A 576,716-nucleotide genomic window follows, 5' to 3' on the forward strand; every position below is an offset into this window, starting at 1 on the left:
CTGTTTTGAACCCGCTTGGTCGGAGTTGGGAACTAGTGAGAAACAAACTGAAAGAGGACCAGCTTATGCTCATATTATGAAATTAGGGCATTGCACCTGTCAAACTCACTGCTATACAATGTAACATATAGCTACAACAAGGTTGGATTTAATAATGTAAGGCCTGCTGGGCATGCAAAGGAGTCATCTGTTAGAATGCAAGCAGCGTTGAAACGTTGTGCATATCTAGAGCTACATTTAGGCAATTACATTGCTTCTCTAATCAAATAAAACAAAGTGTTATGTATGTAAAGGATAACCTCGTATACATATGTTACAAAATATAAAATGTTGAAGTCTGTTTTTTGAAAACAAAGAATGTACCAATTCACTTTTAGTATGAAATATGATATGATATGCCTTAAACTATTGTTTTGTGTTCAAATTCAGGATACCTGCACTTTTTCGTTTATGTGCTCAGATATTTTCACCTGAAAAACACGTTTCTTGTTTGACCTGATAGCATAAGGTTTTCAAATGTTAGTTTTCACGATATGTATCTCATGTGATTTTTGTGACCTAAATTGTTCAGTCTTATTAAGTGAATAACAGAATTCGCATTTTTTTATTTATTTTTTCGTAATACTTTACATTGCATTCGGCCACATAAAATGTTCCTACATACATTAAAAATAACTTTCTTGAAAAATTTATATGAAAATTGAACAGAAAATTGAATGATTCCTAAAGCTACCCATGTTTTGTTATATTTCACCCCCAAAACACATTAATTTTGATACAATACGATTTTTCTATACTATAGGTATGTTATACTGTTATATAATATCTATTAAATGAAGTAATTATGTTTGTTATATTTCCAAATGTGAAAACAATTATTGACTTCAAGAAATTCCCCCATTTTTAGCATTTAACCCCAAGAATCACATTTTACATAATACGGTATGTTTAAACTTCAGTTATATCATACTGTAATATAATATCTTTTAGATACAGTAATTCTGGTTGAATTTAATTCAATTCAATTGAACGTATTGACTGGCTCATTTGCGAAGACATTACTAGAACATAGTCATCACAATGGAATATACGGGAACAAGCCTTTTTGCCTTTATTTAACCAATATTCTGATTAAAGGCACAAGACTTAAGGTTAAACAAAGGCATTCTCTTACATTTCTGAAAACAAAACACCACCATATCAATAACGTGTATTTCTTAATAATGGCCGTTTGTTTAAGAATGTATATGTCGTTGATAAATTGCTTCAAGGATTTATAAGCGATATACATAGGCTTGTTAGTGTTTATTACTCGACAAAATTGATCTGATCCTGGTGTCCTCTTCTAACATATTTTCACAACTGAACTAAATTTACCTTCGGGACTTTTCGTGCCTTTATTAATATTAAAAAACACGTGGTAAAGAAAAACAAGGCCATCAATAAAAGTTTTATTTGTGGAATAACTACCGTCTGGAAGAATAGCTCGAATGTTAACGAGCTTATTAAAGCAAAGGCACTTTGAGTTCGATCCTGGACCACGCTTGTGTCTTCTTTAAGTTATAAGTTTTGTTTTTTACATTTTATAAGGTCCCAAATACTTACTTACATTTACAGTAATTTGTACCGCATGAAGTTTCATGTAATGGCTCGGTGGAATATATAACCTCATGTCTTAACACAACTAAACACAAACACTTTTGTTGCTTTGAGCAAGACTTGCGATCAATTTATTTTTCAGACTTTAAACCAAAAATTGTTACCATACAACATCTATATACAGTGTTCGAATTATACAACAATGTACAAATTATGATTTTCAGTGTGTGTATACCACGTGATAAATTGCGTCATAAATGCTACGTCGGAAGGCAATATTTTGATTTGAAAAAAATACTTTAAACAAAGATAACTTTACTATTTCTTCACCATTTTAAATGAAACAAAGCGCAGTACGCCGCTTACAGTGCCACACCTTCGGTCTTTTACCAGAGTTAAATTGCGAGTTTAGTTTCTTAAAACACTTCAACAAACCTGTTTAGAATACGGCCGTCTGACGGAGCACTGTCAAAACATTATTTTGGAAACAGGTTTGTCGAAGTGTTTGATGAAACTAAGGACCTCATCAAATTTCGGAAATAAAACAAATGCGGGACTCTTTAAGCGGCATAGACTGCCCTTTGTTTCATTTAAAATGGTGTTGTAAGTGAAAAGTTATCTTTGATTTATGTCTTCATTTTAAGCAAATTTTTGCCGTCCGACGTAGCATATATGACGTAAATTATCACATGTGGTATACACACACTGATATTCCAAGCCAGGGTAAAAACAGAGATCAAAACTTCAACTGTTTGTAAAATTACTCTGGAAAACTGAACATGAATACCATAATGCTTCAAAATTCATTCATATTTTCAATGACACCAAATGTATCCGTATTTCATTCATTATTCGTCAATACTAATTTCGTGACTTTCGTTTTTTCTAACGAACAATTGACATGTTTAATTAAACGTTCCCAATAACTTAACATTTTTTCGATTGTTATAATAACATAAAATTCATAAAACATCTTTGTGCCAACATTAAACGACTCGAATTTGAATTAAATCAAGTTATCCCCTCGAAGTCTAGCGTAGAACTGACCAATACAATTAAACCCGTGCATATTCCCGCCTTTCCCCTCGACTGACCATACATCACGTGACATAAAACGCTTCAATAACACGCACAAACTTTACTTTTGTGATGAACGTTATGTTTATATATCTACCCTACGTACCGCGCAGAACGTACACATATGGAAAACATAACTGTTACAGTGTTTTAATTCGTTAAAGGTGTCGTGTATTAATACTTTTTTCTGGATAGTTAAAATAGTAGTTTTTGGCATGGTATACAGTTATATTAATAAAAAAACAACAACAAAATAACGGCTGCTGTGAACGGGATTTGAACGGGATACATGTTGACAAAATACTAGAACTCCACGCTTACCACATATGATTACAGAACAATTCATGCTTTGTATTGAAATCACATAACTAAATAAAACCCACCATCGCGGAACTCGTCATGAAGGTGACCTGAAATGCACGGATAGCCCATGGAAACTGATTTCTTCTCCGTAATCTCCATATAATGCATTCTTGCGTCAGGATCAGGCAAATATTGTCAGACAATAACATCTGTGAATAGATTATAGGCCGTTGTGTATGTTCTTGTAGTTGATATTTCAAGTTGGAAATAAGAGCTGGCCTATTTGTGATGACCTCGCTCCACCGAGAGGTTTATATTGCTTCCAAAATGTAGTCTAGTTGTAACTTGAGACATCATATTTAAAGGTCGTTTGGTATCTTGATAACCAAACGTTCTAGTATTATACCGACAATTCCGTACACAAGGCCTAAGGGATATACCAGTACAGTTCATTGAGGAAGAATGAATACAATGTATGTACGCCTGAAACACGAGATGGATAAATGACACCTACTAGGTTGCTTGCTATTCATACTGGACACCGGAAATCTTGTGCCTCGTGGGGATTGTGGGTTTTGAGTTGGTCGCTTTCCGTGACAAATATAGGTGAACATGTACTTGTAGCTGCTATTGTCAGCATCCGATGTGTATTTTTTGTTTTGTTTTGATGACATATCGGTATAAGACTTTAAGGCATATTTATGATGGATCCTAAAACATCATTTTGAATAGGTCGTGTTTTCAGAAAAGATGAATTAGTGCCATACATGTACATTGACTTGTGTCTACCTTGCTCCAATGAGAGGCCTGTAAGTCTTGCACAATATTATCTATACTGTAAGTTAACTTTATAAGTAGCCGAAATTTTCGTTAATGTTGTTTAGCTCTCCAACATTAGGGATTATAGAGTGTATAATAAGGTAATATTTCCAAGGGAGTCAAGGACAAGTCACTTGATGTTTACAATATTTCATGGTTAGTAAGTATTCCTTTAAGGGTTTTATTGGAATGAAAAACCTTGAATGTTCTTTAGTTTTCATTATATATGTTACACAGGATTGAAAAATGATAAATTCAAATGTTGCCTTGCATAACAAACGGATTATAGAATTTTCAAACAATCTTCGATTAACCAGCAGAAGTTGAAACCTTGTACAATAGAATAGCAAACCCATTAGATGTGCGTGAAGTTAGCACCGTAGCACCGTATCACCATATCACCGCGGTGATGCGGTGCTAGCACTGTATCACCATCAAAATGAATACAATAACAGCATTAATCTCGAGGAAACATGTAAGACTCGTTCTCGCAGAAACGAGCAAGGGGACCATAGGGACCCATGTCACTGTGTAGCCGAGACCTGGCCATAGGTGATGGCACATGTAAATACCCTAGGATTTTAGGCAGGCTATGCGGGATAGGGACATGAACTCGATTCCCAATGCCAATTTGGCCCATATTCAGACACTGTTATGGTGCAGATGCCTTAAAAACGAGCAAGGGGATCAATGGCACTGTATCCAAGGGTAACCTGGCGGTGTGATACATTCGGGGAAACAGTTAATACTACGAGGATTTTAGTCTGGCCCCGTCCTTAGCCCAACTTTATGCGTATATGGGCAATATTAGCCCTGTTGACCCCTACCATACATGTAAGACTCGTTCTCACAGAAACGAGCAAGGGGACCATAGGGACCCATGTCACTGTGTAGCCGAGACCTGGCCATAGGTGATGCCACATGTGAATACCCTAGGATTTTAGGCAGGCTATGCGGGATAGGGACATGAACTCGATTCCCAATGCCAATTTGGCCCATATTCAGACACTGTTATGGTGCAGATGCCTTAAAAACGAGCAAGGGGATCAATGGCACTGTATCCAAGGGTAACCTGGCGGTGTGATACATTCGGGGAAACAGTTTATACTACGAGGATTTTAGTCTGGTCCCGTCCTTAGCCCAACATTATGCGTATATGGGCAATATTAGCCCTGTTGACCCCTACCATGCATGTAAGACTCGTTCTCGCAGAAACGAGCAAGGGGACCATAGGGACCCATGTTACTGTGTAGCCGAGGCCTGGCCCTAAGTGATGGCACATGTGAATACCCTAGGATGTTAGGCAGGCTATGAGGAATAGGGACGAACTGACCCGAACATTTGACCTAGGGAACATAACGATAGGTGTAGGGATGAACTAGGCCACGAGGCTTACTGTATGATCTATTTATATCGCTGGTGCTGTTGTAATGAGTAGCCGAAAATAGAGCTCGAAAATCGAACTTTGCTGCTGTAAAAGCCATTTGGGGACGGACTGACCCGATTATTCGACTAAGGGGACCATAACGAAAAGAGTAGGGATAAACTAAGTACAAGGCCTATAATATGAACTGTAGAAATCTCTGTAGCTTTTGTCCTGAGAAGTCGAAAATAAAACATGAAAAATTCGACTAAGGGGACAATAACGAAAAGTGTAATAATGAACATGACTCGCTTAATACGCTCTCATGGCTCATGTTCTAGGTATTGACACGTTCGCTTAAAAAAATCAGGGTTATTGCCACTATGCTAGAGTGGTCGATATTTGGAATCACTTCAACCTCACATAGGCCATTGTATTCGGAAAAGTCTGGTTTGAGCACATTTAGCACGTGAACATTGCCTTATGCCTCAATACGCTGTGATGGCTTATGTTCGAGGCATTCACTAGTGTATGTTCAATTACCATGGGTATTGCCACTATACCAGAGTGGTAGGCATTTGGAATCACTTCAAGCTCACATAGGCCATTGATCGGGGAAAACTCTGGTCTGGGCACATTAAACGAGCACATGAACATTCCTTTATACATCACTGAGGTGTTTGAGCACACAACATGCAAATCCCGTAGCCATACAAAACAACGTTATTTTGGTAAATAAAATGTAAATTGTGTATTTTATTGTACGCGTATTTTAACGAAAAGTTTGAAAAGTTTGGTCAAAACTACCTAAACGAGAGGGAAGAAAACGCACTTAGAAAGTGTATAAAACTGCATTCCATGCATATGCAGTGATCTATTCTTCTTGTTAATGGAGAAAACTGCGTTGGAGATTGATTAACACCGGCTTGCAGACATCAGGTTTAAAGCATAGCTTCAGATTTGAAATTGAGGGTGTGTCTAGCACAGTTTCGAATTAAAATTGGCCCTAAATAAGAAACAGTCGGAACATAGTACCTGTTCAACAAAAACAATAGCTTTATATTTTTTAGAGACAGATATTGCCGAAATTTACCTTCAATGCCATATAGATAGAAATTTGAGATCCCCGATTCGCATCTTACGATGAACAATCGAATGATGACCAAACTATTGACTGCTACCGAACATCCGTATTAACGGAGGCTACACAGGGGTAACTTTGGGATGGTATAAGAGGTACAGGTGAGTAAACAGTGGTTATTTACAGGGGAAAATTGGGTTTTTCGTTTAGCAGTGTTGTTGAGTATCCAATAGGTTTACTTTTAGTTAAAGTTAGGTAGCATTACCTTTATGTTTAGGTCTATAAACGTATGTTACATATATGTACATTCTTGAATAAATTATATTTTAAAAAAATATGATCACATTTTGTAAACTTATGAATGTGTTAGTATCCTTTCCTGAATGTAGCCATTTGAAGCGGTAATTTATCAAAGCCTGTCATTAATAAGCATACATCAAGTATATAAATATGCATTTATCACAAATCAGATCATGTAACGGTAAACATCTTCACCGTATTCCGGGATAGTTCAAAGCCACAGTCATGTGTATGCATTACAAAATACACAGTTTTAGAATACTTTTAGCCGCGAATTTGTTTAGGGGAGAACATATTTTAGGATAACATGGAAGACGTCACATGCCCAATGTGACGCCATAAAATTAACGTTTCATGTCCACAAGACTGAATTTAGACAAAATATTATAGTGTAAGAACCCTCAATTCCCCTTATTCATTTATGCAGCATATTCTGGGCTTCAAAGGGAAGACGGGTCAAGACTAAGTTGTGACCCGTAGGAGATATCAAATCGTGGGCCCCCTGACTTCAATGGCAAATCTTATTGGGGTACCCTCAACCCCCTTAATAATTTTAACAACATACTTTGGGATTCCATGGAAGACGGTGCACCCAAAGTTGTTATGTCAATGTTATGAGTGATATGGTTTATTTATGCTAATTATACAGCAAAGTCCACAGTTTAGGGCTAAAATTATCCAAAAGGTTTTTCTTTCAGGTACACGTCGCATACCCAAAGACACGCCCTTAAGTTAATGTTTCTTGTTTATATTGATATGCAAATACTAAAGTGCGCAGTTGTTTACGGCAATAACAAAATTATGTTACATTACTCCATATTATCCTAAATACATGGTTATTAAAATGATGTATGTCGTTGTTCGGGCGGGTCGGCAGGAGGGCGGCGTCAAATTAATCTATGGTTTCGAATAATTTCAGTAAGGTTTGACATAATGTATAAACTTAGTGTATAGGAAGAGTTTATAGATACTTTTCATGAGATTAAATTTGGGTCCCCTATGGTAAAGGTCAAGGTCACCGTTATTAAAAGAAGAAAAATGGTTAGTACTGAATAACTTTAGTTAGGGGTGACACAATGTAATCAGACATGGTATGTTTTATAGAAACCTTTCATGGGATTGTTTTTTGGGCTCCTAGGGTCAAGTTCACTGTAACCAAAAATCGGAAAACGGTTGGTACTAAATAACGTTTGTTAGGGTTGACATATTGCGACCAAACTTACATGGCATTGCGTTTTTGGACCCTATTGTCAAGTTCAATGTCACTGTTTCTTAAAAGAAATTGGTACTAAATGACGCGGAAACAAAACAAACGCATTTACCCGGCACTGTCGGCCATATTGAAGGTAAAAGCACGGCCCATTTCCCTAGCTATCCCCGGTATACCCTCGGACCTGACGGAGGGGCGTGGTTACAATTGACTGGTGCATTAAAGCATTATCTATTGAACTGGATGCTCTTCGGGGGTATTCATCAAATAAAGATATAGCTTGGATTGTAAACATTTATCACACACACACACGCACGCACGCACGCACGCACGCACGCACACACACACACACACACAAAGCAAAATTGGAGGCACTGCCATTTTGATACTATAAATGTTGGTATGATCCCGCTGCACATTTTTATTTGATTATAAATTGGCCTAAAGGTTTTGATTGATGGGCCGCCTAGGAAAAAGGCTGTCGTAATCCGAATTTCACAGTAAGGGATAAAATCACGAACTGAAATTTTTTCTAATACTGATATATTTCTATAAAAAAATGGCAAGCATGCAATAATAAACTATAGTTGTATAAAGTAAAAATATACATATATTTATACTTAAATAATCTAGCTGCTAGCTGCTCTTGCTGTTGTTGCTGCTGACAGCTAGCTGCTATAAAGCCGTGCTGCTAACTCCACGCAATATAACAGAGCGAATAGCATGTGAGGTGGATTTCATGTCTTTACCCCGCAAAGCCTGCCTTAATTTCTAGGGTATTCACATATGCCATTACTTATTGCAAGGTATCACCAACACAGTGGTTTAAATCGTTAAAATCACCTTACTTGTTTTCAGGGTTCTTTCACCATAACAGTAAATGGATATGGGCAAATTCGGAATTGGGTACCTATTTCATGTTCCTTTCCCGCATAACCCACCTAAAGTTCTAGTTTAATCACATTTGCAACACCTATCGCTATGTCTCTGCTACCCATTTCTATAGGTTTCTATGGTTCTGTTTTTTTTGAAGGTTTTCACACCGTAACAAATCAGGAACAATTTCAAATACCTGTCCGGCATGGACTGCCTAAAATCCTAGTTTATGCATATACATGTATTCAATAACTTGGGCCAGGCATACGTTACACAGTAATGCAGGTCGATATGTTTTTCTTGCTCGTGTTAAGGTTTCCTCACTATAACAATGCCAGAAAAGGGTAAATATGCATTGGAAGCCCATTTCATGTCCCTAGGGTATTCTCATGTTCTATCACCTATGACCATGTTTCAGCTACATTGTGACATGGATCGCTATGGTCCGCTTGCACGTTTGAAGATTTCTATAACATAGAGTTAATGTATATGTTCCAACTAGACATTTGAACCATTTTCGTGTCCCTATCCCGCATAGCTTTTCTAAATTCCAAAGTTATTCACAAATGGCATCACCTAGGGCCAGGTATCACCTAAACTGTGATATTGGCCGATATAAGTCTCCCTTGTTCGTTTTAAGGTTTTCGCACCATAACAGGTCATTAATGTGGGGCAGGTAAGGTTTTGACCCTATTTCATGTCCCTATCCCGCATAGCCTGCCTAAAATTCTAGAATATTCACATGTTTTATCACCTATGGCAAGGTTTCGGCTACACGGTGACATAGGTCGGTGTGGTCCCCTTGCTCGTTTTAAGATTTCCGCACCAAAAAAGGGTATTTATTTGAGCCAGGTAGGCATTCGGAGCTTATTCCCTGTCCCTATGGCTACACAGTAGCATAGGTCGCTATTGTCCCCTTGCTCGTTTTAAGGTTTCCGCATCATAACAATGCCAGATTATGGGAGCCTATCAGTTTTTTTCACACAAAAAACCCCATCTGTTTCCACATTATCTGCCCCTATTGTAAAGCATGATTATTTAGTTAGTTAGACTCCACTAGCTAGATGATGATTTTATTTTCAGCATGAAAGGAATTTTAAAAGATGGCTGTCAAATTCCAAATGTCAATTCCAGAGACGAATTGCTCCTTCACTCTCATTAAAACAGAACATAGAGTTTGGATAGCCCTTAGATCAGTCATGCCTTAATAAGTTAATAGACACAAGGCCTTGTTGGGGAATCTTTGTCAAATCTCTATCCCGCATAGCCTGCCTAAAATCCTCGGATATTCACATGCCCCTTCACCTATCCCCAGGTCCCGACTACACGGTGATGTAGGTCGGTACGGTCTCATTGCTCCTTTTATGCTTTCCGCACAATGCCAGTATATGGAAAATACACATAACGAACCAAAAGTATGTCCCTATCTCGAATTGCCTTTCGAAAATCCGAAGTTATTCACATGTGCCATCACTTAGGGCCAGGTCTCAGTTACACAGGTCTCAGTTACACTGTGATATAGGTCGCTATGGTACCCTTGTTCGTTTTAAGGATTCCGCAACATAAACGGTAAGTATGTGGGTCAGGTAGGTGTCGGGAGCTTATTTCATGCCCCTATCCCGCATTATCACCCTTAGTGATTCACATATCCCATCAAATTAAACCAGTCTCAGCTATACAGTGGCAAGGGTCTCTATGGTTGGCTTGCTTGTTTTAAGGTTACCCCACCATAACAGTTGTATATTGGATATTAGGTATTGGGAGTCTTATCATGTCCTATCCCGCATAACTTGCCTAAAATCCTAGGTTATTCGAATATGCCATCATCTGGGGCAAGGTCTCGGCCTAACGGTGACATATGTCCCTATTGTCCCAATGCACGTTTTAAGGTTCCGCACAATAACACTGCCAGAATATCAGGTAAATTTCTAATATGCATATTGGGCATATTTCACGTCCCTTTCCCGCATAGTATGCCTAAAATCCTAGGATATTCTCATGTTTCAACACCGAGTATGGCGTGTTCTAGGCTAAACTGTGACATAGGTCGCTATGGTCTCCTTTCTAAAGGTTCCCGCACCCTAACATGTTAGTAATGCCAGGTAGGCATTGGGGGTCTTTTTCATGTCCCTATCTAGCAAAACCTGCCTTAAATCCTAGGTTCCTATGGAACGCTTGCTCATTTTAAGGTTATCGCACCAAAAAAGTATATTGGCTAAATAGTAAATGGGATTCATTTGAAAATCCCTATCCAGCATAATCTGTCTTAAATCCTAGCTTATTCACATATGAAATCATCTGGGGTAAGCTACAGAGTGACAAAGGTCGCTATGGTCCCTTTGCGTGTTAAAAGGTTTCCGCACCATAACAATGCCAGAATATAAATAACTAAATATCCATTAGGAGCATATTTCATGTCCCTATCCCGCATAGCGTGCATAAATTCCTAGGATATCACCGAGTATGGCCAGGTCTCAGCTACACTGTGAACTGGGTGGCTACGGTCTACTTGCTCGTGTTAAGGTTTTCGCACCGTAACTTGATATAAATGCAATGAATGCATTTGGTGCCTATTTCATGTTCCTATCTCGCAAAACCTGCCTAAAATTCTTGGTTATTCACATATGCTATCACTTAAAGCCAGGTCTGGGCTACAAAGTGTCATAGGTCCCTTCGTGCGCTTGCTCGTGTTAAGGGTTTCGCACCATTTTAGATGTAGATTGGGTAAATAGGAATTAGGAGTCAATTTCATTTCCCTATCCCGCATAACCTGCCATTATCTTATGTTATTCACATAAACCATCATCTGTGGAAAGGTCTCGTCTACTCAGTAACGTAAGTAACTATGGTCCCCTTGCTCGTTTTAAGGTTTCCGCACAATAACAATGCCAGAATATGAGGCACATTGGGAGCCTTTTCCATGTCCCTGTCCTGCATGGCCTGCCCTAAACCCTAGTTTATTTAAATGTACTATCACCAAAGACTAGGTCTCGGCTACACGGTGACATTGATCGAGATGGTCCCCTTGCTCGATGTAAGGCTTCCGCACCATAACATGTAATAAATATGAGACAATTATTCATTGTGAGCATTTTCCATGTCCCTAGCTCGCATAGCATACCTAAAATCCTATGTCATTCATACGTACTATCAACGATACGCTATGGTTCTGTTTCTCATTTTTAGGTGTCTGTACCATAACATGCAATAAATATGAGGCAAATAGAGATTGGGAGCCTTTTCCATGTCCCATCCCACATAGCTTACAAAAAACATTCATATGTACCTAGGACTAGGTCTCGGCTACATGACGGCTACATGACGACAAAGGTCGATATGGTCCCCTTGCTCGTTTTAAGGTTTCTGCATCATAGCATCCAATGAATATGAGGCAAATTGGCATTGGAAGCCTTTTCCATGTCCCTATTTCGCATAGCCTGCCTTAAACCCTAGGTAATTCATATGTACTATCACCTAGGACATGATCTAAGGAACAAGCTGACATAGGTCGCTATGGTCCCCTTGCTCGTTTTAAGGTTTCTGCACCATAACATGTAATAAATATGAGTCAAATAAGCATTTAGGTTCTTTTTCATGTCCCTATCTCGCATAACCTGCCTAAAATCCTAAATTATTCATATTTACTATCACCTAGGACATGGTCTAAGGAAAAAGCTGACATAGGTCGCTATGGTGCCCTTGCTCGTTTTAATGTTTCTGCACTATAACATGTAATGAATATGAGGCAAATTGGCATTGGGAGCATTTTCTATGTCCCTATCTCGCAAAGCCTGCCTAAAATCCTAGGTTATTCATATGTACTATCACCTAGAACTAGGTCTCGGCTACACGGTGACATAGTTCGCTATGGTCCCCTTGCTCGTTTTATGGTTTCTGCACCATAACATGTAATGAATTTGAGGCAAATTTGCATTGGGAGCATTTTCTATGTCCATATCTCGCATAGCCTGCCTAAAATCCTAGGTTATTCATATGTATTATCTCCTAGGACTAGGTCTTAGCTCCATGTTGACATAGTTCGCTATGGTCCCCTTGCTCGTTTAAAGGTTTCTGCACCATATGCACCACATGTAATGAATATGAGGCAAATTGGCAATGAGAGCCTTTACATGTCCCTATTTCGCATAGCCTGCCTTAAACCCTAGGTTATTCATATGTACTATCACCTAGGATTAGGTCTCTGCTGCATGGTGACATAGGTCGCGTTGGTCCCGTTTCTCGTTTTAAGGTTTCTGCACCATAACATGTAATGAATATGAGGCAAATAGGCATTGTGAGCCTTTTCCATGTCCCTATCTGGCATAGCATACCTAAATTCCTAGGTTATTCATATGTACTATCACCTAGGACTAGTTCTCGGCTACATGGTGACATTGGTCGATTTTGTCCCTTTGCTCGTTTTAAGGTTTCCACGCCATAACATGTAATGAATATACGGCATAGCCGGCCTAATATCCTAGGTTATTCACATGTAACTTTTACCTATGTCTAGGTCTTGCCCCCACCGTGTAATAGGTGTCACATCCAAGAATAAGATATTCTTAATACTACTATTATACTGATATGACAATATATGGAGATATGGTGCTAGCACCGCATCACCGCGGTGACATGATGATACGGTGCTAACTTCACGCACATACCCATTAGCGCCAATGACAATGAGAGACAAAATGATACTGGCTGTAATGGAGATGATTTATTAATGAAAAGTATTTTATTTCTACATTTAGTTCGTTTAGACACTGCTTCATAACATTTTGATTACAATATTGCAAGAGAAAACACTACAATGGCAAAATATAATTGAAAGTAGTAATTTAAACATTATTTTTCCCATTGTTTTTTTACATGATTTATTTCCAAACCACATGAGTATATTACCAAATCAACCTATTTCCATAATATAAAATGGCCGCCATACTGGCAATGTTGTACAGTAACATTTTCTTAAATAGCATATATATACATAGACATACCATTTACTTTTTCCTGGGGCTTTAAGGAGTAACACCCTATAATGTATATTACCTATCTAGTACTAAATACATATATCTATAGTGAAATTGATAGCTATGAAAACACAAAACATTGAAGTTACAGCACTGTGCACGGTGATGTTTGATTTAGATAGCTATTATCCTATATATCATAACATTTTATTATTTCAATCTTAAATCTCAATAAACCATCGGAAGGCATCAATCAACACATACATAAGCTTGTTAAATATTGAAACTGGAAAACACATCGAAATCGCAAAAAACATTTCATTCATTCTTTGGGTTTTAAAACACAACAACAAATTTTTACATTGTGAGAAATAAAATATAGTTCAATGACTGAGCAAACGCTTAAACTAAATAATGTTCTTATGGATTAAATCTCATTGATATCATCATTATTTTAACAACAGGTTTGTAAGTCCATTTTCATTCCTAATCAAAAGAAACGATACTCGATTTCCCCTGATAAAAAATGAGCCACGAAACTTGCATCGCCGGGCAGTAAATAAATCACGAGACTTGAACCGTCGTCTAGGAACGGACGGTATACAATCCACAAGACTTGCATCGTCGTCTTGGAACGGACAGTAAACAAACCACGATACTTACGTCGTCGTCTAGGAACGGAGAGTAATAATTCTATCGGGCAGGAAATAGACATCGAGGCTTGCTTCGTCGTCTAGGAACGTGTAGTAAACAATCCACGAGACTTGCATCGTCGTCTATGAACGGGAAGTAAACAATCCACGGGACTTGCGTCGTCGTCTAGGAACGGGCAGTAAACAATTCACGGGACTTGCATCGTCGTCTGGGAGCGGGCAGTAAACATTCCACGGGACTTGCATCGTCGTCTATGAATGGACAGTAAAAACAATACACGGGACTTGCATCGTCGTCTATGAACGGGCAATTAAAACAATACACGGGACTTGCATCGTCGTCTTGGAACGGACTGTAAACAATCCACGAGACTTGCATCGTCGTCTATGAACGGACAATTAAAACAATCCACGGGACTTGCATCGTCGTCTAGGAACGGGCAGTAAACATTTCACGGGACTTGCATCGTCGTCTGGAAGCGGGCTGTAAACATTCCGCGGGACTTGCATCGTCGTCTATGAATGGACAGTAAAAACAATACACGGGACTTGCATCGTCGTCTATGAACGGACAATTAAAACAATACACGGGACTCGCATCGTCGTCTATGAACGGACAATTAAAACAATACACTGGACTTACATCGTTGTCTAGGAACGGACAGTAAACACTCCATGAGACTTGCATCGTCGTCTAGGAACGGACAGTAAACAATCCACGAGACTTGCATCGTCGTCTTTGAACGGACAGTAAACAATCCACGAGACTTGAATCGTCGTCTAGGAACGGACAGTTAACAATCCACGAGACTTGCATCGTCGTCTATGAACGGACAATTTAAACAATCCACGGGACTTGCATCGTTGTCTAGGTACGGGAAATAAACAATCCACGGGACTTGCATCGTCGTCTTGGAACGGACAGTAAACAATCCACGAGACTTGCATCGTCGTCTATGAACGGACAATTAAAACAATCCACGGGACTTGCATCGTCGTCTAGGAACGGGCAGTAAACATTTCACGGGACTTGCATCGTCGTCTGGAAGCGGGCTGTAAACATTCCGCGGGACTTGCATTTTCGTCTATGAATGGACAGTAAAAACAATACACGGGACTTGCATCGTCGTCTATGAACGGACAATTAAAACAATACACGGGACTTGCATCGTCGTCTATGAACGGACAATTAAAACAATACACTGGACTTACATCGTTGTCTAGGAACGGACAGTAAACACTCCATGAGACTTGCATCGTCGTCTAGGAACGGACAGTAAACAATATACGAGACTTGCATCGTCGTCTGGGAATGGACAGTAACTAATCCACGACACTTGCATCTTTGTCTAAGAACGGACAGTAAACAAACCACGAGACTTGCGTCGTCGTCTAGGAACGGACGGCAAACAAACCAAGAGGCTTGCGTCGTCGTCTAGGAACGGACGGTAAACAAACCACGAGACTTGCATCGTCGTCTAGGAACGGACAATCAAACCACGAGTTTTGCGTCGTCGTCTAGGAACGGACAGGTAACAAACCACGAGACTTGCATCGTCGTTTAGGAACGGACAGTAAACAAACCACGAGACTTGCGTCGTCGTCTAGGAACGGACAGTTAACAATCCACGAGACTTGCATCGTCGTCTAGGAACGGACAGTAAACAATCCACGAGAATTGCGTCGTCGTCTAGGAACGGACAGTTAACAATCCACGAGACTTTCATCGTCGTCTAGGAACGGACAGTAAACAATGCACGAGACTTGCATGGTCGTCTAGGAACGGACAGTAAACAATCCACAAGACTTGCGTCGTCGTCTAGGAACAGACGGTAAACAATCCTAACGGGCAGGAAATAGACAACGAGACTTGCTTCGTCGTCTAGGAACGCGCAGTAAATAAATCACGAGACTTGCATAATCGGCTATGAACGGTCAGCTAAAACAATCCTCGTGACTAACATCGTCGTCTATGAACGGACAGATAAAACAATCCACGAGACTTGCATCGTCGTCTATGAACGGAAAACTAAAACAATACACGGGACTTGCATCGTCGTCTAGGAACGGACAGTTAACAATCCACGGGACTTGCATCGTCGTCTATGAACGAACAATTAAAACAATACACGGGACTTGCATCGTCGTCTAGGAACGGACAGTTAACAATCCACGAGACTTGCATCGTCGTCTATGAACGGACAATTAAAACAATACACGGGACTTGCATCGTCGTCTAGGAACGGACAGTAAATAATCCACGACACTTGCATCGTCGTCTAGGAACGGACAGTAAACAATCCACGAGACTTGCATCGTCCACTGGGAATGGACAATTAAAACAATACACGGGACTTGCATCGTCGTCTATGAACGGACAATTAAAACAATACACGGGACTTGCATCGTCGTCTAGGAACGGACAGTAAACAATCCACGACACTTTCATCGTCGTCTAGGAACGGACAGTAAACAATCCACAAGACTTTCATCGTCCTCTGTGAATGGACAATTAAAACAATACACGGGACTTGCATCGTCGTCTATGAACGGACAATTAAAACAATACACGGGACTTGCATCGTCGTCTATGAACGGACAGTAAACACTCCACAGGACTTGCATCGTCGTCTAGGAACGGACAATTAAAACAATACACGGGACTTGTATCGTCGTCTAGGAACGGAAAATTAAAACAATACACGGGACTTGTATCGTCGTCTAGGAACGGACAGTAAACAATCCACGCGACCTACATCGTCGTTTGGGAATGGACAGTTAACAATCCACGAGACTTGCATCGACGGTTATGAACGGACAGTTAAAACAATCCACGAGACTTGCATCGTCGTCTATGAACAGACAATTAAAACAATACACGGGACTTGCATCGTCGTCTAGGAACGGACAGTAAACAATCCACGGGACTTGCATCGTCGTCTATGAACGGACAATTAAAACAATTCACGAGACTTAAATCGTCGTCTAGAAACGGACAGTTAATAATCCACAATACTTGTATCGTCGTCTTGGTACGGGAAGTAAACAATCCACAAGACTTGCATCTAACAATACACGGGACTTGTATCGTCGTCTAGGAACGGACAGTAAACAATCCACGCGACCTACATCGTCGTCTGGGAATGGACAGTTAACAATCCACGAGACTTGCATCGACGTTTAGTAACGGACAGTAAACAATCCTAGAGACTTGCATCGTCGTCTATGAACGGACAATTTAAACAATCCACGGGACTTGCATCGTTGTCTAGGTACGGGAAATAAACAATCCACGAGACTTGCATCGTCGTCTTGGAACGGACAGTAAACAATCCACGAGACTTGAATCGTCGTCTAGGAACGGACAGTTAACAATCCACGAGACATGTATCGTCGTCTAGGTACGGGAAGTAAACAATCCACGCGACCTACATCGTCGTTTGGGAATGGACAGTTAACAATCCACGAGACTTGCATCGACGTCTATGAACGGACAGTTAAAACAATCCACGAGACTTGCATCGTCGTCTATGAACGGACAATTTAAACAATCCACGGGACTTGCATCGTTGTCTAGGTACGGGAAATAAACAATCCACGAGACTTGCATCGTCGTCTAGGAACGGACAGTAAACAATCCACGAGACTTGCATCGTCGTCTAGGAACGGACAGTTAACAATCCACGAGACTTGCATCGTCGTCTGGGTACGGGAAGTAAACAGTCCACGAGACTTGCATCGTCGTCTAGGTACGGGAAGTAAACAATCCACGAGACTTGCATCGTCGTCTGGGTACGGGAAGTAAACAGTCCACGAGACTTGCATCGTCGTCTAGGTACGGGAAGTAAACAATCCACGAGACTTGAATCGTCGTCTATGAACGAACAGTTAACAATCCAAGACTCTTGCATCGTCGTCTAGGTACGGGAAGTAAACAATCCACGAGACTTGCATGGTCGTCTTGGAACGGACAGTAAATAATCCACGAGACTTGCGTCGTCGTCTAGGAACGGACGATAAACAATCCTAACGGGCAGGAAATAGACAACGAGACTTGCTTCGTCATCTAGGAACGCGCAGTAAATAAATCACGAGACTTGCATAGTCGGCTATGAACGGTCAGTTAAAACAATTCACGTGACTAACATCGTCGTCTATGAACGGTCAGTTAAAACAATCCACGAGACTTGCATCGTGGTCTATGAACGGACAATTAAAACAATACACGGGACTTGCATCGTCGTCTAGGAACGGACAGTAAACAATCCACGGGACTTGCATCGTCGTCTATGAACGGACAATTAAAACAATACACGGGACTTGCATCGTCGTCTAGGAACGGACATTTAACAATCCACGAGACTTGCATCGTCGTCTATGAACGGACAATTAAAACAATACACGGGACTTGCATCATCGTCTAGGAACGGACAGTAAATAATCCACGACACTTGCATCGTTGTCTAGGAACGGACAGTAAACAATCCACGAGACTTGCATCGTCCTCTGGGAATGGACAATTAAAACAATACACGGGACTTGCATCGTCGTCTATGAACGGACAATTAAAACAATACACGGGACTTGCATCGTCGTCTAGGAACGGACAGTAAACAATCCACGACACTTGCATCGTCGTCTAGGAACGGACAGTAAACAATCCACGAGACTTGCATCGTCCTCTGTGAATGGACAATTAAAACAATACACGGGATTTGCATCGTCGTCTATGAACGGACAATTAAAACAATACACGGGACTTGCATCGTCGTCTATGAACGGACAGTAAACACTCCACAGGACTTGCATCGTCGTCTAGGAACGGACAATTAAAACAATACACGGGACTTGTATCGTCGTCTAGGAACGGACAATTAAAACAATACACGGGACTTGTATCGTCGTCTAGGAACGGACAGTAAACAATCCACGCGACCTACATCGTCGTCTGTGAATGGACAGTTAACAATCCACGAGACTTGCATCGACGTTTAGGAACGGACAGTAAACAATCCTAGAGACTTGCATCGTCGTCTATGAACGGACAATTTAAACAATACACGGGACTTGCATCGTTGTCTAGGTACGAGAAGTAAACAATCCACGAGACTTGAATCGTCGTCTAGGAACGGACAGTTAACAATCCAAGAGTCTTGCATCATCGTCTAAGTACGGGAAGTAAACAATCCACGAGACTTGCATGGTCGTCTTGGAACGGACACTAAACAATCCACGAGACTTGAATCGTCTTCTAGGAACGGACAGTAAACAATCTACGAGACTTGCATCGTCGTCTAGGAACGGGAAGTAAACAAACCACGAGACTTGCATCGTCGTCTAGGTACGGGAAGTAAACAATCCACGAGACTTGCATCGTCGTCTAGGTACGGGAAGTAAACAATCCACGAGACTTGCATCGTCGTCTAGGTACAGGAAGTAAACAATCCACGATACTTGCATCGTCTTCTTGGAACGGACAGTAAACAATCCACGAGACTTGAATCGTCGTCTTGGAACGGACAGTAAACAATCCACGAGACTTGCATCGTCGTCTTTGAACGGACAGTAAACAATCAACGAGACTTGAATCGTCGTCTAGGAACGGACAGTTAACAATCCACGAGACTTGCATCGTCGTCTAGGAACGGGAAGTAAACAATCCACGAGACTTGCATCGTCGTCTAGGAACGGACAGTTAACAATATCAACGGGCAGTAAATAAAACACGGTACTTGCATCGTCGTCTATCAATGGGAAGTAAACAATCCACGAGACTTGCATCGTCGTCTAGGAACGGACTGTTAACAATATCAACGGGCAGTAAATAAAACACGGTACTTGCATCGTCGTCTATCAATGGGAAGTAAACAATCCACGAGACTTGCATCCTCGTCTTGAAACGGAGAGTAACAATCCACGAGACTTACATCGTCGTCTAGGAACGGAGAGTAAATAAACCACGAGTTTTGCATCTGTCTTTATCAATGATTCGATAAAAAACAATCACTCTGAATGTGTTTGTCCAATGTAGACTATATTTAAAGACAGACAAAATCATTGCATGCGATCCTAATGCTGTCTTTATGAATAATACAAGATGATAAATGTGTTTATTTGTTTTACGAACTGCGTTGTTTTGTCACAACCATTTGATATAGCCATTATTCTACTTTAATAAGTTGGTGATAGGAAATTATGAATGGTTATAAGGATCCATTTCCTTACTTGTTTTCAACAGAGTGAGCGGGGTGGGTTCTTTTGCCAATGTCACTCACACATATTACTAAGCCGTCCATTTAACAGGAATACTAAGCAAATCCAGTGGAAGACTATCGCTGTTATTTAGATTTTCTTGATGATGCAGTGCCTAACAGTTTTGTTGGACAAATCTCGACCGTTGCGTTTGTTCATTAAGGCCACATCTGAATTGCGAGGGTTTGTAAAGACAATAACGAAATAGTTATCTTAAAGCAAGACAGGTCCTTTTCTTAATAAAACAGCCAAACATGTCCATCAGTTGTTTTTTTATTTTGATTACAGGCAGTCGTAAAATGTCCCATACATAAAGTAAGAATCATAAATAAAGTTGATGTTAAGCTGGCATAATACAAACACAATTTACTGTTTAGGCGATGAGCAAAAATTACGAAATATGATTTTATCAGAGTTTCGCTCAAAAAGCATTCACATTTTTCGAAAATATCTTCATATAAAATTAATATTTTTTGTGTCAAAATATTCAACAATACCAAATCAACAATGGATTGTTGCATTGTGGTAAATCCAAGAAATGAAGATAATTCACTATTTAATTTATCATTTAATGAATATCTTTCTTATTTAAAAAATAATCATCAAGAAACCACAAAACATTGTTAATTGGTTGATTTTGGGCATTTTGACACGGAACCATATTAATAGTGTCTACATACTTTTCCGAAAATGAGCAAATGCTTTTTGATCCAAAATCTGATAAAATTTTCTTTCGTAAAATTTGGTCAACTCATTATAAACCCAAAACATGTTTCACTCCTGAAAAAGATTGTTCCTCATAACTAAATGAAACATGATCATTTGAAACATTGGCCTTCCCCGCTTACTTTGCACTGTGGACGGCCCTTAAGTTTAATGGTATAAAATTTACGCTGATTTTCTTCCTTTCATCATTCTAGCGATTCCTTTACTTGCCTTTCATGTTCTCCAATAGCGAGAATTACTTGGTCAGATCAAATGTGGCTTATCCGTAAGACCATTTTGTTAGATACACCCTTCAAAGTGGTCAAAATACATCATCACAGCAATTTCACTGCCCATCTTTGCCTGCACATGCTTTAGAACCCTTGGCTTATCAACCCTCTTTTCTGGCCACCAACTTATAAGACCTTTTATCCACTTCATCGATAGCGGTTTGCAATGGTTTGTTTCCTCAACTGTATAGCGTACTCAGTGGCTACACCAACACACTCCTGCTGGGTGTATCCAAACCACAGGTAAGCCATTTTCCTAAGCTTCAAGCTGATCAAATGAAGGAATGTTTCCTATCACACATGTTTCAGGGTCAAATATTGCTAAAACTATGTATCTTTGTGTTATTTATGGACACTGAACATTCCAGATACTCTAAGGACAGGTATGCCTCCCGCTTTGACCATTTTGTAAGCATCTCTATGAGTCGTTGGTGAATACAGTATGTATTTCTTTCTCACTGGCTGTATATGTTATGTATGGCACGATCAGTGTTGTTCTAATTTTGGCCAATATTCAATGTCTTAAAACCACAAAACGCTTATTCCAATTGCGAACAAAGGAAACACAAGATACTTGATATGCTGTCGCATATTCGTCCAGCTGAACTGGGAAAACCCTATTCATATTAACAAGTGTTGCCCGATTGACTTTGAGGTCACTAAGCTTTTAGCGAACCACACAACATTTCTTGCACCTGAAAAGTATTTATATTCGTTATGTTTGTGCTGTAAAATATAGACAGTAATAAATGTTCACTCAGTTTGCCTTTATGTTGACGTCTCCGTTAGCCTATTTGTCTTTAAAAACCCGACGTCTGCGTTCGCCTATTTGTCGGTTATTATCTGACGTCTGCGGTAGCATATTCGTCGGTAATTAACCGACGTCGGCGTTAGCCTATTTGTTGGTAATTAACCGACGTCTGCAATAGCCAATTTGTCGGTAATTAACTGACGACTGCGTTAGCCTATTTGTCGGTAATTAACTGACGACTGCTTTAGCCTATTTGTCGGTTATTAACAAAAAGTTGGCGTTAACTTTTTTGTGATAACCTTTCTATAATAGACAACAGAAGATGTGTATAGTACGAATCGCACGATCTGTGCAATATGATTTACATGATGTGTACAGTAGGCAGCACACGATGTGTACAGTAGGCAGCACACGATGTGTACAGTAGGCATATCACGATGTGTACAGTAGGCAGCACACGATGTGTACAGTAGGCAGCACACGATGTGTACAGTAGGCATATCATGATGTGTACAGTAGGCAGCACACGATGTGTACAGTAGGCAGCACACGATGTGTACAGTAGGCATCACACGATGTGTACAGTAGGCATCACACGATTTGTACAGTAGGCATATCACGATTTGTACAGTAGGCATCACACAATGTATACAGTAGGCATCACACAATGTATACAGTAGGCATCACACAATGTATACAGTAGGCATCACACAATTTATACAGTAGGCATCACACAATGTGTACAGTAGGCATCACACGATGTGTACAGTAGGCATCACACGATTTGTACAGTAGGCATCACACGATTTGTACAGTAGGCAGCACACGATGTGTACAGTAGGCATCACACAATGTATACAGTAGGCATCACACAATGTATACAGTAGGCATCACACAGTATGGACAGTTGGCATTACACGACGTCTAAAGAAGGCATCACACGATGTGTACAGTAGGCATCACACGATGTGTACAGTAGGCATCACACAATGTATACAGTAGGCATCACACAGTATGGACAGTTGGCATTACACGACGTCTAAAGAAGGCATCACACGATGTGTACAGTAGGCAGCACACGATGTGTACAGTAGGCATCACACAATGTATACAGTAGGCATCACACAGTATGGACAGTTGGCATTACACGACGTCTAAAGAAGGCATCACACGATGTGTACAGTAGGCATCACACGATGTGTACAGTACGCATAACACGATGTGTACAGTAGGCATAACACGATGTATATGGTAGGCATTTCCCGATGTGTACAGTAGGCATCACACGATATGTACGGAAGGGTTCACACAATGTATATAGAAGGCATTGCACGATGTGTACAGTAGGTATCACACGATGTGAACTGTAGGCATAACGCGATGTGTACAGTAAGGATAACACGATGTGTAGAGTAGGCATCATACGGTGTGTACAGTAGGCATAACACGATTTGTACAGAAGGCATCACACAATGTGTACATAAGGCATCACAAGATGTGTACAGCACGAATAACACAATGTTTATAGTAGGCATCACATTGTGTGAACAGTAGGTATAACACAATATGTACACTAGGCATCATACAATGTATATAGAAGGCAGTAGGTATCACACGATGCGTACAGTAGGCATAACGCGATGTATACAGTAAGGATCACACGATGTGTACAGTAGGCATCATACTGTGTGTGCAGTAGGCATAACACGATTTGTACAGAAGGCATCACACGATGTGTACAGTAGTAATCACACCATGTGTACAGTAGGCATAACGCGATGTGTACAGTAAGGATCACATCGTGTGATGCCTTCTGTACAAATCGTGTTATGCCTACTGCACACACATGGTGTGTAGAGTATGCATTACACGATGTGTACAGTAGGCATCACACGATATATAGAGTAGGCATCACATGGTGTGTAGAGTAGGCATTACACGATGTGTACAGTAGGCATCACACGGTGTGAACAGTAGGCATCACACGGTGTGTAGAGTAGGCATCACACGGTGTGTACAGTAGGCATCACATGGTGTGTAGAGTAGGCAATACACGATGTGTACAGTAGGCACCACAAAATGTTTATAGTAGGCATTACACGTTGTGTACAGTAGGTACCACAAAATGTTTATAGTAGGCATCACACGATGTGTACAGTAGGCACCACAAAATGTTTACAGTAGGCAAAACACGATGTATACAGTAGGCATAACACAGTATATACAGAAGGCATCACACAATGTTTATAGTAGGCATTACACGTTGTGTATAGTAGGCATTACACGATGTGTACAGTAGGCATAACACAGTATATACAATAGGAATCACACAATGTTTATAGTAGGCATTACACGATGTGTATAGTAGGCATTACACGATGTTTATAGTAGGCATTACACGATGTGTATAGTAGGCATTACACGATGTGTATAGTAGGCATTACACGATGTGTATAGTAGGCATTACACGATGTGTATAGTAGACATTACACGATGTGAATAGTAGGCATTACACGATGTTTATAGTAGGCATTACACGATGTGAACAGTAGGCATTAGACGATGTGTATAATAGGCATTACACGATGTGTATAGTAGGCATTACACGATTTGTATAGTAGGCATTACACGATGTGTATAGTAGGCATTACACGATGTTTATAGTAGGCATTACACGATGTGTATAGTAGGCATTACACGATGTATACAGTAGGCATAACACAGTATATACAGTAGGCATCACACGTTATGTATAGTAGGCATTACACGATGTGTATAGTAGGCATTACACGTTATGTACAGTAGGCATCACACGATGTGTACAGAAGGCATCACACGATGTATATGGTAGGCATTACACGTTGTTTACAGTAGGCATCACACGATGTGTACAGTAGGCATAAAACAGTATATACAGTAGGCATCACACAATGTTTATAGTAGGCATTACACGATGTGTATAGTAGGCATTACACGATGTTTACAGTAGGCATCACACGTTATGTACAGTAGGCATCACCCGTTATGTACAGTAGGCATCACACGATGTGTACAGAAGGCATCACACGATGTATATGGTAGGCATTACCCGATGTGTACAGTAGGCATCACACGATGTGTACAGTAGGCATTACACCTTATGTACAGTAGGCATCACACGATGTGTACAAAAGGCATCACACGATGTATATGGTAGGCATTACACGTTGTTTACAGTAGGCATCACACGATGTGTACAGTAGGCATCACACGATGTGTACAGAAGGCATCACACGATGTATATGGTAGGCATTACACGTTGTTTACAGTAGGCATCACACGATGTATACAGTAGGCATCACACGATGTGTACAGAAGGCATCACACGATGTATATGGTAGGCATTACACGTTGTTTACAGTAGGCATTACGCGTTGTGTACAGTAGGCATCACACGATGTGTACAGAAGGCATCACACGATGTATATGGTAGGCATTACACGTTATGTACAGTAGGCATCACATGTTATGTACAGTAGGCATCACACGTTATGTACAGAAGGCATCACCCGTTATGTACAGTAGGCATCACACGATGTGTACAGAAGGCATCACACGATGTATATGGTAGGCATTACCCGATGTGTACAGTAGGCATCACACGATGTGTACAGTAGGCATTACACCTTATGTACAGTAGGCATCACACGATGTGTACAGAAGGCATCACACGATGTATATGGTAGGCATTACACGTTGTTTACAGTAGGCATCACACGATGTGTACAGTAGGCATCACACGATGTGTACAGAAGGCATCACACGATGTATATGGTAGGCATTACACGTTGTTTACAGTAGGCATCACACGATGTATACAGTAGGCATCACACGATGTGTACAGAAGGCATCACACGATGTATATGGTAGGCATTACACGTTGTTTACAGTAGGCATTACACGTTGTGTACAGTAGGCATCACACGATGTGTACAGAAGGCATCACACGATGTATATGGTAGGCATTACACGTAATGTACAGTAGGCATCACACGTTATGTACAGTAGGCATCACACGTTATGTACAGAAGGCATTACACGATGTGTATAGTAGGCATTACACGTTGTTTACTGTAGGCATTACACGTTATGTACAGTAGGCATCACACGCTTTTTACAGTAGGCATCACACGATGTGTACAGTAGGCATCACACGATGTGTACAAAAGGCATCACACGATGTATATGGTAGGCATTACCCGATGTGTACAGTAGGCATCACACGATGTGTACAGTAGGCATTACACGTTGTGTACAGTAGGCACCACAAAATGTTTACAGTAGGCATTACACGATGTGTACAGTAGGCATAACACAGTATATACAGTAGGCATCACACAATGTTTATAGTAGGCATTACACGATGTGTATAGTAGGCATTACACGTTGTTTACAGTAGGCATCACACGTTATGTACAGTAGACATCACACGAAGTGTACAGAAGGCATCACACGATGTGTACAGAAGGCATCACACGATGTATATGGTAGGCATTACCCGATGTGTACAGTAGGCATCACACGGTGTGTACAGAAGGCATCACACGTTATGTACAGTAGGCATCACACGATGTTTATAGTAGGCATTACACGATGTGTATAGTAGGCATTACACGTTGTTTACAGTAGGCATCACATGTTATGTACAGTAAACATCACACGAAGTGTACAGAAGGCATCACACGATGAGTACAGAAGGCATCACACGATGTATATGGTAGGCATTACCCGATGTGTACAGTAGGCATCACACGGTGTGTACAGAAGGCATCACACGTTATGTACAGTAGGCATCACACGATGTGTACAGAAGGCATCACACGATGTGTATAGTAGGCATTACCCGATGTGTACAGTAGGCATCACACGATGTGTACAGTAGACATTACACGTTGTGTACAGTAGGCACCACAAAATGTTTACAGTAGGCATTACACGATGTGTACAGTAGGCATAACACAGTATATACAGTAGGCATCACACAATGTGTATAGTAGGCATTACACGATGTGTACAGTAGGCATAACACAGTATATACAGTAGGCATCACACGATGTGTACAGTAGGCATTACACGTTGTGTACAGTAGGCACCACAAAATGTTTATAGTAGGCATTACACGATGTGTACAGTAGGCATCACACGTTATGTATAGTAGGCATCACACAATGTGTATAGTAGGCATTACACGTTTATTACAGTAGGCATCACACGTTATGTACAGTAGGCATCACACGATGTGTACAGTAGGCATCACACGATGTGTACAGAAGGCATCACACGATGTATATGGTAGTCATTACCCGATGTGTACAGTAGGCATCACACGATGTGTACAGTAGGCATCACACAAAGTGTACAGAAGGCATCACACTATGCATATGGTAGGCATTACCCGATGTGTACACTAGACATCACACGATATGTACGGAAGGCTTCACACAATCCATGCATAAGGCAACACATGATGTGAACAGAAGGATATACACAATGTGGACAGGTGACCTCAAACGGTATAGACAGTAGGCAACGCAAAATGTGTAAATTAGGCATCACCCTATGTATCCACTAGGTAACACACCATGTATTCACTAGGTAACACACGATGTACACAATAGGCATTACCTGATTTGTAAATAAGACAGTATTTATTTCAATGCAAAATAGAAAATAATTATACTAATTTAATTGGATATTTTTTGACCGAATTTAAAAACAAACAATAAAAATATTTTCATTCGCCATTAAAAAGATAAATCTTAAACTACGTGATTCATGTGCGTTAAGCTAAAGCCGATAACACAGAATACGTGCTTCATGTGCGTTAGGTTTAAGGCCGGTATTACAGAATAGGTGCTTCATTTGCGTAAGGGTTAAAGCCGGTATCACAGAATACGTGCTTCATGTGCGTTAGAGTTAAAGCCGGTATAACAGAATACGTGCTTTATGTCCGTTAAGGTTATGACCGGTATTACAGAATACGTGCTTCATTTGCGTAAGGGTTAAAGCCGGTAACACAGAATACGTGCTTCATGTGCGTTAGGGTTATTACCGGAAACACAGAAAACGTGCTTCATGTGCGTTAGGGTTAAGGCCGGTATCACAGAATACGTGCCTCATGTGCGTTAGGGTTAAGGCTGGTATCACAGAATACGTGCTTCATGTCCGTTAGGATTAAGGCCGGTATCACAGAATACGTGCTTCCTGCGCGTTAGGGTTAAGGCTGGTATCACAGAATACGTGCTTCATGGGCGTTAGGGTTAAGGCCGGTATCACAGAATACGTGCTTCCTGTTCGTTAGGGTTAAGGCTGGTATCACAGAATACGTGATTCATGGGCGTTAGGATTAAGGCCGGTATCACAGAATACGTGCTTCATGGGCGTTAGGATTAAGGCCGGTATCACAGAATACGTGCTTCATGTGCGTTAGGGTTAAGGCTGGTATCACAGAATACGTGATTCATGGGCGTTAGGGTTAAGGCCGGTATCACAGAATACGTGCTTCCTGTGCGTTAGGGTTAAGGCCGGTATCACAGAATACGTGCTTCCTGTGCGTTAGGGTTAAGGCCGGTATCACAGAATACGTGCTTTATGTCCGTTAGGGTTAAGGCTGGTATCACAGAATACGTGCTTTATGTCCGTAAGGGTTGAGGCCGGTATCACAGAATACGTGCTTCATGGGCGTTAGGGTTAAGGCCGGTATCACAGAATACGTGCTTCCTGTGCGTTAGGGTTAAGGCCGGTATTACAGAATACGTGCTTCATGTGCGTTAGGGTTAAGGCTGGTATCACAGAATACGTGATTCTTGGGCATCACAGAATACGTGCTTTATGTCCGTAAGGGTTGAGGCCGGTATCACAGAATACGTGCTTCATGGGCGTTAGGGTTAAGGCCGGTATCACAGAATACGTGCTTCCTGTGCGTTAGGGTTAAGGCCGGTATTACAGAATACGTGCTTCATGTGCGTTAGGGTTAAGGCTGGTATCACAGAATACGTGATTCTTGGGCGTTAGGGTTAAGGCCGGTATCACAGAATACGTGCTTCATGGGCGTTAGGGTTAAGGCCGGTATCACAGAATACGTGCTTTATGTCCGTTAGGGTTAAGGCTGGTATCACAGAATACGTGCTTTATGTCCGTAAGGGTTTAGGCCGGTATCACAGAATACGTGCTTCATGTGCGTTAGGGTTAAGGCTGGTATCACAGAATACGTGCTTCATGCGTGTAAGGGATAAGGCCAGTGTCACTGAATACGTGCTTCATGTTTGTAAGGGTTATGGCTGGTATCACAGAATACGTGCTTCATGCGTGTAAGGGTTATGGCTGGTATCACAGAATATGTGCTTCATGCGTGTAAGGGTTATGGCTGGTATCACAGAATACGTGCTTCATGCGTGTAAGGGTTTAGGCCGGTGTCACAGAATACGTGCTCCATGCGTGTATGGGTTATGGCTGGTATCACAGAATACGTGCTTCATATGTGTAAGGGTTATGGCTGGTATCACAGAATACGTGCTTCATATGTGTAAGGGTTATGGCTGGTATCACAGAATACGTGCTTCATGCGTGTAAGGTTTAAGGCCGGTTTCACTGAGTAGGTGCTTCATGTTTGTAAGGGTTATGGCCGGTGTCACAGAATACCTGCTTCATGTGTGTAAGGGTTATGGCTGGTATCACAGAATACGTGCTTCATGCGTGTAAGGGTTATGGCTGGTATCACATAATTCGTGCTTCATGCGTGTAAGGGTTATGGCTGGTATCACAGAATACGTGCTTTATGCGTGTAATGGTTATGGCTGGTATCACAGAATACGTGCTTCATGCGTTTATGGGATATGGCCGGTATCACAGAATTCGTGCTTCATGCGTGTATGGGTTATGGCCGGTATCACAGAATTCGTGCTTCATGCGTGTAAGGGTTATGGCTGGTATCACAGAATACGTGCTTCATGCGTGTATGGGTTATGGCCGGTATCACAGAATTCGTGCTTCATGCGTGTAAGGGTTATGGCTGGTATCACAGAATACGTGCTTCATGCGTGTATGGGTTATGGCCGGTATCACAGAATACGTGCTTCATGCGTGTAAGGGTTTAGGCCGGTGTCACTAAATACGTGCTTCATGCGTGTAAGGGTTATGGCCGGTATCACAGAATTCGTGCTTCATGCGTGTAAGGGTTATGGCTGGTATCACAGAATTCGTGCTTCATGTGTGTAAGGGTTATGGCTGGTATCACAGAATACGTGCTTCATGCGTGTAAGGGTTATGGCTGGTATCACAGAATTCGTGCTTCATGCGTGTAAGGGTAATGGCCGGTATCACAGAATACGTGCTTCATGCTTGTAAGGGTTTAGGCCGGTATCACAGAATACGTGCTTCATGCGTGTAAGGGTTTAGTCCATTTTCACAGAATAAGTGATTCATGTGCCTTAGGGTTTAGGCAGGTTTAACAGACTAAGTGATTTATGAGCGCTAGGGTTTAGGCAAGTATTACAGAATAAGTGAATCAAGTGCGATAGGTTTGAGTCCGGTATTACAGAATAAGTGATTCATGTGCGCTATGGTTTAGACAAGTTTTACAAAATAAGTGATTCATGTGCGCTAGAGTTTAGGCAAGTATTACAGAATAATTGATTCATGTGCGCTAGGGTTTAGGCAAGTATTACAGAATAAGTGATTTTTGTGCGATAGGGTTTAGGCAAGTATTACAAAATAAGTGTTTTATGTGCGCTAGGGTAAATGCCAGTTTCACAGAATAAGAGATTAATGTGCGCTAGGGTTTAGGCAAGTTTCACAGAATAAGTAATTCATGTGCGCTAGGGTTTAGCCCGGTATCACAAAATTACTGCTTCATGTGCGCTAGCGATTAGGCCGATATCACAGAATAAGTGCTTCATGAGCACTAGGGTTTAGCCCGGTATCATAGAATAAGTGCTTCATGAACGCTAGGTTTCAGGCCGGTATCACATAAAAAGTGCTTCATAAGCGCTAAGGTTGAGGCCGGTTTCACAGAATAAGTGATTCATGAGCGCTAGGGATTAAGCCGGTATCACAGAATTAGTGATTCATGAGCGCTAGGGATTAAGCCGGTATCACAGAATAAGTGATTCATGTGCGCTTGGGTTTAGCCCGGTATCATAGAATACGTGTTTCATTGTCGTTCGGGATTAGGCCGGTGTCAAAGAAAACGTGTTTCATGTGCGTTAAGGTTTAGGCCGGTATCACAGAATATGATTCATGTGCGTTAGGGCTGAGGCCGGTGTCACAAAATACGTGCGTTATGTGCCTAAGGCTTATGGCCGGTATCACTGAATACGTGATTCATGTGCGTGTGGGTTAAGGCCGGTGTCACAGAATACGTGCTATATGTGCGTTAGGGTTATGGCCTATATCGCAGAATACGTGCTTCATGTGCGCTAGGGCTAAGACCGGTATAACTGAATAAGTGCTTCATGTGCGTTAGGGTTGAGGTCGGTGTCACACAATACTTGCTTCATGGGCGTTAGGGTTTAGGTCGGTATCACAGAATACGTGCTTCATGCGCGGTATGGTTTAGCCCGGTATCACAGAATACGTGCTCCATGTGCGTTACGGTTTAGGGCGGTATTACAGAATAAGTCCGTCATGGGCGTTAGGGATTAGGCCGGTGTCACAGAAAACGTGCTTCATGTGCGCTAGGGTTGAGGCTGGTATCAGAGAATACGTGATTCATGTGCGCTAGGGTTGAAGCGGGTGTCACCGAATACGTGCTTCATGTGCGTTAAGGTTTAGGCCGATATCACATAATAACTGCCTCATGTGCGCTAGCGTTTAGGCCGATATCACAGAATAAGTGCTTCATGAGCACTAGGGTTTAGCCCGGTATCATAGAATAAGTGCTTCATGAACGCTAGGTTTCAGGCCGGTATCACATAAAAAGTGCTTCATAAGCGCTAAGGTTGAGGCCGGAATCATAGAATACGTGCTTCATAAGCGCTACTGATTAGGCCGGTATCACATAATAAGTTCTTCATGAGGGCTAGGGTTGAGGCCGGTATCAGAGAATACCTGTTTCATGTACGCTAGAGTTTAGGCCGGTATCATAGAATACGTACTTTATGAGCGCTAGGGTTTAAGCCGGTATCCCATAATCAGTGCTTCCTGTAGGCTAGCGTTTAGGCCGGTATCACAGAATAAGTGATTCATGAGCGCTAGGGTTAAGGCCGATATTACAGAATAAGTGATTCATGTGCGGTAGGGTTTAGGCCGGTATCACAGAATAAGTGATTCATGAGCGCTAGGGTGAAGTCCGGTATCACAGAATAAGTGATTCATGAACGCTAGGGTGAAGGCCGGTATCACAGAATAAGCGATTCATGTGCGCTAGGGTTAAGGCCGGTATAACAGAATAAGTGATTCATGTGCGCTAGGGTGAAGGCCGGTATCACAGAATAAGTGATTCATGTGCGTTAGGGTTAAGGCCGGTATCACAGAATAAGTGATTCATGTGCGCTATGGTGAAGGCCGGTATCACAGAATAAGTGATTCATGTGCGCTAGGGTTAAGGCCGATATTACAGAATAAGTGATTCATGTGCGCTAGGGTTGAGGCCGGTATCAGAGAATAAGTGATTCATGAGCGCTAGGGTGAAGGCCGGTATCACGGAATAAGTGATTCATGAGCGCTAGGGTTAAGGCCGGTATCACAGAATAAGTGATTCATGTGCGCTAGGGTAAAGGCCGGTATTACAGAATAAATGATTCATGAGCGCTAGGGTAAAGGCCGTTATCACATAATAAGTGATTCATCTGCGTTAGGGTAAAGGCAGTTATCACATAATAAGTGATTCATTAGCGCTAGGGTTGAGGCCGGTATTACAGAATAAGTGATTCATGAGCGCTAGGGTGAAGGCCGGTATCACAGAATAAGTGATTCATGTGCGCTAGGGTTGAGGCCGGTATCACAGAATAAGTGATTCATAAGCGCTAGGGTGAAGGCCGGTATTACAGAATAAGTGATTCATGTGCGCTAGGGTTTAGGCCGGTATTACAGAATAAGTGATTCATGTGCGCTAGGGTTTAGGCCGGTATTACAGAATAAGTGATTCATGTGCGCTAGGGTTGAGGCCGGTATCACAGAAAAAGTGATTCATGGGCGCTAAGTTTAAGGCCGGTATCACAGAATAAGTGATTTATGAGCGCTAGGGTAAAGGCCGGTATCACAGAATTAGTGATTCATGTGCGTTAGGGTTGAGGCCGGTATCACAGAATAAGTGATTCATGAGCGCTAAGGTAAAGGCCGGTATCACAGAATAAGTGATTCATAAACGCTAGGGTTAAGGCCGGTATAACAGAATAAGTGATTCATAAACGCTAGGTTTAAGGCCGGTATCACAGAATAAGTGATTTATGTGCGCTAGGGTTGAGGCCGGTATTACAGAATAAGTGATTCATAAACGCTAGGGTTGAGGCCGGTATAACAGAATAAGTGATTCATAAACGCAAGGGGTTGAGGCCGGTATCACAGAATAAGTGATTCATGTGCGCTAGGGTTGAGGCCGGTATAACAGAATAAGTGATTCAAAAACGCTAGGGTTGAGGCCGGTATCACAGAATAAGTGATTCATAAACGCTAGGGTTGAGGCCTGTATCTCAGAATAAGTGATTCATTAGCGCTAGGTTTAAGGCCGGTATCACAGAATAAGTGATTCATGTGCGCTAGGGTTGAGGACGGTATTACAGAATAAGTAATTCATAAACGCTATGGTTGAGGCCGGTATAACAAAATAAGTGATTCATAAACGCTAGGGTTGAGGCCGGTATAACAGAATAAGTGATTCATAAACGCTAGGGTTGAGGCCGGTATAACAGAATAAGTGATTCATAAACGCTAGGGTTGAGGCCGGTATCACAGAATAAGTGATTCATGTGCGCTAGGGTTGAGGCCGGTATCACAGAAAAAGTGATTCATCGGCGCTAAGTTTAAGGCCGGTATCACAGAATAAGTGATTTATGAGCGATAGGGTAAAGGCCGGTATCACAGAATTAGTGATTCATGTGCGTTAGGGTTGAGGCCGGTATCACAGAATAAGTGATTCATGAGCTCTAAGGTAAAGGCCGGTATCACAGAATAAGTGATTCATAAACGCTAGGGTTGAGGCCGGTATAACAGAATAAGTGATTCATAAACGCTAGGGTTGAGGCCGGTATCACAGAATAAGTGATTCATGTGCGCTAGGGTTGAGGCCGGTATCACAGAAAAAGTGATTCATCGGCGCTAAGTTTAAGGCCGGTATCACAGAATAAGTGATTTATGAGCGATAGGGTAAAGGCCGGTATCACAGAATTAGTGATTCATGTGCGTTAGGGTTGAGGCCGGTATCACAGAATAAGTGATTCATGAGCACTAAGGTAAAGGCCGGTATCACAGAATAAGTGATTTATAAACGCTAGGGTTAAGGCCGGTATAACAGAATAAGTGATTCATAAGCGCTAGGGTTAAGGCCGGTATCACAGAATAAATGATTCATTAGCGCTAGGTTTAAGGCCGGTATCACAGAATAAGTGATTCATGTGCGCTAGGGTTGAGGCCGGTATTACAGAATAAGTGATTCATAAACGCTAGGGTTAAGGCCGGTATAACAGAATAAGTGATTTATAAACGCAAGGGGTTGAGGCCGGTATCACAGAATAAGTGATTCATGTGCGCTAGGGTTGAGGTCGGTATAACAGAATAAGTGATTCAAAAACGCTAGGGTTGAGGCCGGTATCACAGAATAAGTGATTCATAAACGCTAGGGTTGAGGCCTGTATCACAGAATAAGTGATTCATTAGCGCTAGGTTTAAGGCCGGTATCACAGAATAAGAGATTCATGTGCGCTAGGGTTGAGGACGGTATTACAGAATAAGTAATTCATGTCCGCTAGGGTTGAGGCCGGTATAACAGAATATTTGATTCATAAACGCTAGGGTTGAGGCCGGTATAACAGAATAAGTGATTCATAAACGCTAGGGTTGAGGCCGGTATCACAGAATAAGTGATTAATGTGCGCTAGGGTTGAGGCCGGTATAACAGAATAAGTGATTCATAAACTCTAGGGATGAGGCCGGTATAACAGAATAAGTGATTCATTAGCGCTAGGTTTAAGGCCGGTATCACAGAATAAGTGATTCATTAGCGCTAGGGTTGAGGCCGGTATAACAGAATAAGTGATTCATAAACGCTAGGGTTGAGGCCGGTATCACAGAATAAGTGATTCATTAGCGCTAGGGTTAAGGCCGGTATCACAGAATAAGTGATTCATTAGCGCTAGGGTTGAGGCCGGTATAACAGAATAAGTGATTCATAAACGCTAGGGTTGAGGCCGGTATCACAGAATAAGTGATTCATGTGCGCTAGGGTTGAGGCCGGTATCACAGAATAAGTGATTCATAAGCGCTAGGGTGAAGGCCGGTATTACAGAATAAGTGATTCATGTGCGCTAGGGTTAAGGCCGGTATAACAGAATAAGTGATTCATGTGCGCTAGGGTTGAGGCCGGTATCACAGAAAAAGTGATTCATGGGCGCTAAGTTTAAGGCCGGTATCACAGAATAAGTGATTTATGAGCGCTAGGGTAAAGGCCGGTATCACAGAATTAGTGATTCATGTGCGTTAGGGTTGAGGCCGGTATCACAGAATAAGTGATTCATGAGCCCTAAGGTAAAGGCCGGTATCACAGAATAAGTGATTCATAAACGCTAGGGTTAAGGCCGGTATAACAGAATAAGTGATTCGTAAACGCTAGGTTTAAGGCCGGTATCACAGAATAAGTGATTTATGTGCGCTAGGGTTGAGGCCGGTATTACAGAATAAGTGATTCATAAACGCTAGGGTTGAGGCCGGTATAACAGAATAAGTGATTCATAAACGCAAGGGGTTGAGGCCGGTATCACAGAATAAGTGATTCATGTGCGCTAGGGTTGAGGCCGGTATAACAGAATAAGTGATTCAGAAACGCTAGGGTTGAGGCCGGTATCACAGAATAAGTGATTCATAAACGCTAGGGTTGAGGCCTGTATCACAGAATAAGTGATTCATTAGCGCTATGTTTAAGGCCGGTATCACAGAATAAGAGATTCATGTGTGCTAGGGTTGAGGACGGTATTACAGAATAAGTAATTCATAAACGCTATGGTTGAGGCCGGTATAACAAAATAAGTGATTCATAAACGCTAGGGTTGAGGCCGGTATAACAGAATAAGTGATTCATAAACGCTAGGGTTGAGGCCGGTATAACAGAATAAGTGATTCATAAACGCTAGGGTTGAGGCCGGTATCACAGAATAAGTGATTCATGTGCGCTAGGGTTGAGGCCGGTATCACAGAAAAAGTGATTCATCGGCGCCAAGTTTAAGGCCGGTATCACAGAATAAGTGATTTATGAGCGCTAGGGTAAAGGCCGGTATCACAGAATTAGTGATTCATGTGCGTTAGGGTTGAGGCCGGTATCACAGAATAAGTGATTCATGAGCACTAAGGTAAAGGCCGGTATCACAGAATAAGTGATTCATAAACGCTAGGGTTAAGGCCGGTATAACAGAATAAGTGATTCATAAGCGCTAGGGTTAAGGCCGGTATCACAGAATAAGTGATTCATTAGCGCTAGGTTTAAGGCCGGTATCACAGAGTAAGTGATTCATGTGCGCTAGGGTTGAGGCCGGTATTACAGAATAAGTGATTCATAAACGCTAGGGTTGAGGCCGGTATAACAGAATAAGTGATTTATAAACGCAAGGGGTTGAGGCCGGTATCACAGAATAAGTGATTCATGTGCGCTAGGGTTGAGGTCGGTATAACAGAATAAGTGATTCAAAAACGCTAGGGTTGAGGCCGGTATCACAGAATAAGTGATTCATAAACGCTAGGGTTGAGGCCTGTATCACAGAATAAGTGATTCATTAGCGCTAGGTTTAAGGCCGGTATCACAGAATAAGAGATTCATGTGCGTCAGGGTTGAGGACGGTATTACAGAATAAGTAATTCATGTCCGCTAGTGTTGAGGCCGGTATAACAGAATAAGTGATTCATAAACGCTAGGGTTGAGGCCGGTATAACAGAATAAGTGATTCATAAACGCTAGGGTTGAGGCCGGTATCACAGAATAAGTGATTAATGTGCGCTAGGGTTAAGGCCGGTATAACAGAATAAGTGATTCATAAACTCTAGGGTTGAGGCCGGTATAACAGAATAAGTGATTCATTAGCGCTAGGTTTAAGGCCGGTATCACAGAATAAGTGATTCATTAGCGCTAGGGTTGAGGCCGGTATAACAGAATAAGTGATTCATAAACGCTAGGGTTGAGGCCGGTATCACAGAATAAGTGATTCATTAGCGCTAGGGTTAAGGCCGGTATCACAGAATAAGTGATTCATAAACGCTAGGATTGAGGCCGGTATCACAGAATAAGTGATTAATGTGCGCTAGGGTTGAGGCCGGTATATCAGAATAAGTGATTCATAAACTCTAGGGTTGAGGCCGGTATAACAGAATAAGTGATTCATTAGCGCTAGGGTTGAGGCCGGTATCACAGAATAAGTGATTCATTAGCGCTAGGTTTAAGGCCGGTATCACAGAATAAGTGATTCATTAGCGCTAGGGCTGAGGCCGGTATAACAGAATAAGTGATTCATAAACGCTAGGGTTGAGGCCGGTATAACAGAATAAGTGATTCATGTGCGCTAGGGTGAAGGCCGGTATCACAGAATAAGTGATTCATGAACGCTAGGGTGAAGGCCGGTATCACAGAATAAGTGATTCATGTGCGCTAGGGTTAAGGCCGGTATAACAGAATAAGTGATTCATGTGCGCTAAGGTGAAGGCCGGTATCACAGAATAAGTGATTCATGTGCGCTAGGGTTAAGGCCGGTATCACAGAATAAGTGATTCATGTGCGCTAGGGTTAAGGCCGATATTACAGAATAAGTGATTCATGTGCGCTAGGGTTGAGGCCGGTATCACAGAATAAGTGATTCATGAGCGCTAGGGTGAAGGCCGGTATCACAGAATTAGTGAATCATGAACGCTAGGGTAAAGGCCGGTATCACGGAATAAGTGATTCATGAGCGCTAGGGTTAAGGCCGGTATAACAGAATAAGTGATTTATGAACGCTAGGGTTAAGGCCGGTATTACAGAATAAGTGATTCATCTGCGCTAGGGTAAAGGCCGGTATTACAGAATAAATGATTCATGAGCGCTAGGGTAAAGGCCGTTATCACATAATAAGTGATTCATGTGCGTTAGGGTAAAGGCCGTTATCACATAATAAGTGATTCATTAGGGCTAGGGTTGAGGCCGGTATTACAGAATAAGTGATTCATTAGCGCTAGGTTTAAGGCCGGTATCATAGAATAAGTGATTCATTAGCGCTAGGGTTGAGGCCGGTATAACAGAATAAGTGATTCATAAACGCTAGGGTTGAGGCCGGTATCACAGAATAAGTGATTCATTAGCGCTAGGTTTAAGGCCGGTATCACAGAATAAGTGATTCATTAGCGCTAGGGTTGAGGCCGGTATAACAGAATAAGTGTTTCATAAACGCTAGGGTTGAGGCCGGTATAACAGAATAAGTGATTCATGTGCGCTAGGGTGAAGGCCGGTATCACATGATGAGTGATTCATGAGCGCTAGGGTTAAGGCCGGTATTTCAGAATAACTGATTCATGTGCGCTAGGGTTGAGGCCGGTATCACAGAATAAGTGATTCATGAGCGCTAAGGTGAAGGCCGGTATCACAGAATAAGTGATTCATGAGCGCTAGGGTTAAGGCCGATATTACAGAATAAGTGATTCATGTGCGGTAGGGTTTAGGCCGGTATCACAGAATAAGTGATTCATGAGCGCTAGGGTGAAGTCCGGTATCACAGAATAAGTGATTCATGAACGCTAGAGTGAAGGCCGGTATCACAGAATAAGTGATTCATGTGCGTTAGGGTAAAGGCCGTTATCACAGAATAAGTGATTCATTAGCGCTAGGGTTGAGGCCGGTATTACAGAATAAGTGATTCATGAGCGCTAGGGTGAAGGCCGGTATCACAGAATAAGTGATTCATGTGCGCTGGGGTTGAGGCCGGTATCACAGAATAAGTGATTCATAAGCGCTAGGGTGAAGGCCGGTATTACAGAATAAGTGATTCATGTGCGCTAGTGTTGAGGCCGGTATCACAGAAAAAGTGATTCATGGGCGCTAAGTTGAAGGCCGGTATCACAGAATAAGTGATTTATGAGCGCTAGGGTAAAGGCCGGTATCACAGAATTAGTGATTCATGTGCGTTAGGGTTGAGGCCGGTATCACAGAATAAGTGATTCATGAGCGCTAAGGTAAAGGCCGGTATCACAGAATAAGTGATTCATAAACGCTAGGGTTAAGGCCGGTATAACAGAATAAGTGATTCATAAACGCTAGGGTTAAGGCCGGTGTCACAGAATAAGTGATTCATTAGCTCTAGGTTTAAGGCCGGTATCACAGAATAAGTGATTCATGTGCGCTAGGGTTGAGGCCGGTATTACAGAATAAGTGATTCATAAACGCTAGGGTTGAGGCCGGTAAAACAGAATAAGTGATTCATAAACGCTAGGGTTGAGGCCGGTATCACAGAATAAGTGATTCATGTGCGCTAGGGTTGAGGCCGGTATAACAGAATAAGTGATTCAAAAACGCTAGGGTTGAGGCCGGTATCACAGAATAAGTGATTCATAAACGCTAGGGTTGAGGCCGGTATCACAGAATAAGTGATTCATTAGCGCTAGGTTTAAGGCCGGTATCACAGAATAAGAGATTCATGTGCGTCAGGGTTGAGGACGGTATTACAGAATAAGTAATTCATGTCCGCTAGTGTTGAGGCCGGTATAACAGAATAAGTGATTCATAAACGCTAGGGTTGAGGCCGGTATAACAGAATAAGTGATTCATAAACGCTAGGGTTGAGGCCGGTATCACAGAATAAGTGATTAATGTGCGCTAGGGTTAAGGCCGGTATAACAGAATAAGTGATTCATAAACTCTAGGGTTGAGGCCGGTATAACAGAATAAGTGATTCATTAGCGCTAGGTTTAAGGCCGGTATCACAGAATAAGTGATTCATTAGCGCTAGGGTTGAGGCCGGTATAACAGAATAAGTGATTCATAAACGCTAGGGTTGAGGCCGGTATCACAGAATAAGTGATTCATTAGCGCTAGGGTTAAGGCCGGTATCACAGAATAAGTGATTAATTAGCGCTAGGGTTGAGGCCGGTATAACAGAATAAGTGATTCATAAACGCTAGGATTGAGGCCGGTATCACAGAATAAGTGATTAATGTGCGCTAGGGTTGAGGCCGGTATCACAGAATAAGTGATTCATTAGCGCTAGGGTTGAGGCCGGTATAACAGAATAAGTGATTCATAAACGCTAGGGTTGAGGCCGGTATCACAGAATAAGTGATTCATTAGCGCTAGGGTTAAGGCCGGTATCACAGAATAAGTGATTCATTAGCGCTAGGGTTGAGGCCGGTATAACAGAATAAGTGATTCATAAACGCTAGGATTGAGGCCGGTATCACAGAATAAGTGATTAATGTGCGCTAGGGTTGAGGCCGGTATAACAGAATAAGTGATTCATAAACTCTAGGGTTGAGGCCGGTATAACAGAATAAGTGATTCATTAGCGCTAGGGTTGAGGCCGGTATCACAGAATAAGTGATTCATTAGCGCTAGGTTTAAGGCCGGTATCACAGAATAAGTGATTCATTAGCGCTAGGGCTGAGGCCGGTATAACAGAATAAGTGATTCATAAACGCTAGGGTTGAGGCCGGTATAACAGAATAAGTGATTCATGTGCGCTAGGGTGAAGGCCGGTATCACAGAATAAGTGATTCATGAACGCTAGGGTGAAGGCCGGTATCACAGAATAAGTGATTCATGTGCGCTAGGGTTAAGGCCGGTATAACAGAATAAGTGATTCATGTGCGCTAAGGTGAAGGCCGGTATCACAGAATAAGTGATTCATGTGCGCTAGGGTTAAGGCCGGTATCACAGAATAAGTGATTCATGTGCGCTAGGGTTAAGGCCGATATTACAGAATAAGTGATTCATGTGCGCTAGGGTTGAGGCCGGTATCACAGAATAAGTGATTCATGAGCGCTAGGGTGAAGGCCGGTATCACAGAATTAGTGAATCATGAACGCTAGGGTAAAGGCCGGTATCACGGAATAAGTGATTCATGAGCGCTAGGGTTAAGGCCGGTATTACAGAATAAGTGATTCATCTGCGCTAGGGTAAAGGCCGGTATTACAGAATAAATGATTCATGAGCGCTAGGGTAAAGGCCGTTATCACATAATAAGTGATTCATGTGCGTTAGGGTAAAGGCCGTTATCACATAATAAGTGATTCATTAGGGCTAGGGTTGAGGCCGGTATTACAGAATAAGTGATTCATTAGCGCTAGGTTTAAGGCCGGTATCATAGAATAAGTGATTCATTAGCGCTAGGGTTGAGGCCGGTATAACAGAATAAGTGATTCATAAACGCTAGGGTTGAGGCCGGTATCACAGAATAAGTGATTCATTAGCGCTAGGTTTAAGGCCGGTATCACAGAATAAGTGATTCATTAGCGCTAGGGTTGAGGCCGGTATAACAGAATAAGTGTTTCATAAACGCTAGGGTTGAGGCCGGTATAACAGAATAAGTGATTCATGTGCGCTAGGGTGAAGGCCGGTATCACATGATGAGTGATTCATGAGCGCTAGGGTTAAGGCCGGTATTTCAGAATAACTGATTCATGTGCGCTAGGGTTGAGGCCGGTATCACAGAATAAGTGATTCATGAGCGCTAAGGTGAAGGCCGGTATCACAGAATAAGTGATTCATGAGCGCTAGGGTTAAGGCCGATATTACAGAATAAGTGATTCATGTGCGGTAGGGTTTAGGCCGGTATCACAGAATAAGTGATTCATGAGCGCTAGGGTGAAGTCCGGTATCACAGAATAAGGGATTCATGAACGCTAGAGTGAAGGCCGGTATCACAGAATAAGTGATTCATGTGCGTTAGGGTAAAGGCCGTTATCACATAATAAGTGATTCATTAGCGCTAGGGTTGAGGCCGGTATTACAGAATAAGTGATTCATGAGCGCTAGGGTGAAGGCCGGTATCACAGAATAAGTGATTCATGTGCGCTAGGGTTGAGGCCGGTATCACAGAATAAGTGATTCATAAGCGCTAGGGTGAAGGCCGGTATTACAGAATAAGTGATTCATGTGCGCTAGTGTTGAGGCCGGTATCACAGAAAAAGTGATTCATGGGCGCTAAGTTGAAGGCCGGTATCACAGAATAAGTGATTTATGAGCGCTAGGGTAAAGGCCGGTATCACAGAATTAGTGATTCATGTGCGTTAGGGTTGAGGCCGGTATCACAGAATAAGTGATTCATGAGCGCTAAGGTAAAGGCCGGTATCACAGAATAAGTGATTCATAAACGATAGGGTTAAGGCCGGTATAACAGAATAAGTGATTCATAAACGCTAGGGTTAAGGCCGGTGTCACAGAATAAGTGATTCATTAGCTCTAGGTTTAAGGCCGGTATCACAGAATAAGTGATTCATGTGCGCTAGGGTTGAGGCCGGTATTACAGAATAAGTGATTCATAAACGCTAGGGTTGAGGCCGGTAAAACAGAATAAGTGATTCATAAACGCTAGGGTTGAGGCCGGTATCACAGAATAAGTGATTCATGTGCGCTAGGGTTGAGGCCGGTATAACAGAATAAGTGATTCAAAAACGCTAGGGTTGAGGCCGGTATCACAGAATAAGTGATTCATAAACGCTAGGGTTGAGGCCGGTATCACAGAATAAGTGATTCATTAGCGCTAGGTTTAAGGCCGGTATCACAGAATAAGTGATTCATGTGCGCTAGGGTTGAGGCCGGTATTACAGAATAAGTGATTCATAAACGCTAGGGTTGAGGCCGGTATAACAGAATAAGTGATTCATAAACGCTAGGGTTGAGGCCGGTATAACAGAATAAGTGATTCATAAACGCTAGGGTTGAGGCCGGTATCACAGAATAAGTGATTCATTAGCGCTAGGGTTGAGGCCGGTATAACAGAATAAGTGATTCATAAACTCTAGGGTTGAGGCCGGTATAACAGAATAAGTGATTCATTAGCGCTAGGTTTAAGGCCGGTATCACAGAATAAGTGATTCATTAGCGCTAGGGTTGAGGCCGGTATAACAGAATAAGTGATTCATAAACGCTAGGGTTGAGGCCGGTATCACAGAATAAGTGATTCATTAGCGCTAGGTTTAAGGCCGGTATCACAGAATAAGTGATTCATTAGCGCTAGGGTTGAGGCCGGTATAACAGAATAAGTGATTCATAAACGCTAGGGTTGAGGCCGGTATAACAGAATAAGTGATTCATGTGCGCTATGGTTGAGGCCGGTATCACAGAATAAGTGATTCATGAGCGCTAGGGTTGAGGCCGGTATCACAGAATAAGTGATACATGTGCGCTAGGGTTGAGGCCGGTATAACAGAATAAGTGATTCATTAGCGCTAGGTTTAAGGCCGGTATCACAGAATAAGTGATTCATTAGCGCTAGGGTAAAGGCCGTTATCACATAATAAGTGATTCATAAACGCTAGGGTTGAGGCCGGTATCACAGAATAAGTGATACATGTGCGCTAGGGTTGAGGCCGGTATTACAGAGTAAGTGATTCAAGTGCGCTAGAGTTAAGGCCGGTATCACAGAATAAGTGATTCATGTGCGCTAGGGTTGAGGCCGGTATTACAGAGTAAGTGATTCAAGTGCACTCGAGTTAAGGCCGGTATCACAGAACAAGTGATTTATGCGCGGTAGGGTTGAGGCCGGTATCACATAATTAGTGATTCATGTAGGCTACGGTTTAGGCCGGTATTACAGAAAAAGTTCTTCATGTGCGCCAGAGTTTTGGCCGGTTTTCATAAATTTTTTATATCAGCGAATTAACCATACTGCGTTGATCTTTCATGTTTTTATATTATTTATAGGTGACACGAAGTAAAAAATCAATGATGAAGAATTGGCGGAGTGAACGTAGCCCTTCCTAATCATTAAGATTTTACTTCATGTCATCTTACTGACTTAGAATACGACTTCATTGGCTAATATCAGTGCATACCTTAACACAGCCGTGACATTTGAAATTCTTAATGATTAAGCCTAGTACTTACTGATACTCTATCAACATGTTCATTGGCTGAAAATGAAGGTTGTATTCTAAACATCCATTTTTTATGGGTGCATCTTTATTATCTCGAGTAATCTATAAATCAATGCAACTCTTATACAGGAGGTTACTAGCTGTCATATCACGTGACGTTTTCATCTGTTAAGTTATCTAAGATCCAATTAGTTTTTAATGAGTTTTACTCCATAAGTACAGCATGCGCAAATATATCTGAGTCTTCTATGCAAAAATGTTGTTCAAGTTGTCAATCTTAATTTGGATCCGAAGGAGATAGATTAAAGAAAGGCCACACAAGAGGTCGCTAACGCTTGTCCTCTTTTTTCAGTCGACCAAAAGGCACCACTCGACATATACACTCTCTTTAGTAATTGATACCCGGTTAGTAGCATGTCTACTGCTGAATCGATCATGACAATAACTAATATACTATCTGAATAGTTTAGACTCATGCACTCGTCCGCGTCCTGAGCAAAACCTCTACCGATGTCCAGTATGAGAAATCCCTTTCACTTAGGTTTTAGTGTGACGCCGACGACGTGAACGGTGTCCGCTGACTGCATCATGGCTATAACGATACCTCGACTCATTTCTTTAAAATTGTAGATAATAATGGCTAAATCATGCCATAATGAAACTTATTTATATAAAAAATAAACATTTTAAGCATTTACAACTGATCACCATTTGTGAATAAAGACAAGTCGTTAGGTATTAAGAATATATTTTTGAAAAGATGGTACATTCATATTGCACTATAATGATATCATTTTCTCGCATCATTTAACACCAATTCATGCAACACTAGAACTGCACAAGGAAACGCATCATCATATGAAAAACACGGAGATACATTGTAGTGGCAATATCAAACTATATATCAAACGTCATGTTTTACGATTTTTTAAACAAATTTAGTTCTTACCCACTTAATCTGTATTTACCGTAAATGATTTTATGGAAAGCTTTACGAAATGATGGATTGAAAATGGTATACAAAATCGGATTAAGCGCAGAATTAAAGTATCCAAGCCATAAGCAGAAGCTGAACAAGTCGTTGGGAATATTGCAATGTTGCCCGCAGAAAGGGGCCAGTACTGCTAGTATGAAGAACGGCAGCCAGCACGCAATGAACGCCCCCGTTATGATACCTAACACTTTAGCAGCTTTACGTTCACGTTTCATTTCTAACTTGTCTTTACGTTTCCTGTCCGCTTCTCGCCGTTTCTTTTTCATTGTGAATAGATTGTGTTTGTGATTATTGTTTTCTGTTTTGTTTAACGGAAGCTGAACAGGACCAGTGTTGACCACTGATTGAAATGTCGCCATTTCGGTATCATTCAAATCAGTCACGTTGGTTACACAGCTGATATCGTTTGGTTCAACGTGTCCGTTCGATCGCCGACTGTGAGATTGATTGACAACGGGAACCGTCAAATAACTAGAGTTGTTAGGCGGTGCAAGGCCGCCTCCATTTGCGGCGTCTGAATACCGCATTTCCTCGTTAAGAGCCGTCGTTACCGCCATTGAATCGTTACATATTGTATAGTCGTCGTCACTGCACGATGACGTTCGTCCACACGTTTTCATGTCAGCGTTTGTGAACGTACTTGCTACAGGCTTACTTTTGCCTATAAAGTTTTTCTTCCGTATCCGCGACCTTGCGACAATATATATTTTGAAATTGAGAAAGACCATTAGCACAAGAGGGAAATAAAAGGCTCCTACGGTAGAAAATATCGTATATACAAGGTTTTGACTTATGATACAGAAGCCAAATTTTTCAGGATTATTACTCTCCTCCTTCCATCCAAACAAAGGCGGGATTGAGATTGAGAACGCCACCAACCAGACGACAGCTACCATTTTCAGGATTTGTTTCTTTGTTCGTCGTCTTATGTAATCGATATTTGAAACGCCCCAAAAGCGGTCAAGGGCGATGGCAACTAAGTGGAGTATGGACGCCGTACAGCATAAAATATCCATCGAGGTCCAGAAATCGCACAGATAACTACCAAGGTACCAATACACGCTGATTTCATTGACGAGACTCAGCGGCATTACACACACAGCTACCAACAGGTCCGTCACGGCTAAGGATAATATCAAGTAGTTCGACACGCCCTGCAAACTCCGCTCTAAAAGTATTGCCGCTATAACAAAGACGTTACCAACAATTGTAGCTAGAATTAACACTGACAATATGATGCATATCACAACCATGACTGGTATGTCATATTTTGGCACATGCGTATATCCGTCATGAATTCCTTCCGTCTGATTTGCCGCAACCGTAATGGTTAAATTGTCCATATGTTCCGTGAAATTCAGAACGGTGCTTAACGTGAACCCTAGCGGCGTACTGTTGACCCATTCTGTAGAAAACGCATCTTTTGAGATTCGGTCCACACGTGTGTACGTCATGGGGCCATGAACCTCGTTCAGGGCCCAGGAATTTGACGTCGACGTTGAAAGGGGCGCTACCTTCTCGATTTCCATGGTAACACTGGTGTTGACCTCAGACTGTGACGCTGGTAAACGGTATGTACAAACGGGAACTCAGATCATCTGAAACGATAATGAGTATAAAGTTTTATTAAACCGTTACAAAGTGGTTTAGCATAACATCATTAACACTGTGTCTCTAACTAGAATAAAACGATTAGTTTTAACGCAGCTTTAGCGTTAATAATACGTTATAAACGAAAAAAAATGGTATCAATTTAGAGATACCTAAAGAAAAGTCATATCACCTAATTTCAGTGTTAGAAACCTTTTAAGTGTATATTATAAACCAACTGTTATGTCGTAAATATTAACTTCAATTATAGAGATTACATACACAAGCAGGTTTAATATCTGTGCTAAACAACTTCGCTAAGGAATTTCCAGTCCGTAAATTCCCATATATCACCGAATAATTGAATCTCTCCCAAATAGGTGTAAGGTTAAACGCTCTAATGGTTAATTAGTATACTCTCAAACGAGTATAACATTAAAAGTTAAGTCTATTCATACAATTCATTTATTCTTGTTTTTAAATCGAAGTCCATCGATAGAATAAATGTTTGTTATTGTACAGCACTGGTGGACTCGCGTTGTTGTTATAAAATCCCGATGACGCCAGTGAGCCAATCAACTGTCATACTTTCCTGACATTTAACTGACGGTCTGTCGAAGAAACATGTGAAATTCCTGCTGTTTTACTTAACAGACCGCTTTCCGGCTGACAACACGTCATTCCCAGGGTGCATTTTTATATAATTATTAATGAAATGTCAATACCTCATTTAAAGGCTATCACGAATTCTTCTTTTTGCTTCTGCCAATGAGGAAACCTGAGCTTGGGTAAATATTTAAAAGAGCAAGTGTGGAAGCTACTTTATATTATTTCAAAGTATTTCAATTAGAGATATCGATAATATAAAAAAATTAACGCATTTTTTTGCACGGTCGCTGTGGATTATAATAATCAGTTATCAATTTATTTCGCTTCGAAATTGCAGTAAAACTGAATTATTTATTGTTTTTATGTTGGTTATTGACTTTTGAAGTTGTGGTAAAGTTCACTCCTGAATATAAATACAATTAGATAAAAGACATATGGGAATTGTGAATGGTTAACGTACATTAAATTTTACTAGTCATATATTTCAATGGATTTCCATATTAGAGTTCTATCTATCCAATAAAGTAACCACACTACTCCAAAATCTTGCTAAAGAAATCTCTATTGCTTGCTAACTTATATTTCAAATATATCACAATCTTTTCACAGTTAGCACCTTTGTTGTGTAATCTTTCTTAGCTTGTTTTCCGTTGGATTTTGAATGAACCAATGTAAATTGACTTTTTATCCAAATTCTCAATTCCGTACTTGCAATTGTTACTACATGTTTCTTAAATGGACATTTAAAAGTTAAACCTAACTACCCCTGTAAATATAATTAAAGAACCAAAACGCCAATCGTACTAACAAGTTTTTTTCAACAACAAGTACCAGTTGTGAAACGAGACATTCTGGACATTTGTAAGTAAAAGATTCGGAACCATAAAGCTACCATAACGGACACAATAAGGCTGTACATGGTGTCATAAAGCTACCATAACGGCCACAATAAGGCTGTACATGGTGTCATAACATTCAATAAGGCTGTACATGGTGTCATAACATTCAATAAGGCTGTACATGGTGTCATAACATTCAACTCAGATCACTCTTGCAAATGGGCAAACTAATTGAATTCCGTTCATGATTTATACAACAAGCCTTTGAAGCAAATACATCAAAGAGCATATCCTAACCAGATCCGGCCGTTAGCCATAATATCAAATTATGTTACCCGTATGTAGCGTGAAACATGAACAACAACAATCACGTGATGAGAGTGCCTTTATTTCTGTTTGCTAGATTGGTTTCCCTTTGCGATATCCATGAAATTGACTGGCGTCACCTTCGGTGATTTCTAATAACATTTGCTGATGCGTTACGTGATGCAAACAATTATTTTAACAATACAAACAATTTAGAAGAGGTAAGCATTGTTCTTTTCTCCACTTTCATGTTATGACACTTCGAACGCTCGAGAGACCATGCAAAAGTCCTTCAAGCTCCGTGGAGATAAACGATCACTCTTACCAGGGTCCCTAATGCATGGATGCTGATGGGAAATCAGTTCAATAACCAGAAGCCCGCAGATTTATTATTTCTTGTTCTTTAAATACATAAATTTTCACTTAACATGGAGAGGTCGATCCATTTCTCATTTCCCATCGCGATTAAACAAATTAACAAAGCTTAAAGCGTGTCGAGCGTGGAAATTTTATAACCAAGCAAAATAATTCCATTTATTTCTGATTTCTTACGGAATAAAAAGACGGAAATTCGATTTAGACTTGTCATGTAATTGCTACGCATTGGGTAAATGTGGGATGTTGTCAGCAGTTATAGCGGACTTTAATCACTTCTTTCTACCATAACGTAATTCTAAATAATATTCCTGAAAACGTTTAATTTTGTCATTCTTCTTTTTACAGTAAATTCATCCACGTCTTTGCATCACATTTTTCTGGCTCTAATAAATTTACTTTTTACGGAAATGGAATATTCGTGAACGATTTCGTTCACTGTCCACCTGACAATTAGGGCATGCCCGATTAGTAATTTGTTTTTTATCTTTACTTCTCTGCCAATGGAATGAAAAGAAATGTCACAGCATTAATTTCAATTACGATTAATGACTACTTAAAGGCATTAAAGGGGTACTAGTATTCCTAATTTGAAAGTATTATATTGTTTTTATTCGATTTTCCGAATGCAGTATTCGATTGTCAGTATTCGATTGTCAGTATTCGATTGTCATTATTTTAATGTCAGTATTCTTTTGATACTATTATATTGTTAGTATTCGATTTACAGTATTATTTTGTCAGTATTCAAATGTAAGTATTCAAATGTCAGTATTTTGTTTTAGCACTATAATACAGCCTTAAAGTACACGATCATCGAAAAGAAATATAACAATTTTCTTTCCGAGGGTCGTCAGACTTCTGTAACATTTAATCAATCAGAAGAGAAAGGAGCAAGTTTACTAGTTGTTTTCGACCGTTACAGTCCTGAGGTACATTTCAATAAAGGATTTGAGTCGTATCTTCAATTATTTCAAATCTGTATAAGCTTCACAAATGACAATACATAGATCTTGTTTATTTCCTGAACCTCGTTTTCATTTTTAATGTTGGCTAAAGTTCAATCCACACAAATATGTAGCAAAATTATGAAACTACGGAACTATGATAATTTCAAATTACGACTTAAATCGACTAAGATCTCTATTGTAACGCCCCCCCCCCCCCCCGCCCCTGGATCATATTGAATATCATAGTGTACATGTGGTTTATCGTTGCCCAATGAAGTATGTTTAAACCAATCGAACGAATATCCGAACGGATAGGTTTTGGACCTGGTTTTCGGAAACAAACAACACACAGTGTTTTGAATTTTAAAAGAAATATGACATTGACGTTCACTACGTTTCCCAAGGCGGTAACCCGATCGTTTATTGATAACGATATAGTATTGATTTTTGTAATCTGTGTTGTTGTCTTTTGGCGTTGAGACCTGTCAGGCATTGATTTATAATGTCATTATGGCGACTGGAATGCCTGAATATCTTGAAGGAGTTGAGGCTATGGTCAACGTCAAAGTTTGTTCACGCAAGAGACACCACCGACACCACCAACAACATCGATAACAACAACGCAAATGCTATCACAACACCTGTTCTTGTCTTCGTAGAACAGACGTGCATTAGGAAGTTTGTATGGCCTTACGATTACCGGTCCATTGTTCATGGCGTGAGAAGGACAATGATATCATTCTCGAACATAATCACCGGATGTTTGCTGACGTGTCAATAATATTTCCTCAGCAGTGAATACAGGATGAAAACTGATTGGATATTAAACATGTTTTGTCTGGAAAACACGACTTAACAATACATTAAATAGATAGATGAATTGATATGTTGAATTAAATTCATGTAATTATGTACAGTAAAACTCATTGTTAAAAAAAGTTTATGGAAAAATATAAAAGTACTATCACTTAAAATAATACACAAATTATTATGCACCAGTCAGTTGTAAACACGCCCCCCCCCCCCACACACACACCCAGGTCCGGGAAATAGCGGGGACTTTGACTTTCGGTCCAGCCAACCCCGGGTAAAATCTCCGCACTGCGGGAACAAAACCACCGCATTCACCCGGCACTGCGGGGACACCTGAAAGGTAAAAACACGGCCCATTTCCCCCGCTATCCCGGGTATACCCCCGGGGGCCGTGGTTACAACTGACCGGTGCATTACAAATAATAAAATAAGTTTCTTAATCTTATTACAAGATCATCTTGGTGAAGACCTATGCTTTGTATTGAATAAATTAAATGCTAACCTTGTATCACAATCATACTCAGCGTTTATGCTTCAAAACGCTATTTACGAAACTTTGTCTGGTTTCAATCATATATAAAAATATATAATTTTAAATCCTGACGAGCGACTTCCAGTGCCTAATTTTAACGAAAATGCTCAAAATATATCAAAATCAAATGGAAGTATCGATACAATCCATATTTGCTGAATATACACCCATTATTTTTACGTAAACGTCTTTTCGACTTGAATTGAATTAAATTTAATTGCAATAGACTGACCACCATCATTCCATTTACTTGTAGTACATCAGTTATCTCCCTTAGTTTGGAAACAAATCAGTATATTTTTGTAGAAACAAGCACGTGGTCATGGAAAGAAATTAACACTTAGTACAGAATGTTCACTTTTAAACCTCTGCAATACAAACATATAATCATAAAATCGCATTTAAATTTGCAAAATAAAGAAACGTCTTACATATTATTGAAAAAAAAGATTATATATGATATCATATATATCAGTCTCCTACACGTTCCAACCTCCTACACTTTCCAACTTACGTTACACAAATCCATGTGGTCTGCGGTATGTTTTGCGAGTACACAAAAATCATCACTTGTAGATATTTAACACTTGATACACATACATGTAAGCAGTATGTATATCAATCGATGATTAATGACCATAAACACACGAACACCAGTCATTTAACATATGAAGGTCTTGTATTATAATGCCCGACCGCGGAACAATATGTACTTGTACTTGTTTAATAGACGTTGGAAAAAACAAGAAATTATAATGTACCGGTAGTGAAGTGAACATCTACTCGCGAAAACGAATTACGTATTACAGATGGAAGAATATAACCGCGACACCACTACTGCCTTTGGCAATAGTGTGTGTGTGTATCGTGATATATAACACATCTACTACAATTCCTTGTTTTAATGTATGATCATGTTGATGGATGATGAATCGTATGTTGAAATCCATAAAAACTATTCCATTCTATTTCGTACAAAATGAATTGTTATTTAAATACTGTACAACACATTACCGTTCTAGGTAAAACATACTTATATTCACACAAGATTCAATGTTGTAGAATTTAAACAGTTGTTGTCGAGTATTTAAAAGAATGGCGCGAAACGTGTCAGGAATTTATTTTTCCCTTAAGTGAAACACTACCCGTGAGCAAGGTGTTATAATAGGAGTAGTTGTTTAGATTATGACCGCCAAATCGAAATGTACGCGGAAAGCGATAATTAAAACATATTATACAAACTTATGATGCAAAAAACAATATTGTTTCTCAAAACAAGATGGCACTATATAGCTCAACTGAGTAAAACTTTAATGGTGCTCTAGACATTTATATAATTAAAGATCAATAACTATGCGGTGTCTACAGTGATTTCACTAGTTATCGAACTCGTCCGAGGTATTATGCCCATACTCATTCTGACCAAATTTGGTTATGATTGGACAAAGGGTTTTACGGTTATTAATCGGACAACATACTGGACGCCACACATACACCCAAACCCAAACGCGCAGATCACCTTTTAAACGGGCGTATACCATTATGAACGAATGTACGCAACATAGATAAGGATTACAACACTTGTCATAGTTTAAGGACGATCACCGAATACTTTAAGAGTTCCATGTAGCCGCTTTATGATAGAGGTCTTGGTTAGAGTGAAAAACACGGAAGAGTTTGATAATTGAGTTTTTTTTAATTGATTTAATGCTTTTGATTGGATTTTACCCGGAGTTGGCTGGACCTGGGGTGCCGTGGTTACAATTGACTGGTGCATTAATTTCAATAAGCGCTTGAACTGTGTTAAGGTAAATATTTTCAGTCTTTAAAAGGATCTTTAATTATGCTTTTGAAACTGTATGGTTGTCTTTCACCCTTTGTTCAGCCTATGAAAAAGCTGACACAAGTAAGGTATAAGAAGATTTAAAAAATAAAAAAAATCGAAGAAAAATCCATTTTATTTTTATTTATTTCTCCTTCGGGACATTTTATGCATTTTATTTTTATTTTTATTTCCTCCTCCTTACCCAACTTTTTTAAAAATCTCCCGTAAATCTAATGATAAAAAAACTCTGGCCTAAGGACTTGAGTGCAGGTTTTGATACATGTTATGATACATGTTTTTATACATGTTATTCATTGAAATTTGAATAATGTATGATGTAATGAATAAATATCAGAACTTTTTATGTATTTTGTCTGCTTGAGAATAATATTCACTCGGCCACAAATGCAGACTTAAACTATAGCTCGAAATTTGTGATAATAGTGGCACATGTTACCTGGTACTTAATGAATCCCAAACTAACATATGAACTGCGCAATACCAATACATAGTAAGAATCTACTGTATCCATCACTTGACCATGCACAACCCCGGAATCACTACAAACTCAGTAAAGAGACCAACCTGCTATTATGACCATTTTCTCAAAGTCCCATAGGTGGTCGGAAAAGAGAGGTTTTAATGTATTTGTTAAAAAACAATACTAAGGGTCATTACAGTAAGAGTAATGGCCCTTAGTATTGTATGTCACAAAAGAGCACACTGTCACTGTGAATAAGTTCATAAAGTTTGAAAATGTCAAATCTTCAAAGAATGTGAAACAATAAAATAATAAAAATAATAATACATAATAGATACTAAATATTGATAATAGTAATACTAATAATAGTTTTGAGGAAAGATTTTCTCTTTTTTTTCAAAGTAGACCCGCCCCAAAACGGCCATGTTTTTTACGAATGAACATAAGTTGAAGGATTTTAATTAAGGGTCACCTTAGGAACATTTCTGTGATGTTTTTTTATTTAATCGGGCCAACGGTTTCTGAGAAGAAGGATTCCCTTTCGGATGTCATGGCAACCAGAGTTCTGCGTGGATCCACTTTTATTGACGGACTGTGAAGAGGACCGCCCAAGGAACCTGTAAAGTTTGGTTGATATTGTGCGAGTTATTTAGATGGAGAAGTTGTTTGAAGGAAAATGTTGATAACGGACGACGGACAGTCACCCTATCACAATAGCACACGCTGAGCACTTTTTGCTCAGGTGAGCTTAAACGATAGTCGATCGAAAATTACGTAATTACCTAATTGGATATTCTTGAATGACGCAGAACTAATATCAGGCATCTGACATGTTACAACACCTGTACGTGACAGTAAAACATGCATCGGGTTATATTCGAGTGTGCTTATTGATTTTGAATACAGAAGCAGCTGGACTAAGGTATGTAACATTTATGAAATGTACTTTACCCACATGTTTACTTCTTTATCTTTGGAAAGTTAACATAAACTGCATGTGTTACATGCACTTTTCTAAAGATGATGTTATTTGTCTAACGGTAACTTTAATACATCTTAGTATTATCATAGCACTGTCAATCTGAGATTATTGCTGGAGACACGTTGTCATATGTAAATAACATGAACATACTGTTATTGGACAATACAATGACCTTTCTCCAGTGACATAACAAAATAATGAAATACTTTAATTATAATTTATAAACCAAAACGAGGTCTAAGGATAAGCAAAGTCCAGTCCTTGGTGAAAGTAAAACTTTTTACACTAAAAATCAAATACAAGGTTTGCACTTACACAGGTTATTGTTATGGCGCATTGCAATCTTAAACATCGAGAGCAAATGTTATATGGAGTTCACACTTACAAAGGTTGCTGTGATTACGCAGAGCGTACATCGAGTACCAGCGGCATACAGCGTAAACACTTACACGGGTTGTTGTGATGACGCAGAGCGTACATCGAGTACCAGCGGTATACAGCGTAAACACTTACACAGGTTGTTGTGATGACGCAGAGCGGAGCGTACAACGAGTACCAGCGGTATACAGTGTAAACACTTACACAGGTTGCTGTGATGACGCAAAGCGTACAACGAGTACCAGCGGTATACAACGAACACACACAGGTTGCTGTGATGACGGAGAGCGTACATCGAGTACCAGCGGTATACAACGAACACACTTACACAGGTTGCTGTGATGATGCAGAGCGTACATCCAGTACCAGCGGTATACAACGTACACACTTACACAGGTTGCTGTGATGACGCAGAGCGTACATCCAATACCAACGGTATACAACGTACATTCGGATTGAATTGCATAAACCATTTCAATACGCCAGTTATTATTTTATCAGTTGACACATTATTGCCAAATACTTCCCACGGCGTCGTTTTATCGGACTTAGTTAAAGAAAATATTTGGTCGTGCTTTTTCTTGTCAATCCTTTATTTTCTTTTACTTTTTTTATGCTGTTTTAATGCAAACCGGATTAACACTACTTCATTACAGGCGACGAAGCTGAATCTGAAATCAGACAAACTTTGCCTACAATAGAGGAAAGTAGGAAATTCAGAAATGTCTAGAAAAAATGTTCATTTTATTTTTCCTTTCAAATAATTTAGATCGCGTGATATGTCGGGAATACAATTGCATATACATAATGAAAATTGCAATATCAATTTAACAGCAACTGTTCTATAACAGGGAGGGTAGGTGCACCGCTGCCAATGTTCACAGAGTCGATTTTAGCACAGTGATCGCCCCTGATGATAAGGCATGTGTTTGCTTCAATCTCAGCTGAATTTTGATTTTACTGTGTTCAAATGTTCATGTTAACGTAAAACCTGGCTGCTATCTCTCAACACAGACTTGTATTTTAAATAAGAGTCTAAACTAGATGTACAATGTATTTGCAAAAGGTTTAAGCTAAAATACATTTATCTTTGGCTTTTGCTTTGATATTTGAAAATACTTTTTTTAATAAATATATAAATATGCATATACATATTATATAAATACAAAATAAATTTAAGTAACGTTTGAACGATTTTAAATGCGCAAATATAAAAAATTAAGCCTAAATTCACAAAAAAACATACCTAAGCCTGAACAATAAGGTTTATTTCTCACTGAAGCTCCTCTCCTGACACAGCCTGTGAATTATGACCATGTATACAAGACTATCTGATAGCATGGCACGACTTATAGGGAAAGGTTCGAGAACAGTACACATATAATAGTACATACTGTGAAATGTCTATAAATAGTTTGAGGACTGGCAATTAAAGCTTCGACGGTGATGGAATGAGGTCACTTTTAGTATTGAGCAGCTTATAACTGTCCATAATGAGGTCCGGCACGATTCCTGTAGCTATACTGACCCTATATTTTACTGTTTATTAATCAAATATTACGTATTTGGCAAGATACAGAGACAATTGCGTTACCAATACCAGACAATTGAAGACAATATATGCCAGAACTCGCTTAGTATCGACCAAACTCGGCCAATATCAACAAAACTCGTCTAATATGAGTTTCCTTCGTTTTGATTGGATAAAAAACTCGCCTAATATAGGATTAGAGACATGGGCCATTTTCATTAGCTGTCGAAACTCGCCTTATATGAGAAATATGCCGAAAATTATTTTTAGAGGTAGCCATTTTGTTTTTCGTTTTCCGACTGTTTTGAAAAGTTTGTGCTTCGTATAAACCTATTTGGAATACTTGAACCTATTGAATGATTGAACCACCTTGTACGGTTTGATATTAGTTTTACAGTTGTATTTAACCCGTTTGTGGATTTTACGACTATTACGATTTTGTACACCGACACAAATAGGAATGACGTCACCATTACGTCATATGTACTTCCGTTGTGTGGAAAATTCTCAATAAAAAAAAAATGTTCTTATGATTGATAGACATGTTTTCACATGCTCAATACACTGTAAATCAAATATATCATTATTCCTGAAACTTTTATAGCTTAAGTATCTATTCTTGCTTGATTTATCATTTAAAGTAGAGATTAAAGCATAAACCGCTGCCCTATAGTTGAAAGGTCATTTTGGAAGAACTGTCATGGCGGACGGTGCAAATTTTAGAGTTTGTTTTTCAAGTGAAGTGATTTTTCTTAGGAATAACTTGACCCCCCTTTTTTATTGGCTTAAAAGTTAATTTAAAGCTTGTACTTTAAGAATATATGTGGTTATCATAGCCTGCATTCGCTCGAAATGCCTTTAAATGTTGTCTAAAAATTATAATTTTACATTGAATTATATAGGGAATAACAATGGTGGTGTGTAACCTAAAAGGGACCAAACTGCTTTGTTTAAAAAGTGTTATTTTTCGTAAGAAATGTATTGCATTTCACTATTTCTGGCAAATTTTCACAATTGCATGCATTTATCTTGTCCGGTTGATCAAAATATGCTATTTCCTGGTTTTCACAACTTCCGCCTTTTTTTTAAAAAATGAGTCGTCTGCAATCTTACGAGCACTGAAAATGTCCAAATTTGGTGAAGATTTGACTGCGAGAACTTGAAATGTGTGCAAAGATGTGTAGAACTGCCCCATTTGATGCTAAGAATGCCATTTGAGTCAAGGTTCAGTTGAAAAACCTCAAAGAAAGGCATTTTGGGCCGAAACGCCTTAGAAAATACAGACGCACAGGCACTTGGGTGACAGGCAGTGAAACTGGAAAACCTGACACAGACTATCAGATTGAGCTAGCTTTGGGTGTATTTATGTATGAAGGACTAATCGAAAGTGTCTTTCATAAAAAAATGCAGGGACGGGTTTAGTTATGGGAATGACGTCACCATTACGTCATATGTACTTCCGTTGTGTGGAAAATTCTCAATAAAAAAAAAATGTTCTTATGATTGATAGACATGTTTTCACATGCTCAATACACTGTAAATCAAAAATATCATTATTCCTGAAACTTTTATACCTTAAGTATCTATTCTTGCTTGATTTATCATTTAAAGTAGAGATTAAAGCATAAACCGCTGCCCTATAGTTGAAAGGTCATTTTGGAAGAACTGTCATGGCGGACGGTGCAAATTTTAGAGTTTGTTTTTCAAGTGAAGTGATTTTTCTTAGGAATAACTTGACCCCCCTTTTTTATTGGCTTAAAAGTTAATTTAAAGCTTGTATTTTAAGAATTTATGTGGTTATCATAGCCTGCATTCGCTCGAAATGCCTTTAAATGTTGTCTAAAAATTATAATTTTACATTGAATTATATAGGGAATAACAATGGTGGTGTGTAACCTAATGGACGACGAAGGTGAAACATTTGGCGTTTTGGCAAACAATTTACGAAATTAAGACGAAAAGACATGCTTCCTTACAACGTACAGTGGTTTATTCATAAGTATGTGCAATGTCACTTTAAGGATGCATGTCAAAATCCGCAAAGTCAAGTCTAGCAAAGCAGATACCATGAATGAATATTAAAGGGATAAATACAGCTTCACTGTGAACTAAAGGTAAGTTAAAAGAATGTTTTTAACCATTCGGGCTCAGGCAAATACAGCTAACCTCGGACAAATAACTAGGTCAATATGAAATCACCTAATTAATAACATTATAATATTTATTATCTATGACCATGAAAGAAAGCTGATCAAAATAAATGTCTAAATATTTTAGGACAGAAATTTTATTATACTTTTTTTCCATTTAAGAACACAAAAAATAAAGTGGCAATATCCCCTGCCTGTTAGCATTTCATCCAATCAAATCATTTCGTGGTTTCCGAGTTTTTACAAGTACATGTAAGAGGATTTGGTGTGAAATAAAACCACAGCATGAACATTTGTTTCCTACCGAATTAACACTATGTAACGTCGTGTGCACACCATATTACTAACTATTTTGCAAGAAACTTAGCATGCAAATATCGAGAACCTTTAGACATTGTATTAAGAGCGGTATGGCGGCAACGTCGGCTATGTAAACATCCTTTAACCCTTGCTGTGAAGAACAAAACTCAAATATATCCACACGATGCATGTATTCGAAGATCAAATAAGAATATATCAACAATGCAACAGTTGCAAGAGCAGTTTAGGAAACTGTTTCCTTAACTGTGAGAAAGCGATCAATTCATATCATTCAGTTGAATTGAAAGAAAAATAACAATGTTTTACACCAAACGTTTGAAAAAAACTGAATCCAATTAATAAAGGCATATGAATGAGTTTGGTGAAAAACAGAGGGTTTTGAAATATATGTTGTCAAATTCCGAAAATAATTACAAAGTTAAACATTTTCACTACGAAATGAATAAAAATTGGCACGACGCGATATTATTGGAAGAATACTAAAATTTTGACTTATATATATATATATTTAAGTTATGGATGCGAAAAATATTACCAGTGCATCTCCACCGTTAGTATGAGATTTGTCAGTAAAATCACTTGAGTAATTAAAGAGAATATCAAACAGTTCACTGGTCAAGATATATAACTGAAAAGTGCATCTCCACTGTTAATATGAAATTTGTCAATAATATGTTCGGAGTAATTAAAGAGAGAGTTTCAAGCAATACACTGGTCAAGGGAAATAACTGACCAGTGTATCTCCACTGTAAATATGAGATTGTAGGTAATTAAAGAGAGAGTTTCAAGCAATACACTGGTCAAGGGAAATAACTGACCAGTGTATTTGAACTGTTAATATGAGATAGTAGGTAAATTAAGAGAGTTTCAAGCAATACACTGGTCAAAGGCAATAACTGACCAGTGTATCTCAACTGTTAATATGAGATTGTAGGTAATTAAAGAGAGTTTCAAGCAATACACTGGTCAAAGGCAATAACTGACCAGTGTATCTCCACTGTAAATATGAGATTGTAGGTAATTAAAGAGAGTTTCAAGCAATACACTGGTCAAGGGAATTACTGACCAGTGTATTTGAACTGTTAATATGAGATAGTAGGTAAATTAAGAGAGTTTCAAGCAATACACTGGTCAAAGGCAATAACTGACCAGTGTATCTCAACTGTTAATATGAGATTGTAGGTAATTAAAGAGAGTTTCAAGCAATACACTGGTCAAGGGAAATAACTGACCAGTGTATCTCCACTGTAAATATGAGATTGTAGGTAATTAAAGAGAGTTTCAAGCAATACACTGGTCAAGGGAAATAACTGACCAGTGTTTCTCCACTGTAAATATGAGATAGTAGGTAATAAAAGAGAGAGTTTCAAGCAATACACTGGTCAAGGGAAATAACTGACCAGTGTATCTCAACTGTTAATATGAGATAGTAGGTAATTAAAGAGAGAGTTTCAAGCAGTACACTGGTCAAGGGAATTACTGACCAGTATAGGTAATAAAAGAGAGAATTTCCAGCAATACACTGGTCAAGGGAATTACTGACCAGTCTATCTCCACTGTAAATATGAGATAGTAGGTAATTTAAGAGAGAGTTTCAAGCAATACATTGGTCAAGGGAATTACTGACCAGCGCATATCCACCGTAAATATGAGATAGTAGGTAAATTAAGAGAAACATTCCAGCAAAACACTGGTCAGGGGAAATAACTGACAAACGCATCTCCACTGTAAATATCTGATAGTAGTTAATGAAAGAGAGAGTTTCAAGCAATACACTGATCAAGGGAATTACTGACCAGCGCATATCTACTGTTAATATGAAATAGTATGTAATAAAAGAGAGAGTTTCGAGCAATACACTGGTCAAGGCAATTACTGACCAGTGCATCTCCACTGTAAATATGAGGTAGTAGTTAACTAAAGAGAGAGTTTCAAGCAATACACTGGTCAAGGGAATTACTGACCAGCGCATCTCCACTGTAAATATGATATACATGTAGTAGTAATAAAAGAGAGAGTTTCCAGCAATACACTGGTCAAGGGAAATAAATGGGTTTCAGTCCCCGTTATTCTTAGCGCTTCTATGTTCACAAGCAGATTTTTTTGTACCTACATGTGTTATGGGCAACATTTATCGTTGTAGTATACAATTTGGTATATAAATCGATTAAAATTAGGTATTTTTTTACTTTAAATGATAATTAAGTCCGCTCATATGCAGTCCTCTATATTGGTTCACTTATTCTGGAAATAGTTTATTCCACCATGTTATATGATAAAGATCAAAATAAACGAAATCAATACGCTAGAGAAATAAATCCAAGAATAAATCAGCGGCTTAATTTCATTAGTGCTTTCCAGTTTCTTTTAGCGTTATTTTCTTCATATATCAAGGACCTTGAAAAACTACCTGCACAAACACATGTCCGCAGTGAAACTGAAAAACAAAGTCATAAATTGAATACAATATCTAAATCATATGTTTTTCTTATTCTAACGGGATCCACGTTATTGTTTACATAGGAACTGTTAGATGTCGAAGCAAAATAGGTAATTTGGTTGTCCGGTTAACGCAGTGGTTAGCGCACTCGCTTCTCAACAAGGCGACCCGGATTCGATTCCAGGCTCGGGCGCATGTGAGTTTGGTTAGTGGTCACCAACCCGGACAAATAGGATTCCTCCGGGTTCTCCGGTTTCCCCCACAACACAAGACCACACTCTTGCGCAACATCGTGCCAACGAGAGTAATTAATATAAGTTGAAATAGCTTGTTTCACAATCGTTGTAAATTAAATTAGTTTAAACTAAAATAGGTAAAAGGTTGCGTATTACTTAAAGCTAAAACACAGTGAATAACGCCAATTTCGCGTAAGTCTTCATTTGATTCTCCTAAAACTCAAATACTTATATTGCCATGTGAACTTTGAAAACAGCGATAGGCATTCATAACTTGCTATATTGTCGTCTTCCAGGATTGCTTATTGAAAGCATTTTTGAGCGTTCTCTCTCTACCTTTACCAACTGTCCTGAAGCGGACGTTTGAAAGTTATTCAATAAGGTGTCAATTATAACGCCATTACCAGTCTTAGGGCAATGCGAGTCAAATTCAAAACCCTAAAAATACATTTAACAACTCAATTATTGAAACAGTAATCTATCAAAGAAATACTCCTCCCACTCTATCAACTATTGAAGAAAACTACCCTTTGTTAAATAAATCTGCTGCAAATAAAACAACTAGAAAACAATATCAACATACATGAGGCAGCTGTATGTATTCTTTTGATCCATTTATCATTTCGAAATCACTGTATAACTCTTGATAAACATATGTATACACATTAAATGTAGAATATCAATAATCATGGCTCAAATACCACGAGTGACTACATAAGCTACGTTTACATGCTCAATATTTCCCCCTGGTGTAGATACAATTAAACCAACGTTCGCCATAAATATTTATTGAGTTTGTGTATAAGGACATATTTTAAACTAGTATTAAAGACAAACACTCGTCGGATACGCGTAGCACATGAAACGATAAGCTTTAAATGTTGTTATATTAATATATAAAACTCAATATTTGAAATATTTTATCGTTTTTACTTTTTTTTCAATTTTTGAGTAGTTTAATCATGTAGTCTAGATTCTATATCTTGAAGTTAATTAGTAAGAAACAGTTAAAATAAGTGAAAAATTGTCTATGATTTTATCTCATCCGCAGAAATGTAATTTGATATTAATCTCAGGAATCATTAAAATTAAGTATATTAAATTAAAATTTACATAATTTATGTACAAATTTCGTAAGAACTTCAGAGACGTTAATTAACCGATTATACAAAATAGCACAGTATAACAATAGTACGAACCTTTGTATGTCCAACAACAGCGCTGTTATGACCATCCATCAACAGTATTGAACTATCTGATCACTGCGTACGTAGTTAGGGTTGTCAACTGTGTGTTTGACTTCCTGACCAGCTATAAAATACCTCTCTTCTTCTCTTTTGGGTGTAGCGTTTTAATATTCGTTCACGCTCCCTGCTTGTCGGCTCTTCTCAGCCGATATCTTAGTGTTATACGTTTTCTTACACCAAAAAGCTATAAATTACGTAAATTGTTTGTTATTCTCCAGTCAAATATAGCAATTTCACCGCTGACATAGTTGGTTTGAATACAAGTTCCGTGATTGGAGTCTATTACTTAACGCCATTCACTTTGAAATAATTTGCAACAAGACACTTCCTTGGTCCAGCGGTAGATCATTTGTTCCCCTTGGTATCTCCTGCTGCATTGTTTGTTCTCCGAAAATGTTCCAATCACGTAATTAGTTATATTGAGACGACGGCGACTTCCTTTAAACACTGACTGACATGCAATTATCTATATGAATGCGCACGTAGCATGAACATGTTCAAAATTGCGTAACTTTCAAATCAGCCTTATCGTGTTGACATTCTCGAAGGAAACAAATGTTTTCAAAGACTGCCCTTTGGTCTCCGTTGCTCGGAGATGCTCTATAGTTAATTAATAACCGATATGAACCAAGGGCCGATATATGTCCGAGATATTACGCGATTTCATGCCTTTATATCGTCACCACATGCATATTTAATTCATTATTGTTTATTTATGAGCGGGACAGTGATGCCTGCAATAGAATCCAACACGCTCACGGAGAAACTGAAATGATATGAAATAGAACGTCATAACAATAGTTTTTATAAGAGCTATCAACCTCAAGGCAATGACCTTGTAGAGGATATACTTATAAGCTAGCCAGACGAGTAAGCTGCTGAATGAAATAGTATATACCATGTAAAACTATTTTTCACTAACTTATGTCAATAAGTAACTGTCCTCAACTACTCAGGCTGGTTCATATCCTGTTTCTCGGATTTTACAAAGTCCATATATTTACGTACGTCGTCTCAGAAAACTTAAACTATTTTATTATTCACTTCTTTCCAATATACCGATCTTCAATTCGATTTGCAAAAAGTGTGGTTATTTTTTCACAGCATTTGTTCGAGAATTCCTTTGAAGTCAAAGCTATATTAAATTTGTATTGATATTCACTTTCTTTGATGGGGTATTATTTTGGTTTTCGAGTCGATATTCAGTGTCTTCATATATGATCTAAGCGACCTTAAATTTATTTTAGAATTTTGACAAAATTATTTATATGCTTTCAACTCTGGTGCAGACATAATTCTGGTATAAGTTTAAAAATGTTAGAGGATATTTCAGCGTCCAAATATCATGTACGTTATTGTGAAACTTCGTAAATACATATACTTGTAGACGGCGGTGCGTTTCCGCTAGTCCCTTTTCACACCGCGTGCATAATCATCATAGTTTATTTAACTGCTTTTTACGTCTGCTTTCAATGTAATTTTACATATGTCGAAATATTCTCACTTGAAGCGTTCAAACGACAATCGTATAAAACACTTTTCCCATCTGCATAAATGAATTACTTTTACGGCTGCTTTGAACAGTAATCCAACGTCTGCCAAAGTATCGTCACTGGAAAGGTTCAACCGGCAGTATAATGCAAACACGTTTTTCACGTCTGAAACTGTATTCTCATACGGAGCGTTCAAACGACAGTCGAATCAAAACACATTTCACATCTGCACATTAACGGATAAAAAATTCACGTCTGCGTGTCGGAGTTATTTAACGTCTGCCCGAGTATTCGCACTGGAAGCGTTCAAACGGCAAACGTTTTATCCTGAACTCTAAATTTGGTGTTCGTCACTGCATTCAAGAAGCGCCGGGAGACACAGTCCAGCCTGCCAGATCTGTTTCTCTCCGATTACATCCTCTCAATGGACGTGACTGAAATTAGACACATACATTATTAACTATAGAAGTCATTGGCTGATTGCAATTTAGTGGTACCGTGTGATTAAATGTAGCTACAGGCCTCCGTTCTAATCAAGCATTCTTTGAAGTTTGACATTTGCAATATTTTCTCGCAAGGTTCACGGTTTTAAATAGCAGGCGCTGGTTTAAGTTATAGTAGCTCCACCCACAACAATGCTATAGAAATTGCACAATTGTTTTGAATGACAACGCACAGCTTAATATCGGTGTGCTAGTTACTGAACGGTGAAGCTCCGCCTACTAGTCGTTCCGTTTTGAGATATAATGAATAGACGAAAACATAAGAAAAACCTCAAACCCTGTATAAATTACATATAATTATAGTTATCGAGTGCAAGCAAATAGTATACGAGGTGCATCTTTTAAACTAGTATTCATCCGACATATGATAAATAATAAGGAAATACACCCATATGTAATAAGAAAACGACAACGAACGAGCAGATACAAAGTCAGGGTAAATTTCTGTGTAAATTGCACATGAACTTAAAGTAACTTAAAGTATACGTTAGAGTTCAATTTTGGCAATCTACAGAAAGTAGGGCGGACGTACGTAGCTCGCTCTATTTCCTGAAGGTCGTTAGATTTGGACTTAACTGTTGTTGGTGCATTCGTCAGACTCGATCCACGTATAATTAATAAGCAGAAAATTTGAAAAATCCTCGATTGTCATTGGCCCGCTCAAACGTATAAACATCAATGAATGTTGAAATAATTGCACACGATCCAAATACAGATTAAGGCGTCGAATTAACGGCCTCTCACGCTGATTTATTGTTAAGTCTTGAGCAATAATTCAGGTATTAAATCAAATGCATTATCTAGCGACCCGCTTATAAAGTAAGTGTAGGACCACTGCTAATCATGTTTTAAAGACTTCATTCTGAAACAAAACCTAGTCACGTGCTTTGTTTCAACAAATATAAGCAATTTTTAACCAAAGGAAATGTGACATAAAACGGCAGGAAAACGATAATACCGTGATTATGTTCAAATTGTGAAAAGGTGAAGTTTATGTTACACTTTTAAAAAATAGATAACAATAAAGCAAACATTTTGTCTTTCAACATGCTGTCAAACATAACTACAGAATAGGTCTTAAAGGAATTTGGTTGCACATACATTCAAGGATGTATGCAGTAACGAGTGGATCTTCTTTAATACAGACCCTGTGTATGCAGTAACGAGTGGATCTTCCTAAATACAGACACTGTGTTTGCAGTAACGAGTGGATCTTCCTAAATACAGACCCTGTGTATGCAGTAACGAGTGGATCTTCCTAAATACAGACACTGTGTATGCAGTAACGAGTGGATCTTCCTAAATACAGACCCTGTGTTTGCAGTAACGAGTGGATCTTCCTTAATACAGACACTGTGTATGCAGTAACGAGTGGATCTTCCTAAATACAGACACTGTGTATGCAGTAACGAGTGGATCTCCCTAAATACAGACCCTGTGTTTGCAGTAACGAGTGGATCTTCCTTAATACAGACCCTGTGTATGCAGTAACGAGTGGATCTTCCTTAATACAGACCCTGTGTATGCAGTAACGAGTGGATCTTCCTTAATACAGACCCTGTGTATGCAGTAACGAGCAGATCTTCCTTAATACAGACACTGTGTATGCAGTAACGAGCAGATCTTCCTTAATACAGACTCTGTGTTTGCAGTAACGTGCAGTAACGGTGTGAATCTAATAACAATACCGATAATATAATATCAATGATGAGGTCAAACCTCATTTAACGCTTGTCAATAAACTTTGATGTCACTGTAAATATTATAATTAAATACTCATTCTGTATTGACAATGTTGTTATCAAGTGTTTGTACTACTGTTATTGTTCTGGCTACCATCACCTGATATAATTAAATGGCAATACCCATTCAATGTCCAAGGGGCCACATACATATGAGCCATCATTGGTTCCCTGGCTTCAGGTCGTGATTTCCAATTTGTCTTGTAATTACATTTGTATTGGCGGAGGTGCATCGTAATATTGCCCTCCTGTTTCATAATAATTTCTGCTACACAATATAGTTTCATTCTTTAAAGTACTCATAAAAAACATAAAAGCTGTGCAATGCATTGTCCTAGCGTTGTTTTTTTGTAATGAATGAGGTTTTAACGCCATGTAACATGTTTGTCTTATTTTCTATTTTTGAGGGTCGGGTGCTGACTTAGATCTGGCGTTTTCAATAATTATTATACGACTGTATTGAATAATTACAACATGCTCTTATGTTTGATCAAATTAATTGTTCTGATAGGAGTTTTCTACAAGCCCTATCAACACATCAACATATCACCAAAGCCAACCTTAGGAAACCTTTGAAGTTACAACTGCAACACTTTGAAAGAGTTTGATGGATGAAACAACAACATTAATCAATATTAAGCAGACCTATTGCACGCGCATATTTCCCTGGAGACAACACCTAACAAGGTCAGAACACTCCACTCCAATGTTTTGATTCCAATAGCGATATATGATTTCAGGCAGAACATGGCCACGGTTTTGTTACTCGTCTTCATATACTGTGCTCGAAATGAAATATGATGAAGTATTACATTGTTGGTCAAATACATCAAAAAGTGGTCCTTTAAAACACTTATTTTTGAATATGTTTAGTTCCTTGTGGAAATCGCTTTACAAAACCAATTTTTACGAGACATTCTGGACTTAATGACCATTTAACACCCATCATTTATTCGGTAGTATACGTTGTATGTGCCGTAGTATTATGGCGTTGTTTATCTCGTCAAGTGTGTGACGGGCTTTGATCAATGTCATAGTTGTCTTGTCATAAACAAGATCATAGTTGGGGTATATAGTCCCTGCAGTTTCGGTTGTGCTCATATCAATACGGTAATTCAACGGTTTCGTCCATTAATTCGAACTTAAGTTCGAGGTGTATTACTCGCAAACCATATTAAGCCCGTTGTGAACGCAAGTGCAGGGTGTATTCATCGCAAACCATATTAAGCCCGCTGTGAACGCAAGTGCAGGGTGTATTACTCGCAAACCATATTAAGCCCCCTGTGAACGCAAGTGCAAGGTGAATTACTCGCAAACCATATTAAGCCGCATGTGAACGCAAGTGCAAGGTGTATTACTCGCAAACCATATTAAGCCCCCTGTGAACGCAAGTGCAAGATGTATTACTCGCAAACCATATTAAGCCCCCTGTGAACGCAAGTGCAAGGTGTATTACTCGCAAACCATATTAAGCCCCCTGTGAACGCAAGTGCAAGGTGTATTACTCGCAAACCATATTAAGCCCCCTGTGAACGCAAGTGCAAGATGTATTACTCGCAAACCATATTAAGCCCCATGTGAACGCAAGTGCAAGGTGTATTACTCGCAAACCATATTAAGCCCCATGTGAACGCAAGTGCAAGGTGTATAACTCGCAAACCATATTAAGCCTCATGTGAACGCAAGTGCAAGGTGTATTACTCGCAAACCATATTAAGCCCCATGTGAACGCAAGAGCAAGGTGTATTAGTCGCAAACCATATTAAGCCCCCTGTGAACGCAAGTGCAAGGTGTATTACTCGCAAACCATATTAAGCCCCATGTGAACGCAAGTGCAGGGTGTATTACTCGCAAACCATATTAAGCCCCATGTGAACGCAAGTGCAGGGTGTATTACTCGCAAACCATATTAAGCCCCATGTGAACGCAAGTGCAGGGTGTATTACTCGCAAACCATATTAAGCCCCATGTGAACGCAAGTGCAAGGTGTATTACTCGCAAACCATATTAAGCCCCATGTGAACGCAAGTGCAAGGTGTTTTACTCGCAAACCATATTAAGCCCCCTGTGAACGCAAGTGCAAGGTGTATTACTCGCAAACCATATTAAGCCCCATGTGAACGCAAGTGCAGGGTGTATTACTCGCAAACCATATTAAGCCCCATGTGAACGCAAGTGCAAGGTGAATTACTCGCAAACCATATTAAGCCCCATGTGAACGCAAGTGCAAGGTGTATTACTCGCAAACCATATTAAGCCCCCTGTGAACGCAAGTGCAAGGTGTATTACTCGCAAACGATATTAAGCCGCATGTGAACGCAAGTACAAGGTGTATAACTCGCAAACCACATTAAGTCGCATGTGAACGCAAGTGCAAGATCAATTACTCGCAAACCATATTAAGTCGGATGTGAACGCAAGTGCAAGGTGTATTACTCGCAAACCATATTAAGTCGCATGTGAACGCAAGGGCAAGGTGTATTACTCGCAAACCATCTTAAGCCCCCCAGTGAACGCAAGTGCAAGGTGTTTTACTCGCAAACCATATTAAACCGCATGTGAACGCAAGGGCAAGGTGAATTACTCGCAAACCATATTAAGCCCCCTGTGAACGCAAGTGCAAGGTGTATTACTCGCAAACCATATTAAGCCGCATGTGAACGCAAGTGCAAGGTGTATTACTCGCAAACCATATTAAGCCCCCTGTTAACGCAAGTGCAAGGTGTATTACTTGCAAACCATATAATGTCCCATGTGAACGCAAGTGCAAGATGTATTACTCGCAAACCATATTAAGCCGCATGTGAACTCAAGTGCAGGATGTATTACTCGCAAACCATATGATGTCCCATGTGAACGCAAGTGCAAGGTGTATTACTCGCAAACCATATAATGTCCCATGTGAACGCAAGTGCAAGATGTATTACTCGCAAACCATATTAAGCCGCATGTGAACTCAAGTGCAGGATGTATTACTCGCAAACCATATGATGTCCCATGTGAACTCAAGTGCAGGATGTATTACTCGCAAACCATATGATGTCCCATGTGAACGCAAGTGCAAGGTGTATTACTCGCAAACCATATTAAGCCGCATGTGAACTCAAGTGCAGGATGTATTACTCGCAAACCGTATGATGTCCCATGTGAACGCAAGTGCAAGGTGTATTACTCGCAAACCATATTAAGCCGCATTTGAACGCAAGTGCAATGTGTATTACTCGCAAACCATATAATGTCCCATGTGAACACAAGTGCAAGATGTATTACTCGCAAACCATATTAAGCCGCATGTGAACTCAAGTGCAGGATGTATTACTCGCAAACCATATGATGTCCCATGTGAACGCAAGTGCAAGATGTATCACTCGCAAACCATATTAAGCCGCATGTGAACTCAAGTGCAGGATGTATTACTCGCAAACCATATTAAGCCCCATGTGAACTCAAGTGCAAGGTGTATTACTCGCAAACCATATAATGTCCCATGTGAACGCAAGTGCAAGATGTATTACTCGCAAACCATATTAAGCCCCATGTGAACTCAAGTGCAAGGTGTATTACTCGCAAACCATATAATGTCCCATGTGAACGCAAGTGCAAGATGTATTACTCGCAAACCATATTAAGCCCCATGTGAACTCAAGTGCAGGATGTATTACTCGCAAACCATATGATGTCCCATGTGAACGCAAGTGCAAGATGTATTACTCGCAAACCATATTAAGCCGCATGTGAACTCAAGTGCAGGATGTATTACTCGCAAACCATATGATGTCCCATGTGAACGCAAGTGCAAGGTGTATTACTCGCAAACCATATTAAGCCGCATTTGAACGCAAGTGCAATGTGTATTACTCGCAAACCATATAATGTCCCATGTGAACGCAAGTGCAAGATGTATTACTCGCAAACCATATTAAGCCCCATGTGAACGCAAGTGCGAGATGTATTACTCGCAAACCATATTAAGCCGCATGTGAACGCAAGGGCAAGGTGTATTACTCGCAAACCATATTAAGCCCCCTGTGAACGCAAGTGCAAGGTGTTTTACTCGCAAACCATATTAAGCCCTCTGTGAACGCAAGTGCAAGGTGTATTACTCGCAAATCATATTAAGCCCCCTGTGAACGCAACTGCAAGGTGTATTACTCGCAAATCATATTAAGCACCCTGTGAACGCAAGTGCAAGGTGTATTACTCGCAAACCATATAATGTCCCATGTGAACGCAAGTGCAAGGTGTATTACTCGCAATCCATGTTAAGCCGCATGTGAACGCAAGTGCAAGATTTATTACTCGCAAACCATATTAAGCCGCATGTGAACGTAAGAGCAAGGTGTATTACTCGCAAACCATATTAAGCCCCCTGTGAACGCAAGTGCAAGGTGTATTACACGCAAACCATATATTGCCCATGTGAACGCAAGTGCAAGGTGTATTACTCGCAAACCATATTAAGCCCCCTGTGAACGCAAGGGGAAGGTGTATTACTCGCAAACCATATTAAGCCCCCTGTGAACGCAAGTGCAAGATGTATTACTCGCAAACCATATTAAGCCCCCTGTGAACGCAAGGGCAAGGTGTATTACTCGCAAACTATATTAAGCCCCCTGTGAACGCAAGTGCAGGGTGTATTACTCGCAAACCATATTAAGCCCCCTGTGAACGCAAGTGCAGGATGTATTACTCGCAAACCATATAATGTCCCATGTGAACGCAAGTGCAAGGTGTATTACTCGCAAACCATATTAAACCGCATGTGAACGCAAGTGCAGGATGTATTACTCGCAAACCATATTAAGCCCCCTGTGAACGCAAGTGCAAGGTGTATTACTCGCAAACCATATAATGTCCCATGTGAACGCAAGTGCAAGATGTATTACTCGCAAACCATATTATGCCGCATGTGAACTCAAGTGCAAGATGTATTACTCGCAAACCATATAATGTCCCATGTGAACGCAAGTGCAAAATGTATTACTCGCAAACCATATTAAGCCCCCTGTGAACGCAAGTGCAAGGTGTATTACTCGCAAACCATATAATGTCCCATGTGAACGCAAGTGCAAGATGTATTACTCGCAAACCATATAATGTCCCATGTGAACGCAAGTGCAAGATGTATTACTCGCAAACCATATAATGTCCCATGTGAACGCAAGTGCAAGGTGTATTACTCGCAAACCATATTAAGCCGCATGTGAACGCAAGTGCAAGATGTATTACTCGCAAACCATATAATGTCCCATTTGAACGCAAGTGCAAGATGTATTACTCGCAAACCATATTAATTCCCTAGTGAACTCGAGTGTGATGTTTTGTTGCAGCAAACCAATTTATTTTGAACTCAAGTGAGCGGTTTATAAGTGCTTGGAAACCAAAGTTATTACCCCAAAGAGCTCAAGCGGGATGAGTGCTTTACCATATGAACCCCTCAGTGAATATCAGCCTGACCGTTCAAAGTCTGCCTAACCGTTGAAAGTCAGTTTATATCCCAAAATGTAATGAATATACTTGTACATATGTAAGTTTCTTGTCGTTTGTTCCCGTTTAAGACTTTGGTATGTAATCCTTATAAACCAAATCATTCTAGTCTCTTGATTAATGGATAATATTGGCACATGGCTGTGAATCAAAGGTTGTCCGGTTAGCGCACTCGCTTCTCACCTAGGCGACCCGGGTTCGATTCCCGGCTTGGGCGCATGTGAGTTTGGTTTGTGGTCACCAAGCCGGACAAGTGGGTTTTCTCCGGGTTCTCCGGTTTCCCCCACAACACAAGACCACACTCTCGCGTAAAATCGTGCCAACGAGAGTGATTAATATAATGTTGTAATAACTTGTTTCACAATCGTTGTAAAATAAATATGTTTAAACTAATCAAAGGTTGGTTATACCATCTACTTTTTCATATTGATAGGTTTTGATGGTGAATGGTTTGTGACTTCAAAAACATGCTGAACATGCTGGATCTACTAGATCTCATTATTTTTGAATATTTGTTCACCTCATTGTTTGTACATCTACAATATATTTGGTCACTTAATCGAATACACATTGGTCACGTTCAACTAATTTTATTTTCTTATAAGAAACGTAACTTTTTAATAACGTTGTTTAAACTTTAGTACACAACTGGAACTTTCTCCCCATATACGTTGTTTGGATCGTGAAGCACTAGAAATCATTGTTATTTCGCGTGCAAAATGATCAAATGTCGTTATAATATATAGGGAATTTATTTAGTAGTCTGTGACCTTTATCACAATCTCCTAACGAATAAAAAACCGTGAAACCTATTGTTGCATTGATACAGGAAAGGGAAACGAGTCTACTGTCGTAAGGATAAATGCAACATTTACATAAGGCAGCTTTTATAACTCATCAAGTCATTTTTATATATATAATAAAGAAATAAAGTCTCATCAGACAAGAACGATACATTATCCACGACGTTTTATCAAGAAAGAAGCAATAACAGAAAGAAGACATGACAATACTTCTGCGACATGATTCAAATATACCTGATTAATATATTATTAATATATACATTATAACATAAACCCATATATATATATATTATTAATGTATATATATATTTAATATAACATGATTATACATGCATGATTAATATTTACACGGTTGATATATACATGATTAATTCTGTTAAATGCTATACCAATATGTAGAATTATGGCGGCCGTGACTGTGGGACATAGACATGGGTAATGCCACTCATCTAATACGTTTTATATCATACCTAACCAGAACAAGATGTAAAAAATACAAAGTAACTACAATGGCATACTAATGCAAAAACTTATATAACCATATATATAAATAAAAAAGTGGGTTGCAGTCTAGTGGGTACGGCAATTTCATTACTAGGGACATTCACTGTGGGCTTTAACATCATATTTCCACTGAATTGCATTTTTCTCATATGACTTGAACGATTGAAGCGCTCCGAATATTATTAGCGGGGGAGAAATCACAATTGAGAAAGTATAACTTCTGAAGAAGGATTAAATATATGTGCTTTATGCTTGTACAATTTGCGTAGAGTACACGATGACTTGTACAATCGTACCAGTTGTTACGGAGAAATGATGACCTTATGGCTATCTGCATAACACACATTAATTGGAAGTTGATTTTAAATAAACAAACAGGATCAATCGTCCTGGGCAGGTCTTTCCTGCATTTACAAAACGGACCTAGATAGTGGTCTGAGAATCACAGTATCTGAGACCTTGCCTCTAGGTGTGACATGAACATGACCCTGTCCAGCTATGAAATACAGCTATGAATTACGTTTTCATGGCGCAACGTTGAAAGATGGTGAACCTAGGTGCCAAGTTGTTTTGAAAGCCAGGCGGCATTTTTGGATCCGGCTATATTTGATGTTTGACTTTTGAACATTTATATACTTAATATACAGAAAATGGCCGAAGAGGCTTAACCGTGAATTGTATAACAATATTGTGAATGCTTATTCCTGACTAGTGATTTAAAAATTAATCCTTCCAAATGTTGAAACGAAATTAAACAGACGAACACAATAGTTTGCTAACATATTTCAAAGTACGACTTAATTCGGTGCTAGAAGAGAAGACAGTGGGTTACATGTAGCATTATTTGAAATAACAATGCTACGAACACATTACAAACAAGTGCAAATTTGTCCCGAAATAAAAGTACATTTCAAGAAAGATTGGAACTGCAATAATAGTATGAAAGATTTGATGTTTATTTAATCCCACTCTCGTAAATCATCTTCTCTTTTATAAGTCAGTATTCCCTAATGTAAACACCTAACGGCAGACACATAAATCAATCTATAGCTAGACGTTCGTTTTCCTTAACTGGACCTCCATAGACTTTAAAATAGGTTACAATTTACTTTACAAGGCATTATCATAAACATGTACACTTTAATGTATTTGAAGTCCTCGCTCACCTATATCTAGTAAACAATGGAATGTGAGTACTAAGCAAACCTCTCTGCATTTGACAAGAAAAATTTTCTGTTGTTGAGTGAAACGAATTAACAGAAAATCACTTTCCCTTGTGAATTTAAAAAAGACTATATAGTTGACCATGACTATGGTTGATAGTTGCCCCAGTTCGAAGAAAAAATATCCGAGAGCGTAAGCCTTAGGGTAACGCATAACTGGTGTTTAGAAGTAAATATTGGTAAAACAAAAACTGTAATGTTTTGCAAAACAATGGTGCAAAACGAAATTATGCCTTTGTTTCATATTTTACTACATACGGGTGTGAAATATGGCGATTCACAAAATCTACACAGTTGGAGAGGATACGTCTAAGATTTTTGCAAAGCTATACTTGGGGCTAAACAATCAACTTCAAACGCTGTTGTATATCGTGAATAGTTTGATACCTGTTATTACATAAAAATGGATGTGTACGCAGTTTTAGATACTGCTTTAAACTTAAGAAAAGTGATAATATAGTTATTCAATCGGTCATTGAAGATACTATGCTTGATATTGATAATGATTAATCAAACTATTTTAGTCATGTTAACAACCTTCTTACACAATATGTTTTTTTTTATTATATATGTTGTGATGATTCACAGATAGACGAAAAACATGTTTATGTATTTTTAAACAACGTTTCATAGACGACAATAGGAAAGAAATGTGTATTTAACTGTAAATAGGGAACGAAAAACCTCATTTGAATTTGAATCTTAATCAGACAAAATCGCGACAAGAAATCTAAAAATTGCTATTACAAAATTACCTATTTGCTCTTATTATTTAAAAATACATACTGGTAGATCTGATAGACTAGACAGGAACTTGCGTCATTGTCATGTATGTGATATAATGCATTAGAAGCCGAGTATCACTTTATGTTAAGGTGTTCACCATATGTCCTTTCAAGATAAAATTATATTACAATTTAATTTAGAGTTAGAACTAGTATGTTTAAACTTGTATATCTGTTTAATACACATAATAAATCTGATGCATTTATGGTATCGGAAGAATTTAAGATTCGATATACTTTATTAATGAATATATACTAGATTATTTATTGGTGCATCGTAATAAGTAGCTTTTGACATAAACATTAAGAATGTTTCAATCATGTTTTATCCTTTTGTTAAGATATTTCACTTTATTTGCCATGCTAGTAAGTCACATTGATTCGACCCGCATCTAGACATAAGAAATATAAATGAAAGTCAATAAACTTACCTCGCAAATGTTTACGATATCGGCATCCTTTTCGTGCGTTTGGGTACTTTTGCACACTTGCATACATTTGGCTATATTAAATTAATATTTTACGTATATATTTCTAAATAAGTTCATTTATAATGACATAAGATATTAATATGACAGGGATGCCGCGAATTTGTATTGCATGTAAACGTTAATGTCATTTACTTCTTGTACTCACGGTTTACGATACATTAATGAAGATGATAATGAAAATCCCTTTAAGATCTATATAATTGCCAAATAACTACACTTGACTTCGTGTATAACACTTGAGTTAGCGTAATTTTGAGTACGAATCGTTGTAAAGTTCTAGTTTTGCAAAGGAAAGTTGACATGCTCCATCTTAGTTACTTGATTGAACACTGCTATGTTGCGTTAATCGATTACCTGTAATGTGTACATATTAAAGGCCTTGGTGAAAGTTGTTGATTTTATATTTTAAATTGTTGGTAGAAAGTTTTGAATGTCCACTTTACATTTCTTTTATATAAAACCAATATGGCTTCCGCCGTTTCTTGGCCGCCCGCAAAGTGTCAGGTCAAAAGTGGAGTTAAACCTGGTCGTTTCAAGGCCGAAAACGAACCGCTCTGTTTTTACACCGGCCAAATAATGGCCAGGCCCAATTTCGGCGAACTTGCTGGGAGAAGACATTCATGTTTAGGTCTTCAGTGAGACAAGCCGCAGTTTTAGTTTTCTCTCTTTTTTTATAAACTTTGGATTTTTTGGGAAATGTTTGATAATTTTACAAAGATTTGAATCGAATTAAAAAAACTATGTAGCTGTCATTTTATTTATCTTCAAAATTGGAACATTTTTTCAATTATTCTTGTTTAGAATTCTGAAATACTAAATCAAACTTGTATTTGACCTGAGTAATTTGAGACTTTCTGAAAGTATGAACACTTACGTTTATTTGTGACACATTCAAAAATCAAAGAAGTTGTAATTTTAGTACACTTTTAAACCATGTTCGAGTCGCATTCTTTTCTGCAACCCGAGGACGACCCTAACAGCTGTGGGGTATCAATATATTGACAATTTTTAAATTCATCATTTATACGTCAATAATATAAGTCGCTCACTGCATAATATAATTCAAGTGTTTATATATCTTTATGCAAATATAACATAAACAACTGCACAGTTTTTGTGTAATAAAAATATATATATAAAATAAAGATATAAAGAATAAACAAAACAACCATTTATTTTCCTGTACAATACATATGTGTTGTCATCTGTCACTGATTTCGACCGGTTTCAGAAATAATATTGTGGAATATTATAGGATTTGATTTGCATGAAAGCAGGAACGTAAAAATGAGATAAAACAAATAAGTTTTGAATGGCATTAGCTTTTAAAAATAACGAGTAATTGAAAATTAACATAGCAAACATGTTCTAACGTGTTTTCGGAATTAAACGGCAATATTTCTATTCTTCAAATATTTCCTGTTTTTACATCGGCTGATTTTGACGTTTCTTGAATATGTGAACACAGCTAGTTTTTCAAGGCTAGGATGTGTTTTATTAGAAGTGGAATGATCCTAGCAATTTCTTTGGAAGGTTCCACAATCTAACTGTTTTTTCCCAAACCGGTTCAAATCATTAAAAAGTTACAAAACATATGTTTTATACAGAACAAAAACATGGATGACCTTGTCTTCCGGCTGATAATTGCCCCGGTGAAAAATGGTAACCCAGTGGCTGAAGCCGTAAGATATGTACCTTCCCACCTGGACAATTATCATCCATAAGCCATGGTAACCCAGTGGCTGAAGCCGTAAGATATGTACCTTCCCACCTGGACAATTATCATCCATAAGCCGTGGTGACCCAGTGGCTGAAGCCGTAAGATATGTACCTTCCCACCTGGACAATTATCATCCATAAGCCATGGTAACCCAGTGGCTGAAGCCGTAAGATATGTACCTTCCCACCTGGACAATTATCATCCATAAGCCGTGGTAACCCAGTGGCTGAAGCCGTAAGATATGTACCTTCCCACCTGGACAATTATCATCCATAAGCCATGGTAACCCAGTGGCTGAAGCCGTAAGATATGTACCTTCCCACCTGGACAATTATCATCCATAAACCGTGGTAACCCAGTGGCTGAAGCCGTAAGATATGTACCTTCCCACCTGGACAATTATCATCCATAAGCCGTGGTGACCCATGTATTATCCTTTAAATTATTAACAAATGGCGTTTATAAGCACGATTTATTCGTGCTCATAAGATTTGGGAAACCGATACGTTCACATCAATTCTATTGATTGTTAAATTTTAGAAGAAAATATTAATCATGTAGTAAAAATGTGCAATAACACGCAACTTTATCTAATGCATTATTTACACGTTTTCACGTTTCAAAGAACTGAACGATAGAAAACACGGGCGTACAACTACGTGAATCATATAAAATGATTTGTATTCTATACAAGGAGCTTACGGGAGATCAGGCCCGACATCTAGTGGAAAGCCAGATACTATAGCATTGATGATATCTGAGTTTTTCCCGTACAAGGGGTTTATCTCAGTTTTATCTCCACCAGTTGACGACCTCTGTAAGCTCCGTTTCCTACCAAGCATGTTATTGCCTAGAATTATCTTGATTGTGATGCAACGTTATGTTGTTAATGTTAACCAGTTTCCCACCGTGCTTCTCTATGAGATTTCAAATAAATATACCTTGGAATGTTACTGATTTGTTGTTTTCTTAAAGAGTTTCTAGAATGTAATTCAGGAATCGACACTTGTTTCCCATCATTCTACACTATTTACAGCTTTAGTAAGGATTGCTGTAGTTGATTGATAACAAATAAATGAAATCAGGGTGCTAATGAATTGTGAAATGTGACGTGAACAACCAGGGAACGCATTACCTTCACACCCATGCAATTATGTAATTACTTGTGTTAACGTGCACTTAAATAAGTTCATTACTGCGTTAAATTCAAACAATCTCAATGGAAGTAATCAATTATACACTGAATAATTTATGTGCTGATGAAGCAATTGCCTTAATGATTATGTTTCAACTTTTAGTCGAATGCATGTTTTTTTGGATACTCCTGGTACACTGGTTATTCTTTTATGCATTGAAGTTTGTGCGACATTTTGCTGTGAAATTCTCGTTATCATAAATATTGAATGAGGCAGTTTCATTGGTGCCAAATGGGGGTCTCTAGGGAATCTAAGCCAATCAAATTAGGTCGTGTGTAATTTTCTATTTCAAGTTACAATCCACTGTATAACGTTGTTGATAATCATATAAGATGAATATTATTAAGCTGAAACACGCAAGTTAATTGGAAGCATGGTTTACTCCCATACCTCATTAATATTCATTTTCAGTCAATTTTAAATGGAATCAAGTACCGAGGTCGCCGACGATGAGTTTTTAAATGAATATCGATTGAAGCGAAGAAGAATAGCTGATACACATGTGTCTATAGGCGGAACAATACAATACCATCTAGTATCTTGACCGAACAAATTCATTTAAACAAACTGAGCGTGGGGAGTACAACCGAAACAAACCGACACTTAATAATTTATGTGTGGATTACAACTGAAACAAACCAAATCTATGTGCGTGGGGATTGTAACCGAAACAAACCGACCCTATGTGCGTGGGGATTGTAACCGAAACAAACCGACCCTATGTGCGTGGGGATTGTAACCGAAACAAACCGACCCTATGTGCGTGGGGATTGTAACCGAAACAAACCGACCCTATGAGAGCGGGGATTGCAACTGAAACAAACAGCAGCAAACCGTCCCTATGAGAGTGGGGATTGCAACTGAAACAAACCGTCTCCATGGATGTGGGGATTGCAACTGAAACAAACCGTTCCTAAATGCGTGGGGAGTGCAACTGAAACAAACAGCCCCTATGTGCGTGGGAATTGCAACTGCGTGGGGAGTGCCTACACATGGATGTGGGGATTGAAACTGAAACAAACCGTTCATATGTGCGTGGGGAGTGCAACTGAAACAAACAGCCCCTATGTGCGTGGGAATTGCAACTGCGTGGGGAGTGCCTACACATGGATGTGGGGAGTGCAACTGAAACAAACCGTCCCTATGTGCGTGGGGAGTGCAACTGCAACAAACCGACCCTATGTGCGTGGGGAGTGCAACTGCAGCAAACCGACCCTATGTGCGTGGGTAGTGCAACTGTAACAAACCGTCCCTATGTGCGTGGGGATTGCAACCGAAACAAACCAAACCTATGTGCGTGGGGATTGCAACTGAAACAAACCGACCCTCTGTGAGTGGGGATTGCAACTGAAACAAACCGACTATATGTGCGTGGGGATTGCAACTGAATCAAACCGACCATATGAATGTGGGGAGTGCAACTGAAACCGTCCCTATGGGAGTGGGGATTGCAACTGAAACAATACGTCCCTCTGGAAGTGGAGATTGCAATTGAAACAAACCGTCCCTACGAAAGTGGGCATTGCAACTGAAACAAACCGGCAGTATGTGCATGGGGAGTGCAACTGAAACAAACCGACCACATGAGAGTGGGGATTGCAACCGAAACAAACCGTCCCTTTGTGCGTGGGGATTGCAACTGAAATTAACCGACGCTATGAGTGGGGATTGCAACTGAAATAAACAGTCCCTTTGTGCGTGGGGATTGCAACTGAAACAAACCGTCCCTATGAGAGTGAGTATTGCAACCGAAACAAACCGACCCTATGAGAGAGGGGATTGCAACTTAAAAAAACGACCCTACCTGCGTGGGGATTGCAACTGAAACAAACCGTTCCTATGAGAGTGGGGATTGTAACTGAAACAAACCTTCTTCATGGATGTGGGGCTTGTAACTGAAACAAACCGTTCCTTTGCGCGTGGGGATTGCAACTGCAACAAACCGACCCTATGTGCGTGGAATGTGCAACTGAAACAAACCGACCCTATGTGTGTGGTGAGTGAAACTGAAACAAACCGTTCCTATGTGCGAGGGGAGTGCAACTGAAACAAACCGACCCTATGAGAGTGGGAAGTGCAACTGAAACAAACCGACCCTTTGTGCGTGGGAAGTGCAACTGAAACAAACCTCCCCTGTGGCGTGGGGATATCAACTGCAACATACCGACCCTATGTTCTTGGGGAGTGCAACTGAAACAAACCGGCCATATGTGCGCAGGGAGTGCATCTGAATTAAACCGCTCCTATGTGCGTTGGGAGTGCAACTGAAACAAACCGTTCCTTTGTGAGACGGGAGTGCAACCGAAACAAACCGATCTTATGTGGGTGGGGATTGCAACCTAAACAGCCGACCCTATGGGAGTGGGGATTGCAACTGAAACAAACCGTTCCTTTGTGAGTGGGGACTGCAACTGAAACAAACTGTTCCGATGTGCGTGGGTATTGCAACTGAAACAAACCGACCTATGTGCGGGGGGATTGCACTTGAAACAAACCGACCCTATGTGCGGGGAGATTGCAACTGAAACAAACCGACCAATGTGCGGGGGAATTTCACTTGAAACAAACTGACCCTATGTGCGTGGGGATTGCAACTGAAACCAACCGTTCCACTGTGCGTGGGGAATGCACTTGAAACAAACTGACCCTATGTGCGTGGGGATTGCAACTGAAACAAACCGACCAATGTGCGGGGGGATTGCACTTAAAACAAACCGACCCTATGTGCGGGAAGATTGCAACTGAAACAAACCATTCCTTTATGAGTGGGGATTGCAACTGAAACAAACCGTTCCTATGTGCGTGGGGAGTGCAACTGCAACAAACCGACCCTATGAGAGTGGGGAGTGCAACTGAAACCAAACGACCCTATGTGCGTGGGGAGTGCAACTGCAATAAACCGTCCATATATGCCGGGGGATTGCAACTGAACTGAAACAAACCCACCTGTGCGGGGGTATTTCAACTGAAACAAACCGACCTATGTGCGGGGAGAGTGCAACTGAAACAAATCGACCTATGTGCGGGGAGAGTGCAACTGAAACAAATCGACCTATGTGCGGGGAGGATTGCAACTGAAACAAATCGACCTATGTGCGGAGGATTGCAACTGAAACAAATCGACCTATGTGCGGGGGGAGTGCAACTTTAACAAACCGACACTGTGGGCGGGGGGAGTGCAACTGAAACAAACCGTCCAATGTGCGTGTGGAGAGCAACTTAAACAAACATACTTAAAAATGTCGTGTAAGTGCGATGGTATCAGATACATTCATGAGTTGCTTGTACCGAATCCTGCACAAAATGATAACTATGTTATTTATGCAAAATCTCCAAAAAGATAAACATACAAAATTAATGAAGTTTAGCACAACCAATCATTTTCAACAATTTCGGGTTTACGTATGACCAAACAGTGTATTAAAAAATGTATCCTAGAAGCTCAATAAAACACAACGTATAAAAATAGTAAACTCGGTGTATTAAGAAATTAATGTTTAATGAAACAACGGGTTTTGCCCTACGCAGCTAAATGAAGTAATAACATGAAGTAGAAAGTAGAAACCAAACGTATTTAATTCACAAAAAGACATAGAATTATGTCACGGGCATGACTCGGTGCCGTGTAATTGTGGAACTGCGTAAACAAGAGTCTGTAATAACACGGGCATGTCTGGTACCGTGTAATTGTGGAACTGCGTAAAAGTAGCGTCTGTAATAACACGGGAATGACTGGGTACCGTGTAATTGTGGAACTGCGTAATAATAGTGTCTGTAATAACACGGGAATGTCTGGTACCGTGTAATTGTGGAACTGCGTAAACCTAGATTCTGTAGTAACATGGGCGTGTCTGGGTACCTTGTAATTGTGGACCTGCGTAAACCTAGAGTCTGTGGTAACACGGGCAAGTCTGGGTACCGTGTTATTTTGGAACTGCGTAAACGTAGCGTCTGTTATAACACGGGCGTGTCTGGGTACCGTGTAATTTTAGAACTGCGTAAACGTAGAGTTTGTAATAGCACGGGCATGTCTGGTACCGTGTAATTGTGGAACTGCGTAAACCTAGAGTCTGTAGTAACACGGGCGTGTCTGGGTACCGTGTAATTGTGGACCTGCGTAAATCTAGAGTCTGTGTTAAAACGGGGAAGTCTGGGTACCGTGTTATTTTAAACCTGCGTAAACGTAGCGTCTGTAATAACACGGGCATATCTGGGTACCGTGTAATTTTGGAACTGCGTAAACGTGTAATCTTTAATAACACGGGCATGTCTGGGTACCGTGTAATTGTGGAACTGCGTAAACGTAGCGTCTGTAATAACACGGGCGTGTCTGGGTACCGTGTAATTGTGGACCTGCGTAAACGTAGCGTCTGTTATAACACGGGCATGTCTGGTACCGTGTAATTGTGGTCCGCCCGGTTAGCTCAATCGGTAGAGCGTTGGACTCTGAATCGGACAACCCGGGTTCGATTCCCGGGCGGACCAGGTAACTTCTGTTGTGATTGGTTATGAAATCCTTTCTACGACCATTCGCACTGTACCACTGCCCCTGGCATGTACAGAAGTTTGTCAGTTCCTTGCAGAGGTGAAGGCACCTAGCAGTGGTTCTGCCCAGGATAGGTGTGCGGTGGTAGAACTGTCACTCTGGGACCCTTCAATGTGCTCACGCCGGGACCCGGAGTATAAACTACTAACACCACCACCACCGTGTAATTGTGGACCTGCGTACACATAGCGTCTGTTACAACAGGGGCGTGTCTGGTACCGTGTAATTGTGGAACTGCGTACATGTAGAGTCTGTAATAACACGGCCGTGTCTGGTACTGTGTAATTGTGGCACTGCGTACACGTAGCGTCTGTAATAACATGGGCATGTCTGGGAACCGTGTAATTGTGGAACTGCGTAAACGTAGTGTCTGTAATAACATGGGCATGTCTGGGTACCGTGTAATTGTGGAACTGCGTAAACCTAGAGTCTGTAATAACATGGGCATGTCTAGGTACCGTGTAATTGTGGAACTGCGTCAACGTAGTGTCTGTAATAACACGGGCATGTCTGGGTACCGTGTAATTGTGGAACTGCGTAAACGTAGCGTCTGTAATAACACGGGCATGTCTGGGTACCGTGTAATTGTAGAACTGAATACACGTAGCGTCTGTAATAACACGGGCATGTCTGGGTACCGTGTAATTGTGGAACTGAATACAAGTAGCGTCTGTAATAACACGGGCATGTCTGGGTACCGTGTAATTTTGGAACTGCGTAAACATAGCGTCTGTGATAACACGGGCCAGTCTGGGTACCGTGTAATTGTGGAACTGCGTAAACGTAGCGTCTGTAATAATACGGGCATGTCTGGGTACCGTGTAATTGTCGAACTGCGTAAACGTAGCGTCTGTAATAACACGGGCATGTCTGGGTACCGTGTAATTGTGGAACTGCGTAATTATAGCGTTTGTAATAACACGGGCATGTCTTGGTACCGTGTAATTTTGAAACTGCGTAAACATAGCGTCTGTAATAACACGGGCAAGTCTGGGTACCGTGTAATTTTGAAACTGCGTAAACATAGCGTCTGTAATAACACAGGCATGTCTGGGTACCGTGTAATTGTGGAACTGCGTAAACATAGCGTCTGTAATAACACGGGCGTGTCTGGGTACCGTGTAATTGTGGAACTGAATACACGTAGCGTCTGTAATAACACGGGCATGTCTGGGTACCGTGTAATTGTGGAACTGCGTAAACGTAGAGGCTGTAGTAACACGGGCATGTCTCGGTACCGTGTTAGTGTGGAACCGCGTAAAGGTAGAGTCTGTAGTAACACGGGCAAGTCTCGGTACCGTGTTAGTGTGTAACCGCGTAAACGTAGAGTCTGTAGTAACACAGGCAAGTGTCGTGACAGTGTAAGTGTGGAACTGTATAAACCTAGAGTCTGTGGTAACACGGGCAAGTCTCGGTACCGTGTTAGTGTGGAACTGCGTAAACGTAGAGTCTGTAGTAACACAGGCATATCTGGGTACCGTGTAATTGTGGAACTGCGTAAACCTAGAGTTTATTATAACACGGGCATATCTGGGTATCGTGTAATTGTGGAACTGCGTAAACCTAGAGTCTGTTATAACACGGGCGTGTCTGGGTACCGTGTAATTGTGGAACTGCGTAAACATAGAGTCTTTAGTAATACGGGCAAGTCTGGGTACCGTGTAACTGTAGAACTGCGTAAACGTAGCGTCTGTAATAATACGGGCGTGTCTGGGTACCGTGCAATTGTGGAACTGCGTAAACATAGCGTCTGTAATAATACGGGCGTGTCTCGGTACCGTGTAATTGTGGAACTGCGTAAACGTAGCCTCTGTTATAATACGGGCAAGTCTGGGTACCGTGTAATTGTGGAACTGCGTAAACGTTGCGTCTGTTATAACACGGGCATGTCTGGGTATCGTGTAATTGTGGAACTGCGTAAACGTAGCGTCTGTAATAACATGGGCATGTCTGGATACCGTGTGATTGTGGACCTGCGTAAGCGTAGCGTCTGTAATAATACGGGCGTGTCTGGGTACCGTGTAATTGTGGAACTGCGTAAGCGTAGCGTCTGTAATAACACGGGCGTGTCTGGGTACCGTGTAATTGTGGAACTGCGTAAACATAGCGTCTGTAATTATACGGGCGTGTCTGGGTACCGTGTAATTTTGGAACTGCGTAAACATAGCGTCTGTGATAACACGGGCATGTCTGGGTACCGTGTAATTGTGGAACTGCGTAAACGTAGCGTCTGTAATAATACGGGCATGTCTGGGTACCGTGTAATTGTCGAACTGCGTAAACGTAGCGTCTGTAATAATACGGGCATGTCTGGGTACCGTGTAATTGTCGAACTGCGTAAACGTAGCGTCTGTAATAACACGCGAATGTCTTGGTACCGTGTTAGTGTGGAACTGAGTAAACGTAGAGTCTGTAGTAACACGAGCATGTCTTGGTACCGTGTTAGTGTGGAACCGCGTAAACGTAGAGTCTGTAGTAAAACGGGCATGTCTCGGTACCGTGTAAGTGTGGAACTGTGTTAACCTAGAGTCTGTGGTAACACGGGCAAGTCTCGGTACCGTGTTAGTGTAGAACTGCGTAAACGTAGAGTCTGTAGTAACACAGGCATATCTGGGTACCGTGTAATTGTGGAACTGCGTAAACGTTGAGTTTGTTATAACACGGGCATATCTGGGTATCGTGTAATTGTGGAACTGCGTAAACGTAGAGTTTTTTATAACACGGGCATGTCTTGGTACCGTGTAATTGTGGAACTGCGTAAACGTAGCGTCTGTAATAACACGGGCATGTCTGGGTACCGTTTAATTGTGGAACTGCGTAAAAATGGCGTCTGTAATAACACGGGCATATCTTGGTACCGTGAAATTGTGGAACTGCGTAAATATAGCGTCTGTAATAACACGGGCATGTCTGGGTACCGTGTAAATGTAGAACTGCGTAAACGTAGCATCTGTAATAATACGGGCGTGTCTTGGTACCGTGTAATTGTGGAACTGCGTAAACGTAGCGTCTGTTATAACACGGGCGTGTCTGGGTACCGTGTAATTGTGGAACTGCGTATACAAAGAGTCTGTAGTAACAAGGGCATGTCTTGGTACCATGTTAGTGTGGAACCGCGTAAACGTAGAGTCTGTAGTAACACGGGCATGTATCGGTACCGTGTTAGTGTGGAACCGCGTTAACGTAGAGTCTGTAGTAACACGGGAATGTCTCGGTACCGTGTTAGTGTGGAACCGCGTAAACGTAGCGTCTGTAGTAACACGGGAAAATCTCGGTACCGTGTTAGTGTGGAACTGCGTAAACCTAGAGTCTGTGGCAACACGGCAAGTCTCGGTACCGTGTTAGTGTGGAACTGCGTAAACCTAGAGTCTGTGGCAACACGGCAAGACTCGGTACCGTGTTAGTGTGGAACTGCGTAAACCTAGAGTCTGTGGCAACACGGCAAGTCTCGGTACCGTGTTAGTGTGGAACTGCTTAAACATAGCGTCTGTAATAACATGGGCATGTCTGGGTACCGTGTTAGTGTGGAACCGCGTAAACGTAGCGTCTGTAGTAACACGGGAAAATCTCGGTACCGTGTTAGTGTGGAACTGTGTAAACCTAGAGTCTGTGGCAACACGGCAAGTCTCGGTACCGTGTAAGTGTGGAACTGTGTAAACCTAGAGTCTGTGGCAACACGGCAAGACTCGGTACCGTGTAAGTGTGGAACTGCGTAAACCTAGAGTCTGTGGCAACACGGCAAGTCTCGGTACCGTGTTAGTGTGGAACTGCTTAAACATAGCGTCTGTAATAACATGGGCATGTCTGGGTACCGTGTAATTGTGGAACTGCGTAAACGTAGTGTCTGTAATAACACGGGCGTGTCTGGGTACCGTGTTATTGTGGAACTGCGTAAACGTAGCGTCTGTAATAACACGGGCGTGTCTGGGTACCGTGTAATTGTGGAACTGAATACACGTAGCGTCTGTAATAACACGGGCATGTCTGGGTACCGTGTAATTGTGGAACTGAATACACGTAGCGTCTGTAATAACACGGGCTTGTCTGGGTACCGTGTAATTGTGGAACTGCTTAATTATAGCGTCTGTAATAACACGGGCATATCTGGGTACCGTGTAATTGTGGAAATGCGTAAACATAGAGTCTGTAATAAGACGGGCGTGTCTGGGTACCGTGTAATTTTGTAACTGCGTAAACATAGCGTCTGTAATAACACGGGCATGTCTGGGTACCGTGTAATTGTGGAACTGAATACACGTAGTGTCTGTTATAACAAGGGCATGTCTTGGTACCGTGTAATTGTGGAACTGCGTAAACGTAGCGTCTGTAATAACACGGGCATGTCTTGGTACCGTGTAATTGTGGAACTGCGTAAACATAGCGTCTGTAATAACACGGGCATGTCTGGGTACCGTGTAATTGTGGAACTGCGTAAACATAGTGTCTGTAATAACACGGGCATGTCTGGGTACCTTGTAATTGTGGAACTGCGTAAACGTAGCGTCTGTAATAACACGGGCATGTCTGGGTACCGTTTAATTGTGGAACTGCGTTAAAATGGCGTCTGTAATAACACGAGCATGTCTTGGTACCGTGTTAGTGTGGAACCGCATAAACGTAGAGTCTGTAGTAACACGGGCATGTCTTGGTACCGTGTTAGTGTGGAACCGCTTAAACGTAGAATCTGTAGTAACACGGGCATGTCTTGGTACCGTGTTAGTGTGGAACCGCGTAAACGTAGAGTCTGTTATAACACGGGCGTGTCTGGGTACCGTGTAGTTGTGGAACTGCGTAAACGTAGCGTCTGTAATGACACGGGCATGTCTGGGTACGGTGTTATTGTGGAACTGCATAAACATAGAGTCTTTAGTAATACGGGCAAGTCTGGGTACCGTGTAACTGTAGAACTGCGTAAACGTAGCGTCTGTAACAATACGGGTGTGTCTAGGTACCGTGTAATTGTGGAACTGCGTAAACGTAGTCTCTGTTATAATACGGGCGTGTCTGGGTACAGTGTAATTGTGGAACTGCGTAAACGTAGCGTCTGTTATAACACGGGAGTGTCTGGGTACCGTGTAATTGTGGAACTGCGTAAACGAGGCGTCTGTAATAACACCGGCAAGTCTGGATACGTGTAATTGTGGACCTGCGTAAAAGTAGCGTCTGTAAAAATACGGGCGTGTCTGGGTACCGTGTAATTGTGGAACTGCGTAAACGTAGCCTCTGTTATAACACGGGCATGTCTGGGTACAGTATAATTGTGGAACTGCTTAAACGTAGAGTCTGTAATAACACGGGCATGTCTGGGTACCGTGTAATTGTGGAACTGCGTAAACGTAGAGTCTCTAATAACATGGGCATGTCTGGGTACCGTGTAATTTTGGAACTGCGTTAACGTAGCGTCTGTAATAACACGGGCATGTCTGGTTACAGTGTTATTTTGGAACTGCGTAAACCTAGATTCTGTTATAACACGTGCGTGTCTGGTTACCGTGTAATTGTGGAACTGCGTATACATAGAGTCTTTAGTAATACGGGCGTGTCTGGGTACCGTGTAACTGTAGAACTGCGTAAACATAGCGTCTGTAATAATACGGACGTGTCTGGGTACCGTGTAATTGTGGAACTGCGTAAACGTAGCGTCTGTAATGACACGGGCATGTCTTGGTACCATGTTATTTTGGAACTGCGTAAACATAGAGTCTTTAGTAATACTGGCAAGTCTTGGTACCGTGTAATTTTGGAACTGCGTAAACATAGCGTCTGTAATAACACGGGCATGTCTGGGTACCGTGTAATTGTAGAACTGCGTTATCGTAGCGTCTGTAATAATACGGACGTGTCTGGGTACCGTGTATTTGTGGAAATGAGTGAACGTAGAGTCTGTTATAACACGGACACGTCTGGGTACCGTGTAATTGTGGAACTGCGAAAACGTAGCTTCTGTTATAACACGGGCGTGTCTGGGTACCGTGTAATTGTGGAACTGCGTAAACGAAGCGTATGTTATAACACGGGCGTGTCTGGGTACCGTGTAATTGTGGAACTGCGTTAACTTAGCGTCTGTAATAACACGGGCGTGACTGGGTAGTGTGTACTTGTGGAACTGCGTAAACCTAAAGTCTGTAATAACACGGGCATGTCTGGGTACCGTGTTATTGTAGAACTGCGTAAACGTAGCGTCTGTAATGACACGGGCATGTCTGGGTACCGTGTTATTGTAGAACTGCGTAAACGTAGCGTCTGTAATAACACGGGCATGTTTGTGTACCGTGTTATTGTGGAACTGCGTAAACATAGAGTGTTTAGTAATACGGGCAAGTCTGGGTACCGTGTTATTGTGGAACTGCGTAAAAGTAGCGTCTATAATAAGACGGGCGTGTCTGGTTACCGTGTAATTGTGGAACTGCGTAAACGTAGCGTCTGTAATAACACGGGCATGTCTGGGTACCGTGTTGTTGTGGAACTGCGTAAACGTAGAGTGTTTAGTAATACGGGCAAGTCTCGGTACCGTGTAATTGTGGACCTGCGTAAACTTAGCGTCTGTAATAATACGGGCGTGCCTGGGTACCGTGTAATTGTGGAACTGCGTAAGCGTAGCGTCTGTAATACGGGCGTGTCTGGGTACCGTGTAATTGTGGAACTGCGTAAACGAAGCGTCTGTAATGACACGGGCATGTCTGGGTACCGTGTTCTTGTGGAACTGCGTAAACATAGAGTCTTTAGTAATACGGGCAAGTCTGGGTACCGTGTTATTGTGGACCTGCGTAAACGTAGCGTCTGTAATAATACGGGCGTGTCTAGGTACCGTGTAATTGTGGAACTGCGTAAGCGTAGCGTCTGTAATGACACGGGCGTGTCTGGGTACCGTGTAATTGTGGAACTGCGTAAACGTAGCGTCTGTAATAACACGAGCATGTCAGGGTACCGTGTTAATGGGAGCTTCGTAAACATAGAGTCTGTAGTTACACGGGCATGTCTCGGTACCGTGTAATTGTGGAAATGCGTAAACATAGAGTCTGTAGTAACACGGGCAAGTAACACGGGCAAGTCTCGGTACCGTGTAATTGTGGACCTGCGTAAACGTAGCGTCTGTAATGATACGGGCGTGTCTGGGTACCGTGTAATTGTGGAACTGCGTAGCGTCTGTAATAACACGGGCGTGTCTGGGTACCGTGTAATTGTGGAACTGTGTAAGCGTAGCGTCTGTAATGACACGGGCGTGTCTGGGTACCGTGAAATTTTGGAACTGCGTAAACGTAGCGTCTGTAATAATACGGGCATGTCTGGGTACCGTGTAATTGTGGAACTGCGTAAACGTAGCGTCTGTAATAATACGGGCATGTCTGGGTACCGTGTAATTGTGGAACTGCGTAAACGTAGCGTCTGTAATAACACGGGTAAGTCTGGTTACCGTGTAATTGTCGAACTGCGTAAACGTAGCGTCTGTAATAACACGCGAATGTCTTGGTACCGTGTTAGTGTGGAACTGCGTAAACGTAGAGTCTGTAGTAACACGGTCATGTCTTGGTACCGTGTTAGTGTGGAACCGCGTAAATGTAGAATCTGTAGTAACACGGGCATGTCTTGGTACCGTGTTAGTGTGGAACCGCGTAAACGTAGAGTCTGTAGTAACACGGGCATGTCTCGGTACCGTGTTAGTGTGGAACCGCACAAACGTAGAGTCTGTAGTAACACGGGAAAGTCTCGGTACCGTGTTAGTGTGGAACTGCGTAAACGTAGTCTGTAGTAACACTGGAAAGTCGCGGTACCGTGTTAGTGTGGAACTGTGTAAACCTAGAGTCTGTGGTAACACGGGCAAGACTCGGTACCGTGTTAGTGTGGAACTGCGTAAACCTAGAGTCTGTGGTAACACGGGCAAGTCTCGGTACCGTGTTAGTGTGGAACTGCGTAAACGTAGCGTCTGTAATTATACGGGCGTGTCTGGGTACCGTGTAATTGTGGAACTGCGTAAACGTAGCCTCTGTTATAACATGGGCATGTCTGGGTACCGTATAATTGTGGAACTGCGTAAACGTAGAGTCTGTAATAACACGGGCATGTCTGGGTACCGTGTAATTGTGGAACTGCGTAAACGTAGAGTCTCTAATAACATGGGCATGTCTGGGTACCGTGTAATTGTGGAACTGCGTTAACGTAGCGTCTGTAATAACACGGGCATTTCTGGGTACAGTGTAATTTTGGAACTGCGTAAACCTAGATTCTGTTATAACACGTGCGTGTCTGGTTACCGTGTAATTGTGGAACTGCGTATACATAGAGTCTTTAGTAATACGGGCGTGTCTGGGTACCGTGTAACTGTAGAACTGCGTAAACATAGCGTCTGTAATAATACGGACGTGTCTGGGTACCGTGTAATTGTGGAACTGCGTAAACGTAGCGTCTGTAATGACACGGGCATGTCTTGGTACCATGTTATTTTGGAACTGCGTAAACATAGAGTCTTTAGTAATACTGGCAAGTCTTGGTACCGTGTAATTTTGGAACTGCGTAAACATAGCGTCTGTAATAACACGGGCATGTCTGGGTACCGTGTAATTGTAGAACTGCGTTATCGTAGCGTCTGTAATAATACGGACGTGTCTGGGTACCGTGTATTTGTGGAACTGCGTGAACGTAGAGTCTGTTATAACACGGACACGTCTGGGTACCGTGTAATTGTGGAACTGCGAAAACGTAGCGTCTGTTATAACACGGGCGTGTCTGGGTACCGTGTAATTGTGGAACTGCGTAAACGAAGCGTATGTTATAACACGGGCGTGTCTGGGTACCGTGTAATTGTGGAACTGCGTTAACTTAGCGTCTGTAATAACACGGGCGTGACTGGGTAGTGTGTTTTTGTGGAACTGCGTAAACCTAGAGTCTGTTATAACACGGGCATGTCTGGGTACCGTGTAATTGTGGAACTGCGTAAACGTAGCGTCTGTAATAACACGGGCATGTCTAGGTACCCTGTAATTTTGGACCTGCGTAAACTTAGCGTCTGTAATAACACGGGCGTGACTGGGTAGTGTGTACTTGTGGAACTGCGTAAACCTAAAGTCTGTAATAACACGGGCATGTCTGGGTACCGTGTTATTGTGGAACTGCGTAAACGTAGCGTCTGTAATGACACGGCATTTCAAGGTACCGTGTTATTGTAGAACTGCGTAAACGTAGCGTCTGTAATAACACGGGCATGTTTGTGTACCGTGTTATTGTGGAACTGCGTAAACATAGAGTGTTTAGTAATACGGGCATGTCTGGGTACCGTGTTATTGTGGAACTGCGTAAAAGTAGCGTCTATAATAAGACGGGCGTGTCTGGTTACCGTGTAATTGTGGAACTGCGTAAACGTAGCGTCTGTAATAACACGGGCATGTCTTGGTACCGTGTTGTTGTGGAACTGCGTAAACATAGAGTGTTTAGTAATACGGGCAAGTCTCGGTACCGTGTAATTGTGGACCTGCGTAAACTTAGCGTCTGTAATAATACGGGCGTGCCTGGGTACCGTGTAATTTTGGAACTGCGTAAGCGTAGCGTCTGTAATACGGGCGTGTCTGGGTACCGTGTAATTGTGGAACTGCGTAAACGTAGCGTCTGTAATGACACGGGCATGTCTGGGTACCGTGTTATTGTGGAACTGCGTAAACATAGAGTCTTTAGTAATACGGGCAAGTCTGGGTACCGTGTTATTGTGGACCTGCGTAAACGTAGCGTCTGTAATAATACGGGCGTGACTAGGTACCGTGTAATTGTGGAACTGCGTAAGCGTAGCGTCTGTAATGACACGGGCGTGTCTGGGTACCGTGTAATTGTGGAACTGCGTAAACGTAGCGTCTGTAATAACACGAGCATGTCAGGGTACCGTGTTATTGGGAGCTTCGTAAACATAGAGTCTGTAGTTACACGGGCATGTCTCGGTACCGTGTAATTGTGGAAATGCGTAAACATAGAGTCTGTAGTAACACGGGCAAGTAACACGGGCAAGTCTCGGTACCGTGTAATTGTGGACCTGCGTAAACGTAGCGTCTGTAATGATACGGGCGTGTCTGGGTACCGTGTAATTGTGGAACTGCGTAGCGTCTGTAATAACACGGGCGTGTCTGGGTACCATGTAATTGTGGAACTGTGTAAGCGTAGCGTCTGTAATGACACGGGCGTGTCTGGGTACCGTGAAATTGTGGAACTGCGTAAACGTAGCGTCTGTAATAACACGAGCATGTCTGGGTACCGTGTTATTGGTAGCTTCGTAAACATAGAGTCTGTAGTTACACGAGCATGTCTCGGTACGGTGTAATTTAGGAAATGCGTAAACATAGAGTCTGTAGTAACACGGGCAAGTAACACGGGCAAGTCTCGGTACCGTGTAATTGTGGACCTGCGTAAACGTAGCGTCTGTAATAATACGGGCGTATCTGGGTACCGTGTAATTGTGGAACTGCGTAGCGTCTGTAATAACACGGGCGTGTCTGGGTACCGTGTAATTGTGGAACTGTGTAAACGTAGCGTCTGTAATGACACGGGCAAGTGTTGGTACCGTGTAATTGTGGAACTGCGTAAACATAGCGTCTGTAATAATACGGGCGTGTCTAGGTACCGTGTAATTGTGGAACCGCGTAAGCGTAGCGTCTGTAATAACACGGGTGTGTCTGGGTACCCTGTAATTGTGGAACTGCGTAAACGTAGCGTCTGTAATAACACGGGCATGTCTGGGTACCGTGTTTTTGGGAGCTGCGTAAACATAGAGTCTGTAGTTACACGGGCATGTCTCGGTGCCGTGTAATTGTGGAACTGCGTAAACAAAGAGTCTGTAGTAACACGGGCAAGTCTTGGTACCTTGTAATTGTGGGTCTGCGTAAATATAAAGTCTGTAGTAACACGGGCAAGTCTCGGTACCGTGTTATTGTGGAACTGCGTAAACATAGAGTCTGTGGTAACACGGGCAAGTCTCGATACCGTGTTATTGTGGAACTGCGTAAACATAGAGTCTGTGGTAACACGGGCAAGTCTCGGTACCGTGTAATTGTGGAACTGCGTAAACATAGAGTCTGATGTAACACGGGCAATTCTCGGTACCGTGATATTGCTGAATTGCGTAAACATAGAGTCTGTCATTACTATCAGATTCTAATATCAATATAGAAATATTTAATATCTATTATGAGACACGACCGTCATTGTTATTGAATTAACGCCCTGTTTAATAATGGAAATCTCTTCGTGATATCACCATCAGTTACCAAATAAAGATCGTAACGCCAGGCATAAAATCTCTGACCACGAAATTGACAGATATAATGGTCTTTCGTGAACGCATTTCAATTACTGTGTATCTCGCTTAGAGCAAGTCATATCTAAACAATTTTCTCAACATTTAAGGGAAATCAATTGGTTTTAAAGGAGTGGCAATAAAACTGAAAATTCTGCATTATATTTAGGACTAGTATTAGATCAATCCAACAGACTCAGTACAATAAAGCATACGGTGGAGTCATTATTCATTAGGCTGTCTTAAGACTAAAAGGTTTAACACAACTTAACTCAGCAACTGATATCACTTGAAACATTATGAATAAAAAAACAATTTTCCGTATTAAAATTGTTTTTAATCAATCGTATGAACTTTCATGTATGTTAGTTCCTTTAACATTACGGAGCACCATTCCATCCTAGAGTTCAAGAGAAGCACAAATGAAAGCCATTACTGTGTCCCTTGCCCCTCAGGTCCTCATTCCGATTCCAGTTTGCTTTGTAATTACATCTTCATGAGAAAAGGTGCGTCGAAATGTTGCAACATGGTATATTTTGTGATTCCATAAAGAAATCTTCATCAAATAACGTCATAAATGTGAAGCAACATTATGTCCGTGCCGTACCGTTTTGTAGCTTACGCAATTTGGACACCATTTTACTTATAAATGAATGGCGAGGTCTTTATTTGTATAATTATTATGAAATAATAAGTGTAAATGACATCGTTATTTCTGTAGGACTATTCCAGAGTATCAGGGACATTTCAAGTTGCATCTGCAAAACTTGATGTTAACGTACAACCCTCAACAGTTATCTAACTTACTTCAAAGCCATATTTCCCTTGATAAAACACATAACAAGGTCAGGGGTCAGTCTGCAATCTCCTTCATGTAGTGCTCTCCTATTATAGTTACTAGTTTTATTTTGGAATCTATGGTTTCTTGTTCTGAATTTTAAGCTGCACTCTCACAGATTGACCGTTCTGGCATTTCTTGTCTTGGAATGAGCCAATTTTGCGTAAATATCTCGAAACCAGTGATATAACCCTGCTGACAAAAGATAAGATCGTAGTTTCATACTTACGTTCGAGGATTAAAGGTATATGGAGATACTGTAGGTTTATTCCACTCCATTATATACTGTGATTAGAGTACGCCGTAATAGCCAGGTTGAGTATAGCAGTTTAAACTTCATTTATTGTGTGATTGTCTAAATACAAATACACATCCTACCAAGTTACTACAAGAGTACAAAGCACACAAAACATTTACACGACGGTACGATTAATAAAAATAATTTAGATATGTGCTTATTGTTAAATGTTTTCACCAACGCCTTACATCAAATAGAACCCATTTGGATATGCATACAAATAAATAAGTTTACATCACTAAAACATAATGGGACTTCAAGTATCACATTAAGAATTAAACAGGTGTAAGTGGCTTTTATGATAGATACAACAAGTTTTCGTTTCCTCTCCCTCGCTATGGAGGCAACCATCCTTAAACTCAATTACCTCATCACAACAATGGTGCACCTACCCTTACTAACAATTACAAAGTAATGAACTACTTAAAGCTAAGTGCACAATTGTCCCGAAAATAGAAAACATAAGACCAGCAATGCTAGAAATAACAGTTTAATATGTTTCCATTTCCATTGTTCATAAACCGTTTACCACATCATTGACTAGTGTAAGCACTTAACGGTAGGTACATACATTCTTCATTGATTTCCTTTTTCTATACAAATAAGTCTATAAGTATGTGTCTAACTCATTTTAGCTCGACTATTCGAAGAATAATGAGAGCTATACTTTTAACCCAAGCGTCGGCGTCGGCGTCTGCGTCGGCGTCACCCCTTGGTTAAGGTTTTGCGTGCAAGCACACATAGGTTAATATCTCAACAACTGCTTGAGGTATTGCATTGAGACTTAATACAATGGTACTCAACCATCCAACCTACTTAATTAACCAAGTTTGATAACTCTACTTTGCATTTAATGCCATTAATAGGCCTTTATTATTTGACTTAGAAATTCTGGTTAAGGTTTTGCGTGCAAGCACACATAGGTTAATATCTCAGCAACTACTTGAGGTATTGCATTGAGACTTTATAAAATGGTACTCAACTATCCAATCTACTTAAATAACTAAGTAAGATAACTCTAGTTTGCATTAAATTCAAATAATGGCCCCTTTTTGTTCAACATAGAAATTCTGGTTAAGGTTTTGCATGTTACCACTTTTAAGTCAATGCTTCAGCAAATACATCATGTATTGCATTGAAACTTTACACACAGGCTCCCAACCATTTTACCTTCTTATTTAATTAAGTTAGATAACTCTATCTTTCATATTATATATTTTTTGCCCCTTTATCAAGCTACTTAGAAATTCTGGTGAAGGTCTTGCATGTTAGCACACATAGGATAATATCTCAGCAACTACTTGATGTATTGCATTGAGACTTTATACAATGGTATTCAACCACCCAACCTAATTGAATAATCAAGAAAGATAACTGTGTTTTTAAAATAATGGCTCTTTATTATTACACTTAAAAATTCCGGTTAAAATATTGCATGTAACCACATTTATGCTAATATCTCCGCACATCATGTATTGCATTGAAATCTAATCTAACAGTGATCCATGCATGTTTCGCCAAAACTTTTCAATCCTTACACTAAAATGCGGCGGAATAGTCGAGCGCGCTGTCTCTGTGACAGCTCTTGTTACACTTGTTCGTTGTCTTGTGTCACTATGTGACCCTACTTTGTGGTTCTTTGTCTTGTAGAGCAATGGTTCTCTACTTTGGCAGTGGTTGTATTGTGGCACTATGTGTCTCTAGTTTGGTGTACAGATGTCTTGAAGCGCTATGTGTCCCTAGTTTGATATCCGTTGTCTTGTGGCGCTATGTGTCTCTATTTTGGTGTCCGTTGTCTTGTTGCGCTATGTGTGTCTAGTTTTGTGTTTGTTGTCATGTGGCGCTATGTGACTCTAGTTTGGTGTCCGTTGTCTTGTGGGGCTATGTGTCTCTGGTGTTTGTTGTCTTGTAGTGCTATGTATCTCTAATTTGGTGTTTGGTGTCTTGTGGTGCTATGTGTGTCTAGTTTGGTGTTTGCTGTCTTGTGGCGCCATGTGTGTCTAGTTTGGTGTTTGCTGTCTTGTGGCGCTATGTGTGTCTAGTTTGGTGTTTGTTGTCTTGTGGCGCTATGTATGTCTAGTTTGGTGTCCGTTGTCTTGTGGCGCTATGTGTGTCTAGTTTGGTGTTTGTTGTCTTGTGGCGCTATGTGTGTCTAGTTTGGTGTTTGTTGTCTTGTGGCGCCATGTGTGTCTAGTTTGGTGTTTGTTGTCTTGTTGCGCTTTGTGTGTCTAGTTTGGTGTTTGTTGTCTTGTGGCGCTATGTGTGTCTAGTTTGGTGTTTGTTGTCTTGTGGCGCTATGTGTGTCTAGTTTGGTGTTTGTTGTCTTGTGGCGCTATGTATGTCTAGTTTGGTGTTTGCTGTCTTGTGGCGCTATGTGTGTCTAGTTTGGTGTTTGTTGTCTTGTGGCGCTATGTGTGTCTAGTTTGGTGTTTGTTGTCTTGTGGCGCTATGTGTGTCTAGTTTGCTGTTTGTTGTCTTGTGGCGCTATGTATGTCTAGTTTGGTGTCCGTTCTCTTGTGGGGCTATGTGTCTCTAAGATGGTGTTTGTTTTCTTGAGGGGCTATGTGTCTCTGGTGTTTGTTGTCTTGTGGTGCTATGTATCTCTTATTTGGTGTTTGCTGTCTTGTGGCGCTATGTGTCTCTAGTTTGGTGTTTGTTGTTTGGTGGCGCTATGTGTCTCTAGTTTGGTGTCTGTTGACTTGTGGCGCTATGTGTCTCTAGTTTGTTGTTTGCTGTCTTGTGGCGCTATGTGTCTCTAGTGTGTTGTTTGCTGTCTTGTGGCGCTAAGTGTCTCTAGTTTGGTGTTTGTTGTTTGGTGGCTCTATGTGTCTCTAGTTTGGTGTCTGTTGACTTGTGGCTCTATGTGTCTCTAGTTTGGTGTTTGTTGTTTGGTGGCTCTATGTGTCTCTAGTTTGGTGTCCGTTGACTTGTGGCGCTATGTGTCTCTAGTTTGTTGTTTGTTGTTTGGTGGCTCTATGTGTCTCTAGTTTGGTGTTTGTTGTTTGGTGGCTCTATGTGTCTCTAGTTTGGTGTTTGTTGTTTGGTGGCTCTATGTGTCTCTAGTTTGGTGTTTGCTGTCTTGTGGCGCTATGTGTCTCTAGTTTGGTGTTTGCTGTCTTGTGGCGCTATGTGTCTCTAGTTTGGTGTTTGCTGTCTAGTGGCGCTATGTGTCTCTAGTTTGGTGTTTTCTGTCTTGTGGCGCTATGTGTCTCTAGTTTGGTGTTTTCTGTCTTTTTGCGCTATGTGTGTCTAGTTTGGTGTTTGCTGTCTTGTGGCGCTATGTGTGTCTAGTTTGGTGTTTGCTGTCTTGTGGCGCTATGTGTGTCTAGTTTGGTGTTTGCTGTCTTGTGGCGCTATGTGTGTCTAGTTTGGTGTTTGCTGTCTTGTGGCGCTATGTGTGTCTAGTTTGGTGTTTGCTGTCTTGTGGCGCTATGTGTGTCTAGTTTGGTGTTTGCTGTCTTGTGGCGCTATGTGTGTCTAGTTTGGTGTTTGCTGTCTTGTGGCGCTATGTGTGTCTAGTTTGGTGTTTGCTGTATTTTGGCGATATGTGTCTCTAGTTTGGTGTTTGCTGTCTTGTGGCGCTATGTGTCTCTAGTTTGGTGTTTGTTGTCTTGTGGCGCTATGTGTGTCTAGTTTGGTGTTTGCTGTCTTGTGGCGCTATGTGTGTCTAGTTTGGTGTTTGCTGTCTTTTGGCGCTATGTGTGTCTAGTTTGGTGTTTGCTGTCTTTTGGCGCTATGTGTGTCTAGCTTGGTTTTTTGCTGTCTTGTGGCGCTATGTGTGTCTAGTTTGGTGTTCGCTGTCTTGTGGCGCTATGTGTCTCTAGTTTGGTGTTTGCTGTCTTGTGGCGCTATGTGTGTCTAGTTTGGTGTTTGCTGTCTTGTGGCGCTATGTGTGTCTAGTTTGGTGTTTGCTGTCTTGTGGCGCTATGTGTGTCTAGTTTGGTGTTTGCTGTATTGTGGCGCTATGTGTGTCTAGTTTGGTGTTTGCTGTATTGTGGCGCTATGTGTGTCTAGTTTGGTGTTTGCTGTCTTGTGGCGCTATGTTTGTCTAGTTTGGTGTTTGCTGTCTTGTGGCGCTATGTGTCTCTAGTTTGGTGTTTGCTGTCTTGTGGCGCTATGTGTCTCTAGTTTGGTGTTTGCTGTCTAGTGGCGCTATGTGTGTCTAGTTTGGTGTTTGCTGTCTTGTGGCGCTATGTGTGTCTAGTTTGGTGTTTGTTGTCTTGTGGCGCTATGTGTGTCTAGTTTGGTGTTTGCTGTCTTGTGGCGCTATGTGTCCCTAGTTTGGTGTTTGTTGTCTTGTGGCACTATGTGTCTCTAGTTTGGTGTTTGCTGTATTTTGGCGCTATGTGTGTCTAGTTTGGTGTTTGCTGTCTTGTGGCGCTATGTGTGTCTAGTTTGGTGTTTGCTGTCTTGTGGCGCTATGTGTCTCTAGTTTGGTGTTTGTTGTCTTGTGGCGCTATGTGTGTCTAGTTTGGTGTTTGCTGTCTTGTGGCGCTATGTGTCTCTAGTTTGGTGTTTGCTGTCTTGTGGCGCTATGTGTCTCTAGTTTGGTGTTTGTTGTCTTGTGGCGCTATGTGTCTCTAGTTTGGTGTTTGCTGTCTTGTGGCGCTATGTGTCTCTAGTTTGGTGTTTTCTGTCTTGTGGCGCTATATGTGTCTAGTTTGGTGTTTGCTGTCTTGTGGCACTATGTGTCTCTAGTTTGGTGTTTGTTGTATTGTGGCACTATGTGTCTCTAGTTTGGTGTTTGCTGTCTTGTGGCGCTATGTGTCTCTAGTTTGGTGTTTGCTGTCTTGTGGCGCTATGTGTCTCTAGTTTGGTGTTTGCTGTCTTGTGGCGCTATGTGTCTCTAGTTTGGTGTTTGCTGTCTTGTGGCGCTATGTGTCTCTAGTTTGGTGTTTGCTGTCTTGTGGCGCTATGTGTCTCTAGTTTGGTGTTTGCTGTCTTGTGGCGCCATGTGTCTCTAGTTTGGTGTTTGCTGTCTTGTGGCGCTTTGTTTGTCTAGTTTGGTGTTTGCTGTCTTGTGGCGCTATGTGTCTCTAGTTTGGTGTTTGCTGTCTAAGACTTGTGGCACATGTGTCTCTATTTGTATTTTGCTGTACCTTGACCATTGTGTTTTAGACAGGATTGATGACGATTTTACCGCGCTGGTATTTTTGTCATAATTGTCCATTAGGCCTAGTCTAGCTAGTACGAGGCTACAACATACATATGTTATAAGATAGATATAGTTGTGCAGCAAATGTGTAACATAATTATTCGGATAACTGATTCTCTAGAGCAAACAAAAATGAAGCGTTACTACAGTCATCTTTCCAATCATAGCGTGTCAACAACTCATTAAGGAAACATGCAACCATGTTAACGCATCAATACGATACGACAAATTAATCATCCGTTCCTTTCCACGACTCTTCTTATTTGATTAGACAGAATGACAGTTGATTGAAATCAAGGTACAAATGAATAAATAAATGTGATATCATTCACTGAACCCAGGGAACTCCTTAGTTTCACACCTTATTAATTATATAGATACTCGCAGTTGTGCATTGGAGACAGGCTAAATAGGTCAACTCTGGCTTCACATACGTGCAAATATCATAGCTGAATTCTGAAGAATGCTGAACGAGGCGATCATTAAAAGAATGGGCGATATGCACAGCTCTTGAATGAAATGACTTTTTCTAGCGAGCTAAGCAATCTTGTAACTAACCAATGACAACCCTGTTGAGAAGGTTACACCGTGACAATACAACGACAGCCCTGTTGAGAAGGTTACACCGTGACAATACAACGACAGCCCTGTTGAGAAGGTTACACCGTGACAATACAACGACAGCCCTGTTGAGAAGGTTACACCGTGACAATACAACGACAACCCTGTTGAGAAGGTTACACCGTGACAATAAAACGACAACCCTGTTGAGAAGTTTACACCGTGACAATACAACGACAACCCTGTTGAGAAGGTTACACCGTGGCAATACAACGACAACCCTGTTGAGAAGGTTACACCGTGACAATACAACGACAACCCTGTTGAGAAGGTTACACCGTGGCAATACAACGACAACCCTGTTGAGAAGGTTACACCGTGACAATACAATAACTTAAGCGAACTAAGAACCATGCAAAGTCAAAGTCTTTGATCCAGTTAGATAAGTTCAAATACTATGTGAACGTCATTGGTATATAGCATGTTTTTGATGATTTAATTTCATATCTTCTTATGCTCTGTAAAGAACAAAGACGGGGGAACCAGTAGTGTAGATTATTGTCAGAATTCACCATTAAGTTTATGTTCAACCAAATTTCAATCATGTTGCTCTCCCAATAATCAAGATTAAAGCTTGATTAGGTTTTAATCAGAAAGTCTGACTTGCGCTTGACACCTGCAGTGGAATGAAAATTGTAAAGTATTACAGACAGTATTATTCGTGATTATATAAACTAAAAGACGTCGGTTAAAGGACTTCGAAACACATCGAAAAGGTTGTCGTACACTTTAAACTCAACCTTTCACTATTATAGCATATACTAATCTCGGTGTACGCCAATGACAATTACTAGCGGGCTAATTCATGCCCCCCCCCCACGTCAAATCGTTCAAGATTGTTTTTAAGTTTAATATTGGAGAAAAAATACGCCCAAAATGCACCTTTTCGCGCATTTTTTTTTTCAAATTTTCTTGGGGAAATACGCAAAATCCACAGCCAACATTTTAAACCAAATAAATTTCGGTGCGAAGGGAGGGGCGGAAGTCAAGAGCTTATGCATATCAGATACACCCCCTCTAAAGTCAAATCCTGGACCCGCCCCTTTCAATCGAATATTTTCAAATAATCTGTAATATGACGTATATCGATTATGACAAATGCACAACGAAATAGTTTCAAGGAGTATATTTCAGTCTGTCGACCCTTCCATCAATGCTTATTTGTTTAACAAGTGTTATTAGTCACATGTAAGTCGAAGGTAGCATGTTTATGGTATTTTTTAATTTGTGGGAATCATGATTTTGATTGTGATGTTTATTCATAATCGAGATTTGAACAATGACAGGCGACCAATGAATCAACGTTAAAATCGTGTTCTATCCACTTTAGGGGTAGAGAACAATGTGTAGGCAAATCTCCATTTTCACCAAATCCATTTAATATGATAATGATATAATGTAGCTTTTTAAGATTATGTTATATTTAGGGAAGAAAGATCGTTTAAATGAATATGATATTGTCCTTCCTGTTAAACTTTGTCAGTGACATGCTTTGTTTAAGTGCACATAAATATCGTTATCTGAACCATTTAAACTGGCTGAATTTAACAATAAGTTGACACAGGCAAGTTGATAATTCAATTTACGTATGTGTTACCGACGCAAATGTCAAGCTTGTCCCTCGAAAACAATTTTGATATTTCAATAGAAATGAGTTTCCTGCTGGTTCATGGAATAAGCCAGACTTGAATGTTGAGCCGGTGCTAGACGGGCGTTGTTAGTTAAGCACTTCTCATTTCCCCCAAAGAACAGACTCACGATGGAGTTTACTGTTTTCATAATTGGATTTTATTTCCGGATTTTGGATGATCTTATGCACAAATCCGTTCTAAATATACTGTGATAAAATAATAAAGAAGGTCGTACATGTATGAATATAAAGTTAAATATCTTGAAGGAGATTCAAGTTTCTCTCGTCAGGTCACTAACATGTTTTTCGTTTCAGAATTGTTGATTTTTGTTTTAAATAATGAGCGGTTTAAGAGGCTGAGGAGTGAATAAAACAAAATGAACCATTGGCTTTAATACCCAATTAAGGATGATGGTGGAAAGTGTGTGCTAGTTGTAAATACTGCTCTCTTAACATGCAATTGACTAGAATGGAAACTTTTTACAAAGTTTTGAGGAAAGCATGGTTCCATTTGGCATACAAATAAATGGATTGGCGTTATTCAACAGTTATTTAAAAATGCTTTCAGTGAAAATACTGCACTTCGTATTGTGAAATCCGTATCACCATACCGTCGTTTTCTGATTCCGTACCATGCTAGTACTTTGTGTTGTCTGGGAACTACTTTCGCGTCGCTAAAAATAGCGTGACAAAAATAGCTGGTAAAACCTGTCTAATTTTAGATACAAAACTCGCGTTTACACACCGAGTTCGACGTGATACAGGTCACCAGAAATGCATTCTATCATGATATGTATTTATAATTGATAAAAATGTCAATTATTACATGTACAAGGTACCCGGATGTAGAATATGCGTTTGTGCTCACATTGTAATTATAAGCCTCAGTAACATATACCATATTTTGTAACATACATGACGTCGCCATACTGAAATATTACACCGCAACTTCCATACCTTCAATTAACTGCATTTCGGCAATTGCGTTTATTAATCGATGATATGAACGCAATTGGGCTAGTCAAAGTACGTGTGGAGTCCGCCCAATTGCGTTCATACCCCGATAATGACATCAACCCCGCAATTCATTCCTTAAATAAAGTCATTATTTTGTTTATATGACTTGTGTAATAATCCGCAATACCGCCAATAGATCCAAAAAGTGTGACGTTACGTCAAAAATAATTAGGGTTGGAAATGGTTGCGCTTATAATATAGCGACGTTTCATGTATTAAGCGCTGTAAATTGGCACATAATAATATATGATATAAAGAGAATCTCACGTTAGTTGCCATTCAAGACGAAATTTATTAAACTCTTTTACTAAAATTGCAAAAATAACTTTAACGCTCGTTTATTTACCATTTCTTAAAAAAATATCCTTAACTAAATTCCCGGTATAAAACGACCAATCATTTGAGATTCTTTATCTTTAACACGTATTCTATTGACTTGTCTTTGCCCATTCGCATTACAAAGAATTGAAGCAAACTCATCCCACAAGAGCAGTGTGTAATAGGGTCCATTATTTTGTAGATTAGAACAGTCTGGCTAGACATAATGCATTGAATAATGGTCTCGTCCTATCAGAAGTGTCATCAATTATCTTTGACCTTTGTCAAATCGTTTTCGAATATTCAAGTGACGTCTAGACAAGGCCATCCAGCGGTATCATTACACAGGTTGTAGCGCAAACGAAAACAAGAGCACATCGTAGCAATCGCCAAACGTCCGTCGATTGGTTTTGTCCTAAAAGGCGCACAACTGGACAATGATTAAAGTGCATATTTTCGTCAATTTCTTAGGCAAAATGTTAACGATTCAAGTATTTATCATATTAAATGGTTTTGAGTTCTGGCAAAAGTTATGTTTTTGCAATGGGTTTGTCGAAACACGGCCTAATCTTAAATCATAAATTAGTTATGGGTCTTGCTATACGTCTATATTTTTTTCACTGGCGTCATTTGTACAGAATTTCATCTGTACATATTGGACAGTTTTTGAAATAGGGCCAAGGTTAAAGGTTGAAGATTTTGCACGACGCCAGCGCCTATATCAAAATTGAGGCTCAAGTTGGTCCAACATCGAGCGCATCGACAGAGTTGAAACTTAAAAGTAAAAGTGATATTAATATTGTTACACTTCAAATATCGTTTGGTCTTCCCAAAATGCACGTGTTCATCAGTTAGAGCCTTTCAAACTTCATTTAATAATTGTTTCGTAAACGGCCTTTATTGTTGTTGTGATATTCCCACGATTCATACGAGGAGTGTTTGTACTGGAATCGTAATTAAACTCTTAATGAAATTAATGAAGGTTTAAAACCTGTAGGACGCAGACACCCTCTCACAGATTGTGTTATATGATCTGAATGACAATCATCATAATGATTGTGACTGATAATGATAATAATGATTATTATCCTACACTGATTATAAAAGTCTTGGTTCAGCTGCACTCACTGCAGATTATGTAACCGGTCTTAACGTTGATATGAGTGTGCCGACTTTGTTACTTGCCATTACGTCCATTACGCCCTTATGACGCTGTTTACATAGTGGGTGTCTAAAAGAAGCGCAATCAGTGTGTTTTATGACGCTGTTTACATAGTGGGTGTCTAAAAGAAGCGCAATCAGTGTGTTTTATGACACTGTTTACATAGTGGGTGTCTAAAAGAAGCGCAATCAGTGTGTTTTATGACGCTGTTTACATAGTGGGTGTCTAAAAGAAGCGCAATCAGTGTGTTTTGTGACGCTGTTTACATAGTGGGTGTCTAAAAGAAGCGCAATCAGTGTGTTTTATGACGCTGTTTACATAGTGGGTGTCTAAAAGAAGCGTAATCAGTGTGTTTTATGACGCTGTTTACATAGTGGGTGTCTAAAAGAAGCGTAATCAGTGTGTTTTATGACGCTGTTTACATAGTGGGTGTCTAAAAGAAGCGCAATCAGTGTGTTTTGTGACGCTGTTTACATAGTGGGTGTCTAAAAGAAGCGCAATCAGTGTGTTTTATGACGCTGTTTACATAGTGGGTGTCTAAAAGAAGCGTAATCAGTGTGTTTTATGACGCTGTTTACATAGTGGGTGTCTAAAAGAAGCGTAATCAGTGTGTTTTGTGACGCTGTTTACATAGTGGGTGTCTAAAAGAAGCGCAATCAGTGTGTTTTGTGACGCTGTTTACATAGTGGGTGTCTAAAAGAAGCGCAATCAGTGTGTTTTATGACGCTGTTTACATAGTGGGTGTCTAAAAGAAGCGTAATCAGTGTGTTTTATGACGCTGTTTACATAGTGGGTGTCTAAACGAAGCGCAATCAGTGTGTTTTGTGACGCTGTTTACATAGTGGGTGTCTAAAAGAAGCGTAATCAGTGTGTTTTATGACGCTGTTTACATAGTGGGTGTCTAAAAGAAGCGTAATCAGTGTGTTTTATGACGCTGTTTACATAGTGGGTGTCTAAAAGAAGCGTAATCAGTGTGTTTTATGACGCTGTTTACATAGTGGGTGTCTAAAAGAAGCGTTATCAGTGTGTTTTGTGACGCTGTTTACATAGTGGGTGTCTAAAAGAAGCGCAATCAGTGTGTTTTGTGACGCTGTTTACATAGTGGGTGTCTAAAAGAAGCGCAATCAGTGTGTTTTATGACGCTGTTTATATAGTGGGTGTCTAAAAGAAGCGCAATCAGTGTGTTTTATTACGCTGTTTACATAGTGGGTGTCTAAAAGAAGCGCAATCAGTGTGTTTTATTACGCTGTTTACATAGTGGGTGTCTAAACGAAGCGCAATCAGTGTGTTTTATGACGCTGTTTATATCGTGGTTGTCTAAAAGAAGCGTAATCAGTGTGTTTTATGACGCTGTTTACAAAGAGGGTGTCTAAAAGAAGCGTAATCAGTGTGTTTTATGACGCTGTTTACATAGTGGGTGTCTAAAAGAAGCGTTATCAGTGTGTTTTATGACGCTGTTTACATAGTGGGTGTCTAAAAGAAGCGTAATCAGTGTGTTTTGTGACGCTGTTTACATAGTGGGTGTCTAAAAGAAGCGTAATCAGTGTGTTTTATGACGCTGTTTACAAAGAGGGTGTCTAAAAGAAGCGTAATCAGTGTGTTTTATGACGCTGTTTACATAGAGGGTGTCTAAAAGAAGCGCAATCAGTGTGTTTTATTACGCTGTTTACATAGTGGGTGTCTAAAAGAAGCGCAATCAGTGTGTTTTATTACGCTGTTTACATAGTGGGTGTCTAAACGAAGCGCAATCAGTGTGTTTTATGACGCTGTTTATATCGTGGTTGTCTAAAAGAAGCGTAATCAGTGTGTTTTATGACGCTGTTTACATAGTGGGTGTCTAAAAGAAGCGTAATCAGTGTGTTTTATGACGCTGTTTACATAGTGGGTGTCTAAAAGAAGCGTTATCAGTGTGTTTTATGACGCTGTTTACATAGTGGGTGTCTAAAAGAAGCGTAATCAGTGTGTTTTATGACGCTGTTTACATAGTGGGTGTCTAAAAGAAGCGCAATCAGTGTGTTTTATGACGCTGTTTACATAGTGGGTGTCTAAAAGAAGCGCAATCAGTGTGTTTTATGACGCTGTTTACATAGTGGGTGTCTAAAAGAAGCGTTATCAGTGTGTTTTATGACGCTGTTTACATAGTGGGTGTCTAAAAGAAGCGTAATCAGTGTGTTTTATGACGCTGTTTACATAGTGGGTGTCTAAAAGAAGCGCAATCAGTGTGTTTTATGACGCTGTTTACATAGTGGGTGTCTAAAAGAAGCGCAATCAGTGTGTTTTATGACGCTGTTTACATAGTGGGTGTCTAAAAGAAGCGTAATCAGTGTGTTTTATGACGCTGTTTACATAGAGGGTGTCTAAAAGAAGCGTAATCAGTGTGTTTTATCTCAGTATGTTCGTAGTGTCAGCGTGGCACCGAATAATGTGCAACGACCATGAACAAACCAAATTAATGTAGACGAAGGAGCTGTGCTTTACTTTGACAAAAAGACTGGAAATGATTGATAAAGACATTATAAAGACTAAACACTGATGAATTTTATTATACGCGAACTACCAGACATCTCATTTGTTTCTTTCCTTCATGCTTTAAGAAAAGCTGAAGTAAAATATCTATATTGGTCTAGGTTTTCGTTGCCGACACCATATCACGTCTGGCAATTAAAGGCAATCAGCAAACACAGGAAATAGCAGATATGCCCTGCGACAAGTGTCGAGGCGTGACACTACTGCAGGTGCTCGCATCACACTTTAAATTGGTCTTCTGAGATGTTGCCATTATTTGGCCACGATAAACACCCTCCTAGAGAAATACTGTTAACAAAATCAAAAGTTAAAAATGTTAAAAACGTTTATAGCCGTTTGTGAAACTGATCAGATCCAGACACAAACCAGTCTCATGGTTTTATACGATCTAAAACATTTAGAAGCTATATCTGTTTTTCAAACGACAATTTACACAAGACCTTTGTCATTCCTCTATAATAATGACTTAAGGTGTCCCAAAGGAACCTTGGATAAAAAGTTTACCTTGTATATTCTTATTTCATTAGACTGTTACCACCAGTGACATTATATTTTGTTTTATACATCAGGTATTAAATTGTTTTAAAATGTTTATACTATATAGATAATGCAATATGTTGAAGATTATCAATTGCCACATATTTCTAGCCAACTATGCCTTTCAATGTAGATGCACCTAAACTTATACTCCAGGAAAGACACACATTTTCGGCCTAAAACATTAAAAGAATAATTATATGATTCGTAAAATGCATCCATTACGTTTGAAGGGTGAGCTAAAAAGGGAATCATAAATAACGCATGAATTGTCTTCATAAACCTACGTTAAGTATATAATTAGCAAGTATTTATGACGCCTTCAAGAAAGAAGTTCAAATTTGAAGATAATTTAAAGAAAGATTTTAACAGTATGTTAAAACCTAACAGAAGTTGACATGAGTATGTGTGTTAACAAATATTTATGGGAGACGGATATATCAGAGTTCACAGAAAGTAAGATGTCTGTTCATTGTCTTATAAATCGTCTGCTAGATTACAACCTAGATTTCCCTCGGGTCAACGCAAACGAGAAGACGCCTTAATCCGACGTGTGTTCTTGAATCATGTCGTATGATCTTGCTAAAATTTGATATTAAACTAGACGTGGTGGCTGTCCCCCTTTAGTATAACAAAACAGAAGAACGGAACTATTTATATCATCGAACTGAGTTGCTTTTTTCTGCGCTCTTTTTTTTGGCGCAGCTGTTATACGATAGGTTTTGTATATCTGTGGGCCTATTAAAAAGGTGTATATAAAGCTTAATGATCAAATGCAAACAATATTAACGGTTTCGATTGGTTAACATTTCATGCGAAGAGACATAAGATGTTTCTGATTCGCAAGTAGAATTGTGTAACACCCACTGTTGTCACCTTGTGGCGGATCCGCGGTATAGTGGTGGCACACTTGACTTTCAATCAAGGGGTCGCAGGTTTGAATCCCCGTCGCACTACTAAATATACTAATAGTCTTCCGGGGGAGGCAAGTGTGACAGTGCTATACACCAGACCACATTTACGAACCAGGGTTACATTCTATCCGTCACCATGCCCCAAACACTCAATTTGACTGACAAAAATAGCTGTGTGAAGTAAGCATAACATTCGTCACTGGACTTTCAAAAAGATGAATGTAGTGCTGGCACGACATTGGACATTTGGCATTCAAAAAGGAATGTCACGCTGGAACGACATTGGACATAGAACACTAAAACGAATGTCGTGCTGGCATGAAATTGAACATTCAAGACGAAAATTGTGTTAACACATTGTAAATTGAACCTGGACATTTATAAATAAATGTCATGCTGGCACGGCATTGAACATGTAGAAATGAATGGCATGATGACACGGCTTCGGACATGTAGAAATGAATGTCATGCTGGCACGGCATTGGACATGTAGAAATAAATGGCATGATGGCATGACATTGGACATAGGACATACAAAAACCATGTCGGGCTAGCAGAAAATCGGATATTAGACATTCAAAAACGAATGTCTTGCTAGTCAACCAATAATTTCTTGGGGTAAACTTAAATCTGTTCACAAAATTACCGATTCCTTTGTAATATCAGGTTTTTGATTGGTTACCAAAAGTATGCATACCTTTTATAAGTTTTATTTAAAAAAAAATCCGTGATAATTATTAAAGTAATAAAAAGTGAAGTTAAAGATCTAGTTTAAGATTGATTGTTTCAGCGGATTATAATGCGCACTAAAAATCTCACACCATTGCTGAACTTATTCCGTCTTCAATTTGAATGTCCAATCTCATCTTGGACGACATAACCTTGTACTGGTAGAATGAGTCTGGAGAATATAACTGCCTGATAAAAGGACTTATACGACGATGTTTTACGATGGGCGATCAGCAGGTTGTCCACCTTGAATGAATCTAAAATATCCACATTCCAAACGACTACTCCATCCAAAGACTGTTTGAAAAGAAATGGACACGTTGAAGAAAGTAAACACGTTATGGAAGTTTTCAAATTGACATAAGACGTATGTTGCATACTAACAATAATAGCAAACAACACAATAAAAGAGTAAAAGAGGAATAACATTCCATTGCGTTCCACCAAACAAGAATTCATGATAAGGTTATACAATAACTGTAAATGTTCAATATGTAGTGATATAACTACTGCCCTTGTGTTTAAAATGACTCCTTGTACAATTTGGATTTCAACTTTTGTATGCTTATATCGGCAACATTTTTATATATACCGTGCGGTAATTTATTCAAACGTTGGTCTTATTCAATAAAAAGTTAAAGCTTAAAATAAGAAAAATGTTTTATCTGCACGACGTTCATTTCTAACTGCCAATGTCCAATGTCGTTCTAGCATGACTTTCATTTTTGAATGTCTTATGCCGACATACGTTTTAGAATGTCGAATGTCCAATGTCGTGCCAGCAAGACTTATATTTTTGAATGCCTAATGTCGTGCTAGCTCGACATACGTTTTTGAATGTTCAGTGCCCAATGTTGTGCTAGCACGACTTTCATTTTTGAATGACCAATGTTCTTTGTCGTATTTTTTTTTTGAATGTAAAATATTCAATGTCGTGCCAGCACGACTTTCATTTTTGAATGTCAAATGTCTTATGTCGTGTCAGCACGATTTTTTTTAAAACCAATGTCGTGCTTCATTTTTGAATGTCGCATGTCCAATGTCGTTTGTTAAGCTTTCTTCACGCAGCTTACAATTATCGTGTCTATTGGGTCTGCACGTATATACCATATACATTTCGGCGGTACTATTAATATTATCTTTATAGCACACTGTGGGATCTTTAAGGTAAAAATATATTACTCTAAATGAGGTAAATACGTCAAAACCGACAAAATAAAGGAACCTAACATTGTACATGTCATGCTTTGATTATTGTGTCGAGATCTATATCATAACTACAGTTTGGCTTCTAGGTTTGTAACCATTGTTATGCTTCTTGCCTTATGCTGTATCTGTTCTTTTAAAAGTGTATCGCAAGTAAAATCGCGATTAATTCATTTTTTTGTTGATATATTGTATAATTTTGATATCAGTCGTGATTATACATGAATGATTCTAAATAACAAAAAGCTTTCAGTAATAGAAAGGCGCCAACACATAAAATACCAGTAATGATATACTATTATTGGAAATTAAGACGTTGATCAATTGCACATCCTCAAGATCTCTTGTTATTAAATAAAATCAAATGGAATATACATATGTAGAATACCAGGTTGAAATATAACAACAATTTAATATGTTTTTTCTGGAAGAATCACAAGATTCGAGAATACACTTAAACTATCAGTGGGGAATAATTGAGACTGTTCATTGCCAGAACTGTTAAGTGCAGCCATGTTGGCGTAGGCGCTCTTCAGGTATCAACACACGGGGTTTACAGGAACAAGCCGAAACGACAAAACTTCAGCGATAACCCTGTTTTGAGGCATAAGGTTAAAAGCATTAAAAGTTCAAACAGTCATGAGAAGCACGCGATTTCACAGAAAATAACACACTACGGATACGTAAAACCATCTTTATTTAAGGATTTATCGCATTTTTCTTGCGTTTATGGCGTATGAATACAGTAAGGCACGCGAGCAAAATTCCATGAAGCTAGTGCTTCTTGGTAATTTGCTCGCTTGCCCTACTGTGTTCATACTGAATTAACGCAAGATAAAATGCGATCAATACTTATATTTACCTTTGAAAACATTCATATTTATTACAAATTAGTGGTATATTCTGCAATTGAGTATATCTTCTTAAAGCTGCACTCTCACAGATTGAGCGATTTGACAACTTTTTTATTTTTTGTCTTGGAACGAACCAATTTTTGCGAAAATCCATGGAAACCAGTGAAACAAGACTGCTTACAAAAATTAGATCGCAGATTTTTATATTTAAGTTCAAAAATTGATGTTTCATGCATTTTACTTAAACCGTTAGTAACGGTTTAAGCTATAAAACATTAATTTTCGAACGGAAATATGAAACTCTACGATCTGATTTTTTGTCAACAATCTTATATCGTTGGTTTGCAGATATTTACGCAAAAAATTGCCCTTTCAAAGATAAAAAAAGATAAAAGTTGTAAAAATGGTATATCTGTGAGAGTGCAGCTTTAAAGAAATGTAACCGACAACAAACATATGTGTAAAATGATAGCTGATTTTTGTTACGTCGTATACCTTTGGTAAAATAGCGTCGAACTAATCGAATCGCAGCGCAATATTGAAATAATGACGTCATAACTCCTTGCGTATTATACAATATGAACGTCAAGTTTTATCTACACAAAGCACTAGGAGTTCTCTGTTGGTTTAAAACCAGTTTATAGATATTATTGTATAAAATGTGTGTTTTCGGTCCGTTATCGTGGTGTGTTATAACGCAAAAACCCGGGCGTTATCGGTAGAAAACGTGCATTATTCAGTAAATTCACGTGCCGTTAGTGACCGGCTTTTTGTTTTACATAAGCGCTTTCAGGGCTCGCATCATAACAATTGGGGTCAATGGCAGCTGAGCGACCTGGTTTCTGACTGAAAGTGGTCAACGATGGCATTTTTTGCACAAAAACAAATTTCAGCATATATAGCTGTATACAAATATCAACAAATTAAATAAAACATATTTTCTTCTGAGTTGTCTTTACCTGGCAAGCTGATGTGTGTTTACTAGATAGTACTTTCTGCAGTTGTTTAAAGTATTTGTTTGCTTTAAAAGCACTAAATTAAGTCTAAAACGTTCAACTCCTCCGAACTTTAGTTATTTCTGTCGATTTTTATTCAGAACAAACGGCTTGCTACGGACTCGGGATGTAAACCATTTTGCGGGCCTTTGCAGATGGTAACGACCTCAAAAAGGTAAATTTAATCTCCAATCAGTTATCAGCAAGTGTTTATTTACGATAGAGCAAACAAATGAAGAAATCACGACCAACAATCAGTTCTTTGCTTTGAACCCGAGAAACGTAAGTAACTAATCACTGCTGTTGACACAGTTCGGTGCAGTTATGCCGCATACCCTTGTTTGGGGAGGATGAACAACAATATAAGCTAGTATTTGCTTCGTCATTGTTATTATTATTCGTTTTGTTCAAAATTCTACACAAAGTTATCAGAGTGTTCAATTTTTAATCAGGCCTCGTCATTTGTATCGGGTGCAGCAAAGGCCATGGCCAAAGACAAGAACAACAACTGATAGTGACACCATGGGTCATACCCTATTGGATGTTGTTGATCAAAAATAATGTGTTTAATACTATATGAATCCATTTCTTTATAATACATATAGACCGTGAATATATCCAGTGGTTTAAGCTTTCGAAACATGTTTTTTTTATATCTGCCTAAGATAATATGTTCGGTGTACGTACAGCGCAGGAGTGATATAAAGTCATGCAATATATTGTTTAGTATATAGCAAGTGTAATAACTATGCAAATTAGGTAGCCGCGACACAGAAAAATATATTCATAAACGTAAACAAACAAACAGTTTATTTACCTGGGCCTCTGGACCTTTCAAAAGAAATTCTGTCAGTGTCATCAAACTCAGCTCCACAATGAAACGAATGGTGAAGAATGCTGGGCTAATTGTATTCACAGCGCCAGAAAAAAACAAACTCTGCCAGACTTGGAATGACAACAATGTTCCTGCGAACCAAATTATGCAAATATCGGGACACAAGAGCATTGCATCTATTAACAACTATAACCACAAACATCCAAATCAACACAAGGAAATATCCAACATCCTGTACTCCAGTTAATATACCCCGTCTACTCTCATGCAAATGCTCAGTCTAGGCAATTCGCCAGCAATGCTCAAGCTCACACAGTCACTGATTCCACATCATACCTCACTATAACTGGTGGATTTTACAACATTTTGGTACTTCAAATAAAGGAGGCAATATCCATGTGCACATTCATAAAAATATCAAACATCCATGTGGTAATCAACCGGCTGGAAAGCGAATTCGCACAATGAGTTCGATACTGAAACTGACAAACAGCATTTTTTAATTTTCAAACTTCAACCGCCAATTGGCATGATCATACTTGCTTGATTACTGATGACGTCGAGCAGTTATGAAATTGCTAAAATTATTATTGTGTTGATTTAAATAAATTTAAACGTGTACTTTTGTTGTTTTTAAGTGAAACCCCAAACTATGATAAGACAATTGAGACATGATTTATGTTTCATTGGTAAATAAAATGTTTTATGTGGAACTATTTTCTTTCCTGCGGATGAAACAGCCTAATAACACCAAATGTGTATTCTTCGCACTAGGACACGGGAATTTGTATTGAAGAGACTGTGACCTAGATTTCGACAATGAGTTATGTTCTAAAAATATAATCTCGAATTCGTGTTTATTTTGTCAGTTTACATTCAAAGACATATCTGTAATTGACTATGAAATTTCATCGTGCGAATCCCTTTGGCTGTTTCAAGATTTAAGTGTCAGTGAAAACTGACCTTTACAATCTGAAGTCCACTGTTCTCGCTTTTCAAACTAATCACAGACACAATGGCGGTATAAAAACAGGAGTGTATCAATAATCATATATTTGCCTACTATAGAAGATGCAATTCAGAAAATCTCTGAGAGCGATATTGTTTTTGATAAAACTAGACTATGTGAACTTGTAAATACTGCTGAAAGTGCCTTAGTAGAACCTGCCAGAACTACAATTGATGCGCATAGTTATTCTCCACATAGAAGTAAGTCTAATTCTAGAAAGCATAATAAATGGTTCAATTGTGAGTAAAAAGCAGCTAAGAGTTATTTCCATCTAAGTAAATGTAGATATAGTCATGTAAAGAACAATGATACAAAACATGATTTGGTACAATCATCAAAAATACATGGCTGTAATAAGAAAATCTGTAGTATAAAAGAGATATGGGGTGAAAAAAACGAAGTATGCGCAATAAGTCTCCACACGATTATTGGAACTACATACATATTTCAAAGATGCACTCTTACTCCCAAATAAGCAGTACCACAATAAATATAATTGTTTTAATATACCGAAAGGAATGGATGAATATCGAAAACAATAATTCTTATGAAATATACCGAGTTTAATTAGAAAGAAAGGTGTATAAAACACGGTATTTCTACCTTTTGAGACGATAGTTGATCACAGTATATGTTTTTGGACTTATTAGTCATTTAATATTTGTGCGTTTTCATCCATTACATACACGGTTACAATCTTGTTATCAGTAACAAATATTTTTCATAAAAGCAATTTTAGCTAGTATTTAAAGGTTTATCACTTAAAATGTTTGTGTGTTATACATGTGTATGTCGTGATTTTAAATACGAGTATCACTTTAAATACTAGAAATAAGTCGGATAATGTTAATCTTGATGTATTTTTCTAAACGCATCATTGCTAATAACGTTGGTGCAAATGCACATGTTGATTCAAAACTTTAAATGTAAACACTATAGGAAGGATCTTAAACATCAACACCATCATTTGTTAAATTTTGACGAAAATATGAGCGTAAATTATTTAAAATTCTAGTGAAAACAAAAGCAGAGCAAGACTCCCTTTGGCGGACACCAATGATACTGTCTAATATGTTTGTGTATTTTGAATTTTTTGACACACATGATTATATATTGTTGTAAATGATCTGAATGAATAAAAAATATATATTTGTATTGATTAGTTTTTGTCAGAGCCAAGGTCTACGGATTATGTCAAATGCTTGAATAAAGTCTATATATGTTTATTTGCTTCTATTATTCAAGTACCATATTGAATGGTTCAAAATAAACATGCTGTCCCTAGTTGAATAGCTCTTTCAAAAAACGGATTGACTACGATCAATAAGGTAATTCAATAAGCTTGTAAAGAATTTAATGTAATAGGTCGATCATTTTCAGGACGGCCTGGATATCTTTCATTTGTATACATAAGACTAAAAAATCCAGTTGTCCAAATAATGATGAAAACACAGGCTTTTATTATTTTATATTGTTTGTATTGCTTTTTTTCAATCTCCGTAACAGTAATCCCTAAATTTATTTCTTCATTATTGTCATTATTCGCCTCACTTATCTAGTGTGTCTATCTCTTTCCATTTTGTAACATTCGTATTTTTCCGATCGTTTTATATTTTGCAATCTATATAATTATCCAAACGCACTTTCCGATAAAAAATTTAAAAAGCCTGTATATATTCTATTATTTCATCTGATATTTGATGAGTGAATTAGTTTGTTTCAGAATAACCTATTAGACGTCAAAGTATAACTGAGACTTCTTATTGGTAAACAATGTTAACAAATCTATTATTTTTTATTCTCCCATAATTTTCTCCCTTGCTTAAATCGTTATTTGTATAATTGACTTTGCTGTAAAGGGTTAAAGACTAAGCCCTTGTTGAAATATTCCGGCATTACAAATAATTAGAAATTGTCTTGATCGACAGTTCGTTAAATTGCAATTATGGTTTCTTAATTTAAGTCGCTCGATTTTTTGTCCAGATCTTGTTTAATTTCTTAGCTAAATTTATTTAGAATGCAATTTCGTAAAATAAGAATCTCAAACGACCTTTATAACAAGGATTATAAATTTACTATTAAAACACTATTCAATTTTAAATTACTGAAATTCCTTTTCAATATCAGTGGTATAGCTGTACACAATAGATTACCTTTACTAAATTTAATGTCATGCCAACGGTCGTTTAACGTCGTTTTTGTGTAATGTTTTACACAAACACATAAAGCATACTCAATACTATAAACCCTAACGCTCACACATGCGAAATATTGTCAGTACCTACGTGGTTTTCTTAACTTCATAGTATTAGGAATCGTCTGTTTTACACATTGAAGATTTTATGTTATATAGGATAATCGTAATTGCACGAACATTTTCTTATTTGAGCACATATAAGTCTATATGTATGTAAATGGCCTCTATACTAGGTCAATATATTCCTACAAACTTCCTTATCCGATGGCCTACAAATTAAAACACCACCATGTTATTTGCATGTGTAGCTGATCAGGATATTTGGCACCCAGTTTAAGTACAAAATGGTTAGGAAAAACATTTTTGATGTTTACTCCAGTGAAAATACGAATACGTTGAGTTGTATTGTATCGTCTCTTCGTCTACATTAGTGTAACCACATCATTTCACCAATTTAAGGTAATCACTCCATAATTAGCATGTAAAGATGCATATTATATACTAACATTAAAATTATTTAAACGTTTGATTTATATTGATTGATCATATTATATTTTCATGTTTTACATTTTTTTAGAAACACCATAATGACGCTACTATTATGATATGATTTATTAAAGGCAGGTAACGAAAAAAATGATGAATTTATTACCTGTTTGTATGTCAATTAAACGTAAAACAGTATCATTCCAAATATAGAAAGACGCTTGATAATAACCGGACCGATTTTATTCAATTTTGAAGATAACAAAACAACACATTAAACATTAGGCTTATTTCTGATTGATTACTTTTGACGAAAATCATCCTCTAAAATTGCTAAGCCGGAAATGCTATACTTTACAGGGCTTATAATCGATGTACATTTGTCTATTGGTACCAACATATCGGTCACTGACTGTTATATTAGACTTACTGACGGTCACTGACTGTTATATTAGACTTACTGACGGTCACTGACTGTTATATTAGACTTACTGACGGTCACTGACTGTTATATTAGACTTACTGACGGTCACTGACTGTTATATTAGACTTACTGAACACCCTGTCTAGAGGCACAGTGTTCATGCCGGATAGCCAGAATTTAAGTCGTCTGTGAGAACCCGCCAACACTTATAATACAAATATCAGCCAGCATCACTTGAAGACAATATGAATAAAAACAAACATATGCAATTCACATAATTTGTTAGTTTTATTCAGAAATCATTGTACCGCGTCATCTGGCCTAAAACCGTATTTCAATTATCCCATTCTAAAAGATGGACGCACGAAATGGAGAATGTTGATCGGCACTAGTGATATGTGCAATACCGTGAATGGGTCCTAACACCGGCTTCAGTGGTGCTCCATAAGCTTTGTCTCTACAGCGAACCTATTCAAGTAGTTATTTGGTGGCGTGGGTTAAATAATACAAAAGCTCGTTCAATAAGAATTAATATACATGCATAAGTAATCCAAAACTAAGTGATCTAACAAACATTTTATTATACAAAGGCCGTAGAGCATGCCCGAACGCGCTCCTAAATCATCTGATTCCCTGTACCCTGTTCGTTGACAATCAGTATTACGAGATATTGTTAATCAAACAGTCGGCATTTGCAAATGACATATTTAATCTTGCACTTGATCTAGATCAAACCTGACCCCAGTATTGAATGACTGGAAATTTAAGAAATCACATGTCTGCCTAAAATATATTCCTACATGAATATACTATTGCCCGTTCATCAATCTACATTACAACCTACATGAATATACTATTGCCCGTTCATCAATCTACATTACAACCTACATGAATATACTATTGCCCGTTCATCAATCTACATTACAACATACATGAATATACTATTGCCCGTTCATCAATCTACATTACAACATACATGAATATACTATTGCCCGTTCATCAATCTACGTTACAACATACAGGAATATACTATTGCCCGTTCATCAATCTACGTTACAACATACATGAATATACTATTGCCCGTTCATCAATCTACGTTACAACATACATGAATATACTATTGCCCGTTCATCAATCTACATTACAACATACAGGAATATACTATTGCCCGTTCATCAATCTACATTACAACATACATGAATATACTATTGCCCGTTCATCAATCTACATTACAACATACATGAATATACTATTGCCCGTTCATCAATCTACATTACAACATACAGGAATATACTATTGCCCGTTCATCAATCTACGTTACAACATACATGAATATACTATTGCCCGTTCATCAATCTACGTTACAACCTACATGAATATACTATTGCCCGTTCATCAATCTACGTTACAACATACATGAATATACTATTGCCCGTTCATCAATCTACGTTACAACATACATGAATATACTATTGCCCGTTCATCAATCTACATTACAACATACATGAATATACTATTGCCCGTTCATCAATCTACATTACAACATACATGAATATACTATTGCCCGTTCATCAATCTACGTTACAACATACATGAATATACTATTGCCCGTTCATCAATCTACGTTACAACATACATGAATATACTATTGCCCGTTCATCAATCTACGTTACAACATACATGAATATACTATTGCCCGTTCATCAATCTACGTTACAACATACAGGAATATACTATTGCCCGTTCATCAATCTACGTTACAACCTACATGAATATACTATTGCCCGTTCATCAATCTACGTTACAACATACAGGAATATACTATTGCCCGTTCATCAATCTACATTACAACATACAGGAATATACTATTGCCCGTTCATCAATCTACATTACAACATACATGAATAACCAAAAGCTCAGTGTTTAATAGTGTCCGCCCCACTGGCACCGAATTTTCAAACTCAATCATTTTTAAAAAAAATCAAAACAAATCTTATAATTCCTTACTCAAAATTAAAATACCGAATATGTAAAAAAATATTTCTTTTTAAATGTGCACTTTGTACTGTATAATAAACTAACATGGTATTGAACGTTTCTCTACCCAGGTCACGTAATCATCTTATTACTCAGTTCAAAAGAACTTCTGCAGATTAACAGCCATCGGAATTTAAGGATAGGATATATATCTTCCGAACACCCCACCTTAGCCCGCGAAGAAATTTGCCTATCATACGATTTTTTTTTACTTTATTCCCATTTTTCTGTTTTCATAGTTTTTCTACCACCCTTGACTTCCGGTTTTATTACTGGTTTACGTCCAGTTTGTAACATGTGATTTGATTGGTCGAATGAAAAGGCGGCGTATTTAAAATCTCAAATCGTTAACAAATTGAAACTCTAACATTTTGGCCCTTCTTCTCCGTTATCAAGCAAATCATGAATGGTAGTCCACATGAAATATTAAGCTGCAAAGATTCAATGCAATGGTTATACAGATTAAGGCATATTTATAACAGAAAACTCTGTCACTCAACATAACAATACATTTCTTTTATACGAGTTCACTGTATTAATAAATTCTTACTGTTCGAAATGAAGTAAAATCGATAAATATAATGAAGAAACTTTGTTGTTCTTGGTATTTGAGTGACTAACCACTAACAGCTATAGGGGAACGCACCTGGCGCACCTCCGCCCCGCCCCCCTCCCAAAAAAAATAAATAAAATATAAATACATATTTCCATAATTGGATGAAAAATTCTAGAGATTCATCTTCTGATAACTTTTCCAATGTACTAGTCAAGAAGGGTGAGAGTGGTTTGGTGGATTAAGATGTCTGCCTCGAATCCAAGAGTTATTTGGTTATATCCAACCTGGTGACAAATGGAACATTATGATGAGGCTCTTGAACGTACACAGTACTGGTTTCCAGGGGCGTAGCTAGCTCTCTATTCATGTGGATTCATGATTGTGCTGGGGGGTATGAAATTTTGAAAACAATGGAGCAATCTGGTGTATTCTGGGGTTTCTTAGGTCCTTTAGTACTTGTAAATTGACAGTTTAAGGATAATAAATCAACAAATTTATTTTCTCGGAAGATCTTTTCTACAAAATAGCAAACAAATAAGGTTCGATAATGTGAAAAACACTCAGATTGTCTTACAGAAGTCTAATTGTCTGTCCTTTTTGACATTGAACTGTATACTTACATACTCGATGACAATGTCCATGTGTCTGTTACATCATGTACTCAAACAAACATAGTGATTCTGTAGCTTTGGCTAAACTGTCTTATTTTTTCGTCAGAATCATGTGGATTCAGCCGTGTATTTCGCGTATAGGCAGCTACGCGCCTCGTTTCTACCTACAAACAGACTTGGCTGTTAAGTTATCAACTTTTATCACAATCAAGCAAATTATTCTATGTATATGTTTTATTAGACAAATCTTGCAATATAAGTTTAAGCAATATTACAACACAACTACATTAACAACAAACATGAAATGGTTATAGTGACTTCTGACTTGGTCACAATTTATAGAGAGAGCAAAATAATTAATTTCCTTATTGATAAAAGCTAGTAAAAAAGGTAACAAGTCACTTTAAGTTCCAATATAGCTAATTTAAAAGTCAATACATCCCTATTAGTTCCAATAGAGCTCTATAATGGAGTTTATTCATTTAAGAAATTTAAAAAATGCTTTATTTTGCTGAAAAGCATCGGTAACACTTAATATTTTAAAGGGCGCCTCTTTTAAAGCATGGATCTTCAAATGATTTTGCTTTTGCTCTTTAGTAATTTAAAGCTGCACTCTTACAGAGTGAATGTCTGGTAAACAGTGATATAAGACTGCTAACAAAAGATTCGAATGTAGTTTTTCATGTTTTTTTTTGTCAAAAAATTGATGTTTTATGGTAGTATTTGAATGTAGTTTTTCATATTTATGTTTGAAAATTTCATATTTATGTTTTATAGTAAAAAGCATTATTAACGTTTTTTTTTAAAGATTTTGGCGTTCTTTCTTACATTTGAGATTTGTTCTATTGTAAGTTACCTTTATATTAATAAATGAATTTAAGGCTTTAATGCCAACATGAGCGTATTCTGAGACAAAAAACCCAAACATTTCATATCAGTGTCAAACTGTTAGAGTGCAGCTCTAAAGCCAAACTGGTAATACAAATTGAAAGCAATTGTCCTGTAAAAACAATAGCATTATGTGCTCCTTTCAAAAATGTTACAAAATGGTCTGAGAAACAAAACATTTACTATCCCTATATTGAGCTGAGGTGAAATAAATACATGTATATACCTACAAAGCAATATTTCTAAATAACATTTCATGCATTTTAAAGATACTATTTCAGCAACTGTAAGTATCTTTTACTGAGAAAGTACACACAACTGGACAAAATCCCAACTCTTGCAAAGATAAAGACGGCAGATTGTCATTATATAAGGCATTGTTTCCAGGTTGTAGCGATATCATGTTAAAACTGTTAACAGCGCAATGTTACATCTCCACTGAGCCCAGATCTAGGTTGTGGGATAGGAGATAGTGCCGGTGTGTCTCACTCTGTGGAACTGCAGCCCACAAGCCTAGACTTCAATACATATGACTGTCACGGATACTGGTGTTGCCATCCATCACTTCCCTGCAAAGATATAAAAAAACTGATTTTAAAGGTTTATTTTAACCTAGCTACAACTGTACATTCATTTTAAACCTATTAATTAATGCACAATGTGCACATGGACTTGTAGCATCTGCATTATAATAAATGTTTTGAAAATATTTATTGATATTCAACTTTTCAGCAAAAGCTGGGGTATGTGCCTGTATAGTTGAGTGGTCTATCAATTTTCCTAATAATTTACTTGTTTCCACAAGAAGACTCGAATCAAATTTGGGATCAGTCTGTTTTGTTACTTATTTCCTATTTTTTTCTAAAATTATGATATCAAACATTGAAATATATATGTGATTGTGATAAAGGTAAATGTAAGCATAATACTATTAATCATTTTCAGTTTCAGGAAATAATTTTTTGTATCACAAAACATGACCAAGTCCATTTAAGAGCATTTTGGCAATTGCAAAGGAATTGAGATGGCACTCATTTCTGTAAGCATGCATAAAAAACAAAGCAATAAGTTAAACTACAAATGAATTAATCAAAGGTGTTCGTCACATTGCCTGGATACAGTAATACCTTTATTTTTTATTATCAATATTTTTTTTGTCAAAATAGTGAATATATGTCATTTAAAAATATATTCCTCAATTTTCCATGAAAGAAAATTAGTATAATATATATATAAATATAATGTTACTTAATAAATATACATGTGTAAATGAACCAAACGCATGTATTCACACAAAGACAAAATACATGCATGTTTCTACAATTATATAGATAATTATTTAACACGGCGTATTGGTAAATAGCTCTTTTTTATAAATAAAACATTTTGCACTTCTTACCTGTGAAACGTTTTTGCGATGAGATCGCTGTCAAGGAAACAATTCAATCCTGTGGTGCATATTAAGCCACTTTCCGTTGTCTCATGAAATTTCATATTCGGCTTTGATGGTTTGTGTAATTCCAGAATCAGTCTGACCCGAAATACGCACGCTCAAGTCACAGCGGAATTTAATGTCAAAGACTTCTCTGTGATTAACACTTTCGGTCCAACTATTACAGTTGTTGACACTTGTACGCGAAACGTCTCGCGGAGTTCATGGACCAATGAAATGAGCCGTTATAAAACCTTACTCTGAAACCGGAAGTCAAGGGTGGTAGAAAATCTAGGAAAACAGAAAAATGGGAATAAAGTAAAAAATAAACGTATGATAGGCAAAATTCTTCGCGGGCTACGATGGAGTGTTCGGAAGATAGAAACCATATCCTTAAATTCCGATGACTGTTAATCTGCAGAAGTTCTTTTAAACTGAGTAATAAGATGATTACGTGACCCGGGTAGAGAAACGTTCAATACCATGTTAGTATATTATACAGTACAAAGTGCATATTTAAAAAAAAAATCAATATTTTTTTAAATATTATATTTTTAGTAAGGAATTATAAGATTTTTTTTAAAAAATGATTAAGTTTAAATCCGGTGCCAGTGGTCCGCCCGACCTGTCGCTGTACTTTTGATGTATTACTAATAATCGAGCCCTTAAGTTGTGGTTTAAGTCACAATATCTTGAGGCTGACTTCTGTATCAAGCAGGCGTTCCAGAAGAAGACACATTTGACCTATTTGCATAGACAAGTATGTAAGATAGGAGCTTGTCACATATATCAAAATTGCATTGCCTGATGTCTGAATGGAAATGCCTTTGCATAATGTCGTGAGACAGGCACATTGCACATTTATGTTATAGCTTATTATCCGTCCCTAGTCCCTTGAGTACAATAACGCCACCACAGATTCCAACTTCATCAAGTCGTGACAACTGCTGGCCTCCATCAACTAACCAAAGCTCGAACGTATATATATGTCGTTATTGCGTTCATATTTTAAGGTATTAAATGTTCATATAACTTAAGATTGATGTTTGCTCGTGCTGTTGGCGTTAGTGTTGAATTTTGACTTGCGGTTCACGTCATCTGCTTCATGTTACACTTGACGATTACTAATATGTCAGATAAATGCCCGAAAGCACTTCCGATACATGCATTGTAGACATGTTGTTTTAGTCTTTTATTTTGTATTCTTTAATCAAACTGATTGGGCGGGAAATGGATTATTTGTTAATTATCTTGTTAAGCAAGCATGTCAATATATTCACGTATCAAAATGCAGAATTGGAATGGTACAAAATCAAAGCGTTCAAAGCGTTGCAAGGCTTTCAGCCTGCTACGTTTTGTGGGTATAGTCATGTAATTGTAAAACAAATTAACATAAACTATATCTAAAGATAGTATATGCATGCTAATGAATTCCTTTGAAAATAATTTTATGCTGATACTCAATACAATCAAAAACCATGGAGCATTAGTCCCTTGAAATACCCATTTAATATGTGGAATACCTAAATAATTACAAAGGTATGGAGTAACACTTGTTGTATATATAAAACCTTATCTGGAACTTTAGTTTCATAAACAATGCACTGCCTCGGATAACTCATGTAGGCATCTTTTATTAAAATCTACTCTATACGCTACAATAAAACATGACTGAGTCGTATTTAATTTACTACCAGGGTTTTCCTGCAAAAGCAAATGCATCAAACGAAATGCATTGGACATGTTAATTAAGTTTTTGTTTAAGGTATCTGTCTACAATGACAGGATCATTGCGCAAAATTCCTCTGAATCGTCTCATCAATATACTATTTATTCCCTGTATGCATTGATGTATCTTTATATCGCCCTCAACATGTGTCACACGAGGACAAAATGACTAGATACATTACAGTGGTTTATAAATATTCATATGCAACATGCTCAAGATTCCAGACTGAAATTACTGAGAAAAACACGGAAATCCTCACACTCTTTCCCTTCATTCGCTACATCACTTTACTCACAACACGTAGACGACCGAAATCCCGTCAGCGCTTTAAGCGTTTTGATTTTAATTGTGAATGTGTGTAAAATGCATTTCGTAATGGTTAAATGCTGTAACTATGTACTTACTCAAGTAAATGGTTTGATGCATAACCTTTTATCTTGTGTAGGTAAATACTAACAATCTGAATAAAAAATGTCAAGCAAGAGCCGATTTTAGGTTATTTTAAACATAGAAATGATCCTAAATCTATGAAGTACAATCACCGACTTATTAAAGGATAAAATGAATATCATAATTTCATTTAAAACATTTTGGTTTGATACCTTACGCCAAAAGAGCATTTAATGGAATCTTTAATACAATCCATGTTGTTTTCTTATTAACGAGTTCTCCGGATCAATTTCCGGGGAATAATCCTGTCCGAATCCGATGACATAGATTGTATTCTAACCGATGATATCTTGTTCCCTTGCCGCAGCCAAAATATTGTAACTCTGTGATATTAAAATTATTTCATATTCTTTAATATTAATTGCGTAATTACGAAAGCGGCATATAGCCTAAAAAACTTCAAGTCAGCAAATGCAACTATTCATGGCTAAAAAAGCTTGTTCATAGTATCATTAGCGTTTGAAGTATAATGTTTACATAATGTACTCAATATACACGTTCAAGTCAATCAGGTTACTGGGTCACCATGTGTCCAAAGCTCACATATTAATTTTTACATTAAATACTTTAAACCACAATCGTTTGTTTGTTTAATTGCATAATATATAAAATCAAATGATGGGGAAATGCATGTCTTTGTTTATTATGAAAACACTATCCTCCATGGATTTTGTTCTGTCGTCAGTGCAAAAGAGCAAACTATGTTTTCATAAATAATTTAACACTTGTGGTACCTACTGTACGCTTTAAATGCAGATTCTGTTCTGCATTTTAATGTTTTGCACGGTCATTTTCCAGCACCAACCAGTGTTCTTGGACGTGAAAACAGTATGAAAACAACATGAAGCTTAACATTGATAGTAATGGTAAGTATAACATAGTCAACGCTCCAAAAAACACGCTAACGCGATGCTCTATTTTCTAGATGCGCTATGTCACATAAAGCAAACATAATAACAACACAATAGACAACTGTATAATGGACGCCACAGAGTTAGGTATCGGTCAAAACAATGGACAACTGTACAGAGGACTCCACAGAGTTATGTATCGGTCAAAACAATGAACAACTGTACAGTGGACTCCGCAGAGTTAGGTATCGGTCAAAACAACGGACAAATGAACAGCTGACTCCGCAAAGTTAGATATCGGTCAAAACAATGGACAACTGTACGGCGGATTCCACAGAGTTAGGTATCGGTGAAAACAATGGACATCCTTACAGCGGAATCCACAAAGTTAGGTATCGAACAAAACAATGGACAACTGTACAGCGGAGTCCACAAAGTTAGGTATCGAACAAAACAATGGACAACTGTACAGCGGAGTCCACAAAGTTAGGTATCGAACAAAACAATGGACAACTGTACAGCGGAGTCCACAAAGTTAGGTATCGAACAAAACAATGGACAACTGTACAGGGAATCCACAAAGTTAGGTATCGAACAAAACAATGGACCACTGTACAGCGGAATCCACAAAGTTAGGTATCGAACAAAACAATGGACAAGTGTACAGCGGAATCCACAAAGTTAGGTATCGAACAAAACAATGGACCACTGTACAGCGGAATCCACAAAGTTAGGTATCGAACAAAACAATGAACCACTGTACAGCGGAATCCACAAAGTCAGGTATCGAACAAAACAATGGACCACTGTACAGCGGAATCCACAAAGTTAGATATCGAACAAAACAATGAACAACTGAACAGCGGAATCCACAAAGTTAGATATCGAACAAGACAATGGACAACTGTACAGCGGAATCCACAAAGTTAGATATCGAACAAAACAATGGACAACTGTACAGCGGAATCCACAAACCTAGGTATTGGTCAAAACAATGGACAACTGTACAGCGGACTCCACAGAGTTAGGTATCGAACAAAACAATGGACAACTGTACAGCGGACTCCACAGAATTAGGTATCGAACAAAACAAAGGACAACTGTACAGCGGAGTCCACAAAGTTAGGTATCGAACAAAACAATGGACAACTGTACAGCGGAGTCCACAAAATTAGGTATCGGTCAAAGACGAGACAAGCTACTAGTGCTAGCACAACTCGTATACGCACATTTATTTCCTTTTTTAAGGTTAACTTTGCATCCGCTTGTTTAAGTTCAAAAGAACGTATTCAATTTTACGATTTCCATGATTAGCTTTGAATAAAGCACTGCACATCGACTTTATATTTTTAACAAAATAATTTGTGTTTCCATTAATGTTTGAAACTATTTATTGTCGAAAAGAGTGAAAACAACCGACTTACTTACACCACTAATCCAATAACAATCGCGAGTGATTGTATTGTAAAATTTAATGTTCGTAAATTTCAGTTAGAATAAAGATTGAACCTTGCCTTGGTCGACATTTTCACTAAATTGAAACTAAGGTGTAATTCTTTATCCAAGCCGCGTAATTTGGTGCAAAACTCTTGTTTAATTTATCTCGATTATGTCGAATAAGCGATGCATCTTTTATTATTACGTAATGCAACAACATCTTACACATGATTCACGCGTTGTTCAATGATTGTCGAAAATGTAAACTAAACTAACGTATCAATTAAAGTCATCATGCTGTATTGTGTAAATTATACACCAGTCCGTTGTAGCCCAGCAGTGCCGGGTGAATGCGGTGGTTTTGTCTTTGTGCCAAATATGGCGGGGAATGGGCTTTACCTATGGGGTGCGGGTACTTTAGGCGGGGATTTTACCCGGGCTTGGCTGGGCCGAAAGTCAAAGTCCCCGCTATCCCCCGGACCTGGGGGCCGTGGTTACAATTGTTCGGTGTATTACACATCAAAAGGAAAGTCTTATGTCATGTGCAGTCAGCTTCTTATTGCAGTATGCTTAAAGTCGTATAGAAGCCCTTTTCGACACGTTGTGAAGATGTGATTGCAAACTTATGTAAATCTTATACGAGTTCCATGGCAAACTCTGTTACCTCCTCTGCATTGACGGCTACTGTTTACAATATTTAGAGTTAAGCATCAAAGTTTTAAGAAAATACTGACCAGTCGTGTAATGTGGTTTTCTTCTAAATATAAATTATTATTACAATTAGAATATCATCCTACACGGTAGGTATATGACGTGCATTCCGAAAAGGCCAGTCTTTCTGGCCCAATACAGTTCTCTTCCAAAAGATGTACCTTCTAGTGACTGCGGGCAGCTCGGCAATGCTTCATTCATTCCTTGGCCTCCCCTACATGTCCCAGAAAAATATCCATTTACTTATCATATTTACAAGTTATCAACCAGTGGTAACCACCATTAACTATTCATCTTCGCCCCTGAGGACAATGAAACTAATATAACTATGGTTTAAGTTAGCATAAAAGCGAATTAAAGGTCGGGTTTTGGCCGTAAATTGACAATGATGTGTATCAGTTCGAATTAAGCCTTTTAATATCATGTTCTCTTTTTGTTCATTTAATTGCCACAACTTGAAACAATATATATGAAAAAACTTGAATCTGCTGCTATGTTTCTCTGAATAGAAATTAGATTTGATTAGTTCATCTCCCTTGTCTGGTTAATTTCCTGCGTCAACACTCGCGCCTTCGAGAACACAGATTTATTCAAAGGGGAGCACACATTCGTCTTCCTTTTTTCAATGTTCCAAGAAATTTTACATTGACATTAAAATACAAAAAAAACGGACAGGGACAAGCCCCGTACCCAAACATTCAACAAAGATTCACCCTCGGGTGGTTAAGATACAGTGCGAAACAGAAGTACATTTTAGTGCACGTTTCCTACAAAACCACGAAATAAACACAACCTATGGTAAGTGAAACATTGTTCCTTCCTTCTCGTACCCATTTCAGGTAAAAACCGGGTACTGAATATAATTTTTAGGTTGTGTTTATATGGAAGTTATATTGCACTTCAAAATTACATGCCAATGAATGTTTTAAGGTAACGAATTTCGACAAAATAACTTGTATGGCTTGGCGTTTTGAAAACACAACAACAACAAAATATATATCAATATCGTTTGTTATATATTTATATGTGTGTTACCGTAAGTCATTATATCCAACGCTTACACCGATACTGGTCATTTGTGAATGTCCTTGGAGAGGCATTTGTCATATCGGTATGTACGTTAAAAGTAGTTCACATGTATTATAGTGCCGAGTTTCACTAAAGTCAAAGACGTAGGTTAAAGTTATCCGTATATCATTATATCGTTATTTGCCACATATTGGTGTGAATTTAATTAGCTAGTTTTTAAATTAAATACAAAGTCTGTTATTTTTTTAATTCCTACACATCTTAAATTTATGTTACGACCAAAATATTTCTATGAAACTTGCCCTGGTGCTGATCGTACAATCCGACTCTTTGGTACATGCGCGCGTCCTTTTCCACTGACGTCATGATGCGCAGAAATTTGAAATCATAGATTTGGTTGCAATTTGTTCAAAAGATCATTGTATGGCCTTTTACAGAGCGTGATCACTTTAGTAACGTAAACTATATCAAAAATCATAGTTATTCGATAGGTTTTTTAAACTTCATGCCCTAAAAAGATAAATCATCATATTTTCATTTGGTGCGATATTAAGCGTGAGCCATCTTCCATGAGGGATGGAAGATCGTATATTTCAGCTCTACCATATGGCCCGAAACCAAGACACTTGCACCATGTATTTAATGTGGTTATAATGTTGCAGTATTTAGTGAGACCAATTCGTCATAGGTTAAACCCTACTTTTAAGCATCTCGCTATGTGAAAAGTACGATTTGCATATTTCATTTGGAATGTGACGAGATAATATAAGTATCTTCCATGGCCGAGAGTGTAAGATAGGTTCATCCCGACCCGAGCGTAGGGTGTTTTGCGAAACGAGGTTAACCGAGTTTCCGCAAAACACCCTGCGCAAGGGTCGCGATGAATCTATCTTACACGAGCGGCTATGGTAGATGCTTTTTCTCCAACCTCAGTTAAACAAAATTAAGAAAAATGTATTGTTTGCTGGAACTCTGTTGTGCTTAGTGAAAATAATATATGGATATGCGATAATTCGTGGTTGTCATGGATATGCGCGCAGTGATTCAGATTATGTTAATAGTCAAATCGAGCTTTAAATAGTTCTAAGGAGAGTGAAGCATTATTTCTTGAAAGTTGCGTGAACACTGTTTTATGGTGACATTTGAAGCGAGAAATAATAAATAAGCGTTCTTAAAATTGCCACAAGACAAGGTTTTATGATGCTACAGATGCAAATATGCACATGACAGCCTTATGCAATGGTCAGACAGTTATTTCAGCACTTAAGGTCGCATCTGCGAGAGTTTGACGTATGATAACTTCATTAAAACTGAATATACCATTTCAGTTCATAAACATATATTTTACAGTATACGAGCATGTGTAACTGTAATAATATGAAGCTTAGCAAACAAATGCCAGTTCTAAAGGTCATTACTCGAGTTTCAGCGACTTCGATATGATAATAAATTACTTACTTTGTATTTCCGGTGAAATATTTTTTCTAAAAAGCCGAAACAATCCACACAGTGGCTAAATTTAAGGACGCGCTTTTAAGAAATCTCCAACTTTGATTTCATTCTTGATTACACTACATAATAACAGTAAAACCCAACTCCTACCACTAACTGAAATAAAATCCCATTCCATAATAGGCGCGCACCTCAATGCGGCGCCAATAATCGTCATAATAATTGATATAATATCTGCCAATTTCTACGGCCAGCTTGGCACTCTTTTACTCCTTCATTGAAACTATTCACACGTCTGGGACATATAGTTCTATATCTATAACATATTAAGCAGTAATTCACCTTCAATCTTGGATACACGTCCCGAAGGGAAATGGAGACATATTCTCGACAGTTCAAGCTCAAGTTGAAGTGAATCAGGCTCGAGTATTTCCCTTCGTCTTACATTACAGTTACGTAAACAATATCATAGCACTCACATTAAAAGTCTCTGTAATTCAAGCTGTACTTTGAACATAACTTTGAGAACCTTGTGTATATTTATATAATTTATTCCCCATTTTGATATATGTACTGCGTCAACCAGCACGCTTGTGCAGGACCGATTTATTCATTCCATCGACAACAAATTTATTGCTTCAGCCTGGGACCAATAATAATCTTACTCCCAGCTTCAGCTCTTAATCTGATTAAAATCATGTTCAAACATATTTTACATTTACGATAACAATTGGTGATCCGCCATTCAGTTGGACTACATTACCTTTCAACAAATTTGAAATAATATCTGCTATTGTCTTCAGGCAAATGGCATGCTTATTTCCTTTATGGATTTCACTCACTTTACTGCATATATCTCTTCCCTTATCATATTAACAAGAAATCAATTATTGTAAATAACCTTCGATCGTTCATTCACTTCACAAAGGGTACTTGAACAGAATACCGGTTCCCCGGCTAGCGCAGTGGCCAGCGCACTCGCGTCTCATCAAGGCGTCCCGCGCTCGATTGCCGGTCCGGGCGTATTTGCGTTTGGATTGTGGTCATCAAGCCGGACAAGTACAGGGTGAGGAATCACGTGACTTCAACGGGGTTCTCACATGTGTCACCACGGTTAAAAACTGATGTAAACAAGCAAGAAAGTGACAGTTATTTCTAAATAACGTTTTTAAGAGAAAAGATGGGAAAATATTTCTTAGCCTATAAAAGACTATGCTATTATCTGCTTCTACAAGTGTGAACTATTTTGGATTTACTTGTATTTTAACGATGGAATCTTTGGCCAAAATTTCGAATCGACGGGATTTTGTAGAACGGTGCTACGCTGTATGCGCCGTGATTCTTTGTTTTGTACATATTTCTTAGTCATCTGTAATAGTTAAGTTATCAGACATGCGTTATAAAGTTAGTTTTGCTCATAACCCTCATAAAACGAATTGTTCGTTAAATGTTATTTTATTTTTTTCAATAAATATCGAATTTTCATGAAGTGCTGATGTAAACGTGATAGTGATATGTGCTGTCCTTAACGTAAACTTATTCTCATCTCAATAAAGCTCACTATGTTAAGTCGGTATCCTTAACACACTTATCATAAAATGCTCAGTTTATTCTATTGTATGATTTGTATTGCCCTCTCATTTGTGACGAGAATTTATACAACCTAAAGCTCTTATTCGTGGTATGAATAAATAATTAATAATAATAATAATAATTTAAATAATTAAATAATAATAATAATTATTATTAATAAGAAAAGAATATAAGAATAAGAATAAGAATAAGAAATAATTTACACCAATTTAATCGATTTGAAACTTCTTAATATTCAGCTTCCCTCTGCAGTTTCACAAAGATGGATAAATTAAATGGATGAAGTAATATATACAATATTGAATAAAATGGAAGGCAAAATTCACTTCGGCCAAACCAGTCTCATGTACGTCCCAAAGTTAAAGAAATTTAACACCCAATAAACGACAAATAGCAATAACAATTAAATAACAAAATCGCCATTCCTAAAGGTTTATCATAAAACTGTCCACGCTCCAGTTAAATTCCATGCTTCGAAAATGATCAAAATATCTTTATCCATAAGAAATCAGGAAATAATGAGAAGCACTGACAACGAAATTGACTACCATAAAAATGACATTCCCTCGTAAGATGATAAATTGTATCTTGCATGGCCTTTCGTGTAAAAAGGTTCATCCCCAACCCGAGCATAGCGTGTTATGCGGAAATAAGGTTAAAAAAATCACTTTTCAAATAACACCATATGACAATGTTTCCATTGTGCTGCAGACGACGGTCTTCAACAAGGGAGGCAGGTATGTGATGACAAAAGAAGAGTATAAGTATCTATCATGTGTTTCCGGTACGGATAGAATAATCCGACCCGAGGGCTCGCGCGTAAGCAGGCAACGAGGCTTTCCGAGTTACCGGCCACGCAGCGTGCCCGAGCGTAGGATTTTTCTATCCTTACTGGAAACACATGATTGATATTTTTCCTTTCTAAATCTAAGATTCTAAATTTTATGGGAAAATTGTCTTTTGTAGATTTTATCAAAAAGTTCTGTAGCTATGAGCACGATAAGGATGTCCGGCGTGGTCAAATATTTTAATCTACTTATCTGGGGAGGGGGAGAGAGGGGGAGAGGGAGAGAGAGAAATTGATAGCTTTAACGCCATAGAAAAAAATATCACCAACCAGAACCTTAAGTGGAATCACAAGCCTCGAGTTGTGATAGTAAAGTTTCATAGTTTATTCAAATGCATAAAGGCCTTAGGCCCATGAACATACACCAGTGGAATTCATAATATATATAATTAAATGCACTTCTATCAATCGATCGTGACGAATCTCAGGACAATTATTTAATAGAAAGTGTTACGCTTTGATTTCATAATTGTAAAAAAGTATCAAAATGTTAAAAATAAATGTGTCGGAGACCGGGTTCGAACCCGTGTCGCCAAAATTGCAATCTAGTGTTGTATCCGCTGTGCTACGAAGCTTACTTCAATCGAGTGGTATATTTAAGCTATACATCTAACTTGGTAATATCACGTGATAACATCGACTAGCCAATCACGCATAAGGAATGAATTATATTAGGTAGACATACCCAGTAATCTTTTTAAATGGAAAAATACGAAATAACTGCTAAACTTAAATAAATTGTCAACTATGTGGTACTTCAGTTAGTAAGTTTCAATGCATTGTACACATTTATACCAAGTTTATGTCAGTTTTCGACAATTTTCTTTTTTTCTTGCAATTTGATCATCTGGTGCACAGTTGCCTTGTGAAATCTTTTACAAATGATAAATCACATTTACAATTCCTATAATTAGAAATGTCAAACAACAATGATACATGATTATATTTATATTGTAACGTGCGAGCCAATGAAACACCAACAGATCCCTTCAGAGAAAAGCATGCTCGACCCGGAAGGGGTCCACTGGTCTTTATATACACTGAATTCTCTATTTACACAGAGCCCGGGCTTTGCTTATTTGCATATTACCAACCAAGTTTACATCCGTTATGAACGTACTACCGCACATCGGGCACCTTCAGCGGACCGTTACATTAATCCGCCGCCTACAGCGGACCGCTACATTTTTATAACGCATATCCGCCGCCTACAAGCGGACTGTTACAATATAAACAACAACATGACTTTACTTATGTAATACGTAAAAATATATCAAAGAAATTGTTATTGCATACATAACATCCATAACTTATAAGGGTTGAATTTTTACATTATGAGTGCGACGTTTTGAATCATTTCTCTCAAAGGGTTTTTCTTATATCATGAAAAAAGAAATAAGTAGTTTATAATGACGTCATATACAAATACAATGTAATCACCATTTCTTTCAATTAAGCATGTTATAAGAAGAATTCACGTTAACAGCAGCAAATATAAAATTCACATTAACAACAGCCTCTCTTAAAATATCGATATTAAAAAAAGAACTGAAATAAATTTTACAATAAATTCGTTTAATGAATAAAATAAGTAAAATCAACATTTTAACACATGTTTGAGTTCTTAGATATTATTAATTACTAAGAAATGTATACAAAACAAAGACTCACAGCGCACTCAGCGTTGCATCGTTCTTCAAAATCCTGTCGATTCGAAATTTTGGCCAAGGATCCCATCGTTAATATACAAGTAAATCCAAAATATTTCACACTTGTAGAAGCAGAAAATAGTATAGTCTTTTATAGGCTAAGAAATATTTTCCCATCTTTTCTCTCAAAAAAAGTTATTTCGAAATAACTGTCACTTTCTTGCTTGTTTACATCGGATTTGAACCGTGGTGACACATGTGAGAACCCCGTTGAAGTCACGTGATTCCTCACCCTGAAGTTGTTTTTTCCTCCGGGTTGTCCGGTTTGCACAACACCACATTACCACACCCTTGCGCAACATGGTGCTAATACGAGTGACTTAGCACATGTTTTCAATTGTTGTAAAAATAAATTAAGTTTCAACTAATCAAAACAATGGCAAGCAGGGCGTATCGGACATTCCAGCGTCATTTGAACAGGGCGCCTTTTTATTTTCGGCTGCTATATTTATAACTTTTTCTTTTTGTGGGACTCATAAAATATTCTTCCAAACATAGAAATTTTTGGGAGTCCTGTGTCTGCTTTTGTTCACTAAACGTATACTAAATGTTATAAATTCATTTTCCTTGTATAGTAAATTATGTCCTGTGAGAACAACAATTTATTCAACTACCGTATTATACTATGCATAGGACGCACTTTTTTACCCCAGATAATCGTCTAAAATATTGCCTGAGTCCTTTGTTTTTCCCCCATTTTTTCACAATTTTTTTGCCTGCGTCCTATCTATGCTAGCGTCCTATACATATTATATACGGTAAGAATGCACATTTTTTGAGGTTATTTCTTATAAGATATATTGGATTGGCGATTGGACGGCAGCATTATCATCCTTACTAGCCTTTCAGAGCTAATGACTGATATGCATTGCAATGCAAGAGGAACTTGATCTTTAAAAATAAACATAATGGCCACTTACTGTAACTCGCCTAATTTTGATTACATTCCAAAACCAAAATATTAGCCGGTTTAATAACTAAACCATGCATTAAGAACCAGATTCTGATAGCGGGATCCTCTGTAAAGTGCTCGTTCACACCAGTCGTATCGGACAGTCAGTCAGCACGGGCTCGTGCCGTATCGGACAGTCAGTCAGCACGGGCTCGTGCCGTATCGGACAGTCAGGCAGCACGGGCTCGTGCCGTATCGGACAGTCAGTCAGCACGGGCTCGTGCCGTATCGGACAGTCAGGCAGCACGGGTTCGTGCCGTATCGGACAGTCAGGCAGCACGGGCTCGTGCCGTATCGGACAGTCAGGCAGCACGGGCTCGTGCCGTATCGGACAGTCAGTCAGCACGGGCTCGTGCAGTATCGGACAGTCAGGCAGCACGGGTTCGTGCCGTATCGGACAGTCAGTCAGCACGGGCTCGTGCAGTATCGGACAGTCAGGCAGCACGGGTTCGTGCCGTATCGGACAGTCAGTCAGCACGGGCTCGTGCCGTATCGGACAGTCAGTCAGCACGGGCTCGTGCCGTATCGGACAGTCAGTCAGCACGGGCTCGTGCCGTATCGGACAGTCAGTCAGCACGGGCTCGTGCCGTATCGGACAGTCAGGCAGCACGGGCTCGTGCCGTATCGGACAGTCAGGCAGCACGGGCTCGTGCCGTATCGGACAGTCAGGCAGCACGGGCTCGTGCCGTATCGGACAGTCAGGCAGCACGGGCTCGTGCAGTATCGGACAGTCAGGCAGCACGGGTTCGTGCCGTATCGGACAGTCAGGCAGCACGGGCTCGTGCCGTATCGGACAGTCAGGCAGCACGGGCTCGTGCAGTATCTACTTTTTAAACTAAATCGGTAACAAAACTGTCGACTTTCAAATTCGATTGTATAAAATGTTCATTGTATCTTAAAGTAATTCAGAAAATAAAGAATGCTTTTATTTGTTTCGAACCTTGACGTGCCTACAAAATCACATTTAGGTAAATAGTATTGTCTTCTTTAAAAGTAATCGGAATTTAACAAAACATATATATATATCGAGGAACACTCCTCGAAATTTGTTCTACTTTGTTGTTGTCAGATGGCATACAACTTTGAGTTAGTGGTATTGAAAAACACCAGTAATACGAAAGGTTCTGTCAAAAATAATACCATATGTTGTTATTTGTGTTTCAGACGTGGATCAATTAAATACCTTCCAGACACCCAGTTCCGTTTAGAAATATAATACCCTTTCTAACATTATACCATGTTCTTTAAAAACAGTTTACATTGACAAATGACATGATGTGATACAATGAAGAAGACTGACCTTTAATCCAGAAAACATGCCAATCACAAACTCACAATCTTTACAAAAGCATTTCCATACATTGTACTTTGTACTTATTAAGAGGGTCTAACAAAGGATGTCAGCCAATAACTACGAGCAGGGTAGTAAGGCTATATTGACCGGAGCATATTAACTTAACATTAAAAGTCTTTGAAGTATTTACTTCAAGTTTCATATACAGATATATCTCATTTAAAAGAAGTCGGCTGACAAGAACAATAACTCTTGGTGCAGGATTTTTTTTATTAATTGCCGTTTGTTTATTTTTCTATTCTTTCCAAACTTTATATACAGGTATAAATCAGTGCAGTACACATTAATAATACATTTGGCCAGGTTTTTTTTTTCTTATTGCCGTTTGTTGTCTTAAAGAGTAGTTTAAACTGTTCTTAATTCGGCGGGGGATATGGCAGTGTATACTTGTTCTTGTTGAATAAAGCTTTAAGGGCGAAATTACCATAATTGCCAAAAGAGATATATCACAATTATATAGTCCAATGCCGGAATGGAAATGGCATTGCATAATGTCGTTCAACACGCACATTTCACATTAATGTAATAGCCTATCATCCCTCTATTGTCCCATGGGTTCTAAAACAGTAACACAGATTTCAACCAAATCCAAAACAGTTGCTGGACAGCGCTTGAACGCTGATATAACTTAAAGCTATTATTCATCAACTTTTACGTCATTGACGCATTACCTGGGCATTCGCCGCACGAATACTTGACAGTTGACGACAATATATGTCAAAACTCGCCCAATATGAACCAAAGTCGTCGAATACGAGTTTCTAGCGTCCTTTCGTCCCTACCGGGGGATCGCTTTGTCTAGTTGCCTCGTCGTCGCTGCGGAGGATTGCCTTGTCTTGCGGCCTCGTCGTCGCTGCCGGGTTTGCTTTGCCAAGCGTCCTCCTCGTCGTCGCTGTCGGGGGATTGCTTTGTCCAGCACTTTCGATGTCGCTGCCGGAGGATTTCTTTTGTCCTGCACTTTCGACGTCGCTGCCGGGGTTTTGTTTGTCCAGCCTCTTTGTCGTCGCTGCCGGAGGATTGCTTTGTTTAGCATCCTCGTCGTTGCTACTAGGGATGGGATTGCTTTGTCTAGGGTCCTCGTCGTCGCTACCGGGGATTTGCTTTGTCAATCGTCATGGTCTTCGCTGCCGGAGTTGTCGTCTACGACGGCGTCAATCTTACGTTTCCGATTAAATTTTGAACCACTTGTTGTAGATTCTTCAAGCTTGGTATGCATATTGTTAATGGTCAGTAGATGGCCTCTTAATAAGTAGAAAATTGGTCAAAGGTCCAGGTCATAATGAACTTAACTCAAATGGACGCGCTCAATTCCCATCAATAACAAGAAAATAATATTGTGTTTAACTTGAGGTAGAGTTTTCAAACTTGGTTGCATATTTGTCATGTTCAGTAGATAGCCCTATTCATTTTGGGGTCCTTATGTCTAAGATCAGAGGTACAAGAACAAATGTGGTCGCCACCGGCAAACAAGAAATCCAATTCTAGATTGGTGTTAAAGCCAATACCCTTAAACACTGACATCTTGAACATTGACATCGCAAGGTTCTTATAACAAATTTTAAAAGGGGACAATACATATTAATATCATGTTAATATCATGATATGTTTGCGTTTTTTAAACTGTTTTAAGACCTTTTTCTCGCCAAGTTACTTTAAACGATAGTTCGTCTTAATTATAAGGCATGTTCAATTATCCCGACTTTCCTAGCAATAAGCAAGCACAGTGGGTGACTCTTGCTGCACTGGCAGGCATCGGTCACAGACATGGAATAACTACTTGTGTTCTCTTAAATCGTATTCACACATTGATTTCCCATTAGTCCTATTGCAGCCGTCTACTATTTAAGCTTACTCTAGACTATAATGTACTCCTCTACATGCCATGATGTTAATTATTTTGTTATGGTTAAAGTGCATTTTCCAAAGCCTCTTAGTATATGTATGATATGTTCATCGCAATGCTAATTTTGTCATGTATGTTTGACAACAGTTTATTGATTCGAAAAAAAATGAAACCAGGGCGAGGAACCACGTGACTTAAAGGAGTTCTGACATGGGTCAACACGGGTCACAACCGATGTTAACAAACGAGTAAGTAACGTTAATTTCGAAATAACTTTTCAATGGAAAATATATGAAAATAAGCAAATACAAAATTCCGTCAAATGGGCCTTGGATTGCGTCATTAAAATACAAGCAAATCTAAAATATAAAGCATAAAGAAGCAATCATACATACAGTATGTCTATCTGTCGCTAGAGATCAAACATTTCATATAATCTAATAAACATGAAGTTAGCGGCCTAGCGGCGTGAAGAAAGCGACCTTCCGGCCTAACGGCGTGAAGTTAGCGGACTAGCGGCGTAAAATAATTTTTGTCTCTATTTCAAAGCAATTGTTCATGCGTTTTCTCGTTTTTTATTAATATATCAAAATAGCGGCTTTAAATTGTTTTCTCTTTCAAAGCTTTTTATACGCGTTTTCTTCTAAAACAATGATAAATTAGCTGTTTTAATGCACAAGTTATCAGTCTAAAGGAATTATCATTTTTCCCCTGAAAGTTTATCAAACAATGATATATTAATTATTTGTATGCATAGTTATAGCGATTATCAACATTTTCCCCAAGAAATCGATCAAGCGGCTTAGCGTCGTGAAGCTAGCGGCCTGGCGGACATGCGGCCTTACGACATAATTTGGTTTCTATTTCAAAGCATTTATACATGCGTTTTTTTCTAAAACAATGACAAATTTATGGTTTTTATTCACAAATCAACATTCTTTATCGTATATCAGCATTTCCCCCAAAACTCGACCAAGCTGCCAAAAAATCAATTTGCAAGCAATTGTTTATGCATTTTCTTGCAAAACAACCATAAATAAGTGTTTTTTTATTCAAAAATTTACATCCTGAAGCATTTGTCAACAATTTTCTAAAATGTCGATCAACCAGATCATTTTTAGAAGAAAACTTCATGTATAAATGCTTTGAAATAGGAAACAATTTAAGGCCGCTGAACTGCTTGATCAAGTGTTTGGAAAATTGTTGACAATTGCTTTAGGATATTAATTTCTGAATCAAAAACATTTATTACACAACGCAGCTATTTAAATTCGTACTGCAACTAAATACCAAACATAAATATAGGAATGGGTCATTTAGAATGACAACTACACGGGAAGCTATTATATATTGTTCAATTGGTTTCTAATCCACGTACGCTTCAGGGAGCATAAATTATATTTGTATTATCTCGATGATCTAGATGCTTTATTTTCTATGCGTTTTCTCTAGACAATAAACCTTAATGCGCATGTATATTTTGATTCTTATTTTCAAATTGCATTGTTTGCTTTGAAAATTTGCGCACACCTATATTTAAATACATGTATATCTATATAAATATCTAAAAAGAAGACTCCCACATCTTTGACCGTAATACAGCTGTAATCTCTATAATTATGTAAACTACATTTATAGTTTTTGTCTATGTAGGTGTTGCTTACTGTGACAACAAATAACAGTAAAGATTAAAAGAATACAGACTAGTATTGTCAAGCAGTTTTTTTTCAATTACTATCTCGATGATAAAGTATAATTACTACCAAATATTCCACACACCAAGTGGGTATGCGACGTGTTTGCGAGCTGCCAACATTGAGACATAACTATTATTCTGACACTTTACCTTCATTGTTAACACATTTGGAATATTATATGGTGTCTACGTACACACGAGGCATTATCGAGTATATCATTGATGCCATTCACACCTTTGAGAGACATATCTCATTTTCATTATATTAAAATGTGTTTGATGATTGTAAATCTCCTCAAACCGTTCATAAACGTCGCATAGGGTAAAAGAAAACAATACAAGTATCATTCTCAAACAAGCAGAGAGGCGAACAAAGTCTTGGTATTCCCAGTCCCCTAACAAAGACGCAATTGAATGATGTCTCTTTACATTAAGGATACGGTTATAATAGAAGCAGTGGGACGAACATTTGTCGCGCACGACTGTTATAGCAGGGACAGTTGGACATATCCTGTAACATCTCTGACAATATGACTGTAATAGCAGAACCATTGCATCGCACATCCGCACCTACGACTGTAGGAGCAGGACCGGTGCATCGGACATCCGCACTTACGACTGTAGTAGCAGGACCGGTGTATCGGACATCCGCACTTACGACTGTAGTAGCAGGACCGGTGTATCGGACATCCGCACCTACGACTGTAATAGCAGGACCGGTGCATCGGACATCCGCACTTACGACTGTAGTAGCAGGACCGGTGTATCGGACATCCGCACTTACGACTGTAGTAGCAGGACCGGTATATCGGACATCCGGACTTACGACTGTAAAAACAGGACCGGTGTATCGGACATCCGGACTTACGACTGTAATAGCAGGACCGGTGTATCGGACATCCGTACCTACGACTGTAATAGCAGGACCGGTGTATCGGACATCCGGACTTACGAGTGTTAGCAGTAGATCGATATCCACACTTACGCCTGTTATAGTAGGACCAGGACCAGTTGATCGAACATCCGCACTTAGGACAATAGTAGCAGGACCAGCTGATCGAACATCCGCACTTAGGACAATAGTAGCAGGACCAGTTGATCGAACATCCGCACTTAGGACAATAGTAGCAGGACCAGTTGATCGAACATCCGCACTTAGGACAATAGTAGCAGGACCAGCTGATCGAACATCCGCACTTAGGACAATAGTAGCAGGACCAGTTGATCGAACATCCGCACTTAGGACAATAGTAGCAGGACCAGCTGATCGAACATCCGCACTTAGGACAATAGTAGCAGGACCAGTTGATCGAACATCCGCACTTCCACATGTGAATGTAATTGCAAAATCAGAGAGACATACATCCGTTACAATTACTGTAATAGCAAGACCAGTTGGAAGAACGTACGACACTTACGACTGTTAGGGCAGTAGCAGTCCATGTTGGCTCACTGTTCGTTTGAGGGATATATATTTGTGCCTCCAATCTTTAATGTGTATGATTTGTTTATCAATTCATTTACCTAGTCTAGTAGATTTCTGCGGCGACAATCACGCTTTGTAGAACACCATTTTATTCAATTAGCAGCAAACAGCCATCTTTGTATTTGATAATCACCTTTTTCATCGACATGTGAAGGAATTCATTTAATAAATCGTCAATAAATTATACACAAGCTGAAATGCATGCTTTATTATCCGCTTCTGAGAAACATGGTCGTTGACACAAATTATATCAGCTATCAACATTGGCGAGAAAAAAACAACAACATCGAAACAGTCGATTTTGTTTATATACGAAATTCCATTGTAAATCAAAATAGTACAGAAAATAAAGAATGCTCTTTTATGTCTATATTTGGTCTTCAACGACTTGGTGTTTAAAGACGTACGAAGCTTGTATTGAAATTATGTATTTATCATGTTATCATAGGTGGCCCTCGTTTATTCAAGACAATAAAAATGGGGAAGTCCACATGTCTGAAGAGCCCAGCATGTCCACCTTTGGTTTAAGATGATAATTGGAGGACATTGAAAACTACTACATTTTACAAAATATTTTCATCTTATTTAACGAGGTAAACGCATGCGATATTTCACAATACCATTTGTGAAATATATTATCTTGTATCCAAAAATCTTCCTCAGATATCTAAATATCAAGAATATTGAGGGAAAAAAAACATTCGTATTAACGGCATTTTGCAAATAGTCTTGCTTAGCTAGAGCATCAAATCTTGGACAATTTTCTAGCGCTTATCGAAGATAATATAACGCCAAAAGAAAGCTTACGCGTATTTAAATTAAACTCTGATTCCGCCTTGGTATATATATTTCTTGCTGGTATTATGGTAAAAGAAGCCGTATTGAAACATTGATCACACAAGCAGAGTGATTGATAATTGGCCGAAAAATCTAGGCATCGTCCTACATATAAAATGATATAATATTGTTTTATGCTGTAGATTGCAGACTTTAATACCGCGAATGGAAATCAGGTATCGTCAGATCTACGTTCTGACATGACATGTTAAATATGCGCCAGGGTTACAAAAAGGAACATATGGTGTTATGCGGTTAAAATTGGGCTAATTAAAAGACCTTTTCATTTAAATACGTTCATAAAAATGCAAGGTTAATGTGAAACTGAGAGCAAGCCGAAGAATCTTAAATGCATTTTGAAGAGGAACCGAAGGAAATCATTATAATTAAAGATTATTACGCAGAAAATGTAACGAATAGGTCTTTCTATAGCAACTACAAATAGTCAAAACGTCCCCAGCCAATATCGGGTTTCATTTAAATTGATTTAATAATATTTTATTGCATGAGAATACATTTGACAATGAGAATATCAATGCAAATTTTAACACAATATTTAAACCGACATTATAAAATCAAGCAAAGGGATTATGCCACCAGTTTTGCCAACATCGTTTGCGGCCCTCTTCCGAAACGTGACATTCTATACCACGCAAAGGTGTTTTATAAGCAAAAACAATAAGAGTAATATCTAATGTGTATTTCATTGTTTAAGTGGAAAAAAAAGTTGTATTCATTTAATAAACTTTACACAAGCAATAAACTTGCGAGATGAATGCAATGTTCATATATCCTAGTACATATAGGTTTATCATATATCATAGTACATATAGGTTTATCATATATCCTAGTACATATAGGGTTATCATATATCCTAGTATATCATATATCCTAGTACATATAGGTTTATCATATATCCTAGTATATATAGGTTTATCATATATCCTAGTATATATAGGTTTATCATATATCCTAGTACATATAGGTTTATCATATATCCTAGTATATATAGGTTTATCATATATCCTAGTACATATAGGTTTATCATATATCCTAGTACATATAGGTTTATCATATATCCTAGTATATATAGGTTTATCATATATCTTAGAACATATAGGTTTATCATACATCCTAGTACATATAGGTTTATCATATATCCTAGAACATATAGGTTTATCATACATACTAGTATATCATATATCCTAGTACATATAGGTTTATCATTTTCTGTTATGAAACTAGCTAGTTGTAGAGAACAGTAATATCACGCTTGTCTGGCCTATATCACGCTTGTCTGGCCTATATCACGCTTGTCTGGCCTACATCACGCTTGTCTGGCCTATATCACGCTTGTCTGGCCTACAACACGCTTGTCTGGCCTACATCACGCTTGTCTTGCCTACATCACGCTTGTCTTGCCTACATCACGCTTGTCTGGCCTACATCACGCTTGTCTGGCCTACATCACGCTTGTCTTGCCTACATCAGGCTTGTCTGGCCTACATCACGCTTGTCTGGCCTACATCACGCTTGTCTGGCCTATATCACGCTTGTCTGGCCTATATCACGCCTATATCACGCTTGTCTGGCCTACAACCTTTCAAACCATTGAGCGCTTTAATTCTTTTATACAAGGAATTTAACCTTTTGCATAGCGTGTCAAGTTACGAACATTTTTTGGATAATAACTAGATTCGATAAATACACGGCCACGTCTTGTATTGAAACATTGATTAAACAAGAAGGATGAGCCTAACAATTCAGACAACGTTTAGATCTGCACATGCTATTGATTTACTGAAATAATTGGAATTATTTTTTGTACATCTTGTACATTTCCACGATATACATGAAAAATAAAAAAAATACCTTTCAGAAACACGTGTGCTATGATCGAATACTTACTTGTTCCTACTAATGTTTTTATGTGTGGATAATTATACGATTACATTTTCTAAGACTTCATATAATTAACTCGTAATAAAGTACGTGATGAAACGGGACTTCACTGTTTTAACCGTGTGGAAAGACATAACGTTGTGTTGTGTGCCAGTGACATGCTATGTAACGCCGCATAGCAGCATCGCCGCATGAACGTGTGTTTTTTTCGTTTATGCGGTGATTTTCAACGCATAAACAGGAAGACCACGATTATGCGGCGACGCTCAACGCATAAAGCAGAAATTGCTAATCCCAACTGTGCCTTTTTTTCCACATAGGGAGGATTTACTAAATCATTCATTATAAAGCTAAAAAAGAGATGATGATGATGATGATGATAATGATGATGATGATGATGATGATGATGATGATGATGATGATGATGATGATGATGATGATGATGATGATGATGATGGTTGTATGAATGATGATGGTGTTGGTGGTTGTGATGATGTTGCTGATTATGATGATGATTAAATTAGGGCGTAGCATATTACTGTCATTTTCTTCAAAATACGGGAAAAGTAGGCAGGCAAATCGATCAAATTTAAGGTAATATTAAATTATTACTCCCATTGGAGTGTTCACATTTACATTTTCTTTGTTACAAATGACTAGTGCATAAAAACATAACCAGTGAAAGAAAGACATCCATGATGACCCTATATTAGTCATCTGAGTCATCTTGTTCAAGTGCCCAAAACTAATGTTGCGTTGAAATATTTTGTAACAATATCATATTCGAAAGTTTTCCTTTCGTTGCCCTGGTAACCAGAGATATACGCTGATGACCTAGACGTGAATAAATTTCACAATCGCACAATAACCGGCGGTTCTTGACATTGAAATAATTCTTAGCTCATCTGAGCACAAAGAGCACATGTGCAGCTGTGAGGATTGTTGGATTTCTGTTGTTTGTCCGTCGTTAACAATTGACTCTTCTAGAAACGTTTGAAATGACGTTGAAAGTGCGCATTGTCAAGGGTACATGCCCGTCAGTCTGACAAAAAGGCGAGAATATAAATTACGTCATACGACGATTCAATTTTCTGATTGTCCCAAATGACGGTGTTGTGCGTTGTCGTAACATATATTCCCGCCATAAGTCAGGCTAAACGTCATTTCAAACGCTTTCACAGAGGGTTCAATTGGTTTGGTTCACATTTAAACCGATCTTACTAAATCTTTGTCAGAATTTATGTCTCAAAAAGTCTAGTTCAAAGCTTGGTTAAGTGGACACAAAAAACTAAGTCCGATCTTGATGAAACTTTATCAACCACTATTGTACTAGTATGTGTTTTAATTGTGTTTTGTATGGGGCGAAAGTGTGCCTTTTTTGCCACATAAGAAAGTCCTGTGTATGCGTTGAAAAACACCGCATAAACGTGGTCGATTTTGTTTATGCGACGATGCTGTTATGCGGCGATGCTGTTATGCGGTGTTACAATGCTATACCTTGTTTCCAATTGAATATTACCAATTTCTGTATAACACATGTGTAATACAACATTAATTGCTCTATTTCACTCGCATCTGTGTAAACAAATTAATGGGCAAAAATAATTGCTGATTTTGCAATAGCAATTCATACGTTTAATTCTTATCTTGTTTTTATGATGAAGATTGATTTGAATAGAGTAGTATTTTTTACATCTGATTATTGTTTCAAGTGGAAATCGTGGTATTCCGTCTAGATTTCGTGAAAAACAAATTTAAAGACATAAGGTACTTAATGTGTTTAAACAGGAAATGACAACATAAACATATAAAAATATGACGTTCTCTTACCGGGTATGACGTAGGAATTGAAAAGAAAGCAAATTTCTAAATTCTAAAACTCTTTCTGTTGCCAAAGATTCGCTGACTAACACATATTTCATGAACTCGTCAAATAAAATTGTGTTAGAAAGCGTTATTTACATGCATGTTGTTCATGAACGAATAAATTTCTTGACCTTATAAAATTTAGAACAATATAATGTTTGATATAAAATAAATACATTGAAATTAAAATAAGAAAATGTTTTTTATCTATATTGTTAAAAACGATATTTTATACGTTTATGTACGTATTAATTTAACATCAATAAACAATAACAGTTAATTTACATTTAATTGTCATTTATGTCGGTCTATATATATTATTTAATTAATGTATTAATTTAACATCAATAAACAATAACAGTTAATTTACATTTAATTGTCATTTATGTCGGTCTATATATATTATTTAAGTAATGATAACAAAATGTACTTTCCGATTCTGTGTTAGCTAAAATGAAAGTGACGATCTCTAATGGCTGTATATACACAAGTGAAAATTAGCCGTTGTCCAATCAATGCTGTGTCAATGGCCAATCAGAATAATGATTCACTGGTTCCGACGACATCTATGAGACACATATTGTTCTCCATGTATCATATAAACAAGTAAATAAACCGTCGTTGATCTTATTCAACCATTCACGATCGTCCCATCGGGTAATGGCCCGGTTTCCAATACCTTCGGGACGTTCGTAAATGGTTCAATAAGTTTGGAAAGTCTAAGCTAGACTAAAATTGCACCTTAGCTTTATTATTATCAATCATATTTTATATCCGAACACAACTCTTCTTCTCATAAATTGATATTTGAGAAAAAACGCAAATTACGTAAGATTTATTATGTACAACCAAATGCGATAAATGTTAAATTATTCACTTTTCATATCTTATATGAAAAATAGCATTGTATGTTTTCAGGGTTATACATTTAAGAATACATAAAATTATAATGATTCAGCATGACGAATTAATATTTACAATATAGGTGTACTCTCCTCGTGCTTTTTTGTATGTATTATAGTATATTATCAACGTAAAAAAAAATTCTTACTGTTATAACTTGATATTTGGATGAACTTTGTCCATGGAATATCACTTATATCGTGTTACTGCTTGTCACGCCTTGTGTACGCATGGGAATAATGTCTAATGCATTTGAAATAAACTCTTAACTCTGAAATCTATTTATGATAATAGTTCTTTTATGTGGTCATTTTACGAGAGTATGTAGCATTGTCGCTGGACAATATCATGTGGTGTTCAATCAAAGGGAACTTTGAAGTTCATCAATACATTATCCATAATAAAACACATGTCAAAGTCCTTTATATTAATCATTTCAAATCTTGTGCATATCGAACGATTAAAAAGATATTCAGTCTAGTTATGAAAACGTGAACAAATCATGGGCTCTGTATAAATAAGGCTCTGTATATTCCATAGGCAGTAGAAGACAATGACTCGTTACGAGATGAACACATTCTGACACATTGCTATTCATATTGATTAGCATGTAATTGCACAGAACCCCAGCATGATGGATTGCTTTCCGACATGTTTCCCAAAGCAAAACCCTACCCAAATACATTCTATATGGAAGTTTGTTATTTGGAATGTTACATTGCCCGAATTTATGTCCATCTATTTGAATATATATGATAACATGTTATAGTGTCTTTTATGGTGACTTCTTTCTGCAATCTCCGTCTTGCGACGTTCCCTACGAACCGGTTTGCGCACTGGTTCTCACCTAGGCAACCCGGGGTCAATTCCCGGCCTGGTCGCATGATAGTTTGGTGTGCGTGGCTTGTATCAGTAAATTGTATTGTGGCTTAATCTGGTCATGGTGGAAACAAATTATGATTGTATCAGAAATTTAAATTTGACTGTTAAAATGAAAACTATGTTATTATATTAATGCCAAATAGTCATAGATCAGCACTTGCAAAGTTCAGAAGTGGTGTTGCGCCAATAAGGTTAGAGACAGGTATATATGAAAGGCTAGATGTTAATGAAAGGATCTGTCCAATTTGTAATACTGAGATAGAAGATGAAATGCATGTGCTACTTAACTGTTCAACCAATAGTGAAATTAGTCAGTCACTGCTTCATAAACCTAGTAGTGTTAACACAATGTCTAACTCATAAAATGATACTGAAAAGCTTTGCTGCCTCTTATCTAATCAGAGAATTTTAAAATATACTGCCAAATCCTGCCTACATATTTTAAAACTTAGACGGAATATTTTATACTACTAAATTAGAAATGTTTGTGCCATTTATGGATGTTTATCTGTTTTATTTTCCTTTTTAACTGTGCATGTACTACCTTTTTAATATGGAAATAATACGATAAGTAATATGTTAATTTTTTATATTTGAAATATCCATAAATATAAAATATGTGAGAATGCCTAACATTTCAAGTACTGCATTGATTGATCAGATAATATAAAACAAATAGTTTTTAGGTAACAAAAAACATTTTAATAATTGTTCTTAAGGTTTAGTGATAAGGGAACGTTTTATGGATTCGTTTTATAATGTTAACATTTGTGACATTAAAACATTTTAGTTTTTAAATATTGTATTAAGTCTCCTATAACTCTCATCTGAGTGGCAATGTACTTGTGGATATGTATATTATTGGTGATATGAACTGGTTATTTGATGTACATTAATGAGACGTAAAAGAACTATAAAATATTAGTCAACAAGACGGGAAAATGGGTTTCCTCTGGGAACTTCAGTTTCCCCTACAACATAAGACCAGAGACGACGAGATTGATGAATATAATGTTGCTAAAGCATGTTTTACAATCGTTGTAAAATAAATTAGTTTAAACTAAACTGAAACAAGAACGCGTCACATACATTTAACGTTCTGGTGCCCCATAAATGGCGTGTTGGCGTCATTATTTGGTCGTACTGGCGTGTTAGTATATTGGCGTTTCGCAACTTACAGGGTACTAATACGACAATTACGCCCAAATCTCAGGCGAAAACATTGATTGAAAATAAGGAGTAAGATCAGTAGATGGATGTTTTTTTTAAATTCTTTGCCGCTTTATTAGCATGCATTTACACAATAACTTTCACCCAATGCATCTAAAACTTACAAATACTAACCTAAACAGTTCAACCTAGACATTTAATACCATTGGTACCAATACTAATTTATATTTGATCGAATCACTCACGAGTCCGTTTCCACGACAAAACCCAGTACTGCGTCCTTTTTGAGAGGCCATGGCGGGGCTCGAACCAACAACTTCTTTGGTGAGGGGCGTACAGCTATACCACTACACCACCAATAGCATTCTAGGGCAATGTGAACAAACTAGTTCAATTTAGATGAATTAATTGTATTGTGATTATTACATTTGGATTATAAGAAAAAGTCTATATAAATGATGGATATGGCACATTTACAATTGTTTTATTAATAAAAACTAAACTGATTTCTCTCAAATAGCATTACTTGTATACTATACCATCGTGTTGATTCATCGATTGATGCTTTTAAAGTATAGAGACAGAGTCAAGTTAGCAGTGTAAAGATGTCCCTTGTGGTTGTGTTCACAGCTACCATGTTTCCCTCTTGTATCTGTTAGGGCTCCTCATTCCTAGGCTAATAATCCTCGTTTGTATCCAACTTTGACCATTATTGAATTTGGAGCACCGCGATATTCGCTTAGTGGATTGAAACCTTTCGGTGTAACGAAATGTTTTTCATCACAAAAGGTCGAACGTATCTCGTTAAGGCAATTATCAACTATATCAAATTAAACAATATCCATTTATCCAAATTAGCTGCTCACAATAAGTATATATATGTTATGGAATATTTTCATGAGATACATACTAACGGATTAGAGATGAGTCTCCCAATGTCTGTTTGCAACACTGTATGTCTTTTAGACCTACTCCGTCTACGGACCTATCATGGTTATTGACCTTTAATTGAAGCAGAACATGGGTTCATTTTAACTGTTTTGTTTTGTTTTCATTTATTGCATTAGCATATAATACAACACCGTTTAAGTCGCATTTCTGTGAGATATCTTCCATTCTAGGTGATCATTTCGTGAAAACGTCTGACATGAATTATTTTTATGTATAGTATGTCGGTACAACCCTATACGTAGCTGTGAATGTATGTTCGCATTTATGAAATCAAACAACCTCCTCTCCGACAGCCCATATTCAGTGTTAAAACTGTTTGATATAGCTATGTCTGTGTACAAATGTAAATGCAGATCTCTTATTTCATTTGCCATGTCTGGTAACACACCTGTGTCAACCACAACGTGGTATTTGATAACATTTGGAGACAAATTGTTATAAAGAAATACTGAATTAACTTTATAAAAAAATCTAGCAGACAAGATAGATCGATAAATATACAAGATTAAGAAGAAAATGCATCGCAAGTTGTTGGATAATTCGTTTGCAGGGAGACCGTTTGGATAGTAGAATGGCATAACAATCATGGTAGAATGGTATTACAATGGTAGAATGGCATTACAATGGTAAAATAGCATTACAATGGTAGAATGGCATTACAATGGTAGAATGGCATTACAAAGGTAAACTGTCATTACAATGGTAGAATGTCATTACGATGGTAAAATGTCATTACAATGGTAGAATGGCATTACGATGGTAGAATGTCATTACAATGGTAGAATGGCATTACGATGGTAGAATGTCATTACAATGGTAGAATGTCATTACGATGGTAGAATGTCATTACAATGGTATAATGTCATTACGATGGTAAAATGTCATTACAATGGTTTAATGTCATTACGATGGCATAATGTCATTACAATGGTTTAATGTCATTCCGATGGTAGAATGTCATTATGATGGAAGAATGTCATTACGATGGTATAATGTCATTACGATGGTAGAATGTCATTACAATGGTAGAATGTCATTACGATGGTATAATGTCACTACGATGGTAGAATGTCATTACAATGGTAGAATGTCATTACAATGGTATAATGTCATTACGATGGTAAAATGTCATTACAATGGTTTAATGTCATTACGATGGCATAATGTCATTACAATGGTTTAATGTCATTACGATGGTAGAATGTCATAATGATGGAATAATGTCATTACGATGGTATAATGTCATTACGATGGTATAATGTCACTACGATGGTAGAATGTCATTACAATGGTAGAATGTCATTACAATGGTATAATGTCATTACGATGGTAAAATGTCATTACAATGGTTTAATGTCATTACGATGGCATAATGTCATTACAATGGTTTAATGTCATTACGATGGTAGAATGTCATTATGATGGAAGAATGTCATTACGATGGTATAATGTCATTACAATGGTAGAATGTCATTACGATGGTATAATGTCATTACGATGGTAGAATGTCATTACGATGGTATAATGTCATTACAATGTCATTTCGATGGTTTAATGTAATTATAATGGTAGAATGTCATTATAATGGTAGAATGTCATTACAATGTCATTACGATGGTTTAATGTCATTACGATGGAAGAATGTCATTACGATGGTAGAATGCCATTGTGATGGTATAATGGCATTACGATAGTAGAATGTCATTACGACGGTATATTGTTATTACGATGGTAGAATGTCATTACGATGGTATAATGTCATTGCAATGGTAAAATGGCATTACAATGGTTTAATGGCATTACGATGGTAGAAAGTTATTATAATGGTAAAATGTCATTACAATGTCATTTCGCTGGTAGAATGTCTCTACAATGGTATAATGTCATTACAATGGTATAATGTCATCACAATGGTAGAATGTCATTCCGATGGTAGAATGTTATCACAATGGTATAATGTGATTACAATAGTATAATGTCATCACAATGGTAGAATGTCATTCCGATGGTAGAATGTTATCACAATGGTATAATGTCATTAAAATTAAAAAGGGAGATAAAGGTATGAACAGTTTTGTTAGAATAAATCAAACACATGTTTTGCAGTTATAATCGGGAATCAGTTGAATACAAACTAAATGGGTGCACCTTTTCTCAAGATACAACCGTCAAGAGGTAGATCCCAAAAAGGCACAGTTCAACAGGATCTCGCACTGAACATCAAACACTACTGGTATTAAGGCAGTCCATTATGATAACATCAAGCGGGTGATGCAGTTGCTCGTCCGTTTCAGCCCATAAGGGGACACAAAATCATTTAGAAATATACATAGAAAGTATAAGACCGCATAACACATATTCTTTTTACCATTGGTAAATTTGGTAAGATAGTTTCATGGTTGATGAGTTAAAGTCATCTATTCAGTTTTGCAAGCGGCAAGGACATCGCCACCACAAACAACAACAAGGCACTTGAGCGAACAAGAGACGATCTAATACAATTTTATTGGAAACCTGTTTGTAAGATATATCCAAATCTTTATCATAAAACATTTTATCGGGCAATTGTCCGTCTACGCTTGTACCAGCACTTATGGCATTCATTTCTCTTTTCCCGTAATATGCGCCCTGTTGTTGCGAGATTTTGTCCTCCAAATTGCATAAACATGACCAAACCTAAATATCAATATTAAAACAAAACAGACCAAATGCATTGCATCGCAGTGTGACAATCTCCCCAATTTGGAAATGTTATTGATTTTTCTAAGCGCAAATCGTGCTTTAAGAAATGGTATAATTTCATGGAATATTACATAAGTCAACAGGCCAGCCTAATTTGTATTTTGATTAAATTCCGCCTCCATCTCTGAAGACTCCTTATTCAAAACATTTTCTCATCAAACATGGTGTTTTGTAATTTGTATTGAAATTCAGCTGCAGTTTGTTTTCAGGAAAATTGTGTCGGATCAATAAATGGCTTTAATTTCTTGGGAAAAATGTCCGATCTGTTAGCTGGCGTTTAAAGAGACAATGGCCGCATACATCGACGTTTTATTCCAAGTTGTCATACCGTTAGGTCTAGTAAATAACAATCCGCCCAGTTTATTTGGTAAACGCATTATTAATCAAATATCCAAATAGCTTTATGATTAAGTTTAATATACTCATGTGCATTACCGGTGTAAACATGCAATGCAAACTAGAAAAAAATCTAAGACAACTTTAACATTGTTAATAACACACAAGTGTATAACTTTTAACTACTACCCTGTCAGTGTACTTCGTCTGTAAATAATTTCGTTTTAGATATTATATAGTATAAGATAAAGCAAAATCATATTTTACAGTCAACTTAAATACCACTACTTATAAAATTCAACAATATCAATCTCATTGTGTATCAGTTTTGTAAGTTGTAAAAATGTCCGTCACTTTAGCTAAGGTTTAGAGGAGAACTTTTTTAGATATATTTATCTTTTGTTCTAATCCTTTTCACTAGATCTGTTTCTGTTTGTCATTATGTTATGCATGTGTATGCTAAGGACTACCGGAATCAGTCTCTGTAGACTGGTAATTAAACAACATCAAATGCGAGTAAGGGGTTGGATTTTAAGGCCTCCACATTGCACCAATAAAACGTCTGTACATACCAATAATACAACGGCTGGAACGAGCCAAGTAGTCAAATATTCAAACCTTAACCCAGTTTAGAGAAAAAGGCAAGGGTAAAAATGGCTAGGATATTTTTAAGGACTATCGGACTTAGTCTCTGTAAGACTGGGGAAGTCAATATTCAATGAAAAGCGATCTGCTTCTATATCTCATGTAGATTATGTTATCATTGTCTTAGTTCATAATTGCAACACACTTCGTGAAATCCTGTTAAAAATGGTATTTGTAGTTGTATGTGTTTTAAAGTCATCAGCAATTACCTGCGTCCATTGTATAAAGCTTTGAATTGTTGTCCACATGTTATTTTTGGGCTACTTTTTACATTAAAATGAGCTTATTCGTTAATAGTTATTATTGGATATAAATTTAATATTCACCAATACACTACCCCTTTAGCAAACTTCGACCAAAACAAAGAAGTAACCAGTTGTTAACAATAGGCTGCTGCAGTACCATGATATCATGGCGTGAATCGAGCATATAGACCAATCTGAGTCATGTGCTATGAAAGCGAAATTTCCAGTTGTTTTTTTCTGATTTAGATCCAATTCAAACGAATGAATAAATGTTTGTGGCAAAGGTCTCAAATCATTAATAGTATCTGATATCAGTATCTGTATATATGTATTAATGAAAGGGAAAAAAACGTAGCCTACATTTAAAATAAAACATTCAAAGCAGGTCCAAATTTCTCTTTGCGTCACATATTCCAATTACGAACGATAGACGCATGCTTAGGCACCTACACAAACATGGTTTATTTGCAAAAACTGGAAAAACAAACTTCGCTTTTTAAAGTACTAATTTCGTGTGTTTCATTAATAAATTTTGATTTCGCTAAATTCTTAAAAATCTATTTTTACTGCATAATTCAAACAGTATTCGGCACGACACTTTCTGCAGGACTATTTTTGCATCTTCCTGTTGAAAATTAAATGAGGAATTAAAACGTGCTTTTGCCAACTGGTACCACAAGTAATGAAACACTTCACCAGCATGTCCGTTGATTGGACGTGTCTGACTTCAATTCTTGTTTAGGAGAACACCAGATAATTATAAGTGTATTTTGTACACTAAATGTTCTTGTTTCAACCCTTTACAACAAACCCCAATATTGACAGCCTGAAAGGTATAGGACTTAGCAAAGACAAGGAGAGAACATTCACGGTTAAGGGATACTGCTGCAATATAAATGGAACTTCTGATCAATTAGTTAAGTAATTTCTTAGATCAGACTTGTTACTTTACTTTCTAGTGCGGCTAACTAAAGAACAGGCATGGTTCTTACTAATGAAATCATTGACACATATAACTGTTTGCATAACTAAATTAACACAGATCACCAAATATGACCGACAAACATGATTCGAACGCGTTGGTTAACAAAATACAGCAATGGTTTATGTACCGATGGATGTGGCAAACTATTACAATAAACCAACATTAGGCAATACACTTCAATAAGGCAACAATGGTATATTTGCCAATGCATGAGGTAAACTATTACAATAACGCACCAAGGGTTTATGTGTTAATGATAGAACAGAACATAACATCTACATCGATTAAAAAGGTTGTTATAATCCATGGTCATTTAAATAATATACCATTTGAAAGGCGGCTGCCATTAAAATGCATTAGACAGAATATACTTATACAAAAAATGTATGGTGAGAAAATATCAGTAATGATACCAAGGGTTTCTAGTATTAGCTGGTGATTCAGGGGCGGTCATATACCGTATTAAGCTTAACAGGGAAATATATCTGGTGATTCAGGGGCGGCCATATACCGTATTAAGCTTATCAGGGCAATATATCTGGTGATTCAGGGGCGGCCATATACCGTATTAAGCTTAACAGGGCAATATATCTGGTGATTCAGGGGCGGCCATAGGGGCGGCCATATACCGTATTAAGCTTAACAGGGCAATATATCTGGTGATTCAGGGGCGGCCATATACCGTATTAAGCTTAACAGGGTTATATATCTGGTGATTCAGGGGCGGCCATATACCGTATTAAGCTTAACAAGGCAATATATCTGGTGATTCAGGGGCGGCCATATACCGTATTAAGCTTAACAAGGCAATATATCTGGTGATTCAGGGGCGGCCATATACCGTATTAAGCTTAACAGGGCAATATATCTGGTGATTCAGGGGCGGCCATATACCGTATTAAGTTTAACAGGGCAATATATCTGGTGATTCAGGGGCGGCCATATACCGTATTAAGCTTAACAGGGCAATATATCTGGTGATTCAGGTGCGGCCATATACCGTATTAAGCTTAACAGGGCAATATATCTGGTGATTCAGGGGCGGCCATATACCGTATTAAGCTTAACAAGGCAATATATCTGGTTATTCAGGGGCGGTCATATACCGTATTAAGCTTAACAAGGCAATATATCTGGTGATTCAGGGGCGGCCATATACCGTATTAAGCTTAACAAGGCAATATATCTGGTGATTCAGGGGCGGCCGTATACCGTATTAAGCTTAACAAGGCAATATATCTGGTGATTCAGGGGCGGCCATATACCGTATTAAGCTTAACAGGGTTATATATCTGGTGATTCAGGGGCGGCCATATACCGTATTAAGCTTAACAAGGCAATACATACTCTCGTTGCTATACTTACAATGTATGATTTATTAACAACAAAATGATAACATCCTATTTCGTAGCAAATGCTTCGTACACGAAAATAGAAACATTATTCAAAATAGCAACAGTTTCTGTATTCAACAATTATATCCCTTTATACATATTTGGACGAGTACGATGAAATCGTGGAATATACATTATTTAGTTTATATGTCTGAATATAGGTTGTATTCATTCAACAAATAATATTCATTTTCTATTACATTACAATGTGTGCACTTTTTGTGTTCAATAAATCACCATATACATCCATGCTATATGTGACTGCCCTTCTTAATTGTACTGCATGCATGCATGTGGATAAAAAAGATACTGTTTACGTGGCATAAATTATGACATAACAATTTGCTCACCTAAGACGGTCAAGTCCGTGACTTCATTCTCCGTATCTGAAATATATAAGAAAATGACAATAATAAGTAGCATTTAACAATACGACATAAGCAGATGACATTTATAAAATAATCTATTAAAAGGGAATTCTAAAGGACATGCTAATAATGGCCGTGAATTATCGAATGACGTATAAACTAAAACAACAGATGAACTACTGTAATGTGTTGAGTAATCTAACCGTGGAACCGCCATTTGAATCCTAAACATTTATGTATTGAAATGCTCGTTCCCATAACTTGAACCAAATCAATTAAATATAATTATTTCCGTTTCAAAATTGATGATTTGTCATCTGCTTCAGATATGAAACGTTTGGCGGAAAGGTTATTGCAGAAATACACGTGGTTTTCGTGGTGTGCTTTATAAGAAAGTTGAAGTTGTTGTTCACCATCCGAGTTGTTTTATTTGACAGCGATAAAATTTATTTATTTAGTCAGTATGTCACACGCGAACGTCCTTGTTTTTTAAGAGTTTTATATCGAATCGTGTTGTTGTTCTTTTAACAATGTCATGTAGTGTTTGTTTGTTTATACTACAGACACATACGTGTAGGATTCTCGTATGGCAAAAGTATTCCTCTATCTGATGTTTCCTAATACGTGTAGGGGACGATTTAAAATTGCAGAAGAAGACTTCCTCCGGAAGAGCGTAACCTGTCGGTAACGTTCAAATGAATCGTATATAGCAAGCGTATCAATGATTACATTAGTTTCGTTCCAGTTGAAGCAACCATGTCAACATTCTCATCGCCTTACGCTCCTTGTTGTATCGTTTTGAACGGATGACATGGCCGCCGTCAAAAATAACACTAAAATGACAGACATCTCGAACCCCAATAGGCATCACATTGCCATGATTTAGGACTTCGTTTGCACATTTTAACTTTCCAGGCGTTTCATGCGCTTAACATTTATAACAGTACATGAACATTATACATTAACGCGTATTGAATTTGATGTTGCTGTATATATGTGATTATTGAATATACATGGCCTAAGTGCATTATTTGTTCATACTCGTTGCTTGGATGCGGTGGGTACAGTTTTCCAGAGCTTTTTACAGTTCATAATTGGGTTGAAGTTTTATCTGCGTGTGTGATGTTTGATATCCATGAAGCGTAATGTAGCATATGTGGACGATTTGCATGCAATATTGAACCTATATATTCACATTTGAAATGAAATTGTTTTTACAAATATATTGTTTTGTACATTAAGTATGAGTATCTTTCGAATTGTGTTTATCGTTTTAACTGAACTCTTTCATAAGTGTATGTTTCATGCAATGTTTACTGATCACGCTTCAATACTATGTGTAACACATATACGCTGCCAATAGCAAACCCTAAAAATAAGCGTGCTTCAGGGTCACGTCCGGTTTAAATAACAAATCCTGCAGGCGATGGGACACTTGCGGTCGGTAATAATTTCTGAAACGTCATGGGCTAATCTAGAGAGAACGTCAATACTGTATGTTATCTTCCTACCTTTCGACGTCATTCTGCTAAACATAGAGCGCATTGAGACAAAAAAATGGGTTAAAACGACATGAATAGAAGTAGTTCTTTGGAGTTTGTGGTCTTAAGACTACCTGCGCGCATGCGCAGATAGTCTAAAAATCACTTTGTACACAACAACACAGCTCTGGAATAGCATTTTTAACGGACAGGTCGTAAACTGTATATTATATAGTTGACGGAGAAAAGTCGAAAACTACCGAGTGAACTATCGGTGAACACCGTCGACACACGATATATACTCATAGGAGTGGCACTTGTACACTACGGGTGAATGCGAAAAGTTTCTAAATGACATTAAATAAAGAAGAAGATAGAACCTTTTCGCTTTAACCCCTAAATCGTTTTATAAGAACAAAATATGAAAATGACACAGATGCATTTTTCATTGTTCATTTGATCGATACAATGCCGCATTGTCTACATAAGGCCAATATCTACCTGGATTAACAAGGTCAAGTACAGTTTTATTGTTCAAATTTGTTGATGGTTCATTTAAATTAACAACAAGATTTTGAGGCCTGGAAATAAAAAAAAAATCAATGAAATTACGATATATATGTCGGTCGCATTCAGACATCCTTAACATTTCAAGGGAATCGGTTTGTGCAATTTGAGGTATTTTTTTGTTTTTTTTATCCTCGTCAAAAAAGATTTACAATAGAAAACTCTTGTTCAAAACAGACTAAAGCGTGACTGTTTTAAACCCTAGCACATTCCAAAAATATTTCACTTTACAAATATCTTTGTTCACACTGCAGCCAAGAATGTTTACATTTAGTCGAAAAGGGAATACTATAAATAAACCCTGGTCATATAAGATGCAAATCACGCAATTTGAACTGTTCCATGCTTCTTTAAAAAACACACGAAATACTGATGCCTTTTACCAGAATAACAGGTTTTAATTGCTTTAACTAAATAAACTGGAACATTTCATGATTCTTTACTTTACGTCATGGTTCTCAGAACCCCAAGTAGAATGTCGCAATTCACTTTTATTACGGCAAGATCATAACAAAAGCCCTCCAGTCACGCCATACGACCCTAATGATCCTGTAAATAAGCTCTTAAATCACTTGAATCATCAGGTTTGGTCTTCATTTACATGGTCTTATACTGACTTAAAGGGGCTAGACACCAGATAGTCAAACATCGACAAATACATTATATCCACAAAACAAGCAAAGACCGATAATTCATCTTTTTACATGATTAAGAGAATATTTTGTCGTTGTCTCAGCTGAGTTTACCCGTTTAGAAAAGGCTCATTAAGGTCTCCTTGTTTATAGTGTTTATATTTAGCATGTGAAAGTCACGTGATAAAATACTAATTGATATAAGCAGATACTGAGAAAGATGCATGTGTCATAAGCCATGTGATACATTTTATGGAAGTTTTTGACAATTGCCTTTTTTCTTGAAATTGTATCATCTGGTGTTTAGTCACTTTAAGATTATTGGTAAATGTCAACTAGAACCACGAGAAAGTAAATTTAACACTAAAATAGTTGGAGCCAAACACTATGGAGGCTATTCGTTGCCAAAAGTCCAGACGTGTAATTCCCACAGTGTGCTTCTTAATCGTACTAAATATCTCTTACATTTGTCAATGTAGACGTGCTATTTGTTGTTTCTATTCGTCAGTGTTTCCGTATTGATTTGTCATTTGTCATTATAGTAGTCAAAATGTATATTTGTCAGATCGACCCTGTATAAACTCACTAAAACATAGATCGTATAACTTGCCTTTAACAATATGATGATGTAATTTAGAAAGCCGAATCATGCATATGTAAAACTGCAATCCTACAGTCGACACTCGCATTCGTAAAATGAACATTTGCAGTCCAACAAGTCAAGGTTTACAAAAGTCAATTGACAAGTTCAGAATTACAAGGATAGACGATTTCGCCTATACCTTATATGGTAAATGTCACCGGAAGAAACGAAGGTGAATGGGCGGAGCTAACGAATCAGATTTTGTTTCGTTTATTTCCGTCGAATCAAGCAAGGGAGATAACATCTTCGCCTACCGCCTGTAAATTCCCGGTTGTAAGTCCGAGTACTCTCTCTTTATTTCACAATAAAAACTAAAATTAACTTTATCTTTTATTTAATTTTGACGATCAATGTTCCTAAATGGGTTATAAATCACCATATTATTTAGTCAATTGCTGTTGGGTGTATCTGAGCTGGGCTCACGGACCCAGATTTATACTGCCACTGTCAGTTGTTTTTTTACTTATATACCCAAGCAAGCAAAAATTGTCCATTTATTTTATTTACAAGTGAACCATGGGCGGGTCGTTCAGTGGGGGGGGGGGAGCTGTAGGGCCTGTGTCCCCCCTCCCCCCAGTTGGCCCGCAAGTAAACTTAAAGGTTATTTTTTTGTCAATATTTCTCAGAAAAATTCTAGGGGGAGTACCCCTTAACCCCACTTCCCACATTTTAAACATATTTATGTCATGCCCTCTCGAGGGATCATGTCCAAAAAGTTGTGCCCCTAAGTAACGCCCCTCTAACGCAAGTCCCTGTTCAAAACCTGCTCCAGCAAACCCACGAAACTTTTGATGGACATCATAATGATATCCACCTAGTTTTGTCTGATGTTATACATTTACTATCTTAATAAGCATGTATGGTGTAAACGTGTAATTTCAATACATCATTGAAACAAAATATCCATGTGGATGGAAGAACAGCCCTCCATACCACTTGTGTCCCCCGGTTATGAATTACGGGATCTGCCACTGTGAACCATAGCAATCAAGTGGGGAATTTCAAGAACATGAAAAATAGATATTGTGAGTCTTTGATTAGAAAAACAAACGCGCGATTTTCCCCCTCCAAATGGGCTAGGTACGCTTCACCTAAATGTGAAAAAAGCCCTGACTGTTGAGTGTGGGTGGGGTATAAAAGGTAGCAGCATCTAATAATAGTTTATTAGCAATAAATTGACTTCATCATTAAAATACTTTATTAATTACCTATAAAATAATATTCGTTACAGTATAATGTACGAGTTATATGACGTTGTAATCTAAGTGTATTTTATCCATACAGTTCCAGCTACCAGGTAAGAAACCTCTGGGGCATCTTAGTGAATAATTTCAACTTAATGAAAATTTAGATTTTTTTCTTCGTAAATTTTAAATTATCTAATATTACTTGCAATCTTAAACATTGCAAACAGGCAAGAAAGTGTCCTCTAATGGTAGAATTTAAAATAGTGTTTATAGTAATTTAAAGCTGCACTCTCACAGATTGACAGTTTTGACAACCTTTTTTTGTCCCAGACTCGGCTGATTTTGGCAGCAATGCTTTCTTTACAAATAATAAGATTACTCACACTAAAACAGATTTAAATTGTTTGGAAAACTGCCGACATTTTTCATTTTTCTTAAAACGTTACTGTAGTATCACTTTTAGCCATAAAACATCAATTTGCGAACGTAAAACTGAAAAACTGTATCTGATCTTTTGTCAGCAGTCTTATACCACTGGTATTCAGACATTTACGCAATAATTGGCTAATTCCAAAACAAAAAATAAAAATAGTTGTCAACACGGTCAGTCTGTGAGAGTGCAGCTTTAAAAGTAAAATAAGACAATGGGACTTTTCATTCTTGAAGTACAATTTAATGCTAATGACTTACATTTTGTTGTGTTTGAGTCAAGTATCATTTTGCATACATCTCATTTCATGTCATATGTGCGTATTAATTACTATTATATAGACAAAAACATGTTTTTATATAATATATTATTTTATTCGACATGAAATAATTTATAATCCATCCTGTTTCCAAATCATAGTCCATAATGTCATAATATAGATGATTCTTAATGTCCATAATAACGTTCGCAATGTCCATGGTCCAAAGTATCCATAATTGGTTTAAATAGAGCCGAGGAAATTTCCGAAAGACGTAAGGAGGAGTTAAGACATGGTTAAGGCGGAGTTAAGACATGGTTAAGGCGGAGCTATCTATAAATAAAATTAAATTCATCTCGTAAACATGTTGAACTGCGAATGAAAAGTCACCACCATGTACTTTGTAGAATTACGAACTGAAATCTGTCTTCTACACACCGCAATGTAAAACTCGGCATGTGACTTTCACAGAATGACGTCTGTTGAATAGATGCAACGAGAATAAAACTCCAATTGGTACAATGAAAAATGAAAATGTGCAGTGTAAAATGTAAACATACAACCGATGAGTTGGCGGTTGTAAAATGTAAATTGGTAAATCATCAATGTTACAAACCTAAAATACACACATACACGTCTGGACTTTTGGCAACGAATAGCCTCCATAAAACAGCTGTTTGAAGTTAGCTAAACATACGACATTGGACATTGGACATTCAAGATCGAATGTTGTGCTGGCACAACATTGGACATTGGACATTCAAAATTGAAAGTCGTGCTGGCACGACATTGGACATTGGACATTCAAAAATGAATGTCGTGCCAGCACGACATTGGACATTGGACATTCAAAAATGAATGTCGTGCCAGCACGACATTGGACATTGGACATTCAAAATCGATTGTTATGCTGGCCCGGCATTGGACATTGGACATTCAAAATCGAATGTTAAGCTGGCACGACATTGGACATTGGACATTCAAAATTGAAAGTCGTGCTAGCACGACATTGGACATTGGACATTCAAAAATGAATGTCGTGCCAGCACGACATTAGACATTGGACATTGGGATTTCAAAAATGATTCAATGATCGAATGTTGTGCTGGCACGGCATTGGACATTTAAAATCGAATGTTGTGCTGGAACGACATTGGACATTGGACATTCAAAATTGAAAGCCGTGCTGGCACGACATTGGACATTGGACATTGGACTTTCAAAAATGAATGTCGTGCCAGCACGACATTGGACATAGGGATTTCAAAAATGAATGTCGTGCTAGCACGACATTGGACATTGGACATTCAAAATCGAATGTTGTGCTGGCACGACATTGGACATTGGACATTCAAAACTGAAAGTCGTGCTGGCACATTCAAATTAATGTATGACATGTTTTGTGAATGAATGTTTTCTACCGACTTTAAATTAATTCGGATGACATGCAATTTTCGGAATTAATTTTTTTGAGATATTGTCTTAAAATTATTTGAAAAGGGTTAGAGCTCACAAAAGCAATGACTCATTATAAATTTATAAACACCAAGAGAGCATTGTCTTTACGATTCCATCGCAATTTTTGAAACTTAAGAATGATTCAGATAAACATGATGTCACATATGCAGAAAAAGATTCAAATGAATATACTTATGAATGGTCGTGGATTATATGTAGACAAACATTGATAATGCTTTCGAAATGGCATACTTTTAATAAGCTTAATTGTTTACACTCCACTGCTACACATACAGTACCATTTATAAACGAAGTGAAGATAATTATATTCACAATATATGATGACATATGGAAAATATACACATGCATTGATGATTCAAAAAAATATAAATGTAATCGTTCCTTCATCTACTTTATCTGGTTTTACGTATTATAACACGAAATATTGTCAATGAGCCGATTAAGTAACCTATTACTGCCTGTCGACTTATTTTTTATCGACTCAATTAGTCACAACATTCGATTTTGAATGTCCCATGTCCAATGTTGTGCCAGCAAAAAAATCGATTTTGAATGTCCAATGTCGTGCTAGCACGACTTTCACTTTTGAATGTCCAATGTCCAATGTCATGCCAGCACAACATTCGATTTTGAATGTCCAATGTCCAATGTCGTGCCAGCACAACATTCGTTTTTGAATGTCCAATGTCCAATGTCGTGCTAGCACGACTTTCACTTTTGAATGTCCAATGTCCAATGTCGTGCCAGCACAACATTCGATTTTGAATGTCCAATGTCGTGCTAGCACGACATTCATTTTTGAAATTCCAATGTCCAATGTTGTGCTGGCACGACATTCATTTTTGAATGTCCAATGTCGTGCCAGCACAACATTCGATTTTGAATATCCAATGTCCAATGTCGTGCTAGCACGACTTTCACTTTTGAATGTCCAATGTCCAATGTCGTGCCAGCACAACATTCGATTCTGAATGTCCAATGTCCAATGTCGTGCTAGCAGGACTTTCACTTTTGAATGTCCAATGTCCAATGTCGTGCTAGCACGACTTTCACTTTTGAATGTCCAATGTCCAATGTCGTGCCAGCACAACATTCGATTTTGAATGTCCAATGTCCAATGTCGAGCCAGCACGACATTCATTTTTGAAATCCCAATGTCCCAAACCCAATGTCGTGCTGGCACGACATTCATTATTGAATGTCCAATGTCCAATGTCGTGCCAGCACGACTTTCAATTTTGAATGTCCAATGTCCAATGTCGTGCCAGCACAACATTCGATCTTGAATGTCCAATGTCCAATGTCGTGCCAGCACAACATTCGATCTTGAATGTCCAATGTACAATGTCGTGCCAGCACAACATTCGATCTTGAATGTCCAATATCCAATGTCATGCCAGCACAACATTCGATCTTGAATGTCCAATGTCCAATGTCGTGCCAGCACAACATTCGATCTTGAATGTCCAATGTCCAATGTCCAATGTCCAATGTCGTATGTTTAGCTAACTTCACACAGCTCCATAAAACACAACAACTATAATAACAATAATGCTACTAGATGCAATCTGGGGCACATCGTTTAGATGTCCAATTGCTTACTAAATGGCTTCACTTATTGTTTGTAGTTTACTTATACAATTCAGAAGTCACTGATAAATACGTATAACTCGCATTTCCTATATTTCCCGAGCTTTGCCTGGTTATTTTTGTATGCCTAATACCGTTCGAGTTATTCAATTCCAAGCCATACACAACTGGATAACTCTCTCGTAGAATAAATCTACGGGGTGTTTGTTGGGAGATATGTCATTCAACGTAGGAACCTTGTAAGCACGGGCTAATCTTATTTTGAACAGGTTTAGTAGCAGTCGTCTGCAGATATAAATGTTTACGTAATTCAAGGTGATATAGCGACCAGACCAAATGTCTTGGAAAGAAATCGACCAAACCAGGAACATTTTATCAGATGTAAGATTCTCTGTTCCCGTTGCCAATTTTGGAAATGCTTTTTTTCATTAAAGAACAATATCGCTAGACGTCCGACCGCTTGATTTATTTAGGGCTCGCAGCTAATGAAATGTTTACGATGTCGTATATTGTTGTTCACATCATTTAATGTCTGCGTTTTTGTGTTGGCTTTTTTATCTTTACAACTTTCCTAGAAAGTCACTCTTTATGTTCCTGTATACATACAAATCATACAAAGGGTAACCCAGTTTTAAACTCTCAACGCTGATCATGTAGGTAATGCTGGTGAGGATGTAGGCTACCATAACATCAGTGTATTTATAAGGAATGCTGACAACTACAACACACATATCTTGTGATAACATAACTGTGCGGTTGCCTACATAATAATGTTAACATTTGTATTACATTTGTTTCTTTTACTTCGAACTGATGGTCTTCCGACAATGGCAGTGGCAAAAGTGATAATAGTTAACAATTAACAAAACTGTGTTGAAAGGAAACTAGTTACCCCTCCTATCGAGTACACATGTGTCGATGTCTTGCCTATTTAACTACATGTCATGAACCACATCTTGCCTATTTAACTACATGTCATGAACCACATCTTGCCTATTTAACTACATGTCATGAACTACATCTTGCCAATTTAACTACATGTCATGAACCACATCTTGCCTATTTAACTACATGTCATGAACCACATCTTGCCTATTTAACTACATGTCATGAACCACATCTTGCCTATTTAACTACATGTCATGAACCACATCTTGCCTATTTAACTACATGTCATGAACCACATCTTGCCTATTTAACTACATGTCATGAACCACATCTTGCCTATTAACTACATGTCATGAACCACATCTTGCCTATTTAACTACATGTCATGAACCACATCTTGCCTATTTAACTACATGTCATGACTATTATTATTATATATAATTATATTTTTATTATTGGTGTCATTCTACAATTTTAGTTCAACCTATATAAAAGTAATAAACAGAACAGAACAGAACAGTTCTGTTATAAAAGTAATACCAAATGTCACCCACTATAAATATATATATATGAAACGAAGACATAATATAGAGTGGGACACCACGAGAATAAATGGATTCATAAAATGCCTAACTGTAGTCAAGTCAATATTTATTTATTGTCTAATAGCATGTTACATATGAACAAAAGCTATATATAGCTTTTTACCGAGTCAATTCTAACAATAAGCGACCCCAACCAATCATTTCGTTTTTCTCCGAATGCCTTTGTTTGTTTTCTCCTCTGATCAAGTGCAACTATGCTATGGAATGTACCAATTAATGTAAATCAATATCAATATATCTTGAAAAAAGTCATATTTCATCTGAATGAAAAATCAACAAACAAAAATCTACTATTAGGCTGGACCGGTTTCCAAAACATCTAGATAGTTAGTTCGCTGGCTGTGCAATTATCCATAAATCGGTACAACTATATCCTTAATTCGCACTTCCGAGACTTTATGCTAAGGTTTGTAACTTCAAATAGTTGCATTTAATTTTTAAATTGATTCATCCAATACGCTATCATGACCAAGTGTTGCACAATACACACATAACAAACAACACAAATATCACAACATCCAGAATTACCGTGTCGTTAAATGCTGGTCAGTCATTGATTGCAATCACATATCCTAGATATTAATAGTTTTTACTACTTATTCAAGTGCTCGCTATAAATCACAAGCAGTTGATTCATCAAATGCTTCTGATAAAAGTTTGCAGGACAATTGTACTCCCGCTCAATACATTCATCTATTTTGGTCCTTGTAACCGTATCGTCTGCTACAATGTCGTCTGTTGTATTGGAACTTTCCCGCGCTCGGTTACAATCTTAGCCAATAGCTATGTGTCGCTAATCCAATATAATGACGGCATAATGAGCCGTTTTCTGCTCATAAAAGTATCGTAATGGAATCAGGAAATTATATTACTGCTTTTTTCAGGACCAAGGACGTCATAAATAGAAATCATGGGAAAAACCATTCAGCAAAAATATTTGATAAACGTCTTATCACCTACAGCAGGGAGCGATCACCTACAGCAGGGAACGATCATCTACAACAGGGAACGATCACCTACAGCAGGGAGCGATCACCAACAGCAGGTCACCTATACCAGGGAACGATCACCTACAGCAGGGAACGTATTGCCATATTCTGCGACAATAGCGTATTTAATCGTAATGGCATTTTTATTTTTATTTGAATACGCTTCGTAGACGTTGTCTACAGATTTAAATATTCGGAGACATTTATTTCCATTCTATATAGATCAATCCGATCCATAATTAATGTGGCTCCTTAGTTCGACCACTCCTTTACTAAATAGTGCTGCAAGCTTTTTAATTTATTGGATAAATAGTATAAAAATATTACTTCTCAAAGCATGCTTTAGCAGCATGCGGTGGTTGGACTTTGTTTCAATTTCCATTAAATAAATGCCCATGTACAGTGCGAACCGAGCGTTTCAATTTCCATTAAATAAATGCCCATGTACAGTGCGAACCGAGCCTGCTCTTTTAATACTAAGAATTTACTCGACAAGGAATCTTATTGAAGAAAAAAGTCGTCGGCCCCGGACTGAATACAAAAACCGAATTGGATGTTGGAATAATTAAAGAAAATGCGTAGCAATTGCATTTACCTCCTCAACAACTGTTTCGGTATGCCTTGGTAAGGTATAACCAACAACAAAAGTATACCTTTGTCTTTGGCGTTCGCGTTTTTCTTGTGGAAATTGCGATAAACATGTAGTGTAAAACTTGCATTAAAATACTTCCATACTGTGTATAAGTTGAATCAAACTATTTATTTTATATATATTGTTTCCTGCGTCGCTTTGCACGCAAATAAAGACTGTAAATGCCAATTACACATTCATGTCTTCATACACGATTTAATCAATCATAAACCTCAGTGCAAGACAGCACATCCTCAAAGGAATGCTACAAAGACACATGAGATGTGAACAATCAATACAAAATCCAGCTAACTAAGGTTATGATTATGAAGATATAAAATAGTTATGAGAAATGATTACACCTTCCAGAACAAATATTGAAAATGATTAAGATACAAATGCTGAAGAGGTATATCGTTTCAAGATTAAAAAAGGGGAGAGAGATTATTCGGAAGCACAACATTCCTTCCAAATAAACCCACCCCCACACCAGTCTTGGTTTGATGGATGTTTCAAAAGGTGAAACACTGACAAGTGTCGACGATTTGTAGAACACACCTTAGCTGTATTCTAGTTTCAAAACCTCTGATAAATCAATGGAAACTACAAGGACAATCCAAGTACTATAAATTTTAGCCAAGGCACAATATTGCCGGCAAGACAAAAATAAGTCAACAAACATTACACACCTAACAAAATACCGTCATTTGTTGGGGTAACCGCCTTCGCGAACGTTGGTTGGTGTAACCCCTACGCGAACGTTGGTTGGGGTAACCCCTACGCGAACGTTGGTTGGGGTAACCCCTACGCGAACGTTGGTTGGGGAAACTGGATACGCGAACGCTGTTTGGGGTAACCCCTATGCGAACTTTGGTTGGAGCAACCGCCTACGCGACAGTTGGTTGGGGTAACCGCCTACACGAGCGTTTGTTGGGATAACCGCCTACGCGAACCTTGGTTGGGGTAACCGCCTACGCGAACGTTGGTTGGGGTAACCGCCTACACGAATGATGGTTGGGGTAACCGCCTACGCGAACGTTGGTTGGGGTAACCACCTACGCGAAAGTTGGTTGGGGTAACTGCATACACGAACATTGGCTGGGTAAACCGCCAACGCGAACCTTGGTTGGGGTAACCGCCTACGCGAAAGTTGGTTGGTTAACCGCCTACACGAACCTTGCTTGGGGTAACCGCCTATGCGAACGTTGGTTGGGGTTACCGCCTACGCGAACGTTGGTTGGGTTTACCGCCTACGCGAACGTTTGCTAAGAACTCACCGGGAGGTTTAAACCGGTTTACGGGCACTCAAACTCACATTTGCACGAACATGTATTTATTAGTACAAAATTCTTGTTACAGGTCATGGATAACAATACACCTATTGTTCATCGTCACTAGGCATGGATAACAATACACGTATTGTTCATCGTCACTGGGCATGGATAACAATACACGTATTGTTTATCTTCACCAGGGATGGACAACAATGTACGTATTGTTTATCGTCACCAGGGATGGACAACAATATACGTATTGTTCATTGTCACTAGGCTTGGATAACAATACACGTATTGTTTATCGTCACCAGGGATGGACAACAATACACGAGCTGTTTATCGTAACTAAACATCGAAAACAATACACGTGATGTTTATCGTCCCCGGGCATGGCCAATGATACTCATTTTGTTTATCGTCACCAGGCATGGACAACAATACACGCATTCTTCACCAGGCATCGACAACAATACACGTATTGTTTATCGTCACCATTCATGGACAACAATACACTCATTCTTCAACAGGCCTCGACAACAATACACGTATTGTTTATCATCACCAGGCCTCGACAACAATACACGCATTCTTCACCAGGCATCGACAACAATACACGTATTGTTTACCGTCACCAGGCATCGACAACAACACACGTATTATTTATCGCCACCAGGCATCGACAACAATACTCGTATTATATATCGTCACAAGGCATCGACAACATCACAGGTATTATTTATCTCCACCAGGCATCGACAACAATACACGTATTGTTTAATCGTCACCAGGCATCAACAACAATACATGCATTGTTTATCGTCACCAAGCATAGACAACATCACACGTGTTATTTATCGTCACCAGGCATCGACAACAATACACGTATTGTTTTATAGTCACCAGGCATCGACAACAATACCCGTATTGTTTATCGTCACCAAGCATCGACAACAATACACGTAATGTTTTATCGTCACCAGGCATCGACAACAATACCCGTATTGTTTATCGTCACCAAGCATCGACAACAATACACGTATTGTTTTATCGTCACCAGGCATCGACAACAATACACGTGTTGTTTGTCGTCACCAGGCATCGACAACAATACACATATTGTTAATCGTCACTAGGCATCGATAACAAAGTATAATGGAATATGAACCATACAAACGACTGTACTCCTTTCAATGAGAATAAATTTGCGAGAAAATCGATGGCTAATACGACTCGTCATAATGAATACGTCTAGTGTAAACCTATTGATTTTATAGTTATTTAAAAACACGTTATTACAGCATCATATCAACAACTATCGTTGGCAAGTTGTAACGCGGAAGTATGGTCTAAAATTAGATAAATTAGGTGATATAGTAGCCTCACAAATTGACTAAAACAGAAATCGACCAAAAGAAACGTTTGATCAGATCCACAATTTACCATTGCATTTTTGAAATATAGTCCTTCATCAAGGTACAATATCTTAACATGGCCTGCCGCTTGATTTATAATTAGCTTGCAGCTAATCAAATATTTACGACGCCGTATATTGTTGCCTCGTATTATTTGGTGTTTGCATTTTGGGGTGGCCCATAAATAACATTTTTTACATTTTGTTGCTGATTACTTCTACGTAGATCGATCTCGAATTGCACCCAAATAGCTTCATAAACCATATATCAGTCAGTCTTTTTTTACAAAGGCTAAATTGTTAAACTGTTGTCAGTAGTAAAAGGTAGCATATGCTTGGTGTTTGTATTTTTGACTAATAACAATCGCGGATTTTTCAAAAAGTCTGTCCATTCCGTAGAGAGATTCTTAGGAATACACGAAAACGATCTTCAAAAAATAGTCCGGGCTGCGTCTGCCTGCGGTCGCTCTATTTTCAAAGGTTCGCCAAAAGTGAACCCAAATACAAGATGCCTATATTTTCTGCCATTTTGCTGCAAACATATTTCATACAGTTCAATGTTAACACATGTCCAAATAATCGGCAATACAAAACAACGCAATACCTAGAGGGTAATTGTTTGTTTCAGTGTAAGATCGTAAAATATTTCACCGAGTGAGCACCAAAAGAGAATATTTCGCGAGTGGCAGTTTGGTTTCGCGTCATTTCTTATTTTCGTTGCAGCGTATTTTAATTGGCGATATTCCTTTGACAACTTTGAATTTTGAGCGCATAAGTTTAAATTGACCTGTTTATATATTTTCTTCTGAGATCCCTGTATACAAGGAAAAAGTTTAAATCAGATTATTCAACTGTCATTGAACAATTTATACAAAGTCTCTCGGAGGAATAAACAAACCTTCCTGTCTCTTTTGCTAGAGTTTGCCAAGAAACCGTAATAGAAGTCAGAAACATTGTCTGTATAATTCTCTAACGTAATATCGTGCATTAACATACTTTATGACTCTGATTTACGAGAGACGTATATGATATGTCACGAGTCGTCATATAAAACACAATTTTATGAAAGGAAACAAGACAAGTATTAATACTGACAGATTTAGCTTGACGCTGCTTGTTTGTTGTTTAAGTCATTGATTGACTAACAATGCGTTACTATTGACTAACAATGCGTTACTATTGCGTGGAACAGTCTCAACAAACAGATGTAAAGCAAGGCACATAACTCGTCCACGTAATTTCTACCGGTTAGTTCATCATGTAATGTCTGCATGCAATATATCATGTAAAATATTGAAATGTGTCAACAAAATGTATTTCACTGTTTATGACATTTCTTTGGCTTTGTCCTGCCTTATGCCACGTATCATTGTTATTTATGAAGCACACATCACACTGTTTGCATCACAATTACTTACAATTATTTGATTTCGAGATATATGCTCACTGTATTTGTTTTATTCCGTTCTAGATATCCAATTTCAAGCGGTACACGACTGGACAGCTCTCTCGAAGGAAAATAAATCTACGAGAGATTTGGTGGAAGATATGTCACTCAACGATCTACTCTTGTAAGCATGGGCTAATCTCATTTTGAACATGTTTAGAAGCTGTTGTCTGGAGGTATATTTATTTACGTAAAGCGACCAGACAAAATGTCTACGAAGGAAATCAACCAAAAAAGTAACATTTTATCAGATCTGCGATTCTCTGTTCCCGTTGCCAATTTGGAAATGCCTTTTTCATTAAAATACACTAGCGCTAGATGTCCGAGCGCTTGGTTTACACTGGGCGCGCATCTGGTGAAATACTCAGGTCGTCTTGTCCTTATTTTGAATGTTGGCTGTTATGCTTGCTTTTCTGGAAGCTATTTTCTTACATACCCAATTGATTCAATAAAAAAAATATTCAAACAAAAAGTAATGCATTTTGTATATTAACAATAAAGATGTCTTGTATAAACAGAATACATCATTATAATTATGGGTTTTTTTTAAATAATCACATTGCTTTTTTATAAATATAAATAATTTTTACAACACACGCAGAAGGAATGGAACCGAAATGATGGCAATTCTAATTAGTTGATTTTACAATGAAAAATAAAAAAAGAAAATATATTGTTTGTCGATTTCTATATGAAAGTAAGCAATCATATATTAATAGTCCCCCTACTTAAACTATAAACTACACTATACTACTCTGATAACGACAGAGAACAAGTTTCCTTCAATAAAGCTATGTTCGGTCGAATGCTATCAAAGATTTAATAATAGTATAACACATTTCAGTTTGAAGGCACTCTATCAAAGATGGGCAAACTATTTAAGGAAAATTGAGTTTCTAGTCGGAATGCCTTATTGCCAATAATGAATAGTATTCACACCGAGATAATTAAAGTTTGCAGTAAACCGAAAAAGTCTTAACAAGTGAAGGTCATGCATGACAACACGGTCAAATCAATTACCTACTACTTCAGTATTTGAGATTAGTTTCACAACCATTGATGATTGGGATTGCTGGGGTATTGATATGGTTTGGAAAAATAAAAATAAAGATATTCTGAAAGAAAGTAATTAAATACATTTATTTTAAATGTCAGGTTGCAGCTACTTGCTTAAACTTTCACAGGCAGCTCTCTGCCAAGTTCAAAGTGTCAAAGAACTGCGCCTTGTGTTCCTGTTCAAATACAGTTGAATTGCATTGTTCAATTAAAGATTCCTTAAAACACTTCAAAGAAGCACTTTAAACTTCACTGTTTTTTTTGTTTGTTTTGTTTTTAGAAATTTTACATCAGGCAATAATGACAAAGTAAGTGAAACCACAGTATGTGAGTGAAACTGAATGTAAAGAAACAACTCCACAAAGGTGAAATGACAAAAGGAAACTTTTACAACAAGTGATCAATTAATTTGTAGTAATTATCAAAGGCAAAGAAATATTACTATTTTGGAAGGAAGAAATTAATAATATATATTATATTCTCTTATTGTCTAAAAGTCATCAAAGCTGATAGAATTAAGCACAATTTTTTAAAAGACTTTGGAGGAAGTTAAATTTAATTTAATAATTGTCTCGAAAACATATTTTTCCAATGACATATTTTGTTCTGCAAGTGCAATTACAGTATGACATGACAGTGTATCATAAGAATATGATAAATCATGACATAAAATAATTCTGTATAATGAAAATGTTAAGAGGTTTTCAAAGCAAACTATATGTGAATACATTTTTTCGTACTTGCGTCTAAAAATTTCGCCAACTTAGACCTGCTAAAAAAAAACCTGAATACAACCAAAATCCTCCTGAATTTTCAGCCTTTTGAACAAGTCCCTCTGAATGGTCTCCAGAAAATATGGCATGTATGCGTCTTAAAGCCTCACAGATTAAAAGTTTTGACAACTTATTAATTTTTTGTCTTGGAACGAGCCAATTTTTGCGAAAATCCATGGAAACCAGTCATATAAGACTGCTGACAAAAATTAGATCGCAGATTTTTATATTTAAGTTCAAAAATTGATGTTTTATGCATTTTTCTTAAACCGTTAGTAACGGTTTAAGCCATAAAACATTAATTTTCGAACGGAAATATGAAAATCTACGATCTGATTTTTTGTAAGTAATCCCATATATCATTGGTTTGTAGATATATATACGCAAAAATTTCCTCTTCCTAAGACAAAAAATAAAAAAGTTGTAAAAATGGCATATCTGTGAGAGTGCAGCTTTAAGTAGGCTATTTACAGTTTGTAGGACAGCAATACAATTCCATCTTAATGTATGCATTGATAAATCTCTCACTTTTATCTCAAAGCCTTGCTCTTCTGTTGAAGCTGCAACAGACCTACACATATCACAACACCCAACATTACCATGCAAGTGAATCGTGTTCAGTCATCCAAATTAATCACGAAGTGTAATTTAAAATGAATTTAAAGAAATAATTACTAATGCTGTACAATACCATTGTTCTAATAAACATTTTTTCGGAAGCTGGTCATACAATTCCATCTTAACATATGCAATGTCGTCTGGTTGTATTGGAACTCTCCAGCGCGGCCTAACAATTTTAGCCAACAGTAAATTATAGCTAATCCGATATAATGAGAGCATAATGAGCCGTTCTCTGCTCATAAAAGCATCATGATTGAATCAGGAAATTGAATTACTGCTATTTTAAGATAGAGGTTGATATAAAAGGACATTATGAGAAAATGAATTAAGTGTGGTGCCTAACACATTTTGCTTTAAGCGTGGTGCATTACACCATCTTGTATAATACACCTCTCGCATTAATCTTGATGCATAACACGATCTTGTATAATACACGTTTTGCATTAAGCGTGATGCATTACACGATCTTGTATAATACACGTCTCGCATTAAGCTTGATGCATTACACGATCTTGTATAATACACGTCTCGCATTAAGCTTGATGCATTACACGATCTTGTATAATACACATCTCGCATTAAGCTTGATGCATTACACGATCTTGTATAATACACGTCTCGCATTGAGCGTGGTGCATTACACGATCTTGTATAATACACGTCTCGCATTAAGCGTGGTGCATTACACGATCTTGTATAATACACGTCTCGCATTAAGCGTGGTGCATTACACGATCTTGTATTATAAACGTCTCGCATTAAGCGTGATGCATTACACGGTATTGTATAATACACGTCTCGCATTAAGCGTGATGCATAACACGATCTTGTATAATACACGTCTCGCATTAAGCTTGATGCATTACACGATCTTGTATAATACACGTTTCGCATTAAGCGTGATGCATTACACGATCTTGTATAATACACGTGTATAATACACCTCTCGCATTGAGCGTGGTGCATTACACGATCTTGTATAATACACGTCTCGCATTGAGCGTGGTGCATTACACGATCTTGTATAATACACGTCTCGCATTAAGCGTGGTGCATTACACGATCTTGTATAATACACGTCTCGCATTAAGCGTGGTGCATTACACGGTATTGTATAATACACGTCTCGCATTAAGCGTGATGCATTACACGGTATTGTATAATACACGTCTCGCATTAAGCGTGATGCATTACACGATCTTGTATAATACACGTCTCGCATTAAGCTTGATGCATTACACGATCTTGTATAATACACGTCTCGCATTAAGCGTGATGCATTACACGATCTTGTATAATACACGTCTCGCATTAAGCGTGATGCATTACACGATCTTGTATAACACACGTCTCGCTTTAAGCGTGGTGCATTACACGATCTTGTATAATACACGTCTCGCATAAAGCGTGGTGCATTACACGATCTTGTATAATACACGTCTCGCATAAAGCGTGGTGCATTACACGATCTTGTATAATACACGTCTCGCATAAAGCGTGGTGCATTACACGATCTTGTATAATACACGTCTCGCATTAAGCGTGGTGCATTACACGATCTTGTATAATACACGTCTCGCATTAAGCGTGGTGCATTACACGATCTTGTATAATACACGTCTCGCATTAAGCGTGGTGCATTACACGATCTTGTATAATACACGTCTCGCATTAAGCGTGGTGCATTACACGATCTTGTATAATACACGTCTCGCATTAAGCGTGATGCATTACACGATCTTTTATAATACACGTCTCGCATTAAGCGTGGTGCATTACACGATCTTGTATAATACACGTCTCGCATTAAGCGTGGTGCATTACACGATCTTGTATAATACACGTCTCGCATTAAGCGTGGTGCATTACACGATCTTGTATAATACACGTCTCGCATTAAGCGTGGTGCATTACACGATCCTGTATAATACACGTCTCGCATTAAGCGTGGTGCATTACACGATCTTGTATAATACACGTTTCGCATTAAGCGTGGTGCATTACACGATCTTGTATAATACACGTCTCGCATTAAGCGTGGTGCATTACACGATCTTGTATAATACACGTCTCGCATTAAGCGTGGTGCATTACACGATCTTGTATAATACACGTCTCGCATTAAGCGTGGTGCATTAAACGATCTTGAATAATACACGTCTCGCATTAAGCGTGGTGCATTACACGGTCTTGTATAATACACGTCTCGCATTAAGCGTGATGCATTACACGGTCTTGTATAATACACGTCTCGCATTAAGCGTGATGCATAACACGGTCTTGTATAATACACGTCTCGCATTAAGCTTGATGCATAACACGATCTTGTATAATACACGTTTAGCATTAAGCGTGATGCATTACACGATCTTGTATAATACACGTGTATAATACACGTCTCGCATTAAGTGTGGTGCATTACACGATCTTGTATAATACACGTCTCGCATTAAGCGTGGTGCATTACACGATCTTGTATAATACACGTCTCGCATTAAGCGTGGTGCATTACCCGATCTTGTATAATACACGTCTCGCATTAAGCGTGATGCATAACACGATCTTGTATAATACACGTCTCGCATTAAGCTTGATGCATTACACGATCTTGTTTAATACACGTCTCGCATTAAGCGTGGTGCATTACACGATCTTGTTTAATACACGTCTCGCATTAGCGTGGTGCATTACACAATCTTGTATAATACACGTCTCGCATTAAGCGTGGTGCATTACACGATCTTGTATAATACACGTCTCGCATGAAGCGTGATGCATTACACGGTCTTGTATAATACACGTCTCGCATTAAGCGTGGTGCATTACACGATATTGTTTAATACACGTCCCGCATTAAGCCTGGTGCATTACACGATCTTGTATAATACACGTCTCGCATTAAGCGTGGTGCATTACACGATCTTGTTTAATACACGTCTCGCATTAAGCGTGGTGCATTACACGATCTTGTATAATACACGTCTCGCATGAAGAGCGTGGTGCATTACACGATCTTGTATAATACACGTGTTGCATTAAGCGTGATGCATTACACGATCTTGTATAATACACGTCTCGCATTAAGCGTGATGCATTACACGATCTTGTATAATACACGTCTCGCATTAAGCGTGATACATTACACGATCTTGCATAATACACGTCTCGCATTAAGCGTGATGCATTACACGATCTTGTATAGTACACGTCTCGCATTAAGCGTGATGCATTACACGATCTTGTTTAATACACGTCTCGCATTAGCGTGGTGCATTACACGATCCGAAGATACTTCGCACGGTATTGCTAGTGGTTGTCCCTTTCCTCAGAGGGGTACGACTCAACATATTTACAGCAAATAGATAAGACATACTGCACAAATGGGTGTTACTATTGAAGATGTTTTATGTACAACAAAGGCGATATAACGAATAATTATTTTGTCGCTAGAGTTTGACATCAGTATTTTGAACTCGTAAAATTGTCGGGGGCCTGTACAATCTTTACAAAGCCATTTAAGAACAGTGTTAATTACTTCAAGATATTACAAATACCCTCCAGTTGGGCTGCAGGAATCTAATCAGCTCTTAAATTACCAGATGCATCAGTTTGTTTTCTATTTTATGGCTATACATTGACAAGGGGGTCGTTAATGTCAACTAGAACCGCAACACTCGACTAAGGATTAAAAGGTTTTTTATGATTTCCCTGTATAAATATGTGAAAACCATTCTTAGGACAAAGTTTAAGGCATTAAAGCACAATTTATATCGACCTTTATCTTTAAGACAACAAGTTTGACTAATCAACTTTAAGTAAACAATAACATCTGCTAATGAAATTATATGTAGGAGGCTCACTGGAATTATATTTAGGGTTCAATGGAGTGAAGGTCGAGGCAGTTTTTTTACTAATTAAAGACGGTTTCGCTTAATACAATCTATGAAACTTGGCATAAAGTAGGTCACTGCTGCTGAAAATAGAAATTGGTTACTACATGTAATCAATAACTTGAATAATGACGTATAGGGATTATTTGTTTTATTTGGCGATGTCATGTGAAGACGTAGGTGAGTTCAACATATATATAACAAGGGGATTACCGGGAAATTAGAAAACAAAATTAAGCTCAGTAACTTCAGTTAAGAATGCTGTGAAGAAAATGTTTAGACTTGGTATATTACAATCTCATATGTAGCGAGGATTTGAGGGCGGAGGGAACAAGAGGACACTGCTTGTTTTAGTTCCACCAAACTCAAAAACACCGGTTTCGTTGCATAACGGCGTCCTTCAATCTAGATTCAAAGCGTTAAAGAAATGGACAGATCGCTCATAGTAAAAATAAATCTACGAGAGACTCTGTGGAAAGCATTTCAATCCCAGTTCCACTCTTATATGTAATATCTCATTTCAATCCCAGTTCCACTCTTATATGTAATATCTCATTTTAAACATGTTAGTAACATTTTAGTAGCCGTTGTCTGTAAACATATACAAGCGTAATACAAAGAAATATTTATATAGCGATCAGACACAATGACTTAATAAGAAATCTACCAAGAAAGGAACATTTTACCAGATCTACGATTCTTTTTTCCCGTTGCCAATTTTGGAAATGCATTTTTCATTAAAGAATCATATCGCTAGATGTCCGACCGCTTGATTAATCACATGCAGCTAATGAAATGTGCGACTGCAATGAGTAAATGTAGATTGATGGACCCTCGACTTTGTATATATTGAATAAAGAGTTCTTACTTTTCTGTTGCATATGTCTTCAAACGTATGAGAGCCAGACTCGTGAAACTTTACAGGAATGTTAACCAGCAGGGGAATGTATGGGCATGGGCTTTATTGTGTGGCTGCATACAGTATAAATTGAATTATGGCCAATGACTCAGTTAGGAAATTAAAATAAAACAAGGACTCTGTGTCAACCTTATCTAGATCCATTTATGAGTCAGAGTCATGACTTAGCTCGCTCTATTTTCTGTAGATCGTCAAAATGAGCTCAATCATATACTCGTACATTTACATAGAGCCACACGGTGATAGTAAACTGTTAGGCTTGGAATATATATCAACGTACACCAAATGCACTGCTTATTGGCAAATCAAACGAATATCTCACGACAAACCATTTAACATACATACAAAACGACAGATCACACCTCAATATAAAGCTACATGAGCGATGAGATAACTACTCTAAAGTAAATACAGTTTTTTCAAGACGCCGGACTTCCTTTGTCAACCATCGCGTTCTTAAGGGCGCCTGCTGATTCAATGTTTTTTTTATTTAAATCCGATGTAATGAAAACAGTGAAGTAGATGCAACATGTAGAACCTCTTATTCTCAAAGTGAAGAAAATACAAATATAAATACCTAATGGTTTTCAGGAAGCCATACAAGATTAAGTATATTCCATGGCCGAGAGTGTAAGATAGGTTCATTCCGACCCGAGCGTAGGGTGTTTTGCGGAAACGAGGTTTACCGAGTTTCCGCAAAACACCCTGCGCGAGGGTCGGGATGAACCTATCTTACACGAGCGGCTATGGTAGATGCTTTTTCTCCCACCTCAGTTAAACAAAATTAAGTAAAAATGTATTTTTTTTGCCGGAACTCTTTTGTGCTTAGTGAAAATAATTGCGTACGGATATGCAATAATTCGTGGTTGTCATGGATATTCGCGCAGTGATTCAGAGTATGTAAATGGTCTGATCGGTCTTTAACTAATTCTAAGAAGAGTGAAGCATTATTTCTTGAAAGGTGCGTGAAAACTGTTTTCTGGTGACATTTAAAGCGAAAAATAATTAACTCGCGTTCTAAATATTGCCACCAGACAAGGTTTCCTTGATGCGCTACAGACGACGGTCTTCAACAAGGGAGGTAATTACAATTTGGTGACCATTAAAAGAAGTTCCATACGGGCATTTTATCTTCGCCCGTGGGCAAGATAAGAATTTCTAGCATGGTTAAATTAATGGAATTACTTATCTGAGGTGGGAGAAAACTCCATCAATCATGTGACAGTATATTCCACGTCAACGGAAGGAAATATGCCTCCTTAAATCATCCGTTTGTATGAAACAGACATGTCTAAATAAATCACGTAAGCTAGTGTAAATCAGCCTGCCAAGAGCGGTAAAGACATTTCTAATCCCATTGGTAAATCTGAAACATAACTGTTGACAGTACATTTTGAGTATTCGGAAAGTTGGTAATGTAGTTCGAAATTGCGTGTCGGTTGAAGAAAAATCATGTTTGATATAAACAAATGCTTTCCTCGAGTTTTCGTCTGATATTCTGAGAACCAAATACTTGTACGTCAAGATGTTTATGTTTACTTTTGAAGACGAACAAGCCAGTTGCAACAACACAAGGCCCCGATTTCCCGAAACTTCTTAAGCTTAACATGGTTAAATAGCTTATTTCAATTAGCCGAAATACATACTTACACATACAAAATTGAATTTTGATAAATGAAAAATATTTTATTGTGATTTTCATAAAAATAATTCCTTACTAAGTATAAAAACCCTTTAAGAAATACATATTATTCAAATTATTCAAAAACAAATATAGTGAGCTTAGCTTAATCCTGTTATAAGGGACTTAAGAAGTTTCGAGAAATTGGGGCAAGGTTAGGTCAATCGACAATCCAACAAAGTTTAATGCGTTTTTGTGACGTTATACATGGCTCATTCAACTTAGCAATATATCTGCATCTATTTATAATGTTATTTAGAAACCTCTTTCTCATAAAAACTTCCTGAATGGGTGTATTGCAGAACATTAACCCAAAAAATACTGTACGAAGCATGCGCCTATGTTACTATGGTCATGACAGAGCTCGAAGAATTGGGACCATGTTTTCATGTTGCGAAATCTTAGAAACTTGTCCAAAAAGCATTTTGATTATTAATTCTAGATGTCGCATTGTTCCTGGAAAACTTCTGTCCGATCAATATAATATTTGAAAGCGCAGAAAATGCATCGCCGGAGAAGGACGTGTCAATCTAATGGACTGTTGTTGGCATGGATACCGTTATATTATAATGTGTTTTTAAAATCTCAGGAAACATGAATATACATAAAAAAGGTTGCAACACAATAATCATCAGACGAAAAGTCAGCAAGTAATAGGGAACATGACCTACATATCTACATCAAACATGACCTATATATCTACATCAAACATGACCTACATATCTACATCAAACATGACCTACATATCTATATCAAACATGACCTACATATCTACATCAAACATAACTTACATATCTACAGTAAAAATATTCGGTAAAAATATATTGAAATATTTTTTTCAAACTACCAACTGCTCCTGTAAAAGCTCTTCACAAGTGTGTTCTAAATAAAAACTGGAGCTCTTGGCCCGGACAACATTTGTAACGATTTGGTTACAGCTTGTTTGAAGCAACACCAGCTAAATAGGGTCCAAATAACTCGCACTCTTTTTGGAAAGCTGAAATTCTGAACATAAAAACCTTTCATGTCCTGAAATAGTCATTGTAAACGTTTTGCTAACAGCAAACTCAGGATTGTACATTTGATGGTTTTACTACCTGTGTAGAGTACTTAACAGCATAAAATGGAGAGACATGGAGAGTGGCAATAACGGTTAATGGAGCTAATGGAAATAATAAGTAAAATATAAGGGCAATTACATGTGTTGGTTTCGATGCTTTGTTCAAAAAAGAACACGTGGTTAATGAAAATTAAATCGTTGACACGTGTCATTGTTTACCTATACAACTTAATATATCAAAATGCACTTGTCTATTTAATGTCGGCAATACGTCATTCAAATAATGCACCACTGTAGTTTGTGCCAATAAGAAAAACCTAATGTCTATTATATGCTTTCCAGTTCGTTACGGATATTAATTACTTAAATAAAAACGATAGCTCACTGTTTCAAACAGTTAAATAACATTTTGATATTTTTCACTGTTTCGAACATTTAGGACATTTAGGGCCTCTCTTAATTCCAAATCACACGCCACCAGGGCATGGACAAACATTCAATGACGTCACTTACGAAATTAATTTACGTTCGCATTCATTTTTTGTGCCTGTTTCTGTAAAACGACCATTGACTGTCATTTGATATTCTTTTCAGGCATATAATAGAATGAAAAAACAACAAAACATTTCAGTGTAAAAATGCAGTATATCTCACCTCGTGATAACCAAAAGTAAATATTCCACTCGTGGCTACGAGTGTAAAAATAGCTTTTGGTGCTCACTCAGTGAAATATAGCACGATCATACACTGAAACAATCATTTTTTCTCCATGCTTAATAGCACGTATTGTCATACGATATTGGGCCGCAAACATATAGCTAGTCATATTTTCTGATTGCTCACCTAAGAAGGCCCTGTCTGTGACTCGTGTCTTTATGTCTGAAATAAAACAAAACAAGGTTGATTGTCAGTTGTGCAAAATGTTTGTGAATGTGAAGGAATCAATGATAGATAAATAGCACTCGATTATCCCATTATTATATAAACAATATACACACATATATAATGCATAACTTTTGGAAAACTCCGTAACATATATGAGTATTTATTAAAGGCAAGACCGAATAGTACGTTTCCCATCTTCATAATAAACAAACATGCTTTAACTATAAAGCGTTTATTCAATTGATAAACAAAAACATAAAATACGCATTCAAACATAGTATCAACAACATGGAGACACAAAAATGTTTAAATCCATTTTGATCTTGTGTCTCGGACGCATTCCCATCCCTAATGTTGTTTGTTCGAACTATGTGATATTTTGTAAGGATTATCAAATATCTTTCGATTTATAAACATAAATCAAATAAACTAATATGTAAATGGTGGTTTAATTACGGTTATTTTACTATCAAACGCGTTGAATTGTATCATATAGAGCACTGAATATTAAATATAAGTTAAGAATGCTGGAGAGTTATACAGATAAACAGAAAGTTTAATTGAAGTGGTAGACAATATGTTCGTTAAAACACTAAGACAATGGTAATATTCTTGCAACATCAAAACTAAACAATTTAGATATTAATCATCGTATTTATTTAAATCCCCATGCTGTAAGATAACCGGGACTATGTTCAATATTATGACCTTGACCTATAATCAAAGGGGCCAACAATAGTGATATAATGCCCATCTCTCCTTACCAAGTTTTAGGACCGTATGTTCAAGCATTTTCATTATATTGATTATGCTTCGTTTTTGTGTTCAAAGCCACTGTGACATTGACTTTTGTTCTTTTGACCTCCATATCAATATGGGCAATCTCATGGGCGTGAACAACCTATCAGCGACGTATGAGGACCGCAGGACCAAGCATACTCTAGTTACCAATCAGACAAATCTCCTGTGTTCAAGGTTACCACGAACGCGACTTTTGAGCTACTGACCTCAAAATTAATATATGCATCATTTGCTTTTCATGATAAACTCCCCTACCGAGATTGAGGACCGTAGGCTAAATTATATTATTTTAATCATTCAGTCAAGAAGCTTATTTTCAAGGTCACTGTGAACGTGACCTTTCACTTACTGACCACACATCAATATGGTACACTGTAGGTCATAACCTTCCTCCACACCAAGTTTGAAAACCCTTGGACCTTAGGACAAAGTATTCTTAAGTTATCAAACTGACAGACGTTTTGGAGTTTAACATCACGACCGTGACCTTTGATCTATTGACCTCATAAGCAGTTATTTGCATGTCAAGACGAACCTCCCAATTAAGTTTGAGGACCTTAGTCTCACGCATTCTTTAGTTTTCAATCAGACAATCTCCTTGAAGGAGAACATAAAACTGTTGTTTTTTAAGAGTTTGTGTGTTGATTTTTTAAAACCCATTTTTGGCACTTTAGAAATTCCCTAAACATTTAAACTAAATTTGATTCTTCATGCTTTTGTTAATTGCGTCTGAAAAAAACGCTCTCCAGTCCTGCTATACAGGTCTAAATACATTAAACCAAGCTCATAAGTCATTATATTCAGCAATTGTTTCTGAGTTTACACGATCAAAACTTTTGTGAAACGTACTTTCGATTAAACAAATCTATTTTTTTAGCTTTTCATTTTTGTTCGAATTTTATTCTTTTTCATTAAAAAGCGTGTTTGTCATAAAACGTGCAGAACCCTTATACGTAGTACATATTAGTGTCCGTCGGCCAAAGGTAATAAGTGGCGGATCCAGGACTTTCTAAATGGGGGGGGGAAACTATTTATAAACATATCAAATTTTTTTTGAATGCATTATTTTAATCATATAATGACATGGAATTAACATTTGTCTTCACTGTCAATGATGTATTGCAGAACAATTGAATTAAAAAGATAGCATTCACTCATCTAAGATAAACCTTTCAAAAAACAACAAAGATATCTAGCCGTTTTGGGGAATCGAATCAAGGACGGCGGATTAACAGGCTAAGTCGTTACCCACTCGCCCACCTGAGACACACACATATATATATATATATATATATATGCAGTAGAATAAATGCTAAATAAACCTACAGTTTATTGATTGCATTCAACGATACTGTTGGTACCTCGGATGTCATTGTTATTTAATTTAACTGAAGTAAAAACAACAAATTCCAAAAAGGGTTTCAAATAAATTATTATGTTTTGATATACAAAGGCTCTAGAATAATTCCGAGAACTAGACGATAATAAAGGCCGAAATGGAAGGTTTCAAGGCGGAAACGTTTGGAATTTCAACTTTTGTTAAATGCACGTCATGCACACACATATCTTGTTGACACACAATGACATTATTAAAAGCAATGACGAACATATAATGTGCACATGTTAACAGTTCAAAACAACTTGTATTTCTGGTATATGATATATTCCGAAAACAGTTACGCGTATAACTGCAGCCATATTTGTCTACTGTTGATCAGCTGTCTGTGTAAAATGCGGCGCCGATTTTTTTATCGAATGTATGGGCCCCGATGTCATTTTTAAGAGACTTTTTCGTTTCGTATACTATACTATACTCGATAATCAGGTTCAATTGTTTATTTGCTCAAATGCTTATACATGTATAAAATTTAAATCGTGACAAAACAACTTCTTTTTACAGTTAAATCAACAAAGATGTGCCCAAAAAAACATTACTTGCCGACCCGCTGGGGAGGGGGCACGGGCCCTCTGCCCCCCCCCCCTCCCCTGTAGAGCCGCCACTGGTAATGGTTGTGTCAACCTGACTGTAGATTTAAGTGCCACATTAAATACATTTGATGCATTTTAAAACAGTTTCGATTCGTATTGCATATGTGATCAATATCCATTAGACACATATTTGCCACATTTACAAAGGAATCGACGTATAATGGTCCACAAACCTATCGTAAGGGTGAATATCGAATCCCTTATTATGTTTGTTCTGATACGTGTTTTGAAACAAATAGCTCGGTTGGAAATACTAAACAGTTTAGACTACGTTTGTTTCAATTTGCACATTGAAATCTTAATTCAAGAATTGACACGCACTTAGAAGTAAACTAATTAAGCTGATTGAATGATATTTGTTCGTACCCCTGTGTTATCTGTTTGTGATAAGGAAATGGGTATATTAATTATTCTTATTTATTAAAAATATTTTCAACCAAACAACATTAGGTTTCAACCAAATAAACAATGCGATTCTGATGCTAAAATTAGAATCAATCGTCATGTGATTGCCGAGTAGAAAAATCACTTATTTAAAAGGCCCGGTCACACCGCCCGAACTTTGTTGGAGCGTTCCTTGAACGGTAGGGAGAGGGGACCGAATTTCGACAACGCTCGTCACCGCGCACAAAAATGGGGAAAAAATCGAAAACACGGGCGTTGACTTAGCGGTGCACCGCTGAAGCCGGCGTTGCTATAGCGTTGGCTTAACGGTAGCGAGCGTTGGTTTAGCGGTGACGCGAGCGTTGATAGAGCGGCGTTCTGTGCATGCGGGCGTTGGCTCGGCGGGGGTTTAAAGTTGGTTTAGCGGCATACCGCTTTTGACTACGGAGCTGAACGGATCGCTTTGATAGAAGTTCTGATAGATTGTAGATCTGAGCATCTGAGGATAAGCCATCGCCTGATAGGTCAATGTAGGTGAACTTGTAGTCAGCATCCACCATGGCAAACAGGATCACGCTGTAAAAGCCTTTGTAGTTGTAGAATTCTGAGCCAGAGTTACGAGGAGCTTTACAGGCCACGTGCTTGCCATCAATGGCACCAACTGTGTGGGGAAAGTTCCATCTCTGGGACCATTGGTCAGCCAGGTCTCTCCATCCTTGTTAGTTGTTGGGCAAAACAAGAGTTCATCTGTGTACTCCTCAATGATGGCCTTTACAACTTCTCTGACTACCACACTGATGGTGTTGTGGGGAACCCTCCAGGCGTATTGCATGTTTCTGTAGGTGTTACCAGAAGCCAGGTGCCGTAGGGTGATTGCCATTTTGAGACCAGGTTCCAGGCTTGCTCGGTAATTGGTGTCTTGCTTGGTCAATCTGGGGGTCAGCCTCTGTACAACTTCATCAAACATTGCTGGTGGCATCCTCATGAAGTGCTGGAAGGCTCGTGGATCCTCATTCCTCAGCTCCACCATCAGCTTGTCATACAGTCCATGTTCAGGCCTTCTCAGTATCCACTGTCTGACCCACACAACTCCTTCTTCTCTTTCTTCTCCTTCTGTCAACAGCTTGTTGCAATCTGAGGAGGTTCTGATTCTGCTGCTGGACTAGTGCACCAATCATAGCAAGTCTCTCAGCATCCATGGTAGTACAGTTTTACTGTAACTTTGAGCAAATTCGATGTAAATGAGGTCTGCACTCAACGGCAGCTCGATTCCAAATGGGCTCCTGGTCCATTTCTCCCCGTATTTATAGCCAAATTCTGGTCCCGCTCCGATACCTCCATACCAACGCCAAACCAAAGTTCATCACCGCAATGGATCGCTGCTTCATCGCCCGACACCGTTCCAGCAATCCCGTGTCCGCTCGTAAAACGCTTACAACCGCTCCACTAAAGTTTGTGCAACGTTTAATCACCGCCCGGGCAAAGCTGGCGAAGCAGCGGTGGTCCAGCGTTCAAGATTTCTGCGATGGCATAGCGGACCCATGCGTCCACGAACTTGCGTCTAGCGGTGCCAAACTTTGACTGGGCGTTGTTGGAGCGGTGGTGAACTTTGCCGGAGCGGAAAATTGCCCGCTCCTCACCGCTCGCAATATTTTGTGCAGCTCAAAACTTTCGGAGCGGTAGGAGGGACCATCAGCGATGGCCGAGCGTATACGGCGTTGCCTTAACGGGGGCCAACTTCTGGTAAACGGTAACGAGCGGTGATGAATTTTTTTCACCGCTCCAGGAACGCTCCAGCAAAGTTCTTGCTGTGTGACCGGGCCTTTTAAGTGTTGAATGTATTGTAATTCCCAGTATTGTATGCCTTGTGTTGTGTTGTGTTTACAATAACCTTTGATAATTATTGAAGACTGTCAATGATATTAACATGTCACAGTGGCAATAATCATATGTACAGTAAGGCACATAACTGTGGCTGTTGAGCTGAACGAGTGCTTGTATCCGTCACTGTGGTGATGCTGTGTGTCTCTCATTTTCTCTCAGTTGGGCTACTTGGCTTGTCACTAAAATATCTACAGTGTTATGATTCGAATAAATTGATTTTCAATTCTTTCATGCAAATATTTTTCTTTGTCCATGTCAAAAACTACAATTCTATAGAACATGGCTTTGCAATGCATTATGTCATTTGATGTCTATTTCTTGTTTACGTAAATCACAGTATACTATTTGCATCACAATAAATACTTGCCATTCCTGTATTTCTGGAGATGTAATATGTTCATTTTGTTTTTCTTATGTCGGTTTAGATTTTCAATTTCAAGCGTTGGACAGCTATCTCGAAGGAAAATAAATCTACGAGAGATTCAGTGGAAGATATGTCACTCAACGATCTACTCTCGTAAGCCAGGGCTATTCTCATTTAAACATGTTTAGGAGCCGTTATCTGGTGCATATATATATACGTAATACAAAAAAATGATATTACGACCAGACAAATTGTCTAGGAAAGAAATCGCCCTAAAAGTAGAAAGTAACATTGTATCAGATCTATTTTTCTCGGTTCTCGTTGCCAATTTTGGAACTGTTTTTGCATTAAAGAATACTATCGCTAGATGTCCGACTGCTTGATTGGCCATGGACGCGCAGCTGAAGAAATGTTTACGATGTCTTTTTATTGCTAACATGATTTAATATCTGTGTTTTGGTTGTTGCCTTTTCTGCTGTTTTCTTTCTGAAAGCAAGCTTCTTGGAAAAGGCAGTCTACATTCTCAATATCATTTAAAAATCATTAAGGCGTTGAATCAAAAAGCTGTATTATGTATGCACATGTATAAACAAGATTGTAAAAACTGTAGATTTGTGAAACAGAATAAATAACTATTATATAATGATCATGTTCTAAATCATTCTTATCTGGTCACATCTTGGTTTTGTTTATTTCTTTAGGTGCGGCAATGATTCGAAACATTGTTATTCAAAGTTGAATCGTATATTATTTTCATATCCATTCATATTGTATGGTACGCATGCATGATGAACACAAGCATACGATTTAAAGTATAACCCGTCGGATTGTGTTGACCATTATAAGATTGTTTATTATAAAGAACCTTTAATTCGGCGTTCTAACAGAAAAAATAGCTAGAATGAGATCGGAATGAATGGCAATTATGATTTTTCTTTTCTTTTTTAATTGAACTGGACCACGCAAATTAAAAACAAATACAAATTTCTTTTTATTAGATATGCTTCTTCTGTTTATATCAGCCCGTTTGAAGTAGTTTTTCGTTTATATTTATTTTGCAATTTACTGAGGTCGGAAAGTATGTACTAAGAGTCATAATACTAAAAAACAAACTACTATGTAGCTCTAATAATGGCAGAGGATGCGTTTCCTGAAATAAAGCAGTATTCGGTCATAATCATCAATCATAATGTTCATTTAATATCTTTAAGCTCTTGAAGAGACTCATAAAAACACTGGCAAATAACAACTATTGAACGAAAACTGTTTTCCGACCCGAAATGCATATATTGCAAATCATTTAAAGCTGCACGCCTAACTTATTGAAAGCCTGCAGCTCTTTAGGGAAATGTGTTGACATGTATCAAACTCGCCTTCAAAGTCGTAACGCGATTTGGATTACAATACAAGGCCGTGCATTAAAACATATTAAATATTACTACTTCAGTTGTTCGCGATTAATTTTAAAGCAGTTGTGGGTGTTTTTTTCCAAACATTGCTGATAAGCTATGCTGTAATGGTGATATGGTGTGGACAAATTCAACTTGTTTTATGTAAGAAAACAGTTACATATATTTTGTTTAAGTGTGCACAATTTTAATGTCAGGTTCCAGCGACTAGCATACATTTGCACACCAATCGGTCAATGTAGGTTTTAATAACGCAACAAATGACTTGAAACATTACTGTCAGAAAACAATTGACACAGGTTATCGCAACTCCAACATTAGTTCTCATTCATCTATTCAATGATACCTGGACTTATTAAACAAACATCAAACTGAATTACCTACGTTATCAACCATTACAAACGCTGATAAAAAAAGCTAGGCTAGAGACATTATTTTAGAACATAACATACTACGACATATTATGATATTGTTCCGTGTCTATCTATTTATTTATTTATTTATTTATTTATTTATTATTTTAGATTTTGAAATCTTGGATATTTATCAGCGTTTAAAGCGATACAGTATAAAACATTTTAGGATCAAATAAAGTTTTATCATTCAAGATAAGATCAAAACAAAACACATGCAGGTAAATTACTTAGAATGGTTAGTAAAATAGCAGTTTGTTCTTTTTGTATTGTACTATGATACAATATAGTGTTATATTGTATGACTGTGAATATGTCCTAATATAAGAGGACCGTTTATTGGTACAAGATGCGGTTTGGGTCCGCGACAATGTATAAGACCATACATGTTAAGTTTTAACGCTCATAAAATCCACCAAATTATTTATATTAGAAAATAAAAAATACTATTTATATCATATATCTACGTGTAAATGTTAATTTGTATGTATATGTTTTGTACTTACTGTTTGAATAAACGAAAATGTCCATGTAGAAAAACTAGAACAACATACTTCTACATGACTTAGCTAGTACATTTACAGTTTGAAGGACATCAATGTATTGATATCGCAACGCATTTATTGCCAGACCTCTCGAATCTTCCAACAGAGTTTACATCGATGTCTTTCCCTTTTTGAAACAACAACCCACTTAATAATATCACAACACACAAATTACCGTGAAATATATCGTGTTCAATCATCCAAAGCAGTCCCGAAGTACACCCAAATGTATTTAATAGTTTGTATCATTCTATCACAGTCATCTTGTTAAGTTTGTCTTGTACTATTGTTATAGGAAGCCGGCCATACAATTCCACCTCAAAACATGAATTGATAAAGATCTCGTTTAGTCCTTGTCACCCTTGCATCTGCTACAATACCGTCTGCTGTATTGGAACTTTCCCGCGCGGCGTAACAGTCTTAGCCAACAGCAAGTATTGCTTACCCAATATAATAAGAGCATAATTATTCGTTTTTTTCCTCATAAAAGCATCACGGTAGAATGAGGAAATTGTATCACTGCTAATTTAAAGACATTTTTAAAATATGAAAATTTCATTACATGATTATGTTGAATTTGCGTCTGGTCAGCATCAATGCGAATACTATTTGACTATATTTGGCAGTTCACAACTGTAGGTCCATTTAAGAGACACTCTTCTGATTAGAGCAGTTATAAAGATGAATCATGTTCAGGACAGCTGACCCAGCATTTTTGGATACAGATATTTTGATGATCTTGTGGTTTGTGTATTTTATTTGACCATTGTGTAGTTTCATTGCAAAACACTTATCTACTTGCCCATCGTTTTCACCACAACTAGAAGTTATTTTTAGTTTAACCCCTGTTGCCATTGCACAGTCCCAACCTAACACGGCTGCTATTTCCCATTTGATGTATTTTTGAATCCAAACGGTTCTTTACTCTAAATTCAATTCGTTTTTCCCTTTGCTCCTAGATATGTTGAAGGACGCAATATAATGAGAAGTACTTTAAAAATGTTTTGGTCATATAATAACAGTTAATATGTAAACTCTTAGCATTTCCTAAAATATTTAATTCATAGCAGGCCATACATCATAACAGTTTGTGTTGGTTTCCGCATTACTACACCGTCGGCTGCTAGCGATGTCTAATGGTTGTCATTTTTCTCAAAGGGTATAACTGAAAGGTGTAGGTCAGGGAAATGAGACTAAATACAATTATTCACGTTTTGAAAAATATAAACTTTATTGATTTCAGGAGATTGGTTGAAGTACTAGTAGTACTTCAGTACTTAGGTGGATTAGTTTGGCGGGACACTAGTAGCATGATTTCCTCGTGTTTTTGTGGGTATATGGGGAAACGATTTTGTTTTCGTACTCGAGGTTTTGTATTTGGTAAAATAAGAAGTTATTTTGAAATGTCTGAAAGCGAAGTTATAAATTAGATAATATTTCCCGCCCATCTCATCCCTATTTTCAGGTTAATTTTCCTGTTACCTGTGCTCTATTAACATGCATATTTATTTTCATTTACAGAATTCCACTGTTTGACTGCCTAACATAAGTAAGTAACGTATTTGTTACTTTTATGATTTAAGATTTACCGTATGTTTAGTTTCGTTCCAGTTGTTTCATGATGTTTTCTAAGATACCAGTCATTATTGATGTTGCTGACTCTTAAGACGGACGTGGCCACGATTGACCAAGGTAACGATCCAGATGTGCTCAGACGCTATAACCAATCTTCCAGCATCCGAATACTGCCTTTTGCTGTGTACATGTTCACCAAATACATTGCCAATTCCTAAACTGTTTGTGCTGTTGTATTTTGAGATTAGTGAATAATTAGTTTACTCACGTATTGAGTGAGTAACTGGATATACTAGTAGTCGTATTGGTTTAGACATATTGTATCGAGCAAAAGCATACAACATGTCAATGTAATTACATAGTTTTTCATATGTTGAATGTAGAGGCAAAGGCGATGAAACTAGTACTCTTTTGAAGCTAGAGTTTGACTGTTGACCGCTCAATATTGTCAGGGGACTTCAATCCTTACAAGCCATTCTATACCATTGTTCATTACTTCAAGAAATAACAAATACCCTCCAGTCAGGCTACAGGAATCTAATCAGCATTACAATCAGCTCTTAAATCAACAGATTTTTCAAATTTGTACGCATTTATATGGCTGTGCATTCACCCAAGGGGGTCGAAAAGATCAACTAGAAACTCGACATTCTCAGACAGATTTACATTTTACAGAGTATATAATTATTACCCTGTACCCGTTTAGCGGCATAAACAGATAACCTTATGTGCCTTAGACTATCTGTATTGCATAATGGGTTGGAACGGTCAGCGAAACACGAGTCTACTTTAATTGGATGAAGAAACACGTGGCAATCGCTACCGGAGTTGTGCAAAAACATAACACAAACAATGTTCAGAATATTAATATGATAAAAAATTATATGTGCAGTAAGGCCCACTATTTGTCTTAAATAAATGTTGATTTACTTATGTGCCTATAATTGTCATCCGGTTACGATGGTAGTGTTGTTATTGTCGTCATGCAAACTAACAATAAACTAGTATTTCCTCTACCATGCATTTGCTTACAGTTTGCATTTGGATTTGAATTACTCTGCCTTCAAAGGCATTGCAATATATGCAACATGTGATAGTTGTTGTTGTATGCTCATGAAGCTCCGATGATTTTCAAAATATTGTTTTACATGTTTAACTTAAAGAGTTATATGATATGACCTTTTGGTATGTTGGACCTTTGAACGTTTTTTGTTATTTTGCACTACCAGGGGTTTCTCTGTAGTGTATAAATATATAAACGTAATTTAAAGTAATATAGCGACCTGGCAATATGTCTAGGAAAGTAATCGGCCGAAAAGGAAAGTTTTATCTAATCTACGAGTCTCTGTTCCCGTTGCCAATTTTGGAAATGCACTTTTCATTAAAGACCAATTCCTTTAGACATCCGACCTTTTGATTTATCATGGACGCCCGCATAATCACCTAATGAAATGTTTACGATGTCGTATATTGCTATACAAATGATTTTATGTCCGTGTTTTCATTGTTGTTCCTTCTGGGGGGTTTCAGAAAACACTCATGAGCAGTTTATTGCCAGTAAAACCAATACCATCCTTTATATTTATATTTTTTTCAATAGGCTCTACGCGAAATTATTGGCGCATATGAATTTCTTCTATTAATAGTTTTGTTCTGATCGGGATTGTTCATGTGTACATAGGCTTTATCTGATACGAGGAGAATGAGGGGGTCGAGGTTTTATTTACAATGGCTAATTTCAGAAATTGATGTTTCCTGTTGGCAATGTTAACGTGCGTGTTTGTTTTATTTCAGAAGCGTGAACATTTAAGCGTTCAAATTTACAGCTCAGATTTGTTAGAGATAGTAGCATGTTTTTTTAGAACCGTATTAACGATATGCTTTTGTGACATTGACAGCAAAAATATGACTGATGTTTTCTATCCGGCGGGGTCTTATCTTACAAAATTTCACCTAAACAATCCTTATGTTCGACTCAATAGGTTAACTTTATTTACATATTTTAGGCAAAAAATAAACAACTTACGTATCCTCACTTTAGAACACAATAACAATCACAAACCAGAAATATGCAGCACAAAACTCACAAACAACACAATACATAATTATGTATTATTTAAAACAACTAGGTGTTTATCGAGAACTGTAAGGTACCGGCGGCTATGGAAACGATCAGTAAAATTTACTCTTACTTAGGGTTTAAACCAGTTAGTGTGGACAACCTCACTCTTATCCCAACAATCGTGAATAAAGTAAAAACGTAAATGGTAAATCTTACCAAAGTATGCATTAACTTGAGGAAACTTTATAATCAAACAAATAATAAAAAAAACTAATAGGTAAACCCCAAGTACTACTATAATTATTGATCCCAACTGTATCTGCAGACGCAGGAATACATTTCAGAGTACCTAATGCAAAACCTTTTCAGAGATACGATGCAGTTATTGTTTGAAACTATAAAATTCTCAAAAATATGACTTACCAAATAAAAGGTTTAAAACTGTGTGATCATAATGAAAACCATCATTGTATTAAAACTGGAAACAAACAAAGAAACCATTATTAAAATAAAAGCAGCACACATGTTTGCTAAAATCTTCTTCAACATGTTACCCAGAGTAAAATTTGGAACAAAGTGAAGTCACACTCTGAAACATTCTTAGCGAGTCAAAAACGGTTTTAAATGTAACACGAATCTGCAAAATTTTAATAAATAATAAAAGGACTGAAAGCTTGTTAAATCATTTTCGGTTTGCAAAACAGGTAAAACTATGACATTAGCGTTACCATGAGTACCGTTTCAGTGCTCTCGCTACTCTACTCATATTCATCAGGGGCCAGACGATGCCTCTTCGACAGAGCAGATCAAACGTGTCTTTCATCGGAAGACTATGTGCAGACTTAAATACACATTCAATATATTAATCATTCGCCTTATTCCTATTATTGTCTTTTTGTTTTACGCTTTGGTCGTCTTCTACAATTTTTCATGGGTGAGTAATTGGATAATTCACGTCTACAGCGTGCGTTAGCTCGTTTACTTTCCCGTAATTGTGATTCTAATACACCTTGCTTTATCTCTCCAGTCAAACGGTTATACTGTTTTTATGTCGACAAATCATTAATGATCGCAAGACTTGTCAAAGGAATTATATTGAAGGCGCTGTCTAGTTCCGCGATTAAAAAACTACATAAAGTCGTGATAAGGTCTTTCGTTCTTAAATCGCCATTATTAGGACCAGTCGATGGAATAATAACGTTCTGCGACGCGGATTGCGATTATTTCCATACAAGGTTGATGGTCGTTCTTTGAACATTAACAATCAAGTCCGCCATGTGTTATGGTTAAGTATGACCAGGCATTTTTAATCAAGCTTTCCTTGTTACGTCTTTTCAAAAAAGATATACGTGTTTTACCATGCATATTATGTAAACATGCAATGCCACTTCCTTTATGTTCTCGAATATCTCAAAAAAGTTAAACACTACAATGCCGATTGGTTAAATATCCGTTGAAGTATTTTAAAAGCGCATACAGACCGCATAGATAAATGCCTGTGATTAAAAGTCTTTACAAGCACTTTCTTGCGCAAGAAAAGAAAGTCGAAGAGTTTTCCAGCACTTCGGTTGTGCTCGTTCAGCAGCATTCATTAAAATGTATGTGTATCTATCTAATTCAGAGGCCATGTTACATGAACTAAGCTACATTCGCACGTGACAATGCCTAGAGCAGCCAACGAATTGTTCCTTAACCTATTGTCCGTACAGTAGGACCGTAGCAGAAGCTTTACCGTGCAATAACATGTGTGTGGATATATATCGCATGCACTTTTGTACGCATCTTGAACGTTATCCTTAACTGCATTGAAAAGAGAAGTGTTTTGACCCACTGCCCTCTTAACTTAAAGTAAAGAGTTTCGCAAACTTACATTTTTTATGTATATCCAAATCACTTCTATTAACCTTTTAACATTTTTAACCCCCAAAAATGCATTTATCGCAATTTCAATCACGAAATCTATTCCTTAAATAAATATATCTTAATTTGATAGTTTACCACAACATTCAGATATACCGTGTTGCTAACTGGTGTTCAATCCTCCATTGTTATCACATAGTCTGATCATAAGTAGAGTTTAAGGCACTTTTAAAAATGTTTTCATATCTTCAAATATCAAAATCAAAATCTTCAGGAAGTGAGTTCCACTGGCGAATAGTCAGGGGTAGAAATGAAGTAGCATAGGCTTGAGTTTTACAAGGGATGACTGGAACATCTGAGCGATTTCGTAGGGCATATGAGCTCTCGGCTGAGGAATAAGATTTGTAAGATACTCTGGAGAAAGACCATTTTTCATTTTAAAGAACAGAATGAGGCGATGTTTGCGTCTCCTCTCCGCAAGTGTATCCCAGTTAACGTCAGCCATAAGTCGCTCAATACTACAAAGTTTGGTAGCACCGGTTACAATTCTAGCCGCCACGTGTTGGACAGCTTCGATATTATTTTTTAGTTCATTACTACAATTGTCCCAGACAACATCGGCATACTCGAGTAAAGGTCGAATAAAAGTGACATACATTTTATCCAAGGCTGCACGGTAAATTACAAACTTTAACGTCCTTAGAAAACCAATTCTCTGCCATGCCTTGTTGACGTTTGAAGATATGTGGGATTGCCATTTGCCATCTGAAGAGAAGGTTACCCCAAGATGTTTATGAGTACTGATTTGAGACATGGGTAAATTGTCGAGATAAAATTGGGGTTGATTTTGTTTTCGACGTTTACGAGAAAAGAGAACAGATTCTGTCTTGGATGGATTAAAAGTTACTAGCAATTTCTTCGACCAAGATGATATTTGAGATAGGTCATGGTTAAGGTTGGCTGCAGAAGAAAAGGGGTCTTCGGCAATAATGTAAAGACTGGTGTCATCTGCGAATAAGCGGATGTTTGCCTTAATGTCATTGACAATGTCATTAATGAAAATAAGGAAGAGCAAACGTCCAAGGATAGATCCTTGAGAAACACCAGCGTTGATAGTGAGGATTCCTGAAGCAGAGTTGGATAAGACTACCCGTTGTTTGCGGTCAGAAAGATAAGAGGAAAACCAATGAAGAAGTAAACCACTTATACCGATGGATGACAGCTTATGAATAAGGCTATGATGCCAAACTCGGTCGAACGCTTCTGAAACGTCACAAAAGACAGCCCTTACGTCTTTCCCTTCATTTAAGGCTTTGCTGACGTCGTTGTAAAAGAAAGCTAACTGGTTGACGCTAGAATCGCCTTTGATGAAACCAGATTGGAAGGATGTAAGTAATTTTTTCGAGATGACGTAGTTGTAGAGGTATTTGTGGATACAGCGCTCCATGAGTTTGCCAATAACAAGAAGTGATATTGGTCTATAATTGCAGGGACTAGATGGATCACATTTTTTGAAAATGGGGCAGACGTTCGCATACTTCCATAGAGAAGGGAAGGTAGAGTTTGCCAACAATCCGTTAAAATATTTTGAGAGAGGTACAGCAAGTTCTTCTTTGCCCTCTTTAATAAGTTTAGGACTAATGGCTTTACTAGGATCAATACAGGAAATTGCATCTCTAACGTCCTGGCTTGTCAATAATATTTCTGAGAGGAAAGTGGATGGAACGTTCTCAACTGTAAAAAGGGGATTTTGCTGGGGTTCTATGGTTGATTGTTTGCTAAAGTATGAGTTTAGAAGGTCTGCCTTTTCTTCTTCAAGCTCTGCCTTAATTGTTCCATCAATAAGAGTTGGAATTGGTGAAGATGTTTGTTTTTGAGTTAGTGGTTTAGCTAGTTTGAACCATACTTTTGTTGTTATGTTATCAGAGTTAATTTTGTTTATTATTTTATGTTCGTATTCCTTTTTAATTTTTCGAATTACAGTTGTTGTTTCGTTGCGATAGTTTCTGAATTGTTCCCAAGCCAGTGCATTATTTGAAAGTTTAGCTTTTCGGTGTAATTTGTTACGTTTTCTGATTCGTTGTTTTACGTCTTTGTTTATCCAAGGGACGTCGCCTGGACGAATAGTTACGTTTTTATTTGGAATACTCTCAGAGGCTGATCTTAAGATTGAGCTAGCGATTGTGTCTGCGGTAGCATCTACATTTTGATTGTTTTCGATGAACGACCAGTCGGTGGATCTGAGTTTATCGTTATATTTTACATAATCGCCTTTGTCATATAACCATATTTGGGGCTGAAAGTAAGTCTGCTTAGGTTTTGTGACTTTTTAGACAGCAACAGTCGGACAGTGAAACCGGGCAAGATTTGGAACAAAGGGATCTGCGACGAAACTTGAAATAACTTGATTAGTGTGTTTAATAAACATGGGGTCAATAAGTGAACTAGAGTGCTCGGTGAAGTGAGTTGGTGAGTTAATGAGCTGTTCAGAATTTAAGGAGTCTATTAATCTACACATTTTATTTGACGAATTCAAGCTGATGTTGATGTTAAAATCAACTGCTACAAGTATGTTGTCAACATGCTGGTTGAATGCTTGGTCGAGTGAATGTTCCATTTAAGCCACTGTGTGTTGTTTGAGTTAGGAGGTCGATAGATTCCGCCCACAAGTAATTTGTGCTGGCATACATGCATTTCAACCGAAACCGCTTCGACACCATTAACATCAAGATAATTTCGTTGAATTGCATGCAGAGTATCTCGGACATATATTGCGACACTCCCACCAAGACGATCGTTTCTGTCATAACGAAATGGTTTTTTAAAGTTTGGGAGTTCGACATCTTCGTCTGAAATTTTATTTGACAGCCATGTTTCAGTAAGGACATGAATATCGTACCGTTGCGCTTCTGCTGTTAGAATGTCAAGTTTTGGTTTCAGACTTTGTATGTTCAGATTCATGATGCTCAGACCACTATTGGTTAGTGCTGCATATGAATCGAATAAGCTATCAGAGTTTGTCGAAGGACCAGGATTAAGCTCAATATCGCCCGATCCGCTGATGAGCAGTGTGGCGATGTACAAGAAAACAAGAACAAAGTACATTAATGAAGCCAGGGATGCTACAAATTGGCAAGTTAAATTAGAAAAACTATTTGAAATTAGCATCTAGAAAGTTGCTCGTTAAATCATAATCTGTCGCCAGCTGAAATTGGAAGGGCGTCTGATTACCCAACAATATCGCACCAACAGTGAATCGATGATCGATGAGAGCGTGTGAGTGACAAAACAAAAATATGAAGAAAAGGAAGATAATTGAAAAAACATTGCCATAGCAAAACTGTTGATATATGTGGAGGGGACATTTATAAATACATAATACATTTTAAGTTGCCAGTATGTTAAAGATGGTAAACTCTATGGGGTTGAAAAGTACAAGTTAAGATTGAAATATGTGATATAGTAAGTATACGAGAAATACGAGAGGTGCATTGTTGTCAATATCTGTTGACTAAACACTAAAAAATGCATCTTCGTTCCTTATAAATGTTCAATAATGCTTATATCGCTATAAACAAACATGACAGCATCAAACTAGTAATATGTTAATTGTTCGATGAGATTATTTAAACTTTATTTAATTCAAAATTGCTTATATCGTTAAACAGTGGGTAAATTATTAAGTCAATATAAACACAAGTATGCTATCGGCGCTGGTGTGAATAGTCTATCAGTGTAAACACTTGGGAATCGAAGCGTTACAATTTTATGTAAACTGCGGAATAGAAAGTTACGTCTACTAATTAAATTTGACTAATTCGCCCATCGACTCGCATCTATGCACTTTATCGGAGTTGTCCTTAATCAGAATAACGCCATTGGATGTCCAGGCAGACTGGACCCGTTTGTTCTTCACAAGACGTCTTGCGTGGTAATATACTTCACCACGTGTTTTGGTAAGTTCCTCGTTAATAAACACACGCTCAAGGATCTTCGAGTGTTTCAGTTGAACGATGAGTGAAGACGACTTGCCTAGCTCGGTACGATGTAAACTTAATGATAATGTCTCTTGGACGTGAGTTAAGCTGCTTGTTGGAACTAGTCAACTGGCCAGTGGAGGACTTCTCAGAGGAAGATTTTGGTTTGCCAAGACGGTGCATGTTGTCAATGTCGTGAATATCAATGCCAACTTTGATCTCGGTTGACAGACACTTGAATATTGAATCCATAGACTCGCCTTGCTCCTCCTTAATGTCAGAGACAGGTAAACAATTCCGTTTACTGTACTGATTGTTGATATCGTTCTGTTTTTCTAGGATGTCAATCCGAAGCTCAAGTTGCGCGATTCTATCATTAAGTGAAGCATTATCGTGCTGAAGCGCCGATATCTTACTGTCGACTTCTCCAAGCACTTTAGATACGACGGCAGTCACCATGTCGGTAAACTTCGACTCAAATGTGGCTTGCAAAACTTCTGCTATTTTCAGAATCTGGGTGTCGTTAAAAGTAATTTCAACATTTTCAGTCTTAATTGAGGAGGTAGAGTCAGAAAACAATATTCGTGACTTTTTAATATCAACTAAATCTAGTGGTGATGAAGCTTCACGTTTTTTGTCACAATTGCTAGGGTTGTGGCTCGTGATAGGAACGCTACTTTTGTCGCGCAGTGTAGATACAGACACATGAAGCGTGGCAGGTATGAGTTCTCGTGCACTGACCGAAAATACCAGGTAGAAACAGAATATTTACCAACCCGTGAAGCGTGACACAGGTAGATATTAAATAAACGATGTATCTAAGTCAAAAAAGCAAAAAGGAAGTCACCTCTAAGCACAATTTAGTCCATGATACATTCACGCACACTCGCATAAGCCCTAAATAGTCCCGTAACTAAGTTTCACTGAATAATTTACAAAAACGTCCCTCGAACAAAGGTGTGACTAAACCATAACACTGACTGGAAATGAAAAAAAAAATCTCGTTCTATTACGAGGCATTCGCAGAACATTTGACATGTTTATACTTTCGTAAGAAACAGATGAATTATAGTTTAAATTAAATATTAACCACTTTTATTCAGACGTTAACTATGATTTAGCAATTACCATTTATGTCTATGTTTATGAACAGACGACAATTAAAACTGAGGCTGTAATGTCTATGAACAGATGACAATTAAACTGAGGCTGCAATGTCTATGAACAGACGTCAATTAAACTGAGTCTGCAAGGTCTTTGAACAGACGACAATTAAACTGAGTCTGCAATGTCTTTGAACAGACGACAATTAAAATGAGGCTGCAATGTCTATGAATGGACACCAATCAAACTGAGGTCGCAATGTCTATGAACAGACGACAATTAAACTGAGGCTGAATGTCTATGACTGGACGTCAACTAAACTGAGGCTGCAATGTCTTTGAACTGACGACAATCAAACTGAGGCTGCAATGTTTATGAACGGACGTCAATTAAACTGAGGCTGCAATGTATATGAACGGACGTCAATTAAACTGGGGCTACAATGTCTATGAACCGACGTCAAATAAACTGGGGCTACAATGTCTATGAACAGAAGTCAATCAAACTGAGGCTGCAATGTCTATGAACGGACGACAACAGACGTCAATTAAACTGAGGCTGCAATGTCTATGAACAGACGTCAATAAAACTGAGGCTGTAATGTCTATGAACGGAAGACAACAGACGTAAATCAAACTGAGGCTGCAATTTTTACGAACGGACGACAATCAAACTGAGGCTGCAATGTCTACGAACGGACGTCAATTACACTGAGGCTGCAATGTCTATAACCAGACAACAGACGTCAATCAAGCTGAGGCTACAATGTCTATAAACAGACGAAAATCAAACGGAGGCTACAATTTCTATGAACGGACGTCAAATATACTGAGGCTGCAATGTATATGAACAGACGACAACAGACGTTAATCAAATGGAGGCTGAAATGTCAATTGACAGACGACAGTCAAACTGAGGCTGAAATGTCTATGAACAGACTACAATCAGACTGAGGCTGCAATGTCTACGAACAGACGACAATCAAACAGAGGGTGCAATGTCTATGAACAGACGACAATCAAACTGAGGCTGCAATGTCTATGAACAGACGACAATCAAACTGAGGCTGCAATGTCTATAAACAGACGACAATCAAAGACAGGCTGCAATGTCTATGAACAGACTACAATCAAACGGAGGCTGCAATGTCTTTGAACACACGTCAATCAAACTGAGGCTCCAATTTCTATGCACATACGACAATCAACGGAGGCTACAATGTCTATGAACATACTACAATCAAACGGAGGCTGCAATATCTATGAACATACTACAATCAAAGGAGGCTGCAATGTCTATGAACATACTACAATCAAACGGAGGCTGCATTGTCTATGAACAGACGACACACAAACTGAGGCTGCAATGTCTTTGAACAGACTACAATCAAACGGGGGCTGCAATGTGTATGAAAAGACTTCAATGAAACGGAGACTGCAATGTCTATGAACAGACGACAGTCAAACTGAGGCTGAAATGTCTATGAACAGACGACAATCAAACTATGAACAGACTTCAATCAAACCGGTCTGCAATGTCTATGAACAGACGTCAATCAAAGAAGGCTGCAATGTATATGAACAGACGACAATCAAACTGGTCTGCAATGTCTTTGAACAGACGTCAATCAAACTGTGGCTGCAATATCTTTGGACAGATGTCAATCAAACTCAGGCTGCTATGTCTATGATCAGATGACAATCAAACTGAGGCTGCATCGCTATGAACAGACAACAACCAAACTGTGCCTGCATCGCTATGAACAGACGACAATCAAACTGAAGCTGCATCGCTATGAACAGACGACAATCAAACTGTGGCTGCATCGCTATGAACAGACGAAAATCAAATTGAGGGTGCATCGATATGAACAGACGTCAATCAAACTGAGGCTGCATTGCTATGAACAGACGACAATCAATAGTAATTATTTAATCAATCAGAAATTCGGTGTAATACATAAGGTCCTAAAGGACTATTATTACAGCCAATTTAAATCATTGATTTTTACCGCAGCCATATTTTACTCAAATCTTCCTACACATACTTTTACGTAATTAAAAGCTGATACATAGACAGAAGTGATACATCGTATAAACTTTATGTTGCACTCTTACTCCCAGGTAAGATTAACCACAATTAATAATATTGCTTTAATATAATTCCAAAAAGGGTGAATAAATGTCGAAAACAATGGTTCTTATGAAGGATGCCGAGTTTAATTTGAAAGATATGAGCATCAAACACGGTATTTCTACATTAAAGTCAAACACAGTAAATCTTCTCTAGAGCATTCATCAATCATTTAATATTTTTTGCGCTTTTTGCTATTAGATACACGGTTACAATATTGTTATCAGTGATTAATATTTTCCATAAATGCATTATTTAGTAAGTAGTTAAGGTTTATCAGTCAAAATTGATGTTTGTTATGCATGTGTATGTATTGATTTTGAATAAGAGTGTCACTTTAAGTTTTCTGCTGATTTTGCACAACATTACAAGAGTTATCATGACACAAGTTTTGCTTTTCTGTTACGTTATTGAATGGTAGATATTACCATTAATGAAAATAGTCGGTATTTATTTAGTCCACGCCTTGATTAAAATCCGTCTGTGCACGTAATAACGTCATTCGAGGTCATACAAGGAAGTAAATATAAATTGGTAGTTCACCCACCCAGCGATTTAAAGGGAAATGTTTATGTTTACCAAAAGTTTGTGAAAATGGTATTATTTTTCAGTGAAAAAGTTTGCAATAGTTTATGTTCCTTGCAGTTTTCAGTTCTTGATTGATAACGCTATGAAGAAGCCACTGAGAGTCGCATGGGAACGACGACATTTCCCGTGAGAACTTGAAAAATACACGTGGACTACGTAAATACCAGCCATTACTCGATGTTGCAGAACGCATATGCTTGAAATAATGCGTATACATGAGAACAGAGCTCAAAAACTTTGTAAACATTGTATTGAGGAAGTACGTATGTATTTACATGTATATATGACGTTTACGTTAACATTTCGATTTATTATACTTCACTTATATTCTCTATGTTAAATTCCCTATACCCGAGCGGTCAATATTTTTTAATATTGCCCGGTAATGTTAACTGGCAAAGTAATATCACATGCGCAGAAAAGATGCGCGTGCGCTTTAGAATTTTAAATAGCCGCATTAATAATAAGAGCTGATGCCCGCACAATAAATAAAATTGCATAACAAAACCGTTCAAGTTATCGACAACGATATGAAAAAAAAATGAAAAAATATCTTGTCAGGACATCAGAGGCAGTAGAAACTGAATTCTTAACCTTTTGCCTCTCATACGGAGGCCGATGGAATACATTAGTTGAGTCTATAAAGATTCCAAAAGTACAAAAAGGTCTAGAAGTAGGCATTTTTGGTTTCCCAAGGCTGAGGTGGTAAGCGCTTATTAAAATGTGTTGTTAATCTGGTTACAACTGGTGTTTGCATTATTTCTAAAGCAACAAAATGACAGCTAAAATGTAAACAAACAATAATTACGGAATAAATTGATTAAATTTGAAAGTTGTGTCATGGTAAAAATCTTATATATGTATATAAATGTAACTGTGTTCGGTATAATAAAAATATATAATATTATAGGACGGGTGCCGTTTGACTTCTCCAGTGGTGATAACAGGTCCATGTTTAAGGAGTATTTTACATTTCGGCATGTCTGTTACGACACTTTATTTCTGATTTTTCATCTGGCCTATCGTATTTTTGCATTACCTTATAGAAATTATCCAAATTATTGTATGAATGTACGTAAACAGTCAAGGATGGAACAATACATCCCAATGAAATTCGCATTATATTCAATGTTTAGATTTAGGGATTAAACATGTAATATTATCATTCCACCGTATCGATTAACTGTACTGCACGGAATAAGCCATTCCTATTTAATCGCTTGTTGGATTTGATGATATAGATAATATATGTTTGGCTGAAAGAACTGATCCATAATCACGATTTCATTCACTTTGTGCACTTCTCTTTAGTCTATTGATTAAACCCAGTTACACTTTAAGCTCATGTGAATATGGCTACTTGATGTATTATCTTTACATGGTGCTCTGATTTGCAACAGAACACATACATGAATGTATATATGCCTTGTAGATATAGAACCGATTTCAAGTCTTGCTCAAACAGTTATCCTGATTATCTCAAAGTTGGAGAATACGTCGTTTGACATAAAAAAAATATAAGATTGGCATTCATCTCGATCGCACACATTTAGATTTGTAGAGAGAAGTTTGTTTGTCCTAATTTCACCAGAATTTATTTTATGATACAATAAGCCAGCACGACGGTTATGTGAAAAGTTTAACCCTTTCTTTGCAGTAATAATGAATATCCTTTTTTCGGAAATAATGATAAAATATGCAAAAAAAACACACATACTTTGTTAAGAACACTACAGTCGTTAAAGAGCAGCTGTACCAAATGTTTTCTGTGTAAATCGTCGTATGCTAGCAACTCATCCGTTGTTTTTGTTCCGTTCTTAGCTCTAGCTCTACCAGTCACAGCGCCCATACTAACACTTGATTACAATTCTAGTTAGCTGGTTGAGCAGAAGAAGCAACAACTAAATTTGTCATTACGGTGAGAATAATCGCATAAATGACAGAATACCTTCATACTCATCATTTGAATACGTTCAAAAATGTTTGCATGCCATCTGAGTACGTAAAGGTTACAAGAACAAGTAAGATTTTTTTATTACTATCGCAGATCTGGACATTATTTTACCTTTAAATTAAATGAACATTAACGTTGCATGTCCGTTTATAAGACAACATTGTTCAAATCGGAACCTTTACAGATTATGCTGCAATTTCCCATTCGGTATGCGATGTGTTTTCTGAAATATTACAGACGACAATTCAATATACGGATCGTCGCCTGTCGCGTTTTTATCAGGATATGATTGAAAACTGTAATAACGCTTCAATAAGGTTGAATTGGTATAACCTTGTGTCTGATCGCACATCTATAAAGGGTAAAAGATTAGACCATGTTTTCGAACAAGGCATGGCAATCAGAAACAACTTTATTTCATTTCCCATTGAAGAATAATTATTACAGTTTTCTTAATTTAAGCACGGCAATCCGTAGAAGAAAGCAATAGAGCCGCCAATATCACGATTCCCGATTGATAGAGGATCAATCAGCAGGACTATTTCTGTTCGCCTTTTAAAATTTACTCAGAGTTGATTATTGAAATCTGTTTTAACAGGACATTGGCCAAATATCTCTTTCAATATTAAGAACACTTGGTTGAAAATCAGATGGCATATCCAGACAGGGACACACGACTTTCATTTTGCAATCCCGAGAGGGAATTAAAAGATGTTAAGTTTGTATGTGTCTATTATGGACATGAATTTAAGCTGGTACGGTTATATTCTGGAACAATACGGTTTAGAAGTGTGTTTTTTATAATAAGACATTCGTCACCACACGATAAGTTGTAAACGAGAGACAATCAAAGTCACTTTACACCAAGCTACTCACCTGGCTACTTACCAGACTACTCACCAGGCTACTCACCTGGCTACTTACCAGGCTACTCACCAGGCTACTCACCTGGCTACTTACCAGGCTACTCACCAGGTTACTCACCTGGCTACTTACCAGGCTACTCACCAGGCTACTCACCAGGCTACTCACCTGGCTACTCACCAAGCTACTCAACTGGCTACCCACCAAGCTACTCACCAGACTACCCACCAGTTTACTCACCAGGCTACTCACCTGGCTACTCACCAGGCTACTCCCAGGCTACTCACCTTGCTACCCACCAAGCCACTCACCTGGCTATTCACCTGGCTACCCACCAAGCTACTCACCAGACTACTCACCAGGCTACTCACCAGGCTACTCACCAGGCTCCTCACCAGGCTACTCATCTGGCTACTCACCAGGCTAGTCCCCTGGCTACTCACCTTGCTACTCACCAGGCTACTCACCTGGCTACTCACCTGGCTACTTACCAAGCTACTCACCAGGATACCCACAAGGCCGCTCACCAGGCTAGCCACCAGGAAACGTTATGACAAACAAATACTACACAATAATAAATATAACAAAAAGGTATATTAATTAATTTAGGGCTACCTATATGGTATGGTCATTGTGAACACTGAGTAATTCATGTTTAGATTACACTAGGTGATGGGTACTCACAAGAGAACATACGGAGTAAAGAAAACCCTGATTATTGTACCAATTTCACAAGATTCGCTAGTCGTCACTTTCAAACATATTCTTCATGATAAAGTGTTGTTGTCAAATAATTAGAGAGTTTATCAGGCGCGTCATACTTCCGATACAATCATTCAACCCATTGCAAGAGACAGCAAGTTGCAATGTAAAGCGCAATTATTCCACTTGAAATTGTGCATGAGGTGATGTCAGACATAACATCGATTATGTTCGTCGCGAAGTATTGATGCCATATCCAAGAAATACATGATTTATACAAAAGACTTTCTTCGTAAGGCCAACGTCGTGCTGAAGTAAGGGCAATGTACACCTTGCTATTCATTTATTGTGTATAGTGATGGTGTTGTGGAATTACTTTGCATATATCTGTGTCATTCCATCTAGTCCAACTGATTCCAAAATCCCATTTCAATAAAAATCGAGTATTTCGTAGTTATACCTTTCTTAAATTCATACCGAAACTTGTTGTATCCAACAGCAGTTGTATTTTTGTTTTCTTTTGCGTGTCGTAACATTTTAAGCAATTCAGTGTATTGTGACGGAATCGTTTTGTATAAATTTGCATAATTCTATATAGTCTAGCTATGTTGTATGGTGGCATATTACTGCCGTGTTCACCTCTTAATTTTCGCGATAATTATCTAGCTATCCAGTTAATATTCGCAATGCTTTTTAAGTAAGATAAATATCATAAGACTAAAAATAGGCTTGAAAGTGCCCAGAACTGCCACCAATTACCGTTTTTAGCTATTCAACGCTAACAGGTTAACTAGTTATGGTTTGTGAATTCCACTTAATAACTAACATAATAACTGGTTATAACGAGATACGGTTCGTGTTAGCAGTTATCTATAAATGCACTTTTGGCTTTTAGCAGTAACAAGTTGTGGTTTGCGAATTCCACTTAATAAGTAACAAAAAAACTGGTTAACTAGATAAGATTCGTGTTACCAGTTATCTATCTAGTCGTGTATATTTCATAGATATGTCTGCCCTCTGAGCATGCGCGAAGTAGCCATAATTGACAGTTAAGGCTTGGGTTGTCTGGAGGCCGTTCAGCTTATTTACGAACCAAATTTAAAACAGATGTGTAAAGAGCTAGTCCATTGACCATTCAGTAACAGTGTGGACATATCATGTGGTTTGTGACGTCACATTTGGTAATTGCAGGAAGCATGACATCTAGATTCAGATAGGATTATCGCTATAAGTTCTTTGTTTCCATATTATTTTTAACAAAACATAGCGCAGGTTAAGAAAAAAATGTACACTTTACTCGGTAACTGAGCGATATATTTAGCAATTTATTGAAAATTTATTTTAAATTGGACAATGCTCAGAATATTTAAAATATTGATTGTTATAGCGAAAAGCAAATTACGTGTGCCTTTAAAACGGATTTCTCAGAATGCATATTCTATCCACAGGGTATATATAGATCTACCTACAAATGAGGCTCATATGATATAAATATATGTAATGGCCAACCTCTCGCCTTCTTGCCATAAGCCCAATTAAAACATGAAATCCAAAAAGTGTTTGCAAAGACAGTAGATATGAGCATCGGTTATTTTTACAGCAAAGTAAAGACATATACATATGACATATAAATATCACACCCATATGATTAGTATGGCACTCAATGTATTCAGCAGGAAACTTCTCCCGACAAAACGCTGTATGTACTTCTTCAGATCGTCTGTTGTTGTTTTTTTACAAAAAAATACAAAAATGGAGGTAATGCGTCGTATATAATCTATTTATTTATTTATTTTTGTTGATTTTTAAATTTAAAGTACCATAAACGTTCATGATTCAATGCTTTTCTTTTTTTGTACAAACATCAATTTATTGTAATTGCTTTAATACCACATTTGTCCACCGCCAGACACTCATTTAATACCACATTTGTTCACCGCCAGACACTCATTTAATACCACATTTGTCCACCGCCCGACACTCATTTAATACCACTTTTGTCCACCGCCCGACACTCATTTAATACCACATTTGCCCACCGCCCGACACTCATTTAATACCACATTTGTTCACCGCCCGACACTCATTTAATACCACATTTTCCACCGCCCGACACTCATTTAATACCACATTTGTCCTTCGCCCGACACTCATTTAATACCACATTTGTCCACCGCCCGACACTCATTTAATACCACATTTGTCCACCGCCCGACACTCATTTAATACCACATTTGTTCACCGCCCGACACTCATTTAATACCACATTTGTTCACCGTCCAAATACCACGTGACAGCACAAAGGGCGGAGCTAGATGGTTAAATAAGTGCGAACGCCAAATAAGTTAGATTTCATTTGATTGCGATCTAAAGAAAATTGTGCGAGGTTCCTCGGCCTGCGGCCTCGCTGCACTTGCTCCATTTCTTGTAGATCATGAACTCGAACAGATACATGGAAAAAATCGTCGTACAAATGGCAAGTTCACTATACAGTACAAAACACATACTAACTGGTTTCTACCAATTGCTGCATTTATAAGCACAACAAAAACATGTTAAGATAAAACTACTTTAATATCCACTAAAGGTGTGTCAAATTAAATTTCAACGTCTATATGAATGTTATGCTTTATTATTAATAACAGCTTGCTTTATGAATACAACAATAACAGATAATAATCATCTCTACAATTGTCATCGTTTTATAAATAGTTTGAACTTTTCCCGCCTAATCAATACTTTCCTTCATGGTGCTGTTGTTTGATAGATGCTCATTGCACTAGGTGCAATGACAAATGTTATAAAAATTATATAGTCTCCCTCGTCGGAGAATATTTTATTAATATTATGTGCTCAATGTGCTCTTAATTGCAAACAAAACTACGTTTATTTATCTCAAGACACCCGTTTATTTAGAGAATAATTCATCGTAATCACAATAAAGATCAAAACTAATTTAAATGAGAAAAGTTTAAACTCATTGCTGATTGATGTCTCGTTTACATTTTTGCAAGTTTTACGAGTTGAAAAAAGCGTCTTTTAGATGAAGACGAATGCTAGAATAGTTTTGTCAAATGCCATTTCCTGTCAAAATCAACGAAAACGACATACATGTTGATGAGCCACCAAGCAACGCTAGTTCACGCACACTAATGCACCAGTCATTTGTAACCACGGCCCACCAGGTCCGGGGAATAGCCGGGACTTTGACTTCCGGTCCAGCCAACCCCGGGTAAAATCCCCGCCCTGCGGGGACGAACTGATGGTTAAACCCCGGCCAAATGTCCCCGCACCCCAGAGACTCTATATAAGGCCCAATTTCGGCATAATTTGGCACTATGACAAAACCACCGCGGTCACCCGGCCCTGCGGGGCCACCTGGAAAGTAAAACCACGGCCCTTTTCCCCGGCTATCCCCGGTATACCCCCGGGCCTGGGGGGGGGGGGGGGCATGGTTATAATTGACTGGTGCATAAGCATTGCCGAAAAGGAGTAACCGGAATTATACAATAACAAACAAATGATACTACCGTTTGCAAATTGTCATTCTGTGAACCAAAGCACGATTTCATTGTAATTTTGCACCGATGGCGACAGTCAGAGTCGATTTTTTAAGTCACTTTGATGTTACTCCTCCGTGTTGGCATTCTAAGCAATACCTGATGTTGACTGACAGATATATCTGTAGCAATCCCAAATATCGCCTTTCCTTTGTTAAAGCGCAGCCCGACAGTTCAAATTTAGCCATTTTGTCACGTGATATACACCCAATACTGATGGTCGTTCGATGCTCCTGAGGCTTAATTAAATCGTTTAGCATACAACTATGGATAAAGCGTACTTAATTTACACATCCTCTATTCAGTATTTACAAACGGCGAAATGATGAATCCGTTTGCTATCAATCCGATCTTGTTTTGTTTTAAAGAAGAATATTTATAAACTGAGATGATATCTGGTAAGAATCGCAACATGAACAATTAAATATAGGCCACACTTGTTTTTGTAATATATTCATGACGTCATTTCCTATATAAATACATTAAGTAATCTTTAAAGATATTTTTACGGAAATAAAAAGGTGATATCACAATTTTGAAGTAAGATTTAGATGGCTATATGACTACTTTTTCAAATAAATCTTTGCCATTAAACTAAAATAACATACACGCATACATTGCTGGAATTTCATTAATAACGCAATTATCATCCCAAATAACTGTTTATATTACGCGGAGTATACATTTTATGACCTAAAGAGTAAGTGCAAATCTGTAATCAAATGGTTGTATTCAACCGGAAAATAAATGTAGCATGTGAAAAAAGCTAATATTGGATACCTTAAATACTCCATTGTATACCTTTAACACTCCATTGGATACCTTAAATACTCCATTGGATACTTTAAATAATCCACTGGATACCTTAAATACTCCACTGGATACCTTAAAGATTCCATTGGATACCTTAAATACTCCATTGTATACCTTAAACACTCCATTGGATACCTTAAATACCCCACTGGATACCTTAAATACTCTATTGGATACCTTAAATACTCCATTGTATACCTTAAACACTTCATTGGATACCTTAAATACTCCATTGTATACCTTAAACACTTCACTGGATACCTTAAATTCTCCATTGGATACCTTAAATACTTCATTGGATATCTTAAATACTCCATTGGATGCCTTAAATACTCCATTGGATACATTAAACACTTCATTGGATACATTGAATACTCTATTGGATACCTTAAATACTCCATTGGATACCTTAAATACTTCATTGGATACCATAAATACTTCATTGGATATCTAAAATACTCCATTGGATACCTTAAATACTTCATTGGTTACCTTAAATACTTTATTGGATACCTTAAATACTCCATTGGATACCTTAAATACTTCATTGGATACCTTTAATACTCCATTGGATAACTTTAACACTTTATTGGATACCTTAAACACTCCATTGGTTACCTTTAATACTCCATTGGATACCTTAAATACTTAATTGGTTACCTTAAATACTCCATTGGATACCTTAAATACCTAATTGGATAACTTAAACACTTCATTGGTTTCCTTAAACACTTCATTGGATACCTTAAACACTTCATTGGTTACCTCAAATACTCCATTGGATACCTTAAATACTCCATTGGATACCTTAAATACTCCATTGGATACCTTAAATACCTAATTGGATAACTTAAATACTCCATCGGATACCTTAAATACCTAATTGGATAACTTAAACACTTCATTGGGTACCTTAAACACTTCATTGGTTACCTTAAATACTTCATTGGATACCTTAAACACTTCATTGGTTACCTTAAACACTTCATTGGATACCTTAAATACTTAATTGGTTACCTTAAATACTCCATTTGATACCTTAAATACTCCATTGGATACTTTAAATACTCCATTGCATACCTTAAATACCTAGTTGGATAACTTAAACACTTCTTTGGTTACCTTAAACACTTCATTGGTTACCTTAAACACTTCATTGGATACCTTAAGGGTTATTGTCCTCCGAATTATATTTTAAATATGTTTAGATCCTGTACGAGTTTGCCATAACTTATAAAATGACAAAATATGCGTACCTCATACATATTTTGTTCGCCATATTGTAACGTCAACTGCAACATCATGACGTCATATTGTAACGTCAACAGCAACATCATGACGTCAAATTGTTCATGGCATTGTTATTCTACAGTTTATCTAGGACCGTTTTCACAATGCATCTTAGATCTTCCTTTTTAAATCAAAGATTTTATCTTAAGATACTTCATATAGTTGATTTTATGGAATCAAATCTTAATCAATATCCAACATCACTTTCTTCTTACTGCATCCATTCATCAGCTTTCTTAGTACGACTCACTAGTATCCTCATCTCAGTTTCCATCATGAGTTTTTAAATTAAATTTGATGTATTTGATAAACTAGATGCTCCAATTAATGGTGTGTATTTGTGTGTTGTTGTTTTTTAAATATCCACCCACCCGTTATATAGACTTTTTACATGAAACAAATATAAACTTGTGAAGAAATTAGTAAGTATCAATCTAACATGTAAATCATACCTTTCTCATTCCTAGAGATAAAGTTAACACTCTTGGTACTTAACTATTTACCTTAAGCGTTGAGATCTTTAAAAATCCTTACCCATTAAGGGAAAGTCTAAGAATACTTTTGGGAGATACGGGACTTCCTTATTCATGTCAAACTCTATGTGTGTTAATTCGGTCCTTGATGCAGACTAAAAAAAAAGTCGGAAGGCATAGTAGTAATTGGAGTTGAAAGAAACAACATAATCAAATCAGTTAAAGTTTATTGTTGTAAAGATAGTATAGTGTGTCTTCTTCTGTATCTACGTTTTAAACTTTTCATTCCAAACTCGACCAAACTGTATGGGTGCTCGAGGTTTTATGTCCCTCAAATGGAACAGTATTTCGATAAACATTTTCATCAAAACACCGACAATTGTTCGTCTATGCAGTTTTGGACATCAACTCCATTTGGCATAGATTTCAATTGAACAATTGAAACTAACAGTGTTGTTTTAAATTATAGCAAGAGTAGGTAATACTTTATAACAAGGAACAAGAGAAATGTCTGCAGTTAATCTAAGCGATACACGTGCAGACTTGAAGTAACTAGATATACCTTGGTGGTTTCGCTGCACCAGAAAATACATGATTACATAAACAAGACGACAATGTAACCCCTTTCTCAAATTACTTCTGGGAGATAAACTTATAATTAATTTCTTTACACATACATACAGACTAAACAACACGGATATTAGCGGCATTTGCCCCCCCCCCCCCCCCCCCCTAAAAGTTAAAAGTGTCAACGTGGGCATTTGAATGTCAATATCGGAATATCGGAGATAAATATGACAGGAATAAACCAGAACGCACCATTTCAGACTTAAAATAGCTTAAATTTAGGGCAATTCGAACAACTTACAAGTTATAATTCCATTCTATTTCAAGTTTGTACTTTCCCATAGATTACCCGTTTAACAATGAAATGTACGAAAGAATGGCTTTGTGCATTGTTGACCAACAAATCGGATACAAGCCGCCATGTTTCTACGTGCATGTACTTTTAATACGACAATTTATCTCGAACTCGACCTCAGTAAGGAATAATAATGTTGCGTGTCCGATTATGTGACAGCAGTGTTTCCATCCCATCCACAGCAACTCCCAGTGCACCGTTCCCATTCATTATGCGATGTCTATTCTGAGTGCTTACAAACGATAGAACCATATACAGACATTGCCTGTCGCGCTTTTATTAGGAAATGATTGATAGCTATAATGCAGTCTCTGATAGCGCAGTGTGTCTGACTGCACAGCTATAAAGGGTAAAAGATTAAACAATGTTTCTGAACAAGGCATGCACATCAGAAAAAAATCATTGTTGTGGATTACTGCAGAACTAACATGCAATCAAGCCACCAGTGTCACATTTCAAATAAAATTGGTAGATGATCAATCAACATAAGGATTTTGGATCATTTTTCTAAACGGTTACCATGGCTTTAATAGTTGTTTATTGCAGTTTGTTTAAAATCACCAAAAAAGTTATATTCCTCTGTAACAAACGGAATAAAAAATGAGAATATAAATGTTGACAACGCACGATTAACATTTAGCGATCACGTTCAACTACACTTTCGAGTTTGCCCTGCTATTACTGTACTATTTCGAGTTTGTCCTGCTATTACTGTACTATTTCGAGTTTGTCCTGCTATTCATGTACCTTTTAGAGTTTGGCCTGCTATAACTGTACTCTTTCGAGTTTGCCCTGCTATTACTGTACTATTTCGAGTTTGTCCTGCTATACATGTACTTTTTAGAGTTTGGCCTGCTATTACTGTACCTAATATATCTGTACTCTTACGAATTGGCCCTGCTATTCATGTACAATTCCGAGTTTGCCCTGCTATTCCTGTATTATTTCGAGATTGCCCTGCTATTTATGTACTTTTTAGAGTTTGGCCTGCTATTCATGAACTCTTTCGAGTTTGCCCTGCTGTTCAACTACTCTTTCGAGTTTGCCCTGCTATTCATGTACTATTTCGAGTTTGTCCTGCTATTCATGTACTTATTAGAGTTTGGCCTGCTATTACTGTACTCTTTCGAGTTTGCCCTGCTATTCGATTACTCTTTCGAGTTTGCCCTGCTATATATAATTGTCCTCTTTCAAGTTTGCCCCGCTATTCATGTACTTTTTAGAGTTTGGCCTGCTATGCATGAACTCTTTCGAGTTTGCCCTGCTGTTCAATTACTCTTTCGAGTTTGCCCTGCTATTTCTGTACTATTTCGAGTTTGCCCTGCTAGTCATGTACTTATTCGAGTTTGCCCTGCTATTCATGTACTCTTTCACGTTTGCCCTGCTATTCATGTACTCTTTCACGTTTGCCCTGCTATTCATGTACTTATTCGAGTTTGCCCTGCTATTCATGTACTCTTTCGAGTTTGCCCTGCTATTCCTGTACTATTTCGAGTTTGCCCTGCTAGTCATGTACTTATTCGAGTTTGCCCTGCTATTCATGTACTCTTTCACATTTGCCCTGCTATTCATGTACTCTTTCACGTTTGCCCTGCTATTCATGTACTTATTCGAGTTTGCCCTGCTATTCATGTACTCTTTCACGTTTGGCCTGCTATTCATGTACTCTTTCAAGTTTGCCCTACTATTCATGTACTTATTCAAGTTTGCCCTGCTATTCATGTACTTATTCGAGTTTGGCATGCTATTAATGTACTCTTTCAAGTTTGCCCTGCTATTCATGTACTATTTCAAGTTTGCCCTGCTTTTCCTGAACTCATTCAATCCTTATGCAATCATGCTCTTTTTCCGATTGTAAGTGTTTTGTAGACATTGATTTATGATTTGTTTTGATCCAATCAAAAGCAAACAATTATAAAATGTTATCAATTGAGTTGTTCGATTTTGGCCGAGTTATTAATCGGAGTCAGCAGTATCGGCCTGAGCCTTAAGGTCGAAGTATACATACAGTAGACGTGAAAAGTAGCAAATTAAGGCAAATAAGAAAAACTCAACCAAAATAATTTTGGAAAATTCTTTAAAAAAACCCCAATAAAGTCAATCTCTCTCTCTGCAAATATTAATGACGAAAATATGGATTACCCAATCATTGACGAAAACGAATTGGATATACCAATTACAAGTGCTGAAATTGAAGAAGCAATCACACATTTAAAGAATAATAAGTCTAGTGGCGAAGATATATGCACATATTAAATATGCATAAAGATGTTTATGGTAAACTTTTTAAGATCAGTTTTGATAAAGGTTTAGTACCACAAAACTGGACTGTTGGTATTTTTAATCCAACTTATAAGAACAAACCATACAATAAAAGAAACAAGAAATAGCGCGTTGTTGTGTGTGACGCAATTACTTGAGGGTGTAAACGGAGTTTTTCCCAGCACTGGTCACATAACCGGAAACACACGTCGAGTAGGCAAGAATATGTCAAGATTTAATAGGTGATGATTTTCATTATTTGTTTGAGTGTGTCGATTTCAATGGTTATAGGTCGACATTTCTGTGTCGTCACTATTTCAACCATCCCAATATCTCGTCACTATTTCAACCATCCCAATGTCTCGTCACTATTTCAACTATCCCAATGTCTCGTCACTATTTCAACCATCCGAATGTCTCGTCACTATTTCAACCATCCCAATATCTCGTCACTATTTCAACTATCCCAATGTCTCGTCACTATTTCAACCATCCCAATATCTCGTCACTATTTCAACCATCCCAATGTCTCGTCACTATTTCAACCATCCCAATGTCTCGTCACTATTTCAACTATCCCAATATCTCGTCACTATTTCAACCATCCCAATATCTCGTCACTATTTCAACCATCCCAATGTCTCGTCACTATTTCAACCATCCCAATGTCTCGTCACTATTTCAACATCCCAATGTCTCGTCACTATTTCAACCATCCCAATGTCTCGTCACTATTTCAACCATCCCAATGTCTCGTCACTATTTCAACTATCCCAATGTCTCGTCACTATTTAAACAATCCCAATGTCTCGTCACTATTTCAACTATCCCAATGTCTCGTCACTATTTCAACCATCCCAATGTCTCGTCACTATTTCAACCATCCCAATATCTCGTCACTATTTCAACCATCCCAATATCTCGTCACTATTTCAACCATCCCAATATCTCGTCACTATTTCAACTATCCCAATGTCTCGTCACTATTTCAACCATCCCAATGTCTCGTCACTATTTCAACTATCCCAATATCTCGTCACTATTTCAACCATCCCAATATCTCGTCACTATTTCAACCATCCCAATGTCTCGTCACTATTTCAACTATCCCAATGTCACGTCACTATTTCAACCATCCCAATATCTCGTCACTATTTCAACCATCCCAATATCTCGTCACTATTTCAACCATCCCAATACTTATAAACTTAATGATATTATGAATAGTAACAGTAAAAACAAACTTCTAAGACCATCATGTCCAAATTCAATGAATTTTATTCTCCTTTATATCTGTATCTTGATTTTGCATAATAAATTTCTTATATTTTCTTTAATGTGAAAAGTGAAATTATAAATATTACTTTCATATACTCAAATAAGCATTTCTTTCTCAAAAAGGCGATTTCGTTTAGCCAAAACACTGGCGCAGTTTGTACAAAAATTGCATAGAAAATAATAATTCTTAAATATCCTTGAAAAATGAAGAATATTAAACACTTTGAATGATATATATAATATAACCTATATATAACCTATGAATGCCAGCTGAATGGAACATTACACAAATTATGTGCAGACGATCATTGTAATTATCAAAATACCTTTCCCGCTTAAGTATAAGGGATGTAAATGCATTTCCTTTTGTAATGGTATTGCCTGACACTCAAATCTATTAAAATCTGTAAAGTTCAGATATTTCAATGAGCTAAAATTAGTTATTTCCATGTGCAAGATATATTTTACTCGCAAATAAATATTCATTTGATGTTGTTTTTATTCAAACTGTATCATGCCCTGGGCGAAATAAAGTATTTTGGGTTATCATTTTACAAATGAACATATGATATTAACAATATAATAATAAAACGTCAGCATTATTTTGCACGGACATTACTTAAACATACAGGGTTGACAACTCTACATAATATTTGGACTGGCTACTGAAGTTGATATTTATCTTTCTAAACTAAAATGTAAGCAGACACCTCATTTATTACATTGATTTGCTACAATTTGCCTAACTTGTGCATTTGATGTATTGCAGGTCTTAGTATGTAACATAGGAGCGTGGTGCTCCCCTGTATTTGCAACCTAAACCATACATATTGTATGAATCTATTTGTATCAATAACAAAACCTCCCCAGAACATGTCGTTCCTTGTTACTGACTGGATTTAGCTTTTCTGCTACAATCATTCCAATGCGTGTTATGGATATAAATCTAAAATATTCGCTATTGTATTGTGTTTTTTTTTTAATTTCTTCATTTCAATTAGCCTCTTTTTTCCTCTGAACAAACACACAAAGATCATTTTTTCAATGACAAATGGTTTGTTTGTTATGTTCACTGCTTTTGCTCCATGTGCTATTGAAACTACAACAGTGGGGTTTATTGTGTGCTGGGCTTGTCAGATGAACAACACTATGGTACTTCCTTGCCCGATATAGTGGTACGATCATCGTCAGTCTTTAACAGTGGCAGATAAACTACTATATCGTCCTCGATTTCATGTATTGTTGGCTTTAAACATTGCATCGTTTCGGAAATGAAATGGGTTCTTGTCCTTTTAACCCTTACTGGAAAATGATTGATGACCTTAATTACACTTCATGTGAACTGTCAATGACAATAGAATAATTGTTTTATGCTGTGATAATCATTTATCCGATTGATATAATTGAAACGGAACTATACACGGACAAGCACAGTGATAAAACAAACAACAACAGTACATGACAACCTGCATGTGTGCGATAAATACCACATGGCCAGATTGCATTTCATATGCAGACACACAGGACGACACGTACAGTTGAACAGCAGCCTTCTGTTTGTGAAGCAGCGTGACCGTTGTTGTAGGAACACATGCTGGGCGAGGTATGGGTATCGCATCTTGAAACAAGAATCTTGCGAAAGGAGTTGATTTCGGTTTTAAGTAAAATATTACACAAGCTGATATAATAACAACCATTCACAAAAACAAATACACAAGGATAGATATATCAAACTTGAATGCGTCATCATCATACTGTTGTTTATGTAAGCATGTGTTTTGTTTCTGAGGATAGCCCCTCAGTATTACTATCAACTTAAAACTGGGAGTGGCCGTGTTGTTTCTATTGTGTTACTGAAATCTACGACATTACATGCGTGCTATTTCTTCATCATCAACACTATAAAAAAAATCGACGTGTCTGCTTTTAAATGGACAGCTTGTGTCTCTGAAACCTAAACATCGTCCTTTTCGAAAAACAAAAGCAAGTGACGATGCCATTATTTCCTTTTCTTATCTTCCACATCTTCCCCACGTTCCATCCCAAAAGACACTAGGGTCTGCAATGTGTTGATAGTCGGAAATTGTGACAGAGATAAATTGTAAAATGTTTTGTAATGCAATCTATCAAGTTAATTAGAAAAAAATTGTTGCACAGCGTTCGTGCCTTAAGGTTGTGTACTCAGTAGTTTATGAGATATTTGTAAACAACAATTATAGCTCATGAGAATTGTTTGCAAACAACAATAATAAAGTTGAAGTATTCAACTCCGTGGAATAATTGATTATAGTAAATAATAGCTACGCGATAATGGAATAGTAATCGTATAAAATAATTAGGTTATCAGAACGTGCATGGATTTGTAAGTACTTTCATAACGAAATATGCAAAATACCGTATGAAAAGACGAGTTGGATGAAAAGACGGGTAAGAAATTATTCAATGTGTTTTCTTACACCCTGAAAACCAGTTTAAGTTCAAGACAAATTTTATCACTCCGGTTCGATACAAATTCTCTTGCACTGCATTTCGTCAGTTTTCCACGGCGAAATCGTGATGTTTATCCTAAATAAGACAACATATTTAACATGGATAACTTCAAACCCAATATGTAACAATAATCTCAGCAGGAATAACTCTGTGTCATCTACAATATTTATTAATCTGGAAGAGAAAAGGCAGATATTGAACAATATAAATCGGTAAATTGGCATCCGCGTTCGCTTTTTTATTTAAATCTATTTATAAACAAAGATACTGAGAAAGTCTGTTTTTGTGAAGTCTAAAACATTGAGACCAGCTCATATATATATTGTTTATTTAAAAACACTACAATATCTACATGTCATGAACATATTTATCATGTGCCTATCCGTTTTCCGCTCTCATGTATCGCATCATGATAGTACCGTGTGTTGAGTGGTGCACCTTAAATATGACGTTTTAAAACTTTAACATACTTAGTTTGTTGGTTGTTGTTGGGTTTTTAAAAAAAAAAAACGTTCAGAAAGAATTCATATTTTCGCTGAATATATAACTATACGTGGCTACAGCTGATATGTAGGTTGAACACTAGTCTGCATATCGAATTGCACCAATGTATATACATATTATCAGTAGGTACCATTTCAGGAAATGAAACATATTGCCCAAATAATTGCCGTGTCATTAATCATGAGAGCAGGCCTGAAACATTTTACACGAAGCTTTATGATCCAAATATTTCCAATCAAAGTGTGTGTTACTAACCAAACTACCGTTTTAGATTGTTTTTTTTCTTCTACCCATCCATATATATATTGAACTAAGTAAATTAATGACAAAATATATTTGCTACATATAACATATATTGTACATTAGAATAAACAGGCATAAGGGCATAAACACCAATTCGTATTTCATATAAAAAATATTGATCAACGATCTAGTGCACTGTTTATTTTCCTCTCCTGTAGTTCTCTAAACGATATAAATGTGTACTCTCCTACAGTCCAATGCCCTCTGAAGCAGTTGGTTACAACTGAGATACAGTTAAAGTTATCGGTGACCGTGATTTAACTTTGACTCAAATATCAAGTCGTAAACATTGACAAGAGCTCAATAAAGGACATGCAAGAGACAAATCTTAAAATTGAAACCTGCTCAATAAAGGACACACAAGACACAAGTCTGAAATATTGTCACCAGCTCAATAAAGGACACACAAGAAACAAGTTTGAAATATTGTCACCAGCTCATTAAAGGACACACAAGACACAAGTCTGAAATATTGTCACCAGCTCAATAAAGGACACACAAGAAACAAGTTTGAAATATTGTCACCAGCTCATTAAAGGACACACAAGACACAAGTCTGAAATATTGTCACCAGCTCAATAAAGGACACACAAGAGACAAGTCTTATATATTGGCACCAGCTCATTAAAGGACACACAAGAGACAATTCTGAATTATTGTCACCAGCTCAATAAAGGATACCAAAGAAACAAGTCTGATATATTGTCACCAGCTCAATAAAGGATATCAAAGAGACAAGTCTGATATATTGTCACCAGCTCATTAAAGGACACACAAGACACAAGTCTGAAATATTGTCACCAGCTCAATAAAGGACACACAAGAAACAAGTTTGAAATATTGTCACCAGCTCATTAAAGGACACACAAGACACAAGTCTGAAATATTGTCACCAGCTCAATAAAGGACACACAAGAAACAAGTTTGAAATATTGTCACCAGCTCATTAAAGGACACACAAGACACAAGTCTGAAATATTGTCACCAGCTCAATAAAGGACACACAAGAGACAAGTCTGAAATATTGTCACCAGCTCAATAAAGGACACACAAGAGACAAGTCTTATATATTGGCACCAGCTCATTAAAGGACACACAAGAGACAATTCTGAATTATTGTCACCAGCTCAATAAAGGATACCAAAGAAACAAGTCTGATATATTGTCACCAGCTCAATAAAGGATATCAAAGAGACAAGTCTGATATATTGTCACCAGCTCAATAAAGGATATCAAAGAGATAAATCTGAAACATTGACAGCTGGGCTCAATAAAGAACACACAAGAGACATGTATGAAATATTGTCACCAGCTCATTAAAAACATGTAAGAGACAAGTCTAAAACATTGACACCAGCTCATTAAAGGACATGCAAGAGACAAGTCTTAAACATTGACACCTGCTCAATAAAGGACATCCAAGAGACAAGTCTTAAACATTGACACCAGCTCATTAAAGGACATGCAAGAGACAAGTCTTAAACATTGACACCAGCTCATTAAAGGACATGCAAGAGACAAGTCTTAAACATTGACACCTGCTCAATAAAGGACATCCAAGAGACAAGTCTAAAACATTGACACCAGCTCATTAAAGGACATCCAAGACACAAGTCTTAAACATTGACACCAGCTCATTAAAGGACATCCAAGACACAAGTCTAAAACATTGACACCAGCTCATTAAAGGACATCCAAGAGACAAGTCTTAAACATTGACACCAGCTCAATAAAGGACATCCAAGAGACAAGTCTTAAACATTGACACCAGCTCATTAAAGGACATCCAAGAGACATGTCTAAAACATTGACACCAGCTCAATAAAGGACATCCAAGAGACAAGTCTAAAACATTGACACCAGGTTTATTAAAGGACATCCTAGAGATAAGTCTAAAACATTGACACCAACTCAATAAAGGACATCCAAGAGACAAGTCTAAAACATTGACACCAGCTCATTAAAGGACATCCAAGAGACAAGTCTAAAACATTGACACCAGGTTATTAAAGGACATCCAAGAGACAAGTCTAAACCATTGACACCAGCTCATTAAACGGCATACAAGACACAAGTCTAAAACATTGACACCAGCTCATTAAAGGACATCCAAGAGACAAGTCTAAAACATTGACATCAGCTCAATAAAGGACATCCAAGAGACAAGTCTAAAACATTGACACCAGCTCATTAAAGGACATCCAAGAGACAAGTCTAAAACATTGACACCAGGTTATTAAAGGACATCCAAGAGACAAGTCTAAACCATTGACACCAGCTCATTAAACGGCATACAAGACACAAGTCTAAAACATTGACACCAGCTCATTAAAGGACATCCAAGAGACCAGTCTAAAACATTGACACCAGCTCATTAAAGAACATCAAAGAGACAAGTCTAAAACATTGACACCAGCTCAATAAAGGACATCCAAGAGACAAGTCTAAACCATTGACACCAGCTCATTAAACGGCATACAAGACACAAGTCTAAAACATTGACACCAGCTCATTAAAGGACATCCAAGAGACAAGTCTAAACCATTGACACCAGCTCATTAAACGGCATTCAAGACACAAGTCTAAAACATTGACAACAGCTCAGTAAAGGACATCAAAGAGACAAGTCTAAAACATTGACACCAGCTCAATAAAGGACATCCAAGAGACAAGTCTAAAACATTTACATCAGGTTTATTAAAGGACATCCTAGAGATAAGTCTAAAACAATGACACCAACTCATTAAAGGACATCCAAGAGATAAGTCTAAAACATTGACACCAGCTCAATAAAGGACATGCAAGAGACAAGTCTAAAACATTGACATCAGGTTTATTAAAGGACATGCAAGAGACAAGTCTAAAACATTGACACCAACTCATTAAAGGACATCCAAGTGATAAGTCTAAAACATTGACACCAACTCATTAAAGGACATCCAAGAGATAAGTCTAAAACATTGACACCAACTCATTAAAGGACATCCAAGAAACAAGTCTAAAACAATGACACCAGCTCATTAAAGGACATCCAAGAGACAAGTCTAAAACAATGACACCAGCTCAATAAAGGACATCCAAGAGACAAGTCTAAACCATTGACACCAGCTCATTAAACGATATACCAGACACAAGTCTAAAACATTGACACCAGCTCATTAAAGGACATCCAAGAGACAAGCCTAAAACATTGACACCAGCTCATTAAAGGACATCCAAGAGATAAGTCTAAAACATTGACACCAGCTCATTAAAGGACATCAAAGAGACAAGTCTAAAACATTGACACCAGCTCAATAAAGGACATGCAAGAGTAAATCTTTAAGTTTTGACACCAGATCAATAAAGGACATCAAAGAGACAAGTCTGAAATATTGACACCAGCTCAATAAAGGACACGCCTCATGCAATAGATACCAGATCAATAAAGGACGTCCAAGAGGCAAATGTAATTTGTAGACACCAGATCAATAAAGGGCACACAAGAGACAAGTCTGAAATCAGTACCTATGTGTATTAAGTTCAGAGATAAGAAAATATACACAAATAAGCAACGCAAACTTGTGTTTTAATATTCAATATGCTTACTTTGGTACAATGATATAAAATGTTTCATTTTGTTTCGAAATTCTCCTATTAACCTATTGGCCAATTTTGTGTCTGTATTGTCGGGATATGCTACAACTAGTGTCATCATTACCATTGATTAAGTATTGTTTTGAGTATGCAATAATGGCATATGGTTACATGACACACTTTGTACACCTTACATCAAGCAAAACCACACTTGGCGTATGTCATTGTAGGTAACATATATTTAATACATTGATGTAATCGACATAACCTTTTGTCATGCAATTCAAATATCTTTACTTTATTCCAATCTTGACATCAAGTATGTACGTTTTACTGTTCCATTATAAAGAACAATACACGAACGAACACGAATATGTAAGCTGTGTTAACTGGTTTTGGTCCCTTCTTTGAAATGAAAACGAACAAAATGACAATGTAATGTTAGTTCGTTGGTGAAATGCAATCGATTAGACAATTTGATACTCGATCTCACCACCGATTAGCTTGTCACGAAAGCGGATGTTCCCCAGAAAGCCATATCTTGCGATTAGTTACTTTTCTTTGATATTTAAACCCGCATTATTGGTTCGGTATGGGCCTACTCTGGTTGCGTTGGCTGTATATGTGCTACTTTGTGTAGAAGATTAGCATAGCGTGAGTGCAGGCTTGGTAATCAGTTTACATCTTGGTAAATTAAGTACGGACTGTAACTATTCTGCAATAACACTAATTGTGAAGACAAAGGTTCAGTCACGTATCTTGAACAATGCACAATTAAATTATTAAGCGATGATTTTTAATTTAATCAACGCAGACCATCCGCAATGGTGTTACAATTATCAGGTATCCTTTCAGGTATCCTCCCTTTTTCATGTTCCACACTACCTAAATATTTATTGTGTCCTTATTCTGCAAACGTATTCCTGTTGCCCTATTTTGCATAGATTTTAACTGATAGCCGGATAGTTGTTATTTTGTATAAACAAAAATATTTTTCTCCAACGACAAGTAGCCGTTTCTGATTTCCACATTTAATAGTTTTTGTGATTGATAAAAAACGTTTGTTCGATTATTCAAAATTGTCGGTAAACAAAAACACACAAATCTGAATAATTTTGTGTTTATGCAGAAAGTATTGAATAACCGACAACGGAATTTAGAAGGCTTTTCTTGAATTAGGCAGCTTCAAAGTTTTCATTAAAGATTATCTCGTTTTGTCTCGGATACTTAATCAGTAAATGAGAAGAATGAAAATTAGGATTAAATACAAACAGTTTTTTATGAGTATTACATTTGTATGCACTGGATAATCTTAAACACTTTCATGGATATACAACGCAAAATCTAACCTAGGGAGTGTGTATCGGATGAGTGGCAGTAGGCGGGACTTTAAACACCCGCGAAAGTGAAATTCTTCATGATAAAGTCTAGTACTTAATCATTGCCTACCTGCAATATCATTGGCTTAAAACGTAAGTTGTATTCTTAAGTGAGGTTATATACTGTTTGGAAATAGTATTTATTTATAACCATGAATATTATGTATTGACGGTGTAATATGAACAAGACGGAACAAATGCCTACGTCTGTATTTCTGAAACACATTAGTACAGACAAATATGAACGTTATCGACAATAAAAGTTGCCTTTGTTATGTGTTATCAAAATTATAAAATTTGCAATAAAAATTATCTGATTTAATGGCATGTAGATCCATAAAACAACTACGAATCAAGCAATTATGTTCAAAAAAAATTATATGCTCCGTTAATTTATGTTTAAAAATAATAACAAGGCGAGTTCAATGTAAACCGTGACAAGATCAATTAACATCGATCACAATTTAAAATGTCATTTGGCAGCGACAAAATGGAAACTTTGTCAAGGGAAACCAATGACAAGAGGTTCCGGTGCCGGCGCATCTATTGTACTAAAGAGTTTGGTCACGAATGAATTTACAAGTAAGGTTCAAGTAATCACGCGACCTAATACCTCAGTTACATCTAATCGTGCGGATTAAACCTTGCATTTAGGTCTTAGTTTCAATTTTAGTTGCGCGTCAAGGATTAACATTACAGATGTATGTGTTAAAGTTAGCATACTGTGTCTGTATATTTTATTATAATAGCACATTTGTTTTATCCAAGTAATGCTATGGACTGAAACAGAATAGAACAGGGCCGGTATACATCAGTTTTTCAAGTCATTTCCCAAGTGGAGTTATTTTCCAAAAATGCATTTGTCATTTGATATATTAACTTTGTTTTCATTGATCTTATTGAATGTATATGCTTTAATAATTTTACTTTAAAACAATTAAACTACTTAAATTTGACTGTGAACACTTTGAAATTATGTTTCATGACTATTGAACCAGATCATTGTGATTTATCATAAGATAAAACAACTTAAACGAACCAGGGATTGTCTCTGCCGTTGTTTCATTTCTGTTATAAAATAACTGGGTATGTAATTGTGCATTGGCATCTATAACGGTAATGTTGTCGATGACGTCTATGTGAAAATGTATGTCCGTCATATTATATCATAAACGCTTGCACTGATTTATTATTTATATGAAAAACTACACAAACAAGCTCAGTAGCCAACAGTTTAAACATAAACCCGGTTTAATGGCATATGGTCAACGCCAAAGACATAGAACACAAAAAATCCCAAACAAGAAACAAGGAACAATAGCACAAAACTCCACAAACAACACAGTGCTTATATATTAAATATAAAAAACTAGGTGTGTTAATCAAGGATCGTTAGGTACCGCCTTGAAACGGTCAGTAAAATGTAAACCTACTGGGGGTTTGCGTGCACAGCCTCACTCTTATCCCAACAATCCAGAATAAAGTAAAAACCTAAACGGTTAATCTTATCAAAGTAATATCATATTTTAATGCTGTCAAAAAATACCTATAATATTGTTTTTCATAGCATAACATTTTAGATGACCCACACTGACAATACAAACACATCTATATATTACGTATATTCTTTAATTATTCAGCACTCAGTTCCACAGAAAATCTCAAAGCACATACCATACGCTTGACATGTCTAACTTTAAGATAGTCCAAAATCATTACCTGCTGACTGAAATTTGGACATATACAATAAGCATTGATCTCATTTTTCTTGCGTTTATGCTGTAGAATATTCCATAAAGTTAGTTCACGATGTGTATACGACGCTAAAATAAATCGACTTTCATAAAGATACAAGCACGAAATAAATAAAAATATCAGCTTAAAGTAATTCCAAAACGAAACTATGATGTGAAATAAACAAAATCGAAATATTTAGAAACGTGGTTAACGGTGAAATCAGCTTTCGTGAGAAGTTAATCGGTGGTGAGATGGAGTTTCAAATGATCTCACCGCCAGTACAGTTTGATTGATAGAATGCCTCGCAGAGACCAATGTGATATCACATTGTCATTCTGATCATGTAGTTGCCAAGCAAAGAATTGTGCAATTCCATTGATTTGAGGGACGCATTTACGGCTTTGATTAAAAGTTGCAGCTACTGAATCAAATGGTTTAGCTTCAAAATACCACTTAATGACAACCATTAGTCTGGCATTATGACAAACAAAACGAAAATAGCTGTAACATACGATGATGTGGAAAATGCAGCACACCTAAAGTTATATAAATATATTGTAAGTGGTCTAGTTTTATCATTTTAATTCGATTAGTGAAACAAAGGGCTGAAATTGTGGTCGTAAACAGTAAGGAGTTAAGAAGTAATTGGAAATAGCAGTACCCACTTTGAGCGACCATGGCTAGAAGGGCATCCGTTGTCTTTTATTGAACTCTTTACATGTATATTTAGGTTTAAGAAGCAAAATTTATGACTGCACTTTCTAGTTATCTCATTATTGATATCTATGATAATTACTGAAATTTTAAAGTAAACATATAATTTGGACATGCAGATATTAAAAGTGATACATGTATTTATAATCAATATAACGAAACTTAAATTTTGAGTGATAAACCTTCAACTGCTTTGTAAATAATGTATTCATGGACAATACCAATTACTGAAAGGTAAAACTAAAAGATCAACGGAGGTCAACGATCGTCTCATTAGGTAGAAATACCGTGTTCTACCGGCACCTTCCTCTCAAATTAAACACGGTATCCTTCATAAGAACCATTGTTGCTAATATCTATTTATCCTTTTTAGTAAGTTCAAACATTTGATCCAATTGTGGTACTGCTTATTTTCGAGTAAGATTGCAACTTTAATATAATTTGTGCCTCAATGAACAATCATGAAATATTCAAAATGATTATTTGCAGTTTTCTTAAGCTCTGCACGGTGAATCACGTGATTGTATGCTAACGATGCATAAACAATGATAGACTTTGCCAACGGCATATTTAGATAAGGCTAGACATATTTAGATAAGGCCAGACGTATTATTGGACAGTCAATATTCGTAGATCTTGTCAAGTACTTCTTGCAACTCTGTTCATTGGACCCGTTTCTGGGAAATGAAATGTGTTCCGTGAGAGCAATATTAAAACTTTATCACGGCTGTTTACTTATCTCTGCGTTAATCATCTCTGGACTATTTGTATGTACATACAGGTTATTGTCTACAAGAATTGTAGATTGTTAGGGTGGTAATATTTCATACAGGACGTAGCTCTTGTGCGGATTTTGCTGATTGTCTGGTTGACGTTGACAATGGATCCTTCTACTGTTAAACACGATTGCAGAACATTGATCCTTCTACTGTTAAACACGATTGCAGAACATTGATCCTTCTACTGTTAAACACGATTGCAGAACATTGATCCTTCTACTGTTAAACACGATTGCAGAACATTGATCCTTCTACTGTTAAACACGATGACAGAACATTGATCCTTCTACTGTTAAACACGATTGCAGAACATTGATCCTTCTACTGTTAAACACGATTGCAGAACATTTTCAAATACTGGCTGGATCCTAGTTGATCCTTCTACTGTTAAACACGATTGCAGAACATTTTCAAATATTGGCTGGATCCTAGTTGATCCTTCGACTGTTAAACACGATTGCAGAACATTTCAAATATTGGCTGGATCCTAGTTGATCCTTCTACTGTTAAACACAACTGCAGAACATTTTCAAATATTGGCTGGATCCTAGTTGATCCTTCTACTGTTAAACACGATTGCCGAACATTTTCAAATATTGGCTGGATCCTAGTTTCCCTGGTAGTATTGCTTTCATAAAGGGTAATGGTGACATTATGTGATGTGTTTCAGACAATGCTGGAAACAGGAAATGATGGTCAAGCTTTGCAAAGCAACGTTTTTTTTTATAGAAAAATCAAATTTATCAAAGTAAGGGCCAAGTTTCTGTGAAATGTATATAGAACTCCCACTGTCTATTTGACATTGTTACAAAATAAACGAGACGACATGTTAGGGTTTTTTTTACAACAATACTCGTATACAAATTGCGTCCGATACGCCAACTCAGTATCACTATCTAATGAGGCTCGAAATGCAGGTAAATATGGCTCTCAGTATCACTATCTAATGAGGCTCGAAATGCAGGTAAATACGGCTCTCAGTCACGAAATCTTGGTTTTAGCGATATTGATGTTAAATTGTTTTATTTAACATTGAGAGCAAACATAAAGGAGTCAATGCCATTTGTCGCTTCAACAAAAACAATGGTTCATATACATACCAGAACACGATAACATCTCATGACCAATTTATGAATGTGCTCAACAATGTCACCGTCAATTTGCAAATATCTGACACTAGAGACATCTGTTTCTTTGCTTCAAATATTTACGACTTCGAAACGACAAGGAAATACGTCTCGGACCGTTATGTGTCACACACTGGCCAAATAATCACGCAAATATCCTTTATAATAGCTTATACAGGGGAACATACAACCCATTTTATACAAACGAAGATTAAATAGAACAGGACAGAACTGAATTATGTATTTGACATCTGCATAACAAGCTCACCGTCATACAAACAAACACATGGCATGTGAATATATCAAGCTAATAAATTAGATTCCCGTAAGCGCACAAAATTATCGAACGTCAATTATATCAACACGTATATAAGTGTGTATACAATGGAGATCTCTGATTTAGTCAGATATTCGTAATTGACATAGAACTGTAATGAATTAAGGTATAATGTCAAAGATAAAAGAAGCAACGAGGTAAAAGACGTTTAGTACGTGCGTCAATAAACAAGAGGCCCAAAAGGGCCTATGCTCTACTGGCATGGCTCTTGTGGTCATTTTCAATCCAGAGCATGTACGTTTGAGTAATAGGCAACAAATATATAGTTCACTTTTAGTGTTTGGGTTAGCTGAAAACGCTGCACGTTCAACATCTGAGGACATGAAGTGTTGTAAGTAGATAAGTTGCATGAACTATTTTAATATGTGCCAAGTAAAGGTAATCTGAGGGTAAAAAATATTTGCTTTTAAAATTGTACTCATCTTCAAAATTTCATTTCTGTAGCTTTAAAAATAAAAAGTCGGTCAAAGGTCAAAGTCAAGGACATCCGAGGACAACATTAATGCTTGTTTGCAAAACTGTTCACATGGTCAAAATTTCATTACTGTAGCTTTAAAAATTAATAAGTAAGTCAAAAGAGGTGGGGCCAGCTTTTGCCCAAGGGGCATTATTTCAAATGTTTTTAATTGCATCATATGATGCTCCACAGCAAATATCAAAGGTATGGGCCTTGTGGTTTGAAACAAGAAGATTTTGAAAACATTTCTTAAATAAGTCTCTAGGAAATTGTGACACCCAGGGCAAAGCCAGTTTTGACCCAAGGGGCATAATTTGAACAACCATGGTAGTGGACCACTAAATAAAGCCTTGTTCAAAATAGCAAGGATTTGCATAGTGGTTTCAGACAAAAAGGTTTTTAACCATTCCCAATTTGAGGGGGGCGGGGAGTCTATCCCTTCTTTTTTGAACTTTTCCCTGGGCCTCCACCAACGTCGCCGAGGTTGTTTGCATTTGCCGCACTGGTCCCTTGTGGGACAATATCCGTGGGTGGGGGGGGGGGGGCAGTAATGACCCCAGGGGCATTATATTTGAACAAACCTTCACAAGCAATTGTGACTTTACATGTAAACTTGGCTAAAAATAGACTTCGCTCATGTAGTCTTGGCTAAAAAGACTTAGCTTAAATTTGCATAAGACCCATAATCCAGGCATGCATGGGCTAATCTGGCTGGTTTTCAAAAGGAACCGAGTTCTAATTGATATCTAAATACTGTACAAGTTTAATCGAGATACAATCAAAACTGAAGCCTGTATCATGTTCACAAGCAATTGTTTACAGACGAACTGATTTTTTAATACTTTCAAGGCCCATAATCTAGGCATGCATGGTCGGATCTGGCTGGTTTTCGAAAGGAACCGAGCTCAAATAAATATCTAGATACTGTACAAATTTCATCGAGATACAATCGAAACTGAAGACTGTATCGTGTTCACAAGCTATGTTTACACAATAGCATTTTTTATATTATCAAGGGCCATAATCTAGGCATGCATGGGCGGATGTGGCTGGTTATCGACAGGAACCGAGCTCTAATGGATATCTAGATACTGTACAAGTTTCATCGAGATACAATCAAAACTGAAGACTGTATCGTGTTCACAGGCAATTGTTTACAGACGCACGAACTCACGGACGGACGCACGGACGCACGGATGCACACAGTACGTACACATTACCATCGCATAAGCTCTTCTGGCCTTTGGCCAGTAGAGCTAAAAACAGCTGATAAGCGTAGATTGTCGGAGAGCTGTGTCCATTAAGAATAAATGGACTTGGTGTATGACATTAGTAACATAAATTACAAGCTACGAAAAAATAGGTCTACGCATTAATAGACGTTCAGAAAAGTACAAGGACGAATTTTAGATTTTTTCTAATTAGGACATTCTGTGCTATTGTGGTATATGGGAAACATATTAAGACATGCATGCAATAAAAACGATGTCTGCTACGTGTGTCTTGATGATATGTCGAAAGTGCATTTGTCAATGAATAAACCCTGACGGGTGCTCGCTTGCACAGTCATCTGCTCGAAAAGAATTATACGTACGATACTCGTTCAGAGCGATAACTATTCGTGACAGGTCAATATCCAGCACTGTGGTACTAACAATGTTTTATTTTGTCTTACATCCTACTGCGATCGTCATTCAAACAACATATCTAACTCTTGTGTAATATGCCAACCTTATGCACAAACCATTCGTTCCTACAAATGGCATGCATTGTCACATACAAAGTTTTAATAGTGCATGCGTTAGAAGCACATTTTAGTGCTTTATAGTAGTTTCAGGACGGTATATTTTGATCCATTTAATACATTATCAGGACAAACACTTAAAGGTGTTTTTAAACTGAGAGTTGTTTAACGAAATATCCTACTTTTTCAATTAAGCACAAATTAGATATGTGCTGTCTAATCGTTCTACAAGTGTCATAAGATAGTGGATGGCAATTGTGCGAATGGAGACTCTTAGATATGTGCGAATAGTTTACGATCAAATGTATTGTGATTTAGATGATAATCCAAACTTCAAAGCATGGACTTATTTGGTGAAATATTTACTCTTATCTCTTGGCTGTACTCATGTATGGATGTACCAATCAGTCGGAGTTTTAAAATCATTTATGTTTACAATCAAACAACAAATAACTGATTTATTTAAACTAAAGTGGATATCCGAGTTAAGTGAATCCACTACAGCTATACCATACATTCTGATTCCAGTTGTTGATTTTTTTATTTCAGTTTTATTTGCCAAATGTTGATACTGGACCTACAGGAATTCTTTGTCGAGTATCAGAATATCTGCGAATATATTAGAAATAGAATCTGTTAGATGGCGCAAACCAGTAGCAATTACGCAACGTGATAGACAATGTTTTGCATATAATTTATAAGAAGATGAATTTTATTTAATTCTTAAATGTCTGTTGTATAAAGATTTAGGTAAGCAATACTTGAAATTATATTATAAAACCGCACCGAAATAACCTAAATTTATTGCATTATTCACATCGCGAAATGTTATTATAAACAGAAAACATGCCGTTATGTGTTTAAAGCAATGGAATTAAGATGAAGATATTTATGTATAACGGGCAATAGTGTAACAATTTACTACTTCACGCTAAAATGTAACCATATTGGTGCTATATGGTTTGGTCGCATGATTTGCAGTATTTTCATATTTTGTTTAGATGCAAATATAAATGTATTGTACCTTGACTATGTTTACAAACATGTTCGTTAATGTATTTTGTATACGCATGAGATGTTTAATCTAGATATATTTGGAAATAAACTAAAATATAAAGGTTTTAATTAACGTGGTGTTATTGTGGGTGTTTTTGTATTTAGGGTAGATGAAATATCAGTTTAATGTTTTGTTCACCATAATTAACTCAGCTGTAATTGCTACTCGCAATAATTCAACTGTAATAACCGACCGTCAATATTCATTTCCGAAATTGATGCCATAGTAGAATCAGTGTAACTGTGTGTCAGTTGTAATCAACTGCTTCCCAGGACATTGAACTGGAGGAGGAATACAATTACAATAGTGTAGAAAGAACTGTAGCAGATATTGATATATAAACAAACATTTTTGAATAAAGAACTGTTAATATGAATGTTGTTGCCTAACTCAGTTCACTAGGTAAGTTATTGTTTTTGCAGTAGCCAAATTATGAAAAAAACAGTAAAATGGATATTACCTAGAAGTATGCCATCTTGCCAAAGGAAAGAGTAATACAATCTAAATTTCGAAAGCAAGGCCAATCGTTTTAATATACCATGAAAACACCAGGAACAAGCCTAGTAGCTAAACCTCATGTATGGACACAAGTTTGAACTTATTAATTTTACAACGGTTGTAAAACAAGTTATTAACACGTTATTTAAATCACGCTCATGATGTTACGCGATAATGTGTGCTTGTGTTTTACATTGTAGAAATGCATTTCAATACACTCTTAAAATAGTGTTATAACAATATGCTTTCAACGTATGCAATTTACGAATCCCGAAGTCTTAATTTAATTTTCTGGAAAGAACAAACTACAAATAAACTTCATTGTGGACGTTCAATATCGTCTGGCCGCTATTGGTTACTATTGATGAAACGGAAATAGTTTGGGAAAGAATTGTCAGGTATCAATTTACTGCGCGTGAAACGAAACTGACACTGATTATAGTTTTGTAAAATGAGAGACTCGCGAGGTTGTTTATGGACATTGACCTCAGATTCTGGGAACCATAGGGTATCGGAGATTATTATTTAAGCGCGTTCTTTTGTTTCAGGGATATGACTTTGGTTTAAAATAAAAACTTCTTTTGCACGAATTAAGATAAGATTCAGACGAGATATTATGAACATTTAGCAGGTAAAATAAAAAAGGAAGTTATTAAAAAAAAATATAAAATAGTAAAGGACTACATATTGGTAATCAAAAGATTCGGAAGAACTCCTTTGAAGCTCTCGCCTTGTCCACTTTGTTAAAAAAACACTGTGTTCATTAATTTATTGTTGACTACTACCTTATATTTTATTCTTTAAATTAGATTTTTTCTGGTTTACAGGATAAATATATATATTCAATTTGAGCATACGTTTATTTAGTGTTTGAGAGTTGCTGTATTGTTAACCTGTATTTTAAAGCTCACTTTGAATGATATTTCCATTGTCACTATTATTGATAATCATGGTACTTGGCAACCATGATACTATGTTTACCGAAGTCGCTGTGCATATTGACAACATCTACAATATAAGTCTGGCAATTCGGTATAGCATTGTGTCAAATGCCTGTCGAAATGGAAATAAATAAAATACACACATTTCGTCTTAAAATCACCAAACTTTAGCTTAGTTAATGCAATAAATTTTAGTTTTTTAATAAATGAGAATAAAAAAAACATTCAAAATGCAAATAAATCCAATATATAATTGTGAGGAAAACAATAAAACAATGACTTCTACTTGAAAGGTATGTTTGACAGACATTTCTTTAAAATCAGATTATATGTTACAAAAGTAACCACTGTCGACTGTTTCCATTTCTATGTCATCTCATAGTATTTGAGCAAAACTGATAACATCTACATGTTACTCTACTCGCAAATGCTGAAATACGTGCCTCATTTAACGACAAATCATTCCATTTTTTTGGTGAATGGCAACATCTCAATTACATAAGAAATGAATTATCTCTTTGCCAGAGCAGTTCTGAACATCCAACATTTTTATTTAATATCAACATGAAGTAAATACATTGAACATGTTTATATGGTTATTGAAAACACTCGTGATTTTTAAATATAACCTGTGACTTGGGGAATAATTGTAACATGATAAGATAATTGTTTGGTAACTGTTCCATGTATATGCACGTTTAACATATTTTCTGTTTTGAATTGAATGTAATTATTTGCCTTAACTTTGACTACGAACGTATTGAACAAACCTGAACAGTTTCGAGAACTAGTGTTTGTAACATTTAAACACTGCATGGGTAGTATGCCGATGTCAATGGAAAAAGCAGTTGTTTAAATGTACTTGCTATATTTAAGGTAATTTATTATCGTTTTTTTTATAAACAAAGCTCACCCGATAAATTCCTCCGCCTTAGCAGATAAAAGTTCTCGATCCACGGCACTAACTTAGTATTCGTTATCACTTTATCCTGTTTGTTTGTACATACAGTTGTCTACTATAATTAAAATCTGTTTTGGTGGCTTTCTAACAGAATTTGTCTCTTGTGTGTGCTTTGACGAATTTTCTGTTTGGCTTTGAACTTTAGTCTACAATTAAACACATCGCACAACGTTTTGAATGCTTGACTTGCACCTGATCTCCATTCGCAAAACTTCTCACAGGTTCGTTATAAAAATCAATGGTACTAAAAAAAGGGAAATGTTTCTGTAAAATGTAAGTAGAAACGACCACTGCCTAGTGGGAATTGTTACAAAAAACCCAGACGGTATGCGTCACATGTCATTTAAGATTAATAGTTTCACCTTACTATTACATGCATGTGATTCAAATTTCATTCTGTTGTTTTCCGTAATATGACAAACGTTTCGTAGTGTATATATTATATATGTGCATTTTCACAATACTATACTGTGTTTGCTGTTTAAATAATTTAACTATCGTCGACTCCTCTTGTACCCATTCTCAGTAATTACGGTGTTTCCTGGATTTGGTCTTGTGTTTGTCTTAAACTTACTCCTATATGTAGTGTCCATACTACGCCAAAAGACGGAATGTCATTGGTTGCTTCAACTATAAAGTTATTTATTCAATAAGCACACCAGAAATAACTGATGTTTCAGGACCAATTAATGCAATTGCTCAACAACCTCACCGACAGTTTGTTCATATTGCTCCCTTACTACGATTACATTTGGTTTGTACCAGGTCGACACCAGGACAACTTTTGCTTTGATTGCTTTGTTTTGGACATCAAAATGGCTACCAAATATTTCTCGGGCCATCATATGTCAATAGGGCCAATAATAACGATAAATTATAGCTAATTAAGGGAACCGTATAAATATGATTTTAGTTTACCATTTAGTTCAAACAAATAACAAAGACAAAAGAATCGACGAGATAACGTGTTTGTACGTACATTGATACAAGTACACGCCATAAGCGTTGATATCCGGAAAGTGAGTCGTGTCCATTAAGAATGAAAGGACTTGATTCATAACATTAGTAACTTAATCAACTAATGGCGTTTTATAATCAGTTTTAAATCAGTTTATATGTTCAGATTTCCAGAAAATTACAGAGATTATTTTTCTATAAGAGCTATTTGTGACATTGTGCTTTATGAGTAGCGCATTTAGACATGCGTGAAAGAAAGGCGGTGTTTACAATGTTAAGGCTTATACATATGGAGGCTATTCGTTGCCAAAAGTCCAGACGTGTTAATTCCCACAATGTGCTTCTAAATCGTACTAAATATCTCTCAAATTTGTCAATGTAAACGTGTTATTTGTTTTTTCTTTGTGTCAGTTTTTCCGTATTGATAGTATAGTATACAAAATGTTTTTTTGCCAGATCTAAAGTGTATAAACTCACTAAAACATCGATCGTATAACTTGCCTTTAACATTATGATTATGTAATTTAGAAAGCCGAATCATGCATATGTAAAACTGCAATCGTACAATTGACACTCGCATTCGTAAAATGAGCACTTGCAGTCTTACAAGTCCAGATCTGCAAAAGTCAATTGACAAGATCAGAAATACAGGGATAGACGATTTCGCCTATATCTTATATGGTCAATGTCACGGAAAAAACGAAGGTGAATGGGCGGAGCTAACGAATCGTTTATTTTCCGTCAAATCAAGCAATGGAGATAACATCAATTGCAGTTGGGTGTATCTGAGCTGGGATGAACTTGGGTTATCTGAATATTGCTTAAACCAAAGAGTTAAAAACATTGTTTATTTCATGAAAATTGTGAATACTAGATTGAAAGATCAGTTTTTGCAGCAATGGCAAAGTTCTGTAGACAATACTTCAAAAAGTATAGTTTACCGTTCCTATAAAGCTGCACTCTCACAGATTGAACGTTTAGACATTTTTTTTTTCATTTTTATTTTTTGTCTTAGAACAAGCCAATCTATGCGAACATGCATGGAAAATCATATAAGACTGCTTAAAAAAATAAGATTTTTATATTTAAGTTCAAAATTGATGTTTTATGCATTTTTCTTTAACCGTTAGTAACACTTTTAGCCATTATTAATTTTGAACGGAAATATGAAAATCTGCGATCTGATCTTTTGTCAGCAGTCTTTTATGAACTCAACTCAACTCAACTCAATATTCTTTTATTATATCACAGTTTACATTTAAGTAAAAGCATGTGAAAACGCAATGTATATATGTTAACACAGGTATAAATATGTAGGTTAATGGCGGCTTCACAACAGGTTTAGAGTTTATCATTATACAAAACAAATATAATTAGTAAGGGGAATGTGGTTAGTTTAGATAGTATTTTTTTATGACAAAACAAATTTATTTGAATAAGGATACAATATAATCGATATAGTTATGAGATATCAAATGAAAAACTATAAAATACATGATCAGATTCGTTTAAAGTGATTAACTAAGATTTAAACAAAAATTGCTGTTTTCCTTAAGGTATCCGCGTTCTTACAATTCAAAACTTTACTAAAGTGTAAAACATTAGGTCTTGAGTAAAAACGACTACTTATGTATTTTTTTCTGGTAGAATGGACATGTAAGTAAATAGTGCAGTTCGTCATCGATATCGTTTAGATTACAAAACGTACACTTTCTATTGACATGTGGTACAGCATTCTGTCTCCATCTACCGACTTCGATAGGGAATTTATGATTACTAATGCGGAAATGCAAGAATGTAAAACGTAGAGATTTGGGTAAAATATTAAGGTACTCCTCAAATTTAATATCAGACTTAAACAGAGAATACATATTACCCTTAGACGAAAGATTAAATTGTTCAAAACAGGTTTGCTGAAATTGGTCTACAAGGTTAGATTTCACAAGTTTACTGACATGTTTTACAGGTACTCTTGTTTGGTTATGCCAAACGTATGAATAACCCGTTGAATCAAGTATTGACTTGACGTAACTGGCCCAGACTGAATTATTACTATGTAAAATCCCTTTATATATCAAGAAACTTATTTTCGAGTCATGGGATGAAACGAGTTTACTCCAGTAACAAATCATTCTGGTTTAAACTATGGTGTTAAGGGGGTATCTACCCAGTTCCGAGTAGAGCTTGTAGCGTGGAGTACATTTTCTAGTATATGTAATCCGTCGCAAAATATTACAGTGCAGTTGCTCCAACAGATCAAGGTTTTCAAAACCCCAGACTTCACATCCGTACGTTAGAGTCGGGACAATGGTAGAATCAAAAAAGCTTCAGTTGTATGTCCAAAGGCACGTCTAGGTTATTAATTCTAAGAAATAGAGCATACATTGCTTTGTTAGCCTGGCTTATTAAATATTTACGGCAGTATAAAAAGCTACCGGTGGACGAGAAATATACACCTAGGTATTTGTATTCCTTGACTATCTCTAGCGCTTGGTTAGCAATGCTAAAGTTAAATTTCTTCAGATTTCTGGCACCAAAGACAATTATTTTAGTCTTTGAGAGGTTAATATTTAGTTTCCATTGCAAACAGTAATCTTGGAAACAGTTAAGACTTTTTTGAAAATCACGTTCATTGTCTGCAAAGAGTACAGTGTCATCAGCATACAAGAGAATAAGTAACCGAAGGTACATAATTGTCTCATTAGCATCTACTTCTATAGAAACACTAGAACATGTTCTTTTAAGGAATTATTTTAAATCGTTTAGGTAAATAGAAAATAAAATCGGAGAAAGATTTTCTCCCTGACGAACTCCACAAAAGCTTGGGAACATAGGAGACAGATGCCCATTGTTGGAAACGCATGATTTTATATCATTATACATGTTTTTTATGACTGTGAGAATTTTACCTTGTAAGCCAGTTTGCATTAGCTTGTGCCACAAGCCAGCTCGCCAGACAGAGTCAAATGCGGCAGAAAAATCAATAAATGAGCAAAACAGTTTCTTTTTCTGGGCCCTTAGTTTACTTATAAGGAAATGCAATGTAAGAATATGATCGCAGGTTGAATAATTTGTGCGAAATCCGGCTTGGTTCTCGTTTAAGTTATTATTATAGAGGAATGTGTTGATGCGTTCATTAAGGATAGACATGAATAATTTGTCTAAACAACTAAGAATGATAATCGGCCTATAATTTTGGGGGTCGGTAGGAGAACCCTTGTTTTTAAAAATTGGCTTTATTGTCCCGATTAGCCATACATCCGGGAGAATACCAGTGTCAAGAATTATATTGAAAAGTGTACAGAAGGTTGGGACCATATTGGAGCGCGAGGCTTTAAAGTATTCATTGATAATATTTTCAAACTGCGACGATGTTTTACCATTCTTACTTTTCAGTATCATTTTGTTAATTTTGTCATGTTCTATTGGCCTATTTAACAGATCAGTTTCGGCGCTAGAGAAGCTCGTGTGGTTATTATCCGATAAATGATCATTCGCGTCAACGACGTCATTGATTTTTTTGAAATAATGATGAAATTCGTCAATAGGGGTCGACTCATGTTTAGATACGTTGGTAACCTTGTTCAAGTGGTTCCAGTAATCTTTAGGATGTTTTGAATGGAGTTCTCCAAGTTTGTATTCTGCTGTATGCTTGTGTTTTGCGACATACGTATTCAGTGTAACTTTACAATGCTTACTCGCAGTATGTAATTTTTCTTTGTTCGAAGTAGATTTATTCATATTATAAGCTTTCCGTGCTTTATTGTATAGCGACCGCGCCTTCTTGCACTGTAGGCCAAACCACGGCCTTTTCGTGCTATATGTATATTTTATTGGATATGTGTTATTACTTATTTTTTGGGAGAATGTTTTAAAAGCCGATTCTTTGAACAGATTAGCAATATCTTCTGTAATTGTATTGAGGAATAATCGCGTATTTGACTGTGGGGGATAACGCAACCGGTTATCAATAGATTTGTCGGTACTGTTCAGGTTGAACACGAATTCCTCGTGTTTTTCCTGCTGCCATTTAGATGACGGGTTGTATTTCGCGAGCTAGAGGTAATGTTTACATTTGTTTGTGTATTGGAAATATCGATAATGACAATTGTTGACAGTAAGCTATGACCATCCGAAAAAAGTGGATCGACTTCAATTATTTCGAAATCATTCAGAGAACAGAGTAAATGAGATGATGCAATACTATAGTCGATAACAGAACTATTACGAAATGTGTTATTTCCAGAGTGGGCATCGTTACCAAGACGTCCATTTAAAAAAAAGATTGTTGGACTTACATATATTTTACAACTTATATCCATGGTTGTTAATTCTACGACATTGTGAATTGCGTGACAATGGCAGATTCAGGTCAGTTAAAATTCGTGATGTATTAAGAGAACTTAATGTTTCTTCGTCTAATCTGAAGTGCTTTGATAGAAAATCATCAAAATCGGGCATATTAGATGTGTATGCATTACAGTCTCCTGTCAGAAAAATCTTTTTGTATGTTATACACTTGTCAGAGACATCAATTTGAAATTCTAAAAATTCGTCTTCGTTAAAAAATCTAGACTGATCGGGTGGGACATATATGTTGCCTATTATTATACAATCGTTATTTGATAAGCTTAACTTTAGCCAATGAACATATTCATTATTAGATGGAATAATTTCCACTTTATGGTTTGAACTATTGTGAACAAAGAAACCGAGACCCCTGGATTTCCGGATATACTTTTGTGACCTTGGTTTAGAATAAAAGTGATAATTATCCAAACTTATGATATCAAAATTGTCAATTTTAGCCTCCTGGACACAGAAAATATGACAATTCTTAATTAGATCAACAAATTAAATATCATTGGTTTGCAGATATTTGCGCAAAAATTGTCTCATTCCAAGACAAAAAAAAATAATAAAAAGTTGTCAAAACGGTGATTCTGTGCGAGTGCAACTTTAAAATTAATTCTGTTTTGAAAAATATCTAGATATATTTCCGTATAGTCTTTGTGAATTAATTTGTAAGTTTAGAACTACAAATCATCTTTTACCCATATAGAAGGGGCGATATTTAAATATTGTACAAAACCTTAGATCTTGTTCTCTTTGTGACAAAAATGTCATTGGTGATGAATACCACTATCTGTTAGAATGTAATCATTTTCACGATATAAGAACTAACTTTGTACCACAGTATTATTATAACCATCCAAATGTGTTAAAACTTGAACTACTTGTGAACTGTAAAGAGAAAAACCAATCAGTTAAACTTGCCTTATTTTGTAAGATAATTATGTCTAACTTCCATTAATTTTCATACACTCATTCTCATTTATCATAAATGGGCTCTTAGGCCGACTTTATTAGTCTTATTATAACAATAATATTTATTGTTAATTCTCACATTAGTAAATTAATTTACAAAGCCTGATATTATTGTATTTTGTTGTGAATATTATTTTCAGTTTGATCTCAACTGAAGTGCTGCACACACTCTTTTCACAGTGTTTTATATAATGTAGTTACTGATATTTGTTTCACTGTTTTGTTTAAACTGTTTTTATGTCATCACCTCATGCATATTATATAACAAAGATGTAAATAAGATCGTGAACACTTGAAACTTGGAATTTGTACTGCCACTGTCATTTGTTTTAAATTATATAATAGGTACAGATGAAAGGCCATCGGGCAATGAGCATAGTCTTTCTTCTAAAATTTCCCCCAAGCAAACATTGTTTGCATTCATTTCATTTAATATTGGACTATGGACGGATCTTCAATAGGAAGAACAGCACCCCAACCTACTTGTGCCCGTCCAGTTATGAATTACTGGATCCGCCACTGTCAGGTCCGGAGATAGCGGAAATTACCGAGAGACGAAAGGAGGAGTTAAGGCCATGGTTAAGGCGGAGCTTTCTATAAATAACATTAGATTAATCTCGTAAACATGTTCAACTGCGAATGAAAAGTCACCATCATACAATGTACTTTGTAGAACTTCGAACTGAAATCTGTCTTCTACAAACCGCAACGTAATAATCGGCATGAGACTTTCACAGAATTACAAGTGTTTACCATAAACGACTCTATAAACACGACTGAACCTTCTGTTGAATAGATGCAACGAAAATAAAACTGCAATCGACACAATGAAAAATGAAAATGTACAGTGTGAAATGTAAACATACAACCGATGAGTTGGCGTTTGTAAAATGTAAATTGGTAAATCATCAATGTTACAAACATAAAATGCACACATATACACGTCTGGACTTTTGGCAACGAATAGCCTCCATATATACACGCTACCGGAAGTTCATTTGTAAAGGCCGATATTAATAGGACTATCTTCAATGACATAATCGTGATAGGTCAAATTCTTGACTGGTGATATTTAAATTTATGTATATTTTGGTCTCACCCTTGTGCAATTTGCAATTTTTAACTACATATTTACTCAGCTCTCTATATAAGCCGTATTTCCTATAGAGTAGTTTAATTTATCACAGATGAGTGCATTTCTTCAAAATTACTAAACGAGTGAATAATTTAGTGTTTTAATGTATCTTTTAATTGCGTGAACAATCATTTTAGAGCATGTCCTACCGTACAGGTCAATTCAAGTCAAACAGCGTATATTCACTCTTACCATAATATATGGCAAATGAGGTATATACAATAAACATGCACGGCATGACGAAAGATACCAGTTTAAATTTAGAATGTGATACCCAACAAGGGTATCGGAGAGTCATGAATTTGACTTGGAATCTAACTTAGTAGTACATATATAAATATTCATGAATGTTAATTAAATTTTCTAACAACATCCAATTGTGATGTGAAATGAAGTACTATACTTTCTTCTAAATATACAAGCATTCATTTGTACCATATCACGTATCCTCATACACATATACACATAAGTATTTGAGTAAATCAAAATACATCGTGCAACATCGTGCCAACGAGAGTGACTTGGTATAAGCTATCATAGCTTCCTTCACAATCGTTGTAAAATATATAATGGTTAAAGTAAATCAAAATACAAACAAGAGATGTTTGTCAAACACTTATGCTCCGCATGAGTGCCATTTTGTCAAGAATATTTTTAAGATTACGATCATTCAAAGTGTGGGTATAGTAGGTACAGTTAATAATCATGTTCAGATGATGACTGATCTTTGCAGATAAACATGGATCCTTTAAGCAGCAGGGAATAAGAAAATAAATAAAAATAATGTAATTTTAATGACAAATATGAGTTGTGACCTTGATCTTTGACTCTATGACCTCAAAATCCATAGGGGTCATCTACTGATCACCCCAAACCTAAATGTCAAGTTTGAGGGCCATGGATGCAGGGATTGTCGAGCTATCTCACAAACAAGATTTTTGCGTTCAACGTCACTGTGACCTTGACCCGATGACCCATTAAATCGAAAGGGATCATCCACTGGTCAGGCCCATCCTCTAAGTCAAGTTTGAGGGTCATGGGCTCAGGCATTGTATTGTTTTCGATCGGACAACATTTTCACATTCAAGGTCACTGTGACCTTAACCTCTGACCGGAGACCCCTAATATCAATAGGGTCATCGTCTGGTCAGGCAAAATCTTCATGTCAAGATTGATGACAATAGGTTCAGAAATTGTTGAGTTTGTGTTCACCCGGACAACTTTTAAGCATTTAAAGTAACTGTGACCTTGACCTTTAACTCTATGACCTAAAATCAATAGGGGTCATATAGTGGTTATACCTAGCCTCATTGTTAAGTTTGATGACCATAGGTCCAGGCATTGTTTAGTTATCACTCGGACAAGCCTTGACAATTTTTCCCAATTAAAGGTCACTGTGACCTTGACCTTTGACCTTCATGTCAAGTTTGCTGACAATAGGTCCAGGAATTGTCGAGTTATCACTTGGACGAGCTTTAGTCTATCGACGGGGCATAATAAGCTATAACTGTAGTACATCCTTACAAGTACAATACAATTAAAAGGAATAGTACAAACAAACATTTTTTTTCTATTTAACATATCTGTATATCTACAACGGACTCTGTATTTACGAATCATCCAACGTCCTAATCTTTGAAAAAGTAGTAGTTACAAACCTATACAAATTCGCCTGCGTTGCTTGTTGCTTGAATTTATTATTTTTTCTAACATATATGTATTAGAGTGTCTATAAAAGTATGGTTTGAAAAACTGATTACGCTCGTTAGTTAAAATGTTACATCAAAACAAATAATCATACTAATAAACATCGCCTTTCGTCCATTTTTCGTTTCTACGCTGTCATATTATCAATGTGTTCATTTACAAATATTCATTAGATATATTTTTGGTTAAGTTTCGGATAAAATTATGTTTCGATATTCCGAAAAAATAATTAAAATTAAGAAAGAATATTTGTAATTAAGAATACAATGATACCTGCAAATAAGTATTATAGTGGGTAAAAAACTTGCCTTAACAGTAACTGCAGGCCAATTAGGCAGGACAACGTTTACAGCAGAATGTTCACTCGCTGACGTATATGCCATTTGAGCAATGCACATAGCAGAACGTTCACTCAATGGCATAATTGACAGCAAGATTTTTTTATATCACAAACACACATTAATACAACAAACATTGGTATTATATCATTAGTTAATTTCATAATGCATAATCATAAGAATATCGTTTACATCTACTTTAACGGAACAAGGCATAATCATAAAAGGGCGCATAATTCACATATAACGTTGATGCTGCTAAAAGTTTCCCCAATGATCAAAACCAATATTTCATAATATAGTGTTTGCTTCGGAAGTAAATGATATCATCGTTTGGCAATATTCCGACCAGGACGGAAATATGATCAAAGGAAATGTCGACCCTGCCATTAGATCTTGTCAATTCCGTTATATTTGAAGGCCCATTTATTGCGTTCTAGGATCGTCTATCGAAATGAACCGCAGATATGTATATAAAACTATACTGTAACTTATGGCAGGCAAAGAAAGTTTTCGCATTTTATTGTCTGACTGTATTGTGAATAAATATTTGAATATATTACTACAATCGTGAATTTAATGTGTCGCCTACATGGAGTACTCTCTTTTGTCATTGATTATTGCAGAGGGGTTGGAGTGATGTTACATGAGCGACGTGTGTTGCAATGGGACATGATCAAGTTAGTGTATATACATTCACGCATGATGAGCATACTGTAAAATGGCGACCAGGACTCTATGAGAACGTAATAGAGCATCTGAGAAAGTTTGACTCAGCGTAGGATGACGACGACGACACGAACGACAACAACATGAAACCTATATGTATACCGTGTTAGGTATGCAAAATACAGACAAAACAAAAACACATCAGCTGTTTTAAACAGTAAAATGTGGGAATTAATGTTCGATAACGCCAATATAAGCACATCCATGCTGCTAAGAACCGTATCAATAAATGTACTTCACTTAAATGGTAAATGCATTCTTCGAAGCAGTCTTCATTTAAAGCAGCTTATTCCAGCTTAAAAGACAAATCGTAATGGCATTTGCATTAGGTACTAACGCAGCTTTCTATGTCAGGTAAAGGACATTGACTTAATCCATTGGTAAACGAACGTTTGTTTAAGTATGTTAATGACCTCCATTCACTCCCGCATCCACTCCCAGGTGCATTGGCAATGTTTCAGGGCGACACAGTTTATTGTTCATACATATACTAAACAACCATAATCTCGCAAAATAAACGAGTAATACAACCACATCCCCATTTGTTATTTCCAAATTTGTTTCCTGACTATGGCTCATTTTCTGATTTCATTTGCTGTTGCCCTATTCCCATATTAATCATGCTTTCTGATATCGCAATGCCATGCAAACAAAACATGTACTACATGTAGTCCAGTCATATTGTGAGAAAATTGTGCACATTGGGTTAAAATCTTGAAACTTGGTATCCATGCAGAAAATGTGAATATGATTTAAAAAAGCTCAGGACCCACTTTGGATTAATCCAATATGGCCGCCAAAATCCAAGATGGCCGCCATTTAAGATGTTGGAAGTGAATCTTTTAAAATTCATACAAATATTCCTCGATAAAAGTTTTTTTGTTGCCATGGCAACCATGATTTCCTTCAAAATTATTAATTTACCGATTTTAAGAGAAAAGAAAACTTTTTTGATGCTTAATTGAATATGTTGCAGTAGTGCTGCTTTATTAAAACTTAATTTCGTGTAAAGAAGACCAAGACATCCAAGATGGCGTTCAAGATGGCCACCATAAATATCTAATTGAGCATTGTTTTATCAATGCGTGTATGTTAATAGAAAAGGGTATAATGTTTCAATATATATTGGTCATGTACATTATGTTTCCAAAATTAACAGTCCGAACTGACTACCTCAAAGTCAAGGTCAAGGCCATATCAAGGTCAAAGTACAAAAAATCTACAAAATTTGAATTTCTGTATAACATTCTAGTAATTGATACTAATGCAAATTAATTTGTACTCACTATATAAAGCCGTAATTGAAAATATATTCCTTTACATTTCGTTACTATTTATGAAATCGTTAACATTACTTAGTTAACTACGGGGGTTATGGTTAGGGTAAGGATCGAATCAGAAAACATCAAATATTGGACCAAATTGAATATAGTCAGCTTATCAAATATTGCCCCCCAATTAAATATTGCCATCATATGGTATTGAGTACTAGGCTTTATTATACTGCTTGGCTTGGTTGGCCCTGCATGGGCTTTATAGTTGCCAAAATGTGTAGCACACAGGTTTATTTGCCTCTGGCTGAACAAAATGGTCGTCAAAATGTGGTTTGTCCAACACTGAAAAGGTTTGTTAAGAGCAGCACAAGGGTTTCTGGTAGTGATGTTCCGATGATCGATTATAATCGAAAATCGATTGGTTGGGCCTGAAATCGGCGACAATCGATTGTATTTGGTTATAATCGATCATCGAAAAAAAAAATGAAAAAAAATATAAGTAGGTGTTCAGATGTTATCTTTAACAAAATGGCTGATGAAAGCCACAATGAGCAAGTAAAAATGAACTATTTTTTATATAGCACTTAATAACTTACATCATAGACATAACGTATATGCATATAATGATTAAGAGTTTAATAATGTGCATGAATAAAACTTCACTTAAGGTTTTATCTAGTATTTTAAAAACCCGATTGTACTATCGCGAATTGGTTCATTGAGTGGAACCGATTATCGATAGTAAAATTGGAACCGATTCCTAACACTAGTTTCTGGCTCTAAACGGGCTATATAATTGCCAATATGTGGAACTACGTACTAAGAATGCTTATATACATCTTCCCATAAGCTTGTTTAGATTTAAATTGGCTTTACCGTTGCCAAAATGTGGACAATAAAGCACTGCGCATGCTTAAACGTTTGTTTGGCACTAAATTGTGTTCATGTTTCCCAATATGATGTTCTTAACTTAATTAGAGCTGCACGTGAGTATTTAGAGCTCTGATAATGTTTTACGGTTGCCAAAATTGTTGTATTTGAAACTGGATATGCATATTGAGAGCTGCACATATGTTTGTTTGGCTCTGAATTGGGTTTATGGTTGTCAATATGTCGTTTATTTAGAAATTGGAAGGCTTAATAACGGATGCCAATGGTTGTCAAAATGGGTTTAAGCTGGCGCTGATAAGGCTTAAGTCGAGCTGCATGTGCGTTTGTTTAGCTCTAAATGGGATTCATGGATGCCAAAGTTTTGCCTGTTTGGCACTGAGTTGGCTTTGTTAGAATTACACATGGGTTTGTTTCACTCTGAATGTGCTGTATGGTTGCTAATATATGGTTTATTTGCGGCACTAAGTATAATTTATCATAGCTGAATTGTGGTTTGTTGGACTCTAAATTTGATGTATGGTTACCTATCTGTTTAATTTGACACTGATTAGGTTTATTAAGAGCTGTGCACAAGTGTGTTTGTTTGGATTTAAATGAAGATTAACTAAACATGGGTTTTGGGGTACTGAGTAGTCTTATTTAGAAATGCACATGTGCACTGGGTTAGTTGGCAAATATTAAGCTTCATTAGAGCTACACATCAGTTAGTTTGGCTCTAAATTGGCTCCATGGCTCCCAAAAGTGGTCTTGTCGGCACTAAGTAGCTTTAGTGCACATGTGTTTGGCTCTAGATGGGCTTCATAGCTACCATATGTAATATGATTGCTTCTGATCAAGCTTTAATAGAGCTGTTTGTTTTGGTTTTAATTGGCTTTATGGTAATAAAGAGGTCTATAAGGCATTGAGTAAACTTGATTAGAGCTGCTTATGTGTGGATTTTATCTCTGTTTGGGCTATAACACGGATTATCATGATACCAAGTAGGCTTTATCAGAAAAGCACATGTGTTTGCTGGTTCTGAAATTGGATTGTGGTTGACAAAAAAAAGTAATTTGGCACTGTCAAAATGTAGTCAAAAAGTTTTGCTCTGAATGGGCTTCATTGTTGCCTAAATGTGGTCCAGTTGGTACTAAGGCGGCTGAATATACGATTTCTTTACACGAAAATGATCTAAAATGTAAAAAAATGATCTAAAATGTATCAAAACAATTGTGTATTGTAAAATCGTAAGAGCGCCATAGAGCCATCGTATTGTATTAGTTGCAATATGGACTTTCAAAAGGTTCTTTGGACACACAGTGTACGTAAAGGAGTAAATCTTGAGCTCTTAAATTGTTTGAGGTACTCAGTGGACAAATAGAAACACATTTTGCTTTTTAAATACTTATTAGACCTGGGCATAAATATTCTTGTTTTTTTGTACTACAATATTAACACATTATGGTGAAAAAGCACTGGATATACTTGAAAAGTGATATTCTCTGCTGGTGGATTAGCTTATTTGAAACGCAAATAAATATGTGTTTATGCAGCTTGTTAAGCAGTGCATGGGCTAATTTAGGGACACATTATGATTAACGTGACTTGTGTGTTGGGAAAAGAGGTAAACAAAACTCATTTTGATTATGTGGTGTGTGTTTTCATAATGTTTGACATTCAAAAGATTTTGACCTTAAAGATTTGAAATGCTTATTTTTGCATGTCAAAGCGAAGTACATTATAAAACATCTCCCATCTGTTCATATATTAATTGAAACTAAGCATTGTTGAGTTATCACTCGGACAAGCTTTAAAATTATTTTACTATTAAAGGTAACTGTGACCTTGACCTTTGACCCGATGAGCCCTAAAATCAATAGGGGTCATCTACTGGTCAGGCCCAACTTCCATATCAAGTTTGATGACCATAGGTCTAGGCATTGTTGAGTTATTACTCGGACAAGCTTTAAAATTATTTTACCATTAAAGGTCAATGTGACCTTGACCTTTGACCCGATGAGCCCTAAAATCAATAGGGGTCATCTACTGGTCAGGTCCAACCTGCATGTAAAGTTTGATGACCATAGGTCTAGGCATTGTTGAGTTATCACTCGGACAAGCTTTAAAATTACTTTACCATTTAAGGTCACTGTGACCTTGACCTTTGACCCGATGAGCCCTTAAATCAATAGGGGACATCTACTGGTCAGGCCCAACCTGCATGTAAAGTTTGATGACCATACGTCCAGGAATTGTTGAGTTATTACTCGGACAAGCTTTGGTCTACCGACCGACCGACCGACATATGCAAAGCAATAAACCCCTCTTCTTCGGGGGTAAGTGGGGGGAGGGCATAATAAAAGTGTAGTTTTTTATATGTGTTTATGTTTTCAATTAATTTTCCAAATTTGAACAAGATATCTAAAACAAATATGGAAAATATGCAAGTTTAAAATAGGTAGGCGTTGAATTCTGAGAAAGCCTGAAATAAACCTTGCGCTGGTTGGAATTTTCTACGACATATTCGGCGCCGAAAGGGTTAACAGTACGGTGTAGGTGTTTTTGTAAATTCTCTACCGAGACTAATAATAATAAAATGGTTACCAACGCCAATGGTGTAGTTATTGCAACAGCGATCGCTGTAGTTTATATTTTTTTGCAAATGCCTATATCCATTAAGTGAGTAATCTTTCAAGTCACCTTGTCCAGTCATTTTCATGGCATGAGATATGACAAAGTTTTTAAATAGAAAATTATTTTTAACAAGATTTTCCAATTGGGTGATATATCAATGGAATGGATGCCGCATGGAAGGAGGCCGTATTGTAGAAGGAAAAATATCAAAAATACAATATCACTGTTTTGTACAGAGAAATTTGACTAGCTATAGTTCGATAGTATTGCATAGCGTAATATACGTATATGCTATTAAACAAATTAAGTAAAAGGTGATATACAAGATCACTAAATGCATTTAACTAAGGAGACTACAGAGACGAGCCCAGTTACCTAAAACGAAAAGGCGCAATTATGAGGACCAACCCCAAAACGAACAAAATAACTAGTACCAATTACACATCGGTATGCCTCTATTCAGTCGTACGCGTTTATACCATATCTTCACTTTTCCCAAAAATTGTCTTATCTGGAGGTCAGTGTAGTGTTATTAATTTTTATAACAGGAAGCTCGTGAAACTAGCAGATACAATCGTCTGAGATGCCATTTTACTACTATTGAATTACAAATCACTGTCTAGACTGAGAAGACAGGAACAATATATTTTAAATTTATACATATTCTGGAACTTTGAAGTCATGATAAGATTAAATGTTTTAGGCTATATTAAAACAAAACTTAGAAACACACATCACAACTTCTTTTCTTAACTTTGCAAGACTTTCCGTCAACTACAACATTTTCTCGGTCATTAATAGGTTTTCATTCAAGATTCATAGAATTGATTAGTGCCATGGAAAGGTATGTTACGCATAATATATGTGCTTTTAACTATGAGGGTAAAATCAATGTTAAACAATGGATTGTGTAGCTATGGATCATCTCGGCCATAACTGTTATTGTTTCATATTAGGCCGCAGCAGCGTATTAGATATGTGCTCTCATATTATTTAACAATTTATTCGACATATGTCTTATCATTCATCAGTTTATGCCCAGATTGGGGCATATGTCAAGTTCCTGTGAATGTTCTTGTTGAATTTAAAGAAATAGAAATTTCCAAAACAAAGGTTGATTTTATTGCAAGTACATTTCGCCCTTTCAAAATCAATTTTCAAGTCATTTTTTTTATTTTTAAATCCATGAAAAGGTTAAAACAATGTTGGCTAAATTAAACTGGTCTAATAACATGTAAATGGACACTATATATATATTTAAGCAAAAACAGATTGACGGTCTTGACATCTTTTTCTCTTGGAATGAGCCAATTTTTGCGTATATGTCTGGAAACCAGTGAGATAAGTTTTTTCATACTAATGTTCAGAAAATGATATATTATGGCTTGAAGCGTTACTTACTCTTTAAGAAAAATCAATTTTCAGCAGTTTTCCAAACAAGTGAGATTTGTTCAATTGTGAGTTATCATAAATGACTGAATCAAAGGTTGAGTTTGTGACAAAAAATGAAAGATAATGTCAAAACTGTTACAGTGCACTTTTAATGTTACATAGTAAGATTTAATATCACAACACTGTGCTAAAAACGTGAAAAGAAAAGACCAAGGCTGAAACAAGATAAGATCAACAAAATATATTTAGGAGATCGTTTTTACCACCTCCTTGTCTATAGGTACTTCAATGATAAACGTTTGAAGTATATTTATCGGTTATTTAAGATTGTTCTGTACAATACGGATGTATATTTGGACGCGTACACAGCTTGGAAAGTCATATTGGACGAACCGCTAGGCACGAGTCCAAATATATATCGTATTGTACAGAACAATGTTAAATGACCTTTTTATTCTATACCTATATATCCCAAATGTATTCTGTATTGTACAGACAATGTTAAATAATAATAATAATAATAATAATAATAATAATAATAACAATAATAATAATAATAATAATAATAATAATAATAATAATAATAATAATAATAATAATACAGTATATATTTGGGATAATGTTTATAGGTATAGAGTTAAAAGGTCATTTAAAACATTCCGTTTTTACAAACGACAATATTGATCCGATAATAACAGAAGCTTTATCGTAACGCTTTATCTAGAGCGCCTGTTGATTCGGATTTTTATTCGGAACCTTTTCACGGGTATCGGTCTTTAATATGGGACCTGTGAATCTTACAATACGGAAAAAATATAGGACTTTTGTACGCACGTGCGTCCCAATACGAAAATATATTGTACGGTCACGTGGTTCAAAAGAGAGTCTACGATTGGACGTATAAATTGGGTATAGAATAATAATAGATATTTCCGAACGCATCCAAATATATTAAAATATCGGGAATTATTGCAATCAAACAATCCTATAGTTCTAAATAAATTGGGTGCATTTGCCGAGCATTCTATTTAAACTTTCAAATAACACTTACCTATCAGTATATCCTTTATTTGGTGTAGATATTCCATGTATTTAAAAAACAAAACAAAAAACACACAAAAAATAATGACAAATGACACTATCACATCACAACACAGAGATTTGCTTATCCATATGTACACGTTAACTTCCACATTTATTTTTCTGTAAGTTCGTCCTTTTCCTTTTCTTTTCAAACATTCGGTGGATTCGCATTAAATTTTATATAAATCTAACCTGCCAAGACAAAGTGTCCCATTCATAAATTTCATCCATAAAGTATTGAAAGTGACCCGTGGTCCTCGTGCTTATTTTGTTACTATTCACTTTTACTTAACATTGAGGCCACACAATTACAGATACTTTTTATTGTATGTAGTTTTAATAATTGTTTTGCTTAATGAACAAATTATGATGCATTTTCGAGAATGTAACATGTAGGATGTACTATCTGTTTTCTTGAATTAAAATAACCATGTCTTATTGTACAACTATGCTATGTATAATGTCGAAGTATAACTTTAAAGTGACTCGCTCATGTGTTTGGACAAAAAATAGTTTTCCTGGTAATGCATCTGAAAGCACTTATTGTATCATATTTTACTCTATGATATCGAAATTGCAGAAAAAAATACGGTTATAGCATAAAAAGTATTTTGGTTTTAGTGGGGTTCGAACCAACCCCGGTAAAGTCAAGAAAAAAAAACACAGAAAAAGGCCGGCTAGTCAACACTGGGAACTTAAACAAATGTGGTGGATATGTTGACCTGTTAATGATACATTATAACTTCACATGATAATGTCAATAAACCAATCACGCAACACCACAGCCGTAATTAGTTTTCAATCGCGGTATTAACACTAAGGCCAGAGTTTTTTATTTTTCGTTTTACGGGAGCGCCGTACCTAAATATTGCAAAACCCAAATAAGAAAAAGATTCAAATTCCTAACTTTATTTTTATTTTTTCCGCCGCCCGTTTTTTGATCTCCGATAGAAAATAAAATTCAGTATTAAAATAAAACTTGAAACTTGCTTATAATCATCATCTAAGCGCTTGTAAGGAAAATGGCCGCCTTTTACGAAATTTTAAAGTGGATTTAGTTTGAAGACTGTTGTTCATAAAATCAGTGCGTTTGTCATTTAGTGATATTTCGGAACGGAATTGTATTTTCTTTATACCAAAGCATAAAATCTCTTAAATAATTCTGTGTGTAGACCTGTTTACACGGGGATACACTGAGAATTGTAATTTGCTGTACAGGTTCCGACTACAGAAAAAGACGAGAATGTGACATTGTTTGTCTAAAGACAATTAAGTTATACCAACATATTGCATACCATTTTAATGGGCATTGGCTCCTCTTTTCATGTCACCCATTTTAAAATGGATTGTTTGTATGTTGATTAAGAAACTAAAAAAATGGACTCTACTGTGAAATCTGGTAAGTTTGAGTTACATACCTTGTTTCTTTTCTTGTATATCAAAGACAGTAAATTGGTTCAGATGTGTTGTTTATCTCAAAATGATATTAATCAACATTTTAGACACAAACAATGTGCCAGATGCCTTATGTTTGCCAGTGCAGTTTCAGTGACTATAAAAAGCAAAACAAAAGTATATATGCTCATATTAAAATCATGCATATATATAATAATTTATGTGTAATTTTACTAATTTTTATTTAAAAGTGCAGTGTTAAATACTGTGGAGTTACAGTTGAAGAATATATTCACATTGGTGTCAGGGCCTTTTCTAAAGTACCCACGGGTCCGACTATCGAACCCATTCCCAAAGCAAAATATAATCTTCAGAGAAATATCCCAAACAATAATTAAAAAAGTGTTTTCACCTGTACTGGTTTATTTTCAACATCCTAATAAAATAAATTATGTGATGTATTTTTTTTTTTGATAATTGAACTCAGAAATCATTGATTTTCATCACATTCAGAGATCAGTATGAAATATTATCTGTCATAATTTATTGCAATAGATATTTACACCCCAAGGGTTGATATTTTTTGCGGTTTTTAAAGGGAAAATAAGCTAATATTAAATAATTTCCTAATTGCAGGAGACTAGACAGCTTTTTCTTTTAACTGTAAAATTTTCCAATTTCGGCATTTTACGACGCAAAATTTCCCAAAATGTCTTTGGTCTTTTTCCAAAATGGGTAGAAAAAGCCCTGGGTGTGAATCAGTTGACTTGTGGTGTTTAGGGAGTAAAATGATTATCCAAAATTAATGTTGAAATAAGTTCCTTAAACGTGCATTATGCACCAGGTTATGCACCAGTCAATTGTAACCACAGCCCCCAGGTTCGGGGTTTAAAGGGGATAACAAGAGAAATGAGCCGTTATTTACCTTCCAGGTGGCCCCGCAGTGCTAAGTGAATGCGGTGGTTTTGTTTTTTGCGCCGAATATAGTGGGGAATGGGCCTTACCTCAGGGTGCAGGGGAATTTGGCGTGGATTTGACCAGTAGACTGTAGTCTGTCTCTACGCAGGACAGGGTTTTACCAAGGAATGGCTGGACTGAAAGTCAAAGTCTCTGCTATTCTCAAGACCTGGATGGGGGGCTGGTTACAATTGACTGGTGCATTATTGTGGCTACTTGTGAAAATGACATCTTGTTTTGACTTTATTATACAGATCTATTATACAACAGGCAGTATGGAGTACGAAACAAGTGTGCACAACTTCAAAACATACATTCTTTAAATGTTTCCGAAAAAAAATAAAAAAAATACGAAAAATCTTATTTTTATTTTTTTTTCTCGACGCTCTTTTTCCGACATATTTTTCTTAATTTTATTCCCTCCTCCTGGCGCTTATTTTTGAAAAATTCCCGTAAAACGAAAAATAAAAAAAAACTCTGGCCTAATGAAAATTGTGGTCTTCAAAGTCGATATTTGAAGGTTTCCAGCTTTCGGTATTTTTGTTTTAACTCTCCTTATGATTTGCCACACTTTATTTCGTAATTAAAACGTGTTTTTTTTACAAACCATGAGCGCGTTCCTTTAAATTCTTATTATATGGAACTGTTTTTTCTCCAAATATATGTAAAATGTAACACCTGAAATTTAGTACCTATGAATAATTATATTTTAACCTTATTTAAAGTAATCATCACTGTTCCCGTAGGGATTTTACAATACCACATGTGTTTATGAAATGTAGTTAATTAGTTTAAATATTTCTCATCTGTGTATGTGTTTGTTTTAATACCCACATGTCATTATTTAAATTGTAGCAATAATTTGCTGTTGTGATATTTTGATCGTCCATGCAATTAAAGTAATTGTTGTTGTTATTGTTGTTGTTGTTGTTGATTTTGTTGTTGTTGTTGTTGTTGTTGTTGTTGATGTTGTTGTTGTTTTTGTTGTTGTTAACAATGACCCTTATTTCAAGTTATTTGTGATGGTCAAGTTTCCTAGCCCAAATCCTATCATTATTTACAGTTACATACAAAAATAATGATTTGCAATGCTGATGAACTCTCCGAATTTCAGCAGGTCCCTGATATGAATGCGTAGGACTGTATTTGGTGATTAATGACACATCAGTACTTCTGGAAATAAGTGTCAGGTATCCATTTACATTTCCAGAAACAACACTGACAATGATTATACTGCCGGAATATGAGATACCAGCGATGTTATTTTAGGCCGTTAACCCCAGCATGGACTACTGTTAAACACATTTGTTTACTTTGGCTATATTTCGTGTGTCTGAAGCAAAAAATACGATGTCATTAACAGTAAGTAGGTCAACATGAACTCCCCCGACCGGTAAAGAAAAAAAAAACATTTTGATCATAATTAATAAAAATATATAATGATATAGTGGCCACGAAAAAAATGAAAAAAAAAATGTTTTATTGGGAAGCAGTGGCCTTGTCAACTTGGCTAAAGAAGCAGTCATTTTCACTATGTGTCAAATAAATGATAACTATGTTCAGATTTGAATTTAAACGCACTTTGTAGCGTATCTTAAATCGTTTTTAATAGTAATTACTTTTCAAAGCAGCATACGCCCGCTGAGAAATCCCTCCTATATGTATCCAAAGTTTTAAAGCTAGTGCGCATTGTAACGCCGCATAACAGCATCGCAGCATAAACGAAATCGACCACGTTTATGCAGTGATTTTCAACGCATAAACAGGACTTTCTTAATATGTGTCAAAAAGGCACACTTTCGCCGCATTAAAAAATACTTGAAAACATACTACTACAATAGTGGTTGATAAAGATTCATCAAGATCGAGCTTAGTTTTTTGTGTCCACTTAACCAAGCTTTGAACTAGACTTTTAGATACGTAAATTCTATCAAAGATTTAGTTTTAGTGAAATGACGTTTGGCCCGACTAAAGGCGGGAATATATGTTAAGACAACACACAACATCGTCATTTGGGACAATCAGAAAATTGAATCGTCGTATGACGTAACATATATTTCTTCTCGCCTTTTTAAGGAATATCTCAATTTTGACTGAATCAAGGGCCATTATTATGTCCTACTGGAACAATAAAAAAATAAAAAAAATTAAAGCAGGTACACAGCTTCATACACCAATGAATAAATGTAAGTGACTCTGGAGACTCCCATGTCACAAGTTTTCGGGACGGACGGACGGACGGACATCATCATAATCATAATCATCAACGTCATCACCATCGTTTTTGTTGAAATATTGGAACTCTATTTTTTAGCTTTATAATACAATGCAAATGGTTTAGTTTTATATGGCCAAAAGGCACAGTTGCACCCCATATAAACAATTTCTGCTATATGCGGTGAGCGTCGTCGCATAAACGTGGTAGCCCTGTTTATGCGTTGAAAATCCCCGCATAAACTATAAAAAAAACATTTATGCCGCGATGCTGCTATGCGACGTTACAGCGTATTCCGTCTTTCAATTACGTTATTGTCGTCAACACAGTTTTGTTGTGTGTTGGTTTATGCTACTGAAGTGTATAAATTCATTCACAGTATAATATAATATTGTATAATAGTTTAGTTGCGCACTTTCTGGTATGCTATTTTCATACTTTGGGTGTGTCCTGGGCTTCCGAATGAGCTCTCATCCAGTATGTAGATGTATTTGTATCATTTTGTTATGATATATTGTCACTAGGCAAATGTATTCCTTAGTAATTATTTCCAATGCGTTTTCTTGGATATTATTCTGAAACTGCAGAGAATAAAGCATTTCAAGACTAGGAGAAATAACTCCCACACTGTTCTTTGTGAAGCTCACACAAGTTATGAAACACATTCAACTTTTATGACTTTGCATGGAACGTAATAAAACAAAAGCAGTTTTAATTCTAGAATACATTTCAAACCCAAAACCTTACTAAAACGATGTTGTTTTTACATTGTATTTTTTGTTTAGGTGATGGTCCTCCCTGTACTTGTTTTCTCACTTAATTTGTGAACAGTTTCTTGTATCAAAAGCTGGTCGTTCATATGTACTTATATGTATATATTTTCAATAACAAGAAGCTCCATAGACAACTGTGAAATGCTTTATCTTCATTGTTATGCGTTGTTTAGCTCAATCATTAAACTACTTTACGATATTTCGTAATAACATATAACATAATTTATTATTATAACTCACATGACCTGCTCATGTTAAATTCTCATTTGCATGTACCATCATTGGCAATTTTATACTGCCAACCACTGACAATACGGTTTTGACCGGTTGACATGAAAAGTGTCACATAGCACGCGCATCTAAAATAGACATGTTTGGTTTCTAAGTTCTGGGGGAAAGTGTTTATTAAAATGAGTTGTTAATACATGTATGTAACTTACGGTGTTTGCAACTTTTCCAAACGGAATAATTACAGAATTAATTGATTAACCTTGAAATGGCTTCCAGTGTGACAATTTATATTGTCAACATTCGGGTTACAGTATTTCCCTCATGTTGACAATATGTACTGTCACACTGGAAGCCATGCGATATTTATATAATGATGCACTGCTAGACCTTGCTAAGCCGTCGGAGACTTACTTTAATGCTGGTTAAAGGAACAAATACCAAATGCCAGACAATCAACAAAACACACACAAGACAACAACAATAATACAGTGAAACTACAGGGACAAGCCCAGGAGCCATATTGCAGAAGCATCTTAAGTTAAAATTGTACCTTTTTCTTAAATTTTACAATTTCCTTAACTTTTTTTTCTTTCGCTGGTAGAAAGAGTTATGCACAGTGTATCTTCTGCAATTTCTGCAAGTTTAAGTTTCCATATTTTAAGTTTTAGTTTTTGCAACAAATATAGCACTACAAAATGTAACACCTAAGTTAAAAAAGTTGCTTTTTTTAAACAGACCCTGCAGTACTCGATTATTTAAAAATAAACCCTGTTCTGCGGCACGTGGCAATGGCCAAAACGCTTTATAATTAGAGGCACCAACGTACAAACACCACTTACATACCACACACGCATTAAACAAGCTTTACCGATTCATAATGAGATTACCACCTTGGTACAGTATCCAAATACATATCAAAATAATGCTTATTAACGGGTATTGATGTTGCTGTATTGAATAATACAGTGAAAATAAAGAGACAATCCTAATAAGAAACAATTCACAGAGACCCTGTTAAGCGGCACTAGAATAAGGTCTCGTATTGGACTTCAGAAGAACATACAAAATCACAATATTACTTTCGCCTTGTCCTTGAAATAGATACAATTTGACAATTATATTTTATTACCCGCAAGGGATAATGACGTCATTGTTTATTTCAATATTGCGCTCTGATTGGATTAACGCAACGTCGTTGAGCCAATGATAGATTTACGACATTACAAATATCAGCTATTCATTTATACGAACGTATGTTGTCGGTTACTTTTCTTTAAGAACAAATACTCAATTGCAGAAGATACTGCTTATTTTTTTATCGCAATTAACAATTATTTAAAGTGATAATATAAGTGTTGATCGCATTTTGTGTTTATGTTGCATGAACGCAGTAGGACAAGGAGCAAAATACCAAAAAGCGCTTGCGCGCTTCATGGATTTGCTTGCGTGCACTACTGCGTTCATACAACATAGACGCAAGAACAAATGCGATCAATTCTTAAAGAACAACACTGACGGTATCGACGGCCGAATAGCCAGCAATTAACCATGTTTCACCTGTATATATCATAAGCATCCTTGCCATGCCAAATGTATTATACAAGTATTGATATTACTACACTTCACCAGAATCCGCACAAGCTAGATAATCATGTACGTCGCGGTCTTATAATTGTATTTGTTAATTATTAGCCAGTTATTATATACGGGCGTAGGGCTTTCGTTGTATTAGTACTACATTAGCGCCAAATGAGACAATATTGTTTATACTTAGTTGTTGTATATTTATTGTGAATACGGTCAAAATGAATCACTCTAGTTTCCGTTTTCTAACGAATATTCTGAACTGGTTGAATAAAAATGTGTACAAACGGCGACTTCTGACATATCCAGCATGTATAATAAGCATTTTTCTTAATGACTTAATGATATGAATTTGATCATAAGTAAAATCCAATCGAACTTTAAGCTTTTACTCGAAGCAACTTCGTAGCATAATATTGCACTGCGTACATTCATTCGATGAAATGTACGTATTATCTTGTTATCATTCGCGGATTTCGTCAAGGTAGACTTTACACATGCCAAAAATTGAAAGATTATCGAAATTTATGGGTGATAAAGGCTGATAAGAGTGTAACTATATCTTAAACTCTTAATATCAAATTAGACAATCAGTTATCACATTCAAGTTGTTGATATGTTTCGTGTTAACTATTCAGGAATCGGGATACACCTATTTGTCTTCGCTATGGATAAGAAACTTTCCGCTTGACATTAATAACCATCAAATGACAGGCTATAACAATAAACATCTCAGACGAGATAGGCTTTGTTGGATCTCCGTATGTTACATCGTGTCAGCAGTTATTTATACGCAATGTTTCTGACTGTACCAGGAAACATAGTTCTTGGACGGCTGCATTGTTGCATGTTCAGTTCGATTGAAATGCTAAAATTGTATTAGGCGGAGTTGTTGAAACGAATGTACATCTTATTTCTACTAAACGCATCGTTCTACACGCATCGTCCTACACGCATCGTTATACACGCAACGTTATTCGCGCATCGTTCTACACGCATCGTTCTTTATCTCACCTCCTACATGAGTGACGCTATCCGATTGGCCTAGAGCTCCCCTGTAACTTTCATACTCCGCAGAAGTCTTAACAAAATGGCGGCCGAATAATTTGTAACTCCTCTCTCGGCTTATCTTTCGATGTGGGGGAGCTAACTCATGCATGTTATTGAAAATCCATTTTATTCAAGCAACAAGTTGAGTGTAACCGACTGTTTACACGAGTCATTGGTTACAAAATGGCGACTAAAACGGTTTGCAAGCACAAAAAGTGACGAAGCTGTCGAAAAAAAGGTTAAAATTAAATTCAGAAGAGACTCTTCGATGCAACAAGAATTCTGCAAATGTACTGAGGAGTTACTTTCAAGAAATTGTTAAAATTAAGTGTTAAAAACAGTTAATTGTTAAACTGTTGTTGTTTTTCTTATTATTACATTTATTGACTGTGATACATATTTGTTGTACATTTATAATTTAATGTAACCTTACTGAGAAAATATATATATATGCTGTTACACAAGTTTATTACTTTATTTACATTGTTATTGTGTTTGTTCGGTTCCAAATAAACTTGATTACATAAACTGTTTGTATTTCTTAAAATATAATTTTGAGACAATATTTCAGCGTCATTACAAATACATTATATCTTAATATAATCTTATTATTTAAAGTACTCGGTGAGATATATTCGTTACACTGTTAGACGTTTCGGGGGGGGGGGATATAATGTGATATACACCCCCAGTAGTTTCATACAAAAAACGATAGGGGTGTATATCACATACCCCCCAGCTATTAACACGCATCAATCTTCACGCATCGTTCTAAACGCATCGTTCTACTCGCATTTTTCTAAAAGCATCGTTCCATACGCATCGTTTTACACGTATCGTTCTACACGCATCGTTCTATAAGCAATCGTTTTAAACGCATCTTCACGCATCGTTCTACACGCATCGTTCTACACGTAACGTTTTACACGCATCGTTCTAAACGCATCGTTCTACACGCATCGTTCTACACGCATCGTTCTACACGTATCGTTCTACACGTATCGTTCTACACGTATCGCTCTACACGTATAGTTCTACACGTATCGCTCTACACGTATCGCTCTACACGCATCGCTCTACACGCATCGTTCTACACGTATCGTTCTACACGCATCGTTCTACACGTATCGTTCTATACGCATCGTTATGAACGCATCGTTCTACACGCATCGTTCTATACGCATCGTTCTACACGCATCGTTCAATACGCATCGTTCTACACGCATCGTTCTATACGCATCGTTCTACACGCATCGTTCTACACGCATCGTTCTATACGCATCGTTCTACACGCATCGTTCTACACGCATCGTTTAATAATGAATTGTTTTGTTTTGAGAAGAAAACGCCACTTCTTTGACTGAATTTGTTGATAATAAACCATGTATTTTAACTTCTTACCAGAAGTGACCGTAGAACACTTTGATAATGACGTGTTACCTACAAACCTCTTCGAATAATGTGTCATATATCAATTTACATTTCCGGAAACGATACTGACAGTGATTGTATTGGTGGAATATGAGATTCTTGCGAGGTTATTTAAGGCCGTTGATCTCCTCAAAGGGGAACAGTAGTTTATATGGAATATTTTCTGCTATAACTCGCCTATCGAGAAACTCCTTTTGCGAAAAAAACAACAAAACAATAAACGGTATGTAGGTAGAATAAAACAACATCTAAATATGAATCAGAAATAAGTAACAATTTAGTTGAAATGTGTGTGTATGTGTTCTGTTATACAACATGCAACAAAAGTATAGGTTTTTGCTAATGCGAAGGTCTTGATGAAAACTAAACGTTCATGCCAGAGTTATACTATTCTGAATATGAAAAACTGAAACAATTGTATGTACATGTACACATACGTTTATTGAAACGTCGTGGCTATCTTCTAAATTTGTATTGAGGATTCCAACACGGCGATTTTGTTCGTACGGTATTGTGTGTATGACGTGCACAAAATAAGATATTTTGTATGTACCTTCATTCATAAATGTATTCAGACTAGAAGTATAACTCTTTATAAGTAAAACTACAGTATAACACATCATATAAACAATTACCGGTTGTCTTGAAGCCAGCTGTTTAATTTAACTTTGCCTTCAAACATTGGCTCTTCCAAAAAAATAGTATTGTATTTACATAAGTAAATTTGTTTAGTAAATAAACCTTCATTTTTACAATGTGTTGAATAATTGGCTTTTTTACGTCAATTGTGTACAATTTCTATCGCAAACAGCTGGAATTAGATAAACTTACAACATTTTGACCTACATAAAATATATGATAAACCACAAAATCAGACGAACTACTGTGCAACCATTTCAAAGATAACAATACCCTATGTTATAAAGTTTTTATAAAAAAATGACATAATCGAGTATAATATTATTAAAAGATCGATTTAAGTGTGTAACACAATGTAACCAAATTTAGATCAAAGAGCCAGAAAGGTCCAATTAGATTCTGAAATTCTCAAAGTACCAACTAAATATAAAAAAAATGATGGCATCAAGCATAGTTCATCTAGATATTAAAATATTGTTAACAAAAGAAATATTGGTTTATATGTCAATACCCCTGACGTTTTATTCTGTTTTCATTTTTAGGTGAATGTGCTTGCGGTCATGATTATGGTATCTACTTAAGACTTTTACGAATGGGATAACTGTTTGCTTTTATTTTATATAACTGTTGAACCAAGTAAATAGTAGTACTTTTATTTTCAACTATTTAATATTATATTTCAAATAAATGTAAGTTTAATAAGTCGTACCTATTGGTCAGAACGCCAATTTGAATGGTTATTTTGTGACGTACGCGTCATACTTTAATAACAGTGCTCTAACAAAAACGATGGTATTTGCAGCTCTTCTTTAATAACACAACTTTTTAAAGCACATTTGTGAAACTAAGTTTTATGGATCACCACAAAAAAGAACTCTGTGGCCTGATAACTTTTCATCAAGTAATAAAAGTTGTCAAGTAAGTCTTATAAGATTCGTATTCAGTTATGAAAGTAGTCTTTAAATGTTTTCATCATTATTAAAAAATATCACGACTATGTTCAACGCCACCGTGGCTGTAATGCCGATAAACAAGCCTTTGGGATGTAAGAAAGAAAACAACAACAAAATCTGGGTTGAAGCATTCCTTAATCCAAAATTTCTTTCAATTACAACTAATCTCAGCTTTCTTAATATTTCAGCTTGAAAAACAAAGAAGAAAACAAAATATCAATATCTAAAGAGGTGTTGGAATGGCAAAATAAATAACCTGCATGTATTCAATGCTTCAGCGGAAGGGACGCAACATGTTCGTTTGAAAGCGGCTGCTTTTGCCAGCAAATAAAAATGATAGCAACTATTATTAGGGTTATCATTCATTTGGAAGTCATTACGAAAAATAAACATTTGCCTATCTGTGGAATACTTGAAGATTATCATTCATTTATTTACACTTATTGCATTAATTCATCATATTATACAATTATACAACTTGCTTGTCCGCCTACCACAAGTAACGGCTCGATAATTATTCAGAGTGTACCACAATGAATTAATTCAACTGGAAGGCTGTATTTTTATCGGCATGTTCTAAAACCTGGCCTGGCCTGATGACTCAACATTTTGTTTCGGGCCAGGCCAGGCCATATTTTATACACATTGAGAGTATAAACACTAAATATACTGGAACACAATGATAGACCTTTATTTAAAAATAAAGCTGCATGTTAATCTTATGTTTTTTTCTGAGGTTTATTTAGATAAAAAAGTAGTTTAATTGAATGCATAGGAATACACTGTATTGAAAACTCTTAGCGGATTAAAAAATAAAGTGCATAGATCTTGGTTAACAAATCGAATCTTAAAATACATGTGTTCAAATTCAAGGGTTCCATGCAAATATATATTTTATTTTTTACATACATAAAAATTATACATTTTATTTGTGATGATTTTTGTGTTTGATATCATTTAAGGTGTAGAAATTCCATCTTACAGTTTATATATAGTTAAACATCCAAGTTGTTCAAACCTACATGCATAGTTTATTTGAAAAAAAAATGTTTAAGAAAATTGATTAAATATGCATTCAAATAAACTACATTATTTATCTAGATAACTCTCAAAAAATATTATATTAAACATGCAGATCATTTTTAAATAAAGGTCTATCATTGTGTCTGCGTATAATCATTATGTATAAAATCTGGCCTTGCCTGGCCTGGCCCGGCCTGGCCTGACAAACCTTTAACTACATACTAAATAATTCATTTATGGAAAATTTTAATTACTGATAACAATATTGTAACCTTGTCTTTAATAGCAGAACGCGCAACAATATTGAATGATTGGTGAATGCTAAAAGATTTACTGTGGTCTACTAAAGTCTCATAAGGTAGAAATACCATGATGTCTTATGCTCATTCCTTTAAAATTTAACTAGGTATCGTTCATAAGAAACATTGTTTTGACATGTATTCATCCATTTTGGAACATTAAAACAATTTTATTAAATGTGGTAACTCTTATCAGGGAGTAAGAGTGCATCTTAAACTAAATCATTATCAAGAATTATTTTAGTTAAAAGACAATGAAACCTAAATCAAGTTTAATCTCCTTATTAGAACTGAGTTTCACCAAATTAGAACTAACCTCCTAAATACGATATATTTTCTCCTAAATACCTTACATATCCTTATTATGAGATAATAAGACAAATAACGATAAAGTATCTTCTAAATATGACTAATATCTCCTAATTAGGACCTTGCAATCTCCTAAGTAGAACTAGTATCTCTCAAAATATTATAGCTAGTGACATAAGTACCTTTCCGTACGGACGATTCCTATTTTTTTGAAGGTTTTGAAGAACTGTAACATGTAAAACAACGCAATATGACTAAGAGCCCATTCGAAAGTTGGCCTGTAAAAGCAGTCATGTGGTCTGTATGATCGTTAAATATCGACCGGGTTCTAAAGGAATTTAGTAATGTCAGTTATTTGGGTAAAGTTAATATTTAAAATCAATCCACCGTTCAAGTTGTTACAGCCAACTCCTAAGCCCCAGCTTTGCTTTTTGCATGCGAATAATTAAACTAGTCGACTTCTCACAAGCAATTCCGTGTGGTCTTTTCTGTTAATCAGGCAACATAATTATTATCCTGCAACGTTCCATGTGTGTTATTGGAAAATCCACTCAAGTCTATGAATGCCCATTGTGAGTGTTGGTATGGAACTTTCCGCTTGACATAAATAGCCATCAAATGACATGTTATAACAATAAACATCTCAGACGAGATAAGCTTTTCCTGATCTCTGAGTCTTACATTGTGTACTGCGCAATGTTTCTGATTTACTGCAACAGTAAACACGTTTCTTTCTCGGATGGCGTCATGTTTGTGTTGAGTTTGATTGATTTATTTGCATGCCGGAATTACTATCGGTGGAGTTTTTAATTCTTTTGATTATAAACGAATTTACTTTTCATTTTACTTGTACTGAACACATCTGAATGAATCGCTTTGTCGGGAAAACATCTTTACTTAATCGTTGCAACAATTTACTAATCACCATCAATAATCTTGGAATAAATTGTCATGTATCAATTTACGTTTGCGGAAACGATACTGCTAATGGTTGTATTGGTGGACTATGAGGTTCTTGTGAGGTTATTTGAGGTTGTTGACTCACGCACGGGGGGAGAGGCAGTTACGTACAGGGATGATTGATAATGCGCATTATCTTGGGGCTGTATCGTTTGTTCCAAAGGAGAAGCCACTTACAGAATATATGAAAATATCCGTGTTAACTAAGTGATAACACTTCGTTATAGTAAAGTAGTTCTAACCAGAGTTATTGACGAAATACATTTTGGCCGAAAGAGGATTCAGAAAAATGTTACAACGATTAAGAAAGGAATATAGGTGTTTCTGTTTTGTCGGTGTGTTTTAGTTTGAGAATACAATCATTTAGTGTTCAGCATTTGTTGTATTGTTAATGGTCTAATGTATTTACATGGAGAACATGCATCCATAAAGTTTCTCTCGCCATTTGGTTAACACTTTTTATTTATTTGGTCCTGTCAAAACTAGCCAAATGTTTATTGATTGGTCAATGTTTATCAAATGATTTTTCCTAATCAATCATGACATTTAAATGTGCAAACTAGCCTAAACCTGTTCATGTGTTATTCAGTTGGTTGCAGGTATGTATCCAAATGTACATAGCAAGATGACTTTCGTGTTTTAATCGCCTATTCCTATATAACCATTTGCCGGCAAAATGGACTAATTTTAGTTACGGTCATATACAAGTTATAAAAAAGCATTTACCTATACTCTAAATAGTAGCACATTAAATATACTATTAGGATGAGGCTCTCTACAGCCAGTTGTAACCAGTATTGATAAACTATCCACTTTCCAAATAATGGTATTTTATTAAGATAAGAGTATAAGTCTTTGTGTATATTCATTCCTTCAACAGGTTGTTTCGCGTATCATGTAAGCAATATGTTTTATATTATACCATTATGTCGTACGAAACTGTGCACAGTTTCTTGTCCTGGCAGATGGTCCCAATTTTTCCAAAATAACTTAACCATGATTTAAATAAATACTTTATTGTGATTATCATGAAGAGCGTTTCATGTAATTTAAAACGTGAATACTACACAATTTATACCAAACCATAAATAGTAAGCTTAGTAAGGGAATTAAGATTAATTGTGGCTTGTATTATATTTACGCGTATTTTTTGTTCAGTTTTGCTTCAAGCCACTATTAAAGTATCGAAGACCTGCGTTTAAGGTTTTTACAGCCACTTTTTTGGTGTGTGTTTTGTGTGGCCCAATGACAAACGTGGACTTTTGTATTTTCATTTTTTACGTCGATCGATTTTGACGAATGCACCAAAAACACTAAGTAAGTCACTGTCCAACTATGACGATCTACAGTAAAAAGAGCGGCCGCCCGCTTTATTTCCCTGTAGATCGCCAAAATTGAAATCGAACATATACATAGATTGTACTTTTTCTGACGTGTTTTCTTTCGAATATATTATTCAGATTGTCCGTTGTGTTGTACAATTCTGCATTGTTGTTCTTGTCTTTTGTTATTTGATTTAGATTGCAATGGTAAAGGAATTATTTTACTTATTTTTCATACTTATTGAAAGTGTGCTGATGATGGAAACATAATGTTGTACGTTTGAAGTCACCCAATAGCGAGCAGTGCATCGTGATTCATTAAAGTCACCCAATAGCGAACAGTGCATCGTGATGCATTGAAGTCACCTAATAGCGAGCAGTGCATCGTGATTCATTAAAGTCACCCAATAGCGAGCAGTGCATCGTGATTCATTGAAGTCACCCAATAGCGAGCAGTGCATCGTGATTCATTGAAGTCACCCAATAGCGAGCAGTGCATCGTGATTCATTGAAGTCACCTAATAGCGAGCAGTGCATCGTGATTAATTAAAGTCACCCAATAGCGAGCAGTGCATCGAGATTCATTGAAGTCACCCAATAGCGAGCAGTGCATCGTGATTCATTCAAGTCACCCAATAGCGAGCAGTGCATCGTGATTCATTGAAGTCACCCAATAGCGAGCAGTGCATCGTGATTCATTAAAGTCACCCAATAGCGAGCAGTGCATCGTGATTCATTGAAGTCACCCAATAGCGAGCAGTGCATCGTGATTCATTAAAGTCACCCAATAGCGAGCAGTGCATCGTGATTCATTAAAGTCACCCAATAGCGAGCAGTGCATCGTGATTCATTCAAGTCACCCAATAGCGAGCAGTGCATCGTGATTCATTGAAGTCACCCAATAGCGAGCAGTGCATCGTGATTCATTCAAGTCACCCAATAGCGAGCAGTGCATCGTGATTCATTCAAGTCACCCAATAGCGAGCAGTGCATCGTGATTCATTCAAGTCACCCAATAGCGAGCAGTGCATCGTGATTCATTCAAGTCACCCAATAGCGAGCAGTGCATCGTGATTCATTCAAGTCACCCAATAGCGAGCAGTGCATCGTGATTCATTCAAGTCACCCAATAGCGAGCAGTGCATCGTGATTCATTGAAGTCACCCAATGGCGAGTAGTGCATCGTGATTCATTGAAGTCACCCAATGGCGAGCAGTGCATCGTGATTCATTTAAGTCACCCAATAGCGAGCAGTGCATCGTGATTCATTCAAGTCACCCAATAGCGAGCAGTGCATCGTGATTCATTAAAGTCACCCAATAGCGTAGCGAGCAGTGCATCGTGATTCATTGAAGTCACCCAATAGCGAGCAGTGCATCGTGATTCATTGAAGTCACCCAATAGCGAGCAGTGCATCGTGATTCATTCAAGTCACCCAATAGCGAGCAGTGCATCGTGATTCATTCAAGTCACCCAATAGCGAGCAGTGCATCGTGGTTCATTGAAGTCACCCAATAGCGAGCAGTGCATCGTGATTCATTGAAGTCACCCAATAGCGAGCAGTGCATCGTGATTCATTGAAGTCACCCAATAGCGAGCAGTGCATCGTGATTCATTGAAGTCACCCAATAGCGAGCAGTGCATCGTGATTCATTGAAGTCACCCAATAGCGAGCAGTGCATCGTGATTCATTGAAGTCACCCAATAGCGAGCAGTGCATCGTGATTCATTGAAGTCACCCAATAGCGAGCAGTGCATCGTGATTCATTGAAGTCACCCAATAGCGAGCAGTGCATCGTGATTCATTAAAGTCACCCAATAGCGAGCAGTGCATCGTGATTCATTAAAGTCACCCAATAGCGAGCAGTGCATCGTGATTCATTGAAGTCACCCAATAGCGAGCAGTGCATCGTGATTCATTGAAGTCACCCAATAGCGAGCAGTGCATCGTGATTCATTGAAGTCACCCAATAGCGAGCAGTGCATCGTGATTCATTGAAGTCACCCAATAGCGAGCAGTGCATCGTGATTCATTGAAGTCACCCAATAGCGAGCAGTGCATCGTGATTCATTGAAGTCACCCAATAGCGAGCAGTGCATCGTGATTCATTGAAGTCACCCAATAGCGAGCAGTGCATCGTGATTCATTAAAGTCACCCAATAGCGAGCAGTGCATCGTGATTCATTAAAGTCACCTAATAGCGAGCAGTGCATCGTGATTCATTGAAGTCACCCAATAGCGAGCAGTGCATCGTGATTCATTGAAGTCACCCAATAGCAAGCAGTGCATCGTGATTCATTGAGTGCTCATTTGTATTTTATCGTATTTATAATAAATTATGCCAGTAAAAGCTGCTCGTGAAAGTACAGACAACTGTAACAGGTTTCTGGCTTAGCTTTGGGAAAAGTATAAGGAAAAATAGTATATTAGTCAGTATATTGGACAGTTACAATATGGAGACCAATCATCAAGCCTCACCTGTGCCTTTTTGGATTTGTTTGTTGTGTGTTTTATTTTGTTTAGAAGGTACACCAACAAAAATGGTATCCCAAACAATCATATTTGCTCTTTTGTGTAAGGAAAATGCGAGTTGTAAATATATTGATAACCCGCTTATGAGTTGCACATTGCGCTTTTTCATAAGTATGCGTCAAATGACAGGCTATATAAAAAACAATCTCAAACGATACATGATTTGTTGGATTCCTGAATCTTACATCGTGTTACATATTTATGTGCAATGTGTCCTACCTTCTCTACCAGGAAACATATTTTTCTTGGACGGCAACAAAGTTGCATATTCAGTTTGATTGATATATTTGTATGCTATGCTAATTCATGGTTTTGGCTGTAAACAAGTATTCATCTCTCGTTCCGACTATAAACATCAGTTTAATGATAAATTATTGTGACTGTCAACAGTATCTCTACTCGTTTGTTCCTGTAGATAGAACCCGTTAGATAACAATTCTAGCAGTCGGCAAGGCCTTTATCCATCCAAATATTTATTAATCACCATCAATTATTTTGGAATTAATTGTCAATTAGCATTCATCATATTGACACTATTTATTTTATTTCACTAAAAGATAAAGTCTTTTTAAACGTATAATCCGCACATCAAAAATGGAAACTTAATTTTTCAAAAAGAAAACATCATTTGAAAGTGTGTTTTTTCAAGAAACATAACAATTCAAAATTAGAAACTTAAGTTAAAATGTTTATAACTTTCAGATTTAAAAATAATGAGCTGATTCAGGGTTTATGTATATGACCTCGTCTGTTATGACTTGTGTCCATGACTTATCGCTTGTTGGCCGATGCATGAGCACGGAGGGATAATTTTGTAATAACGAGCTTTATGTAATATTACAGGGCATGGAACGAACAATAAACCCAGTTAGCAATACACCTGCTTCTTTATCCCGGTCAGTTACTTTGCTTCCCAATAATCACAATTATGGCATATGTCCACATGTTCTACTTTCATTCTGGCTAGATATTCAGACGTTTCTTGCAAACGTCCTCTTATTTCATTTCTATTATTCCAACCCGACTCTGGACTTGTACCATTTTGTATGCCGTATAAATGTTTAAAACGAGAACTACAGCAAAACAATGAAAACTACAGCGAAAAGTAGCCTCACAATTTATAAAATTATAATCATGAATTAAGGCCAATCAAACACCAACCAAAATACAAATCATACCAGACAAGCATTGAACAGCCATAAAACAATAGACATTCGCAAATGTTGGGGTAACTGCTTGGCACCGTCAGTCAAATCCACACAACACTTGACTCGGGCTTTAAACACATTTAGCCGTCCTTAATGAAAGGGGAAACTCAATCAATGGAATAAGAAATGTGTAGGAACTCGCGCCTTTGAATGCCAATTTTTAAAACTTTCATCGAAATCTAAACATCAGATTTCCGACTCAAACGATATTTAAATGTTTATTGCTATCTGGTTTTGAGTCTGTCTCTTTGGAGTTGGTTCGTATACCTTGAAACAAAGTCATAACTAAGTATTCCGAAACATTCTAGAGTCAAGTTTCACCTCAATCATGATTCAAAAGGCCGTTGAACATGGCTTTTATTTGATAACTGCCCCAGAGGGAAGAATAATTGCCCGACGGCATTCTACCATTACTGTATATTATTATTTCTTGTGTTCATCGAATTGTTTCGACGTTCATTTCAATATGTGAGCAAAGCTGGGGTCGATCAGGCCTAGGAACCGTTTCATGAATGATCCTAGTCATTTCGCTAGACTTACTAATATTTCTCAGCAGAATGAGTATAAAAATACACCAGTCCTGTTCATTTCTTTTTTACCATCACCAGATTTAAACATCCTGTTAATGTGTAAAAAACGGTTTCCTGTAGCACTCGTTACTTCAACAAAGAGTTAATAATTAACGGTAAGTCTAATTTCATTTTTCTTTCACCGACAGTTTTGTTTAAATCCCATAAATTAATGTTTGAGTCAATTTTGCTTACTCATCGGCGTCAGGGGTACACGTGATCGTCTTCGTCGGGGAATTATGCCGTAATCGCCCTCATGTGCCGTGATATTCTTACGGGTGGCAACGATGAATCAATATGGCGGGAACGTATTTCTACTGTTAAATGTCATGTTATAATATATTTCCGCTGATAAATGTTTTAAATAGATGGATATGATTTATTTTGATAGTTAAAAGTGGTTGAACTTGAATAATATTTTACTCTTTTCATTTATTTCAATAATCATAAAACTTTTATGCTATGATTGTGATGCCGTGCAAAATGATTTTATAATGATGGCAAACTTACTTCAAAGTGTAGACAAGGTACAATATTAGATATATATGAAAACCCCACAACTATATGATCGCAGGTGTTTTATTCTTCAAATGTTCATACAAATGATATTCTAAAATAAAAGAAATAAAAGAAATACATGTCCTATCATATGTGGTATTGCAACTAATGTTTGCTTTTGTTTTAAAACCAAATGATGTTAATTTATGCACTAATTTTTAAATCTGAGCCATAATTTAAAAAAAAAAATATGACATAATATTATCTTCCTACCTTTGTAAAAGCAAGATCATTCGTTTTGTAGATTCAGAGGTTTTGTTTCAGTCTTCCTGTAGATGCTAAGATTCAGAAAGAGACAAATATACATTAACATAGCTCGATGATATAACAAGTAGCTGTAATTTATTGTCAAACTATCGGTTGATTTAGTAAAATCCTTGTACATTAACGAACTTGAACCACGAATTGAACTCCCCGACGTATTCTACCCTGGTAAATCACAACTCTATATGTTTATCACAAAAAAATACTCTTCCAGCAATGGGCAAATTGCATGCTATTCGAGAATTTCATAATACATCTGACTATATAAGTGACCGTTGTTAATATTCGTCTACTGGATTAGTCATTGTAGATTCATAAGAAAAACTAGACACCAACAGGCGACAATGCCGAAAGAGCCTTTGCCAGAGACATATTTCAACATTTGACCTCGACGCGAGACCTTGACATTTCATGTATATTTCTTTATCTTTTGTACAACACCCCATCATGGTGAACCTTCATGGCAAGTTATTTGAAAATCCTATAATGTATGGTCACAATACAGCTCGGACATTAGAATCAGTCCGGACGGGCGCACCACCTCACTGTCGCGTAGTCGGACGCACTTACACAAAAACTATGTCTCGTTCACCGAACGCGGGCTCGGCAGATTCAGGATATTGGGTTCCAGATCATTTTTAAAATGCAATGATTTTTACTCATACATGTAAACATCAGTTAGAATTAAATATTTAACATTCTTATGTCGGTTAAAGTTGTTCTAATAAAGCAAATGCCATCTAGGTTAAGGTCATAACAAAACACTATAAAAAATATCATATCATCCTAGTCCTTTAAAACATAAAAAATGAAAATAAATTTCAATAAGACAATGAACTCCAGGCGAGTTGTCATTCAACTTTTTAATTAATCAATGATGGTATTATGTTCTGCCAATACATACTAGTACATGGTTGATAACTTTGACCGCCTGACAAACAGCCTACGACAAATGATCAGGAGAAGCGAAAAATGCATCACGTTTATTGCGATTACAGAGAACCTGCAGTATGTAATTACTTTCCGTTTGTTTTCTCATTTACAAATTATATACTTGGCAAAAAGAGCCGTTGATTACTTTTCAAATGAAAATTACGTAATATGATATTTGTCGTTTTGAAAATGAAATGCGGACTGCAGAGAGGCTATGTGTTCTTCAACAGTTCACTTCATACCAAGGCATTCCATGTTTACCCTCACTTGCTTTGTGCTATGTTCAAGGGTGAGTCGCAGTTACTCCTAGTTCATAAAAAAACTGAACCAACATTTTTCGATTTCAGGAAAACTACAAAAAATACCAGATTCCAATTATACTTCGAAATAAAAGTATGACATTACAATTTTAATCGCACGTGTTCCTTGTCTCTGAATATTTCCCGGAATACGCCAATTTGTTTTTTCAATAGATGAGTATCTCTACGCTTGACATCAACAGTCTTTAAATGACACCCTGTATCAACAAACATCTTCGACTAGATAAGATGTGCCTGATCTCTCAGTCATACATCCTGGTAGTTATTTATGCGCAATTGCCTAGTTTTCTCTACAATTATACACGTTATTGCGCTTCTACAATATCGCTTGTTTAGTTGGATGGGTATCTCCGCGTATCCGGCACGACAGCTTGTACACTAAACGGTTAAGTAAGCATAAACTCACCAGAAAATTTTAAAATATGTTTTGTTTTTGTTTTCCGAACATCTTATTTTAGTCACATCATGTAAACATAGGTATTACTAATACATGAAGTACTAAAAGGTACTCGCTCATGCTTTTCAACCAAAGCTTAGTTTTCCCGGTTATGCATCAGAAAACTGTCATTGCATCATCATTGACTGTAGGGTATCAAAATTGCAGAAAATTGCAGAAAAAAATACAATTATAGTATAAAGTATATATTTTGGTTCTAGTGGGGTGTAAACCTATGCCAGTAAAGCCAAGAAAAAAGACACCTTCATCTGAGTACTAAGCCATGAGGATTGTACAAAGGCGATGGATAGCTTCACCTTTTAACAATATATTGATAACACCACGTGATAATGTCAATCAATCACGCAAACAAAGCCGTCATTAAGTGACCGTTATTAACGCTAATTAAAATTGTGGTCTTTGAAGACGTTCCAGGTTATGGTATCTTAGTTTTAACACTCCTATTGTTTTGCCACACTTTATGTCGGCATACACAACAGCGCATTTTACAAAAATGTGAGCGAGTCCCACATATTTTTCTAACAGCGACATTTTTGTTTCATAATTTATATTAAGAGCAAATGAAGCGAATTCAGTTTTGAAATTATATGAAATCACTGAGAAGGCAAAAACAAAAAGACTTAAATAGCAAATAATTAACATAATTATAATAACTTCATAAATGCAGTTTATAAAATGCCTCCTTTTCCCAAAACTAACATTTCTAAAGTAACAGACCATTGTCAAACACAAATTGTCCATTTTAGGGTGACTGTCATAAACAAACTTTACATAATTCGATTTCAAGAGTGACATTCATGTTGTTGCTTTAATTCCATTGTGTTTGTAACGATGATTTTGATTCGTGGCCTAAACAATCATTATCCTGGGCGGTGATATGAATCGTCTAAAATGATCAATCGGCTACAATATTAGCGCTGGGTCAGGATATATGTGTTCTTATTATGTTTTATTCCGGAAACAAGTATGACAGTGATTAAATTGATACATGAGATGCAGGCCAACGAGGTGATTTCCAACTGTCCAGAAGATCCACGAAACAACGGTCGTTGACCGCAGGATTAGGTGGCACTGGTCAAAAATACTTGTAAACGGTTTCTCTTATCTTTGTATTTGAAAAGGTTAAATACTGAAACAAAGCTCTAAACAAGAAGGAATAACTCATCCATTTAAGCAAATTCAACACACTAAGTTATGATGAATTATGAATCACATTTAGGAATTAGAAACCCATCGGAAGCCCATATTACATTTCAATTATGAAACTAACAGCGTCATATTGAGTGTGACCTTTCTGCAACCCTTTTTGTGCCTCCTATCTGTTCGATGGTGTCAGCGGAATGGCAAATGGACAAACTGTATTATCCAAAATTACAGAAAGTACACTGATGAAATCTTAGTTCAATAATATTTTATTGCATGAGAACACATTTGACAATGAGAATATCAATGCAAAGTTTAACGACATAATAGAATCATGCGTGCAAAAAGGATTGTTTTGCCACGAGTTTTGCCAACATTAATTACGGCCCTCGTGGTGAAATCAACATTGTTGATGAAGTTGTCGCTGTTTGTTATTTACGAATCCTTTGATCAAGCATTCCGATATGTTTTCCATGAATACAATATAACAAAAACCTTGATTTTCTTTTTTTAATTTCTGAAGATTTATGTGTATTATATATAAGCATGTTCCTATGGCAACCGTGTGTCAAATATTTACAAAAACTGCTATTTGAGATATATTACTGTAGCAGCTTTTGTCAGTATGTATGCGATATATTCGAATCAGACAAAAAGTACAGCAGCCTTTTGTATGGAGAATGATGAAGTTACCCACAGGTTAAAGTCTTTGAAATAGTTTAAATGGTTAATATGATTTTTCTACGTTCGACCAATTCAATTTTTCTTAGGAGAAACTTTTTTCTTACGTTGTTTAATGTTTAGTACACAAGTGGACATATGTTCTTGGCTCTTTATCTGTGAGGATATGTTGTTAAGGTTGTATTTGACTGTTTATCTGTGGGGAGGTGTTTTTTAGTTGGATCTTCATTCTTTATCTATGAGTAGGTGATGTTGATGTTGTTATTGATTCTTTATTTGTAAGGAGGTTATGATGAGGCTGTTCTAGCTTTCTCTCCATAAACGGTGATGGGGTTCGTTAAGCACTACAACTCAGTGTTATTTCGCGTGCAAATTCGTCAATTGTCTATAGAATATATTCATAGAGAAATTATTTATTAGTCTGTGACCTTAAGTGCATGGATGAGAAACAAATTACTGCAAGGTTTTCTTAGTTGAAATTTTGTAATTTATTACAAAATCCGGAAAGATTTAATGACCTTTTGGCTTTAATATAAGTAATGAAGTGCGTGATTGATGTCATCATCGGGGATTTGAACGCAGTTGGGCTGGTTGAAGGCTCCAAACACTTTAACTGTCATCAATCACGCAATTCATTTCTTAATTATACAATTGGCTGCTGAAGTTTAACAGAGTGTATGTTGTTATTTTTCAGTATTTACCTATTGATAACACAGTCAAGGCAATCAGTTTTTATCGCATATGTTTCATGCCTCAGATTTATTCACGATGCATGCGCCAACTTGGCTGGAAATAGTTCAACATTAATTGTTCTTTACTAATCTTGATTATATTTATTTATATTATATTTACAGTTTATAATCAATTCGCGTGTGTTTCAAGTTTTGATAAATCTAAGGATACACCCATATGTCTACGTTAAGGCCAGGGCTAGGGCCAGGCTAGGGTAGTGATCAATCTCTTAACATGAGTTGCATGTATACCAACAATAAAATCTCAAACCAGATAATAAGTTTGTTTAATCGCTGTGTGCAATGTTACTGATATTCTTCTAATGCTTACACGTGCGAAAAATGCTTGACATTATGTTCCCGCAGACATGCGCTCATTGTTTTTGACATATTTTCAACCGGTAAATACGCACACAATGTTCCTGACATTTTCTACCCGTCAGCACGTGTTCAATGTTTCTGATTTTGTTCCCGCCGATACGTGTTCATGGCAGATACCCCAAATTCAAGGTTTTCTATACCCGTTAACGTGTGCTTAATTTTCCTGTCATTCTCTACCCGTAAGAACGCGCTCAATGTTCTTGACATGCTATGTCCGTCAACACGTGCTGAATGTTCAAGACATTTTTACCGATTATCACGTGCTCATTGTTCTTCACATTCTCTACGCGCCAACACGTGCTCAACGTTCTTCACATCCGTTACCCACCAACAACATGTTCATTATTTCTGACATTCGCTACCCGCTAACACGTGCTCAGCGTTCTTCACATCCGCTACCCGCCAACGACATGTTCATTGTTCCTGACATTCGCCACCCCGCCAGCACGTGCTCAACGTTTTTCACAACCGCTACCCGCCCACACATCGTCACCTTAGTGCAAGAACTCAATATCTGCTGCTATTTCTATATACAGTTATTGAGTTATTGCACTAAGGTGACGACACATTCAATTTTCCTGACGTTCGCTACCCACCAACAATTGCTCAACGTTCTTCACATCCACTACCTGCCAACACATGTTCATTGTTCTTGACATTTGCTACCCGCCAACACGTGCTAAACGTTCTTCACATCCGCTATCCGCCAACACATGTTCATTGTTCCTGACATTCGCTACCGCCAACACATGTTCATTGTTCCTGACATTCGCTTCCAGCCAACACGTGCTTATTGTTCCTGACATTTGCTACCCGCCAAAACGTGCTCATTGGTCCCGACATTCGCTACCCGCCAACACGTGCCCATTGTTTCTGACATTCGCTACCCGCCAACACGTGCTCAACGTTCTTGACATTCGTTACCCGCCAACACGACAGTGACGTGCCAATTGTTCCTGACATTCGCTACCCGCCAACACGTGCTCAACATTCTTCACATTCGCTACCCGCCAACACGTGCTCAACGTTCTTCACATTCGCTTTCCACCAACACATGTTCATTGTTCCCGACATTCGCTACCCGCCAAAACGTGTTCATTGTTCCTGACATTCGCTATCCGCCAATACGTGCTCAACATTCTTCACATTCGCTACCCGCCAACACGTGTTCAACGTTCTTCACATTCGCTTCCCGCCAACACATGTTCATTGTTCCTGACATTCGCTACCCGCCAACACGTGCTCAACCTTCTTCACATTCGCTTCCCGCGAACACATGTTCATTGTTCCTGACATTCGCTACCCGCCAATACGTGCTCTACATCCATCACATCCGCTACCCGCCAGCACATGCTCAACGTTCTTCACATCCGCTACCCGCTAACACGTGGTCAACGTTCTTCACATCCGCTTCCCGCCAACACGTTCTCAACGTTCTTCACATCCGCTACCTGCCTACACGTGCTCAACGTTCTTCACATCCGCTTCCCGCCAACACGTGCTCAACGTTCTTCACATCCGCTACCTGCCTACACGTCCTCAACGTTCTTCACATCCGCTACCTGCCTACACGTGCTAAACGTTCTTCACATCCGCTACCTGCCAACACGTGCTCAACGTTTTTCACATTTCCTACCTGCCTACACGTGCTCAACGTTCTTCACATCCGCTACCCGCCAACACGTGCTCAACGTTCTTCACATCTCTACCTTCCAACACGTGCTCAATGTTCTTCACATCTCTACCTGCCAACACGTGCTCAACGTTCTTCACATCTCTACCCGCCAACACGTGTTCAACGTTCTTCACATCCGCTACCCGCCAACAAGTGCTGAACGTTCTTCACATCCGCTACCTGCCTACACGTGCTCAACTTTCTTCACATATCTACCAGCCAACACGTGCTCAACGTTCTTCACATCTTTATCCGCCAACACGTGCTCAACGTTCTTCACATCTCTACCCGCCAACACGTGCTCAACGTTCTTCACATCTCTATCCGCCAACACGTGCTCAACGTTCTTCACATCTCTACCCGCCAACACGTGCTCAACGTTCTTCACATATCTACCCGCCAACACGTGCTCAACGTTCTTCAAATATCTACCCGCCAACACGTGCTCACCGTTCTTCACATCTCTCCGCCAACACGTGCTCAACGTTCTTCACATCTCTCCGCCAACACGTGCTCAACGTTCTTCATATCTCTCCCGCCAACACATGTACCCGTAAATACAATGTTGGTTGAAGGACACGATTTGCATGCTCATTTTGTTGAATACGCTTTTATTTAAGTTATATAGTTGCATGAATGGTAAGACAAATGATGTTATTAAGAGTCGAGTGGCAATAGTTTATCAAATGATTCGAGTATACTGTTTTTGTTTCTAATATACATATCTTGTTTTAAAAGTGGTCGATTTGATCGTAACACTATTATTTTGACAATCTCTGTTTTCCCACTCCTTCGTTGCTGCTGAAAATGTCAGGCAAATGAAGATAAGTGAAAGAACAACATTGACAATACTAAACTGTGGTCGGTTACGATACGGGCGGTGGCGATAATGAACACTAGGGAAGTTTTTAAGTCACCTGAAATGACGTACTTCCTATAAATACATTGCAATTGTGATAAGTTCAAGGATCATCTTGTACTCTGCATATTACTCACACGAAACAACATAAACAGCATCGGCTTGTCATTCAATCCATCATCTTTCTCTAAAGTATGAAAAATAAAGTTTGGTGCCAAAGAATGTTCTCGTTGATAAGTGTTTTCATAAAAACAACTCGATATAAATAGACTCTAAGTGACGACCCAGGTAACAAAGCGAATTAGCCGTATAGGCCACCATTGGAACGTTTTCATTCCGAACTCCTCGGCCATTTCCCATCGAAAAACCTCAGATGTATATGAACGGTTTACACTGTCAGACACATTTACATTTAACTGCGCTGCATATTGATCGCGTAGTAATTTCAATATAGCAGTTAAACTTGATTTTCTGTCGGAAGATTTTTATTATTTATGCAATAATACACTTCCATGGCAATCATTTTAAACAAAATACGCAAAATACACGTTTAAACACTACAATTAATTTTAAAATATACGAACTTCTTCTACTAATATACCGGCATGCACCCAGGGTTGTTTAAAATATACGAACTTCTTCTACTGATATACCGGCATGCACCCAGGGTTGTTTCAAATATACGAACTTCTTCTACTAATATACCGGCATGCACCCAGGGTTGTTTCAAATATACGAACTTCTTCTACTAATATACCGGCATGCACCCAGGGTTGTTCAAAATATACGAACTTCTTCTACTAATATACCGGCATGCACCCAGGGTTGTTTCAAATATACGAACTTCTTCTACTAATATACCGGCATGCACCCAGGGTTGTTTAAAATATACGAACTTCTTCTACTAATATACCGGCATGCACCCAGGGTTGTTTAAAATATACAAACTTCTTCTACTAATATACCGGCATGCACCCAGGGTTGTTTAAAATATACGAACTTCTTCTACTAATATACCGGCATGCACCCAGGGTTGTTTCAAATATACGAACTTCTTCTACTAATATACCGGCATGCACCCAGGGTTGTTTAAAATATACGAACTTCTTCTACTAATATACCGGCATGCACCCAGGGTTGTTTAAAATATACGAACTTCTTCTACTGATATACCGGCATGCACCCAGGGTTGTTTAAAATATACGAACTTCTTCTACTGATATACCGGCGTGCACCCAGGGTTGTTTAAAATATACGAACTTCTTCTACTAATATACCGGCATGCACCCAGGGTTGTTTAAAATATACGAACTTCTTCTACTAATATACCGGCATGCACCCAGGGTTGTTTAAAATATACGAACTTCTTCTACTAATATACCGGCATGCACCCAGGGTTGTTTCAAATATACGAACTTCTTCTACTAATATACCGGCATGCACCCAGGGTTGTTTCAAATATACGAACTTCTTCTACTAATATACCGGCATGCACCCAGGGTTGTTTCAAATATACGAACTTCTTCTACTAATATACCGGCATGCACCCAGGGTTGTTTCAAATATACGAACTTCTTCTACTAATATACCGGCATGCACCCAGGGTTGTTTAAAATATACGAACTTCTTCTACTAATATACCGGCATGCACCCAGGGTTGTTTCAGATGAAAATGGCCAAAGTGTACCGAATGGAATGTTTTAGTTTATGTTAGAATTGTTGTACCTTTGTATGCTTGGTACCTTGAGGCAACTATTTGTATTATAAAAGTGTTTGAAATTGCTTTGTTTTAACTTCTAATTTCATGTAATATTAATGTGCGAGCTACAACCAGTAGTTCTATTTTGGCATTTCATACAACCGGTACTACGGTATTACTTACCCGATGTTGCCCGACCTAATGCTGATGATGAAGTAGCCTACAACTACGATACCAACATACTTCAGCTAATGTTAATTGTAGATATTGTTTTTTTTTGTTTTTTTTGTTAGTGTGTTTGGTCATGATGATATGTTGTTGTTGGTGGTGTTGTTGTCAAGTTGTTTAAAAATCCTTTACGTTGTTATCGTGCGTGGTCATGTTGTTATTTCGTGTTGTCATGTTGCTATTTCTTGTTGCCATGTTGTTATTGTAAATTATCATGTTTTATTCTGTATAGTCATGTTGTAGTTTTATGTTGCCTTGTTGTTGTTAGTGTATGTTGTCATGTCATGTTGTTTTTGTATTTTCATGTTTTATTGTATGTTGTGTGGTTGTGATTGTTTGTTGTTACTTTGTTATTTTGTGTTTAATGTTGTTATAATGTGCTGTCATGTTGTTATTGTGCTGTCATGTTGGTAATGTGTTCGTCACGCTTTTATTGTGTTTTGTTATGCTGTTATTGCGTTTTATCATGTTGTTATTATGTGTTATCATGTTGCAATTGCAGTTGTCATGTTGTAAATGGTAGTGGTCAAATTGTTAGGGTGTGTTGCCATGTTGTTTTTGCATATCGTCACGTTGTAAGTGTGTGGTGTAATGTTATTATTGTATGTTGTCATGTTGTTTGAGTGTGTTGTCATGTTGTTATAGCATATCGTCACGTTGTTAGTGTTTGGTGTCATGTTATTATTGTATGTTGTCATGTTGTTAGAGTGTGTTGCCATGTTGTTATTGCATATCGTCACGTTGTAAGTGTGTGGTGTCATGATATTATTGCATATCGTCACGTTGTGAGTGTGTTGTCATGTTGTTATTGCATATCTTCATGCCGAAGGTGTGTGTTGTCGTGTTGTTATTTTGTGTTGTCATGTTGTAATAGGCTGTTTATGTGGCTTCTGAAATGTATCCTATATATTTCCATTCGTATACTACTTTTTCGTATTATTCGTAGTCCGATTCTTTAATAATCATGATTATTAATTAATTGATTTATCGCGTGTTTAATTATATTAAGAAAAGACTGTCTATTCTGTCTCCTTGATAGATTTTAAAGAAATTGCGTTACAAGAACATCTTGAACTAGTATTCGAACCAGATGTTTTGAACTCCATTACGTTCCAAACATATACTCTAACGAAAGCGTACGCTGTAAACTTTCTATTTGCGTTCACATATGCAAAATCGATTACTAAAATATCGATATTGAACAATATGGCTATGATATACGATCTTCTAAAAACCGAGAAAAACAACAATTGTGAATTATCTTATGTAAATATATTTCAGTTTGTTCAGGCCAAGATTGTGTTTATTTCAAAAGACGGTTGGTTTCAAATGTTATCTCCTGGGTTTTCTGCCAAAGAACAAATGATTTGGCGATTCTTCTTTTCAACAAAAATGCATCTTGGTGAAACAGATTAAACACTATTAAACTTAAGACAGTTTGAACTGGAAGCCGATTGCAATGGGGAATTCAAATCATAACGAACATATTGTTTTAAGTTTATGGTTTAATAATATTAGCCCGTAATAAATTCACGACAAATACATACAGTATAATAGCCAAGATTGAAATATTTATTTTTGGTGTTCACAAGGTGAAGTGTATTGCGATCTTACACTTGAACAAGCAATTTTTATCTTTTGCGTCAACGTATTTAAATTGATAGCTTATTGTAGTTTTTCAGAAAACGAGCTAATATGTGAACGTAACGTCATATTTCTTAAATGACATTGTTGAAATTGTGTTCCAGTCATGTGCGCGCTCATGTTTATTTCATAAGTATGGTCGGGCTAAAGTTTTACTGTTTCAATTAGTGAAATATATATTTTTACACTGATTGATATAAAACACCGGAAAGCATTTTATAAATTGTTTGAACTCAATGCATTTACGACATTAGCCTGTAAATGTTTTAAGTAAGACTTTAATTATCTCGGCAAATAGGAGGTTTTTCTGACTTAGATCTATCAATTAGGCAAGAAACGTCAACTATGGATGCCATATTTAATTAAGACAAACATATTTTGAACAGCATAGCTCCCAGTAACTCTCTGCTGACAGGGGAGAATGTGCTAGAGTAGTGGATATGGTTTATTAATATTCTATGTTCACACCTGTTTCTCCAAATGCCGTGAATGAGAGTAATACATACCAACGTCGTTTAAACAATGATTGTTGAGATACATTACCGCTACCCTTACCTTGTACACAAATACCCATCATTTTTTATCGCATACGGTTCATGATTTATTTAGGAAAAACGAATTTGTCTTGAAAGGTAAACATCCAACCATTTTTTCTGTACTTTGCCGTTTAGCTTATATAACTGATAACCCTGTTATTTTTAACAGTGTATTATCAATTCGTGTATGTCATGCTTCCGAAATATCCAAGATACACTCATTTGTCTTCGAAATGGGGACGACTCGTTTCTGTTGACATCAACTGTCTTTAATCCACATACGATATCAATAACCATCTCAGACAGGATATCAATAACCATCTCAGACAGGATCAGATGTGTCTGATCTTTGAATCTTACATCCTATGGCTTATGTAATACATCCGGCTTGCTTTCTCGCCAGGAAACCACATCGTTGAAGGACAGCTACAATGTGTCGTGTTCACTACGATCACTGCTACAATGTTACATGTTTGTTAGATTTGATACCCAGCTACATTGTTACATGCTGATATTGTTTAATATCATGATTCAATGTTACATGTTCATTAGGATTAATATCCATTCTGTTTAAATTCACATAATTTAAAAACGTGAATCAATGGAATAGTCAACGTGTTTGTATTAACAAATCATTCGCAGCGTTTCGTTATACAGACACTCCAATTCATGTTTTTATCAACTTGTTAAAGTTCGATTATATCAACAAGTATGCATGCATTTATCTGTTAGTTGATTTATGTAGTCGTTTGAATGTCAAAAACTACGGGGTCACAACTGTAACACAATGACGTCACGAAATGTTCTTGTTTGAATACCATTACCTTCGTCTGCATGATTTATTTGGGAGTTTGAATAATTATTTTCTAACTGTTCCCATTGATTGTATCGTGGCCTGACCTTTCATATCACAGCGCGAGGATATTCTAAAATTAATTGTCAATAGGAAAATATCACCAATAATTCTAAAAATAATTGTGGCTACTCGTGGTTTATTCCGGAAAACAATGTTAACAGTGATTATATTGGTATATGAGATGCATCTCAAACGTCAAGATGGTCCATGAAACAACGGTTGTTGACCGAGTGAAAAGGTGGTCGGGGTAACGTTGAACATATTTGGAGTAAAATGCATAATCAATTTCTGGAAACAAACAACAAGCTACGTATACATTAAATTCAAATGTAAAGAAAAGGTCGAAACATCCAAACAAGAAGAGATAAATTCACATATGTAAGCAAAATCAACACACTCAGTTATAATATGATATGAATAGCATTTCAGAATAGAGACCCATCGACATCCCAAAATACAGATACATTCCAGTTTTAAAATAAACAACGTCATTTTCATTGCGACCGTTCGTAAAAGAAAATGGTGCAACACTATAAGTGCCTCCTTTTACTGGCTTCAGCAGACGTCTATAGTTATATTCATATTTAGTGTTGTTTTCCCGAGAATAATGTGAATTATATTATAAGCATTTTATTATGTCAACCTTGAATCACATATTAACCAGAATAATGGGGTTTGAAATACAATACGGGATAGCGGATGGTTTCATCAACATTAAACATGAACTTTACCATCTGCATTCAAGAATCAGACACATTACGGAAGCCATACTTTTCTCTCTCTATTTACCTTTAGATAACAGTATCACCACAATCCATTTTTATCGATTATTTGATTTACCCATTCACCAATTTCTCTTACAATAGGTAAACAACCAAAACAATTTTCTGTACTTTGAATTTCTTTTTCTTCAATACGCCTGATATATATGTTATTTTATTAGCATTATATTATCTATTCGCGTATGTTTTCAAAATGCTTAACATATACTCATTCGTATCTGCAAAAGGTAATTATCAATCCTCATAGCAGTCTTCAAATTACAATCTCTATCAATACACCTGAGATCATTTGATCGTTTAATCATATCCAGTGCATTATTTGTTCCTAATATTTTCTTCCCGTAAATACATATCATTTGGACTAAAACGTGATCGATTTTAACGTTTATTTGAACTGCATCCTAGTTCACCAAAGCTGATTGATGTATGTACAAGTTGATGAAACTTTAAGGCATATGACAATTCATCTGGCATAATTAGCAATGTAGTAGTCCTCTACCGGTGTTGTTGCCATAGTAAAAACATTTTTAAATGGTATGATTACATTAGCTTTATAACTTACATATGTCCAGAGTTATCGCAGGATCCAATTTTCCCGATGAACGGAACGACTATCAAACTATTTCTGTTGTCAAGGAACAAGAACTTCGACTATTTTATTGACACTCTCTGCTTTTAATCTCAACGATTATCCAATATCGACAGAACAAGTGCTTCGAAATTAATAAATGCTAGATTGAAATTTGATCGATTGTTGCTGAATAAATTTCATCGAAAACACATAAGATTTATTCTTGAGTTGAACTCATCACATTACAATTCCATATATACTATAAACAATAGTTACATACGCATAAGAATGCATTAGACCCCCATCTTACGAAAGTAATGCCGTTGATACAAGTAGGTAGATTGTGGCGAATAAATATTTTTGGTTAACCACGTGGCGCGTTTCCGAAATGCGCATCTTTAAATCAGTCTAACTGCAGTTGCAAAACATTTAGCAGAAGTAACAAGGTAAAGCTAAGTCGCCACTGAAAGTTTTCGTTTAAAGTTCGAATTTAATTCTTCTTAACTTTCGCTAATATATTCTACAACCGCAAACATTAATGACTTGTTTTTGTATAAAATTAAAAAGTATATTTGTTGAAGATTGTTAATTTTGTTTTATTGATCTTAATAAAGAAACTGCTTTAAAAGAAAACCGTGTTCTACCAAACAATCTAGTATTTGAACCAGATGGTTTGATATTTCGGTCTTTCAAATATATTGCTGCATAGAAAACGAACGCTATAAACCCTGTGTGTTTTTCGCATATACAAAATCGATTGCTGAAATATCGATACTGAAAGAAATGATATACGATATATGATTTTCAAAACTCCTAGGCAGACTACAAAGAATATTTATCCAATGTGTATGTATCTAAGCTTGATCAGGCCAAGATTCTTTGTTTTACTTTAAGATGGGTGGTTTTAAAATATTAACTGTTTGGTTCTATGTCAAAGACCAACACGATTTGGCAAGACAATTGTTCAACATAAGTATAGATAGATAGATATCTTTTATTCCTCCAAGTTGGAGAGCAAAGTATATATATATATATACACAGAAGATTAAAAACGAAAGTAATACTATGGAGTTTTGCAATATACATGACTATATATAAATGATAAATATATAGTACTGTCAACATACAATGGTGTTAAACACAGTTTGTTTCAGTATTAAAGAAGTCTTAAAGATGATACCAATTCATTTTTAAACTAACACCTTACATGTTGTACTTCAATATCATTAAATCTTAAGATACTTAACTAGCAGCAGCTTAATAAGCAAGTAGCCGGGTTGTATTAACGAATGTTAAGTTTAACGCAAACATAGACTTTGGAAGATATTGTTTCAAGTGAGATGCATCGTTGTTTTCGATAAATGAATAAACGATTTGAACAATTCACCCCGACCCACCAACTTTAGTGCAAAGTTTTCTATAGCCATCTGTCTTTTTCACCGCGACTTCATGTCTTGGGTTTCAATCTAGCACGTAAGAGATTATTTGAACCGTAACATTTTGTGGCTGAAACAGCTTAAACTGAAAACCGAAAACAAACAGAATTCGATCATGACAAAACCATTGCTTTTAAAAATGCTATTAGCATGTAAATATTGCAAGATTCTTTACGTCAAAAGGTCAGGCTAAAATGTGTAATGCCTATATGACGTTGAATTGACGTTCATTTGAAGATAAAGTTATGATTACTTAAACGCTTTTATTACATTTTTGAAGTCGCAGTATTAACCGGATTCTAATATGAACAAGCTTGTCATTAGTTTGCAATCTTACCTTTATCTAATAGATAAATATTATCTAAATACATATTATTTCAGTATATCTGCAATACATGATACTTTACAATTTGAAATAAGCAAGTGTAAGTTACAATAACAAATCATGCACAAGCATTATACATATTGTCATATATATAAATATATACACATATCGAATGAAATAGGACCAAAGTAGGGCACACACCTGTCGTAATCGCCCTTATTACTGACTGCGTTTATCATGACACGTCAACGGTGACACCTATATGTGGCGTGCTTTATTTATCAAAACAAGCATATTTTGAACAGCACAGCTATAGTAATATCACAGTGTCGACAAGTATGAATGTGCTAGAAAAGTAAAGATTGCTTACAAATATTCTATGTTTCTCCAAATACCTTGAATGAGAGTTATATGGAACAACGTCGTTTAATCAATGATAAATTATGTGAGATACACAGTTCCTTTAAAATAACTCAAATAAAAGCACATGGACTTAACCATCGATATACAAGAATCAGACATACATACGTTTTGCAGTTTTACATATAATATGACTCCTGCCTATATGTTGACGTCTAATTTACAATGTGTTATCACACTCGTGTTTTATCGCATACGTTTCATCATTAGTATTTACCCAGTAAACATCAATTTGTCTTGGAATAGGTAAACACCCAAACAATTTCTGTACTTTGCTTTTTATGCTTTATATAATACTGATAAAAATGTTATATTATCTCAATATATTATCAATTTGCGAGTGATTCATGCTTTCTAAACACCCCAAATACACCAATTTGTCTTCGAAATACCGTTCCTCGTTACATCAACTGTCTTTATCAATAACGATTTCAGATTAGATAAGATTTGTCTGATCTTTAAATCTTATATCCTTTGACGTACTGTTTTGTTATGTTTCTTACTCTCTCGCCAAGTAAAAATATATTGTTTTTGGACGGCTACAAAGCGGATCGGATCGACAGCATTATTTTACTAGGAACTTCTGGTTAATCTTTCTATAATTAATATCATGTGAAATAAAGAAGGATCACTGAAAAGAACATGTACTATTGTATTAACATATCGTTTGCATTGTTTTATTCTTTGGTTGGGTCAAAATTAAAACAAAAAGGTGTATTGCTTGGTCAACGTGAATCCAATAATAACAATTAACCAATCAAGTCATTGAATTTTGCTAACTAACCGGAAGATTACCTGTTGAAAACTTAACTGAGTTATTTATAATCCGCTGTAGCAGTCTTATATTTTAATAAATGGCAATATCCTTTAGGCTCAAGAATCAAAGCCAAACAAATATTAAATAAGAGACACATTATGTCACGGGACAAACATCAAGCATAAACAGATCATCGTCATAGTACACAAATACAAAATGCAGACACACATTCAAAACATTTTTGGAAAACACACACACAAACATGTTACCCACATATCCAGCGTGTACGATGTGTGAAAGTGAGAATGAACATGAAGTAAGAATTCACAACCTCCACTTGCCCAATATTTATCAATTTGTGACATACGTGCTCAAGGATCAAAAGAATGCATCACATGCCAATGAATGAAGGAGGGCAGTCTCTTGAGTAAATATAGGCGATAATTTTTCATATTATCTCTAAGCTATATCTTCGACCCTTTTTCTTCTATACTTGCAATATGCTGATGAACCATCGCCATATGAATACATACTGTTTCAAGCAATGAATAAATCAAGTCGGATGATCTTCTTTCTACCTCCTCCATGCAAAGTACCATGCTAGCTAGCATACACACACGGCCATCTTCCTAAGTTTGCCTAAAACATGTTTACAACTTAGTAAAAGTAATTACATTTCAATAACCGGTTATAGTGTTTATTCATAAAATTTGAATTCTAAAAACATAATGACATGTCACCTTTCAAAACAACTACACTTGAAAATTATAGTTGTTGACTCGACTTAAATGTTTTGTATTTGTTTTAAAACTAGATTGGCCAATAACAGCCCTAGGGCATATTACTAATGAGGTCCTTGGTATATATAGTTATATATAGTATAATTATAAAAAAAATACATAAATTGAAAATGTATTGATACTATTTATCAGAGATTGTAGCTAATGAGTTTTAAATTGAAGAATACCATATACTTTTTCTGAACTGACGGCCTTTTTGACTTTTTCTATTTCAGTGAGTATATATTATATTGCCATAACAAGCATACAGTAATGTGGTTCTTTTCATCCAACCAATTTTTAACAGATTGATTTCAATGAAAGATGTTTGAGATCTGTTTTATTTCAGCTGACAAAGCATTCGAGTCTGTTATTGCTCTATAAAAGACAGGAGTCTTTTGTTCCCCATAACAGGTTGGAAAAGGTATTCAAATTTAATCTTTTTGAATAAAGAATGAACATCATTTACAAACACATTTGTTTTGTTTCTTTTATTTACGATGGGCACTTATCGTTATCAACTTAAGAAATTGGTTCGGACGGAAATGTCTATTGTGTGTTTTTTTCCTTATATTTTAAAGCATTACGTATATTGTAAAAAGTGTATTTATCCCAAACTAAGTGATTCTACGAAAGCCATAAAAATACATAAAGCGTTAAACGGAGGTGATTCTTATGTTTATGCATATCACATATCACATATCGTCCTAGAATGTTCTCTCATTGTGCAAAATATAACTCGAGAACATTGAATTGAGTGATTTAGAAATAATTTAAACTTGATAAGGTGAAGCAAGATGGGTGCAGCACTATGATGACAAGTCACGTGCTTTCATTAGAGTTAAAATATCATGCAACTTGGAAATAAATAGAATATGTTCTTGCGTTTTATTTATATGTTTTGCCTAAAGAGAAAAAAATCAAGAACGCCATTGCAAAAGTACATCCATCATATAGTTCCTTTTTCCATTGCACGTTCTCACAGTGCGCTGAGATAACGTCGTTGTTTAATGTTGTTGTTTTTCAATTTGAAGGTAAATATAATCGTTTTTGATTAGACATCCTGACAAAATGCTTGTGTTTACAAAAAGCATCGCTTGAAAAGAAAGTATGTTCAATGACAACGTATTGCAGAAGCATACGCATATGCAAAAATTCAATTCAAAAGACAATGCCCTTTGCCTTTCATACTGAATACGCTGAGGATATGTTAAAAAGTAATCGAAAAGGTCTACGTTTTTTCAATGATCGTCTTTGTATCGCGTCAAATACAATCAACTGCTGATGTCCAATTTTAATTTTTGGTTTCACCAAATTGATGCCTTGGTCATTGCATTTACCACACCGATTTCTTCCAAATTCAAAACGAAATGTCACTTTTAATAAAGATTTGCGCGTACACCAAGGCAAACATCTTCAAATAAAATTGTTGGTGCGGGTAAAGTGTCATAAACCGATGGTTAAATATGCGCAAAACACAGCCTTACAATGTTTTTTATCCTTAAATATTGATTAAAACCCAAACATACATGTAGTAACTGTGAAATAAAACATGCATAATACTGCGTGTATCAATGATAAATCGTCCTGGATATCACAGAGTTACTTCCATTTCATGAAACTTTTCATAGACTAGCTAATGAAAATCATTAGAGGCCTCACAAGTCAAACTGTTCGTAAACATACAATGATTAAATTTAGGAATTTGAATATCAAGCCCTCGTCTTTATGAATAATTATTGAGGCAGTTTTATTTGTTCCGCACTTAACACATGTGGAAATATGCACAGACACTGAAAAAATTTCTGGCAGAAGATGGAATTAAACGGGTCTTTCAGCTCATTTTATTGGAAGAAGAGTTGTCTACCCTGCCTCATGCATATTCATTTACACGGGATTTCCCAGGCATTTATCATGGAGTGTAACGAAAGAAAGTACCGTGGTTGGCGACGATGCTTAAAATTAAAAGTTTTACAGTTTGTGACAAATGGTTTGATAATAAATTGTACTTTTAATATATAACTATCAATGTGAACGATATCTTTCGATTATGCAAATGTTATTCAAATCAGAAGCGACTAGTCGGAAGGTGTCTATTTGTGATTTATAGCCCAAATACTGTAAAATATAGTTGTTTATTTTTCTCTCTTTCAGAATTGATTAATTACTATGAGAAACTGATTAAAAAATGAACCTGATTTAAATCATAAAACTTGTTTTCCAACTAATTGTTTCGAACTTTAACTGTTGCAAACAGATGATGAAACAACACAAGCTGTAAACCCGGGTGGCCACAGATGCAATATAGACTAATGCAAAATCGATAAATGATCAAAGGGGGGTGTTTATATGTTGATACATCTGAGCTTGTTCAAGTCAAGATTGTGTTTGTTTATCTTTATAAGATGGTTGGTTCACTTTCAAAGTGAAAAGGGTTCGTAGCGATATAAAATCAACTCAACATGTCCACTGTTTACAACAGACTCAACGGAGACTCCTCGAAGTGCTTGATAACTGAGGAAAAAACTGTTTGGACAATTAGGCTTATTTGTTGTCGTGCAAAATCTCCATACAGTCATCTGCATTATGGCGTCACGGTTTTACGCAAATTGTTTTTCTTCACTTACGTACACGCTTACACGCCCATCGTCGGATACCCCCGATACACAACTACGCTATGCTTCGTTGTGTGTGAAATGTAACGGAAAAAAGGACCGTGGTTGCCGACGATATTACACCCCCTGATATCAATTCTTCTGGCAAAGTTGGCACTAACATTTAAATTGAAAACTTAATTTTTCTTCAGCAAACGGACACTGTCTAAACGGACATCCGTGCTCTCTATATTGTTTGCTGTGCTGTAAGAAAGCAGATTAATGGTGGTACGCTATTGCTTTAAGACCACTGCCTGCGTTTATGTAACGATGAATCTACCCATTCTCACTGAGTTTATCATGACCGTACCAAAATATCTGTGTGCGGGAATCCTGAAATTGCCTCGATTTAAATAACTGATTTGGGAATACAAACAACGTTTTACTAATAGTTTTGAAAATACATGTAAGTGTGGATATATATTACATTTCCGGAAATAATGTTTATGTTAAGGCACCCTATCACCGGAATTCTATTAAGCCGTATTTAGCTTTCCCAAAGGTTCAGATAATTTTATCATATAACTGACTAATTGATGTTTATTTATATATAATTATAAATAAATAAATGACTGCGACATCTCGTCTTTGATATTGTTTAGGGAACACCATTTCGAAAATTGCCTAATCGGAAATTCCACTCGCGAAAAGATGCTTCAAAAACAAGCATTCGAGTCTGGTATTGCTGTTTAAAAGAAAGAAATTGTTTGGTTCCCATAACAGGTTAAAACAAAAAAGGATTAAAATATGATCTTGTTGAATATGAATGAACATCCTTTACAAACACATTTGTTTCTTTCATATACGATGGACAATTATCATTAACAACTTAAGAAATATGGTCCAGACGGATATGTCTATTTCCACAATCAACAAGGACGTTTTGGCAAGACTATGGATGTTCATAGTTGTCTTGCCCCAACTCTATTTTTACATCTAACAATCTTGCTTGTTTGGCACATTTGAAGTTTTCATGGCCACAGTTCACACTAAATGCAGAAAAAACCTTAGTATGACAAACAATATATTTTCTCATTCGTTGGAGCTCTCATTTGCACGATCGGATATATATAGACTGTAAGTAACGACCCAGGTTACAACAATGCCAGTGCATCTAGAAAATGGATAGCAGATCATATGTTAGTAAGTGTTGGTGTTAATAACGGTTTGTGCTAAAAATAGTTACCGCCAAGTTCAAGAAAAATAATGCTTGGTTATATATCTGGATATAATTGTGTTTTTTTTCTTATATTTTTAAGCATTGCATATATTGTATAAAGTTTAATTCGAGTATTAATCCCATAATTAATGTGATTCTATGAGGGCCATTAAAACACGTATACTTTATACACTAAGCATTTAACGAAGGTTATTCTTATGTTTATGCATATCGTCCGATAATTTTCTCTTCATTTGCGTTATTTTATGTTGTCGTTTTTCAATTTGAAGTTCAGGGTGTCTTTTTTGTGTCAAAAAAGAATGAAGGTTCAATGATTACTTCAAACGAATATCACGCACTATCGCTGCACCTGTATGTAACTATAATTCGTTTTTGATCAGACATCCTGACAGAATTGTTGTTGTTTACAAAAAAAAATCATAAGTACTTTTAATATATAACTATCAATGTGAACGATACCTTTCTATTATGAGAATGTACAAGTGAATGTTCTTCAAACCAGAAAATACTATAAAATCCAGTTCTTTATTTTTTTTGCTTTCAGAATTTATTGATTGTTTTATGAGAAACTGATAAAAAATAAACCTGATTTACATCAGAAACTTGTTTTCGAACTAACTGTTTCGAACCTTTACTGTTACAAACAGATGCTGAAAAAACAAACGCTGTACACCCGGAGGTCCACAGATGCAAAAAAAACTACTGCAAAATCGATTAAAAAACAAATGAGAGTATTTATATGTTGATATATCTCAGCCTGTTGAAGCCAAGATTGTGTATGTTTATCTTTAAAAGATAGTTGGTTCACTCTCAAAGTCAAAAGCGTTCTTAGCGATAATTTTTAACTCAACATTCACATGTCCACTGTTTACTACAGACTCGGGATTCAAAGATACTCTTGGAAGTGCTGGATACCTGAGGAAACAATCGGGATTGTACAAGTTGTCTTGATTGCTGTTGTGCAACATCTCCATACAGTTATCCGTCTTTTGGTGCCACTGTTTCCGCAAATTAATTTTTCTGTAAGCCCGTATACGCTTACACCCCCTGATATCAAGATATTTCTTCATGCAAAATTGGCGTTAACGTTAAAATTGAAAACTTAATTTTCTTAAGCAAACGGCCACTATCTAAACAGACATTCGTGCCTTCTTTACTGTTTGCTGTGAGAAAGCAGATTAATCGTGGTACGCTGTTGCTTTAAGACCACTGCCTGCGGTTATGTAGCGATGTATCTACCCATTATCACTGATTATATCTTGGCCGTACCAAAATATCTCTGCGAGGTAATCCTGAAATTGCCTCAAACGATTTAAATTACTGATTTGTAAATACAAACAACATTTTACTAATAGTTTTGAAAATGCATGTATGTGTGGATATATATAACAATTCCGGAAATAATGTTTACAATGGTTATATAGATGTAAAATCGATCACTGAAACATCGATGATGAACTAAGGTTGAGGTTCAAATTTTAATATATCTCAGCTTGTTCAAGCCAAGATTGTGTTGTTTATCTTCAAAAGAAGGGTGGTTTCAAAATGTTAACTGTTAAGTTCTCTGCCAAATACTAAAGCCTTGTCGGTGATAATGTTTTTCAACACAGGGTTTTTGTAACATTCCCACATTTAGAGTAAATCAAGACTAGGATTTCGGAAATTATTTTTTGAATCAGATAAATCGATGTTCTCAATAAAAATAAAATAAGTCCATTACAATTCGAATTGGAGCGGAAAAAATATGAGAGAGGGGGCAAAAAAATCAATTATTATAATTCAATGACACCCATTCCGTTAAAAACATAGGGCGGCAAAGGCGCAATCATTTTTCCCACGAATATTATCATTTAGAATATTAAAACCCGAATAAGTATAACCTTATTCTTCATTTTGAGCAAATACCCAACGAACTATTTCAACTTCCGTTTTTTCTGTCTCGAAAACAGTTGCGGTAAATCAATCGAACGAAACATCAATTCGGTGTTGCCTAAAAGACTAAAAAATGTATGCAACGTGCCGTTTATTCATTAGTTTGATTCATTTCAGGTTGCACTATTTTGTTAACTGCACGACCACTAATGAATATGAAATTCCTGCAAAACATATTGTCTTAGCTACCTATGGGGTTTTATTTGAAAACACTTGAAGCAGGCATAAGCATGCATTGACCCCCAAATTACGAAAGTAATGCCTTTGATACGTAGATTGTTGCGTATAAATATTTTTGGTTAACCACGTGGTACTTTTCCAAAATGCGCATCTCTCAATCAGTCTAACTGCAGTTGCAAAAACATTAAACAGAAGGAACAAGTTCGAATTTTATTCTACTTATCATTCGCTTTATGCCGCTTCTTCTACTACCGTAAACATTAATGAGTTGTTTGTAAAACGTATAAAAGTATATTTATTGGAGATTGTTTATTTTGTTTTATTGATCTTAATTAAGAAAATGCTTTAAAGAAAACCGTGTTCTACATAACAATCTAGTATTTGAACCAGATGGTTTGATATTTTGGTCTTTCAAATATATTGCTGCATCGAACACGAACGCTATAAACTCTCTGTGTTTTTTCGCATATGCAAAATCGATTGCTGAAATATCGATATTGAAAGAAATGATATACGATATATTATTTTCGAAACTCCTAGGCAGAATACAAAGAATATTTATCCAATGTGTATGTATCTAAGCTTGATCAGGCCAAGATTCTTTGTTTTACTTTAAGATGGGTGGTTTTAAAATGTTAACTGTTTGGTTCTATGTCAAAGACCAACACGATTTGGTAAGACAATTGTTCAACATAAGTATAAATAGATAGATATCTTTTATTCCTCCAAGTTTGAGCAGACCGTATACACATATAAGGAAGATTAATAATAAAAAGTAAAATAGATAATAGATACTATGGAATTTTGCAATATACATGAATGAATATAGGATTGATTTTGCTTTATTGACTGAAACATGGTTCTCGGATGACAAACAACACCAACTTGAAACATCAGACCATAACCAATTCGGCTACAAGTTGAGTTCTGTTAATCGACACAAGAAGAAAGGCGGTGGCATTGCAATGGCATGTAAAACAAGTATCAAAATGTCAAAACTTTCTAGCGGTTCAACTAAATGTTTTGAATATGGAATATGGCGACTGATTCTTAAGAATATTACACTACATGTTATTGGTGTATACAGGCCTCCATCAGCTTCAACTTACGGCCAGTTCGTTGTAGACTTTTTTGATTTTATGGAACAAACCATGCCAAAATATTCAAACTTGTTAATAACGGGAGATTTCAATCTACATTTAAATGATGACAGCAATGCGGTAACTGATTTCAAAAACTCTTTTTTGCTATGGGACTAGAGCAACACGTCGACTTCAGTACCCATACTGGTGGAATTTGCTTAGACCTGCTCAATACGGAAACAGTGAATGGTGTTGAGGTTCATTCATGTAAACCGGGTCCATATATCTCTGATCATTGTGTAGTAAAGACAGTTCTTAGAATCAAAAAAGAAAGCATAACAAGCAAAACTGTATCCAGTAGGAACTTTCGGGAAATTAACCCATCAACTTTCTCAAATGACCTCGGCAAAATTGATATAGTCGAAACTGGTATAAATGATTGTGTTGACAAATTTGAACAAGAGATCACACAAGTATTAAACTGCCATGCACCACATGTTCCGCATATTGAACATTTTGAAGAGTTAAGCCAAAATGAAATAAATAAGCTTATATGCGAACCCAACACAACATCATCTGAATTAGATGTTCTGCCAACACACATCTTAAAGCAATACCTTAGTAACCTATTGCCAACTATTACAACATTAGTAAATTTATCTCTTAAACACGGTGTGTTTCCGGTCAAATATAAACAGGCTATCGTGAGACCTCTTCTTAAGAAAACTGGACTTGATCTAGAACTTGCTAACTACAGACAAGTAAGTAATCTATCATTTCTATCAAAACTTGTAGAAAAGGCAGTTCTGCTAAGACCCAACGCACACGCAGACAAACACAACCTTTTACCAAAACATCAGTCAGCATACAGGCGACATCATTCTTGTGAATCGGCACTTCTGCGACTTGTCAATGATATTCTTGGTGGAATGGAAAGACAAGAAGTCACCGCCTTGATTTCTATTGATCTTAGTGCTGCCTTTGATACTGTTGATCACACCATTTTGATAGACGTACTTCATAATCAGTATGGAATGTGTGGTACTGCGTTGAATTGGCTAGAGTCGTATCTAAGACCACGGAATTGTAGAGTTAGTGTTAATACGTCTCTATCATCACCCCGTCCATTAGAATGTAGCGTTCCCCAAGGAAGCTGTTTGGGTCCCTGGCTATATCTAACCCATGCCGGTACTCTGTTTGATGTCATTCCTCCGTCGATTTCGGTGTACGGGTTCGCTGATGATCATATCGCCCACAAATGCTTTAGTCCAGCGTCTCCAATACATGAACAGCAAAATATTCACGAACTAGAAACATGTGCAGTTACGATCAACAAGTGGATGAACGCAAACAAACTAAAAATGAACACTTCCAAAACAGAATTCATTATGTTTGGCAGTAAGGCTCAACTAAATAAATGTGTCACTACAAATATAGATATTGCTGGTGATGCTGTACACCGAGAAAGCTGCATTAGATACTTAGGTGCCTTTCTTGACGAAACCTTATCCTTTAAGGAACACGTGAAGCGTAAATGCCGCACTGCAATGTTGAACTTTTTCAGGGTGAAGTGTATACGAAAATATTTAACCAGAGCTGCAACCGAAATCCTTTTACTTTCACTTGTTATCTCTCATTTGGACTACTGTAACCTTATATTGTATGGTATTTCTGAGATAGAGTTAACCAAAATGCAGCGCATCCAAAATATGTGCGCAAAATTAGTTCTTAACCGAGGCAATTATGACGGGGCCAAGCAAGCTCTCTTTGATCTGCACTGGCTGCCAATAAAGGCTAGAATCAACTTCAAGATATTGACAGTTATGTTCAACTGTGGCACTGGTAGGGCTCCTGCTTATTTGACTGAGTTATTGTCTGAGAGTGTAAGTCGTAGACAAGGATTAAGATCAGCTAGTGACCCTGGTATCAAGTATGATGTCCCATTTAACAAGAGAACAAGGTTTAACGATAGAAGTTTTTGCACAATCGGACCAAAACTATGGAATAGTCTGCCATTGTATATCAAGCAGTCAGTGTCTATAGATGTGTTCAAGAAAAACCTCAAAACTCACTATTTTACACAGTTTTATGACTTGTTTTAAAACCGACTCCGATAAGAAATGTCTGATATTATATTTGATTTTTTAGAGTCTTAGAGTTTGTTTATTTTTCATTTTTTATCGGTTGCTTTGACCAATTATGTTTTTACTTCATGTACATATATTACTACTTTAGTCAGTTACAATCTAATGAATGTTGCAAGTTCTAATATATTATTGTTTAACTGCTTTATATTGTCTTATATCAAAATATGTTCAAATATTATGTTGGATATATAGAGTATGCATGTATTGTACAACGCCATTGAATATTATGTATAAAAATAGGCGTTTAATCAAATAAACACGTTTAACGTTTAACGTTTTTAATATCAATGATAACTATATAGTACTGTAAACATACAACTGTATCAATATTCTGTATCGGTATTAAAGCTGGCGCACTCTCACAGATTTCCCGTTTTGACAACAATTTTATTTTTGTCTTTGAATGAGCAAATTTCGGCGTGAATATCTGCAAACCAGTGATTTAAGACTGCTGTCGGAAGATCAGATCGCAGATTATCATGTTTCCCATTTAAAAATTAATGTTTTACGGCTCAAAGCGTTACTAACGGTTTAAGAAAAAAAGTAAAACATCAATTTTTGGACTTAAATATGAATATTTGCGATCTGCTTGTTTTTGTCACCAGTCTTATATCACTGGTTTCCATGCCCTATCGCATACATTGGCTCGTTCAAAGACAAAGAATATTTAAGTCGACAAAACGTTCAATCTGTGAGAGTGCAGCTTTATAGATGATACCACTTCATTTTCAAACTAACACCTTACATGTTATACTTCAATATCATTATATGTTTATGATTCGTAACTAGCAGCAGCTCAATATTACAGCCAGTGGCCGGGTTGCTTTTTATGCTTTATATAATACTGATAAATATGTTATATTATCTCAATATATTATCAATTTGCGAGTAATTCATACTTTCTAAACACCCCAAATACACCAATTTGTCTTCAAAATACCGTTCCTCGTTACATCAACTGCCTTTATCAATAATGATTTCAGATTAGATATGATGTGTCTGATCTTTAAATCTTATATCCTTTGACGTACTGTATTGTAATGTTTCTTACTCTCTCGCCAAGTAAAAATAATTATATTGTTTTTGGACGGCTACAATGTTGATCGGATCGACAGCATTATTTTACGAGGAACTTCTGGTTTATGTTTTTATAACTAATATCATGTGAAATAAAGAAGCATCACTGAAGAAACTTAGTTCGTTCTGTTGTTTTAACATACCTTTGGCATTGTTTTATTCTTTGGTTTGGTCAAAATTAACAAAAAGGTTTATTGATTGGTCAATATGAATCCAATAACTACAATTAACCAATCAAGTCATAGAAATGTGCAAACTTACCGAAAGATTACCGTTGAACAACTTAACTGAATTATTTATAATTCGCTCTCGCAGACTTATGTTTTAACAAATGGCAATATCCTGTAGGCACGAAAATCAAAGCAAAACAAATATTAAGAAAGAGACAAATTTCTCAGAACAAACAATATGCATAAGCAGATCATCGTCATATTACACAAATACAAACTATACGCACATGTCATAGATACATGTGTAATTATATTAAAAGGTGTTTTAAAAGTTTGTTCGATAGTATATATACTTTTTTGAAAATACCGTAAAAACGCCAACCTTGTTACCCACATATCCAGTGGTTGAATGAAGTGAGAAATTTCCTGAGAAAATCAAGGAAATAATTTTTAATTTATTCGATCCTTTTTCTTCTATACTTGCAATATGCTGATGAACCATCGCCATATGAATACATACTGTTTCAACCAATGAATAAATCAAGTCGGATGAACCTCTTTCTACCTCCTGCAATGTACGATGCTATCATACACAGACAGACAGCAAACAAAGTTTGCCTAAATCATTTTTACAATTAAGCAGAAGTAATTATATTTCAATAACCGGTCATTTAGTGTATTCGTTTTAAACCTAGATTGACCAATAGCAACCCTAGGGCATATTTCTAATGAGGTCCTTGGTCTGTAGATATTACAATTACAAATAATACGTAAAATAATAAGGTAAAATTATATTTAGCAGAGGATGTTGCTAATGAGTTTTAAATTGAAGAATACCACATACTGTTTCTTAACTGACGGCCTTTTAGACTGTTTTCTATTTTAGTGAGTATATATTACATTGACATAACAAACATACTGTGGTTCTTTTTATCCAGCCGATGATTTTTAACAGATTTATTTCAATGAAAGATGTTTGAGATCTGTTTTATTTCAGCTGACAAAGCATTCGAGTCTGGTATTGCTCTTTAAAAGAAAGAAATTGTTTGGTCCCCAGAACAGGTTAAAACAAAAAAAGGATTAAAATATGATCTTGTTGAATATGAATGAACATCCTTTACAAACACATTTGTTTCTTTCATATACGATGGACACTTATCATTAACAACTTAAGAAATATGGTCCAGACGGATATGTCTATTTCCACATTCAACAAGGACGTTTTGGCAAGACTATGGATGTTCATAGTTGTCTTGCTCCAACTCTATTTTTACATCTAACAATCTTGCTTGTTTGGCACATTTGAAGTTTTCATGGTCACAGTTCACACTAAATGCAGAAAAAAGCTTAGTATGACAAACAATATATTTTCTCATTCGTTGGAGCTCTCATTTGCACGATCGGATATATATAGACTGTAAGTAACGACCCAGGTTACAACAATACCAGTGCATCTAGAAAATGGATTGCAGATAATATGTTAGTAAGTGTTGGTGTTAATAACGGTTTGTGCTAAAAATAGTTACCGCCAAGTTCAAGAAAAATAATGCTTGGTTACATATCTGGATATAATTGTGTTTTTTTCTTATATTTTTAAGCATTGCATATATTGTATAAAGTTTAATTCGAGTATTCATCCCATAATTAATGTGATTCTATGAGGGCCATTAAAATACGTATACTTTATACACTAAGCATTTAACGAGGGTTATTCTTATGTTTATGCATATCGTCCGATAATTTTCTCTTCATTTGCAAAAAATAATTCAAGAACATTGAATGGATTAATTTAGAAATAAATTAAAGTTGATGAAGTAGAGCAAGACGGGGGCAGCACAATTATGACAAGTCACGTGCTTTCATTAGAGCTAAAATATGGGAAATAAATACAATATGTTTTATTTATATGAGTTTAACTAAAGAGTAAAAGATGTTTCAAGAACGTCATTGCAAAAGTACATCCATCATACAGTTCACTTTTTAATAGCACGTTCGTATATTTATCACACCGCGCTGAGATAACGGCGTTATTTTATGTTGTCGTTTTTCAATTTGAAGTTCAGGATGTCTTTTTTTGTGTAAAAAATGAATGAATGTTCAATGATTACTTCGAACGAATATCACGCACTATCGCTGCACCTGTATGTAACTATAATTCGTTTTTGATCAGACATCCTGACAGAATTGTTGTTGTTTACAAAAAAATATCATAAATACTTTTAATATATAACTACCAATGTGAACGATACCTTTCTATTATGAGAATGTACAAGTGAATGTTCTTCAAACCAGAAAATACTATAAAATCCAGTTCTTTATTTTTTTTTGCTTTCAGAATTTATTGATTGTTTTATGAGAAACTGATAAAAAATAAACCTGATTTACATCAGAGACTTGTTTTCGAACTAACTGTTTCGAACTTTTGCTGTTACAAACAGATGCTAAAAAAACAAACGCTGTACACCCGGGGGTCCACAGATGCAAAAAAAAACAACTGCAATATCGATTAAAAAACAAATGAGAGTATTTATATGTTGATATATCTCAGCCTGTTGAAGCCAAGATTGTGTATGTTTATCTTTAAAAGATAGTTGGTTCACTCTCAAAGTCAAAAGCGTTCTTAGCGATAATTTTTAACTCAACATTCACATGTCCACTGTTTACTACAGACTCGGGATTCAAAGAGACTCTTGGAAGTGCTGGATACCTGAGGAAACAATCGGGATTGTACAAGTTGTCTTGATTGCTGTTGTGCAACATCTCCATACAGTAATCCGTCTTTTGGCGCCACTGTTTCCGCAAATTAGTTTTTCTGTAAGCCCGTATACGCTTACACCCCCTGATATCAAGATATTTCTTCATGCAAAATTGGCGTTAACGTTTAAATTGAAAACTTAATTTTCTTAAGCAAACGGCCACTATCTAAACAGACATTCGTGCCTTCTTTACTGTTTGCTGTGAGAAAGCAGATTAATCGTGGTACGCTGTTGCTTTAAGACCACTGCCTGCGGTTATGTAGCGATGTATCTACCCATTATCACTGATTATATCTTGGCCGTACCAAAATATCTCTGCGAGGTAATCCTGAAATTGCCTCAAACGATTTAAATTACTGATTTGTAAATACAAACAACATTTTACTAATAGTTTTGAAAATGCATGTATGTGTGGATATATATAGCAATTCCGGAAATAATGTTTACAGTGGTTATATAGCTCACATTTAACATATATGGTTATATGAGACACAGTTTATACAAAGTATGAAACAACAGCCTCGATTATTGTGAATATACAAAAGTATGAAAGCAATAACTGGTCTGACTGTGAATGCTCGTCGATAGCAAGTGAAAAGTGCAATTATGTTAAGGCACCCTATCACCGGACTCAGCGGAATTATATTAAGCCGTATTTAGCTTTCCCAAAGGTTCAGATATTTTTATCATATAACTGACTAATTGATGTTTATTTATATATAATTATAAATAAATAAATGACTGCGACATCTCTTTTTTATATTGTTTAGGGAACACCTTTTCGAATATTGCCTAATCGGAAATTCCACTTGCGAACAGATGCTTCAAAAACAAACAAAAAACGAACGCTGTTACCTGCCCTGGTGTCCACAGATGTAAAATCGATCACTGAAACATCGATGATGAACTAAGGTTGAGGTTCAAATTTTAATATATCTCAGCTTGTTCAAGCCAAGATTGTGTTGTTTATCTTCAAAAGAAGGGTGGTTTCAAAATGTTAACTGTTAAGTTCTCTGCCAAATACTAAAGCCTTGTCGGTGATAATGTTTTTCAACACAGGGTTTTTGTAACATTCCCAGATTCAGAGTATATCAAGACTAGATTTTCGGAAATAATTATTTCTTTAATCAGATAAATCGTGTTCGATAAAGTAAGATAAGACCATACCAATACGGATTTGGGTGAAAAAGAATTGGAACGAGGGGACCAAAAATAAATATTTATAATTCATCCACTTCGTTTAAAAACAGGGGCGGGCAAAGGTGCAATAAATTTTCAAAAAAAATATCATTCAGAATAATAACCCGAATAACTATAACTTTATTTTTCATTTTAAGCAAATACCCAACGGACTATTTCATCGTCCTTTTCCTTGTCTCGAAAACAGTCGGTTAAAAATAATCATTTTCTGAAAAGCAGGTGCGGTAAATCCGTCGAAGGAAACATTAATTCGGTGTTGCCTAAGACTGAAACATGTATACAACGTGGCGTTTTATCATAAGCTCGATAAGTTTTTATGCATCCGCTAACACATACCAACCTGCATTTCTAAATTACGTTTTTTAATGAAATTAAACAAATCGTCTGATTTAATAGGTTCATTCAACACATCTATACATCTACGCTATCTTCAAATTTATTTATGTGGCCGAACTGTTGATAGTGTACATTTGAAACCACTTAAAATTGATGGAAAGGCCTCTAATGTTTTATTCGTATTGTTTGAATAATCTTCCACGGTTTAAATTAAGTTAGTTATTTCTCTGCCCGTCAAGTAAACGTATATATACCGCCATTGTAACAAAACAAACCATATCGCTTTTCCGAAAGATTGAAGAAAAATAGCGAAAAGGACCGAACAAATGCGGGACGAAACAAATATATGTAACCGCCCTATTTGAAAACAATTACTGCGATATTAAATAGCGTGATATGAGTTTGTTTGTTGTATCGAAGGGTTTGGAAGATATTAATGTGAAGTTGAATTTAACTGATATCCGCCGCACTACGACCAATCTTAATGTTCAATATAACTGATATCCCCTCAACGCCCAACCTTAATGTTCAATATACACATGTAACTGATATCCGCTCTACGTCCAACCTTAATGTTCAATATAACTGATATCCGCACTTCGCCCAACCTTAATGATCAATATAACTGATATCCGCACTACGCCCAACCTTAATGTTCAATATAACTGATATCCGCACTTCGACCAACCTTAATGTTCAATATACAGATATCACTGATATCCGCTCTACGTCCAACCTTAATTTTCAATATAACTGATATCCGCACTACGCCCAACCTTAATATTCAATATAACTGATATCCGCGCTACGACCAACCTTAATGTTCAATATAACTAATATCCGCACTACGCCCAACCTTAATGTTCAATATAACTGATATCCCCTCTACGCCCAACCTTAATGTTCAATATACACATGTAACTGATATCCGCTCTACGTCCAACCTTAATGTTCAATATAACTGATATCCGCACTTCGCCCAACCTTAATGTTCAATATAACTGATATCCGCACTACGACAATCCTTAATGTTCAATATAACTAATATCCGCACTACGACCAACCTTAATGTTCAATATACAGATGTCACTGATATCCGCTCTACGTCAAACCTTAATGTTCAATATACACATGTAACTGATATCCGCTCTACGCCCAACCTTAATGTTCAATATACACATGTAACTGATATCCGCACTACGACCAACCTTAATGTTCAATATAACTGATATCCGCACTACGACCAACCTTAATGTTCAATATAACTGATATCCGCACTACGACCAACCTTAATGTTCAATATAACTGATATCCGCACTACGACCAACCTTTATGTTCAATATAACTGATATCCGCACTACGACCAACCTTAATGTTCAATATAACTGATATCCGCACTACGACCAACCTTAATGTTCAATATAACTGATATCCGCACTACGCCCAACCTTAATGTTCAATATAACTGATATCCGCACTACGACCAACCTTTATGTCCAATATACAACTGTAAGTGATATTCGCATTACAAACTACCGTAATGTCCAATATGACTGATATTCACATTACGATTAATTGTAGTTTCCAATGTAACTGATATCCAAATTACGACCAATCGTTATTACCAATATAACTGATATCCAAATTACGACCAATCGTAATTTCCAATTTAACTGATATCCGCATTACGACCAATCGTAATGCCCAATATAACTGATATCAGCACTGCGTATTATGTAGTTGTTTCAGTCAAACAGATTGCTCCTGAAAGAGTTGCTCCTATTTCACAGGAATGATACATACTTTATACAGTTAAAACTGCTACAGGTATTCATGTTGATGTGTTTTAACGGGTGTTGTGTTATTGATATACCCATTCATGTGTCTGTATCAAATACAACAACTGTCTGGTGTTGATTTTGAATATTCATGTGATATTTTATTTCGAGAAATATTTCTATTTTCCTATCGTGATTGATTTTGAAAATGCTATGCACTTAATCCCTTATTTTTACTACAAACAAGTATTCGAACTCAAAATCTACTCAAATCAAACCATTAAGCCATAAATGCAAATTTGGTTACTTAAATATCGATTTTGAACAAAGCAGAGTTTTCTGATGATAATTCTCCTCAGAATATTCTGGCCAAGATTCTGAGTATTTATCTTCAAAAGATGGGTGTTTTCAAAATGTAAAATATCTCTGCCAAAGACCAGACAGTTCAGTGTGATAATGCATTTCGACAGCAGGTCGTTAAACACCTTTAGTCGTTTTCTAAACATTTGTTGATTTCGAAAAATACAGAACCAAAATCCTACATTTGTTTGTCTATGACCATCGTATTTTCAGGTATAATAATGCAAATGTATAACTCGTAGAGTGTATGACATTTATAACCAAACCAATGTACAGTCGACTGCATGTATAACCCAACTACCAAATATATCAGTTACATTGTTGAAACGTACATGTTGTTGTTAGGTTTGTACGACTATTACCGTGTAAGACCTCATCAATATCCCGACTATCAACATGTATGACTTCCTCACTGTCACGACTTTAACATGTATGAATTCATCACTATAATCTTTGTTGGCATCCGTGTGAGCTCTGTATGTTTCATTCACACCTGTTTCTTGCCGGCGCATTCCTGACCTTTGACTTGTTAATTTGATTGTGATCGTCGAGTGCGCCAGCTGTGTCATTTTACGTTCTGAATGTGATAGCTACATAATGTGATTCCTGACTTACTTAATTCCTTCACAGGAAAAGCCCGTTTCACAATGAAGGGCGATTTTTTGATGATGACATGAAATATAATTATACAGATGCTGTTATACAAAAAATATGAAAGTCCTTTACCGGACAAATTTTGACCAGTCCGTTAAAAATAAAAAAGTATCGTTAATGTAAGAAGCAGAGCACTATTTATTTAATAAAACAAAACTCGTAAGATGGTGCCACTTAGAGCATGCCCGATGTTCAGGCTGCAAGAGTGATTGTTTGTATGTGTTATGCATTTATCATATAAGAAAAATATTTTGATTTTAAATCAAAATTGAAAACTTTGCTCCTGAAACGCTTGAAACATTATTTCGGATAGATTCCAGTTTACCGGTCCCCAAATTTAACAACTTGTTAAAACATATGTGTAGGAAGAGGTGGGGGGACAGATTAACGTTGGCTGAATTATGTATTATATAACATATGATATGAGCAAAATCATAACTAGGACCCTATAATGTTATTGTGGTAACCGTTAAACTGGAAGTACCCAGTTATTTCTCTAAAATAATATCATACTTTACATAATTATGTCCCTTCTTTAAATAAGTGACAGCAGACCTTTTAACAGTATTACTTCCAGCATGTAGTTTAGCGGGCCTTATAAAAATAGTGACTAGTTGTGTGTTACCGATGAGTGGACTTAACAAGACAGATATTTTAAGAGTACCAATCTAAACAGGACTTTCGTCTAATTTAAAATTTGCTTTTATACAGAATAAGACGTCTTTCCATGTTGAAAATATTCATTTCCAAGTTCGTTCCAACCTAAAAAGTGCGGTTGTTAAATGTAAGAAATAGAAGTAAACCGACCAGTTAGCCCATAAATATTGAAAAGACCGAAGCCAAAGGCGGCCATTAGCATGTCCATATCCCGTGCCTTCAAACACAGATGGAGCTCAGGTCAATAATTGGTTAATACAACACGTTAAACAATCTTCATATTGCTTTCGCAAATGAATTGAAATCATGCAGGACCTGAATTTTAACTTAATATGTGTACTTTTTATTGTGCTTTCTTTGCCTTGTGGACCCAACACTCGAGTACTTAATTAACTATGTAATATATGATGATATATTAAAAACAAGAAATTTCTTGGACAAAGATAAATGTGTCGCATCACGACATTTTGGGAAAAAGTCGGCAGCGTATTTTTTAACAAATAAAAGCACTGTTGCGCTCAAAAATATTTACCTATAATTAGAAAAAAATGTGTCAGTTTTTTTTGCAAATACTCATCTTTGGGTCGAAACCCCCGCGATGAAACCCATATTATGAAGCATGCACGTTTACTCACTTGTCTCCAGAGTGGTTATCCTTTGTTGAGATGATGCACTGTATATTTATCAAATTAACACTATCACTTTGAAACAAGTTGTATAAAATTACAACACAAATCCATAAAGTTTACAAATAACTAGTTTTTAACTAGTTTGCAAAGTCGCAATGCAAAGACCCTAGGCGGGATATGCATCCATCTAATTTCCGTCATATTCTAGTATGTGTTATATCTATTAAAACTGTTATTGTTAACCAATACAAGACAAGTGATGACAATCCAGTTAGCTTAAAGCATATTTAAAAGCCCATGATCTATTACGTGCTATCTTCCTACCCCCACTGCGGTTGTTAACTGGAGGCTAATTACACCACCGGGACTACTTTGTCGATCTCTGTATCGTACCTCTGACTTTCTATTCAGCCAACACTCGTTTCATACGTCGCTCAGACGAAATCATGAACTGGAATAGGTACTTATGAATAGAAGAAGAATGGGAAGAGTTTTATTTAACTGTAAGCTTACAGTCCATGAGTTATATATGATTTGAACATGTATATTATTTTATTAACTTTTCTGGTACAACAATTTTCAAGAAAGTAATTATAACTATACTAAATACAACTGTGTCCGTTCTACACATTAAGATCACCTTCTTTGAGGTTTTCGTTACTTGCAGGCCCGGCTGAAATAGGTGGTTGGGAAGTTCAAACTCTATTTTTTTTAAAAGAGACGGTAAAACATTTTGAGTTTTTGGCATAATGTTCACAAAAGGTTAGAGTCAATTATCAATAAGGAACCGGTCATAAATATTTTCAGAATTTGTTGATTTTGATTAAAAACGACGATGTTTTAATTTTTACACGGTCAAAACAAAATTTTATATGACGCTAAATTTCAATTTAATTTTGTTTTTGAATCCAGAATATGATTCACATTAAGAAATCATAAAGCAGATCAAAGTTTGAAATGATGCCTATCTGGGTATTACTACATTTATTCTGCAAATATTCCGCGAATACCTACTGAGAGACTCAGGGTGACGTTTCCTTACACCGAAAGTCAGTGTCATTTCTGAAAGAATATTTAAGATAAAGTAAAACCCATGATCATTTATTTTGTTTATATGATTGGAAGATTCATAAGTGTCCGTCAAGTCATAAAATTAAATTAATCAGCAATGATTTCTTAGAACAACACATTCTTGCAAATATGATAGGCATTCCCGGTGAAATTTGGCGTGCTTGAAAGTCACGTGCATCAATGCGCCACTTCTTATCTATTTTACTGCATAGTTTATATAGCGTTTAGAAAACATTTTCAAGGAAACACTTTTAAAACGGGATTTTAAAGAAATAATTTGACGTACAAATTGAACGAAAATAAGTACATGTTGTGACATCAGTAAACAACGTCGCAGGTGCTATTTGGTGAAATGAACGTCAGCATATTTTTTTACACAAATGTAAAAATTCAAGATGCACTCTTACTCCCAAATAAGATTTACCACAATAAATACAACTGTTTTAACATTCCAAAAAGAATGAATAGATGTCCAATTCAATGGCTCTTATGAAGTATACCGAGTTCAACTTGGAAGAAGAGTGCAGAAAACACGGTATTTCTACCTTATGAGATGATAGTTGATCACAGTAAATCTTTTAGCATTCACGAATCATTTAATATTTTTGTGTTTTCAGCTATTAAATACACGGTTAAAATTTTGTTATCAGTAATTAATATTTTCAATAAATGCATTATTTAGTAAGTAGTTACAGGTTTAATGCTCAAAATGTATGTTTGTTATATATGTGTATGTATTGATTTTGATTAAGAGTGTCACTTTAATATGAAAGTTTTGTCAGAAAATCAAATTCATATTTTCAATTTTTTCCTTATAATTGCAAATGGAATTTTAAGAATCTCTGAAAATAGAACCCTTTGTTAAGTTAGTCAATTGTGGTTTACAAAAATCACATAAGTGTACCGCAAAACTAAACAAAAATAGAATGTTGCAGTGTTATAATGCTTGGCCTTCCCTTTCCTGCATCTATACATTAAAATGCACTTACGTTCAATCTCAATACATCTTAAATGAATGTGGGGGTGTTCATGTTTAACATGAAACGGTCAGTGAAATGCAAAATATTTCTAAGTACAATGTAGGTTAAACCAGCTTCCGACCGCTTAGTCTCAAGTATCCCAACGTGACACGCCCTTCGTCACAGACGGTTTATACCCAGCCAACTGCATGTAGTGGTGTACATAACAATCCCAATTCAAAATGAAATAGGGTTTTGCCGGGTGATCACACATCCTCTTAATGTAAAGATAAATATTTTGAACATGAACTCAGTTTGCGGAAATTTATCGCATTTGGAATATCCTTTGCATGCAGAAAAAAATAGCTACGACCACATGTGCTTGGACAGGAATGCAATACATTCTCCACTAGAACATAACATACCATGCGTGTACCAGAAACAATTATTAACAACTCAAAACACTGGATCCTTTTACATAGAGCTATGGCTATTTTCCCAGTTTAATTTATACAGTGCCAAATGTGTTTTCGTTACATTAATGTACTGACACAAAGTTTGTAAATACTCTGTATCATATTTCTTTCTATGGAACAACATAAATGTTAAACATGAACATCAGTCTGAAATCCTTGTATACATTCACTGAAGTGTTGCGTTAACTCCAAGCAAAACTAAATTCTGAAGTTTTTTTATTTCTATCACCTGTCAGGCTTTACAACGAATATGTCAATATAAACAATAGTTAATCTTCACTACTGAGTGTATAACCCCCTTCACCCAAGCCAAAATGCACACCGACTACTCCTTCATTCTCAACCTGAATCCTGCTTGACAAAAAATATTCAATTACTTTTAAAGGAAAAGGTACCGAATTACTCCAAACTGGTCTCTTGAGTCCAAAGTCACGGTATAACGCGATCCATTAAGGCCCGGTAAAACGAGAACAAAAAAGGCCCGGTATAACGCGAACCAAAAAGTACCGGTATTACGCGAAACAAAAATGTCCCGGTATAACGCAAACCAAAAAGTCCCGGTATAACGCGAAACAAAAAGGCCCGATATAACACGAACCAAAGAGGCGGGGCATAACGCGAATCAAAAAGACCCGATATAACGCTAACAAAAAAGGCCCGATATAACGCGAACCAAAAAGGCCGGGTATAACGCGAACCAAAAAGATCCAATATAACGCGAACCAAAAAGGCCGGGTATAACACGAACCAAAAGGGCCCGATATAACGCGAACCAAAACGGCCGGGTGTACCGCGAACCAAAAAGGTCCAAAGTTTAGCGAACCAAAAGGGCTAGATATAACGCGAACCAAAAAGACTGGGTATAACGCGAAGCAAAAAGGTCCAATGTAACGCGAACCAAAACTGCCGGGTGTAACGCGAACCAAAAAGGTCCAAAGTTTAGCGAACCAAAAGGGCTAGATATAACGCGAACCAAAAAGGCCGGGTATAACGCGAACCAAAAAGACTGGGTATAACGCGAAGCAAAAAGGTCCAATGTAACGCGAATAAGGCCGGGAATAACGCGAACCAAAAGGGCCCGGTATTACGCGAACCAAAACGGCCCGATATAACGCGAATCAAAAAGGCCGGGTATAAGGCGAACCAAAAAGGTCCAATATAACGCGAACCAAAAAGGCCGGGTAAAACGCGAACCAAAAAGACCGGGTATAACGCGAACCAAAAAGGTCCAATGTAACGCGAATAAGGCCGGGTATAACGCGAACCAAAAAGACTTGGTATAACGCGAACCAAAAAGGTCCAATATAACGCGAACCAAAAAGGCCGGGTAAAACGCGAACCAAAAAGACCGGGTATAACGCGAACCAAAAAGGTCCAATGTAACGCGAATAAGGCCGGGAATAACGCGAACCAAAAGGGCCCGGTATTACGCGAACCAAAACGGCCGGGTATAACGCGAACCAAAAAGGGCCGACTTGCTTTATCCCATCGTTTAAAATATACCTTAATCAAACAAAAGCTTTTGATTGAATCGGATGTTACTGACAATCTTATAGTAGTATTTCTAGAATAACGACCTCAAATATGTCTGGAGATAAACACTAACATAATCTTACACCTGTCTGTCATTATATAATCTTGTAATAGTAAAGACATTTTTACAGCATGTTCTAGAAGTATCTAAAAAGACATGCGCCAAACGTCTGTCTATGGTCTTAGAGCTCTATCCGCCAAATGCTGTAGTTTTTATTCTTCAACGCCTGTCTATGGTCTTTGAGAGTCATGAGCCAAATGTTGTTATTACTGTTTCTCAACGTCCGTCTATGGTCTTAGAGAGTCATGCGCCAACTGTTGCTGTTGTTTTATGACGTTTATCTATGGTTCCAGAGAGCCATTCGCCAATTGTTGTTCTTGTTGTTGATGCTGCTGCTGTTGTTGTTGTTTTTCCATGCGCCATTGATTTTTTTTTGATTATTTTTAACGTTTGTTTTTTGTCTAAGAGAGTGGAGTAGGATAGTTAACCAGGTGTTGTTATTTTCTTAAAAGCATTGTGATTCATTTAGTTAACTACAATATATAATGGAAAGCTTTGTAGCACACCACCTGCATTAGGATCATGAGAGTGAGACAAGGCGAAACAACCAAAATAACAATATAAGTCAGTGCAAAGCATTATAATCACAAAACAAAACATATCAAAGACTGCCTACAGAGGCACATCGATCCATTATTGCACCTGCATATACCTTCTTCAGATTGGCTAATGGATCATCCGATATCTTGTATGGAATTTCTTCTCTCAAAATACTCATTAGAGTAGCGATTTTAGGGCGGTGTCTTAGGGTGCTTTAGCAGGTACTTACCCATTTCCAAACATCCCAATCCGTTTGACAAAGCCTCTGATGACGGTTTTGGTATGTGTGAATGTCCCTTCCTTGGTCATTAAAGCAATTGGCTTGTTTCTGTGTTAATGCACATATCTCGTAAGTGAGCGTGAACAGTCGCAATTGTTACCTTGAATAGTACTTAGTTCAGATAAACGTAATTATAAACACATGGTTCAATACCGAAAATATTAGGATATATATTGGAATGTATTCAGGTACAATACAGTATGGAAAGGAGCTCCTTCGAGCACAAACACTATATCCATAGTTTTAAAACACAGTTTCGGTTTCGGTTAGATGGATGCTGTTCATTGTCAAGCCAAAGCATATTGGTATCCAATCCGGGGTTTTTTACCAAGATTCGAACTCATTCCATTTTCTGAAAATTCACGATTTAATGGGAGTGTAAAGTACAGTTACTCAGACATCGCGGATATTTCTGAATTCCCAGTACACAGATTAACTGTTCTAGATTTTGTTATGCATTGAATTTCATTAAATAGTTTATAATTTATCGAAATCATCAGTCTAATTATTAAAATGCCCGATCATGGGCGGTATTCAATATTAGTCTTAATTGGATCTAATGAACTGTGTAGTTAAACAGATTGCGTAATATGCACGTTCGTATTGTCTATCTAAATCTATTATTCCGGAGTAAGGGGCTATGTTCAGGCGGAGGTGTTATAACAAGTACATAGACCATGGCTGGTAACTAAACTTCAAACGCTCTACAAGCAAAAAAAAATAAATATGTATTGAGCGAATAATTCGTTTTATCAAGAAAGTTGTATAATGCGAAACGAGATAACTGTATTCTCGGGGCTATTATTGTGGGGCAATACAGGCATTTTTATAATATATTTTTTTCCATCCGTCCGGTTTGGCGGACGTATGGCTAGTTCCTAGACTACACGCCGTACTAGCATGATACGTAATCGCAAAACGACAGTATGGTGGTGTTACGGATTTTTTAATTCGGCGTGCTGTATTTTCACAGTTTTATCAGTGAAATTACACCAGTGATTTCACTACAAACTCATAATGAGTGAAAATCTCAACTTCCCGAACTTATTTGTTTTATTGAATTGTAGTAACCTCCCATTGATCAAAACTAAACACGTCACTCTTGAACCAGAAAATGTTGCCAAAAACTAATTTGAAATTATAAAAAGTTGCATAAGTTTAAATTAAGATACATTTGAAAATAAAAAAATACCCGTTTATTAGAAAAATGTATGTCCTTGTTTTCAAACGATTTCTTGAACTTTGAAGCTGAATGTTTGCTTGCATAAAAACAAATTACAGATGTAAACAACATGCTCGAACATAAATAGGATGCTATAGTATCGTTCAAATGTCTTAACTGTTGTTGGGGTTTTTTGTCCACTCACGCCTCGAAATGATTAGTGAACAACCTTGTGTGGTCTTCACTCTTTACCTGGAAAACGACCGATCTTTAAGCGAATCAGACTGGTCTCTGACGGTATGGGATGACTGAATACCCATGTTTCGTGAAACAAACTCTAAAACTAAGATAAAAAACAATGATTATCCGCAATTATTTTCCTAAAGCGTTTGACCTTTTAAATTTTCATTCAATAAATGGAGGCGTAGTAATTCGGTTATATATTCATGCCCTGTTATTTTCCGGAACATTGATGCATTAATAAAAGTGCATTGGTTAATGTTCATAAAATGTTTGCACTAAACAACGAGTGAATAAAATAATATCGAAGAAATTTCGCTCAACGAACCGGAAATAGAAAATTGACAGCTACGTCATCAGGTATTATTTCTACTCTTCAGAAAAAGGGATATTTAGAAATATAAATTAATAAAACACTAATAAAAGAAACATATAAAAAAAAATATTTCAGTGCTCGTGAAATCTGTTTTTTTTATGACACTCGTGAAATAAATAAGATCTTATACTGAATCAACAAATATCCTCTATTTAGTATATGCTTTCCATGGACTTCAGAGATTTTTTCAGTGAATTTATATTGATATTTTACTATTTCAAACAGTTTTAGTCCGTCCTGAAGTCCACATATCAAATAACAGCGCACACAGGGTTGTGGCACAATTTCGACGACGTCATTTCGGAAATGACGTTACGTTCGCATACAATTTCGAGCGTTTTCCTTTTTGAAAATCAACAACAAAATGCCTTTACATATCCTTTTTTTAGTCATAGTAATAGTAATTATAATAAAACTTAATTGTTTCACTTGACACTTGCATAATATTTCAACTCGTGAACACCAAAAGTAAACTTTTCACGTGTGGCGTTGCTTTTGGTGCACACTCGGTGAAATATATTGCGATCTTACACTGAAACAAACAATTATACTCTATATGTCACATTTGATAGCCACCTGTTCGTTAGGAATTACCGCCTGCCAATGCTTACGACACTCTTCCGGATATTGTTACAGGATATCTTTTGAGTTTAAATAATAATACTTGCAATATTTGCTAATACGATTAACGGTTGTATTAGGTAATTATTGCTTTCAATAACTATGTGGACCCTATTCTTCCTTTCGACCCTACACTTTTTTGCGGTAGTCTGGAAATTATTTTTAATTTTACAAAATACAATTTGATTAAACTTGTTAAAATTTGATCATTTCATATTTAAAACTTTCTACAATAGTTATATGCCCTAACACATTGGAACCGAATTAAGCTTCTCAAAAAAAGTCAAGCCAACCTACCTACCCTATTTTTTGAGATGTTAGTGGAAACAAAGAAATTGTTTTGCCTAAAGGTCCTTATGTTGAACGCTGCCTTGCGCGATTTTTCGAGTTAATGTCCGAACATTGGATTACAAATCAAACAACATATGCCCAATTTGGGATTGTTTTTTTAGATTTTCAATATTCAAAACTACAAGTCATCAAACTAAACCACTGTGGTACATCATAACAATCTGACCTCGCTATTCAATTAATGCGAATCTCTTAACCAATTAATGATAATTTATATGAACCCACAAGATCTCCAACGCCTCGATATCATAAAGGTCACTTAGTATTTTGATATGATTTTCTGTATCGTAAATGTACTAATTGTGTTTATGATATTGCAAAAGATTAACGCGTTATAAAATCAGCGCGAACGGTCTACGAAGAGAATGTTATTTCATTCCTTCATTTCTGGAGAGAAACAAATGGGCCTCTTAGTAAAGATGCTATCATTGTATATCTATGAACAGTGTTGCACAAACGGAATATAATTTAATATTTATGCGAAAAACTACAGAAACAAGCTCAGTAGCAAAAAGTACCTGCCAACTTCTGAGGAAATTGCTTGCAAATGAAGTTTTTATCAATTGCATCTACCAGAAATGGTAAATAATGTGAACTCGCATGTACTTTGCATATTTCAAAAACGGAACGTATCTTTGTCGGTATTGAAGCTCTTCAGAACTTCTATAACTTGTCGCCGACCGATGACATACATCAGTGACAGACATCAGGATGTTACAATAACTCACAATAATCCCAGTGTGATCAGGTTCGCAGATCAGTGAGTAAGTTGCTTATAAATAGTCCACATTCATAACATAATACTGACACAAAACAGGCGTCTCGCTAGATGCTTCAAGGAATTTCTGTAAAAGCACCACAGAATAAAACAAAAATCCCAAGCATGCAGTAAGGAACACCAGATAATTGGTTGTTGAAACAAGGGGCGGGGATAAAGATGGTTCTATTAAAGAGGACTAAATTAAAAGTGTTTTAGCGAACATATAATTAACAGCAAAGCAAAACACTCAGTTGTATCTGGGACCAATAACAAATCCTACTCACAGGTTGTATATTTACATGCATTATGACAGAAACGTTTTATTTGAGAGTTCTTTTAGGTGAAATTTTCCATTGAACAAGTGTGTTTTACGCTTGGTCTTATATAATGACATAAAACAGAAATTAAATTGTATTCATATCAAATAACTTTCCAACTATTGTCTTTCTTCCGTGTAACAAAACGATTGAAGATAAGTCATTGGGTGGATTTTTTGATTGACAGTTCCGTTTCAATACAAACAAGCACTAAAATTAGTGTACAGATGATTCTATTAACATCCAATTTCACGAGGAAATTGCCTAAGTATTAGAAGTGAAGTTCAAAGGGGCAGTTATGAAATAATATCCAAAAGAAAATAATAACCTGACAGATTCGGGTAGCCTAAAGTGTTAGAAATCATCTGAAAATTGGCGAAAAAATGAAGTAATCTCTGAAATGATGAAAATTGAGAGTATGAATCCAATACCTTTCTTTTCTTCTTTTTTGTTTGTTCTGGAAATGCACGGAAATACCTTCGTCAGATTGCCTAATGGATTATCCAATATCTTGTATGGAATTTCTCGCAAGATACTCATTAGAGTGACGATTCTAGGGCGGTGCCTAAGGGTGCATTAGCAGGTACTTACACATTTCCAAGCATCCCAATCCGTTTGAATTAACCTCTGGTGACGGTTTTGGTATATGTGAATGTCCTTCACATGGTCATTAAAGCAATTGGCACAAGGGTGCTATAGCAGGTACTTACACATTTCCAAACGTCCCAATCCGTTTGCCATTGCCCCTGTTCATGGTGGTGGTATGTGTGAATGTCCTTCCCATGGTCATTAAAGCAATTGACTTGTTTCTGTGTTAATGCACATATCTTGTTAATGAGCATGAACAATCGCAATTGTTTCCTTCGATGGTACTTAGTTCAGATAAACGTTATTATAAACACATGGTTCAATACCGAAAATATTAGGATTCATTTTGGAATGTACTCAGGTACAATACAGGCTGGAAAGGAGCTCCTTTCGAGAATACAAACTATGTTTTAAAATAGATGGATGCTGTTCATTGTTTAGCCATATCATATTGAAACAACATGTCCGGATTTTAACCAAAATTCAAACTCATTCCATTTTCTATCATATTTTCTGAAAACTCACCATTGAATGTTCATGTACAGTAGTTACTTAGACATTGTGGACTTTTTCTAGAATAGTTACTGAATTCCTAGTACTCAGATTAATACTAACTGTTTAAAATTTTGTTATGCATTGAATTCGATAATTAGTTTATGATGTATCGAAATAATCATCTTATTAAAATTGCCCGGTCATGGGCGGTACTCAATATTAATCTTAATTGGATTTAATGAGCTGTGTGGTTAATCAGATTGCGTGGTATGCATGTGAACAGACAGAACAGAACAGACATTTTATTAAGACTTATACTAACGTACATTGTCTAATCACATATAATAATTCACTTATTTCATGTGTTTGTTAATCTATTATACAGAAGTAAGGGGCTTTGTTTAGGCGGAGGTGATATAACAAAGTACGTAGTTAGGAAATAAACTTCAAACGCTCTACAAACTCCTTGTCATTTTATGGAGAGTTAAGCCAAACAATTATATTACACTTTGCTAAATGGAGAGTTAGGCCAAACAATAATTATACGTTGAGCGACTCGTTCGTATTATCAAGTATGTTCTAAGTTCTATAATGAGAAACGAGGTAATTGTATTCTCGGGGCAATGCAGGGATTTTGATAACAATCCACAAAGTATAAAATGGCCTCTAATAGTTGTCTCTTTTAAAATTATCCTTAAAACATCTGGTTTTGCAGACGTATGGCTATTTCCATATTCTGTCAGTATTCCCACAGTTGTTCGCATGTTTAGTGATGTGTATATAACAGGTTGACGGGATACTATGAATACACATTCATCCTTGTATTTATATAAGGAAACGTCAATTAAAATTGTTTTACTAGAAACTATCAAGTATTGAATTATTTTAGCTAAACCCTGATTTTCCTCCCATAATTTAATTATTGAACTTGGTAGACATAGCAATATCCCTAGATAGGAAGTATACATTGTGAAACTCAAAAATAATTGAAAATTAATTTAATTGTATTTAAGTTTGTTCAATGTATAATACGACATACTTGTATTCCTAGATTTTTGTGTGATGAAATGTATATCATAACTTAATTCTGATAATAAACCTCTGTAAATAAGATTAGCCTTTTCTATATCATAAGAGACTTGAATGTATACAATCTGTAGACATCCTTACAATTATGACTGTTCAAATTTTCTTTAGTCTTCACGATATTATATAACATGTTTGTAAATAATATATTGCAACACCATTCATTTTTTATTTCATGCATGCAATATTTGTATGTGTTTTGTGTTTATATATCCTTAAGTTAAGTGAAAAGAAAATTATGTTCTGTTCTTAAATAAATAACGGACATTTACCGTAGACTTAGTCAATGAATTGACTTATGGCATATTGAATACCAGCTCATCTGAACCACTTTACCATGATGCGACAGATTTGTTCTGTTGCATTGAAAGTGACATATATTAGTGTGTGTGCTTTTCTGATAATAGTATAAGCTTCTTTTCCAATTGCTTAGGAATTCACGTGCTAACATTCTGACGGGATGTTCATGATATGAAATCCTCTTATCCAAGAACTACTTCCGTAATGTAACTAGATTAACATCATTTGACCAGCAGGATATTACTTATAAGTGATGCCAGACAGTTTCTTTAGTACAAACGAGAAATTTGATGAAAGTAATCAAGCATTTAACAATCCAATGAGAGCCCCGGGGAAACCTGTATGTTATACAAACTCCGGGCCTAGTTTAAGGAATGTTTGGCATGATAATCCCCTGCTGTGCATCTACTGCTAATTGCACTGGTGTGACAGAAGGGGCCAATTTCCTGTGTATTCGATAAGTGGCTCAGGGCCATTTAGGGTCCATTTCTATAAAACTTCTGAAACTGCACAGCAGGATACTCAGATCGGAGATTAGATAAAAGGGATCAAGGCAAGTAGATTTATATCAATAAACAGAGGTTGTGTACTATTCACAGTTCGGGAGGGGTTGGGGTCACTTATAGAATGATTTGTATAATTTTTAATGACATACCTAGCTGCAAAATAAGGAGTGAACATATCAACATCCCGAACTACTATTAAATTCGATTGTAGATACTTTCTCTTGTGTCATGAAACAAACTCTAAAAATATCAACATCCCGAACTACTATTAAATTCCATTGTAGATACTTTCTCTTGTGTCATGAAACAAACTCTAAAAATATCAACATCCCGAGCTACTATTAAATTCGATTGTAGATACTTTCTCTTGTGTCATGAAATAAACTCTAAAAATATCAACATCCCGAGCTACTATTAAATTCCATTGTAGATACTTTCTCTTGTGTCATGAAACAAACTCTAAAAATATCAACATCCCGAACTACTATTAAATTCCATTGTAGATACTTTCTCTTGTGCCATGAAACAAACTCTAAAACTAAGAAAACTATTTTTTAATTCAATGATTATCCGCATTTGTTTGCTAACTCGTTCGACCTTTCCAAGTTCATGCAATAAATGACGGCGTAGTAATTCGGTCATGTAGTCATGCACTGTTTAATTGAAAAATGCTTTCGTTAGTTTTCGGAACGTTGTTGCATTAATAAAAGTTCATTGATTAATGAATGATAAACTATAGAAAATATATCTGAGAACTTTTTCTTATCGAACAGGAAATATATTTTTTTCGTGGGCTTAAGGGATTAGTCAGCAAAATAAAATTGATATTTCACTTCGGAAATGATGTTACGCTCGCATACAATTTCGCGCGTTTTTTTCTGAAAAAACTACAACAAAATGTCTTTTCATATCCTTTTTTAATCATATAATATAAAATAAAAATAAACTTATTTGTTTCACTGGATGCACTCAAAATAGTTCACCTCGTGAACACCAAAAGTAATTTTTTTTACGAGTGGTGTAGCTTTTGGTGCTGCCAATATCACTCGGTAAAATATATTGCGATCTTACACTGAAACAAACAATTATACTCTATATGTCACAATTGATAGCCACCTGTTCGTTAGGAATTACCGCCTGCCAATGCTTATTTTACTGAACAGAACAGAACAGAACAGAATGTTTATTTAACTTCAGCATATACAGCTCATCGTTATAAACACAAAATTAAATACACCTAATCAATTCAATATTCATAATGAAATCAATATTGCATGCATGAAAGAACAAAAAGGATAATCTATTATATACAATCAAGTTATACAATACCACGAGAGAAAAAAAGCAAACTTAAAAATACAAATTTAGCAGCAATGAATGTGGGGAGGTCTTCAGGGGTGATTTTAACATTCAAGTCTCTTATTTTAAAAGCTATGGTACAAAAATAGCTAATCTTACTAAAAGAGATTCATTGTCAGAATTGAGTAATGATATAAATTTTACCATACTAGGATGTCTGACATAATATCTTATTTTACTCTTTTCCAGATACTGTACAGGAGATCATTGGAGTTTCAATAAATGCATACTTGCAATGTTATCTAATACGATTTACTGTTGTATTTAGTAATGATTGCTTTTTTCCTCCCGTCCCTACACTTTTTTGCGATTTTGTTCTTCATTTCTAATAACATTTTTGAGTGAACATGATCAAATTAGACTATTTTATATTTAACATTTTCTACAATTGTTACATACCCTTATACAGGTCGATTTGGAACATCACCATGTTCTCAAAAAAGATCCTACCTACTTTATTTCTTAGATGTTAGTGGAAACGAAGAATTATTGGCTTTGCCTAAAGGTACTAAAGATACAGTTTGTTTTACATTACCGCTGTGGTGCATCCTAATAATCTGACCTCACTATTCAATTATGTAAATTGCTTAACCAATTTATGATGATTTATATGAACCCACAAGATCTCGATAACATAAATTGTTTGTTTTTTTGAAAATCTTAGTAATAATATAGTAGATTGTTCCAATGAAGAAGCAGAATTGTTTTGTAATAATAATGACTTCAGCCTGCCTAATACTGTATACCCTGAATTAGATTATCCGATTAGTATTGATGAGGTGAAGAAAGCTATTAAAGCATTAACACGTTGTAAATCCAATGGTTATGATTGCATGTTAAATGAATATTTTATTGAATGTGCCGACATACTTGCTGCACACATATGTGATATATTTAACTGTATTTTGAACTCCGGTTGTTATCCGGATAAATTGACAGAAGGGATTATTGTACCATTGCATAAAAAGGCGGTGAAAATGATGTTAACAATTATAGGGGTATTACTCTAGTTAGTTGCTTTTCGAAATTGTTTACGACTGTATTAAATGAACGCACTGAATTTATATGCGATAACAACAATATTATTTCGGACGCCCAATTCGGAATTCGTAAAGGTCGATCGACTGTCGACGCTATATTTTTACTTACGTCTTTAGTTCAAAAATATATAAACGAAAATAAACGATTGTACGTTATATTTGTCGGTATGATGAAATGTTTTGAAACTATTTAAAGAAATGCACTTAGGTTAAGATTATATAAACGTGGTGTTCAAGGGAAAATATTAAATCTTATGAAAGATATGAATCAGAATGTTAAAGCATGTGTACAATCATGTCCATCATACTCAGAATACTTTAGTTATGCAGTTGGCTTACGACAAGAGGAGGTATTGTCCCCAATATTATATTCACTATTTGTCGAAGACCTAGAATTATTTTTACAAGATAGCGTTAATTCTGGGATAAACAGAGATGATGTATTAATTATGTTACTGTTTGCCGATGATATGGCCATTTTAGGAAAGACCCCGGCTGAAACTCAACATCAAATGGATTTACTTAAATACTTATTGTAATACTTTGGGTCTTAAAGTAAATACTAATAAAACCAAAATTATGGTATTTCGTAAGAGCGGCCGTTTATTACCGCATGAATGCCGGACCTATGATGGCCAAAACATCGAAGTCGTTAGTGATTTTAACTATCTAGAAACTGTTTTAACTATACTGGTAATTATGCATTAAACCAAGAATATTTAGCTGGAAAAGCTTTAAAGGCTTTAAAAGTGTTACTATATAAATGTAAAGAGTATGATCTAAAGCCCCACATATTTTGTCAGTTGTATGACGCCTTTGTAGGGTCTATATTAAACTATTCATGTGAAATATGGGGTTATACTAAATCGAATGAAATAGAACGTATTCATTTGAAGTTCTGTAAAAGATTATTACATGTTAAAATCAACACTTGTACTGCTAGTGTATACGGAGAATTAGGTAGATATCCTTTATATATTACTAGATACATACGTATAATTAAGTACTGGTTGAAAATAGCTAACACTAATAATATATTGATAAGTGTTGTATATCTACAAGCAGTAGCTGATAGTAATAAAGGATATACCAATTGGGTTACCAATGCTAAAAAAACTTCTTAATGATTATGGCTTTACACAAATACGTATTCGATAATGTTCAAAATGTAAACGTAAACGCATTTGTTCACGAATTTAAATGTAGAGTTATAGATACATTTAAGCAGGAATGGCATGGTTCATTATCTAATAGCTCTGTTCTTGATATGTATAAGGTATTTAAAAATGCATTCCAGTATGAAGAATATCTGAATATATTACCAAGGAAATACCGACTTTATATTTGTAGATTACGATTATCTGTACATCCATTAAGGATACGAACTGGACGATATGCCAGAAATAATACACCGCGTAATGAACGCTACTGTATGTGTTGTAACCATCTTGATATTGAAGATGAATACCATTTTGTATGTATATGCCCATGTTATTTAGTTATAAGACAGAAATACATTAAACGTCATTATTATGTTCGCCCCTCCGTGTTTAAATATCACCAACTATTAAACTCTGTTAATAGATTTGAGCTTACTAAGCTCTGTAAATACGTTAAGGAATCACTATGTATCCGTAACTGTATTCTAAACAATGATACATAATTCTGTTCATCCTCTTTTACAACCTGTTTATTAAGCCTTTTACACTACTTCGTTTACATATTTATACCTTATAGTAATCAATTATAATTGCATACTGATCATGTAATACAAATATTTGTTCAACTTTAAAACTTACCATGTACATACACATGACATATTTAAGTGAATTATTATATGTGATTAGACGATGTACCTTAGTATAAGTCTTAATAAAATGTCTGTTCTGTTCTGTTCTGTCTGTTTATCAAAGTTACTTTGTATTTTGAAATGGGTCAATTCTGCAATGTACATAAATATACATAAGGTTTTGAGATTTTTCCGTATTGCAAATGTACTAATAGTGTATATATTTATAAAAAAATAACGCGTTATAAAACTAGCGCGAAAGGTTTACGAAGATAATGTTATATGATTAATTCATTCATGGAGAAAAATAAATGGGCCCATTAGTAAAGATGATATCAATGTACACGGAATATAATTTAAACTAACTTGGTAAAGGCTAGTACCAAAATTTTAATACTCTATACCAGTCTATGAGAAATCTTACTATTTGATTCCACTGGCACCTAACGGATTTGGACAAGACTATTTTTAAAATTGCGTTCAACGCTTCTGGCCAAGTTTCGAAGATATTGGCTGAGCGGTTCGAGAGGAGACGTCTTAAAAGAAATTGTCGCAAACCGATGACATACATCAGTGACAGACATCAGGATGTTACAATAACTCACAATAATCCCAGTGTGCTCAGGTTTGCAGATCAGTTAGTAAGTTGCTTATAAATAGTCCACATTCATAACATAATACATATAGGAGCTGACACAAAACAGGCGGCCGTCTCGCTAGATGCTCGAATGAATTTCTCTGAACAGCACCACAGTATAAGCATGCATTAAGGGAGACCGGATAATATGTTGTTCAAACAAGGGACAGGGATAGCGATGATTCCATTAAAGAGGAAGTTTGGGCCAAAATAAGTGTTTTAGCAAACACTCTGTTTTTTATTCACATTTATTATGACTCAAACGTTTTATTCGAGAGATCATTTGGGTGTTGTTTCCCATTGAACAAATGGTCTTATATAGTAATATAAAACATAAATCCAATTGTAGTTATATCAAATATGATTCCAACTTTTGTCCTTTGAAAAAACATATCTATACAAAATGAATATGCTTTTCTGTGTTTCGATCAATCAAGACAAATGAGTTTAAACATAATAATGAATTAAGATAAAAAAAATAATAAGTAAAAATCAGGCATCATTTCATATTGTTCCATTTTAAGATTACATTTTAATTGGACAACCTTAAACGAAAATGCTTCAAATAAAATATCAAACGAAGGGGATTCATTTAATTCCTGGGTGGTTTTCTGATTGACAGTTCCGTTTCAATACAAACAAGCACTGAAATAAGTGTACAGATGATTCTGTTAACATCCAATTTCACGAGGAAATTGCCTAAGTATTAGAAGTGTAGTTCAAAGGAGCAGTTATTGAAAAATACCCAAGAGAAAACATTAACCTGACATATTCGGGTAGCCAGAAGTGTTAGAAATCCTGTGAAAATTGGCAAAAAAATGCAGTAATCTTAAAAATAATGAAAATTGAGAATATGGATCTAATTCCTTCCTGCATCGTCTTTTTATACTGGAAATGCACTTAATGGCGCGGTAGTCTAAGTTCTGTCCTTTCTTTATCGACGCATTTCTTTTGAGGACATAGAGGTGAAGAATGTTTTACATAGAATGTTTTGTTTCATATGAAATGTGTTTAATTGATACCTCAGGCGGTCAACCAAAGGCGCATAAACGGATCAAATAGTCGAAGACTAAAAGGACGATGTGGATGCCTTTATCGAGGGACTTTAAGTATTCAAGTATGCGCTAGAACAGGTCAGTGATTATTCAGGAAGTTGTCCCGATTGCAAGTCGTGAGCTCCTAAACAAGTTATTGTTATTGCAATACTTTCCGAAAGGGATGGTAGCACACACTACAAGTTTGAACATAGCAGTTTCAGACGATAGAAGATCAATAACGCAAAAGTACACATTTAATAGCTTCATCAGCTACCTCCTCATCTTCGTTTTACTGTTATACAACATACGAGTATTAATTCTGCTTCTAACATGTGTCACATGCTACACTTTTCTCGGTTTTTACAATACAACAATAAAGAATATGTATATCTTATACATTTGTAATTCAACTTTTTTATTTCTATTGGTCAGAAAATATAGCTTCCGGTGTAACGTTGTAAAGTGACCCCCATAGAATAATGACCCCCCGGTCATTATTTTATATAAAATAATGACCCCCGGTCATTATTTTATATAAAATATTGACCGGGGGGTCATTATATTATGACTGGGGGGTCATTATATTATGACTCCTCACACGTAGAAAAATGACCCCTCACGTAGAAATGTGACCCCCTATAGAATAAGGACCCCCCCCCCAATCCAAACCTTGACCTAACCTATCTAAGGTACACTTGCACAACATAATTATCTTCATCCATAGACATCGGAGGAGAGATGGCACCCGTCCGTGCATGCGTCCATACTGCACGTTTTTTTTTGACCGCAGTTAGATGGAATTGATCCAAGCTTCAGGGATTACCACTACCGATGCCTATTTGTGTGGAAAGAAAAAATGGTTAAAGTCTCCGACCGAGAATCACTTGCCCCTCACCGTTGTGAGTTCGACGCCTACCAGGGTCGTGTATGGGTGACAGGCATACAAACTGTGCGCTGCTCAGTTTATCATTTAAAACATAGGCGATGGACTGCATAGGAACGTTCCATCAACAAAATACGCAACTACTTGTTGTAATTTACGGCCTGTTTGAATATCAACAATCAAAAATATTTATAATCACAGAACTAGCTAGTTTTCAGGGGGCGAGGGTGGCTGGATTTCAATCTAGTATCGTTGGACTTCTTACCAGAACTCGTCTAATCCTGATCTGATGTAACATACTTCGATAGCTTCCTCGCCTAAGAATCGAATCTGTGCAACTGGATTAGGAGTCAACTATATAAACCTCTCTGCGATTGAAATTAAATAATTATTAATTATACAAGCAGAATCACTGTAAGTGCACTGTAAGTGACAAGTGTTTGTTAGTGATTTGAATCATTTTCGTAGTCATCAAAGTTGTATAGTGATTAAACGTCCCACACAGATTAATGGAACTAGCAATGATGAATGACTTAAAAATATTATCCCTTTTTTCTTTTCATGACCATTCGAAAAGTGGTTTTAGAAATCATTTAGCACAAAAAGGATAAGCAATTCATGCAAAAGATCTGAGTTACAGGTTAATTACAGCAACCTCTTATTATCATAAATGTTCTTTCTTCCCCAGGACTGTGTACCATTGGAACAACCTACCACTTACTGTTGCCCTCCTCCCTACCCCTGAGCAGTTCAGTGCAGCTATATTTAAGAAATGAACGCCTTCTCGCGTCGGTTCACGATTATATGAATACAACAAGTCTCGTGCATAGTTCGTAAACCCCGAAGGGGTTTACGTTAACTATGCACGCTACTTGTTGTATTCATATACCCGTTGAACTATAGCGAGAAGGCGTTCATTTCTTATATTTATATTATCATTTATATTATTTCTACTTATATCAAAAGAATAATAGTCGATTTATTGGATTATCTTCTAAGAAAATCGATTGCATCTTATTAACACGACGATCGCGTCCGTTATTCGGAAGAGCGGTGGCCAGCCCATATGACGTCACGGAGACTTGTTTATTTCGTATGTGCCAATCAGATTGCGTGACGAAATATCTCGCTCATTTTTTGAAGGAATTTAACATTAACTTGAGATATATTTTAACCTTAATTAGAAGACGTGTCGCGCACACCACCCAGATCCGCTCGTCAAAGGTCAAGGTCACACTTGGAGTCGGCGCAAAATCCGTGTCCGGAGCATAACTTCTATATGGATGGAGGGATTTTAATATAATTTGGCATAAATGTTCTCCATGGCAAGGCGGTGTGTCGCGCGAAAAAATTATGTCTCTGTGGCAAAGGTCAAGGTCACACTTAGAGGTCAAATGTCAAATAACAAGTTCAAGGTTACATAGACCTTAAAACTGAAAACGGTTTCCGCTCAATAACTTAATTATTGTTCAACCTTCAGCTGCCAAACCTGATAGGATGATCACCCATATTGAGTAAATGACCCCTATTGTTTTTGGGGTCACAATATCAAAGGTCAAGGTCATTATCATTCTTTCATCTTCACAAATGTCCATTATGAATCTTTCTGTGAAAATTTAAACCTACAAAGCGGGCTCGACATCTGCCCGTGGGCATGCAGAATGTATTTCTAGTTAACCCTTTTAAACATTCTTTTAAATCTTTTTAAACTACTCTTTAAACCTTCTTGCGATTTTGACGCGCAACCATGTCTACGTCCCCGGGGGTGTTTGACATTACCGGAAGACAGACAGACAGACGGACGGACGGACAAACGGACAGACGGACGGACATACTTCTAATTTTGACCTAATATGACTCAGTTTTAAACTCACTCGAATTAACTAGCATTCTGACCAAATTTTATAAAGATTCATATAAAAATGTGGCCTCTAGAGTGTTTTTACTTTTGTGTGAATATAGATACGGGTCTTGGTAGCATTATCGTTGAATTTGCTAGATCTGATTTTATCACATGACATCGCTTGTTTTTCATGTAATATAATCATTACGAATTTCTTTATATTTAACACGTGTAATATAACTTTGACGTGACTCATTTCCGCCAATACATTCCATATAGAAAAAAGGCGTGAAAAGCGTGCGTACTCATAGCGTTAAAAAGGGTTTATTTTATATGTTTTATTTTTATGTTTTAAGTCATGTGATAAAACGAATCTCACATTCGTTGTCAAAAAATATAATATTTTATTAAACTCGTTCAAGAAAATGTTATAAAGCTCGCCCGAGGCTCGCTATGTAACATTTTCTTGAGCTCGTTTAATAAAATCTTATATCATATGACAACTCATGTGAGATCCTATATATCCGTGGTTCGGGAGTGTTGTTCGGTATATAATAAGGACAATTTCATAAACGAAAGGACTTTTTATTTAAAACTGTATGGAATATAGAGGCGAATCCAACAAAACGTCCCAGGGTGTTGACCTGTGCTTTGGTAAAACTACATGTCACATATGTTTATATCTTAAGCTATTATTTTAGTTAGTAAATCACACAAGGTATATTTAGCACGCATTGTTATGCTCATCAGATGCAATATGTTAAACCAAATTTAGCATAAATTGTATCGTTCTCCACTGAGTTGTTGATTTATTCTTGCACGTGTCACTTATCAATTAAGTATGTTTTCGACATCGCTCCAGTCACATACTATATTGAAAATATTTGCATCCACCTCGTCAGATAACCCACGCAGCCCTTCTACATTGTAAGGCGTGTTAGTAAAAGCCTTCACATATACAGTCTTTACACTTTTGTCAAGTTTTAATAGCAAGGCTTCGTCTGCGTAACAATTCACTAAAGCAGCATCTAATATGTCATCACTTATAAGGGCGTGGTATCTTTCTGGAATGTGGTTCCGAATTCGTTTGTATGGCTTTCTTGAGAACTCTTCGCCATCTACCTCTAGCACCGGGACAAAATGGTCGCTGGAATTCTGAATGTACACTGCTCGACCCCTTAAATTACCACCAATGAGGCCTAACGGTTTGTATTCTAACCAACGCCACTGTTCCTTACTGCCATACTGTGAATAAACATACACAACGCTTCTGGTGAGAGTTGCAAAAGCAAATATCTCCACTTCTGTTCCCCAAGTGTTTTCGGAGGCCATCATTGACGTGTCTAGATATCTGGAAACCGAATCACGTGTAATGCCTTTCATTAGAGTTTCGTTTTCTTTCATGAAGTCAACAATCGCTTGCCTTATCAAGCTATGGTGTGTTTGTACGCCAAAAACTAAATAACTGAATGTTCTAAACAAACAATTGCCATCCCCACGCATGTTTACAGTTTTAGTAGGTTTGGCGTCTCGTCGTATATATTTGTCTGGACCGGATGCATACGTGTTTTTGACTGCCGACTTAAATACACTCGAGATTTGTTCCTGCCATTCTTGATTAGATGGTCTGAATTGAAATGGTTGGGGTTCTTGATTAGTAGATTCTGTAGAATTGGTAGGTTGTGTTGCAACATCTTCTCGCGATACTCTTCTCTTTTTTGGAGGGAGATTGCAGTCGTCAGATTTATCGTTTCTTTTTGCAGGTCTTTCAAACGCTTTCTCGTTTGCTTGGGTTCCTGTTTCTTTGTTTATTAGACTGTGGTCATCTTTTGGACCTTCAGTTGGTCGCTTTTCTGTGTTATCTGTAGCAGCATCGTCATTACTCTGCCTATAGCGATTCAGTCTGTTCCCACTTACACTTGTTTTCATTCCTTCTAGGAAATAAGTGCCTTTTCCAGTTACTTTTGTTATTTTGAATGGTCCTTTCCATTTTAGACCCAATTTCCCTCCTTTTCTCGTCAATTTTCTGGTGTTATGAAGAAGGACTTGGTCGCCGACTTCAAAACCTGCTGTATCGTCTTTAGGTAGTGAAGAATCGTAATATTTCTTCTGCTTCGATTGTGCCGTTTTAATATTGGACGATGCTTCTTTTCTGTTGCACGACAGTTTAATGAACGAGTCTATTCTTTCCTTTAGTGACAATTCAGAGTCTTGGTTATCATCCGATTGCATTGCTAAGTCTAGTTCTATTGGTAAGCGTGCGTGCCTTCCAAACACAAGATAGAATGGTGTTTGTTTCGTCGACTCATGTTTAGACGTTCTATAGGCAAACAGTACGTATGGTAACTTAATGTCCCAATTTTTCTGCGACAAATCTACACTGTGCACAAGCATATCGCACAAAGTCCTGTTAAATCTTTCAGTATGTCCTCCTGTTTGTGGGTGATATGCTGATGCAATTCTATGTTCTATCCCAAACTGCTTGCAAAACTTTTCATTCAAGTCGTTGCAGAATTCTCTCCCCTGATCCGTTATTAATACGCTGGGGCAACCATGTGTCGTGACAAACTTTGTGAATACTGATAGTACAGTTTCAGATGACTTGTCTGGAATCCCTTCTGCCTCTACCCATTTTGTCAAATATTCTGTTATAACGACAATGTACTTGTTTCCTGAAATGTATAAATGTAAGCATTTTACAATACTTATTTTAATCAACGATGCATTGTCAAAGACAATACTAGTATATCCCCAGCCGATAGATGTTTCTTTTCAAGTTTGAGTTTGCATAGAAACTAGAATTTCATTCTGCATGTCTACGGGCCAGCATCGCAGTTTTAAGATGTTGCATAAAAATTCCCTCATGCATATAGGATATCCTCTAGAAAAGCACTTCTAATGACCTCTGTTATCTTTACCTTTAACTGGAGACCTGGTTGATGCGTGCGACACTAGATCTCATGGTAGTTAACATTTGTGTGAAGTTATAGTAAAAAAAATCTCTTCATGCAGTTACCAGATATGCCCTGCACAAGCATTTATCAGTGATCTCTAAGAAGACCTTTACCTTTGACCCATAAACCCAGTTCATGCGCGCAGAACTAGAACTCATGGAGGTGATCACTTGTGTGAAGTTTTTACAGAAATTCCTCCATTTTCATTCAAATTGGAGTTATGGTCCGTAAAAATCAGGACGGACACATGCACGCACATATAGCGAACATCAAAACCTGGCGACTAAGGGTCGAGTTCACCGAAGGTGGGCTCGACAAAAATGGAAGGAAAATAAAAAAGCACTACTCTGTTTCTTAATAATATCTTTCTCAAGTTTACAGTTGATATGTTCTATACAAACTACTTTAAGAAAAAAATCCCCCATTCATTTCGCTTGAAAATTGCAAATTGCTAGTCAAATGCTATAACTCTTAAAAAAAATAATTGAAATCTGGCCAATAGTCTTCAAGAAATAGCCCGGAAACAAAATTTGGACGGACGGACAGACGGGACAGACGGACGGAGGGCAATCCTATCTCGGTTACACCGGTAGGGGAGTTCCATAAAAAAATTCAATGTACTTTTGGAGATATAGTGGAATCCAGTTAGGTTAAAGATGTGTTGAATGTTTTTTAAAGCAGACAGACAGACGGACGCAAAAACGAAAAAAATAAATAAATAAAAAGACGTGCATAATCTCCATATTGCCCTTTATCACTATTCCAAGTTTCATGAATTTTTTTTAAGTATTTTGAAGATATCGCGGGATCCAGATTTTCGGACGGACGGACGGACAGACGGACGGACGGACAGACTGACGGAGGGCATTCCTATAGTCCTCGTAGGGGACTAATAAGCCTGATCATATTTGACTGACAGGTCATAAACAGCTGGTACATTGACATATCAGCTGGCAACCGTCGACGGCGTTTAAGTTACAGAACTATCAAAATTTAATTTAATAAACTATGGTTTTCCCGTAAAAATACAGAACTATCAAAATTTAATTTAATAAACTATGGTTTTCCCGTAAAAATACGACATATATTTACAGTGCTTAAAAAGAAATGCAGTTGCTTTCGCACATGGCCCTGTTTCACATGGGCGGTCGCTTTGCTTGTAACTAATCGTAAACTGCGTAAAATCTATTTCAGTTTACCACCACTCAACAGGTGCATTACCGATACGTCTCTACCGCTCCAGTAACTAAAAATCTCAAGTTAAACTGACTACAATGTATTACAACGTTTCAAATGAGTACGGTGGTACAGAGGTGAAATACCCAGTAGGTTGTTTTCCACCATCATTTAGCATTAACTTCACCGTCAAACCACGTGAAGACTGGACATGGTGATTTTATCAATATAAGTATATTGTAACTTAGCAAACTGATCCTTATAGAAATATGAGTCGCATCATTACTTTTATGCATAATAGTGACTAAAAATGAGCAGTGCAACCGTTGGTACTATGTGAAGGGCGTTTTCTATGTGTAGGGGAGATGTAAAATTATGACCCCCAGTCACAGTTTATGACCGGGGGCACAATATTATGACTCTGCCTCACACAGAAAATAACCCTCATATAGTGGTTTGTGTGAGACTCATTTTCCTATGTGTGGAGGAGTCGTAATATTATGACCCCCGGTCACAGTATTATGACCCCCCGGTCATAGTATTATGACCCCCGGTCACAGTATTATGACCCCCGGTCATAGTATTATGACCCCCGGTCATAGTATTATGACCCCCAGTCATAGTATTATTACGGGGGTCATAACATTATTATGCCCTGTGGTGCCGCATAGCGGTGTTGCCGCATAAAGGTGGTCGGACTCGTTTATGCGGTGATTTTCAACGCATATAGAGGGTGACCACCTTTATGCGGCGACATGCCACGCATAAAACAACTAGATATGTGTCCATAGGACACTGGTGCACCCCTACATGATGCTTAGTAACATGTTATATCATTTGATCTTTAGCGCATATTAAGTTTGTCTTAAAAAGGTTGTTGTGCTCAAGCATGAAGAAAACTAATAAATAAATAGCAAAGTTTTAGTCACTTTTGGGAAATTTCAAACTTTAAAGTCCCATAAGGCTTTTATTTTTATGTTAAAAATGGGTTTAACATTTGTCTAAATAGGGAATGTCAACAATAAAACGTAAAGAAACACTCACTTTTAATTATCCTACATGTAAACATATAGTAAAAAGAATTAAGGGAGGTAATAAAATATTTTGTTTTCCTTATAATGCTTATTGGATATACAAATCTGTTAAAAAGCTTTAAGAAAACAGTTATTTCTTATATAATTTAACTTGAAAAATATATAATTTCTTTAGTATACTTTAGTCACAAAAATAGTGGCAGCCACTCCAAACACAAAGGCCTTATGAGGCTTTAAATTTGAAGGTCAAGGTCATTCAGAGGCCAAGGTTATCTTCATATTAATTTTTTGAAGGTCCAGTTCAAAGCTTTGTTGTGTTCAAATATGAAATTAATAAGTATATTAATACCAAAATTATTACTTCACAAATATTTCCTTATATAATGTATAGTGAATAAAACAACAAAGGGCCATAATTCTGCTAAGACTAAACGCAGCAAAAATTCCTGTCTGTACGATCATCAACATATTAAGGTTGATCATCTGTGAAAGTTTGAACAAAATCCCCCAAGCGGTGTAGGAGGAGTTGCGTTCACAATTTTTTTTCCATATATAATGTATAGTGAATAAAACATCAAAAGGCCATAATTTTGCTAAAACCAATCACAGCCAAAATTCCTGTCTTTACGATCATCTACACATTAAGGTTGATCATCTGTGAAAGTTTGAACAAAATCCACCAAGCGGTGTAGGAGAAGTTGCGTTCACAATTTTTTTCCCTATATAATGTATAGTGAATAAAATATGCCCCCACTTAAGATGGAATGACCTTCGGAACTTAAGACTTTTTCAGAGGAAGAGAGAGTGAGTACATAAAACTAGATCCTGGTCTGGTTGAAACTTCATAGAAGTAACTAGTAATTATCGTTTATGTTTTAATGGGTTTCTTTATGCGGCGAAAGGGGGCCTTTCTGCCGCCTAAACATGCCCTCTGCATGCGTTGAAAATCGCCGCATAATTTTGTTTGACCATCTTTATGCAGCAACACCGCTATGCGGCACCACAATGCCCCGACATATATTGTCTACGAGTCAAAGTCACCAGGGTCTACCAAAGCAGCCCAACAAACCGACAGACAAAACTTACCCTGATAAGAGGTTTCTAGAGGACCTATAAGGTCCATGCCCACTTGCTTGAAAGCCTCGGCGGGAACTGTGATAGGTCGCAGTGGCTTCTTTGCTTTCTTCAGGTTCACCTTTCTTTGACAGTTGTCGCAGTTCTGTATAAACGTGTGTACATCTTCGAAACATCCTTTCCAGTAAAACCTAGTCGAAATCTTTTCCCATCTGAAACAAAGCAAACATAACTATTAGTCCAGATAAGTTACCAAAATACAGTCAACCTTGCCTTAGCGACTCACTGATTTAGACAACTTCCTGCCGTATACGACCCTGTTTACGACCGCCTGACGTAAAAAAATCTATATAAAGTCACTGACTGAATTAAAAGACTCCCTGTCTGACGCCACAAACGACCGTAATGTTTGCACCCCGTGATGATAATATGGCTTAATTAAACGAATTTCATGCATTTTTCAGTCATTAACATATAGCGCTTCGGATCTTGGATTTCTTACCAGCGTGTTAACTTTACTGTGTGCTATGGCAAAAATGTTTATTTTTCTCTTTTATTATCTGAGTTAAGTCAATTTAACCATAACTTCTAATATGTCCAAAATTGGACGATCTGTGGATGCACGAGTTCATTTTATATAATCCGTACGAACAACTTTTCTTGTGAGAAAATCGAATTGGAGCTACCAACCTAATTAAAATTTCGAAATTTCAAAATCCCTGCTCCTTTTAGTATTACCAAACAATAATAAAATATGATGGAAATATAATCTCATATAAACCTATCCATTACCCGATGAATAAACGCGGGATTTGAAAACTCAACCGATGTGCAGTAATATGATATCACGGCAGACAAAATGGCTTGCAAAACAAGTAAAAAGGAATTAGACAAATAATAATGCAAATACGTATACATATTCTAAATAGGGAATATCTTATATCAATTTAAATACCATAATCCAAGAAAAAGACAGGCATCAGGATTTACAAGAACAAATAATAAATTGAAACACTTGACGTTAGTGGACCTGAATTAAAAGACTCCCAGTCATACGTGACCTTTTTGTTAAGGTCTCACGGAAAGTCACCTATTACAAGTTTCACTGTAGTATCATTACTAAAAATAAAGCTAGCCATGGATGCACCTGAGACAAGTTGAAATCCAATACATGTTGTTCTAAATGTTCTAAATGACGATAGAATTATTAGAATTAGTTTTGAGTTTACATAAGCAACTTTCAATGACTGTGGCGTAGTGGTATAATGGAAGAATGCGGAACACTACACATGTTATGATCATGGGTTCGATCCTCATAAGTGCACAGATACAACCTTTTCCTTTTCGGCGGAATTCAAATACTTTCCTGGCATTCTTATAGTTTACTTGGAGGATACTGTCTACTTATTATGTGTACTCGGACCTTATTTGAATTATACATGCAAAATCGAGATAAGTGAGGTTCTCGTGATTTAGATTTTTACATAACATTACTAAATACAAACTATGTAATTCTTTCCAAAAATGAAATAACAAGAGCTGTCACTGTAAGAGACAAATGCCCCCCTAGCACATTGACCTTAATTTGACCTTTGACCTTGAAGGATGACCTTGACCTTGAAATGTTTGAACTCAAAATTTGCAATTCTGTGAAGTTTGATTCAAATCCATTCAATAGTAAAGAAGTTATGGCTGAGACACGAAAAAATTGAACTTTGACCTTTAAGTGTGACCTTGACCTTGGACCTGGGGGACCCGAGAGTTGGATGCGACACACCGTCTCATGGTGCTTTACAATTCTGTGAAGTTTGATTCAAATCCATTCAATAGTAAAGAAGTTATGGCCAAGACACGAAAGATTTGAACTTTGACCTTTAAGTGTGACCTTGACCTTGGACCTGGGGAACTGAGAGTTGGACGCGACACACCTTCTCATGGTGCTTTACAATTCTGTGAAGTTTGATTCGAATCCATTCAACAGTTAAGAAGTTATGACGAAGACACGAAACGGGACGGACGGACGGACGAACGAACGAACGGACGAACGGACAGACAGTGCAATCACTATATGCCTCCCACTTTGTGGGGGGGGGGGGGCATAAAAAAAAACTTCCTCACTTGAGGTTCGAACCCACAACCGCTATCGTCATAGATCTGAACGATACCACTGGGCCAGCGACTCTATATGAGAAATTAATATCTGTAATTTCATTAAGTACAGAGCATTTTAGAGGACAATTAAATTAAAGTGAATATGCTAATGCATCAAGTAAATAAAATACTTATCAAAACAATAACATTTACCTGGAGTCATCCGATCATTACACCCCTATTTATTGACAATAAACTCGTATCTCATAATCAGCTTTTTTAAACGGACTATACTTTAATATTGCACACTGCATATCAAAATAAACCAGTATCATTTACTATTGGCATGAAAAGCGGACAATATATAGACAAAACACTTTATTTCAGTTTTATCTAATAATGGAATGATCCAAAGACCTGTTCACCTATATTATAAACTTTAAAATCAAGTACCGTTATATATTCTTTACCTTTTTCAGTATAATGGTTTTGTCAGCGAAAACCAAAATATTGCGTTCGGACTGTTCTCACAATATATTTACAGTTATTATAATCGAAAATTAATCATAACTGATACAAAGATCTAGAGCTTAATGTTAGTTTGTAAAACGACTCATCTGATACGCCTTATTTATACATACATGACTGTTTTAAAGCATGAAATAACTTTGAGAGTATCCCCTGCCTGTCGGTTGTTCGCTCTCAGTGTCCGTGTCCGTCATAATCCGTACAAGTCTAATAACAAGATAGTTGTCTCGTTATAACGAGATACTTAGTCGTTTTTACGAGATATTTATCTCGTTATTACGAGTTCAGTCACGTTTTGACGCTTTTGTTATTCAGCTTTCGTACTAATTTAAATAATCTTAAATGTCATATCTAACACAGGCTCACAGGAATCACAAGTTCCTTTTTGGTCATGATAATGAAATCATTATATCAAACTTACGTTTTTGAAACTCCCAAATGTCCTCCGTGATCTGATGCATGCATGCTCTGAATGATGTCATCTGTCTTCCCTTTCTTAACAACTTGCAAACGTTTTGATGAGCTGGTTTTCTTATAATACAACCCGTCATCAAAAATAAAAGGTTTGCACTTTCTACGAAAATTCCTCTTTTTGTTCTTGTCTTTTACAGAAACGGGATACTTCCCATTTTTTACAAACTCTACAACATCTGTGTAATCTTTCTCGTCCATGCTGCAAGGTTGGACTGACTGCTTACCACAGACCTTTATATATACACGCGTTTACGTAGAACTGCTTTCGGTGTCGCTGTCGTTTTCTTTGATGTTGAACGAGCGGCTTTTCTGAGGTAAATCAAAGGAACTATTTTTAGAAATGATGCAGTCTGCATAAAACATAAAAAACACCGCTCAGTGACATCATGGACTTTGATGTAAGTCATGGCACGAACAGTGACTGCTTAAATAGCTCCTCAAAGCCTTGCATTTTTAACACATTCGTTTTAAGCAATGCCTCCACGGTATGAACAAAGGCTATCTAACGTCAGATGAAGTAGAACAATGTTGTCTTTGAAGTTGAATCATATACAGCTACGTTAAAGCGACTTATGTATATTGTATTACATTGATGATAATTTAAATGAAATTCAAATGGAAGCAATTTTATATTTCATTTCAATAGATGTAGACACAGCAGCTTCTGCAGCAGTAACATGCAGCGGCTCCAGAAGCAAAAACAACAACAACAAATATAAAAGCCATAGAAACACGACAGTGACTTGAATTGATATAGATATGTTAGTAACAGGCTAAGTGGGGGGGGGGGGGTCAATATTTTACAGATAAAATCGGGGGGTCATTATTTTATAAGGGGAGTCAGTATTTTATAGAAAATGGTCATTATTTTATATAAAATAATGACCGGGGGGTCATTATTCTATGGGGGTCACTTTACAACGTTACACCGGCATATTTGTAAACATTTTAATTGAAAAAACACAACAATATCGCTTCCTTGGTAAAAATGATTGCTTATTGGAAATATTTTGGTTTGGCTAATGGTGAATATTTCATATTTCAGTCTAAAGCATTAGCTAAACACGTGATGTTTAATTTTAAATTCCTGAGAACACTTTTTAAAAATAAATCAGTAAAGTATGACTTCATCACACCAACTTTGACATGATGGTTGAAAAAAAAGCAAATTTTAATAATATCAACTGCAATGCATACATGTACGGGAAATGGCATTGTTTCGTGGTGTCAGCTCATCAGCAAGTATAACAGGTAAATCTTCTTCGTTATTTTTTACCAGAAAATAGACATGTGATAAAACGGTGTGTGTATACCACGTGATAAATTGCGTCATATATGCTACGTCAGAAGGCAATAATTTGCTTAAAATGAAGACATAAATCAAAGATAACTTTTATTTTTCTACACCATGATTTTAAATGAAACAAAGGGCAGTCTATGCCGCTTAAAGAACCATGCCTTTGTCTTTTTACCGGAGTTTGATAAGGTGATTAGTTTCATCAAACACTTCGACAAACCTGTTTCCAAAATAATGTTTTGACAGTGCTCCATCCGATGGCCGTATTGTGAAAAGATTTGTCGAAGTGTTTTAAGAAACTACACTCTCAATCAAACTCGGGTAAGAGACCGAAGGCGGGGCTCCGTAAGCGGCGTAAAACGGTGAAGAAATAGGAAAGTTTTCTGTGTTAAAAGTCTTCATTTGAAGCAAAATGTTGCCTTCCGACGTAGCATTTATGACGCAATTTATCACGTGGTATACACACACTGTAAGTCTAATCTGATATTATCAAAGTGGTATCAATCATATTTACACAATTGTTTAAACTCGTCCAGAAAGTATAGTATAAGTAAGCTCGCCAAAGGTTCTTTTTCAAACAAAAAATCGTTTTAAAAAAAGTATGTCTTATATGACGACTGGTGACATATTCCAGTTCATCCAATATACGCCGTGGGTGACTTCAGCGACAAACACCACCGCTCGTCTGTTGTTTGTTTTTCAGTAGAATTTTTAGGGACATTATTACTGTCATTATCAAGTTTTAACAATCCTAAACTTGAAAATAAACACTTTCAAAGAGCAGGTCACAGATTGGAAAGCAGTGGTACATGTACCGCTTGATGTTTAATTCCATTAAACATAACGCTTCTTGTTCATGCTTACGTATGTTTTGTTAACTTAATTTCCAATTAGTCAAATTTATATATTATCATTTGCCTAGTCTAATAATTAGAAAATTGGTCGCGCAAGGTGTATCCATCGCAAGTGGTTATGACGTCATTATTCATTTCAAAATCGCGCTTTGGTTGGATTGGCGCGACGTCATTTAACCATTTTCGCATATTCCTTCCAGGGGCATTCCTTAAGCATTCTGAACGCTAACACTAAGTCGAACAGTCAGTGCTTGTATTCAATACATACAGTATACATTCCCTTTGCCTTCGATTTTGATTCCTGGTGTTGAGTTTAAAGCACTTGCCATTTTTCAGATACCTAAATTCCTTTGTACACCCGGGCGTACTGGAGTATGCCTAGGAACGCTACTGATTCATACAACCATATACTGCCAATAACCGTTTTTTTAATAAAACAAATATTCAGTGGCAGATCTAGTTCGACTAATTAGACTGAATTTTAATAGTTATGGATGATTATATGAAAAGATTGGTAATTTCACATCATGCTGTATGAACACAGACAGGCACGCTTGCATGTTTCTAAAGAAGCGCGCTTTCTGGAAATAGCTTGAGTACTCTACTGCGTATTATACATGCATCTACTGGCTATCGTTTTTTATATGTAATGGTAATGCCCAACAGCATTGTATCATGCCGATTTGCCAATCAACTTTGATTCATGAAACAACATTTCAAATAAAAACTTGTTAATTAATTTATCAGTTGGTATGTTGATTAATTATATGCGTATTATTTCCAAACCTTTTTAACACAATCTTTCCTAACATTTTTAAGGATATTTACACTATACCAAAGATAATGTTAAATACAAGAGACACAGGATACAAGAAAAAATATTTCACGTCGGATATATATAAATAACAACACTAGCTCGCTGAGCTGTTTTCCGACAAAATGCAAATTAAATAACATATAAATAATGCAACACAGAACATGGAAGATAATAAATAAACGCATTCAAATAAGATATAATTTAAATAGTATTAGCAAAATAGTTAAGACATAGAATAATATCGTATTAAAGGATTATAAATACATCAATTATAAATCGATGGAACATTATAAGCATATGAGAAAACTAAAATTATCACTGTTGACTAGAAGATTTGGTTATTAAAACTATGATTACGAGATTATTCAGACGATGTGCTTATGTCTGATTTTAATATTGGAAGAGTAGTTTTAGCTAACGTCCAAAAATGCAAATAATATTGATGCAAAAGCAGATTTCAAAAATTAAAATACTAAAAGCAGCGTGATATTACAGACATATCCGAGGAAAACGTGACAAATGAAAAGAAAGATGCATCCATAAAGTGTGGGATGTTGAGCATGCTAATAACTACATAAATAGAGATTACAGGCAAAGGATTTAATAAAATCTAAGCATATTCTATAAGTAAGACATTTACACATAATTATATACAACACTATCAAAGCAAAACAACATTGAATTTAGAGCGGTCAAAAAAAAAACTACTGGATAATAACAATACATATTAGTCAAAAGGTTTATTCTACAAGAAATACAACTGGTATGAATATGTACAGAGTTGTTTAAAGGGACAAGACACGAGATGGTTCTAAATCAGACAATACAGTATTACCTCAAAACAAGGCTAGATGTATGAGGCAGATAATTCATCATTTTACATGACTTAAAGACTAAACGCAACAATTGTGACGCTGTGTCAGCTGAGTTTCCCCATTTAAAACAGCACCTTATGTATTCATAGTCTAAAAAAGAGCAGAATGGTATATCTGACAATTTGTAATTCATGTGATCATTTCACCCATTAAACTGTCAAAAAGCATTTTAGCTTCTCGCTGTCATTTTCAGCAGAGTTAACATCTTTCAAAAAGTTCCACCGATCAATTGTATTACCAATATTGATGACAGATTTTCGTCTTCATTGTTTCGCAGCAGTTTTCCACAATGCACATTCTTCCTCAATGCCACGGAATGTGTATATTCAGCATGTGAAAGTCACATGATAAGTACTGATAAATATTCTGACGCCATTTTTAAACTTACTGGATTTTACTTGGTAGACAACCCCACTAAATTTTAAAAAATACATTAGATGCATATGTCGTAAGCGATGTGATACATCAGTATGTAAGTTTCAATGCATTTACACAACGATATCAATTGTATGTAAAAACATTTCTTTCTTATTTTTGTTTTCAATCTGGTGTATAGTCCTTTTAACACGACACATGGAACACTTGCATTTTCGTCCCGACCAGGTGTTCATAAGTCTTTTGAATTCTTGAAAGTTGTCTTCTTATCTAAATTAATTTGGAAGGTTGTTCCACACCTGGGTAGCCTCAAAACGAAATGAGTTCTTGCCATATGTGGAGTGGAAGTTCTTACCGTTGGAATGTCATCTGTGTTTGCAAATCTGAAACTGTATGTAGATGTTTTATTAAATATAACAAGATCATGTAAATGTTCTGGTGAAATACCATGTAAGCACTGTAAGGTTCAGTAGCAATTGTTTAAATCTTTCCAACATGAAGGGTAGATGTATTACTGCGAGTAAATAGATCTTCATAAGATGAGTTAAAATTAGGGATGCAAACGAATGGCAAAACTGATATTCGAATATTCGGTAATTCTTTCGATCGAATATTCGAATATTCGATTACCAACATTAATATTTTAGAAGTGCAGTAAACTATTATTAGTATTCACTGTAGTAATAGCCGGTGCATTTTAACCCTTCCTTGTCGTAGCCGGTTCACGCGACGGACCCTTATTTTTCACAAACTCAGCCACTGAAATTCCCAATTTTCAGAAGCAAAACAATCAAATAAAAAGCAATAGATTTTGAACATACAGAAAACAACTTCAATAATAATTTCCATTCCACTGCATTAATATTTGTAAACAAGGGGAAGATCGTAAATTTCCGGTTGAATGCCGCGAACCGGATCTCAGGGTTGTTATGTAGGACGGGCAGCCTCGTTCGGGAATTGACTTCTACTAAATATAACCTTTGGAAAATCAACCCAACTCGGGAAATGGTAAAATAATAAAACGAAAAAAAAAGAATTCTGACTAATCTATTGTATAACAATACAGAAAATATATCATAAAACGCTTTCATATACAGTTACATTTTAAAGCACGGATGTTATATCGAAGCATGGAAAACAGTTTGTTAGCACATAATTAGAAAATGTCATTCATATCATCAAGGCAATTTGAGCTATATTGCAGCCAAGACAACACATTGCTGTGGAGGCCGATGCCGTAAATCCTTTATTTGCATGGTCATTTGGATATACTGAAAACTATTGAAACTTCTTTGATGTCACTTGTGTACTTGCCAGTTTTCGTAAAATTACGGGGACTGTTTATAATCACCGACGATGTATCCCTAATTGACATATGACGCGGATATAATGTATTTGTCATCACATTCACGCCTCTGGCATAAGGGGTCACTCCTTATAAAAACAAAACAGCACATTTCGAGGCAATAGTTATATTATTTTATTTTTTATACAAAAAACATCGAATATTCGAATATCGATTTTAACATTCGAATACCAAACGTTTGATCGAATATTCGAATATTCGAATATTCGTTTGCATCCCTAGTTAAAATCAATATAGACTATTCGAAGGGCCCTGTATTGAAGTTTTTCTAAAAAAAAAATAATGTTACTTCAAATATGCCAAATGATAGGACAATAGTTAAAATTTGGTATGAAAAAAAAGATTTAAAATAAGTCTGTTCTTTTCAAAGAAATTTCCGTAGTCTTTGAAGGTCAAACAATGGGTGGGAATATAACAGCTTAGCGAGTATCAGAACTTATGATTAACCAAAGTGCAACACACCTATGATGTTTTACCAACGTCATGTTCAAATTATTATTCATTGACAGATATGTATATGATTCTGTTAACATCCAATTCCACGCGGAAATTGCGTAAGTGTAGTTCAAAAGAGCAGTTATTATATAACACCCGGGAGAAATTATTAAACTGACAGTTTCGTGGTAGCTTAAGTGTTTTCAAAGTTGATTGGCAAATCGGCATGATACAATGCTGTTGGGCATTACCATTGCTAACAAACAATACTTATTAAAAGAAAGCTAAAAGATTAATATTTTGCTTCCTCAGTTAAGTTGTTTTAACTATTTATTTGTCTACTGTTTTGAGCGTGTTAACATAACAACTTGGCATTATTAAAGTTAACGTATGTATTTTGGTGGTATGTCATTGTGGTAAACATGTAGGCAACATAGTAAATAGTGGTATTCAGATTCACAAACATTTCGGTTACATAGTTTATAGTTACGGTCTAACGTTACCATTGGATATTACAATACCTGTTTTGATACAATGTGACCGACATGTTTAAGCGTTTCAGTTTTCTTTACTGCATTTGTCATTGATTGATAGTCCTAAAAATGTATTTAGGCTCTTTTAACAGTCACTGTTCGAACAGTTTCAACTTTTACAAATTCACTAAACACTACCTTATTCCTGTTTTGTTCTAGTCAAATAAATCCCCTTTTCGAATGGTAATATGTAGTTAACTGATTCATAGTTTTCATGATTGATAATTTTACCGCATATAAGTGGGCTTCATTTAAAAAATAATCTATTATTTATGGGACATGTTATTTGTTTGTGTTTGTCAAGTTCATCACTTGCTGCAGTATATCACAATATATCAGAATTTCTACTTGGAAAACATGTATTGTAATGCCATATCATTCCCCCCCCCCCCCTCGATGAGATATTTAAGCCCAGTCAGGGGAGGCCCGTTATAGAGTACGCATCCGTCGCCTGCGACCCTCTTACCAGTAAGAATATCGAACAACTGGAAGCGGGTAGATCGGCCTGGTTCGTCCGCGGCGATAACAAGATCAGACCCAGACATAAGATATCCAACCCCAGCACACTAATATTTGCAATCGAGTGCCGTCGGAAATTTCCCCTTTAATACCAGACGTTCGACAATTTGCTAACAGAAATGACGGACAGTTGTTTGATTGTGAGGATAAAACGTTTTCAAAAACTATTAAACAGTACTTTAAATGGTCTTGTTTTTGTTTTTAACTCATCTGTTTAAAATAAAATATAGCTTGAGATATTGTGGTATCATTGGCTTCGTCGGCTTGCAAAAACTTTAATCTTGGCCATTACTAGTTTATGAGCTTTACTGCTCAACTTTTCTCTTCAATATTAAAGGCGAGATAAAAAATAATACAATGGAAACTACTGCGACATGACCAGTGTAACGCCGCATAACAGCATCGCCGCATAAACGAAATTGACCACGTTTATGCGGTGATTTTCAACGCATAAACAGGACTTTCTTATGTGGCAAAAAGGCACACTTTCGCCCCATACAAAACACAATTAAAACACATACTAGTACAATAGTGGTTGATAAAGTTTCAGCAAGATCGGACTTGGTTTTTTGTGTCCACTTAACCAAGCTTTGAACTAGACTTTTTGAGACGTAAATTCTGACGAAGATTTAGTAAGATCGGTTTAAATGTGAACCAAACCAATTGATCTTTCTGCGAAAACGTTTGAAATGACGTTTGGCCTGACTTATGGCGGGAATATATGTTACGACAACGCACAACACCGTCATTTTGGACAATCAGAAAATTGAATCGTTGTATGATGTAACATACATTCTCGCCTTTTTGTCAGACTGACGGGCATGTACCCTTGACAATGAGCACTTCCAACGTCATTTCAAACATTTCTAGAAGAGTCAATTGTTAACGACGGACAAACAACAGAAATCCAACAATCCTCACAGCTCAACATGTGCTCTTCGTGCTCAGATGAGCTAAGAATTATTTCAATGTCGAGAACCACTGGTAATTGTGCGATTGTGAAATTTATTAACGTCTGGGTCATATTGTACAGCGTATATATCTGGTTACCAGGGCAACGAAAGGAAAACTTTTGAAAATGATATTGTTTCCAAAAATTTCAACACAACATTAGTTTTGGGCACTTGAACAAGAAGACTCAGCTGACTGATATAGAGTCATCATGGACGTCTTTCTTTCATTGATTGTGTTTTATGCTAGTCATTTGTAACCAAGAAAATGTAGATTATAACAAAGGGAGTAATAATTTATTTTCAACTTTCAATTTTGGCTCAACTTTTAAAATATTACCTTAAATTTGACCAATTTGCCTGCCTACTTTTCCCGTTTTTTTTTTCAAAATGACAGTAATATGCTACGCCCTAATCTTAATCATCATCATAATCAACAACATCGTCACAACCACCATCATCATCACCACAATCACAACCACCACCATCATCTCCACAATCACCACCACCACCACCATCATACATACACCAATGAATAAATGTTTGTGACTCTGGAGACTCCCATGTCACAAGATTTCGGGACGGACGGATGGACATCATCATCATCATCATCATCATCATCATCATCATCATAATCATCATTATCATCATCATCAATATCATCAACGTCATCACCATCGTTATTGTTGAAATATAAGAATTTAATTTTTTAGCTTTATAATAAATGGTTAAGTTAATCCTCTCTATGTGGCAAAAAGGCACAGTTGCGCCCCATATAAGCAATTTCTGCTTTATGCGTTGAGCGTCGCCGCATAAACCTGGTCGCCCTGTTTATGCGTTGAAAATCACCGCATAAACGAAAAACAACACGTTTATGCGGCGATGCTGCTATGCGGCGTTACAGACCAGTCGTCATCAATTCAAGTACAAACTTCGATATTAGAGGCTAGTGGTAAGGGCTCAAACGACACTGAACGAGAGACACACCCACCACAAACTGACCACACACGTATCAACAGTTTATCAATGAGTGATTGGACTGTCGCCTTGAACGGTCACGTGCACATAACCTCTATCTTGTCAAAACATGTTTATTAATAGAAACACACACAATAATACAAGCCCCATTGCAGCTAGCATCAACTTGAAAACATTGAAGAATAGAGTAAAACTAAAAAAACAATCTGATTAAAGTCGTGTACATGTATACTCATATACGATGTATATTCGTTTGCAGGAAATTTCCGTAAATGTATGTTTTCGAGGGAACATAATTTCGTAGATGTTCGGGTAATAAGGATACAGATCACTTAATAGTGTTCCTATTAATGTTAAGTGAATTGACCGATTTACAGAAGAAAAAGTAACATTTCTTATAAGGCAAAAACAAGTTATTCAATAAAGTTACACAATGCCGGCATATGAGTATAAACAATGTGGTGGGAATGTAAAACAAAATGTAGATATCAACCAGAACCTGTGTGTTCGGATTTTTTATCGAACTAACCAACTTATTTCTAAAATTAAAAAATTGTTTTGATTGGACTGAGAAAATAACTGGCCAATGGACTGAATGGAATATTGAACAATGCCATTGATTTGTGTGTAAGCAAACTCATGTTCTTAAAGTTGTGTATGCACGTGTGCTTTTGTGGAGAAACTTTGCCCGGACAACCATTATGTAGTGTGTAATTATGTAGTATATCTGTGTGAAACCATTTTAAAGTGACTGGCTCATGTTTTGGACCAAAATTTAGTTTTCCCGGTAATGCATCTGAAAACACTTATTTTATCATTATTTTACTCCATGATATCGAAATTGCAGAAAAGAACACAGTTATAGCATAAAAAAAGTATTTTGGTTTTAGTGGGGTTCAAACCCACGTCGGGAAAGTCAAGAAATAAGATCGAAAACAGCCGGCCAGTCCACACGGCCGCCGAGACGTTAACGAAAGTAGTGGATATATTGACCGGTTAACGATACATTAATAACATCACGTATTAATGTCAATTAACCAATCACGCAACACCACAGCCGTAATCAAATTTCAATCGCGTTATAAATGCAAATGAAAATTGTGGTCTTCAAAGAGGATATTTTAGGAAATATATACATTTGCTGAAGGGTTCCAGCTTTTGGTATTTTTGTTTTAACACTCCTTATGATTTGCCACACTTTAATTCGTAATTAAAAAAGTGCATTTTACAAACCATGGGCGAATTACTTTAAAACTAACAAAGAGGAAGTTGAAATTCGAGATACTTATTTTATTATCATGCCAACGTTTCGACCATCTTACAATCAATTGAAAGAGCATCTGATTAAGTATTGAGTTTAAATGTACTTTCATTAAAATTTGTTTCTCTCTTTTTTAATTATTTTTACATACAAATATTGGACATAACATAACATAACATAACATAACATGACATATTTTTATAGCAATTTAAGGCCACCAGCCCAGAATACATATAGCAAATCGTAGTATTTAGTACATTAAAAAAAAATATATTACTTATTAACAAAACATATTTGTATGTTTATATAAAACATAGAAAAGTAGTGGTCAACAATTGATACAATATCAAAGCTTAGGTATGTCGTTACTAGAGCGGTAAATGAAGGCCTCGGGTATAACCTCGTGTATGTCTATATACTTCATTGCCTTCAATGAGTCGTCAGTTTCCATCCACAAGTGAACCCATCTGTGGGCCATGAATGCTCCTCCGTACGTCTCTCTGTGAAAATAGTAATACAGTCCTTTCCGGTACATGCCGTTGCAACAGACTGTCTCCTGCTGTGTTTTGGACTTACTGTTACAAACCTGAATGAACGCTTTCTCCCTGCGTGCACTAGGCTCTGCGTTAAAAAATTCCGGACTTCCGATACAGAGTGAGTTGTTAGGGTTTAAGCTGCCACGGTGCTCTGTTGGTGCAAACACCTCGAGGGAACGTCCCTCTCCGTATACACTTTTTACATCTATGTATTCCTGTTTAAGGCCATAAAACTCTAAAAATGAGTTTGTTACAAAGCTTGGCCCTGTTGCAAACATTACATCACTTAAGTTGGCAGTCTCGACTAATTTCTCTAACATAAACATAAAAAACGGGTGTCTCGGGCGACACAACATGATAGCGTTGTTTACCATCATATTAATACCGAATATGAAAACTGAATTTTCACAAGGTTCTGGTGGTATTATGCAGCTGTATTTGTTTGTTGCTAAATCCAGAGGCCTGTATATTTCAACATCCATGTCGATGTAAACGCCGCCGTACTCGTAAAGAACGACGTAACGCAACGCATCACCGCGTTTAATGCTGACGTCATAATTATCCCAAGTCGACAAAAACGTAGGATATCGATCAGATACCAGTTTTCTTGTCGAATCATCCGTCCAAAAGTAATACTGCCATCCTGGATTCAGTTTCATTGCAGTTTTCACAAAGTCTGTAACTTTAGTAGGGACCATAACGCCCTTGTATGTTTGGTGAATAATATGGGGTATTCCTTGAACGTAAGGACGTGATGACGAAATGTTTACTTTGGATACTCTCGCCCAGTTCCCTTCGTTTCTGTACATCATTCTTTCCATTGCTCCTGAAAAATAATTGATATATATATATATATACATCAGTAGCTTGTATGTGTAATACAGTTTTAATGATAAATCAGATGTTATACAATCATCAGACTTATGTGTATAAATTAAAAGGCACCACTATGTTATTTTATTGTATCTACAGTTGGTATTGTACCTCGATTTGTTATTGTATCTCCATTTGTTATTGTACCTGCAATTGTTATTGTATCAACATATGTTATTGTATCTACATTTGTTATTGTATCTCCATTTGTTATTGTATCTCCATTTGTTAGTGTATCTACATTTGTTATTGTAACTACAGTTGGTATTGTACATCGATTTGTTATTGTATCTACATTTATTATTGTATCTCCATTTGTTAGTGTATCTCCATTTGTTATTGTATCTACATTTGTTATTGTACATCGATTTGTTATTGTATCTACATTTGTTATTGTACCTGCATTTGTTATTGTATCAACATATGTTATTGTATCTACATTTGTTATTGTATCTACATTTGTTATTGTATCTACAGTTGGTTTTGTACATCGATTTGTTATTGTATCTACATTTGTTATTGTATCTCCATTTGTTAGTGTATCTCCATTTGTTATTGTATCTACAGTTGGTATTGTACATCGATTTGTTATTGTATCTCCATTTGTTATTGTACATCGATTTGTTATTGTATCTCCATTTGTTATTGTACCTCCATTTGTTATTGTACCTGCATTTGTTATTGTATCTCCATTTATTATTGTATCTAAATTTGTTATTGTATCTCCATTTGTTATTGTATCTACATTTGTTATTGTACCTCCATTTGTTATTGTATCTCCATTTGTTATTGTATCTCCATTTGTTATTGTACCTCCATTTGTTATTGTACCTGCATTTGTTATTGTATCTGCATTTGTTATTGTATCTGCATTTGTTAGTGTATCTCCATTTGTTATTGTATCTCCATTTATTATTGTATCTAAATTTGTTATTGTATCTACATTTGTTATTGTATCTCCATTTGTTATTGTATCTCCATTTGTTATTGTACCTGCATTTGTTATTGTATCTCCATTTGTTATTGTATCTCCATTTGTTATTGTATCTACATTTGGTATAGTATCTACATGTGTTATTGTATCTCCATTTGTTATTGTATCTCCATTTGTTATTGTATCTCCATTTGTTATTGTACCTCCATTTGTTATTGTACCTGCATTTGTTATTGTATCTCCATTTGTTATTGTATCTCCATTTGTTATTGTATCTACAGTTGGTATAGTATCTACATGTGTTATTGTATCTACATTTGTTATTGTATCTCCATTTGTTATTGTATCTCCATTTGTTATTGTACCTGCATTTGTTATTGTATCTCCATTTGTTATTGTATCTCCATTTGTTATTGTATCTACATTTGGTATAGTATCTACATTTGTTATTGTATCTCCATTTGTTATTGTATCTCCATTTGTTATTGTATCTACAGTTGGTATAGTATCTACATGTGTTATTGTATGTACATTTCGTATTTTATTTACAGTTCGTATTGTATCTATAGTTGGTATTGTATCTACATTTGTTATTGCATCTACAGTTGGTATTGTATCTACATTTGGCATTGTATCTACATTTGTTGTTGTATCTACAGTTGTTATTGCATCTACAGTTGTTATTGTATCTACAGTTGTTATTGCATCAACAGCTGGTATTGTATCTAAAGATTGTTATTGTATCTAAAGTTTGTCATTTGTATTTACACTTATTTTTGCAATGTGTCTACAGTTACCAATGCATCTCAAGATGCTATTGTATTTACAATTGAAATTGTATCCACAGTTGTTATCGTATTTTTTTCAATTAATGCTCAATTTGAAATACGCGTTCGGGTTATACCTGGATAACCATGTTCAACATGAAATAGTTTCGATCAAAAGAAAAATAAATACCTTTGTACTGAAGCTGATTGAATAAGAAGTTGAAAGCCACTATGAAAGAACAAATGGACACAATCAGTAGCACTTTGGCGTATCTTCCTCTGAACGCCATTTTAACTATAAGAGTTCAACGTGTAATCAAAGTGTAAACGTTAAGTTTTAATGTAGGTTATATCTATATAGAATAAAATATTGGGACAAGTTAAAACAGGAAAAGGTCCGGTTCGGTCACTTAAACCATCTAACCGCAACAAAGGCTTTACCCTATTGTGTGCAAAACAGTGGTCAATAGGATTATAACAATCTGAAAGGTTACGTACAATACAATGTCTTCAAAGGCTATTGAATTAATATCGAAGTAGATCTATGAAGTGAAAATAATATTTGAAAAGGAAGTCTCGTTTTTGTGGCAGTAATCACAGTATTACATTTTGCTTTATTTATGACTTCGGATACCAAGCTGTATTACATGAATGTTTGTTTTCAATTCGTCATTGTCAACATTTATTTGCATTTTCCCTATGCTGCAAGTTTTCAATCGGAATAGGATCAGACTTCGGATCTAGATTTCCTTGGCTTTCGCTTATGGAGCATTTTTTATTTCTTGTTTTTTTCGTTTTTCATACAATACATTTATGGTTCATAATCAGTGTTATTGGTAATAAAGCCGCCTTTGACGCAGACAAAATGCTCTCTCATGCAATTGCAAAAACGCATTAAAAGTTAATGATGCATCATCATCATCATCATCATCATCATCATCATCATCATCATCGCTACCACCAACATCACCATCATCATCATCACCATCATCATCATCATCATCATCATCATCATCATCATCATCATGGTTAACTGACATCTTGTTCCTTATTGATGATCATTAGACATCAGATTAAACAAACGAAGACATTCAAGACATTCATTTTGGTTATTTAATTTATATAAAAAATATCATCAAAGGCTGGATACATAAATGCTTATTAGTTTTATAATACATAATTATTGTAAAACAGATTATCTTGGGTTATGGCTAAAGTAACATTATTGCCTGCTTAGTATTCATACTAAAACATATATGAAAATCAAACAATATCAATGAAAAACTTTTGTATTAGAAGTATTTCTGGTATTCTTACTATTAGAAAATAAATATCCCATAATTTATTAGTAATAAATCATGATCAGTGATGCGAAACAACAAATTATGATCAGTAAACCGTAACAACAAATCATGATCAGTCATCTGTAACAACAAATCATGATCGGTGACCGTAACAACAAATCATGATCAGTGAACCGAAACAACAACAAATCATGATCAGTGAACCGAAACAAAAACAAATCATGATCAGTCATCTGTAACAACAAATCATGATCAGTGAACCGTAACAACAAATCATGATCAGTGAACCGAAACAACAACAAATCATGATCAGTGAACCGTAAGACAAATCATGATCAGTGAACCGTAACAACAAATCATGATCAGTGAACCGTATCAACAAATCATGAACAGTGAACTGTAACAGCTAATCATGATCAGCCAACTGTAACAACAAATCATGAACAGTGTACTGTAAAAACAATATAAACTTACTGAGACATTGTTAATGACTTAGGACAAAAACTTAAACTTAAACATCAAACAATATCCCTGCAAAAGTACTTTTAGTAAAAGTATGTGTCTCAGAAGCAAATAAGCTATAAATCTGTATAACAGCGATCATGGAGTAGATTTTGTTTCTTCTCCAAATCTCCGAATGTGCTATGGGAATAGCATGTATAGGAAGTGACATGTGCAAACAATAAGTAAATAAATCATACACCTTGAAATCCTTTCAAAGTGACCAACACCTTGGTTGTTGATATTCAAAGAAACACTTAAAAAAGTCATCAAATTCAAAGACTAAAAGCAATTAAACAGCCGATTATTTCAATTCAAAATAAATGTGTAAAAATAAGTATTGCATGCAAGAAAAATTAAATGTTGATGACCTAAACAATAAGCAACTAAACGGTTTCTTAATAGTTATACAACTCAGCTCAAATGTACCTAAAAGCACTGATTTATAAACAAAATGTCTAACTTATTGATAATACTAGATCTAAGCAAAAAGCACTAATTGAGCGTTTTAATCAAGTTTCCATAGTTGGCCAGTGTCTTACAAAGTTTCATTCGATCTGATATATGATAACCAAAGAACATTTAATATTTCTGTCTTCAGTATATACTCATTTATTTAGTCTCAAATAAAAAAGCTGACAGGAGTCATGATTCTGTTTCCTGGGCAGACACCAGTACTGCGTCATTTTTGAGTGGTGTAGAGAACATTTTAAACCCACAGGGCCTGCATCTTTATGGATCTAATCCACAGGGCCTGCATCTGTACGGATCTAATCCACAGGGTGGGCATCTTTACAGATCTAATCCACAGGGTGGGCATGTTTACAGATCTAATCCACAGGGTTGGCATCTTTACGGATCTAATCCACAGGGTGGGCATCTTTACGGATCTTATCCACAGGGTGGGCATCTTTACGGATCTAATCCACAGGGTGGGCATCTTTACGGATCCAATTCACAGGGTGGGCATCTTTACGGATCTAATCCACAGGGTGGGCATCTTTACGGATCTTATCCACAGGGTGGGCATCTTTACGGATCTTATCCACAGGGTTGGCATCTTTACGGATCTTATCCACAGGGTGGGCATCTTTACGGATCTAATCCACAGAGTGGGCATCTTTACGGATCTAATCCACAGGGTGGGCATCTTTACGGATCTAATCCACAGGGTGGGCATCTTTACCACTCGACCAGTCCCACCCTTCAGTTTTGCCTTTATAATGACACTTAATAAAACACTGGCCACTTTAAATGGTTTATGCAATATTGCACTATCCAGGTAACATCAGCGGCTATAATATTCTAACAAAGCAGTACAAAAGAAACAAGTGTGTTAAAAAAGGTCATATAGCATATAACTAAACAATTAACAACAACAATTTCATACAAAGAAAATCAAGGAACAAGAGGTTGTGGTTTTTTTAACAAGAGTGCTGCAGAGGGAGTGGAAATGCTCGTCTGTTGTTTTGGTGTTTATTCATAACTAAACAATTATTTAAGTCAGGGTTATGGGCCATGCTGTACATGTGCTCTTTGTACCTGTTTTAAGTTTCATTTGAATATGTTGACGGTTTTAGAGTTATGGCTCCAGGTTCAAATGAATGCATGGCGATTCGGCCGACACTGACATTAGAGCTATGACATTATCTCATCAAGTCCAACAATAAAGATGGCCTCAAAAGATACAAAAATCATCCCTGTAACATGACAGAAAAGAAATTATTAGAAATATTTCATAAGGTTAGTACAAATACAAATGGAATACAGTATAGAGTATAAATTGTGCCACAATAAAGTCATTACAAAAAGTGATGAACAAAAAATATTGGAAAGTATTACAATATTATTACAATGAAATTACAATGATATAATAATTACAAGGGAATATTTGGAAGAATGGTATCGATAATTATGTTGGTTACAAAAGTTTACACTTATAATATATTGAACATAATGATGGAAAATGTAAGTTCACAACACTAATTACTTGCAACCTTTAATTCTTCACTTGTTGTATACATAACATAGTTTAGGTATGACAAACTATCATACAATTTTTAAAAGCATACAAACAATTAAATTATATTTTGGTAAAAATACTTAAAATGCAATATATTAATTTTTTTATCAAAAGCTACATTTAATTGTTTTCTATAAAAAACATGACAATCTACACATCAATAACATAAACTACAATTCTTTTAAAACATTACGTTGTATCAAAATCAATCAAATTCTTATCTACTATTTTGTATATTGAACAAGAAATAAAGAGATCATGACATTGGCCCCAAAGGAAGAAATACGAGGAGCGTCATGAGAAACGGCTTAATGACATCATCCAGATAACCCGTTATAAACTACCTCACTCCATCTTCAATGAAACCCGTCACCGTGAGTTGCATTATTTTGAAGTTTTGATGATAGTGAGGTTCTAACATATCTAAGTTTACTTTTTTGCAACAAAAATGGAAGAATATGACATTAAGCCGGTCTTCTCATGACAATCCTCAAATGCCTAGTACATATGAACGGGTTTCACAACAATACTTCAACCTCAATATAAATCTTTCATAATGAAAAAATTATCTAAATTTAATACTGTTATATAATCAACATTATTCAAGTTTAATAGATCTGGTGTGGCTTCAAATGCATTTTTTTCTGGCCCCATCTAACCGATGATCAAATCTTATGTCTATTTTTCTCTTCAAAATTGAAACACTCCAGTGATATCAAAATGTACATGTATTTCAAATCATGTTATTCAACTGACCAATCTAGACAATATCAACTGAACTAACAAGAATGCATGCATTATGTGGGCCCAACCGCCAAACCCTCTCAAATTATTTATTTCACAGAGGTTTTGATATGACTCTTATAAAAATGATGATAAATTTCAACCCTTCATTCAAAAATACTTTTATCCTTCTTTTAAAATGGACATACTAATGACAAAAAACTGTGTATGCATCCATAATTATGGATGAAATAAGATAATATTAGTTATTCACCTGACTAGAGGGCCAACTATTATCTTTCGAGAATTATTTTCTTGATTAGATGTCCAATTATTACCTTTTGTGAATAATTTTCTTTAGATGGCCAAGTTTTATCACATGACAGTCTTAATGTGAATTTGTTCACTGTATATTATGCATGTATGTATGCACATTAAGATGGCTTGAAATGTTACTTCAATGAAGCACTTTCATATTACAAAACTTCACAACTAAATAACCATCAGTCACAGTTTATACAACAACCTAAAACAAGACCGGAATGGAAGAATAATAACAACTTTAGCTCAGACAAAAATGTAAAAATAGTCCAAAAATTTCATTCACATGGTCAGGTAATGTTAATGTTATGTCAGGTTTCGTTTGTATTGTAGGGTTATTGCCAGAATGAACAAAGCGACATTAAAATATGGAAGGCATTGTCATTAACTCCACGATATTATGTACACAAAATAAATGCAGATTGACTGTTGGTTTGGCAATAAGACACAGACAAAAAGGATTAAAAGTAAAGAATTTGGAAGTTTATCGGTAGAAAGTTTGAATCACTAGTGTGAAAATTTTATTTTCAAAAATGTTTGAAATATTCCATGTTAACTTTAATTATACAAAATGTTAATAGCTGACTAAATAAGCACTTAAATTAATTTAAATTGAATACTTATTGTGGCCTAAAGGCTTGCAATAAAAGGCTTAACGTGTAATTGAATAATTTTACATTAAAGTATCTATTCCTAGAACATATTAAGTTAATGTTAACAAAATTAACAAATTTCAGTAATGAACATTTAGCTTTACTGTTGGAAGTCTAATGATGATCAGTGACTTATGGCACAAACAGTTATAAAAGAAATGGTTTCAAAACATGGTTTTAAACAGGAAGATTTAAACATATCTCGTCCTCTCTAAAGATTTAGAGAAAGCAAATAATTATTAAATGAAAATAGACTTTTGTCAGCAAAAATGAGTCTTGTTGAGGCAAGTTATTCAGTAAATCATGATTCATTCAAGTGATCAGATTTCATGAAGTTATCGGTAATCAATATCAAACCTGGGTATGAACAAGCCCATGAAGTTATCGGTCATCAATATCAAACCTGGGTATGAACAAGCCCATGAAGTTATCGGTCATCTATATCAAACCTGGGTATGAACAAGCCCATGAAGTTATCGGTCATCAATATCAAACCTGGGTATGAACAAGCCCATGAAGTTATCGGTCATCAATATCAAACCTGGGTATGAACAAGCCCATGAAGTTATCGGTCATCAATATCAAACCTGGGTATGAACAAGCCCAAATTCTTACAATCATGATTTCTTTCAACAATCCTTTCTATTTTAAAACTAGAAATTTAGCAAGCCTGGAAAGTACCAACACAAGGCTTGTGAGCTTCTGCTAATTAGATTTGACCACCGACTTATGACAAAACACTACATTGGAATCAATTTTCAAAATGTAATTTGAAAACTCAGCAACTTCCTGCAAGTGTGGCATAATATTTCGAAAAGAATGAAAGTGTTACTCTCTACCTCCACAAGACGAACTGTTGCTAACAATGTTACAAATGGAAATCATATAAGTTGCATATACAAAGCACCATGCGTTAATATTTCATACAAACATGATTGCATTAGGTACATAAAATGGTTTAAGGGGTATATGCTTTATAGTTTAAAATACAAATAAAACTGAGGTAAAACTCACATAGCCTGAAATTTAACTTTCAACTTTATAACAGAAATAAAATATGAAACAAATATTAGAACAAAGGAGAGCGCCATAGAGCTTAGCAAACAATTGTCTGTTCTTCTTAGTCAATAAGGGGTATAATTCAACACTAACTGAAGCAAGAGTTATGGGCCTTGCAACACATGTGCACATTATCACTGGTTATAGCAAGAGTTATGGGCCTTTCAACACATGTGCACATTCTCCCTGGTAATAGCAAGAGTTATGGGCCTTGCAACACACGTGCACATTCTCACTGGTAATAGCAAGAGTTATGGGCCTTGCAACATACGTGCACATTCTCACTGGTAATAGCAAGAGTTATGGGCAATTCAACACATGTGCACATTCTCACTGGTAATAGCAAGAGTTATGGGCCTTGCAACACATGTGCACATTCTCACTGGTAATAGCAAGAGTTATGGGCCTTGCAACACATGTGCACATTCTCACTGGTAATAGCAAGAGTTATGGGCATTTCAACACACGTGCACATTCTCACTGGTAATAGCAAGAGTTATGGGCCTTTCAACACACGTGCACATTCTCACTGGTTATAGCAAGAGTTATGGGCCTTTCAACACACGTGCACATTCTCACTGGTTATAGCAAGAGTTATGGGCCTTTCAACACACGTGCACATTCACACGTGCACATTCTCACTGGTAATAGCAAGAGTTATGGGCCTTGCAACACACGTGCACATTCTCACTGGTAATAGCAAGAGTTATGGGCCTTTCAACACACGTGCACATTCTCACTGGTAATAGCAAGAGTTATGGGCCTTTCAACACACGTGCACATTCTCACTGGTAATAGCAAGAGTTATGGGCCTTGCAACACACGTGCACATTCTCGCTGGTAGTAGCAAGAGTTATGGGCCTTGCAACACACGTGCATATTCTCGCTGGTAATAGCAAGAGTTATGGGCCTTGCAACACACGTGCACATTCTCGCTGGTAGTAGCAAAAGTTATGGGCCTTGCAACACACGTGCACATTCTCGCTGGTAGTAGCAAGAGTTATGGGCCTTGCAACACACGTGCACATTCTCACTGGTAATAGCAAGAGTTATGGGCCTTGCAACACACGTGCACATTCTCACTGGTAATAGCAAGAGTTATGGGCCTTGCAACACACGTGCACATTCTCACTGGTAATAGCAAGAGTTAAGGGCCTTTCAACACACGTGCACATTCTCACTGGTAATAGCAAGAGTTAAGGGCCTTGCATCACATGTGCACATTCTCACTGGTAATAGCAAGAGTTATGGGCCTTTCAACACACGTGCACATTCTCACTGGTAATAGCAAGAGTTAAGGGCCTTGCATCACATGTGCACATTCTCGCTGGTAGTAGCAAGAGTTATGGGCCTTTCAACACACGTGCACATTCTCACTGGTAATAGCAAGAGTTATGGGCCTTGCAACACACGTGCACATTCTCACTGGTAATAGCAAGAGTTATGGGCCTTTCAACACACGTGCACATTCTCACTGGTAATAGCAAGAGTTATGAGCCTTGCAACACATGTGTACATTCTCACTGGTCATTTGTATACAATATTTCATGGGAATATCTTAAATGGTTGTTAATTTATTGCAACATTAAAGCTTTTGCGAGACTTTTCAAACTTAAAAGGAGCATTACTTGGCAATATCTGATCAATGGCCTTCTACACATGTGCATTATGTACCTATTAATATGTGTACAAAATTTCATGTAAATATTTTGAACGTTTATCAAGTAATGGCCAAGTGTTGGGTCTCAAGGGCATAACTTGACAATTATAAAAGCCAAAGTTATGGACTGTGCTGTTCATTTACGCATCGATCTCTGGCAACATGTGTCCCTGGTTTCATCGAAATATCTTGAAAGGTTTTTAAGGTATGGCAAAGGTTTATGTTTTTTTAACAACAACGACAATGACACCAAGGCTATGATAATGATCTCAATAAACAGACTAGCTAAAAATGATAAAATATAGTTGTGTGCATTAAAGAGTGCAAAAGAACCGGTATAAAATGTATCATCAATAGTTTGTTTTACTGTATGTAATCTTAAAACTATAAAACCTCAATGATGAGGCTGTAGAGGCAAACCTAACAACGCACCACGTATGGTATGATCACTTTTTACAAGAGATATTTTAGAGTATATACAGTATCTATTTTTAAACTAAGACATTTATAAGACAGCTTAGGCAAAGATCATTTGATTTTGCAATTAAATCTTTCCATTCAAATTGTAACACTCACATAATATTCAATGGAAATTTCTTGATCTATGACATCTTGTGAAAGGTTGTTGATAACATAGTCTCACTTACTCACATTGATTTTTAATTGAAATTTAAACAAGTCCGTCAAACATTATACAAGAGCAAGACTGGCAGGCGAATTCTTATTTTAACCGCTGCATGAATGTAGCTAATTTACGACAAATAACCTGACAATATTTTCATTTTGAACAAGAAGAAATATTTTCCGAGTCAAATACAAACAAATTATTTCATACAAATTGCAGAAAAAAAAAACACTTCTGCATGGCCTAAAATTGAATCTGTGTTTGTTCTCTTGTGATGTTGTGATGACCTGGAAATTCAGAAAAACTCCTGCACAGCAGAAATTTCCATGATGGAATAATCCAGAAATGCAGACATCACTGTTCCCAGGACAGATGTATTGCCGTCTTCATCAAGTAAATACAAGTAAGGCTAGTTCCAATCAAGTTCTGTATCATATCTGAAATCTGAAATATACAGAAGAATAAACAGTGATTGTAAAAAAAGCAAGAGATACTTACAAAACTACGAATGTATCCATAAAACACAGATGCCCACCTCATCTCCCCTTTGTCAAAAAAGCATGGGCCTTTACTCAGCCTTTGTCATTGAATGTGCCTCAAGATAACCAGTTGTACAAAGAAATAGAGGCGCCATGAGAAGGCAATTCAACTTTTCCATCACAAAATGTAGTTACATGTACATACAAAATTATACCACCATTGTTTAACATGAACTAAAGTTATGAAGTCAATACCTATTTTCTACTTTTGAGTAACAATTACCTTGACACAAAGTCATAACTCAACAATAATTAAAGCCAGATTTACGGTTATATATGTGCATATTGTTCCTGGGAACACGAGTTTCAAAGTTATTGTTTTTAGCCAAGTATAAAGCTTTTTCAAAACAATGAAGCCAATAATGACACCAAGAGAAGACACACAATATTTTTTTCCAGACAGAAATAATAATATTGCATAAATTCTGTTGTCACTGAAGATTACACTGCACACTTACCTGTACCCTATACATAAGAACACTTAAGTATGAGTTGTATTATCACAGGTTACACCACACTCTTACCTCTGCACTATACATAAGGACACGTAGGTATTGAGTTGTATTATCACAGTAGGTTACACCGCACTCTTCTCTTGCCCTTGTGGGTCTTGAGTTGCTTCTTAAATTCCTTGGGCTGTTGTCTGAAAACATGACAGATGAAGACTTAGAAACAACACATTATGTGAAAGCGTGAGAGTTCTATCTTATAATTTTAATGTCAATTAAAACTTTTCAACTTTCACCCATTGATTTGATAAAACACTCAAATCTGACCACCCTTGATAATTGCCTACTTTGTTTTCAGAAAACAACATATAAAATCGGCATCCACATTCATTTGTTTCGCCAGAGTTATCACATGATTAGTAAATATCTCCACTAGTTTAATAGTTTGGTATATCTATTATCAGGATAATTTGGCGTCATGTCAAATATTATACATCAGAAAACACATTCAGAAAATACTCAAACATATTGCAATTTTGTTTCATTTCAAGATCAACTAAAAGTTTGAAATGCACAGGTATTTGCTTGGGGGGTATATATTCATTTTATAAGCATTATCCAATTTGTCAAAAGATGATTCTTCGAAAATAGCTGCTAGAGTTGTTATTTCAGAACAATTCATTTATAATTTAACAGTAGTGTTTACTTATTTTAATTGATCATTTGACTTGAAATGACAAGTAGTCTCATTTCACTTTCTAGGAAGAACTGTACATAATAGAGGAACTTATCATGAGTTCAAAAAACTCTCAAAACTCGATGACCTAATAAACAAGGGTTACCTGATGACCCTGACGACATCGTGGAATGCCAGATCCACATTGACAGGCGGGTCCTTTGCACTTGTCTCCAGATATGGCACCTGACAACAAATGATATAAATGTAGACAATTTTATTCAAGGTGAGAACTTTCTTGTTGAATATGTGTCCACCTATCACCCAAGAGGTCCTGGATTTGATCAAGCTAAAATAAATATTGAGTATAAACTAATTACAGTTATAGGTGCTTCTGAATGCTGTACCCATTTGGAGTAAATTATTGGTAGTCATTTTAAGTGAAAGGCACACAATATAGGTTGATGTATTTCAATGTATTATTATGTTCAACTCATTAACATGATAATGCATTAATTTTAAATGAAAAAAAGTATTTTGGCATCAACCTATAATGTGCGCTTTTACATTACAGTCAAACTCTGTTGAATCAAACTCTCAGGGACTGGCGAAAATTCTTTGCACTTAGAAAAATTTGAGACAAGTGGGAATTGTTTCATTCATTAGAAACAAATGATTAATCTGTCATTTACATCCAGTTTGAGCCAACGAGGAAAGCAAGCCAAGTGAGTTCGAGTCAATGGGGTTCGACTGTAATATATTAATGATCAGGGGTTCTAACAACTAATTTTTGTCAATTCTGAAAAATAGCCAGGGGTCTGATATAGTATATAAGAGATTCATACCAAGATCAGGGTAAAGCGGCTTAGACCCCTTTTAAAATTGTTTCCAAAATCATTTATAGGTATTTCCTACTGTTTTTCGATGCAAAGGTCCAAATAACAAGAGGCCCAAAAGGGCCTTTTTAGGCTTATGCTCTACTGGCATGGCTCTTGTGGTCATTTTCAATCCAGAGCATGTACGTTTGAGTTATAGGCAACAAATATATAATTCACTTTTAGTGTTTGGGTTAGCTGAAAACGCTGCACGTTTAACATCTGAGGACAGGAAGTGTTGTAAGCAGATTAGTTGCATGAACTATTTTACTATGAACTATTTTACTATGAGCCAAGTAAAGGTAATATGAGGGTAAAAAAATATTTGCTTTCAAAACTGTACTCATTGTCAAAATTTCATTTCTGTAGCTTTAAAAATAAAAAGTCGGTCAAAGGTCAAAGTCAAGGACATCCGAGGACAGCATTAATGCTTGTTTGCAAAACTGTTCACATGGTCAAAATTTCATTACTGTAGCTTTAAAAATTAATAAGTCAAAAGGGGTGGGGCCAGCTTTTGCCCAAGGGGCATTATTTCAAATGTTTTCAATTGCATCATAAGATGCTCCAAAACAAATATCAAAGGTATGGGCCTTGTGGTTTGAAACAAGAATATTTTGAAAATATTTCTTAAATAAGTTTCTAGGAAAATAGTGACACTCAGGGCAGTGCCAGTTTTGACCCAAGGGACATAATTTGAACAACCATGGTAGTGGGCCACTAAATAAAGCCTTGTTCAAAATAGCAAGGATTTGCATAATGGTTTCAGACAAGTTTTTAACATTTCCCAACTTAAAGGGGGGGGGGGGACTTTTCCCTGGGCCTCCGCCAACGTCGCCGAGGTCGTTTGCACTTGCCGCACTGGTCCCTTGCGTGACAATCTCCGTGGGGGGGGGGGGGGGGGGGGCAGTAATGACCCCAGGGGCATAATTTGAACAAACCTTCATTACATGTAAACTTGGCTAAAAATAGACTTCGCTCATGTAGACTTGGCTAAAAATAGACTTAGCTTAAAATAGCATTTTTTTTTATACTTTCAAGACCCATAATCCAGGCATGCATGGGCAGATCTGGCTGGTTTTCGAAAGGAACCGAGCTCTAATGGATATCTAAATACTGTACAAGTTTCATCGAGATACAATCAAAAATGAAGACTGTATCGTGTTCACAACCAATTGTTTACAGAGGCACGGACGCACAGATGCACATACTACGTACACATTACCATCGCAAAAGCTCTTCTGGCCTTTGACTGGTAGAGCTAAAAACAAGAGCCGTCATAAGACGCTTTGACTTAGAATACAATAATGATGTAATAATACCAAGTTTGGTCTCTTTATGTCAAACCTAACTAAAATTATTCGATACATAAGGTGACTTTGATGCTGCCCTCCCACCAGCCCACCCAAACAATGACTCAAGTCATTCAAATAACTTGATTTCCCATTTTGAAAATGTGGTTAAGAATATATACAAATATGCCTTTCAAAGGAATTTAGAAAAAATAAAAAATCAAGGGCCATAATTTGTATTTAGGTTTAAAACGGAGTTATGTTTCTTGTTGTAAGATGGTCATAAATAACTTTGAATTTTATAAAGTGCATTTAATGAACGGTATAGACATTTTTTAATTAAAATCACAACTTGCCCTTTACTTTTACTTGCCTATAACTTTAACCTAAGTCAATCAGTGGCCATAACTTGTATTAAGGATATGGAGTTATGTAACCTCATTGGGTGATGGTCCTGAACAATTGTGTGAAGTATTAAGTCAATTGAATGAAGGGTATAGAAGTTATTAAACAATACCCCAACCTGCCCTAAAACTTTAACCTAAGTTCCATAGTCAATAAACCTGAACTTCAGAACTTCTAAATGATGACAAATTTAATTAGATGTTGTAGTTTCTCAAAGTTATCTGCCCTGCTTTTGCTTACCCGTAAATGAGCAGCAAGTGACCTGCCCTGCACCTCTGACACTTTCCTTTGTCGTACAAGATCTACCTTGTTAGCCACCAGTAACATAGGGTACTGGTCTCTGTAACAGAAAAAAGGATGTTTTCTTGATGGTCATTTATAAGGTAATTGAAGTAATTTTCCATTATTCAAAAATATTGAAGAAGTTTTCTTTATTTTTGTTATTGCATTCATTTTCTTATCAGAAACAGAAACCTGTAGGTGAGGCTACACAAGTATGAAACTGGGCTCAATAAAACTAGCAGTCATTGTGTAACTCTTAATCATATTTTTTTTATGTTTATAGTAAGTAACTTAAATTTTAAAAACATGCATAATATAAACAAATCATGAGACATCACTTCATTGCAAATATTTAGGATCAATTACAGAGAAAGACCTAATCAAAACATGTTCAAACACTTGACTTAATAAGCTTACTTGTCCTTAACCCTGAGAATTTGTCCATGGAAATTAGCTATGTTTTCATAACTGGAGGGGTCTGTAACCGAGTACACAAGCATGAAGCCGTCTCCTTTACGCATGTATTGCTCTCGCATTGCAGAGAATTCCTCTTGACCAGCTGTGTCCAACACTGCAAAAAACAAAGGATTTAAATAAATAATTATATAATTTATTTAGAGTAGATGGTAATAACTCAAAGACATTGGGCCCAGACCTGCAAGCTCAAGCTTTTATGTTCAGCTAATTTTCCACAGGTCTAGGTCTCTTTTTTCTTTACTTTTGAAGAATTTTAATTACTGCATGCCACTGAAGGGCATTTTCAACCTGACAGATGCCTGTTACTTCTGAGGGTAAAGTCTTGCATTGGTTTTTCTTTTAGGGGGAATTTTGAACGTTGAATAGTGTACAAACTACAATTAACCACATATCATTTATTTAGATTTATTCAAAGAGGCAAGGGGGCCCAATTTGGTCCCAAAACAGGCCATAAAAATGATTAAAGCGATTTCCATGGCTATCGAACTTGATCAAGATATTATGGTCACAAACATGTGTTAAAAGTTTGGTGAGGATTGGACAAACAGTTTTCAAGAATTAGATCGGAAACAATCTTCGGGACGTATTTTTCAAGTCTTTTTTTGCAAATAAAGGGCCGTAACTCCTAAATGACGAAAGGGATTTCCATGGCTATTGAACTTGATCAAGATATTATGGTCACAATCATGTATGTAAAGTTTGGTGAGGATTGGACACATACTTTTCAAGAATTAGATTGGAAACAATCTTCGGGACATATTTTTGAAGTATTTTTGGCAAAAAAGGGCCGTAACTCCTAAATGACTAAAGCGATTTCCATGACTATCGAACTTGATCAAGATATTATGGTCACAAACATGTGTTTAAAGTTTGGTGAGGATTGGACAAACGGTTTTCAAGAATTAGATCGGAAACAATCTTCGGGACGTACGTACGTACGTACGTACGTACGTACGTACGTACGTACGTACGTACGTACGTACGTACAGACAGACAGACAGACGTACGTACGGACAAGGGCAACCCTATATGCCGCCACTTTGTGGGGGCATAAAAATGCCCTGCAATGCAATAGATTGAAAAAAAGCCAAACTGGTTGATTTGTATGACCTGAGCAGTTTAAAAATACTGATCACCTATCAAAACACACATTTGTTTATCTGGATTGATAATTAAATGATCTAGGTCGATACAGATCCAAACCTTAGCAATGACTGAGAAGTTACATCAAATTTAGGTGAGTATTATCGTTTTAAATCCCTGTTAACGTTCCAAGCAGCATACATGTAAATATGTATTACATGGGGAAATGATGACATCAACTGTATGCTCATTTTTGAAGCTTGTCTTTTATTACAAGTAAATAACCGTAAACATGATTTTTTTGTATACTATGTACATCTGCCTTGCCAACTACGATATTACAATGAATTTTTTTTTCCTTCTTATGCAAACCTCATATATTTGTGTTACCTGGTTTCTGGTGTGTTTTGGTAAGTTATCATCTAATTGCTCATTATTTTTTTAATTGTTATCATTGCATGTACAAGGAATATTATTAGATTTTTAAAGCAAGGGAAGCAACTCTTTCAATTTCTTAGCTGATTTGATTGAGTTGATTCCCATCCACAGCACAACACTTACAGAATAGAAATCTATTTAATATAAATAAGTAACAAGAGCCGTCGTAAGACAGCGCACTCGACTACGCCGCTTTGACTTAGAATACAATAAGGATGTAATAATACCAAGTTTGGTCTCTCAAACCTAATTAAAATTATTCGATACATAAGGTGACTTTGATGCTGCTCTCCCACCAGCCCGCCCAAACAATGACTCAAGTCATTCAAATAACTTGATTTCCCATTATGCAAATGTGGTTTAGAATATACAAATATGCCTTTCAAAGGAAATAAAAAAAATAAAAAAATAATAATAATAAAAAAATAAATTCAAGGGCCATAATTTGTATTTAGGCTTAAAACGGAGTTATGTTTCTTGTTGTAAGTTGGTCGCAAATAATTTTGAATTTAATTAAGTGCATTAAATGAACGGTATAGAAGTTTTTTATTAAAATCCCAACTTGCCCTTTACTTTTACTTGCCTAAACCTTTAACCTAAGTCAATCAGGGGCCATAACTTGTATTGAGGATATGGAGTTATGTAACCTCATTGGGTGATGGTCCTGAACAATTGTGTGAAGTATTAAGTCAATTGAATGAAGGGTATAGAAGTTATTAAACAATACCCCAACCTGCCATAAAACTTTAACCTAAGTTCCATAGTCAATCAGGGGCCATATTTGTATAAAAGATAATATGGAGTTATCTAACCTCATAATGTGATGGCTCTGAACATCTGTGTGAAGTATTAAGTCAATTGAATGAATGGTATTGGAGTTTTAAGTGAAAATCCCAACTTGCCCTAAAACTTTAACCTGCCCTAAAACTTTAACCTAAGTCAATCAGGGGCCATATCTTGTATTTAGGATAATATGGAGTTATGTAACCTCATTGTGTGATGGTCCTGAACAACTGTGTGAAGTATTAAGTCAATTGGACAAAGGATATAGAAGTTATTAATAAATATTCCAACTTGCCCTAAAACTTTAACCTAAGTTCCATAGTCAATCAGGGGCCATAATCTGTGTAAAGAATAATATGGAGTTATCTAACCTCATCATGTGATGGCCCTGAACAACTGTGTGAAGTATTAAGTCAATTGAATGTAGGGTATTGGACTTGCCCTAAACCTTTAACCAGACGCCGACGCCGGCGCTGGGGCAGGGTATAGCCCACCTATTCTTTGAATAGTCGAGCTAATAAAAGTGATCGGGATTAAAATACTCCCGGACAAATGAGCTTTACTGGTGGTAGGTAAAATGTACTGCTTTTGAGACCCCCCCCCCCCTACCACTCTATCCGACAAAAACTACTGCTCTTGAAATAAATAATCAGAACAATTTTTGGGTTTAAAATTTCATTTGAAAACTCTTAAAATTATATCAACCATGCACAAATACCACATAATCTGCCACAGGAAAAGGTGCAATAAACAACCTGTCAAATATCTTGACACCTCGGCCGAGATCGTTGCTAAGTTACCGCACTGAAGACCACTGGTGTACTACTATTCAGCATTCTTTATTAATTGGCATCCTACCAATCAATGTTCTTTGTTAGTATTAAAGACATATATATATATTTTAATGCTTTGATCAAAACATTACTGCATAGAAATAACATTCCCAAAGTTTATTGATTCTCAAACAATGTATAAAATTTTACCACGTTTTGGCGTGAAAATAAACATGCACAATTTTGCAGTCGTCTGCTCAAGACCTGTTTGGCAGTCTGATTGAATATCAGCAGCTCTACTTAATGTAACCTTGAGCTTTCAATAGCCAGACATAATATTCCTTCTATTTCACAATCAAAAACACCAACATTTGACAAGACCCTGAACCTTGACATATTTTATGCATATTTTTGGAAAATCTAAAAAAAAGTAACAACTTTCAAGTTCTTGATTACATTGTATCCATCATTGTTTTTGACTGAAATGAAAGGGATTTAGAAATTTGACTGTTTTTAAACCCAATCTACCGACTTGGAGACTGAAATGTCTGATACTCCATACCAAGTAAAGGGTGCTTTACATTGTATAACATGAAGGTTTTTAAACATCAAAACATTTTGTGATTATGTTTTTAGGCAGATGCTGAAGTTTGAACTTAACATGTTTCGTTCCAAGTTTGAAGTGTTAATTATTACAACCAAAACTCACAAAGATATTGTTTAAGAACTGTCAAATCTATAGGGATTTACTAACACAACCAGAACAGTTCAGATTGGCAGACATTCTTGCCAAGATTGAAAGATGATACAGCCCTAAATATTGTTCATTGTATTCATTACTTCTATAAGTATAATTGCTTAACCTTGAAGGAAATTGTACCTGGGGGGTTACTGAAACCAATGGCCATAAAACACTAGCTCAGCACATAAACTGAATAAACTAAACAAGCAGCTAGTTCTTACCGGCAACTTACTGTTTTTACCTTCCATGGCCCCAAAGTGCTGCGTGAATGAGGTGGTTATGTCTTCGTTCCTAAAATAGCGGGGAATGGACCTTACCTAGGGTCCCTGGGGTGCATTTAGCAGGGATTTTAACAGCAGTCCGTGCCCGCAGTGCAGGGATTATACCCGGGCTTGGCTGGACCAAAAGTCAAAGTCCCTGTTATTCTCCAGACCTTGGGGGGACGTGGTTACCATTGACTGGTGCATTAGCACTTAAATCAATTAACATTCTAAAATAATATTGTGCTACCAAATAAAGAGAAAGTACAAAAAAGAAAAAAGATAATAATACCGTCCAAAATACACCACTCCCCATCTATGTCTGTGTGTTGGATGTATGAATCTTCGATGGTGGGGTCGTAATCCTCCACAAACATCTTCTGAAAGAACTGAATCGTAAGGGCACTTTTCCCCACACCTCCATCCCCAACCACCACCAGTTTATAAGTCGTCAAATTAGAGTCGTTTGGAGCTCTAGACATCTTGTATTTTAAGATTTCAGGTTCATTTAAAATAAACTATTGTGTGTATTAGTTTTGAAATTGAATATTGAGGTCTAATCATTCAGGTATCGTAAATTGAAGACACGAAAACAAATTTCACAATCTTTATTTGTGGGAGCGGCCATGTTTATTATTTGTCCTTGACTTTCCGGTATTTATATTTGGAGTAATTTAGACAAATCGTCCAACGAAATACGACGCTATTTATAAAACGCCTGTTATAGGCTGTTAGCCAATATAGACTTATAAATAGGTATATATATATATACGATTAAATAACTATTTATGAATTTGAATATTACTCTAATCAAACAAAATAAAACGTAAATAAAAAATCTGGGGTGTTTGGCAATATAGACTGTTTAAAAATATACGTTTGTATAACTATTTATACATATGAAGATTACTAAAATAAAACACTCGTGCACAATTCGTTCAAGATAACCCTACACCACTCGCCTCATCCCCGTAACACACACTGATTATTTACAATATCAAGAATGTGTTTAAAATGCATGTTATATCACCGATTGCAATATATGGAGGATAATTGTTCAGTGTAAGATCAAAGTATATTTCACCACGAGTAGTGTGGCCACGAGTAAAATATTTACTTTTGGTGTTTATGAGGTGCAATATATAACATTCTTTAACACATCAGAATAAATCAATCTTTAAAAAAAAATGTCTCTTGTATAACGCGGCCGGTGATTAAACCCGCGATCTCCCGCCCTCCTAGCTAAGCAGACACTCATACCTCTTATATGCGCCATCATCAATTGTACGAGGGGTGCAATACTATGACATAGGAAAACCCTTGGACGATATTTCTATCACGTATTCATATGTGTGCATGCACGAACCATTTAGACTATTATTAATTTCAGCCGACTAATTTGCTGTTTCTGATCTTGCTGGTCGGATTGTATAATTCCGCGTTCAATTAAGCTACGTACAGCCCGAACTATTCAAAACCACGAAAACGAAAAATCAACTGAAAAAACGAGGTGCGTAACAGCTGGCAGACCCCTCACCTTCCCATTTGCCTGAAATTCGGTACAAGTAAATATTTAATTTCAAATCTTACATTCGCAAACCAGTGGCAACAATAACCCTTCGCAAAGATTGTACCTTGCTCATTTCGGATGACCGCAGTCCGAAAAACTTTTGAAGACACAATACAGTTTATACAGTCGTGACATGTACACAACCATATCATTTTATTTAAAGGAAGGGGGTATCGAGCTTTGCATCCACGACATCGACTCCTGACGTCAACGTCCGGCGTAAATTAATTACTGTTCTTGTTGCACACTGTTATGACTGTCCGAAATGCCTATGCACATGACCTTTATCCTATACAAAAATAAAGCAGAACCCGCGCCTGTGTCCTTACCTGTCAGCGATCTACAATATGCGATTTTTCCCAATGCCTGTTCAAATAGACACTGACTTCAAGGCATGAAAGTAGATTATAAACTTTTATTTTTAGCTCGTTTTTATTTAAAAAAAATTCGAGGTATGATTATTAGCTTCCAAACTAATCCTTCAAAAGCGTTTATCTTGGGAAGATATGAAGTGTTTATTCTTCAATTCATATGAAGTGTCTTCTTTTGGTTACTGTTGTTAGGTATGTGCCAAAACACAAGTGCAAAAAGAGCAGACAAAATAATACCACAGAAATCCATGCGAATCGAATCAAATACCATACCAATGCCCTAAATACTTGAAAAGTCTTATTACTCTCTCGAATAATGAAACTTGCTATGTAGGCCAATATAAATTAATTGCCAGATTTTCATTTTTATTTTTTTTAAATGGGGGCGGGGTGACATTCTTTTTCTTAATTTTTCTTAGATGACTGTTTCACCGTTGACTATGTGTTCATACTCTTTCTTACTGCATAAGGGACCATATATATGCACGTGTTTCTGGACGAACCACGAACAAGATCGTAACATTTCTCCTTCTTTACATGTGAATGTTATACATCGCCATTTTAGGTATGAAAAGGCGTTCGGACAGTACCAGACAGTACCGGACAGTACCAGACAGTACCAGACAGTACCGGACAGTACCAGACCGATCCGCAAATACAGACCCTAGTTCAACATTTTAATTTGTGTCAATTTAATTTAAGTGGCGGTTGAAAAATAAAGGGGCGTGCGGGGATGAAAATTTAGCGATTGATTTATGCACCAGTCAATTGTAACCATGGCTCCTCTAAGTCCGGGGAATAGCGGGGACTATGACTTTTCGTCAAGCCAAGCCCGGGTAAAATCCCCGCCCTGTGGGGACGAACTGCTGGTTAAATCCCGACCAAATGTACCCGCACCCCAGGGACCTAGGTAAGGCCCACCCCTCGCTATTTTTGTCGCGAAGACAAAACCACCGCTTTCACCCGGCACTGCGGGGCCAACTGGAAGGTGAAAACACGGCTTATTTCCCCGGCTATCCCCGGCTATCCCCGGTATACCCACGGACCTTGGAGTGCCGTGGTTGCAATTGGCCGGTGCATTATAGTCGCCTTTTGACAAAGGATATTGCCCATATCAGATTTAAAACACATCACATGAAACTCCATTCACTTAGTGTAGCAGACTCTTCTTGAACAATTTATCGAAGTTATGCGCTGCCTTGACGGTATACAGTGTTTAAAATCAAAATGCAAGGAATACTTACTAAACATACATTCCGGTTAATTTGAAGAGATCAGACAATTCTTTGAGTCCCCAAAACAACATTATGCAAACGGCCGCTGGTTCGACTTTTTGTTTCTTTGTTAAATTGATACTAGCACGACTGTCAAATTTAAATAGGTATCTTTGGTATTTCCATCTTATATAATGCCGACGTCGATATTTATCAATACACACACTATTTTATCCAACGACTTCATTTATCTTATATAATGCCGACGTCGATATTTATCAATAAACACACTATTTTATCCATCGACTTCATTTATCTTATATAATGCCGACGTCGATATTTATCAATACACACTGCATTGATTACAATAAAATTAAGCAACACACCCAGCACATATATAGTTTAAATAAACACCGTCAGACTTGCTTTTGGTATAATTACATTATACACAGCTTTTGAGTTGTTGTTAGTTTTTATTGCATTTTGTGGTTATTTTAATTTTGTGATTTTTTCAAAAAAGTTGTAGACCCAGACCTACAAGGCCTATATGTTGCCACTGCTGAATTGAGCAATAACTGTTTCTAATTAAATCGTTTTCAGAAATGCGGAGTGATAATGTTATATTACACACGTGTTCTACAGAAAAAATACGAGATAGTTATTTTAAGCAGGACACAATGTATAGGCTCAGACATATAAATATGTATATAAATTCAGTGGTATGAATGTGATCACAACTAGCTGACCCACCCTACCCTATTTTTTGGCAAAACTCAAAACAAACAATGTATCGCGGCTTGAGCTATATTAAAATAGCTTGAAAACTTCTAAATAAACATCATGATTTAATTTGGACTTATTGAATTTGTGTGTCTGTTTTTTTTTTTAATTATTATTTGAATTAATTATATATGATATAGTTGTGCTTTTTTCGGAGGGGGCGGGGCATCAAGGTTGTCATAACAACTATATACTGCAATGTATTGAACAGCGGCAAGTGTTGTTGGTTTTTAGTCAAACTATATTTTGGCACTTTCCATTTTATTTTTTAAAAGTATACTGCAATTTAAAAAGATGTCAGATCATTTATGGATTATGTTGTTATTACACGTCGCTTCATAAAGTCGTTATCCGACACTGTCACAAGTTCTGCAGAATGAAACAGGTACGAAAAAGGTATTTCTGATTGTATTGATTTGCAAACGGCAATATTTTGTTACCATGGTGACCGATAAACCTGCAACTGTGATCGACCCTTGTCGCAATCGCTTGCGATAGTTCGTGTTTAAATACTGGCCAATCAGGTTCGTTTATAAATTCGTCTCCTAAGTTTAATCGAACAGGAAGTTGAGTACCTGTCAATCGTAAACAGGTGTGTTAAGAAGACTGGCGATTAGTAGGATTTTACGGATCGATGCGCCCCGCGTTTGGTAAAAGATTTGGAAGGGGGGAAATTTTGAAAAAAATGAAAACGGAACATAGTGTTATTATACTATTAAATGTGAATATACTTTACTATAACATTATTTTCATAATCAGGTGTGTTACCGTTATTTACAATATGAATATAATTTAATGAAACACTTAAACCTTTAACTTTTATGGGTTTAATTTTTTAGAACATACAGTATATTATTGTAAAAGGGTACTATAGATATTTTGGTAAATTTATAATTTGCATTGTTATAATGATTTCTATAATTATTATTATTAATAATAATAATATTATTATTATAATTGTTGTTGTTGTTGTTGTTGTTGTTGTTGTTGTTGTTATTATTATTTTTTGTTATTATTTTTTTTTATATAATAATAATTATTATTACAAGAATAACTTGCAGTAGTAGTGGTAATGGTAGTGCTGGTGCTGGTGGTGCTGATGGTGGTAGTAGTAATAGTAGTAGTAGTAGTAGTAGTAGTAGTAGTAGTAGTAGTAGTGGTAGTTAAAGTAGTAGTAGTAGTTTTTGTGTGCTTTTTAAAATTTATTGTAGCAAAGTAGCAGCTATTATATAGTCAAAATCAATGTATGCTGAGAGATTCTTTATTTTTTATATTGCTGCAAATCTCTGTTAGATATATACAAGTAGAATCCCTTTAATGGAGTATGATTATTTAGTCTAACTACACCAGGAATGCACTTTTGAATTGATTCATATTTTTTTCATCATATGATTTACCACTCTTAAGCTCATAATACTTACTTAGTCTTAAAATCTTGCTTCCTCTTCATTATAAAATCCATTGGAGTTATATTTTATAACAGTTGCCCTTCTTTGTTCTTAAATGAAATCCCTGTCTTGCAATTGAAATAATTACTCATGGAATGCCAAGACCCCTTGATCTGGAGAAAATATATATAACTAAAGTCTGTTCTTTTTTACTGTATGTGGTCTTCATGATCTAACTTGTGCACCAGTCAATTGTAACAACGCACCCCTCCCAGCTCCGGGGGTATACCGGGGATAGCATGGGAAATGGGCAGTGTTTATACCTTCCAAGTGTATTCACAACTTATATGATATCATATATGTTATGAAAATGCTGGGTTGCAGAGGACGCTGTAAAATATATTGGTGTCCCTTGTTGCTATTGAAAACGAATTCGCATTTTGTGTTAATTCATTCAGACAGGGAACAATTTATTTTTGTTTGAAATGAGAAACAAAGTGCTTGTTACAATGACCTGGCAGTAAGGATCAAACGGTTGATGAATGTGAGTGAAATAAAACATTCTAGGCTATCTCTAGGACGTAATCATGAGAATTACCACGGTATGTTTAGGGCATTTTCATGAATTTGTCAATAAACCATATAAATGCGCAGCAGGCATATGCGGGACAACATGATCAGTCATAACAGCTTATTTTCAGTCCCTTTGTTATTGGTCCCAGCAATGATTAGTGCTGTATTAGAAACTGTGACAGAAAATGCTCTATTTTGCCAAAAAAGCTTAAATATAGCTATTGAAAGGCATGTATTTACAAAATTCTGCTTAAATGAGGTACTGCCAGTTGTTACTTGGTATGTGTTCATAAAAGTAAGAAAAATAACCAAATTTCAACAAAGTTTTATAAAAATTCCTTGCCAACCTAAATTCTGTGAGATTCCCTTTTACAATGCTGACTGATTCAACATGATTCTGCTCTTGTGACCAGGTGATAGTGAGTGTGAAATAGATGATGCACCTATCAATGGTTTATAGACATTTCATTATCAAGTAGATGGTCAACATTGGGTCAGGAAGTGTTGAGATTTAACAACTACTTATTGATATTGTTTCATTTGAAATTGAACCTTGACCAGTACATAAGTTTGATTTGACTAAAATGTATGTCTACTTAACTGTTATATTAATTTAAAATAAATTAATGTTATTGATACAGTTTAGTTTGCTGGCATGATTTTAAGTGGTCAGCTGTCCAGAAAAGAAATGAGTCTTGTGCAAAATAATTAGGTTAGGCCTTGAGGAAACTGGATACAAATGAAACTGTAAGTTAGTATCTTAGACGTAATCAAAACCTTTTATTGGTTCATGTTGTGATTGCAGAAGTTATTATGCTAGTTAAATATCAGAAATATAAAATGACTCATGATATAAATTATCTGTAAAGTAACTTATAAATACGAACTGTCAGAAAATTAAGACCTCTTATAAGACTTTAAATAGGTTCTGAATTTATGACAGTAGCATAATTTTTTACTTGATATCGATTTAGTGCAATTTTAGCATTTTATGAGTCTTTCCCAAAACATAGGAATATTTCTAAATTTGCAGAGGGATCAACTCAGCGTCCTGATAAACTTCATTTGTATCAATACATTGATGTCACTTATTAAGTCTCTTAAATTAAGCTCACATTTTGATTTTGTTTAGTGAAATTGAAATGTCAATGTCTGAGTGGTCATAAAATATGCTTGAAATCATCAGATTGCACCATTTAAGACTACAATTTGCCTAAATGTTCTTGACGGCACCTAAGACACTCTATACTTTTCAGTTCCTTGATGAAGTGGTGCACATGCCCACTGTGTCCCATTGCATGCTTCTCCCTCAAACATCAAATCCTGGATCTTCGCATGAAAGTTCAGTACTTTTGTGAAATAAAATCCCTTTTAACCAATTTAAGCAAAAGTAAATAAACTTAATTTATACTTTACATTTTGCGTGTAATATCTTAAGTGTCTTATCTTTTTACTTGCAGGCATGACATCAAGGCATTACTGGATTTCGACAACTTCAAGCCACTCTCAATGAATATGAGACATGCAAGTCATAAATCGTCATTAGAGGACTGTAGACCATAGACTTGGAGGTACATTTCTGACAACTAAAGAGGAAAGCTTACCAGGAGAAGCAATATATATATCATATCACAATGGAAGAGGACACAAGGCAAGGCCGCTTACCAGTGGACCATAAGGACCATGTTATAAGTGTTAAGACACATAATGTGAATAGGAAAGATTCGCAAGGAAATGAGGCTGCAAAACCGAGTGGTTCAGGTCACAGGGTAACGAATGGGGATATTTTCTGTGTTGAGAAGGAGAATGAGAGGCTTAATGATGTTGGTAAGGACAACGGGTCAGATTCCGGGGTTCGCATCAGCTACTCTGGGTCAACAGCTCATCCGAGCAAATTACAAACAAAACAAAGTAAACAGTCGTTGATGGAGTATTTTAATTTTAAAACACCTGGGAAAGTCTCACCAATGAATACAGCTCAGTCCCCAAGTATCGGGTCGGGGACACGGAAGTCAGCGTGGGAGCGAGCCCATGATCAATTTGAGGCGGAAAATCGGAAACGCCAGTATAAGCGGAAAGAGGTTAAAGTAGAAGATGTGGACGTTTTACAAAACGAAACGTGGTTCAACCAAAGGTCTTTCATACATGTTTTTAAAACTAAAAGATTTAAAAACCCAAGGTTAGAAGCGTTATATCAGAGATATTTTTTCAAGTTAAACCAGTATAATTTATCTATCATGGTTGCCTTGCTTTGTGTTATAGCAGTTTTAATGGTGATATTTTACTATGTTAGTGGAGGATTGATGCCAATGAGAGGCGTGTGCATGGGTCTCATTATCATAATTTTTGTTTTTATCGAAATTCTGTGTAACAGGAGTTCCTTTGATCAGCACCAAGCTCAACTTGTATGTTACGGCATTATTGTGATACAGTGCGGCTTTATCGCCGTGATTACGAGTGATACAAATCCTCGATCCATGTCGGACAGTATGTGGTGTGCAGTGTTGTTCATGTATTTGACTTACACGCTGTTACCTGTTCGGATGCGTATCGCTGTGCTTAGTGCTAACTTTGTCAGCGTTATTCATATCATCGTGACAGTGGCAAGAAACTATGAAGACTCTTTCATCTGGAAACAGGTAAATAAATTGAAAAGCATTTAAATTTAATTATGAAATTAAAAATATGCGTAGCTAGCAATACAGACATATGCACGGGCATATATCATCAGTTAAAAGATGAGTGAAATTATATTTTATAACTTAAAATTATGGTGGGAAGTGGGTGGTGATTGGTGTAAAGCCCTGGTCCCTGTTTCATTAAACGATCTTAGTCGTAGGTTGCAAAATCTGATGTTTTAATTGCCCTTAATTTTTTTTCAATTTTGATGCCCTCTAAAATTCAATTTACGCAAATGTTTTTCAATATGACGAGAATATGACCAGGATATGATGCTTATGTGCCCCTGTGTGGACTGACCTTACATGCAGCTGTTGTGATGACCAAATCAAAAATGACTTGCTCAAGCTCCAGTAACTGATGAATTAAAAACAAATTTAAAGACAAAGTGAATTAATGTTTGCGAGATGATTCTTTGATATTACAGTCATAAATGTCATTTACTGAATCAAGTCCTAATTATTATACTTACACAATAGTAGTGACTCATTAACATAAATCACAAATCAATTGTTTGTAATATAATTCAGTTTTGATACTTGGAGTGCGCTTACAAACGTGAAATTACATATAAAACTATCAATTATGATTTGCAATGAAGATGTACATGTATAGTAAATGTATATGGCATTTGATATATGCTCTTCAATGAAGACTTCATTAACATGCGTTGTATCGACATTACCTAATAATATTTGCACTCTAAACAACTCACTTGAATAAACTAATATAGTAACTGTTTTAGTTAGATGTAAAGAATTGCTTCTTTTAGCCATTGTGTGCTATAAACAATGCTGTTGTTTTCTGGCCAATGATACTAAAATACATTTTTTCCCAATTGTGAAAAAAAAAATCCTTATCTTTTGCTGTGAAAAAAATGAATATTTAAAAAAAACAAAAACGGTTTTAGTACAGAAAATCTTATGTATCTTAATCCAACAAACTACATCATGTTTGATTTAATTATATATTTTCTGTCCATTTTTAAGCAACTTTCCTTGTTCATTTCTTGGAAAAATTGGTATTCTCAATTTAAGTCAAAATTATGGTGATTTTTTTTTCAAATCTGAAAGACCCAATTCCGACAATGGTGTAAAAAACTACAGTTATAACTAATAAAAAGATATAAATCCCTGGACAAACAAAGCTGTAAAGCAGCAATAACAAGACTATCTCTCTAACAAGACTTAATCTCTCGTTGCTTGGAAATAGGGTTTGGGCCTGTAACTTACTCTGTAGTTTTATTCTTATATTTGACGGCACCAAAGCCGGGTGAAAAAGTTCAACTGGTGATTTACAGGATTTTAAGTTTAGAGCATTCAATTATTATGCAAAGAAAACTGAAATAGGAATTTGCAACAATGCATGTAAAGTATCAGCTAAATTTTGTATTATTATTTATGTGTGGCCAATGAAATGGCCAATGATTTTTCAAATTTTCTGACTTCTGTACCAAAAAATAGTTAATGCATTTAGTAGATTCAGCTATTGTATTGTACTACCTCAACCTGCGTACTACCTCAACTGGCATACTTCCTCAACCTGTGCACTACCTCTACCTGCATACTACCTCTGCATACTACCTCAACCTGCATACTACCTCAACTTGCACACTATCTCAACCTGCATACTACATCAACCTGCACACTACCTCAACCTGCATACTACCTCAGCCTGCATACTACCTCAACCTGCTCACTACCTCAACCTATACGCTACCTCAACCTGCATACTACCTAAGCCTGCATACTACCTCAACCTGCACACTACCTCAACCTGCCCACTACCCCAACCTGCATACTACCTCAACCTGCAGCCGAGGTCATGCCCGCTCTTTTTTCTGTTGATTGTCAAATTTGAACTCTAACATATGTGAAAGTTTAATACATGATTATGTCTTAAGTTGCAATCTATTATGCATCCTTCGACAGTGTGTCATGTCTCGAATTTATGATCAATAAGCATCGGAGAGGGTTTGTTTACATCGCTCTTGTTTAACGATATCTCAGGAGTCCTCAGGATGGTCTTATCTCCCCTTATGACATATTTAGTCACATTCCCCATTATATGGCCGTCATTAAAAAAGTGATGGTTTGCTGTGGACTGACGCAACCGCTTTTCAGTGATAAATAGTAGCCAGGGTATTATTCTTGGTGACTTGTAGATTGCTATAAATATTACCGAAAAACAGAGGCAGAACAACTTATTGAGACGGTGTTTATATCAGGGCATTTTGGGGCAGTTAGTTTGGCCACTGCAAAACTGCAAATTTAAAGGATGGCCTTTCCCTTCACATTTATTAACACTTCAGCAAGGTTGATCACAACTTGAACATTTTCTGGTATTCTGAATTTAATACCTGTAACTGAAAATTGTCCTGATAAAGCAAACAGCATAAACCATTACTATGCTTTGAGAATATAACATTCGCAGTGTTTGTATTAAGTAATTCACTTGTATATAGGAAATTTCTATCATGGCTGTTAAAAATATCCTTGAAAAAAAGATTGTGCTCATGATTTTTGTTTTAACATAGCATTGTCTCTATGCAACCAAAAAGTAATTTTGACTGGGTGAAAATAATCATATTTTAAGTTTGTTTGAAATTCTTGTGTTATACAGATATTTTTTATAATATTATTTCAGATCGTGTGCAATATATTGATATTCGTGTGTGTGAATATTGCTGGCATTTTCACGCACTACCCGACCGAGGTAGCCCAGCGTAAAGCCTTCCTGGAGACGCGACGATGTATCGAGGCAAGACTCACCACGCAACGAGAAAACCAGGAACAGGTCCAATCAATAAATACTTGGCTCTATCATTTAGAATTTCAACTTTTCACGGGTGTATAAATGTCTCCCTCTGCCTCTCATCCAATTCACACTTTTGCGTACAAAATGTGTCTACCAATGAGGTTGTATTCCTAGTCAGTTAGATGACCTGAAGTAATACTTTATCTTAAATATTAAGAAGGGCTTGTTTGCTAGGCTCACTCCGCCCTTTCTTATTAATCAAGAATTAAATTAATGTCATCTTACTATTATATATAACTTAAGGTTTAACTACAACAGTCCCTCTCTCACCTACTGTACCATTTTAATGGTGATGTTGTCTGTGACAAGGTATTAGGTTTTAAGAATTTTTTCTTTCAAAATTTGATTTCCTCGCAGCTCTTTTGATCTGTTGTAAATCAAATTCAAATTATCTGCAGTACATTTTTACCTTATAAATTATACTTTCCATGCTTCGCAATGGGGTGTCCATTAGGGGGCATCCAACAGGACTCAAAAGTTATGAGAATCATATAATATTTTAAAGGCATTAATACTGGTAATTGTCTTTAAAAGAAATGTTTTTTCATATCCAGGAGCGACTATTGTTGTCTGTGTTGCCGCGACATATTGCCATGGAAATGAAAGCAGACATTGCGGGAAAACCAAAAGATATGATGTTCCACAAGATTTACATACAGCGGCATGAAAATGTCAGGTAAACCATTTAGCTGAATTTATTCAACATGTTTGAGAAAAATATATCATTTTTTTTTGTCTGCTGAGTTTTTTGGAGGAGAAAAAAAGGTCTCTGTATTGTGATAATCTGAGTGTGTCGTTGTAGTTGCCCAAGGAGTTGAACCATCTCCAAGATAAGAAGTATTGCCATACTGGCTGGTGGAGTTGCTCTGGTATAAACCAACAAATTAGATTTATCCTAGAAGCATATTAGTTACTTAACTGATTTTATATTATAAAGGTCTGCTTATATATGCTGTTTGGCTGCCTCATGACTTGTCGCATGTTAATCATATTTAAGCTGAATAACATACATGTATGTGTAAATATATAGATGTTTCTATAGTAACATTATGTGCAGAGAATCACCTATAATCGTCTTTATCTGAGAGATTGTAACAATTATTGCTTCTTTCTAAGACTTTAAACTTTGATAATTTTTAAGAGAGTTTGACTTCTCGATCTTAAATTTTAAGTTGTTTGGCTTGATCAAATTACATTTAGGAATTATTCCAAATAAGTCCAAAATTAAAAGAAAACTGTGATTGGTCTAACCAACCCACATTTTGATGGGTGAGTGTGTAGATGTGTGCATGTGCGCGTCTGTGGGTTTTGTCAGAGAGACAAAAAAAACTTTCAGATTGCAGGTATTTTTGTCATTTGTCCTGGTGACCACCTAAAAAGTATTTATTCATCATGGCCTCATTCTGAGAATAGATGACCTTTAGTTAAATTATGGTGCTTATAGCATTTGGCATTGATATGAATATTTTGTGAAGTGTATTTTTTTCACTGGTCAGATTTGCTCTTTTCATATTGTGCATTTTTTTAAAACTAACTTTTGAACAGCTTGGTGTTGAGTCATTAACTTTGTATGAACATTGATCATGGCAGGTAGATAACACTTTTGCTTTTGGGGTTAATAGGTCAAAGGACAAAGGCATGGTGACCTTTACTAGAAAAAGTATTGGCGCTCCTGACACAGCAGCAGCAGATTCACAGAATTCCACTTTCCCTGTTTCTATTATGACTGTAATCGATAATACCCAAGAGTATCTCAGGTATCATATCATTCCATCAGAATATTAATTTCTTCTACCTTCATGAGATTTCTGATCTACTCTGGGGATATTTATTGAATTAACTCAGGTCATTTTCTTGCCCTTTGAGCCTTTTAATTGATACCAGAATCTATTTCTAACACATTAGTACTTCATCTTCTTTCAGGTTTATATCAGATATATATTACATAAGTGGTCATTTAAAATGGAATTCAATAATTGAATTACCACAAATGTGATATTTCTTTTTATATTATTAATACTTTGAGAATTTACAGCGCTATAAATACATATAATGGCAAATTTTAAACACTTTTCATTGATCAGACGTCAAATTAAAAGTAAATAATACATTAGTTATATTTCAAAATATATTAGCCACATTGTGCAGTTTCAGGCCTTTGAACCTAATTACATTCATTACAAACAATAAAAAATGACAAAAATATTATTTTTGTTTTTGTTTTAATTTCTTACAAAAGAAGTTCTTTAAAAGGATTGTCAAAAGCACTTTATTTTCTTGATGTTTTTCGACAGTTTAAACATCATTGTCAGAGGTCATCAATTGAATCCATTCGATTATTATATATACAGCCATTAGTGCTCTTATTTATTGATGAAATAGAATCAGTTTATTGGTCAATTGAACGCCTGAATGACAAGCAGCATCATGTTAATTCAGTAAATGTTTCCATAGCAACCACGGATTTTATCCAGTTTTTTTTTTACAAATCATTCAAAGTATCTGTTTCAAATGCCCTTACTGTTAAAAAAGCTTTAATGAATTATCATACTTTTCTTTATTCTTGTGCTACACTGATGCCTTGTTAGGATAAATTAAAACTAAAATTATAAGACAGTTGGAATATTGGTACAAAAAATATATTAAAGCCATGTTATGGAAACAGAAATACATTATGTAACCCTCAGGTCATGTATATATAATCTATTAAGGAATTATCACCAATTTATGGCGTGTGATTTCGCCGTAAAGTAAATGAGAAATCAACGGAGAAGTTGATTAAGGGAAAAAAATTAAAAAAAGTCTCCACATAAGGAAACTATAATAATGTGGCAATACTGAGATAATTGTTTTTAAAAAGACATTTGATGATAATACAAACATGTACATGTAAAAAATCGAATACTGTGAAATGCTGCTAATTGAGGCAGAAATAAAACAGTGTGGTTTCTATTGACTTGGGAAGCTATGTCAACAAAAGAACAATGAAGTATCATGGATTCTGGTCACCATTTGTTCTATTTCTGGATCAATATCAGGATCCTTGGTGTAACAGCATTTATTGAAACACCAGCATTGTCCTTTTGCACTGACTTTACTTTTTATGATAAAGGACATTCCCGTTGATAGCTTTATCACCAAGGAAGTGAGAATGTTGTCATAGAAATCCATTTGTAGCATGTTATGTTTGACATAAAAAGAGCTCAAGACCTAGGATGGTGTTTAATAATCAAAATAAATCAGGCTTATGTCCTGTTATGGTGCTCAAATGACTCCATTTATTGTATAAGTACATTACTTTTATAACATAATGTGTTATCTACCGGTACATAGTTCCTAGATTCAATTACGACCAATATTAGTTTGAAAGCTCTCCTGAAAGAGACACTTATTAGTTATTACCAGTTATTTTCACCTGGGGATCACTTGATCTATGAATGTGCGCTGATACAAACATTGACTTCATTCGGAGCTCCTCGGCCATTTTTTTCAAAAACAACCTCGGATGTATGCCGGTACATCTGTTGAAGTAGTCCGTATTTTTTTGAATAAAAGCATTAATTAAATGTAGTGTTTAAGAGTTGTATTCATTGCTCTCAGTTTAAATTGATTGCCAGTGAAGTGTATTATTGCAAACATAATTACGATTCCCAAGAGTTAAGTCATAAATTTTAACTACTAAATAAGATTACTACGCGATCTATTTGCAGCGGACTTAAACGTACCACTTTTTAAGTATGTAAACCGTCCATATACGTCCGAGGTTGTTTTTGAAAAAATGGCCGAGGAGTTCCGAATGACATTGACTTAATATTATGAACTTTTACAGTTATTTTAAATTATAAATAATGGACATAAGTTTATTACAGTAAGAGGATATGAATCCATTGTCAGCAACCATGGTACTGTTTTCTGTAACAGTTACATTTCATACATACTCTTGAAAATTTGACTGACAAAGTCTCAATTTAATGAATATGCATGAGGCAGGGGAGACGACTCTTCTTTCAAAGAAATCCCATGTTACAATTTAATATTCTTCAATAACCCTGCATTGTCAGTTTTCTCTGAAGGCAAGTGATTTTAGCTGCTGTTTAAAAAATTGTAGTGACATGGAAAACCAAATTCCATTTGAGCTTTTCACCAGAATACTTTTTCTATGGGAAAACATAAGTGTGAGTGTTGGCGTATATTTCCGCATTGGTAGCTAGCGGAACCAATGAACATGCATGTCTCATTAAACATTCATGATTACAAGATCTTCTTTGCCAAATAACTAATGGTACAAAATAAAGCATAGCGCAGTAAGTGTATAGGGGTATCCGGCGAATATATGAGTCATGCACTCATTTCCTATGTTGAAATTAGTACTGACTTACTGGTCTCCTTTTTTTCGGTGCCAAGATAACATTCCCTGTTGGTTTCAGATTTAAACCACAACTTCTTGACACTGAGAGGCAGTACTTATACCACTAGACCACTCACACCTTTGATGTATGCTTATACTTTAGGTATCGTGTCTTTTAGCATCGTTTTTGCAGAAGATGTGCCGATAACCTGATCTTAAATCATTTTGCAAGATAAAAATAATATTATGTGTATCTATTAATGTATCATTTCAGCATTGTGTTTGCAGACATGTGTGGTTTTACTCAGCTCTCTTCCCAGTGTACGGCACAGGAGCTCGTGCAGTTACTCAACGAGATATTTGCACGCTTTGACTGCCTGGCTGCTGACAACCACTGTCTAAGGTCAGCTTTCTCTTCTAAAACTTTTTCTTTTTCAAAAGAACGATAAGTTTTGATGTCATTAAAACTCGAGCAAAAACTTAAAACCCTTTTATTAACTCACATGAAATTCCTCATAATGTGACAGTTGGCTTGGCATCATCTGGATGGATAAAAAAGCAAAAATCCTCATAGGATTTTATTTTCAATTTGATATTTGACGTATTAAATAATTTGTTTTCAATGCTGGCAAAGCATTTATCTGTTGTTGTTTTTTCTAAATCTGTAGCTTTTCTTTCTTAGATATTAAATCAAATTATATGTTATTTTCTTTGTAGGAGATTTTTCAGAAGTGTTTTTTTTCATAATTGTGTTCTTTGTCTAAATAAAGTGAAAAGAGTTATTTCCAGGAATTGGAAACCTTGATAAAACATAATAAAGCATCTTGTTTCATTTCATCCTCGCTCATTTCATCCTCACTCACATTTCCATGATAATTTAGTTTGAGTGTCCAATTTGGAGTTTGTCAATGTTTGTACTAGTATTATAAAGAACTTTATGTTTTTTTCTTTATCAGAAAAATAAATATCTATAAATATTTCTTTTTATAATGTATAAATACCAGTGTTGATTTGAAACTTTAAGATTTACTTAATGTGAGACCATCCTAATGAAAGGCATTTTCTGCCCTGTCATAGACCTGACCCTTAAGCTTAATTGGGAAATTTTTCAATTGACCATTAAAGGCTCATTCCAGCCCTGTCATGGACCTACCCCTTAAGCTTATTGGGAAACTTTTTAATTGACCATTAAAGGCTCATTTCAGCCCTGTCATGGACCTACCCCTTAAGCTTATTAGGAAATGTTTGGATTGACCACTAAAGGCTCATTTCAACCCTGTCATGGACCTACCCCTTAAGCTTATTAGGAAATGTTTGGATTGACCATTAAAGGCACATTATCAGCCCTGTCATGGACCTACCCCTTAAGCTTATTGGGAAACCTTTTGATTGACCATTAAAGGCTCATTTCAGCCCTGTCATAGCCCTACCCCTTAAGGTTATTGGGACACTTTTGGATTGACCATTAAAGGCACATTATCAGCCCTGTCATAGCCCTACCCCTTAAGGTTATTGGGAAAGTTTTGGATTGACCATTAAAGGCACATTATCAGCCCTGTCATAGCCCTACCCCTTAAGCTTATTGGAAAAGTTTTGGATTGACCATTAAAGGCACATTATCAGCCCTGTCATAGCCCTACCCCTTAAGCTTATTGGAAAAGTTTTGGATTGACCATTAAAGGCACATTATCAGCCCTGTCATGGACCTACCCCTTAAGGTTATTGGGAAAGTTTTGGATTGACCATTAAAGGCATATTATCAGCCCTGTCATGAACCTTCCCCTTAACCTTATTGGGAAACTTTTCGATTGACACTCAAACCACTTAACCATGAGGTGACTTTTCGAGTTAAGTTATCAAAGAAAATTTAACATATTTATTTAATTGTAAATATCTGTGAAGCATTGTGAGCTGCTAAAACCAATTTTCAGATGCTGTTACAGAAAAAACGATGAAAACATTGCCGTTAGCCATAACTGTGTCAATATCACACAAAGTTTAATAAGTTAAAGATTATAAGAATTCCTTGTATAAAAGTGAATGACCTGTACATGAGAAATGACATGTGTGTCTGATACTTCAAACTACAAGTTTCTATTTCAAGTGTCAACAGCCTTAAAATAAGTGAAATTATTATTCTAACAAGGGCATATATAGTGAGTAATGGGTCCAGATTTATGGCCTTCTTTGCGGGGAATATATTACACTTGAAGATCTGAAGACTTCACAAACAAGTCTTAAACTGGACAACTTTTCTTCTGACAACACTTCAAGATAAGATTAAGAAGGGTGGAGAGTTTTACGCAGCAGATAACAGTTTCTCAAACCATGTGTTTCAAAAGTGCATGCCTATTACTTGTATGAGGGCTGAAAATAAAGTCACTGTAGTGGGCGATATTATTCATTTTTAAAAGTTACTAATATTCATATTTTTAAATTAATTTCACCAGCCCTGAAGACAGTCAGGTAGACAACATAAAGAAACAGGTCAAGAACATCAATAACAATGTCAATGTTTTCCAGTGATTAATCTGATATGAGAATTCTTAGTATTAAAGCAAAATCGTCAGACCACTAATGAACTAACACAGGAGTTTATGCGTTTGTTAGTGCGTTATTCAACTAGTAATGAGGCAATAATAAAGAGCGCTCATTTAATCCCACTGATTCGTATGTGTCACGTACAACATACTGTCCCGCTTGATTTCACTTTCATGGATTTCACTGAATCAATTTGCTTTAGATGACCTTTATGCTTCATAAAATACTAGAATTGGAATCTTCTTACAACTCAATCCAAGATTGATATGCTTTTAAAACGAAGCTAGAACTGCTGTTTTCAAAGTTCGAAACTGATGCCTTTGTGACCATAACATGCGTTGTTTGAAGAAATTATGTTATCTTAAAGAGGGAACACATTAGAATTAAGTAAAAAAAAAGTCAAGGCGAAATAACAATGCAACAGTATCATATTTCTTCTCCTTAAGTTTGAGAATAATAATTATGAAAGTGACAATATGTGTTGGAAAAATATTGATGTGCAATTTAATAGGGAGAATGGATGCAATTAAAATAATGATGCATGTATGACCATAACGCAGTGAACAATTTCACATTGTTATGTACATATTTCTACGTCATTTATTTCCTTCAAGTTTTCTAGAGCTGTGCTGGACAAAATTTGTTTGTAAAAAAATAATGATTGGAATAATTAATTACAATAACAATGGTTTCTCTTAGTTTAAAGTGGGCTGTAATAATCCTCATATTTTGCATGTCCTACCCACTTAAAGGGTACATTTCGGAATCAAGATTGTCGGAGACAGTAAAACTACTGCATACATGGGATGCACATAGTGCTGTATGATATGGGGCCATAAATAGGGGCCATATTGTACATGCCTCACCCACAGTTATAACATTTCAGAATCAAGATTTTGGGAGACTGCTACTACTGTGTTTGTGGGGTGCCAGAGGCAAGGGCTGACCACGCTCAATGCTGTATTGATATGGGGCTTGACATGATAGAAGCTATCTCGTATGTATTTTGACTTTATTTGATTGTTGGATAAAAAAACATTGGATGAAAATTAACAACAACAATTAAGGTATTATTTATCAAGCAAGTCTCCCTGGGCATCAAAGTCCACCCAAGAACTTTACTGTTATATTCTATTTGGAATAATCCAAATATGATGATTAAAGATATTTGAAAATAATTCAGCTTTTATGTTTTTAGTATTTTTTCCCAAATTGTTTTAAAACTTTATTACTGGAATACCTTTAATACCTAATTATATTTAGTTATTAACGTGCAGGGGAAGTGAGCTCATGTATAAGCTTTCATTTAAAGGCTTATCGATTATATTTGTTGAGTACAGCTAAAACATGTTTGGTACCTTTTCTTTTTTTAATAAAATTAAATACATTATTTATACATTACCGTATATATCTGTGCATTGTTTATACATGATTCATTACTGAGTTTGCAGGCCTGTATTGGACATCACATGTCCAAATACACATGTAATATCTGGTTGAAATTTCACTGATAATGTTCAGCGCCTATATTTGACACAAACATCTTGAATGTTATTACAAGTTAAGAGTACTCGACTAAGAAAATATTTCTTTCCAAACATGAGGTAATTATCATTACCATAAACCTTTTTCCGTCAAATGCTGTGTCAAATTGAACACTGTTATGGGAAACATAAATGAATGTTTTACAACTCTAGTTGGAATCACAGGGGTATTTCTCGATGTTTTTACTCTATATATTAACTATTGACAATGGATTATATAAAGGGTAAAAAATTGAGAGAAACCTCTGTGGTTGGAATGGTTAGGATTAGGTTGGAATATGTTTCACAGCCTCTGAAGCATTTAGTTGTTTCTTGTACGGAGTGTGTATACCACCTGATAAATTACTTCATAAATGCTACATCGAAAGGCAATATTTTGCTGCAATAGAAGACTTAAAACAAAGATAATTAAATTTTAAATTTTCTTCACCATTTAAAATGAACCATAGCACAGTCTAAGCAGCTAACATAGCGCCTCATTTGGTCTTTTACGAGAGTTTGATTGAGAGTTAAGATTCTTAAAACACTTCGACCATACTTTTCACAAAACCGCTGCCTGATGTAGCTCAGTAAGAACATTATAATCTTTAAGCACCATACACTGCCCTTTGGTTCATTTCAAATGGTGAAGAAAAAGAAGTTATCTTTGTTTTAAGTCATCATTCCAAGCAAAATGTTGCCTTCGGACATAGCATTAATGTCGTAATTTACCATGTGGTATACCCACACTGTTGTATATTATCATTATTCAGGGGAAAATTGAATAATAATAAAAATGCTTGCTAAGTTGTGTAACATTTGCAGGCTTATTCGGAATGTGACGGGTACAGAAGTGAACATGCGTGTGGGAATACACACGGGTCGGGTACACTGTGGTGTTCTGGGCCTCAGGAAGTGGCAGTTTGATGTTTGGTCTAATGATGTCACCCTCGCTAACTGTATGGAGGCTGGTGGTGTTGCCGGGTGAGTATGGAGGATGGTGGCTGAGATGTGAGAAATCAAGTAGGATTTCAGTCTTAATTATATTAAAAGAGATATCAATGATCCAATGAGCTTAATTCATATCAGTTAAAAAATGGTCTGTTTATGTTCTTAAAATGTTAGCATACACAAGTTAAATGATCAGGCTCAATCCAGTAATATGTCATAATTTCATAATCTGGAATATTGATAATAAACTCAAACATTCCACCACATAAACAAATTTAAATCAATATGAGAGTCAAGAAAATGAAAGCCTATAAAATTCTTTCAATTCTAGGCGTGTTCACATCACGGAAGAAACGTATAAATATCTAAATGGGGACTTCGAGGTGGAGGAAGGAAATGGAGCGGAAAGGAATGCGTTTCTTCGGGAACAAAACGTGAAAACGTATCTCATCAAGAATGGCCAGCACAGGGAAAAAGAGAGGGTTAGTAAAGTTATCTGATAATTGTCCATCTTTTTTTAGCTTGTTTGTTTTCCATTCAAACTGTCCGGGTATTGCCATAGCCATGATGTCTTTGATGTAAATGCTGTGCAAAACATAAACCTTGTCCCAATCAGGTGTTCAGAGTCATGTTGCAGTTTCTGTCAGGGATGATCTCCCCTTATAAGAATTGAAAAACATGTATTTATTAAAGAAAAAAAAATCCCTGTGATCATACTGCCATAATCGCTGTAGAATGTAAGGGTGTAAAAAAACGTTGATCCCTAGTATGATGTTATTTACAGGTTTCAAGCCGTAATGGATTGGCCCAGGCAGGGGCGCACAGTAAAGGCATGAAAACCATGGGCTTTGGAGAAGACTCTAACGCTAACATCCACCAAAAGTGAGCTTTAAGTTTGTAACATGTGACATTAAAAAGGTTAGGGTACACTACTTGTGCGAGTTGGTGTATATCTAAGTTAGTGCTACTGTGTGTGCACTACTTGTACAAGTTTGCACCTTTGAGTGGGGGCTACTGTGTGAGTACACTTCTTGTACGAGTTTGTGTATATCTAAGTGGGGGCTACTGTGTGTACACTACTTGTACAAGTTTGTGTATATCTAAGTTGGGTCTACTGTGTGTGCACTACTTGTACGAGTTTGTGTATATCTAAGTGGGGGCTACTGTGTGTGCACTACTTGTACAAGTTTGTGTATATCTAAGTGGGGGCTACTGTGTGTGCACTACTTGTACAAGTTTGTGTATATCTAAGTTGGGTCTACTGTGTGTGCACTACTTGTACGAGTTTGTGTATATCTAAGTGGGGGCTACTGTGTGTGCACTACTTGTACAAGTTTGCACACATGTAAGTGGGGGCTACTGTGTGTGCACTACTTGTACAAGTTTGTGTATATCTAAGTGGGGGCTACTGTGTGTGCACTACTTGTACAAGTTTGCACACATGTAAGTGGGGGCTACTGTGTGTGCACTACTTGTACAAGTTTGTGTATATGTAAAGTGGGGGCTACTGTGTGTGCACTACTTGTACAAGTTTGCACATGTGAGTGGGGGCTACTGTGTGTGCACTTCTTGTACGAGTTTGTGCACATGTAAGTGGGGGCTACTGTGTGTGCACTACTTGTACAAGTTTGCACATGTGAGTGGGGGCTACTGTGTGTACACTACTTGTACGAGTTTGTGCACATGTAAGTGGGGGCTACTGTGTGTGCACTACTTGTACAAGTTTGCACATGTAAGTGGGGGCTTCTGTGTGTGCACTTCTTGTACAAGTTTGCACATGTAAGTGGGGGCTACTGTGTGTGCACTTCTTGTACAAGTTTGCACATGTAAGTGGGGGCTACTGTGTGTGCACTACTTGTACAAGTTTGCACATGTGAGTGGGGGCTACTGTGTGTGCACTTCTTGTACGAGTTTGTGCACATGTAAGTGGGGGCTACTGTGTGTGCACTACTTGTACAAGTTTGCACATGTAAGTGGGGGCTACTGTGTGTGCACTTCTTGTACAAGTTTGCACATGTAAGTGGGGGCTACTGTGTGTGCACTTCTTGTACAAGTTTGCACATGTAAGTGGGGGCTACTGTGTGTGCACTACTTGTACAAGTTTGCACATGTGAGTGGGGGCTACTGTGTGTGCACTTCTTGTACGAGTTTGTGCACATGTAAGTGGGGGCTACTGTGTGTGCACTACATGTACAAGTTTGCACATGTGAGTGGGGGCTACTGTGTGTGCACTACTTGTACAAGTTTGCACATGTAAGTGGGGGCTACTGTGTGTGCACTACTTGTATGAGTTTGTGTATATCTAAGAGGGGGCTACTGTGTGTGCACTACTTGTACAAGTTTGCACCTGTAAGTGGGGGCTACTGTGTGTGCACTACTTGTACAAGTTTGTGTATATCTAAGTGGGGGCTACTGTGTGTGCACTACTTGTACGAGTTTGTGCACATGTAAGTGGGGGCTACTGTGTGTACACTTCTTGTACGAGTTTGTGTATATCTAAGAGGGGGCTACTGTGTGTACACTACTTGTACAAGTTTGCACATGTGAGTGGGGGCTACTGTGTGTGCACTACTTGTACGAGTTTGTGTATATCTAAGAGGGGGCTACTGTGTGTGCACTACCTGTACATGTTTGCACATGTGAGTGGGGGCTACTGTGTGTGCACTACTTGTACGAGTTTGTGTATATCTAAGAGGGGGCTACTGTGTGTGCACTACCTGTACATGTTTGCACATGTAAGTGGGGGCTACTGTGTGTACACTTCTTGTACGAGTTTGTGCACATGTAAGTGGGGGCTACTCTGTGTACACTACTTGTACGAGTTTGTGCACATGTAAGTGGGGGCTACTGTGTGTACACTACTTGTACAAGTTTGCACATGTAAGTTGGGTCTACTGTGTGTACACTACTTGTACGAGTTTGTGTATATCTAAGTGGGGGCTACTGTGTGTGCACTACTTGTACAAGTTTGCACACATGTAAGTTGGGTCTACTGTGTGTGCACTACTTGTACAAGTTTGTGCACATGTAAGTGGGGGCTACTGTGTGTGCACTACTTGTACAGTGTGCACTACTTGTACAAGTTTGCACCTGTAAGTGGGGGCTACTGTGTGAGTACACTTCTTGTACGAATTTGTGTATATCTAAGTGGGGGCTACTGTGTGTGCACTACTTGTACAAGTTTGTGCACATGTAAGTGGGGGCTTCTGTGTGTACACTTCTTGTACGAGTTTGTGCACATGTAAGTGGGGGCTACTGTGTGTGCACTACTTGTACAAGTTTGCACCTGTAAGTGGGGGCTACTGTGTGAGTACACTTCTTGTACAAGTTTGTGCACATGTAAGTTGGGTCTACTGTGTGTGCACTACTTGTACGAGTTTGTGTATATCTAAGTGGGGGCTACTGTGTGTACACTACTTGTACAAGTTTGCACATGTGAGTGGGGGCTACTGTGTGTGCACTTCTTGTACGAGTTTGTGTATATCTAAGAGGGGGCTACTGTGTGTACACTACTTGTACAAGTTCCTGTACATGTAAGTGGGGGCTACTGTGTGAGTACACTTCTTGTACAAGTTTGTGCACATGTAAGTTGGGTCTACTGTGTGTGCACTACTTGTACGAGTTTGTGTATATCTAAGAGGGGGATACTGTGTGTACACTACTTGTACAAGTTTGCACATGTGAGTGGGGTCTACTGTGTGTGCACTTCTTGTACGAGTTTGTGTATATCTAAGTGGGGGCTACTGTGTGTACACTACTTGTACAAGTTCCTGTACATGTAAGTGGGGGCTACTGTGTGTGCACTACTTGTACGAGTTTGTGTATATCTAAGAGGGGGCTACTGTGTGTGCACTACTTGTACAAGTTCCTGTACATGTAAGTGGGGGCTACTGTGTGTGCACTTCTTGTACAAGTTTGCACATGTGAGTGGGGGCTACTGTGTGTGCACTACTTGTACAAGGTTGGTGTAGACTACTTGTACTTGTACATGTTTTTGTCCATGTAAGTGGGGTCTATTCTGTGAACACTACTTGTACAAGTTTGTGTACATGTTTGTTGGGGCTATATATCTGTGTACACTTCTTGTTCCAGTTAATGTACTTGTAAGTTGGGACTACTTTTTGTACTCAAGTTGAAAGATTTTATGTACATGTACGTGGGGACTACTTTTTGTATACTACTTCATTAAGTTTTTTTTTTTTCACAAACAGTTTTTAAACTCAACTGTGACTAATGCATGAAGGTTTGGCTACACATACAAGCACATGGCATGTTTCACAACCTCTCGATTGTCAGAAATGATGAGTTTTATAGAGGAAGCTATATTATGAAAAGAAAAGGAAACTTAATTACCCATGTGATCTGTTTGAATTTCTCTCTGTTAATTTATCAATAATGTTCAAATGCTCAGATTGACTGCTTATCAATATTTGAGGCACAATATCCTGTCGCAGTTGTATTTTAGATACATGTAGTAACAATGAATTTCTTCTTTTTTTCACTTCAAAGACTCATTATTGAGAAGATGGCAACCTTTTGAGACAGTTGGGTCATTTGTAAACTCATAACATTGCTCTGTTTGTTATTATTCAAGGCTAAACATTTTTGGCGCTTTTATAGAAATTGAATAGATCTTTGAACGGAACATCACTGGCATAAATATCTGACAAATATTAGCTTTCAGTTAAGTGCAGTCTTTTTTGATGTTTAAGATATATTACACTGAGAATTTCTTAGTAACTTTCAAACCAAGTCTGAGGTGTGGGTGTATGGGTACACATTTATTGAAGCAGAGGTTTTGACAAGGATACACTCTAATGATAGTGATAAAAAAATACCTCCGAGGCTACAGTTATTTTGAGAATTTTAATTGCAAAAGCCTGTAAAGTAAGCTGGAATTTATTCACTTTATCTTATATTATATATATAACTACAGTGGAGACATCAAAAGATCTTGTTGTCAGAATATTTATAATTCCACTGGGAATGCCCCCCCCCCCTCCCCTCCCCCCCCCCCCAACGTTGGTCAGGAAATGTCTCTAAATATTTGTAAGTAAACCCCAGCAAATGGAAATACTTATGTCTTACATAGTGTATTTGATTTTTTTGAATGATCAGATTTTGCATCATGTCCATAACGCTGAAAAAGAGCTTAAATTAAGTGAAAAAGTACAAGATCATTACCTCAAAAACCATTTGACCCCAATGGTGCTGCATGATGCTATACACCCTCACAGAAAACTATGACATCATATTTCCTGCTTACATCATCATTTTCTATAAAATTGATATCTGCTTGTCATGTTCATCTGTAAATTGTTCAATTATTTTCAACTATTTACAGATTGGGCCTTGGTAAAGACCAGGCAAAGGACCCTTATGAGGAAGTTAATGAATATCTGGGTCGAGCTATCGATGCCCGCAGTATAGAGAGGCTTAGGTCGGAACATGTCCGCGCTTTCCTTCTTACCTTCAGGAAACCGGAGCTGGAGAGGAAGGTGAGTGTTTTGAATATCTATTATCAAGTTAAAGGTTTTTGATTCACACTGTACTATTTGGGTCAGCTATTCATTTATATATTGTACACTTATAAGATTATAAGGGCGACTGCAAGCTGGTTGAACTAGTAATGTATGTAGGAAAAAATATAAGAAACACTCCGTTGATAATGGGCATTTATTTAAAATGCCTTAAGATAAAATCAAAGTCAACAAGAATAAGTCGACAAGTCTTGCGTTATGTTTCCGGATAAACAATATCTGGGTGGGTAAACCACCAGAAGGCAAAGCCACCGCTGTAATACGGTAGAATTAAAAAAAAAAAATAATAGGAAGTTTTGAGAAGCTATGGTCAGAACATATCCACTTCAGGACTTGCCTTTTCACAATCAATAAAACTCAGCTGTTTAAAAAGGTAAGTGTTTTGCAATAAAGATGATATGATAACATTAAAGGCATAGGTTAGAACATGTCTGGCTTTCCTCTTCATATTTAGAAAACCAGAAAGAGTGGTTGATGTTTTGTTGACAAATGAAAAAAAATGAAGAATAAAAAATAAATGGGTCTTACAATTTTGCATGCAAAATACAGAGTTTAATGTCCGACCAAGGAAACCTGAGTTGGAAAAAAGAGATAAGTGTTGTATTTGAGCAATAATTGCAATTTTAGAGGTAACACTGCGATGTAAATGGGTATTTCATGTTTTATTACCAAAATTGGATCTTAATTTTATATAGAAATTACAGGTATATAAAAAAAGTAATGCAATACATTTTTGTTAGCCATTTATCGATACGTTGGCTGTTCTCAGTATTGCCTATATACATTTGGGTTCTTCATACAAGCTTTTTAAGTGACCGTTTCCCATTTCAGTTTTGCTGTGTACGTGATACTATGTTCACGTCCCATCTCGGCTGTACGCTGATCCTGCTTATACTCATCTGTATTCTGCAGGTGCTCATCATTCCCAAGTATGTAACAGCAGTTTTATTTTTAAAATTTCATCTAGTAAAATTGAGCCACAACATAAATGTATTACTGTAACAAATATTTCTGTCAGAAAAAGTTACCGTGACTGGTACTATCAATTTGTCTGTGTCCGAAAGTCTAAGCCCTCATAACGTGCAGAGCACTTTCATATGGTCTTAAAAAATTGATACCAGTGATTACTAAAAACGTGGCTCATATATATGGGCTAACATCTACTTATATTATTAAGTCAGATAACTTCAATTTGTCTGACATACTGTCTCTCCTGTTTAAACCAAATGTCTAACAGAAATAAAAGAAATGACATTTTACACACAAGAGTAACCAATAAGCATACTTGTACATACATTGAGCATGATGGACTTTCAAATGTCACAAGACCTGTGAATTAACATGTGGATTACCATGTTTCCAGCACACTCCTGATGCCGATTCTGTATCCTGTTGGGGTGTTTATCTTGGGGAGCCTTTTCCTGATTACGCTCTCTGAGGTCAGCCAGTGCACGCCAAAAGGGCTTCGATCCGTAGCAACAAAGATCGCAGTCACACGCTGGCTAAGACAGATTATCCTTGCTGTGGCTGTCATCGTCATTTTTGTTATTGCTCTTGGACCTATGGTAAGTTTGAATTAGCACACGTTTATTGTTTATGTTGTGATTTTGCATTATCTATCATAACTGTAAACTATCTTAGTGAAACTAATGTTAAAAAATAAGATATATTAAATATCAGCTCATCCACTGAGCATGTAAATCACAAGTACTTGATGATACAGACACATTTTTGACGAATCATAATAAAGTAAAGCTTAATGAGCACATTTTCGAATTTGTGAATTTTCAACTTTTCATTCTATTGTTAGGAATAATAAAATAGTATCGCTAAGATCTTGATTTGTTATCATAGAAACAGACATGATTTATTCCCTCATTGTGCCCCACATGTAGGTGCTACTGGATCGTACCAGCCTCACCACCTGTCTCGCTGACCTCTATGGCATTGCCGAGAACCAGCTCAATGTTTCACTCATCCAGGCAGCAAATATTTCCATAGGGACAGACCACACCCTGTGTAACCCCAATACCCCCACCATACACTTTCCAGAGGTGGGTGTAGATAGAATTGTATACATATTTGTGTTATTTCAAATCAATGTTGTTTTTTTCATAAAAAAAAAAAAAATCCCAGGATTAAAAAAATTCAACCAATGAAAATCCATCTTTGATCTCAGATCAGTCTACTTGACATTTGTTACCCAAATATCAATAAAGTGCTATCAAAACAGGGTCAAAAATACAACTCAGCTTCAGAGCAGGGAGGGCATTACCGTGAACATGCTGATTAATTTCTACCTTGAGATAAAATTTGCGTACCTGAGTAAATGAAGAATTTAGGTGTTTTTTTTTTTTTTTAATTTTGCCTGGAGACCGGGGATGGATAAAAATTCTGGGAGATTTTTCCATTCACTAGAAGATATGGCATGTATGTTAAATAAGTCCAAAAATGGTTTCTGTTCTCCAACCAACAGGGTTAAAGAGACTTTTTTCTCACTTTTTAAGTTGCAGACAATGCAAATTCTCATTTTATGTTTAATATGGAAGGCAGTCTTGTTATAATCAAGAAAGGCATCATTAGAGGTGTTGATTAGAAATGTATATTATAGAATATTTTATAAGGAGCCAGTATGCTTCACTTTAGCTGAAAAGTGTTAATTTAGCGCAGATGAAAATTAGATGGTTGTATGGTTGAATCAACAAAAATCTGCTCAAATGAATAACAGGATGCTTCTGTTTGGTGTTTAATTATCAAAATGACTTAATTTGAACATATTTTAAGATGGAAATGCCATCTACATGAAATATATCTGTGAAGGTCAGTGATGCATTAATTGGTTCAAGGTTTGGCAAGATTTCTTAGTTCTAAAAGGATGATTTCCCACATTTTATATTACTTAGTGTTATTTTTAAATGTTATACAGCTCGTAACTCCTTCCTGCATATTTCCAGTATGTGACACTGTGTGTATGCATAGCCCTGCTCAGCACCGCGGTGTATGTGCATAGTTCGAGTATCGTGAAGCTTGTGCTACTTACCTCCCTTGCCGCACTGTACATCGCGCTGGTCGAACTGGAGTACTCCACCCTGTATGATAACCGGGACATCCTCATCCGAGCCAATGTCGGGTATGTCATTTTACAATAATTTTTTTTATAATGTATGTTATCATTTTTAAAGCTGCTGATCTAGGTCAACATCCAAGTGGTTTGGCTTAGGGGTGCAGACATCACTTTGAGCATGCTCCCCTGGCCCCATTCACAAAAATAGTTTTGTTTAGATGTGGTTAAACATGTATTAGCCATTTCAACTAGCTACATCATTCTTAGGTTCAATAAAGACCAATGTATAACACAATAACTTTATTAGGTTTAAAAAAAAAGAACAATTGGTTTAAATATGTTGTTTAAAACCTTTTAAGCTTTATACAGAAGATTACTATAACACCATTCTCTATTGATGAAAATAACACTCTAACCCCCCCCCCCTTTTTTTTTTTAAAGAAGAACCTACCTATCCTACCTGTTTTTGACAAGGATGTTACCCTTACCCAACCATTTTAATTTTTGGTATTTTTTTTAGTGTTGTTGCATATCCAATACTCACTGACAATCAGATAAGCTGACCATAGACCAGAGACGTCACTGTCCACATTCTCTTCTCTTCTCTTCTCTATTGTCTGATCAATGTTTAATCATGCTGGTACTTGACCATAGCTAGAAAAACAATTCAAGGTATTCGAATGGAACTGGTACACATGTTACCAAAGACAATACACACTTGCTGAGAAGGGCCATAACTCTGTATTAATTATCGATGTATGCCCCTTATTCACTAAAAAGCAGATGAGCATTGACATTACTTCCCATCACTCTAGTCGTTTCATAATTGTCTCTCACATCTTGTTACAGGTTGTTTTAATTATATCTCAGCTGGTGATGGATGACCCCACTACAAGCATACCATTGAAATGGGAGACATTCGTCAACCTGATTAACATCTATGTTGCCTGTATTATTGCAGCCTAGAGATGGATGACCCCACTACAAGCATACCATTGAAATGGGAGACATTCGTCAACCTGATTAACATCTATGTTGCCTGTATTATTCCAGCCTAGAGATGGATGACCCCACTACAAGCATACCATTGAAATGGGAGACAATTGTTGTGCTGATTATTTTCTCCTTCTTCCTCTTCATCCACGCCCAGCAGGTGGAGTCCACTGCCAGGCTCGATTTTCTCTGGAAGGTCCAGGTACACACATTTTGCAGCTTCATTTTTTATGCAATTTTGTTAAAAAATTAACTGATATAAGAAGTAGACCTTTCTCACCTTAGTCCCTCAGTGTTTAAAATATGGAGTCTATTAATGTGTAAGTATTCAATCTGCTTTTCTTATTGTCTCATCAAAAATAACATATTATTATTGTCATATTGTTAACATATTTGTTTAAGGAGTTAAGTTTATTGGTGTTAAACATTTAATATTTGAAACAACAGTTATTAATCTGGTAACTAGTGGTTAAATGCAACAAAAACTGATATATGTTGTGACAACTATGTCATTGATGCTGCCATGACAGCTGAACAGTCTGATGTTTCTATGGCAACTAATATATGTTATGTTGCAGTGATAGCTAGTTATGTGTTGCCATGACAGATGAAATATGTTGTCATAACAACTGTAATGTTTTATGATGCTATTGCAGCTTACTATTATATTATTAATAAATCCCATGAATAAAATGGTAACAGTTATACAGTTTATGATTTATATGGTTGCTAGGCAACAGATGAGAAGGATGAGATGGAGAGTCTGAGGGCATACAATCTGAAGCTAGTGGCCAATATTCTGCCCCTGAATGTGGCTCAACACTTCCTGAAGAGGGCCGGAAACAAGGATGAGGTATTGGCACTTTTTAATTGAAACTTGTCTGTTTTTCAAAGAAAAGTTGAGTTATTGTCGTACATATCCTTAATGTTTGTGTCATCAGTGTTGTCTTTGGCTTGCAAAAACTTGGAACCTTGGGCATAACTAAAATACCATTCAGGATATTTAAATCATACATGATACTCATGTTGCCAGAGACGATAGTATGTGAAGCAAGGCCCATAACTTTGTCTTGAGCAAATATGGAGTTGTGCTCCTTGGTCGACAGAAAACAACAACAGACAAGGTTTAACATTTTTTTAAGAACAAAAGGTTGTGATAGTGTCTTCAGGCTGTTATCATGGTTGTTGTTGTTTCCCAGGGCAGCATGCAAAATATAAGAATATTATAATACCAGGAAACTTTGTAGACATGTGAACATACTATTGACATTTGGTAAATCAGTAGTTATTCGATAACTTAAGCTATAATGTTTTTAGAGTTATGCTCCTTGAATGATGGTGTAGTGTTGACATCTGATTGAGGTTCTCATGCTATTCGTATGTATACAATAATTATGCTTAGAGAAATACGGACGAATATTTGTTGTCTTCTCTGATGACCATGATAATAACTGTGCTGAACATAACATAATATTGGAAGTTATATAAGACAAATATAAAAATCATAATAATGTTCAATGGAAAAAATCTTATTTATATCCAATTCATAACATATTAATAACATATTTTGCTTTATCAAAATGAATACTAACTTTAAGTTTTGCATCAGTCAGGTTTAAATGTGTAATTATGGTACCGTAATTATCTGTCTAATAATACCTTCTGGGTTCACGTAATTAACATGAAAATCAAAAAAACAAAAAGAATTACTGAGCACATGTTTGAGACAAACAAATGCATGGTGACTTGGATTCAATAAAAAAAAAAGAAAAATAAGGCACTAATCAAGGGTGTTCGTGATCTGATTTAAGGTTCATATTAGTTGTATAAATTCTGTTTCCCAGGACATGTACTACAGTGACTGTGAGTGCACGTGCGTGATGTTTGCCTCGATAGCAAACTTTTCTGAGTTCTACATAGAGCTGGAGGGTAATAACGAGGGCGTGGAGTGTCTGCGGCTGCTTAACGAGATCATCGCTGACTTTGATGAGGTTAGAGCTAAAAAAAGTGTATTTCAACACCAATCACATGAATCAGGTTTTGTTATTATTAACATTAACTGTCCTTTAAAATGTATTGTTCTCTTACAATATCTGTAAAAGTTATTAGATGCCATTTCATTCAATATCTTTTCAGATTCTGGAGAATACAAAATTCAGATGCATTGAGAAGATAAAGACAATTGGTTACACATACATGGCTGCCAGTGGCCTTACCGCAGAAACCAGTTTTCCTGATATGAGCCACGTTGTCGCACTGACTGAGTATGTGTTTAACATCCAGGAACAACTGCGGCAGGTCAACGAACACTCGTTCAACAACTTTAAGATGAGAATAGGTAGGTCAACTTTTCATTTTATTGTAGAAAATATTATAAGTGGCAGAGCTATGGAATCAGATTCAAAATTCATTGCGCTCTTTCCCATACAACTACAACAGAAACTCAGATAATGCAAGAACGACAAAGCAAGAGACAACACGTAAGTATGACATAGCTTCAGATGTTATGAAAGAATGACATAACATCAGACATAATGTAAGGATGGCATAGCATCAGAAATGATGTAAGGATGACATTACCTCAGACATCATGAAAGGATGACATAGCATCAGACGTAATGTAAGGATGACTTAGCATCAGACATAATGTAAGGATGACATAGCATCAGACGTAATGTAAGGATGACTTAGCATCAGACATCATGAAATGATGACATAGCATCAGACGTAATGTAAGGATAACATAGCATCAGACATAATGTAAGGATGACATAGCATCAGACGTAATGTAAGGATGACATAGCATTAGACGTCATGAAAGGATGACATAGCATCAGACGTAATGTAAGGATGACATAGCATCAGACGTCATGAAAGGATGACATAGCATCAGACGTAATGTAAGGATGACATAGCATCAGACGTCATGAAAGGATGACATAGCATAAGATGTAATGTAAGGATGACATAGCATCAGAAATGATGTAAGGATGACATAGCATCAGAAATGATGTAAGGATGACATAACATCAGACATAATGTTAGGATGACAAAGCATCAGACGTCATGAAAGGATGACATAACATCAGACGTCATGAAAGGATGACGTAGCATCAGATGTAATGTAGCATCAGATGTAAGGATGACATAGCTTCAGACGTAATGTAAGGATGACATAGCTTCAGACCAGGGCTTCTAAAACTTTGGAACCTCAATCGGTCCGGACCCGGCAACGACTGCCCCCCCCCCCCCCCCCCCCCCCCAAAAAAAAAATCCCCCCCCTAAAAAAAAGAAAGACCTGTTCAATAGTCCGATTTTATAGAAATGTCATACATTTTCGCGACGTCTTTTCTTTCAATATTTTTTTGCAATGTGGCAATTCGTAACAGGGCTCTAGAGCCAGCATAGCCGATTCGGATAGTCATTGATACAAGTTTAATTCAAATGAGATTCTCATCGAGTTCTGCGGCGTTTCTAACAAGAAAGACTGCGATCGTAATTAACTGTGGCTGTCGGGAGGCGATCAGACGACAAAAAGTGAAACAGTATTATGATTTATTTGCTTAATGCTTCTTTTGTGGGTCAACATTCAACTAATAATAATAGTATATATCTAGATTTATAAGCAACAAGCTTAAAGTGTGATATCGACAATGATTTTTTCATTACTGCGAATAAATATGACGTAAGCGGCGGACTCAGCTGTCAGACTATGTAGTTAATCAAGCGTATTGCTGTTGATATCCTATATATTATTACGTTAATTCATTCGGTATTTTAATGCTTTCACGGATTAACAATAACATGCATTTATCTTTAAAGCCGTTTTTAACCAGCAATGGTTCTTAATAACAATTTAAATTTAACTGTTTTGTAATCAACAGACGGATATCATGTAATGACCGACGACAACATATAGCATATTGCCATGTGAAAATATGTACCGATTTTAACACTTAATTAGGAAAGCTGCAAGCAGATAATTAACACATAGTTTGTTTAATTGTTTCTTCTGTTTATACCAAAACACGTGATTGGACCGATTGCAAGCGTCTGCTAATTAACAGATAGGCTATAGAGTGATCAGCGTAGCGGAAAAAGCTGCTAGTCGCATCAGTCTCATGGTAACCAAGACACTTTTATGACCTACTGGATGTAGTTTTGAATGTGTGAATGACCCATGAATGTTTGTGTATTACAATTTCTACATCTTTTACTGACTTAGTCGTTTTGGACCGAAATTACAAAAAAAATTAGAAAATTTTGGACTGATTTTTTTTACACTTTTTGAAACTGAAATCGGTCTGGCTTGGTCAAATTCGGTCCAGACCGGCAAATTGCCGGTTTTTAGAAGCCCTGCTTCAGACTTAATGTAAGGATGACATAGCTTCAGACATAATGTAAGGATGACATAGCTTCAGACGTAATGTAAGGATGACATAGCTTCAGACGTAATGTAAGGATGACATAGCTTCAGACGTAATGTAAGAATGACATAGCTTCAGACATATACCACATCATAGTTTTCCATTGACTGTAAACCATCCAACTGAATAAAAAAGCTCCTTTTCCATTAAGACAAAGGATAAATGTTATTCAGTGAAACACCTTACAATTATCAATTTCTTTTTATTTTTAAGTTATAGAAGATTAATTGTACTTTGAGAATTTACAAGATGAACCTGTTTTCATAGTTCTAGGTAGATTTGAGAGCATCTTATTTTCTTTGGGAGGCCATTTCTCTACAAACAAAAGTGTGATTAGGTATTTTGAATTCCTTTATTTCTTTAGCAGACTTCGAACAACTAGATTTGCTTGAAAATTAGGTATATCCTATTTTTGTATGGTTTTATCGTTTTAGCCATCATATAGGTGACTCAAACTGGTTAGCACCGTTATTTTGTTGACCGGAGGATAACAGTTAGTCACATGCTTCATAAAGGTGATTATTGTTTCATTGCCATCACAGTTTATATGAAACACATGTATTTTATTTTGCTTTCCATTATCAACATAAATAAATGGAAATTGATGTCTTGGAATGCAAAAACAACCTCAACTTCAGGTCAGAGATAGTGTTTATATTCTAAAAGCTAGCTAAAATAACTTCTAAGCCAAGAGATTGCAGGTTCAAGATTCATGGTCTCTTAACCAAGAGGTTAGAGGTTCCAGCCAACAAGGCCTCTTAAATGAGAGGTTGAAGGTTCAAGCCCCTCAAGGTCTCTTAACTAAGATGTTACAGGTTCAAGTCGCACAAGGCCTCTATGCCAAGAGGTTGCAGACTCAAATCCCACAAAGCCATTAGCCAAGAGGTTGAAGACTTAAACCCACAATGCCTCTATGCCAAGAGGTTGCAGACTCAAACCCACAAGGCCTCTATGCCAAGAGGTTGAAGGCTCAAGCCCACAATGCCTCTATGCCAAGAGGTTGAAGACTAAAGCCCACAAGGCCTCTAAGCCAAGAGGTTGAAGACTCAAGCCCACAAGGCCTCTAAGCCAAGAGGTTGAAGACTTAAACCCACAAGGCCTCTATGCCAAGAGGTTGAAGACTCAAGCCCACAAGGCCTCTAAGCCAAGAGGTTGAAGACTTAAACCCACAAGGCCTCTATGCCAAGAGGTTGAAGACTCAAGCCCACAAGGCCTCTATGCCAAAAGGTTGAAGACTAAATCCCACAAAGCCATAAGCCAAGAGGTTGAAGACTTAAACCCACAATGCCTCTAAGCCAAGAGGTTGAAGACTAAAGCCCACAAGGCCTCTATGCCAAGAGGTTGAAGGCTCAAGCCCACAATGCCTCTAAGCAAGGAGATTGAAGATTCAAGCCCATATTGCCTCTAAGCCTAACGGTTGCAAATGCAAGCCCACATTGCCTCTAAGCCAAGAGGTTGAAGACTCAAACCCACAATGCCTCTAAGCCAAGAGGTTGAAGACTCAATCCGCCAATGCCTCTAAGCCAAGAGGCTGAAGACTCAAACCCACATTGCCTCTAAGCCAAGAGGTTGAAGACTCAAACCCACAATGCCTTTAAGCCAAGAGGTTGAAGACTCAAGCCGCCAATGCCTCTAAGCCAAGAGGCTGAAGACTCAAACCCACATTGCCTCTAAGCCAAGAGGTTGAAGACTCAAGCCCACAATGCCTCTAAGCCAAGAGGTTGCAGACTCAAACCCACAAGGCCTCTATGCCAAGAGGTTGAAGACTCAAGCCCACAAGGCCTCTATGCCAAAAGGTTGAAGACTCAAGCCCACAAGGCCTCTATGCCAAGAGGTTAAAGACTCAATCCCACAATGCCTCTAAGCCTTAAGGTTGCAGATGCAAGCCCACAATGCCTCTAAGCCAAGAGGTTGAAGACTCAAGCCCACAAGCCTCTATGCCAAGAGGTTGAAGACTCAATCCCACAAGGCCTCTATGCCAAGAGGTTGAAGACTCAAACCCACAAGGCCTCTAAGCCAAGACGTTGAAGACTTAAGCCCACAATGCCTCTAAGCCAAGAGGTTGAAGACTCAAGCCCACAAGCCTTTATGCCAAGAGGTTGAAGACTCAATCCCACAAGGCCTCTATGCCAAAAGGTTGAAGACTCAATCCCACAATGCCTCTAAGCCTTAAGGTTGCAGATGCAAGCCCACAATGCCTCTAAGCCAAGACGTTGAAGACTCAATCCCACAAGGCCTCTATGCCAAGAGGTTGAAGAATCAAGCCCACAAGGCCTCTAAGCCAAGAGGTTGAAGACTCAAGCCCCTCTATGCCAAGAAGTTGAAGACTTAAGCCCACAAGGCCTCTATGCCAAGAGGTTGAAGACTCAAGCCCACAAGGCCTCTAAGCCAAAAGGTTGCAAACTCAAGCCACACAAGGCCTCTAAGCCAAAAGGTTGCAGACTCAAGCCCACAATGCCTTTAAGCCTAAAGGTTGCAGATGCAAGGCAACATTTCCTCTAAGCCAAGAGGTTGCAGACTTAAGCAACACAAGGCCTCTAAGCCAAGAGGTTGCAGATTCAAGCCCCACTAGGCCTCTATGCCAAGAGGTTTTAGACTTTAGCCCCACAAGGCCTCTAAGCCAAGGGGTTGCAAACTCAAGCCACACAAGGCCTCTAAGCCAAGAGGTTGTAGACTTAAGCCACACAAGGCATCTAAGCCAAAAGGTCACAGACTCAAGACCTCAAGGCCTCTTAGCTAAAAGGTTGCAGACTTAAGCCCCAAAAGGCCTCTTAAACAAGAGGTTACAGGTTCAAGCCCCCAGAAGGCCTCTAAGCCAAAAGGTTGCAGACTCAAGCCCAACAAGGCCACTAAGCCAAGAGGTTGTAGACTTAAGCCCCACAAGGCCTCTATGCCAAAAGGTTGCAGATCTAAGCCACACAAGGCCTCTAAGCCAAAAAGTTGCAGACTCAAGCCCATTTGGCCTTTAAGCCAAAAGGTTGCAGACTCAATCACACAAGGTCTCTAAGCCAAAAGGTTGCAGGCTCAATTCCACAAGGTCTCTAAGCCATAAGGTTGCAGACTCAAGCCCCCGGTACTCTATGCCAAGATGTTGTATGTTCAATGCCTCTAAGCCTAAAGGTTGCAGATGCAAGCCCTTATTGCTTCTAAGCTAAGAGGTTGCAGACTTAAGCAACACAAGGCCTCTAAGCCAAAAGGTTGCAGACTCAAGCCCACAAGGCCTCTATGCCAAGAGGTTGAAGACTTAAGCCCACAAGGCCTCTATGCCAAGAGGTTGCAGACTTAAGCCCACAAGGCCTCTAAGCCAAGAGTTTGCAGACTTAAGTCCCACAAGGCCTCTTAAGCAAGAGGTTAAGGTTCAAGCCCCCAGAAGGCCTCTATGTCAAGAGGTTGCAAACTCAATCCCCACAAGGCCTCTTATACAAGAGGTTACATGTTAAAGCCACATATGACCTCTTTACCTAGAGACTTCATGGTTTCTAAGCAAAGAGGTTACAGGTGCAGGATCAAGCCCCTTATTACTTCTTGTCCAAGAGGTGGCAGTTGTTGGTTCAAGCCACTCATGAATTATTGTCCAAGAGGTGGCAGGTGCTGGTTCAAGCCACTCATTCTTCTTGTCCAAGAGGTGTTAGGTGCAGGTTCAAGCCACTCATTACTCCTTGTCCAAGAGGTGGCAGGTGCTGGTTCAAGCCACTCATTACTTCTTGTCAAAGAGGTGGCAGGTGCAGGTTCAAGCCACTCATTGCTTCTTGTCCAAGAGGTGGCAGGTGCAGGTTCAAGCCACTCATTGCTTCTTGTCCAAGAGGTCACAGGTGCTGGTTCAAGCCATTCATAACTTCTTGTCAAAGAGTGCCAGGTGCAGGTTCAAGCCACTCATTACGTCATGTCCAAGAGGTCACAGGTTCTGGTTCAAGCCACTCTTTGTTCTTGTCCAAGAGGTTGCAGGTTCTGGTTCAAGCCACTCTTTCTATTTCTCCAAGAGGTGGCAGGTGCAGGTTCAAGCCACTCTTACTTATTGTCCAAGAGGTCACAGGTGCTGGTTCAAGCCATTCATTACTTCTTGTTAAAGAGGTGGCAGGTGCAGGTTCAAGCCACTCATTACATTTTGTCCAAGAGGTCACAGGTGCTGGTTCAAGGCACTCTTTCTTCTTGTCCAAGAGGTGGCAGTTGCTGGTTCAAGCCACTCATTACTTCTTGTCCAAGAGGTGACAGGTGCTGGTTCAAGCCACTCTTACTTCTTGTCCAAGAGGTCACAGGTGCTGGTTCAAGCAATTCATTACTTCTTGTCCAAGAGGTGGCAGGTGCAAGTTCAAGCCACTCCTTACATCTTGTCCAAGAGGTGGCAGATTCTGGTTCAAGCCACTCTTTCTTCTTGTCCAAGAGGTTGCAGGTGCAGGTTCAAGCCACTCATTGCTTCTTGTCCAAGAGGTTGCAGGTGCAGGTTCAATCCACTCATTACTTTTTGTCCAAGAGGTTGCAGATGCAGGTTCGGTTCAAGCCACTCTTTGTTCTTGTCCAAGAGGTCACAGGTGCAGGTTCAAGCCACAGATGACTTCTTGTCCATGAGGTGGCAGGTTCTGGTTCAAGCCACTTTAACTTATTGTCCAAGTGTTGGCAGGTTCTGGTTCAAGCCACTCTTACTTTTTGTCCAAGAGGTCACAGTTGCAGGTTCAAGCCACACATGACTTCTCGTCCAAGAGGTGGCAGGTGCTGGTTCAAGCCACTCTTACTTCTTGTTCAAGAGGTGGCAGGTTCTGGTTCAAGCCACACATGACTTCTTGTCCAAGAGGTGGCAGGTTCTAGTCAAAGTCACTTCTACTTCTTGTCCAAGAGGTCACAGATGCAGGTTCAAACCACACATGACTTCTTGTCCAAGAGGTGGCAGGTTCTGGTTCAAGCCACTCTTACTTCTTGTCCAAGAGGTCACAGGTGCAGGTTCAAGCCACACATTACCCCCGGTACTTCTTGTCCAAGAGGTGGCAGGTGCTGGTTCAAGTCACTCATTACTTCTTGTCCAAGAGATTGGAGATGTAGGTTCAAGCCATCATCAATTTAAAACATTAAATATAGCAATAGAAATTATTTCAAATATGAAAATTTCCTCCAACTACAGGACATTGGGCTTTATTATACCTATTTACAGGCATGAATGTGGGCCCAGCAGTAGCAGGAGTGATTGGAGCCAAGAAGCCACACTATGACATCTGGGGTAATACTGTAAATGTCGCCAGCAGAATGGACAGCACTGGAGTGCCTGACTGTATACAGGTATGTGAAACATGTTGGATGGGTTAGGAGACATTTGATTTGCACTCAAGTTAACTTTGGCAGATAATACGTGGCCAGTAGCATGGACTGTTCTGATGTGTCCAACTGTATATCGGTAAATGTTTACTACATTCCAGGTATTCATGAATGCCTAAAATGATACAGAATAAATTACAATATCTCAAGTATATTAAACTGAGGCATAAGTCAACTTTGACTTCATTTTGAAAAAAAAAACAAAAAAACAATGAGATAGTGACTTGATTTATAATATTGAAATTATAATTGGTATAATCAGATAATAATGGAATCATTTCGCAATCAGCTCTTGTTTTATCCAGTAATCGGATCATGCTGGGCTGGTGTTGTTTTTTAAAAAAACAAATCTCAGAAAAATGTGTTTGCAATGATAATTATTTATGCTGTTTTCAGTGGATATTTTGATTTTGATAAAGTTGTGCTTGATAACCAATAACATTTATTTCTACAGGTTACTCAGGAGATATACAACATCCTTGAACCCCTGGGCTACATGCTGGAATGTAGGGGCATGGTGGCAGTGAAGGGCAAGGGGGAGATGGTCACCTACTTCCTGGTTAATAAGCCTGCACATATCTGAGACATTGATGTATGATCCGCGACTCGTGTGTATTAACCAGTGTGTTATGGCTGTTATGTGAGACTTTATTCATAACCAATGGCTCTGAACTGAGACTGGTGTATAGGTGTATACATCAGCTCATATCTGAGACTCACTGCAGACACTTAATACACAATATTAATAATACTGAATTATGTGATTATGTGCAAAATCTGGCTCAAGTCATGGTTTTAGACTGTTAAAGCAAAAAATGGCTAATATTGCAGACTCTTTGTCTATAATTTGACCTCTATCTGAAACTAGGCATATAAACTGCCTCTAAGTGGAGACAATGCATATAAACTGGCTCAGAGTTGAGACAATTAAGGCATATAAACAGGCTCAATGTTGAGACAATGCATATAAACTGGCTCAAAGTTGGGACAAGGCTTATAAACTGACTCAAAGTTGAGACTAGGCTTATAAACTGCCTTAAAGTTAAGAAAAGGCATATACACTAGGGTACCTTAAAGTTGGCTAGGTACAGAAACTGGTTTATAGTTGAGACTAGGCATATAAATTGGCTCAAAGTTAAGAATTAGGGCATGTAAACTGCATCAAAGTTGAGACTATAGATAAGGCATATAAACTGCCTCTAAGTGGGGACAAGGCATATAAACTGCCTCAAAGTGGAGACAAGGCATATAAACTGCCTCAAAGTTGAGACAGTTAAGGCATTTAAACTAAAGTTGAGACAATTAAGGCATACATGCAGTCTTACATGGAGATGTTGAAACACACTTTGTTATTAGTAATGAGTATGAATGCATATGTTGTTTAAGGTGAAAAGTGTTAAAAAAACAAATTCCTTTAACATTGTTGGTCTTGATTTTAACATGCTCAAAGTGATGTTTTAGTTGTTTTGTTAAATGTATAGGTTTCATGTATTTTAGAATGATGTTATTTTAAACAGTGTCTAAGTGCATTTAATCTTCGCAGTTCTTAATATGATAAGCATTTTGAGCCTGGGATATAATTCTAGGTAATTAATCTTACATGATTTCTTGTGAATGCCATCTAAAATGTGTAGACTGTGCTTGATCAACTTTATTTAAATTACAACAATTAAATGTGCTGTGTCAAGAAGATAATATGAAGAACATTACATGCATTGAATGTAGTCTTCATGTTTAATCATTGTCAACTACAATGTTTGGTAGAATGTTTTGATTTTGCGAGTTTTTTTTTATATTGTCAGAATAATTCACTATGATGGTATGATTTTTTCAAGTTGCGAATAAAAATTTACGTAGCATAGTACTAATTTTAACAATAGGTTTGCTAATGGTTAAACAACCAATGGTGTGGCAAATTTGAAACCCTGTAAAATGAGCTAAAATTGAAATGTTTTTAATAAAAGACCTTATGAACATGTATTTTGATCTACTCTATTTAATTTTAAGCGATCAAGAAACTGTGTTCATTACACAATTTAGTGACCAAATATGTCCCCATTGTATAAAGCAGAATTATTTATTTTTACAATATTGTTAATTTACATTGTATAAAGCTACTTTTCTTAAAATCATCTATGAAAGTCAGACATACTTATATAGTAAAATGGATAATTGATTTGTTACTGCTATAAATCGTTGTTAAGTTCATGATTATGATTTTTTTTTCATCTTCTAATTGATTTTGCATTTATGTTTTATCATTGCAATAACAAACTTACAATTGTCTAAATATTAATGATATTTTTCAGATATTTAAGTCATAGTGTTTATCATGATCATGTGGTCATGGTCTTTGTAATGTGCGGAAGGAAAGCTAGTAGTCATTTGAATGTTTAATAAATAGTTTAGGTATAGCCCTCAATCATTGCATTACAGCTGCCATGCCTGGCATTGTTTTAATATAACATAGGTAGATGTTTTATTGTACAATACAGGAGATCTACTCTAAGAATGTAATAAAAAGATTTGAATGAATCTCTTACCACTACTCAAACAAATATTAGTTTTTGTGAATTACTTTTATCATATCCTATTAATTATGATTAAGATTTAAAGATATTAAAATGTATGTCAGAGTTAGAGATCTTTTTATCTTCAGTTGGCAGATACATGAATAAAAAAAGCAAAATCTTATTGCATGCCTGTCTGCTTCTTGAATTTGTTTCTCAGTGTGAACTTTTTCTTTGATTAATTTATTGCATTGGCAGACATTAAGAGTAGTTTTTTTGCTGTTTCAGTACACTGGTTAAATTTATATCATATAATTTGAGTTTCTTAGTGATGCCATATAATTTAAAACAATATATCACTGTAAATAGTTGTATTTTCTTGCCAAAATGGAAAATGTGCAATGCAATATTATCAAGTACTAAATTGTTAAAGATTAATCATGGTGTTACTAGTAATTATCCCTTATAATTTGACATACCATGTAAGTACTCATATCACTTGTAATTTACAAAAGAATTTAAGTCCTGTATCACTTGTAATTTGCCAATGTATTTAAGTCCTTATATCACTCGTATTTGACCATAGAATTGAAGTCCTCATATCACTCGTGTTTGACCATAGACTTGAAGTCCTCATATCACTCGTGTTTGACCATAGAATTGAAGTCCTCATATCACTCGTGTTTGACCATAGAATTGAAGTCCTCATCTCACTCGTGTTTGACCATAGAATTGAAGTCCTCATCTCACTCGTGTTTGACCATAGAATTGAAGTCCTCATATCACTCGTGATGGACCATAGAATTGAAGTCCTCATCTCACTCGTGTTGGACCATAGAATTGAAGTCCTCATCTCACTCGTGTTGGACCATAGAATTGAAGTCCTCATCTCACTCGTGTTGGACCATAGTATTGAAGTCCTCATCTCACTTGTATTTGACCATAGCATTGAAGTCCTCATCTCACTTGTATTTGACCATAGCATTGGAGTCCTCATCTCACTTGTATTTGACCATAGCATTGGAGTCCTCATCTCACTTGTATTTGACCATAGCATTGGAGTCCTCATCTCACTTGCATTTGACCATAGCATTGGAGTCCTCATCTCACTTGCATTTGACCATAGCATTGGAGTCCTCATCTCACTTGCGTTTGACCATAGCATTGAAGTCCTCATCTCACTTGCGTTATTGAAGTCCTCATCTCACTTGTATTTGACCATAGCATTGAAGTCCTCATATCACTTGTATATCACTTGTATTTGACCATAGCATTGAAGTCTTAACATTTAAGTCCGGTATCACTTGTTATTTAACATGATTCAATCAAATAAAACCTGACAGGATTTGATTATTATATAAAAACATATTTTAAAGGTATCCCAAAAAAATATTTATTTTGAAATTCATGAATTTAATATAAAATTGAGCTTAGCATAAGTGTTAAGTGCTTTGCATACATGTGTGTTTTCTTCTGTTAATCTTCTGACTAGATGATAAGCACAGCCAATTTTTGTTGAACCTTGAACATTTTGTACATACAACTGTACAACATTGAGAATTCCGTCAAAATTGATATTGTACATATCAACCTAAGTCTGTGATTCCTATTAGTTGTTTACTGATTGTGAAATAAATGTTATTTATTGCATCATAGTTTGTTATTTTATACATGAATATGTATAGTGAAGTGTGTACGCTAATAAAGGTTACAGGTTAAAAATTATCATTTGCCCGGTTTAAATGTAGGTATGCCATAGCGTCAAAGTGGCAGAGCCGTGGTGACTGAGTGGTAAGATACAAGGTCGGTTTTATTAAACAATCTTAATGGTATCAAAATATTTCGAAAAAATAACGCAATTATGACACTAAGATATTCAACCAAAACGACAAAAACATTTATTGAAACGGACCCTTGGACTGTTTTTTTAACTCAGGTGTCACCGGTTCGCTATTCCACTTAACCACTAAAATACTACCTGTCTTCCGGGAGACAATACGACGGGTGGGAGTGGTGGGGCATAGGGTCTTAAATGCACGACCCTGTATTAGGCTAAATATTTTAGCATCATGCTAAAAGTTTTAACCTGATACCGGGTCGTGCAGGTTTGTTTTCAGCCTAATGCTGGAAAGTGAACGTAGGCTAGCCGTAGACCAATGTCTCTGGAGTAAAAACTGAATATCTAGTGGTGTAGAGTCCAGCCGTCAATGACTGTAACAGTCCAAGAGCGATGTCTGGACGCGAAGTCAATCCCACGTAGCACGTAGCGATCCGAGCTGTCAAAAGCCCGAAAGTGAAGTATCGGTCCGAGCTGAACCGGAAATATAAACGTAGTACCGAGCTGTACCAATGCCCGGAAGTGTAGAAATGCATGCCTTCCACCGAGCAGTCCTAGCCTGGAAGTTACTAAGTCGGCATATGTCAGGTGACCGGCCGTATACCGGTGCAACGGTGATCCCTAGTCGAGCCCTTGCCCAACTAACAGCTAACGAGGTGACGAGTACCAACTGCGTACTCCGTGTAAACAATATATACAAAGAGAACACTTCCACGAAAAAACGTAGAAGATGTGTACGTTTACAGTGTCAACAGCTACTGAACAATGAACAACATGGCATCATGTACATAAGTTCATGTCGAAAGTGTGTTAATGTATTGTGCTATGTCTAAGGGCTACATTTTTTGCCTTGTTAGTGCTATCGAGTTTTAAACATATTGCCATTAAAATTTGAATGTACTTTCGTAAAAATGCATTTTTTGTTAACAAGTGGTTGGGAACAGTTTTTAAAGGCCCTAATATGTTGTCCTTACTATAACATACCCATACCGTTTCGTTATAACATACCCATACCGTTTCGTTATAACATACTCATACCGTTTCGTTATAACATACCATACCGTTTCGTTATAACATACCCACACCGTTTCATTATAACATACCCATACCGTTTCGTTATTACATACCCACACCGTTTCGTTATAACATACCGTTTCGTTATAACATACCCACACCGTTTCGTTATAACATACCCATACCGTTTCGTTATAACATACCAACACCGTTTCGTTATAAGATACCGATACCGTTTCGTTATAACATACCCATACCGTTTCGTTATAACATACTCATACCGTTTCGTTATAACATACCATACCGTTTCGTTATAACATACCCACACCGTTTCATTATAACATACCCATACCGTTTCGTTATTACATACCCACACCGTTTCGTTATAACATACCGTTTCGTTATAACATACCCACACCGTTTCGTTATAACATACCCATACCGTTTCGTTATAACATACCAACACCGTTTCGTTATAAGATACCGATACCGTTTCGTTATAACATACCCATACCGTTTCGTTATAACATACCCATACCGTTTCGTTGTAACATACCCATACCGTTTCGTTATAACATACCCATACCGTTTCGTTATAACATACCCACACCGTTTCGTTATAACATACCCACACCGTTTCGTTATAACATACCCATACCGTTTCGTTATAACATACCCACACCGTTTCGTTATAACATACCCACACCGTTTCGTTATAACATACCCATACCGTTTCGTTATAACATACCCATACCGTTTCGTTATAACATACCCACACCGTTTCGTTATAACATACCCATACCGTTTCGTTATAACATACCCATACCGTTTCGTTATAACATACCCACACCGTTTCGTTATAACATACCCATACCGTTTCGTTATAACATACCCACACCGTTTCGTTATAACATACCCACACCGTTTCGTTATAACATACCCATACCGTTTCGTTATAACATACCCATACCGTTTCGTTATAACATACCCACACCGTTTCGTTATAACATACCCATACCGTTTCGTTATAACATACCCACACCGTTTCGTTATAACATACCCATACCGTTTCGTTATAACATACCCATACCGTTTCGTTATAACATACCCATACCGTTTCGTTATAACATACCCATACCGTTTCGTTATAACATACCCACACCGTTTCGTTATAACATACCCACACCGTTTCGTTATAACATACCCACACCGTTTCGTTATAACATACCCACACCGTTTCGTTATAACATACCCACACCGTTCCGTTATAACATACCCACACCGTTTCGTTATAACATACCCATACCGTTTCGTTATAACATACCCACACCGTTCCGTTATAACATACCCACACCGTTTCGTTATAACATACCCATACCGTTTCGTTATAACATACCCATACCGTTTCGTTATAACATACCCATACCGTTTCGTTATAACATAGCGTTTTTTATAAATATATCAACACGAAACTTCATTACCTATTTTTATTTTTTATTAAGGGAACATTGTAAACACACAACAATAAGAAAAGTCGAACTTTTTTAGGAAAACATAAACATATTTAACATAAAAAAATCTGAAAAAATATTGAAATTATTCGACGATTAAAAGAAGGTCAAGCGATATTATTATATATTTTTTTACATTGCCTTGCAGGAGTCCACACAACAAATATTATGTACGAACAATATGAAACTGAAAACAGTAAATGTCTTCTTTTGATCTGTCGGTACATGGCATGTCTCCGGCCCTGGCCGGCCCTCAATACTCGTCCTCCTCATGCAGGTCAAGGCCGTCTCCTGACTCGATCCCCACTTCCTCATAATCCTTCTCCAGTACCGCTAGATCCTCTCGAGCCTCATTGAATTCACCCTCCTCCATCCCCTCACCCACGTACCAGTGGACAAACGCCCTCTTGGCGAACATCAGGTCGAACTTGTGGTCCAGGCGAGCCCATGCCTCGGCGATAGCGGTCGTGTTGCTCAACATGCATACGGCGCGTGGGACCTTTGCGAGATCGCCACCGGGGACGACGGTGGGCGGCTGGTAGTTGATGCCTATTTTAAAGCCCGTCGGACACCAGTCGACGAACTGAATTGTCCGCTTGGTCTTTATCGCTGCAATAGCGGTATTTACGTCTTTTGGAACGACGTCACCTCGGTAGAGCATACAGCAGGCCATATACTTGCCCTGGCGAGGGTCGCATTTCACCATCTGGTTTGCGGATTCGAAACATTCGTTGGCAAGCTGGGAGACGGATAGCTGCTCACTGTAAGCCTTCTCGGCAGAAATGAGCGGTGCATAAGTCGTCAGAGGGAAGTGAATACGCGGGTACGGGACCAAGTTGGTCTGGAACTCCGTCAGGTCGACGTTCAACGCGCCGTCAAATCTCAGCGATGCCGTGATTGAGGAGACGATCTGTCCAATAAGGCGGTTCAAATTGCCGTATGACGGACGCTCAACGTCAAGCCTCTTTCGGCAGATATCAAACAGAGCCTCGTTGTCGACCATGAAGGCGCAATCGGTGTGCTCAAGCGTGGTGTGGGTGGTTAAAACGGCGTTGTACGGCTCCACGACGGCTGTTGCGACCTGAGGCGCGGGATAGACCGCGAATTCTAGTTTACACTTCTTGCCGTAATCGACGCTTAGCCTCTCCATTAGCAGCGAGGTAAAACCAGACCCAGTCCCGCCACCGAAGGAATGGAAAATCAGGAACCCCTGGAGCCCGCTGCACTGGTCCGTCATCTTCCGGATACGGTCAAGGACTTGATCAATAAGCTCCTTGCCGACGGTAAAGTGTCCGCGGGCGTAGTTGTTGGCGGCGTCCTCCTTGCCGGTGATGAGCTGCTCAGGGTGGTACAGCTGGCGGTATTTGCCTGTCCGCACCTCGTCTAGTGAAAAGGAAGAGGAAAAAGGTACAATGATATTGACCATTGGTGTTCAAGAATCAGAAAATACGTAAATCGGTAATCAAGATAAATATATAAAAATAAAAATACCGAAGACTTAGCTCTAGGAACGAAAATATATCGGATATTCATCTTTCTATTTGTATTGAAGACTTTTCTATAATGTCGTTATTTACTAAAATATAATAGTCGATGATTAACTTTCTAGTAAAGTTCATCAATTTGTCATAATTATGATGGTTAGACTCCGTGACATACCTACGACAGTTGACTCTAGGTCAACAAATAGGGAACGCGGCACGTGTTTTCCGGTCCCGGTCTCGCTGAAGAACGTACTGAACGAGTCGTCGATCTTGCCGACTGGTGTTTCCGTCGGCATTCGACCGTCGGGCTGGATGCCGTGCTCAAGACAGTACAGCTCCCAGCAGGAGTTTCCGATCTGGACACCGGCTTGACCGACATGTATGCTGATAACTTCACGCTGGAAAAAGAATTTGTATCAATATTTATGCCGTAACTCACTTAAAATAAGGACTTTCTGGAAACTGTTTTCGAGTGTTCAAAAGTTCTGTTCATAACATAGTTTACAACATTTACGTACATCGATTGGAGCAGAGCATGCTAACGTTCCTAGTAATAATTGCTACGTTTACGTACATCGATTGGAGCAGAGCATGCTAACGTTCCTAGTAATAATTGCTACGTTTACGTACATCGATTGGAGCAGAGCATGCTAACGTTCCTAGTGATAATTGCTACGTTTACGTACATCGATTGGAGCAGAGCATGCTAACGTTCCTAGTGATAATTAATACGTTTACGAATCGATTGGAGCAGAGCTTGCTAACGTTCTAAGTGATAATTGCTACGTTTACGAATCGATTGGAGTAGAGCATGCTAACGTTCCTAATGATAATTGCTACGTTTACGAATCGATTGGAGCAGAGCATGCTAACGTTCCTAATGATAATTGCTACGTTTACGAATAGATTGGAGCAGAGCATGCTAACGTTCCTAGTGATGATTGCTACGTTTACGAATAGATTGCAGCAGAGCATGCTAACGTTCCTAGTGATAATTGCTACGTTTACGAATAGATTGTAACAAAGCATGTTAACGTTCTTAATTAGTGTTCTTTGCTACGTTGACATATACATTACGTATGAATGAATCGATCGATCTTTTCTGTTTTGCTTTGCTCTTGCCTGGCAGAGGGTTAGGTTGCCCAAGGTTCGATGCGCGGATTTTCTTAGATATAGTCATGGCTCTGAAATTACTGCAAGACGTGACCCCTGGTTTGGTCTCGAACGGTATCCTTATAAACCCAGTGTGATCTTCTTGGAGACGCCCCTTTTACATTTTGCGTTATTTATCATTTGATGTTTGACTATATGACTTGGTTAGATCATGCGAGCATATTATACATAAAAAAAACATTCCATTCTACTTACCATCGTGCTTGGAAATCCGAAGTTTCTTAACGAAAATAAAGGCGTCTCACGCAAAATGCGATGTGTTCTTGTGAGAAACGAACTTTGAAATGACTGTCACCCAGTCGCTAGATAATATATGTATGGCTGTAATCTTGATTTTGATAACTATACTTGTAGCACATGACCTTAGTTAAGATTTCCCTTATTAAATTGTTAGTCATATACTAATATATGTATACAGATGCACCTGTCTACAAAATCAGATGAATGATAACATCCAAAAGTTGACTCATTTTATGAAAGTTCTAAACCTTTATATATTCGCAAATATATTTATATTTTTCGTGTAACCATCTTATATTGAAATAAAGACGTACACGTACTACACAAACATCTAAAGAAGACGTGTACGTACTACACGAACATCTAAACAAGACGTGTATGTACTACACAAACATCTAAAGAAGACGTGTACGTACTACACGAACATCTAAACAAGACGTGTATGTACTACACAAACATCTAAAGAAGACGTGTACGTACTTCACGAACATCTAAACAAGGCGTGTACGTACTACACGAACATCTAAACAAGGCGTGTACGTACTACATGAACATCTAAACAAGGCGTGTACGTACTACACGAACATCTAAACAAGGCGTGTACGTACTACACGAACATCTAAACAAGACGTGTATGTACTACACGAACAAATAAACTAGACGAACATCTAAACAAGACGTGTACGTACTACACGAACATCTAAACAAGACGTGTACGTACTACACGAACAAATAAACTAGACGAACATATAAACTAGACGTGTAAACAAGACGTGTACGTACTACACGAACATCTAAACAAGGCGTGTACGTACTACACGAACATCTAAACAAGACGTGTACGTGCTACACGAACATCTCAACAAGGCGTGTATGTACTACACGAACATCTAAACAAGACGTGTACGTACTACACGAACATATAAACTAGACGAACATATAAACTAGACGTGTAAATAAGACGTGTACGTACTTCACGAACATCTAAACAAGACGTGTACGTACTACACGAACATCTAAACAAGACGTGTACGTACTACACGAACATCTAAAAAGTTGCAGCTGGGTTTATTAGGCATTTGGGTATATCTACTTTCGCAGATACTCGCATTAATCACTTTCTCGAAGTATCCTTCATGACATTCTTAACGTGAACATTGTCGACATAATAACGTAGAGCACAAAAAGTAGCACACGTGTACACGTACCCGTACATATAGTGTTTTCAACCTTTCTATTCATAACTACTTGTCCAGCTACATAGCTTCATCATAGATCGTGGTAATCATAACTAAGTATTGTATCTTATCGTTGACAAAATTCTAAGATAACAAGCTATCTCACAATTGCTGAATCACATGTTGAGTCATTAGTGTGACGCTGACATCAAGATAGCGTATGGTACATATATCACGCTGATTAAAGATCTAAACATGCCTTCACAAAATAATGAATAATAGATAGATAGATTGTTTATTTCCTCCATAATTGGAGAGCAAATACATAGTTACATACAAATGTGACATAGATACAAAAGTTTGGTGACAAATAAGCACATATTAAACATTACATACAGCAAATGATAGTATACATGTAAACAAACAAAGTGTGCAAATTAATAATACTTAGAGCATAACCTATTAAGACTATAGGAAAATATAAGTAATTATTAATTACAAACAAATACGTGTAAGTTCAATAATAATCAACCTAAACATTCTAGGGTCGAAACGAAATGTACTAGACATGTTCTATGACATTAAAGAACTATTATCACATATTTTCAAATATTTTATATGTTTAATACATTGCACCCATATTGTCCTAAAATGTGCACATAGCGTACTGCAATTTTAAAGCAGGACACACGTTTCATATCATTCATGCTAATGTGAACGAACCCAGATAGTAGTTCGAGCATTTGTTCGTCGGGTTCAAGACTCACAAACTGTTGGTAGTTTTTCGCACCCATGCATTTGTATATATGTTTCCACATTTGCTGTCTATACTGGTCCGTTTTTCTACAATAGAGTATTGAGTGTGCTGCTATGTTTTCAGTCGAAATGTTACATTGGTGACATGTTACAGTATATCGTCGTCCGAAGAATTTGCAGAGGACTCTCATTGATGAGCGGCAGTATAGAAGCTGATCGCTGTAGATTTTACTGAAGACCCACAGAATCGATGAGGAGTAGTCACAGTGTATTGTTTTGAAAGTTTCTAACTGTGTATCGCCTCCTCTAGACTTGTACTCTTGACATACATGAATATGAATCGCTTTTCGGACTGCTGTTTTCCACGCGTTTTCACGAGCTCGGTTGTTTTTTAAATAGACTCCTTGCTTGTTTAACGGGACAAGAATAAAAGCTCAACAGACATTCAACGAGATACCAAGCGTCACAGATCACCTTCAAACAAGAAGATAGGTTTTATATAATTAACTAGGGACCCCAAACGCAATCCCATGAAAGGTATCCATAAACTCTTCCTTTATACTAAGTTGGGTCAAGATATGTCAACCCTAACTAAAGTTATTCAGATTCATAGGTGAGTTTGATCCCGCCCGAACAACGACGTTCGTCATTCTAATAACCAGGTTTCACTATGTTAAAAACCATCCGAGATTTATGAGCTGTGGCTAGAGGAACAGGAGCACCGCGCGTGGTTGTCAAAGCTCCTCCGTTCAAAGCAAGGGCACAACTCAATACATTTGACCAGAGTTATGGGACTTGCTGCACAGATGCGTATTGTCATGGTTACGTATTTTAATCACGAACGTTTCATACTACACTAGCATTCAATAGATTTTAAGTCAATCCCAACATTGATGTGTTTGAACACTAATACCGACGACTAGAATATACTTAGTAGTGTAGCTACATGTATGACAAAACAAAGTCTTCGAAAAAAGCAGCATGTATGAGAGTAGTTCTTAATCGAGGTTACTTAAAAAATGATACAATTGTGCACTTGATCCCAGCATAGGAACGCAAATCACACATAGTTTAAAGAAAATTATTTTTTGTAGACATTGCATGTCATGACAATACATGGAACCTTTTTGACACAAGCTTTTATTAGTATGCAAGGTCATTTATCCGTGTATCTTTTGCAACAGTTTGCCAGACAAAACACACACAGTGTTCATTGTTTTACATAAATTGTGCATTTTCACTCCAATCACATAAACATTATATATAACCTTGTATACTCTTTATTTGTAATGAATCCCTTAACATTTATACAACTGATACATGTATTTCTGGTACCGATAATAATAACATAAAACAAAATAAACACATTATATCTTCTGATCTTGAAGAAAGAAAATGTACATATCGTTTCTATGTTATGTACTACTAATGCTGAACAGTAAACATGATGGATTGTCTGCACTCTTAAAATGCTGATAACATAGCCCATGTTCAAATACACCTAGAACTATAAATAACACCATGTGTACATAATGGATAATCCGATAACGTTTCTTTAAAGTAACTCATTGGGTGGGTCATAATTATGTAGCATTTAAAGTATAAAGCTTTCTTTTCATAAAATTTGAAAACCACTTGATAATCATTCAACATTAGAGTAACATACTGTAAGTTTGTATTATAACACTTTTTAAAATTGTATTTGTTAAAATAAACTTTGTAAATTTTCACTGGCCTAACATATGATACAAAATGTACTAACACATACAGTAACATGTATATAATATTTAGTCCAATAATTTGAGCTATGCTTTGGCCCTTTATATATAATATGCACTACCGGGTATATAAAATACAAATATAATGTTTATATATTGATCTACATGTAAAATACCAGGATAAAATGTGGTATCTTAAACTATTGGTATTTGTTAAACTTACTAAGAGTAAGTGTTTTTAACTTTAACAATGTGTAATTTAATCAACAGTTTCTCTGGATAACAAAATGTGTAGCACATAAAATGGCACAAGGTCTAAGCACTTTGATAATAATAAAATTCAGAGGTCTACAAGCTGGAGATCAAACACTGTTAGGCAAATGCAATTCATTGGTAGTTGTCCTTCCATCTTAATGTCATCCCTCCTGCTTCCCACACAATTCTTCAATGACTTTCAAAATGTCAAGCCCCGAACTCCAGTCGACAATTTTGGCTCTTATTTCACTGTCATCTTCTTCTTCTGCATATTTTTCGAGCTTGTTGATTTTCTTCCACAGGGTAAACCCCACTCTGGGGAAAACATAATCTTCTTTATTGAGTCGCAAAGCTGGGCACAAATCATTGTAGCCATCTCCAATGTATAAAATATGGCTGAATTTTGTGCTAGACTGTTTAATATGTTCATCCAGTATGTGTCCCTTACACAGATTTTCGGTGCTAAGATCGCACCAGTCCTGAGTATGATAGAACTCAATATGAAGTAGCCCACTTTCGTCGTAATATGCAGGATTTGTATAAATAGTTTTAATCACATCTTTAAAACCATGCTTCTCAAGTGAATCATCAATAAACACAGAATTTGAGTCTGAAATCACAATAACTTCGAAAATTTCATTATCTAAATATTTAAGTAATTCTTCCATTCCTTCATTTAGCGGTATTCCTTGTATTGTTTCCTTCATTTCCTTAGCAGAGATATTGTGGTCCTTTAAAAACTTGAAAATAGCCCCCATGTACGGAGTCCAGCCAGTTTTCTTGTGTTTTTTCTTTATTTCGGCTGGGACTTTTCCTTCTGGACATAACTTGGTGATTTCTATGTCTGTGTTACCATCTACGACTGTGTGATCAAAATCAAAGGCTACCAGAATTTTGGGCTTTAATGACATCTTTCTGAAAAGAAAAATGAAAATATTCAAAATAAAAATTCAAAAGATATCACACAAGTATAAACAGCCACAGCAGACAAGGTATATAGGACTTCATCCATACATCACAAATTGGAGGACCAATGGCCCAGTTTAATTGATGTACACTTGAAGAAAAAACAGGGACCAGATTAAAAGGCCTGTGGTATCGTTTAGTACTGGTACCCAGCTAATAGATTAGTCCAAAGGAGATAATCGGAGCTTCAGGCCAGGGGCATGCTTGCTGTAGTTGAAGGTAAAAACTACTTTCTAAGACTAATATAATTATGTGTTATGCAGATACCTTTAGGAAAGGTAATTGTCCCAAATAACCTATGCAAATTGGTATATTTAAGTAAGCTGAAAAACACCACAATGGTGGTAGCTGTGTTTGAAATGAATGTTGTGAATTTCGTCTGCTCGGAAAGATGAGTGACTCAGCTATTCTGGCTGGGTGTACATTTCTTTTCTGGCTTGCTTTTAAAGATGCAATGCAATAAAGCTCTAGTTCAGTAATGCCTACGAGTATTGCTTTATTGTATTGGTTTACCAGTTTGATTGCAATTTGGCAAATTTTGGCATTATTCAGAGTTTTGATGGTCGGCAAAAGTAAATTTGTTTTTCAAATTGGCAGCCATTTTGCTTCATCATTCGGATATTTAACCTATGACAGTGGCTGGGACTTCTCTGTTTACAAAATGAGTGAAAATACTCATTAAAAATAATGGTTAAACAAATTGGCCTGATTTTAACGTCTCCTGCAAATTTACACTGAAATCTGACAATGGTTGCAGACTTGCAGTGACAATGGTGTCACTGCTACTGTGACTTGGTTCCGTAATAATGGGCACCAAACATTTCTAAGAACTCTTCCAGATTCCCTAATTTTGGTGCAGTTAGTCTAAAGTTCACTTATACAAACCAGACTACACAAGCGGCTTGCAAGGTCAGTGTATCACTTCTGGTTTGGTTTGAGAATGATATTGATCTGCCAATAATAAGGGAAAAATTGCAAAACAATATGGCACATGTCATAACACATTAGTATTGATATTAATATTGTCAATAGGCTATTTTGTTTTCAAATGGACCATGTACCATGGTATTGTTATCAATTTTGGCATTAGTGAAATAACTGTCTGCTAATCTAGGCTGCAATGAAATGTACTAGTTCAAATAGGTGTACGATTTTGTTTTTACTTTTTTTCAATATTGCAAATCCTTCACATTTTGAGCGTCTTTTAAGTATGAATAATAATGTTTTTTCCACTGTCCGAAATGTAAATTGTGTCCGAATGCTTTCTTTTTACTTTGCACGAAATTCTGCAATAGTAGTAATGGTGGAATCATGGTATCGACCATACATGCAGCTAAGAGTATAGATAGGAAGGAAAGAAATTGCTAGGAAATGAAGAAAAGCAAATCACAAGTTGCCTAATTTAATATTTGTACCCGTCCAGCTGTCGCAATGTTTACACAATAGGTCAAGGTCATTGAGTCTATCGCAACGGTTTTGGAGGTTGACAACAACTACTAGCACGTATGCGAGATATACTGAATCAGAAATACGCGTCGCCGGTAATGAAGCTTCACACCAGGCCATGGTCTGAAATTAGACAATACGGTCTAAGATAGGATTAGATAAGATTTTTTAAAGTCGACATAAACTCGCAGACCTAATAAAACTGACAGTTTAAGCATACTGGATAGAAAAATAACAGCTAAAAGGAGGAATAAAATTATTAAGACTTACAGTATATACTTTACACTAAGATCATATGCATAATGAACAAGATAAGATAGATATATATCATCCATTTAATACAAAAATAAACAAGTCATTTATACACATGATTGAAAGACATTCAAATATATATTAATAACCTACTCAAGAGACATCACAGTAAAATCAATATTTGCAAATTTGTAATTAAATAAACAGCGCGTGCACACACACACACACACACACTCACGCGCACACGCACGCACGCACGTACACATAAATGGTATAATTGAACACGTCCTTTTTTTTTCGTTATGCATACATGTAGCATATTGTTCAATGGTACTACTTTTATATCGTCTGAATGTAAAAACCTAGACATCAAATTGGCCAATCTATAAAAGTATAGCTTTTGGTTTCGATATACATGTACATGTACTATCATGCTTCAAACTGTTTTTGTACCTGCAACCTGTGGCAAATGTTCATAATTATATGGGGTAATATGTCAGTTGATATGTTGTGGTCTCGTGCTATATGTATGTATCTTAACGCAAACAACACGCGAGAAGTGATACGTACAGTCCGAGAGATCAACCAACTAACGCAATATTTATTTTTTACTTCAAACATATAACGCATTTTTTAAGTAAAAATAGACACAGTTTTCAATGAAAAGGCATAGCATTTGTCCTATTTCTTAAACACAGTTTTGCGGAATAAGATTTACGCATGCACACTATGTAACTGTGCGATACGGTATGTTATGGAATGTTGAACTTATCGCGCAACGCACAGGACTTTGTTTTAACATAATTTTCTTTCAAAATTGTGAGCACCGGAAGACAATCCATCGGTTTCGGGGCAGCGGTGTTATTTTGAGTAGTCCTCATGCATATCCTGTTCAATTCATTAACGGTAGTAATTTTCCCTTGTTGAATTTATTTTGAATAAGTAAATTTAATAGTTGTTGCTTACTTTTCCCCATGATTTGATTCATTGATTTGAAATTCTTATCCGATGTTAACTTATACGCCGCATGGCTGTTGTCAGACCGACGCTTGGGTGGCAGGCCACGTCTGATCCACAGGGGGCAGAAACAAATTATTTTTGTTTATTCTAGCCTACAGTATATATATATATATATATATATATATATATATATATATATATATATATATATATATATATATATATATATATATATATATATTATATATATAGAGAGAGAATATATACATATAGGCTAGAATACACAAAACTAATTTGTTTCTGCCCCTTTGATCTGATTAATTCCAAAGAATCGTAAAAATCGGTATAATTTTTTGTTTTTTCTATAAGATGCACAACTTTCAGGTAAAATTATATATATGGTTAACTAACCTTCAGAAGTATTTTTTAATATTTTTTTTAAAACAGCATCGGTGTAAAAAGCGTTTACTGAAAACAAGTAATATGTACAAACATATAGTTAAACAAAATATATGCACCGGGTGTTTAGTTAGCATTTAACCGACCTTAAAGTATTCTTGCCAGTCTATATCCGGAAATACTTGAAATAGTACAGTGTAATCATCGCGTAGAAATAGTAACCGGAAACGGAAGTGACGCCGTTATAACTGTTTTCCTTAACAACGTCGCTTGAGCAACCTTATTTTTTTCTTTAATTTAAAAATAAAAAGGAAATAAACCCAAATGGCGACTGTTTTGCACGGCCGTCGAAGGGGCACAATGCGAGGTACGATATGATATCTTCTTGTGAATAAACCTCTTTTAATAACCTATGAAACTGCAAAATGATATTATATTTTGCCAAATGAAGGTGGACTAAATACTTTTTTGTTGCTGTTAGACAACTCGTACATGTAGTTTAAATAATTATATATATTATATATATTTTATAATTATTTCCTATTATTTGCAGCCACTCCCGAGGCCCAAGTACCAATGCCAGAACAGCCTGACCTCCGACAAGTCACTATTCTGTCCAAGACCGACTGGGCAAGGATCCAACAACAGTTAAACAGAAAACAGATAGAGGAAGAGCGGCAACGTAAACTCAAACAGGAAAGGGATGATCGCAAAAACAAATCCAAGGAAGTCGTTCAACACTGGGGAAACACAATTGCTGTATGTCCTTGTTCTGTATCAATAACTTTTCTAGATTGTTTTAATTATTTTGAGTTATATGGACTAGTCCATATGAATAGAAGCTAGGAGTCTATTTACAATATTTTGATTTTGCAGACTCATGGCATCCATATTCATTGTCAGTAACTTTATGGTAAAAGCAGCTCAGCAATTCTACTTACTACTATATTGGTCCCTATTTTTATGCTTCAGAAGTTTAATTCAAAGGTAAACTTGATATCAGACACTTGATGGACCATTTTGCTTAATGCTTCAGGGAAAACTATTGAAATCAAAATCTAATATATTAGGCACGAACCGGTACAAGGAGTATTTAATGATAAAGACATGTTTAAAAATACCAATTGTATATATTGGTTAGGTTAATAAAATATTTATGTATATGAAAAAAAATCAAATCTGTTTCTGAATCTAAAATTGAATTAAAGCTTTAAAAAATACTTCTTAGCTTTTGGCATGGGAGTTGAGTTATGTATCATTAGAGGGAAAACATAAAATTAGATCCAAATTATAAAAAGGTATCCCTGAAAGCTCATTGTTGTGGCTAAATTAGAGCTTCAATAATGCCAGAAGAAAGTTCTGAAGCATTACACTTCTCCAAACATTTAATTCACAGTAACTGGACTGTATCTCATAATTTATTTATATGCTGGTGTTTTTTTGCAATTTACTTATATAGTCTCAAAAAACAGTCCCGAAACCACACATAAAGAAAAAAAGTTAATCCCTTTTTTATTTTCATTATAACCTACATCAACTACAAAAAATGTTCACCTTAAAGTTGGCCTATCTTTCCAGGGTCAGCGACAGCGCAAACTTGAGGCTCGTCGGCTTCGCGAGGAGAAGGAGGAAGCAGAGCGTGTCCAGGTTGACCTTGGGGAAGCCAAATACCAGGCTCAACAGAGGAAGGAGGCCATCGACAAGGCGAAGACACAGCAATATTACCAGACTGACAGGGTCAAGGGATTCCATGTGAGTTCTTATTTTTGGTACATTATGTTACCTTATTTATTCTCTTTAACAAAAACTGTCTTGGTTGAATGAAATCCACTTGGAATAATATCGCTAGGTTTTGTATTAAAGAAATTCTTTTTTATAAATTTATATCAGTGCATTCGTGTAGACTTTTGAGACTTTAGAACATCGTTCAATTCAGTTCGTTGTTTAAAATCAATGACTAATCTTTAAAAAAACTAAAATAATTTTAAACCCTGTCCATCATTCAAATAATCTCTTACCATTGATATTCTAAAAATGGCTATACCGGTTATATTTCTTCTTGTGCAGAGTGCTCTGATGTTGACGGAGGTGTTGAAGGAGCGGGAAGCACAGCTGGAGCTGAAGAGACTCAAGGAGGCTGCTTCACATGGCAAGGTAAGGGATTGTGAACTTATGAAAAGGCTTTTGGTATTAAGAAGGGGACACTTCCAGTTTAGTGCTAAGGAGTAACCAAAATTGATACAAGAAAGATTCAAATTCTTATTGGAGCTTTTACTAAAAATAAAAAAATTATACTACCTCCTGGCAAAGCCAGTCAAAGTTTAGTTAATATAATTATGAATATGTAAAATGCACTTTGATTTATAAATATATCAATAACACTGAGTTATTATAATTTATCAATTTCTATCCATCTGCAAGAACAAGCATTACTGGAACAGGCTTTGTTGGCCTATGAAGACACCAACCAACATGACTGAACCATTGATTGACTTTTTTTTCTCCCTATTTTATCAAGTGTAACTCCTCTTCCACAGGATAAGGCATGGTTGGACCAGGCTCAGCGTGAATACGAGGAGGCTATTCAACAGGACCAGGTTCGTGCTGCTGAGAGAATCATCAATGCCAAGGATAACCAGGGTTTCCTCAAGGCACAGTAAGTAGATAGCAGTTTTTTAAAGGCTGTGAACCTGGTTTTGATATTGGGATTTCTTTGAGTATTTTGAAAGACCTTCTATATTAATTAAAGAAAATACAGTAAAAACAATATGGAATACTCCTGCAAATCTTTTGGAACATCTCCCTTCTCTTTTGTTGCCTTGCCTTTGTTAAAATCCCCAGGGTCTGTGTTTGCAGGCATACTTGGGACTCATATTTGCCTCTTTACTTTAAATGGAAACGCAAAACTCAATGACTTGTGAATGGAAATTCTAGGAGTAAATTCTGCATTTATTCTAAAAAAATGCTGTTGGAAATAGATGAAAATATCTGTTCATGGGCTGCCAAGAAAAAGACCAAATGTAAATGTCTATTTTCCCGCTACAGGATACGTGACCATCACCAGACTGCGGAGCATGTGCGCACGGAGGATCAGGTGGAGGGTGAAGAGCTCCAGAAACTTGCGCTCGCCAACAAGCTTGAGAAGGAAAGGCTCGAGATCATACGGCGTGACGAGAAAGAGCAGCTCATGCAGGAAAACCGGCGACAGATCCAGGAGAGGATTGCCCTCCGTAAACTACAGGAGAACCAGGAAGATGTAAGTTAGGAATTCAAGAAATATGTTTAGTCCTAATATGACAATATTTTAGCTCCATTATGAAGAGAGCTATTCGCTGATGTGAATTTCTCGCCAGTCTTTATTTGGGTAGGAAACTGACCCAAATTCACAAACAAATTAATTTGTTTCTCATGACCAAGATATTTTGCCATGTAGCTTCATGATTCAAAATGTATTTCTCTGTTGCAGTGTGCATTCTCTCACAGAATATTTTGATAAAACACTTTTTCATTATTCTAAAGAAGAAAATTCTAGAGCAGAACTTGTCCTTGAGTAGAACTCACTTTTTCAGGTTATAATTCAAGCACATATGTTTGCTTTAGAAGTAATTTTCTTAATCATATCAACTGACTGAAATCTTTTTGTTACGTAAGGGTCCGATCTGTTATGTGAGAGGGTAAATGGCATTTCCTTGTGGTTTTGATTGACCTCACAACCTCTTGGTGAGGGAAGGACCAACCAGCCCTGTCTGGTTAAAAGATGGCTCCAGTATATTTATTTCCCGAAATTACAATAGAATTTCATCTTCACAAAAGAAAGAAGGACTAACACTGAAAATTGTTTACCATTATTCCCTCAATAAACATTCTTATTAAGACTTGAAAGACATATACATGCTTTTTATTGTAAAGAGGTTGGAATTCTTTTAAAACCTTTAATATAGTTAAATATAGTTACTGTCATTCACAAAACTTGTACTCACAAGCATTTTGTTTGTTTAAGGAGGAGGACGAAGAGTGTCGGGTGTTTGCCGCAGCTAAGAGGAAGATGATGAAGCTGAGGGCTGAGAAGGAGAAACAGCTCCACAAGTAAGCTTATGTGTTTGTTAATAGTCATAGTAGTATTTCTGATGATTTGAATGACCCAGTGATTCATTTTCAAATCTGCTGAAATGCTAAGAGATACACCTTTGGGTCCCTTATTTTACACAACATTGAGTTCTGTGCAAAAATATGAGAAATCCAAGCATTTATTTTCGCACATTTTACTTCTAAGAATAATGGGTCCTTGGGACAAACAATGAATAAAGGGCCAAAATGATTCACTGTTCACCAAATTGAATCACATACTCAGTTGATTGAAAAATTGAAAAAAACAACAACAGAACTTCTGTCTTTTAGTTTAAAATATCATGTGGGATTAAGATAATGGTCTCATTAATTGTTTTTACTGGTAATATTATTTTTTAAAGATGTTGAGATAGACTTATATTGAATTTAAAATTAAGTCAAGGTCACATAACTTTCATTCAGAGTCTGTCAGAGTGGGACATAGTACCTGAATAGAGTATTGTTTCAATGGATGAATGATATAAGTATCTCAGACAAATCCCTTTTCAAAATTTCATAAAAATTCTTCTTGACCTGCCATTTACATTGCCCTACATTCCACTAGTGAGAAGCAGCAGACATTGGAAGCCATCCGCGAGAAGCTTGGTGCCCAGCTCAAACAGAAGCTTGATGATGAGGACGTGAGGATACTGGAAGCTGTGCGGGAGGCAGAGGAGAAGCGTGCCAAGGAGGAGGCGGAGAAGGACGCCAAAATGTCCAAGGTCATCCGAGAACAGGCGGAGCACAGGAATATGCAGGTGGGTGGTTTGTTAGTTTGAATTAAAGGGATGGGAAGGGTGGAATCAGGTTGGTTTGGGAGTGTAGATGGATCCTGGAGATGATATATTCTTTGCCTTTGTAGACTACCAGAATTACATCTATTTAATCAGTAATGTTGACTTTTATCAAATTCACAAAGTAGATAGAATACTAAAAGTAAAAGGATTATATTTAGCTACATTGTTGTTAAGTAAAAGGATTATATTTAGCTACATTGTTGTTAAGTAAAAGGATTATATTTAGCTCCATTGTTGTTAAGTAAAAGGATTATATTTAGCTACATTGTTGTTAAGTAAAAGGATTATATTTAGCTACATTGTTGTTAAGTAAAAGGATTATATTTAGCTACATTGTTGTTAAGTAAAAGGATTATATTTAGCTACATTGTTGTTAAGTAAAAGGATTATATTTAGCTACATTGTTGTTCTAATTTTGTCCGATAGTAAATAAAGATGTGGCAGAGATTTCCTGAAACAGTAAAAATGAGACCCTGACAAATGTTTCTGTTACAGACCCCCATTTTCAAATTACTCTGCGTCCCTAGAACCCCCAAAACAACTTTAAGTTGAGTATTACTGTTATATTTGGACCATATAAATTTAACAGAGATACCCAGCTTCTCAACCATTAGGATCCAAGGACTCCCAGCTGAAAATTCCTAGAGAAATGGCTGATGTTGTTCTTATTTGAACCAAACTTCCATGTATTTCAGATGCGTGAAGGGGAGCAGAAGAAGAAAGAAGAACGTCGCCAGGAGCTGGAGACTATCCGTATACGCCAGGCTGCGGATGAAATATTCCGCCGTAATGAGGAAGAGAAGCGCACGAGGAGATTTGATGAGGCGCGCGGGCTTGCCAGGTTCCACCTCGACCAGTCTGTAAGTTGACAACTGTTGAATGGTGAATAAGCTGGTGCTTTCCAATATCATCTCCATAGTAATTAATGTAATTTCAATAAGTAAATATGTATCTTTTATTCAACAAAGTAACATTTAAGATGTGTAGTTACTTTTACTCATATGTGAAGAGGATAATATGTACACAAAAAGTTAAGATTGGATAAATATTGTCTTGCTAAAAAAAGTTCTTTGTAAAGTGGTCGAGTTGAATTGTCTTAAGTATAGTTTAAAAATAATAACTGCCCATCCACAGGATACACGTAAAACAAAGGAGGAGATAGAGAAAGAACAGGCCCTGGCTCTGGATGCTGCCAATGTGCAGCTACTGAATCTTGAGGAGCAACAGTTCCAGGAATATGCCTCCAAGGTATGTTACTCTTTCAGATGTCAAATTTATAAGAAGTTCCCTGAACGCTGCAAACACACAGCAACTGAATGTTGATCAACAGCAGTACCAGGAATATGTCTCACAATAAAGTAGCTTTTCCTGGTGTAAAGTTATACAGGGATTAACTCCCCTGGGTGCTGCAGTCACCTTATCATTAAGTGTTCTATAAATGGTAGTGTCTGACAATGTTGTAGTTAGATGAAAGCAAATATACAGACCAATCCACATAGGAAAGTTTTATTCTTAAATATTCTTAAATTGGAGAATTTATCCTGCATATCCAAGATTAAAAAAGAAATCATTTTAGAAACTGATGCACAGCTGTGGGCTTACATTGTCTATGGAATCCTACGCCAGTGTACTACTCTGAATGTCCTTGTAATTTTTGAAAGTTTCTGTGAAAACATTTGATTTTGGAAGAAAGAAATCTTATGCTGCACTTTGAAAACAAAGAGGTTATGACATATTAAATGGCACTGGATTGTTAATGTTTACCTCTTGTTTTTCCCCCAACAGGTAATTGAGCACTGTGATAAGGGAGGCAGGAATACCTACCCACTCCGTAAGGCGGCGGCCCCGGGGCACGGAGGGGGGCAGGGACCGGTATTCAATGGGAAGGGTGGAATACGACCCTCATACATGGTCATGGACAAGACGGGCAAACAGATGCCTCACTATCAGCGCAGCTCCACCGATGAAACAAAGGCAAACATTCACGACGTACAGACCAAGAAGCGAATGGGATTTGTTTGGTAGAGAAGTTGATCTTGGACGATGATTTCCAACCAACAGGATTATTTTAACACTCATTACAAATATCCAAAGAGTTGAAGTGAAATATATTTGAAAAATTAACTAATAAATTTAAATAAATTAGTCGGGTTACAAAGAAATTGTTAATATAAGTGAATAAAAATATTAAAAGATTTAAACCCGAAGTAGTATATTTTTAAGAACATTCAACATTGAAGTGTTACTTTCGGTTCTGAAGATTATACTGAAAATTGTTATGCAATGATTTTTAGTGTGGATTATCAGAACATAAGCGAAAGCAGCTCTTTTTTATGCTGTGTTCATACACAATGACACACTGAAGAAAGTAATGGATATTGAATATCTTTAACCATTATGATGAAACTACATTGTCTTTATTATCAATATTGATTAACACAGGTATACATGTAATAATGCTGTGGAAACGTGATCATATTTATATGTTTCTGACTGTGTTATTTTATAAACTCATTTTATCATATACTAGAATACTATTAAGGAGTTAAGTTTGTGTAGATACATTTGTTTTGTTGATCATGTTTTCTATTGTCATCCTTTGTAACAAACAGTATACAATTTAAAGTGAATGTGCATTTAATGTTATTCCATGAATCAAGTATTTTTTTCCAGTCAGTATTTGCAATTGGTATAAAGAGAATATGAATTGTTTTTGAAGATGTCTCCTCACAGATTACCTGCTTGGTAATTTTACATGTTGTAATTTACAATTTTTTTATACGTTTCTTTTGATGGTTAAATGTATTTAGAAAAGAATATCTGACAAAAGTTATCACCAGTAGAAGTAGAACAGAAAATAAGTGTTAAATGCCATTATTTTTACCATACATGTATGATGAACATGTACATTTGAAAGCTCTATGGACATTACTTATTCTTAAGAACAAGTATTGACTTTTATTCTGCGTGTTCTGTTGTTGAGTGTATAATTATTAACTGTGATAATGTTTTACATTGATTGAGAACCCACCTGTTTTATGGTACATGCTCTTACAGAAATAAAACATTCTGTTAAATGTTCAATCTGTTGTTTTTCATTGTTTTATTTGAGCTGCAATTTAATCCAAACACGTTTTTGCTTTAAATTCCTATCAGCTTTTAAGCACCAAAGAAACGATACCCTCATGCAGAAATCACCTTCCTTTCCACTTGAAAAAAAGTATTTTACATTGCATGAAAATGTCAACACTGAACTGTTTTTATCATAATTAAGTGTCCCAACTCAAGTAATATTACACTATTCAATATAGTACATCATGTTGTTGGTTACATGTACCAAGCTTTTTATGTGATTATTTTTACAACTAAGAGTATACCTTCCTTTCATAACTGCAGTGACCATGCATGGTTCATACAGCCAGAATGGGAAAAGTGGTTTGGAAGGTTTTGGTAACTGTGATTTTCATTTCTGTCCATTTTTGCAAACCTGGATCACTGAAATGAAACTATACAGAGCAAATCTTCGGGTTAAGTAAATACAAGGTAACAGACCATGGATTTTTATATAAATTTAATAAATCCTTAACATACAAAGCAACACAAGATCTGGAAATGCCAGATAAAGGTACAATGGTTGGAATGCAACAATTGAATAATAGAAGTAGCACATAAGATGTACAAACACTCTTATCACCAGATCTATGCATGTTCTTGTAGTGATCACTTGATGGCAAACATACAGAAGCAAATATTGCACATTAAAGATTACAGACTGCCAAAGAAAACATGAAATGCCTGATGAATGCGCTTACTTTACAAAGCAAGATTTACTTTGGTCCAGATTTACTTGGATGAGTAAATACGAGTTAGCAGTCCTATTTGGAATGCTGTCATGCCTAGAGCCTCCTAATTTGCTGATATACTTCCGTTATTAGTGTCTGTAAACACCAAATTATCTTGGGCGGACTTGACTCAAATTCTGAGTATTATAATTATGGCAATCTTCTTTGATTATACTTGAATGCATGTACATCTTCTCAATTCTAAGTCATAAATATTGTATTAAAAACCAATTAATCTGCCCATTCTTTTATGACTGTAAGGAGAGCAAAGAATTCTGGCATTCAACTGGCACACTCTTGTTTTCACTTTTGTGCGAAGACAAACCCAAAGCAGACTAAAAAAAATAACTGAACTTTAGGAATGAAATAACGTTATGACTTATCCTCAATATCTCAGTTGGCAACGCTCTTGATAATGAAGTTCTGTCTGTTTAAAATGCGTAAGTAAATTCAGAGTGCTTTTAGACTTGATACAGCAAAGAAAAAACAAACAACACTGACATCAAAGAAAAATGAACAGTATAAATGCACAGAAAAAATACTGCAGAACACTACAAGAGCGATGAAGAGCGAACGCCAAAGTCAGTCTGATTTTTTTCAGCTAAGCATCATGTGAATATCTTGAATGGTGTTTGAGGGATGCCCATGGGTAAAACATTTGCACTACTACAGTAGTTACACCTACAACGCCAAGGCTATGACAATAACTGTACTTTTTTTCTTTGAAAAACTGACATGCTACTAGAAATTCATGATACGAAGGCACAGGAAAAGTCAAATTGTAAGAGACTACGATTAAGCTTTCTCATAACAAATATGAAGACAACAAACAAATGTCTGCAATAGACAGCTATTATTTAAAAGATACCATTTCCTGCTTTCAAACATTACTTTCTGATATGTCATGAATATTTTGTAAACTATCCTAGCCTCATGCATGTAGGTCAGTCGTCTTTCAAGGAGCAGCTAAAATACTGGTAATTGAGCAGTACTGGTCACCTCATTGCATTTTTTTACCACTATATATTTCAATATTTCTTAAGGTTATACATACCTATAATCTATATTGTTAGGGTTGGGCTATGGTGGCTAGTGGTTGTGACTGGTTATCGTAGGGCTTGGGCTTAAACCATACAAATATAGGCTCCAAGCATTTTGATCAAAATAAAGTTAAAAATGCACATATTCAAACTAAACTATTTTTTTTCACATATGGTTGATAATAATGATTTTAACATTTGTTCCATGTCGCATTTCATCATTGAGATCAGTCTGTCTTCTGAGAATGAGGTAGAAGGCTGGCCGTCTTGTCTTTCATCATGTGTAGGCTGTCATCTATCAGAAAACTGAAGCAGAAGATCACTGATGTTAAAGGTGGGTAAAAGCTTTAAGTACAATCCTATTACATAGACCAGACTTGAAATATTCTTTGTTTTTCCTCCCAACACGCAGGTAGTTTTAAGTTTGGGTCACTCACTCCCTCGAAAAACAGTTTTATTTATATATTTCTTTCCAAATAATTGAGAACATAATGTTATTGATACAAGGGTTGGTTGTACAATATTCAAAGAAATATAGAGCATAAATCTTTGTCATCAAGAGTGCGATAAATTTTGATCCTACACCAAAATTCAATAACTTTTCTGTTTCTTTAAATTGGAAAATGCGTTGTAAACAAATTGTCATTTAAAATTTGTTTAACCCCGTGAAAAATACATGACTTTAATTATAAAAGCAATAAGTATTTTTTATACTAGGTAGCAAAACTACCTGTACCAAAGTATACAGAGAGGCGAGGAGGTACTAGCAAACCTACCTGTTCCAAATTATACAGAGAGGCCAGCAGCCACTAGCAAAGCTAATTGTAACAAAGTATACAGAGAGGCCAGGAGCCACTAGCACATCTACCTGTACCAAAGTATACATAGAGGCCAGCAGCCACTAGCAAACCTACCTGTACCAAAGTACATAGAGAGGTCAGGAGCCACTAGCAAACCAACTTGTACCAAAGCTTACAGAGTGTACAGGAGTTACTAATAAATTGCCCTGTACAAAAGTATACAGAGAGGACAGGTGCTACTAGCAAACCTACCTGTTCCAAAGTATACAGAGAGGCCAGGAGCCACTAGCAAACTTACCTGTACCAAAGTATACAGAGAGGCCAGGAGCCAGCATGCCAAAGTGAGTGGGCATCAAATGTCCAAAATAACGGAGGAAAGTCCCACAATTCCAGGGCTAGAAGTGCCTGAAATAATTGTTATCTAACTCTTTCATAACTTTCAAGTCTACCAATGTTTATCAACAGTATAGAACTCATACACATACATTATTAAATCAATTTCAACCCTTTTGGTGTTCTCAAAATGCACAAAATGACAAGTAAACCATCTTTTACTAAATGTTCCTATGCCAACTTACATACAAGCATAAATTGTAAATATACACCGTACATATCAAAGCAATCATACATATATTTATATACTGTATACATGTATCTAAAAGATTAATTTTCAACCAATGAAAAGCCAACTTTTCCTACATTTTACTAACCTGTATTCCCACAATTGAGATAATGGCCTTCCACACAAACCATCTGCGGATCTTATAACACAGGTACACCCAGCAAACCATGTTAAATACAGCTGAAATATGAACAAGGGTATACTTATATTACAATTATCTAACGTACGCCAATACTTTGTGTACCATAGTTTGACAATTTATATAATGATATATTATTATATCAAGGCTTCTAAAAGCTGACAATTTACCGCTTTTGATATATTTTGACAATGCCAAATTGTTTGATTTCTTTTTATTGTTTCAGTCCAAAATTGCTTAGTCATACACACATTTCTAAATACCCCAATAAATGTATCAAATAACCAATAGGTCTATACGACCTTTCTGATCATCAATTGATATCTGTTAACTGGCGGTTCAAAAACATGGTAGAAAACTTCTGGAAATGACTTCAAAACAGTTTTTAGTTTAATATTGCAACAATAATTCAGCATTCTTTAATTAAAAAAAACCTGCCATATCACTATTATGTCATTACTGAATTTATATGATTTTTGTAATGATTTCTCTTTACAAAACTGCAGGGGTCGACACTAACGCAGGCACGTGGTCCCGTGGCCTGTAAAAATTGGGAAGGGACAGTGAAAGTTTACTGTTCCTTTGGGACAGTGGTCCAAAAAAGTTAGTGTCTACCCCTGAAACTGTGAACAGTTGATGTAGATTAATTAATTTGTTTAAGTCTTATTTCACAAATTTTTGGTTTGGGTGAAATTTGCAAGGTTTTAAATTTGCGATGATGATACTTGTAACAAGCAAATTTTTAATTCATGACCTGATTGATTTGTAAATATTACAAATATCAAATCCTCACAAAATGACACCAGTCTACAGAGAACTACTCGGTACACTTTGTATTAAACTGTCGCCACTTACTTACCAACAGAAATGTTGACCTTCATATTGTAGCCATACCCAAACCCATATATGGACAGGTATGTGATATGCTGGATGAAAAATGCTCCACAAAACAGTGCTATAAATGCTAGAGGTCGCCAGTTGTGTGTGCCCAGGATTCTGGATTTGAAAATACAACGAATGGATTACATAATGACATTTTGAAAATGCTCGTATAAGTTAAACAAGAGTGCTTCAAAGCAAACACCAGCGCTCATCTGTTGGTTATGTCCATTAAAGAAGTGGCATGACTCAACAATTAGTTAAGCCTTGTTAGAGTTATGGGACTTGCTGGTCATGTTTGTTTTGCTCTGGCAACTTCTATTCAGTTTCAAATGAATATCTTAAAGGTTTATTTCAGTCATGGAAAAGAGTCAATTTTTTGAAAGTCTAACTGCTGATGTCAAACAATGACAAAACCTCATTTGTTTTTTTTTTCAATTAACAAACTATAAATATATTAACACTACAATGCTTTTCCTAAATCTTTTGATAATTTGGAATTTTAATATAGGCCTAAAGTAAGAGATGAAACCCTTACACACCAGGTCATCTAACATTTTAAATCAAATAAAACATGTACGATGAAGTTTGGTAATATTATGTTGAACCATTTTTACGTCTCCTACTCACCTACAGGCCACTGTAAACGTGTTGTATATCACCATGGAGAAGGCACAGAAGTAATCCATCTTCTGGAAAGTACAGAAACAAACATGGTTCATTTCATCCATGCATATCACTAGTAGTTTTAATAACATCAAGATTATGACATGTTACATTTACACTATAGACCAAGAGACAACTGCTGTGACAGTTACCGGTATGTTCATTTAACAAAGGTTGTTTTGTTTTTTTGTTCTCAAATTGATTTTATTTGTGGCAAAGGTTTTAATATATGATGTTTATATATAAAATACTATTAAAAGAATCATGTAATAAAGTAGAAAAACCTAAGTTGCATCATTTAACAAAACCTTGTATTGTGAATAATTTTCAACTCATAACTGGAACAGATCTTACACCAATATGCTGCAAGTTTGATTTTGAAACTCACGACTAAAAAATGCAACACTTGATTTGATTTGTACAGATTGACACAGATGTTAAGTTCTGGACATACAGTTAAAAATACTATAGCAAGTATTATAATGGTAGTAAATCCTATTATCTTCATAAGCTTTGTGACAAAGAAAATAGAAAAATATTTTGTAACATTTAAAAATTTGCTTCCCGAATGTATAACTTATCCAGTACCTCTGTGAAATCTGTGTCTTTGGTGTGAAAAATGACAGACCAGGTCCACGCATTGAAGGCTAACTGAAATCATAAGCAATCTAATTACCACAAAATGATTATAAAAAATGCAATACTGCTGAAAGTTTTCCTACATATAAAGATTAATGTTAATCACCATCTAAATGAAATACTTTTTCCATCATATTAGTTTATATGTTCATAAATTCATATTATAAACAGAGGATATTACAATAGGATGCTTTTCTGATGTTCTGTAGCAAGTTGATTTTGATGTACAAACGTGTCTTTCAAGACCAAATACTGGTCGGGACAGATGCATCATTGTTTATACACCAAACAAGAATTGTAATAAATGTATTCCTTTCATTCTTTGATTAATTTCATGTTTTAACACATAACTCATTTGTAGTATTAACCAACAAAACTTCACTGATACGGGTTAGGAAAATGACAAAATTGTGTGATATGGATCTCAGTATGGCCCGCTCGGCAAAATATAAGAATAAAACCAGCATCTTTCCAAGTAGAGTTTTTTACCCTTAGAATTCCTTTATTGGCAGAAATTTAGTGAACTATTTGTAAATGTTTAATTTGTAAATAACAAATTATACTGCATATAAATTTTAATATTTCATCTATGAAATATTTGCTACAGTTACTAATTCCAGACTTCCAGAAGTTACATTTACAAGTAGGTCTGATAGTCTTACCAGTGCCACACTGTGCCAGACATAATACATAGGAGTTGAAGGAGGGACAAAACGCCGATACCAGAGAATAGAGAGATGGGCCAGGCCGTTCAACAGCGAGAAGAACATGGAGGCTGGCTCCTGTATACCGCACAGGCGGATGAATGGCCACTGAAAATAAAAAAAATAACATGTTCGTTACTATTTTAAATTTGTGTAATAGGCAAGAATATTTTGTGTTTTTTTTGTTACTCAGACTTATAAATATTGTCCATCAGTAATAGCCAGTTTACTTTTCCAATTTGTTCCAAGTTTAAAGTCAAATATTTTAATATATCTATACATCAATGGGAAAATAATAATCATTCTGTTATTTCATATTGTGAAATTGAGAAATGTATAGTGATATATATATAAAATTATGTAAAAATAACTGAAAATAGTTCTAAAAATCTTAAAAATATTGCTTAAAGTCTGCAGATCAATGATCAAATAAAAATTATTGTCATAAAGAAAAAGAAAAAAGGTGAGCAGCTCATAATATAAAAAAATAAAATTAATCTTCAGCTCATAATATGAAAAAATAAAATTAATCTTGCATCACCGGTGTTTAATACAAGTATCATTCTTTGCTTGTATCTTGTAGTTCTCACTATCATTCTTTTTAATATTTTTCAGAATATAGATTTACATTTTTCATTCAAATTTTAAATCCTTGCACACATTGAAAAGTTTTCGCCTATCATGGCACACACAGAAAACACTTCAATTACGGGCTACTTACCTTAAAAACATACTTTTATTACATACACATCCATCAGAATCTATGTTACATTAACATTTAGACAGCATAATTGAAAGTGAGGTAAATGAGAATACTATGGCCCTGGGTATTCACCTAAACTCACCTTGCCGTGAAACTGTGGTACATGGAGTCCGTCCTTCTCAAATGCATCCGCAGCCACCCACATACATGTGTACTTGCATTCATCCTGGCAACTCCAACCCATCAAACGAGTACACGCTGGCTGAGACTCACTAAAGAGCAATATTGTACTTTACATACAAATGTATACTTATTATAAATATTAAAGAAAAGTAAATACCCTATGTTATGATGGAGCAGCCAATACCTGATAGTTATGTGCAGACTGATGGTAAAGACTGGGCCAATAATATATTTTTTTGTACCATCAAAAAGCATTGCTTGCAATACTTTAGAATGTTTTTTTAATAAATTAATCTTGGTGAATATAAACATTTAAATGGCGGCAACCAGATATAATTAAATATAGATAGTATTCAAGAATTAAATTCAGTGTACAGTTACATATATAATGAACAGTTACATATATAATATAGTACAACCCTCCATGTTCCTTCTTGTGTTAAATGACTATTACATGTTTTTACCTGGTACATAATAAGTTGAAAAAATATTCACTGTTCAACTTATGATGTAAATAACATATAATGGTAAAGTACCTAAAAAAATAATACCTTAATCCTCAGGCCAACACTTCTAGAGTGCTTCTATGGTATTAATTCAATATTGTAGAAGAAACATTTAGAGAGAGAGAAAATAAAACAAAAACATTTAAACGACTTCAAACATTCCTCTTTTATGACTGCTTTTCAACACAACTATTTTGTTTAGATATTTTCAAAGCTATATATAAACGTCACTAGTTGGAATAAAGTACTGAGGTAACATCGATGCACACAATTTCAGGCACAGTAGGAGTAAAAAAAAAGATGATCAAAATTCTGTTAGAATCAGGTTTGCCTTTTTCGGTTGAAATGTTTTTTAATTCCTTATATGGCAATTTTTTAAGTAATAAAATTCTTTTTTAAAGTGCCAATATTTAATAACTGTGGAAAGGCAAACATGCTTGATTTAACAGACTATTTTCTGTGTATCATTTCAAATTAAAAAAAAAAATGAGCTTTTTCGTTATTGGACCCAGGAGTCAAGTACCTAAACAATTTCATGCAGATTTAAAATTAAAGCTGTACTATCACAGATTGACCGTTTTGACAACTTTTATATTTTTTGTCTTGGAATGAGCCAATTTTGCGTAAATGTCTTGAAACCAGTTTTACAAGACTGCTGACAAAAGATCAGATATAAAACTTTCATATTTACTTTGAAAATTCATATTTAATGGCTAAAAGCATTACTAATGCTCTAAGACAAATGAGTTTTACAGCTGTTTTCCAAACAATTGAGATATGTCCTATTGTGAGTTATATTATATGACTGAATTGAAGGCATTGGTACCAAAATCAGTTAATTCTGAGACAAAAACTAAACATATGTCAAAAATGTCAATCTGTAAGAGTGCAGCTTTAAGAAAGAATTTGAAGAAAAAACATACAAATTGGCAGAACTTAGGTACTCCATCAGCATATACATTAGATTAATCAATTGAAAACATACAACTATATTCAGGGAAATAAATAACCACCCTTAATGTGTGTGTGTACTTACAGGAAAGAATTTATCTTGTATTCTGAGCAGTTCTTCTGCACACAAGAATGCAGGCACTTTTGGTACACGTAGGACCGGTCTCCTGGAGAGCCTGTTACCATGGCAACCATGAACAGCAGCCCTACCACATGTAGACTCGTCTGGTACAGCATGGTTATATTTCTGTGAAGATGTATAAAATATAATAAGAGAATAGCATGTATGGGGCTCAGTGAAGACCCTGTTCCTGAGACTGAAAAGATGGCTTAATGATGTCATAGACCTACACTGTCGTTTGATGAGAACAAACTCCTGCGTTGGTGTCATAAGACCTGTACAAAATTTAGTGACATCTAACCTAAAAGTTTTATTTTTTCTTCAAATATATCAAATTTATATGTCGGGCAAAATCTCATTGTTAGCATATACCTGAATTTTTATAAATAAAAATTCTTCTATCAAAGGGGTCGCTCCTACCAACAATCTAGCAAAAAGTACTATTAATTACTGCAGTTGTGTCATGTGGGTGGTTTTCAAAATAATGAGGCTTTTTCTTTTATCTCTCCTAACTTTTATTCCTTTCACTTTTGGAAAGTGTTAGCAGGCACATTATGGGCCAATCAATGTTGTTAAGAAAATTGTTGAGTTTCAAATGGATGGCTCAATCAGCAAAGTTATGTAAGAATATGTTGCTTAAGTTACAAAAATAATTACTTAAAAAATATTACTTGCATTATGATTTGTCCCCTGTGCGCCCTTTCCATTATTTAACAAAGTATTAAACATGTTTGAATTCTAGTACTTTATATTACCATTGATGATATTTTCTTATTTTTAGACTCAATATGAAGTAATAAATGTTATATATGTGATTGTTTGCTGTAAGTTGTTCTCTTAGCCACTATTTTCCATTTGCATCATTACATGCTGCTGAATTTTGAGGATATTGTTGAGAAAAAAGTGATACTGAAGAAATTTTAAGCAATACACTCTATCATATACACAGAAATGTCTTAAGTTGATCACAAATCAATATTTTATTAGTAACATGAAAGTGAATAATAATTATATTGGCCATCAATATGTGTCCCCTGTGCACCGAAAAATAGTTCAATTTTGAAATGAAAAATTTGGCAATTGTAAGTTGCAATACATTCTTGAAATTTGGTATGTGGTCTATAAAGATGCATAAGGTGTGGTTAATGTAGATTTTTCCCTTATTTGATTCTTGTTTTAATTACAGCAGTAATTTGTGAGGTAACAATTTATTTTTGGGTTCAAATTTAGACAAAATGTCTTGATTTTTTTTATTTTTCTTAAACAACTGAGTTATTATGCACATGCATACATGCCATATCCCCCGGAGGGGGATAAAATCCCCCGGAATTTCGACCCATCCCCCGGTCTCCCGGAGGGGGATGAAAATCCCCCGGAATTAAAGTGTTTAAAATTACGCAAATTTATCACAGGGTTTAATTATATATGCCTGTTTACAGTTATAATGCCCTTCCTGTCTTGAAGCTTAATTGGATTATCAACTGATGGTGTGTTTTAACAACACCTATTGGGTGACACTTAATAAATCAGCAGGGCACATTTCATGTATTGTTTTGATTGAAACTGACAGAATTTGCGTAAGAAATGTCAATTAGACTGGTCAGATAAAAGGACGATTTTCATTGGTTAAAACTATAATTTTTATCCAATCAGAGAGGATGTAACAAATTAAAGCGTTCTTCATAACATGTGTCATTGTCATCAAAAGGATTGATAATTAAAATGTGACAGTAAATTATTCATTAAAGAAAAGGATTATTATAACTAATAGACAATGCTGTTCTTTGTTATGCCTCACTAATATGTTTACATACATGACACTGACATATGTTTACATACATGACATTGACCTTCATCGCAAATATCGGAAAATAACAGAACTTCCAGAAGAGAAACTGAAAGTAGACAATTCGGATGAAATGACTTTTATTTATTTATTATGGTGGTGATGTTTTTATTTTTTGACCAATGCCAAAAGAAGATATGTTTATGAACTTAAACAATAAATTATGCATTTGCTTTTTATCAGAAGCAAACAAATCTGACTATTTGGGAACTGAAATGAAAAATATTGATAATTCATTCCATTCTCTCTAATAGTCTGAAAGTCATCATTTATGATCATAGGCAGCAGATTTTGTATCCAATTTTAGAGGAAGGTAAGCCCATTAGATTGTCTCTGAAACATATTTTTCTGTGAAGTATTCTATTTTGCAAGTGAGTGATTTTATTATGCAATATGGTTGTGTCTCATAAAAATATAGATGAAGTGCTGGAAAAAGGGGTAAACAAGGTGAATTGGCATGTGTGTCATGCCCGTAATGCTACATGGCAATGATGAAAATCCCCTGGTATGTGACCAAAATCCCCTTAAATTCTGGACATAATCCCCTCAGAAGCCTTTCAAAATTATGGCAATTTGTTTTTTTTCGTACTTGCGTCTTAAAATACTTTGAAATTTTGCTGAATTAGATTGCTAAATAATCCCCCTGAATACTACCAAAATCCCCCTGAATTTTCAGACTTTTGAACAAATCCCCCTGAATGGTCTCCAGAAAATATGGCATGTATGCACATGACTACACACAGGTACCAATTACTGATTATATAATTCAGAAAAAGCATATGATTTATGCAAGGTTCTTGTCATAAGACACTTCTATAAATCAACCATATTGTAAGAAATGTTCGCAATATTTGGATTTAAGGTCAAAATATTTTTTTATTTGTATTTCCTGATACTTTCCCAAAGTTGTTTCTGTGTAATTTGAAGTATTTACTTTCATGTAAAATAGGTGACAATCATGAAAACTGGGTTTGAATTTTCAACCACTATGTCACACTTTTGCCTCATTATTTTGAAAACCACCCATGTTCCTTAATGCGCAACTTCTTTCTTTTACTGTTAAGTTTATCTTGGAAGTAAACTAATGTTTTTCAATGTTATAAATATATATTTATGCAAGAAATGACATCAAAAATCGAAAATAAATAAAGTTTTCATATCTCATGTTGGAGGAACTATTTGATGTCAACATTGAATTAAAATAAGAATGCATTACAGTATGTCAGTAAAACAATGTCACATGCTGTATTTGGTGAAATGTACAAAAATGCTTTTCTACTTCAATGTTACACAAATTTATCAATAACATATATGCAAGAAAACTTAAGATCAAAATTATAAGTTTCTAATTCTGATAGAAAAATCTGACCTCAAGGGCACGTTGCTTTGAAATCCTTGTAACCAGCTTACTAGTCCTGGGCATATGACCAGCCACTTCAGAGTCTTTTCAGGATTTTTTGTTTTTGCGAATCTATGTAAAGGGGAACATTATTAATGTGTGTCTAAACTCCAAATCGTCACCTAAGTGCAAGAACTCAATATCTGCTTCTATTTCTATATGCAGTTATTGAGTTATTGCACTACGGCGACGAAATGTAAAATTAGGTCCTCTTACAAGCATTATTTTGGCTACAAGCTCATGCATAACCCTCTGTTTATATTTCTATCCAAACTAAAAACGAAGTTAGATTTTATCTTATTTGTGATGTATAAGTCTGTGATGCTACCTGATGATTTTATGAGATTGATCATTTCATGTACTCAAGATTCATATAGCTAAATTTTCTTGTGAGAACTAAAAGTAAAACAAAACTCATGTTTGTCTTTACTTTAGAACATAGAAGCACATTTTCAGTGACTTCGAGATCAACGTTTATAATAATTATTATACTGAATGGTTAGCTGTTATAATCATTCCATGAGGCAAACAAACAATCAGTAATGTATTTTCAGCTATAATTTACTTTTTACCTTTCCTCTCATTTCTTTCATCTAGATCACATTCACAGACACGCTTGTTTCGGCGAGCGCATCGATGATCGGGATGAAAAATGTCAAAAATTAATAATACAAATAATAATACAATATGAAGCGGTTTGTTTGGCTCAAGAAATCGTTTCAATGGTGAGATAAATATTATTTGCTAATTTATTTCCATGTTCTTATAAGTAAAAGTTGTTTTTTTTGCTTCCAGTTGCTTTTAATTTTAAAGTTATTTGAATTGGCTAACAGACCGAGGCAGTCAACAGTTCTTACTACTACTCCTAGGCAACAACTTTCAATTAAAATCAAAAAGGGGATCCTCCCAAAGAGTTTATGTTTTAACAGACAGTTCCAACACACTCAGCTCATTCTGGCAGACAATTTAACACTGTCTCAAGTGTAGGTTTTGATGAGGAAAATCATCATTACTATAAATGGCAACCAATCAGCGTTGTCCACCTAAGTGGCCGTCAACGAGTCTTTTGACAATTTTTAATTACTATGGCAGACAAGTGACGTCCATCATCCCAGCAAAAAGTAGCGAACAGTCTGCGCAGAGATTCCTCGTGGCCACAATTTTGAAATAATCTCCGTAATAAATTCAAATTTCTGTGAAAAAATATTATTGCCTACTATTTATCACATATATATTTATGTCATTATGCAAAAAAAAAATGTTCAGATATCATGAAACACTTATGCACCAGTCAATTGTAACCACAGCCCCCCCCCCCCAGGTCCGGGGAATAGCGGGGACTTTGACTTTCGGTCCAGCCAACCTCGGCTAAAATCCCCGCCCTGCGGGAACGAACTGAGTGTTAAAACCCGGCCAAATGCCACTGCACCCCAGGGACCCTAGGTATATTTAAAGGGAAGACAAAACCACCGCATTCACCCGGCACTGCGGGGCCACCTGAAAGGTAAAAACATGGCCCATTTCTCCGGCTATCCCCGGTATACCCCCGGACGGCCATGATTACAATTGACTGGTGCATTACATGTGTCAATTGTTAATCAAGTTCCCCGATATCTGTAAATCTGGGACAAATCTGACAGGTTGTGTCCATGTATAAAAGTTAAAATGTATTTGTGACCCAGAATATATTTATGTGAAAATAAAGACTCTAATGACAAACTAAATCCAGTTTAGATCATTATCGGGTATATATCGAACAATTTTGTCATTGTTATTCAACACAGATGCATAATATTACTATTTATTCTTTCGCCTGGTGTTTAATGTGAGTGGGTTGTAGCATTACAGGGACACATTTAAAATAATAAAAAAGTATCCCTGATCGCTCCTTATTGTAGCTACCAATCAGCGATACCAAAGCTATTATTGTTATGATAATCATGGATATTATAGCCTAAAGGATAATTGTTGAACAGTAGTTATGAAGAATTTAGAAAAAGAAGCTTTAAATAATAATAATAAAAAAAATCATTTAAGTGTCATAAATATTTTTTGGTAAATTGAAGCAATTCCACATACATACATGTATCAATCATTTGAATCTCAGATGATTTACTATTATTACAAGTTTTCTGTTAAATTAAACATTTAGATATATGGTCAATTAAACATATATATTAGAATCCTTTCAAAAGCAATGCTGATGAATTTTTAATTTCATTTAATTTTTAGATTAATCCTACATCGGTTACAACTATTTAGAAAGAAGAAAGTCCAGCATTTCTTCAACCATGTTCAGTGAAGAAGGGTCGTTACAAGAACATGAGAAGATTGAGAGACTGCGGGATCGTATGCTGCAGTGCCCGATATGTATGGACGAATATCGTGATCCGCGAATCCTGCCCTGCCATCACTCCATCTGTCTGTCCTGCCTGCTTGACTATGTACATGCATCCTCCTCAGCTGGCAGATTGTTTAGGTGATTAGCATAGTTTAAACTTATTAATCTTATTTCAAAACATGTTATAACAACTTCATATAAATCACTTATAAATTTTGGCCAGTTAATCAAATCATGGTTTACTATTTAGGTTCCAAATATCCATGGTTTTAACATTCATATTCCAAAATATCCCTGGTCTGGATATTCTGATTCCAAAATAATATCAATTTAATTTCAGTACCCAGAAATACATAGACTTAGTTTGGGACCTATGAATATGATGTACATTTTTGCTCCGGATTCATGGTTGTAAAACTCTTAAAGGATTGTAAATAACTACAAAGAGAAGGAAAATGTTATTCATTTCAGGTGCCCCCAGTGCCGTGCTGATGTCTGTGTACCAAGAGGAGGTGTGAAGGACTTCCCTCCAAACTTCTACATCAACTGTATACAAGACGAGATTGGTTCCCGACCTTACTTTGGTATATGTGAGGTTTGCACTAGGGACTGGCTCATCTCACAGTACCGATGCATAGACTGTGACCTTGATATCTGCAAATTCTGCGTACATGAACACAAGCTTTTTAAACATTTGAATGGGCGCCAGTCTAATATTATAAAGATTGAGACTGGAAATGTTGGATTTAACATGACATCGGATAAGTTCTGCTCCCACCACAAAGAGGAAACACTACAAATGTATTGTCTGACTTGTGATGCAGCTATTTGTGTGACATGTATATTTGAAGATCACAAGAAGCATAGCACAATGACATTGGCTAAGAAACTACAACTGGCAAGAAAGAACTTACAGTTTGATCTTGATAATCTACAAATTGAAATTAAAGGTGTGAAATCTGCACTGACTGAAGTGCATGAAATCGAAAAAAATGGTGACAAATCAGCAGATGAAGCCATTAAAGCAATACAAGAACATTCACAGAATGTCATACGCAGGATTGAAGAGCAAGCCGAATCTAAGATCAAGCAAATTAAAGATGAAAGAGGTGGTCACTTGAAGGAGATTCAAGATTATGCGAAAGACCTCTCTTCACACTTGGACCAGTTACAACGAGGGGCATCATTTCTCGGAGATCTCCAGGAGGAAGATATGTGTCTGGAGCTACTAAGCTGTTTCCTGAAATATCGGCAGGTGATTGATGCTGGTGAGACCAGTATTATCAACAAATCAATCAGACAAAACCAGTTTACATTTACACCAGGACAAATAAGGGGAAAACTTGGTCATATATGGTTAGCAAGATCTGTGTTGAAAAATCAGGAAGTTAAGAAAGTTCTGATGGAGAAGAAAGGAGCAAAGGTCTCCAGATTAAGGACATGTCTTGCTTGGGTATCGATGTCTGGCCTCTTGATGGTTCTGATGTGGGTGTGTGTACTATTGGGTGTCTGTCAGCTTGTGGCCAGTATGTACAGTGAAGGGGCGAGTGCACAGGGGTTGGCCTGTGCTGGACTGTATGCCTACCTGTGTGCGGCGGGTATATGTGCCTGCTGGAAGGCTAGAGGTTGACAGCTACTGACCTTGGTGTACTTGGGCCTGATTTTTCGAGCATTCTTAAGCTCCAATTTGATCAAATTCCCAAGAGGATCGGTCCTCGAAGTGGAAATGCAAACCATCCATGTGAAAGAATGGCCTTACAGTATTAATCATGTGTACATGTTTAACTTTTGCTATCCTGGCCAGTGGAAAATCATACTTACACAATGTAGTCCAAAATTTCCATCCCCGTTTTCAATCAATTACAGCCAATAAGTCTGGATTGGATGAATTCACCAATACATGGTCATTTTAAGGTTATAAATATTCCATTTATTACCATACACTACTGTGACTAGTGATGAAACGATTATTGAGTACAATCGATAAATCATTGCTGACGGTGCTATGTGGCGACAATCGATAGTGGTTGTCCAAAATCAATGTCGCTAATGTTTCTTCCTGTAACTACGTTTTTTTGTTATTCGATAAAAGTAGAGTAAATGTCAAATTTTTCTTTCCAGTTAATTCTCGTTGAGTTCATATTAACAAGGAAGGTCACTCTCAATAATCTGTCTCTATGGTGTAATGGGTCCGGTCTTACTTGCCAATACCAGGGATCCCGGCTCGATGCATTCTGTTTTTGAAACCTTTACTGATATCGTCTGTTATTAACAAATTTACCTTTTTTTGAAAGTTTTATGAAGTTAAGATATTTTAATAAAATCTTCAATATCACAGGGTATTGAATGTTAAGCTGGTTAACAAATATTTAATATATGCTTTTACATGGATAAAATGCTATGATAACTTACATGATGCGTTGTGCATCATTTTGCAGTTGATGTGCAATTATTAAGTATGTTTTTTTTGTTTTTTTTTCGTTAAGTTATCAAACAAAGACAGAATAAGGTTATGGATATTTACATACTGTTGCAAAAAGCATGACTATAGCTTCACACGTACTGATTCCAAGTTAAAAAATTAAAATGATTATGATCATACTATATGTTTAATAGTGTATTCCTGAATGAAATTATAAACTTTCGATTATTGTCTGATAGTAAATCAAAATACTTGGTCCGATTCAATTCAATTATCGATAGCAAATTATATGGAGTCCGATTTTCAAACACTACCATACACGGATAAGTCCTACAGTAATTTCTAGAAGATACCATGTTAGATTAACACTGTATACAGATTCAGAAATTTACCTGAAAGTTGGTTTTGTATTTGCATACTGATTTTTAAATGTATTAATGCTATTACCAGTATCTAAGAATAATGGTTGTTAATATATATATATATATATATATATTATATATATATATATGGTTGTATTATATTTTGCAATGATTTAGATAAACAAGACTATGATACATGTATAAAATTGTGATATAAGGAATATTCCTTGGATGCTTTCTTTGGTGCTCTTTTATGATAATTTCTTGTGTGCTTCTAAGGTAGTAATGTTTTATCTTGTGATAATGTTGCTTTTAATGTTACTTATGAAAAGCTTTGATACACATACATGTATAGTATAGGCAAAATAATACACAACTTTTAATGCCATGTATAAACATTGACACTGACATATATATTTTTATGTATTTAAGCTCATCTCATTCGCATAGAGAATAGTCAAAGTATTTAATCCCCTTATTATCTTCATCATTGTAGCATTTGCACTCATTCGTGGCTTTGTGCAAAATCTGTATGTTGGCCATAACTTTGAATCTGTTCTCAACTTCTTCCAAGATGCAAGGAACTTGGTAGATATTTCAACAATGACAATGTGCGTGAACTTAGAAATGTATTTTGATGAATTATGCCCTTAGTATTTTTTTTTTTTAGATCAGACGCATAGAAAAAAATGTCTAACACTGTCCTTGTGCGTTGATTGATATATTTTCAGTTTTATCCTATGGTATAAGTTTACTTTGAAGACAGAAGGTTGCAAAAAAAATGAAATTGGAAACATTTTTATGGTCATTTTTAGCTCATTTGTTGTTTGAAGGAAAAAGGTTAAGGTATTGCCTTGTTATCTATATATATAGGCATCATTGTTGGCACTTGGCAGCGGTTTCCAAATCTTTAACCTTTGCCATATTTTAAAATAACACTCAAGTTATTTAAATGAGCATGATACACATGTTGCCAGAGACATTATACACGGGTACAGTAAGGCCCATAACTCTGGCTTTGATAGATATTGAATTGCCATTATATGCCCCTTTTTCGATTAAAAAACCATAGTTGAGCATAGTGTTCAATCTGCTGCCCTCTTCTTTTTAATACTATCATTGATGCCAGCATTATTTTCAAGTGAAAAATTCCTGTCATGATATGCTATGTTATATGCTATAACCCAGACTTAATGAAAGTATAAGTTTTCATAAAATTGTTTACATGCGTCTATAATTAACTTTTTTAATTACTATTGCCATTTATTGACGTATATGTACAATACTTGTATCACAATGTTTTTGTTACAGATATTATTTTTTATGAATTTAATTAATGCTACTTTATTTCAAGATCTGTAATTGTTTTTTATAGCTTTATATTTTGCATGATTTTATAGTAATAAACATATTGTATATCAAATATTTGCATTTTTGTTGTCTTGATTTTCGGTGTTTAAAAAGATCAGCATAAGTTACACACCAGTGATCTTTGTTTAAGCTTCTTAGACTCTCATTTGCTTAAAATACTCCAAGTGAGTCAGACAAATCCATAAAGAAACTCAACAGCCTCCTTGCAGAAATATAGTCACGCAGGTCTTCATATTTTTTTTAAAAGGAATGACTTTATTTTACAAACTAAATGAGGTTTAGTTTATTTATTTTTTAAATGAGTCACTTGAATAAAATATAAGAACTTATTTCACATCAGATTCACACTTTAAGCAGATGGTTAAATTTAAGAGGTGTCATGTTTAACTCATTTAACTTGAATGATCAAAACAAAAACAAACATGACTGAGGTACAGATAAAAAAAAATTGGCAATATTTTGGTACTTTTTGAACTCTGGAATTTGTGGCCACGTAGCTATTATTAAAAAAAATAATAATATAAATATGATATCTTTTTATCTGTACTTGAATCATATGCCTTTTATTGTTTTGATAAAGTCAAATGAACATAATTTTATAATGCATTAAAATATTTTTTTATATTTTGCATCAGCCTATATAATGGGCCTCAAACTTCAACTTCCCTTCAATAACAAAAGAACACAATCACCATGTTGGTATTTTTTATTCAAACTAAAAAAAAACACTTGACTTCTTTCTTTTTTATTTCAGAATCATGTTATCAAAAAGTATACCTAAGACATAATTTTATCAAAACAGTCTTGCATTTCCTTCAATTTATCCTCAACACCATGTGTGGAACTGCTTGTGTCTCCACTAATTTTTGTGTCCACATTTCCCTTCTCAGAAAAGTTCAAAATGTCTACAACATCTTTTGTGATTTTCTGACAACAGTTGTCATCTTTATCACATTTTGTTAGACCATCTTGACAAGAGGGTTTATTTTTTCCACCAGAACTCTGACAACGACATCCGCTAGGTGATCCCATGTCTTCATTGTCCCCACAACCTTTACTTTCAGAAGATAATAATTCCTTATGGTCTAAAACATCTTCTATCATTGACTCTAGTTCCGTTCCATCTAAAATATTCTTTGACTTTGACTCTAGTTCCATTCCACCTAAAATATTCTTAGTCTTTGAATCTACTTCTGTTCCATCTAAAATATCCTGAGTCTTTGACTCTTGTTCTGATTTGTTAAGTAATGTACTTGCATCTCTGCATTCTGCCAATGAGTTCAGGCAAACAGCCTGTTCCAATAGCTCTGGTATCAATCTGTCCTTTGAAAACTCCATCTGGTCCATTTCCTGCTGAACAACATCACCAAGGAGGGCCTCCAACTGTTCCTTTTGCTCTGTAGAGATGTAGCCAGGCTTCATAACACTATATGCCAGCTTGCCACTGAAATAACGTTAACATTTTGTTTTTCAAAGTGTATTTAAATTGTAGGTAATATTTGTATCATACTCAAATATTTAAAACAAATAATCATCAAAAATTCAGAAAAGAAATTATTACAAAACTGACGAAACAGACTAAACGGCCATTTATATTTTCTCAGTCAAATACCATTGTGACTTGTAATATTCAATCCGTGTCTTTAAAAGAACTACAAACAAGTTTAAAAGAACACAATACCTAATTTTGCCCCTGAGTTGGGCCAACTTGAACAATTGTGTAGCTCCGAGCGAGAATCCAAAATTGAAGCCTGCCTGTAGACTCCCCTCTTGGCCAGCTTCCAGGCCATTTCTATAACCATCCTGAGGTAATACAAATAACAAAATTACTTTAGCCCAAATGAACTGTACTGATAAGCTCTTGGGCGAAATGCCTAAGCTGTTTGCTTTTGAGCGCCATCAGTATTGTAACGTGCGACATAATACAAACACTAACAGATCGCTCAGGGAAAAGCATGCTCGACCCTGAAGGGCTCCACTGGTCTTTATATACACTAAATTCTCTATTCACACAGAGCCCGGGTTTTGCTAATTTGCATATTACCAACCAAGTTAACATCCGTTCTATGAACGTACTTCTGTTTATAACGGAATGTTATTATGAACGCACATCCGCTGCCTACAGCGGTCCGTTACACTATGAACGCACATCCGCCGCCTACAGCGGACCGTTACATTACTTTCCCTTCCAAGAAGACTCAACCCGAGTCTTGGCCTGGGAAACTCAAGGGTAAGGCAACTCCGTTCCGGCAGTTGTCAATATCCCACCGCTGCCAACATTTGTAACATGCGAGACCAACATGCCTAACAGATCCCTTCAGGGAAAAGCATGCTCGACCCTGAAGGGGTCCACTGGTCTTTATATACACTAAATTCTCTATTCACACAGAGCCCGGGTTTTGCTAGTCCATATAAACAGCCGCTTCAGAGTCTTTGACGATTTTTTATTTGGCAACTCTACGCGTCATATCCCACTTGTTGTTTTCCTAGCCAAGAATGACAGATCCCAGCGCTAAGTATATTGAGCGGAACGATAACGGGCACCTGCTAGAATAAAATGGTTTCAAAATGGCGATGCTTCATTGACAGAAGTTGATCTAAATTAAACTAATTATTTGTGTTTCATAAAACAAGAGTTTAATAAGTAAAAGGTATTGGCTAAAATAATTAATGTGTAACTTTTGTGTTTTAATTTAACGCTACAGTGAAGTGTTAAGTATTGTGGAGTAAAAGTTGAAGAATATATTTTACATTGGTACGGCTCAGTTGACTTGTGGCGTTGAGGGAACAAAATAAATATCCAAATGTTAAACAAGTTTTCTAAACGCACATTATTGTGGCTAGGGTTTTGCTTATTTGCATACTACCAACCAAGTTAACATCTGTTCTATGAATGTACTTCTGTTTATAATGGACTGTTATTTTCAATGCACATCCACTGCCTAGGCTACAGCAGACGGTTACACTATGAACGCACATCCACCGCCTACAGCGGACCGTTACAGTATCAACCACCATAGGGCTTAAAAAAAATATGTTTGGTTCGGGTTACCCGACCCTACCTACGGAATAGGCGCCGACCCGACCGTTTTTATAGTCAGTTTGAAAAAAAAATAAAAAAATTAAATTGCTTTTCTCTTTGTAGATTAAAACCAGAAATGCTTATACAGAAGATAACTTTTAGACCATTAGCCAATGATGAAGATGACATTCTTATATAAAGCCTAATAAAAAAAGCCTACCTTACCCTACCTATTTTTTAAAAGGATGTAACCCTAACCAAACATTTTTGTTTTTAGGCCTAGTGCTTGATGCAATGGTACTTAGCATAGTGCGACATCAAATGTGTTTTATCTGTATATTTAGATTCAAGCCGTTGTTTACGAGAGGAGAGCTCTCATCTAACACACTCTGGGATACGCTCTGCCTATGCAATTCACCCATAGGCAAGGCAAGCGAGAAATGTACAAACTGTTGACTGCTACTACATTGAGATATAACCACGAAAATGTATTACATTTCTTTAAGAAAAACAGTTAAAACATTTAATGTTCAAGGAAAAAGCATACATTTTTAACTGAATTCGTAGTTTTTGTCCAAAACAGCGCATTCACGATACTTTCATCACCGGAATCATCAAAATCATCACACATTTTTAGTCAATGGACGTTTGCTTGGCTACACTCCACTATACCTTAATCCTTCAAACAAGGTGTACTGTAACCAAGACCGAAAAAGAGAAGCCATGTCGTTCCGAGATTATCCAGAAAATACCCGATTGTTCATTCTTACAGGGAAAGGTGTAACAGAGGACACTCTAAGAGAAAAATTTGAACAGTATGGAAAGATTGAGGACTTGTGGATCGTGAAGGACAAACGCACACATGAAGATAAAGGTTAAAATCTTTGCGCCTCTGTGCTGTCGGTGTTACCACAATTTGTTACATGATTATTTGATCCTGATGGGTGTCGGGTCAACTCGGCCCAATTACCTTTTCGGCCTGATCTAGTCCTTTTCTGCCTACTTTTGAAAGGAAAGCGTGTCTATGGTATCACAGTGATTTGGTATTTGGACTGCAAAAAATAATAGACGTGTTATACGGGATTCTTCCAATACCTAACGTCTAAACGGGAATGTGCAAAAAACGGGGGTGTTTTAAAAATATTGAAATTGTTTTAAGTGAAGTATTTTATTGTTGAAATTGATCATAAAGAGTAATATTCATATTTTACCATGTAAGTGAAATGTTATTTTGCACTAAACAAGCATTTAATGCATAAAAACAAGTTGTTTACCTTTCCATTAAAACGGAAGTTGACTGACACTAACAACAATTATGCCAAGGGGAACAACTCGATACAATCGTAATAACTCGGCCTCCTCCGACAAAGCTTCGAGATAGACCTCGTTATACAATCATAACAACTCGGCCATGGCCGAAATGTTCCGAGCGATTTAAAACTGTGCCCTGAAGCCTTGCAGGTGCCCTTCATGTATATATCGTTATGTTTTGACAGAATGAAATGAAGAAAAGCTGTCAAATTCATAATTAGAAGTTGGATATTTATTTTTTGTGTACGGAACTAAATATAATATAACATTATCTGGTAATACTTCTTGTTTTTATGATATTTTATAGACGCTATATGCTTTAACCCGGAATCCTGATCGGAACAACTACCCACTTTTGATACTAAACAATTTGTACGTGAAGGATTTGCCATATCAAAAATCTAAAAAAAATCCGTCAACGTACAATTATTTGGACTTGGTCCCTAGGGTGATCTCTTGGACTGAGAATCATAAAAAAAATGTGTTTTAGTACTTTATGATACACATAATAAAGAAATAATCAACTTTTGGTCGTCTATTTTTATACATTAAATATTTTGAAATTTCATACATTCTTTTATCATTCACAAGTTATGAATGTTAGCAGATTTCGGGTTGAGACATATGTGTGGAAACGAGGTCAGATCTACAAGAATTTTTCGATAAAACAACTGTATATGTCGCATGCATGTTCAGAAGGAAGTTATCTCCAAGGTGCAATCGCTCAACAAGCACAAACTAGACGCGTGTTCTCTATTTTCTTTAATAACTCTGCCAAGAATACTGTTTATATACCGACTCACAGATCTTCTGTTTATTGTATTTTCGAATGAAGTTGGGCAACGTTAGCAGGCTGTGGTTTGTGACTGGTGCCAGCAAGTAGAGTATATTAGTTTTGGAAATAAATATTTTAATACATCATATTTCTCATTCTTTCTGACTCCATTTTGTCTCTTGAGGAAATAGAATGTCTGAAAAAAATATATACAACATTACTGTCGTCTAATATACATATTCACAAACGAATATGAGTATAATAATAACAATACAAAAAGTAGGCCAAAATGGACCAGGCCGAAATGGTAACTGGACCGATTTGAACTGGGCTGATTTGGACCAGCCCGAAAAGGTAAATGGGCCAAGTTGACCCAGATTCTCCTGAAGAATGGTAATTTTGTTTGTACTCGCAATTGTTTTCGTGTACCTGAATTTTCCACTCGCTTAAATTGAATATGCAGTCGTATTTTTCCATTAATTCCTTAATCCTATGTGTTTGTTCAGAAAATCTTTACAAAAAATACACAAGAATGTCAAGATTCAAAAAAATGATTTATTACAGCGAATCCTAAGTATGTGCACAATCTGGTGCAATGTTAACACCTTATTGATAAAGAGAAAAATACAGTATGTTGCATTTATGATGTAGAGAAAGTGTAAAGATAAGATAAGATAAGATTTATTTAAAGTTGGCAAGAATGATATACAGACAACATAGTTCAGAATTGGTAGGAAGAATTTCAAGTAATAGTTTCTTAATCTTTAAGGCTTTTAAGAAAGTGATTTCCACTTATCAAAAACATTCTTGACAACTTTCCATCTTCTTTACATCAGCTAGGATTGTTACAAGCTCTTCTTAAGATATTAGCAAAAATTGTCACAGATGCCAGTTTTTTTATTTTTCGTTTTACGGGAAATTTTTCAAAAATAAGTGCCAGGAGGAGGGAATAAAATAAAGAAAAAGATGTTGAAAAATGAGCGTCGAGAAAAACAAATAAAAATAAGATGGATTTTTTGTATTTTTTTCTTTTTTTTCGGAAACATAGAATGTATGGTTTGAAATTGTGCACACTTGTTTTGTACTCCATACTGCCTGTTGTATAATAGATCTGTATAATAAAGTCAAAACAAGATGTCATTTAATTTCCAAGTAGCCACAATAATGCACCAGTCAATTGTAACCACGCCCCCCCCCCCCCCCAGGCCCGGAGAATAGAGGAGATTTTGACTTTCAGTCCAGCCAATCCTTGGTAAAACCCCGCCCTGCGGAGACAAGCTACTGGTCAAATCCCCAGCAAAATTCCCCCGCACCCCAAGTAAGGCCCATTCACCACTATTTTACTACAAAACCACCGCATTCACTTGGCACTGCGGGGCCACCTGGTAGGTAAAAACACGGCCCGTTTCTCTCGTTATCCCTTATATACCCCCCGGACCTCGGGGGCCATGGTTACAATTGACTGGTGCATAATGCACATTTAAAGAACTTTTTTAAACATTTCGATATTCATTTAACTACCTAAACGCCACAACTTGTGACAGGTCAACTGATTCACACAAATGTAAATATGTTCTTCAACTGTAACTCCACAGTATTTAACTCTGCACTGTTAAATTAAAATTACACATAAATTATTATATATGCATGATTTTAATATGAGCATCTATACTTTTGTAGTGCTTTTAATAGTCACTGAAACTCACATTGGCAAAACATAAGGCATCTGGCACATTGTTTGTGTCTAAAATGTTGATTAATATCATTTGGGTTAAAATATTGAGATAAACAACACATCTGAAGAAATTAAATGTCTTTGATATACAAGAAAAGAAACGAGGTATGTATCTCTAACTTACCAGATTTCATAGTAGAGTCAATGATTTTTAGTTTTTTAATCAACATACAAACAATCCATTTTAAAATGGGTGACATGAAAAGAGGAGCCAATGCCCATTCAAATGGTATGCGATATGTTGGTATAACTTTATTGCCTTTAGACAAACAAGCCAAATCCAATGTCACATTCTCGTCTTTTTTGCTGTAGTCGGAAACTGTACAGCAAATTCTAATTCTCAGTGTATCCCCGTGTAAACAGGTCTACACACAGAAATATTTAAGTGATTTTATCCTTTGGTGTAAAGAAAATACAATTCCATTCCGAAATATCACAAATTGACAACCGCACTGATTTTATGAACAACAGTGTCAGTCTTCACACTAAATCCACTTTAAAATTTCGTAACAAGCGCTTCGATGATGATAATAAGCAAGTTTGAAGTTTTATTTTCATCATGGCATATAATATGAAAACAAAGAAACATATTTCAGTTGAAACCATAAGCAGGAAGGGCCGGCTTCCTCAATCTTGGAAATTGTGCACTATATTTTGTTGTTGTTGTGAAATTAGCATTAGGTTAAATAACACTAATTTTTATTTTCTATCGGAGATCGAAGAAAAGTGCGGTGGAAAAAATAAAAAAGGGAAGAATTTGAATCTTTTTCTTATTTTGGTTTTGCAATATTTAGGTATGGCGCTCCCGTAAAACGAAAAATAAAAAATCTCTGGCCCAAATACTGGAGTTCAAAATGATGGCACCAGTATCTATGTTGGACAAATGATGGGTGATTAAAAGATGTAGCTTTTGAAGGGATGTCTGCACCAACCCCCCAATCATCATAATGACTTCATTTTAAGTGTTTAAAATTTTGGTTATTGATTTATGAAGGAAACAGTAAACAACTTAATATTCTTAGAAAATTTTTACTATAAATTGTTCATACTTTTTCAGGTGTTGTGTACATCACATTTTCAAAATGTTCAGAGGCTGCCCTGGCTATGGAAGAGATGAACGGGAAGATTTTAGAAGGCAACCCTCGGCCCCTCAAGGTTGGTGCTAACAAATGAATGTAACTTATCAGTGTTCTCAATGAGAATAGGCCACTGGCAAAAATGGACAGTAAAAATGGCAATTGGGCTGATTCAAATTTAAAAAATGTTATAATATTTAGTATAAGCTTGGAGGTTACTTTAAATACTACTCAGATGGTTAAACTGAAACTTATTGAGAACCCTGACATATACAGATTGTTTATACCATACCTATCATAATAATTTCTGGTAGTTTTAAATTTCTCATGCATTATTTTGTTGCTCTACTACAGTCTTTGAAATAAAACAATTACCTAACTTTCCCAGCTTGTCAAGATGCTTTGAAAAACTATTTTGTCAAAGCCTTTTTACCTTCCCCTTTGTATATTAAAGGGACTATACACCAGGAGGTCGCAAAACTGGCAAATACAGTATCTTCTCAAAACAAGCCTAGAATTGTCAATACAAGCTAGAATGTGGCCGATAATATATAATTTTACATGATTTAAAGAATTTACGCAACACTCATGTCACCTCACACAGCTGAATTTCCCTGTTTATAAATAGCTTGATGGTTTTTCCAAACACAGTGCTAGTCATTTGATGATTTCACATACAGGGTGTTTCGTAATATATCTGTCCTTATTCTATACCGTTGTATATCCAACCCACATCAATATAAAAACAATAAGAAAACGTATTTTATATAAAAGATATATTAATTTTTCATTTAATATATAATATGAATGTATTATAGTCAATATTTGCTGGTAGAAATGTTATAAAAGGTGTTCCACATGAAATGATATCGTCAAGTCTTTTTTTAAAGTTGCTGATTACATTACTGCACGTTCTCTGTCAATTGTGCGAATCTCCCTCCTGATTGCACCTTTCAGTTCATCAGTATTTGCAGGGGTAGGGTTATTCACCCTATCTTTCAAATAACCCCACAAGAAAAAGTCTAAGTGATTCAAATCAGGCAAGTGTTGTGGCCATTCCTGGGCAGTATGGAATAAAATTTCGTCCAAATGTTTTTGATATCCAATCAATTACTGCATCTGCTGTGTGTTGAGTTGCCCAATCTTGCTGAAACCATGTATCGTCTATATTCACACCTCTCCTCTTCAATGCTGGAATGAATTTCTTTTTCAGAACATTCAGGTAGCGATCCTTATTTATAGTCCCAGCATTACCCCAATCATGTTCGAAAAAGAAAGGGCCGACAATACCGTCTTTACTTAAAGCGGCACAAGCGGTAACCTTTTCCGCATGCAATGGTTTCTCAATGTAATAGTCAGGTTTCTCAGTACTCCAATATCTACAATTCATCTTGTTGACCTGGGCATTTAGATAGGAATGGGCATCATTGGAAAAACACAGTTTATCAACGATATCACAACGTGAATTCATCCATCTAGCAAATGACAGCTGACTTGCGATATCAGTTGGTTTCAAATACTGCATTATGGAAATCTTATAAGGCACAGGTTTCAAAGCGAACTTGAACATTCTGAAGACATAGTAGCACGTTTAGAGTTAGAAATATCTCCAAGTATTCTTCGTACTAACCTTTGTGGTGTTTCACCTATAGCAGTTTTCACTTGTTCATTATTTTCTTCATTCCTCGCTGATAGCGGGCGTCCAGGATTTGCATGTCGCATATCTTCTACAGAACCGGATTCTTCGAATCGCTTTACATTTCTCTGTATCTGTTTAGTACGGTAGTCAGAGTGTTTTTTTATTGTTTTCACAACAGTTTTAAGTGATCTACTTTCGTATTATAGTTTTACAACTTCACAACACTGTTCTTTGGTCGGTGCCATTATGCTTATAAGCCCACAGGAAATGATGTCATTGATGACGTCATGACGTTGCTATTTTCCCTTACCTTTACATTGATGAAAAAATATCATTTAATGATGCTTATATAGTTTGATTATCATACAAATTGGCAATACTATGACAATTTCTTATAAGGACAGATATTATGAAACACCCTGTACCAACTAACAAATAACTGCCTGATAGTGTATCTTTCATGGGTGAGCAAATAAATAAACAAGGAAATCATGTGTTTTTATACACCTGTTAAATATTGCACATATAATAGTTTTATAGGGCGAATGGGAGGATTGACTTGTCCTGTATGTTGTCGCTCAAAAAGTTTGAAGTCTCATCCAATCATCACCAAATTTGGTCAGAATGTGTAAAGGCATAATATCTTGGACAAGTTTGATAACTGTATTGCTTGAGTCATTTGAGAATATCTCCCTTAAGTTACAGAAATTACCTACAATTGTTCTATGTTTGATCCATAACTTTAGAAACCTTTGTGCAATCATCACTAAATTAGATCAGAATGTGTATGGGCAGAATATTTTGGTCAGGTAAACATGATAACCAGCCTCAATAACTCCAATGTTATTACCCTTGAATTTGGCTAAATCATAATGTTCAACCACTTTCCACCAAACTGTGTGGCCTAAAATTAGGATGTGTTCTTTGTAATAGTTGGTACTCTTGTTATCTTTGTAGGTAATAATGGCGAGCACAAAGCGTGATGGGTCGGTACGAGATAACAGAGAAGAAGAGAAGACAACGCGCCTATTTGTTATCATCCCAAAATCATTCCAGGAAGATGATCTCACCAAGGCTTTCACAGTAAGTACAGGGGTCAACACCAACTATATTTTCAAGGGATCCAGTAGGGACACCATCAGTTGAAATCTAGTGTTCTTCCAAAGATCAGGTGTCCTTTAAATTTTGTTTTTTGTATACATGATTGCTAGTATGGGCTTTTATTTGCCTGATTTACGGAGTATTTGACATGGTGTACAGTTTAGTAGGGCTATATATGCTATGAATACCAATCACATTGAGTACACAACAGAGTTTCCTTAATTGAAAGTTTCGTTATTTCATCATTAAAAGATTGCAGAGCAATTTCGTGTTCGAAAAATCATTTTTACTATTGATAATTAAGTTTTGCTTGAACTTAACATGTAATGTGTATTTTTATCCATCTTCCAAAAAACACCTGTCTCAGATGTTCTGTATCATTAGTTTTTAATGTACAACATTCATACTTAGTTATCATTTTCTTTTTGAATATATATCTAATTAGACCATGCATGTGTAATTTTAAATACCTCTCTTTGCAGGAGTTTGGGGATGTACACTCTGTGAATGTACTGCGAGACCGGGACTCCGGCTCACCAAAGGGGTTTGGTTTTGTGAGGTTTCATCGACCCTACCACGCTGCTCTTGCTCTGGAAAACTGTGACAAATGTGAGTGCCAACAGGTTTTGGAATAAAAAAAGTCTGGGTAATGTGATAGCCCTGGTGTCATTGTTGGCGTCGGCGGGAGGACACATTGACCTTTGCCAAAACATTCAAGATATTCATATGAAACTTGCCAGAGACAACACTCATATTTACAGCAAGGCCCATAACTCTGGCATCAATCATTGTCAAGTTAAGTGTCTTTTATGTCTGGAAAACTACCCAACCCATACTAAAGTTGGTGATCATGTTAGCTTTGCTGCTGTTGTTGTTTTCCAATGGCTATGAAAGGACTGGCATGCAATGCCTTTTATTTTTGGCCATATCTTGAAATACATGTGTTGCATGAGACAATAAGCACTTATGATTATGAATGAAGGCCCATTACTTTTATGTTTGTCGAGTTATAAATGCCCCTTTTTGACTTGAATAACAGCAAAAGACGCGAGTTACTTTTTTTGGTAAGGAAATAAGCATTATAGGAATTCTGATAGCCTTGATTTTTAAACCACTAATTTTGGCCATGACTTGAAAAATGCTTTTTATGTAAGGCCAAAAAAAAAAAATTGATTGTTTAGGGTAACCTTCCCAAATTTCTAGGTAGGGTAGGTAGGGATTATTTTTTTTTTTTTTCAAAATCTGTCGTAAAATCAGAGTGTTTTCTTGCACATGGCAGTCTTTCCTACATTACTGTCATTACCTGACTTTGTTTTATCATATAAACAATAATTCTGATTAAAATCTGCATTTATCCGCCCTTCGTAACTCTCTATTCGCTAACAAATATTTTTTTGCTCAGAAACAGAAAAAAATAGTTAGGGTCGGCCCATTTTTATAGGTAGGGTCGGGTTACCCTAAACAGACATAATTTTTTTTTAGGCCTAAGCATGAACTTTTGTTCATTCAGGGATGTGATTTGTCTGCGGATTCGCCGAATTCCGTGGATCTTATGGCCCCAGAGACCCCCCCCCCCCCCCCCCCCCCCAAAAAAAAAATTTTTTTTATAAAAATTACAAATAACAAATACAAAAATATTTTATTTGTTTTTACCAGAAAAAAATTATTTGGTTGCTTTCAGCTGTTTAAGTTAATATTCCAGGTTGCTGCAATTATAAAGTCCCTCAAAAGGGCTTATATAAAGCCATTTTTTCTTCTACAGCAGTGCACTTTTGACCCAAAGAGCGCCCCATAAACCCATGGCCGAAAATGTTTCAGCCCTCCGGCTGCCAGGTCAATCACATCCCTGCAATTGTTTTTTGTGGAGTTATAATAACCTGTTGTCAACTTTCTCTTGGGATTAGAAAACACCTAATTGGTCAATGAACCGGTATTTTTTTCTGAAAAAAAAAACAGGAATTAAGGCCTTTATCAAAATATTGGACTCTAAACAATAATTTGCTCACTCTGAAACCATTCAAAATAATAGCATTTTTGATGAAGTTTTTTCACAATATTTTGAATATTAATAGTAAGTTAAAAACATGTAAAGCTTTTGTGTTGAAATTAATGTCTTTTTGTGGTTATCTCAAATTCCAGCCTTCAAGCCAAAGTTTGCTGAACCAAAAAAGGTCCAGGAGACTCCAGACCGTTATGACCGTGATTCATATAGCCGCAGAGATGATCGGTCTGATAGATCTGATCGGTCTGACCGGTACAACGATCGCTATGATGACCGATATGAACGGAGGGGGCCACCAGGGGGATATCCATATGACAGAGATGATAGGGACAGGGGTATGAGCACTGATGATTTATAAATTGTTGAAGCCACAGTTTCAGTAATTATATCTTGATTTTAAAAATGTTAAATGCAAAACAAACATACATTAACAAGCCAAACTCTAGGTAAATGAAAGGATTGTTTTATTGTTCTACTTTCAATGACTGGAACCAGTGACAAACAAATTAGCAACAAATTAAAGTCATACAGGTGATAAGTCCAAGCAAGTTTATGAACTTTGTGGCATAACCGTATTTTCCCGACTATAAGGCGATCCGCTTATAAGACGACCCCCCTACTTTGCCCATGAAATCTGGTGTTTTTGTCTCGACTCGTTTATAAGACTGGGTAGATTTTTAAAGCAAATCCAGCACTTGAAAATCTCCAATTCTGTGATAATGTTCAAGCTTAACAGTCAAATATCAACTAAATTTGTTCATTTGCTTGAGAATTATTGATTTCTATTTTCCGATGGTATGGTATGTTTGAACCAGCCTAGACCCAATTTTTGGATTTAAGTGGGTTCATATGGTATTTGATTGACCTATTTATATACAAACCATTGCAGTGCATCTTTGATCTTTACACAGCTCGTGCTGTGACATCACAAATTGTACTGTTTGATCTGCAGCCAACAAACAGAACAAATTCCATTACATATGTTAATGAGTTATATTTTCGCAAGTGTTTGTTTGGATTGCAGTTGATGGGACTTAAATAAATAACCATTGACGATTGCGGATAAATTTATGTAACGATTAATGAAATATGTATTGAAATCTGCTAGTTACATTCATGTGCATGATATATGCAAAGTCTTATAGTAAGGAAAAAGTAAGTTTTATTTACGACATAGAAAAAATAACAATGCAATTTAAAAACAAAAAAAGAATTGTCAAAATATTTTTATTTTAAAGGTAACAAAATATGTCTCCTGTGAAAAACAATGTGTTTGGACCGATAACATGTGTTATATTGAGTGTTCATCGTAGCGAAACAAACCAGATCTATGGTCATCTTAATCCGATGGGTGTGATCGTGTCACTTTTACTGGGGTGTCATCCACAGACAATACATCAGTCAGTTGAATACCTTATGTTGAATATTCCTGATTATGGCTCTATTCTTTATGAAATTCTTATAGACTCGCCTATAAGACGGGCCCCCTACTTTAAGGTTCAAAATCAGGACCAAATTTCCCCGTCTTATAGTCGAGAAAATACGGTATGATGTTTTTGTTTGGATTTAGGAACTAATCTGTAATTCAAATAAACCATTCAAATAATCTGGTACTCACTGTTGGCACAGATTCAGTTAAAAAACAAGTGTAAGCTAGTGATATACAGCTTTACCACCACTGGTCCCAGGCCTTTTCCACACACTGAATCTGTCAGTGCCTTCATGTGACAACCATTTTTTGGGAGCAGTATATTCATTCATCAAAATAAGCATTCTCAGATTTTGAGAAAGCCCTGAAAACATTTTCTTGATATGAGCTTGTGGGGTTTGGGCTAAATTTGCCCAGTGCATAATTAAATTAATATTCTACACTCAGGTTTGAAGCGCAGTCGGGATGACTATCATGACCGTGACCAGAGAGACCGTGGACGGGGCCGTGAGGATTTCATCGGGATGGACGGGCGATCCAGATACAGCGCTTCCAGCTCTCAACTTGACCAGGGTTAGTTTGTTATACAGCTGGATTGCATCTCCATCTTGTAAACAACCTTGGCTCAATTTATAGTTTACAGACCATCTCAATTTATGGTGGGGAAATGATCCTGTCATAAACTCATAACTCGACTGTGGTTGTCTTCAATGTTTGTAAGGTTTTGCGTAGTTGTTCATTTTCACATGTATACATAAAGTTGTAGGATTGCAAATAACTCATGCTAAAATGTTTTTTTAGAGGCTTCAAATGCTTAGATTCAGCAATAACTTAGTATTGAAAATGTGACACAGTCCGATATAGATGTAGTCTGTAGATGTATAAATCCTAGACATTTATATTACAGACATGCCACAATGCCTACACATCAGTTGTATACATGTGTATACACAAAGGAACTTACACTTTAACAAGACCAAATTCATCCATTGTTTTCTGTTACCCAGACCATCGCGGTGGCAGTGTTAGCGGAGGTTCTATGGACCTGCTTCCAGACTTCCCCCACGCAAACTGTCAGCGTCTACATGTGACCACCACTATGGGCCTCACCCAACCGTACCTACATAAGCTGTTCAACATTGTGCCGGGCCTCGAATATTGTGACCTCAATGAACAGACAGGTTATTGAAGTTAATGAAATGGCTCATTTAATTGAATATGGTCAATGTGGTTTGGTTGACCATGGTTTTAAGAACTAGCCCAGTCAGTGTTGAAACTGGCAATAGCCACTAGCCCGAATCAAGTTTCACTACTCTGAACCAAAGTTTATTTTAAACAGAGAAATATTAATATTTTATGTGATCCTACGGACAGTTATTCCAGTTGATCTAAATTGCACATAACTTCATCAGTTTTAAAACTGCATGTGCATTTCTCCTTTTGATAACTACAGGTGTTTAACCAGCCTTATTCTGGAGCACAACAGGCTTGTGTTCAGCATTTTCCGTGCTAGTACATCTCCTGTGACATTCACAAGTTTCATGTTATTCTACTGGAATATGTAATGGATAGGTCGGGCTAATGACTTAAAATTTCAACTGACAGGAAACCATCCCAACTTTGTCAATTGTCTAGAGGGACACATCCAAGACTGGCGAATACAGGTTTCTCCCTTCTTTTTACAAATCAATAGTTTTACATAAAATGATGTTTCCAAATTTCAGGTGTAGCCTATGTGCGTTACGAGACACCTCAGCAAGCTGCGTATGCCCGGGAGAAGCTAGATCAGTTTGAATACCCGATTGGGAGTCGCCTGTCTGTGAGGTTTGCAGACAACATGGGAAGACAGTCCAGCATGGATAACTATATGGCCTCGTGAGTGAAATATGCTAGATTTTTGCTTTATAAGAGTAGATGCAGTGATTGTTTGAATCACTCTGCTATGGAAGTAATATCCTTGAGTTGATATATGATTATGCTGCTGGTGTCAGAGGAGGTTAAATCAGAACTAGTATGTAATATATAATAATGGATTATATATTTCAGTTAAACAAGTATTTATAAAACATGCTTGCATATTGTCATAGACGTATCTACTGTATTTTCCAGGCCAGGTAGTTACAGGGGAGGTGGAGGCAGGATGGATCTGATGGGAGATAACTCTGTACAACAGGTCCATCAGGTAAGGGAGATATCTTGTTATTGGTAGTTATAGGGTAGTTGGAGGCAGAATAAATCTGATGGGAGATAACTCTGTACAACAGGTCCATCAGGTAAGGGAGATAACTTGTTATTGGTAGTTATAGGGTAGTTGGAGGCAGAATAAATCTGATGGGAGATAACTCTGTACAACAGGTCCATCAGGTAAGGGAGATAACTTGTTATTGGTAGCTACATGGGAGATGGAGGCTAGATGAATCCGATGGGAGATAACTCTGTTCAACTGGTCCGTTTCACCAGGTAAAATATATTGTTTTTGGTAGCTACAGTGAAGGTGGAGGCAGGATGAATCTGAATGGAGAGAACTCTGTTCAACTGGTCCGGTCCACCAGGTAAGATAAATTATCTTAGTTTAATTTGATAGCTACATTGGAGGTGGAGGCTGGATGGAGCTGATGGGAGATAACTATGTACAACAGCAGTGAGGTGAGTGCCAAGTTATTTGCAATATTTGCTTGTAGCATAAATAAATATTGCATAGAATTTACAACTAATGCAAACTTTGTCTCACCAATTCTCGTAAAGTTTGACGCATTTCGAGTATGAATGTTTACTGTAAAAATTGTAAAGGAGCTGCTCTATAACACAAACCTATTTGTGTTGTGGATCGTTGATTGATAAATATATATTATTTCATTGAAGCTTATTTTGTATCCTTCTACCTTAAACAAATTAAATGTTTAGGGAAATATCGGATATCTCAACAGATTAAGAAGCTATCTTGAAAAAGTTGTTGAAGATTATTCTCCAACTTGACGTGATTGAAATCAGCCTCTTAAGATCCTAATCCAATCATTGAAATTTGTTTAAATAAGTTTCTATACATTACGCTAGGTCAACTTTAAACTGACAAAATAAATCAACTATTAATTTGTCATAATGAATATTTAGCAATTATTATCAAGCAAATTGTTTTTAAAGTTCATCAACAACAACGGTTGAAGTTTTCAATGGTTGTAAACACACAAACTCTACAAAACATTACAAATTTTAATATTTGTATCATATGATGTGCATTGCTGACTGTAGTGTGATATTATTTTCTAGGCTGCCCGTGTCTTGGAACAGGCTGGTATCAACCCGGACCTAGTCCTACAGCCTAACGTACTTGGGCAAGGGTCAGTGGGGGGTCATGCCTTGTCCGCAAACAACATCACCTCTCCACGGGACGATATAAATGAGCGAGTCACTTATTGCAATGCCAAGCTGCCCTTGGTTAAGTCGTTACTCCCAGAGGATACCCCGACGGATCAGAGGCTGTTTATTGTGTGCCAACCGGCAGCTGTTCCAGAGAGAATACTTAGGGATGCCTTCAGCAGATTTGGGAACCTGATTGAGGTGTACCTTCTTAATGGTAGGGATGTTATGGTTGTTATAGTATAGTGTTTGTATTGGTTTATAGAATGATAGATCAATAGTCTAATAAAGAAATATACATGCCTGAGAACATTAATTTCTTAATATGTTCACTACATGTTGAAGTTCAGTTTTGTTTCAAATTAAACTTGTTGTCATACTTTGTCAAAGTTATTTCTGTTGTCATAGTTTATGTAGTGTAAGGTTGACATTTGAAGTAACCAGTCTATTACAGTTTGAAAGAATGAATTTTCACAATGAAAACTGAAAATAATGTTACATTGATGGTTACTTTTCAATAATAAAAAAAATGTATTTAAAACTTACAATTTGTGATGTTTATGTTTAGTGAACAAAGTAACCATAGCTTATGAAGTTAAAAACCCAGGTCTTTCTCAGGCAATTAAGCAGGTCAGATGTTCTTACCCATTCTCAATGAAAAATCCTTTGAACAGTTAGTCATAGGGTTTCCAGCCCCAATTAAATGATTTATGGATAAACTTGCCCCCAAATAGTGTGCATATATTTAATCGGAAAATGCCTAGAATTAAGCCTGAAATTTACTGCCAAACCTGTTGTCTGCTCCAGGGCGTAACTTTGGCTATGCGAAGTATGCCAACAAGGATTCTGCAATGGCGGCCATACGAACTCTGCATGGACAGACTGTAGCTGGACAAAGACTTAAGGTGAGAAGAATTTAATCACTAATCTTGTGTTAATGTGGAATACATGTGGAGGGATTCACTCTAGACAGATGTACATCCTATGATTATATTGAGTTCTATCTTGCATTTGATGTTAGTTGACTGGTTTTAAAGATCTATAAGCCAACGATTAATGTATATAACTTATATATATATATATGGCATGGATTATGGTTAAATTGAAGTGATGTGATAATCACTGCATAAAACTTACATAAATTGGGAGTAAAGAGAAAATTATTTTGGTCTTGGACCTTGTCGAAAATAAACATTTCTCTGAAAATGAAAGCCCTCACAAAGATGTGGAAGCCTCCCATTTTAGCCCCCCATTTAAGTAACTGTGTGTTGCATTCAGGTTCTGGAGGCGGAGCCAATGAAGAAAGATGAGGATGAGGCCCACAAACGTCAGAGAACTGAGGTCCCCATGTAAAGAAGGGTGTGTATTGCTGGTTAAAATATGTCCCAAATATCCTCTGGAATGCATGGGTATATCGAAATAAAGTACACATCTCCTCGAAGGGGCACAGTATAGGTTGAGGCTGATTTTTTTTTGTTAATATGCATTATAATGTTTAACTCATTTGACTTAAATGAACTAAACAATAAAAAAGCTATGATTTGTGTACAGATAAAAAATATAAACCTTCATAAAAAAAAGAATTCAATTAATAGCTACATGGCCACAGATTCCTCAGTTAAAACTTAAGCACCAAAATATCGCTGATATTTATTATTTGTACACAGATCATATCAGGGCTTCCAGGTCTGGTCAAAATCGGTCCAGACCGGCAAATTGCTGGTTTTTAGAAGCCCTGGATCATATGATTTTTTTTTGTTTTCATCATTAAAGTCAAATTAGTTAAACATAATAATATATTAAAATTAAATTATTATTTCTTGCATCAACCAATGTTGTGCCCCTTTAACAAGCCAAAGAAATGCCACAGAACTGTCGCCCTTTTGTAAAGGAATTAATGGGTACACTTGACTAAAGTGCATGTCAAAAACAACTGTGCTTTGAATATATCATATAACTTGTACAGCACTACAGGCTAGGTACACATTGTTTGAATAAAGGTTGTAAATCCTTGGGGACAGAGAGGTAAAGTACCAAGTTACATTTAATTAAATGGGTTTATTTCATCCGCTGGCATTTCCCTTAAATAAGAATGGGTTGTGGTGTATTTGTAAATCTGATATTGGATAATGGTGGTTTATCCCTTTTGTTTATTTTCACAACACTTGTTGACACTATCCGTCAGTAATGGAAATTATAAATATCCACTAATGAAAAATGGGTTATTTGGTGCATACAATTAGCATGCAAATAGGAAATGGAGGATATTTGTTGAAGTTTGATGTAAAATTAATAATTTATTCATCGAGTGATCACCGAAAACATTAATTTTGTCCCAAGTGAAAATACAATTTTTCTTTCATCATGGATTAAAGAAATTTTCTGTTTCCTTTTTGGGCTAAAATTAAAGTGTCTATTTAATTGGCATAAATTTTAATATTGTGTGATTAAACAACGTCTTGAACTCTTTTTGGTGACGTTTTTTTTTTTTTCAGCCTGGCTCTGAGAATCACATTATTATCTATCAAATTGTGTTATTTTCACTGCAATAAAATAGGAGCGGTGAAAATAACACAATTTTTCTCTGAAAAGCATAAAACATTAGTTTATCCCTGGGTTAATTATAACATAAAACCAGAACTGGATGCTTACAACTTTCAGGTGAATGTCCTGTGGTAAATATTCATAATTTTGGCTTTGGGTTTTAAATTGTTCAGAGTTTTGTGTGCTCAATTTCATTTCAGAGACAAAACAGCTGACATACAGTGCCGAGACGTATTTTGGACATACATTACAAGGATTTACTGAAGAGACACATTACAGGAATTTACTGATGTTTACATAATACCGGAGACATACATGTATTACCAGAATGATGCACAAACTGGACACTAGTTTGATAACGTTTACTACTCTTGGTTTAAAGGAGGACTCAACCATTGTAAACTACAACTTGTGTGACAAAACTACAATAACCCAACTCTGTGTTGAAAGAATGACAATTTTTGTTGAAAGAAGGACATTTTTTGACATATTCATAATTGTGACATTACAGCCTGACTTACTCGAGGATGGAAGTTCTTTTTGACCTTAACTTGGCAACTGTGCCACAAAGTCACAGTTTATTTCACTTTACTACATTGAGATGTCCTGAGAAAAAGATGTTCTAAATCAAAATTTTGTTCATATTCTTACATCCATCATGATCATATTAAATTGCCTTGTGACTTTGGTTATATGCACATGTACATTTAAGCGTGTAAAGCTAACAGTTTTTATACATTGTCTGATATTCTTTGGCTCAAAGCAGCAGAAACTCGTGTTGTACATGAACCCATTACACGGTAATCCCAATTTCATTCAAGTCAGGTCATTTCAATGATTTCTTATTCATAATTATTTTCCATAGTTAAATAATATCAAAATATTATTCTGTAATTCATATTAAAGTTGTTGATCTTAAATGTAGAAAGTTTGTGATTTTGATCAAAGTATGATTTTGTTCTGAAAAAATCTCTTGAAAAATTAGTAATTTCATATGCCTTTTATAACACTATCTATTAAACAGAACTCATTCAATGTGTGTCATAAAGATGTTGTACTGTGAGTGCCAATAAATGTAGAAAAAGTTTTGCATGGTATGCTCAATCTTCAATCTAAGAACTTATATTCGGAAAGGTGAATTCATACAAATTTTACATCACCATTACAAAACGCTGGAGTAAGTCTTCAACAAGTAATGTGAACCGGAGTGAGACTTTGACAACCAATGTGAATAAGAGTGAGACTTGGACAACCAATGTGAAACAGAGTGAGACTTTGACAACCAATGTGAACTGGAGTGAGACTTGGACAACCAATGTGAAACAGAGTGAGACTTTGACAACCAATGTAAACTGGAGTGAGACTTGGACAACCAATGTGAAACAGAGTGAGACTTGGACAACCAATGTGAACTGGAGTGAGACTTGGACAACCAATGTGAAACAGAGTGAGACTTTGACAACCAATGTGAACTGGAGTGAGACTTGGACAACCAATGTGAAACAGAGTGAGACTTGGACAACCAATGTGAAACAGAGTGAGACTTGGACAACCAATGTGAACTGGAGTGAGACTTGGACAACCAATGTGAAATAGAGTGAGACTTGGACAACCAATGTTAACTGGAGTGAGACTTGGACAACCAATGTAAACTGGAGTGAGACTTGGACAACCAATGTGAAACAGAGTGAGACTTGGACAACCAATGTGAACTGGAGTGAGACTTGGACAACCAATGTGAAACAGAGTGGGACTTGTACAACCAATGTGAACTGGAGTGAGACTTTGACAACCAATGTGAACTGGAGTGAGACTTGGACAACCAATGTGAATCAGAGTGAGACTTGGACAACCAATGTGAAACAGAGTGAGACTTTGACAACCAATGTGAACTGGAGTGAGACTTGGACAACCAATGTGAAACAGAGTGAGACTTTGACAACCAATGTAAACTGGAGTGAGACTTGGACAACCAATGTGAAACAGAGTGAGACTTGGACAACCAATGTGAACTGGAGTGAGACTTGGACAACCAATGTGAAACAGAGTGAGACTTGGACAACCAATGTGAAACAGAGTGAGACTTGGACAACCAATGTGAACTGGAGTGAGACTTGGACAACCAATGTGAAATAGAGTGAGACTTGGACAACCAATGTAAACTGGAGTGAGACTTGGACAACCAATGTGAAACAGAGTGAGACTTGGACAACCAATGTGAACTGGAGTGAGACTTGGACAACCAATGTGAAACAGAGTGAGACTTGGACAAGCAATGTGAAACAGAGTGAGACTGGACAACCAATGTGAACCGGAGTGAGAGTTGGACAACCAATGTGAAATAGAGTGAGACTTGGACAAGCAATGTGTAACAGAGTGAGACTGGACAACCAATGTGAACCGGAGTGAGACTTTGACAACCAATGTGAACTGGAGTGAGACTTGGACAAGCAATGTGTAACAGAGTGAGACTTTGACAACATATGTGAACTGGAGTGAGACTTGGACAAGCAATGTGAAACAGATTGAGACTTGGACAACCAATGTAAACTGTAGTGAGACTTGGACAACCAATGTGAAATAGAGTGAGACTTGGACAAGCAATGTGAAACAGAGTGAGACTTGGACAAGCAATGTGAAACAGAGTGAGACTTGGACAAGCAATGTGAAACAGAGTGAGACTTGGACAAGCAATGTGAAACAGAGTGAGACTTGGACAACCAATGTGAAACAGAGTGAGACTTGGACAACCAATGTGAAATAGAGTGAGACTTGGACAAGCTATGAGAACCGACCTGAAAGCACACGGAAACAAAAACACAAAAGACCGATGAACAGATCTGTGGAATCCTTCTGCGCTTAATAGCTTAACAAAGCTCTGTTTGTAAAAAAGCTCATAGCTAATTAGCTTTGCAAAGCCCTAATTGTGGAATATCTCAGTTGTACTAGCTTAACAAAGCTCTACTTGTGGATTTGCTCAGAGCTTTCTTTCTTTACAAAGCTCTTATTGTGAAATTGCTCAGAGTTTGCTAGCTTTACAAAGCTCTATTTATGGAATTGCTCAGAGCTTACTAGCATTACAAAGCTCTACTTGTGGATTTGCTCAGAGATTACTAGCTTTAAAAAGCTATTTTTATGGAATTGCTTAGAGCTTACTAGCTTTACAAAGCTCTTTGTATAACTGATCAGAGCTTACAAGCTTTGCCAAGCTCTATTTGTGAAAGAAAATCATAGTTTACTAGCATTACAAAGCTCTATTTGTATAATTGCTCCGTTTACTATCTTGACTCTTTTTTATGGAATATATCAGAGTTGACTAGCTTCACAAAATTGTATAAAGTGTATTAATGGATTATCTCATAGTTTACTAGCTTTCCAAGCTCTATTTGTATAATTTCTCAGAGCTTACTAGTTATGTTTTTTTTGTGGAATATATCTACTAGCTTTACAAAATTGTATTAATGGAATAGCTCAGAGATTACTAGCTTTACAAAGCTCTACTTGTGGAATTGCTCAGAGCTTTCTAGCTTTACAAAGCTCTATTTGTGGAATAGCTCAGAGACTACTAGCTTTGCGAAACTCTATTTGTGGACTTGCTCAGTTTACTATCTTTACAAAGCTCTATTTTATTGAATTGCTCAGAGATAGCTAGCTTTTCAAAGCTCTGAAGAACAAGGACAATGGAGAACAGACACAGGAAACAGACCAAACAGTGAGAGAACAGAATTGAAACAAACCAGGACATAAAAAATACCTACTTCAACGAACTGTCAGATTTTACGAAGAAGTACTGAACGGAACTTTGAGCATGTTAGTTTGAACTTACAAACTGTGAATTGAACTGTGTACATGAACAGTAAGTAAAGTATGTGTTTATTTTGCCAATTACTTATTTTACCTGGGTTTTCCTTCCATTTGCAATTAGGGGGTTGGGGATACAAGTTCATCTTAGTCGCTGCCAGGTTATGCATCCATCAGTGTCAGACCCAGTGAGAGTATCAGTCTTGTAAGGTTGTTGGCCATTATAAAATGCAGACATGATGTAATCCTGGTTAAAGCTACTCTGGTTCATTAATTTGCATCAGTGTGTATGACTGTCACATGGGATACCTGTTGAATGGGTTATTTTTGTTATTGCTGAGGCGGGAGATAGACCCTGTGACACTTGGATTGATAGTCAAGTGTCTGACCACCAGCCCTTGAATCCCCCACTGAGCTATGTCAATATGTCTTTCCCATAAAATTATTACTGACTTCAACTTCACTTGACTTATTTAACAAGCTGATAGTATGAAACATGTTTGCTACACATGTATTGCATCTAGAAAATATGCGGTTAATGATGGTGAGAAAATCGAACCATAATTTATGATCAAGAATATTGTGGGAAAATAATCAAGTACTTGAAAGCATTTGTCAGGCCAAAAGAGAAACTGTATGAACAAATACGAAGGTTAGTTTCTGCTATACACACTTGTAATTATTATTCTTGTATTTAATGTTCTCAATTCTAGACATGACAAGACAGCATACAACTTGTTCAGCTTTACATGGCTAACTGAATGAAACCGACCATGATATATAGACTAATGAGTGACCTTTTTCAGTGGAAACGAACTCTTAAAAAAGGGTGAAAGTGGTCAAGCTGTCTTAGGTTCGATTCCAAGGAGGGGAACGTTACTTTGGCTTTTTAGAATGGACACTAGTACTGCTTTCTTCCCAGAAAACGACCGTGGAACATGAATCGATAAGTGGTTAGCTTTTGTCAAGCTAAAAGAAATTGGTACAAACTCAACTAAAACTTTACATTTTTGTTATTTGGCTTAAATGTCTTTCCCACACACTAAACAGTTATCTGAGTGAACAGCCTACAATCTTGAGCGGTGTTATTTCCTGTTTTTAAGGTTCCTAAATCGTAGGTACTTGATGTTGTCTAAATATGGAGTTGAGTGACAATGTCAGTTCAAGCGATGATGTGATAGTGATGATGTATATAAGGGGTTTATAGTTAATGAAATCATTCAGATTAATGACTTCTGCATCAATACATTTAAAGAGGTTTTCTTATAAAACAAACATCAGGAATTAAGACTTTGGTTGTGTTTATAGGTCAGTAGAAAATTTAACATTGCAGATTGAAAATCGGTTTTAAATTGTAATCGGTCATTGGAAATAATCGGTCAAACCATTTTGTTCAATTTTTGATTATGTAATTAAAAACAAAAGCTTGTTTGGATGTATAAACTGAAGTAGAATAAAAGAATTTAAATCTTGGTTTTTTAACAAGGAATTTCATTAATTAACATGGAAGCAAAAATTTTAATGCCAAATTTTTGTTATATGGAAGATAGTTTTCAATGATAAACTGGGGATTGTTCGCTGAATTCTAAATAGTTTTTCACAGTTGTTCTGTCATATATTTCTAAAAATTCAGAATACTTGATTCCGACATGATGTGATGGGTTTTCGGTGACATCAATCATAAATGACCTTTTTTCAACAATACTCCTACATTGTGTTATCCTAACTTAACATGCCTTGTATAGAAATAGGAGAAACATACTGTGACCTTCTTTTCTTTGACATAAATTATTTGACATAAATTATTTCTAAAATAAAGCAAATAAAATCTCTTGAAAAATAAAATGTTTTCACCATTTCAGCCCTAGCAAATCATGATTGGATTACTTTGTGTCAGCCTGTGTCTGATGTGTGCAGTGGTCAGTGTGTGGTCATCCCCAGCTGTACGAGGGGTATGTGGTCAGTTTGTTTATTGAATGGTTTAAGAAGAATATTGTGTACTGTTAGACTGGACTCTGGTCAGTCTGTATCTCCCTGAATCTCCCTTTGCCTTTTGTCTGCATTGGTCACTGGCCAGTGTGTGGTCACCCCAGTTGTTCATGAAGTAGGCTTGTTTATTGCATGCTTTAAGAAGTATGTGTATATTGTTTACTGTTAGACTGGACACTGGTCAAATGGTCAATGAAACCTTTATAATATTATGTTGTAGACTTTTGTAATGCAAATACATATATGCCATATCACCTTATTCGGGGAAATCACTGGAATTTTGCTCTATCCCCCTGGCAGAGGAGGGGGAGGGGTGGTATGGGTGGAAAAAAATCCAGGTATTTTTAGACTCAACTGCTTTGTTCAATAGATTTTTATGCAACAAATATACTAAATTCATTGCGTTCAGTTGCAAGAAATGCTTACTTAAATAGTGCTTAAAACACACACAAAAAGATGGGAAGCCCAAAAAAACCTATCAATGTATGCAAATGAGAGCATGACCTTAACAGAAGATATGTCTTTAGTAAATGTAATGACCAATATTTAACTTTGTAACTTGATGAATGATGAATATTATTTTGCTGAACAATTATTTATTATTGGTAGGGGCCAAGTAGTTCGCATATCAGACTCAGGATAAGGGATCCTGGGTCTGATCCCAGTTCAGGGCTTCTTAGATATAAAGTACTGGTTATCACTTACATGTAGGTACATATGGTAAATGGTTCTTAATAATGTGAAAATACATACCGGTAGTCAAAATGGCAGATTTAAAAACTGTTTTTTTACTAGTTTTTCAATGCAGCATAATTAAAACTTACCTTTTTACTATTACTTCATCACTTGTAGATGTCAGAAGACAAAAAGTGTGAATACCAGGACCAGGTGTTCAGCATTGGTGAGCAGATAACGAGTGACTCGTGTGACCGCTGCTTCTGTACGCAGTTTGGGGTCATGTGTGAGCTGATTGCCTGTCCTGAGGTTAACTGTCACGACGCGGTCATGGGGCAGTGCTGTATGGAATGTCCCAATGGTAGGATATTTGAGTGTTTGGTAATTCATAAATGGATTTCAAACGCAAAGTGTTCATTGAAACTTGAAGGCTAATCAAAGAAAAGTTAATGAAATATTTTTAGCTTGTGTGTTATTGTTAGAGTCTTGATGCTGTTGTGCAAAAACTTTCCCTTTGGCCATTTTGAAAAACCTTCGTTATATTCAAATGAAACTTGCTACAATGTTGCCAGAGACAATACCCACATGTACAGCAGGGTACATAACTCTTGCTTTGATTATTATTGAGTTATGATCCTTGTTTGACTGAAAACAACACCAAAGACAAGTGTTGGTGTTCACTCAGCCATGCTCTTGTTAAAGAAGAATGTGACCGTGCATTTCGTACTTGACCAAATAAAGATAAATTGACTATTTGTGTTTTAAGTTAACAGTAATGTTGCATATACATACAATTACGAATGTGATAACTTATAGTATGAGTATGCGGCTGCATTTGTGTAGTGCTTAAGGTTCATGCCTCTCCAGGTTTTATCTAGCCATTTTAAGGGTCAGATATTCAGACCCATTCCCAGTGGCAAATTTCTTTAAAACCATTCAAAATTCCCAATTTGGGCAGGATACCCCTGTATTTTTCATTCCCAAAGTAAGAATTTTATTTATAAATATTCCCAATTATCTAAATATGTGTTACGAAAATGCCTAGAAAAAGCCCTGCTCTCACACAAAATGTCCTTGGATTAAGCCTCTGTAGGGAAACTCTCATGGCCTCTCAAATAGTTATTAATGGATGATGTGTCAATCTCATCTTTTTCTAGGTTCCAACTGTCTTCACTCTGGTCCCCATGGTACTGTGACTGTCCCACGGGAGGATGGTTGTCTGTACACGCCTGGGCTTGTGTGTTTCTGTTTACACCAGCGGAGGGGAAATGGGAATGTGAGTGTACGTGTTGAGTGCTACCCGGCACTGCCAGGAGATGATAAGCCTGGGGTCACAGGCTCTAATAATGGCTACTCACGTCCTGTTTGTCAGAATGCCACTCTTGTTTGAAGACTCAGGATAATTTGCATTTGTTTTGACATTTTTTTAAGAAACTCTCATTAAAAATATGAATAAACTTAAATTTTTACCTGTTAAAACTTCTGTTAAAGTACCAACTCGTGAGTCAGGTTCTTGCTTCTGTGAGGACTGGGAAGATATGGTTATTCACTTGGAACTTTAATCTTAGATGAAGATGATTCATGAGTTAGCTTGTAGGTACGCTTCTACTTAATGCTAAGTCCAGGATGCTCTCTATATTTAAGATTGAGATTCTACATCAGATGTACATTGTGTTTCAGTCTGAGTGATGCACATAATTTATAGTTGTTATTCTTTAAATTCAGTCCGATACCTAACTCAGAGAGAAATTTTTCATAAATATCTCAGAGATTAAATTCTTTTTGCTGAACCTGAACTTGTCTGTTTTCCTGCCTGGATTCTTAGAAAAATTAACGGTGCTAATCTTCAAAAAATGGAATTTCTAAGGAGGAACTTGACACACCTGTTTTATTGTTTAAATCAAGCGAGTTTGAACTGAATTGAATGGAAAAGTATGGTTGTCATACACGTGAAACTCTAGAAATGGTATTTATTCCAATCTCCGGTGTTGCCTGTTTGCATTGAAATGTATAGGGAAAATAATTAGTAGTGTGTAACCTTACTACACATGTAAAGATAAGAGGGAAAATTGTATGTTGTTGCTATACACTGATAGCTTTGTGTTAAGGTTGAAATGCTGCTTATTGACTGTTAAAAAGATAGTAGAACATGTATGTGAACTGTAGATCATTCTCAAAAGTGCCATCATTTGTATGATTAAGTTGGTGAATGAATCAATGAAGAACAACACCGTATTTGCAAATATAAGAGCTCATCGCTTTAGATTTATTGTAGGAAATAATGTGTAAATATGAGTATTTCCACCATTGTATGATAGTCTGTTTTTAATACATGGATGCATATATGTATTCTTGTGTATTGATGCATTCTTGTGATGCATTCTTGTGTATTTGTCATCAACTAAGAGAATAAATGTTTTTCATAAATTGACCCACTTTTATTATTTGATATAATTCCAATTAAAAGCCTTTATAATTGAGTTTTTTATCAATTAATAGCGACATTTGTCATTCTCTGCTGATGACCCCTTTTGATGTAGGTCAGAGGTCAAAGTCGTAGCAACCTTAACTAGAAAACATGTTTCCCCTTCATAAATCCAAAATGCCTGGGCCATAAACTACATGTATATATAGAACTCTTGATCAAAACCTCTTAACTATTGATTGTACGGTCAAAGGTCAAGGTCGTAATGGTTTATTAAAACTGAATTCCACTCGAAATGTCCGAACGCTTAAAAATGAAAAGAATTAAAAATCAACTTTATTAAATGTAAGAATATACGAAAAAATAAAATTTCTAGTATGCAAAATGTGAAACACATCCACGAACTAAATGATTATATTCAAATATTACAAGATCACCGACATACAAATAAATGAACTGCATGCTTATAGAAGAGAACATTTATAGTGCAGACTTATTCCATTTCGCACTGCTTATGAAGTTTTTGGGAGTTTCTCATCCATTCTACCTTCGTGCATGCGCAGAGTACGACAACGGGCATTTGCGCACCACATGAAAAATACAGCAGTGCGCATGCGTTCTACAACTGAACTGGGAAATCGCATGCGCTCTAAACGGCATCCGGTGGGCGGAACTCGGTGGAGATGCAGTGAGTGACGTTCGTAAGCGTCTCGGTCAGTGAAGCGCCGGAAATCACTTCTTCAAAGTCTTTGATGTTGCCCCGGAACTGGCCGATCGTGTTGCTCTGTGGAGATACAAATAAAATTGATGACATATAAATTTACCCGGTTGTATTTCACAAAGGACCAAACGTTTTATGATCAGGAAAGAGAAAAAAAAACTAATGCGTGTTTCCTTTTGAGAGGGCATGCTGTCAAGGTTTGGTTCCATCAGGGTTTTGATCACGGAAATTACGGAAGATAACTGACTGGGTCTTGTATAAGTTTAACGTTGGTGTTGGGGAGAATAGCTTCCATTTAAACTAGGTTTAACTAAGATTCATTATACCGATCGATCACTGAGATGCGGGTCGTCTCCAAGAATAAATGGCGGTCGGATGTCCACTCCTCGCCGCTCTCCATCGTCCACAGCCACTGTCAAACCGTCAACGACGAGGCCTGTCCGTGACGTCAGCTCCCGCGTACCGTCCGCGCTCAACACCTCCCGCCGGATGTTCCGGAAAAACTCCACCTGTGAATACACGAAACAAGTCTGTATGAATATATCGGTTAATAATTGTACATAACATGCCATACTATAGAGCATTAATTTTTATAGTCTGTCATTTGAGTGTACATATGGAAAGTACTCTTAATTTTGACATGCATATCAGAAAAAAATGTCAGATTGCGCATGCTCAGCTTAGAAATCTGAAAGAAATTCGTAAACACCTTTCACAAAAATCAACAGAGATAATGGTGAACGGGCTTATTCATTCTCATATTGACTTGCAATGGATGATTTACGGAAATCCCTGCCTATCAGATTAACAGACTTCAGAAGGTTCAGAACCAAGCAGTAAGAGTTGTGACCAACACACCATACGGTCATCCAACTACCGAAGTCCTCAAATCCCTTCACTGGCTACCTGTGAGGGCAAGAATTATGTTTAAAATTCTTGTCATTGTGTTCCGTATTGTGCAGGGAACAGCTCCGTCTTATTTGAGGTCTTTGTTAAACCGTGTTCAAGGAAAATACAGACTAAGATCTTCTGATGACATTCAATTTATTGTTCCAAGAACCAGAACTAGAATTGCTAACAGATCACTTGCTGTGGTTGGGCCAGAATGGTGGAATGCTCTTCCTAGAGACATACAACACATTAAAAGTGAACCTACTTTTAGAAAGGAACTGAAAACTTATTTGTTTGGACTGTTTTATAATTAAGAGCCTACCAGATTTTATGTGTAAATGACTGTATATAGCCTTGTGTAAAATACTGCGTGAACTGTGAGAAGCGCAATCGAATATTGAACAATACTTTTTGCGCTATACAAATGTATTTGTATTTGTATAAAAAGCATGGTAAAACCGCTGATTTAAAGCTATTCGTGTCCATGATCTGAGTACAAAGCATCGGTATCAATAATGAGAGAAAACTAGAAGGCATCAAATCCCGTTGGTCCCGTTGGTTTAAATTAAAGCGATAGTATTACACAACCAAGAATGCAAGTGCATGTATCGTAATTTTAATTACAATTATTTGAAATTTATTTTATAAACACAAATAATGATGTTTTAGGGCATAAAAATCTAGGACAACACACCTTATGCCACTTCCCGTCATTTAGTTTTTCATCAGAAGGGCTGTGTCCATGGAAACCAAACGTTGACCCTATGCTGTACTCTGCAGGGTTAAAAAGGAAATAGTGCACAACTCCGTCGCGTAGAAATAAACCTTCGTAGTCGTACACGCGCTCTTTGTGATAAGGTCCTTCCGCATAGTAAAGTATTCCATCACTTTGTTTGGTCTTGAATTCAAATTTGAAATGGGCGCTGAAAATAATTCCAAATTTTTTTTATGAATATAATATACTATTTTTGTACATTTTTTAGTTACTAGTTAAAGCGAAATCCGTCTTATTTGAATGAAAGGAAAGAAATTGATTCCACAACAATAATTCAACTACCTACTATAAATCACATGGTCGTTCTCAGACCTCTAACTTATAGAGTTAAGGATATACTGACCTATCATAACTTGTATCTGATGTTGAGTTGGTTAAGTTGAGTTGAGCTGAACCCTCGGGTAAGACATGCGAATATACAAACCTATACCTGGATCCGAAGTTGAGTTGAGTTGAGGCTTGGGTAAGACATGAGAATATACACACCTATACCTGGATCCGAAGTTGAGATGAGTTGAGGTTTGGGTAGGACATAAGGAAATATTGACCTATACCTGGATCCGAAGTTGAGTTGAGTTGAGGCTCGGGTAGGACATGAGGATATACAAACCTATACCTGGATCCGAAGTTTAGTTGAGTTAAGGTTTGGGTAGGACATGAGGATATACTGACCTATAACCTGGATCGGAAGTTGGGTTGAGTTGAGGCTCGGGTAGGACATGAGGATATACTGACCTATACCTGGATCAGACGTTGATTTGACTTGAGGCTTTGGTTGGGCGTGGGGATATACTGACCTATAACCTGGATAAGAGTGCTGAGTTGAGGCTTTGGTGGGGCATGGGTATATACTGATCTATACCTGGATTGGGTATTGAGTTGAGTTTAGGCTGGGGTTGGGCATGAGAATATACTTTCCTATACCTGGATCAGATGTTGAAATGCGTTGAGGCTTGGATGAGGCGTGGGGACATTGATCGATTACCGGATCAGATGCTGAGTTGAGTTGAGGCTTGGATGGGGCGTGGGGACACTTATCGATTACCTGGATCAGATGCTGAGTAATGTTGAGGCTGGGGGGCATGACAATATACTGACCTATAACTGGATCCGAAGTTGGCCGCCAACCGCCAGAAATTGAAACGCGTATAACCGCCAACTCCTTGGAGTGAGTGAAACAAGTAAGGAGCGGGGTGATGGCATGTTAACTAACCTGGATCCGATGTTAGCTCCCTCTACCTGAAAGCTCACCCGGCCACCGTCGTTTGGGAACCGGAAGCATGAGCCGCCTAGAGCTGGGGTTGCCTAGTTAAATGGAAACCATGCAGTATGGTTATGTTGGGAGAAGCAAATAAAAGCATGTAGTAACAGTTAGGCACCTTAATTTCTGGTTCAATGCAGTATGTTCACTGCAGGATATTATGTGCTTAATTCCGTAATTATAAAGGTATACTTTTACCGCAGGCATATCTTTCAAAGCAACACACTCAGACTGTTTATAATGCATATTTTTATAATTCACAATAACAGCTATAGAAAATACTTCCAGGAACTAGCGGTGTTTACAAATATATTTCAACCCCTACAACACAGGATTGTTTAACAATTAACATTTTAAATTGGAAGACGAAAGCTCTGTGATAACATATTCTTTCATTTATAATAAAAAAAATAATAAAAGTACGTCTCTTACCGAAGTAAATAAGCCAAAAAACACAAAGTAAACAATCCTGGCCTTCATTGCTCCAAATATAAAATCGTTCAATATGGCTGCGCTTATCAGTCAAACTAAGGTAAAAACGGTAGATAACCAGGTTTACGACTATAGCCTGGCTATCACATTGGAGATATGATCTCAGATAATAGATCAAGTTCGAAGATAATATTCGGATTTTTCTGTTAAAAATATGTTTATACTTCCGCGATTATTCATACCAGATTGTGTTAAATGCCGATCTGATCTGATCTGATATGGCTTACACACGAAAGAGATGAGCAGATTTATATACAAGTTAATAAAAATCGGAATGCATTATTTTCTATATTCGACGACTTTGCCGATTTTTGTCCGACGTTTTAAATGTCGCGGACTGGTAACACACTAGCCGCGAAACCAGATTATAAAAGCATAGAGTCAGAAGGCATTCTTTTACCGACTGAGATGCTCTACATCTTTGGAGATCATTCAAATAGCTAAGCTAACACTAGCCTTGAAACCTCCGATTATAAAGTAAGAACATTATGCAGTGGTACATGATAATAACAATGGGAACTTTCGGGCGGAGACTACCACAGAAACGGGTAACCATACAGAGCCTGTCAATTGATAGGATTGTTACACAGAAATGGGTAACAATACAGAGCCTGTCAATTGATAGGAGTATACCACAGAAATGGGTAACCATAGAGAGCCTGTCAATTGATAGGAGTATACCACAGAAATGGGTAACCATACAGAGCCTGTCAATTGATAGGAGTATACTACAGAAATGGGTAACCATACAGAGCCTGCCAATTGATAGGAGTGTACCACAGAAATGGGTTACAGAGCCTGTCTAATGATAGGAGTGTACCACAGAAATGGGTAACCATACAGAGCCTGTCAGTTGATAGGAGTGTATCACAGAAATGGGTCACCATACATAGCCTGTCAATTGATAGGAGTGTACCACAGAAATGGGTAACCATACAGAGCCTGTCTATTGATAGGAGTATACCACAAAAATGGGTAACCATACAGAGCCTGTCAATTGATAGGAGTATACCACAGAAATGGGTTACAGAGCCTGTCTATTGATAGGAGTGTACCACAGAAATAGGTAACCATACAGAGCCTGTCAGTTAATAGGAGTGTATCACAGAAATGGGTAACCATACATAGCCTGTCAATTGATAGGAGTGTACCACAGAAATGGGTAACCATACAGAGCCTGTCAATTGATAGCAGTGTACCACAGAAATGGGTAACCATTAAATGCCTGTCAATTGATAGGAGTGTACCACAGAAATGGGTTACCATACAGAGCCTGTCAATTGATACGAGTGTACCATAGAAATGGGTAACAATACAGAGCCTGTCAATTGATAGGAGTGTACCACAGAAATGGGTTACCATACAGAGCCTGTCTATTGATAGGAGTGTATCACAGAAATGGGTAACCATACTGAGCCTGTCAATTGATAGGAGTGTACCACAGAAATGGGTTACCATATAGAGCCTGTCAATTGATAGGAGTGTACCACAGAAATGGGTTACCATACAGAGCCTGTCTATTGATAGGAGTGTACCACAGAAATGGGTAACCATACAGAGCCTGTCAATTGATAGGAGTGTACCACATAAATGGGTAACCATACAGAGCCTGTCTATTGATAGGAGTGTACCACAGAAATGGGTAACCATTCAGAGCCTGTCTATTGATAGGAGTGTAACACAGAAATGGGTAACCATACAGAGCCTGTCTATTGATAGGAGTGTATCACAGAAATGGGTAACCATACAGAGCCTGTCAATTGATAGGAGTGTACCACAGAAATGGGTTACCATATAGAGCCTGTCAATTGATAGGAGTGTACCACAGAAATGGGTTACCATACAGAGCCTGTCTATTGATAGGAGTGTACCACAGAAATGGGTAACCATACAGAGCCTGTCAATTGATAGGAGTGTACCACATAAATGGGTAACCATACAGAGCCTGTCTATTGATAGGAGTGTACCACAGAAATGGGTAACCATTCAGAGCCTGTCTATTGATAGGAGTGTAACACAGAAATGGGTAACCATACAGAGCCTGTCTATTGATAGGAGTGTACCACAGAAATGGGTTACCATACAGAGCCTGTCTATTGATAGGAGTGTACCACAGAAATGGGTAACCATACAGAGCCTGTCTTTTGATAGGGGTGTACCACAGAAATGGGTAACCATACAGAGCCTGTCAATTGATAAGAATATACCACAGAAATGGGTAACCATACAGAGCATGTCAATTGATAGGATTCTACTACAGAAATGGGTAACCGTACAGAGCCTGTCAATTGATAGGAGTGTACCACAGAAATGGGTAGAGAGCCTGTCAATTGATAGGAGTATACCACAGAAATGGGTAACCGTACAGAGCCTGTTTATTGATAGGAGTGTACCACAGAAATGGGTTACCATACAGAGCCTGTCTATTGATAGCAGTGTACCACAGAAATGGGTAACCGTACAGAGCCTGTCAATTGAAACGATTGTACCACATCAATGGGTAACCATACAGAGCCTGTCAATTGATAGGGGTGTACCACAGAAATGGGTAACCATACAGAGCCTGTCAATTGATAGGAGTGTACCAAGAAAGGGGTTACCATACAGAGCCTGTCTATTGATAGAAGTGTACCACAGAAATGGGTAACCATACAGAGCCTGTCAATTGATAGGAGTGTACCACAAAAATGGGTAACCATACAGAGCCTGTCCATTGAAACGAGTGTACCACAGAAATGGGTAACCATACAGAGCCTGTCTATTGATAGGAGTGTACCACAGAAATGGGTAACCATACAGAGCCTGTCAATTGATAGGAGTGTACCACAAAAATGGGTAACCATACAGAGCCTGTCCATTGAAACGAGTGTATCACAGAAATGGGTAACCATACAGAGCCTGTCTATTGATAGGAGTGTACCACAGAAATGGGTAACCATACAGAGCCTGTCAATTGATAGGAGTGTACCACAGAAATGTGTTACCATACAGAGCCTGTCAATTGATAGGAGTGTACCACAGAAATGGGTAACCATACAGAGCCTGTCCATTGAAACGAGTGTACCTCAGAAATGGGTAACCATACAGAGCCTGTCAATTGATAGGAGTGTACCACAGAAATGGGTAACCATACAGAGCCTGAGCATTGAAATGAGTGTACCACAGAAATGGGTAACCATACAGAGCCTGTCAATTGATAGGAGTGTACCACAGAAATGGGTAACCATACAGAGCCTGTCCATTGAAATGAGTCTACCACAGAAATGAGTAACCATACAGAGCCTGTCTATTGATAGGAGTGTACCACAGAAATGGGTAACCATACAGAGCCTGTCAATTGATAGGAGTGTACCACAGAAATGGGTAACCATTCAGAGCCTGTCTATTGATAGGAGTGTAACACAGAAATGGGTAACCATACAGAGCCTGTCTATTGATAGGAGTGTACCACAGAAATGGGTTACCATACAGAGCCTGTCTATTGATAGGAGTGTACCACAGAAATGGGTAACCATACAGAGCCTGTCTTTTGATAGGGGTGTACCACAGAAATGGGTAACCATACAGAGCCTGTCAATTGATAAGAATATACCACAGAAATGGGTAACCATACAGAGCATGTCAATTGATAGGATTCTACTACAGAAATGGGTAACCGTACAGAGCCTGTCAATTGATAGGAGTGTACCACAGAAATGGGTAGAGAGCCTGTCAATTGATAGGAGTATACCACAGAAATGGGTAACCGTACAGAGCCTGTTTATTGATAGGAGTGTACCACAGAAATGGGTTACCATACAGAGCCTGTCTATTGATAGCAGTGTACCACAGAAATGGGTAACCGTACAGAGCCTGTCAATTGAAACGATTGTACCACATCAATGGGTAACCATACAGAGCCTGTCAATTGATAGGGGTGTACCACAGAAATGGGTAACCATACAGAGCCTGTCAATTGATAGGAGTGTACCAAGAAATGGGTTACCATACAGAGCCTGTCTATTGATAGAAGTGTACCACAGAAATGGGTAACCATACAGAGCCTGTCAATTGATAGGAGTGTACCACAAAAATGGGTAACCATACAGAGCCTGTCCATTGAAACGAGTGTACCACAGAAATGGGTAACCATACAGAGCCTGTCTATTGATAGGAGTGTACCACAGAAATGGGTAACCATACAGAGCCTGTCAATTGATAGGAGTGTACCACAAAAATGGGTAACCATACAGAGCCTGTCCATTGAAACGAGTGTATCACAGAAATGGGTAACCATACAGAGCCTGTCTATTGATAGGAGTGTACCACAGAAATGGGTAACCATTCAGAGCCTGTCAATTGATAGGAGTGTAACACAGAAATGGGTAACCATACAGAGCCTGTCTATTGATAGGAGTGTACCACAGAAATGGGTAACCATTCAGAGCCTGTCTATTGATAGGAGTGTACCACAGAAATGGGTTACCATACAGAGCCTGTCTATTGATAGGAGTGTACCACAGAAATGGGTAACCATACAGAGCCTGTCTTTTGATAGGGGTGTACCACAGAAATGGGTAACCATACAGAGCCTGTCAATTGATAAGAATATACCACAGAAATGGGTAACCGTACAGAGCCTGTCAATTGATAGGAGTGTACCACAGAAATGGGTAGAGAGCCTGTCAATTGATAGGCGTATACCACAGAAATGGGTAACAATACAGAGCCTGTTTATTGATAGGAGTGTACCACAGAAATGGGTTACCATACAGAGCCTGTCTATTGATAGCAGTGTACCACAGAAATGGGTAACCGTACAGAGCCTGTCAATTGAAACGATTGTACCACATCAATGGGTAACCATACAGAGCCTGTCAATTGATAGGGGTGTACCACAGAAATGGGTAACCATACAGAGCCTGTCAATTGATAGGAGTGTACCAAGAAATGGGTTACCATACAGAGCCTGTCTATTGATAGAAGTGTACCACAGAAATGGGTAACCATACAGAGCCTGTCAATTGATAGGAGTGTACCACAAAAATGGGTAACCATACAGAGCCTGTCCATTGAAACGAGTGTACCACAGAAATGGGTAACCATACAGAGCCTGTCTATTGATAGGAGTGTACCACAGAAATGGGTAACCATACAGAGCCTGTCAATTGATAGGAGTGTACCACAAAAATGGGTAACCATACAGAGCCTGTCCATTGAAACGAGTGTATCACAGAAATGGGTAACCATACAGAGCCTGTCTATTGATAGGAGTGTACCACAGAAATGGGTAACCATACAGAGCCTGTCAATTGATAGGAGTGTACCACAGAAATGTGTTACCATACAGAGCCTGTCAATTGATAGGAGTGTACCACAGAAATGGGTAACCATACAGAGCCTGTCCATTGAAACGAGTGTACCTCAGAAATGGGTAACCATACAGAGCCTGTCAATTGATAGGAGTGTACCACAGAAATGGGTAACCATACAGAGCCTGAGCATTGAAATGAGTGTACCACAGAAATGGGTAACCATACAGAGCCTGTCAATTGATAGGAGTGTACCACAGAAATGGGTAACCATACAGAGCCTGTCCATTGAAATGAGTCTACCACAGAAATGAGTAACCATACAGAGCCTGTCTATTGATAGGAGTGTACCACAGAAATGGGTAACCATACAGAGCCTGTCAATTGATAGGAGTGTACCACAGAAATGGGTTACCATACAGATCCTGTCAATTGATAGGAGTGTACCACAGAAATGGGTTACCATACAGAGCCTTTCAATTGATAGGAGTGTACCACAGAAATGGGTTACCATACAGAGCCTGTCAATTGATAGGAGTGTACCACAGAAATGGGTAAGCATACAGAGCCTGTCTATTGATAGCAGTGTACCACAGAAATGGGTAACCATACAGAGCCTGTCTATTGATAGGAGTGTACCACAGAAATGGATAACCATACAGAGCCTGTCAATTGATAGGAGTGTACCACAGAAATGGGTAACCATACAGAGCCTGTCAATTGATAGGAGTGTACCACAGAAATGGGTTACCATACAGATCCTGTCAATTGATAGGAGTGTACCACAGAAATGGGTTACCATACAGAGCCTTTCAATTGATAGGAGTGTACCACAGAAATGGGTTACCATACAGAGCCTGTCAATTGATAGGAGTGTACCACAGAAATGGGTAAGCATACAGAGCCTGTCTATTGATAGCAGTGTACCGCAGAAATGGGTAACCATACAGAGCCTGTCTATTGATAGGAGTGTACCACAGAAATGGGTTACCATACAGAGCCTGTCTATTGATAGCAGTGTACCACAGAAATGGGTAACCATACAGAGCCTGTCTATTTATAGGAGTGTACCACAGAAATTGGGAAATGGGTAACCATACAGAGCCTGTCTATTGATAGGAGTGTACCAAGAAATGGGTTACCATACAGAGCCTGTCTATTGATAGGAGTGTACCACAGAAATGGGTAACCAAACAGAGCCTGTCAATTGATAGGAGTGTACCAAGAAATGGGTTACCATACAGAGCCTGTCAATTGATAGGAGTGTACCACAGAAATGGGTTACCATACAGAGCCTGTCAATTGATAGGAGTGTACCAAGAAATGGGTTACCATACAGAGCCTGTCAATTGATAGGAGTGTACCACAGAAATGGGTAACCATACAGAGCCTGTCAATTGATAGGAATGTACCACAGAAATGGGTAACCATACAGAGCCTGTCTATTGATAGGAGTGTACCACAGAAATGGGTAACCATACAGAGCCTGTCAATTGAGAGGAGAATACCACAAAAATGGGTAACCATTCAGAGCCTGTCCATTGAAACGAGTGTACCACAGAAATGGGTAACCATACAGAGCCTGTCAATTGATAGAAAGACGACCCCCCAGTCATTATTCACTAGAAAAAGTTGCCAACGGGTCAAACTTTATCGACTACCGGCTCATAATATTTTGACTCCTATACACGAAGTAAAATGATACCGGGGAGTTTTTCTGTGGCTGTCGAAAAGCTGCACCAAAATAAAGGTTGTTTTTACTTCGTGCCATCATCATTATAAATAAATAAATAAATGAACGGTTTCCGCATTGAAACAAACACGTAGTCCCTTCATACACACATACATATAGTTGATTACCAAGAGATTAGCAGCAGCAGAAGTAGTTATTTGGTAGTTAGTATTTGGAGTAGTAGCTGGTGTTGTAGAAGTGGCAACATCAACAACACTATCAACAGCAGCGACAGTGGTTTCAGGGGAAGCAACATCATCATCAGTATCGGTGGTGGTTGTGATGGTGGAGGTCGTGGCGGTGGTGGTGACCCCGGGGGTTGATGGGGCGGGGGGGGGGGCTCAATAATTTACAGTAAAGCGTCACTCAAGGATATGGATTCCATGTGGGTCAAAATACGTTCTTTCACCGGTCACGGTACGAACACACAAAACAAAACAATTTCGTGATTGAAACATTAGCAAAACAAATCGCTATCTGTTATACGAAAATGCATTTAAAACGCCCCGGATGATGTGAACACAATTGAAGTAAATTCAACATTCGGAGGTTCAGCTCCATCAATACGACGTATTTTCAAGTTTCATTTGTATTTTCCATGGTGTATACGTATACAGTCCAAACCCGTTTTCTCGAACTCGCTTGGCTCGAATTCTTCATTGGCTCGAACTGGATGTTAAGAACTCATTTGATAATACTGAAGGTCAGAATTCCCGCTTGATTCGAATTTTACGAGGCTCGAGGTATATAGTCGCCGGTCCCTAGGAGTTCGAGCCAACGGGGTTGTACTGTACTCACGCAATAATATAAATAAAATAAATACAACAAAGCTTTTAAAATGAATACTATATAGAGCGTTTATTCTATAAAATGCGAAATCAATAAATCTGCCATTGTAAAATCAATATCCATACGCTAAGTAAAGCATACCCCTAACTACAATTCAACCTATAAAACGGCCAGATTCATATATAATGCAATACAGTATAGGTTACATTTACATTTCAAATAAAACGGTTGTTTTAGCATGATAGCATTTTCATTTACAGCTATCATAATGTCTAAAACATTTAATGTTTCTCATTAAAAAACATATTTGATATACAAGTTTATATTAAATTTTACTTGTCAATAATTATGTATAACACTTAATACAATACTTCTTCATGTTTTTCTCGGCAAAGTTTAATACATTATTCCAAATCTTGACCCAAACCACAGCAACTCCCAAGACATGATAACATGAGTTAGCACATCATGAGTTAACACTTGGTCAATAATTAACCTTAGATTCTCGGTCCGTTAGCGGTTAATGTGTTAGCTGATGTCGACTCTCGTAAAGAAATGAAAAGTGGAAAAATTGGCTGGAATTTCTTGGCACGCGGTGGTGGTGGCAGTAGTAGTAACAGTAGCAGTTGCAGTAGCAGTAGAAGTAGCAGTAGCAGCAGCAACAGTAGTAGTAGAAGAAGTAAGAGTAGTAGAAGTAGCAGTAACAGCAGCAGCAACAGTAGCAGTAGCAGTAGCAGTAGCAGTAGCAGTAGCAGTAGTAGTAGTAGTAGTAGTAGTAGTAGCAGCAGCAGCAGCAGCAGCAGCAGCAGCAGCAGCAGCAGCAGCAGTAGTAGTAGTAGCAGTAGTAGCGGTAGCGGTAGCAATAGCAGTAGCAGTAGTAGTAGTATTCAATCAACAATACAACAGTTACAAATGCGTGTTGCTGCACTAATCCACGTACGAAAATGTTTCGTTACAATAATAATAATAATAATAATAATAATAATAATAATAATAATAATAATAATAATAATAATAATAATAACTTTATTTAAAGAAGGTAACACATTAAGACATAGGCATCATATTATGAAAAACATAACACACGTCTTATTTACAATGCGGCCTTCTGAAAGAACACACACACACACACACACACACACACACACACACACACACACACACACACACACACACACACACACACACACACACACTAAATAAGATGTGATGCAAATAATACTCAAAACACATAGAGAAAACACATTGAACAGTACCGCAAAAATACATATTGTTAAAAAGCATCATTACATTTTTTCATCATGGCCTATAACTAGAATTAATGATCGTTTTGACATGTAAAATGCTTAGAATGGGATTTCAGAAAGGTACGTATTAAAATGTAATACGAAAACATAAAGAAACATGAATATAATACATTCATTTATAACACATCAATGCTTAATAATACATCAATTTGTACCTATATTTTAACAAGAAAACTCATCAAAATGGTTAAATTGAGTCAGTAGGACAGTCACACATTTATTTAACACCTTACTCAACAAATATACATACGTATAAACTATACCTGTGGTATGCATGGAATTATGCATACAATTTTTACAATGGATTTTGCGATTGATGATGTAAATAGAACTTTATGCAGCGGGTTTTAAATGTCTTTTCCGTGTTAAAATTACGTATTTCTTCTGGTAAAAAATTCCAAACTTTCCCACTGTAGCATGCAAACGAATGTTTCTTGTATTGTGTTTTATGTCGAAAGTGAGCAATGTCATGTCGCGTGGAAGATCGTAATCCATATCTTGTGTTGCTAGATATCTTAATAATGTCTCTTATGTAACTCGGTGTAAGATTATTAATATATTTAAATACCATAACAACCGTTTGATATCTGCAACAGTATTCAAATTGAAGCCATTCTATTTTTTTAAATAATTCATGCGATGGCGTTCTAATAGGCTTAAAGAGAATAATTTTTGCAGCTCTTTTTTGAAGCATGGTTATTCGTTTCATATGCGATTGCTTACTGTTCCCCCAAACGCTACAACAATAGTCAAACATAGGAAGTATATACGATTTATAAAACAATTGTATCATTTGATCCGTTAAAAAATAATTGAGTCTTTTTAAAGGGGCTATCTTTGCAGTTACTTTCATGCAGACAAAATCAACTTGCAGATTCCACGACAATGATGAATCAATAATAATTCCAAGCAATTTCTTCGAAGTTACATTTTCAATTAGTACTTTGTCTACGAATAAATTGAGTGCACATGCATTTTTTAACTTTGCATTTGAACCCAGCAACATGCAATTAGTTTTTTTGTGGATGTATTGCCATGTTGTTTACTTTGCACAATATGAAAGTATATCTGCAAGCAATAACTATATTTAATCAAAACGTTTTGGAATTAAGCGTTTGGATAGACATTATTTATACATGATATATGCGAAACTCCTCGCTAATCTTACAAAACGGCTAATAAACGATACACATCAAGCCCCTGTCGTTCATTTGTACGAAGATGCTATCTTAGGACAATACATATTAGTTACGAGGCACTGATGATCATTTCTGTAGTACTATATTTCCGCTCCATTTTGTTATCAGTATTTTAAGTGTTGAGGACCTTTAAGCTGACGGTTCCTATTGCAAGCAGTTAAGCGCGCTAGCCGTGATCGTATAGTGGTTAGTACTTCGCGTTGTGGCCGCGACAACCCAGGTTCGAATCCTGGTCACGGCATAGGCCATGACAGTCGCTGTCTCGGCACTGCTTAACTTACTTTTGCTGGTAAATGGTTGAAAACACAAAAATTCTTTTAATGAGAATTTAATTTCCCGTCGACATAATATTACATAATAAATTGTCTGCCGATAGCAAGAGAAAGAGATTTATTATCGGTTTTGCTATATATGTATTAGCCTCGATATTTTCATGTTAAATCAAAATCAATTCTGACCCGTACTTGCTGTGTATTACGAATAAAAACTGTCTTTTGAATGATATTAGTTTATTTCCATTTATCCGTATGTTTACGATTTGTTTGTTTAATTATTATATGTTATACAGACCTTACAGAGGTAAAAGTATATGAATCGGTTCGATGTTTCAGCATCCCCGCTATCGGAAGTGATGCCCCGTTGAAACATTTATAATATTCCATCAACCAAACCTTCTCCCCGACTCCTTGATGCACGCCTAAACCTGAAACATCTCCCTTCCTTACTCCTCGAGCCAGCTGAACTCGATATAAAAATACTACGACTGATAAGTTTGATTCCGCTCACTTTTGTGTATTGCAATTTGTCATGGTAGGATCTATTCTGCAATTTAAGTTAAAACGAACGTTAAAGGTTTTGAAAATTGAATTTAAGATCAACTTTTTTTGAAAAACAGTCTTGCTAAAAAGGATGTTTGTACTATATAGATCACTTCATTTTTTTTTTTATGAAATTCTGTTCTTAAACTGAAATGAAACAATAAAAAGCTTTAAATAACTCAACTTACAATTGGTTTAATTAGGAATAATAATGGTTAATCTGAAAAACGGAAGTGTGATTATTTATGCTGCAATACTGTATGAACATCATCAGTCAATGAATGTGGGAAAATCACATTATTCTTCGTTTTAATTACTAACAATTCTGGATTAAACAAAAGTACGGAAATGAAATAGGCAGTTTCTGTTGGTTTTATAAATTTTAAAGTGAAAGTGAAAAAGGTGCCAGCATTTTTCCCAAGATTTCTTTAACCAAACACGGGTAGCAGAAAGTATTTATTTCATTTCTGTGTATATTAATATATGTGTTTGTAATATTGCACATTTGTGCAAACATTTTGGAATAGTCTTAGTGGGCTAACTCGTATTAAATTTATGTAACTATCTAGATTGTGGATAAAAGGCCATTTAACATAAGGAAAGGCTTATGAAATATAAAGTGTTCAAATCTATAAGATCTTATCCAAAAACAACGATGGCATTCTTAAATTAATATATTGGTTATTAATATTTAATTATATAAGTTTATTAAAACATTTTTCGCTGTTAAGCATGTTGTGGATTAATTATGATATGTTATATTAATTCTTTGTTGAAGTTCATGTATATGAATTGGTTCGAAGCATGAGCGTGAACGCTACGTGAAGATCCATCCATGCAACCTGAAGTGATGTCCCTTTGCAGCCTGAAGTGATGTCCCTTGTAGCCTGAAGTGATGTCCCTTGTAACCTGAAGTATTGTCCCTTGTAACCTGAATGATTGTCCTTTGTAGCCTGAAGTGATGTCCCTTGTAGCCTAAAGTGATGTCCCTTGTAGCCTGAAGTGATGTCCCTTGTAACCTGAATTATTGTCCCTTGTAGCCTTAAGTGATGTCCCTTGTAACCTGAAGTATTGTCCCTTGTAACCTGAAGTATTGTCCCTTGTAGCCTTAAGTATTGTCCCTTGTAGCATGAAGTGATGTATCTTTTAGCCTGAAGCATTGTCCCTTGTAGCCTGAAGTGATGTCCCTTGTAACCTGAATGATTGCCCCTTGTAGCCTGAAATATTGTCCCTTGTAGCCTGAAGTGATGTCCCTTGTAGCCTGAAGTGATGTCCCTTGTAGCCTGAATGATTGTCCCTTGTAGCCTGAAGTGATGTCCCTTGTAGCCTGAAGTGATGTCCCTTGTAACCTGAAGTATTGTCCCTTGTAGCCTGAAGTGATGTCCCTTGTAGCCTGAAGTGATGTCCCTTGTAACCTATAGTGATGTCCCTTGTAACCTGAAGTGATGTTCCTCCAACGAAACCTCCTCACCGACACCTTGATGCGAATATCGCGCCTGATGCGAATGTCCTGAATGTCGCGGGTGTTACGAATGTCGCGGATGTTGTAAAAGTTCTGAATGCCACGATTGGCGTAAATGTTGTGAATATGGTGAGTGTAGCGAAATTGAAAAATTGAATGACATAAATGTCATGAATGTCCTTTATGTTGCTAATGTTGTGAATATCGTGATATTGTTGGAAAATCTTGAATTTGCGAATGTTGCAAATGTCATGTTTGTTTTGAATTTCGTAAATGACGCCTTTGTGAATGTTATGAAAATCATGAATGATGCGAATGATATTGTTACGACCACGAAAGGCAACGAAGAAATAAAAACCAACAACAAACTTTAAACAAAAACTAAATGCATTTAATAACAGTTTTACAAAAACAACATTCAAATTGATAATGCGAGAACTGAAATACCCAGAGAAACGAATAATATCCACTATCAAAATTGATCACACTACGTTATACGAGGAATGTTGAAATCAAACAGCATTTTAAAAATAATTTCCACAAAACATTGAAATGTTCTCAAAACAGAATAAGTAAATTAAATCCAAAATTATAGAAAGGTTCGGTCTTGCTGAATTTTTTAAGGTTTTAATGATAAAAGGAATTTCCCCGTATATTACAAATATTTATTTTTCAGAACATACTACAAAATCCTCATATGACAAGAACTTTCTCTCAAATTCTATAAATATCTTGTTTTACATGGAATGAGCAGCAAATTCAAGAACATTATAAAGATATCCCGATTCTTAAAATATCACAGGAGTAAACCATAATAGTTAACTTAAAATGAATCTAGGTTGTCTCACTATGGAATTAGATTATTAAACAATCTAAACTCATATTCCGGATGCCCAGGTTGTACGGCCGATATTCCGGATGCCGAGTTTGTAAGGCCGATATTCCGGATGCCGTGGTTGTATTCCGGATGCCGAGGTTGTATGGCCAATATTCCGGATGGCGAGGTGGTATGGCGGATGCCGAGGTTGTATGGCCAATATTCCGGATGGCGAGGTGGTATTCCGGATGGCGAGGTGGTATGGCCAATATTCCGGATGGCGAGGTGGTATTCCGTATGCCGAGGTTGTATGGCCAATATTCCGGACGGCGAGGTGGTATTCCGGACGCCGAGATTGTATGGCCAATATTCCGGATGGCGAGGTGGTATGGCGGATGCCGAGGTTGTACGGCCGATATTCCGGATGCCGAGGTTGTACGGCCAATATTCCGGAATTCGAGGTTGTACGGCCGATATTCCGGATGCCGAGGTTGCATGACCAATATTCCGGATGCCGAGGTTGTAAGGCCGATACTCCGGATGCCGAGGTTGCATGACCAATATTCCGGATGACGAGGTTGTACGGCCAATATTCCGGATGGCGATTTTGTATGGCTGTCATAGAACGTTTATAGTTCGGGAAAATTCGGCTCCTGCTCGGCATTTCTTCTGCTGACAATCGGCGTCTTCATCAACGATTCGGCGTGATGATCGGCAAAACTTTTCAACTCGTCTTCTTCGGGGATCTTTCGGCATCGATTCAGCTTCCTTCAGGGACCGCCCGGGATGGCTAAAAGATTACGAAGCCTCGCAGAAGGCTTTCCGAAGATGCCGAGTTAATGGCGATGGGTTTCCGAACGTCGCGATAGGTTCCCGATGGTTTGCCGAAGATCCCAAAGCCGTCCCGAATTAAACCTACGGCGTCCAAAATTTTAAAACTTAAAATTTGGATCCCGATTTAGCCCGAAGTGCCAAGAAGGTTCCAGAAGTGTTAAGGAAGGACACGGAAGGGTTCCAGCACATCGTGAAGACATGCCGAAACATTCCGATTTTGTAAATTCCGCTTTCGGGCCTAGTGGACGCCTATAACAGTCTAGCCGATATCCTGGCCATAAGTTGAGCTGTGGGATCTACGCCACAGTGTATTAGCACGTCTTTATAAATACAAGGTGCGAGCAAATTTTAGACTAAAAGTACACATAGAAATGAAGAATTTGGTACCGACTTTAAACTACAATGCAATAGTTACAACTGTGTGTAGCTACACGTATATACGTACAAAATATGTGTTTTAAAAAAAACACGTGAGAGTAGATATGTAAGCAGGTGCAATTCTGTCGAAGAAAACAATAACATAATTTTAAACCGTAATATGAAATAGTCTGTATTTGTCATACGTTTAATAAAATCGTTTTCTGAAATTAAGTGAGGGGGTGGCCGATATGTAGGTTTTTATACACGATTAACGTGAAACTCCTCGCGTATCTCATAACCCGTTTTCAACGGGTAATAAAAAAGACACGTTAGTCCCCTGTTGTTCATTTGTACGAAGTTATAACCATATACACAAGCGGAATCAGGCGAGGACGCACCCGGTGTACCCCACCCATAAAATCGTTCAAGTATACTATTATTTCAATGTAGGAGAAAAAAGTAATAAAATACGCTCAAAATTACCGTTTCGGACTAGACTTGACTTGTGCCACTCCCTCAGGGAGAGGCACAAGTCAAGTTACGCCCCTAATTTGTGCACCAAACTTACCCCCCCCCCCCTCCTACGTCAAGTCCTGTGTGGCCGCGACAACCCAGGTTCGAATCCTGGTCACGGCATAGGCTGTTAAGTCGCGTAACTATTTTTGCTCAGGGTAACTGTTTCGTAAGAAGTGGTTAAATTAGTATCCGCCATTTATACCGAATTTCTTAACCTGATACATGCTCTATATAGATTTTTAAAATGTTTCGTTGGCGCCGCACTTAAGTGCGCGCCTATTATTTGATGGGAATGTTTTTTTTAATTAGCCGTAGCACTGTGTGGGAACGGACACCGAATATAGCTCTAAAAGTGATAAGTAAACAGACAATTATGCAGTTGTTTTTCTTTACCAGAGGTAAGATCTTGCTGTGTTTACGCTTACCTACCGTATCCACAAAATGAAACAAGTGTTTGAACTAATAGCTGAATGCTAAATTTGGCCTATGGTGTACTTTAAAGTGCTTACGATTTAGCAGACCTCGAAAAAAGTTTCTTCAATTCTGAGATGATCACCTCAAAACTTACAGAATTTCGACAAGCATTGTTATTTTTAGGAAATATATCGAATAAATAAAAATCTGAATCGAAGGATTTCACAAGCATAAGCTCAATTATTTGTATTGTAAGAACTGGCAATGTAACTTTTAAACTGTTAAAAATATGCCCTTAGAAATGTTCACGGTACTGTACTGGGGATAGCCGTATTTTGTACTGGGGATAGTTTCAAAGTTGAGAAATGTGTCCTGGTGATACAACATACATGTATGTCTATTTCGAACTTTCAAATAATCTGTAAAAAGTGAGAGTAGAATTTGATAAGAAATCATTGAGCAAACTTTAGTTAACAATGAGTTTGATCCATGCTCTCCTAAATGAACGTATATATGCAAGCTGCTTAAATATCAGGGTTGGTCACACAACATACTTTCTCAATGAAGTAAACGAGCAGAGACCATTATTCTGGTCTAAGTAATACCAACATCGACCCAAGCTTAGAAAAAAGCTTCACGTGTTCCAAATTTGATCACAATATCTCATTCCCTACTGATGAATTTCTGTGTGCAAAAACGTACCTACTTGATTTACAATGCAATACTATGTATATAAATAGCAAACACCACATAAATTCTACGGCCATATGTTTTGTGTTCCTCAATAAATCAGATTACCGGCGTATTTCAAATATTTAGATATTTGCGACTCGAATGTTGATGCTTGTGGAAAACACATCATGGTTTACTAATCCGTATGAATGAAACAGTTTTAAGTACATACAGATACAAAAAAACGCAACATTTATTTTGCTCTCATCCCTCGATATGGACAACATCGAACAATTTCCCTCGAGCTCGCGTATAGGTAAATGGCCGTAATCATTATCACAGTCTCGCTATTCTAAATACATCGTTACTATCTTCAGTCCACTTAATAGTTATCCCCTGTGCAGTTAATTATTTGCTTCATCTATCACCAGTACGCCACAAGGGCATCAAAAAGTATGAATATCTCCGTAACAACAAAACCTATTATATTGATATCTTACACATAACTAGATAATGTGATTACAATGAAATCGCTCGATTCAGTTTTTATTCTTATTTTCAATTTGTTGATTTATGTTTGAAATCGTACCACATACAAACATTTGTGAGCGATCATGCAACTTTCGGCGAGAATTGGGCTATTATACAAAAGAGGAGACACATTTCCATCATAGTCGTATATTGCACAGGATCAAGTTGTTCGAAACTCTTCGACTTTGATAAATATATAACCATAAAATACAAAAAATGATAGAAAACTTTCCATGTGTCAAAATCAAACGCTTATCGATTTATCACTTTTTGAGCTATATCCGCTGTCCGTTCCCCCACAATGGGTAGGAGCGGTTTTTAATCTGATTGACAGGTTTTTTGGACTAGGGCACTTGTGGCCTAGTTCATAGCCATAACCGCGATGTCTGCATTTTCAAGCCGCATCTGAGGGTTCACTGACGTAATGTATTCATACGCTGTATTTTGATTGGATTGCCGTTAGCGAATTTGAATAATCAAAGTAGTACCAGAACTGATTACAATCACAACATCCAATGAAAATAGTTCTCCTAACAATTCAAGCTAACTGTATGTTCTTTTAATGAAGCACAATAAATGCATACGTAGCGAGTGAGTTAATCGGGTTAACCACATGAATGTTCTTGCATACGGTCAGATTATATGCAATAAGAATATGAACATATTGGAAAAGTACGCATCGAAGTTTTTCAGTTCAATGCTCTGTATTGATATACTGGTACCCTCTTTCTCTTTTATCCGAAAAGAAATGAGTATCAGCTAACCGCGGTGCCCGTCGCGCATTCGAAATTTCTTGCGAATAAAGCGTGCGGTCTAAGTAGAAAACAACCAGGAAAGTTGGTTTTAAAAAGTAGTGTTATCCTTCGTATACAATGTTGGTATTCCGAAGTCGGTCCCTGATCTTTTTTTCGACATAATTTGCATGTTTCCGTGATATTTTCTTTTCGATACAAAGTTTTTTTAACTAATCATCGCATGACACTTAGCAATTTTTTTAAATATAACATGATTTTTGGTATTTATTGTTCAACTACTATTAATGTTAACTAAAAATCATATGTTGCGTACCTGTATAACTTTATATTTTTGAGGAAAAGTAAATCAGGGTACCAGTCTACTTATTGACCTCAAAATTTACTCTGAACAGAGCGGCCGAATGATTCAGACATGTATGTTATCACTACTTCCGGATGCTGATGATGTGAATTTCATAGTGTTTTATTGAGGAAATTTATCAATAAAGCCGCCATTGAATGATTACCACCATCAAACGGATTTATTTTCATCTTAACGTGGGTAGCATTTTTAATTTGACACGTTAATTTTCAAGCAATACAAGTTCGTTTGAAAAAATCATGTGATTTCAATTTTGCAAAATAGACATAAAAAATATCAAATATGCGCATACTTATTTATGAAGTTTCATTCTAAATGAAGCCAAATGTATGGATATGTGCACAGCATCTGTGAATAAGATTATTGTTTACCTATGTGCATAGAAAAATCTTGGAGCCACTCTCAGTGTAAGTACATGACATTGTGATAAACCATCGCCATTGATAAAACAATATTGCATGCTCAATTTTGATTTCCTCTCTTATATAATGCACCAGTCAATTGTTACCATGGCCCCCTTTGGGATATACCAGGGAAAAGGGCTGTGTTTTTAGCTTTCAGGTGCCCTCGTAGCTAAAGAACTTCAGCGAACACATTATATATTACCTTTTTGGACGTGTTGTAAACATCAAAAAAATAAATATCAACATTACAGTTATGGAAGCCAGAACTAGTGTCCTGGGTGATTGCGGTGGTTTTGTCTTACCTTAAAATATATCAGGAAATTGCTCTTACCTTAGATCCCCGGGGTGTGGGGTTATTCACGGGATTTTACCACCAGTTCGTTCTCGCAGGGCAGGGATACAATTGTCTGGTGCATACTTTACAAGTTCTTTTTCTGAAGACGCTTTGTGCTCACTTTTTGTTTTCTAGCCAAGAATGAAAATAAAAAATAAGTCAGAGATACAGTATGGTGATGCATTGTTGTTGTTAGATCAATATAAATTTGTGAAATATTTGAGGGAAAGGTATTTGGTTAAATAATTTACAAGTGTAACTTTTGAGTTTTATTTTAACAATGCAGTGCCGAAAATTGTGGAGATATAATTGAATTTGTATTAATTAATCAGTTGACTTGTGGCGTTTAGGGAACAAAATCAAAATATTCAATAAAGATCCCTTATGTTGTGGAATAGTAAAGTAATGAAGATTTAATCTCACAACAGTCTTTCTCAAATGCTGTCAAGGCTTTTTTATGCTTATGAATATCTAACCTCGCGATGTCAGACCAGAAATCATCTTGGCATGAGCTTGGATCACTATGTATCATTATCCACCAGTCAATTGTAACCACGCCTCTCACATCCGGGGGTATACCGGGGATAGCCGGCGAAATGGGCCATGTTTTTACCTTTCAGGTGGCCCCGAAGTGCCAGGTCTTCCCGGAAAATACAGTGTGGATGGGGCTTAACCTAATGTCCCTTGGGTGCGGGGCATTTGGTAGGGACTTTACCATCAGATTATCTCCGCCGGCGATTTTAGCTGGACCGAAAGTAAAAGTCCCCGCTATACCGGGATCGGGGGATGGGGGGCATGGTTTCAATTGACTGATGCATTAGCCTGTGTATTCAGATAAAGTTAAGAATAAATATTTATTTATATAACTTATACTTTGTAATCTAATTCAAAGATTTGAAAAAGGTATCCTTTATCAATAAATGCAAATATACATAAATGACTGTGCAAATCTTTTTGTATCATCCAAATATGAGTACCTTGCAGGGTGGATGTTATTTGTAAAAGTTATACTAAGTGAGCTTTCAAGATTACCTTTCCAATCGCATACACAATGCTGTTTGAAACCTGAATAATTAAAACAAATCTTGGTTGTAGACCATTACTATTAAATATTTGATAAGTCACAGACATTATAAGGTACAGTTTAAAGGGGCTGTACTAAGTTAATGATGAAAAAGCAAAAAATTAAAGAAAATTGTAGAAAATTAACATATACTTGGTATCGATGTGTACAATTATTGCATTGAAACTTACTACTGATACTCCCCATAGTTTACAAATGATTTATTAATAGCAGTTATTTCGTGTTTTTCCATTAAAAAAAGATTACTAGGTATTGTCGTTCCAAGACAAAATTAAAAAAAAAGTTGTCAAAATGAGAGTGCAGCTTTAAACTCATAATAAAATGTCAATGCACTTCATTTGACATAATTTGAAACAGATGAAAAAATGTTATTTTTAAAAAGCACAATATATCTTTTATGACAGACAGAGCATTTATTTACCAGAAGATCATAGACCCATGTGGCCGAATACCATACAAAAATGACGACAAGTACAAAACATGTGTAAATATTCATAGATATGTATGACCTTTCGTGCACTACAGACAACATTTAACATACCAAAACATACAATAACCACAATTTTAACAATACAATTACTGGTATATATGTGATCATATTTTATATGCATATACATATACATACACACCCACACATACATATACACATATAACACACACACATACTTATGTTGGATTTAATGTAACATTTCTAAGTTCGAAAGCCTTGTATATAAACATACTCAGATTTTTTAAAATAGTTTTATTTTCTGTATTGATCAACGCAATTAAATTATACATACTAGGATGTTGTCTATAATACCTAGGTATAAATAGCATTCTTAGTTCATTAAATAATGTGCACTCTAGTAGAAAATGGTATTCATCTTCTAATAAGGAACAAACAGTGCATTTACGTTCATTTAGGGGCGTTGATTGCGGTCTATTCCATCGTCCCGTTTCAATGCTTAATCTATGTGAAGATAGCCGCAATTTGGACACCGACATTCTAAATTTAGTAATATTTAAAATGTTGAGATATGGTTGAAATCTAAATTCTGACACATTTTTGTAAAACCTAGCCCTACTGGACATGTCTAATCTACTTTGCCAATCTTGAATAAAAGTATCTTTTAACCTTTGTTTAACAAGACACAAAAATATCTTAACATTTCCAATTTCTTGATAAAACCAGGCATCATATAAGCCTAAACTACAAAGTAGGTCTTTTGTGAGTGAACACCAATTTGGTTTGTTTGGATGCTGTTCCATATCTGTTTTCAGCATGTTATAAACCTTTTTATAGTATTTACTTTCATTACTATGTAATAGTTTCACCCAGTATTTAATTATACTCATGTATCTTATTGTCTTAAAGCTAAGCCTCCCTAACTCTCCATAAATGAAGTCATTTTGTGTCGTCTTTTTTACACCGAGAAGACGTTTACAGAATTGTAAATGAACTCGTTCAACTTGATTGCCTTGAGCAAATCCCCAAACTTCCCCAGCATAATTTAAAATAGGCGCAACAAGTTTGTCAAATAAATCAAGTCTATGTTTAACTGATATGCTAGTAAATTTATAAAGATATTTGTTCATTTGAAATATCGCTTTAAGTGCTTGACCCGCTAATGTTGTTTGAGCATCAGAAAACGATCCTCCATTGCTAAACACAATACCAAGGTACGGAAACTTGTTTGTAATTTCTATTTCAACATTGTTGTAATAAAACTTCATAACCCCCTCAATCGTCCACCCTTATGAAATATCATAATTTTAGTTTTATTAGTATTAACTACGAGTTTCCATCTATTACAATATTCAAACAAAGCATCTAAGCTTAACTGTAGTTCATTTTCGGAATTTGCAAATAATACTATATCATCAGCATATAAAATCAGAAATATTTTAAACATATTAACATCTATGCCATCTAGGCCTTTGTGTATAAAAACATCTTCTAAATCATTTAAAAACATAGAAAATAGGAAGGGCGACAAACTTTCGCCTTGCCGTACACCTAACCTACAGTCAAAGCCTTCTCCTAGTAAATTATTATGTTTCACTTTCGATTTGACATTATCATACATTGATTTAACTATATTTAATATTTTACCTCTAATTCCAAGTTGAATTAGTTTGTACCAAAGATTATCTCTTACAATATAATCAAAAGCTTTTGTGTAGTCTATAAAAGCACAATATAAACGTTTACCTTGGTTTAATATATGATTAATAATACCATGTAATACAAAAATGTTGTCAACAGTTCCCATATTTGACCTGAAACCTGCCTGTGCTTCGATATACACATTGTATAGTTCTGCCCAATCAGTCAACTTATTGTTTAATATCCGCGTAAATAATTTACCAATGGTGCTCAACAATGTTATCCCTCGATAATTATTTTCATCATTAACATTTCCCTTTTTATGTAATGGTACAATAAAACCCTCAGACCATGTCTTTGGAAAATATCCAATATCAAACAACTTATTAAAAAGTGTAATTAGATGCGGTAACAATACAGACTTTCCATGGATGAAAAATTCATTTATATGCATATCTGGTCCACCACTTTTATTTGTGTTTAATTGTGAAATAGCCTTTATCAAACAATTAGAAGTTATCGGTGTATTTAATTCATTGAACATAACATCGAATTCATTCTTCTCATATCTATCTATGAAATCAACAACATCCTCATCGATAGAGAAAAAAGGGTCATCGGGGTTATTTACCGTTTTAAAATACCGTTCAAACGTGTCTAAAGATATATTGGTGGCTTTTATATTAGCACAGCCTTTTAACATATTCCAATATAACTTTGCATTTTTAAACCGCGATTCATTTAACTTTTTTGTTTGCATTTTATCATAAGAAAGCTTATTTCTACGAATGCACATTTTATAGCGAGATCTCGCATTTACCATATTTAATCTATTTTCTTCGGAGTTGTAATGTCTAAAAGTATTTAATGTGCTATAAAATAGTCTCCTATTCTCATAGCAATCTTCATTGAACCAAGGCTGGTCATTGCTAGAGCTATATTCAAAACGATTTGTGTCCGACTGAATAAAACATTTACGCATAAATGGTTGTGCCGAATTATGTGACCTTACATTATAATGAATTTATTCAGATCAGTGACTTTTCTTGCACTTAAATGTGAACAAGAAAGCTTGGGATTGAACACTAAATGAAACAGGAATGAAATTAAATGAATCACAAAATATCATCAAATTTATACACACAAATGTTCTTTGATATACCAAAATATTAAACTTTTTAGACATACAAAAAAATTAACATTTACTAAATACGGTTATAAAAAATGATTAATACATTTGTAGGATTTGATATCCTACTAGATGTAACTCGGCTTCGTTCATTTTTCTAAACTTTCTCTCAGTGATGAGGAATACATTTTATTCACTGCAGTTGTGTTTTCTAAGTTTATAAAAATAAGAACAATTGAAACATTAACTACTGTTGATCAGTGCAGATTGTGGGAGGTCATGGTTGATTTCAATGAACCACCAATAAGCCCTGCCAAAATTGAATACTGATTGGTCAGTCAGGTGCTTTTGGTAGGCATGATTAGCATGAATGTTAATTTTAACCATCATTTATGAATGTTTACACAATCATTGAATATTGAAATAAAAAGCGAAATGTTAGTTTGAATGATGAAAGCCATGAAATATGTGAAGTATTCAAAAAGAGACCATTTTTTTTTCAGCTTGTGTAAAAAATGAGAAAATTGTTAAGCAAAATTATTTATTGCTTATCAGGAAAATGTTGAAATCTCTGTTTAGACCTATAGTGATCATACTTGATTGCTATGTTATTGGCACTTATTGCAATATGTTTTATTCATTGCAATATTTATGTAAAACATCAATTATTATGTTGACTTAAGTTTGTAGACAAGAACTAATGGTATAGGTGATATGAGAATGATCTCATAAGTCTTTAAAACCCCTTTTGGTATTGTGAGTTTTTTTGCTCAAGTCTTGTTCAGTTTAGCCTTTGAAGATTTTCAAAGTCCAGCTGTCTAGACCCTGACCAGATATAATTTCTTGTCTTTTCAAATTACCAACTTGGCAATGGTTTTATCATAACATACGATATTGGTTTGAACATGTTAGTGTTTTTGTATGTGGAATGAAATATCATAAGTGGCACTAAATTGAACATAATTTATAGTTCTCATTGATATTACACATAGCCCCAAGTACATGTTGATCTAAGATTTAAGGCTTGGATGGAGTCAGGGCAAGAAAAATGCATGTTAATACATTGTACTTTCCAACACAAGAACTGTTTGTTTATTCAAGTAAATAAAGCAATCCCAACACCAAGGAACTGCAGTATTGCATAACCAGCTTAATTGACATTATGAGTTGGAGTTCAAATTGCTGCAATTCAAGGCACATCTAGTTTTCAGAATTATTCAAACTCTGATTTAGCAACCTTAATTTAGTTATATGAACTTCTTTTGCGAAATGAAAGCTTTTTTAGATTTACAAGGACGGGTGAAAAGTATTTGCCAAATGTACTGCAACACCTGATACCTGTTGCCTAGGAATCCAACAAATTCTTGGCACTCCAAATGTTACAGTACTATTCAATTTGGAGTGCCTGAAAAGAAAGCTTCTTGATTCTACATTCAACATCTTCTTTCTGTATGACATATTGGACCAGGTAATCATGAACCTACAACCTTTTGCATCTATTGAGATAGGGACAGTGACAGAGGACAATATAAGAATGGCCAACTGCTGCATTTATTGAGTTATCTAATGCATACAAATTAAGACGGAGAAAATAATTCTTTATTTTTCCAAACTACTTCCTTAAGCATCTTGTACATGTATGTAGTTGTCTTTTACAATGATTGTTCAAAGTTACAATGGCCCTGTGGGTTAAAGATGCTCTGTCCACGGGGAAACAGGTTTTGTACATAATAGGGTTATAAGTACTACGTTTTGATCCAGGAGGTTGTATTCGACTCAAGTAGATTTTTGCAGATTCGGGCACCACAAGGCACAAGCCGAGTAAAATCAAAAATTACAAAAAACTACCAGAATCAAATATGACATTCCGCCATATCAGGATCAAAACGCAGTTACCACATTTTAGCCTAAAATGTTATAATTATGGGAACTACTTTTATGTGCAGTCACCCATAGTCGCTTAGGTGTTAATCCGATCTGGTCATTGTTCAGTTTAATTTCGTCCCGTCCAGACGTCCAGTATTTGACTTAAAAAAATGGCGGCATCAGAAAATGGCGCTCGACGAAGACAAAGGCTTCGCGAAAAGTTCAAGAGGCCATTGAGTCTCTAGTGGAGGAGAACAAGGAAATACAAGAGGAGCTTGTGAATTTGGCTCCGAAGAAGGAGCCCTCTTACGACTCTCTGGATGCTTTACGTCGTGAACGCTCGGTTCTACAACAGCAGATAGAAGAGCAGCGTACCGACGTCACAGGAGTGGTATATGTCCGTATTGCACTGGAGCGGAATATGGGTTAAAGTATTTTCTGATATGTATTGCATGCGGATTGATGATGGGTATAAAATAAAGAATAAAATTATGTTTGGTATTCCATTCTCACTAGCAGTGTGATGAACTGATGATACCATGTTATGAAATTTGATGGTCAAAGTATTTAAAAGACATTTCAATATTTCATACTTTAAAACCGATATTCATCTCATCTTAGTCTACTCAACTTGCTTTGCTATGTACAAAAGTCTGCAGCAGTTATATGAATAGCATTAGACAGAAGGCAGTGCCTAATATTTATCAACAGCACTAAGTTATCATGGTAACATGTTATATGAATTGTATACCAAGCACAAATTAAGAGGGAGAAAATAATTCTTCACTTTTTAAATAAAAACTACTTCCTAATAGCATTGTGTATGCAGTATGACATAGGTGTACAATGTAGATGTCTTTTACAAAGATTGTTTAAAGTATGGCCCTGTGGTTTAAAGTTCCCCTGAAAAAGAGGCGACAGGTTTTCTATATAGTATATAATTACATCATTGAAAATCTTCTCTGAAACTGCAAATAACAGTCCTTTGATATAAAAGGAATTGATCAAATTAAAGAAGTATGTGTGCCAACCACGTAAATTAATTTGTACAAGTCTGATTTAACGACTTTGAGAAATTCAAAAGAACAATGACTTTATCTGATTTGACGCTTTAGCCCCCCCCCCCCACACACACACACATCCCCCTCACTCTACACACACTTAATTAGATTTTTCAAATTTCCTTTCCAGCTTGCAAGCAGTTTTAGTCTAATGTTTAAGCTAGCCCATTAAACAGTGACCCCTTGTGATGTGAGCCGATTTGTTCAATGCTTAGAACATGGTTGTCAACATTCCCCTGAATGAAGCCCTAGTCCATCAGTGCTTTCAGCACTTTGATTTTTATTGTTATTCGATTATGATTTAAGAATGCAAATGGATGGTCAAAGCATGGATAATAATGATGCTATTGATGGTTAAAAAGATTGTCTTCAATTTATCTTCAAAACATTATTTCAAAAGAACGACAATTAAGTTTAATAACTGTTCCCGATTCGTTTATGTTTTCCGATTGGTTACCTGTAATCATGTGCCGGAAATGTAAAAAGGGGTGACTGGCAATTATGTGATTGCGAATAATTATGTCCTATTTTGTTTTGTTATATGTTTACTGAATTAGTAAACCATAAGCTAAGATATTTTTTTTAATTTTATCGATATCGGAATTAAAAGTTTGCCTTACTTTATTTGTTAATGTGTTGAAGGTGACATAAGTAAAAATTCATAACGATTGTCCCGAGTTGTTTTAATTAAGAACAGTACACAGTCAGCGCACAAAATGATTGGTCGAGTCAGTCATGTGATATGATGTTTTCGCGGGAACTTCATAAATCTTACACTTTGAAAAGAACAGTTTTCCCTTAGTCATTATATGGTCGTTGACCGTAACTTGTCATTGTTTTTAACATATTACAAATGCATAAACTATTAAACGGCACCCTTTGATGCTTTGCATCAATGGTCTTTCTTGTTTCTTATTTATGAAGAATCGTTACTTATTTCTGAAGACGACTCTTCAGGGAAGTAAATTGCTATTAATGCGCATGCGCATATAGCCATGCTTACAGTTTGCATATGCGAAGGCGCGATTTCAGTGTCAACGCTGATTTAAATGACGTCACAATATATTGAACTGATTGACAAGTCTTTTTTGACAGACGCACGGCTTAATTTTAAAGCTGATGCAATTTGGCGGAGACTAACACTAAGTCGGGTAGAATTTATTAAGTAACTTCTTCGTGATTAAGAAACCACGGTCGCTGCGCTGCGCTCTGCTTCCAGGGGGTCCAACGTGAAATGTGTTCGCCGAATTTTAAGTGAGGGAAATTGTGTGAAGCCGAATAAAATGGCGGCGTTGAAAGGAATTTCGGTGTTTCATGGATGTATTTTCACCTGGTAAGTAAGTTACATCACCTCTCTCGCAATATAAATACGCCTACCCGGAGACCACACGTGTAAGCGTCTCTCGGTTTTTTAACCTATGTTTCTAGTGGCCTTTACAAAAAAGTTATTGAATGTATAAGCTGACCGATTGATTGTTTATTTACAAAGTGAAAATAGAAAATCGCGTGACTTGAAACTGTGTTTTCGGCCCAAGTTTACCATTCTTGTACCTGTTTTGGCTATTTGTTATTGAATATTTGCATTATTTATCTTTTCGACCGCTACTGCACTTACATGGGTATTATAGGCGTATTTATATTGCGAGAAAGGTGATATAACTTACTTACCAGGTGAAAATACATCCTTGAAAAACCGAAATTCCTTTCAACGCCGCCATTTTATTCGGCTTCACACAATTTCCCTCACTTAAAAATCGGCGAACACATTTCACGTTGGACCCCCTGGCTTCGTTAGCTTACTTATTCACGAAGAAATTTCATAATAAACTCTAAACTATAAAAAGAACAAGTAAATTTGTCCAAATGCTATCCTTGGATACAAGGCAACACATTGGGTGTTATAATAGTTAAATTAGACAGACGTTAGATCAATAATCGTATCTTTGAGCAGAATATGTAACCCTATAGGGAACATAAACTGAACTAGATCATGTCATTGTATTGCCCCACTGGTAGCGGGGATTGGTTTAATAAGGCCGGCGTGCAAACATGTAATTTCGACAGCGGAAGTTTCTTGAAAGTCTGGATTCTGGCAGGCCCGATGTCCCATCACCCAGTAAATGTTTTTTTTCTGATTGCTTTTTCTTTAATAATTGTTTATGCCTGAACACGTCCGAGCCCAGTATGTTTGACAGATTGCTCTTCTCAGCAGAGGAGGGGGATTTCAATATTGAAGTTCTCTAAGTTCCATGACCGCCCACTCTCGTTTGGGTAAACCATAAAAATGTGCATAAAAGCAGATAAACCATGTGGGGTCTTCCATAAATCATTCAATATCATATTTAATCAATACAATACAAAACAGATTATTTAAAAAAAAAGATGAAAATTGTAGATAAAGTTTTCTCCCACCTCAGATAAGTAGATCCAATAATTTAACCATGCTAGATATTTTTATCTTGCCCACGGGCGAAGATAAAATGCCCGTATGGAACTCCTTTTACCACATTGTAATTACCTCCCTTGTTGAAGACTGTCGTCAGTAGCATCAAGGAAATCTTGTCTTATGGTAATATTTAGAACGCTAATTAATTATTTCTCGCTTCAAATGTCACCATAAAACAGTTTTCAGGCACCATTCAATAAATAATGCTTCATTCTCCTTAGAACTATTTAAAAAGACCGATTTGACTATTAACATTAACTGGATCACTGCGCATAAATCCATGACAACCACGTGCTATCGCATATCCATACGCAATTATTTCCACTAAGCAAAAAAGAGTTCCAGCAAAAAATTCATTTTTACTTAATTTTCTTTAACTGAGGTGGGAGAAAAAGCATCTACCATAGCCGCTCGTATAAGATAGGTTCATCCCGACCCTCGCGCAGGGTGTTTTGCGGAAACTCGGTAAACCTCGTTTCCGCAAAACACCCTACGCTCGGGTCGAAATGAACCTATCTTACACTCTCGGCCATGGAAGATACTTATAATCTCCCAAAGGCACATATCTAGATGACATTAAATGACATGCTATTTGTTGGCAACCAGAGTCATAATATAGGCTGTGATAACGGCCCCGAATGATAAGCATATTTAACTGAGATAGCAACTCGATGATATGTTAAAAACTTAATAGTATAGTCTGAAGTTTAATGACCCCGCCCCCCTCTAAAAAAATAAAAAAAAATAAAAATAATATATACAGTAAATGAATAAAATAGGTTAGGTAGGTCAGATTTTTTATTAGGCAAATTAATTTGGATATTTTTCTGTAACATAAAGGTCTATCGCACATGACCCATGGCCAGGTTCGCACTTCGAGTTTCATAATTATGGAAAGCTGCATGTATGCGCATGGATAGAGCTTAGTTGGTCGTGTCCGCGCTGCAAATATGTAATGAATGTTATGAGGGTTACATGTGTGACAGTTTTCAAACACCTCCGTTACGAAAATTCGAAGGAAGGGGAGACGGACGGACGTAGAAACGCACAGACGCACAGCGGAGCTATTTAATATACCCTCCTTCTGAGGCATAACACGCATTTCATGCATTAAATGCTTTTCATTGACGGAAGCATATAAAGGAAGGACTATTGAGCAACAGTTCACATATTTAATGTTCTTGAAGTGCGTAAACTCGACATCGACGTCAATTAATGCTTCAAGTTTCTTGCTGTTCTGATTGTATTGTTTATGTTTTGTTATTATGAAGGCGTTATACGAACCCGTTTACAAGAAAACAGGTATTCATAGCAATTTGTGCAGTGTGTAACATTTTACTCTTTATGTTATTGTTAAGAGTTCAATGTAGCGAACCAAAAGCAATGGAGCAAGGCCAGTGGCCAAAAAGCTTACACCATTTTTTGTAGTTTAATATTTGATGTTCGCAATCTCTTAATTTAATATTTGAAATTCGCAATCAATCAACTCACTAGGGCTGTAGACACATGGTAAATTGGTACAAAATTGTAATCACACAGGCATTATAGCTTAATTTAATCAGTAAATAAGTGTTGTGTGGTGGTAAATTGCTGCACCTTTGTGAATAGTTCATAAATGGCATAACAACCAAAAGATTAACATTCAAGGAACTTTTCCAGTCTGCAATAGTGTTACCCGGTATATATAAATATATTGTAATAATTGGCATTTTATTGACATTTCAGATCTGGGACTTTTCAACGGACAAGAGGGCTTGGATAATCGGCGACACAAGCACATCTACATGTGACACTGACACAAACCGTGTTAAATACTACAATATGGGCACATCTATATGTGACACTGACACAAACCGTGTTAAGCTACTACAATATGGGCACATCTACATGTGACACTGACACAAACCGTGTTAAACTACTACAATATGGGCACATCTACATGTGACACTGACACAAACCGTGTTAAACTACTACAATATGGGCACATCTACATGTGACACTGACACAAACCGTGTTAAACTACTACAATATGGGCACATCTACATGTGACACATTGAATAAAGATTAAATTTATATTAAATTTATATAACTCGGATATCTTTTGTTCTACTCGTACACTTAGTTGTTAGAACTGTTAAAACAAACAAAAGTTAAGGCACCAAAATTATTGTCTTTTAGCTTCTAAATACTATTTAATCAATATGAATATATGAAATATTCCACTGTGAAGTTATGGGAGTGGACAAGATGAATTTTGATTAAATATTGGAGGAAAGCTCGATCAGGAAATACTCGAGTAAGTTCAATAAGGATCTGATGGAAAATAGCTTCAGACACTTGTAAGCCAACATGGTCAATTTGGTGAGGTGGACTGTCTATACGTCCATTAGGACAGGTGAATCTATGTGCAAAGGAGACTTGGTCCATGCATGCATGGAAAAGGTGGACTGTCTATACGTCCATTAGGACAGGTGAATCTATGTGCAAAGGAGGCTTGCTCCATGCATGCATGGAAAAGAGGGACTGTCTATACGTCCATTAGGACAGGTGAATCTATGTGCAAAGGAGGCTTGGTCCATGCATGCATGGAAAATAGGGACTGTCTATACGTCCATTAGGACAGGTGAATCTATGTGCAAAGGTGGCTTGGTCCATGCATGCATGGAAATGGTGGACTGTCTATACGTCCATTAGGACAGGTGAATCTATGTGCAAAGGAGGCTTGGTCCATGCATGCATGGAAAAGGTGGACTGTCTATATGTCCATTAGAACAGGTGAATCTATGTGCAAAGGAGGCTTGGTCCATGCATGCATGGAAAAGGTGGGCTGTCTATACGTCCATTAGGACAGGTGAATCTATGTGCAACGGAGGCTTGGTCCATGCATGCATGGAAAAGGTGGACTGTCTATACGTCCATTAGGACAGGTGAATCTATGTGCAAAGGAGGCTTGGTCCATGCATGCATGGAAAAGGTGGACTGTCTATACGTCCATAAGGACAGGTGAATCTATGTGCAAAGGAGGCTTGGTGCATGCATGCATGAAAAAGGTGGACTGTCTATACGTCCATTAGGACAGGTGAATATATGTGCAAAGGAGGCTTGGTCCATGCATGCATGGAAAAGGTGGACTATCTATACGTCCATTAGGACAGGTGAATCTATGTGCATAGGAGGCTTGGTCCATGCATGCATGGAAAAGGTGGACTGTCTATATGTCCATTAGGATAGGTGAATCTATGTGCAAAGGAGGCTTGGTCCATGCATGCATGGAAAAGTTGGACTGTCTATATGTCCTTTAGGACAGGTGAATCTATGTGCAAAGGAGGCTTGGTCCATGCATGCATGGAAAAGGTGGACTGTCTATACGTCCATTACGACAGGTGAATCTATGTGCAAAGGAGGCTTGGTCCATGCATGCATGGAAAAGGTGGACTGTCTTTATGTCCATTAGGACAGGTGAATCTATGTGCAAAGGAGGCTTGGTCCATGCATGCATGGAAAAGGTGGACTGTCTATACGTCCATTAGGACAGGTGAATCTATGTGCAAAGGAGGCTTGGTCCATGCATGCATGGAAAAGGTGGACTGTCTATACGTCCATTAGGGCAGGTGAATCTATGTGCAAAGGAGGCTTGGTCCATGCATGCATGGAAAAGGTGGACTGTCTATACGTCCATTAGGACAGGTGAATCAATGTGCAAATGAGGCTTGGTCCATGCATGCATGGGGAAGGTGGACTGTCTACACGTCCATTATGACAGGTGAATTTATGTGCAAAGGAGGCTTGGTCCATGCATGCATGGAAAAGGTGGACTGTCTATACGTCCATTAGGACAGGTAAATCTATGTGCAAAGGAGGCTTGGTCCATGCATGGATGGAAAAGAGGGACTGTCTATACGTCCATTAGGACAGGTGAATATATGTGCAAAGGAGGCTTGGTGCATGCATGCATGGAAAAGGTGGACTGTCTATACGTCCATTAGGGCAGGTAAATCTATGTGCAAAGGAGGCTTGGTGCATGCATGCAGGGAAAAGGTGGACTGTCTATATGTCCATTAGGACAGGTGAATATATGTGCAAAGGAGGCTTGGTCCATGCATGCATGCATGGAAAATGTGGACTGTCTATATGTCCATTAGGACAGGTGAATCTATGTGCAAAGGAGGCTTGGTCCATGCATGCATGGAAAAGGTGGACTGTCTATACGTCCATTAGGACAGGTGAATCTATGTGCAAAGGAGGCTTGGTCCATGCATGCATGGAAAAGGTGGACTGTCTATACGTCCATTAGGACAGGTGAATCTATGTGCAAAGGAGGCTTGGTCCATGCATGCATGGAAAAGGTGGACTGTCTATACGTCCATTAGGACAGGTGAATTAATGTGCAAAGGAGGCTTGGTCCATGCATGCATGGAAAAGGTGGACTGTCTATACGTCCATTAGGACAGGTGAATCTATGTGCAAAGGTGGCTTGGTCCATGCATGCATGGAAAAGGTGGACTGTCTATACGTCCATTAGGACAGGTGAATCTATGTGCAAAGGAGGCTTGGTCCATGCATGCATGGAGAAAAAGGACTGTCTATACGTCCATTAGGACAGGTGAATCTATGTGCAAAGGAGGCTTGGTCCATGCATGCATGGAAAAAGTGGACTGTCTATACGTCCATTAGGACAGGTGAATCTATGTGCAAAGGTGGCTTGGTCCATGCATGGATGGAAAAGGTGGACTGTCTATACGTCCATTAGGACAGGTGAATCTATGTGCAAAGGAGGCTTGGTCCATGCATGAATGGAAAAGGTGGACTGTCTATACGTCCATTAGGACAGGTGAATCTATGTGCAAAGGAGGCTTGGTCCATGCATGCATGGAAAAGGTGGACTGTCTATACGTCCATTAGGACAGGTGAATCTATGTGCAAAGGAGGCTTGGTCCATGCATGCATGGAAAAGGTGGACTGTCTATACGTCCATTAGGACAGGTGAATCTATGTGCAAAGGAGGCTTGGTCCATGCATGCATGGAAAAGGTGGACTGTCTATACGTCCATTAGGACAGGTGAATCTATGTGCAAATGAGGCTTGGTCCATGCATGCATGGAAAAGGTGGACTGTCTATACGTCCATTAGGACAGGTGAATCTATGTGCAAAGGAGGCTTGGTCCATGCATGCATGGAAAAGGTGGACTGTCTATACGTCCTTTAGGACAGGTAAATATATGTGCAAAGGAGGCTTGGTCCATGCATGCATGGAAAAGGTGGACTGTCTATACGTCCATTAGGACAGGTGAATCTATGTGCAAAGGAGACTTGGTCCATGCATGCATGGAAAAGGTGGACTGTCTATACGTCCATTAGGACAGGTGAATCTATGTGCAAAGGTGGCTTGGTCGATGCATGCATGGAAAAGGTGGACTGTCTATACGTCCATTAGGACAGGTGAATCTATGTGCAAAGGAGGCTTGGTCCATGCATGCATGGAAAAGGTGGACTGTCTATACGTCCATTAGGACAGGTGAATCAATGTGCAAAGGAGGCTTGGTGCATGCATGCATGGAAAAGGTGGACTGTCTATACGTCCATTAGGACAGGTGAATCTATGTGCAAAGGTGGTTTGGTCCATGCATGCATGGAAAAGGTGGACTGTCTATACGTCCATTAGGACAGGTGAATCTATGTGCAAAGGAGGCTTGGTCCATGCATGCATGGAAAAGAGGGACTGTCTATACGTCCATAAGGACAGGTGAATCTATGTGCAAAGGAGGCTTGGTCCATGCATGCATGGAAAAGGTGGACTGTCTATACGTCCATTAGGACAGGTGAATCTATGTGCAAAGGTGGCTTGGTCCATGCATGGATGGAAAAGGTGGACTGTCTATACGTCCATTAGGACAGGTGAATCTATGTGCAAAGGAGGCTTGGTCCATGCATGCATGGAAAAGGTGGACTGTCTATACGTCCATTAGGACAGGTGAATCTATGTGCAAAGGTGGCTTGGTCCATGCATGCATGGAAAAGGTGGACTGTCTATACGTCCATTAGGACAGGTGAATCTATGTGCAAAGGAGGCTTGGTCCATGCATGCATGGAAAAGAGGGACTGTCTATACGTCCATAAGGACAGGTGAATCTATGTGCAAAGGTGGCTTGCTCCATGCATGCATTGAAAAGGTGGACTGTCTATACGTCCATTAGGACAGGTGAATCTATGTGCAAAGGTGGCTTGGTCCATGCATGGATGGAAAAGGTGGACTGTCTATACGTCCATTAGGACAGGTGAATCTATGTGCAAAGGAGGCTTGGTCCATGCATGCATGGAAAAGGTGGACTGTCTATACGTCCATTAGGACAGGTGAATCTATGTGCAAAGGAGGCTTGGTCCATGCATGCATGGAAAAGGTGGACTGTCTATACGTCCATTAGGACAGGTGAATCTATGTGCAAAGGAGGCTTGGTCCATGCATGCATGGAAAAGGTGGACTGTCTATACGTCCATTAGGACAGGTGAATCTATGTGCAAAGGAGGCTTGGTCCATGCATGCATGGAAAAGGTGGACTGTCTATACGTCCATTAGGACAGGTGAATCTATGTGCAAATGAGGCTTGGTCCATGCATGCATGGAAAAGGTGGACTGTCTATACGTCCATTAGGACAGGTGAATCTATGTGCAAAGGAGGCTTGGTCCATGCATGCATGGAAAAGGTGGACTGTCTATACGTCCTTTAGGACAGGTAAATATATGTGCAAAGGAGGCTTGGTCCATGCATGCATGGAAAAGGTGGACTGTCTATACGTCCATTAGGACAGGTGAATCTATGTGCAAAGGAGACTTGGTCCATGCATGCATGGAAAAGGTGGACTGTCTATACGTCCATTAGGACAGGTGAATCTATGTGCAAAGGTGGCTTGGTCGATGCATGCATGGAAAAGGTGGACTGTCTATACGTCCATTAGGACAGGTGAATCTATGTGCAAAGGAGGCTTGGTCCATGCATGCATGGAAAAGGTGGACTGTCTATACGTCCATTAGGACAGGTGAATCAATGTGCAAAGGAGGCTTGGTGCATGCATGCATGGAAAAGGTGGACTGTCTATACGTCCATTAGGACAGGTGAATCTATGTGCAAAGGTGGTTTGGTCCATGCATGCATGGAAAAGGTGGACTGTCTATACGTCCATTAGGACAGGTGAATCTATGTGCAAAGGAGGCTTGGTCCATGCATGCATGGAAAAGAGGGACTGTCTATACGTCCATAAGGACAGGTGAATCTATGTGCAAAGGAGGCTTGGTCCATGCATGCATGGAAAAGGTGGACTGTCTATACGTCCATTAGGACAGGTGAATCTATGTGCAAAGGTGGCTTGGTCCATGCATGGATGGAAAAGGTGGACTGTCTATACGTCCATTAGGACAGGTGAATCTATGTGCAAAGGAGGCTTGGTCCATGCATGCATGGAAAAGGTGGACTGTCTATACGTCCATTAGGACAGGTGAATCTATGTGCAAAGGTGGCTTGGTCCATGCATGCATGGAAAAGGTGGACTGTCTATACGTCCATTAGGACAGGTAAATATATGTGCAAAGGAGGCTTGGTCCATGCATGCATTGAAAAGGTGGACTGTCTATACGTCCATTAGGACAGTTGAATCTATGTGCAAAGGAGGCTTGCTCCATGCATGCATGGAAAAGGTGGACTGTCTATACGTCCATTAGGACAGGTAAATCTATGTGCAAAGGAGGCTTGGTCCATGCATGCATGGAAAAGGTGGACTGTCTATACGTCCATTAGGACAGGTGAATCTATGTGCAAAGGAGGCTTGGTCCATGCATGCATGGACAAAGGTGGGTTTGTCCATGTATTCATAAAGGAATGTAAATTTGTCAACACAGGAGGCTTGGTGCAGCATGCATGGACAAAGGTGGTTTTGTGCATGCATTTGTTATGAAAAGAAGATGTGTCAGCAAAGGTGGGTTTGTCCATGCATGCATGAACCAAGGGTATGATTAAATTTAAACTTATTGTATCTATACTAAAGCATACCTTATTATCCTAGATTTAATGACTTCTTATCATACATTGGCTGAACCAAAAATGTTTTAGTGAAACTGCTCGTTCTATATTTAATGTCTTATTCCGACTTCAGAATATAGACTGTTAAATAAACTTTACCTAGTAGTGCGAGTTTATTCTTCTGTCAAATACTTTACAAGCTCTGCTTAAATCTGAAGCAATTCATGTCAAGGGTGACCATGGACAATGTTCAACAGAGTTATTATTATTGGAATGTGTATGACTTCAACTTGTAATTGCTTTTATTAAATATTCAAACTTCTTTCAATATATTACGCTGACAAATTCCATATCAAAGAAGGCAAGTAGTTAACAGAGTTAATTGATATTACTTATATCCAGTAGATTTTGGAGCATGGATGGGCACATGTTCTACTTGTGTGGTAAATCCGGATGCACCAGGTGCACGCGCGTTTCTGTGTTTGAAGTGAGCGTTTATAACAAAACAAAATTATTTATTGTTTCTAATAAAGATTTGTTTTGTGACGTTCTCGTTTTTTAGCGAGAATAAAATTAATTTAACTAAGAATTGATCATGGCTTATGATTTTATCCCAGTTTTAATAGGTTCATACAAGCCGTAAACTAGTGTTTCAATTCTGTAGATATTTTTTTAGGTAGCAAGAATTTGATAATCTTACTATTTTCTGATATTCTACTTAGTTCTGATACTGGCAAATATTATATTAAACAATAAAAAGATACATATTCCATCATTTATGGACGAATATAACGTTTCACTCCACAACTATTCTCATGCATCAAACAAACCCATGGCGTCACTAACTTGACGTGTTTTATATTGACGTTGACGGTGGCGTTGAAATCACGCTAACTCTATCGATTTTCTTATAATACTTATATCTTTCAGCAATTTACCTCTCCGTCATTTTTTTTTGTTTTGTTTTTTTGTTTTTACATAATTATATTCATTATTCTATTCCATTTCCTATGAAATAATAAAAACATACCCTACCCGAGTTCGTTTTCGAAATAAATACGTCACATTCACCGATGGGTATCTATTTTTGGCTATTCCTTATAAAAGGCTTTTCGTCATAAAACTTGAAATTAATATTTTTTTTCTTAAATAGTAGTGCTAAAATTATAGGATTATGTATTCAGCATACAATAAATTATATTCCGATATTTATTTTTTATAAAAAAGCCGTAAAATTATATTTTTTTACGGTTTCAGCAACGTTTGCGCCAAATAGCACGTGTCCGCTAGGTGGCGCTGTAAATCAACAAACAACGGAATTTAAAAATATAAATTAATACACCTCGTTAAAGTCGAGTCATTGACGATTATTTGTTCAAAGTTTCATTAAAATTGGCCGACATTCATATTTTTCAGAGGAACGTGGTCATGTACCTTAAGTGTGTAATACTATATAGGCAGTGCTTCTGTATTCTAGCTATGCATTCGGCACAATAATTAAAGAATCGTTACGAAACCGAAGCTTAACTATCCTTCTAAAGTTAATTTCAGAAACAAAATCGATCTGCTGGCACTCAAAAATTGCACAGAAAGTATTCTATTGAGTTGGAAGCATATCAGTTTCACATACTTAATTACCACCATAAAATATCCAATTTCCAGAGAGTAAATACCAAAAGATCTTGCAAATTTGGACAATTGGCACACTCTTGATTCGAAGTGTAAGAAAAAAGGGACCAAAATTGTGCTTGGTATTGGACGATTTAGTGTACTTATCACAATTTGGCACTACACACTTAAATTTTACGATGAACTTTCATCAAGGGAATCATTAAAAATATACAAATAAAACCTTTAAGCATCTGTTACAAAAGCAATAACAATTGTTATCCCTTACTAAATAAAATAACCCAAGCAAACGAGTTTGCATATTAAAACATACCAAGCAATAATTCAAAACAATACACATTTTAACATGCATTGTTTCGGTTCATAATGTTATCAAGCTCCTTATCAATTTCTTTATGCAACATATAACATCTAACATTAATAAGATATCTTGGTTCTCCCATTAATCAACGTTAACGAGATCTTAGGTAATGTGGATAGGTGTGTGATTATTATAATTAGCACACAAAAACGCATCATAAGTTTTACATTTAACATTTAAATGCCGCTTAAGTCGTTTAAATGGTGTACACATCTCCATCGTAATAAAACAATGCAACACTTTTATAGCAATAAGATTATAGCAAAGGTATTTTACCCTATTGTAAGAAACGGTTCATTTTCATAAAATTTGTGCTGGGTTTGTCTGATCCAAGAACATGTAATTTTCACCAAACTTGTGCTGGTTTTGTCGGATATAAAAAAGGTTAATGTTCACCTAAATTGTGTTGTTATCATTTCTACCAAACTTGAGCTGAGTTTGTAGGATCCAAGAAAGACTAAATTCACCCAGCATGGGACAATACCAACTAGTATCTTTTGTATTTGCAACTTTAAGAAAGGTTTGGGACTTCGCCCATGGTTATACACCAGTCAATTGTAACCACGGCCCCCTGGTCCGGGAAAATAGCGGGGACTTTGACTTTCGATCCAGCCAACCCCGGCTAAAATCCCCGCCCTGCGGGGACGAACAGATGGTAAAATCCCCGCCAAATGCCCCCCGCACCCCAGGAACCCTAGTTAAGGCCCATTCCCCGCTATATTTAAAGCGAAGACAAAACCACCGCATTCACCCGGCACTGCGGGGCCACGTGAAAGGTGAAAACATTTCCCCGGCTATCCCCGGTATACCCACGGACCTGGGGGGGGGGGGGGGGCGTGGTTACAATTGACTGGCGCATTAGAAAAGAAACCGACCATGTATTCAGAACATCTTCGATTGAGGTATGAATCACCAATATTCCGGATAAAACGTGAACTTGTGATAAAGCTAACATGAAAGTTATGGCGGTTATACAAAGCTAACATAAAAGTTATGGCGGTTAAACACATATAATACATATCGAGAAGATATTTGTTGTTTTCAGTGTATATAAGATCGTACTTTACAACGAAAATAATTGAAACGCATTTGTTTATAAATATTTCACCGCCATGTCATTTATACAATGTTCTAATAAGCATCATGTTTGATTACAAACTTTTAGTGACCAATATGTAGTTCAGAATATTAAATGTCATGACCAATGCAGAGTGATATAATGGAATGTACTGGTAAATAAGTGGATGCTTGCCTATAGAACAATATATGAAATAAACACGCCTGAATTATACATCTAGATATTACCGACAAAGTGTCCTACATTCAACGTGTGCTGAACTCATGATATGACTTATTTATCAAGACATGCATTCGCATCAGATACCAATTCCAAGTTTTAGTGTTTTATGTGTGATTTTAGAAACTTTATTTATGGCTTGAAGACAAAATCTGACAGATTCAGAAAAAAAAATGCATTTTCTAAAATCAAGCGTTGATATCCTATCAGTACAACGTGAGTAATTACATCAAACAGGATAAACAGCAAGCATTGTTGCCAGGTTTCGGGATAAAATAACTTTATTCAATCTTCTTTGAAAGTTCATAATAAAAAGTCGAAATATGTGGTACGAAAATAACATACTATATTACATATAAATGAACGTATGTTTTCCGTTGGCAATGTTACTAATCGTATTTGATGTAACGAAGTAGAAATTAATATGTTTTTTGATAAGATTAAAAAATAAAATAAAAAAACAGAATGATTAGGAAACATGACAAAAAATCCCGAAGTTTCGTTAAACTGAAATTGACACTTTCTATGCCAAGAACCTAGCTCTTTCTGAAAAAAAATCTTAGACAAAGTGAAGACCTTCTCTGGCACCAGATACTGCCAAGTTGGAATCCAGAAACAGAAAGTAATGGTTGGAACTTTGGTTTTCTTTCTGGTTTTTACACGTTTTGATTAATTTATGAATTTTTCATTTTTAACATGTCTTTAACAAAAGGTTCAATGTCTGTTTAACTCTCAACAATTTTCGTGTGTTTACTACACAACAAGAACATGTATCTGCCCTGTCTTAATTCATTCCTGTTCCTGAACTATAAAGACATTAAACATATGCATTCAGCAATAACAATTCAAAGTTTTGCTGGCGGAATCAACCACATCACATACATTTAATACACTTTCAATTCAGACGTCATTCCCATGTTTTCATTGCTATATTTTGAAATTAAAACGATCGCCACACTTCATGTTAAAGTTGGTAACTTTTATCAAATGTTTCATTTGTTTTCAACCGTCGGCGAAGAATTTCAAAGCTATATTTATGATTTTAAAGTGATATTTTGGAAACAAAATGAATGAATGGCAGACGAAATAGAAAGGAATATAGTTAATAAATCTCCGCCTTATATAAAATTACCATAACAGCACATGAAAAGTTCGAGAAAAGGTACAACAGAGTTTCACCAATGACTCATTTGATTGATTCTTTACTTTAATTTCTTTTTGCGTTGCTTTTTAAAATCTCTGTGTGATTATAAAAAAGACAGAAAATATTCTTGTTTACAGACGACTTGGTATGTTGATCAAAACACATTTGCCAACATGGACATACAGTCTTGCGACGTTTCTTATTACAAATTATAGATTTATGAACACTGACAATTAAGAAATGTAAACATTAATTTTATAAATGTTAGAATTCCAAGAATTTGAATGTGTCGCCTACGTGGGATGACTTATTTGTGTTCATGGGTGCTTAGTGTAATGTGAATTTAGGGCAAAAGTACATGGCTTTATGCCATGTGAATTAGAGGGCCAAAATGCATGTCTTTGAATGCTTTGTGTCATGTGAATTAAAGGGCCAAAACCATGGATAAAAACAGTTTGACAGGGTGATCTGGCTGTAAATCAAACATGGCTCAGATATTTTGCCCAACAACATTTTAACAATGATAAGTACATATTGTATATTAAAGAAATTCTAATCTTCGATAGCGAGATGTTAAGCATCATACCATTGTGAACTTTATTGGTTCATAATACCACATATACAAGTATGAATTGTTTCATGACATAAATTATGTCTTCAGGTAATTATTACACGGGCTGTCTTACACCTATCACAAAACAAAGTTAACGACATTGTTGATGGTTTCGATATTTGTTTATGATTATTTAAACATAGATGCGTCTCAGAAGTCTTAATGTAAACACTCAACTGCCACTTCAGTGACTTTGAAGTTGAACTCATCTTATTTCGTAATAAACGCATGCAGTTGTACAAACTGCAAAAGCAATTAGTAAATCGACACATGGGATATTTATTTTAAGAGAACGATTAAGTAACAGGCATTTTGACTTAATACTAAAAGTTCTTTTCGCAAAGACGCAAGCTCGAATATGCACTGAGAATAAGTGGGGTAATAAATGTGTTTTAATGGTTATTTACGTATGTTAAGTGTTATATATTTATTGTCTAAGTAAGACAATTAAGGTTTGTACATTTAGGATTGCTGTATTTTGGAATAGAAATCCCTCTGAAAAACATCTTAAACATGCAGTATCATTTATCATCTATGCAGCCTCGGTTTAAATGAACGTTGTGGTAAACCGCTCTATGCAGCTTCGGTTTGAATGAACGTTCTGAATGAACGTTGTGGTACACCGCCCTATGCAGCTTCGGTTTGAATGAACGTTGTGGTACACCGCCATATGCAGCATCTGTCTGAATGAACGCTCTCTTACACCGCCATATGCAGCTTCGGTTTGAATGAAGGCTCTCTTACACCGTCCTATACAGCCTCTGTTTGAATGAACGCTCTCTTACACCGCCATATGCGGCCTCTGTTTGAATGAACGCTTTCATACACCGCCCTATGCAGCCTCGGATTGAATGAACACTCTCTTACACCGTCATATGCAGCCTCGATTTGAATGTACGCTCTCTTACACCGCCCTATTCAGCCTCTATTTGAATGAACGCTCTCCTACACCGCCCTATGCAGCCGCTCTCTTATACCGCCCTATGAAGCAGAACGCTCTCTTACACCGCCCTATGCAGCTTCGGTTTGAATGAACGCTCCCTTACACCGCCCTATGCGGCCTCGGTTTGAATGAACGCTCTCTTACACCGCCCTATGCAGCTTCGGTTTGAATGAACGCTCTCCTTCACCGCCCTATGCAGCCGCTCTCGTACACCGCCCTATGCAGCTGAACGCTCTCTTACACCGGCCTATGCAGCTTCGGATTGAATGGACTCTCTCTTACATCGCCCTATGCAGCTTCGGTTTGAATCAACACTCTCTAGCATCGTCCTATATAGCTTCGGTTTGAATGAACGCTCTCTTAAACCGCCCTATGCAGCCTCTGTTTGAATGAACGCTCTCTTACACCGCCATATGCGGCTTCGGTTTAAATGAACGTTCTCTTACACCGCCCTATGCGGCTTCGGTTTGAATGAACGCTCTCTTACACCGCCATATGCGGCTTCGGTTTGAATGAATGCTCTCTAACACCGCCATATGCGCCCTCGGTTTGAATGAACGCTCTCTTACACCGCCATATGCGGCCTCTGTTTGAATGAACGCTTTCTTACACCGCCCTATGCGGCTTCGGTTTGAATGACCGCTCTCTAACACCGTCCTATGCGGCCTCGGTTTTAATGAACGCTCTTTTACACCGCCATATGCGGGCTCTGTTTGAATGAACGCTCTCTTACACCGCCCTATGCGGCTTCGGTTTGAATGAACGCTCTCTAACACCCTCCTATGCAGCTTCGGTTTGAATGAACGCTCTCGTACACCGCCCTATGCAGCTTCGGTTTGATTGAACGCTTTCCTACACCGCCCTATGCAGCCGCTCTCTTACACCGCCCTGTGCAGCTGAACGCTCTCTAACACCGCCCTATGCAGCTTCGGTTTGAATTGAACTCTCTTACACCACCCTATGCAGCTTCGGTTTGAATGAACGCTCTCTTACACCGCCATATGCAGCCTCGGTTTGAATGAAAGCTCTCTTACACCGCCATACGCGGCCTCGGTTTGAATGAACGCTCTCTTACTACGTCATATGCAGCTTCGGTTTGAATCAACGCTCTCTAACACCGTCCTATGCAGCTTCGGTTTGAATAAACGCTCTCTTACAACGCCCTATGCGGCCTCTGCTTGAATGAACGCTCTCTTACACCGCCCTATGCAGCCTCTGTTTGAATGAACGCTCACTTACACCGCCCTATGCAGCCTCTGTTTGAATCAACAGTCTCTAACACCGTCCTATACAGCTTCGGTTTGAATGAACGCTCTCTTACACCGCCCTATGCAGCCTCAGTTTGAATGAGCGCTCTCTTACACCGCCATATGCGGCCTCGGTTTGAACGAGCGCTCTCTTACACCGCCCTATGCAGCATCTGTTTGAATGAACGCTCTCTTACACCGCCCTATGAAGCTTCTGTTTGAATGAACGCTCTCTAACACCGTCCTATGCAGCTTCGGTTTGAATGAACGCTCTCTTACACCGCCCTATGCAGCATCTGTTTCAATGAACGCTCTCTTACACCGCCATATCCGGCCTCGGTTTGAATGAACGCTCTCTTAAACCACCCTATGCAGCTCCGGTTTGAATGAACGCTCTCTTACATCGCCGTATGCGGCCTTGGTTTGAATGAACGCTCTCTTACACCACCCTATGCAGCTCTTACACGGCCATGTGCGGTCTCGGTTTGAATGAACGCTTTCTTACACCGCCATATGTGGCCTCGGTTTGAATGAACGCTCTCTAACACCGTCCTATGCAGCCTCGGTTTGAATGAACGCTCGCTTACACCGCCATATGCGGCCTCGGTTTGAATGAACGCTCTCTTACACCGCCTTATGCAGCATCTGTTTGAATGAAAGCTCTCTTACACTGCCCTATGCAGCTTCGGTTAGAATGAACGCTCTCTAACACCGTCCTATGAAGCTTCGGTTTGAATCAACGCTCTCTAACACCACCCTATGCAGCATCTGTTTGAATGAACGCTCTCTTACACCGCCATATGCGGCCTCTCTTCGAATGAACGCTCTCTTACACCGCCCTATGCAGCTTCGGTTTGAATGAACGCTCTCTTACACCGCCATGTGCGGCCTCTGTTTGACTGAACGCTTTCTTACACAGCCATATGTGGCCTCGGTTTGAATGAACGCTCTCTTACTACGCCATATGCAGCTTCGGTTTGAATGAACGCTCTCTAACACCGTCCTATGCAGCTTCGGTTTGAATGAACGCTCTCTTACAACGCCCTATGCGGCCTCGGCTTGAATGAACGCTCTCTTACACCGCCCTATGCAGCCTCTGTTTGAATGAACGCTCACTTACACCGCCCTATGCAGCCTCTGTTTGAATCAACAGTCTCTAACACCGTCCTATATAGCTTCGGTTTGAATGAACGCTCTCTTACACCGCCCTATGCAGCTTCAGTTTGAATGAGCGCTCTCTTACACCGCCATATGCGGCCTCGGTTTGATCGAGCGCTCTCTTACACCGCCCTATGCAGCATCTGTTTGAATGAACGCTCTCTTACACCGCCCTATGAAGCTTCTGTTTGAATGAACGCTCTCTAACACCGTCCTATGCAGCTTCGGTTTGAATGAACGCTCTCTTACACCGCCCTATGCAGCATCTGTTTGAATGAACGCTCTCTTACACCGCCATATCCGGCCTCGGTTTGAATGAACGCTCTCTTAAACCACCCTATGCAGCTCCGGTTTGAATGAACGCTCTCTTACACCGCCATATGCGGCCTTGGTTTGAATGAACGCTCTCTTACACCACCCTATGCAGCTCTTACACGGCCATGTGCGGTCTCGGTTTGAATGAACGCTTTCTTACACCGCCATATGTGGCCTCGGTTTGAATGAACGCTCTCTAACACCGTCCTATGCAGCCTCAGTTTGAATGAACGCTCTCTTACACCGCCATATGCGGCCTCGGTTTGAATGAACGCTCTCTTACACCGCCTTATGCAGCATCTGTTTGAATGAACGCTCTCTTACACCACCCTATGCAGCATCTGTTTGAATGAACGCTCTCTTACACCGCCATATGCGGCCTCTGTTTGAATGAACGCTCTCTTACACCGCCCTATGCAGCTTCGGTTTGAATGAACGCTCTCTTACACCGCCATGTGCGGCCTCGGTTTGACTGAACGCTTTCTTACACAGCCATATGTGGCCTCGGTTTGAATGAACGCTCTCTAACACCGTCCTATGCAGCCTCGGTTTGAATGAACGCTCTCTTACACAGCCATATACCGCCTCGGTTTGAATCAACGCTCTCTTACACCGCCAAAGTCGGCCTCGGTTTGAATCAACGCCCTCTAACACCGTCCTATGCAGCTTCGGTTTGAATGAACGCTCTCTCAAACCGCCCTATGCAGCTTCGGTTTGAATGAACGCTCTCTTACACCGCCCTATGCAGCATCTGTTTGATTGAACGCTCTCTTACACCGCCCTATGCAGCACCTGTTTGAATGAACGCTCTCTTACACCGCCCTATGCAGCCTCTGTTTGAATAAACATCCTCTAACACCGTCCTATACAGCTTCGGTTTGAATTAACGCTCTCTTACATCGCCCTATGCAGCATCTGTTTGAATGAACGCTCTCCTACACCGGCATATGCGGCCACAGTTTGAATGAACGCTCTCTCAAACCGCCCTGTGCAGCTTCGGTTTGAATGAACGCTCTCTTACACCGCCCTATGCAGCATCTGTTTGAATGAACGCTCTCTTACACCGCCATATGCGGCCTCTGTTTGAATGAACGCTCTCTTACACCGCCCTATGCTGCCTCTGTTTGAATGAACGCTCTCTTACACCGCCCTATGCAGCTCCAGTTTGAATCAACAGTCTCTAACACCGTCCTATACAGCTTCGGTTTGAATGAACGCTCTCTTACACCGCCCTATGCAGCTTCAGTTTGAATGAATGCTCTCTAACACCGCCATATGCGGCCTCGGTTTGAATGAACGCTCTCTTACACCGCCCTATGCAGCATATGTTTGAATGAACGCTCTCTTACACCGGCATATGCGGCCTCGGTTTGAATGAACGCTCTCTAAAACCGCCCTATGCGGCTTCGGTTTGAATGAACGCTCTCTTACACCGCCCTATGTAGCATCTGTTTGAATGAACGCTCTCTTACACCGCCATATGCGGTCTCGGTTTGAATGAACGCTCTCTTACACTGCCCTATGCAGTTTCGGTTTGAATGAACGCTCTCTTACACTGCCCTATGCGGCCTCGGTTTGAATGAACGCTCTCTTACACCGCCCTATGCAGCTTCGGTTTGAATGAACTCTCTCCTACACCACCCTATGCAGCCGCTCTCTTACACCGCTCTAAGCAGCTGAACGCTCTCTTACACCGCCCTATGGAGCTTAGGTTTGAATGGACGCTCTCTTACACCGCCCTATGCAGCTTCGGTTTGAATCAACGCTCTCTAACACCTTCCTATGCAGCTTCGGTTTGAATAAACGCTCTTTTACACCATAATAGGATTCTGTTCAATCTGTTGTACACAAATACTCGCAAGTTCTCACCGACCAACACAATGAAGTCAAAAATGAAAAAAATTATCTGCATATCTTTGTGTTCCTTTCAACGATATCGGAGCACACCAGCCGTTTTCCTTCGTCGAAACAACCACGGTTTACAGTGTCAGAATTCAATACAACCATGGTTTACAAGGTCAGAATTCTTTACAACCACGGTTTACAGTGTCAGAAATCTTTACAACCACGGTTTACAGTGTCAGAATTCTTTACAACCACGGTTAACAGTGTCAGAATTCTTTACAACCATGGTTTACAGTGTCAGAATTCTTTACAACCATGGTTTACAGTGTCAGAATTCTTTACAACCACGGTTTACAGTGTCAGAATTCTTTACAACCATGGTTTACAGTGTCAGAATTCTTTACAACCACGGTTTACAGTGTCAGAATTCTTTACAACCACGGTTTACAGTGTCAGAATTAACTACGCTTCAGAAGTTCGCGTTGTAATTTCAATTTAGCAGTAAAGCCTAAGGAATTTACTCTTAGGAATCTTTATGATTTATGCAAGAGATGGCCGAGGTGTTACGTATTTCAAACGAAATGTGGCATCCCTTTGTGTCCAAGCCGTGCACTGGTGTATAATGCTTCTTGCTTATGCTAAACAATTGCCTGCGAGTAGCACATGAAAATCTCATCCACTGAACCAACCATCAGAAGTGTGATGAAGGTAAACATGACAAAATGCAATGGTAGTTCCATGTTGTTGATATTGCCAGTAGTTAACTTTTATTGGTCACGGTAGTTTTAACAAATATAGGGCAATAATTATAATTCAACTAAATGGCACATCAGCCTCGAATGACTTGATGACAATTCCTTTTTCACTATGATTTTATATCGCTGTCTCCCAATACTCCCACCCTGATCAGTTCAAGCAAATGTGCAGACAACGACTCATACAATTGTATGACTGTTCCAACACTGTTAAAAAAGCAATTGTACCTGTTGACGCAAAACTTACGACCTGTACGAAGTGTTGAACTTACCTTTCACAACATGCACCTTGCACTAGACACCAGATTTCAATTTTCAAGTGATATTTTGGAAACTTAATTGATTTCTGGGAGACAAAAGCCAGTACAGGGCGTACTGTATAAACAAAAGCATACGTTAAAATTGGCTTGAAAAAAGAGGTAATCTTTTGTATAAGAGGGATTGCGAAACACTACTTGTACGCCTACGCCTACTCGTAGCAACAGGTAAAAGTTGTTGTTGAGTTTAAAATTCGTTTGCGAATTTTCCTCAAATGTCTTACTTGTAGACTCGCTGAGGACGCATAAATAATTTCTCTCGTATTTTCGTACATATAAATCTAGCATTGTACCAAGCACGCATGCCCACATGACGTAGTACACGTACCTACATGACGTGGTGCAGAGACCTGCATGGCCTAATGCATATACCTAGATGACGTAGTGCGCAAAAGGACGGCCACATTTACACGTACCCGTACAATTAGTGTTTCGCAACCTTCGTTTTGTAACTGTAGTTCTAATTGAATTAGATAGTTAACGTTTTGTTGTAGTGAAAAAACGATTTCAGCGGAACTGAGGCGTTATGTACGTGAAGTTAGCGGCCTAGCGGCCTAGCGGCCTAGCGGCGTGAAGTTAGCGGCCTAGCGGCCTAGCGGCCTAGCGGCGTGAAGTTAGCGGCCTAGCGGCCTAGCGGCGTGAAGTTAGCGGCCTGGCGGCCTAGCGGCCTAGCGGCGTGAAGTTGGCGGCCTAGCGGCCTAGCGGCCTGGCGGCCTAATTATTTTTTTCTATTTCCAAGCAATTGTTAATGCGGTTTTTTTAAAACAATGATAAATCAAGGTGTTTTATTCATATAGTTACATAGCGGCCTTAAATTGTTATATATTCAGAATATTTTTCTTTACCCTTTATTCTAAAACAATTTTAAATAAACTGTTTTATGCACAAATTATCACTCTGAAGCGTTTTTCAAACTTTATTCAAAAAAGTCGATCAAGCACTTCAGCGACTTAGCGGCATAGAATCCAGAAATTAGCGGCCTAGCGGCCTAGCGGCCTAAATTGAATCCTATTTCAAAGCATGTATACATGCATTTTCTTCTAAAACAATAACATTTTAACTGTTTTTATGCACAAATTAGCACATTGAAGCGATTATCAACAGTTTTTTTCCAAAAACGTCGATAAAGCAGTCAGCTATTTCAAAGCATTAAACATGCCTGTTCTTCTTAATCAATGATATATTAACTGTTTATATGCACAAATTATCACTCTGAAGCGTTTTTCAACTTTTTTTCAAAAAAGTCGATCGAGCACTTCAGCGGCCTAGCGGCCTAGCGGCCTAGCGGCGTGAAGTTAGCGGCCTGGCGGCCTAGCGGCCTAGCGGCCTAAAATGGTATCCTATTTCAAAGCATGTATACATGCATTTTCTTCTAAAACAATGACATATTAACTGTTTTTATGCACAAATTAACACTTTGAAGCAATTAGCGATTATCAACATTTTTTTTTAAAAGCGTCGATAAAGCAGTCAGGTATTTCAAAGCATTAAACATGCCTGATCTTTTAAAACAATGATATATTTACTGTTTTATGCACAAATTATCACTCTAAACCTTTTTTTATTTTTTTTTTCAAAAAAGTTGATCGAGCACTTCAGCGGCCTAGCGGCCTAGCGGCGTGAAGTTAGCGGCCTGGCGGCCTAGCGGCCTAGCGGCCTAGCGGCCTAAAATGGTATCCTATTTCAAAGCATGTATACATGCATTTTCTTCTAAAACAATGACATATTAACTGTTTTTATGCACAAATTAACACTTTGAAGCAATTAGCGATGATCAACATTTTTTTTTTAAAAGCGTCGATAAAGCAGTCAGCTATTTCAAAGCATTAAACATGCCTGATCTTCTAAAACAATGATATATTCACTGTTTATATGCACAAATTATAACTCTGAAGCGTTTTTCAACTTTTTTTCAAAAAAGTCGATCGAGCACTTCAGCGGCCTAGCGGCCTAGCGGCATGAAGTTAGCGGCCTGGCGGCCTAGCGGCCTAAAATGGTATCCTATTTCAAAGCATGTATACATGCATTTTCTTCTAAAACAATGACATATTAACTGTTTTTATGCACAAATTAACACTTTGAAGCAATTAGCGATTATCAACATCTTTTTTTTAAAAAGCGTCGATAAAGCAGTCAGCTATTTCAAAGCATTAAACACGCCTGATCTTTTAAAACAATGATATATTTACTGTTTATATGCACAAATTATCACTCTGAAGCGTTTTTCAACTTTTTTTCAAAAAAGTCGATCGAGCACTTCAGCGGCCTAGCGGCCTAACGGCGTGAAGTTAGCGGCCTGGCGGCCTAGCGGCCTAGCGCCCTAAAATGGTATCCTATTTCAAAGCATGTATACATGCATTTTCTTCTAAAACAATGACATATTAACTGTTTTTATGCACAAATTAACACTTTGAAGCAATTAGCGATTATCAACAGTTTTTTAAAAGCGTCGATAAAGCAGTCAGCTATTTCAAAGCATTAAACATGCCTGATCTTCTAAAACAATGATATATTTACTGTTTTATGCACAAATTATCAATCGTAAGTGTTTTTTTTTTTTATTATTTTTTCAATAAAGTTGATCGAGCACTTCAGCGGCATAGCGGCCTAGCGGCGTGAAGTTAGCGGCCTGGCGGCCTAGCGGCCTAAAATGGTTTCCTATTTCAAAGCATGTATACATGCATTTTCTTCTTAAACAATGACATATTAACTGTTTTTATGCACAAATTAACACTTTGAAGCTATTAGCGATTATCAACAGGTTTTTTTTTTCAAAAGCGTCGATAAAGCAGTCATCTATTTCAAAGCATTAAACATGCATGTTCTTCTAAAACAATGATATATTTATTGTTTTTATGCACAACTTATCACTCTGAAGCGTTTTTCAACTTTTTAAAAAAAAGTCGATCAAGCACTTCAGCGGCCTAGCGGCCTAGCGGCGTGAAGTTAGCGGCCTAGCGGCCTAGCGGCGTGAAGTTAGCGGCCTAGCGGCCTAGCGGCGTGAAGTTAGCGGCCTGGCGGCCTAGCGGCCTAGCGGCGTGAAGTTGGCGGCCTAGCGGCCTAGCGGCCTGGCGGCCTAATTATTTTTTTCTATTTCCAAGCAATTGTTAATGCGGTTTTTTTAAAACAATGATAAATCAAGGTGTTTTATTCATATAGTTACATAGCGGCCTTAAATTGTTATATATTCAGAATATTTTTCTTTACCCTTTATTCTAAAACAATTTTAAATAAACTGTTTTATGCACAAATTATCACTCTGAAGCGTTTTTCAAACTTTATTCAAAAAAGTCGATCAAGCACTTCAGCGACTTAGCGGCATAGAATCCAGAAATTAGCGGCCTAGCGGCCTAGCGGCCTAAATTGAATCCTATTTCAAAGCATGTATACATGCATTTTCTTCTAAAACAATAACATTTTAACTGTTTTTATGCACAAATTAGCACATTGAAGCGATTATCAACAGTTTTTTTCCAAAAACGTCGATAAAGCAGTCAGCTATTTCAAAGCATTAAACATGCCTGTTCTTCTTAATCAATGATATATTAACTGTTTATATGCACAAATTATCACTCTGAAGCGTTTTTCAACTTTTTTTCAAAAAAGTCGATCGAGCACTTCAGCGGCCTAGCGGCCTAACGGCGTGAAGTTAGCGGCCTGGCGGCCTAGCGGCCTAGCGGCCTAAAATGGTATCCTATTTCAAAGCATGTATACATGCATTTTCTTCTAAAACAATGACATATTAACTGTTTTTATGCACAAATTAACACTTTGAAGCTATTAGCGATTATCAATAAAAAAAATTAAAAGCGTCGATAAAGCAGTCAGCTATTTCAAAGCATTAAACATGCCTGATCTTCTAAAACAATGATATATTTACTGTTTTATGCACAAATTATCACTCTAAAGCTTTATTTATTTTTTTTTCAAAAAAGTTGATCGAGCACTTCAGCGGCCTAGCGGCGGGAAGTTAGCGGCCTGGCGGCCTAGCGGCCTAGCGGCCTAAAATGGTTTCCTATTTCAAAGCATGTATACATGCATTTTCTTCTAAAACAATGACATATTAACTGTTTGAATGCACAAATTAACACTTTGAAGCTATTAGCGATAATCAACATCTTTTTTTCTCTCAAAAAAGTCGATTAAGCAGTCAGCTTTTTCAAAGCATTAAACATGCCTGATCTTCTTAATCAATGATATATTAACTGTTTATATGCACAAATTATCACTCTGAAGCGTTTTTCAACTTTTTTTCAAAAAAGTCGATCGAGCACTTCAGCGGCCTAGCGGCCTGGCGGCCTAGCGGCCTAGCGGCCTAAAATAGTATCCTATTTCAAAGCATGTATACATGCATTTTCTTCTAAAACAATGCCATATTAACTGTTTTTATGCACAAATTAACACTTTGAAGCAATTAGCGATTATCAACATTTTTTTTAAAAGCGTCGATAAAGCAGTCAGCTACTTCAAAGCATTAAACATGCCTGATCTTCTAAAACAATGATATATTTACTGTTTATATGCACAAATTATCACTCTGAAGCGTTTTTCAACTTTTTTTCAAAAAAGTCGATCGAGCACTTCAGCGGCCTAGCGGCCTGGCGGCCTAGCGGCCTAGCGGCGTGAAGTTAGCGGCCTGGCGGCCTAGCGGCCTAGCGGCCTAAAATGGTATCCTATTTCAAAGCATGTATACATGCATTTTCTTCTAAAACAATGACATATTAACGGTTTTTATGCACAAATTAACACTTTGAAGCAATTAGCGATTATCAACATTTTTTTTTTAAAAGCGTCGATAAAGCAGTCAGCTATTTCCAAGCATTAAACATGCCTGATCTTCTAAAACAATGATATATTTACTGTTTATATGCACAAATTATCACTCTGAAGCGTTTTTCAACTTTTTTCAAAAAAGTCGATCGAGCACTTCAGCGGCCTAGCGGCCTAGCGGCCTAGCGGCGTGAAGTTAGCGGCCTGGCGGCCTAGCGGCCTAGCGGCCTAAAATGGTATCCTATTTCAAAGCATGTATACATGCATTTTCTTCTAAAACAATGACATATTAACTGTTTTTATGCACAAATTAACACTTTGAAGCTATTAGCGATTATCAACATTTTTTTTAAAAGCGTCGATAAAGCAGTCAGCTATTTCAAAGCATTAAACATGCCTGTTCTTCTAATACAATGATGTATTTATTGTTTTTTATGCACAAGTTATCACTCTGAAGCGTTTTTCAATTATTTTTCAAAAAAGTTGATCGCGCACTTCAGCGGCCTAGCGGCCTAGCGGCGTGAAGTTAGCGGCCTGGCGGCCGAGCGGCCTAGCGGCCTAAAATGGTTTCCTATTTCAAAGCATGTATACATGCATTTTCTTCTAAAACAATGAAATATTAACTGTTTGAATGCACAAATTAACACTTTGAAGCTATTAGCGATAATCAACATATTTTTTTTTTCAAAAAAGTCGATTAAGCAGTCAGCATACATGCCTATCCTTCTCAAAAATATGTTGAAAATCGCCTCAGAGTGATAGTCTGTGCATAAAAACAGTTAACATATCATTTTTTTAGAAGAAAATGCATGTAGTCATGCTTTGAAATAAGATAGCATTTTAGGCCGCCAGGCCGCTAGGCCGCTAACTTCACGCCGCTAGGCCGCTAGGCCGCTGAAGTGCTTGATCGACTTTTTTTTAAAAAGTTGAAAAACGCTTCAGAGTGATAAGTTGTGCATAAAAACAATAAATATATCATTGTTTTAGAAGAACATGCATGTTTAATGCTTTGAAATAGATGACTGCTTTATCGACGCTTTTGAAAAAAAAACCTGTTGATAATCGCTAATAGCTTCAAAGTGTTAATTTGTGCATAAAAACAGTTAATATGTCATTGTTTAAGAAGAAAATGCATGTATACATGCTTTGAAATAGGAAACCATTTTAGGCCGCTAGGCCGCCAGGCCGCTAACTTCACGCCGCTAGGCCGCTATGCCGCTGAAGTGCTCGATCAACTTTATTGAAAAAATAATAAAAAAAAAACACTTACGATTGATAATTTGTGCATAAAACAGTAAATATATCATTGTTTTAGAAGATCAGGCATGTTTAATGCTTTGAAATAGCTGACTGCTTTATCGACGCTTTTAAAAAACTGTTGATAATCGCTAATTGCTTCAAAGTGTTAATTTGTGCATAAAAACAGTTAATATGTCATTGTTTTAGAAGAAAATGCATGTATACATGCTTTGAAATAGGATACCATTTTAGGGCGCTAGGCCGCTAGGCCGCCAGGCCGCTAACTTCACGCCGTTAGGCCGCTAGGCCGCTGAAGTGCTCGATCGACTTTTTTGAAAAAAAGTTGAAAAACGCTTCAGAGTGATAATTTGTGCATATAAACAGTAAATATATCATTGTTTTAAAAGATCAGGCGTGTTTAATGCTTTGAAATAGCTGACTGCTTTATCGACGCTTTTTAAAAAAAAGATGTTGATAATCGCTAATTGCTTCAAAGTGTTAATTTGTGCATAAAAACAGTTAATATGTCATTGTTTTAGAAGAAAATGCATGTATACATGCTTTGAAATAGGGTACCATTTTAGGCCGCTAGGCCGCCAGGCCGCTAACTTCATGCCGCTAGGCCGCTAGGCCGCTGAAGTGCTCGATCGACTTTTTTGAAAAAAAGTTGGAAAACGCTTCAGAGTTATAATTTGTGCATATAAACAGTGAATATATCATTGTTTTAGAAGATCAGGCATGTTTAATGCTTTGAAATAGCTGACTGCTTTATCGACGCTTTTTAAAAAAAAAATGTTGATAATCGCTAATTGCTTCAAAGTGTTAATTTGTGCATAAAAACAGTTAATATGTCATTGTTTTAGAAGAAAATGCATGTATACATGCTTTGAAATAGGATACCATTTTAGGCCGCTAGGCCGCTAGGCCGCTAGGCCGCCAGGCCGCTAACTTCACGCCGCTAGGCCGCTAGGCCGCTGAAGTGCTCGATCAACTTTTTTGAAAAAAAAAATAAAAAAAGGTTTAGAGTGATAATTTGTGCATAAAACAGTAAATATATCATTGTTTTAAAAGATCAGGCATGTTTAATGCTTTGAAATACCTGACTGCTTTATCGACGCTTTTAAAAAAAAATGTTGATAATCGCTAATTGCTTCAAAGTGTTAATTTGTGCATAAAAACAGTTAATATGTCATTGTTTTAGAAGAAAATGCATGTATACATGCTTTGAAATAGGATACCATTTTAGGCCGCTAGGCCGCTAGGCCGCCAGGCCGCTAACTTCACGCCGCTAGGCCGCTAGGCCGCTAGGCCGCTGAAGTGCTCGATCGACTTTTTTGAAAAAAAGTTGAAAAACGCTTCAGAGTGATAATTTGTGCATATAAACAGTTAATATATCATTGATTAAGAAGAACAGGCATGTTTAATGCTTTGAAATAGCTGACTGCTTTATCGACGTTTTTGGAAAAAAACTGTTGATAATCGCTTCAATGTGCTAATTTGTGCATAAAAACAGTTAAAATGTTATTGTTTTAGAAGAAAATGCATGTATACATGCTTTGAAATAGGATTCAATTTAGGCCGCTAGGCCGCTAGGCCGCCAGGCCGCTAACTTCACGCCGTTAGGCCGCTAGGCCGCTGAAGTGCTCGATCGACTTTTTTGAAAAAAAGTTGAAAAACGCTTCAGAGTGATAATTTGTGCATATAAACAGTAAATATATCATTGTTTAAGAAGATCAGGCATGTTTAATGCTTTGAAATAGCTGACTGCTTAATCGACTTTTTTGAAAAAAAAGATGTTGATTATCGCTAATAGCTTCAAAGTGTTAATTTGTGCATTCAAACAGTTAATATGTCATTGTTTTAGAAGAAAATGCATGTATACATGCTTTGAAATAGGAAACCATTTTAGGCCGCTAGGCCGCTAGGCCGCTAGGCCGCCAGGCCGCTAACTTCACGCCGCTAGGCCGCTGAAGTGCTCGATCAACTTTTTTGAAAAAAAATAAAAAACGCTTTAGAGTGATAATTTGTGCATAAAACAGTAAATATATCATTGTTTTAGAAGATCAGGCATGTTTAATGCTTTGAAATAGCTGACTGCTTCATCGACGCTTTAAAAAAAAAAATATTGATAATCGCTAATAGCTTCAAAGTGTTAATTTGTGCATAAAAACAGTTAATATGTCATTGTTTTAGAAGAAAATGCATGTATACATGCTTTGAAATAGGATACCATTTTAGGCCGCTAGGCCGCCAGGCCGCTAACTTCACGCCGCTAGGCCGCTAGGCCGCTAGGCCGCTGAAGTGCTCGATCGACTTTTTTGAAAAAAAGTTGAAAAACGCTTCAGAGTGATAATTTGTGCATATAAACAGTTAATATGTCATTGTTTTAGAAGAAAATGCATGTATACATGCTTTGAAATAGGATACCATTTTAGGCCGCTAGGCCGCTAGGCCGCCAGGCCGCTAACTTCACGCCGCTAGGCCGCTAGGCCGCCAGGCCGCTAGGCCGCTGAAGTGCTCGATCGACTTTTTTGAGAAAAAAAGTTGAAAAACGCTTCAGAGTGATAATTTGTGCATATAAACAGTAAATATATCATTGATTAAGAAGATCAGGCATGTTTAATGCTTTGAAATAGCTGACTGCTTAATCGACTTTTTTGAAAAAAAAAGATGTTGATTATTGCTAATAGCTTCAAAGTGTTAATTTGTGCATTCAAACAGTTAATATGTCATTGTTTTAGAAGAAAATGCATGTATACATGCTTTGAAATAGGAAACCATTTTAGGCCGCTAGGCCGCCAGGCCGCTAACTTCACGCCGCTAGGCCGCTGAAGTGCTCGATCAACTTTTTTGAAAAAAAAATGAAAAAAAAGCTTTAGAGTGATAATTTGTGCATAAAACAGTAAATATATCATTGTTTTAGAAGATCAGGCATGTTTAATGCTTTGAAATAGCTGACTGCTTTATCGACGCTTTTAAAAAAAAATATTGATAATCGCTAATAGCTTCAAAGTGTTAATTTGTGCATAAAAACAGTTAATATGTCATTGTTTTAGAAGAAAATGCATGTATACATGCTTTGAAATAGGATACCATTTTAGGCCGCTAGGCCGCTAGGCCGCCAGGCCGCTAACTTCACGCCGCTAGGCCGCTAGGCCGCTAGGCCGCTAGGCCGCTGAAGTGCTCGATCGACTTTTTTGAAAAAAAGTTGAAAAACGCTTCAGAGTGATATTTTGTGCATATAAACAGTTAATATATCATTGATTAAGAAGAACAGGCATGTTTATTGCTTTGAATAGCTGACTGCTTTATCGACGTTTTTGGAGAAAAACTGTTGATAATCGCTTCAATGTGTTAATTTGTGCATTAAAACAGTTAAAATGTTATTGTTTTAGAAGAAAATGCATGTATACATGCTTTGAAATAGGATTCAATTTAGGCCGCTAGGCCGCTAATTTCAGGCTTCTAGGTCGCTGAAGTGCTTGATCGACTTTTTTGAAAAAAGTTTGAAAAACGCTTCAGAGTGATAATTTGTGCATAAAACAGTTAATTTAAAATTGTTTTAGAATAAAAGGTAAAGAAAAATATTCTGAATATATAACAATTTAAGGCCGCTATGTAACTATATGAATAAAAAACCTTGATTTATCATTGTTTTAAAAAAAACGCATTAACAATTGCTTGGAAATAGAACAAATAATTAGGCCGCCAGGCCGCTAGGCCGCCAACTTCACGCCGCTAGGCCGCTAGGCCGCCAGGCCGCTAACTTCACGCCGCTAGGCCGCTAGGCCGCTAACTTCACGCTGCTAGGCCGCTAGGCCGCTAGGCCGCTAACTTCACGCTGCTAGGCCGCTAGGCCGCTAGGCCGCTAACTTCACGCTGCTAGGCCGCTAGGCCGCTAGGCCGCTAACTTCACGTACATTGAGGCGTTAACCTTTTTATCTTTGTTTCGTGATGGAATTACCCAAAATGGCAATCCATTTTTTTTCTCTAAAACAAACATTGATGCAATTTGAACATAACACAAAGAAATATAAAGTAAAGATATGGGAATAAATATCATATCTTTAAATAAGCGTTTATGGATTTACTTCTAGTAAATAAAATAATTTTCGCCAGTTCGTTTTACGAGAATTACACATCGAGATGGAATCCATATATTGTACATGAACAGCTCAGTGGACAGTTCACTTGGACAGCTCAGTGGACAGCTCACTTGGTCAACTCAGTGGACAGTTCACTTGGACAGCTCAGTGGACAGTTCACACGGACAACTCAGTGGACAGTTCACTTGGACAGCTCAGTGGACAGCTCACTTGGACAGCTCAGTGGAAAGTTCACTTGGGCAGCTCAGTGGACAGCTCACTTGGACAGCTCAGTGAACAGTTCACTTGGACAGCTCAGTGGACAGTTCATATGGACAGCTCAGTGGACAGTTCACATGGACAGCTGAGTGGACAGTTCACATGGACAGCTGATTGGACAGCTCAGTGAACAGTTCACATGGACAGCTCAGTGGACAGTTCACATGGACAGCTCAGTGGACAGTTCACATGGACAGCTCAGTGGACAGTTCACATGGACAGCTCAGTGGTTTTATCTGCGTGATGTGTTGGACGTTGCGAGTTCGAGCCCGACAAAAATATTCTATTTATGTTTGATGCATTCCCTTTGGTTGTATTTGATGTTTTTATATATCAATTTCATACCTGCCTCGCGTTGTTGATAGTTAACAAAACATTAAAAGTAATTCTCAACCAAGACAAGAGGTGTTTCAATTTGTCATTCTGAAAGTATACTTGTTCCTGATGACATGACTTGTTTTAAAAACTGAACAGAAATGTCGTAAAACATATTTTTACAAATCGAAATTGATCATGAAATGAATAAACAATTTCATGTAATGTCGTTTAAAAAAAAAACAACAGGTTACCAAAGCAATGATTGTCGTCGCATTAAATTTCGTTCTTCAAGTTGTAAATTATGTATGAAATCACAAAGCTATGCGGTGCTGTACGTTATCGCCGCTCATGTCCACAGAAAATGCTTATTAGGCCTAAAAAAATGTTTGGTTAGGGTTACATCCTAGGTAGGGTAGGTAGGCTTTTTTTTATTAGGTTTTTATAAGACTGTCATTTTCATCATAGCGGAATGGTGTTAAAGTTATCTTTTGAGTAAGCATTTAAGGTTTTAAACTACATATTGAAAAGCAATTGAAAAAATAAAATATAATGGGTTTTTTTTAGTTTTTTTTTTAGTTTTTAATATTTTTTTTAAACTGACTATAAAAACGGTAGGGTCGGGGCTTATTTCGTACGTAGGGTCGGGTAACCCGAACCAAATGTATTTTTTAGGCCTTATGTACCGTAGATACACGAAGCTGTTGCACTGGCAATGACATACTGCATATAATTTTTCTTGCAAAACCAGGATATCATTATTCCTTATAATCTGTATTTGTTCTCGCAATATGGCCTATTTATCAATCTCATTATATTAGGAGTCAATTTGTACGGTCTCACTCATTCTTTCTTCATCGGCAATATATCGTGGGGCGGATGAATAAGCCACCAACAATCAAATTAACTCAGTTTTATTTTTTTTGTCAGATTCTCAACATAATCCAATTCTGGCGCTAAATGCACGTTGAAAACAAATATTGAGTTAATGTGTAATTACCATCGTAAAATGTGCAATTATTAAAAGAAAGAGCCAAGTATTTTAAGCTGCACCAAAAAAATAGAGAAAAAAAAGATGAATTGACAATGCGTTAACCCTTGGTTCCTTGTGCTGGATATAGCCAACTCGTATCGCTTCATTCATTCTTTTATAATCGGCAATATATCGTGTGTTACCAACAATCAAATAAACGCAGATGATATTTCTCAGATAGTCAACGTTATCAAATTTTGGAAGAGGATTTCCACTGCGAAAAATACATTGAAAACAATATTTAGCCACATGTGTATCATCATAAAATGTGCAATTAACAGGAGAAAGAGCCAAGTATTTTAAGTTGCACCAAAAACATTTGATAAATTGGCAATGCTAGAATTCCTTGGTGTCTTGTGCTGGAATGTTTCCCACTGAACATTATGTATTTTAGCTCAATTTTGACAATTTACGATATATCATGGGCTATAAGTCGAATCCGCCCAGCTATATGTTATATATTATTAATGATTTGACACTTGGAAATGTAACTCCTGTCCAGTCCATTCAAATAGCGATAACAATTGAGTTGAGCGAAATGTGGTAAGGGTTCAAGGCCCCCGAAAAATTGTTTACTTAAATACTGCCATACGACATCATGGAGTCGGTGTCCATAATTATTTTTGTTTTCCAAACAAATTTGTTTTCGAATGCACCAGACTGCACTCTTTGAATCAATAGTTTTAAGCATTAAGTATGTTTAGCAGTATTTCGTGGCTACAGGTTTTGTCCTATTTTGCAGAACTTTTGTCTGGAAAAAGGAGATTTAGTGAAATCCTCTCCGCAACGCCGCTGGTAAGCAATTTTTGTATTACAAAAGTGGTGTCGTATGACAACAATTTTATGCTGATTTAAGTTTCTCTTTCATCATTTATATTGTATTACCTCATATTTGTATCAGAAGTAATTTCGGTATTCTATCAATGGGGAATACAAGGAAATTAACTTGGAATTCTGACAATTTCATGATGTCTAGTCAGTTGCTGTTCGCTTTGTCATTACATACGAGATGTCTGAACATAACGACAGCCGTTTTGAGATACCAGATACATAAGAAAAAAATGAACTAAAGGGAAACACGAAGATATACACAATCAGCCATGGTGGTTTGGAACGTTGGGTGGTTTTTGTACTACACAATGAAAGAAATCTAATAGCAGAAAAACACAGTCTGATAGACAGATTAACCTGTATGTACACAACAGGTACATATTTATGTAAGGCCAAATAAAAAATAGGTCCGTTTCAGGTTACCCGACCGACCCTATTTTTTCCCGCCGACCCTAACCTTTTTTTCCCTAAAAAAATGTGAATTGGGTACGAAAAGCATTTGTTACGAAATGTATACGAAAAGTTGACAATATTAGAGTTGGATTTCTGATTGTATTTACCGTAATTCACCTTAGTGTTCGGACACCTTAAAAATAATTATTTTTTTCGCTGTCCGAATTCATTGAAAATAACCATTTTAACATTTTATCTCCATGTATGTTAAACCTGCCTTTTTTTTCTTCATGTCTGCATTTTACCACTTATTAATTTATCCGTAGTTATCTATGGTTATAACGCCTTTAAGTGTAACTCCTTCATCAAGTTAATTAAAATCCCATTCAACACCATTTTATACAGGCATTGAAATGAATGAACACCTTCTATAAGCTTCAGACGTCACATAACTCACAGTTATACCCACGAGGATCTCGTGGAGAGCATTTCAACAGGCAATAAATCGTTTAGGATGGGTAGTGTGACAAGGTTTTGTCACATAATATTTGTTTTATGTATGTGTGTGTTTACTATATTTTAGAGTTAGTTTTGTTTCAGGATTATGTCTGTATGTTTTAGTATATCTGATATGTTCTTTGATTATCAATAATATCTGTATATATTACTATTAAATGCACATTTTATTTTAACCAAATTTGCACATTTTATGTTTACCATATTTGACAATGTAATTGATTTTCATTGTTGTATATCTTCTTTAGCTATTTGTATACAAGGTAAACAATTATAAAACAGTTGACAATAATCAACTTTAAACTGCCTTTGTCACCGTAAAGTAATAAACAAATATCAAAGTTTTTACAATAAACCCTAATAAGAAAATCATGGCTAGCAACCTTTGAAATACAAGAGATTTTTATGAAGTTTTCGTTTCAACTTGCTATGTTAACTACATAAGCAACAGAACATGTACCATCAAGGTGGATCAGTTGTTGAGGTGCCATGGATACTGTTTTATGGCAACCAAGCAGTATATAAGGGAACAACAATCTTGTCCCTTATCATACTGCTACTTTTACTTCTTCAAATAAACTTCAACAACTGGACATCTTGTACTTTTTACAGGTAAGAACTATTTTGTTGTATTTTTTCTTTTAAACATTTCTTATTTGATTTGATAAAGATCGCTGACTTATTTTCTATGTAATATTTAATTTAATGCTTTTTAGTGATTATTTGATTTGTAAATAACTTGAATATATAATTATATCAAATATACCTTTTTCATGTAATTCCAGTATATTGTAACTTAACTTAGCATGTTTTCCTCATTTGGTACTCTCATATATCAAGCGAGTTTTTTCCCCATGAAGTTATCACTTTATATTAATGATGAATTGTTAGGTTTCATGCTTTAGATATTGAAACATTTATATTGTATTGTATATAGATCATGCTGCTACATTTACTTCTTCAAATAAACTTCAACAACTGGACATCTTGTACTTTTTACAGCTATCCCTTAAACAACCGAATCAATACAAACTTCGGCACAACAGAATAACCAAAGAAAAACCTTGGTAAAGTAGTAACTAATTAACTTGTCACAGTGATGTATACGGTTATGTAGTCTAGCCAGGCAAATACATTCTAAGGATAAAGATCAATAATCTTTGTCTGTGAGACTAAGTAACTGTAAAAGTCATAATCGATGTCCTTTGGGTGTCCGAAAATTAGGTAGTCACTACGCAAAATAAATTATTTTTGAAATTAATAATGGGTGTCCGAATGTTTAGAGTGTCCAAACTCTAAGGTGAATTACGGGTAGTTTGTGCTTGTGTGACAGGTATATTTGAATTCTTGAACTTAATTTTCTTGTCAGATACAAATGTGTCAGATACTGATTTTCGGATTGATATGTCAGACTTAAGTGTGCAATTTTGGCAATAAAACCTGCATGATACTTGTTCTTCAAACCTGAACCCCCAGGTCCTCTTGACAGCATTGAGGTTTCCTTGGCTGATGGCTTATATGGTAAATTTGCTGTCCCACTCTCCATGTAATTATGTAACAGGCAGGTGAACATACTACAGCGGGTGATTGAAAGCAAAAGGGTGCATAAAGAAAAGTAAAACCGTTCCTGGAAAGTCTTTAATAATAAAAGAGTGGTGTACCATAACTTAGTTGAAATCCAACCATCATTGTCAAAGTTTTTAACCAGACAAATAAAGATTTTTCCTTTGAAGCATGGAACATGTTTAAAAACTGCTGGTAAACCTGAAAATTGATGACTTTTATTTTTGGTACAGTCTGAGTCAACAGTTACTGAAATCAATATATAAAAAAAAATAAAAATAAAAAGAATAAAAAAATATTCCGACCTACCTACCCTATTTTTTTTGGCAAGGATACCTGAAACGCACCTATTTTTTATTTGGCCTAAGGTATATTATGACACTATAGGGGACAAACATTTACGTTATTACTATCACAATGGTAAGTGTGGTTCATCCAAACAATGACTGACTCAGTATTCTATTGGACATTTTACGTCACTATTAAGACATTTGAAGTGGTTATCAAAATTTATTTAGGCCCCCCCAAAAAATACCTGTGTTTCCGGTAACCCGACCGACCCTATTTTTTCCTCGCCGACCCTAATCTTTTTTTGAAAATATTAAAGTAAAAAAAATAAAAAAATAAAAATTCTATCGTAAAAAAAATATATTTCTTTAAATATATCGTTATTATTTTCGTTGTTTGTCTTTCAATGTCCCCGGAGAATATACTTTCATTCCTGATTACGTATTACCGAGAAGGGAAAACAAAATGGCGGAGGGCGGCGAACCTTGTCCGATATCTTAAAATTGGCAAACGCTTGTTTACGGTCCAAACACGTGGTTGATCACCGGAGACATATTTTGCTGTCTTTTTAATGAAAATATTTTGAATTATAGTTCGCGGTGTTATTTATCCATATCCATGTCCAAAATAAACTGACTTTTTTACGATTAGGCTTTACGTATATCATGCAGGCTTCTTACGATTAGGCTTTGCGAATTTATGCAGGCTAACTGTCAGGTTCCAATACACATTTCATTAATCATTATATTTATTTATCCGCAATTATCAATGGTTATTTATTTCGCCTTATTTAAGTCCCATCAACTGAAATCCAAACAAAAACCTGCGGAAGTTAACAACACATTTATTGGAATGTGTCGGCTGCAGATCAAACGGTACAATTTGTGACGTCAGAGCACGAGCGGTGATAAGATCAAAGGCACATGGCTATGGTTTGTATCTAATTCGGTCAGTCGGATACCGTATGATCCCATTTGATTGCCAGGATTTCGCCTAGGCTGGTACGAAAATACCATACGATCGAAAAAATAATAATCAATAATCGTCGTCTGCAAATCTTAAAACAATGAAATGAAAATTTGATTGTAGTAATGTACGAAAATAAGATACGTAAAATAAATCTATATCCGCGTTTACTTGTTCTCCACTTGAAGGCCTAGTTTAAGGAGCTCACAGTTGACAAGAAAATCGGCGATTTTCCTCTAGCAAATAAAACATTTAGTTGATAATTGACTGTTTGGCTAGAACATTATCACAAATTTGTTGAAATTGAAGTGCTGGATTTTTCCTTAAAAACTATCACGACTTATAAACGAGTATTGTATACAAAAAACACACCAGATTTCATGGGCAAAATTGGCGGGAAAATACGGTTGTCGAAAGTAAGGAAATGATTTCAGACATTTAACATTGCTGTTTTATCAGACTTTTTGTAAATTAGGAAACGCGTAGATATACCATAATTGATCTGATGCAACAGAAAATTACATGATATGGAAAGTGTAAAAAAACAAACAAAAAACAACAACAAAACAATCCCGACCTACCGACCCTTTTTTCGCCATGTTACCGGAAACACAGTTATTTTTTTTTTGGCCTTACAACCCACACTGACGACTGTTGGATCTACGTACACAATTTGACAGATATCCGAGATCCTATGGTAAAACAAAACCGACAAATGTAACGCCGAAATCATATGGTAATACAACACAGACAAAAATAGCGCCGAGATCATATGGTAATACAACACAGACAAAAATAGCGCCGAAATCATATGGTAATACAACACAGACAAAAATAGCGCCGAGATCCTATGGTAATACAACACAGACAAAAGTAGCGCCGAAATCATATGGTAAAACAACACCGACAAAAGTAGCGCCGAAATCATATAGTAATACAACACCGTCAAAAATAGCGCCGAAATCATATGGTAAAACAACACCGACAAATGTAGCGCCGAAATCATATGGTAATACAACACAGACAAAAATAGCGCCGAAATCATATGGTAAAACAACACCGACAAATGTAGCGCCGAAATCATATAGTAATACAACACAGACAAAAATTGCGCCGAAATCGTATGGTAATACAACACAGACAAATATAGCAGGGTGATCATATGGTAATACAACACAGACAAAAATAGCGCCGAAATCATATGGCAATATAACACAGACAAAAATAGGGCCGAAATCATTTAGCAATATAACACAGACAAAAATAGCGCCGATATCATATAGTAATATAACACAGACAAAAATAGCGCCGATATCACATGGTAATACAACACAGACAAAAATAGCGCCGATATCATATGGCAATACAACACAGACAAAAATAGCGCCGATATCATATGGTAATACAACACAGACAAAAATAGCGCCGATATCATATAGTAATACAACACAGACAAAAATAGGGCCGATATCATATGGTAATACAACACAGACAAAAATAGCGCCGATATCATATGGTAATACAACACAGGCAAAAATAGCACCGAGATCATATGGCAATATAACACAGACAAAAATAGCGCTGAGATTATATGGTAATATAACACAGACAAATACAGCGCTGAAATCATAAGGCTACATAATACCGGCTAAAATAACGCCGAGATTATAAAGCTATATAACACAGACAAAAACAGCGCCGGGATCATTTGGTTATGTATCAAAGAAAGCGCAGAGATCATTAATTTTTGTTCATAAAACAAAGACAATTATAGCGCCGAGGTTATTTGTTCATATAACACAGACAAACACAGCGCCAAGATCACATGGTTATTTAAAACAGATAAATATAGCGCTGAAATATTTTGGTCATATAGCTTAAACATATTTAGCGCCGAAAACTAATGGTCATATAGCATAGACAAATATAGCGCCGATATCATTTTTTCATATAACACAGACAAATATAGCGCAGAGATAATACTGTCATATAGTATAAACATATTTAGCGCCGAGATCATTTGGTTATATAACACAGACAAATATAGCGCCGATATCATTTTTTCATAAAACACAGACAAATATAGCGCAGAGATAATATTGTCATATAGTATAAACATATTTAGCGCCGAGATCATTTGGTTATATAACACAGACAAATATAGCGCCGAGATTATAAAGCTATATAACACAGACAAATATACAGACAAATATAGCGCAGAGATCATATAATTATATAGCACCGGCAAATACAGCACCGAGATTTTTTGTTAATATAACACAGAAACATATAGCACAGAGATCATTTGTTCATAAAACACAGACACATATAGCACAGAGATCATTTGTTAATAAAACACAGACAAATATAGCACATATATCATTTGTTAATAAAACACAGACAAATATAGCACAGAGATCATTTGTTCATATAACACAGACAAATATAGCACAGAGATCATTTGTTCATTAAACACAGACGAACATAGCGCTGAGATAATATTGTCATTATAACATAAACATATTTAACGCCGAGATCATTTAGTTATATAACACAGACAGATATAGCGCCGAGATCATATTGTCATTAGCATAGAAAAATTTAGCGCCGAAATCGTATGGTCATATAACACAGACAATTATTGCACCGAGATCATTTGGTTATATAAAACAGACAAATATAGCGCCGAAATCTTATGGTCATATTGCATAAACAAATAAAGCGCCGAGATCATTTGGACATATAAAATAGACAAAACATGCCGAGTTCATATGGTTATATACTTATATGACAAACACATAACACTTAAACACAATTAACGCAGGGAACAACTGATGAAATATATTTTATATAGAGAAATTGACTTTTTCTTTAAATTAACAATGTTTTGAAACATAATGAAGTCCCTTTAACGCAAAAAAATCTTGTAAGATAAGTTCCTGTTATCCGTGGTATTTGTTTCATTAAGTTGATTCTAAAAAACTCTGAACTCTAAAATCTACAATACGAAAACCTTTTTAGAAGTGTTGATCAAAATATATCCGGAAGGATCACCATAAACAAATTATCTTTATCACCGGGTTTTGGGGGTTACTTTGGGATTATGACACATTCTCTTCGCTTGTAGATGTTATGAATTGACGGAATGACGCAATACTAGTTTGGCTAACTTAATGTTTATCTTAATTTAAATATCAATTTAAGTCATTTATTCAATGCCTTTGAGAAATATTAAACCCCAATCTTTGTTAACTGTTGTTCCAATAGGACCCATTTCAGGGACTTGAGATTTTTAACAATCAGATTGGGGAACATAATTATATTCTATAAGTGCGCAATGACGGATATAAAAACAGTTCAAAAAGCCATGGAACCCATCATATGAACGTTGTATAATGTTTTAAGCAATAAACGTATCAAATCGTATAAATAAGAAATGGTATCACTAAACACCGAAAGCATGAAAAGCAAGGAAGAGCACGGAAAAGCAAGGAAGAGCACGAAAAAGCAAGGAAGAGCACGAACAAGCAATGGAGAGCACGAAAATTATCGAAGAGCACGACACGCAAAGAAAAAGCAAGTTGAAGAAGCAAATAAACACGAAATGCAAAAGTTACCCAGGTTTTCGAGCTCTTTGTCGTACGCTTAGGTATTTTTCATGAACATTTCTTTCTTTTTGTAAAAATCATCGGCAGGATTTTGTGTTTTTGCCTTTTATTTTCGGAATTTTCAGAGCTTTTCGCCTTGCTTTTCGGTGTTTTCCGCGCTTACAGCCTTGTTTTTCGGATTTTCACTCCAATTATCATTGCTTTTTGTAAAAATATTTTGCATTTTGCTAGTTTCGGTGCGTTTTGCCTTGCTTTCTGTATTTTCGATGCTTATACGTCTTTCACATATACACCGAAAAGCAACAAAAAAAGCACTGAATACATCGAAAAGCAAATAACTAATAAAAACAAGGAAAAGAGCTAAAAAGCAATTCCCAAAACAGCAAAAAGCAAATAAAAACGTTAAGAGACTCTCGAAAATTGCTCAGAAAACATCGAAAAGTATAAGATTTATTTTGATAGAGCAAAAAAGAAGGCACAGAGCATATAAGTCACTGTAAGATGATAGTATTTTGATACTTGGATATTGATTTGTTGCTGAATTCATGAGGAACATCGTTATCCATGTGCGTGCATCAAGACCAAACCAAATAGATGTTCATTTAAATGATTTTTTTTGTAAAAGTACCAACATTTTTGATGAAATGTAGATAACTTATTATATTTAGATAATAAGCTATTCCCGAAAAATTAAGATACAGAAGAAAGTAAAGAAATGTTTGAGTAATAGGAAGAAAACTGATCTAACAAAGTCATTTTAAATCGTGATTTCTAATTTGAAAATTTAAAGTGAAAAACAAACAAACAAGAATTACAATGATTCAAATGAATATACAATAAAACACTATGATGTAAAACTGTGTTAAATGAAGTGAATGACCTATCCAAATAAAATACAAACACATCATAGTACGAATAAAACAATGAATGCAAAATGGCACAGTTGTGTATAACTGAATGAAAAAAAAAAGTTAAAAACTAAAAACAACGGCAAAAAATACTTTCAGTGGAACCATTAACATAAAACATATGAATATTGAAACAGCCATAGCAGCTTTCTTTGTATTTGTTCAGTATTTTCCAACATTTATCATGTGATTCAAAACCTGCACATATTACAACAATATTCACATAAAAGAAACATATAATAACAAATAAATGCTATTTAATATGTCTCCGCTTTTTTGCTCTCCGCCGTGCTTATTGTGCTATTCACCTTGCATTTCTGTGGTTTCCGCGCTTTCCTGTGGTTTCCTAGCGTTTCGGTGATTTCCGTGCATTTCGGTGATTTCCGTGCTTTTTGGTGGTTTCCGTGCTTTCGTGCGTTTTGTGTTCTTCCTTTCATTTCGGTGTTAAGTCATACCGAATATGAAACACCATTATACAACCTATCCAAGGATTTTTTATTGCAGAATTGTATTTGGGTTTTACTTATTTTCATACGAAATAGATTTTTATAATAAAAACTGATTGTCAAATATGGACTTTTCATTTGAGTCCTTTCATTGTTTTGTCTTTAATGCCATTGTTTTATGACTTAAATATGTACGTTCCCTTACAATGGGTTCGAATTAAACCGAATGCCATGGATTATCCAATTAATGAGCAATTTATTTTTATTGTCTTCGTTTATAAATGCTTCCATCTCAAATAAGTATTGAATTTTATTTTTTATTTCAACGAGTGTAATGATAGTACGCTTCTGCTTTCACGATTGTTATTGATTTCGTTGTACAAATAACCGCCAACGCTCTCTACCACAAAGTTCGTCGTTAACTGCGTTTCTTTCTTGTTCACAAGTACCTTACGACAACTGGTGTCATTAACTTATTTTTATATGTGTCTGGAGTGTATCTGGTACATGTATCTCACAACGATTGTTGATAAGTTCTAAAACCTCTTGGAAGTTGAAAGAAAACTGCACACAATCTCATCCCATCGACTAGACCTCACGGAATTGTCAGCTTTCCAAGTTAATTTTCTGTATAATTTCTTTTTCTATTCAGACGGAAATAGTTTTAGCTAGAGACATCAGATTCAAATACTAATGAAGCACGACCAACTGAAATAACCTAGCAACACTGCAATGCAACCTCTTTACCGAATCAATTATGTCATGCAATATGTTAACGTGTGAAAACATGTGTCGTACTAAATCGTCTTGTTTGACCGCCTCTGCTTTTTTTTTTAATTGTGCAAATGACCAAAAGCTTCTTTAATCAGATGTGCATAAAACATGATACAAAGTAAAACTGAACCCTAAAGAAGGAATCACCAGATTCATTACCGCCATTTACTCCATTGCTTTACTTGAGCAACTTTAACATGACTTGATCTGTCTTGTATCTTATGTTCATGGTTGAAAAACACGAAGTGGCATAAGTCAGCCATACTTTTGATGCTATTTATCGACCGAGAATACAAAATTCTAGTAATACATGTTGAAGGAGTGAAACGGTAGACTTCTCTAAATTTTATGAAGACGGTAGAGTATGCGTTTTCGTGCTTGCAACATTTTCTTTGTGTTCATCTGACAAAGTTATTGAAATATATTTCACTGATATATATCTGCATTCAGAACATGCTATAGAAACAACATTACCTATAACAAACATTTCAAAAGCAAATTGCAAAGTTCATAAACGTCCTTTCGTGATTTTGTTTTCGTTTAATCTGAAACGAAAAGAAACACCACAATAAATAAATGTAAAGCGCGTGTGTATATTTTCAAAGGGTTCACGGTGCCTTGTCTAACTGGCACTAATTCTCGTTAACTTCATATTTAAAGTGATTATAAGCAATACGTGCTTATATATTTTTACGTATGTTTAGCAAAGTTTGTTTGTATGAATAGTCTTAATATCTACTTTTCTGCAAAAGATTGATCATGTTGCCGCTATAATGTGTAAACTGATACAGGTTGCATGCTGTGAAAGATACGTCCAATAGCTTAAAGAGGGCGTCAGTGCAAGGCAAAGTACGTCTTGCCTACACTCTTTTAAAAAGTCATGTAAATTGTAAATTCATAATGTATGTTAAAAGATGTTGCATTCCAATAGCACCGAAGACAAACCAATTATTTTTGTGAATAACGCCAAGACCATACTGCTTTCAGGCCAGGAGAGAAACACTCTAAAGAAGCATGAGGAGGAATATACAAAATGCATGAGTTACAAGGCTTGTCATTTCAGAATAATTGTGTAGTCTCGTGTGTTTATAACGCATTTAATTATGTTTTTTAATTCTAGTTATGATATCAAAAACACTTTGGGATTGTTAAATACAACATCATACTTTAATTATAAGTCAGACTGGTTTTATATTTACTAAAGTTTCAGAAATATATATTTTTTTAAATGCGTTTAATATTTCAGTAACAGGAAAATCCACTAAGACATGATGGTACCTTCGCTATGATGTATTATGATTGTGAATGTTATTTCAATAGTTATCTTCACATTATTCCATCAATTTTATGCATGTATTTCCATGATATAGATCAAGCCTTTTTGTGGCGAAGCGATTGGCATAATTATTTCAAGCAAATAATGTGACTTTTTACATTTATTCCACGGAAAGCAATGATAATAGATTTACCAACGGTGAATAATGCTGTCGCCCACATTAAAATCCCTTCGTTTATAGAATCGATTTATTTCAGAAATACCATGAAAAGATATCAAGACAAAATACCGCACATCCGGAACGGGATAACAATTACAGATCGCACGTCGCCTGCAAATTTGTAATGGCAAAACTTATTTATAGACAGACTTGCAGGAACGCTTCGAAATGTGCACGAAATACATAACATATGTCATTTTTGAGCCTTTACAAATTGCAAATATGTTTTGCATGCTATACATTAATATATAAATATTTCGCCTTTGGATGATTTTTTTTAAATTCCAAATTTTAAAAATGCTGCTTTTTGCTGCCATATATAGCTAATACACTAAAACAACTTAATTAATTTCAAATGTGTATGTCAATATTCTAGCCCTTCATCGCAGACCGCGGCGAAGTCGTCGTCTGCTTCATGTATTTTGCTCATGGTCAGTACACACATGTACACTCTATTGCTTTTGGGGTCATTAGGTCAATGGTCAAGGGCATGGCAAACTGGTAAAAACACCGAGTGAGAACCAAAAGCTATATTTCACGAGTGGCGTTGTCAGGAGTGAAATATCCTCTTTTAGTGTTCACGAGGTGAGTTATATTGCTATCTTACACTGAAACAAGCAACTTTTCTTTTTTATCATATGTCTAAAATTGATGTTAAAAGTAATTAAAAAATGATTTAATTACACTGTTTTAGAAAAACGTGCCAATTTGTATGCGTGCGTAACGTCATTTCGGAGATGACGTCGTCGAAAGTGTGCCCCAGCCCTGGCCCCAATTTCTCGAAACTTCTTTAGTCTCTTATAACAGGATTAAGCTAAACTCACTATTTTTGTTGTTCTATAATGTGCGTTATATATTTATTTCTTTAAGAGTTTTCAAAAAATATATAAGAAATATCTGTTTGCTTATTAGAAGAAACCATTTTTCATTTATTAAAATCCATTATTAGTATTATCTTGGCTAATTGAAATAAGCTACTTAAGCCTGTTTAGCTTAAAAAGTTTCGAGAAATTGGGGCCTGGTTCTCGCTGACGTTTAATTTGAAACTAAGAGCGGGATAAAATTTCAAATTAGTGAAAAAATCAATTTGATATTTTCACTGTATGAAACAATGGAATACTAGTATTAAAAAAACCACTGATAAAACTCTATATGTATACAGTTTTATTAAAAAAATTATCATGTAATAAGTACGAAAATGAGATGTATTTACGTTTCTTTTCTGTGGTTTCCAATATAAGCCCCCAAAAAGCAATCGTAGCGAAACTAGTAGTATTTTTGAGATTTTTTTATACATAAAGGATGGTTCATTTTATAGCAAATTGAAAATGCAAATAACTGGAGATTCGTAGAGGAAACATACCAATATTTATATCTTTTCTCTTACTGTTATTTTATGTTCCACTGCATGAGAAATGCAATAAACAAGAGGTGCAAGAAATGTGCATTTGTCTTGAAGGGTTGCATCTGTTCCAGCTGTTTAACAACACTTACGTTTATTGTTCTGAAGCAATATTTGTTGCAGTCGCCCTCTGACAAAATGTGTCTGCAGGTGTTACATATGCTTAACTGGAGAAAGTTAGTTCGTTCATGACAAAATTATGTGTAAGTTTCGTCAATATATTTAAATAATAAAATCACTATGTCTTTCTATGCACAATATGATTAGAATTGGACGAGCAAGTGTCAAATAAAGATTCACTCTTTCACTCCTGCCTTTAGGTCGCAATATTCAATAGTGACTCCAGTTTTAATTTCAACATTAGCATCCTCGAACATGAAACTGTATACAAGTTAGATATAATGTTAGTTAATAGTTTGTGTTGACCTTAAAACAAAGGGAGCTACACTGATTTGAATAAACTGTTCAAATTTGAACTTAGTTAAAAAGGCAAAGCCAAGCAGACACTATATGAAACATACAACGTCATAAGAAAATAGACATAGATATCGTTGCAACTCAAATATCGTTAATAATAAATGTTTGGATAATCGCAGTGGCATAGTTAGTGCACACATTGAAACAAAATAGATATCTGGGGGATTAAACTTAACCACAACGTCACAGGTGTCCAAATATTTTTCATAACGTCATAGGTGTACTAACATTTATCACAACGTCAAAGATGTCTCAACATGTATCACAAGTTCACAGGTGATCCAACACTTTACACCACCCAAAAGTTGGCCTAACATTTTCCTTAACATCACAGGTGTCCCTACATGTATTACAACGTCACAGGTGTCCCAACATTTATCACAACCGCACAGGTGTCCCAACATTTATCACAGCGTCACAGGTGTCCCAACATTTCTTACAACCTCACAGGTGTCCCAGCATTTATCACAACTTCACAGCTGTCCAAACATTTATCACAGCCTCAAAGTTGTCCCAACATTTATCACAACGTCACAGGTGTCCCAGCATTTATCACAACCGCACAGGTGTCCCAACAGTTATCACAACGTCACAGGTGTCCCAACATTTATCACAACGTCACAGGTGTCCCAACATTTATCACAGCCCCACAGGTGTCCCAACATTTATCACAACCGCACAGGTGTCCCAACAGTTATCACAGGTGTCCACACATTCATCACAACGTCACAGGTGTCCACACATTTATCACAGCCTCACAGGTGTCCCAACATTTATCAAAGCCGCACAGGTGGCCCAACATTCATCACAAGGTAACAGGTGTCCAAACATTAATTACAACGTCACAAGTGTCCCAACATTTATCACAGCCTCACAGGTGTCCCAACATTTATCAAAGCCGCACAGGTGTCCCAACATTTATCAAAGCCGCACAGGTGGCCCAACATTCATCACAAGGTAACAGGTGTCCAAACATTCATTAAAACGTCACAGGTGTCCCAACATTTATCACAGCCTCACAAGTGTCCCAACATCCATCACAACGTCACAGGTGTCCCAACATTCATCACAACGTCAAAGGTGTCCCAACATTCATCACAAGGTAACAGGTGTCCCAACATTTATTACAACGTCACAGGTGTCCCAACATTTATCACAACATCACAGGCGTCCCAACATTTATCGCAACCTCACAGGTGTCCCAACATTTACCCCCAACCTCACAGGCGTCCCAACATTTATCACAACCGCACAGGCGTCCCAACATTTATCACAACGTCACAGGTTTCCCAACATTTATCACAACGTCACAGGTGTCCCAACATTTATCACAACGTCACAGGTGTCCCAACATTTATCACAACCTCACAGGCGTCTCAACATTTATCACAACCTCACATGTGTCCCAACATTCATCACAACGTCACAGGTGTCCCAACATTTACGTCACAGGTGTCCCAACATTTATTACAACCTCACAGGCGTTCCAACATTATTACAACCTCAATGGTGTCCCAACATTTAGCACAAGGTCACAGGTGTCCCAACATTGATCACAAGGTCACAGGTGTCCAAACATTTATTAAAACCTCACAGGTGTCCAAACATTTATCATAAGGTAACAGGTGTCCCAACATTCATCACAAGGTAACAGGTGTCCCAACATTTATCACAACGTCACAGGTGTCCCAACATTTATAACAACCTCACATGTGTTCCAACATTTATCACAACGTCACAGGTGTCCCAACATTTATCACAACCTCACAGGCGTTCCAATATGATTACAACCTCAATGGTGTCCCAACATTTAGCACAAGGTCACAGGTGTCCCAACATTTATCACAAGGTCACAGGTGTCCCAATATTTATTACATCCTCACAGGTGTCCAAACATTTATGATAAGGTAACAGGTGTCCCAACATTCATCACAAGGTAACAGGTGTCCCAACATTTAGCACAACGTCACAGGTGTCCCAACAATTATAACAACCTCACAGGTGTCCCAACATTTATTACAACCCCACAGGTGTCCTTACATTTATTACAACGTCACAGGTGTCCCAACATTCATCACAAGGTAAAAGGTGTCTCAACATTTAGCACAACGTCACAGGTGTCCCAGCATTAAGCACAACGTGACAGGTGTCCCAACATTCATCACAAGGCAACAGGTGTCCCAACATTTAGCACAACGTCACAGGTGTACCAGCATTTAGCACAACGTCACAGTTGTCCCAACATTTATCACAAAGAAGCAGGTGTTCCAACATTCATCACAAGGAAACAGGTGTACCAACATTCATCACAAGGAAACAGGTGTCCCAACATTTAACACAACCTCACAGGTGTCCAAACAATTAACACAACCTCACGGGTGTCCCAACATTTATCACAACGTCACAGGTGTCCCAACATTTAGCACAACGCCACACGTGTTCCAACATCTATCACAAGGTAACAGGTGTCCCAACATTTATCACAATCTCGCAGGTGTCCCACATTTATTACAACGTCACAGGTGTTCCAACATGTAACACAACCTCACAGGTGTCCCATTTTTAAGCATTAAGCCACAGGTGTCCCAACATTTATCACAAGGTATCAGGTGTGCCAACATTTATCACAAGGTAACAGGTGTCCTAACATTTATAACAACCTCACAAGTTTCCCAACATTTATCTCAACCTCACAGGTATCCCCAACATTTATCACAACCTACAGGTGTCCCAACATTTATCACAGCCGAACAGGTGTTCCAACATTTCCCAAAACCTCACTGGTGTCCCAACATTTATTACAACCTCACAGGTGTCCCCATCATTTATCACAAGGTAACAGGTGTCCTAACATTGATCACAATCTCGCAGGTGTCCCAACATTTATTACAACGTCGCAGGTGTCTTAACATTTATCACAACCTCACAGGTGTCCCAACATTAAGCACAACGCCACAGGTGTTCCAACATTGATCACAAGGTAACAGGTGTCCCAACATTTATCACAAGGTAACAGGTGTCCCAACATTTATAACAACCTCACAGGTGTCCCAACAATTATCACAACATCACAGGTGTCCCAACATTCATCACAACCCCATAGGTGTCCCAACATTTATCACAATCTCACAGGTGCCCCAACATTCATCACAACCCCACCGGTGTCCCTTACAGGTGTCCCAACATTTATCACAGCCGCACAGGTGTCCCGACATTTATCACAGCCCCACAGGTGTCCCAACATTTATCACAACGTCACATGTGTCTCAACATTTATCACAGTTGCACAGGTGTCCCAACATTCATCACAACGTCACAGGTGTCCTAACATTTATCACAACGTCACAAATGCCCCAACATTTATTATAACCGCACAGGTGTCCAAACATTTATCAATAAGAGCAAAATTAAATGCGTAAGTATCATCAGAGCCGGCATCCTTAAAGAAAGTAATAACATAGTTCCTGGTGATCTCAAGAAATACAAATTTACCAAACAAGAAAAATGTTGTTGGTGTCCTTCCTATTACGTAATGTAACAAGTTTACGATTTATTATTCACACCTGTTCGATTAAAATTAAATATTTTAACGCTGATAAAGTCATACAAACATTCTTAAAAATACTTAACATTCTGCAGATCACACACATTTTGTATAGATAACAGGGTTCTGGAAGACTTCTTCGATTGAGTAGTTCTCAAATTAACAGACAGGTGGCAATAGCAACTGTCTCTGCATCAACTGCTTGTTTTATTGGAATTTGTGTATTTAAGTCTCCTGCCACTCATTCATAAAAGTATGATCTTACGGCAATAGCGTACATTGTAAAATCGCCGTATCACCATTTACAATCTATGTTTTCCACCCTGCTCGTTAAGGAAATATGGGATCCTGCCGAGAGTTCTGTTTGAAGATATATTCGGGGTATATATTCACTATGTTCAGAAAAAATACCTTGGACAAGATATGTACGAGCAAGTGGCAAATAAAGAATTATTATTTCGTACTCATTATTTAGTTTTTGAAGGAGACTTCGAGCATCAAACAGCCTTTTCAACTATAATTCGAAAAGGTACAAGGACCAACTCCTTGTTACATTAAATAGCCTAAGTTTTCAACGATATTTTGAAAAGGTACAAAGATCAACACCTTGAAGGTTTGAATTCAGAATGACTACGTCAAAAGAAAATAGACGCTGATGACATAACAACTAATATAACGTTATCAAAAACTGCTTTACGTGATCATGACATCACACGTGTCCAAATATTTATCAATAAGATGAAATTGATAAAAACGTAATAGCCTCATCGAAGCCAGCATCAACTTAAAGAAAGAAGAGTAAATATCCTTGTGATCAAACATATACAAATTAACCAAAATATTGTTGTTGTTATTTTTTCATCTTTCTTACAATTGTAAGAAACAATTTTCAAACACATTTGATAAGAATTTATTCTTAAACGAAATTAAATTTACCTGAACATTCTCAATAAACATTCTGCAGAGCAGACTTATTTTGTGGAAATAACACGCTTCTGGAATTCTTCTTTGATAAAGTGGTTCTCAATTGTAACAGACAGGGGCAATTTGCATCTGACACTGCGTGCTTTGCTAGCTTCATGGGATGTTTTGAATTGATGTTCAATCTATGTTTGTTATTTTCATCGAATGTATCAGTCATTCTAGTTCATAACAATTTTGCCAACTACAGGGGAAGGCCCAGCAGCGAACATTGTAACAACGGCCCCCATTAAGGGCACAAGGATCATTTTCAAATCACCCGACAAGAGACACAACGCTTCAAGACAATAAACGTTTAACAAATATTTAAATGGCGTCATTGGTAAATGATGGAGTAGCCGCATTGGCACGTTCAGAAAAAAGGGAAAACCTCATCTACCAACCTCTAACCGGAAAACAGGATTTACTGAAGGTCTCCGGACATTGATCGTAGCAATGTATTCTGTACTTTAGCACATGGATGGATGTGTTTAATTACTTGTACAAAATTAAATGGATATTTTGTCATTTCAAAAATGCCTTATTGAGTTTGAGTTCAGAAATAGACTTGAAACAGTTTGTAAACCTGAACTCACGACAATGTAAATGATGAGCTATACACTTCTGGTACAAATCTTGTGTTCTTAATTTAAATGGCGTGGACACATGCAATGTTTCCATACAGGGTTATTATCAATTGATTGAGTATTGTACATAAGCGCTATTTTAAATATCGTTGAACAAATAACACGGTGACCACAATGTCACTACATTAAACACATGTCCTTGCAATGTCATCGTTCAGTTAGATTTATTTGTCTGATTTACTTAATATATTAGTTCCCGGAGTAAAACTGACTGTGCACAATATTTATGCTAAGTGACATTTCGTGATTTCATTGAAATTACAAAAGTCAGATCCGTCGACTTGATTCTCTTTAACTCGATTTCCAAAGGCAGATAGAGGGTCGTTATTGCAAACTGAATCATGTGAAGAGCAATGGGAATTTCTGGAGTTTGCCAATAACTGGATAAAATTAACCCGTTTTTTTGTGGTGATGTTTTAAAGAAAATTCGTAAAATTAAAATGTTTCCAGCAGGTACCTGGACAGAAAGACTCAATGAATTACTTGGATTTTATTTAAACCGTGGATATAAAGGCAATATTTTGAAGAGAACTTGCCTTCTGGTTTTTGGAGATGAATTCCTGAAACAGAATATATTCATATGATTCATGTTATTTTTAAAACCATTTTCGGCTGCCTAGGAGTGTTTTGGCCTGTGACGTCATTTCTTCAAATAGTTTACATGGGTTATCATTTGGAAGAAAAGATTAGCTAATACAAGTCGTTTTTATTTCTAATAATGTTTTCTATATTTGTTCCCAGGTTTAGTACAATGATGCTTTTTATTATGAAACTCCATGATCACAAAGTTTTAAACCTTTTATTTTAAGGCAGACTGTGTGTGATGATCATAGTTTCAAACAATGACTGCATCGTATCTTTGAAAAGATAAATGAAGCTATGCAGAGTTTGAGTGGTGTTATGTATTCTACAAGTGAACAGCACATGGAGACCACAACAACAACCCAAACTCGAGACAGAAACTACATAGAAATTGTAAAACTGTACATGCAAGAAACAAATCCATTTGAATCTGAAGCAGATATGAAAAGTACAACCAGTGGTGTTGCACAATAGGAGGGTAATGCTGATAAAGCAATACAGATCGGTGTAAATGTGGTAGCTACAGCGGTTGGTAAAACTGTGAAAGAATTCACGTTTAGAGAGAAAGATTCTGTAATGTCAATGAATGAAAATGCTGGGGTCAAAAGTGATGATGGAGTACTATGTGCTAAGTAGTTCAGTTTTAGGGTATTTCTACAAATTCAAGGTTGGAAAGTACATACCGTTTTAAACCAACTAGAATGGGATTGGAAACTAGTGAGTAACAAACTACCATTTCAAGTGACAACAGAACGTGCACCAGCTCGTGCTCATATTATGAAATTTGTATAGTGCAATACAGTAGCATACAACTGCACGAAGGTATAATTTGATTGTATAAGGCCTGCTCCGCATGCAAAGGAGTCAGCTGTGGGAATGCCAGCATCGTTGAAATGTTGTGCATATCTAGAGCTACATTTAGGCAATGGCATTGCTTCTCTTATCAACTAAAAACGCAGTTGCATGTATGTAAAAGAATAACCCAGAGTTACAAAATATTAAATGTTTTTAAGGTTGCAATGCCAGTTTTATGAATCATAATTGGCGCATAAAACCCCAACATGGCGGAGTATTTGAAGCGAATTGTCAATTTCATGACGTGAAAGGGTAATAATGCGGCAGAGGGTGACAGCGCGGGGTGAAAAAACGAATAACATTTCACAAAGTTATGTAGTTTCTATACTTAAGGTATATTACACTGCAATATACCATCTATTAAACTGTAGTTCTGGTAATTATATTGCAAAATTAGAAATAATTATTGGCAAATTCCAGAAATTCTATGCTAATTCATTCTAATTTACATTTTCCAACGTTTTACCCCAATAATCACATTGTCGTTGTTCTATAACATTAAGTCTATACAATGTACTGCCTGACTATTTCTGTGCATTTTTTCCTCATTTTTTCCTCATTTTTCATATTTCTGATGGACTATTATGAATGCCGGGAATTGTCCCCTGCCACATAATAAATGATGTAAACATCTTAAAATTCAGATGTATAAGCTATGATAAAGTAAGTGAAATCATTCACCAGACTAGACTCGACCACATTTTGAATTATAATTTTATAATATTTTGCAAAATAATTCATTTTCCTAATGCACATTAATCAAATGGTTTGGGCTTAAGCAATTTTAGACCCTTAAGCTTACATATCAAAATTGGTATTTGTTTGGGTTTGACAATAATTGGTACTGCATACAGGCGGCAGATCTAATTGAGGGATTCTAGTCGTTTAACCAGCTTCAGAAATCATACTATCCAGTGTTACATCTGTTTGATTCATTTATTGAAAACCCTTAGACTTTTTAAGCAAACAAAGTTTTGCACGCATATACACATGTATTTTTCACTGTTCATGACTGTCTGCAAGACAAAATGTTTTTAAATATAAAACACACCTGTTCTCGTTATCTGGATGGTAATTGTAATTTACTACTTACAAATATAGAAAAATACTCCCGCCTCTTTCGTATCAATTTGGAAGCAATGAATTGTTTTCATAAGAAGATAAAATCCATATCAATAACACCAGCTGTATACAAGTAAGATGCGTAGTTAGTTGTACAAATTAAATAGACTGCTTGATACTTAGTTTGTTGTGATGTCAGACATGATTGCTGTTAATATTTTGCAATGTCCTGAAAACGAAGCTACAGGGACAAGCCAATAAATGAAATGTTCAATTATTAACTTGGTTTAAAAACGCAATGATCGAAACATATGTGAAAAACTACAGAAACAAGCTCAGTAGCCAAAAGTTATACTCATTATACAAAAACTTATTCAAAGCCAAACATGCACTATACGAAACACACAATGAATCAATACATCAGTAATATTATTGAATGATTACTAAGCGCATTGGAACGGACAGTGAAAGTACTTTAGTTCACTTTGGTCTTAAATCGGTCCACATGATCAAAACCTCACACATGTCCAATAGAATATCATCAAACAAATATTAAATGTTTAAGACATAAGCTTGAAGAAAAAGAGAAAATATCAGTGTTAGCAAAAGACATCAACATTTGTAAGCGTGATGTGTGTTTGTTTTGTTATGTAATGAAACCATGTTCAGCTAGTTTATTCACGCTCGTTTGCTTTGAACTGAGCCTTAGACGCTGTAAACGTCTCAAGAACAGTTTCAAAACGGGTTAACAGGCTGTAGACCACTTTGATCAAGTACTTCTCAAACTTAGCAGACAAGTTGAATTTGCATCTGACACTGTATGAGCCCAGTGTTTCATTTATGTTTGTATTCATTCTGTATCTATTTAATTTTTTCTTCAACGACTACAACATTCATTCTAGTCCTGACCAATAAAAAAGGAAACAGGACCAGTGGCCTAACTTATAACAAATATCATGCCATAAGGCACTTGGAGCACTGTCAAACAAACACTCGACATGAAACACACCGCTACGAGACAAAAATTAAACCTTTAACAAAAAATCGAAAGATGGTGATTGTTCGGGCTGCCGGGCAGTGAATAGAAAAACAAACAAAACGTTGTTAAATGCAGTTCTATAGTATAGCAAAAATATGTGATAGCCATTGATCGATAACACTTGATAACACTTATAATCTCGTTCATGTCTTCCCATTTCTTCTCCAAAGACTTTAGTTTATAGTATTACATATTACAGATTCACAATATCTGCAATTTCCAACACTTTTTTTAATTACATAACGCTATCTTCCGTCCAATCCAACCAGTCTGCGTTTTATTAAAAAAAAACTCCCAGGAGAAAGCTACCGACAATATGGGTACTATCTGATTTTGTTTGTTCCTTTCATTGCGATTACAAAAGTAAGAACGATCGACTTGATTCTCTCTTTTTACCAGACGAAGAGACACACAATGATATTGTCACTGAAAGGTGGATTTTTGAGAGAGTGTTTTTCAAAGTTTTCCACACCTTTGACACACCCAGGAAATTAAGACAGATATAAATGTTTCTTTCTAAACTCCCACTCCTGCCGCAAGGAGACTTGTCAATAATCCTGATATTTCAGGCAACGCACTTCTAGGAGTACAACACTCCGGCAAGTATATTTCCCAGGTGTTGCTCTCACGGAATGCAAAATGCAGATTGCAAATATTATATTAATAGAAACACATTTTGATATAATGACTTTACTCAAAGAAACGAAACAATTGTAGTGAGCAATATATGCATAAACTGATGCCATGCAATCTGGATGTTCGATATGTTTACAAATATATGTTGATATCTTAAAACGTGTTCCATTAGAATACATAACTCGGTATTTATTACTTTACGATTACGAAAAAAAAGAGTATGTTTCCGTTGTGCTGTAAATTCTGGATAATATATACTTTATTGATATGTGCGTAGGCTTTCAGTTTTAACCAAAAGCAAAAGTAAGAATATCTCCACCTGATAACCATGTACACCATGTATCAACAAGTATCGGAACAAAGACACCTAGAGAAAAAGAACCATCGGAACAAGGACACAATGGGAGCGACATGATCAAATTGTTATGTAACATTTGCAATTAAAACACTCTTGAAATTTTTAGAGTGCCCAAAATAAGTTAAAATATGTACTTGAAAATTCAGTTTTCAATAAAGTCTGAAAGTTAGTGAAAATACTTTATTTCACATTGCCATCGTTTATTTTATTGCCATACCTACTGTTGTTTTTGTTTGTTGTCATATCTATTGGTAAATACGCCTACTCGTCATAGAAATGTTATATAAAAGGTTGATAAGAAGATGGAATAACATATAGAGTTAACTAAATTATAAATACTCAATAATACCAAACATGTTTATGAAAAAGCGAGGAAAGCATGATTGAGTTAGTTTTACTCAGTGTAGTTAGGCAGTGTCCATAGAGTGTAGTAGGTTACAGTCCAAAAATGGACGTTGACGATTTTTTTTACATATTATTTTATTGCAATTCCTTTAAGTTTCCTCAGAACTGAAAACATTTTTTTGTTTCAGATTGGCAATCTAGGATAAGCCAAAAATCGTATTTCATAGATATTTCAGATATGCAACAGTTTTGCCTAGTAATGCATATTTTCAGATTCTGTTTAACACAGTATATGTAAAATGCTTTACTGTCTTTCATTTGTTGGTAGTACATCCTAAAATATTGTTTTTGAAGAGTGTTTTCCGATAACAAGCATTTATAAAAAAAAGAACACCGACAACAAATGCACTACATTTTATCTTTATAATATGGTACCCATACAACAAGCATAAAAGATCGTATCATCCAAAATGTACTTAAATTAAAGTTTTGATAGTTCACTGCTCTTTAAGATTCAAGATTCAAGATTCAAAATATTTATTAAAGTAACTTAAACATATACATGCTTCTCGTTACATGATATTATGAGTTAAACAAACATATGATCAACGTGAATAATTTTTAGAATAAAACGTGAAAAAGAAAGAAGAACAAAAATAGATAATAATATAACATATATCATTAAGGTTGTATCACAACAAGATGGTTATTTAATTACTATACACAGTAATTTGTTAAATCATGAATGTAAAGTAAGAAATAGTATCGAGAGGGTAGACTTTATGAAGTACAGTGTATATATACAAAGTTTAAAAATGAAAAGTGACAACTCAATTAACAATTATAAATAGAATGCTAAACAATTTATTTGACAATATTCTTACGTAAAATAAATGCTTCAAATATATATTTACACAATCTTAGCTGACCTTTCTTAGTATTTGACTGTAACAAATCAACACATTTGATCATACTAGGTATTGTATAGTATTTTTTATTTAAATATTTCAGGCGCAAATTAATATAAGCACTACATACACAAACAAAATGGAACTCGTCCTCAATATCGCCTGAGTTACAAATAAAAAACAATATCTTTGATTATGGGCTACACGGTTATTTACGTAACGACCAGATTCAATTCTTAAGGGATGCGATGACAGTCTGAGTTTGGTGAAACTTATACGGTACTTGAATGGTATACAATCAAGATAAGTTGCATATTCAAAATTATATTTTACCAACTTAAACAAGGATTCTTTAAATATACATAATGGGTTTAACCAAACATTTGCATATCCAGCATTTTCTAACAGAGTTTTAACATTTGTAGTCCAGTTGTTTTTTTCCCTTGTCTGTATCAGATATTAATGCTGTATACAATGTTTTTACAATTATGTTATTGCTATTTACAATATTACACCAATATTGAATAATTCGTACATGTCTATTAATAAAAAGTGGAAATCTATGTACTTCCGCGTAAACAGCAATTGTTGAAGAAGACTGCTTAACATGCAGTAATGATTTGCAAAATTCGAGATGGATTCTCTCCAACTGTTTGTTTTTACCAAAACCCCACACTTCACAAGATTAGTTAAGGATTGAAGTAACAAAAGCATCAAAAAGCTGACATATTGTACTAGGTTTTAAATACAAATCTTTTATGTTACATCTAAGCACATTGAGCGCTTTTATGCCTTTTCCAACTATTGTAGCATGATTTAAAACAAAACTACCTGTATAGTTGAACACCGTTCCCAAATAATTAAAATTATCAACAGTATAGAGTGGAACATTATTGAAAAACCACGTTTCATCATTACGTATGGGTCCGCGTTTACGAAAAACAACAATTTTACTTTTAGCTGGATGGACCTCGAGTCCCCATGTTTTACAATATTCACACATTAAGTCTAAACTATTTTGCAAATCTGCAGGCGAATTACTCATTATAACCATGTCATCAGCAAATAACATCAAAATAAAACATATTTCTTCTAAACTTATGCCTTAACTAACAGTATCCATCAGGTACAATTCTAAATCATCTAAAAATAATGAAAATAATATCGGGGACATAACTTCACCTTGTTTCAAACCAATGGAACATTAAAAAAATCAGAAAAAGAGTTACAACCTCTTATTTGTGCTCGCACTTTACTATACATATCCCACACAATATTTAAGACCTTACCACGAATTCTCATATTATATAACTTAAGCCATAGCCCATTTCTATATATACTATCAAATGCCTTTTTAAAATCAATAAATGCACATGCTAGACGTTTATTTTCATTTATAATTTTGCTAACAATAGCATTCAGTACAAATATAGCATCAACTGTTGATCTACCTTTTCTAAAGCCATTTTGTGCATCACTTAGAATGTTGTTTTGTTCAACCCAATTAGATTTACGGTTATTAATAATTCCAGTGAATATTTCAGAAAAAAACAACTTTCAAGGGTTATACCTCTATAGTTATTTACATGGGCTTTTCTTGCCTTACTTTTTTTTAGCCAAGGCTTACATGTCATGAATTCAAAACAACATACCAATGTTTTTTTTACAGAAATATCAGTATTTATTTTTAATTGGCATGTTTTTCACTGGTATATGCAGTGTTTATTTTGTGCATATGAGGAAACTATTAGCGGTATGTATGAGGACTGGTTAATATGTTGTGGTCAACATTAATAAACAATAGTTGTAATGTTGTTAGTGCGCTTTGGAAATATAACCACAACATCGATAAACACAAATTAACT

The 576,716-nt window shown here is 36.8% G+C and overlaps 14 protein-coding genes and 2 non-coding genes across 30 annotated transcripts in view; 8 read left to right on the forward strand and 8 right to left on the reverse strand.

Annotated features, from left to right (window-relative positions):
• Positions 1-45,254: 45,254 nt before the first annotated feature.
• LOC128237482 (5-hydroxytryptamine receptor 1D-like) lies at positions 45,255-312,717 on the reverse strand. 5 transcript variants are annotated; one of them, XM_052953092.1, is made up of 5 exons: positions 312,432-312,717; positions 184,849-184,884; positions 158,472-158,507; positions 63,037-65,011; positions 45,255-47,077 (listed from the first exon to the last, which is right to left on the reverse strand). In XM_052953092.1, the coding sequence occupies exon 5, from the start codon at positions 47,006-47,008 to the stop codon at positions 45,431-45,433; it is 1,578 nt and encodes a 525-aa protein (XP_052809052.1). In that variant the 5' UTR covers positions 47,009-47,077; positions 63,037-65,011; positions 158,472-158,507; positions 184,849-184,884; positions 312,432-312,717; the 3' UTR covers positions 45,255-45,430. The 5 variants fall into 5 exon arrangements, with proteins under 5 accessions (XP_052809052.1, XP_052809121.1, XP_052809184.1 ...); XM_052953161.1 differs by lacking the exon at positions 312,432-312,717 and adding an exon at positions 289,908-290,177; XM_052953224.1 differs by lacking the exon at positions 312,432-312,717 and adding an exon at positions 192,855-192,984.
• On the forward strand, positions 83,440-83,516 carry Trnaq-cug (transfer RNA glutamine (anticodon CUG)). Its single transcript has one exon. It is a non-coding gene; the product is annotated as a tRNA-Gln (tRNA).
• LOC128225737 (protein rtoA-like) lies at positions 133,895-142,738 on the forward strand. The gene is made up of 4 exons (XM_052935646.1): positions 133,895-133,944; positions 134,088-134,113; positions 136,927-137,680; positions 142,324-142,738. Exons 1-4 carry the CDS (start codon positions 133,895-133,897, stop codon positions 142,736-142,738), a joined length of 1,245 nt encoding a protein of 414 aa, XP_052791606.1.
• A 43,818-nt stretch (positions 312,718-356,535) lies between the features above and the next one.
• Positions 356,536-374,024, reverse strand: LOC128230535 (ras-related protein M-Ras-like). The gene is made up of 6 exons (XM_052942888.1): positions 373,669-374,024; positions 369,238-369,391; positions 368,779-368,878; positions 366,136-366,215; positions 365,369-365,487; positions 356,536-364,749 (listed from the first exon to the last, which is right to left on the reverse strand). The coding sequence occupies exons 1-5, from the start codon at positions 373,856-373,858 to the stop codon at positions 365,412-365,414; spliced, it is 600 nt and encodes a 199-aa protein (XP_052798848.1). The 5' UTR covers positions 373,859-374,024; the 3' UTR covers positions 356,536-364,749; positions 365,369-365,411.
• A 3,886-nt stretch (positions 374,025-377,910) lies between these two features.
• On the forward strand, positions 377,911-417,616 carry LOC128206627 (adenylate cyclase type 6-like). Of its 3 annotated transcripts, none has more exons than XM_052910338.1 (20): positions 377,911-377,961; positions 380,733-381,911; positions 384,598-384,747; positions 385,323-385,444; positions 389,391-389,519; positions 392,544-392,654; positions 394,006-394,164; positions 394,463-394,613; positions 394,916-395,013; positions 399,476-399,629; positions 400,503-400,600; positions 401,035-401,236; positions 401,567-401,725; positions 402,626-402,801; positions 403,789-403,930; positions 404,462-404,581; positions 405,573-405,719; positions 405,865-406,066; positions 413,299-413,423; positions 413,914-417,616. In XM_052910338.1, exons 2-20 carry the CDS (start codon positions 380,907-380,909, stop codon positions 414,040-414,042), a joined length of 3,579 nt encoding a protein of 1,192 aa, XP_052766298.1. In that variant the 5' UTR covers positions 377,911-377,961; positions 380,733-380,906; the 3' UTR covers positions 414,043-417,616. The 3 variants fall into 3 exon arrangements, with proteins under 3 accessions (XP_052766298.1, XP_052767091.1, XP_052765547.1); XM_052911131.1 differs by having other exon boundaries at positions 377,932-378,032; XM_052909587.1 differs by having other exon boundaries at positions 377,935-378,070.
• A 2,685-nt stretch (positions 417,617-420,301) lies between these two features.
• On the reverse strand, positions 420,302-423,292 carry LOC128232441 (tubulin alpha-1 chain-like). Its single transcript, XM_052945990.1, has 3 exons — positions 423,184-423,292; positions 421,991-422,213; positions 420,302-421,714 (listed from the first exon to the last, which is right to left on the reverse strand). The coding sequence occupies exons 1-3, from the start codon at positions 423,184-423,186 to the stop codon at positions 420,585-420,587; spliced, it is 1,356 nt and encodes a 451-aa protein (XP_052801950.1). The 5' UTR covers positions 423,187-423,292; the 3' UTR covers positions 420,302-420,584.
• Positions 423,293-426,282: 2,990 nt separating this feature from the next.
• Positions 426,283-429,560, reverse strand: LOC128205782 (pyridoxal phosphate phosphatase PHOSPHO2-like). Of its 4 annotated transcripts, none has more exons than XM_052907771.1 (2): positions 429,517-429,560; positions 426,283-428,050 (listed from the first exon to the last, which is right to left on the reverse strand). In XM_052907771.1, the coding sequence occupies exon 2, from the start codon at positions 428,044-428,046 to the stop codon at positions 427,297-427,299; it is 750 nt and encodes a 249-aa protein (XP_052763731.1). In that variant the 5' UTR covers positions 428,047-428,050; positions 429,517-429,560; the 3' UTR covers positions 426,283-427,296. The 4 variants fall into 4 exon arrangements, with proteins under 4 accessions (XP_052763731.1, XP_052763818.1, XP_052763901.1 ...); XM_052907858.1 differs by having other exon boundaries at positions 429,499-429,541; XM_052907941.1 differs by having other exon boundaries at positions 429,492-429,524.
• Positions 429,561-431,386: 1,826 nt separating this feature from the next.
• LOC128243485 (cilia- and flagella- associated protein 210-like) lies at positions 431,387-439,146 on the forward strand. The gene is made up of 11 exons (XM_052961319.1): positions 431,387-431,525; positions 431,712-431,917; positions 432,737-432,910; positions 433,226-433,312; positions 433,696-433,814; positions 434,204-434,414; positions 435,159-435,244; positions 435,831-436,023; positions 436,758-436,922; positions 437,197-437,310; positions 437,848-439,146. The coding sequence occupies exons 1-11, from the start codon at positions 431,483-431,485 to the stop codon at positions 438,085-438,087; spliced, it is 1,638 nt and encodes a 545-aa protein (XP_052817279.1). The 5' UTR covers positions 431,387-431,482; the 3' UTR covers positions 438,088-439,146.
• A 472-nt stretch (positions 439,147-439,618) lies between these two features.
• LOC128232355 (post-GPI attachment to proteins factor 3-like) lies at positions 439,619-451,766 on the reverse strand. Of its 4 annotated transcripts, XM_052945867.1 has the most exons (11): positions 451,675-451,766; positions 451,073-451,174; positions 447,822-447,983; positions 446,239-446,368; positions 445,352-445,501; positions 444,639-444,701; positions 444,015-444,076; positions 443,365-443,501; positions 442,455-442,546; positions 442,043-442,149; positions 439,619-441,250 (listed from the first exon to the last, which is right to left on the reverse strand). In XM_052945867.1, the coding sequence occupies exons 3-11, from the start codon at positions 447,971-447,973 to the stop codon at positions 441,172-441,174; spliced, it is 972 nt and encodes a 323-aa protein (XP_052801827.1). In that variant the 5' UTR covers positions 447,974-447,983; positions 451,073-451,174; positions 451,675-451,766; the 3' UTR covers positions 439,619-441,171. The 4 variants fall into 4 exon arrangements, with proteins under 4 accessions (XP_052801827.1, XP_052801853.1, XP_052801843.1 ...); XM_052945893.1 differs by lacking the exon at positions 451,073-451,174 and having other exon boundaries at positions 451,675-451,701; XM_052945883.1 differs by lacking the exons at positions 451,073-451,174; positions 451,675-451,766 and adding an exon at positions 449,295-449,678.
• Positions 451,708-457,652, forward strand: LOC128232342 (E3 ubiquitin-protein ligase TRIM56-like). Of its 2 annotated transcripts, none has more exons than XM_052945847.1 (3): positions 451,708-451,827; positions 453,335-453,581; positions 453,915-457,652. In XM_052945847.1, exons 2-3 carry the CDS (start codon positions 453,394-453,396, stop codon positions 455,071-455,073), a joined length of 1,347 nt encoding a protein of 448 aa, XP_052801807.1. In that variant the 5' UTR covers positions 451,708-451,827; positions 453,335-453,393; the 3' UTR covers positions 455,074-457,652. The 2 variants fall into 2 exon arrangements, with proteins under 2 accessions (XP_052801807.1, XP_052801816.1); XM_052945856.1 differs by having other exon boundaries at positions 451,742-451,827; positions 453,365-453,581.
• A 636-nt stretch (positions 457,653-458,288) lies between these two features.
• Positions 458,289-461,295, reverse strand: LOC128216635 (uncharacterized). The gene is made up of 3 exons (XM_052923286.1): positions 461,168-461,295; positions 459,280-459,401; positions 458,289-459,042 (listed from the first exon to the last, which is right to left on the reverse strand). Exons 1-3 carry the CDS (start codon positions 461,249-461,251, stop codon positions 458,376-458,378), a joined length of 873 nt encoding a protein of 290 aa, XP_052779246.1. The 5' UTR covers positions 461,252-461,295; the 3' UTR covers positions 458,289-458,375.
• Positions 461,296-461,305: 10 nt separating this feature from the next.
• Positions 461,306-478,677, forward strand: LOC128216548 (RNA-binding protein 45-like). The gene is made up of 13 exons (XM_052923180.1): positions 461,306-461,494; positions 465,499-465,596; positions 468,114-468,239; positions 468,740-468,866; positions 470,397-470,594; positions 472,136-472,261; positions 472,696-472,869; positions 473,413-473,563; positions 473,798-473,870; positions 474,956-475,262; positions 475,853-475,950; positions 476,324-476,404; positions 477,790-478,677. Exons 1-12 carry the CDS (start codon positions 461,344-461,346, stop codon positions 476,396-476,398), a joined length of 1,704 nt encoding a protein of 567 aa, XP_052779140.1. The 5' UTR covers positions 461,306-461,343; the 3' UTR covers positions 476,399-476,404; positions 477,790-478,677.
• Positions 478,678-482,538: 3,861 nt separating this feature from the next.
• Positions 482,539-486,485, forward strand: LOC128216800 (kielin/chordin-like protein). Its single transcript, XM_052923506.1, has 4 exons — positions 482,539-482,698; positions 483,253-483,342; positions 484,232-484,415; positions 485,212-486,485. Exons 2-4 carry the CDS (start codon positions 483,265-483,267, stop codon positions 485,442-485,444), a joined length of 495 nt encoding a protein of 164 aa, XP_052779466.1. The 5' UTR covers positions 482,539-482,698; positions 483,253-483,264; the 3' UTR covers positions 485,445-486,485.
• Positions 486,486-486,800: 315 nt separating this feature from the next.
• Positions 486,801-490,699, reverse strand: LOC128216715 (uncharacterized). The gene is made up of 5 exons (XM_052923398.1): positions 490,560-490,699; positions 490,080-490,171; positions 488,786-489,014; positions 487,527-487,709; positions 486,801-487,263 (listed from the first exon to the last, which is right to left on the reverse strand). The coding sequence occupies exons 1-5, from the start codon at positions 490,605-490,607 to the stop codon at positions 487,129-487,131; spliced, it is 687 nt and encodes a 228-aa protein (XP_052779358.1). The 5' UTR covers positions 490,608-490,699; the 3' UTR covers positions 486,801-487,128.
• A 10,407-nt stretch (positions 490,700-501,106) lies between these two features.
• On the forward strand, positions 501,107-501,178 carry Trnah-gug (transfer RNA histidin (anticodon GUG)). Its single transcript has one exon. It is a non-coding gene; the product is annotated as a tRNA-His (tRNA).
• Positions 501,179-574,342: 73,164 nt separating this feature from the next.
• The window catches only part of LOC128233349 (secernin-1-like), a 35,303-nt gene continuing 32,929 nt past the window's right edge, over positions 574,343-576,716 (reverse strand). For both annotated transcript variants that reach the window (XM_052947109.1, XM_052947037.1), the window contains exon 7: positions 574,343-576,716. This exon is cut by the window's right edge and continues 521 nt beyond it. The gene's annotated coding sequence lies outside the window, so the exon portion shown is untranslated.

This window comes from Mya arenaria, chromosome 1 (genome assembly GCF_026914265.1).
Source record: "Mya arenaria isolate MELC-2E11 chromosome 1, ASM2691426v1".
In the NCBI taxonomy this organism is placed as follows: domain Eukaryota; kingdom Metazoa; phylum Mollusca; class Bivalvia; order Myida; family Myidae; genus Mya; species Mya arenaria.

Excerpts from the sequence above, each read along its gene's own strand:
- LOC128206627 (XM_052910338.1), top strand. The coding sequence starts at position 380,907 with ATGGAAGAGGACACAAGGCAAGGCCGCTTACCAGTGGACCATAAGGAC. Across the intron at positions 385,445-389,390 it reads CAGCGGCATGAAAATGTCAG|CATTGTGTTTGCAGACATGT; the intron begins GTAAACCATTTA and ends GTATCATTTCAG. Across the intron at positions 392,655-394,005 it reads GACATGATAGAAGCTATCTC|GCTTATTCGGAATGTGACGG; the intron begins GTATGTATTTTG and ends TAACATTTGCAG.
- LOC128237482 (XM_052953092.1), bottom strand. The coding sequence starts at position 47,008 with ATGGAAATCGAGAAGGTAGCGCCCCTTTCAACGTCGACGTCAAATTCC.
- LOC128205782 (XM_052907771.1), bottom strand. The coding sequence starts at position 428,046 with ATGTCATTAAAGCCCAAAATTCTGGTAGCCTTTGATTTTGATCACACA.
- LOC128230535 (XM_052942888.1), bottom strand. The coding sequence starts at position 373,858 with ATGTCTAGAGCTCCAAACGACTCTAATTTGACGACTTATAAACTGGTG. Across the intron at positions 368,879-369,237 it reads ATTCTCAGGGTTAAGGACAA|AGACCAGTACCCTATGTTAC; the intron begins GTAAGCTTATTA and ends TTTCTGTTACAG. Across the intron at positions 366,216-368,778 it reads CACTTGCTGCTCATTTACGG|GTGCCATATCTGGAGACAAG; the intron begins GTAAGCAAAAGC and ends ATTTGTTGTCAG.
- LOC128243485 (XM_052961319.1), top strand. The coding sequence starts at position 431,483 with ATGGCGACTGTTTTGCACGGCCGTCGAAGGGGCACAATGCGAG. Across the intron at positions 435,245-435,830 it reads AAGGAGAAACAGCTCCACAA|TGAGAAGCAGCAGACATTGG; the intron begins GTAAGCTTATGT and ends ACATTCCACTAG. Across the intron at positions 436,923-437,196 it reads GGTTCCACCTCGACCAGTCT|GATACACGTAAAACAAAGGA; the intron begins GTAAGTTGACAA and ends GCCCATCCACAG.
- LOC128216715 (XM_052923398.1), bottom strand. The coding sequence starts at position 490,607 with ATGAAGGCCAGGATTGTTTACTTTGTGTTTTTTGGCTTATTTACTTCG. Across the intron at positions 490,172-490,559 it reads TTTTTGGCTTATTTACTTCG|GCAACCCCAGCTCTAGGCGG; the intron begins GTAAGAGACGTA and ends CCATTTAACTAG. Across the intron at positions 489,015-490,079 it reads GGAGCTAACATCGGATCCAG|CGCCCATTTCAAATTTGAAT; the intron begins GTTAGTTAACAT and ends AATTATTTTCAG.
- LOC128216800 (XM_052923506.1), top strand. The coding sequence starts at position 483,265 with ATGATTGGATTACTTTGTGTCAGCCTGTGTCTGATGTGTGCAGTGGTC. Across the intron at positions 483,343-484,231 it reads CATCCCCAGCTGTACGAGGG|ATGTCAGAAGACAAAAAGTG; the intron begins GTATGTGGTCAG and ends CATCACTTGTAG. Across the intron at positions 484,416-485,211 it reads CTGTATGGAATGTCCCAATG|GTTCCAACTGTCTTCACTCT; the intron begins GTAGGATATTTG and ends ATCTTTTTCTAG.
- LOC128232342 (XM_052945847.1), top strand. The coding sequence starts at position 453,394 with ATGTTCAGTGAAGAAGGGTCGTTACAAGAACATGAGAAGATTGAGAGA. Across the intron at positions 453,582-453,914 it reads TCAGCTGGCAGATTGTTTAG|GTGCCCCCAGTGCCGTGCTG; the intron begins GTGATTAGCATA and ends TATTCATTTCAG.
- LOC128232441 (XM_052945990.1), bottom strand. Across the intron at positions 421,715-421,990 it reads CCTAGAGTCAACTGTCGTAG|ACGAGGTGCGGACAGGCAAA; the intron begins GTATGTCACGGA and ends CCTTTTCACTAG.
- LOC128225737 (XM_052935646.1), top strand. The coding sequence starts at position 133,895 with ATGAGAAGCACTGACAACGAAATTGACTACCATAAAAATGACATTCCC. Across the intron at positions 133,945-134,087 it reads CATAAAAATGACATTCCCTC|ACGACGGTCTTCAACAAGGG; the intron begins GTAAGATGATAA and ends ATTGTGCTGCAG. Across the intron at positions 134,114-136,926 it reads GTCTTCAACAAGGGAGGCAG|AACCAGATTCTGATAGCGGG; the intron begins GTATGTGATGAC and ends CCATGCATTAAG.
- LOC128216548 (XM_052923180.1), top strand. The coding sequence starts at position 461,344 with ATGTCGTTCCGAGATTATCCAGAAAATACCCGATTGTTCATTCTTACA. Across the intron at positions 461,495-465,498 it reads ACGCACACATGAAGATAAAG|GTGTTGTGTACATCACATTT; the intron begins GTTAAAATCTTT and ends ATACTTTTTCAG. Across the intron at positions 468,867-470,396 it reads TCTGGAAAACTGTGACAAAT|CCTTCAAGCCAAAGTTTGCT; the intron begins GTGAGTGCCAAC and ends CTCAAATTCCAG.
- LOC128232355 (XM_052945867.1), bottom strand. The coding sequence starts at position 447,973 with ATGCTGTACCAGACGAGTCTACATGTGGTAGGGCTGCTGTTCATGGTT. Across the intron at positions 445,502-446,238 it reads TACCACAGTTTCACGGCAAG|TGGCCATTCATCCGCCTGTG; the intron begins GTGAGTTTAGGT and ends TTTTATTTTCAG. Across the intron at positions 442,150-442,454 it reads TCTCAATTGTGGGAATACAG|GCACTTCTAGCCCTGGAATT; the intron begins GTTAGTAAAATG and ends CAATTATTTCAG.
- LOC128216635 (XM_052923286.1), bottom strand. The coding sequence starts at position 461,251 with ATGTGTGATGATTTTGATGATTCCGGTGATGAAAGTATCGTGAATGCG. Across the intron at positions 459,402-461,167 it reads CTACGAATTCAGTTAAAAAT|GATGGTTATAGAAATGGCCT; the intron begins GTATGCTTTTTC and ends GTATTACCTCAG. Across the intron at positions 459,043-459,279 it reads CAACTCAGGGGCAAAATTAG|TGGCAAGCTGGCATATAGTG; the intron begins GTATTGTGTTCT and ends ACGTTATTTCAG.